This window comes from Lynx canadensis, chromosome D2, assembly GCF_007474595.2.
Source record: "Lynx canadensis isolate LIC74 chromosome D2, mLynCan4.pri.v2, whole genome shotgun sequence".
Classification (NCBI taxonomy): Eukaryota; Metazoa; Chordata; class Mammalia; order Carnivora; family Felidae; genus Lynx; species Lynx canadensis.
This window is the reverse complement of record NC_044313.2, coordinates 58,037,073-58,583,930: the sequence shown is the minus strand read 5'-3', so window position 1 is coordinate 58,583,930 and position 546,858 is coordinate 58,037,073. Positions and strand designations below refer to the sequence as shown.

The 546,858-nt window shown below is 37.6% G+C and overlaps 6 protein-coding genes, 1 long non-coding RNA gene, 1 other non-coding gene and 1 pseudogene across 19 annotated transcripts; 3 read left to right on the top strand and 6 right to left on the bottom strand.

The window, feature by feature from the left end:
• Positions 1-65,904: 65,904 nt before the first annotated feature.
• Positions 65,905-77,908, bottom strand: LOC115527399. The gene is made up of 3 exons (XR_003972917.1): positions 77,706-77,908; positions 75,287-75,383; positions 65,905-65,989 (listed from the first exon to the last, which is right to left on the bottom strand). It is a non-coding gene; the product is annotated as an uncharacterized LOC115527399 (long non-coding RNA).
• Positions 77,909-78,369: 461 nt separating this feature from the next.
• Positions 78,370-78,451, top strand: TRNAS-UGA. Its single transcript has one exon. It is a non-coding gene; the product is annotated as a tRNA-Ser (tRNA).
• Positions 78,452-85,644: 7,193 nt separating this feature from the next.
• Positions 85,645-85,757, bottom strand: LOC115527841 (annotated as a pseudogene).
• Positions 85,758-107,151: 21,394 nt separating this feature from the next.
• Positions 107,152-142,609, bottom strand: DNAJC12 (DnaJ heat shock protein family (Hsp40) member C12). The gene is made up of 5 exons (XM_030335073.1): positions 142,386-142,609; positions 131,973-132,051; positions 122,121-122,260; positions 115,860-116,064; positions 107,152-107,701 (listed from the first exon to the last, which is right to left on the bottom strand). The coding sequence occupies exons 1-5, from the start codon at positions 142,461-142,463 to the stop codon at positions 107,607-107,609; spliced, it is 597 nt and encodes a 198-aa protein (XP_030190933.1). The 5' UTR covers positions 142,464-142,609; the 3' UTR covers positions 107,152-107,606.
• A 5,716-nt stretch (positions 142,610-148,325) lies between these two features.
• SIRT1 (sirtuin 1) lies at positions 148,326-212,344 on the top strand. Of its 7 annotated transcripts, none has more exons than XM_030334180.1 (14): positions 148,326-148,449; positions 161,436-161,500; positions 164,321-164,379; positions 165,486-165,579; positions 180,105-180,245; positions 185,763-186,262; positions 187,676-187,792; positions 190,922-191,163; positions 192,948-193,100; positions 200,298-200,445; positions 201,680-201,759; positions 202,844-203,030; positions 204,481-205,044; positions 210,197-212,344. In XM_030334180.1, exons 5-14 carry the CDS (start codon positions 180,226-180,228, stop codon positions 210,523-210,525), a joined length of 2,340 nt encoding a protein of 779 aa, XP_030190040.1. In that variant the 5' UTR covers positions 148,326-148,449; positions 161,436-161,500; positions 164,321-164,379; positions 165,486-165,579; positions 180,105-180,225; the 3' UTR covers positions 210,526-212,344. The 7 variants fall into 7 exon arrangements, with proteins under 7 accessions (XP_030190040.1, XP_030190035.1, XP_030190037.1 ...); XM_030334175.1 differs by having other exon boundaries at positions 204,481-205,074; XM_030334177.1 differs by lacking the exon at positions 161,436-161,500 and having other exon boundaries at positions 204,481-205,074.
• A 3,599-nt stretch (positions 212,345-215,943) lies between these two features.
• On the bottom strand, positions 215,944-354,944 carry HERC4 (HECT and RLD domain containing E3 ubiquitin protein ligase 4). 6 transcript variants are annotated; one of them, XM_030335259.1, is made up of 27 exons: positions 354,574-354,905; positions 352,536-352,839; positions 327,131-327,290; positions 326,349-326,390; positions 320,114-320,185; positions 318,905-318,981; positions 315,734-315,955; positions 314,260-314,351; positions 304,195-304,325; positions 289,231-289,391; positions 274,672-274,748; positions 274,248-274,372; positions 272,758-272,817; positions 272,510-272,621; positions 271,845-272,034; positions 270,188-270,360; positions 257,225-257,344; positions 248,682-248,705; positions 246,119-246,217; positions 243,092-243,259; positions 242,716-242,859; positions 230,390-230,556; positions 229,684-229,750; positions 227,210-227,292; positions 222,636-222,819; positions 217,798-217,900; positions 215,944-216,609 (listed from the first exon to the last, which is right to left on the bottom strand). In XM_030335259.1, exons 2-27 carry the CDS (start codon positions 352,759-352,761, stop codon positions 216,401-216,403), a joined length of 3,288 nt encoding a protein of 1,095 aa, XP_030191119.1. In that variant the 5' UTR covers positions 352,762-352,839; positions 354,574-354,905; the 3' UTR covers positions 215,944-216,400. The 6 variants fall into 6 exon arrangements, with proteins under 6 accessions (XP_030191119.1, XP_030191120.1, XP_032451097.1 ...); XM_030335260.1 differs by lacking the exon at positions 320,114-320,185; XM_032595206.1 differs by lacking the exons at positions 248,682-248,705; positions 320,114-320,185.
• A 29,193-nt stretch (positions 354,945-384,137) lies between these two features.
• On the top strand, positions 384,138-474,879 carry MYPN (myopalladin). The gene is given in 27 exon segments (XM_030335081.1): positions 384,138-384,355; positions 396,368-397,270; positions 414,592-414,767; positions 417,419-417,470; positions 421,288-421,381; positions 421,383-421,414; positions 422,545-422,579; positions 422,582-422,610; positions 429,815-429,956; positions 431,853-431,876; positions 434,609-434,725; positions 435,208-435,372; positions 435,375-435,579; positions 442,801-442,958; positions 442,961-443,390; positions 443,766-443,828; positions 443,830-443,902; positions 453,943-454,045; positions 454,048-454,163; positions 455,345-455,393; positions 455,396-455,493; positions 456,401-456,483; positions 457,689-457,815; positions 459,067-459,274; positions 461,289-461,454; positions 467,349-467,482; positions 471,159-474,879. Coding segments are annotated over 26 exon segments (3,951 nt in total). The 5' UTR covers positions 384,138-384,355; position 396,368; the 3' UTR covers positions 471,329-474,879.
• A 9,048-nt stretch (positions 474,880-483,927) lies between these two features.
• Positions 483,928-484,428, bottom strand: ATOH7 (atonal bHLH transcription factor 7). Its single transcript, XM_030335112.1, has one exon. The coding sequence runs from the start codon at positions 484,426-484,428 to the stop codon at positions 483,970-483,972; it is 459 nt and encodes a 152-aa protein (XP_030190972.1). The 3' UTR covers positions 483,928-483,969.
• Positions 484,429-522,978: 38,550 nt separating this feature from the next.
• PBLD (phenazine biosynthesis like protein domain containing) lies at positions 522,979-545,174 on the bottom strand. The gene is made up of 9 exons (XM_030335111.1): positions 545,058-545,174; positions 534,325-534,424; positions 533,643-533,741; positions 530,830-530,939; positions 530,713-530,742; positions 528,152-528,240; positions 527,707-527,885; positions 524,992-525,054; positions 522,979-523,879 (listed from the first exon to the last, which is right to left on the bottom strand). The coding sequence occupies exons 1-9, from the start codon at positions 545,139-545,141 to the stop codon at positions 523,767-523,769; spliced, it is 867 nt and encodes a 288-aa protein (XP_030190971.1). The 5' UTR covers positions 545,142-545,174; the 3' UTR covers positions 522,979-523,766.
• Between the last annotated feature and the right edge of the window lie 1,684 nt (positions 545,175-546,858).

Sequence of the window (546,858 nt, the reverse complement as noted above, 5' to 3'; positions counted from 1 at the left end):
TCTCTCTCAAAATAAATAAACATTCTTTAAAAATACTTTTCTCTGGAACTCTGGCTATGTATCTAACCCTATTTAACTATTTCTCATCCCACATGCTAAGTAAGTACTCTCTCTATAAAACATAAAAGACTTTCTCCTCTTGCTTCAAAACACCACTTTCTACCCTTCTGGCATTCTTTCCCAATAACTTCTGTTGGCTTATCACTACCTGCTGTTAAGGAGGGGTGTTACCCTAGGTTCAACCCCTAACATCCCATTCATTGCTCATCTTACACTGTTCTCTCTGGGTAATCTCATCCCAGTTTCAGTTCTACTTAGAACCTGAGAATCTAAAGTCAAATCTGTCACCTGAGCTTCAGAGCTCCCAAATTCATTGACCACTGGGCCATTTCACAGGCACCTCAAAACTGAACTCATGATTTTTCCCCCAAATCTGTTGCCACCATCTTTAGTTCTGATCTAGATTACCACAGCTGGGCACCCAACCCAGCACCATGAATATCATCCTAGAATATTTTCTTTCACTCTGCCCTCCACATCAGATTGGTGAAACAGTCATATTGCTTCTATCCCCTCAACTCCTCTCATATTGTCCGTTCCCTCTCCATTCCCATTATTTCTTCCTTTGTTGAGACCCTCATTAGACTCATTTAGATTTTGTAATAATACCCTAACTGGTCTCGCTTCTTCTAGTTTTTCACAATCTCCAATTCATCCTTCAAACTATTCCCAAAGTGATTTCTCTAATATAAAATAAGATAATGCTGGAGCACCTGGCTGGCTCAGTTGGAGGAGCATGAAACTCTTGATCTTGGGGTGCTGGGTTTGAGCCCCACATCCCCACATGGGAAGTAGAGATTACTTAAAATAAATTTAAAACTTCTAAAAAAAATCTTAAAAATAAGATAATGTTGCACTAATCCCCCCTTGAAACCCTCAATGATGCTCCATTTTGAACAATAAAGTTCAGGTTCCACTGAATGACTCAAGACAATTTGGTCTGTCCTATGTCTCTAGCTTTCTCCCTCTCTTTGGCCCACCTCCTCCTTGTTCTCTATCCATGGTAAAGAATTTGAAGTTCTCTGAATAGACCATACTGTTTCATGTCCCTAAACTTTTACTCACTGTTCTTCCTCTGCCTAGAGTGCTCCTCCCCAACAGCCACTCGACAAACACTTGCTCATCATTCCAACTTCAACTCAATCCTCTTTACATCTTCACACACATGCACACACTCATAAAAGAAGGAAGCAATGCTTCCTTATCTCTGTACCTTACACAGATCTCTAAGAGAATCATCATCATTCTACCATCTCCTAGGATTTCTCATACTATATGGTAGAATAAATGCATGTTTATGTCACTTTCTTGCATCAAAACTAATAAGAGACAAAAAAGATTAAAGTTAGAGGCACTATACTCAAGGAAACTTATAATTACCCCAAATTACAAATACAGAAATACAGGGGCACATGGGCGGCTCAGTCAGTTAAACGTTGGACTTTGGCTCAGGTCATGATCTCATGGTTCGTGGGTTCTAGCCCCACACTGGGCTCTGTGCTGACAGCTCAGAGCCTGGAGCCTGGAGCCTGCTTCGCATTCTGTGTCTCCCTCTCTCTCTCTGCCCTTCCCCCACTCATGCTTGCTCTCTCTCTCTCTCTCTCAAAAATAAATAGTCAAAAAAATCTTTTTAACAAATAAATACTGTTAAATCTTGACCAAATTAAAAAAAAAAAAAGAGGGTGAAAGCCTGGACACATCTCAGTGGTAAATAACATTCTTTTTTTTTTTTTGTAGATTTTATCTTTAAGTAATCTCTACACCTAACATGGGACTCAAACTCACAATCCCGAAATCAAGAGTCACATGTCTACTGACTGAGCCTGCCAGGCACCCTGTTAAATAATTTTCCCTAAAAGGGCCACAACCCTAGAATTCCTGCCTGCACATCCTTTGATTAGAGTATTAAGATGTAAGGCATGGATAGATACAGGATCAAAAAGGTATATCCCCTGTAAAGACCCAGTTTGAGACTACAGAAACACAGGAATGGTAGGGCAGGATTCGCATGATGACAAGCCATTGCTCTTTTCTTTTTCTTTTTCTTTTTTTTAATTTACATCTGAGTTAGTTAGCATATAGTGTAATAATGATTTCAGTAATAGAATCCAGTCATTCATCCCCTATGTATAACACCCACTGCTCATCCCAACAAGTGTCCTCCTTAATGCCCCTTCCCAATTTAGCCCATCCCTCCCATCCAAAACCCCTCCAGAAACCATCAGTTTGTTCTCTGTATTTAAGAGTCTCTTATGTTTTGTCCCCTTCCCTGTTTTTATATTATTTTTGCTTCCCTTCCCTTATATTCATCTGTCTTGTATCTTAAATTCCACATATGAGTGAAATCATATATATTTGTCTTTCTCTGATTGACTAATTTCACTTAGCATAATACACTCTAATTCCATCCACGTAGTTGCAAATGGCAAGATTTCATCCTTTTTGATTGCTGAGTCATACTCCATTGCATGCATATATATACACACACACACACCACATCTTCTTTATCCATTCATCAGTCAATGGACATTTGGATTCTTTCCATACTTTGGCTATTATAGATAGTGCTGGTATAAACATTGGAATGACATATCATTTCTAACTGTCCATGATTAAGCTCACCTCGCCAAGGGAACTACTAGAGATTAAGTAGAGTGGAAGAAAGAAGCTGAACCACCAGTTCACAATGCTGATAGCCTGTGACTTAAAGTACTTTGCCATGAAGCATATTGAGTTTTGGAGCACCAAACAGTAAAAGAAAACTTTTCCTGAAAGCAAAGGAAATAACTTTCATGAGAAACCATTCAATATCACAAATAGATTAAAAATTGCTGATTATTGGGGAGCCTGGGTGGCTCAGTCAGTTAAGCGTCCGACTTCAGCTCAGGTAATGATCTCACGGTTCATGAGTTCAGGCCCCACATGTGGCTCTGTGCTGACAGCTCAGAGCCTGGAACCTGCTTCGGATTCTGTGTCTCCCTCTGTCTCTGCCCCTCCCCAACTCTGCTCTCTCTCTGCCTCTCAAAAATAAAGAAAACTAATAAAAAAATTGCTGATTATTATCTCAACTTACACTCTGCATTATTCTTCAGTAAATGACTAGTGGTATACAAAGATCAGTAATGGAAACTCTACATAAAAAGCACAAAATAAAAAACAAAGAGAAAAGGAGAGGAACCAAAAACTTCATATGAATAAGAATTAACAAAGGAAACAGAGGAAGAGGTCACTGAAATAGTTATATGTGGACTCAAACACACATACACACATATAAATAATATGTTCTCTCTTTTAAAAAAATTGAAAGAAAAGTTACAAGATTCAAAAAACAGATAAAACATAAGGGAATGAAAAACAAGATAAAAGAACTCAAGAAACAAACACAAGCAAAAAAAAAATTACAAAGATAAAAGTAACAGAAGCATCCAATATACATGAACTGAGAGAACATTTTGGAAACATGGTGGAAAACTAGCAAAATCACATATCTAAAAAGATGGAAAATCCCAAACACTCTTCTTTCCTCATCTCTCATAACGAGGAATCAATAGATAGATATTAGTTACAGTTGAGTGAAATTTAAAATAATTTCTGATTCAAGGAAAAATATGCAACTAGGCCTTAAGCATATAAGAAGCTGCCCAACCATTGAAAGTGAGGGGATACAGAAACATTTACCATCCAATGGATATCAAAAGAAAGCCAGGGCAGCACTAATTTATGAGAAAAAAATAGACTTTAAAACAAAAACTGTAACAAGAGACAAAAAAAGAAAGGACACTATATAATAATAAAGGGGACAACCCAACAAGAAGATATAACAATTGTAAATATTTATGCATCCAACATGAGCATCCAAATATATAAAAGTTAATAACAAACATAAAGGAAATAATCAACAGTAATACAATAATAGCAGGGGACTTTAACCACCCACGTACATCAAAGGACAGAAAAATCAAACAGAAAATCACTGATTTTGAATGACACACTGAACCAGATGGATTTAACAGATATATTCAGAACATTCCATCCTAAAACAGCAGAAGACACATTCTTTTCAGGTGCACATAGAACACCATGCATCTTTTCTGACCACAAGGCTATGAAATAAGAAACAACTACTAGTAAAAGTCTAGAAACAGCACAAATACAAGGAAGTTAAATAACATGCTACTTAACAATGAATGGGTCAACCAGGAAATCAAAGAAGTAAAAAAGTACCTGGAAACAAATGAAAACACAATGGTCCAAAATTGTTAGGATGCAGCAAAAGCATTCTAAGAGGCAAGTTTATAGCAATACATGTCTACCTCAAGAAGTGAGAAAATCTCAAATGAACAACCTAACCTTATACCTAAAGGAACTAGAAAAAAAACACACAAAACCAAAAAGCAGCAGAAGGAAGGAAATAATAAAGATCAGAACAGAAATTAATGATATAGAAACTAAAAAAAACAAACAAAACAAAAACAATAAAACAGATGAATGAAACCAGGAGCTGCATTTTTTTCCAAGATCAACAAAAGTAATAAACCTCTAGCCAGACTTTTCAAAAAAGAGAGAGAGAGAGAGAGCACAAATAAACCACGAATGAAAGGGGATCACAAATAACAACCAACACCACAGAAATACACACAACTGTAACAAACTATTATGAAAAACTATATGCCAACAAACTGGACAACCTAGAACAAATGGATAAACTCCTAGAAACATAAAACCTACCAAACTGAAGCAGGAAGAAATAGAAAACTTGAACAGACCAGTTAACGGTAATGAAACTGAATCAGTAATCAAAAAACTCCGAACAAACAAGTCTAGGACCAGATGCTTTCAGAGGCGAATTCTAGCAAACATTTAAAGAAAAGTTAATATCTATTCTTCTCAAACTATTCTAAAAAACAGAAAATGAAGGAAAACTTCCAAATTCATTCTGTGAGATCAGTATCACCCTAATACCAAAACCAGATAAAGACACCACGAAAAACAGAACTAAAGGCCAATATCTCTGGCAAAGACAGATGTAAAAATCCTCAACAAAATACTGGCAAACCAAATCTAACAATACATTTAAAAAATCATACACTACACTCAAGTGGGATTTATTCCTGGATTGCAAGGCTAGTTCAATTTTAACACATGAATCAACATGATACACCACATTAATAAAAGAAAGGATAAGAACTATATGATCATTACAGTAGATGCAGAAAAAGCATTTGACAAAGTACAACATCCATTCATGATAAAAACCCTCAACAAAGTAGGTCTAGAGGAAACATATATCAACATAATACAGGCCATATATGAAAAACCCACAGCTACATACTCAAAGTGAGAGCTTTTCCTCTATGGTCATAAACAAGACAGGGGTGTCCACTCTTACCACTGTTATTTAACACAGTACTAGAAGTCCTAGCCACAGCAATCAGACAACTAAAAAGAAATAAAAGGCATCCAGATTGGTAAGGGACAAGTAAAACTTCCACTATTTGCAGATGAGATGATACTACATATAGAAAGTGAAAGACTCCACCAAAAAACTACTAGAACTGATCAAAGAAGTAGTAAAGTCACAGCTACAAAATCAATATACAGAAATCTACTGCATTCCTATACACCAATAATGAAGCAGCAGAAAGAGAAATTTAAAAAACAATCCCATTTAGGGATTTATATGTATGATTCATAATTTTTTCTCGAAAAAACTCTAACTCAACCTGCATGTGTTCACAGTACAAAAACACAAAAATAAAAGCTCTGAGTATTTTTTGTTTTTTTACTGCCCTTTAAAAAATAATCATCTCTTATTAATCTCATTTTTAACAACAGAATTTTTAAAAAGAGTCAAATGATGGCCCTGGATTCAACATGTTAATTGGATATCTGAAGATTTCACTGCAGATACTTAGCAAAATTTTAACTGCTACATTTCTGTTCGTTTTCAGTACAATGGGTGAAAACAATCAGTTCGCAAGCTTGTTCACTTACACAAGCTGGGTTTAGTATGGCGTGTGGTACGGAGCCCAGAGTCTCCAACACAGTAGTTGTATTTTGAGTATTTAAAGATCAAAGTACGTTAAGAAGTCCTGTCTGAACTCCTTCCTGTCTATCCAACAACTTCCTTCCCAGCTAGATTGATCCACTTAATTTTGACCTATCATTAGTTGAAATTCAAGTTAAATTTATCACTAAACTGAAAGAGTGAAAAGAAGGAAAATAGCTAATCTCAATTACAACAATCTATTTTTAAAAATACTAGGACAAGATTCATAGATTCATACAAAATTAGCAAATATATTTTATTGTAAAAATTGCCTTGATCATGTCTGTTTTAAAGATGTAGATATTTGACCTTATTTAGATAAATTCTTGTTGTTTCTAAAAAACTAACCTTCTTAAATCTTTCTTCTGAATTGAGTAACAAGACCGAATCTTTTTCTGCTCCTAGAAAACTTGGAGCCACACTTAGCCCACATAAATCAGCGTGTGGGTTAAAAGGGCAGCAGATCTCCACTTTTTTTCCACCAAAACAGAAGTGACATTTAAAAAGTATTTAATATTCACTGTCCAACATACTCTCCTCACTCTGAACTGCCACCCACAGTAAGGAAGACAACTGGTTTGCATGAAATACCCCTTTAAGATTTCTGTAAACCCTGAATTTTCTCCTCCATCAGTCCGTAAGACACTAGAATCACAAAACCATAATCAAAGCTGCTGCATTTTTTGCGTTATTCCTGACTGTTTTATATCCTAATGCTTGTTTTCCTTTCTTCTTTCACTCCACTTTTAATTTGTCCTATCTTGAGTTTCATATAGCCTTGTAAGTCACCTTAAATCCTTTCTAGAAAAAGGAATAAATAAATAATCATTCCATGTATCTGCAAAAGCAATCTCAATTTACCTTAGATAAAGCCTTAAAACTTTAACTCCTTGCTGCCTCTTAACTATTCTCTACCACACTGAACACAGAAATATTGAAATCCGAGTTCTTTCTTTTTTATCAATGCCCTGTTTGAAGATATTTAAGGCTACATACCAAAAATACAGGAAAAGCACCCATGCACAATTTAAGTTTAGAGGCCCATGATGGAAATTGAATTGTTTGTGCAAATAAAGAAACTGCTTGCTGCATGACTTTTATGTGCAAAGAACGTAAAGCTTCCAGTTCCTTGCATATACTTCCAGTTACTCAAATAGTAATAGCTCAGTTACACAGCAGGAATTTTTAAATGCTCTGATGTAACACTACTATAGCTTGGTCACTGGCACAGGAGCACTTGTTTAAGCGCTATTTTTAAAACTACTAATAAACACACCAAATAGCAGAATTGAGCCTCTGCTCAAGTGAGTTGCCTAAGTTGTTGTGAAAGAAAAAAAAATGTGTAAGAGAATCACATTTTTATCTAAATCTGAAATGCCTGCTAATCTATTAGAAAAAGCAGACATTTATAAAATTGGAACTTTCATAAAGTAGTTTAGAGTTTAGTGTTATTAAAAGGAAAATTAGTTATAAAACTAATAAATGCACAGCATAGTATTTCTATTCATCCCATTTTATAGAAATAATGTCCTTTTATTTCCCCCAAAGTTATCTAACCAAGCAACAGATAATCTAAAATTATCAGATTTGCTTTACAGCAAAATTGGATCTTAAAAAGTTTGACACTTCACTCACCTACTGCAGGACAGAGTATTGCCCATATACAGATACTAAATCAATTGTCTAAGCAATTTCTTGTATTTAGAAATTCAGTGCCACTCTTACGGCTCACAATTTGGCTTATGATGCATCTGTAAGCAAACAGCCTGACAAGCACCCTAGTGTATTTCAGGATGACTGACGGGACACAGTGGCTCAAGCACAAGGGGGGGATGGGTGCTCTTAAAGCAATATGCCAATGAAGAGCGACATCAAACAGTAGAATCAGACCTAAAATTTTATTTTTCAAATCTGCAATGAAATGATATATCGTCCAGTATAAACTTTTAAACATAACTTTTGTGTGTGCTGTGTTCCCAAAACATTGTGAATTCCAAAGTGGCTTTAAGAATTTTTAAAAAATTTAAATTTAACTGATGAAATTTAACTGATGACAATAAATTAAATATGAGTTGCTATCAGAAATAGGGAAGCAGATCCACGCAGTTTGTCCCCTGCTGTGTTCCTTCCCTATGGCCTGCCTACTTCCCTGGTTAAAACTTGGATCAAAAGATTAGAAAATTTCAATTATGGATATTTCCATATTAGTTTCACTTCAGAAAATATTCAAGTCATACATTGGCATCATCCTCCACATTTGTAATCTCTCCTATATTATTTCACAATATTCTCTCTGCACTGTTCAATCCTTTTTTACAGCAATCAGCTCTTTAAAAAAAAAAAAAAAAAAGCTACTCATTTTTAAACACAATCCCTAATTTAGCCAGCAGAGGGTATCATTTGATTCTGAAAGCCCACAGTATTTCATCCAATGACATTTATTTTTATACTTCAACTACAAAATGGGACACACCATCTCAATTTTCATTATTAAATATGTTTAAACATATCCCATTTTATTTTGCCTATATTAATTTGACTTTTATATAGCCCATATTAGTGTTTAATACTTCTCATCTGTGGCAAAGTCTACCATTATTTCTTCTATCAGTTCCAAGAGATGCATTGTCATGGTAGTGAGAGAAAGACTAAGAAGTAGCAGAATTGGGTTCAATCATCAAAACGACTTTCCAGAACCCTAGATTTTTCTGGGACCAAAAATAGCAAACAAAGAAACAAATAAAAACCCTACGTAAAGATTCCAAGCCCCATTAGAAAATCTAAAACAAACTCCAAAGAAAATAAAACTACACTATAATACAAAATCATTTCTCTTCAAAATTACATATGATATTTGTAAACTGTTAACTAATATTTTCTAATTGCCTTGTTTGGTATTTGTCCATTCTATATGGACAAATTATAATTAGCTACAGCAAAATTCTAGAAGACAGGGATCCTGTTATCACAGAATTATTGTATTTCTCATGAGCATACAATGTTACGACTAACAAAGTCCTCATACAAGCTACAAATTCCCTATTTTACAAATTCAGTTTTGAAAAGCCTGAATATTGATTTGCCTGATTTACTCTAAAAATAAAGATTTTACCATCTAAATAGCCAAAAATCATTAACTACCACAAATTTATCTTGACTGAAGATAAAAATTTTCTATGCTTCCCTGAAGCTATTATCACAAACATTAAGTTTACTAAGTTAACTTGGCAAAAATAAAACAGATCTAAAGGCTCAAAGAGTGAGCTCTCTTTTCAAGCTCCTAAACTTACCCCTAATGACACAGCCTTTATGCTCAAGTATTAAATTTTCCAAAGAGAAAAGAAATAATCATTCTCTTCCTCAATTGTGATTCAAAATAGGAAATTATAGCTTCTTTTCCTTTAAAAGAAAATTCTATTTCTGATAATGAAAGCAAGTTTTGAGTTCCTCACTCTACAAAATCATTTTTTAATAACTGAATGTGGCAGTTTCTTTCCTCATATAATAACTAATGGTAGCTATGTAAAAATCATCTTTTACACTTGGAAATAAAGTATACCATCTTTTCAACTGTAATGGATTTTTTTCAGGAAATTTTGTATTGTTAATTTTCTGAACTGATATATTCCCTACGATACAAAAGAGATACTTAGAATTATTTCTCAAATTAACTGACAGGATATGCATCCATAAGAAAACTGAAATATCAGTTTTGCAAGTAATTTGCTTATCCTTTTTACCAATCATCAAAAAAAATCTAAAATCATCCAATTTTAGAATATACAGATAACTAATTTTTTTTGTTTTCATCTAACCACTTAATTCTACTGTACTTTCCAACTATGAGTTTGGTTCCTGACACAGGCTCCCCTGAAGTATGTCTCATTCAGCAATTTTTGGTTTCCCTACTGCCTTAAGAAACTATACCTACAAGGTCTTGTTAGTCTCAATTCTACTTGAGGATTAAAAAAAAAAAATTTTTTTAACAACAATGCATGGCCTGGGGAGAGATTGAATAGTGAATAAATACTATTTAAAATAATCTTTTACTTTTAGCAAAAATGACCCCATATATTTTATGTTCAATTTGAATTTGTAACATACTTTTTATATAGTCTTTCATTTTATTTTGAAAACTAGTTATTATTTCCCTAAACTATTGCAGTGGACTTATAACAGATAATATTCACACCAATGAGCAAGTCTAGGGCACACTCTGACTCGGACATACATTAGGTATGATGAGTTTGAGGTGTGAGCGCCATGTGCAAATGGGTTACGTCCCACAGACAGCTGAAACGCAGGATCCTGAAGTTCAGGAGAAAAATCAGCCCTATAAATAGAGATATGGTCACTATGCATCCATGTTACACCCTAACCCATGAGACTAAATGAGATCTTCCAAGGTTCACAGCAGAGAAAGATAAGGCAGCCAAGGATAGAACTTTGTAAAACAAGTACCCACTAGGAATGGGAAGAGAAGGAAAGAAATTAAAAGAACAGGCAGAAACACAAGGAAACTGGGTTCAAATTCAAGCTCGACTTCACTCTTCCCCCTTTCATCCTGTTTTTCCCCCCATTTTGTGAAATGAGACCTACAAAGTTACTATTAAGAAGTGCTTATAAAATTACCCATAGAATGTAATGGAGTACTGGGGTGCCTGGATGGCTCCATTGGTTTTAAGCATCTGACTCTTGATTTTGGCTCAGGTCATGATCTCACAGTTCATGGGTTCAAGCCCCGTGTTGGGCTCTGTGCTGTTGGAGCCTGCTTGGGATTCTCTGTCTCTCTGCCCTTCCCCAACTCGTGCTCTCTCTCCCTCTCAAAGATAAATAAGTAAACATTGTTTTAAAAAGAATCTAATGGAGTGCTCATTACAGTGCTAATAATTCACCAATTATTCTTATTATGTGGAAAGATACTTTTCTGTTCGTGGGATTCTACTTTTCCAAACCAAAATGCCATTGAATTTTAGAAGGCTGCTGTGAAAGATTGCAAAAAAAAAAAAAAATTGCCTATCTGATTTAAAAATGGATAAAGAATCATTAGGTCCACACATTTTTATTTAGCAAATTGAATCCATTTCACCAAGGGACGTCATCTACCCCATCCATGATAGTAACTTATAATTAAGTAACAAGGAAACATAGTTCTAAAATGGAAGAACTTAAGACCTGCTTCCAAAGTTGTAACATATGCTTAATAGAGAAAATCAAAGATACACTAACACATATTAACAAATGGTCTATGTTTATTTAGAGGATTAGATATGGAATGGTTAAAGGACAGAATACTGAACCAAAAGCAATAGAATGGCAATAAGTAAAAAACAGAAACCTCTGGTGTCTTGTTCCCACATAAGATTTATGGAATTGTGCCAACATGCTTCATTCCAGAAGAGAGAGTCAGTCACTTGCTGAGGCTATATTAGAGAGAGGGAAAGGAAATCCTTTCTCCCACCATTTCCAAAGATAGTAACAGAAAACTAGAGAATGATGGATTTCACTACCAAGTAGCCATGTTTATTTTACTCATGTCCCCCACTGGCTCTCTACAAGTCAAGTCTACTAATTTTTCATTATAATGCAAAAGAAATATATGTACAAAGACAAGGAAAATCAATTTTGCAAAATTCATAATACCCCTAAATTGTCCAAAGGGTACCTGCTAGCCTCACTAAGCTTAACTACAACATCACTCCTATCAGGCCTCCAATTGTACTGAAGAGAATAAAGCTCATCACAGGGTAAGGTAAAGTAATTAAACTCAGTCGTCAGCACAGTGATTCACACTATTTGACTCTAAATGATAATCATACCAACAGTCCAAGTAATTCATACACACATACCCCAAATCACCCCAGCCTTTCTTCTCATGGATGTTGAGAGCACAGAATTAGACTAACACAATTAATCATGTTCCTCAGGTAAAATTCAACTGATAGAACTAGTCTGTGAAAAGTCTGTTGTATTTTATTTTTTGTTATCATAGTCCATATCACTTGCCTCAGCTCTGTTCCACTCCTACCTTCCTATAGGTATCCACTGTGTTGTAGTTAGTGGATGCCTTTCTAATCAACTTCCCATAACTCTTGACATATATCTTTACAATGGTATATAGCTTTATGTGTGTATGGACCTTCAAATTTACACAAACAGTATTGTACTTCTTCTGTCTTCTCTCTCTCTCCCTCTCTGTCTCCCCCCACCCCATTATGTTTTCATGATCTAACATGTTGAACCATATACATGCAGTAAACACCATAGATTAGCCCAAGCAACACACAATCCAGCTCTCCCTTGCTTTGCACAGCTATGGAAGCAGGACATTAGGTTTCCCAGACTTCTTTGCAACTCAGAATGGCATGTGACAGAATTCTAGCCAATGAGTGTCAGCTGGTGTCCACTGAGATGCCTTCTGGCAAAGCTTTTGCCTTCCCTATAAAAAAGGAATCAGATAATGTTGCTATGACCCTTGGCCCCTCCTTCTACTATCTCTGGTATGATGCCTGGACATAAATCAGTGCTAAAAAGCTAAGGAAGGAAGATGACAGAGCAAAACTATGCAAAGAGCTCAAGTCCTTGATATCAGTTCTGAACTTCTTACCCACAGATTTCTTGTTATTTGAGAAAAATTAGTTCCCAACTAATATAATTGATTTAATTTAGTTTCCATTTGTAGCATTCTATCAGATGCCTTAATAATGTATTTTATCTGTCCGTATCCCTATTCAAGAATATTTAGGTAGTATCCAACTCTTTGCTATGGGAAACAGTTCTATAATAAGCATTCTCATACATACTTCTTTGTATACCTATGTAAGAGTCCCTCTAATGCATATACTCTGCTACGGCCTGAATTGCACCCTCCCCAAAATTCATATGTCTGTAATTCTAACCCCCTATACTTTAGAATATAACGGTATCTGGAAACAGGGTCTTTAAAGGTAGGATTATGCTAAAATGAAGCCATTAGGGTGGGCCCTATCAATATGATTGGTGCCCTTATAAGAAGAGGTTAGGACACCGACACGCACAAGGGAATAACCATGTTGAGGATACAGCAAGAATATAGCCATCTATTAGCCAAGGAGAGAGGCCTCAGAAGAAACCAAACCTGTCAACACCTTGATCATGGACTTCTAACCCTCAGACTAAGAAAATAAATTTCTATTGTTTAAACCAGTCTGTGATACTTTGTTATGGCAACCCTACCAAACTAATACAATTCAGAAGTAGAATTTCTGCGTCGAATGCATTTGAGCACTCAATTTCAACAAATATTACTAACCTGGTCTCCAAAATAACACCACCAACAGAACATGTAGGCTCACATGTCCCCATCTCCTCACCAGCACAAGATACTACGTGACATTTCAGCTTCTGCCAACACGGAAAGTACAAAGTGGATCTCACTGTTGTTTTAATTTAATTGTATTTTTGATTACCAATGTCATTGGTGATATGCTTGGGGTTAACTAGCCAGCCATTCAAGTATCTCTTCTATGAATTGCTCACTTTTACTTTTTACCCCTATTTCTCCTAAGCTGTCTGCTTTTTCTCACAGATTTCTAAAATTCTCTCTATATTCTATATATAACCCTTTGTCAGTAATAGTCCTTGAAAATATCCTCTCCCTTCTTGATAGGTCTCTCTTTGTATCCATAAACATTCCACCATCTATGTATGAAAGTTCCATTTTCTTCACATCTTTACAGATACTAGGTTATTACCAGGTTATTAATTTTTATAAATCCAATAAGTATGATAAGGTATCTCATCATTATTTCAATCTGTATTTACCCAATAGCTAGTGAAATAAGCTAAATATCTTTTCACTTATTTATTAGTCATTCCAATTTTCTCTTCTGTGAATTACTTTTTGACTTATAATTAACTCATTTCTCTGTTGTTCTTTTTCTTATTAATTTTTTTCAATATTTATTTATGTCAGTAATCTCTATACCCAACCTGAGGCTCCAGCTCACAACCCTGAGATCAAGAATCATACATTCCTGGGGCACCTGGGTGGTTCAGTCAGTTAAGCATCTGACTTCAGCTCAGGTCATGATAGCGCGGTCTGTGAGTTGGAGCCCCATATCAGGCTCTGTGCTGACAGCTCAGAGCCTGGAGCCTGTTTCAGATTCTGTCTCCCTCTCTCTCTGTCCCTCCCCCACTGATGCTGTCTCTCTCCTCTCTCTCTCTTTCTCTCTCTCTCTCTCTCTCAAAAATAAACATTTAAAAAAAAAAGTATAACATCAAGCTAACCATGAGGGAACACAGGACAAATGCAAAAAGAATACTGTTTTTAAGGCTTATTTTTCTTTATTTGAGAGAGAAAGTGCAAGCACATGCAAGTACAAGAGAGGGGAAGAGGGAGAGAGAGAGAATCCTAAGCAGGCTCCATGCTCAGGGTGGAGCCTGAGGCGGGGCTTGATCCCACAACCCCGGGATCAAGACCTGAGCCGAGGGGCGCCTGGGTGGCTCAGTCGGTTAAGCAACCGACTTCGGCTCGGGTCATGATCTCATGGTTCGTGGGTTCGAGCCCCGCGTCGGGCTCTGTGCTGACAGCTCAGAGCCTGGAGCCTGCTTCAGATTCTGTGTCTCCCTTTCTCTCTTCACCTCCCCTGCTCACATTCTATCTCTCTTTCTTCAAAAAATAAATAAATATTTAAAAAAAAAAAAAAGAATCACACATTCCTCCACATGAGCTAGCCAGGCACCCCTCCTTATTAATTTTTAAATAATTCTTTGTAAAATGTTATACTAAATCATTTTTTGTTTAATGATCTATGAGTTACTATTTCCATAATAATGCTACATAATAAAACACCCTAAAACTCAGTGGCATAAAACAACATTTATTCTCTCTTGTGCATTTTCAGGTTGGCTGGTGGTTAGGTTGGCTAATCCAAGATGGGCCTGGCTGGGCTTACTCCAAGCTGCAGTTTTGGAATCCAAACCTGTTCTACATGTGTCTCATCCTCCCTGGACAAGTAGGCTATCAGGAGCATGTTCTTCCCATGACAACAACAAAAATACAAGAAGCGCAAGTGGAAAAATACAAATTAAAACTACTTCTCAAATGCCAAACTGACAGAGAGCCCAGTACCTCTCTTATCCCTTAAATAGTTCAAGAATTCCATGGGCCTCTGGACCCCCCCATACCTCAAAGAGAGAAAACAAGAGAATATGTTTAGAATACAAGTGGGTCCTGTTGAAGGCTGCTAGTGTTCTACTTCCAGCACACAGTTAACTGACGAAAACTGATCCCCTGAGGTCCATTGTGACCTTTCCACCTGCTGCACTCTTGCGTTTGCTACTACCGTTAACTGACGTTGGCCATGGTGATTCTTCAAGACAGAACCAGCTTGCTCCCTCAGAGGTATGGCATGGCATCCATGCTTACAGCCTCAGTTTACCAAGCACAGTGGCCAGGTCAGGAGGGCCTTCTGCCTCCTTCTGCCTTCAATCACTCACAAGCCCAAACAGCCTCTCCCACCAGATAATATAGGCCACAAAAAGGATTCTAATTTAAGGTCTTTGATATTCTTTCTTACTAGGTCCTTTCTTATTCAGGAACAGTTCAATGCATTAAAAAGTTTCTAATAATAAATACATTGTAAAAGAAAGGAGTCCAGGTCTTCATTCTTTTCCTCTCTGAAGGCTCCCAGACTCTACAGATTGTCTCCAGTCCTCCCAGTTTTGACCAGCACTGCAGGTGAAGAAAGACTGGAAAAGATAACCTTTATCAAACCAGAAAAAGACCCTCATACATCAGTACTGAGACACAAGAGGATAAATATATCCTAATGATTTGCAAACACTGGGGGAACCTTATAGTTTCTAGATAAAATACAGAATTCCCAGGTAACTTTGAATTTCAGATAAACAGTGAATAATTTTCCAGCGTAAGTATGTCCTATGTCCTATGCAATATCTGGGACATACTTACACTAAAAAAACAAAACAAAACAAAACAAAAACAACAACAAAAAAAACACTGGCTGTTTACCTGAAATTCAAACCTGTGTGTCTTATATTTTCATTCGCTAAATCTGACCACCCTACTTTTTATATTTCATGAATGGGACAAATTGGGAGGAGGGGGAACTAGAACTCCCTTGTACCTAAATTTAAAGCAGCCTCAGAGCCAGACCCTCACATCTGTGTATCCTGACATCCTGACAGAGAACTGAGGGCAACAGAGACAACCCAATAACCAGCTCTCATCCCGTTACTACACAGGAGCTGCTTTTTAGACAGCCAGATGTGCTTCCTGGTCACCTCCCGGCAACAGATTTCTAACTAGACTCTGCCAGAAGGTTAGTTCCCAGAAATACAATACGGGATACAAGAAGACAAAGGAAGAATAACATACTGTGTCCTGAGATATGAGAACCCCAACAGGAGGGGTTCTCCAAGATCATGATGCTGTGGTTCATGGGATTAAGCCCCACGTCAGGCTCTGCACTGACGGCATGGAACCCGCTTGGAATTCTCTCTCTCCCTCTCCCCCTTCCTCCCTCTCCCTCCCTCTCTCTCTCTCTCCTTCTCACTCTCTCTCTCTCTCTCTCAAAATAAATAAACTTTAAAATAATAATAATAAGATAATAAATTATTTTAAATTATCTAGAGTTGAATTCACCTCCAAGTAGAGGACCAAATAATAGGAATAAGAGAATAGCTGCCCCAATGGATGTGTACCTCCTTAGCCCAGAAATGTACTGAGATACCTGAGATTTAAGAGAGAAGAGATTTAAAATTTAAGAGAGGAATTCTGTAGTTCAAAGTTGATAGTGATGAAGCTCAAAGGGGATATACATATCTCACTTATGACAAACACCAAATAAGTCCCATCTTTCAAAAAGAAGCCAATAGGAAAATATCCAAAATAAAAAGACTATATAAGATAAGAGTAAGATAATGTCTTAAAGATAAACAGAAACTACCCTCAAGATAAAAGAAAATTTGGAATACTATCTACTCTGTGCTCTCAGTGAAACACCCAAACACATAAATTTCAGGACAGAAGTGATGGAAAAACCAAATAAAATGAAAAGAAAATCAACTGAAGTGAGAGACCAAAATAAAAAGAGACCTAGCAATGATTTAAAAACTTTTTAAATAAGCAAAACCAAAAAGACAATAAATTAATTACAATCTCAATTGGAGAGGGGCTCCTGGGTGATTTAGTCAAGGATCCAACTTCGACTCAGGTCATGATTTCATGTTTCATGAGTTCGAGCCCTACATCGGGCTCAGTAATGACAGCTCAGAGCCTGGAGACTGCTTCAGATTCTGTGTCTCCCTCTCTCTCTGCCCCTCCCCTGCTCGCTCTCTCTCTCTCTCAAAAATAAACATTAAAGAAAAAAATTTTAATCTCAACTGGAGAAATCACTCCTCTCCTTTATTTGCTGCCTCTCTATCAGCAACTTCATCATTCAAAGGGCAAAAGAAGCAAGGCATAGAACTGCTTAGCCTGGACTTAACTTTTATCAAGAAAGAGAAATATGTTAGTGATGTCAAAGTGACAGGAACCATGGGGAAAGCTGAACATATCACCTCAGAGTCCATTACAGCCAAGGAAGAAAACACAAAGCAAAGTAAGACAAGTATCTTCAATTGTTTAGCAGGTCAGAGAAAATATACATATTTCCCAGAGCCAGAAATTCTAAAATGAAAGATAGGTCAAAAAATAAAACCCACTATTAGAAGTCACATGAAGAAAAAATGAGACAGAATGTATGCAAATATAATTTAATGTGGTATACAAGAAGCTTTCTAAAAACCTGAGGGTTTTAAAGGACATACAAGAGAAGAAGGAAGAAGGTAAAGGTAAGAATGAATGCATCAGTATACTACTGGCTTATTAAAAGTGTGGACTAAACCTAAGATGAACAGAGACTTGTGAAAAACGCTCAAAACAACACCAATATTTTTAGGTTGCATTTGAGGGAAGAAGGACAAGAAAGATACAACCACCCTCCTCCACTCCCAGGCAGAGTTCGTGATATTGACAACAGACAGAAAGGAAAATGACAATATTTTGTGTTTGCTTTCATCTTGTCTACCAAGGAGAGTGGTCTTTATGACAGTAAGATTGTACCAACAATCTTACTATGCATCTGCCTTCACTAAATGTAACTGTCCTAAGTGATGGAGGAGGGAAGGTCAATATGTATAACAAGATGCAGCTCAGTATGTACATTATGCCTTTTAATTCTTGACCTAAATTAGGATTCTGTAAATTAGCAAGAGCATAATGTATGGATATTGCATGGGCAACCAACAGTGCCTATCACAAGATATTTGATTCTGAAAGCTAGAGTTATGAAAACAGAATTGCTGAATCTAACCAAAAGCAAGTTAATCTTGCAAACTCCCACAGAAACATGACCTATGAGCTCTAGCCTTGGGCTAAGATAGATGCTGATACCGCTTCTAGAGAATCACAGAGAAATCAGTTTTACTTCTTATTCTCCCTTCATTCCTAACCACAAAGAAACAAACACACATTAGAGACCAGGGCCTTTATTTGATTTACTAGTATCTATTCCCAGCACTAAGAATAATGTCTGCTACACATGTCATCTAGAATGAATGAATTAATTAATTCCAAAGCCAATACCAGAGCAGACCCAATGTAGTCCTTTCAGCAATCCTGCTTCTCAGTCATTCCTAGGGTTCTCAGTGAACTAACTCAGGGCCTCTTTGCATTAATACCACCTCCAGAAATCTTATCAACTGAGACCTAATAATTCACTTATTATTTAATTAATTGTATACCTCCATCCCAATTCCCTACCCCATATGCAGATAAATGCTATATACAGTGTAATTTAAGCAATGCTACCCTAAGTACAAGTCTGCAATGATATAAGGAGCTTGCAAGAATGTAAATCAATGACCATTTCTTCTAAAAAGTCTTGCTACAAAGTCTTAGGGCATAGATGACCTACATTCTGGTACTAACTTTTCTCCTTTCATGGACCAATAACAGATTGAGAACTACTGATCAATACAGCCAACATAAAGTAGGGCCTACAGTGCTCAAGTTCCACTCTCTGAGGGCTTTTCTTCGTGCTAAACATTGCCTTCTCCATCAAATCTATTTCCCCACTGATGGAAGAACCTGAAGCAGAACAAGCATACTGGTTAGGATAATGAAGACAGGAAAAAGAGGTGGGTGTGCCAAATAAATTTGACCTAATTTACAATTTGGTACATAGGAACTTAAAATCATTTCTCAAACCCTGGAAGATTGTGAGTAAATTGGTAGCAGATTAAATTGGCTGTGTCCCAGGCACCAATAATACAGTTAAAAACAATAATCAAGCATGTGAAGATCACATGCAACAGCTAATAGCCCTGTTCACTTTCAAAAATTCTGTAGTCTCAATTATCTGTCACTTTCCATTAGATTTGCAACTTGGCTAAACTCAGGAGCTTCACCCCACAGTACCATGTCACTTAAAATCCAGTATCCTAACAAAAATCAGAAAATAACACTCTCTGAATCTCTAGACTAACATTCCCATGAGCCAGTCATCCTTAAATAAACACTATTTTTTTAAGTCTTTATTACAAAGCACATAGTTTCTCTTCAGGCAAGACTGAGGGCCAACTTCTCAAACCTTAATCCCTTCTGTTCCAAAGAAAAAATAAAAACACACAAACATAAATGCATAGGGATGAGAAAAGGGAACCCCATCCTTCCATAGCTCTGGTCTTCCTCTAAATATCACTGAAAAATAAAAGTGCACAATTTAAAAAGTTTTAATACAGGCACAATATATTCCTTAAGAATTCACAACCCTATACCTCAACTCACCTCCCACCAAATAATACTGATATCTCTATACTCTCTCTACTTTGATTTCTCTGGAGAGCCACCACCTCCTAAAGTCAAATAGTTTTACTGACCACCAATTCCTTGGCTTTTTCCCTTCAATATAGTCTATTTCTACACCCATAGCTCCTAATTTCAACAATAACAAAATTAAAACTTCACTATCTTCTCTGACTCCCACTCTAGCTATGCCTCTTTCCAATCCCATGTTTTCCTAAACAGAAAAACCTAAGACTGAATTTCTGCTCTTGTATGTTCCCTCTACCTTTTTCTTTCACTCTGCTGCCTACAGATTTCTCCAAATACTTCTAATTTCTCCAAGCGTTTATTATAACTACAGTATTTATCCTTCTTATTCTGCTATTTCTTTGTCACAGTTGGCTCTTAAAATTCATATAAATCAGAACAATGTATAGATGGTCCTCTAAAAAAAGTCATTTATAACTTCTATTGTTCAAAAGTCCAAAATAATATAGTCAATAATACTATCTCTTAGTTTCAGGCAGAGCTGAAGCATTTTCCTGACATGTAGCTTTGTTGATATCTGTAAAGTTGATAAGTTGAAAATTTGTAAATAGAGATTCTGTCCTTCCAAACACTTAGTATATTGCTATTTACATACCTGATAACAATGTTTTACATATCAGAGACATTCAATAAAGATGTCATTTGGTAGACAAGGAATTTTACAAAGTCTTAAAAGAAAAACAGTAAAAAACCATCTTCTTAAAAATCACAGCCTTTGTCTTCAACTCAAATGCCCTATAATCCAAGTCCACATTTAAGAATATAGTTTGAAGAATCAGACCTACAGAGAACAAACTGATGGTTGCCAGGAGGTGAAGGGGAAGATGGGCAACATGGGTGAAGAGGAGTGGGAAATATAGACTTCCAGTTATGAAATGAATAAGTCACGGGAATAAAAGGCACAGCAAAGGTAATATAATCAATGATACAATAGCACTATATGGTGACAGAAACTACACTGTGGCGAGCATAAGGTAGTGTACAGAGATGTTGAATCACTATGTTGTACAACTGAAACTAATGTAACATTGTGTGTCAATTTTACTCAAATAAAAATTTTTTTTAAAATACAGTTTAAAGAAATTATCTTTAAAATAAATAAAGACACACACACACACACACACACACACACATGCAAAGATATTTACCATAGCACTTAGGTATTCAACAATAATTAAGAAAATCATATTCAGTAACTTGGGAAATTGTTACACAGTAATTTAAGATAATATCTATGCAGAATAGGTAATGTTACATGGAAAACGTTTTGGTATAATGTTAAATGTAAAAGCAAGGTCTCAAATTTTATCAACAGTATTGCTGTAATTCATTTCAAAGCCATGCAGAGAAAAAAGACTAAAAGGAAATGCATCAATGAGATGACAGGTAATTGTTTTTCTGTGCTTTCAAAATTCTACAATGAGCTCATATTACTTTTATGATGAAAAGAAAATAAATTTTACTATAAAATCCCAATATTTTACTCAAGTAAGAAGGAAGACACAGACTATGTATAGGAGGGTAACAAATGGAAATAGTTGTGTCTATACTGTCTGTATTCTGGGTTTTTCCACTTAACAAATTTGTCCTTTGCTAATACTGAGGTCATTTTTTATAGTGAATAATGAAATTTTAATAGTGCATCCAAATACACCATTCAAATTTAGCTGTTGATAATCCACATCTCCAAATCACAACTATTTTCAATATGTTGACCTTTCCATGTGTCTAAATAAGTTAACCACAAACCCAGATGCAAAGCTAATGTGAAATCTTATTTTTCATACTTGCGTGTTGTAAGCAAATCGTTGGATTTCATGTATCTTCAAAGACACTGTAACAGGCTTTCTTAGTGGTGTATATCGGTGACTCAAAACTTGTACAATTGATAAACTTCTGATGCCTAAACTAAATTTCTTCTGGTTTCTATTTGAACTCATTCCTTCCAGTTCTGTCCTCAGTGCAACGGAGAGCAACTGTTCACTCAGACCCCCTTTACATTCTCTTTACAGTATTGATTATTACATTCCACATAGTGTGATTTTTATTCGATTATAAATGGTGGTAAAACAGTTCTGAGAGAACTCAACCTCTTAATGTTACTGCCAATTATAAAACAAATACATGAGAGAAATATTAAATTTAGGAATTAATGCTTTTGCCACTATCTCATTTGAAAAATCTTCCATTTACTGTGAACAAGCTTTTGGTTGAAAGTAAAATCCCTTCAAACATTTTCTATCTTTGCTTTCTTTTGCCCCAGCCCCATGCCAAAGCACAAGCATCCAGGCCGTATCTTATCTTTTCCTGCACAGTATTGCAATCGGCTTTTTATAGCCAGAAACTCTCTGAATGCAAAGCACGACCTTGGCTACTAGCTTCCCCTGGCACTGGTTTGAAAGTTATTTATAACTTTAAAATTAGCATGAAAGCCTACATTTCTCATCATAACTACTCAAAACATTCCCATTTTATATAACAGTGTGATGTACTTTAATTCAGAAGGAAACCCCACATTTTAAAACTACAATATATAACTAAGGCAGAGCAATTCAACGCAGCAACAAGAATGCACTGAAGTCCAGCTCTTCTCTTTACAAACTTGACTCTTACCTTTCTGTTGCTTTCTATAAAGTAATTTTTTTTTAAAGTTCAGCTCTTGTAGGGAATTTTCCAAAAAGAGTTTTGGGAGGGGAAAAAAAAAAAGAAGAAGAGGGAGAAGCCTTCTTAGCCAGAGTTACAGAGTACCAAATTAAGAGGCAGTGACAGTGGGGCAGTCACTTTAGCTGAGCGTCATTCACCCAGGATAAGAAAGAAAGGGGAGGTTACAAACCAGGGTGGGTGGTATCTAATCCTGAACTGCTAGTCACTGACCTCACTGACAACTTGTTACTGAAAATACTCCGTTGAAAAAGGCCAGACACATACTTTGCCTAGAGATCTATAAACATAGCTGTCAGGAAGCTCTGAATAAGTTAGGTTTGCATTTCTCTCCAAAATAAGGACCTCTTTACATCTAATTAAAGCTGAAGACTGGAATTATGGAGAGTGAAAAAAATGATAAAGCAGGGATAATAAGGGTCTAGGGAATCCATACATCAAAAGATCAATTATGTGAAATTTAGCATCTTCAATGCCACAGGACAATGTGTCATATCTGAGATAGTGCTTTTGCTCTGAAATCTTACCTGTCTCATACACTTGCACCAGGTATCACACTCCATGCTCCCAGAATTTATGGAGAACCACATAAGTATCAGTATACAGCATGTACTGTGAAGATTTACAAAAACTCTACAGCGAAACCATTATTAAAGTTATCAAGAAAAAAAAGTCTTCTCCTACAAAATTTCTTTTGCTACAGCTGTTCTTTTTTGTATCTCCTCTTCCCTTTTTCGATATCTTTTCCTCAATACCCTAACATTCACTGGAACAAATCTTGCATATCCCTGCCTTGTGATTTATCATTTCATCAATTCCTTGATTCCTCACTTGAACCCATACCATATTTCCTTAGACACTACCACTTCTGTGACTTTCTTCCAACAGCTTCTAAAACAACAGTCCCTTATAAAGAACTACTCCACCGTATCTTAACCACGCTAGAATTAAATTTTCTTAATATATATTTAATAAGTAAATAGAAAAACTACTCATTTGAGCTTTGGCATTATTGTTCTTAAAGAAACTGAATTCAAAATAAAAAGAAGGCATTTATTTGTTAGCTCCACAGGCCCTCTTATAACAAATATTAGAGAGCTGAGACAAAAGACAGGGTCCGGGGACTGTCAGAGAGAATCAACGATGAAAGGAGTTTCATTTTATATGATTTCTAGGGAAATCTGCAAATAACTGTATTTTTATGTAGCTTCCTTTAAAATGTACATAACTGGCATTACATTTATCTAAAGATTCTTAGTTGCTGACATACTGTCCTCCCAGATTTTTTTAAAGCAGCTTTTTTCTCCTGGAGAATCTAGGAATAGCCTCTTTTCACACTGAAAACAAAAGACTAAGTTTTATGTCTCTCAATCCATCTTTTCTTGAATAAAGAATTCACTTGACACTTGCAAAATAGAAGTTTTTGTTTTAGAGCTTTAATAATGAATGTTTTCCAAACCCAGACTGCTGAACTGAGCCCAAGATAAGATACCCAAATTCTATTATGAACCAGTCTGCCCCCACTGTAAAACCACAAATAAGTTACTTACCTGCTCTGTACCTCTCTTTTCCATCTGCAGAATGGAAATGAAAACTCCTATTCTTTCTATCTATTTGTCAGGGGATGTGTGAATTAAATGGACAAAATCTGAAGTGTTGCATATTATACAGAACTTCTTATAGATAAAATACAGATGAAATTACAGTACTTGGTGTTATTAAAACAATTAAATATTATAAAACATCTGAAATACAATGTTAAAGAGCTCTATAGAGTTTTTTTTCATTTCTTCATAAAAATGTAACCTCTAAGATAGGTTTCAGTTAAAATGTTTCCCACTATGGCCACAAGAGGTCCCTTTCCTAGCAATTCAAATCACGTCAGATTTGATGAGCAGAGGCCCCATGATCCCCTGTATTTGTATCAGTTGGCTGAGAAAAAATACAGATCACCTATGTCACATTTCCATAGCTAACTATAGGGTAGCAAACAAAACCAGAGAAATCTGGCTTTCTCTGGGTGATCACTGAAGCATGCTGAACACTAAATAGTTCCTGTAAACGACACAGCTACTGCATTTTGCACCCTGGCCCCCTTCCAGGTTTTCACAGTAATTCCTTCTTGTAACCTTGCCCAGTCTTGTTCAGTATTTATTCTCCTTCCCTATTTACTTGTTTCCTTTCTGTATACTTTTCAAACTTTAAAATTTTGGCTCACATTCCTCTTGCAAGCAAACAAAGGTTAGGGGTAAAGGAGCTGGAAAAAAAAGAGAGAAGAGAGAATAAATCAGGGCAGTTGTAGCAATCCTCCTGAGGTAATCAAAAGTATGTATGTCTCTGGCCCCAGACAAAGTCACTCAACCATATGTACTGAGAAGTCCCTTGATGTGGATCCCTATGTTAGAAGCCAGCTAGAACATCAGAGGCACAGAAGGGAAGCCTCCAAAAAGAAAATAATTCTACCTCTATCAGGAGCCCCTCTTGGAAAATAAGCCCTCCAGGAAACAATCAGTTCTTCAATCAGAATAGAATACCTTTTCTTCTTTTCACTAAAATACCTTAAAGAATGAATATAGCTTTTGCATGAACTTTGAGTCCACTTTATTCTATACATGATACCTCAAAATATTTCAGGCAATTTCAGGTTGGGGCTTCAAAAAAATATGTGACTTTCTGAACAGCTATAACACCTTTTCAAGATCAGATTTAAAGCTAAGAATAATTTGTGATAATTAAAATTATCTTATCCCAAAAATATGTGATAAATAATGCTAGCACTTTGTTGGTGTTTTAGGTGAAACTAAATGAATCTGTTCCTATTTCAAAGGTCTTACATACTGCAGCAAAAGATCCTTCCCCCTCTCTTCCCACCTACCCTGTTATTAGCTACTAACCAACTCTCCTGCCTCACAAAGAAAAAACAGAAGCCACATGGGAAGATGCCCCTTGCCTTCTCATTATCAAATCTATAAAACCACCAGTGCTGAGCCCCACCTTCTCTGGTTTCCTTCCTATTATAATGCAAATAGTACCCTTGCTCCTACCAGCAGCTAATCTCTCCTCTTCTGCTCTGGATTCCTTCTTCTCCCCCTTCTCAAGGACTCTGCTCCTTCCTTATCACTTCATGAACCACATTATCACCCTTTCTGCAATGATCAGCACAAAAATACACCACAAGACCTCTAACTTTAAAATATCCAACAAACAAAAGCATTAGCTTCACCTTACAGTTCCTCCCAGTTCTCTGCTACCTTCATCACAATACTTCCCAAATAAGCTTCTCACCATCCCTACATCTTCAACCATCATTCATTCCACAACCCATTTCTGTCTCCTTCACTGCCATAAAGGCCATTTTTAGGTCTACCACCAACTTCTGTGTGATCAAATGCACACTGTCACCTCAGGGGATATCTCATCCAACCCTATGAATTTAAAGGAGATCCATAATAAAATGTTAAATGGGATTTTTCCTGCTTTGCAGAACTGGCAACTAAGCTCAAAATAAAAGAAAACTAAGCCATCTGTGTACACTGCATGCATGCTAAGGAATTTCCAGTATTTAAAGATAGACACCTCATTCAGGGCTTACTAAGAAGCATTTAAAAAAGAGCTACATGCTCCTCCTCTCCTGTTCCCTTTCCTAGCCCTAACACTACAGGAAAAGTTAGGGGACTTGAAATATCAAAGGAACAAGGCCAACTAAATCTCTCTTCTTGAAGATACCAGAGCAGAAGTGGTGAAAAAAATCAATCTTGCCCCTTCCCATTTCCAAGTCCTTTGAGAAGACATCTGGTCAGTGCTGGAGGAAAAAGAGGAGATAGGATTTAAACTGGAATAAAATGGAAGTTTAAAAATAGACTAAGTAGGGGCACCTGGTGGCTCAGTTGGTTGAGTGTCCAACTTCAGCTCAGGTCATGATCTCGTGGTCTGTGAGTTCGAGCCCCACGTTGGGCTCTGTGCTGACAGCTTGAAGCCTGGAACCTGCCTCAGATTCTGTGTCTCCCTCTCTCTCTGCCCCTCCCCCGCTCATGCTCTGTCTCTCTCTGTCAAAAATAAATAAACATTTAAAAAAATTTTTAAGAGACTAAGTAGCCTTTAAAACATTTCACTAAGTGGCAGGAAAATTATGGAGCTGACCCAATATGTCATTAAAGAATGAGAAAGGGAGACACAATAGAGCAAAGTGAAATGCAGAGACTGGACAAAGCGATTGTTCACTGAATACACCAATCATACATCCATATGCTAACAAATTCCAAATTTGTATATCCTCAACCCAGACCTCCCTCGTGAGCCCCAGAGGTATACATCCAACTGCCTCCTTAATTTAGATAGCTAATAGACCTTTCAAACTTATCATGACCCAAAAAAAGAGCTCTTGATTATGCCTCCCAAATATACTTCTGTCATTCATATTCTAGTAATTGGTATCATCGCCTCATTGCTTAAGCCAAAACCTAGGAATCTTCCTTCATCCATTCTTTTCCCTCAAAATCATCAAGAATTTCCATTAATCCTACTTTGAAAAGTTATCTTTTATACATCCACTTCTATCTCCTCTGCGCAACTATTTTGAGGCATCTGCAATCTATTCTCCACATAGCTTCTAAATGATGTTTTAGAACATAGCTTAGCTCATGCCATTCTCCTGCTTAATATCATCCAATGCCTTGTTAGTCATAGCAAAAAAATCCAAATTCTTTAACAAATCTACAAGGCCCTCTATGTTATGGCTCCTGTAAACCTCTTCCATTTTCACTCATAGCACTCTCCCCTCCAGTTCACGGACTTCAATTATATTTTCTACTCATAAAATACCCAGGCTTATTCTCAGGACTGTTGCACTTACCATCCCTCTGCCTGAAATCATTTCCTCCCAGCTATTTATATGTCTGGCTAATTTTCATCCTTCGCCTTCTCATAGAGGTATTACCTGATTACCTTACCTTACTGCCCCCAGTAACTTACTACAACCTTCAATATTTATTTGTTTGTTTACTTATGTTGTCTCCACCAGGGGAATGAATGTTAGGGGCAGCAACATAGTCCACTAACAGTATGGCATATGCAAATTAACTATAATACAAAGTAAAGCATCAATAGCTGAGGGATTTCAAAGGAGGGAGAGATAACTCAAGGAGAAGAGGATAATCCAGGAAATTTTCCTGGAAGGAGTTATATTTGCCTTGATGCAGAAATGAATGATATCAACAAAATAAGAGAATGGTGTTCTATTAATTTTATTTATCAAATATCCTTCAAATCCATTGCCTCTCCATCTTTACAGCTACTACCCTGCCCTAGTACAAACATAAGTTATATCTTGTTTGTTATCTTTATATATTATATTTACCACCAAATTTCTCCTTCTGCATTTTGCTTTGTGTAAACTCAAATATAGCATTTAAATGTTAGTCAAGGTGTATTTAATGTTAAAATCAAATATCTCAATTTAACTATTTCATAACTCCTGAAATTGACACTTTACCTTTATTGCCTTGGTGTTAGCAAAAATGAATGTTTTTCTCATTAATTTTTCTCATTTAATTTTCTCAGAGTGCCATGCCTCAACTTTGACAGCCCATCTTGCTGTTAGTCAATAGTCTTAACAAGCACAGTAATTACAGTCAATCATGTCTGCTTTAGTTCATTGATTACTCTGTTACTTCTTTTTCAACTTGTTAATGAAAATTCCCAGCACAGACCTTCTTGGTGACATTTCTTTTATTAATTAACCACCTTATCAGTCCCTCGCATATATTAATAAACCACAGCTTCTAGTATTGATGGTTCTAAAAACAACTTGCTCTTGCAGCTTTGAATATTATTTTTAAAGGTACAGAGTATCTAGAATGAAATCAACACTTACTGTCATTTAACCTATCTTTTTATTTCAAATTACGTAAATAAGAGATGTGTACTATGTTATTTATAAAGGATTACTATACTTTATTCTTATTTGCTACAGCTCTTAAAGTGTTAAAGAAATTGTCTTATCTTTCAGAATGTAACCTCAAAAGCTACTAGTAAATAATATAAACAACACAGTAATGTATCATCTTAGCCTAGAGGCACTTAACAAGGGATGCAGAAATACTGATATCATTTATTTTTTTGAAGTTTATTTATTTACTTTGAGACAGAGAGAGAGCAAGCAAACAGGAGGGGCAGAAAAAGAAGGAGAGAGAGAATCCCAAGCAGGCTTCCAAGCATGTAGAGTATCATGTCATCTGCGAAGAGTGAAAGTCTGACTTTTTCTTTGCCAATTTGGATAACTTTTATTTCGTTTTGTTGTCTGATTGTTCAGGTTAGGACTTCCAACATGCTCATAATCAGAGAAATACAAGTCAAAGCCACAATGAGATACCACCTCACACCAGACAGAATGGCTAAAATTAACAACTCAGGAAACAGCAGATGTTGGCGAGGATGTGGGGAAAAGGGAACCCTACTGCACTGTTGGTGGGAATGCAAACTGGTGCAGCCACTCTGGAAAAGTGTGGAGGTTCCTAAAAAAATTAAAAATAGAACTACCCTACAGCCCAGCAATTATACTACTAGGAATTTATCCAAAGGATACAAAAGTGCTGATTCGAAGGGGCACATGCACCCCACTATCAACAATAGCCAAATTATGGCAAAAGCCCAAATGTCCATCAACTGATGAATAGATTAAGGAGATATTATATATATATATATATATATATATATATATATATGTGTGTGTGTGTGTGTACATATATGTATATGTATATACATGTATACATATATGTATATATATACATACACGTACACACATACACACACACACACACACACACACACACTAGAATACTACTCGGCAATGGAAAAGAATGAAATCTTGCCATTTGCAAAAACATGGATGTAACTGGAGGGTATTATGCTAAGTGAAATAAGTCAGTCAGAGAAAGACAGGTATCATATGATTTCACTCATACGTGCAATTTGAGAAATTTAACAGATGAACATAGGTGAAGGAAGGAAAAATAACATAAAAACAGAGAGGGAAGCAAATGATAAGAGACTCTTAAATATAGAGAACAAATTAAGGGTTGATGGGGGTGGGGGTGAAAGGGTGGGTTAAATGGGTGATGGGTATTAAGGAGGGTACTTGTTGGGATGAGCACCAGGTGTTATGAAGTGATGAATCACTGGGTTCTACTCCTGAAGAGAAGACTACATTGTATGTTAACTAACTTGAAAATAAAAAAAAGTATTTTCCAATGTCCTTTTTTAACATCCTGAAATGAAATTCATAGTTACTAACTATACATTATCTATACCGAGTCTTTAAAAACATATTTTTTTTTTAAAGAGTTTTTCAACGTTTATTTATTTTTGGACAGAGAGAGACAGAGCATGAATGGGGGAGGGGCAGAGAGAGAGGGAGACACAGAACCGGAAACAGGCTCCAGGCTCTGAGCCATCAGCCCAGAGCCCGACGCGGGGCTCGAACTCACAGACTGCGAGATCGTGACCTGGCTGAAGTCGGACGCTTAACCGACTGCGCCACCCAGGCGCCCCTTTAAAAACATATTTTATATGTTTACAGGGTTTCCTGGGTGGCTCAGTTGGTTAAACATCCAACTTGTGCTCAGGTCAAGATCTCACAATTCATGGGTTTGAGCCCAACATTGGGCTCACTGCTGTCAGTGCACAGCCCTCTTTGGATCCTCTGTCCCCTTCTCTCTCTGCCCCTCCCCTGCTCACACTCTCTCTCAAAAATAAAAACATTAAAAAAATAAAAACATATTTTCTATATAAATGTCATTTAAATACAATTGTATGTATTTACATAAATTATGCATTTGCATTTCATTACACAAATGCTCAGGCACACTCATACTGGAACACATAATAAGAGGCACTTTTCCCCTTAAGCACAGAAGCACTGTGAATGTGATAGCTACAAATGTAAATTGATAAGGATGTGTTGTACTGGCAATTCAAATATCACCAGCAGCTTTGCAACAATGACAAGATTTTTCTGAAATAAGAAATAACTCCTCATATAATATAGAACAAAAGAAGAACAATCTTCCTTTGATATACTCAAGTGTATTCCTAGAAAAGCATATTAATAAAACTGTGCAGAAAAAAAACTTAGTGTTTATAAGTTAAACCAGAGTTAAGTTCTAAGCTTAGAAAATTATAAACAGCACCTACAGTGGGATATCTGAAACCTGCTTGGCATGTGGGATAATTCATTTTAGAGAAGAGTTCCACACATTTTAAAACCGCTAAGCTTCTTTGGCCTATGCCAATTAAATGCCAGATGTGCCCCACAACTACTGTGACAACCAAAACTGCCTGCCCCGGAAAGAAGAGGAAAAGGGGTGACTTGAGAATCACTGCCGTAAACACTGTATGTTTACAAGAGCCCCAAGGCTGAAATGAAGAAGATGATAGATAACTGATTGCTTGATTGATTGACTGATTGATTAAGGAAAATAAATCATGTAAAAAAAAAAACCCTAATTAATGTGGTATAGCACAATCTAGAATGGACTACTGCAGTCCCAAACATGGCTATAAAAGAATAATTCCGATTTCTAGAAAATGTATTAAAAACAGCTATGGCAATTGCCTGAAGGAGAGGACAGAATGGGCAGTACCCACAGGACCAGATCTTATCCTGTAAGTTAGAGAGTGAGGTTTCTGTGAAAAGAATGGATATTCCCATTGTTATTTATACTGGAAAAAAACTGATTCCAGAATAGAAATGAGAACTGGAAAGGTAGTTTTTAGCTGAAATGCAGGGAATGTGACTTTCTCTGTAAAGTCCATTGTTTGGGAGACTAGACTCCAGATAGAAAGGAAAAGCCAGACGGTATCCCAGAGTGAAAAGGCGAGCTGACATTTTCATAATAGTGGTAGAAAGTTAAAGAAACACTTTCTAAGGATGCCTTGAACCCACAACTATATGGTCAACTAATCTTCAATAAAGCAGGATAGAATATCCAACATGTAAAAGAATGTCTCTTCAACAAATAGTGCTGGGGAAACTGGACAACAACATGCAGAAGAATGAAATTGGACCACTTTCTTACACCACACACAAAAATAAATTCAAAATGGATGAAAGACCTAAATGTGAGACAGGAAACCATCAAAATCCTAGAGAAGAACACAGGCAGCAACCTTTCTGACCTCAGCTGGAGCAACTTGTTACTAGACACATCTGTGGAGGCAAGTGAAACAAAAGCAAAAAATGAACTATTGGGACCTCACCAAGATAAAAAGCTTGTGTACAGCAAAGGAAATAACAAAACTAAAAGGCAACAAATGGAATGGGAGAATATATTTGCAAATAACATATCTGACAAAGGGTTAGTATCCAAAATCTATAAAGAACCTATGAAACTCAACACCCAAAAAACAAATAATCCAGTGAAGAAATGGGCAAAAGACATGAATAGACATTTTTCCAAAGAAGACATCCAGATGAATAACAGACACATGAAAAGATGCTCAACATCAAGCATCATTGGGGAAACACAAATCAAAACCATAAGATACCACCACACAATTGTCAGAATGGCTAAAATGTTGGCAAGGATGCAGAGAAAGGGGAACACTCTTGCACTGTTGGTGGGAATGTAAACTGGTGCAGCTATTCTGGAAAACAGTATGGAAATTCCTCAAAAAGTTAAAAATAGAACTATCCTATCAGCGAGCAATTGCACTACCAGGTATTTGCTCAAAAAATACAAAAATACAGATTTGAAGGGGTACATGCCCCAATGTTTATAGAAGAACTATTGACAATAGCCAAACTATGGAAAAAGCTCAAGTGTCCATTGACTGATAAATGGATAAAGAGGTGGTACACACACACACATACACACACACACACACACACACACACACACAATGGAATAGTACTCGGCCATCAAAAAGAATGAAATCTTGCCATTAACAATGATGTAGATGGAGCTACAGTGTATTATGCTAAGCAAAGTAGGTCAGCGAGAGAAAGACAAATAAATGATTTCACTCATATGTGGAATTTAAGAAATAAAACAGATGAACATAAGGAAGCAGGAGAAAAAAGAGAGAGAGGAAAACAAACCATACAAGACTCTTAATGATAGAGAACAAACTGAAAGTTGATAGAGGGAGTTGGGCAGGGGGATGGGTGATAGGCATTGTGATGAGCACTGGGTGTTTTATGTAAGTGATGAATCATGGAATTCTACTGCTGAAACCAATATTGCACTGTATATTAACTAACTAGAATTTAAATAAAATTTTGAAAAACTAATTTAAATTAAATTAAATTAAATTAGAAAGACAGACAGAAAGAAAAAAAGGCCTTGAAAATGGCCCAGAACTTGGACCAGGAAATGCTGAGCATAGCTGCAGTAATTATTTATGTGTATATATTTTTACTGTAATTATCATACGTGTTATCTTTTCTTTATCCTACCTCTTTCTGTTAAACTCTGGTTAAAATCCTGTACTATGGAAAATTAAGAAAAGCACCTGTTTTCTGATTCAGATGGAATAACGACCTAAAGAAGAAGAGGAAAAGCAATAGTGTAACAGCATGACAAAGTATCCAAAAGAGAAAAACATGATGGGCCTCTTCCTAAACACAATCAAGAGAGCTCTGATGACTCTGATATAACCAAGAAACACTTTAAGGGGCTGATTTCTGGCATGAAGACAATGGGGACTTAGGGCACCTGGCTAGTTCAGTCAGGAAAGCATGCAACTCTTGATCTCAGGGTTATGAGTTTGAGCCCCACAGTGAGTACAGAGATTACTTAAAAATAAAATCCTAAAAAGAGAGTGAGAGAGAGACCATGCAGACTTTAGCTACTGAAATCTAGATATTTAAAAGAATATGTGACCTTATTTTATAAAACATGGTGTTGATGTTCAGACATTTGAGCAATATATAGTTAAGTCTTCAATTAATGGTAGTAACCTTTAATCATGTTAACTACTTAGTGAATGGTATATAGTTCACGCTGTATTTTAGACAAGCTCTACCTCAACTTTAGCAGTGAGCTAGTGCAAGAAAGAGAAGGGACCAAGCAACAATAAGGAGCCAAGCAAGAATAAGGCTAGAGGAACTGACCAAATGACCCAGAGACCTGGATAGCAGCCCAATTGAAGTGGCTTGGGTGTTAGGAGGATACAGCAAACTTGTATTTAATTAGGACCTGTTACTGGGGTGCCTGGGTGGCTCAGTCAGTTAAGCATCTGACTTCAGCTCAGGTCATGATCTTGAGGGTTTATGAGTTCAAGCCCCACATCGGGCTCTGTGCTGACAGCTGGAGCCTGGAGCCTGCTTCAAATTCTGTGTCTTCCTCTCTCTCTGCCCCTCCCTTGCTTGCTCGCTCTCTCTCTCAAAAATAAGTAAACATTAAATTTTTTTTTAATTTTTTAATTAGGACCTGTTACAATGGCCAAGAACCAACAACCTAGTAAGGGGGGCACTGCTGCAGAAGTCTCCTGCCAGCAGTGTCACTCTATGTTAGATGGTAGTGATGCCCTATTTCAGGTGGTTCATCTGGAAACTGCTAAACATTAGGCAGGGAGTTAGAGCCCCCAGCCAAATGCACTAAGTAGAAACTTAGTCACCTAGATTGAACAAACACAGTGGAGAGTTAGAAGGATGGCTGTGATTCAATGGGCACATCAGATATGGGACTAAAACTCCAGATTCCATCTACAAGGTGGATTTGCTTGGGAACTGGGTCTGACTGAGGCTGCAGATTGCAAGCATTAGAATCTACACAAGTTGAAAAGTTTGAGGGAGGCATTCTTTACATAATGCAGGTTTAGTTTTTCTCAAGTAAATGCTTATCATGTCCTGAGTTGTTAGAACATTTTTCATATATTCTTAAGAGCAGGTACCTTAACTGACTGCAATGAGTCAGCTAGATGAGCAGAACCTTTACTATATGGCCCCTGGATATGAATGATCCTTGTCTGGGTGTGCTACTCCTTTCAATAATACAAACATAAGAGTTTAGTGTTTTATTATTAGAATTCATGTTATCAAATATATTAACACCATGTGCAAACCAAGAATTTCTGTCTCAGAAATTATGCAACAGTAGCTAAGCATTCGAGATTTTAAGGTACTTATTAAAGGACTTAATTAGTACCACGGATTCAGTAGCTTAAAAACTAGACCATGACTCACAGACCCTTTCTACTTCTGATTGCTAACTGTGAATTTAAATAAGTTAAAACTTCTATTAACAATCTTAATTGTTTCCTCTTGTTCTTATACAAAATTAATATTTTATCTCAGAAACTAGGACAAACATTAAGAACCAAATTTTTAAAATTCAGTACTAGGGTTTACATCTAGCAGAATTTCACAGGATCTCAGACTATTCACTATTTTGGGAAATGTTCAGAGAAAAAGTGACAAGAAAGGTGAGTAATAGATAAAAGAGGTTATGAGAGGATTCTTTTCTAGTAAGACTAGACCAGTTCTAGTTTTTGTTCCTCTTTTTCTAAAGAAGATGAGGCAAAGCATGAATCTTATCATGTAGTTTTTGCTATCTTCCTTGCTCTCCTTGAATTTTTACAGATACCTAAAGGCAATCAAATACACAAATAATTCATAGCTACCAACCTCAATGGGGGAAATAACATAAGCATGATATCCTAAAAGAAACTCAAGGAGAGAGGTTTAGAAATGTAGCTTTGAGACTATATTGATATTTTTTTCTTTATTCCATTACAAAATGGAAAGAAACCACAGCAAAGACCTACAATTAAGTATTAGAAGCCCTATAACTTCTAGAAAGTTCTCTCAAAGAAATAAAAAATAATTAATGCTAAATTTTGTCAAAGTTGTTTTATATCATCCCTTACCCTTTATAAAAGACCTATAAAGACCTTTTAAAGCACTTCATGGTTTCAAAAATTAAGCTTATATTTTCACATTTCTAATATTAAATATTCATTAAATGAATCAACATATTTGCTCATGTCTTTTCAATGTTTATGAACTTGATTAAAATCCTTTCTATAGAATTTTAAACTGCATAACCCAGAGTTTTACTTGAGGAAGAAGAAAAAGAAGGGAGAGAAACAATTACATTTGCCTCCAAAATTCTTAAACAGTTAATCTCACAAGTCCTATGATCCTAAATAGTAGCTTCATTGTGAATAAATGCTTTTTAGTCTACCTTTTAAAACATTATAAACCAAGTATCACTGTATCAGATACTTCTGGTGCCCTGCCCACACAAGCTTAGCTTCATCTGATTCTGATTACACTGGTAGAAGATAGTTCCTGGCGGGCCACAACACCCTCACGTTGTCAGTGTCACACCTCCCATCTTTCGTTGGCTGCCCCAGTGCCACAGATGATACGCACAGCCCACTCCGTATGTGCATGTCCATATAAATTCAGGAGAGTGAGTGCTCAGGATTAACCCACAACCAGCAGGGGGCCAGGAACAACTGGTATACAAATGCTCCTTCCAGTTGACCCCTATGTAGAGAATTCTAAGGGGCAACAAGCCCCAACTGGGCACAACAAAGCAGTTTCATCCTACATTATCCTTTCCTCTTTTCCTCACTCTGCTCAGTCCTTCATCCCTACTCTCTGGTGTTACCACCCAAATAAACAACCTAGACACAAGTCCCTGTCTTTTTGCTCTTGGAGAGAATCCAAGCCATGACCATTTATACTAGGAGTGGGCCTAGAAAGCAGGCCCTTAGGATGGTACTCTTGAACTCGATCACTCATTGGCCAAGCCTCCATTTTTCAGCTTCCTTCTTCCCACATTCCCATTTTTAGAGGTACCTGGTACCTTTTCCAGGTTTTATGCCACAAATCACCAAATCCCAAGGCTATTCCTAGTCCTATGGCATAAATCAGCTGCTTCCACTATGGTCAGCCCTTATCCAAGTACAGGAAGTCAACTTTTAGCAATTAGAAAAATCTTTTAATTGTAAGGTTTGAGAAAGTTTCCAACTACATATTACAGTAGAACCTAGGATTGCAAGTAACTTGTTCTGTGAGTGGTTCCACAGGACAAGCAAACATTTCTTTTTTTTAATTTTTTTAACATTTATTCATTTTTGAGAGACAGAGAGAGACAGAGCATGAGCAGGGAAGGGGCAGAGAGAGGGAGACACAGAATCCAAAACAAGCTCCTGGCTCTGAGCTGTCAGCACAGAGCCCGACACGGGGCTCGAACTGACAAACTGTGAGATCCTGACCAGAGCCAAAGTCAGACGTTCAACCAACTGAGCCACCCAGGTGCCCCAATAAGCAAACATTTCTAATAAATTTTAACTTGATAAACGAGTAGTAGTGACACCAAATGTCACATGACCAAACTGAGCCAATGGTTCTTCTCTCTCTCCCTTGCTGCAGGATTGTAGGTGATCATCTCCCATGCTCAGATGCTCAGTCTCAGGCCGCAGTGTTTGGCAAAAATCAGTGATTTTCCAGAATGTTGGAAGATGCCCACAACTGGCACTAGTGTATTTTCGTCACTGCAAAGCACCTATGGACACTCTTTTGCTTTTCCATACAAGAGTAAGCTTAGGAATGCTTTGCTTCATTCTAGGTCAGGCTGCCTGCTGATAGAGACCCTTTCCTCTGCTGCCTTATTGCCAGTTACATCAAATACAGTATATGACAGAGTTTATTAATACTGTATTGTAGTCAACATTCGTGCAAGCATATACAATGGCCCCCATGCAGAAAAAGGTTGAAAAGAAAGGCAGTAAGAAGGACATGATTATGGTGGAAGTTAAGAAGGAAATCATCGAGAAGTACAAACAAGGTATGCAAGTGGCCGAAATTGCAAGATTTTATAAGAAGTCTACATCTGCATCTCATCTGTAGAGGAGGAAGAGAAAAAAGTGAGGAATCCCTCACTTCAAATGAGATTAGGGAGATGTGTAAAATGTGGGGAACGGAGCAACATTTTGTAGAAAAGCACCACCCAAATAGGCTGTAGCAGTGCATAGACAAATCTGTGTAACAACAATGCAATGTCACATTTCTGCGAAATCCTCAAAAAGAAGCAAAAGCAAGTGTCATTGCGTAGGTTCCTTGTTAAAGTTGCATGAAAAGAAAAAGATTCCACTGAGCCAATAGACAGCATTTCACTAATGATCCCATAAGTGAAAGTCATCCTGCACAATAACCCTCCTCTCTCTTGTCTCCCTCATACCAGCCATGAAGGTTTTCAAAGGTTAAGTGCAGGTTAATTTGTTCATTTTTCTTTATATTTTATATTTTCTTTATTATTTTGTGTTATATTACAGTATTGTAATCACTTTTATATGAATATTTTTGGGTTTTGGAACGAATCATCTGAGTTTCCATTATTTCTTATGGGGAAATTCTCTTTGATATACAAGAGCTTGGATTACAAGCATGTTTCCAGAACGAATTATGCTCTCAAACCAAGGTTTTACTATATATTGCGGTCTGCTGGGGCTCAGGTCAAAACTCTATAAACACAAAGAGTTAATACATATTAGTCACATTCTATTTTTTATAAGATTGCATCATTTGTACTCCCACTACAATCTATTTCCAACTTTTTACTTTCTCAGGGCACATACTATTTGATGAGACAATGGATTTACAGTCTCTGCATGAGTCATTTAACTATATACTCACCTAATAGAAATATTAATTTATTTTATTGCTTTTATATAAGATCTGTCTGTCTAATATACTCTAAGGACAAGACACTTTTATTTCTCCCAGTGTTATCATTTGTCACACATCAGAGTCCCCTGACTAAAACCAGAACAGAAAACAATGACGGTTAACATTCTAACAGAGCCACGATAACAAAGTGGGGGAGAAAAGGATGGAGATGGGAGATGGGAATAGAGATGGGAGATGGAGATCAGGGATGGAGATGGGACATGGGACATGGAGATGATAGAAATGGAGATGGAGAGGCAGGTAGAGATGATAGAGATAGAGATGATGGAGATGATAGAGAAGGCAAGGAGAAGAACTTGCTCCAAAACCAATGTTAGAGATTGGTTCTAGGAGCAAAAGTCTCAAGAAAATTAAACTCTGCCCCATGCCACTCCTAATTCCCAAAAATCTAGAAATGTTTAGGTTTTGTGCACGTTACTCAACAATGAGTAGAATTATTCTTAGAAGCTCTAAAGCAAGCAGAATCACTGTCAGAAATTCTGTAAGGCTCCCAATTCCTTTTTGACTTCAGGAAGAGATTCATGTTTAACTATTCCCTCTCCCCACCTATCCAGTCAGTCACAAAATCCTACAATTCTAACTTCTCTCTTTCTCCATCCCCATTGTCCTAAATCAGAACCTTATCCATGGCCATCTGAACTACTGAAATAGCTTTACAAGTGATTTCTCAAGTGTTAGTATTCTCAATATCACTACCTCCACCACACCACAACTCCACCAATCCATTCACCACATTTATTATCACAAAGTTCTTTCTAAAATACAGTCTGATTACTTCACTACCCTGCATACAAAGTCTTCAGGAGGTTCCCAGAATAAAACACAAACCCGTGAATTTGGAATTCAAAGTCTTTTATCAATCTGGGTTTTCCCTATCTTTCCAAATACCAATCTCTAATTCAAAGCATGCAAATATACTGAGGACAAGAGATTTTATTTCTCTGAGTGGTTATCTTTTAGAGGTAATAGCATAAAGACAGAGTATTTGCCAGTTTCTATGCTTTTTTTCCAATAAGCTTCCCCTAAAATACCTTCCAACTAATCCATAAGACTGTCCATTTTCCCACACCCTACTCAATCCCCTTCGTTATCAAACTTTTTATTTCTGCCAGTCTGATTGGTGCAAAGTGGTCTCCCTTAAAAAAGTAAACTTTGTATTTCTTTAATTATGAGTAACATTAGGATTGTCTCATTTGTATGCAAGCCATCTCTATTATTATTTCCCATACATGGCCTGTTGTTCTCTGTTATTTTTCCACAGGCTGCTTTCATTTTAACTGTAAGCCCTTTATTTGTGAAGGAAATTAGTTCATCTCATACAGATGTTGTCAATCTTTTCCTGTCAATCTATCACCCATTCCTTGATTTTGCCTAGGGTGTTTCTTACTAAGAAACTTACAATTTCCATGCAGTCAAATATATGAATCCTTATCCCTACTGGATCTGGGGTTTGTATCTGGGGTTTGTAACATTCCCAACTCCAAGATGATGAAGATGATGATAATGATGACAATGTGAACTATCTAATCATCTATAACTTCTAATTTCTGAATGTGTTTATATCTTCTAGCATTTCTAGTTTGGGATGTTTAAATTTTATCCATCTACAATTGATTCTTATGAATTGGATTTATTCAACCTTCAGAACCCAATTCTTCTTCCTCCAAATGTATATAGCTAAGTGTCCCAACATAATTTTCTAAACAATTTTTATTTTCCTCACTAATTTTAAGATATTTTCTAAGTTTATTTATTTATTTTGAGAGACAGAGACAGTGCAAGTGAAGGAAGCGCAGAGAGAGAAGGAGACAGAGAATCCCAAGCAGGCTTCGCACTGTAAGCACGGAGTCCGACATGGAGCTCAAACTCATGAAACCATGAGATCACAGCCTGAGCCAAAACCAAGAGTCAGATGCTTAACCAACTGAGCCACCTAGGTGCCCCTTCCCCACTAATTTTAAATGCATTCTATTGTACACTCATTTCTCATATATAGAGAAGTTTATTTAGGGGTTTTCTATTCTGTTGATTTATAAGGCAATACTAAACTTTTTCAAATACAAATCAATAGGTCTATAAAGGCTCTTTTTATACCCCCCCATTTCAATATCTGTCAAGACTAGTCATTCATTATTACTCTTCTTTTTCACAATTTTTATCAACCAGTCACAAATACTTATTTTTCATGTAACTTTAGAATCAGCCTATCCAGCTCCCTAAAAATCCTATTAATACTTCAAGTTTTCACTAAATATATGAAACAATTAAAGAAAAACTGAACTTCGTAGGAACAAGAACTTTCTATTTACTCAAGTTGTCTTCCATTCACATCAGTAGAGCTTTAAAGTTTTCTTCCTATGTGTGTTCTACATTTCTCATTAAATTCATTCCAATACATTTTCCCTTTTGTTACTAGTATAGGTTCAATTTTGGTTGTTCTTGCTTTTATGCTCAGGTAAAAGAAGATTGAATAAATTAGGTACCATCAGTTTATGGCAATTATCACTACTGATCTGTGCACAGCCCCTCTCTTGTTACTTTCTTTTATACCTTGAGTCCCTTCTCTTTCTCCACATCCTCAGAGGCAACTATTCCAATAAACCCAAAGTATATCTTTGTGTTTGTATTTGTTCTTGAAAATGTGTATTGTTTTGTATCAATATATTTTAATTCACATAAATGGTATTGGTGTCCTAGATCTCATTTCATTTTTTCACTCAGCCCCATAATTGTATAATTCACTCATGTATATATGTTTTTCACTTCTAATTACTGTATAAATCTCCATGCTGTATGGAGATTTCTGCCATATTTAAACTAGTTTCACCATAACAGACACCTAGCCTGCCTTCAACTCCCCTACCATAAAAAAAATCACACCAAATACTCCTGTGGTAATAGGATAAAGTTATATACTAAAACAAATCCAAACTTTCAGTGCTTAATAAGTAGGTATATTTCTTGCTCAGGTAACAGTCCAATACAGGTGTTCCTGGGAGGTGAATATCTATCCTTCATGTGGTGGTACAGAGAGATTACATAATTTGCCCAGGATCACACAGTAAACATTACAGCCAAAATTCAAATCTAAGTTCTCTCATTCCAGAATCTGTGCTTTTATTGTTTTTTAATGTTTTATTTTATTTTTGAGAAAGAGAGGGCACAAGTGGGACAGGGACAGAGAAAGAGGCAGGTACAGAGGATCCCAAGCAGGCTCTGCACTGACAGCAGAGAGCCTGATGAAGGGCTTGAACCCACATACTGGGAGATTATGACCTGAGCCAAAGTAGGACACTGAACAGACTGAGCCACCCAGGTGCCTCAGAGAATCTGTGCTTTTAATCACCTTGCTACGCATATCTCTTCATGGATATGTGTAAGAATTTGTAGTGCTATCTTTATTATATATTAAGATCTCATATTGTGCTGGATATTAAACTATTGTCCCTCAGATCCAAATCTACTGCTACTATATTTTGCTTTGTGATACCAGAGCTGGAACTCAGCAAAGTATTCTCCTTTGCAGCTGGCTTACTATTGGGTTCTTCCAAGGACACTGGAAGGCAAGAGAGTAAATAGAATTCTCTTCTTCCCATTTCCTTGCTATTCATACAGCTCAGCCCAGCAATGGTTCCTCATCCCATCAGCAACAGCTCTTCCAGTGTCAGCTCCTTTATACTCCCAGAGGTGACCTCATCCTGGCAGTACTCTCCCTTCAGATGACTGAGTCCTAGCTCCACCAGGACCTGCTCCATGTTTGAGGATTATAAGAACTCCAACCTCTTCTTCTTTGTTCTCCCAAGGGTGTTTCTTCTTCTGGTTTCCTCTGGTTTTTAGCCCTCCAACACAATGTAGCCATTTCCCAACAGTGAATTATTTTTATTGAACCTCCTAGTATGGTTTCTGATTTCTTGACTAGACTCTGACTGATGTACATATGCAGTCGATTCTTGTTAATTATGCAATAAAGTCACCACAAACATTGAATTAGCAATACTGAACCATTGATCCTAGGAGAAATATAGTTCCTGTGAATCTGTGGTCACAGTATTTCCAGTACAATCAATACTTAACCTCGTTTTGTGCGTGTTTCTGTTTAAAGATACCGTATTGTTAATTAGGAACACTTAACTCTCAGCTGACAACACTATATAACTCATGTCTGAAGAAATTATCTGACACAAACATTTTTTTCCATAAAGCACATTTACAGCCTCCTTGTGCTTAAGAACACTAGACAGTACTTCAACACTTTGCACTGGGGCCATTTTAAACAGTGAAATCACCATCAAAATACACAAAAATGCAGATAACTTGGCTCTACATAGACTGAAAATAGGGCACATTTATAGTATGAGCACTGAAACAAGAAGAGCATTGCCTTGCTCAGCTGGGAATGTGCTCCTGCTCAGCAAGCAACTCAAATTCTTCTACTTCTGTGCATGTTGGGAAGTGACTGCAAAAGCACCGTGAATACTGATTTAGGTTTAGAAACAAATTTTAGCAAGTAGATGAATTCGCAAATATGGAATCAGTAAACAGTGAGAATCAGCTAATGTACATGGCCTGTCTCCAAAATTTCTCATCTGGTTAATGGTCTATGTACAATATTAAGGCTTTTTAATATGTCTTAATATCTCATATGATAAATCCTCACTGCTTGCTTTTTTTTAAAGGCTGACTTAGCCCTCAAAGCTTATCAAACTCCTCAAAAAATACAACTATAATTTAAATTGGAATTGCAATTAATTTGTACATTCACTAAGGAAGAACTGACATACATTTATTAAGTTGTCCCATCCAATATGGGATATCCCACCATTTATTCAGCTAATCTTGTTTTAGCATTTCAAAGCTTTTGCCATAGAGATTTTGTGTATTTTAGACACCTTGAAGATATTTTTATATTGTTAATGAATTTTTAAATTATATTTGCTAGTTGGTTTGATGAGTGTAAAGAAATGCTATTAATTTTTATAAGCTGATCTCATATCTGGCAATCTTGCAGAATTATCCTTTGCTTTACATTTCTCAGTTGATTCCTATGTCGTCTACAAAGGACAACAGTACCCCTCCCTTTCTCTCAGACATACTAGCCTGGACCACCCCACTGAACTTGTTTCCTTTCTTCAAAACCAAAGCAAACATTACTTCCTCTGACAAGTCTTACCGAATTGCCCGCCCTCATACACAATCATCAACCAGCCTTCCTCACTCTCCACCTAAGTTGAATGCCAAGTTAAATGTGCCACCCACATGCTTCTACAGCACTTTCTACATGCCTCTATTATACTACTCAGAACACTGCATTGAAATTGCTTGTTTATGTATTTCTCCACAAAAGAATAAACTCTACCATATCTTACTCATGCTTATATACCTAGCACCAAGCATGGTACCCAGCACATAATACTCATCCAACAAGGGGTTAAGTGAATAAACTGAGTAGGCCAAAATGTTGCCCACTTCTCAGCACATGAAGAGAACAAATCAGTATTAATATAATCACTTCTATGAGTAATTCATGTTAAAGAGGTTTCTCAAATTCAATATATACAGGCACAAAATTCCCAAAATTGTGCAAAATGAAAATAAAATCCAATCATGCATCCTTTTTTTAATTAGTATTTTGAGTTATGATGCTTAAGAACTAAGTTCACAGATTACAAGAAAAATATTAATGAGTGTACAATTGATACTACATTAGAATACACTTTGCCCCACAAATTTCTAGGAAGTGTGTAATATTATAAAAACAGTGAAAGCACAAGTACTCTACAAAAGACAACTTCCTCTGAGAAACAGAATTTTCATTTCTAAAAAAAGACTTAAATATGAATCTGAAATAATGCCTTCTTAAAATATTTTTTCCAGGGGCAACTGGATAGCTCAGGCAGTTAATCTTGATCTTGGCACAGGTCACAATCTCATGGTTCATGGGATCAAGCCCCATGTGGGGCTTTGCGCTGACAGTGCATATGGAGCCTCATTGGGATTCTCTCTCTCTCCCTCTTCCTCTCTCTCTCTGCCCCTCCCTTGTGCACACTTTCTCTCTCTCTCACAAAATATGTAACCTTTGAAAAAAATTTTCCATTAACAATTTAAATTTCTTCATTTTAAAGTTTAAATTTAACTGTAGGATAAAGTAAAGCCAATTTTCCATTAACACGAAATATAAATAAAGCTTTACTAGTCACAAAAATTACAGGCTAATACCAGGAACCTCAGCAACTATACAAAAACAGTTCTAGAATTAAACAAACACCAATAGTATCTGTTATAGTAACAGCAAGCATTAGACTTTGGCTCAGGTCATGATCTCACGGCTTATGAGTTCAAGTCCCATGACAGGCTCTGTGCTGACAGCTCAGAGCCTGGAACCTGCTTCAGATTCTGTGTCTCCCTCTCTCTCTGCCCCTCTTTGCTTGTGCTCTGTCTCTCTCTCTCAAAAATAAATAAACATTAAAAAGAAATTTTAATAGTAATAGCTAATAGTACTGAGGATTATATCTAAAGGACTAGCATAGTGTCTAACACAATAAATTTATATAGAATGTAATGCTCACATTTATAAATAAGATACTATTAGACTATTAGATGAGAAAACCTAAGCTCAAAGGAATTTGCCAAAGACACAAGTCTAGTAAGTGAAGATGTGGTTTATCTGACCCTATAGATCCTCTATTAACCACTAAGCTCAAGTAAACAAGCACCTGTATCCTGAGAGTAAAAGCAAGGGTTCATCAGTCCCAAAATATCTTCTTCAACTGCTTATCATAGTCTCCAAATTCCAGCCTTTAAAGGCTTCAAGATAGAACCTGTGAAAGACTGAAAATATTTAAAGGAAGAAGTGAGTCAAAAAGGACTAGACCAGAGAATGAGACACAGAGCAACCAGAAGGCAATAAACGGAGATGATGAGGATGCATGAAATGAAAAATAAAAAATTCTAATAAATTAACATGTTTAAGCACCCACTACTGCCTGCTTTACAGTTTTACAAAATTCATCTATACCTCTTTGGCAATATGAGAGGATATTAGTTAAGTACATACAAAGATAACAAGGTAGGCAAAAAAACTATTCCCTCATCCTTGCTCCTAAAAAGAGAAATTTTCATAATATAAATGTGGAAAATAAGAAGATGAAATTCTGAAAAATTAAGCAGTCTTTCAATTTTATGTTTGCTAAGTATTTTTAACAACATGGACAATCCTTTTTCCATAATGTTAGGGCCAAAAAAAGACCAAAGTTTAAAATTGTATAGATATTTTCTAAAATTTGCAAAAGTATGCATAGAAAAAGGCTTGAAAGAAATATTGAGAGAAGATAAGTTTTAAAAACAAAACAATATTCTTTAATTTTTACCTTTACATCAGAATTTCTAGGCCAATAATCTGTCAAGTGCAATTTTGGCAAAAAACACTAGAGGACACCCTATCGGTACCTAACATAGTGGTTTCCAAACTAAATTTGGGTACTAAGTCAGAACCACTTGGAGGGCTGCTGGGCCTCATGCCTAGAGTTTCTAATTCAGTACACAGATACTGTAGTTCTAACAGGCCCCCAGGTGATACCAACGCTGCTGGTGTGAGAACCAAACTCTTGAGAACCACTGATCTAAATAATTACATCTAATTATTGTGTATTGTATGTATTGATATGCATACATTTAATTAATGTAATTTATTTTTCGTTATTTTATTTTATTATTTATTGTTATTTTCTATTTAATTTATACTGTAATTACTAATATTTACAGCTGTGTGCTAACTAATAGTTATTCCATAGTTACTTAGATTTGTTAGGTCTGCCTACTGGTATGTGGTATTTTATTCCACACTAAAACAAACCAAAAAAAGATAGGCCATCTGTATAATTGACTGACAGAATGAGACAACAAATCTGGCTTACCTACTACCCATGACTAACCTGGCAAAAGCTGGCAAGAGTCTGCCTTCCAGGGAAAATGTTTCTTCCTTTGAAGCTTCCTTTTTAATCTCTAAATCTCACAAAATAAACAAAGAGTTGTTAATAAGACAAGCAGGATGTGAAGGCAATCTAGTTTTTAAAGGAAGAGTTTTAGGGGGAAATGAAAAGATAAAAGTAGTCTCTGGCACTTTTCCTACTCCTTTCCTTTTTCTCACTGCCTCTCTAAAGGTACCAGAAATTATTGTCCATGAAACCCCACCCACTTAAACCCTGTTCAAAAGAGATTTTCCATCACAGAATGACAAGATAATCATCCTACAGCATGTGACAAATGGCAGCACAATGTGCTAGTGAAAAAAAGCAGAAACATTTATAGACCTATTAACTTATTTGTTAAATGAACCATTTGTTGATGAGATTTGCCTACTCTCTAGCCTGTATTTTCAAAGTTCTGCAGCAGTACATTTCTAAATATTCTAAGGCAAAAACAATAAAGACAATCTAATTTTTTGAGTACTATGTCTGTTCTAATTTAACTTCTACATTGCAATTCAAAGAACACGATACACACAAAGCACATTAATATCTTTTTGTGATTTTCTGATAAGAAAACTATAAATTATGTACAAGGTAACGCTGAAGGAATCTAATGGTCAGAATATAATAATTTGGCTTATTTCCTAAGTGACTGATATATTAAGACCAAATATGAAAGCCAAGGTACAAGTTTATGTTCTAAGAAAAGAATCAGTATCAAGATTTGGCAATACTTTTAGGGTGATGAAATGCTTTGGAACTACATAGAAGTAGTGGCTGCACAACACTGTATATGTACTAAATGTCCACTTTAAAATGGTTAATTTTGTGATATGTCAATTTCACCTCAATTTAAAAAAATACATAAAAGCAAAACAAAACACTGTTTTTTTACAAGACAACTTCCACATTTTCAAGTCCTCTTAAGATTCTTGTTGTTTACAATCTTGCTTGTAAAGATTTTTTTCTTTAAAAGAAAAAAAAAAACCTTAAGATGTTGGATTTTGTATGTATAAACCTAATAGGCAAAAAACTTTGAAAGATAATCTTCCAAAAGTATTTAATTTGATTGCATCCCCCCATCCACTTGGATCTTCATTTATTCTCCCTTTTCTTTTGGAAGGACAGTCACAGTCAGATTTCACACATGTTATCCATAATTCTAGGGTAAAACTCATAAATTTCTGAGTAAAATTTTACAATATCAGGGCTAAAAATCAGAGAGGTAAACAGGTTACTTTTACCTAGATCAGATTCAAATGATTTATATCTTTCAAAATAAATACAAGGTTAAGCCTTCACTGGACCTTTTCTTGAGAATTTTTTTAGAAGTATGGTAAGACATCCTATTAAACTCTGATTGAACCTACAATTTCAGGGGGCACCTGGGTGGCCTCAGCTGGTTAAGCGTCTGACTTCTGGTTTCGTCTCAGGTCATGGTCTCACAGTTTGCGAGTTTGAGCCCTACATCAGGCTCCACGCTGACTGTGAGGAGCCCACTTGGGATTCTCTCTCCCTCTCTGCCCCTCCTCTGCTTGTGCTCTCTATCTATTTATCGCTCTAAATAAATAAAATAAACTTTAAAAATCTTTAGAAAAAAAAAAAACTACAATTTTTTATGCAGCCACACTGTCAAACACATGAAAGAATAAAGACATTTTCACACATGCAAAGTTGAAAGATATATTTTCCCTCTCATTGACCCTTTCTGAGGAAGCTACTGCTACCTGCCTCCTTATACTGAGAAACTAAACAATGAAAGAGGAAGATGTGATCCAGGAAACAATAAAATACATTACAGGAGAGGACTGAAGGGAGATCCCAGGATGACAAGTGAGCAGCAGGTTTAAGAGCAACTGGTCCAGAATAGAGCAGAGGACAGAAGGCTCTCGGAGGGATACTGGATAAAAGCAGGGAAGGAAAGCAGAAAGGTAGGAAGGAGAAATGGAGGGAAAGAGGAAAGAACAAAGGGAGAGGAAGGGAGGGGGAAAGCATAGATGGCAAGAGAGAGGGAAAGAAATCTATTATCTGACATGTTTAAATATAATGACAGATTAATAGTTCTGTCATAGAATTTAGGGATGAATCAGTGGTAATCATATAGAAAATTAAGCAGATGAAAAAGAACAACATAATTATAAATGCCTGGGAAAACAAAGGTTCTAGTAGAAAGGAAATTTAACCATGATATAATATGTGATTGAATAATAACTACATAATCATAGTAATATGAACACTGAATATTGCTTGAACCAAATATCGTCATGTATTTCAGAAGTTAAGATTTTAAAAAGCTGAAGGCTATATAGTAAAAAATCAATAGATAAAACTCTGAAGCTAAAAGTTCAAGAAATAGTAGTTAAACAATACTATTTAGAAAGCTGAAATTAAATACCAGAATAAACAACTATACGAGTCAAAGGTGGTTATCGTATGTGGAAAGTCAGGTATGAGAAGGGGATGCATGAGATAGGGAATGTTTTTTCATTAAAAATCTTTCATACTAGTTTTCTTTTTTTTTAATTGAAGTACGGTTGATATATATTAGTTTCAGGTGTACAACATAGTGATTCGACAATTATATACATTACAAAATACTCATCATGGTAAGTGTAGTTACCATTTGTCACCATACAAAACTTTTACAATCCAGGGAGCTTTCATGCTCTATACCACCAGAAGTCAATTACAGAAGAATCATCATTTACAGACCCCAAAAGAAGCATCCACGACAGCAAAGAATCACGATTACAGGTCCTAACAGGGAAAAATGGACACCGCATCTCCTACAACAAACTGACTAACCCAGTAGCCCAGCAAATGAGAAACCATTATCACACCCTGAACTCTTGGTTTTCTCTAGTGGACTTTGGTTCAAAACAACCCCTTCCAACTTGTCCAAATAACACTCCTCTCCTTCCTTTGATGGACTTGCCTGCGGTTTGGCTATAGCTTGCATGTCCCAAATTGCAGTTCTCTGCTATTCCCATATAAATCCATTTTGCTGGTTAAAAAATTTTTTAAAAAACCTATTACAATATTATTGACTATATTCCCTATACTGTACTTTTCATCCCTGTGACTTATTTATAACTGAAAGTTTGTACCTCTTAATCTTCATCTATTTCACTTATCCTTCTACTCCCATCCCCTCTGGTAACCACTAGTTTGCTCTTTATGAGTCTGTTCTTCTTGGTTATTGTTTGTTCATTTGTTTTGTTTTTAGATTCCACATATAAGTGAAATCATATGGTATTTGTCTTTCTCCATCTGACTTATTTCACTTAGTATAATCCCTCTGAATTCATCATGTTGTCACAATAGCAAGATTTCATCCATTTTTATGGCTGAGTAATATTCCATTGTACCTATACACCACATCTTCTTTATCCATTCATATATTGATAGACGCTTAGGTTGCATCCATAACTTGGCTACTGTAAATAATGCTGCAATAAACATAGCAGTACATACCTTTTATACCAATTTGCTTTTAACAAGTGTTTATATCATTAGATAAAAAATAAAGCTTAAATGAAGAAACTTATTTACAGATTGCTATGATACCAACCATTGAGCTTATATTTTAAAAATCAAACAAAAGTACTATGTTATACAAAACAATTATCTAAAAAAAAAACAAAAACAAAAAAACAAAAACAAAAAAATAAAACAATTATCTAAATGTGCTTAAATTAAAACATGCATATGAGCATATATTTAGCCACTTATTTTATTTTTTAATTTTATTTTTTAATTTACATCCAAATTAGTTAGCATATAGTGCAACAATGACTTCAGTGTAATATTCCTTGATGCCCCTTACCCATATAGCCCATCCCCCCTGCCACAATCCCTCCAGTAACCCTCTGTTTGTTCTTCATATTTAAGTCTCTTATGGTTTGTCCCCCTCCCTGTTTTTGTATTATTCTTGCTTCCCTTCCCTTATGTTCATCTGTTTTGTCTCTTAAAGTTCTCATATGAGTGAAGTCATATGATAGTCTTCCCCTGCCTAATTTCGCTTAGCATAATATCCTCTAGTTCCACCCACGTAGTTGCAAATGGCAAGATTTCGTTCTTTTTCATTGCCGAGTAGTACTCCATTGTATATATGTACCGCTTCTTCTTTATCCATTCATCCATCGATGGACATTTGGGCTCTTTGCATACTTTGGCTATTGTTGGTAGTGCTGCTATAAACATTGGGGTACATGTGTCCCTTCGAAACAGCACACCTGTATCCCTTGGATAAATACCTAGTAGTGCAATTGCTGAGTCGTAGGGTAGTTCTATTTTTAATTTTTTGAGGAACCTCCGTACCGTTTTCCTGAGTGGCCGCACCAGCTTGCATTCCCACCAACAATGCAAAAGAGATCCTCTTTCTCCGCATCCTCGCCAACATCTGTTGTTGCCTGAGTTGTTAATGTTAGCCATTCTGACAGGTGTGAGGTGGTATCTCACTGTGGTTTTGATTTGTATTTCCCTGATGATGAGTGATGTTGAGCATTTTTTCATGTGTCGGTTGGCCATCTGGATGTCTTCTTTGGAGAAGTGTCTATTCATGTCTTTTGCCCATTTCTTCACTGGATTATTTGTTTTTTGGGTGTTGAGTTTGATAAGTTCTTTATGGATTTTGGATACTAACCCTTCATCTGATATGTCGTTTGCAAATATGTTCTCCCATTCTGTCGGTTGCCTTTAGTTTTACTGATTGTTTCCTTCACTGTGCAGAAGCTTTTTATTTTGATGAGGTCCCAATAGTTCATTTTTGCTTTTGTTTCCCTTGCCTCTGGAGACATGTTGAGTAAGAAGTTGCTGCGGCCAAGATCAAAGAGGTTTTTGCCTGCTTTCTCCTCGAGGATTTTGATGGCTTCCTGTCTTACATTTAGGTCTTTCATCCATTTTGAGTTTATTTTTGTGCATGGTGTAAGAAAGTGGTCCAGGTTCATTCTTCTGCATGTTGCTGTCCAGGTTTCCCAGCACCACCTGCTGAAGAGACTGTCTTTATTCCATTGGATATTCTTTCCTGCTTTGCCAAAGATTAGTTGGCCATACATTTGTGGGTCTATTCTGTTCCATTGATCCGAGTGCCTTGTTTGTGCCATTACTATACTGTATTGATGATTACAGATTTGTAGTGTAGCTTGAAGTCCAGGATTGTGATGCCTCTGGCTTTGGTTTTCTTTTTCAAGATTGCTTTGGCTATTTGGGGTCTTTTCTGGTTCCATACAAATTTTAGGATTACTTGTTCTAGCTCTGTGAAGAATGCTGGTGTTATTGTGATAGGGATTGCATTGAATATGTAGATTGCTTTGGGTAGGATTGGCATTTTAACAATATTTGTTCTTCTTATCTAGGTGCATGGAATCTTTTTTCATTTTGTTGTGTCTTCTTCAGTTTCTTTCATAAGCTTTCTACAGTTTTCAGTGTATAGATTTTTCACCTCTTTGGTTAGATTTATTCCTAGGTATTTTATGATTTTTGGTGCAATTGTTAATGGGATCGATTCTTTGATTTCTCTTTCTGTTGCTTCATTGTTGGTGTATAGGAATGCAGCTGATTTCTGTGCGTTGATTTTATATCCTGTGACTTTGCTGAATTCATGGATCAGTTCTAGCAGTTTTTTTGGTGTTATCTGTAGAGTTTTCCATATAGAGTATCATATCATCTGCGAAGAGTGAAAGTTTGACCTCCTGGCCAATTTGGATGCCTTTTATTTCTTTGTGTTGTCTGATTTCAGAGGCTAAGACTTCCAATATTGTGTTGAATAACAGTGGCAAGAGTGGACATCCCTGTCTTGTTCCTGACCTTAGGGGGAAAGCTCTCAGTTTTTCCCCACTGAGGATGATATTAGTGTTGGGTTGTTTATATATGGCTTTTATGATCTTGAGGTATGATTCTTCTATCCCTGCTTTCTTGAGGCTTTTTATAAAGAAAGGATGCTGTATTTTGTCAAATGCTTTCTCTGCATCTATTAAGAGGATCATATGGTTCTTCTCCTTTCTTTTATTGATGTGATGAATCATGTTAATTGTTTTATGGATATTGAACCAGCCCTGCATGCCATGTATAAATCCCACTTGGTCGTGGCAAATAATTTTTTTAATGTATTGTTGGAGCCGGTTGGCTAATATCTTGTTGAGGTTTTTTGCATCCATGTTCATCAGGGAAATTGGTCTATAGTTCTCCTTTTTAGTGGGATCTCTGTCTGGTTTTGGAATCAAGGTAATGCTGGCTTCATAGAAAGAGTTTGGAGGTTTTCCTTTCATTTCTATGTTTTGAGAATAGGTGTTAACTCTTCCTTAAATGTTTGGTAGAATTCCCCTGGAAAGCCATCTGGCCCTGTGCTCTTGTTTTTTGGCAGATTTTTAATTACTGATTTGATTTCTTCCCTGGTTATGGTTCTGTTTAAATTTTCTATTTTTTCCTGTTTCAGTTTTGGTCGTGTATATGTTTCTAGGAATTTGTCCATTTCTTCCAGATTGCCCATTTTATTGGCATAGAATTGCTCATAATAATCTCTTATTATTGTTTTTATTTCTGCTGTGTTGGTTGTTATCTCTCCTCTTTCATTCTTGATTTTATTTATTTGGGTCCTTTCCTGTTTCTTTTTGATCAAACTGGCTAGTGGTTTATCAATTTTGTTAATTCTTTCAAAGAACCAGCTTCTGGTTTCATTGATGTGTTTTGGTTTTGATAGCATTAATTTCTGCTCTAATATTTATTATTTCCTGTCTTCTGTTGGTTTTGGGTTTTATTTGCTGTTCTTTTTCCAGCTTCTTAAGGCGTAAGGTTAGGTTGTATATCTGAGATCTTTCTTCCTTCTTTAGGAAGGCCTGGATTACTATATACTTTCCTCTTATGACTGCCTTTGCTGCGTCCCAGAGCTTTTGGGTTGTGGTGTTATCATTTTCACTTGGTGCCATATACTTTTTAATTTCCTCTTTAACTTCTTTGTTAGCCCATTTATTCTTTAGTAGGATGTTCTTCAGTTTCCAAGTATTTGTTACCTTTCCAAATTTTTTCTTGTGGTGGATTTCGAGTTTCATAGCGTTGTGGTCTGAAAATATGCACGGTATGATCTCGATATCTTTCTACTTGCTGAGAGCTGATTTGTGTCCCAGTATGTGGTCTATTCTGGAGAATGTTCCATGTGCAGTGGAGAAGAATGTATATTCTGCTGCTTTAGGATGAAATGTTCGGAATATATCTGTTAAATGCATCTGGTCCAGTGTGTCATTCAAAGCCATTGTTTCCTTATTGATTTTTTGATTAGATGATCTGTCCATTGTTGTGAGTGGGGTGTTGAAGTCTCTTACTATTATGGTATTAGTACTGATGAGTTTCTTTATGTTTGTGATTAATTGACATATATTTTTGGGCGCTTCCACATTTGGTGCATAAATGTTCACAATTTTGAGGTCTTCTTGGTGGATAGACTCCTTAATTACGGTATAATGCCCTTCTGCATCTCTGATACAGTCTTTAATTTAAAGTCTAGATTGTCTGATATAAGTATGGCTACTCCAGCTTTCTTTTGTTGACCATTAGCATGATAGATGGTTCTCCATCTTCTTACTTTCTTTTTATTTTTTAAATTTTTTTTACATTCATTTATTTTTGAGAAACAGAGTGAGACAAAGCGTGAGCGGGGGAAGGGCAGAGAGAGAAGGAGACACAGAATCTGAAGCAGGCTCCAGGTTCTGAGCAAGTGGTCAGCACAGAGCCTGATGCAGGGCTCGAACCCAGAAACCGTGAGATCATGACCTGAGCCGAAGTCAGATGCTCAACCGACTGAGCCACCCAGGCACCCCATCCATCTCCTTACTTTCAATCTGAAGTTGTCTTTCGGTCTAAAGTGGATCTCTTGTAAACAGCATATAGATGGATCTTGTTTTCTTATCCATTCTGTTACCCTCTGTCTTTTGACTGGAGCATTGAGTCCATTGACGTTTAGAGTGAGTACTGAAAAATAGGAATTTATTGCCATTATGTTGCTTGTAGAGTTGGAGTTTGTAGTGGTCCTTTCTAATCTTTGTTGCCTTTGGTATTTGTTTGTATTTTCATCTTTTCTCCACTCAGGGAGTCCCCTTAAAATTTCTTTCAGGCTGGTTTAGTGGTCACAAACTCATTTAATTTTTGTCTGTCTCGGAAACTTTTATCTCTCCTTCTATTTTGAATGACAGCCTTATTGTATAAAGAATTCTTGGCTGCATATTTTTCTGATTCAGCACACTGAATATATCCTGCCACTCCTTGTTTTGCCTGCCAAGTTTCTGTGGATAGGTCTGCTGCAAACCTGATCTGTCTTCCCGTGTAGGTTAAGGGTTTTTTTTTCCCTTGCTGCTTTCATGATTCTCTCCTTGCCTGAGTATTTCGTGAATTTGATTATGATATGCCTTGTTGATGGTCAGTCTTTGTTGAATCTAATGGGAGTCCTCTGTGATTTTTGGATTTTGATGTCTGTGTCTTTCCCCAGGTTAGGACAGTTTTCCACTATAATTTGCTCACATAACCCTTCTACCCCTGTATCTCTCTCTTCCTCTTCTGGGACCCCTATGAATCTGATGTTGTTCTTTTTTTTTTTCTGATGTTGTTCTTTTTTAATGAGTCACTGATTTCTCTAATTCTTAAATTGTGCTCCTTTGCCCTAATCTCCCTCTTTTTTCTGCTTCATTATTCTCCGTAAGTTTGTCCTCTGTATCAGTGATTCTCTGTTCTGCCTCATCCATCCTTGCTGCCGTGGCATCTATTCATGGTTGCAGTTCAATTATAGAATTTTTTATTTCATCCTGACTAGTTTTTACTTCTTTTATCTCTGCAGAAAGGGATTCTAATCTATTTTTGACTCCAGCTAGTATTCTTATTATCATGATTCTAAATTCTGGTTCAGACGTCTTGCTTGTATCTGTGTTGGTTAAATATTTCTTCCTGCTCTTTCTTTTGGGGTGAATTCCTTTGTTTTGTCATTTTGAAGGGAGAAATGGAATTAATGAGGTAGAAAAAATTAAAATTAAAATAAAATTGAAATTAAAAAAAAATTAAAAAAACACACACACACACCCAAAATGAAATAAATGATGCTAGATTCTAGGTGTGTTTTGGTCTGGGTATTGTAAGTGGTTTGATAGAGTAGAGAAAAAAGGGAACGAAGAAAAAAAAAAGGAAGTCGTTTGAAAATTTGAAAAAATGAACACACTGAAGTAGACTAAAATGAAATGATGGAAGTAAACTAGAATTTGAAAAAACTTAAAAGTAAAACCACAGTAGAGAAAAATTAAAGAAAAATGTTTTTAATAAAAATTAAAAATAAAGATGAATTTTTTCTCTTTCTGTGTTCAAGAAAAAAAAGAAATGAAAAAGAGAAAAAAAGGAAATCATTTGAAAATTTAAAAAAATGAATACAGTGAATTAGTCTAAAATAAAATGATGGAAGTAAAATAGAATTTGAAAAAATTTACACAAAAGTAAAAAATGTAAAAAGTTAAAAATATTTTTAATAAAAATTGAAAATAAAAATGAATTTTTTCTTTCTGTGTTCAAGAAAAAGAAATGAAAAAGAGAAAAAAGAAAAAAGAAAAAAGAAAAAAAAAAAGAAAAGTGAACAGAGGGACCTGCTAACAGTCTGAAATATGACTGAAATTACTTCATTTTCTCCTAGAAGTTAGATTATGATATGCTTTATAGTCTATAAACTAAGTAGACAGTGAGACTTCTGTTCTTGAAGAGTGACATTGGCCCAGTTGGGCGGGGCTTAGTGTAAAGGCTCCGTTCTCCACTAGATGGTGCTGCTAGCCTACTGGGGTGGATTGTTGTGGCGCTTGGAGGTGTGTATGCACATGCACAGGAGCAGTGAAAATGGTGTCACTCAGCTACCCAGTCTCCAGTATTGGAACTGTGTTCTCCCGCATCAGCAATTGCGCATCTGTCCTTTGTCTTCAGCTTTTGTCCACTCCCCCACTTTTACACTGTCTGTGACTGTGCCCCATGTAGTACCTCTCTCCTGAGTTTTATCTCAGATACGGCTGTTTTCTCCAGCCCCTTACTTCTGAGGGACTGCTGCTTTGACCCATTCCGCCCCTCTGCAGAGGGTGTCACCGAGCAATGGCCGAATGCCAGCCGCACCCAGGAAAGTTCATGGGACCGTGCTGCTGCTGAAGCCCAGCAACTGTGGCCAGGTGCCAGCCTGCCCCAGAAAAAGTTCGTGAGATATTGTAGCAGCAGTGTTTCAGGGATTATGGAAAATCACAACACATATCTGGCACCAGGCTTTGCCCTTAACGACCTTGTTCCAGCATCAGCAAATGTGGCCGTTCTCTGGGGTCTGCTGGGCCCAGGTTGCCTCTCAGCCTCTACCAAATGTCCTTCCAGCAGTGGAACTGCTTCTCCCTGTGTGGCCCAAGAACCTCCCCACCAGAGCACTGCCAGGTATCGAGCTGTAGAGTTGCAGACTCGCTGCATTCCCCCTGTTTACAGTCTTAATGGAATTTAAACCCTCTGCTTTCTCCTTTCTCCCTTTTTAGTTCAGTCCTTGTGGCTGTTTCCAATTTTCCACTTTCTCTCCATCTGCTTTTGGGGAGGGGTGCTTTTTCGTATTCTCCCCACTGTCTCCATCATCTCTCTGCACACAACAGCACCTCCCTGCCCTCCATGGCTTCTCTCTCCCCAAGTTCACCTCTCCGTGCTGTGTACCTGCTGAATTCTGTGGTGAAGGTTGTGCAGATTGTTGTGTTAATCCTCAGATCAGTTTTCTAGGTATGCAGGATGGTTTAGTGTTGGTCTGGCTGTATTTCATGGTCGCGAGATGCACAAAAAACTTCCATGCTGTTCTGCCATCTTGGCTCCCCCTCCCCCTTTTTTTTTAAAGTGTACAGATTTTATTTTATTTTAATGAAATTAATTAATTTATTTTTTATTTTTATTTTTTCTATTCTATTCTATCCTATCCTTTTTAATTTAAATCTAAGTTACTTAATATATAGTGTAGTAATGATTTCGGGAATAGAATATAGTGATTCATCATTCACATATAACACCCGGTGCTCATCCAGCAAGTGACCTCCTTAAGCCCATCACCCATTTAGCCCATCGCCCCACCTAGCATCCTGCCAGCAACCCTCAGTCTGTTCTTTGTATTTAAGAGTTTTTTATGGTTTGTCTCCCTCTCTGTTTTTATCTTATTTTTGCTTCCCTTCCCCTATGTTCATCTGTTTTTTAAAATTAAATCCCATATATGAGTGAATCATATGATATTTGTCTTTCTCTGACTTAGTTTGCTTAGCATAATACACTCTAGTTCCATCCATGTTGTTGAAAATGGCAAGATTTCTTTCTTTTTGATTGTTGAATAATATTCCATTGTGTGTATATATATCCTCGTTACCTATTTGTCAATCATCCATCCCTCATTTTCAATCTTCAGGGGTTGTTAGGTCTAAAATGAGTCTCTTGTAGGCAGCATATAGATGGGTCTTGCTTTTTATCCATTCTGTCACTCTATGTCTTTTGATTGGAGCGTTTAGTCCATTTATATTCTAAGTAATTATTGATAGATATGTATTTATTGCCATTTTATTATTTGTTTTGTGTATATTTCTGAAGATTTTCTCTGCTCCTTTCTTGTTTTTCTCTCTTTCATGGTTTGCTGTTTTCCTTTAGAGGTATAGTTGGATTTCTTTCTCTTTATTCTTTGCACATTTATTAGTGGTTTTAGATTTTTTAATTACCATTAGGTTTTTATATAACATCTTTTGCATATAGTAGTCCACATTAAGTTGATGGTCATTTAAGTTTGAACCCACTCTTACTCTTCTCCTCTCCACGTTTTATGTGTATGGTGTCAATTTTTACTTTGACAATTTTCCTTTTATTTTGAGAGTTCTTTGATTTTTTCAGAAATACTCATTTTTCCTGCTTTTGTGTTTACTACCTTATTACTGTCATTTTTGGTCTTTTCTTACCACTCAGAAGAGTCCCCTTTAATATTCTTGAGGGGCTGGCTTAGTGTCACAGACTCCTTTAGTTTTTGTTTATTGGGGAAACCCTTTGTCTCTCCTTCTATTCTTAATGACAGCTTTGCTGGATAGAGTATTCTCGGCTGCAGGTTTTTCTGATTCAGCAGTTTGTATATATTATCTTATTTCTGTCTTAGAAAGGTTCTACTGAAAATTCTGCTGATAGCATTATAGGGTTTCCTTTGTATGTAACTGTCTTCTTTTTGTCTTACTGCTTTTGATACCTTTTTTTATCACTATATTTTGCCATTTAATTACAATATATCCTGGTGTGGATTTGCTTTTGTTGATTTTTTTTTTGGGGGGGTATCTGTGCCTCCTGCATTTGGATATCTGTTTCCTTTGACAGATTAGGGAAGTTTTCTGCTATTATTTCTTCAAATAAATTCTTTGCCCCCCTTTTACTCTCTTTCTTTTGGGATTCTTATAATATGAATGTTATTATATTAGATGGAGTCGCTGAGTTCCCTAAGTCTATTCTAGTTTTGCATGATTTTTTCTTTCTTTCTTTTTTTTTTTTTTTTTTTTAGCTTTATCACTTTCCATTACTTTGTCTTTTGGGTCATTAATTCATTTCTTTACTTCTTCTAGCCTGCTTTTCATTCCGTCAAATGTGTTTCTCATTTTGTTTGTTGAGCCCTTTATCTCTGCTATGTTATTCCTTATTTCTGTGTTAATGGTCTCACTGATGTCCTCCACTTTTTTCTCAAGTCCAATAAGTATCCTTATGATCATTGCTAAAGATTATCCATCAGGCATGTTCTTTATATCTATTTTGCTTAGATCTTGGCTATGGCCTTTTCCTGTTCTTTCATTTGGGATAAATTCCTCTGTCTTCTCATTTTGTCTAAGTGTCTGTGGCTATTACTGTGTGTTAGAAAGTCAATTATATCTCCTGTTTCTTGAGGGTAACGGCTTTATGAAGAAAAGGTTCCGGGGCACCTGGATGGCTCAGTTGGTTAAGCGTCTGACTCTTGGTTTTGGCTCAGGTCATGGTCTCACAATTCATGGGATAGAGCCCCACATTCGGCTCTACGCTGACAATGAAGAGCCTGCTTGGGATCCTCCCTCTCTCCCTCTCTCTACACCTCCCCTGCTCTCTCACTCTTTCTATCTCTCCAAATAAACAAACAAAAGAAGGCACTATAATGCTCTGCAGTGTATTGTCCCTGTTTTCCTGGATCTGGCACTTCTGGGAATGTCTCTAATGTGTGTTGTGTGTGCTCTGCTGTTGTCCCCTGGCCACTTTATCCTTTAGGCCAGTAATCTGCAGAGTCTCTCTTTACTTTTTCTGGGCAGTGTTTGGTCCTGGCCTGAATTTGATGAGTTTTAACTAGGTGTGCTCTGGTCTGCTTGTGAAATGAGACCTGTCAGTGCTGCCACTGGAACTGAGGCCTTGCAAAACTCCTGGATCAGGAGACACAGTGTTGGAAGGGGTTTTGGGTTGGTCTTCTGGGGGAGGGGGCCTGCTATGCTGGGACTGTGGCAAGCATGACTGGGAATGGTAGTTCCTCCAGAGTGTGGGTAAAGGGACTTGGCACCTAAGCAAGTTAGGTAGTAAGTGTTGATGCTGTGCTGGTTCCCATAAGTGGTCTGTGTTTATGCTGAGGGGTGAGGGAGTTAAATGGCATCTGCCAGTTCCTCTGGTACCCCAGGGGTCTCTCTGTGAACACTGCCTCTCTGGGACACCCTCTAAGATGAGCAACTAACCTCCCCACTGTGTGCCTCAGGCACTGTTCAGATTGCTTTTTTTATGGTGTATGTGCATGGGCTGTTTGCCCTGACTTTTCTCCACAAGTAGCATCAATATCTTCTGAGCTCTCCCAGAGCCAAGCCCACTGACCTTTAGAATTCTAGATTTTAAGCCTGGCTTGTGGCAAGAACTCATGAAATTTGCTCCCTCTCACTTTCCAAGCCAATTGCTGTGGGGAATCCTTTCCTCCATGTGTTCTTCTGTGTGCTAGTTTGTGTCTTGCCTTTTTCTTGACTGCGGCTCCCTCCCCACTGCAGTAGCCACAGTCCTTTTCTCTCCAAGGCCATGTCTCCATACTTCCTACCTTCTTCAATGTGACCTCTTCTCTACCTTTAGTTGTGGAGTTTGTTCTGCCGATATTCAGATCAATTTCTGGGGTACTTAGGATGATTTGATAGTTATCTAGTTGTGTTCATGGGATGAGGTGAGCTAGGGTTATCCTACTCCAGTGCCATCTTCCCCTCCAATCCTGAATCTTTTTTTCTTAAAGGATGTGATGCCAGTGTGCTACTCAACCTTAGGTTCTCCAAGGTAGTACCATTGACTTTGGGATAGCAAAGAACTGGACCTACCAAAGAAATCTTAATTTAGTTTTCGTCCCAGTTAAGTATCAAAGGGCAGAATAAATTTGTTAAGAGTGAAGTCTTACATTCAGCTTATTTACAAGAATTGGATTCACAAGAAGTGGATTGAAACTCTCTGTACTGGCTCTATATGTAGAATTGATGGTAGGGGGTTTCTAAGTATTTTTTTACACTGGCAACTGAAATTAAGGACAGAGGTCATAGAAACAATTTTAATGATTATATCAAAATACAGCTATAATCAGTGTATCATGGTGACGACTGACTGGGGAACACCTAGATCCACAGGCCAGTTTTCACATAACTTTAAGGAATTATAACTGTAACACTGTCCTATATCTTTACAAAAGAATGCTCTTACTAATTCTGATTTCTCTTTGGAGCTATTAAATTATATAGGTAAATCAAATCTTGAGTTTAGAGAGCTTATCTATGCTCATTCTTTACGTATACAAAGATGTCTCCTAAAGATTGGTTGTTTAAAGCTGCCCTGTTTTGGGGTAGTTTGTAAAATAGCAATATATAACTAATGCATTCAGTATTTTCCCTATAACTAGATTCCTTTCCTCACTTCCACATTTCTATCAAATGTTTCCTATTTACCCAGCATGTAGGAAAGCACTCATGATTCATGAAAATTCCTAGCACAGTGCTATAGTAGATACTTGATTATAAATAAGTAAATACATATATGTATATGTATATGTGTTGTATATATGTGTGTATATATGTATATACAGATAGTAGGTACATTATAATTCTCTTTTTGTTATGAAAACAATATAAACATGTAAATAAAAATTTTGAAAAAATAAAAAGAAAGTCAGTTTAATCCACCTAAGGCTTTTTTATTTTTATTTTTTGGCATTTCAACTTTGTTGTTTCCCTTGCATATTTATTTTACATAGTTTTAATTGTGTACATGACAATTTTTCTGCTTTTGTTTTGTTGAAGTAAGTTCACATAACTTAAAATTCACCAGTTTAACCATTAAAATGTGTATCATTGAATGGCATTGAATCATATGCCATTGTATAGGCATAGTACATCTTGTTTATCCACTTATCACTGTGTTGTTTTGGCTGTTATTATGAGTAATGCTGCTATGAACTCTTACATACAAGTCTTTGAACATCTGTTTTCATTTCTCTTGGGTATATACCTAGGAGTGGAATTGTGGATCATATGGTAATGTTTTGCATTTTAAGGAACAGCCACAGTTTTCCGTAGCAGCTGCACCATTTTACACTCACATCGGCAAGGTATGAGGGTTTCAATTTCTCTACTTTCTAGCCAACACTTATTTTCCATTTTTAAAAATTATAGCCATCTTAGTAAATGTGAAGTGGTATCTCATTATGATTTTGATTTGTATTTCCCTAGTGACTAATGAGGTTGAGCTCTTTCCATGTGCTTCTTGGCCATCTGTGTGTCTTCTTTGGAGAAACTTCTTTCAAGTCATTTGCCTACTTTTTAAAAATTGAGTTTTAATTGAAATATAATACTGTGTAGGTTTAAGATGTACAACATGTTGATTTGATGAATTCATATATTGTGGTATAATTAGCATCATAGCATAGCTAACACCTCCATTGTGTTACAAACTTGTTTTGTTTATGGTGAGAACAATTAATATCTAGTCACTTACAAACTTTGAAATCTATAATATAGTACAGTTGCCTATAATCACCATGCTGTGCGTGGGATCTTCAGGAATTATTTATCTACTAGTTGCAAGTTTGTAGCTTTAAACATTTCCCCAGTCTCCCCCACCCAGCCCCTAGTAACCACCATTCTACACTTTTTCTTTATTAAGATTTTTTAAATGTTTATTTATTTTTGAGAGAGAGAGAGAGAGAGAGAGAGAGACAGAGCATGAGTGGGGAAGGGGCCGAGAGAGAGAGGGATACACAGAATCTGAAGCAGGCTCTGAGCAATCAGTACCAGCCTGACGTGGGGCTTGAACTCATGAACCGCAAGATCATGACCTGAGCCAAAGTCCGACACTTAACTGATTGAGACCCCCAGGCGCCCCTCTACACTTTGTTTTAGTAAGTTTGGTGTTTTTTAGATTTCACATATTATTGATATAATACAGTGTGTCTTTCTCTGACTTATCTCACTGACCATAATGCCCTCAAGGCTCATCAATGTTACAAATTCCTTTGCCCATTAAAAAAAAACCTTTTTTTTAATTGTTTATTCATTTTTGAGAGACAGAGAGAGAGAGCATGAATGGGGGAGGAGCAGAGAGAGAAGGAGACCCAGAATCTGAAGCAGGCTCCAGACTCTGAGCTGTCAGTACAGAGTCCGACATGAGGCTCAAACTCACTGTGAGATCATGATCTGAGCTGAAGTTGGACACTTAACCGACTGAGCCACCCAGGTGCCCCATCCTTTGCCCATTTTTGTACTAGATTTTTTTTGATGTTGATTAATGTAATTTAAAATTATGTCATGTACTCTATTTCTGTCATTGTGGTTATTATTTTAATGGCTGCATAATAGTCCATTGAGTTGATGTATTATATTTTAATTTCCTATTCTTTGTCTCTCATTCTTCCTAATTCAACATCAGCTATTTCTCAAAAGGCACCCTGCAGAACACTTGCACCAGGATTACCCAGGTGAACATGTGCATGTGTGTATGTGTAGGTTGAGGGGGAGCATGTTAGAAGTTCACATTTGTAGACTTTGCTCTAGACATTGTATATCAGAATGTGTGGGGACATTGTCTTTAAAAACAGTGATACATGGGGGCACCTGGGTGGCTCAGTCAGTTAAGCGTCTGACTCCGTCTCAGGTCATGATCTCATGGCTTGTGAGTTTGAACCCCACCTCAGGATCTGTGCTGGAGCCTGCTTCAGATTCTGTGTCTCCCTCTCTCTCTACTCCTCCCCAATTCGTGCTCTGTCTCTCTCTGTCTCTCAAAAATGAATAAAAAATGTTTAAAAATTAAAAAAAATAAAATAAAAACAGTGATACATGTTACTTATAGAAATATTACATATTTTTTAAAACACTGATTTTTCCCTTTAATTCTGTCTTTAAGATATTTCCATGTTCATATATATATGTATAGCCAGCTGCATCATCATTTTAACGTCCATGAGTGGGGAAGGGGCAGAGAGAGAGGGAGACACAGAATCTGAAGCAGGCTCCAGGCTCTGAGCTGTTAGCCCAGAACCCGATGTGGGTCTGGAACTCAAAAACCATTAGATTGTGACTTGAGCCGAAGTTGGACACTGACTTGAGCCACCCAGGCACCCCCTTAATGTCCGTATATTTATCGTAGGTGTTTTTTCAAAGAGTTCCATGTTGTAGGACATTTAGATTATTTGTAAGTTTTCATGGTTATAAAACATGTTGCTTGCCTCCTCGTATATGCATCTTTAAATACTCAACTGCTTATTTCCTTGGGACAAATCCCTAGATATGCAATTTCTGATCAAAAGTATGTATTTTTAAAAAGATTTGGTAGGGGCGCCTGGGTGGTGCAGTCGGTTAAGCGTCCGACTTCAGCCAGGTCACGATCTCGCGGTCCGTGAGTTCGAGCCCTGCGTCGGGCTCTGGGCTGATGGCTCAGAGCCTGGAGCCTGTTTCCGATTCTGTGTCTCCCTCTCTCTCTGCCCCTCCCCCGTTCATGCTCTGTCTCTCTCTGTCCCAAAAATAAATAAACGTTGAAAAAAAATTTAAAAAAAAAAAAAAAAAAAAAGATTTGGTATGTGTTGCCAAGTTGCCCTTGAGAGTTGTTTTCCCAATTTGTATTTACACCAAATGTGTCTTAGTATCTGTTTCTCTACACTCTTGACTTTCTTATTTATGCCCAAACTCTTATCATTCTTTTAAATCTTTGACAATAAGCAAGAAATAGTATCTTTTTTATTGTTTTGATTAATTATTTTAATCTTGTGTTGTCTTTTAATGTAATAGATAAAATACTTCACATTATTTTCTTCTGCTAGATTATTCACTTTTTTAGGAGGTATGTTTTTGAGTCTTTTATTTCTTTGTATTTGTCCTTCCTGGAACCTTGTCCTGGATAAGTACTCAGTCAACTTTTATATATTTGATTTGAATTCCCAACAATAGCAGATTCTTCAACTCTCATTTCCAGATTTAGAACATGTAAAATGATTGTTAATCTCTCAGTCCCACCTATACACCGATTCTGACCAGTCAGGAGCTGCATCTTCATGTGGTTCTTAGTTTCATATTAAAAAAAATTAAGAAAGTTAATTTGAATTAATTAAAATGTGGACTTAATATTTGAACAAAGGTTAAGTGAATTCTAATTTATTTAATTGGTTGGCCTGAAAAAGAGAAATGGAAAAGGTTATTTAATAAGGTCTCAATTCTGTAAGCAGGTATTACATAGAGGATAGAAGAAACTGAAAGAGTTCTTGCACCTGGAAGAGTTTAAGCTAGGTATAATAAAAATAATCTCAGTGTGGTTGTTATGAGACATTAAAATAAATTCTCTGGTGGAAGTTAAGTGTTTTCTGAAAATCTATCGCCCTCTGAATGGTCCAGGTGCAATCTTTTTATGGAATGGGAACCTACGAGTTCTTGAAGGATTGGGCTGGGGCTTTCTTTATTTTATTTTATTTTTTTATCTCTTAAGACCAGAACCAAATTTCGGTTCTGGCTACCACACGTATAGCTGCCCAGAATGTTTACTTACAAGTGTTCCTAAGCGGGGCGCCTGGGTGGCGCAGTCGGTTAAGCGGCCGACTTCAGCCAGGTCACGATCTCGCGGTCCGTGAGTTCGAGCCCCGCGTCAGGCTCTGGGCTGATGGCTCGGAGCCTGGAGCCTGTTTCCGATTCTGTGTCTCCCTCTCTCTCTCTGCCCCTCCCCCGTTCATGCTCTGTCTCTCTCTGTCCCAAAAATAAATAAAAACGTTGAAAAAAAAATTTAAAAAAACAAGTGTTCCTAAGCAATCAATAGCAATGTAGTAATATGGAGAAAGTCCTGTTTTCCAAAATGCCTCTCAGGAAAAAAAGTAAATATGATAGGAAGGAATACGACCCTTGGAATGGTAGAGAGGCCACTAGTGGGGTATTTATGGGGAACATGAAACAGTAACAAAAGGTGTTAAACTCTTTTCTAAGGAAAGCGTGTCTAGTTATGTATTTCCCAAGAAAGGTAAGTCCAGTTCTTATTTTGTTGAGTGGCAAGTACCTTTTAGGGGCAGAATTGAATTATTTTGATCAATAGAAGGGAATACATACCACCAGAAGTCCTCGTTGTGGTCCCTCTCTGAGCAGAGAACAGCCTCTTTGATGTTGAATGAAGGCATTGTGGTGGTATCTGGATATGATCTAAGAATAGGAGAATAGGAGATCTAGGAATGGAGGTTACGTTTTGAGGAATCCAGAATTCTGTCTTAGATATATTTTGTTTGAAATGGCACATTCAAATAGCTTTGATACTTTTTTTTTAAATTTTTTTTAACGTTTATTTATTTTTGAGACAGAGAGAGACAGAGCATGAATGGGGGAGGGGCAGAGAGAGAGGGAGACACAGAATCGGAAGCAGGATCCAGGCTCTGAGCCATCAGCCCAGAGCCCGACGTGGGGCTCGACGTGGGGCTCGAACTCGCGGACCGTGAGATCGTGACCTGAGCTGAAGTCGGACGCTTAACCAACTGAGCCACCCAGGTGCCCCGTCTTTGATACTTTTAAATAGATTTGTCATGATTCGACTTGGTACCCTCTTGAGAAAAATCAAATCTTATGAATTGGAATTACGGTAGCAATTTTTCAAAGAAAATTTATGTGGGCCATTTTATATTTTAATCTTAGCTTTTCCAAAACTGACATTTACTATTTTTTAATTAAAAATTTAAATAAACAGATATAATACAGATACATGGGTAACTCATTACAATTTTTTCTGCATTATTTAGTTTGAACATTTACATATACCATATAGCTAATGAATTATATTTTTAGTTATGCAAAGGGCAACTGAGGACTGTGAACCTACTCCTGTCTCTGAGCATTTCCCCTATAAACACTGTTCCAGGTTTGGTGTGTTTGCTCTCTGATCATTTAAGGAGTGTGACTTGTTTGCTCAACTGTATGATTATTTATTTATTTATTTATTTATTTATTTATTTTTCAATATATGAAGTTTATTGTCAAATTGGTTTCCATACAACACCCAGTGCTCATCCCAAAAGGTGCCCTCCTCAATACCCATCACCCACCCTCCCCTCCCTCCCACCCCCCCATCAACCCTCAGTTTGCTCTCAGTTTTTAAGAGTCTCTTATGCTTTGGCTCTCTTCCACTCTAACCTCTTTTTTTTTTTTCCTTCCCCTCCCCCATGGGTTTCTGTTAAGTTTCTCAGGATCCACATAAGAGTGAAAGCATATGGTATCTGTCTTTCTCTGTATGGCTTATTTCACTTAGCATAACACTCTCCAGTTCCATCCATGTTGCTACAAAGGCCATATTTCATTCTTTCTCATTGCCACGTAGTACTTCATTGTGTATATAAACCACAATTTCTTCATTCATCTCAACTGTATGATTTTAATAGAGTCTTGAGAGGAAGAGAAGATAAGGCTGTGCTCAATTTGTCATCTTTACCTGATTCTTAATATTTTCTTGATAAGTCATGTTGCATAGTTTTAATACTCAGATCTTATATAGTTATATGGGCAAATGAAAAAAAAATGAGAAACTAATATACTGTGAGAGAGATAGTGTCTTAAAAGGTATTTGTATCTAATTTCATACTCTATCAGAAGAATATCTTGATTACAAAACTGCCCATTTTTGTGTTGTTGGCTCATTATTCAAGTAATTACGTAGTACGATTTAGGACCATTCTGTTACTGAGGAGCTTTGAAATGAAGAGTTACGTTTTTATCCTAAAACTGTGCATTTTTTTTTAAACTGTGCATTTTTAATTAGAAAGTTAAGTCGATAATAAGAGTGCTTAACATGCCAAAAGGACTTCTCAGTTTGGGTGGAATTAGTAACATGAAGTTTTTACTGATCAAGAGGATAAAGTCAACAAGGTTGTAAGAATTATGATTTTTTGCGATTTTATCCATTTAGATGCTCAAATAAGACTTTACCTTAACTGACTAAATATCTTTATTCAACATAGTATTGGAAGTCTTAGTCTCTCCAATCAGACAACACGAAGAAATAAAAGGCATCCAAATCGGCCAGGAGGAGGTCAAACTTTCACTCTTCGCAGATGACATGATACTCTATATGGAAAACTCTACAGATAACACCAAAAAAACTGCTAGAACTGATCCATGAATTCAGCAAAGTCACAGGATATAAAATCAACGCACAGAAATCAGCTGCATTCCTATACACCAACAATGAAGCAACAGAAAGAGAAATCAAAGAATCGATCCCATTAACAATTGCACCAAAAATCATAAAATACCTAGGAATAAATCTAACCAAAGAGGTGAAAAATCTATACACTGAAAACTGTAGAAAGCTTATGAAAGAAACTGAAGAAGACACAACAAAATGAAAAAAGATTCCATGCACCTAGATAAGAAGAACAAATATTGTTAAAATGCCAATCCTACCCAAAGCAATCTACATATTCAATGCAATCCCTATCACAATAACACCAGCATTCTTCACAGAGCTAGAACAAGTAATCCTAAAATTTGTATGGAACCAGAAAAGACCCCAAATAGCCAAAGCAATCTTGAAAAAGAAAACCAAAGCCAGAGGCATCACAATCCTGGACTTCAAGCTACACTACAAATCTGTAATCATCAATACAGTATAGTAATGGCACAAACAAGGCACTCGGATCAATGGAACAGAATAGACCCACAAATGTATGGCCAACTAATCTTTGGCAAAGCAGGAAAGAATATCCAATGGAATAAAGACAGTCTCTTCAGCAGGTGGTGCTGGGAAACCTGGACAGCAACATGCAGAAGAATGAACCTGGACCACTTTCTTACACCATGCACAAAAATAAACTCAAAATGGATGAAAGACCTAAATGTAAGACAGGAAGCCATCAAAATCCTCGAGGAGAAAGCAGGCAAAAACCTCTTTGATCTTGGCCGCAGCAACTTCTTACTCAACATGTCTCCAGAGGCAAGGGAAACAAAAGCAAAAATGAACTATTGGGACCTCATCAAAATAAAAAGCTTCTGCACAGTGAAGGAAACAATCAGTAAAACTAAAGGCAACCGACAGAATGGGAGAACATATTTGCAAACGACATATCAGATGAAGGGTTAGTATCCAAAATCCATAAAGAACTTATCAAACTCAACACCCAAAAAACAAATAATCCAGTGAAGAAATGGGCAAAAGACATGAATAGACACTTCTCCAAAGAAGACATCCAGATGGCCAACCGACACATGAAAAAATGCTCAACATCACTCATCATCAGGGAAATACAAATCAAAACCACAGTGAGATACCACCTCACACCTGTCAGAATGGCTAACATTAACAACTCAGGCAACAACAGATGTTGGCGAGGATGCGGAGAAAGAGGATCTCTTTTGCATTGTTGGTGGGAATGCAAGCTGGTGCGGCCACTCAGGAAAACGGTACGGAGGTTCCTCAAAAAATTAAAAATAGAACTACCCTACGACTCAGCAATTGCACTACTAGGTATTTATCCAAGGGATACAGGTGTGCTGTTTCGAAGGGACACATGTACCCCAATGTTTATAGCAGCACTACCAACAATAGCCAAAGTATGCAAAGAGCCCAAATGTCCATCGATGGATGAATGGATAAAGAAGAAGCGGTACATATATACAATGGAGTACTACTCGGCAATGAAAAAGAACGAAATCTTGCCATTTGCAACTACGTGGGTGGAACTAGAGGATATTATGCTAAGCGAAATTAGGCAGGGGAAGACTATCATATGACTTCACTCATATGAGAACTTTAAGAGACAAAACAGATGAACATAAGGGAAGGGAAGCAAGAATAATACAAAAACAGGGAGGGGGACAAACCATAAGAGACTTAAATATGAAGAACAAACAGAGGGTTACTGGAAAGGGTGTGGGAGAGGGGATGGGCTAAATGGGTAAGGGGCATTAAGGAATCTACTCCTGAAATCATTGTTGCACTATATGCTAACTAATATGGATGTAAATTTAAAAAAATAAAATTAACAACAAAAAAAAAAACTTTAGAAAAAAAAAAAAGTAAAGGGATAGAGAAAAATCTATCACCAATTGGATATCAAAGGAAAGCCAGGGCAGCAATACCTATATTGGAAAAATAGACTTTAAAACAATGGCTCTAACAAGAGGCAAAGAAGGACTCTATATAATCATAAAGGGGACAATCCAACAAGAATATATAACATTTGTAAATATTTATGTACCCAACATGAAAGTACCCAAATACATAAAACAGTTAATAACAAACATAAATAATCTATAGTAATATAATAATATTAGGGAATTTTAATAGACATAAAGTAAATAATCAATAGTAATATAATAATATTAGGGAACTTTAATACCCCACTTACATCAATGGACAAATCACCTAAGCAGAAAATCAACAAGGAAACAATGGCTTTGAATGACACCCTGGGCCAGATGGATTTAACAGATAAGTTCAGAATATTCCATACTAAAACAGTAGAATACACATTCTTTTCAAGTGCACATGGAACACTCTTCAGAACAGATCACGTATTAGGCCACAAAACAAGCCTTGCAAATTTACAAAGACTGAAGTCATACGATGCATCCTTTCTGACCACAACGCTGTAACTCTAGAAATGGACCACAAGAAAAAATCTGGAAAGACCACAAATACATGGAGGTTAAATAACATGCTATTAAATAAAAAATAGGTCAACCAGGAAATCAAAAAAGAAATTAAAAGTACATGGAAACAAATGAAAATGAAAACACAACATTCCAAAAAACTTTGGGATGCAGCAAAAGTGGTCCTAGGATGTAAATATATAGAAATGCATGCTTACCTTAAGAGCAAGAAAAATCTCAAATAAACAACCTAAGCTTACACCTAAATGAGCTAGAAAAACAACAAACAAAACATAAAATCAGAAGAAGGAAGGAAATAATAAATCTTAGAGCAGCAATTAATGATACAGAAACTAAAACAATAGAACAGATCAGTGAAACCAGGAAATGGTTCTTTGAAAAAAAAAATCAGTAAAATTGATAAACCTCTAGCCAGATTTATCAAGAAAAAAAGAGAAAGGATGCAAGTAAATAAAATCACAAATGAGGAGAAATAACAAACACCAGAGAAATACAAATAATTGTAACATATTATAAAAAACTATATGCCAACAAATTGGACAACCTAGAAGAAATGGATTAATTCCTAGAAACATATAAGTTACCAAAACTGAAACAAGAGAAAATAGAAAATTTCAACAGACAAATTACCAGCAAAAAAATTGAATCAGTAACCACGTATCTCCCAACAAACAAAGTCCAAAGCCAGATGGCTTCCCAGGGGAATTCTACCAGACATTTAAAGAAGAGTTAGTACCTGGAGTGCCTGGGTGGCTCAGTATGTTATGTGTCCGACTTCAGCTCCAATCACCATCTCACAGTTTGTGAGTTCCAGCCCCGCGTCGGGCTCTGGGCTGACAGCTCAGAGCCTGGAGCCTGCTTCGGATTCTGTGTTTCCCACTCTCTCTGCCCCCCTCCCCCATTCATGTGCGTTCTCTCTCTCTCTCTCTCTCAAAAATAAACATTAAAAAATTTTACAGAAGAGTTAATACCTATTCTTGTCAAACTATTCTAAAAAAATAGAAAATGAAGGCAAAATTCCCATTTAATTCTATGATGCCAGCATTACCCTGATACCAAAACCAGATAAAGACACCATAAAAAAAAAGAGAACTACAAACTAATATTTCTGATGAACATACACGTAAAACTCCTCAACAAAATATTAGGAAACCGAATTCAAAACTACATTTAAGAAATCATTCACTACAATGAAGTGAAATTTATTCCTGAGTTGCAAGGGTGGTTCAATATTTGCAAATCAATCAACGTGATACAGCACATCAATAAGGGAAAGGATAAGGACCATATGATCATTTCAATAGATGCAGAAAAAGCATTTGACAAAGTACAACATCCATTCATGATAAAAACCTTCAACAAGGTAGGTTTAGAGGGAACATACCTCATCATAGTAACAGCTAACATCATCCTCAATGGAGAAAAACTGAGAGCCTTTCCCCTAAGGTCAGGAAGAAACAAGGATGTCCACTCTCACCCCTTTTATTCAACATAATACTGGAAGTCCTAGCCACAACAGTCAGATAAGATAAAGAAGTAAAAGGCATCTAAATTGGTAAGGAAGAAGGAAAACTTTCACTGTTAGCTAGTGAATGTCTATAACAGTATTAGCTAGTTATGTCTATAACATGACACCATATATAGAAAACCTGAAAGACTCCACCAAAAACTGAGAACTGACAAACAAATTTAGTAAGGTTACAGGATACAAAATCAACATACCAAAATCTGTTGCATCAATAGCAAAGCAGCAGAAAAAGAAATTAAGAAAACAATCCAATTTACAACTGCAACAAAATAATAAGATAACTAGGAGTAAATCTAACCTAGAGGTGAAAGATCTATACTCTGAAAACTATAAAATGCTGATAAAAGAAATTGAGGACGACACAAAGAAATGGAAAGACATTCCATGCTCCTGTACTGGAAGAACAAACACTGTTAAAATGTCTATGCTACCAAAAGTAATCTATACATTTAATGCAATACTTATCAAAATACCAAAAGCATTTTTCACAGAACAAACAAAAAAAAAAAACAATTCTAAAATCTGTATTGAACCACAAAAGACCCCAAATAGCCAAAGCAATCTTGAAAAACAAAAACAAAGCTGGAGGCATAGCAATTCCAGACTTTAAGTTATTATTACAAAGCTGTAGTGATCAAAACAGTATGGTACTGGCACAAAAGCAGACACACAGATCAGTGGAACAGAATACAAAATCCAGAATTAAACCCACAATTATATGGTCAATTAATCATCAACAAAGCAGAAAAGAATATCCAGTGAGTAAAAGACAATCTCTGCAACAAATGATGCTGGGAAAACCAGGCAGCCAGACACAGAAGAATGAACCTGGACCACTTACACCATACACAAAAATAAATGGATTTTTTTATTAAAATGGATTAAAGACCTAAATGTGAGACCTAAAGCCATAAAAATACTAGAAGAAAGCACAGACAGTAATTTCTCTGACATCAGCATAGCAAGTTTTTTCTAGATAGGTCCCCTATCTAGGGGCAAAGGAAACAAAAGCAAAAATAAACTATTGGGACTACATCAAAATAAAAAGCTTCTGCACAGCAAAACAAACAATCAACAAAAGTAAAAGGCAACCTACAGAATAAGAGAATATATTTTCAAATGACATATGTGATAAAGAATTAGTATCCAAAATATATAAAGAACTTCTAAAACTCAACACCCCCCCCAAAAAAAAATCCAATTTAAAAATGGGCAGGAGACATAGACATTTCTCCAAAGAAGATATACAGATGGCCAGCAGATACATGAAAAGATGCTCATTATCACTTATCATCAGGGAAATGCAAATCAAAACTACAGTGAGATATAACCTCACACAGGTCAGACCAGGTAAAATCAAAAACGTAAGAAACAACAGGTGTTGGCAAGGGTGTGGAGAAACAGAAACCCTCTTACATTGTTGTTGAGAATACCAACTGGTGCAATCACTCCGGAAAACAGGGGGTGGGAGGTCCTCAAAAAGTTTAAAATAGTACTGCCCTACACTCCAGCAATTGCATTACTGGCGTTAATGGAAAGAATACAAACAGATTGAAAGGGATACATGCACCTGTATGCTAAATATTTGGTTATCTACAATAGCCAAATTAGGGAAGCAACCCAGTGACCATCAACTGATGAATGGATAAAGAAGATGTGGTATATAATTACAATGGAATGTTATTCAGACATTAAAAAAAATGAAATCTTGCCATTTGTGGTGACAAGGATGGAACGAGAGTATTATGCTAAGCAAAATAAGTCAGTCAAAGAAAGAAAAATACCATATGACTTCACCATATGTGGAAGTTGAGAAACAAAACAAACAAGCAAAGGGCAAGAGAGAGAGAAAGAGAGAGAGGCAAACCAAGAAACAGACTCTTAACTGCAGAGAACAAACTGATGGCTACCAGAGGGGAGTAGCGTGGGGGTACCAGTGCAATAGGTGATCGGTATTAAGGATTGCACTTGTGATGAGCACTGGGTAATTAAAATAAAAACTTCTTAAAAAATGATTAATGTATCAAATTTATTGCATACTTTAAAAGTACAAATCATCTTTAATTTTGATGACACCCACTAATAAAGTTCTATTCTAATAAAAAGAAAGAAAGAAAGAAAAAGAAGACTCTGTTCTTTTTCAATTTCTTAATTCTTAACTGGCATGGCATTAGGGGACCAATTAGGTAGGAAAACCCTATAAATAAGTTGCTCTAGTGCTCAGTAGGATATATCTCCAATCTTCCTCGAACATATATTTGTAAGTAATATGATGACTATAAAGCAACCCACAATAAATTGTTTAGGCTTCAAATGTCATTCACTATGCAGCAATTCCATAATTATTTCCATCACTTTTCATGATGTCTGTAATTTACCAGCTAAACCTTCATGACGTTTTGTTGCCAAAAACTTAAGTAAAATTTTGTGGCCAATTTGAACTAAGTTCCCTAACATATGTTGTCTAAAATGTACAGTTAGAGTTATTCTGCAATCAATAAAAATTAAATTCAAAAAACCTGAATGATGGCTAAGCCTCTAAAACTATGCAGTTGCTGCCAATTCTTTTTCTTTCAAATGAGGTACAAAAGCATGTAAGGCAGCTAAGGTAAAATTCCCAGACTCTGCTCACCTCTCACCAATTACTATGTATGTGTTTTGTGTGGGATGTCCATAAAAATACAATTGTGTAACAGAAAGAGCAGGGATTTAGAGAGGATCTGATTGACCCAGCCTGAGTTACATGGTAGGCAGGATTCTAATATGGCTCCCAAGATCCCTGCCCCAGCTATTGGTACACACCCTATATAATCCCCCTCACTGGAGCTGGAATTGTGAATAAAATGCAATAGTTACTTCTGCAATTACATTATAATACATAAAACTCCACTGTAGTAAACTAGAGAGTAATTCTTCTGATGGCCTTAAAGAAGCAAACTACCATGCTGTAGAGAGGGCCACCTGATAAGGTACAACCTCTAGCAGCTGAGAATGGTCCTCCACTGACAGCTAACAAGTCCTACAACCACAGAAGCTGAATTCTGCCAACAACTAGTGACCTTGGAAGAGGACCCCAAGCCCTTGATGAGACCAAAGTCCCAGTCACCATCTTGAAATCTGGTCAGACCCTAACAGCAGAGAACCTAGTCAACCTACAACCACACTCATGACCACATTCCTGACACAAATAGAAACTGTGAAATAATAAGTTCATGGTGTTTTAAGTCACTAAATTTTTTTAATTTGTTTTGTAGGAAAAAAAAAAATATATATATATATATCACATGATTACCGCTTAGAAAGAAGAGGTGGGATACCTTGATTAACAGCTGAAGTAAGGCTGTATCCAATGAAGGTGAAGTGGTCCTCTTTAAGCACAAATGAAGTGTCATCATCAGTTGTGGGGGAAGGATACTGGAATAAAGAAAAACAAAAATAATCCACCACAATATATTAATTTTCTGATATCTCATAGGCCTTCAACATTCAACTCACAACTCTCTCCTACTATTGACTCTATTGCCATATACACACTCCTTGATCTACACGCCACTGAGCCAGAGACCAACAAAGAATACATGAAGGCAACAAAATCTAGTAACACTGGGCAAACATAACAAATTAGTCTTAAATCTACCACTAATTAGCTACATGACCTTGGGCAAGCCATTCATGGGCCAGTTTCCTGTCTATAAAAAAAGGGGGGGTGGGGGTTGGACTAGCTTTAACGTCTCTTCCAACATTAAAACTGTATGAATTTTTCATTCAAAAAAAAAACAAAAAACCACCACTGGGGCAACTGGGTGGCTCAGATGGTTGAGCATCTGACTCTTGATTTCTGCTTGGGTCATGATTCCAGGGTCATGGGATCAAGCCCTGGGTTGGGATCCTCACTGAGCATACAGCCTGCTTAAGATTCTCATTCTCTCTCTCTCTCTCTCTCTCTCTCTCTCTCTCCCTCCCTCTGCCCCTCTACCCCTGCTCACATGCTCTTTCTCCCTCTCAAAAAAAAAAAAAAAAAAACCACCAAAATAATTCAAAATAAATTTTGATTGCTATAAAAAGAGCCAACACTGCTCCTAAAACATAACCCCTCCCCTCAGTATTCTGCCTCTGAAAGTGGCATCAAGAAAGGCTTTAGAGAAAGCCATAAGATATTTGCCCTCCACACCCAAATTGTTTAATAAAAGCTACCACATAAACGAATCTGGGGGTAGTTTAGAGGGGGACCTTTGTAGAGTAAATCAGAATCAGAATCACCAGGGGACCTTTGTAGAGTAAAATGTCCACGATTGAAAATCAACGTTTTAGGTTGCTACTGTGAATCATAATACATTTATGTTATAATTATGTTGGAAACATGTATTTTACTTCTTTTTCCCTTACCTGCCATTTATTGCGTTAAATGGCATTGCTAAAGACCTAAAGTTGCAACTGAAAATTCATCTGTAAATTCACACTTTGTGAAAACACCTATAATAATTTTTGATCTCTTGAATCATTTTCACAACATGATAAATCAGAAAAAAAAGCAATTTCATTTTCTGAAAACCTACATTAACTCAAATAAGCTGAAAATTAAATGTTAATGTAGTTATTTCACTTCTGAAATGTTGCAAAGAAATTTTAATCACAGTTGTTCTCACCAAATACATATTAACTGTGTAACAGATTATTTTCCTTTGCAGTCTTCTCTTCCCAACAAAAATAAACCAAAAAATGAACAAGAAACCCTCAGAGTAGATTTCTCAGTTAAATTATTGTAACCATAATAAATTCCCATTACTGTCAAGCTTTTAAGTGAAGACAATTCCTAAAAGGGGAAGGGGAGGTTAAGGAAGAAAAAAGGCTTTCAGTAAATGCTATCATTCAACTGCACAGAAGAAAAAATTTTTAAGAAGACTTCCAAATCAAGATACAACTAATATAATAGTAAGATTAAATGATAGGTTATTTCACAGCACAAGAACAAGGTATTATTTCTTCTTGGAAAATCTCTATTGGAAAAGTGCCAAATAAAGTTCACATATATGGTGAAACTTATGCCTGGGATTGTCAGGAGTAACTTTGTTCCCGTATAGTATTCATAGAAAAATTGGGACCATTCCTGTAGCTTTGTCAAATTAAAAACAGACCAAAAAAAAAAAAGATAAAAATTCTAAAAATCTCAAACTAGATAAAAATTTTTCTTATAATTCTTATTTTGTTCCCCTTTAAATCCGTTTAGACACTTAGCACCGTAATTTAGTTAAAAGAAACAGTATGAAAAAAAAAACAGTATGGAAAATTCTCAAAAAAAATCACACATCAAGTGAGTTCACTTAACATCCAGGTTTCCAAAAGGCAAGGATTTGCCTTCCTGAGGTAACACTATGAGATACATACATGGTGAAGTCTCTTTCCATGAACGCTGTTAAAATTTTATGTTTAAATTTAAAAAGAAATTTAGAAATTTAGAAAAAGTCTACCTATTCTTTTTTCCCAAATCTTGCATCAACCATTTGATGCCCGGGGTAGGAGGGCGAGGGCGTATCTCCACGCGCGCGGGTAAGAAGCTGCGCTTGCACCCTGGAGTCTGCCGCACCCACCCACGCGCCACAATCCCGGGCCTCTGTTCCCTAAGGTAGGCGGCATAGAATGGACCTACCCGGTCTTAGAGCTTCAACAAAGTAAACCAAAAAAAGAGCCTAGCGCTGAAGGGAGGAAACTAATGATACTTAAAGGCAGAATGCAGACCTAATGCGCAGAACTTGGTTTTCAAACCACTTTCCAGGCTCCTCAACACTTGACAGCTGAGACCACACTTAGGGCCCGATTTCTTCCAGCAGGGCTCAACAGTAAAGCGATCCCTGGGGGCGGGGGCGGGGGCGGGTAATGAGAGACGGCTGCTTGGGGAGGAGCTCGGGAGAGTTGAGCCCACAAGTAGCAGTATGACTCCTCACGCCTCCCTCCATGCCGCACAGAGGAGGGCTCCAGGCGTCGCGGCCAACGCGGGAACGCAGAACACGCACACCCCGCAGAAATAGAAATTTTCCAGAGCGCGGGCCCGCAGAACTGAACAGAAGAAGTCTTTGTTTCACAGCTCTCTCGATGACCTAATGAGGAAGGGGGAGGGCAAAAATCAGGTCAGTGACCAGAAGCCAAACAAGTTTGCGATTTTCGTAATGCAGCGAAGGCAAGGGTTTCCCAGGCCTCCTATTTAAAAGAGTCTACTTAAACTCCTTCAGGGAGTTTCTATTTCTTAGCTTTCACGATGTAGTTCACGAAAGCTGTGCGGTCAGCCTCCGACGCCTCTCTAAACCGAGCTCAGGGAGTCTGCAGGCTCCGCCTCTTGGTGGGCATGGCGCGCCTGCGCGCAGTTATTGTACTAAAGTATTTGTGCCTGCGCATCGTCTCCGTGGCAGCGATGGCCGAGTGGTTAAGGCGTTGGACTTGAAATCCAATGGGGTCTCCCCGCGCAGGTTCGAACCCTGCTCGCTGCGGAAGCGGGTGGCTTCCTTTTTCCCTTTTTAAAGGTACACCTTAAAACAATAACCTTTACTTGAACTGCTGCATTTCCCATTCCTGCGAGCTAAATGGCTCACCTACAAAGTTTAATGTGTCAAAAGAAAAACCAATACGTTGCAGTGCTCCAAACATGTATTTACGCTAAAGAGAAAAATCTTCCTTTGTCGTAGCCAGCAAGGTAATGGTTTCAGAAACTTGGTCTTCAATGTGAAGGCAAGTTCGCGAAATATAAATAAAATAAGGTAAATATTGTCACAATGTTTTGGGCTATCACAACCCAGACAAGCTATCATAGGAAAACTGATGGCGAGGGTGGTAACGGGTTAAATAAGTGATAAGCACAAGGTGGTGAATGAGAGTGTTAAATCGCTATATTGTTCACCAGAAACTAATAGAATATTGTTAACTATCCTGGAATTAAAATAACTTAAGAAAAATAAAATAAAAATAAAACTGATGACAAGGTTAATGCCACCTCTTTTTCAATCCCAGAATCACCTTCAATAGTTGCCCCACTGCATCCAGAAGTGGTATGACTTGAGAAACAATAAAAAAAAATTTAAGTTTGACTTCTATAGCATGATAGTTACATCCACAGAATGGAACACCATGCATGTAGCCACTAAAATGATAGTGATGACATGAGAAGGCCTTCTCAGTTTTGCCAAATCCAAAATGTTGGACAGACTAGAAAACAATATATATAATCACATTTTTGTTAAACTATTTATAGAATCATTTTTATGGCAAGAATGGGACAAAAACACTAGGGGCTGGAAAGAAATAATCAAAATGTTAGCACTAATTATTATCTCTGGGTAGTGGAATTTGGAAAGATTTTAATAGTTTTAACAGTTTTTTGCTTAACATTGTAAAATGTGTGTATTATTTACAAAAAAATTTGTGTGGTCGCCTGGGTGGGTGGCTCAGTCGGTTAAGCGTCTTGCTTCGGCTTAGGTCATGATCTCACAGTCCTGAGTTCAAGCCCCACGTCTGGCTCTGTGCTGACAGCTCAGATCCTGGAGCCTGTTTTGGATTCTGTGTCTCCCTCTCTCTCTGACCCTCCCCTGTTCATGCTCTGTCTCTCTCTGTCTCAAAAGTAAAATAAACATTAAAAAATAATAATAAAAAGAAACTTGTGTAGTCTTTAAAACCATACACATCCTCTCTTTCTCCCTTTCACCTACTGTCACAATCTCCTCCCCACCCCACGATTGCCAGGTGTTCTTATGGAGTTCTCTAACACCTCAATGCTAGGGATGGTTTTCTGGGGTACCTGAAGTAGATTCCACCCACATAGCCCCCATCCCATTTGACACTTATCTCATCATATACATTCACCACATTCATTGACACTTATCTCATACATTCACCACATTCACATCTTCAGTCCATCCTCTCTTCCCAATTCCACCTCTTCTGGCCCCACGAAGTCACTTATAAATGGCTGTATTGGTTTCCTAGCTGGTCTCCTTCCCTCTTTCAGTCAGGATCACATTCTGCTGAAAAAAAAAAAAAACAAAATCCAACTCTAGTGACTTAAACACATAGGGACTTGTCTCAAGAAATCTGGGAGTAGGCAGTTCTCAAATGAAACAGGGAGCAGCACTCTTTCCATCTTTCTGTCCTGCCATTTAATACATTGACCTTGTCCCCTACTTGTTGTCTCATCATCCTAAGATGGTTGCTGTACCTCCAGAGCTCACATCTGTATTCAGCTAGGAAGGAGAGAGACAGGAACCCTCAGTTTATGTCTCATTTACTTGAACTGTGTAACAAGGCTACTACTAGCTACAAGGAATTCTAGCTGGGTATATAGCTATCCAAATCAAAATTGGAATTTCATTGGTAAGGAAGAAAGATGAATGGATACTGAGCCGGCAACCAACTGTATCTGCCACACCCCTCTAAAAGGAAAGGCAAAACTTGTAGGCATAAAGCCTTTGAAACAAGTCCCTTGTCTGCCTTCCTAGCCTTCCTTCTTCTCTCTCCCATCTCCTTTTGAGTTATTAACAGGCCTCCCAACACTGTATTATAGCTCATCATGCCTTTGAAGCTTTCTACATATTCACATACAATTACCTGAAATATCTTTCTCTTGCTTCCATCCTTCTCCCCTCATTAGTAAAAGAAGGTTGTCCATCATTTGAACCCCCTTCCTATTTAGAGGACTTGCTCTCTTTTTGAATCCAGGTACAAGGCTGCAATCTACCCTCCTGCCCCATTCCCATTATAGATGCTGAAAAAGCCACGTATTTGCTTTCCAAGACTCCCTTACAGCTAGAGAGGCAGGTTGTTACGTAGGCCCAGACAATCAGATATGCCCACCTGCAACTTTCAATCAGAGCTATTAATACAAAGAAGCAGGGAAGGAAAGGATGCATCCCAGTGGTTAAGAGAGGCCATAATGGCAACCATAGGCATTGCTACAGCAGCAGCACCAAGGCTGCAACTGGGGTTTATAGTTGTTCAGCATCAGTGACAGTATTGTCTATACCAGGCTGCCTTTGTGGTGTCAGCCTGAAATGATCTTGGATTTTGCCTAGCCAACTTACTCTTCTCTCATTTTCCAAAAGTGGCTTTGCAGCCTTCCTGGTAATTCTTTGAGCTATTCAATATTCTTACGGTAAGTTAGTATGTTTTCTGCTTAACTCAGCCCCAGTCATTTTTTTTCTTCCAAATACAAGATTTAGATTCCCTCCTCACTGCTTCATCACCTAATGGAAACTCATGTTTTCTCTTCAAGTATCTCCTTGTGGATAAAGCATTCCTGCAATCCCCCAGGCTGGTTCATAAGCCCCTTTTATATTCTCCTATCCCTAATATAGCAGGGATCCTATTGAAATGTTTCTGTTGGCCTCTCTTCCCATTAAGTGGTAAATTCCCTGCAAATATATAAGGCGTCATGACTCTTATCTTCATACCCCTGCCTAGCACAGAAAAGGTACTCAATAGGGGCACCTGGGTGGCTCAGGGGGTTAGGTGCCTGACTCTTGGTTTCAGCTCAGGCCATGATCTCAGGGTGCTTGGGTTCAAGCCCTGCACTGGGCTCTGTGCTGACAGTGCAGGGCCTACTTGGGATTCTCTCTCTGCTCCTTCCTCACTTGTGTTCTCTCTCTCTCTGTCTCTCTCAAAATAAAAAAATAAAAACTTTTTTTAAAAAAAGTAAAATAAAATTCACAAAACAAAGAAAGTAAGTACTTAACAAATTTTTGATGAAGGACTGAATAAATATATGAGTAAGCACACAAAACCACCTCCACCCCAAGAATGCCCCATGAAAGGGGATGAAGGGGTCAATAGCCATTTTCCTTTTGAAAGTCATTATCCTTTGCCTTAGTATGAATTAATTTAATATACAGTATCCTCCTCACAGTATATTTTTAATTTAAGAAGACAGAGAATAATACCCCAACAAGGTACCCTTCCTTCCCTTCCCATTGCCTTCCCTTCTCTTATTTTTTCCTCACCTTTTTCTTTTTCTCCCAGTCCCTTGCCTTATAGTGCTGAAAGGGCAGATTGAGCCAGGAGGCAAGCACATGTACATTTTCATCTCTGTGGGTCAACTCCCATTCCCATCTTCCTAAACGTGGTTCACTTTCACCCTGGCATTCCTATAACCCAATTTCAGCTCTCTCCATGGTAAGCAAAAGAAAATCTATGGAATATTTTACAGGGAAGATGTGGACAAGGTTCTGCAGTGTACTTCTCAGAGGAAGGACACTACCTCAACTCCTCTTTCCATGTTTCTCTACTCCAGAGTCCTCCAACCTCCTCACCTTCCTGTGCATCTCCTAGAGCCTGCTTTTTCCAGTCCAGCCTCACAAGGTACATGATCTTGAAGACTGCCCCTCAGGACCGCTACTTTTTCAATCTTTTATGCTACAGAGCAATTCCCTGTGCATTGGCTTCAGTATGCCCAGCAATCAAAGAGGCTCCCCTTCAAAGGCAGAGGAGGTTATAAATATGACACTGAAGTCTCCTTTTTACCCAAATATTTCTCTACCCACTTCTATGAATAAAAGATAAATCCTTCAACTTCCCAGAATTCAAAGGTTTTAAATGTAAATAGACTAAAGTGAACTTTTTTCAAATTGTGATCTGTTAGCAAATGTGGAACTCATAATCTTCCCTTCCCTTCCAAATCCATGTCCTTCTCTATGTTTATGTTCTTCACCCAGTTTGTGGCATCTCCAACCATGGAGCAGGACACACCCACTTGGAATCACCCTGATACTGCCTATCCTTTACCACATTGCCTATCCAACCCAAATACAACTGAGTTTACCCCTAAATATGCTCAAAATCTACTTTGTTCCAAATCTACCACTACCACACGGTCTAAATCAACATGACCTCTCACCTCCACTACATCTCAGCCTCCTGTCTTCCCCCATCCACTCTTCCTCCCTTTCAATCTGTTGTCTATAAAATAAAATTTTCTTCAAGATGTGCATTTGAGCTTATAAACCTCCTCCTGTAAACCCTTCTGGGGATTCCCATATGCTCTTAACAATACAGACTTGGGGCACCTGAGTGGCAGTTGATTTCAGCTCAGGTCATTATCTAGAGGTTTGTGGGATCAAGCCCTGCATGGGGCTCTACACTGACAGCACGGAACCCACTTGGGATTGTCTCTCCTTTCCTTCCTCTCTCACTCTCTCTCAAAATAAATAAATAAACATTAAAATAAAATTCAGACTAAAATCCTTAGCATGAATCCATGTCTCCCAATGATCCAGCCAGCATACCTATTGGGCTTCTCCCATCCATTCTCTAGCCAGATGTATTGTCCTTTCTTTTAGTTCTTGAAGGAACGAAACTCTTCCCCAGATTAGGAATTTTACACATATTCCAATGTCATCCTCCCCTTTAAACTTGCCAGGTTCCCTTCTTACATGATTTCACAACACTTATCATACTCTGTAATACACTAGTATGAACATTTGCTTGATTTCCCCTTGTGTGAACGTGTGTGGGGTGTGTGTCTGTGTGTGTGTGTGTTCATTTAACCACTAGATCTCCTTATCTTATACTTAGTGGGCCCTCAATAAATAATTTTTTTGAATGAATTTTGTGGTTGGGAAAGTCAGAGAACAAGAGGCCTCAGAATACCTGAAACAGTGGGAGATAGAGTCTCCAAAGAGGGTAGGTAGACTCTGTTTTCCTTCAACTTTGAGAGATGAACCAAAACCGTGCCTGAGGAGATTTGTGCCCTGACTACCTAAATCAGCAGGAATATTGCAGCTGAACCACCTGATATATTGCAGTACTGTTTAGTGTGATTTATGAAGCTGTTATTTTGTTTTAACACATCATGTTCATTGTAAAGGAGTTTCATCCCCAGAGGTTTCATTAATAGAGGCATTGTTGTGTAGTGAGACAGTGAAAAAGGGATTAAGAGATCGGGCTGGCCTAGGACATGTGTGAAGCTTGTATCCTAAGTCCTGTCTGGTTTGGACAAGCCCCCCATGTCCACTTTTGGAGGCCTTACACCCCCAAGACCACATGGTCTTAGGCCCTCTCTACATACTAGAATACAAATGACTAATAGAGTTAGCTGAGTCTTAGCCCCTGCAGAATTAGAGAGACAGAAGCTCTGATACTAGAAATTTCAGATGACTGTTTGAGGAACTGATAGAAAAAACTTAGAGCTTTCAGCTCTTGTTCTAACAACTAGTTTTCTTCCCAACCTACACGAAGTTGATCAGTCAAGTTCACTCAAGCTAATAGACTGGATGTCATGGGAAACGAGTTATTTCAATTTCCTTCCCACTCTCCCTGACATCCAGGCCTCCCAGAGGTCTGGGGACACTCTTTCAGGGACTGGACTCTGAGGCCTCAAGACAGGATGTGATAGATTTACCTTCACTGCTTTGTCTGGCACTGGACTGACCCCAGAGGCATGAGAGAGCAAGGCTAGGTCTCCTTTGGCATCTCTAGGCCATTCAGAAGACTCTAGTAACAGAAAACATGACCCATAAGCTTTATGCTCTTTCAACTCTCTGATGCCTGAGGTCAGAGATAGAGAAGAGTCACGGATTGGTAAGCTTCTTACTCAGGTACTGAGGTAGGGCACAGCCCCAACCTGGTTACTTCATAAATCCCCTGGTCCTACCCAAGGGATCTTAAAGCCCTTTGTCCCTTCATACCATGTTTCTCCCCAAACACATTTAGGGAATATGTTTCCCTCCCAAACATATTCATCTGAGACAAGATTCTCAGAGTATTTATCCAGGGAGGAGACTTTAGAAACATTTTATGTGAAAACACAAGTCATATGAGTACATAGAATGTCCATATAAAAGGTACGTATCTTCCCAGATGTTAAGCCACATACATCAGTGGAGACAAACTATTAGTGCTTTGAAATAATGTGTGTTAGGATGTTGGAGCACAGAAATGCCACACTTACTTTTTGTACATGTTTCTCCAGTGCAGAGATCAGCAAACTTTCTATAAGATGTCAGCTCGTAAATATTTTAGGCTTTGTAGGCTATGTAGTTTCTGTTGTAACTACTCAACTCTGCCTTTGTAGCATGAAAGAAGCCTTGAACAAATGAGTGTGGTCATGTTCCAATAGAACTTCATTTTCAAGAACAGGTAGCAGGCTGGAGTTGGCCCACAGACCAGAGAATTCATCCTAGTATAATGAAAAAGATCTTTCCAAGTTATAAATGTTAATATATGGTTAATTGGGACTCTGCTAAGAGGCTAGTTAACAGATCTATGAAATCTTAAGATACCAAAAAAAGACATCAAGAGGCAAAGCTGGGAGTGAATGTTTTCTAAGATCATTTTATCTCAATACATCAGAACAGCCCAGAAGCTTCCAGAATTCTCTCCCACACATTGTGCTTATATATTTCACTGAGAGAAATATATAAGGTGCAGTGAGACTGCAGTGAGACTGATAAGGTGCAGTGAGACTGCACCTTATCTGATAAGGTGCAGACCCTGGTAATGCTTGCTCATGTTCTCTTTCTATAGTTTGCAACATAGGCTATTACTGCTCTGAAAATAGGAAGTACTGTATCTATATCTTCTGTTATAAACAAAACCCTTCACCTTAGGGTGTAATTTGAGCATCTTAAGGTGTGATGAATACACATTAGCAGATTTATTTGTAAAGTGCCTTGAGGGAGTGGGAAGAACAGAGACTTTGAAGTCAGAGCCACTAGACTTCACGAATTTGCGTGCCATATCCTTCCTTGCACAGAGGCCATACTAATCTTCCCTGTGTCATTCCAAGTTTAGTGTATGTGCTGCTGAAGGGAGCACCAGAGCCACCAGGCTTCAAAACCAGGCTCCTTCCCTTTCTTGTTGTGTAACTTTGGGCAGCTCACTTCACTTCTCTGAGCCTTAGTTTCCTCATCTCCTAAGTGATAATAATGATTACTTCTACTTCATGGCATGGTCAGCAATAACTGCCATTTTCTGAGTTCCAACCATAGGCCAGGCACTGTGATAAGTGCTTTACATCCATTGTCTCATTTAACCCTCAAAAGAGGCCATAGCTAGTTTACTGCTGAGGAACAGAGAATGAGATCTTATGATGTTACTTCCTTTCCTCTTCACCCAGAGCAGGTCCCTCCTAAAGGTGTCTAGGATCATCCTAAGGAAGACATTGGACAGGAATAAAGGAAGAATAAAGGAGGAATAATTCATGTTATTGGAGTGTAATTTTCTATTCCTTATTGTCTCTCTGAGCTGGATTCTCTCCCTGAACTGAACTGAACTGAGCAAGTTCCCTGGGAGTTGATGTACGAAGCTGCCCAGAGTTGGCACTGGCTGAGGACATACTTGGGACTTTATGAGGCCTTCTCCCAGAGGCTTGCTGCTACTTCGACAGTCTCTTTTATCTGGGATTTTTTTGGGGGGTAGGGGGGATGCTTTTTACAGTTCATTACCGGTTTTACAATTATAATTTCCAAGCCTGTGTGACATTCCTTCTTTCAATTCCAGTTCATCCCAATTTTTAATTAAATCACATTAATTTGCTTATTAATTTGCTTATTGAATAGGTAATATAGTCTCATGGTCCAAAATCATAATGACTCCCTCCTAACCCTGTCCTCCTGCCACCAACGTGCCCTTCCTGGACCACCGATTATCAGCTTCTATGCCTTCTTTATGCACATGCAAGAATATAGGTAGCTTTTATACAAATATTAGCACACTATACAAAATGTTCTGAACCTTCTTTTGTTATTTTAAAATATATCCTGGACATATTTCTGTATAAAGAGCTTTCTCATTAAAAATGGCCTCTGTTAACTCAAATGCCCTCAGCAGTTTTGAGCTCACTGCTTCAGAATAAAAGGACCATAACTTATTTAACCAAATCCCTATTTATGATGATTAAAACTGTTTCCAATCTTTTGATTGAACCAAAAAAAAAACTTCAAAGAAAATCTTATATCCATGACATTTTCTAAAACAGGGATCTTAATCCCAGTCATCTGTTTTCACAGAATTAGGAGAAAGTGGTCAGCCCTTTGTGCAGACAACAGGAATTGGGCACAAAAAAATCACGGTGGTCAAACTGTTCTAAAAACATAGTCTAACCTCAATAAAGCTGAAAAAGATAATAAATAAAAGCATAGCATAAACAAATGCCCTAGAAAGAAAAAGGAAGCTCTCCTCTCTGCTAATCTATTCCATGTCCAGGGAAAAGGAAGGGCCAAAAGTGAAAGTATTAATTTACCTTTTATTATCTCAGATGAGTTAGCTCTTGGAAACTACCTCTTTTCTTCCTCCTTTTGTTTCCTCTCTCTATCCTTATCTTCATATTCTACCAGAAACTACTAACCTTACTCGAATTTTTATTAGCAACTCAAGATGCTTCAGTAATAATTCCTGTGACCCGTAGGCAGATGCTAACTCAGATGCTATTTGGGTGTAGGACTCACAGCCTATGGCTCATAAAAAGGACAGGAAAGACTGTATAATGAAGAATGCAGGTCTGGAACCTTCCCTACAGAATGATAAAGGTTATTTATAAGGCAAGAGAGTGATGGGAGGTCCATGAGACCCACTCTTGGTACTGCTTCTCCTTGCAGAAACTTTCAGGGGTGAAATGTATGAATTCAATTTTTTCAGGGTGGAGTCCCAACTCCTTTGCAAGATTGACTTGAGGGTGAATTCTCATTAGAAATGAATTTATTTCTAAAACGCAGGCAAAAAGGCTCACAGACACTCTTGCCTATTGCTTTTCTTGTTCTTTTTGCCATGAAAATTAGCCAATATATCGTTCAGATCTACTTGTGACAATTTGATTTTCCTTTACATTCATCCAGGCTTGAAAAATGACCACTGCTCAGGCAGATTGATACTTCCTGAGCCACTCATTTCTATCATATATTAATATATCAATACCACCTTCCAGTAGTATGTCTTTCTGAATTATTCTTTGTTTTCCTTCCAATGCTCTTTAAGCTTCACTTAAAACAAAAACAAAAACAAAAACCCTGTAACCATTTTTCTCAAGATTGCCTCTATAAAACATCCAGAGAGCCTCTGGCTAGGCTGTATCTTCATATTTCAATTTTTTTTAGTTGCTCTTTTTTATTATCTATTATTATTACTATAGTATTTGGGAATTTCTCACTGGGGGGAATTTTTGGCCATTGGAAAAACTGAGATTTTCATCTTTCCTGCTAAAACCCACTGCACAGCTGTAGCATTTCCCAGTTACAACTATCCTGCAATGTCACAGATTCAGGTGAGTGCTGTCCATTTTTTTAAAATGATAAAAGTATCTAGGCACCTGAGTGGCTCTGTCACTTAAGAGTCTGACTCTTGATTTTACCTCAGGTCATAATCTCACTATTCTGCGAGTTTGAGCCCTGCATCCAGCTCAGGGCTGACCGTGCAGAGCCTGCTTGGAGTGCTCTTTCCCTCCCCTTCTCTCTGCCCCTCCCCACTGCACCGCCCCCCCACCCCCCACCCCCCGTCTCTGTCTCTGTCTCTCTGTCTGTCTCTCTCTCTCTGTCTGTCTCTCTCAGTAAATAAACTTTGTAAAAAATGATAAAAGTATCAGAACACTTGTATATGTTTTAAAATGTAGGCCTTATTATTTTTCAGGAATGGGGAGGCCAGCAAATCCGAAGATCGCCACTGAAAAGAAAGTCAGTTACTCAGAGTCCCAAGAGGACCAGATGAGCACTGGATCTGTCCAGAGGCACTGCGAGCAAGGGGGAAATGTGGGCCAGAATCTTTATTTTGGTTCCTGCAGAAAGAAGCAGGGGAGGCAGGGTAAGTAGGTTTCAGATTGGCTAGTATGAATGATTTCAGCAGGCTCTGAAGCCCAGGGACTGTCCCCTGGTGATAAGGGCAGGGGAATCATGGCCTTGAGTGGCCTTAAGTGTAAGAGCTTGAGAAAGGAAGTGGTGGGATGTGGACTCAGGCTTGGTGTGTTTGCATACAAAAGGCACAAGAGCAGGTGAGTTGCTTCCTGTCTCTGGGAATTGGCTAGCTATGACAGGGGCAGCCTCTCCAGGTTTAATAAGGTCTTACAGGTCAAAGCATCAGAAATACAGAAAATAAAAGGCATGATTAATATAGTATCAATCAGTATCTCAGCAGGAAACAGAAGGCACACTCAATTTAGGACAATTCGACAATTTTTTTTTTCTATACGGGGGTAACAAACAACTTAAAAAGCTATGGAGAGGGTGTAGAGAAACCGCAAGAGACAGAATAGCTGTCACCATTTCCTAAGAGGGGAGGGAGTGGCACCGGTGCACAGAACAAAGTTCTGAAGAGGGCTGCCCCAAAGAGCAGTGTCCCTTTAGGGGACACAAGTGGTGCCAGGTAATCCTGCAAGGGGGTGGCTGCACCTCTTCATTCTCCCTCCCTCTGCTTCCCGGCGGGGCCTCCCCATTGGCCAAATGCAAATGGTCAGCCTCTGCAGCTGAGGACAGGAGAGAGTGGGTCTGAGGGACAAGAGGAGATGGCCAGGACTCTGCCTTACGTAAAACGTGGGAAATAACACTGTGGAGATGCAGAGGCAAAGAAACAACCAGATCTGGAGTCTTGTTGCACCATCACAACTAGCAAACGCCTTTTGGGTGGATCTTTCCCGTACTGCTAAGCTCAAAGCTGCCATCTTGTGGCCATCTGAGGAATAGTTGATTCCACCTTCTAGATTTGAAGAAAAGTTTTTTCCGGGCCATACAAATATGCTACTGAGAGAAAACAGTCTCACATTTCATTGTCATATCTTCCATCAATTTTTGGTCTGGATATAACCTACTTTGAATAATTTTGAAAGTAGAGTAGAAAAAATTCTACACGAGGGGCACGTAGGTGGTTGAGTTGGTTAAGCGTCCGACCTCAGCTCAGGTCATGGTTTATAGGTTCGAGCCCCTTCTTGGGCTCTGAGCTGACAGCTCAGAGCCTAGAGCCTGCTTCAGATTCTGTGTCTCCTTTTCTCTCTGCCCCTCCCCTGTTCACACTCTGTGTGTCTCTTTCTCTCAAAAATAAATAAACATTAAAAAAAAATTTTTAAGAACAAATTCTACACAAAGAAGCATCGAAGTTTAGAATAGAAATGATCTTAGAAACCACCTTATAAAGAAATAGCCAGGCAGTTTGTGAGACTAGTCCACCAAAATGCCAAAGTCTTAATGTATCCCTCTGTTAAAATCACTATATATCAGATTATAGTTTTCACATAACTTTGTATCATGAAATTCTCCTTGTTCCCGAAATGGCATCACTCCTAAGGAAAATCTCATTCCATGCTCACTGCAGAAACCAACCTTCATGTGTTTGAAGTGCTTTCAGGATCATTTTTCTTCAGGGCTTCAATTGTACATGCATATCTGCACTTCTGATGTCTTCCCTTGAGCAAAGAAAAATCCTTCTTCCAAGTCCTTGTTAAACACCGATAGTACTCTGTCACTTTCTTGTTTCCTCTCTGAAACCAATTGTAAGGCTTAACTCTCATCACTAAAAAGCACAAAACTTTTGACACACTCAGAAAAATCTACCCCAGGCAAGCACTTTAGTTATCCTCAGCACAGTTTTGGACATTGTACCAAATGCATAACTAATGTCAGGCACAGTGAGGTGGAGCCTCTGGAAGGGGAGATGGGGTGAGGGAGGCTTTCAGATGCTGATCTCCAAATAGAATATGGAAGAGAGGTACCTGACAGAGTCCAGAGAAGAGTTAGAACAGTTACATGCAGACAAATGGCTTCTTCTGTAGCTCTCTGAAAGAGAAATTCTACCATACATTTGTATAGATTTACCATAAATACAGCATTATTGTGACAGGCTACTTCTGTTGAGCATCTACTAAGAGTCAGGGACTCAGTGAGAGGATCCAGTGGTGAACAAGATGGTCCTGGCCTCAAGGAGCTCACAATCCTCCTGTGGCAGTGATAAGTGGTAACCACTGACAAATGGTATAATGCATGCTACAGTAGGAGCAGACTGGCTCAAATGCTGAAGGAGCACCTGAGCAAACGTAAGGTGAACAAGGAAGGCTTCCTGGTATAACCCAACCCCCTTACTTTACTGAGGAGAAAATAAGTCTTTTGCATTTAACAGCTTGCCCAGCATCTCCAAGTTAGAAAATGGTACAGCCAAGAGCAAAAAGCAGGTCTTAGTGACCTGAAGAAGGTGCTAAGCAGCCCCTCCCCAGAGGAGCATGGCTTATTTGGGGCATGCAAGGGGTCTGGGGAAGCTGCATATATTTGTGAGTTGGTTTATGCATTTATCTAGTTTTCTGAAAATCTCTCCTTCCTTCCTTCCTTCCACCTCAGCCTCTCACTTTAGATTTTAGTTCTAAGTCACTCTCCTTATTCAAAGTACCAGAGCATAATGCCCAAGGTGGACACATAGTGAAGGTGTTCAGATTATGATGTGATAGAAGAGGAAGCAGAGGGGGAAAAAGATTTTAAGAGAGGGAAGTAGTTGATAATTATTATTATTATTTTTTATTATGGAGTATCCTAGGACTGCTGTGACAAAGAGCCACAAACTGGGTGACTTGACCCAATAAAAATTTATTCTCCCACAGTTATGGAGGCTAGAAATCAAGGTGTAGGCAGGGTCATACTCCCTCTGAAGGGTAAAAGGGAGAATTCTTCCTTGCCTCTTCCTAGTCTCTGGTGATGGCCATCTGCCCTTGGCATTCCCTGGCTTACACTTGTATCACTCCAGTCTCTGCCTCTACCAGTCACATGGCATTCCCCCTATGTGTCTCTGTTCAAACCCTCTCTGTTTCTCCCCATCTTTAGGAGATGTAATTGACATGTAATATTGCAGAAGTTTAAGGTGTACAATGTGTTGATATGATATACCTATATGTTGCAAAATGATTACCACCATGGTGTTAGCTAACACCTCCATCATCTCACATATTGCCATTTCTTTTTTTGTGGTGAGAACCTTTAAGATCTAACTCTTAACAACTGTCAGGTATACAGTACTGTATTATTAACTATAATTACCGGCTGTATGTTATATCCCCAAAACTTATTTGTCTTACAACTGGAAGTTTGTACCTTTTGACCATACCATTTCCCCCGGCCCCACCCCCAGCCCCTGGTAAACAATATTCTACATTTTTTGGATTCCACATATTAATGATATTACACAGTATTTGTCTTTCTTTGTCTGACTTATTTCACTTGGTATTATGCTCTCAAGTTTCATCCATGTTGTTGCAGATGGCAGGATTTCCTTCACTTTTATGGCTGAATAATATTCCTGTGTGTGTATGTGTGTGTCTATCACAACTTCTTTATCCATTCATCTGTTTACAGACACTTAGGTTATTTCTGTATCTTGGCTATTGTGATTAATGCTGCAATAAACATGGGAGTGCAGATATCTCTTTGAGATCCTGTTTCCATTTCCTTTGGATATACACCCAGAAGTGGATTGCTGGATCATATAGTAGTTTTATAATTTTTTTGAGGAACTCCTGTACTGTTTTCCACAGTGGCTCTACCAATTACGTTCCTACCAGCAATGCATAAAAGTTCCCTTTTATCTGTATCCTCACCAACACTTGTTATTGTTACTGTCTTTTTAATGATAGATGTTCTAACAGGTGTGAGGTACTATCTCATTGTGGCTTTAATCTTCATTAATGGTTTGCATTAATTTCCCTAATGGTTACTGATGTTGAGCACGTTTTCTTGTTACCTGTTGGCCATTTGTATGTCTTATTTGGAAAATGGCCTATTCAGTTCTTCTGCCCATTTTTAATAGGATTATTTAGTTTCTTGTTACTGAGTTATATGGGTTCTTTATATATTTTGAATATGAACTCATTCAAATATTTTCTCCCATTCTATAGGTTATGTTTTCATTTTATTGATTCTTTTGCTGAGCAGCTTTTTAGTTTGGAATAGTCCCGCTTATTATTTTTGGTTTTGTTGCTTGTGTTTGGTGTCATATCCAAAAAATCATTGCTAAGACCAATGTTAAGGAGTTTTTTTCCTATGTTTTCTTTTAGGAATTTCATAGTTTAAGGTCTTATGTTTAAATCTTTTATCTATTTTGAGGTAATTTTTATGAGTGATGTAAGACAGGAATCCCATTTCATTCTTTCACATGTGGTCATCCAGTTTTCCCAACACCATTTATTAAAGAAACAATCCTTTCACCATTGAGTATTTGTGGCTTTCTTGTCAAATATTAGTTGACCATTTAAGTTTCCCCCTTCTTATAAAGAGACATCAGTCATATGGGATTAAGACAAACCCTAATGGTTTCATTTTAGCTTGATTTCATCCGAAAAGTCCCTATTTTCCAAATAAGGTCACATTCAGAGGTTCTCGGAGTTTGGACTTTAACATATATACATATATTTTTTAATGTTTATTTCTTTTTAAGGGTGGGGAGGGGCAGAGAGAGAGGACAGAAGATCTGAAGCAGGCTCCATGCTGACAGCAGAGAGCCTGATGTGAAGCTCAAACTCATGAACCGTGAGATCATGACCTGAGCCAAAGTCGGACACTTAACCAACTGAGCCACCCAGGCACCCCTTGTAACATATCTTTTTTTTTTTAAGTTTATTTATTATTGAGAGACAAGGAGACATACAGCGTGAGCAGGGGAGGGGTAGAGAGAGGGGGAGACACAGAATCTGAAGTGGGCTCCAGGCTCTGAGCTGTCAGCACAAAGCCAGACATGGGGGGCTCGAACTCACAAACTGCGAGATCATGACCTGAGCTGAAGTCGGTCGCCTAACCAACTGAGCCACCCAGGCGCCCCTATAACATATCTTTTTGAAGGACTCAAATCAACCAATAACATGGAGTATTTCAAACATAATACACATGAAAACATAAGCAGAAATAGTTTAGTATAATGAACCCTATGTACCTGGGTTCAACAGTTATAAATGCACAGCCAATCTTTGTTTTCTCTATACCTCACCTCATCCCTTCCCTCCTCTCCTATATTACTTTCAAGCAAATCTCAGACTTCTTATCATTTCATCCATAAATTACTGATGGGTTCAACAGTTATAAATGCACAGCCAATCTTTGTTTTCTCTATACCTCACCTCATCCCTTCCCTCCTCTCCTATATTACTTTCAAGCAAATCTCAGACTTCTTATCATTTCATCCATAAATTACTGATGCATCTCTAAAGAGAAGGACTTTTTTTTTAATTTTTTTTAACGTTTATTTATTTTTGAGACAGAGAGAGACAGAGCATGAATGGGGGGAGGGTCAGAGAGAGAGGGAGACACAGAATCGGAAGCAGGCTCCAGGCTCTTGGCCATCATCAACCCAGAGCCCGACGCGGGGCTCGAACCCACCGACCGCGAGATCGTGACCTGAGCTGAAGTCGGACGCTCAACCGACTGAGCCACCCAGGCGCCCCCAGAGAAGGACTTCTTTTAACATGACCACAATATCATTATCAAAATCATTATCAAATTTCAATCATCTCATGAATCGTATCAGGTTTTTTTTTAACACTAAGTCTGAATTAGGGTCCAAATAAAGTTGTCAGAGTATTGACATTTAAACTACCTTCCTAGGAGGTGGTTTAACAATCTCAGCATCTTTATTCTCCCTCTGGTTGGTTGAGCACTGGATGATTTTGAATATATAAAGGGAACTCTGAATTTTAAGTGGATGGAGGGAGATCTGGGGTGGGGGAAGAGGGAATACAAAAGACAGCAAGGGATGGGGGAGATACAAGAGGAAGATTTAGATCCCTGGACACAAAGCTGCCGTAAGAGGAACCTGGGGGTAGGGTGAAGTGGCCCAAATAGTGGTGGAAAGTGGCTACCAGACAGACTATAAGAATAAGGAAGTCTGATAAATAATTTTTTATACCTTATACATCAGCTACCCAGAGGTTTTCTCTTTCCAAACATAGCAAGCACTGTCAAGTCTCCAAGCTGTTCCTCCCACTAAAAATACCCTCTCCCACTCCTATGCCAGCTTTTCAGCCGGGAGAACTCCCACACATCCTTCAAAACCCAGCTTAAATGTCCATACATGTGTGAAGAACTCTCTGACCTCTACCCACTCAAAGCTGATTTACTCCTTTATTTACCACTTCATAGGGCTTTGGACATGCCTCTACTACAGCACCCCACAAATCATGCTCTCATTACCTGATCCCATGTCTGAGTCTCCCAATAAACTAGGTTCTCTGGGGTAGAGGGGCAATGTTGGTTCGTCTTTGTATCCTCAGTCTCCAGCACAGTGCCAGTACACAGAGAGCATTCAACAAATGCTTACTGAATGAAAGAAGAATTAGAGGATGAGGAAGAAGAAAAAAAGGGAAGGGAAAGCAAAGATAAAATCAAAGGAAGAGAAGAAATAAGAAATAGAGACAAGAAAGGAGGATATACATAAGGCAAACAATTGATCCTGGCAAGGCAGAACCACACAGCTTGATTTTCAGGCCACAACACCAAGGTCAACTCAGGGTTCAGTAATGTTTCATGAGCCAGCACAGCATTTTTAAAAATTTTTATTTAGTAATCAAGATTTATGAATCACATTAAAATCAGATTTCTAGTTTCTTAAACAAAAATGAAACTGTCTAGTTTACATAAAACTACCTCTTCCGTGGTAACCACTTCTGGCTCTGCACATACTTTCCCAGTTCACCCAGTCCCCAATACTCCCTACTGAAGACCCAGCATGGAGGTTGAGTATCACTGGCCACTTACCACTGTGCCTGTGCTCTTCATTCTCTTATAATTGACCTACTTCATTCATTTACTTCACCTGCCTGGCTCTTTCGACATTAATTTGTCACTCTTGCCCCAGAGAGTTTGTTCCATCTAGATGCTCTGTGACTACAAAATAACATTATAGTAATAATTATTCTAGAGCTTCATTGTCCAATAGAACTTTCTGAGATAGAAATGTTCTATAATCTATACTGCCCAATACAGTAACCGCTAGCCACATGGGGCACTTGAGCACTTGAAATATGGCCAGTGTTACTGATGAACTGCATTTCTGATATAGTTTCCTTTGAATGAATTTAATTTTAATTTTAATAGCCACAATGGAAAAAAGACAGTCTCTTCAAGAAACGGTGTTGGGAAAAGTGGACAGCAGCATGCAGAAGAATGAAACTAGACCACTTTCTTACACCATCTGAAATAAATTCAAAATGAATGAAAGACCTAAATATGAGACAGGAAATCATAAAAAACCTAGAGGAGAACACAGGCAGCAACCTCTTTGACCTCGGCTGGAGCAACTTCTTACTAGACATTGCCAGAGGCAAGGGAAACAAAAATAAACTGTTGGGACCTCATCAAGATAAAAGCTTCTGTGCAGTGAAGAAAACAATCAACAAAACTAAAAAGCAACCTATGGAATGGGAGAAGATATTTGCAAATGACTATCTGATAAACAGTATCCAAAATCTATAAAGAACTTATCAAACTCAACACCCAAAAAACAAATAATCCAGTTAAGAAATGGGAAGACATGAGTAGACATTTTTCCAAAGAAGATATCCAGATGGCTAATAGACACATGAAAAGATGCCCAACATCACTCATCATCGGGTAAATACAAGTCAAAACCACAATGAGATACCACCTCACACCTGTCAGAATGACTAATATTAACAACACAAGAAACAACAGATGTTGGTGACGGTGTAGAGAAAGGGGAACCCTCTTACACTGTTGGTGGGAATGAAAAATGGTACAGCCACTCTGGAAAACAGTATGGAGGTTTCTCACAAAGTTAAAAATAGAACTACCCTATGACTCAGCAATTGCGCTACTAGGGATTTACCCAAAGGATACAAAAATACAGATTCAATTTATAGTATCATTATCAATAGCCAAACTATGGAAAGAGCCGAGTGTCCACTGCCTGATGATGAATGGATAAAGAAGAGGTGATATAGGTAGGTAGGTAGATAGGTAGGTAGATAGATATAATGGAATATTATTCAGCCATCAAAAAGAAGAAAATCTTGCCATTTGCAATGACATAGATGGAGCCAGAATGTATTATGATAAGTGAAATAAGTCAGTCACAGAAAGACAAATACCATATGATTTCACTCATGTGTGGACTTTAAGAAACAAAACAGGAGCAACTGGGTGGCTCAGTCAGTTGAATGTCCAATTTCAGCTCAGGTCATGATCTCACGTTCGTGGGTTCAAGCCCCGCATCAGGCCCTGTGCTGACAGCTCAGAGCCTGGAGCCTGCTTCTGATTCTGTGTCTCCCTCTCTCTATGCCCCTCCCCTGCCCGTGCTCTGTCTCTCTCTGTCTCCCCAAAAATAAAATAAAACATTAAAATTTGATTTAGAAAAATAAGGAAAACAAATGAACATATAGGAAGAGGGGAAAAAAAGAGAAGGAAACAAACCATAAGAGACTGTCAATATAGAGAACAAACTAAGGGTTGATAGAGGGAGGTAGGTAGGTTGGTGGTGAGCTAGATGGGTGATGGGTATTAAGAAAGGTACTTGTTATGATGAGCAATGGGTGTTATATGTAAGTGAGAATCACGGAATTCTACTCCTGAAATTAATATTGTACTATATGTTAGCTAACTAGAATTTAAAGAAAAATTTAAAAAGGGTTGCCTGGGTGGCTCAGTCAGTTAAGCATCTGACTCCTGATTTCAGCTCAGGCAATGATGTCACAATTGGGGAGATCAAGCCCTGCCCCGGGCTCTGTGCTGACTGGGTGCAGCTTGCTTGGGATTCTCTCTCTCCCTCTATCTCTGCCCCTACCCTGCTCATGCTTCCTCTCTCTCTCTCAAGATAAATAAATAAACTTTTTTTTTAATTTTTAAAGAGAAAAAGAAATGGTGTTGCTCAAACTTTAGCATGCATAAGGATTCTGTGGAGGTTCCTGAGAGGTAAATAGGTTCTTGTGCCTTATCCGTCATAGATTCTGGTTCAGTAGATCTAGGGTGGGATCCAATAATTTGCTTTTGTACCAAGCTCCTGAGTGATGCTGGAGCACCATTCTAGAGAATGGGAAGGTATTGGAAAAAAATAGTTTTAGTCACTCTGATTTTCTGTCCCAATTGCTACTACTAATTGTTAAATAGTTGTGTCCTACATCAAGGTAGTTACCATCCCATTTTGATGAGGAAACTGAGGACACAGAGAGGTTAATTAACTTACCCAAGATTGCACAGATGGTTAAGTGCTATCTCCAGAGCCACCTTAACCACATATTTTCACAAAGGATGATGTCACCCATGGATATCAGCCAGTTAGTGGCCTTGCCTTGATGCATAGACTCCCTGATTCCTTGAATGTGGACCAGAAGAAAAGAGTTAAAACTAGAACAGTCTGGTTTGGGTTCACAATTTTCCTGGGTTCATTTCATTTCCTGGTAAAATGAGGTTTACATCTCCTCATTTTACAAGGGAGGAACTAGACTCAAAGAAATAAAAGTAAAGGACAGGCCTAAGGACGTATAGCCAATCATTTCTCTTTAAGTAGTATCTGGTGAACAACCCACACATCAGCTTTTTTGTTTTTCATATCATCTTTCATTTCTAGAAATTTTTGGTGGAACATTTTTATTGTTCAAACACTGATGGAATTTCTAAAACTGAGCATTTTTAGCTAGCTACTACTGGTGGAGATACATCACCCTCCCCCCTACACTTCCCCCTCCCCAATGGAATCTCTTGACCTCATCTGCTGAGGTGATCCTTTTTCCACAGATGGGGGAAGAAAGGCATTTGGATGAGGCCAAGAGGAGGGGGGAGAAGGACTGTTTAGAGAGCTAGGTCTGTGCTTCATGTTAGACAGGCGAGTCAAGATACATGACAGCTTGGTTAGGGAGCTAGTCCCAGCTGCTGAAAATCTCATCAAAGCTAAGAGGAGGCCTTTCTTCCTGCCAGCCAGTACTCTCAGCCTGGTGGCAGCAGGGTGGCCTAGTGGGTGGAGGTGAAGACAAGAGAGAGCCTGGTGGAGGCAGAGCAATGGCTGAAACTCACAGGCCTGTTTGGAAGCCCAAATAGAGTGCCCATGGGGTTTGGGGGAGCCCCAGAAATAACTGGTGGCATAGGAGGGAAAGCTATGCTGTGCTATATATGGGTAGAGCCATCAAGACATTAACTAAGTCACCTATAACCTGTATTTGTTTAAAACACCATGGCCGGGCGCCTGGGGGCTCACTCAGTTAAGCATCCAACTTCGGATCAGGTCATGACCTCCTGGTCCATGAGTTCAAGTCCCTTCAAGCCCCCAATCAGGCTCTGTGTGGACAGCTCAGATCCTGGAGCCTGCTTTGGATTCTGTGTCTCTGTCTCCCTCAAGGATGAATAAACATTAAAAACAAATAAAAATAAACAACTGTGGCCCTCAACCTTAGCTGCACGTTAAAATTACCTGGAGTTATCAAATCCCAATGCCAAATGCATACCCAGAGCAATTAAATCGCTGGGCTGGGACCCAGGTATTAGGGTTTCATGTTCCCCAGGTGACTTCCAGATTGAAAAACAATGATTTCAGCAAAAAACACAATAATGTTTTCCATTCTATTGTGGTTTTTATCTTTATTTATTTTTTACTTTTTTTAAGCTTATTTATTTATTTTGAGAGAGAGAGAAACAGAGAACACACGCAGGGGAGGAGCAGAGAGAGAGGGAGAGAGAGAGAATGCCAAGCAGGCCTGGCACTGTCAGCAGGGAGCCCAACGCAGGGCTTGATTTCACCAACCGCAAGATCATCAACTGAGCTGAAATCAACAGTCAGGTGCTTAACTGAATGAGCCACCTAGGCACCCCAATAGTGTGGTTTTTAGAATGTAGCAAAAGCTACAATTTCCTCAGGAAAATGAGGTTAGTTGTGAGGTTCAAACAAGAAACATGAGAAGAGGCTTAGAAACTGTGAAAGGTACTAATCACCATTAGTAGTAGTAGTAGTAGGTATCATTATTAGACCCTGTTTTAGAGCCTCCCCTAGTGGTAATGAGCTGGGAAGTGTTTAATATATTAAATATAACTATATGCTCAACCGACTGAGCCACCCAGGCGCCCATAAATATAACTATATGCAATATACTCGGAAGACAAATCAGCATTGTCTTCAATAGTATCAAGAATGGCATCAAATTTGGGGCACCTGGGTGGCTCAGTCGGTTAGGCATCCGACTTCAGCTCAGGTCATGATCTCATAGTCTGTGAGTTCAAGCCCCATGTGACACTCAGAGCCTGGAGCCTGCTTCCGATTCTGTGTCTCCCTCTCTCTCTGCCTCTCCCCTACTCGCACTCTCTCTCTCTCTCAAAAATAAACATTTTTTTTTAATTAAAAAAAAGGAATGGCATCAAATTCAACTGAATGTAAAAGGACAGTTGAGGTGTATGGAGCTGGTATTTGTAGATATACCTACTTAATTGTAATCTCTCCCTTTCTATCCCTGCCCTTTTACTTAAAAGAACAGTAAAAAAGAAGGGGGGCGGGTCGTCTGGATGGAAAGAAAGATGGAGAAGACACATCCTCTTTCTCTGCATTTACTGTCCTCACTAGTCCTTGACTTCTAACCTACATGCTCCTTGTCAGTCCCACACTGTCCTGGTCCCACTGGAGGCCCTAAACAGGCCAATTCTGGAGCTGGTCCTGGGCAGAGATACTATGTTCTCTAAGGGGAGATTCTAATTTCCAGCCCCGGGTAGAAGAAACTGGACCAGAGCACTCAACTGACTTTCCCTAAATCCCACAGGTTAGAACAAGAGAAAGATCTAGTTCTCCATAAACCTAACCTAGATTCCACTATGGAAACATTCATGCTGGGTAGCTAATCAATACAAGAAATTGTCAAAGCAAAAACACTGGAAGAAATGATAGAGCTCGGATGGGAGGAGAAAGGATGAGAATGAGCTGCCTGATACAAAATATTCTCCTTCAAGGAGGGTAGATGACACAGAACACTGAGAAGTAATAATACTGAAGACACAGCCACACTGATGCATATCACAGAACCTGAAATTGAAGAGAACTGAAGCCTTTCATTGTGAGACATTTCATCATTTTCTAAGTAATTGCATCAGTTTTATAATTTCTTCCATCACTGACTCCCCAGCGGTCCTGGCATCTCCTCATCTGTGATGTGGAGGTGGTGGGTAATGGTGTTTGCCTTCAGGAAATTAAAGACCCCTCTCAATAACTGCATTAGTCATTGACACTTGCTGCTGTGATTGATCCTGTATCCACCATCAGATCCGGGTGCAGAAAGGATATGAAAATTCATAAGCAGGAAAACAATGTTATCTACTTTCCCTCATCCAGCTCTCTCTTTACAAGAAATATCTGCAAGTCTTTTTTCCATTTATAATTTGCTCATCAAGGGGCATATTTTTGACAGGCGGGGATATATCCATTTGGGACTGGAAACTTTGGGATCACAGGAAATTGTGAATTCTGCCTAGGTTTTCCAGAGTTGCTCTGTTGAGTTGCCTGTTGCTCTGCTGTTTAAAAGAGCAAAAATATTTCAGAATTATATTTCCAACATTTCAGGACACCCAGAAGGCAGGAAGCTGTTACACTGAGAAAAGCACTCTGTTCTCCTCCTGTCTCTGTGAGAAGTTACTGGAAGAAAAGTATACTCTGATTTTATTATTGCTTATATATTGGTCACCCCCTGACATCAGGGATTTGGGGAAGTGATGGGTATATTGTTCCATAAGCACCGTGCTTCAAACTGAACCACTCAACAAATGTGGCCTAGATTTAAAGAAACAAAACAGGGGCACCTGGGTGGCTCAGTTGATTAAGCATCCAACTTCGGCTCAGGTCATGATCTCACCATTCCTAAGCTGAGAGCTCAGAGCCTGGAGCCTGTTTCAGATTCTGTCTCTCTCTCTCTCTCTCTCTCTCTCTCTCTCTCTCTCTCTTTCTGCCCCTCCCCCACTCTTGCCCACGCACACTCTCTCTCTCAAAAATAAACATCAAAAAAATTTTAATAAATAAATAAAATAAAAAATAAAAACAGAACAAAACAAAACTGTAGGCAACAATACCAATGAACAAACTGTTTTCTGGGTTTTCCAATCCATTGGCCCTAAAATCTTTGAAACTTGCTAAATTGCTTCATTTCTTTGTTTAAGAACATTGTAATGCAATACAAAATTACATACATACTCCTTGATCCATTCCAGTGCTAGCTTTTCATCCTATGGGTGTACTTCACATGCAAGAAATACTGTGCACAAAGCTATTCATTACAGTGTTATTTGTGATTGAAAAAAAACATAAATAACCTTGAAAAGCATCAATCAAGTAGGGGACAAGTTAAATAAATTGTGTGGTTCATCCACACCGTGGAATATTATAAAGCACACAAAAAGCAGGGCACCTGGCTGGCTCGGTGGAGCATACAACTCTTGATTTCAGGATTGTAAGTTCAAGCCCCATGTTGGGTATAAAGATTACCTAAAAAAATAAAATCTTAAAAAAAGAAAGCACATAAAAAGAATAAGCCCTAACATACTAAAATGGAAAAATCTCCAAGATATATCAACTGAATAAATGGAAGTTATGCAGCACTGTAAATAGTAAGCTACCATTTATGTAAAGAAGAGAAATACATTCATGTGTAAACTCACAAGATAGCCAAGGAAAGATATGCAATAAATGATGCCTCTGAGATGAATAATGGGGGGAAAGGGATTGAGGAGTGGGGGGTGGTGGGGAAGGAGACCACAATTCTGTTATTGATTATCAAGTTTTAACACATGATAACAAGGCGCCTGGCTGGCTCAGTCAGTAGAGCATGCAACTCTTGACCTCAGGGTTGTGGAGTCAAGCCTCACATTGGGTGCAGAACTTTCTAAAAAAGAGAGAGAGAGAGAGAGAGAGATTTAACACATAACAATATAGTAGGAATAGTAACTAACACACATAGTGCTTACTATGTGCCAGGCATATTCTAAATACATTACATACTTTAAACTAATTTGACATACTCCTGTTAAACTATTTCACAAGATTATTAGCTACTTGAGAGCATAAATATGACTTAAGCATTTTTATATCCTACACAAATGCTAGTACAATATCACATAATAATGTTCTGAAGAAATATGTGTCTCATTCATTCGTTCAATATCAAATGTGAGAGAAACAAACTATCTTCACCATTTAGAGCTGACCTAAGAGCTTACTAACTTTTATGTAAAATTATCTTTTCATAATCAATTTGCTACGTCATAAAGTTAAGCCGTAATCCAAAAATAAATGACTCTGAAAATGTGGTGTTATACATATGTGCAACTGTGGTTATTCCAAACACCCTGGACAATTCAAACAAATTATTGAAGAATTTCCTTTTACTTTTCATTCAAAGAGAAAAACTATATTATCAAAACACAGTCCCCTCCCTTTTTAAACCTTGACTTCAGGAAAGTATTTAAGTGTTTAAGAATAGACAGTCTTCTGGAGGCACCTGGGTGGCTCAGTCAGTTAAGCATCCAACTTTGGCTCAGGTCATGATCTCATGGCTTGTGGCTTTGAGCCCCGCATTGGGCTGTATGCTGACAGCTCAGAGCCTGGTGCCTGCTTCAGATTCTGTGTCTTCCTCTCTCTCTGCCCCTTCCCCACTCACATTCTCTCTCTCTCTCTCTCTCTCTCTCTCTCTCTCTCTCTCTCTCTCTTAAAATTAAATAAACATTTTAAAAAAATTTAATAAAATAAAGAATAGGGGTGTCTGGGTGGCTCAGTCGGTTAAGCATCTGACTTTGGCTCAGGTCATGATCTCATAGTTTGAGTCTGAGTACTGCTTTGGGTGAGCCCTGCTTCCCTCTCTGCAATGCAATTCTCTCTCCTTCTCTCTCTGCCTCTTGCTCACTTGCTCCATCTCTCTCAAAGCAAAACAAAACAAACAAACAAATCATAAAAGAAAAAGAATAAAATGTCTCCTACTAAGTTATATGGGATCCAGTATATAAAGTGCTTATGTCAGGCCTGACCCATCATAAACCCACATTCAAATGGAGCTATTTCTCATTTCTTATTTGGAGGTTTCAGGCCATCATGGGAGAGAAAATAAGAGCTGGTCTCAATCTTGTCAACAACGGGGAAGTGCATCTGTACAAAAAATGAAGTGGACCATACGAATGGGAGTAGCTTTCCTATTGACAAGTCACTAAAAGTTATCAATGCTGTAAATGGGCCTTTGTTCTGGTAGAAAAAAGAAAAAAAATTAAACCCTGATGTTTAGGTTCAAAACTTCTCTTATTCAATGTAGTTATTTATTTGAGTGCCCATGTGGGCCACACAGGCATTATGACAGGCAATTGTAGTCCAAAAGCTCATTTTATTAACTTTACATGCTCTATTTTTTGTCAATGGGATATAAGTGGTGAGCTGCTAAGCTGCTAAGGCTGCTAAGCCAACCAGCACCCCTGGCCCAAGCTCTGCACTGTGGCCTGGTGCTCTCTGACCATTTCTTGACTCCTGCCAGACCCAGTTGTCCCCCTACCCGGCCTCCCCTGAAACCCCCAGCTCTGTGAAGAGTCTCATGCCCAGTCTGGCTAAGCTTGAGATTCATTCCTCCTCCTGCCAACACCCACACAATTAAAAGGTCCTTAATCTTTTAATGTTCTTTGAATAAACACTTTATTTTCCAATAAAATTAAAAATAAGCCTTAAAAATATACTTTGTTGGGGCTCCTCAGTCAGTTGGGAGTCCAACTCTTGATTTCCACTCAGGTCATGATCTCACTGTGTTGCAGGATCTTTTGCCACAATACCCAGGATTCATTGTCTCACAGCTTCAAAGAATGAAGAGGCGGACACAAAATGAGCAGTAGGCAAAGGTTTATTAGAATATAAGATTAGAAAGGAAGAATAGTAGGAAAGCTCTCTTTACAGAAAGGGGACATTCAAAAGTAAATGCCCACGGACTACAGGCAAGGTCCTTGTTTTATAAGGTTCTGGTCAGCCCTCCCCATCCCTTCTCCCTTGTTCCTTCTACCCTTATTGGCTTGATACCTCTAGGTGCTGGGTTGCCCATTCCCGACTGGCTCCTTTCCATTGTATGAGGGGTGGTCTATGGCCATACTTAGGTCTTTTGTCAAATTCCTGAGGGGAAACCTGAGGGGGAGTAGGTGGGGTCTGTTACATTAAGAGGAACCTTACACCTGAGGGGGTTTGCTGTGGTCAGACACTCCCAGCATTGTTCCAAAATAGGTGTTTTTCCCTGCCCAGGAACCTCAGGCCCTAATCTTTCCCTCTGTGGCTACTGAATCCTATCTTCTGTATCAACAGTTCGTGGGATCAAATCCCGAGTTCAGGCTCCGCAGAGCCTGCTTGGGATGCTCTCTCCCTCTCTCTCTGCCCCTCCCTCACGTGGAATCTCTCTCCCTATTTTCTCTCTCTCTCATAATAAATAAACATTTTTTTAAACTACTTTTGTTTTGGGGCACCTGGGTGGCTCAGTCAGTTAGGCCTCCGACTTCGGCTCAGGTCATAATCTCACTGTTTGTGAGTTCGAGCCCTGCATTGGGCTCTGTGCCGACAGCTCAGAGCCTGGAGCCTGCTTCGGATTCTGTGTCTCCTTCTCCTTCTGCCCCTCCCCTGCTTGTGCTCTGTCTCTGTCTCTCAAAAATAAATAAATGTAATAAAAAAATTTTTTTTTCACTTTTTTTTTTATTTTATTTTTTTTATTTTATTATTTTTTTTTTATGAAATTTATTGACAAATTGGTTTCCATACAACACCCAGTGCTCATCCCAAAAGGTGCCCTCCTCAATACTAAAAAAATTTTTTAATACTTCTGTTTTGTTTTGTTTTGTTTTGTTTGTTTGTTTGTTTTTTTCTTTTGACAGAGAGAGCATGCACAAGCAGGAGAAGGGCAGAGGGAGAGGGAGAGAGAGAATCAAGCAGGATCCATGCCCGGCACAGAGCCCAACTTGGGGCTCCATCTCACTACTGTGAGATCATGATCTGAGCCAAAATCAAGAGTTGGACACTCAACTAACTGGGCCACCCAGACACCCCTATATTTGTTTTTTAAAAAAAGTTTTCTTCTGTTATGGACTAAATTGTATTCCCCCCAAAACCTGTATGTTGAGGTCCTAATCCCCACTGCCTTAGAATATAACCTTATTTGGAGATAAGGTCTTTAAAGAGTTGAAATTTGTTAAAAGGAAGCTGTTAGGGTGGAGCCCTAATCCAATATGACTGGCATCCTCAAAAGAGGAAGCAGAGATACCAGGGATGTGTGTTCACAGAGGAAGGTCATGTGAGGACACCTGGAGAAGGCATCAGCCAAGAAGAGAGGCCTCAGAAAAAAATCAAACCTGCAGACACCTTGATGTTTGACATCTAGCCTCCAGAACTATGAGATATGTTGTTTAAGCCACTCAGTCTGTGGTATGTTGTTATGGCAGCCCTTGTAAACTAATACAGTCTACTATGATACTATTTCATAAAAGGAAGCACATTTTAAACCACAAAGGACATAATTTCTGAATTATGTGGCTTTAATTTAAAAAAAAAAAAAAACTTCCTGGGGCACATGGGTGGCTCAGTCAGTCAAACATCCAACTCTAGGTTTCGGCTCAGGTCATGATCTCATGATTTTGTGAGTTCAAGCCTCAAGTTGGACTCTGCACTGTCAGTGCGGTGGGATTCTGTCTTCCTCTCTCTGCCCCTACCCCACTCATGCTGTCTCTGTTTCTCTCGAAATAAATAAATAAACTTAAAAAAAAATTTTTTTAAACTTCCTATATTCTTTTTTTTTTCTGTCATTTTGCTACAGACCAGTGACAGCTCTAGTGTACTCTAAAATTGTTTTTCTTCTTAATTTTTCATTCACTTGTTTGCAAACTAAAAACTAACCATAGACTACACATGACCATCAACAATCCCAATCTAAAAAGGATATGTCACCTAACAGACCCATTCACATTGTTAGAACATAATTTATAAATGTATCACTTGCTGTATAACAAAAGAAATCTTGTAAAGCATATTTCCTCAAATAAATAATAACCTTTTAAATTTACAATTATTAAAATTAAAATAGAAATATCTAATCAAATTATTTTCAAAATACTGTTGAATTATAAATTCATCATGAATTTTGGGAAAATTATTTATTTTGCTCTGTGGAGTCTAGACATTTCATTTAAAGTCAAGAGTCAGAAAACATTTCCTTTTTTAAAAATAAATTTTATTTATATTTTATTTTGAGAGAGAGAGTGAGCAGGGGAGGGGCAGAGACAGAGGGAAAGAGAATCTTAAGCAGACTCCACGACCCTGAGATCATGACCTGAGACAAAGTCAAGAGTTGTTTGCTTAACCAACAGATCCACCCAGGTGCCCCAAGAGTCAGAAAGCATTTCTTGTACATACAGCACTAATAGGGATGGTGGTATATTAGTGAATTATTTAAATACAGAGATATCTTTTTAAAATAGATTTTCTACAACATTAACAGGAAGATTCACAACAAGCTACTTTGGATCTAAGAGCCTTAATCTATTCAAATATTGAAAGAGACTAGTCTGAAAATGTTCTCATTTAAAACACACATTTTGTTAGAAGGGGTTCAAGGATGGAGGAATCAATCGGTACTGAGCAATTCACAAACATGACGGAGAAACATAACGTTTTTAAGATTCAAACAAAGACTTGTTGGCAGCACGGGAGATGGTCTTGCTCTCTCTCTCTCCTACCGAGCACTTTTCATATTTCATAATTTCTGAATTTCCTCAGGAGTTCTGAGGGAGCGTCCCCAGACCAGCGGAAACGAAGGTGCCAAGAGTTCACATCTGAAAAGACTTTAAAGCACAGAAAAGAAGATTTTAAAATCAGAGAAGTAGGAATAGAAAACCCACAGGGTCATAGTAAAACAGCTTGCTGATAAGATTTCACTGCAATAAATAAAATGCAAGGGTAAGTGTTTAATATGAATTATTAGTATCTTACAGAAACAGATTATCTTTCCTTTATTTTTTTTGCATTTATTTATTTATTTGAGAGTTGAGACAGAGAGACAGTACAAGTGGGAGAGGGGCAGATAGAGGGAGACCGAATCTGAGCTCTGTGCTCACAGTGCTGAGCCCAATTCGGGGCTCAAACCCATGAATCATGAGATCATGACCCGAGATGAAATCAAGAATTGGCTGCTTAATTGACTGAATCATCCAGGCACCCCTGAAATGGATTATCTTAAGCAGACTTTTGAATTCTTTTTTCCCTCCCCACACACTTTTATTTGGCTTGGTTCATCCACTCATTTCTTCATTTGCTATAGAAATATTTATTTAGCACCTGTTACATATTGCCAGGCTCTATGCTGGGTACTGTGAGACTCCAGTACATATCTCCTGGCGGTGGTAATAAAAAATCCAGAAAATTATTAATGTGGCAAAATATATCGAGGGAGGGGTGCCTGGGTGGCTCAATCAGTTAAGCAGCTGACTCTTGATTTCAGCTCAGATCATTATCTCACGGTTGGGATCTCTGGTTGGGATTCTCTCTCTCCCTCTTCTCTCTGCCCCTCCCTTCTTCTCTCAAAATAAATAAATAAACATATATATATATATATATATATATATATATATATGGAGGGAAACACAGGAGAATGGGAGACCAGAGAAAGGCATTCAGTGTGGACTAAGTAGAACAAAGTTAGAGTGAGAGAAGACTTCTGGAATTCACATTCAAAGTAACCATGATTTGGGGCGCCTGGGTGGTTCAGTCGGTTGAGCGTCCGACTTTGGCTCAGGTCATGATCTCACAGTCCGTGGATTCGAGCCCCACATCAGGCTCTGTGCTGACAGCTCAGAGCCTGGAGCCTGCTTCAGATTCTGTGTCTCCTTCTCTCTCTGCGCTCACCCCCCCACCCCGCTCACACTTTGTCTCACTCTGTTTCTCAAAAATAAATAAATGTAAAAAAAAATTTTTTTTTAAACAAAATAACCATGAGTAGGAATTAGCTAGAGCAAGGTGTCTCTCAATCTTCCATATGCATGGTAATTATCTGGGGATCTTGTTATATTGAAGATTCTGATTCCAGGTGTCTGGGGTGGAGCCTGATTCGGGATTTCTGAGGAACTACCTTCTCTGACAACTTGATCCAAAACAGTACCCAGCCCCTACCTCCATCCCTCCCTGTCCCTTTATGCTGCTTATTTTTCTATAAAAGTCTTTGTGAATATCTGATACTAAATATTCATTTATTTATATATCATATATAGGAGACCCCACCAAAAGAAAAAAAGAAAATTGTCTGTGGATCACAAAAAGTAATGGTAAAATGAATAGATCCCAGATTTCTTTTTCCCCTATTTTTATTTTTATTTATTTTAACATTTTATTTATTTTTTTTTATGGGGCACCTGGGTGGCTCAGTCCGTTAAGCGTCCAACTTTAGCTCAGGTCATGATCTCACAGTTCATGGGTTTCAGCCCTGCATCAAACTCTGTGCTGACAGCTCAGAGCCTGGAGCCTGCTTCGGATTCTGTCTTCCTCTCAATCTGCCCCTCCCCACACATGCTTGTTCTCTCTCTCTCTCTCTCTCTCTCTCTCTCTCTCTCTCTCTCTCTCTCCCTCAAAAATAAATAAAACATTTAAAAATTGTTTAATACAATTGTATTTATTTTTGAATTGGTGGTATATTCACATGGCTAAAGTTCAAAAAGCACAAAGATTACATAACCTTCAAAAGTCTTCCACCCTCCACTCTGATGTTCCTAATAGACAAAGTTCTTACCAATTGCCTACATATCTTTCCAGAGATCGTCGAGGTATATTCAAGCAAATACATGCATACAATCTCCAACATCACCGCCCTACTCCTTCTTTAACCTAAATGCTAACATACAGTCTACTATTCTGCATTTTGACTTTTTGTTTCTAACATATCTTGATGATTGTTTTTTATCAGTATATGGAGAGCTTTCTCATTCTAACAGTGGAGGGGTATTTTATTCTGTGACATACAAAAACGCAACCCTACTGAGGGGCATTTATTTGCGATTCTGCAGTGAATAACAGTACACATGTCATTTTGCACATGGGTGATCTGTAGGATAAAATTTGTAGAACTGGGATTACTGGGTCAAAGTCATCATGCATCTGTAGTTTTAATAGACATTGCCAAACAGTTCTCCATCAAGTTTCACCCAGCAGCAGCTGATTTTCCTACACCTTCATTAACACCATGTGAACAAACTCAGTAACTTTTGCTAGGCTCTTGCGTACAAAAAGTGCAGTTTTAATTTGCCTTTCTCTTACTATGAATGAGTTTAGGCATCTTTTCATATGTTCCAAGGCTATTTGTATTTTCTGTTCTATGAAATGTTCATTTCCTTTCTTTCCTTTTTTTTTTTTTTTTGATTTTTATTTATTTTTTTATTTTATTTATTTATTTATTTATTTATTTATTTTTTGAGAGAGAGAGAGAGAGAGAGAGGGTGCAAGTGAGCAAGAGGCAGAGAGAGAGAGAAAATCCCACGAGGGACAGAGAGAAAGAAGAGGGGCTAACCCAAAGCGGGGCTTGTGTTCACCGGAAGCAGGGCACAAGCTGACCGATGTGGGACTCAAGCTCACAAACTGCCAGATCATGACCTGAGCTGAAGTCAGATGCTTAACGACTGAGCCACCCAGGGGCACACACACCCCTTCTTTTTTTACTAGATGGTTGATCTTATGTCTCACTGATTCATAAAAGTGTACATTAAGAGAAGTTACCGTTTCACGAATTATGTTGAGATTAAACCTCTTTTCATATGTTGAAGAGCCGCTATATTTTCTCTACTGAACTGTTTATATAGTTTCCTTCCCTTTTTCTTTTGGGTTCTTTTGGATCATTTTCTTTTTGATCTGTAGAGTCGACTTTTGAATTCTTATCAACAAGAATTAGTTTATATGGATGAAAGAAACTCATGTGCTTAAATGCTTATTAATAAAAGGATATTTCTAGAAACCTTCAGTGGTGGGAATTTTGGCAATTCACTAGCATGGAAATTGGAAACAACTTCCAAACAGCTGCCAAAAGTAAAAGGTCAATGGTAAAGGATCTCTGGAAATACGAATAATTTACTCCCTGAAAGTAAGATTATTTTTAATTCTAATAAGCAACTTTGCTGAACACTAGAAAAAAGGCCTTTTTCCTTTTCTATTGATGGGAGTGTAAATTGGTAAAAATCTTTTGGTAAGCAATTTGGCAAAATTTCTCAAACTAATTAAAATGTGTATATCTAATAATTCTACTTCTAGAAGTTTATCCTAAGGAAATAATCACAGATGTGTTCAAGGGTTTAACTATAAGGATATTTGTCGTGACACCATTTATAAATTTTTTTAATCAAGAAACAATCTAAATCTCCAGCAATAGAAAGTTGTTTAAAAGCCTTTTATATTGGCATTAACAATTTTTTTTTAATATTTATGGTCATAGAAAAATGCTCATAACATATTGCTAACTGACAGGTATTTAAAAAATAATGTATATAGTATGATCTCATTCCTAAATTCATTATTACATGGATATTTATGTAAAAATTTTTGAAAATCTATAAGGAATTATTCCTCAGTGTTAATAGTTATCCCTGGATAGTTGGAATACATGTGATTTTCATTTTTGACACTTTTTAAAAAAATCTGTATTTTCTTATTGTTCTGCAATGGACACATATTCCTTATGTCTTTTTTTATGTTTATAATATTGCCCATGAAAAAACAGGTTCCAAAATAATATACAAAATGTTTCCATTTATATTTTAAAATACTATCTAAATATCTTGTCAGAAAAATATACACAGGACAGTTGACATTGGTTGTCCCAAGAAAACGATCTGTTTGCACTTTCTTTAGAATTCTCAGACAAAACAAATTTAAGAATTCTCCTATAGGGGGGTGCCTGGGTGGCTCAGTCACTTAAGCGTCCCACTCCATTTCTGCTCAGGTCGTGATCTCGGGGCTCATGGGTTCAAGCCCTGCACTGGACTCTGAGCTGACAGCGAGAAGCCTGCTTGGGATTTCTCTCTCTCTCTCTCTCTTTCTCTGCCCTCCCTCTGTTCACACTCTTTCTCTGTCAAATAAAGAAACAATAAAATAAATAAATAAACATTAAAAAAATAATTCCTCTTGGGAAAAAAGCAAAAGAAAATTTCTGACAACCTATAATTGAAATACACACATAAAATATATATAGTATGATCCTTAGTTTTAGGTATACTAATATATATACATATATACCAAAAGACCAATAATAGATATATCCCTAGGTGCCAATATTAGAAGTTGTATTTTCTACCTTTTGTTTGACCATATTTCTCACATTTCTACTGTAAATACTTGTTATTTTATAGTTTGAAAAAGTGTTTTCTAGTTTGGTTTCCAATAGAAATAGACCCCTCAGACAAGAATTTGAATGCAAGTGGATAATTTGAAAGGTGATTCAAAGAGACCCTGGTAGGAAAGTAGAGAAAGGAACCAAGTTTATAAAAGGTACATTATCAGGCAAGTTGCCACCCTGGGCAACTGGGGCTTGATTACGATGGGGACCCCTGGAAGACAGTATAAAAACCCCTAAGAGTTATCCAGTTAGACAAGTAAAGAAGTTTCCCACTCACATTCATCAGTGTCTGATGGCTACATCCAGAGGGTGTTTATTCCCTGGCACTTACTGCCAAGCCAGTTCAAGTGCCAGAGAAAGCCCTCTGATAGAGACCATAGAATTGGCAATGAGAAATTAGATGCCCAGAAAATATGGCAGCACACCAACAGCATTGGCTACATATGATCCTTTTTTCTAACTCCAGAATGCTACACAAACTATTTGATTCTAGATTTGCATTTATCAGAAGCCATATTTATTGTATATTTACATGGAAAGAAAAGAAAAGTGAGGTTGTGTCACGCACCAGTTTTCAGAGGCTGTGCTCCATATTTTACTGGTTGCAGTGAAGAGTCAGAATAACATGGGGACTATTTGAGGGCTGCTGATCACAGAAGAGGCATCAAAAAGCAAACTCCAAAGTAAATATCAACCACTGCTTGAGGAAATTAACAAATATGCTTAAGAGGTATGTGAGAAACCACTCAGGACTCACTAAAGCTGACATGAATAGCATTTCTTAAATGCTGATGTTAATAAAAATTTACACTACAGTAAAACAAAGTTACAAATAATCATACAACTGCACTTTGATATATCAAACTCCAGCTTTAGGGTGCTACTCAGAACAGCCAATAACCTCTTAAACAGCATCAAGAAAATACTGGCAAATGCAGCCTTTAGTAAAATTTCATAATTCTTATTCTCCAACAACAGCTTCTCAGAAAAATGATCCTCCTCTCATGGCCCCCACCTTCATTCCTCAAGCCACAGTAAAAGGATACACTTCATCATGTGAAGGCATCAAAACTGACATCACACTGTATTGTGCACTTGAAACTAATATTGTATGTTAAGTATAATGGAAATTAAAAATAATAATAATAAAATAGCCAAAACAAACCACACCACACCTGACATCACAAGTCATCCTGAATAAATTATGATATATCTATACTGTGGAATATTTATCTCCTGTTCAAAAGAATGCGTTAATTCTAAATGCAAGGCTTAAGGAGAAGTCCCATAATAATAAAAGCTGACACCAAAAAGAGCACATCACAATTTATCTTGAATAAATTATGATATATCTATACTGTGAAATATGTATCTGCTGTTCAAAAGAATGAGTTAATTCTAAATGTAAGGTCTAAGGAGACGTCCCGAAATAATAAAAGCTAACACCAAAAACAGCACCTACCATGTACCTGGTCTAAATATTTTACATAGATTTTTTACTACTCAAAAAAACCTTATGAGTAAACACTAATGTTTTGACCATATAGATAAGAAAACACAGATAAAGAAAGGTTAATTTGCTTGCCCAAGTTCACAAAACTCATCAGTGGAAAAGCTGGGATCCGGTTCCAGAGCTTGTACTCTTAGGCTCTGTGTAACATAGAGAAATGGGCACAGTGTAATGCCATTTTTTTAAGTTTATTTTTATTTATTTTGAGAGACAGCAAGCAGGGGAGGGGCAGAGAGAGAGGGAGACAGAATCCCAAGCAGGCTCCGCACTGTCAGCACAGAGCCTGGTGTGGGGTTCGAACTCACAAACCACGAGATCATGACCTGAGCCAAAGTCAAGAGTCCCACACTTAACCTACTGAATCACCCAGATGCCCCTCATTCTTTGTTTTTAAAACCCTCATACGTGAAGGCATATTTGTATACGCTTGAGAATAATGTGGAAGGAGACACACCTGGGCATCTGCATTGGTTACTTCAGGAAACAAAAACACAGAAGGATGGGAGCCTGGGGGAGACACTAAGTCATTGTTTATATATGATTCTTTGAATTTTCTAATGACAAGCTGGTATTACTTTGGGGTTTTTAAATATCTAAATAGTTTTCAGAGGAAGAGAAAATTTCGCTGCATCTTATGAGAGGGATTCAAGTGGGGCTTCAGCCTCCTGCCTGAGTGTCTGAGGTGATAAAGTGCCCCTCCCCCCCCACTCCAGTGATGGTGAACTCAGACTAGGTCTGAATCTGAAACAGGAAGTCACAGGGCAGCCCCAGGGGTTCAAGAAGCACAGATCTGAACATTCCAGGGCTGAATAGTGAAACATTTGCATGTTTTGCCTGTGTGTGACTGTGGGTAGGTGTTTGTATGTGTGTATTTGCTTAAAACACTGTTTTTCTGAAATTCGGGCTTCTGCTTTGATGAATTTGTTACATTATAACCCAGTTATGAGGCTGATGCAATCAATTTGCAGAGTCCACAAAAGGATATCTTGAGTAACCAGCAGAGACACCTGAATCACACCCTAAGAATCTTTATTCTAGCAGGTAATGAGCACATAGAAGTCTCCCCAAAGAGAGTTTTCAAGTGACTATTTCTACAAAGACTCTAATTTACCACAAGCTATCTAATTATCTTCTTTTATAAGTAAGGATTCAAGATTCAAGGACCTTCAGGAGCCTCTAGTTTAAATTCTAATGAGATACTGTATCACAACCTTGAGAATCAAGAATTCGGAGGACAGTGACAGTGCATGTTTATAACGCACCTATACAAGATAAACACGGTGGCTAGACAGACAAAGAAAAGATAATAGTTGACATTAACCCAAGACCTGCTTGCTAGGTGAATCAGTGTGCTAAGCATTTTACATGGATCTCCTAATTTAATCCTCATGATAGCTCTGTGAGAAGGTATCACTATGATCTTGAGTTTATAGATTTGGAAACTGAAATCTAGAGAAGTTAAGTAACTTTTACCAAGAAATACAGATAATAAGTAGTAGAGCTAAGATGTGAGCCTAGGTAGTATAGCTTGCGAGTTTAGCTTCTGTAATACCCTGCTTCAGTGAATCTATCTATCATTCAGAAGTACATACAGATAAGGTCTCTTCTCTGGACAGTGCAATGCCTTAGAAACAGACACTGAAGTCAAACTGTCTTAGTTCAGACCCCTTCCCTGCTATATACAAGCTGTATAGCTTTGAAAAAAGCTCTCAACCTCCCTGGACTTCAGTTTCCTTTCCGTAAAATGAGAATAATGTTGGTACCAACCTCACAGGCTTGTAGAGGATTAAATAAATTAATGTCCATAGACTTAATATTAAACAAGATAATACATGTAATGTATGTAAAGAACATTCCTGTTCATAGTAAACACTCAATAAATGGCAGTGTTATATCAGTCACTCCCAGAAATGCCTCACATTTTCCCTTGAAAGGGATGTGTTGAGGAATGTGTCTTCCAGTTTCTGTGTCAATGCTAAGTAAGTATATTTTAAGGTGATAAAGCAACCCTTAAATCTGGCACTACTGTTTACTTGGAAAAGGTTGAGAATAAATACAGTATAAACCAAGCTCTTTAATTTCAGACCTTTCTTGGTCTGCAAAGCTACATGATTTGACTTACTTGGAGAATCCAGATTTTGCGGGGAGAATGACTTCTCCAAGGAGTTGGATTCTTTCTGCTCCATTTTCTCTGTGGTTGAACCCAGCTTCTCTTTCTTCATTTCTCTTTGCTTGTTCCATTCCTCATTTTCAATCTGGTTGATATGAACCTGGTCAGATTCTTCCAGCATCAGATCTTTTTTACCTCTGACAGCCCAGTGCATTGACTACATTAGTTAAAAGTAAACACATAATATAAAATCAATATTATATAGCATTCTATATTTAAAGTTCAATGTGTGGTAAAACCCGACCTACTATTACAGTGCTGATTGTTAGATTTGACTATTAACCAGATATTAATCAGTTAACCCAGGTATTAATTAATTAATCCTCACTAATTTGAAAGACTAATGATATAAGGAGATATCCAAACCATGGCAAAGAGCAAAGGGACCTGCATCAGAGAGATTTAAAAAATGAGACATTTCCACTGAAAGTTAAACATAGAATTACCATATGACTCAGTGATTCCATTCCTAGGCATATACTCAAAAGAACTGAAAAGAGGTGTTCAAAGAAAAACTTACTAACGTTCAAAGCAGCACTATTCACAACAGACAAAAGATATAAACAACCCAAATGTCCATCAGTTCATGAGTGGATAGACAAAAATGTGTTATAGCCATAATACAATGGAATATGATTTGGCCATGAAAAAGGAATTAAGTACTACAGGGTGGATAAACCTTGAAAACATTATACTAAGTAAAAAAAAGGCCAACCACAAAAAGCCATATATTGTATGATTCCACTTGTAAGAAATATCCAGAATAGACAAATCCTTGTAGATAGACAGCTTATTAATGCTTACCAGGAACTGGGAGAAGGGGCATAAGAAATGATTGCTAACAGATACAGGGTTTCCTTTTGGGATGATGAAAAAGTTCTGGAACTAGGTCGTGATGATGTATGAACAACATTGTGAATGTACTTAATGATGTACACTTTAAAATGGTTAAAATAGGGGCGCCTAGGTGGCTCAGTTGGTTGAGCATCCGACTTCAGCTCAGGTCGTGATCACTGTTTCCGAGTTCGAGCCCCACATCAGCGGGCTCTGTGCTGACAGCTCAGAGTCTACAGCCTGCTTCAGATTCTGTGTCTCCCTCTCTGTTTCTGCTCCTCCCCCACTTGTGTGTGCACTCTCTCTCTCTCCCACTCTCTCTCTCAAAAATAAACATTAAAAAAATTTTTTTAATGGTTAAAATAGGGGCACCTGGTCACCTCAGTCGGTTAAGCATTCAACTCTTGGTTTCAGCTCAGATCATTATCTCGCAGCTCATGAGTTTGAGTCCCATGTCTGACTCCATGCTGACAGCATGGAGCCTGCTTGGGATTCTCTCTCTCCCTCTCTCTCTCTTTCTGCCCTTACCCTGCTTGTGCTCTCTCTCATTCTCAAAATAAATTAAAAAACTAACTAAATAAACCAAACAAAGGTAAGAAACAGAGTTACTTTCCCCCATTCACTCTATTGTAGTATCTTTTTAAATGTTGTGTCCTCTACATGTATTTCCTATTAAAACATTTAAAATTGGGAAGATGGGTGGATGAATGGAAGGATGAATAAATGAATTCAAAGTGAGAAAGAAAAATTGAGTTTGCTGTGTCAAGAATATTTCAAGTAGAATAACTAACCCTGGCATTAACCAAAATAATAACCATAACTGTTTCTTGAAACCTCATTTGGATATTATGGGACCCTATTCCTGAAGCACTCCTGAACAGTATCTTACTACTTGTGTTACTCAAAAACCCAAGGAAAACCCATAAGCCACATATTTAAGCAAGTTTAAAACCCAGAATAAAGTTTTTTCCTGATTCCTGATATCCAGGATATTGTTTTCCTGACAGAAAGAAAAAAAAAAGCGAAACACAGAAATCAAAACAAAACAAACTTTTCTGAAGTTCAAGGCCTATGAGAACCATGCCAGGAACTACAGAAGGGGCCGCTGCCATGCTGTACTTGTGCGCGTGATTCAAGGGGCGGCATACTTTTCATCTTCAGCACACTTCTGAAAGTCGTTTTTTTTCAATGTTTATTTAGTTTTAAGAGAGTGAGAGAGAGCGCATGCACATGCAAGCAGGAGAGGGGCAGAGAGAGGGGGGCAGAGGATCCAAAGCAAGCTCTGTGCTGACAGCAGAGAGCTCAATGTGGGGTTCAAACTCACGAACTGTGAGATCACGACCTGAGCTGAAGTCTGACACTTAACCAAATGAGCCACCCAGGCACGCCTATCTGAACTATCTTAAAATACTGGGGTTGCCAACTTCTACCTGCGGGCACCATTTTATTTACCAGTTTTTTTTTTTTACTTTCTTTTATGTTTTAAATTTTATTTTTGAGAGAGAGAGAGAGAGAGACAGAGCACAAGTTGGGGAGGGACAAAGAGAGGGACAGAGCCCGAAGCAGGCTTCAGGCTCCGAGCTGTCAGCAGAGCCTGACGTGGGGCTCAAACTCACAGATGGTGAGATCATGACCTGAGCCAAAGTCAGACGCTCAACAGACTGAGCGACCCAAGCTTTCCTTATTTACCAGTTTAAACAAAGCAACATAGGAAGGAAGCTCTGAGTATTGCATGGGGATGTGACCAGCTTGGTTCGCCCAGGCAAACGCTGCTAGGCAGGGGCCAGGGGTTCATCAGAGCAACAGCTTCTTAAAAGAGCTTGGAGAGATACCACAATTTCTTATCTCCTCTCTCAGGAGCACTAACATTGACCTCCCAGGAAGGAGCCGGGAGAAGCACCTCAACAAGAAGAAAGGGAAAGTGCAAAGGGGTAAAATGCCTTCTTGGGACCTTTTTATTTATTTATTTATTTATTTATTTATTTATTTATTTATTTTTAAGGAAACTCTGTGCCCAACATGGGGCTTCAACCCATAACTCTGAGATCAAGTGTCGCATGCTATACGGATTGAGCTAGCCAGACGCCCCCCTTCTTGGAATCTTTTAGATAAATCTGTTCATCACAACTTTTTGATACAATTGGGAGTATTGATGGCATGGTGTTAATGAATAATAGGCCACAATGGTCATTAGTGGTCATTAATAGCATGATCTCAACTCTATTAAAAGGTAAATATATATATATCCAAATATAGATACATAAATATATGTATATTCATATGCATATACATAAAATATAGTTACAGATATAGATATATAGACAGACTGGAGGGCAGCATAAGTTTGCATATAATCTCTGCTTTTGTATAATGTTCAATTAGAACAGACTGCCTTCTAAACTGGCTCAGAAGGTGCTGAATTGCACACTGTTTCCCATCTGATGGAGGATAGCCTAGCCACCCAGGCATAATAGGAAGCTTCCCTAGTAGTCTGTAGCCAGCTGGACTCACCACAAGGGCACCGCGCTGAGCCCAGGAACCCAGAAACAATCAGTAGACAAATAGACCCACGTGAGGGTAACTGGCAGTCCCAACAAGCTCTCCCAGAAGTAATCAATTTGTCAAACAATCAATTCACTAAAAATCTGTTTCCATTAACTCTTTATAAAATGTATAGCAATGGATATGACAGGACAGTTACAACAGTTTATAAGAATTTTTCCCAGCACTTTATTTTGATTGTAGCTTTGCTGCAACCATTTTCCCACAGCCACTCTAAAGCCATTCTGCCATGTATTTCAGAACTAGAGGGAGAACCATTCATATCCTGGATTCCTTGGGGTAAAACCATTTAGCATCACAGCAGTGAATTTCCCTAAGATCCTTTGAGTTAGAAAGGTCTCTGTTTTCAGATTACCCCAAGACCCAAAGGCTGGGATAACTGAAGACCTCTCCCCATATCCCTTTATTTAAAACCCATATCGAGGCACCTGGGTGGCGCAGTCGGTTAAGCATCTGACTCTTGATTTCGACTCAAGTCATGATCTCACAGTTTGTGGAATAGACCCCTGCACCAGGCTCTGTGGTGACAGTGTGGAGGCTGCTTGGGATTCTCTCCCTCCCTCTCTCTCTGCCTCATGCACACGTACACTCTCTCAAAATAAATAAACATTAAGAAAAATAAAAACAAAAAATAAAATACAATATTATATTATATTGTAAGACTTCAAACAGTCCGTAGTTAACCTAAATTCAAGGCAGAAATGACATGTTTGGAGACAGAAAATTAGCATTTAAAGGAAAGACATTGGCAATATAAAGGAGAAATTTGGAGAAAAGTTTTTGAAAAATCCACAGCTAATTTGATATTAGTGGTTAAAATTAAATAACAGAGTTCAGTAGATCATCAAAAAAAGAAAAAAAAGCACATTGTAAATCAAAGCGTATTAGCATAGCAAGGGTCACTAATTCAATTGCAGTTACAACGTGTCATACTCAGGAGAATGGAAATATGGTTATGTGGAGATGGTGGAACAGTGTTTATTTAGTCAGTGTCAACAAGGAATTTTGGATATACACAATGGAAAGGAAAAAACTCTTATTTTTGAAGTAGTTACTATTTTTTTTAAAGAATCTAGTTATTTTGTGTATATACGCAATAATCATATGGTTAATCCTTCATAAATAATTAACCTACTTGAAACAAATCACATGAATATATTACTTATTCCAATATGAGATGAAGAAAACAGTTTACATTTTATGTAGAGTGGCTTTCAACTATATACACTTTGAGAGTTTTGCAATGTTTTCCCCATTATGTCAAAGACTCTCCCTCACTATTATAGGTCTTTTATCAGTGAAAAAACAATTTGCTTGTCTTTTTTAAATAAAAACTGTTAAGAAGGAAATCTAAATGACCGAAGGGGTGTAATTTAAGAGATGTGAATCGTTTTATAGACTAATTCTATCAAATGTCCCTAAAGACTTGCCTATAAAGTAATTTGTGTACACACACACACACACACACACACACACACACTGGAATATTACTTGGCAATCAAAAAGAATGAAATCTTGCCATTTGCAACAACATAAATGGAACTAGAGAGTATCATGTTAAGTGAAATAAGTCAGTCAGAGAAAGACAAATGCCATATTATTTTACCCATTTGTGAATTTAAGAAACAAAACAGATAAACATAGGGGAAGGGAAGGAAAAATAAAATAAGATAAAAACATAGAGGGAAGCAAACCATAAGAGACTCTTAAATACAGAGAACAAACTGAGGGTTGCTGGAGGGAAAGTTCGTGGGGGATGAACTAAATGGGTGATGGGCATTAAGGAAGACACTTGTTAGGATGAGCACTGGGTGTTATATGTAAGTGATGAATCACTTGGTTCTACTCCTGAAACCAATACTATACTTATGTTAACTAACTTGCATTTAAATAAGTAAATATACATATAATAAAGTAACTTGTGTATTTTAAGTCTCATGTCATAAAAAAGTGTCCCTATTTTAAAAAGCTGGATAATAAGTCATACTTGAGAATGTAGAAAAATTTTTAAATCATATTTTCTATATAATATATAAAGGTCAATGTAAGAACAAAATAAGTATATAACATGGTAATTATACTTATTTTTTTTTAGGGTTTTTTTTTTTGAAAGAGAGAATGAGCATGCATGCATATGAGCAGTGAAGGGGCAGAGGGAGAGAGAATGAGAAAGAGAGAGAGAGAATCTTAAGCAGGCTCTAACCTCAATGCAGAGATTGATGCAGGGCTGGATCCCATGACCCTGGGATCATGACCTGACCCAAAATCAAGACTCAGACACTCAACTGATTGAGCCACCCTAGGCCCCTATATTTAGTTTTTTTAATAGCATGAAGAAAGAGAACACAATGGTTTAAGAAGTCTCTCTGAACCTATAACAATAATAAGCTTAAAATAATTTACAGTTTTCTTTAATTAATCAAACTCTGTGTTTTACAGAATTCATAAGCCTTGACAAGAGAACAGGTTGATATGGACTAAAAAGATGGAGGAGATTAATTTGCATTGGTTCAAATTCAGCAGTATTATATGAGCAACTTGAGAAGCACAGTTATCAGAATGTGTAAAACAATAAATGATAATGAGGACTGTATATATTGAATCAAACAGCCAATGAGCTCTTGCAGTCATGAGCTCTTCTGGCACTGATCCATTGAATTTTCCCTCACAGAAGTTTGTGGACACTGAGTTATATACAGATTCTACCAGCTTCTTGGTCTCCCTCCTTTACTTATTGACTTCTTGAGCTCTTGTGTGGGTCTAATCCATGGGAAGCCTGAGCTTCATAAATTCACATCATCCTGGAGAGAAACTTACTGTTTTCACCGAATCACTCAAAGCTTCCCACTGCTGGAATGGCATTGACATCTGGCTCCTTCGCCAATGGTCATACCGGGCACGACTCTCTGTATTAGTCAGAATTTCCTTTGCCTTCTGCAGTTTCTGAAAAGTCTCCACTGGAAAACAAATCAAAAGATGAGCACTTCTTTCCTGGAGGAGTTATTTTAAACTCCCAAGCAAACTGATCTCACTGGAGTATGTCTCTGTTTTTTACTCACTGTGTGACCTTGAGCCAGTTCACCTTTTCAAGCTTTAGTTTCCTCTTGTGAAGTGAATCGTAAGGACAAGTGAGATCATGTATGTAAAGTGTCTGACTCACAATTTAGCCACTCCTTTTACTGAGCTCCAGTGATGTGCCAGATGCTGTTACAGATGCTAATGACACAAGTGTGAACAGTATACATGAACTATTTAGTGGGACTGACATTTATAAACATTTTCAAAATTACAATTTTATCTACTAGGAAGAAAACTACCTTTTCTAGTGGTAGTTATGAGGAAGGGCAGTGATCAGGCTAGAGGAACAGTGTAAATGAAGACTCTAAGGCAGGAAAGAGCATGGTGATTTAGAAAAAGTAGAGGATGCCAATGTGGCTGGAGGACACAGGGCTGGAAAGAACAATGAAGAATGGGGCTGTGGACTAGACAAGGGCCTGATCATCCAGGACTTTAGAGGCCTAAGGATTCTGGTCTGGTTTTTTGTTGTAAGAGCAATAAGAAGATATTGGGAAGTTTTAAGCACAAGACACAAAATGGTAGGTAGTTGATAAGTGGTAGCTTTGTCAATGATCTATTTGACCAGATGGCATACAATAGAAACCATTCGTGTCCCTTTTGGAAACACTTGCAATGTCTCTTCTGCTCCTCAATGAAGTTAAAATTTTCTCTCTCTCTCTCTCTCTCTCTCTCTCTCGTGGAGCTGGATTATTTCCATTGCAGCACCTTTTTTTTGAGTGAGAGAGAGACAGTGTGAGTGGGGGAGGGTCAGAGAAAATAAGAGAGAAAGAATCCCAAGCAGGCTCTGCACTGTTAGTGCAGAGCCAGATGCAGGGCTCGAATTCACAAACCATGAGATCATGACCCAAACTGAAATCAAGAGTAAGATGCCTAACCAACTGAGCCATCTGGGTGCCCATGAAGTTAAAACTTTCTATAGAACAGTATATAAGATCAATACACAAAAATCAATTGTGCTTCTATACAGTAGCAATGAGCAATCTGAAAAATGAAATTAAGGAATTCCATTTACAATGGCATCCAAAAGAATAAAATACTTAGAAAAAATGGTAACAAAAGAAGTGGAAGATTTATATGTTGAAAACTATAAAATACTGTTGAAAGAAATAAACCCTCAAATTTACAGTCAATTTGTTTTCTACAAAACTACCAAGATCATTAAATTGGGAAAAAAAATTGTCTTTTCAACAAATGGTGCGGGACAACTGGATATCCACATATAATAGAATGAAATTGGATCCCTACCTCACACCATATACAAATACTAACTCAAAACGGATCATAGACTTACATTTGATCTTAGCCAAAATGCCAAGAAGTGATAAAATGGGTCATAGATCTAAATGTACAAGCTAAAACTATAAAACTCTGAGAAAAAATATGGTAGTAAATCCTTGTGACCTTGGATTAGGCAACAGCTCTTCAGACATGACACCAAAAGCACAAGTGCAAGCAACGAACAAATGAAACAAAATTGTACTTCATCAAAACTGAAAATTTTGTGCTTCAGAGATCATCAAGAAAGTGAAAAGACAAACCATGGAATGGAAGAAAATATTTTCAAATTAGAGATGTGATGAGGAATGTATATCTAAAATATATAAATTCTTACAACTCAATAAAAAGACTAATAGCCTATTTAAAAATTAGTAAAGGAAATGAATAGACATTTCTCCAAAGAAGATATACAAATGAGCAATAAACACATGAGTAAATGTTCATCATTAGTCATTGGGAAAATACAAATCAAAACCACAGTGAGATAACACTTCATAATCACTAGAATGGCTAAAATAAAAAGATAGATAATAACAAGTGTTGGTGAGGATGTGGAGAAATTTGAAGCCTCATGTATTGCAGGTGGGATTGTAAAACAGTATAACTGTTTTGAAAAACAATTTACCAGGGTCGCCTGGACGCCTCAGTCAGTTAAGCGTCCAACTTGTGATTTCGGCTCAGATCATGATCTCACGGTTTGTAGGTTTGAGACCCATGTCAGGCTCTGTGCTGAGAGTGCAGAGCCTGCTTGGGATTCTCTCTCTCTCTCTCTCTTTCTTCCCCTCCCCCATTTGTTCTCTCTTTCTCTCTCTCAAAATAAATAAATAAAACAAAACAAAACAAAACAAAAAATACCCAACAGTTTACCAGTTCATCAAAATGTTAAACATAGAGTTACCATATGACCCAAAAATTCCAACCCTAAACATACACCCAGGAAAAATGAAAACACACACCCACACAAAAACTTGTATATGAACGTTCATAGTTACACTATTTATACTAACCATAAAGTGTAAACAACTCAAATTTCCATCAGCTAGTAGTTGGATAAACAAATGCATATATATATTTTTTTATTTTAGAGAGAAAGTGCAAATGGGGGGAGAAGGGCAAAGGGAGAGAGAGAGAGAGAGATGCGGGGCTCGATTCCATGACACTGGGATCATGACCTGAGCTGAAATCAAGAGTCAGACACTCAACCACTGAGTCACCCAGGTGCCCCTGTGGTATATACATTTAATGAAATTATCACTCAGCCACAAAATAAATTAAGTACTAAAACATGCTACAAAATGGATGAGACTTGAAAACACTATGCTAAATGAAAGAAGTCAGTCACAAAAGGCCACATATTGTATAATACCATTGATATAAAATATCCAGAATGGATGAATCTGTAGAGAGAGTAAGTAGATTCATAGTTACCAGGGGCTGGACAGGGGAAAATGGGAAGTAATTACTAATGAGTACAGAGTTTCTTTCTTTTTCACAACAACCTTATGAGGTGGATATTATTATTATTATTATTCCCATTTTAAAGAATCTAAGGCTGAAGGAGTTGATGTAACTTGCCCAAAGTCCCAAAACATCAAGTGATGGAGCCACAAAATCAAACCCTAACGGGCCAGGTTCCCCAGCTGGTGCTCTCCACTTCCATTCATGCACTTTCCATTTTCCTGCACTCCCTTCCTTCCTGCACTTTCCATTTTCCTGCAATGGATGCTACCCTCCAATCTCCACTTTCTTCTCCACCTCCAGGGATAATAAAATGTCATCATTCATCAGTAAGATCCAAGTTGTGCCCTTCAGAAGCTCAAAGTCTAGTAAGGAATCAGACACATAAACAAACCATTTCAAAATCATGTGATAGAAATATAGAGGCAAGGGCCTCTCTCTCTCTCTCTCTCTCTCTAAATAAACTTAAAAAAAAAGAAATATAGAGACACAATTGATTCTGCTTGGGGGGTCAGAAAATATTTCATTAGTTTTCTGTGCACTTGGAGTCATCCTTGACTTTTATCTTTCTCTCACATCTCACTTCTAATCCCTTAGCAAACCCTAGTGGCTCTACTTTTAAAATATATCCAAGATCTGACCCCTTGCTGCCATTTCCACTATCACTGCTCTGGTTCAAGCTGCCATCTTCTCTTGGTTGGAGTATTATACCAGCTTCTCAACCAATCTCCTTGCCTTTGCCTCAATCTGTTTTCTACACAGCAGTCAGAGAGACCTTTTTAAAAATAAGTAATAAAATATCACTCCTCTCCTCAAAACTAAAAATTCTTACGAGAAATGGCATGGCTAGTAGGCCTAACATGCTCTGCCTGCCCTCTACCTTCTCTTCCTTCTCTGACCTCATTTTCTTCTGCTTTCCCCATCTCCCTTGATACAGCCAAAGGAGCTTCCCTGATCCTCCTTGAGTATGCCAAGCAGGACTTTGGCATTTACAATCCTTTCCACAAAGAATACTTTTACCCCAGGCACTCATATGGCTTACTTCCTTCAGATGTCATCACAAATGCTGTCTTGTGGAGGTGGTCTTCCCTGACTATGTTATATAAAATGCCTGTACATTAGCCCCATGCTTTTATCTCCCTTGCCCTACTTTACTTTTCTTTATAGTACTTGTCCTGGGCCACTATGTATTTATTTGTTTATGATCTATCCCCTCTACCAGAATACAAACTCTGTGAAAACAGAGACTTTATCTGTTTTGTTCTCTGCTATATCCTTTGCATTGAAACAGCATAGCAGGTGCTCAAAAAGTATTTGTTCAATGAATCAATGAGTGAATGTTTCCTATTTTGAGGTGAATATAATAAAGATGTTATATAGTACTATTTTCTGAGCTCCAACCACCAAAGAAATGACACATATTCTTCAAACACTTTGTGAATTAGGAACATTTTAATAGTATCAGTGGGGAAACTAATTAAATTGCTCTGATAGTGCTTAAAATACCTCATTGGAATTAGTCAAGAGTCTCTCAAACAGGTGTTGAAGCAAATGTACCATCAACACTGATGGTACTGGAAATACTGAAATACTTCTATACCCCAGGTGGTAAAGATTTGGTATTTCTGAGCCCCCATCCTCCAAACACCACCACTTTAAGTGTTCCCCCAACAACCAGACATACTTCCTGCCACAGCAGGGTCCCTCCAAGACCCTACTCCAAAGCTGGACAGCACAGTACCTCACAGGTCATTTGCTACTTAATATCACCACTGGAGGTAGGAGCAACTGGTGGATTAAAGGAAAGACCCTAAAGATGGGGTTATTGAAAATTACAGGGAAATAAACAAACTAATAAAAAGCATCTTGCCATAGCAGCTCACTCCAGTGAGTAATCCTTCCTGCTGCTGACGACAATTTAAATGTCCCACTGTACAAAGAAGATGTCACTTTTTCCAACAGGAATAAAAAGCTCATTAAATTATCACCACAGATGCATATGCCAGTTACTACCACAGCAGTGGTTGTAAAGATTTATATATTTATCTATGAGTCACCTTTTATTTTTTTCTATTTTTTTAATGTATATTTATTTTTGGGAGAGAGACAGACAGCATGAGTGGGGAAGGGGCAAAGAGAGAGGTAGATACAGAACATGAAGCAGGCTCCAGGCTCTGAGCTGTCAGCACAGAGCCTGATGCGGGGCTCAAAGCCATGAACTGCAAGGTCATGACCTGAGCTGAAGTCGGATGCTGAACTGACTGAACCACCCACATGCCCCTATGAGTCACCTTTTCTTTGCACATTACTGTTAACCTGTTTTACAGAGTCTCCAGAATGAAATAAGGCTGCTTGGGATTATTCTGATGTCAATGCCTTGACAACAATTGATAAGCAGAAAGCTAAAGAGACTTTATCTTTCCTGATAGGTGGCCTTTCCTTGTTCCATCCTCTCCACCACATTTAATAAAAATGAGTTTGGGTTTATATTTGCCCTTTAATATGTAGCTAATCAAATGAATCACACAAGATAAACATTTACCAGTTCTGAGAAGAGAGATCTCATTTTATAAGCTTACGTAAGCAAATGACACTGAGACCTTTGAAAGACATTCTGATTTAACTCCTAGGTCTGTTCTGAAAATACAGAAATTCTTTTAAATTCATATTTCACAATAGAATTTGTATTATTATAGCCACGTTTTAAATGTAGGCCACTTACAATTACTTGAAAAATAATAATAAAAATATAATATCAGAACATACCTTGAAAAAAATCTGGAGGAAAATACACGACTGTTAATAGTGTTTCTCTGCTAGGGAGAGATAAGAGAGGACTTTCACTTTCAACATTATTTATTACTGTATGTTATTTTTATTCACAGATAAAAAAGCAATAAAGAGTTTTTAAAGTAGGAAAGCATGGAGACATGAGAAGATATCAGTTACCAAGGACAAGGAGCTCTCCTTCAAATACCCCAATGTTTTTGAAGCCTACAAATCAATAACAAAAATACCATTTCACAGATCTTTAATTCAGTCTGAAATCCCCTTCTTCAAGGTCAGAGAGAAGTTAATAAAGCATTGGCCTGGAACAGTTACTGTCACGTGTACACACAGGACTGTCATGAACACCAGCCAGGAGATTTTGAGCTCAGTGACACAATGTCTATAGCATAACTGGTGCTGCCTACATCACCCCCACCTGAAGAGGAGAAGGGATTTCTCAAAACCTAAAAGCCTTCGATTTAGAATTAAAAAAAAAAAAAGAATGAAAAGGAGAAAGATGTAATGTTTACTTACAAAAAAGAAAACTATCTCATTCTATTAAATTTTTATCTTGGAATCCTGCATTAAAAAAAACAACAACAACTAAAGAAAGTCCAGTGAGTCATAATTGCCAACATTCACTGAGCTATTCCTGCATGCTCAGGAATGTTAGTCTCCACATCAGGTGCATGAAGCAATAATGTTATTAGTCTCCCCATTTTTCCTATTAGAACACTGTGGCTCAAAGAGATTGTCCAAGTTCAACTAGCTCATAAGTGGGAGCTAGGAGCAATCCAGACAGACAAGATTGTGCTCCATATCTACTACTCCATCATGATAACAAATTAGTAATTAGTAATGGAAATGATTAAGACTACACTTAATGAACTAAAAAGGTATACATTCAAGTATAATGTAGTTGCTCTATAAACTTTCACCTTAATGAAATATGTTTCAAAATCTGCCTAATGTATTCTGAATTTCTGTCAAACTAAAATTCAGCACCGGATGAATTTTTGTTTAACATTTTACAATATTTTTATCAGTATTCTTAATCCTTCTTCAAGTGTATAAAGAACCACTTAAATTTTCAGAAGGTCATATTAATCTAAATTGATTAAATGGATGCTTAAACAGACTTGAAAACAATTTCTACCCAAAGATTGAATCATCTATCAACTACAAGCCCGACAGGGGAAGATATTGATGTCTGTGTACCTTTCATTTTAAACAATATTTACAGTTCAGTGTTTCTCTGAACAAGAAGCCTTGAGGTAGCCCGTACGTGAAAATTCCCATCACTATGGTAACCAGAAATGGCAATGATTGCACAGTGATTCATCATGTACCCCAAATAGAAATTGTTTGCCAGGGACAGAGAAACAACTCAAAGCCACGCTTTATTGGAAAAGAACCCAGTTAAAGAATAACCTGGGGTGGTAGTTGTTTTTAAGTTTTTGTCAAATTTTTATACTTGTACGTCAGGGCATCTATCTTAATACTAACTCCAGTTCAAAGAGGTAATTAATATGTCTCCTAAAGAAATGTTCATGAAATTTATTCATTCACTCATTCAATAAATGATTTGCACAAAGTAGGTGTCCTCCATGGTAGGTGCTATGCGAGTAATATGCGAGGGGCATATTACTATGAACAAGATAGCAGGAGGCCTGCCTCACTGAGCTTTCAGCATGACTAATAAGCAAATAGGCAACAAGGAGATTGTGTGATACACGGTTTGCTGCCTGAAGTACAGTATGCTCTGGGTAACTGGGGCACACATAACTTCCCAGAGGAAATCATGACTAAGCTGAAACCTGACACAAGAGGATGAGCTAACCAATCAAAGCAAGGTGGAGAGGTGTGCAGGCCTCACAGGGAGCCAGACAGAGGAAGAAGCAGGCATTTGGTAACTGAACAGATGTAGACATAAGGGAGAGCAAGGAGACAGGTTTCTGCTTGACCAATTAAATGGATGGGGTTGCCATTTATTAAGATGGGGAAACACAAAGATGAGCAAGATTTGAGAGAGGGTGAGAGGAAAACAATGAGTTCAGTTTCTGACAGGGTGACTTTGAAATGTCTCCAAACGAAGATTTCTAAGAACACTCAAAACTAGAGTCCAAAGATCAGAATGAGAACTGAGTTAAGGATAGACTGGAAAGCCATCAGCAAAGAGCTAATAACTGAAGCCACAGACTTGGACAAGACTCCAGGGAGAAATTGGGGTGCCTGGGTGGCTCAGTCAGTTAGGCATCTGACTTCAGCTCTGGTTGTGATCTCACTGGTCACAAGTTCAAGCCCTACTTCAGGCTCTGTGCTAACAGCTCAGAGTGTGGAGCCTACTTCAGATTCTGTCTCCCTCTCTCTCTGCCCCTCCCCTACTTGCTCTCTTTCTCTCTCTTTCTGTCTCCAAAACAAATAAAGACATTTTTTTTAAAAAAGACTCCAGAGAGAAAGTGGGGAGTTAGCCCAGAAATGAGAGTTTAGGAGGGAAATTTAAGGCAGAAGAGGAGTCACGACAGAGACAGAAAGAGAAACCGAAGGGGTGCCTGGGTGGCTCAGTTGGTTAAGTGTCTGACTTCCACTCAGGTCATGATCTCACCACTCATGAGTTCAAGCCCCGCATCAGGCTCTGTGCTGACAACTCAGAGCCTGGGGCCTGCTTCAGATTCTGTCCCTCTCTCTCTGCCCTGCCCTGCTCACACTCACACTTTGTCTCTAAAAAATAAATAAACATTAAAAAGAGATAAGAAAGAAAGAAAGAAAGAAAGAAAGAAAGAAAGAAAGAAAGAAAGAAAAGCCCAAGAAGTTGGAGGAAAAGTATGAGTGTGTATCTTGGTACCTAAAAGAAAGAATGTTTCAAGGAGGCCTGGTCAACAGTGCCAATTTCTGATGCAAACTCAGGGAAGATAAAACCTAAAAAAGTAAATGTTGGATTTGGCAGCCAAGAAGTCTTTGATGACTATTACAAGAGCCATTTCCAAGAAAGGTGAGAGGGAAGTCAGCCTGGGATAAATTGAAAATTGGCGAAGGAAGTAGAGATATAAACTGTGGACTTCTTTTTCAGGAAGTTTGGCTCTAAAAGGAAGGAGAGAGATAAAAGAGGAGCAGGAGGGAGACAGGTTAAAGAAGGATAAATGGTATGTTTGTATTTTTTTTAATATTTATTTATTTATTGGGAAAGCGCAAACAGGGGAGGGGCAGAGAGAGAGGGACAGAGGATCTGAAGCAGGCTCTGCACTGACAGGCTGACTGCAGTAAGCCTGATGCAAGGCTTACACCCACAAACCACGAGATCCTGACCAGAACCGAAACTAAGAGCTGGGTGCTTAACTGAGCCACCCAGGTGCCCCTGTCTGTATTATTATTTTTTTAAATGTTTATTTATTTTTGACAGAGAGAGAGAAAGACAGAGCATGAGCGGGGGAGGGGCAGAGAGAGAGGGAGACACAGAATCGGAAGCAGGCTCCAGTCTCTGGGCTGTCAGCACAGAGCCCGACATGGGGCTCGAACTCACAGACCGCGAGATCATGACCTGAGCCAAAGTCGGACACTCAACCGACTGAGCCACCCAGGTGCTCCTCCTGTCTGTATTATTTTAAGTTGAGATACACATGAGCAGTTATGTCAAAATTTATGATAAGGGAATTTAAATTATGCTAAAGAAAAAACTCAAAAGTATGAATATATTACCATATATCATATAGAGACATATTCAGTTCCCCCAAAAGAAGAAAATACATCAAGTTCTCATCAAGACAATCACCTAGTTACAAACATACTTAAGTCATGTTAACTCTCAAGAGCTGGTGAAATAAAGCATAAAGTGAACAAATTTTAAACCAGGAAGCAGCATGTTACAGCAGAAAGAGAAATGGATGAGAAATGACTACTATTGGAGAAAGGACCCTACACTATTCCCTCCCCTCCTACCATCCAATAGTGCAAAAAACATTCTTTGGCATTGAATGAAAGAATAAGTTTGAGCATAATATATAAAAGAAAATTAGGTAATTATTCAATAGCTTTTTAGATTTAGATATTACTCATTTTTATGGGAAACAGACATTATTAAATATTTACCAGCTTTGGAGTTTTCAGGATGCTTGTCAGGGTGACATTCCAAGGCTCTGGCTTTAAATTCCGCCAGGATTTGTTCAACCTAAAACAAAAACTGATGTTAAAAATAAGGATTCCAAATTAAACAGCATAAAGAAAGAAGTTGGGCATCATTCCTTTTCAAAACAGCCATGATCAACCCAACTTTTATTGTGATCCTTGTATTTGTATTTTGACATTTTACTCTAAGAAATAATGCCTTGATAATGAAATTCAGAAAGCATTCAATAAAAACTTCTGTCCAAATACTGATAACAGTTTAACTTGCTACTGCATTTAGATGATAGCCCAAGACACCTGTGAGCTCAATATATTTAAATGTCACAAATGGTCAGATAGGTTTATTCTAAGAATACACAGAAGAGGCGTTCACTCATCTGAGTTCTTCAAAAGATGCTTAGTCATCATTCATTATTCAAGGATGACTGTCTAGTTTATAAATGACCCATTATAAAGTTCCCTCTTTAGGCCTTTTGCCCCCCTCTTTTTTTTATTAAGAATTTCACAATTAAAAGGACATAATTCAAACCTGTTAATTTTGTTACCAATTAACAGTGTAGTTGGAGATTTTGATTGGGAAAAGAGAAACTTCAGCCAAACTAATATGAAGTTTGAGAGGCATTTTGATTTGATTTGATTTCACTCAGCCATCTAAACCTTATTATCATGCATAATCAATACTTGTCTTTGTTAATTATAATTCCAGTGACAGCAGCAGGAGACAACAGTGGTTATGTGGCTCCACAATATAATTTGTTTTATTTTGTTTGTTTTATATTGTTTTTTAATTTTTATTTTAAGTAGGCTCCACACCCAACGTGGGGCTCAAACTCATGACCCTGAGATCAAGAGTCACATGCTCTACTGACTGAGCCAGGCTGGTGCCCCTGATTGCTTCATTTTAAAGCCCAGTTCTGCCAGAGACTTTAGGCAAGTTGTATAACTTCCATGTGCCTAGTTTCCTTATCTTTATATTACATGAATGATAGAAATAGAGCATTTAACACAAAGCCTAATTGTAGTAAGAACTCAATAATAATAGCTAAAACTAAATGTCAGTGGTTAAGTAACTTGTCTGAAATCATTTAACTAGTTACTAAAAAAGCCAAATTTTTTGTTAACTAAGAAGTTGGACTTCAAATCCAGTAATCTTTTTTTTTTTAATATTCATTTATTTTTGATAGAAAGAGCATGAGCAGGGAAGGGGCAGAGACACAGGGAGACAGAGGATCTGAAGTGAGCTCTGTGCTGACAGCAGCCAGCCCCTGATGCGGGGCTTGAACTCATGAGCTGTGAGATCATGACCTGAGACAAAGTCGGACACTCAACCAACTGAGCCACCCAGGTGCCTCTCAAATCCAATAATCTTAACCAATGGCAGAATTCTTAGGGATCTATTACCAAGTTGCATATTTACTATCCACTAATTAATGAAAGGAAAGGACCTCTTGTTTGAGAAACAAATTCTCAAGAGGCTCAGCTTAAAATTGTCATAAGACTCATGGTAAAAACATAAATTTATCAGCTCCATGTCATCCTTAATCAATCCTTGGAAAAAATTTTCTTCACTTTTATAGAGCCATGCTGTAGGGAAGCCTGGCTGGCTCAATTGGAACAGCATGTGACTCTTGATCTCAGGGTTGTAAGCTCAAGCCCCACCTGGGTGTAGAGATTACTAAAAAATAAAATCTTTAAAAAATAATAATAATACAGCCAGGCTGTACTAGATAAGCATATGCATTAAATGCCCAGACTAATAACTATTCTTTTCTTTGTTAAGCATCTACTGGGAATCCAGTAGAATAACAGGAAGAGATAGACTTCCTGTTCAGAACTGTGATTAATTGTGTTTCCTCTTCCTAGGTGCTCCCTAGGAGTGACCTATAGTGACCTATAGTTACGACAGAGTGACCTATAGTGACCATAGAGTCACCTATAGTGACCATCAGTCACTATAAACTGCTTATATAACAAAGAAAATGAGACTGAGACTTGTCTTTAAATTTTAAAATACTAAAAATTCTAAAGATTCTAGTAGTAGTAGTAAGCATTTTTAATTAAGCTATTTATGAATTTCATAATCTCTCTTTGAAGATACTTATATCAATACAGAACAAAAAGTAAAAGTTCCTTTACCCCTTAGCCCCCCAGGATAACAGGTTTCACCCTTCAAGATACATTTTTTACACACTTATACACATATTTATGTATATATGTATTGGAGGACTTTAATAAGATAAATGGATAAAATTATACATATCTATCAAAGGTAGGAAATTCGGAGGGTTTTTTTTGTTGTTTTATTTTTTCATTTTTATCCCATTAAGAAACATTCTAGTATAAGTCCATGGAAGCAAATGTACTAAAATGGTTAATTCTCAATAATGCTAATGTATGTGATTGTTAGTTTCTCATTTATATTTTCTTTACTTTGCCAAATTAATATTTAAAAAAATTAAGAATAGTCCATATCTGCCTTTCATTACTTTTTATAGTTTTAGTGTCACAAAATTTATTACAAATCTCCTAGGTAGGCTGGTTCTGGGTAAACCAACTGGTAAAGCAGGTTAGTTTGTCTTGGGAATATTCCATTTATCTCCTGGCATCCCCACCCCATGTGCTCATGCCAAGTGTAGTCCATGGACAAATGAGGCCCTCCATGTCAAGGTCCACTGAATCCTGTTTTCCTGATCCAATGTTCAATGGTCTGGAAAACTGCCTATTATGCTAGCCAATAAACATACAAACAAATGTTCAACTTTACTCATAATCAAATATATCAAAACATCTAAGGCATGATAATGACCAGTGTCATTGAGGGTACAAAGAAATGAACATTCTCATACTCTCTTGGGGAGGATGCAAATTTCCTGAAAATAGATATATACAGAGATCTATCTATCTATCTACCTAGATATCAAAGAGTGATAGAATTGGAGATATTTATGTATATGTATATATACATAAAAGTGTATAGTTTTTTTTACTCTTTGATATAACAATTCCAATATAGAAATTTGTCTAAGGAGATAGTCAGAGGTGGGAAAATTATTTAGTTATAACAAGGTTCAATGAATAAAATGTTATAAATTTTAAACAAAACCTTATGTGTCCAGTAATAAGATATTAAAGTTAACTGAAATATTTCTTAGGCTGAGGTATTTTACAGTCATTAAAAAAATCATCTTGTAGGGACACCTGGGTGGCTCAGTTGGTTAAGCATCTGACTCTTTTTTTTTTAATTTTTTTTAACATTAATTTATTTTTTTGAGATAGAGACAGAGCATGAACGGGGAAGGGTCAGAGAGAGAGGGAGACACAGGATCTGAAACAGGCTCCAGGCCCTGAGCTTTCGGCACAGAGCCCGATGCGGGGCTCAAACTCACAGACCATGAGATCATGACCTGAGCCGAAGTCGGACGCTCAACTGACTGAGCCACCCAGGCGCTCCAAGCAGCTGACTCTTGATCTTAGCTCAGGTCATGATCTCATGGTTGGTGAGATTGAGCACCACATCAGGCTCTGCACTAATGGCTCAGAGCCTGCTTGGGATTCTCTCTGTCCCTCTCTCTCTACCCCTCTCCTGCTCATATTCTCTCTCTCTCTCTCTCACTCTCTCTAAAAAAATAGATAAATAAACTTTAAAAACTCATCTTGTAGTAGAAGACTTTTAATAATCTGAGAAAAATTATATAATATAGTTCTATGAAGAAATGTAAACTACAAAGCATTATATGAGGCATAAAACCATAATGTTTTACCTTAAAAGGGATTATAATATATGTATATATATACATATATAATAACAATAATAATAGCTAAGATTTATTAAGACTTATTATATGCCAAGCACTGTTCTAAGCACTGTGCACATAGCATCTCATTTAATTCCCACAACTCTGTGAGGTGGGTACTGTTATTATTCCCATTTTACAGATTAAGAAGTCAATACACAGAAAAGTTAAGTGGTTTTCCCAAGGCCATAGGGCTGGTAAGTAGCAGAGCCAGTATTTGAACTCAGGCAGTCTGACTCCATACACATATAGACATGCACATTGTAAATATTAACGCATATATGCATGTATTTACATAACACATAAATATAGCATATGTGTATACACGCACATATACTCCCAGATTTTAAGCATCTAAGCTAATATTTTTCTCCATGTTCTCTTCATATCCCACATCTTCTTATTGAAAGTATATTAGTTTTTATGGAGCACCCAGTGGCTCAGTCAGTTGAGCATCCAACTTCAGCTCACAGTTTGTGCGTTCAAGTCCCATGTCGGGCTCTGCATTGACAGCTCAGAGCCTGGAGCCTGCTTTGGATTCTGTGTCTCCCTCTCTCTGCCCCTTCTCCATTCACTCTCTCTGTCTCTGTCTCTGTCTCTGTCTCAAAACTAAAGAAACATTAAATTTTTTTAAAAAAAATATTAGTTTAGAAATTAAACTTTAAAACTTAAAAACTTATCTTTTCCACAGCCTATTAGCACAACATTTTGATCTGTGTCAGCAAATACTCCAGTGTGCAATAGGCACTAATCCGGTTCCCACTTGGATGAATCTTCTCCAGCTTTCTCTGGCCACACAAATGCCTTCTGTCTCTCCCTCTATGTGTCTAAATTTTGACCTAGTCTGATCATTTCAAGCATCATCTCTTCTCTGAAATCTTTTCAGATAGTCTTCCTGTAATTTCTGTTGCACTTACCAACAATACCACATAGCACATTCCTTATTTTTTCTCCATTTCCTTTGTATTAGTTTGGCTCCTCAGCTGGATGCCAAGGTTCTTATACAATTTCTCACCTTTTTGTTTTGTTTTCTTTTACCCCCATCACTTCTAGTACTGGCCCAATGCCAAGTGTTGAATAAATACTTGATTATAGACTAACAGATGTTCTTTAACACCATTATAGCATAATAGAAGCTTTCTGAAAATTATGATTTATTCATTAAAAGAATGAACTGATTCTAGTGATGGAAATTCATATGCTATAGAAAAGAGAAGACTCATCTTAATAAGTGGGTGAATTAGTATCCATCATTTCAGTTCACTTAGTGTGAAACTGGATTTTTCCCTTATATAAAACTCCAAACGTTAGCAATATTCCCAAAATAAATTCAGTGAGATCATCCTACATCATTGTAATCAAATGATAATCAAAACATAAGCTATAGAAATAATATAAGCCACAAAATATATAATGGTAGTATTGTGTTTTAACCCATAAAATACAGTAACTATTAATCCATAGTGACAAAAGTAGTTGAATAAATAAGTAAATGTGGGATAAAGGATATATTTTCTCTACAGAAGAATTCCAAGTAATAAATGTAAAGTGAATAAAGAAAATAGAAAGTTACCATTTGGCAAATACCATCGTAGTAACTGTTACAGGCAAGATACACCAAAAGATGCTAAAATCAGGCAGTGAAAGTCTGAAGTGGAACACTATCGCCTCAAAGAATCTTCACCAAAAATATTTTTTAATTACCAAAGGGAAAATAGTAACCCTACAGTGGAAAAACCTGGCAGAAGAAACCTGAAAAACACAACCTTAACTATGTGTTTAGATCATTAGGACATATTGACATCCCGTACCCAGATATGACACACTGAAAAAGGTACAATATCACTTCAGCAGTATTCTTTCCAAAAACACATAACCTCAGCCTAATCAGGAGAAAACCTGAGACAAACCAAAATGGAGGGACATTCTACAAAATAACTGACCATTACTTTTCAAAGTGTCCAAGTCATGAAAAAAAAAGGAAGGTATGAGAAATTGTCATTGTGAAGGAAACCCAGGGAACAAGACCCCTAAGTATAATAATGGATTCTAGCTTGGATCTTGAAAGAGAAAAAAGACATTAGTAGAAACACTGATGAAATTAGAATGAGACCTATCCTTTAGATCAGAGGTTGAATAACTCTAGCCCAAAGGACATATCTGGCTTGCCACCTGTTTGGTTTTTTGTTTTTTTTTTTTAAATAAAATTGTATGGGAAGACAGCCTTCTTCATTCATTTACATATTATCTATGGCTACTTTCTTGCAATGGCAGAATTGAATAGTTGTGCTAGAGTCCTGCAAACTCTAAAATGTTTGCTGTCTCAGGGTCAGCACCTAGGAGAAACAAGCAGGATGCCTAGGTTTAAGGAGGTAGCCTTACTCTCATAGACTTTTGCACTTGCACAATCCTGAGAGTTAGTGCCTCCTTAAATTTTGTATCACAAGTGCTCTGCTTGCCTCACCCTAGTCGTGGCTTGGTCTATCTGGCCCCTTACAAAAAAAAAAAAAAAAAAAAAAAAAAAAAAAGCTTGCTGGCCCCTGGTTGAGTTAATACTATTGTGCCAATGCTAATTTTCTGATTTGTATAATTTTACTATGCGTGAAAATTGTAAATACAATGTTAACATTAAGGGGAGCGGGATGAAGTGTATACATGAACTCTGTGTTATTTTTGCAATTTTTCTTTAAGTCAAAAATTATTCAAACAGGTGGAGCACAGAGGATTTAGAGCAGTGAAACTACTCTGTATGATAAATGTCATTATACATTTGTCCAAACCTATAAAATGTACAAACCCAAGAGTGAACCATAATGCAAACTATGGACTTCGGGTGATTATATCAGTGTAGGTTCACCAGTTGTAGCACGTGTACCATCCTAGTGGAGATGTTGATAACAGGGAGGCTAGGCATTAGTGAAGGGAAGGAAGTATATGGAAAAGCTCTATACCTTCCACTCAATTTTGCTATGTATCTAAAACTGCTTTTAAAAAGTCTGTTAAGAGGCACCTCAGTGGCTCAGTTGGGTGAGTGTCCATCTTCAGACCATGATCTACAGTTCCTGAGTTCCAGCCCCACATCAGGCTCACTGCTATTAGGGCAGGGCCCGCCTCAGATCCTCTATCCCCGCCCCCCCAACCCTTTAGACAGAATTATCTAAATTTACAAAGTTCCAAGTGTCCAGTATTATTGTGTGGCCAAAACAACACCACAACTTATTATGTGCCAGGCACTATTCTAAGTCTTTATTTAGCATGTCTCATTTAATCCCCACAACACCTTTATGAGGTGGGTACTATAATTATTACCCCCATTTGCAGATTAGGAAACAAAGGCATAGAAAAAAATTAAGTCATTTCCCCAAGGTCACACAGCTCGTAAATGGTAAGATTTAAACCCAGGTGGTCTGAAGTCAATAAGGAAGAGAACTAGAAACAAAAAATAGATGTCTCCATTTATCAAGTTTATGCTCAATTTTCAAGACTGTGAAATCTTAAAATCAGGATGCCTTCTTATCATTACTACTGAAATGGTGACCAAATACCAAAAAATCAAATAAAATATACATCAAGGAGATATCTTATTTGATATACATCCTAGTTTGTGGTGTATGCATTCATAAAGACTTTAGAAGATTTCATAGCATGTGTCTTTTGTGTAAAATCTGATGCAGGACGAAAAAGCTGATTAACTTGGAATCAATCTGCAATACATGTTTTTGAAATGAGGGTATGTTGTTTTCTACTCAACAGAGCAGAAATCCTCCCATGGTTTATATATGTCATTTCATTAATTTTCAACACAAGCTTTAAATTGTAAGAACTATATATTGAGGGTCTCAGTTTATTAAGCAGCCGTCTCTCAAATTCAGCTCAAATCATGATCTTGCGGTTTGTGAGATCAAGCCCCGGGTCAGGCTGTATGCTGACAGTGAAGAGCCTGCTTGAGATTCTCTCCCTCCCTCTCTGCCCTACCCTGCTCTCTCTCTCTCTCTCTCTCTCTCAAAATAAATAAATAAACTTTTAAAAAAATAAACAAACAAATAAATAAATAAATTGTAACAACTATATACTAAAGCAAAAGAATTTTGTGTGGCTCAACTCAGTTGTTATAAATAGAATCAACATATTAAGTCGCTTTGAAATTATAACTGCTAAATTGCTTCTTTTTTTTTTTTAAGTAGGGCCCATGCCCAATGTAGAGCTTGAATTCATGACCCTGAGACCAAGAGTCTTCTATTCTACCAACTAAGACAGCTAGGTGCTCCTAAATGCTTTTGAGTATGAACATTTCTGGTCAATTTTTTAAAGCATCAAATCAAGGAATATTTGAAGCAAAAGAAATCCATCCAATACAAATCAATAAAGGAAATGTCACACTAAATACTTAAAAAAATGTAATTGAAATATTTTTAAATGGGAAAGATATACATGAAAAGAGGGAAAAGATACATATAAAAAGAATTGACAAAATTGTGACAGATCATTTCATTTTAAATAAATGATTGTAATTTAAACATCTATGGCAGGGACAGAATCAGTAATGAAAGAATTGCAAGACAATGCTTTTATTCTCCTTTTCATACATGCCACAGTACATACAGAGAAGTATGACTATAACTGGTAACAAAAGGGCTGACTGTTATAAACATTATAAATAATACGAACTTTTTTTTTAAGTCTTTTTTTTTTTTCAACGTTTTATTTATTTTTTTGGGACAGAGAGAGACAGAGCATGAACGGGGGAGGGGCAGAGAGAGAGGGAGACACAGAATCGGAAACAGGCTCCAGACTCTGAGCCATCAGCACAGAGGCCGACGCGGGGCTCTAACTCACGGACCGCGAGATCGTGACCTGGCTGAAGTCGGACGCTTAACCGACTGCGCCACCCAGGCGCCCAGGTCTTTTCAAAACCAATGCTCTTTCTCCTTCAAAGACTGAGGAAACAATCACATAACTATAAAAGAGTGACTAATCGGGTCTAGACATTTATTATGGGAATAGAACAACCTTTACCTTATAACTTAGCATGACAACATTTTTGTAAAATCTAAATTGTGAAGCTTATCAAGTTAAGTGATGTTCCTTTGATTTTAAAAATCTCCTTCAAAAATTATTTGGCAATAGCATAATTCATAATAAAGATAGTAAAAATGGTAATAAGCTTTCTTAATTGCTGTAAGTAAATCACCACCAAATAAACAAGAATAACATATTATCCTAAAGGGAAATATGCAACTAAGAGTGTTATAATCTGGGGTGGTGTGTGTGTGTGTGTGTGTGTGTGTGTGTGTTTAACTATAAGATACTTAAGATGACTTCCTCAGTGTGATGAAGATAGAGATTTTAATCCTTTGTGTCCAAGGTCACATTCTATTTTCCAAACAAAATTAAGCACATATTATTACTAAACTCCAGCCTTATGAAACAAAGATAAATAGAAAAATATTTTGCTTGAAAATATTAATATTAATAGCTATGTTTTAGTAATAAAACATTTTAGTAACTATTATATAAAATATAAGATAATATATTCAATAATATAATTGAAATATACTTCATATTCATCTCAATAGTATTTAAAACATTGGAAAACTAGGAATCAATGAAATACTTAACAATAAGAAAATAATCAATTGTGATACAACAATAAAATGAAATATGCAACATTAAAATACATATGAAGAGTGTTTAATGGCATGGACAAATCCTTGTTATAATGTTAGCGGGTAAAAAGCAGGAATCAACAAGTAAATATATAATATCTTCCCAAACATATTTCTAAATATATATATATATGTATATATATATGTACATATATATATATACATATATATATATATGTGGAAAAAGACTGAAGTTTAATATACCGAACATTAATAGTATTATCCTTGGGAGATAATTATATCTTGGGAGATAGAATTATAAATGAGTTTTCCATAATTTTTTTAATATATGAAATTTAGAGTTTTCCATAATTTTAAAAACTTTTACAACCTTCATCATTGTCTATGTGGCCCTTTAAAAACATTATTTCATTGTAGATCAAGTGAACAACTATAGAGTTTTCACATGTTTGGTTTCAGAAGCCACCCTTTTAAGTAATTTTTAAGTTAAGATGTTAACATAAAAGGATATTTTTTGGTCTATATAATTTAACTGCTCATATAAGAGTACAAATTTTAATAAAATATTTTAAAATCACTAATTACTAGAAAATTACATTTCATCTCAATTATAGTATAAATTACCATAGTAAAGATACAGCTTATGTGTTCTGTAAAACACTGCCAACAGCATTACAATAAAATTTCTAATATACATTTTTAGTATATTTGAAATAGAGTCTATGGCCATGTGCCCAAATACACATATTCAATCAGAAACATCTGTAAAATCACAAAAGGACACTACTCCAGTAAAGATCTAGGATTTAAATCCTTAACTTTCTCTAAGCCAAACGTACTTTAAAGTAATGTAAGATTAGGTTTTTAGGCAATGTGACTAAAAGTTCAAAGTTAAAACCTTAAATAAAAACTTGAAAACCTGTTGTGAAAAAGAACAGCATTATCCACTGTCTTACCGAAGATAGTTCATCACATCCCAGTAACATGTAGTAATCTTCAGTATCTTCTGACCTGTAATTTAGTATTGCATCCATTTCAATTACTAAATCAGCTTTTCTTCCCTGTGAAACAAGAGACAGAATAAGCTGTGCATTAACAGGAAAAGCCTTTTTAAGTCTGGTTTTCAGCAGCACGTTCCAAACAGCAATAACCAGATTTAAGGCTGGCCACAGTCCATATAACAGATGTCATCCTAGGCCTTTGTAAACTCTACCTTTCATTGGCTGTTGGCAGAAGAGAAAAGAATAAGTCATGTGCCTAACTGTTGCAGTGCTGCCTGGGATCTGTAGTTTCAGTTTATGTAAGCAATGCACACGAACCATTCCCTTCATAGGTTGGCAAAAACTGTTCATTTTTACGTACTCCCCAAATTAGCCATTTCTCCATCGCCTGTATATTTTTACCTTTTTCTTTTTTTTTTTTAAGAAATAGAAGAAACTTTGAAGCAATGTAATAAAAATCTTAGAATGTGTTAAATCTAAGTAGTGGGCATTTTTCTGAGTGCTTAGAATATTTCATAATTTTTCAAACAGTCTAAGAGTAGAAGGAAATAGACTAGGAGAGCACATTTTCAATCATTTGATAATTTACTCATTAAACAAGTATTTATTGAGAATCTATTTTATGTCCAGCACAGTTGTAGGAAATGGTGTGGTAAATAAGTCTCAGTTCTCAAAGAGCTTACATTCTGATGGAGGGAGATAGACAAGAAACATGCAAATAAACAAGATCAATTAAAATAGTGATTTATGGGGTGCCTGAGTGACTCAGTTGGTTAAGCATCCGACTTCAGCTCAGGAGTGATGTCACATTTCATGGGTTTGAGCCCCAGGTCAGGCTCTGTGCTCACAGCTCAGAGCCTGGAGCCTGCCTTGGATTCTGTGCCTCCCTCTCTCCTTGCCCCTCCCCTGCTCACGCTATGTCTCTCACTCTCTCAAAAATAAATAAACATTAAAAAAAATTAACAGTGATCTATACTATGAAGGAAATAAAACAGGACAGTGAGAAGTAGAACTGTATGATGACCACGTTTGATTCACTGTGCTATCATTCCTGAGCTGGCTGTCCAGACTCAGGAGGTATCTAGCCTAGGGTGAGTTCAGGGAGTCTGTGTTTCAGCTCACTGTGGTCCTAGGATATGCAGGTCAGTCTAGGATTTAGAGAAGAACGTCAGTGGTCACAGATACAACATTTTAACCACCTTAACCTTTAAACATTACCACCTTGAAAAAAGAAACATTTTCACTGAGCTCACCTAACACATTTTTTTAAGGTTTATTTTGGAAATGAAATAAAGCACTGAAGCACCATTTTACAATTCCTTCATTATATATCCTCTCTTGCTAAAATTTCTGTATGGAATTTTAAAATAAAGTATAGAGTTGCCTAGGTGGCTCAGTCAGTTGAGCATCTGACTCCTGATTTCAGCTCAGGTCATGATTCCAGGGTCATGGAATTGAGCTCTTGTCGGGTTTGGTACTGAGTGTGGAATCTGCTTAATACTCTTTCCCTTCCAGGGTGCCTGGGGGGGCTCAGTGCATTAAGCGGCCAACTCCTGATTTTGGCTTAGGTCATGAGATGAAGCCTCGCATCCTGCTCTGACAGCTCAGAACCTGCTTAGGATTCTCTCTCTCTGTCTCTGTCTCTCTCTCTCTCTCTCTCTCTCTCTGCCCCTTGCCTGCTTGCACTCTCTCTCTCTCTCTAAAATAAATAAGTAAATAAAATAAAGTATAAATATTTTTGTTTTGGAAACTTCACATCCCTTGGGGTATTTGGAGGCCTACTTGAGTATCACAAAATACAGACCAGAAATAAGACCAGAACAGGCAAATGGCCTTAAAATGATGTGAAGTTGCTGTCGAAAATGGTAACAAGTCGTCAAAAAATCAAACATAGAGTTACCATGTGATGCAGCAATTCTACTTCTGGGTATATACCTAAAAGAACTGAAAGCAAGGTGGGAGAGCCTGGGTGGCTCAGTTAGTTAAGCATCCGACTCTTGGTCTCAGCTCAGGTGTTAGCTCAGGTCTTGATCTCAAGGACATGAGTTCAAATCCAGCACTGGGCTCTGTGCTGGGCATGAAGCCTACTTGAAAAAAAAAATTTTTTTTTAACTGAAAGCAAGGACTTTAACAGGTATTTGTACACCCATGTTCATAGCATCATTATTCACAATAGTCAAAAAGTAGAAGCAAACCAAGTGTTTGACACAGGAATAAACAAAATGTGGTACACACATACAATGGAATTGTATTCAGTCTTAAAAAGAAAGGAACTTATTTTTTTTTAATGTTTGTTTATTTTTGAGAGAGAGAGAGAGAGAGCAAGCAGAGGAGGGGCAGAGAGAGAGAGAGGGAGACACAGAATCCAAAGCAGGCTCCAGGCTCTGAGCTGTCAGCACAGAGCCAGTTATGGGGCTCGAACCCACGAACCATGAGATCATAACCTGAGCCAAAGTCAGACACTTAATCAACAGAGCCACCCAGAAGGAAGGAACTTCTGACACACACTACAACATGGATGAATCTTGAAGACATTATGTTCAGTGAAATAAGCCAATCACAAAAAGACACGTTCTGTATTATTCTACGTATATGAGATACCTAGAGTAGTCAAATTCATAGAGACAGAAAGAAAAGTAGAGGTTACCAGGAGCTGAGGAGAGGGATGAATGGAGAGTTATTGTTTAATGGGTATGGAGTTTTAATTTGGAGAGATGACAAAAGTTGCAGACATGGATGATGGTGATGGTCACACAACTATGCCAATGTATCCAATGCCACTGAACTGTATATTTAAAATAGTCAAAATGGCCAATTTTATGTTATATATGTAAATATTTACCACAATTTTTTTAAAAAGTTATATAAACACTAGACAACTTTGACTAAAAAAAATATTGCTCTTTTACTCTCGATCCTGAGAACAGTGAGGACAATGCTTTGATGTTGTCCTGAAGAACAAAAAGAAAAGATTATTATGAAAGGAATTTTGGTAAAGCACTCTCTTCAGTTTTTCGAATGCAACTGGAAGAATCTTTCTCCTAAACCACCATGTTTTCATATTCTGAATATTTAAGTTCGTAAAGAGTCCCAGTCAACATATGCCAGCAGCAGAAGAAATTGGTACATCCTTTCTGAATTGGAAATTGGCATATCAGAAGTCAGGATTTTAAATGATCTTTGTCTAAGAAATTTCATACCTAGAAACTTATCCAAAGATTATAACCAAGAACAAAGAGCAATAATGATGGTTATTTTTACCAAAACATGATTATACAATGAACATATTTTAGGAAAATTAAATGCTTAGCAATCATACAAATATGTCCACATACAGTAGTATACCATGTGGTCATTTAAACATTTTTTTAAGTTTTTATTTATTTATTTAAAATGATGAGAGAGAGAGAGAGAGAGAAAGTGTGCACCAGCAGGGGAGGGACAGAGAGATAGAGGGAGACAGAATCTGAAGCAGACTCCAGGCTCTGAGCTGTCAGCACAGAGCCCCTGGCAGGGCTCAAACCCACAAACCGTGAGATCATGACCTGAGCTGAAACCCAGAGACAGACACCCAACCAACTGAGCCATCCAGATGCCCCTCACAATATTTAATTTTAAAAATTTACTTTAATCTACATGTTTTATATCATATATTATGAAAAAATATATTGTAAGTTTACAAGTATAAGGCAATCTACCTTTTTTTCTAAAGGATGATTTTGGAAATAACTTTGTCTTATATCTTATATTCTTAGGTTTTAAAATCATTTTCAGAAATGTTTTCTCTTTTTTAACTCAGAAAAGTTTTCATTACTTACTTTAAAATATATTACCAGACTTTGGGGGGCATAAAAGGTTACCAGGGGGCACCTGGGTGGCTCAGTTGGTTAAGCAGCTGACTCTTGATTTCAGTTCAGGTCATGATTTCATGGTTCGTGAGATTGAGCCTTATATGGGGCTCTGCGCTGACAGAACAGAGCCTGCCTGGGATTTTCTCTCCTCTCTCTGCCCCTCCCCTGTCCATGTTCTCTCTCTCTCTCTCTCTCCCTCTCTCAAAATAAATAAACATTAAAAAAAAAGAAAAAGAAAATGCATTCCCACAAAAACTTTAAAGAACAAATAAATAAATATATAAAGAAAGAGCGAGCAGATGTTTTGAGAAAAGTTGGAGTGCCACTTATTTATTTCTACTCTTTCCCCGAAATTAACCTTCAAACCTAGCACAGCATGTCATTATAGGGTATATATATATATTTTTTCAAGTTTATATATTTATTTTGAGGGAGAGAGAAAACAGGATATGGGCAGAGAGAGAGAGGGGAGAGAGAGAATCTCAAGCAGGCTCCGCACTGTCAGTGCAGAACCCAATGTGGAGCTCACACCCACGAACCATGAAATCATGACCCACGCCAAAATCAAGAGTTGGATGCTTAACTGACTGAACCACCCAGGCGCCCCTATACGGTGTATTGTTAATGCCCATTGGGGTTTTCTCCCAATAAAGGTACCAAAAATCATGTTGGGACCAACTGGCTAATAATTGGAGAAATGATAAAGCTAGAACCATCCCTCCTTATGCCAAAATAAATTACATATAATCAAATAACCCAGAAGCCATCGAGAAAATTAATAAACATGAGTATATAAATATTAAGTGTATTTGTGCAGCACAAAAAATACAAAAGTAAAATCAGGTTAATAATGTACAAGGAGAACAATTTCACAATTCCCATAATAGACAAAAGACCAACTTCCCTAACTTACAAAAAGTGCAGACAAATCAATAAGAACAAGGTTAACAATCCAATAGAAAACCGGGCTGAGAATACAGCTACTCTCAGAAATATAGATGGCCGATACACATAGGAGTGCAACCTTACTTATCACTATGAAATTTAAAGGAAGATAAATTGTTCACCTCTCGGAGAGTGGAATTTCTAAAGTTGGATAATACCCAATCCTAAAGCAGAAGTAAGGAAGTAAACACCTTCATACATTGCTAAATAAGAGTGTAAACTGGCACCATTTGGCAATTTGGTAGTATTTATTAACTTTTATAAAGCTTATATCTCGTTGTGCTCGCTTCGGCAGCACATATAATAAAGCTTATATCGTGTTAACTGGGCAATTTTGTCTCTGAATTTACCCGGATTTACACCAAAATATGTTCAAGGTGATCATTGCAACAGTCTTTGCAGCAGAAAAAAAATCAGAGACAACCAAAATGTCCCTCAATGAGATGGAGAAGAAGATGGCAGTTTGTGGAATAAATTACTGTACAGCCATTAAAAAGAGAGTAGGATAGCTCTTTCTGTACAGTATGGAAAGATGTCTAACATGGATTATCAAATGAAAAAGGAAGTTTGAGAAGAGTATTAAAGCACTATCACTTTTGTGTACTTTTTAATAGTGTGTACATTTGCACCTATAATTTTTTTCTTTAAAAAGATGGTGCTTTTCTTTTAAGGGAGGGGAGCTGGGCAGATACAGAAGAGAGGCTTTTAGTTTCAGTTTATACTTTTCTGAACCAGGTTTGTACCAGGTCAATGTATTCATCCCACCATTTTTGATTTCTCGTTATGCTTTTTAATATTTTCAAAGAGCAACTACCATTTGTTTTATTTACATATGGCCATTGAATAAAACCTTTAAAAATGCATAGTGCAAAATATATAGTAGCAATCACGTAGAACTTTTTAACTAAGTTAAAGTTCTTTACACCTCAAGACTCGCTGAGTCAGATGCCCAACCTCAGGACCAACCAGGTCAGAGAAACACCCAATCTCCTCAAGTCTGAGACGCCTCACCCACTCTGGGACTACAACTCCCACAAGACACAGAGGGATTAGAGGGAAAGGGGCATCTTGGGAAGTCCCAGTTACTTCCGGCATCTCGGAGCCATCCCTCCGGAAGTGCTTGTGGCTTCTGTCTTGTTGGGGTTTTTTACAAATGCCTAGTCTTTAAGTGGGAAAGAAAAAACAGCTAAGGTCAGCAAGACAAAAAGGAGAAAAGTTGGAAGGTAAGAGACCACAAGCCTCAGAAGCGCTGAGCGAGAATAAAAATTAGGCAGTCTATGGGGTGCCTTAGTGGCTCAGTCGGTTGAGCGTCTGGCTCTTGGTTTTTGCTGTGGTGGGTTGCAGCCCGGCTTTGGGCTCTGAGCTGACAGTGCGGAACCTGCTTGGGATTCTTTCTCTCTCCCTCTGTCTCTGCCCCTGCCCTTCTTGCTCGCTCTCTCTTTCTCTCTCTTTCTCTCTCTCTCTCTCTCTCTCTCAAAATAAATAAATAAATAAATAAATTTTTAAAAAGAAAGGAAAAAGAAATTGGGCAGCCTATAGGTGAGCTCTGGGCAGCCCCTAGAGTTGTCCTCAGACTGGCCGCTCTCCTGCCTCTCGCTTTTCCTTACACTCTCGCGCCAAATTTCTGTCCTGCTAAACAAAATTGGCACTTTTTCCTTGCGGTTTTCTGGAACTCGAGCTTTCAAGGCACTAAACCCAAGTTCCAGAAACTGCTTGCAACCCTTCGTCCTGATTTCCCACAACGCAGGCCCCCATCCCCCTGCTTAGGCTGGGATCCTGGACACCATTTGTGCACTGTGATAAAAAGGCCTCGATTCGACTTAGCTCCTAGCTTTCAACTCCTGCTTCTCAGAATCTACTGCTCCATTCCAGCATGCGATCCAGCAGAAATAAACGGAGCCTGCCAGGACCTTAGACTCCAAATATGTCAGCGTCACCAATTTGTAAAACAACCTAATAAAATCCTTCCCTGGCTGTGAGAACAAAATAGCATTTTGAGACAAGTACAGGATATGTTAAAACAGAGTATTTTTGTTAAGTCAGACATCGAATAGAATTTGTGAAAGAGTCCTTAAAAAGGCTGTTGAAACGTTGCTTTGAAGTTATAATCAGTGATCCCGTTGTTAAAATGGTGTGTAGGGATATGGATGGTGGTGGCGAGTTTGTGTGTGTGGAAAGAGGGTATGTGGAAACTACTCAATTTTGCTGTGAAGCTAAAATTCTAAAAAGTAAAGTTTTTATTAATTTAGAAAAATAATAGTAAGAACAGAAAATATAAAAACCACCATTATGGGGCTCCTACTATATGCTAGTGGTAAAGCTGCTTTGATTGCTGCTGTGTCTGACTCTTGAGCCGATTGTGAAGAAAATACATAAAACACTACATCAAATTACCTGGCCAGAATTTTGGCCTATTGGAAAATGCACGTGACAAGGCTGTTAGGAGACCTGATTTCTAGCATCAGCTCTCCACTGGCTCCTTGTTGAGCCATACTTCCTTGACTTCCTTGAGCAATGATTCTCAACCTTAAAGGCTCATACAAATGATCTGGTGATCTGGTTAAAGGCCAACTGCTGTTTCAGGATATCTGGGTGAAGTCTGAGATTGTGCATTTTTGACCATGACCCAGATGAAGTCCCTGTTGATCCAGGGATCACGCTCAGAATAGCAAAGGACTTGAGATCCTTTCATGCTCTGACCCTCACACTCAGTAGTTCTTTCCCCTCTAACCTTAGTGCCTCTACTCTCAAGAAATTATTAAAGGATCTGTCAAAAAGGAGAGTGACTAGCGGCACCTGGGTGGCTCAGTTGGTTGGGTGTTGGACTCTTGATTTCGGCTCATGATCTCAGGGTTCGTAAGATCAAGCCCCGCATCAGGCTCTGCAGTGATGGCACAGAGACTGCTTGGGATTCTCTTTCTCTCCCTGTCTCTCTACCCCTTCCATGCTTGTGCTCTCTCTCTCTGTCTCTCTCTCTCTCTCTCTCTCTCTCTCTCTCTCTGTCTCTCTCTCAAAATAAATTAAAAAGAAAAAGGAAAGGGGCATTACTAAAAATTCCTATCTTGAGGCAAAATTAAAAATAAAAACTATTTAAACTATGCTAGTAATGCCTCTAGAAAGATATACAAGTAAGAGTACTTTCCTTCAGAGAGGAGGACTAGGTGGCCCAATTACAGGCATGGTGGGTTAACTTTACTATATACTTTCATACCTTTGGAATTTTTACTAAGTGTGTATTTTCAATTAAAAAAAATTTTTTTTAATGTTTATTTATTTTTGAGACAGAGAGAGACAGAGCATGAATGGGGGAGTGTCAGAGAGAGAGGGAGACACAGAATCTGAAGCAGGCTCCAGGCTCTGAGCTCTCAACACAGAGCCCGACGCAGGGCTCGAACTCACGGACCGTGATATCATGACCTGAGCTGAAGTCAGACGTTTAACCGACTGAGCCACACAGGAGCCCCAATTTTTAAAAATTACTCATTTTAATGATCATTAAAAAAGTGGTTAATATGCCATCTGTGAGTAAACAAGTCACTAAATTATTGGTTTGCATCTATTAGCATAACAGATTAAAAACAATTTTTTTAATGTTTATTTTTGAGAGAGACAGAGCATGAGCAGGGGAGGGATAGAGAGAGAATGAGACACAGAATCCGAAGCAGGCTCCAGGCTTGGCTGTCAGCACAGAGCCCGATGTGGGACTCAAACCCATGAACCGTGAGATCCTGACCTGAGTGAGGTCAGATGCTTAACCAACTGAGCCATCCAAGTGCCCGTAACAGATTTTTTTTTAAGTTTACTTATTTTGAGAGAGAGCACGAGAAGGGGAGGGGCAGAGAGAAAGAGGGAGAGAGAGAATCCCAAGCAGGACGCTGATCTAGGGATCACACTTGGAATAGCAAAAGACTTGAGATCCTTTCAAACTCTGACACTCACACTCAGCAGTTCTTACCCCTCTAACCTTAGTGCCTTTACTCTCAAGGAATTATTAAAGGATTTGTCAAAAAGGAGAGTAACTAGGGGCACCTGGGTGACTTAGTTGGTTAAGCATCCGACTCTTGATTTTGGCTCATGATCTTAGGGTTCATAAGCTCGAGCCCTGAATCAGGCTCTGCAGTGATGGTGTAGTAACTGCTTGGGATTTTCTCTCTCCCTCTCTCATGCTCTCTCAAAATAGATAAATAAGCTTTTTTTTTTTTTTTTTTTTTTTTTTAAAGAGGGGTGCCTGGGTGGCTCAGTTGGCTCAATTTCTATATAACCGGCTCAGGTCATGAACTCAGGTTCATGAGTTCCAGCCCTGCATGGGGCTTGCTGCTATCAATGCAGAGCCCACTTCGGATCCTCTGTCCCCCTCTCTCTCTGCCCCTTCCACGATGGTTCTCTCTATCTCAAAATAAATAAATAAACTTTAAAAAAAAATGGCGCGGGGGAGACAAAGTGAATTGTTGGAGAAGCTATGTAGAAGCAGTGAGCTGACCAAGAAGGGAGAGAGACATAATTTATCCAGGTGGAGAGAAGACAGAACAGTATAGGCCCGAGAAAAGACTCAGAAGAGATGGTGACCAGGACCCTGGATATTTAAGCCATGCAGTTGCAAGACAACTGAACCGTAGCATTTTTCCTCATGTTTTAATTTTAAAATCTGATGATTTTGCTGGCCCCTGCTTCATGATGTACAGGCGGTGATTGTAAAAATAACTGTAGCGATTTTGGGGTTTTCTCCACCCACCATTTAGCAAGAATTATGCAATATCAAGAATTCAATCTTCTGAGTAAGTCAGTTTCATTAAAGTTTTCTTTAGCTCTCCTGCTGTGAAACAGCCACCAGCACTACCTCGTGATTGCCACTAGAGGGACTAGAACCAAAGGAATCATCAAGCTTCACTGTGTTAGATTCCTACTGCATACTAGATTCTTACTCAACATTCTGCATTTTAAGAAACACTTTTTTTGAAGCATATTTCTTATTTATGCATTTTTAAATACTTTTAAAAATCAAGGCTCCTCTGAAAGATATAAAATTTAAAGAGTACTATTGACCATTATTCCCAATACCCACCAACAAAATAGCCACTTAATAATGTTGATTCCTTTTTTTTTCCTAATGTTTATTTATTTTTGAGAGAGAAAGAGCGTCAGCAGGGGAGGGGCAGAGAGAGAGAGAGGGAGACACAGAGAATCCAAAGCAGCTCCAGGCTCTGAGCTGTCAGCACAGACCCCAACACAGGGCTCAAACTCTCAGACCGTGTAATCATGAGCTAAAGTCTGACGCTTAACTGACCAAGCCATCCAGGCGCCTCTATAATGTTAAGATGTTTGTGTGTCCTTCCAAATATTTTCAATTTCTATATGAATATATGTATTATTCTTTTTTTTTTAAGTTTATTTATTTATTTTGAGAGAGAGAGAGAAAGCACACAAATGGGGGAGGATCAGAGAGAGAGGGAGAGAGAGAATCCCAAGCATGCTCCATGCTGTCAGCACAGAGCCTGATGCGGGGCTCAAACTCACACACTGTGAGATCATGACCTGAGCTGAAGCCAAGAGTCAGACATTTAACTGATTGAACCACCCAGGTGCCCCAAACATATGTATTATTCTTTTATTTAAAACTGTGATCTATCTTCTGACTACCACTGTGACTTTATCTCCTACCACCTTCCCCCTGTTATGCAGACTGTATTCCAGGTCTTCAAACTTGCCAACTTGTTTCAGCTTTAGGACCTTTGCACTGACTATATTATTTTCCTGGACCACTCTTTTCCCACATTTTTCTCATTCGGGTGTCAGCTTATTTGTCAATTCTCAGGCTTTTTGTGACATCCATCAAATATTCCCTACCGAAGTCAGTCTCTGTTACCTTTGTTTATTTATGTACTTGCATACTTATGCACTACTAAAATGTAATCTTTATGACAGCCAGAGCCATAGCTGCCTTGTTTACTTCATATCCCTAGATTCTAGAACATAAATTAGGGACTCAAAAGGTATCTGTTAACTGAATAAATGAAAAAGTGTTGTACATACTATTCTGCAACTTGTTTTTTCACTTAATATATCTTGTACAGGTTGTATTTTACTTTTTGCGGATAAGCTTTATTATTTCAGTTATATTCTGTATTTAATTTTTTTAGATATTCACATGACTCAAAAATAAAACAATATAAAAGGGTATTCAATGGAAAGTCTTGCATTTACTTCTACCATCTACCTAGTTCCCACTCAACCAGATAATCATTTATATTCATTTATTGTGTATCCTTCCTTATGCAAATACACATATACTTATTATTTTCTTCCTTTTTTACACAAAAGAGTGGCAGGTTACGTATACTGTTTCTATACTTCATTTGTTTAACCAAGCACAAACCCAGAATTTATATATGGATTTATAATTTATTTTACTCAATTCTCTATTAATGGACGTTTAGTTGTTTTCAATTTTTAATCACTGTTTTCAATTGTAATCATTGTTGCAATAATTATTTTCATGCTCAATAAATGTACAGTAGAATAAATTCCTGGAAGTGGGATGACTGAATAAAAAGGTGTGCGTATATTGAATTATGAGCGATCTTACCAAACTTCCCTCTGAGAAGATTGCCTCAATTTTTATCCCCACCAACAGTGTACAAGAGCACTAACTTCCCCACACTCTTTCCCATCATAAGTATTATTGACTTGAAAATATTATTTCATCCAATCTGATGAATGAAAAATGGTTGCTCATTGTTTTGATTCTCATTTCTTTAATCATGAATGAAGTTGAACACCTTTTCATATTTTAAAAATAGTTTTATTGATACACATTTCACATGCCATATAATTCACCCACTTAAAGTCTATTTAGTATATTCACAACCATCACCATAATCCATTTAAAACAAATTTTTTTTAATGTTTATTTTATTTTTGAGAGAGAGAGCACAAGCAGGGGAGGAGCAGAGAGAGAGGGAGACACAGACTCCAAAGCAGGCTCCAGGCTCTGAGCTGTCAGTGCAGAGTCCAACATGGGGTTTGAACTCACGAACCATGAGATCATGACCTGAGCTGAAGTCAGACACTTAACCAACTGAGCCACCCAGGAGCCCTACCATAGTCCATTTTAGAATATTTGCATCACCTCAAATAGAAACCTGCATCCTTTTGTTTTTGTTTTTAAGTGAGTTCTATGCCCAGTGAGGGGTGTGAATTCATGACCCTGAGATCAAGAGAGTCACATGTCCCACCGACTAAGCCAGCCAGGTGCCCCAAAACCTGTATCCTTTAGATATTAGTCCCTTTCCCCCCTGTTGCCCCAGGTCCTAAGAAACCACTAATCTCCTTTCTGTCTCTACATATTTGCCTTTTCTGGATATTGCATATAAATAGAATCATATGTGTTTTTTTATGACTAGCTGCTTTCACTTAGCATAATGTTTTTAAGATTCATCTATGAATTCAGCATGTATAGTGATTCATTCCTTTTTATGGTCAAATAATATTCTGTCATGTGGATATACATTTTTTAATCCACTTGCCATTGATGAACATTTCTGTTGTTTCCACCGTGTATTTTTATAGCAACATACAATTTTAGAGCAGCCAAGGACCTTAGGATTGTGAAGATGATACTACATTTAGCAAATAGTCTCCTTAACTACTGAGTCATTTCTGGTGGGTAAAACATTAGGCTGGGAAACACAACACTGAAAATATCAACCTTGCCACAGCAGGACTCTCTGTGTAATTTTAATGTTTCTTTTCTTTGAGCCTTAGTTTGTGTATTAGCTCAGGCTGCCATAATAAAATACCATACACTGGGTGGCTTAAACAACAGGAGTCTTTTCTCAGTTCTGGAGGCTAAGAAGTCTAAGATCAAAGTGACGGCCAATTTGGTTCCTTGGTGAGGAACTTTTTTCTGTCTGCAAATGGCCACCTGCTCACAGTCCTCATGTGGCAGAGAGAAGGAGCTCTAGTCTCTTTCTCTTAGTCTTCCTTGGAGATACTAATCCCATCATGGGGGCTTCACCCTCATGACCTCATCTAAACCTAATTACCTCCCAAATACCCTACCTCCAAATCTCATTGCAGTTGGGCATTAGGGCTCCAATGTGTGAATTTGGGGGGAGAGGGCACAAGCATCAGTCCATAACAGTTTCCCAAATTTAAACCCACTTCTACCTACACATCAACTAAGGAAGAACGAAATAGGATCAAGATCTTGAATTTCTTAGAGAAGTGCTTACCCAAAAAAAGGAAGTGGAAGAAGCTAACTAATGAAGAAATAGGATAACTTCTACATAGTTCCTGTGGAGTATATACCTCAAATATGAATCATGCTGATATGTCTGTCCTTGAGTTCTTACGACAGACTAAATCAAGCAGTTAGACTTATAATAGATAATTTACTAAATAAGGTGATTTAAATGCAATAAGCGTTCGCGTGGAAGATCACCTAAGAAGTATCACAAAATGCGGAACCACAGGCTATGCCTACTGTAATAGTATTTCTCAGCACTGGTATTTTGAATTTTTTAAAAATGTTTATTTGTCTATGAAAGAGAGAGAGAGGGCGGTGGACAGAGGATCCTAAGCCAGCTGGTGGCAGCGAGCCCCAATGTGGGGCTCGAACTCACAAACTATGACATCATGACCTGAGCCGAAATTGGAAGTTCAACTGACTAAACCACCCAGGTGCCCCAGCACTGGTACTTTGGATGACACAAGGTTAAGACTGTCTCATGCATTGTAGGATATTTAACATTCTGGTGCTCCAAATTAATAAATGCCAATAGTGGTCTCCAATTATTGTGACTATGGAAAATTCCCACTTACTATTTCCAAATGCTACATGGGGGTGAGGTAGTACTGATGAAATATTCTAATCCAGCTCATGCATTATATAAATGAGGAAAACAGTCCAGAGAAGTCATTGAGCCAGATGATCTGACTTCTTCCCAAATGTTCTTTCCATTGTTGTATATAACACTTGCTCCTCACTCTCACTACTCAAAGTTAAAGGAGAAGCCGTTCTCCACTGAAATCCTACCCTTACTTGCCCACATCTTTCTTGCCTTTCCTTTCTATCCCTTTTTTCTCATTTTTCAATACAATAGTCCAGTTAAACCATTTCATCCATTTATTTTAACACATTTATTGGACACCTAATATGTTTCATGTTCTGGGCTAGGGGCTAGAAACACAGTGGTGAACAAAACAGACATGGCCACTACCCTTGTGGATAAACTGAAAGAGATGAACAATTTTAAAGTAGAATAAACGCATATAGATATATAATTATTAATTGTGATAGTGACAGAAATGAAAAGAACAAAGGGGGAGCTAATTTGGAATTGAGGCACAAGGGAATACCTCTGAGAGGAAGTAACACTTAAGATGATGCCTGAAGGCCAATAGGCGTGAAGAGGAATACAGCTGAGCAAAGACCCTGAGTTGGAAGGTGCTGGGAAAGAAGGCCTTTGTGGATAGAACACCATTATAATGAGCACAGGGTAGAGTTGGGAGACAGTGCTGGAGGACTGACTGAGAGGGATACAGGGCCTTGCTGGCCACAAGGAGGAGTCTGGATTTTATTCCAAGAGTAAATATCCAATTTGTGTCTTAAATTTTCAGTATATGTGCTGCCGAAGTGAGCACTGTGTCTTAAATTTTTAAAGAGCAGGGATGCCTGGCTGGCTCAGTCGGAAGAGTATGTGACTCTTGATCTCAGGGTCATGAGTTCAAGCCCCACGTTGGGAGAAGTAGAGATTACTTAAATAAATAAACTTTAAAAATAAGTAAATTTTAAAAGATCACTGTGATAAAGCTCATGATGTGAGATTCCATTTCAGCGAAGTGCAAGAACTGGCAAAACTGATGTAGGGTAATAAAAGAAGAGCAGTTCCCTGATGAATGGGGAGAGTCAGAGACTGAAGGGCATAAAGAAACTTCCTGGGGTGATGATGGCCATATGGATGTATTCATTTATCAAAACTCATCAAAATGTTAAGCTAATATTTGTGCATTTTATTGTATGTACTTTTTACCTCGATTAAAAACATAGAGGTCATTCTGGCCACAGGTACTTTAGTGAAGCAGCTTTGTCAATGGCGAGTTGACAAGCCAAGAAAGAATTCAGAGCCAAACTCTTAAACAAGCAAGTGTTTAATAGCAATTCAAACAAAGGTACATTCTGGAGACGAAAAGTGGGCATGTCCAAAGGTGGCAGATTCCCCAAGAGGGATCAGGACTGTTTTTCTTTCTTTTTTTTTAATTATTATTTCTTTTAAAATGTCTATTTATTTATTTTGAGAGAGAGAGAGAGAGGGAATAGGTGTGTGTGCATGGGGAAGGGGCAGAGACAGAAGGAGAGAGAAAATCCCAAGCAGGCTGACAGCACAGAGCTCTATGAGGGCCTCGATCTCACGAACCTGGACATCATGACCTGAGTCAAAATTAAGAGTCCAAAATCAACAGTTGGGCACTTAACCGACTGAGCTTTTATTATTTCTTTTAAAGCAGTCTCTATGCCCAGTGTGGGCTAGAACTCACAGCCCCCAAGATCAAGAGTCTAGGGCTTTACCTACTGAGCCAGCCAGGTACTCCTTTTTTTTTTTTTTTTTTTCTTAAATGTTTATTTATCTTTATGCTGGGTTCAAACCCTCACACCACGGGATCATGACCTGGCTGAAGTCGGGCACCTGACAGCCACCCAGGCACCCTGCCAGGTACTCATTTTTATGTTTAGGTAGGTTTTGGGTCATACTGAGGGTGGTTCTTGACCAAGGTTGCAGCCAATCAGCTAAGGGACTCCTCCTGGTTGAGAGGGGCAGTTTGGAGCCCTCTGTGGTCTATGTCAGAAGTGTCAAGGCAACTTCTCCCCGCCCCCGCCCCCCCCCCCGCCCCCAGGGTGTAGGGGGTAAAAACCACAATGTAAATATATCATAATGAAGCTATAGGTTACTGTAGAGTCGTGATCCTAGGGAAGACTGCATGCATCTTTTGGAACTTGGTTTCTGCCCTTTTACCTGTCGGATAGCATTTCTTCTTCTTCATATCTAACTAACTGCATAGTCTATCAGTATCAGGTTCAAACTACATAAAATTGAGGTTATAGACTTTCTTTAAATGTTTATTTATTTTGAGAGAGAGGGACAAACCAGGGGAGGGGCAGAGAGAGAATCCCAAGCAGGTTCCATGTGGAGGAGCCCAGTGCAGGGCTTGGACCCACAAACTGCGAGATCATGACCAGAGCCAAAACCAAGAGTTGGGTGCTTAACCTTAACCTATGAGCCACCCAGGCACCCCATAGACTTTTTTTTTTTAACCCAAGGCCCAGAAAGATTAATAAGTTAGACTCTCTCAGGCCTCAAAGAACCATTTAGTTCATTTAAAACTACTTTGCTCTAAAAGGAAGGGGGTGGGGGGAGGGAGTCAACTAGTAAATATGAAGAAATACCTTCTACATAGTTCCTGTGGAATGTATGCTCCAATTATCAATTATGCCTAACACTACATCTACTCTCGAGTTTTTACTGCAGACTAAATCCAACGTTTTGACTTATAAATAGAATATGTTAAATTCATTGAGTGTCTGCCTGGAAGTTAAGACTTGGGCTTCCCAGTTCTCTACAAAAGTGCCCATCAGTGGAGCTTCACAGGATACTAGAATCAGCTGGGCAGCTTTAAAACTATTACTGCCTGGAACCCCCCACCCCCACCCCACCCGGATATGTCAATGTAATCAGTCTGGGGTCCAGCCTCAGCATTGAAATTTTTAAGCAGTCCAAGGCCAGAAAGTAGCCAAGGTTGGAAACAAATGCCTGGGCAATTCCACCTGGATTTCTTTCTTCTATCTTTAAAACGACTCCCATCAAAGATTGACTGAGCATTTTTGCATAATAAGGGCCCTAGAAACTGCCATTGCCTTCTATTGGATTATTTAAAGAAAACTTTAAGATTTAGATTTTGATACCTTCCCAATCCCAAGTCTCAAACTGTTTTAGTGCTGACCTGGAATCAAACCGCTCTCCAGTGCCCTATCCCCACTTTTGGGGCTCTGAGGCCCAGATTACATCTCCCTCTCTGGATATAATCTGCTGGGGGTTCAGTGCCCCATTCCCCTTGGCAATGCACTAAGTTTGCTTTTGAGTGTGTTTTCTGATTGACCTCTTCCAGCTTGCTAAGTTGAAGGTTTTTTTTGTCTCCCATATCCAGCTGTCTTTGGCCTAAGAGGGAAGGAATTAATGAGAGAACAAACCCTTCCTCCCTCCTCTTTGCCCAGAAAGCTAGATGGGAGAATAGGGGAACTGCAAATCCCAGTTCAATGGGGTCGGTACAGACCAATTACCTTGAAGCCTCAGGCAAAGCAAAACTACCTCCTCTGTCCTGTTGTGGTTTATTTGAAGGCACATTAATGTTTGCCCCCCACATTCCCCTCAAAAAGTCTCCCTCAACTTGTTCAGGATTTATGAAATTTCTTCATTTCCATCATATCTGTATAGTGTCCCCAGAAACTTAGTTCATCACAATACTCATTTGTTGGGCACCTACCAAGTGCCAGGTTAAAACATTTCCAAGTCCCGATATTTAATTTACAGAATAAAGTGCTCTCTGTAAAACACATCCAACTATGTACGGTACTGTTTTTTTTTTAAGTGTATTTATTTATTTTGAGAGACAGAGAGTGCAGGGGAAAGGCAGAGAGAGAGAGAGAGAGAGAGAGAGAGAGAGAGAGAGAAAATCCCAAGCAGGCTCCTTGCAGTCAGCACAGAGCCCAACATGGGGCTTGAACTCAAGAAGCGTGAGATCACTACCTGAGTCAAGATCAAGAGTCAGCCACTTAAGCAACTGAGGCACCCAGTACACCCAGTACCTTTGTTCCTTGGACCGTGCAAATGCACTGTTTGAGGATTTGTATTATAAAATGGTGAAATCCTGTGATTAAATGTTCTTTTGAATATGTAAATATGGATATAATGCAAACTTCCTAAGTAAAAAATTCAAGACTAGCATGATTTCAGAGCTGGGGAGCTGAGTCCATTGCAAATATTGTTGATACTTTAGCTGCTAAACAAAAAACATTTCACCACTGACCTTTATCCAAATTAGTCTTGAAAAATGTGATGTTTGAATTGACGTGAGCAGGAGCACAGATGTTGTTTAAAACAAAATACATAATCCTATGTTTGAATTTTCTGTACATGAGTCCATTTCCCCATCTGAACTGTGAATTCCCAAAACTCAGGAACCTGCTTCTCGTATCAGCATACCCTTCCCCCAAGTACAGAACGTTTACATGAGGTAGGTGTTCAATAAATCTGTGTTGGATTTATAGTGCTTAGAGAATGGTTCATTTCACATGGTAATTTCTGAAGTAATGTGGTGGTTAAAAGATGGCCTCTGGGAAATAAATATACTGGAGAATTATGAAGCAACAATCTGACGGGTTATCCTGCCCTCTCCAGGCAGAGGGACACCATTTCTGGCAGACCAGAGTCTCTGGAGCCCATTGAGAGGCCATTATCTACTTTTCTATTACCTGCCTCACCCGGTGTTAAGAAAAGGGAGGAAGAGAAGAATAAAGATCATGAGATACAGTCATTGACCAGGATTAACTCATATTCTAGGGCTGAGGTCTTCAAACTGGAGTACTGGAAGACTTGACAGGGAATATGTAGGTATATATAATTTAAGAAAATTATATGCCCATACCCTCACCTATACCTTTTGGTAGCCTGATTCAGGCTATCCTTCTCCATTTCCTTTTCATGACAGCTTTCATACTTACAAAGAAAAGTCATGCCCACCTTGGTCTGCAATACTACTGCAGTGTAACAATGTCCCGAGTGTGACAACTTCTAAGATGCCATACAAATGGACAGTAGTTGGAAATGGACCAATTTAATGTTTTATCAAGATGCCATAAGCCCTCCTTAGCTTCCTGCCTTTTCCAGACTTAAACATATTTCTGTTAAGGGTGGATCACTGATTTATAAATGGGGTATACTGGCCTTGGGATGTTCTGAAATCAGTGTGGACAATGGGAGCAATGGTAATTCGTGTTTAACCTAATTTCTTTCATCCTTCAGCTATTGTCCAAGAATGTCTTTTCATGAAGGAAAATCTGAGAAAAGCAAAGAGAACTTCAGTTAGAAATACTGAAAGGTTTAAAATAGCTTTAGTATGAATTTAAGTTTTAAAAATTCTCTTTCATCTATTACAGCACTAATCCCCAGGATGTGTCATTAGCTGGAAAGAAAATACAGTTGAGTAGCTGAAGTAATGCAGGTTAGTGAGGCTGATTCTTTTAAATATAACTAGAAATTTTCCTTAGAATGCCTTTTTTTTTTTTTTTTTTTTTTTTAAATAAACACTCCACCAAATGTGGGGCTGGAACTCATGGCCGGGAGATCAAGAGTCACATGCTCTACTGACTGAGCCAGCCAGGAGAACCAAATTTTTTGAGTTTTTGACACTGTATAAAACCTATAGATAAACATTTTACGTAACTTATTTTAAATTTTCTTTTAGGGTTTATTTTTGAGAGAGAGAGCACACACAAGTGGGGCAGGGGCAGAGAGAAGAGAACAGAGGATCCGAAGCAGGCTCTGTGCTGACAGCAGCAAGCTGGATGTGGTGCTTGAACTCACGAACTGAGAAATCTGAAGTTGGACGCTCAACCAGCTAAGCCACTCAGGTGCCCCTTATGTAACTTATTTTCGATTCTGTGTTGTGGATTATCAAATACCATAGTTAGCACATGTCTTATTAAATCATATCAAAAATACTTCTTCCATCTGTATAAGTTTCTGATGTTGCGTAAAGTTACCATGAACCACACACTTGGTAGCTCTAAACAGCATACGTTTATTATTGCAGTTTCCATGGTTACGGAGGTTTTAACTGAATCTGCTACTCAGGGTCTCACAGTCTGCAGTCAAGGTGTACTCTGGGGGGTTGGTCTCATCTGAGGCTTGGGGTTCTATTTCAGGCTCACTGATTGTTGACAGAATTCAGTTTGGCAGTTGTAGGACTGAGGAGCCACCTTTCTTGCTGATGACAGCTGGGATCCACTCTGTTCCTAGAGGCCCCTGCAGTTCCTTGTCAGGTGGCCAGCTCACAAGGTGGCCAGGTTACCTCTCAGAAGCCAGCAGGAGAATCACTCCAGTGAGCTAAAATGGGTTTATAGAGGGGCGTCTGGGTGGCTCAGGAGGTTAAGCGTCCAATTCTTGATTTCTGCTCAGGTCAGGATCTCATGTTTTGTGAGATCAATCTCCCCTTCCGGCTCTGTGCTGGCAGCACAGATACTGCTTGGGATTCTCTCTGTCTCTGTCTCTGTCTCTCCCTCTCTCTCTCTGCCCCTCCTGCTCATGCTCTCTCTTTTTCAAAAATAAGTAAACTTTTAAAAAATTTTAAAACAGGTTTATGCAATGTGAGTTAATCAAGGGAGGAGCTATCCTACGTATTCATAGGCCCCGCCCATACCTGGGAGAAAGGATGATAGATACAGAAGGGCAGATATTCTAGGGAATATCTTAGAATTCTGCCCTCCCCCCCACCGTCTTCATCTCATTCCCATTTTTAAAATGTTTAGAGGTGCCTGGGTGGCTCAGTCCGTTAAGCATCCAACTCTCAGTTTTGGCTCAGGTCATGAATTCAGTTTTGTGGGTTCCAACCCCACATCAGGCTCTGCACTGTCAGTGCAGAGCCTGCTTGGGACTCTCTCTCCCTGTCTCTCTGCCCCTCCTCAGCTCATTCTGTCTCTCTCAAAATACATAAACTTAAAAAAATTTTTTTTAATGAAATGTTTAAAAATTTCTGCCTTCTATTACCAAAATACAAAATTGTATTTTAGTGGCTAGAGCAGCTGATTAATTTTTAGCATGATATAACTTCTTCTTTTTGCTATAATACACAGGGAAAATGTGATGATGGTGTCTAGAAAAATTAGCAGAATAATTTAGGATCCATATTTAACTAATGGAATTATTTCATAATCCTTATTTAACTATTCCTTCAAAACTATATCAGAGACCAATATGCATATATAAATTTGCTTAAGAATGCCACATTTTTATAAATAATTTTAGCTGTATATTATATTGTATTATTATAAATTAAGTAATAAAAGCCTTAGATAAGGATCATGTTGAGGCACCTGGGTGGCTCAGTTGGTTAAGCATCTGACTTTGGCTCATGTCATGATCTCATGGTTTTTGAGTTCAAGCCCCATATTGGGCTCTTGCTGACAGCTCAGAGCCTGGAGCCTGCTTCAGATTCTGTCTCCCTCTCTCTCTGCCCAACCCCTGCTTATATCTGTCTGTCTGTCTCTGTCTCTCTCTCTCTCTCTCTCTCTCAAAAATGAGTAAATGTTAACAATTTTTTTAAAAAGATCATGTTTTATCATTATAATAAAAAATAAATTAATTTATATTACATAAAAGTTGATTTAGTCTTATTTGGTTGCTTTTAATAATCTGTTTAAATTATACATTCTTAGAAAATTTTTTTCTTGAAGGGCACCTGCGTGGCTCAATCGCTTAACCATCGGAATTAGGCTCAGGTCATGATCTTACAGTTCATGAGTTTGAGCCCCACATAGGGCTCTGTGCTGACAGCATGGAGTCTGGAGCTTGTTTGGAGTTCTGTGTCTCCCTCTCTCTCTGCCCCTCCCCTGCCCCTGCTCACACTCTGTCTCTCTCAAAAATAAATATTTTTAAAAATTGCAAAAAATTTTTTTCTTGGTTAAATGTATCATTTCTGAATCAGCACCTGACTTAAACCCACAAAGTTCAAGGGAGAATATCCTCTTCCAGAAAGTCATGTGCTTCCTAGAACAGGGTTTTGGCTACTTGGAATTTCACCAGTTACCTGCAGGTGATATTTAATCTTCATGGTGATTTTTCTTTCATAAGAATATGGTAAATTAATTGCAATTTTAATTATCTACTTTATTTCTTTTCTTTACTACTACCATCATAAATTTAAGTGATGTATTAATTTAACTATTTAGTGGATTTGCAGTCTAACTAATACACACACACACACACACACACACACACACACACACACACACATATTTTAAAATAATCTCTATTCCCAATGCAGGGCTTGAACTGAGGACCATGAGATCAAGTGTCGCATGCTGTACCGACTGAGCCAGCCAGGTACCCTTAACCAGCTTATATTTTAATTATAATTGCAAGAGATGCTATATTTCAAAATCTCACCTACCACACAAAAAAAACAGTTTTCTCATGTGAATGCCTTCTGTATGAATGATAAGTGATATATTCCCCGAGTTCTATGCGGTCAGGAATTGTATATTTCTTCTCCATGTTCATACCCATTTATGCATCATTATGTACTTGGTTGCTTTTTTTTTCTTTTCTTTTCTTTTTAAGTAATTTCTGCATTTGACATAGGGCCTGAACTCCAGACCTCAAGATCAAGAGTCACATGCTCTACCAACTAAGACAGCCAGGCACTCTGTATTATATTATGTATATAGTGGATACTTTGTAGTATCGATGAAATGATCAATTGAAGACTAAGTAAAATATATTTACTTTTTAATATACTTTTTAATGTACTTAAAATATACTTTTTATTTTATTTTATATTTTATGAAATATACTTTAATATACTTAAAATATAAAAATATACTTTTTAATATACTTTAAAAGCTTATCACCAAATAGGTGAGATAATACAAATGCACAAACAACTATTATGATGCAAGATGTGTAAAGTAAAAAATATCATGTACCAGTTTCTATAGAAACAGAGAGAAATATTCAAATATGAAAATAAGTGAAGATTTCAAGGTAGAATTAATATTAGTGATAAAGGAGATTTAAAAAATAGGTCCCAGGGTGCCTGGGTGGCTCAGTCATTTAGGCATCTGACTCTTGATTTCATCTCAGGTCCTAATCTCACAGGTCCATGAGTTTGAGTGCCACATCAAGCTCCATGATAAAAGTGTGAAGCTTGCTTGGGATTCTGTCTCTCTCCCTCTCTCTCTGCTCCTCCCCCATTAATTCTCTCTCTCTCTCTTTCTCTCTCTCTCTCTCTCGCTCTCAAAATAAATAAATAAACTTTAAAACTAAAAAATAGGCCCCAATAAAGTTTTAAATCAAACATATTTGATATTATTTGAACCAATAAAATTAGGTAGAAATGTCTGAGGGCTCCATAAAAGAGGTGTAAGTGGGAAAGATGTTTCCGAGAAAACATTATCACCTGGATTTCTGTCCATTTCTTGATTCTTCAGGGGCTGGCCTAATAATCACAGCATACCTTGATTTTGCTCAGGGGACTTCGACATGTCTTTGAGCTGAGCCAGTGCCTCTTCAGAAACCCACAAGGTAAGCAGAAAGCAGATCGTTCTGATCCATTATCTCTCAAGTATGGGGTAATTATTGTGAATGAGTAAATACCATGCTTCCCAGCATTAGGAATTGGGAAAGATAGAAGAGAATATTACTTATCTTAGTTTTCTCCTTTGGGTTTCTGACTCTTCCTTTGAGGCACTAGTACCAAAACTTACTTGGCTATAGGAATGATTATGAACTTTATGATTCATTAAAAAAAACATTTATTGAGCTCCAATGTTAATACTAGACATTGAGTAAAAAGCTGAAGCCAAAAGTGAAAAAAAATAGGTGGTCATTGACCCTACAGAGTGGAAAAGAGGAGACACTCATTTAAGTTTTGTTTTTATTAAAAAAATATTTTTTAACATTTATTTTTGAGAGAGAGAAAATGAGCATGAGTGGGGGAGGGGCAGAGAGAGAGAGGGAGACAGAATCCGAAGCAGGCTCCAGGCTCCGAGCTGTCAGCACAGAGCCTGATGCGGGGCTCAAGCATGTGAACCATGAGATCATGACCTGAGCCAAAGTCGGACGATTAACCGACTGAGCCACCCAGGTGCCCCCTCATTTAAGTTCTTATAATATTATTAAATATCTTTGAAAGTCTTGTTATATTTTAAATAAGTTATTTAGAGATGTAATAGTTTGTATTTTAGTAATTTGTGAGTTGATCTTATGAAGCATGAGTGATCAAGTGTTTTTTTGTTTCTTCATTTATTCTTTCTTTTTCATTGAGGTATCATTGACATATAATGTTATATTAGTTTCAGGTATACAACTTGATAATTTGATATATGTATATATCGGAATATTGTGAAATAATTACCATAATAAGTCTTGTTAACATCTGTCACCTACACATTGTTACAGATATTTTTCTTGTGATGAGAACTTTTAAGATCTGCTCTCTTAGCAACTTCCAAATATACAATGCAGTATTATTAACCATAGTCAACATGGTGTACAATACATCACCCAAGACTTATTTATTTATTTTTTTACTGTTTATTTATTTTTGAAAGAGAGAAACAGAGAGTACAAGTGGGGGAGGGGGAGAGAGCGGGAGAGAGAGAGAATCCCAAGAAGGCCTGGCATTGTCAGCATGGAGCCCAACGCAGGGCTTGATTTCATAAACCGTGAGATCATGAACTGAGCCGAAATCAAGAGTCAAACACTTGACTGACTGAGCCACCTAGGCACCCCAGTAGTGTGGTTTTTAGAATGTAGCAAAAGCTACAATTTCCTCAGGAAAATGAGGTTGGTTGTGAGGTTCAAACAAGAACCATGAGAAGAGGCTTAGAAACTGTGAAAGGTACTAATCACCATTAGTAGTAGTAGTAGTAGACCCTGTTTTAGAGCCTCCCCTAGTGGTAATGAGCTGGGAAGTGTTTAATATATTAAATATAACTATATGCTCAACCGACTGAGCCACCCAGGCGCCAATAAATATAACTATATGCAATATACTTTACTCGGAAGACAAATCAGCATTGTCTTCAATAGTATCAAGAATGGCATCAAATTTGGGGCACCTGGGTGGCTCAGTCGGTTAGGCATCCGACTTCAGCTCAGGTCATGATCTCACAGTCTGTGAGTTCAAGCCCCACGTCAGGCTCTGTGCTGACAGCTCAGAGCCTGGAGCCTGCTTCCGATTCTGTGTCTCCCTCTCTCTCTGCCCCTCCCCCGCTCATGCTCTGTCTCTCTCTGTCTCAAAAATAAATAAAAACATTAAAAAAATTTTTAAAAAAGAATTGCATCAAATTTGGGGCACCTGGGTGGCTCAGTAGGACAAGCGCCCAACTTTGGCTCAGGTCATGATCTCACCATTCATGGGTTCAAGCCCCGAGTCAGGCTTTGTGCTGACAGCAAGTAGCCTTAAGCCTGCTTCAAATTCTGTGTCTCCCTCTGTCTCTTCTCTGCCCCTCCCCCACTTGCTCTCTCTCTCTCTCTCTCTCTCTCTCTCTCAAAAATAAATAAAACATTAAAAATTAATTTTTAATTTTTTTTAGGTTAATTTACTTTGAGAGAGACAGAGACAGTGCAAGTGGGGGAAGGGCAGAGTGAGAGAGAGAGAGAGAGAGAGAGAGAGAGAGAGAGAATCCCAAGCAGGCTCCACATCTCCAGTGCAGAGCCTGACTCGGGACTTGAACTCACTAGGCAAGATCATGACCTGAACCGAAACCAAGAGTTGAATGCTTAACTGACTGAGCCACTCAGGGACCCCACATTTAAAATTTTTTTAATGTTTTATTTATTTATTTTGAAGGAGAGAGAGAGAGAGAGAAACAGAGAGAGCATGCCAGCAGGGGAGGGGCAGAGAGAGAGGGAGACAGAGGAGGATCCGAAGTAGGATGCTTGCTGTCAGTGCAGAGCCCTATGTGGGGCTCCAACTCATGAGCCATGAGATCATGACCTGAACCAAAATCAAGAGTCCAAGGCTTGACTGACTGAGCCACCTAGGCACTGCTAAATTTTTTAATTTTTTAAAAAATTTAAGCATAGCTGACACACAATGTGACACACATTACACTAATGCAATTAGTTTCAGGTATACCAGCTAGGGATTCAACAAGTTTGTATGTTACATTATCCTCACCACAAGTATGGCTCTTATAAAATGTTCTTACAATAGTTATCACAGTGCATATGAACATAACTTCTTGTTGAGAAATGAAGACGTTTTCTGAAAGAAAGTAAATCCAATTTTGCTGGTTAGATTGATAATGAGGACTAGCTTTGAAACTTCTTTATGTGTTGGGAATTTTCTATACCTATACTGACCAACACAGTAGGCTTTACCCATGTGTAGCTAAGGTTAACTGTGGAATTGAATTTTTTTAAGTTTATTTGTTTATTTTGAGAGAGAGAGAGCGTGCACACACACATGCAAGCAGGAGAGAGAGAGAATCCTATGCAGGCTCTGTGCTGTCAGCGCAGGGCCTGATGCAGGGCTCAGACTCATGAACAATGAGATCATGACCTGAGACAAAATCAAGAGTTGGATGCTCAACCAACTGAGCCAATCAGGTGCCCCTGGAATTGAATGTTTAATTTAATTTAATTTTTTTGAGGGAGAGAGTGCACAGGGGGTAGGGGGAGGGAGACAGGAAGAGAGAGAAACCCAAGCAGGCTCCCTGCAGTCAGTGTGGGAGCCTGATTCCACAAACAGTGAGATCATGACCTGAGCCAAAATCAAGGGTCAGACATTTAACCGACTAAGCCACCCAGGTGCCTCACAGGAGAGAGAGAATTCCAAGCAGGCTCCATGCTCATTGTGGAGCCCAACACAGGGCTCCATCTCACCACAGTGAGATCGTGACTTAACCTGAAATTAAGAGTCAGACATTTAACTGACTGAGCTACTCAGGTGGCCTGATTTTTCAATTTTAAAGTTAAAAACCAAAACAGTGTAAATTTTATTATATTTTTGAAATGATGATATTTCTATATATTGATCTCAATGAAATACATTTTTAAATTCATTTTACCAGTCTCCTTTAACTTTTTTTAGTGTGGCTACTGGAAAAATTAGAATTATGTATGTGACTCACATTCTGTTTCTGCTGGACATCACTGTTCTGTACGTTGTCTGAACTAAATCTGGAACTTCAATGTTTCAACAAAAATATATTCAAGCTATTTGATAAGATAAAAGAATGTTACCAAAAATTTTGTATAGAATTTAACAATATTTAATATTCTAACCTTTCCTTATTAAACAAGGTACCTCTAATAGAAGAATATTGGATACAATTTGCTAAACTTTCTCACAAAATGAGAAAGTGAATGACTCTAATAACTGAGTAACAATTTTTTTTGGGGAGTCAGGTATTTTCTAATTCTTTCCTACCAAAATCCAAAGGAAGAACTAATACAATTGGTAGCTATTTGATCATTAAGAATAATTTTTGAAAATAGAAAATTATGTGATTTTTGGTATATAACTAGGAAGAAGTTCAAAGAATTGGATGACGGCAATAACAAAATTCCTTCCATTTATGTCTACTCATATATGTGGACAAGGTTTCTCAGAGCTGATTGATGTTGAATCTGTCTCATTCTAGTAATAACTAATATTCATTCACAGATACTTAAGCTAATTGAAAAAAATTTTAAGTCCCATTCGTGTCAATAAGATATGCAATTCTGGGCTGCCTGGGTGGCTCAGTTGGTTGGGCATCTGATTTCGGCTCAGGTCATGATCTCACACTCCATGAGTTCAAGCCCTGCATCAAGCCCTGTGCTGACAGCTCAGAGCCCCTCCCCTCCTCATGTTCTGTCTCTCTCTCTCTCTCCTTTAAAAGTAAATAAACATTAACAAAAAATTTTTTAAAAAGATATGCAATTCCAATAAAATTTTTTTCTTTCTTTTTTTTTTTAAGTTTATTTATTTTGAGAGAGAGAATCACAGGCAGGCTCTACATTGTCAGCACAGCGCCCCACACGAGACTTGAACTCACGAACCATGAGATCATGACCTGAGCCAATATCAAGAGTTGGTCCCTCAACTGACTGAGCTACCCAGGCACCCTAAATTTTATTTTTTCTTAATAATTATTTATCATAATTATATTAATGTTATTTTAATCAATTGTATAATAGTAATAATGGTAACAATATCTCAATCCAGAAGAAATGTTTTTAACACTCAGGTGGTTTTTTAAATGAAATTATATGTATCAGTATATATAGTACAAAAGTATGATATGTGATCAATAAAAGACTTCAAGAGGGGTGCCTGGGTGGCTCCGTTGGTTAAGCATCTGACTTCAGCTCAGGTCATGATCTCACAGTTCATGAGTTTGAGCCCCGCATCGGGCTCTATGCTGACAGCTCAGAGCCTGGAGCCTGCTTTGGATTCTGTGTCTCCCTCCCTCTCTCTCTGCCCCTTCTTCCCTCTCTCTCTCTCTCAAAAATAAACAAACATTAAAAACATTTTTTAAATAAATAAAACACTTCAGGAGTTCTGGTACTGGGCCAAGATAGAGTAATCCCACTACAGCCTATCTTTCTCAATGATTACAACTAAAAACTCTGGACAAAATACATAAAGCAACATATCTGCTACTTAAAACATAGTAGCAGATAGATTGAGGAGGGGAACCAAAGCTGAAGAAAAACACATACAGTTTCCCACATTTTCCTCTTTTTTCTCTTTGTTTTGACTCAAAGACAGCCACATAACTATACATAACTGTACAGTTGATACAGGTATCAAAAACCCCTAGAGAAATCCTACATTTCTGGTCAGAAGAGCAGGAAAGGGGTTCCTATAAGCAAGAGAGTATGGAGCAATCCTCCTTGTTGTTGTTTTTTTCTTTTGCCTTACCCCAAGGACAACCCCAGTCACAGAGCTGTATTGTGGTGGCAGTGGCACAGGCATTTAAAATCCCAGTGAGAAATCTTTCAGTCCAGAGGAACTAAGATAAAGTGAACCTGTGATCTGAAAGTGTGTGTGTGTGTGTGTGTGTGTGTGTGTGTGTGTGTGTGTGTAGGGAATCCCCCTTATGTTTTTCTTTCTTTTCTCTAATTGCTTTGCCCCAATGTTGGTCCCAATCATGCAGAATTGTGTGACAGCTAAACCTCCAAGACAAAGCTCATTTTTCTAGTCAGAGAACTAAAGAAGGGGACTGTGATAGCTGGAGAGTGTGGGGAAAATCTGAATATGGGAGAGGTGGAGAAGAGACTCCCTTATTTCTGATTAATAAAAGTGATAAACCTCTGGCAATACTGACAAGAAAAATGAGAGAAGACACAAATTATCATTAACAGGAATGAAAGAGGGGAAACATTACTACAGACTCTACAGACGTCCAAAAGATAATGACAATACTGCAAGCAAGTCCCATAAATCAAATTACCAAGAGAAATAGACCAATTCTTTGAAGGACACAAAGAACCAAAACTCACATAAGAAGAAATAGATAACCTGCATAATTCTATATTTATTAAAGACATTAAATTTGTAAAAATCCTCCAACAAGGAAAATTTCAGTCTAACAAACATTTAAAGAAGAAGTAATACCAGTAAATAGAAGGGAATACTTTCCAACTTATATTAGGAATCCTGTATTACTCTGATTTCCCAAACCAGAGAAAGAGTACAAGAAATTAAAGCAACAGATCAGTATCATTAATGAACATAGATGAAACAATCTTCCACAAAACATTAGCAAATGGAATCTAGTAGGAGTTATCCTGGGAATGCAAGGCTGGCTCAACACTCAAAAATCAACCAATATAACTCATCATTTCAACAGACTAAGGAAGAAAAGGTATATGATCATCTCAATAGGTGCAGAAAAATCATTTAACAATTCAACATTTATTTATGATTTTAAAAAAACTCTCAGCAAACTATGGATAAAAGGAACTTTCTCCTGAAAGAGAATGTCTACAAAACATTGCAGCTAATATACATAATAGGAAAGACTGAATGCTTCTTCCTTATATCTGAAGAAAGCAAGGATGTCTGCTCTTATTCACATTAAACATTTTATTGGAAATTATAACCAGTGCAATAAAGCAAGAATAAGAAAAGACATATAGATTTGAAAAGAAAGAATAAAACTATCTCTATTCTCAGACAATATGATTGTCTATGTAGACATCAAGGAATCTACAAAAAAGCTCCTAGAACTAATAAGTAAGTTTAGTAAAGTCACAGATTATTAGGTTAATATTAAAAATCAAGTGTATTTTTATATTCTAGGAATGAACAATTAGAATTTAAAATTTTTAAAACTACTGGAGCACCTGGGTGGCTCAATTGGTTAAGCGTCCAACTTTGGCTCAGGTCATGATCTCATGAGTTTGAGCCCCGCATCAGGCTCTGTGCTAACAGCTCAGAGCCCAGAGCCTGCTTCAGATTCTGTGTCTCCCTCTTTCTCTCTCTACCCCTCCTCCACTCCAGCTGTCTCTCTCTGTCTCAAAAAATAAACATTAAAAAAAATAAAAAATTTTAAAGTACGATTCAAAACAATAAATAAAAATTAAAAAATAAAAAAGTAACCACTTATAATAGTACCCCAAAAATATAATCTCTAGGTATAAGTCTAACAAAATATGTGCAGGATCTATATACTGAAAGCTACAAAACACTGATGGAAGAAATTAAAGTCTAAATAAATAGGGAGATATGCTATGTGAGAATATTAGAACATTTAGTATTGTTATGATATTGATTCTCTCCAAATTGAACTATGGATTCAATGTGATCACAGTCAAAATTTCAGCCTGGTTTTTTTGATATATATGGGCAAGCTTAATATAAAATTTTATATGAACAGGCAAAGGAATTAGAATAACCCAAGCAATTTTGTAGAAGAGCAAAGTTGGAGGGCTGCTACTACCAGATTTTTTATAAAATGTTTATTTTGAGAAAGAGAGTGCCTGCTCATGTGTGAGGGGTGGAGGGGCAGAGGGTGAGGGAGATAGAGAATTCCAAGCAGGCTCCATGCTCAGCACAAAGCCTGATGCAGAGCTGGATCTCACAACTGTGAGATCATGACTGTGAGATCATGACCTGAGCCAATATCAGGAGTCAGACACTTAACCAACTAAGCCACCCAAGCACCCCTGCTACTATCAGATTTTAAGATTTAGTATAAAGTTATACAATCAAGATAGCATACTATTAGTGAAAGACATATGCATCCATGGAACGGGATCGAGATCTGAAAGAGACCCACACAAAACCCACAACTGATTTTTGACAAATGTGCAGAGTCAACTCAACAGAGAAAGACAGTATTTTCTAGCAGTAGTGATGGAACAACTAGATATCCATAGGCAAACAATAAGAAAACAAAAACAAAAGGCACTTTGACCGATACTTCACATACTTTATACAAAAACTAGCCCAAAAGAAGTGGACAGAAATGTAAAGTTACAACCAAAAAACTTATGGAAGAAAAATATAAGAAAATATTTGTGGCCTTGGGTTAAGCAAAGGGTAGTTAGATATAATACCAACAGCAAAATTCACAAAAGAAAAAAATGATAAATTGATCTTCGTTAATATTAACCTCTGCTCTGTAAAGAAAGGGATCTGGTTAAGAGAATGAATGACAGGCTGCAGACTGGGAGAAATATTTGCAAATCACATATCCAACAAAGGACTTTAATCCAAAATATGTAGGGAATTTACAAGACACAACAAAACCTTATGACAAAAGAGCCAAGAATATGCAGTAGGTAAAGGATAGTCTCTTCAGTAAATGGTGTTGGGCAGGGCACCTGGATGGCTCAGTCGGTTAAGTGTCTGACTTCAGCTGAGGTCATGGTCTCATGGTTCATGTGTTCGAGCCGAGTTGGGGTCTATGCTGACAGCTCAGAGCCTGGAGCCTGCTTCAGGTTCTGTGTCTCCCTCTCTCTGCACCTCCCCCGCCTGTGCTCTGTCTCTCTCTCTCTCTCTCTCAAAAATAAATACACCTTAAAAATAAGAAAATGGTATTGGAAAACTGGACATTCACATTCAAAAGAGTAAAGCTGGACCACTATCTTTTACCATATACAATTATCAACTCAAAATGGATTAAAGACTTGAACATAGGGGCGCCTGGGTGGCGCAGTCGGTTAAGCGTCCGACTTCGGCCAGGTCACGATCTCGCGGTCCGTGAGTTCGAGCCCCGCATCGGGCTCTGGGCTGATGGCTCGGAGCCTGGAGCCTGTTTCCGATTCTGTGTCTCCCTCTCTCTCTGCCCCTCCCCCGTTCATGCTCTGTCTCTCTCTGTCCCAAAAATAAATAAACGTTGAAAAATTTAAAAAAAAAAAAAAAGACTTGAACATAAAACCTAAAATCATAAACTTCCTAGAAGAAAACGTAGGGAGTAAACTCCTAGACATCAGTCTTAGAGATGATTTTTTTGAATTTGACACCAAAGCAAAAGCAACAGAAGCAAAAATAAACAAGTGGCACTACATCAAACTAAAAACTTTCTGAATAGCACAGGAAAGCATCAATGAGATGAAAAGGTAACCTACAGAATATGAAACACTATTTGTAAATCACATATTTGATAAAAGGTTAATACCCAAAATATATATTAAAAAAAAACTCAGACAACTCAAAAGAAAACAAACAATCCAATTAAAAACTCAGCAGAGGATCTGAATAGACATTTTTCCAAAAAGGACATACAGATGGCTAACAGAAATATGAAAAGGTGCTCAGCATCACTAATCAACAAGGAAATGCAAATTAAAACCACAATGAGATATCACCTCACACCTGTTAGAATGACTGTCCTCGAAAAGATAAGAGGTGCACCTGAGGGGCTCGGTTGGATGAGCATCTGACTCTTGATTTTGACTCAGATCATGATCTCACGGTTTGTGAAATCGAGCCTCCCTTGTTGGGCTCCATGTTGACAGCTCAGAGCCTGCTTGAGATTCTCTCTGTTCCTCTCTCTTCTCCTCCCCACTCATGCTCTCTCTCTTTCTGAAAAAAAGCAAGTAAACGCTTAAAAATAAATAAATAAATAAATAAATAAATAAATAAATAAATAAAAATAAAGATAAGAGATATTAAGTGCTAGGAAGGATGTGGAGAAAGGGAACCCTTGTGTACATTGTGGGAATGCAGCTACAATGGAAAACAGTATGGAGGCTCCTCAAGAAAATAAAAATAGAATAACCAAATAATCCAGTAATTTCACTCTGGGAATTTATGCAAAGAAAATGAAATCACTATCTTGAAAGATATCTGCACCCGCCATATTCACTGCAGCATTATTTATAGTAGCCAAAACATGGAAACAACCTAAGTGTCCATCGATGGATGAATGGATAAAGAAAATGTGAAATATGACATATGTGAAATATTGTTCAGCCATAAAAAAGAGGGAAATCCTGCCACTTGCAACAACATGGATGAACCTTGCGGGCATTATACTAGGTGAAATAAGTCAGACAGAAAAAAGATTAATATTGTATGATTTCAGAGGCACCTGGGTGGCTCAGTTGTTAAGCGTCTGACTTCGGCTCAGGTCATGATCTCATGGTTCATGGGTTCGAGCCCCTCATTGGGCTCTGTGCTGACAGGTCAGAGCCTGGACTATGCTTTGAATTCTGTGTATCTCTCTCTCTCTCTCTCTCTGCCCCTCCCCCACTCATGTGGGCCCACCTGCGCACATGCGTGCACTCTCTCTCAAAAATAAATAAATATTTTTAAAAATATTGTATGGTTTCATTTATATGTGGAATCTAAAAACAAAAAAAAACCCAAATGCATAAAAACATTTTGATGGTTGCCACAGGCAGGGGGTGGGTGAAATGGATGAAGATGATCAAAAGACACAAACTTCCAGTATGAATCCTAGGGATGTAATGTACAATATGGTGACTTTAGTTAATGTAACTGTATTATATATTAAAAAATTGCTAAGAAAGTAAGGCTAAATACATATGTGCAAAATTTTGTAGCTATGTGTGGTGGTGAATTAACTAAATTCTGGTAATCATTTTGCAATATATTTATCTATCAAATCATTATGTTGTACAACTAAAACTAATACAATGTTATATGTAAATTATAGTTCAGTAGAAAAAAAAGAGGAAAAAAAGAAAACAAACAATGCAATACAAAGTACAAGATTGTGGGGTGCCTGGGTGGCTCAGTTGGTTAGGCGTCCGACTTCGGCTCAGGTCATGATCTCATGGTTTGTGGGTTCGAGCCCCGCATCTCGCTCTGTGCTGACAGCTCAGAGCCCAGAGCCTGTTTCAGATTCTGTGTCTGCCTCTCTCTTTGCCCCTCCCCCACTCATGCTCTGGCTCCCTCTGTCTCAAAAATAAATCGACATTAAAAAATTAAAAAAAAACCAAAGTACAAGATTGATAAATTAGTCTGCATTAAAACTAATGCTTCTGTTCATCAAAAGACACCATTAAAGAGGTGGATGCATTTGGTGAAAAGCTAATAGGAAACTTTATAAAGTTATAATGAATGGATCCAGCTGACGAACTGGCCATGTAGCTAGATTTCATTAAATGCTTGTCATGGTCTTCTGTTTGCCCTCAACTCCATTCTGTCACCTTGAATGATAAAATTTCCCAGGATTCCTTGTGTGTAGCCACTTGACTGTTCCCAGACAGTTGAATGGGAGAAGTAGTAGCATCATTTCCAGGACTGGCGCATAAAACCTTTCAACAGATGTTACTTAATTTCCTTTGCCTGTCCAATGGCAAAGCTACAAGATAAAAGGGACAAGTGTCTCTTGGTCACTTTTTAATGGAAAGCTGACCCCAGAAGCCATCAGATGAAAAACACCCATGTAGGATTGTTGTGTGAATGAGAAGTAAACTTTTACTGTATTTAGCCATTGAAATCTCTGGATGATTATTACAGCAGCTAGTCTACCCTACCACAACTCTGACAGTGGCTTTTTTACTGTGTTCTTTGGGGACCCTAAATCTTCTTAATGATGCCTTGAGGGATGTGGTAGAAACTTAGGGAGCCTACTTCAATCAGAACAGCCCTCCTTTTATATATTTAAGACATATAATGTATGACATATGAACACACACATATGATACATAATGATGCACATGGTGAAGACTTCAAAAGGCACAAAGGGTTCTACAGTAAAAAAAAAGTCTTTATTTTTGAGGGAGAGAAAAAGAGAGAGAAAGAGAGAGAAGCAGGGGAGAGGAGCAGAGGGAGAGGGAGCGAATCTCAAGCAGGCTCCACACTCAGTGCAGAGCTGGACATGGGGCTCAATCCCATGACCGTGAGGTCATGACCTGAGCCAAAATCAAGAGTTGGGCACTTAACTGACTGAACCACCCAGGCACATGCCCCACTACGCCCCCCACCTTGCCCGCCCCTGCCTCACCTGCAAAATCTTTCACCTTTGTCTTCCAGTCTCCCATTTGCATGCCCTAGGAACAAGTTCTGTTACCCATTTCCTGAGTTTAAGTGACGATTCATATACATATAAACAATATGTACTGGTTGTATGTTTAACCAATTCCTTCTTTTTTTTTTTAATTTTTTTTTTCAACGTTTATTTATTTTTGGGACAGAGAGAGACAGAGCATGAACGGGGGAGGGGCAGAGAGAGAGGGAGACACAGAATCGGAAACAGGCTCCAGGCTCTGAGCCATCAGCCCAGAGCCCGACGCGGGGCTCGAACTCCCGGACCGCGAGATCGTGACCTGGCTAAAGTCGGACGCTTAACTGACTGCGCCACCCAGGCGCCCCACCAATTCCTTCTTAATGGCAAATTAGTGTATTTCCAATCTTTTGCTAATATAAACCATGGCACAATAAATACTCTTGAATAAAAGTCATTTTACACATATGCAAGTATGTGGATCTATAAAAATGGATTTCTAGTATTAGAATTGCCAGATTAAGAGGTATATGCATTTTACATTTTGATTAACAGTGCCAAGTTGCTTTCCGTAGGGTTGTACTAATTTCCATTTTTATTATTACTGTACAACTGGGTCTGGCTCTGCACATTCTTTTCAATGCAGCATATGATCAAATTTTGGTTCCTTACTACCTTGATAATGTGAAAAACGGCATTTCATTGTAAATTAGTGAGTGTTTCTCTTTTCATGAGTGAGGTTTTATATCTTTCACATGTTTAAAAGCCACGTGCGGGGCGCCTGGGTGGCTTAGTCGGTTGAGCTTCCGACTTCGGCTCAGGTCATGATCTCACGGTCTGTGACTTCGAGCCCCGCGTCGGGCTCTGTGCTGACAGCTCAGAGCCTGGAGCCTGCTTCAGATTCTGTGTCCCCTCTCTCTCTGACCCTCCCCCGTTCATGCTCTGTCTCTCTCTGTCTCAAAAATAAATAAAACATTTTAAAAAAATAATAAATAAATAAAAGCCACGTGCATTCCCTTTTCTGTGAACCGAACTCTTCATTTTCAACTGGCTATCAATCTTTTCCTTATTGATTGGTGTGAGTCCTTTAAATATTAAAGGAAATGGATCTACATTATATAATAGGGTTAAGATCTTTCAATAGATAAATTCAGCTGCTAAAACCAAAGTTTGAAAATCACCGCCTATGCTGCTTTTTAACATAGCCTTGCTAATAAAAACCTTCCCCTCATTCCCTTGGGAATCTTTGTCAGTTGGAGTCCCATCCAGTACCACTTGCCCTGTGGTTGAAACTCTAGGACAGACTTTCTCAACTGTGGCACTGCTGATGTTTTGGCTGGAAAATTCTTTGTTAGGGGCTGCCCTCTGCATCGCAGAATGTTGAGAAGTATGACTGGCCTCTATCTGCTGAATGTCAGTTGTACCTTCCCTACGTCCCCCACTAAAAAATGTCTTCAGGGGCGCCTGGGTGGCTCAATTGGTTAGGCGTCTGACTCTTGATTTCTGCTCAGGTCATAATCTCACGGTTCATGCATCTGGCTGCATCTGGCTCTGCACTGGCAGTGAGAAGCCTGCTTGGGTTTCTCTCTCTCCATTTCTCTCTGCTCCTTCCCAGCTCGTGCACACATACTCTCTCGCTCTCTCTTTTTCAAATAAATAAACGAGAAAAAAATGTTAAAAATCCTCTGGAGGGTAGGGGAGCAAAATTGCCCCAGTTGAGAACCACTGGTCTAGGACTTTATATAGCTGGTGGAAGGCAGGCCACATTATCAGCCTATCTATTTGCTTTAGTTTGGACATCCCACACATCTCCCCAAATGGTGTTTGATAATATATAGAATACTAAGTTCTGTATGGAAGTACAATACTTGTATTATAAACTGATCAAAAAGACTAAATAATATACATGAAACCATAAAAGAATAGCATCTGCTAAACTTGTGGTTATACCTTGGAAATTTAAAAAGAAGTAGTTTAAGACAGGCAAGTCAGCTACCACTTAAGCCTCACAGGGTTGGAGGGGCTTGAGGAGACCCCCAGAATCCAGATTCTAGCCCTCAGACTGTAGTTTCAAAAAATGGATCCTCTTTTCCTTTATGTATACATATGTGTATATATGTATATGTATGTATATATGTATATATATATATATACACATATATATATTCTCATTTTAATATATGAAATTTTAGCAAGAAACATTTATTGATGTGTCCCTAACCCTCGTATCTATGCCTACCTCCTCTATCAGGGATGTTAAAATGTTAACATTTTGACATTAACTTTCCATACTTTTTCCAAGTCTGTACAGCCATATCTGTATAGAGGTTTGTATATACGTATTTAGGGGTCTTATTTTTTATTTATTTATTTTTTTAAGTAGCCTCCATGCCCAGCACAGAGCCCAAAATGGAGCTTGAACTCATGACCCTAAGATCAAGACTTGAGCTGAGATCAAGAGTCAGATGCTTTACTGACTGAGCTACCCTGGCACCCCCTATAGGGATTTTAAAAATAATAAAAAAGTGGGTATTTGTTAAATAATAGAAAAGGTCATAGTATACACATTTTTGTGCAACTTGCTTTGTCACAGTGCATCATGAACATTTTTTGAGATCAGTTATAGATCATTTTAATGGTTGAATAATATGCCATAGTAAGTGTATACCATAATTTGATCAACAGGTTTCCTACTGAAGACATCTGGATTGTTTCTTTTTTTTTCTTTTCCTGCAACATCAATACCATAATAAACATTCTTGCATTCATGGCCTTACATATTCATACTTTTATTTTGTTAAGATAAATGGAATTTTGGATTGAAAGGTATGTATATATTTATAGTTTTAATAAATACTCCAGATTACTTTCCAACACTATAATAGCAATGTATGAGAGTATTAGTTCCCCCATATCCTGGTAAGCAATAGATGGCAATAATAAAATTTGTTTTGTGTTTGCCTATGTAAGAAATGAAAAATGGGTACCTCATTGTTTTACTTGCATATCTGTGACTACTAATAAATTTGAGCATATTTTAAATTTTTATGTAGTCAAATATGCATTTCATTTTTTAATTTAATTTTTTTATTTAATTTAATTTTTTTGGTGGAGCATATGGGGAAATACAGATTTTATATGGCTCCTGTCCTGGGGTGCCTGGGTGGCTCAGTTGGTGAAGCATCTGACTTTTGATTTTGGCTCAGGTCATGATCTCACAGTTTGTGAGTTCAAGCCCCGAATCGGGCTCTGTGCTGACAGTGCACAGTGTGCTTGGGATTCTCTGTCTCCCTCTCCTCCTCACCCCCAGACCCCCCAAAAAATAAAGTTTTAAGACAAACAAATAAATAAATGGCTCCTGTCCTAGTTAAGTTCTTTCTTCATACAGAATTATATGATATTCTTATTGTATTTTTTAATTTAGATACTTGGCCCACTTAGAATTTATTTTTTTATCTACTTTGAGGTAGGAATCTATATTTTTCCACATTAGTAACTAGTTTTGTCAATACCATTTTTTTTAGAATACAAAGAGTTGGTACTAACTCCTCTAATAAATTGTAGTCATATGAGACTGATATTAAAGCTATAAAGTCAGTTTATTTGTTTATATATATAGAACTGCAAAGTCAGCCAGAATATAAATGTTGACTCTTCAAACACTGTCTCCCCAGTGGGAAATTCTATATGGAAACCAAATTACTGTTGAAGGCTGCTTAGGGGACTTAGTACTAAAAAGCAAGTAAAAAATCTTAGTGACTAGTATCAGAAGTCTATGACAGGCTTTGATATAGTAAAAAATATTTTGTCTTTCTCCTCAGTTCCTGACACAGAACTCTGTAAAACCTTGGAATTTCCTGAGTGATAAGAGTGTTTTTTGGTTATTCATAATGAGCCCCTTTCCATCACTTCTGAGTTCATGCTAATGATGTAGTTCTTGAGTTGGGACCCTCAGATAGACTAAAGATGGGGCTGGTCACCAGAAAGATAAAGTGATTAGAGGGTGGGAACTTTCAGCCCACTCTAGACCTCCAAATACAGGGGCTGGGGTGTGCTGGAGATTGAGCTCTATAAAAACTCTCGAAGGGATGCCCATGTGGCTCACTTGGGTAAGCATCCAACTCTTGATTTTGGCTCAGGTCATGATCTCAGGTCGTGGTTTGTGGGTTTGATCCCTGAGTCAGGTTCTGCTCTGACAGAGTGGAGCCTGCTTGGGATTCTCTCTCTCTCTCTCTCTCTCTCTCTCTCTCTCTCTCTCTCCTGTCTCTCTCTGCCCCTCCCCACCTTCTCAAAATAAGTAAATAAACTTAAAAAAAAAAAAAAAAAACTCTTAAACAATAGAGAGATCTTCCAAATTGGTGAGCACACCCACATCCTGAGAGGGTGGTGCACTTCAACTCCATAGGGACAGAAGCTACTATGCTCAGGACCTTTCTGCACCCTGCCCTCAGTACCTCTTTTTTTATCTGGCTCTTCATTTGTATCCTTTGTAAGGATACAGAAGATATGTTTACTTTGTAAATGTAAGTAATGTGTCTTCCTGACTTCTGTGAGCCATTCTAGGAAATGATTGAATTTTAGGAGGGTATCATGGGAACACCCATTTTATAGTTAGTCAGAAGTACAGGAGTTCTAGGACTTGTGACTGGCATCTGAACTAGGGGCAGTCCTGTAAGACTGAGCCCTTAAGCTGTAAGGTCTTTACTAACTCTGGGTAGTTAGTGTCAGGATTGAGTTGAATTATTGAACACCCATTTGGTGTCTGAAGAATCAGAGAACTGAAAAACACCTCATAGGTCAGTACACCTATGTTCATCTTGTCAAACAAGGTATCACTAATCTCGTGTCATGTTTCACAGACTTTCTCACCTGAACTGTGCTGGGGATAAACTGAATTTCTTCCCTTGCTTCTTGCCTTTTTTCTTTTCTTTTTTAGACCCACACTGCCCGTCATCCTTCATTCAAAAATTCTTTTCCTATGTGGAAATATTAATTTACATTCTTGATTTATTCTTTCGTTCAATAAATATATGTGCCAGTTACTCTAATAAAAAGCTGATGATGGGGCACTTGGGTGGCTCAGTAGGTTGAGCGTCTGACTTCAGTTCTGTTCATGATCTCACTGTTTGTAGAGTTCAAGCCCTATTTCGGGCTCTGTGCTGACAGCTCAGAGCCTGAAGCCTACTTCGGATTCTGTGTCTCCCTCTCTCTCTGCCCCTTGTCCTCTCTCTCTCTCTCTCTCTTTCTCTCAAAAATAAACATTTAAAAAAAATTTTTAAAAAGGTAATGATACAGAGCTGAACCAGATGGACAAAATTCCTGCTCAAGTTGGGGGAGACCATCAATAGAACATAGAGAAAAATAAACTAACAAATAAATAGGGGATAATGTATTGAATAAGGAATAGAGAAGATTGTTTTAGGGAAGGAGGCACAGGCAAAAAAGTATGACAAATATATGGCAGACATGTATGTGTTTAAGTGCTTTCAGAGTTATTTTCTACATATATAAGCAAATACATATATATGGTCTCCCTTCCACACTCTCCTTCTATTTTTTCACAAATAGCATTATATTATACACACTGTTCTACATCGTACACTGTGCAGCTTAGAGATCATCCCATATGAAAACTTAAAGAGCTTCCTCATTTAAAAAAAATGGCTTTCTAAAATGATAAATTCAAGTTAAAGTATACTAATGCTAAAAATATTTATAAGAAGGTGAAGGCCAGATTCAGGTAACATTTGAAAAACTGAATGCAAACTCGCAAGCTTTAAGGACTATGACTTGAATTTCAGGCAAGTAGTTCTCAACTACTGGTAGGCCAGAAGTCTAGTTGAAAGGGTTTCGTTTTGTTTTTAATACCACTTGTGTCTCATTTATCCTACCTGTCATGTATGCTGCTTTCTGATTTTTCAGCATAGTAGCAACCATATTGATCACACAGCATTTCATAAATATCAGCAAGTGTCTTTGATGTACAATATACATAAATGAATGATTGAATTAATAGGTAATGGATGTCCATAAGCTTACAAATGCCTTTCTCACAAAAAGCTGAGAATTTTCTCTCAAAACTTTTAATTTTTTTCATGTTTATCTATTTATTTTGAGAGTGAGAGAGGGAGAGCATGCACAAGGGAGGGTCAGAGAGAGGGAGAGAGAGAATTCCAAGCAGGCTCTACACTGTCAGTACAGAGCCAACACCAGGCTTGATCTCACAAACCATGAGATCATGCATGACCTGAGCTGAAATCAAGAGTTGGACACTTAACCGACTGAGCCACCCAGGTGCCCCTCAATTTTTAAAAAAAATGTTTTTTAATGTTTGTTCATTTTTTTTGAGAGAGAGAGAGACAGAGTGTGAGTGGGAGTGGGGCAGAGAGAGAGGGAGATAGAGAATCTGAAGCAGGCTCCAGGCTCTGGGTTGTCAGCACAGAGCCTGATGTGGAGCTCAAACTCTTAAATTCAAGAAGCTCGAGATCATGACCTGAGCCAAAGTCAGATGCTTAACCAACTGAGCCACCCAGGTGCCCCTCAAATTTTTTAAAAAGATAAACTGTTTTCCTTATTTTGTAGGTGTTTTTGTTTTGTTTTTAAGTGATCTCTACACCCAAGGTAGGGCTAGAACTCACATCCCTGAGATTAAGAGTCACATGCTCTACTGACTGAGCCAGCCAGGCACCCCAATCTTTCTCTCAATTTTGATGGGATACTGACTCTCAACATTTCATATACTACATCTCAGCAGTGTGGTTGAGAATCAATTTATGAACTATTTTGCAGATTAAGACGGAGAAAGTAGGGAGAGAGCAGGACCAAGAATGTCAGCCAGGAAGGGTGAGGTGCCTATGTAGTTAGGAATTGGAGAGAGTGTAGGAGGGAAGGACAGTGTAGGAGGGAAGAGAGTGTAGGACAACAGGATTTGGTCACCAATTGGTTAGAGGGCATCAATCTAAAGGAACACATCAAATATGATTCCTAGGCTTTAAGGACAAAAGAGATTACTTTCAGAAATGAAAAGTCAGTAGTTGTAGGCAAAGTTTCTCAGTTTAATTTGAAGTGCAATGCCTTTTGGATTTAGATGGGGCCTTAGTGATACACTTCCAACATTCTAATTTTTTTTTTAAGGTTGAAGAAACAACTTAGGTTGTTTGCCTAAATAATTGGCCCAGTATAGGTAGGCCCCCGTGGTAAACTTCAGGTATGATTTACTATAAACTTGGAGCAGTCCTTTAAGCAGTTCTAATGCCATACTGCAGGGGCAGATGCCCTACCAACCATTGGCTCCAGATCTGCCATGTATTGTAGGAGTCATTAGTTAAGGCTAGATATGGAGGTACAGGCTCCTGGAATTTCAGGGAAGGTGGAAAGTAGAGGGGCTTCTTATATGCAAAGAGCTACATTATTTGTTTGTGTAAGGAGCTAATATTTTTGAGCCACTAGGTACTCCTCACTTTACATCTATCTTGTTCAATTCTCATAACCCTGCGAATAAGAAATTACCATACTAAAGATGAGAATATTGCGTTTAGAAAGGCTAAATTGCTGAAGCTAGTAGGCAAGAATCTCAAATTCCAACCCAAATTCAGAAGTGTATACGGGCCCAACTCATGCTCATTCTGCTCTTTCCATACGGCCCACTGGGCTTAATACACTCAGAGAAGGTAATTCACACCTTTGGAGCCAAGCTGGGGTCAGAAAGCAGACATGCTAACCTCCAACCCCCCAAGTCAGAGGTTTTTCATGGGGGACATGTGCCTTTAAGTATTTGACAATCTACACCACCGTATACACGCGATGAAGAGAAGGGGGGAAAGCAGTCAGCTAAACATTCTGTGTTTAGGAAGAAAAAGGAGCTAAGAGCAGCTATCAGAAGGGTGTGAAGAAAGTGCGGAGTGAACTGCGTCTTTTTCCCTCTACTTAACGCTGGTTAACGAGACTATCCAGTGTAATTCACGAAGCTAAGCCTTGGCCAGCTTCGTTCCTTATTGCCTCTCAGGAACGAAGTTTTAAACCTTTAGCTTAAATATAGAAAGACGAAGGCAAGCAAGGTGTGCACTTCAGACTTAAGTGGAAACGCACAGGGTGAGCCAAAACTAGGGCCACCCCTGAGGCAGTGATTTGAGGACAGTTTTGAAAATAAGTTGGGAAACGGGAGTTTGGCTGCGAGAAGCGCTTGCCGCAGAGGGGTGGGGCCGAGTTTCCTCCCAGCCCACGCCGCCTCCGCCCGCCACGTGACCCGCCGTGTTGTGGTCCGGCCCGCGTGGGTGGCGGGAGCGGCGGGAGGGCGGGGGCGAAGAGGGCCGGGTCACGTGACGGGGTTTAAATCTCCCGCAGCCCGAGCCGCGGGGGCGCCAGTGCCGGGAGTCGAGCGGGAGCAGAGGAGGCGAGGGAGGAGGGCCAGAGAGGCAGTTGGAAGATGGCGGACGAGGCGGCGCTCGCCCTTCAGCCCGGCGGCTCCCCCTCGGCGGTGGTGGCCGAGAGGGAGGCCGCGTCGCCGCCCGCCGGAGAGCCACTCCGCAAGAGGCCGCGGAGAGACTGTCCAGGCCTGGGGCGGAGCCCGGGCGAGCCCGGTGGGGCGGCCCCCGAGCGTGAAGTGCCGGCGGCGACCGGGGGCTGCCCCGCGGCGGCCGCGGCGCTGTGGCGGGAGGCGGCAGCGGCGGGAGAGGAGCTGGAGGCCCAGGCGGCGACGGCCGGAGAAGGAGACAATGGGCCGGGCCTACAGGGCCTAACCCGGGAGCCGCCGCCGGCCGACGACTTCTACGACGACGACGACGACGACGACGAGGGCGAAGAGGAGGAAGAGGCGGCGGCGGCGGCGGCGATTGGGTACCGAGGTGCGCAGGGCGCGGGCGGTTGGGACTGCGCATCCCCTCCTCCCTCTCTTGGGGCCCCTTCTGGTGTGGGGTGAGGAGGTTCTCTGGGGCGGGCCGGGGGCTCAGGGCTGGTTTTGCGGCGTCCCGCTCCCCATCGCGGGCCTCCTTAGCTGCGCGCTTTCGGGGCTGCTGGCCCGGCTGCGGGAGCGGCCCGAGTACTCCCCCCCTCCTCTCTCTCTTTCCTTCCCTGCACGGCCCGCCTGGGCGGCCTTGCGCTTTGCGCAGCCGCCGGGCCGCCCAGCTCCCGCAGTTGGTTTTAAAGTAAGTTTCTCTGTCCTCTTAACTCTTTTAGCATATTGCCTTTGTTAAACATCGTTCGCTTTTTCACACCCCTTCTCTCCACACTTAAATCTGCAACTTTTATCTGTCCCTTGCATCGACCTTTTGCAGTTGTTTGCAAACTGACACACCTGTGCGGTTGGTAACTTTTTTTTTCCCTTGAAGGTTTTTATTTTTAAACTTGTTTTAAATTTAAGGAGCAAAGCTTTTTTCTAAAGTCATAGCCTGCAAAATTTGAAAAGCAAAGGCTATTCTAAAGACATTACCATTCTGTGGTGCAATTAATGCTGGGTTTGGAAGCATTATAGTACCTTGAGTACTTAATATAAATAGTACTTTTTTTTCTGATTATGTGCTCATGTTTTTTAGAGTAGGTGTAATTGCGTGTGTGTGTGCGCGCGCGCGCGCGCGCGTGTGTGTATCTGTAACCCTGAAACACGAATTGACATTTTTCTGGCATGCTAAAGCAGATAGATGTGTTAGTTTTGTATGTCATGTCATCTTTGAGGGTTTCATTTTTTTGATCGGAATTGTTTATGTCTTGGATGGATGTTTGTCTTTATCAATAAATCTTACCAGTGGACCATTGGGCCATACCTGAGCATTAAGGTCTGCATTAATAAAACGACCCCTGATTTCAGTAAATACAGTTTAATATGGGAAACTAATAATGATGCAAAGAAATCTTTGTGTCTGGTGTTATATAAGAGAAGGGAAAATTATTGTGATTATATTTGAATCACTTGTTAAATTTTTGACAAGTTTCATGCATTCCCATTATTTGTGATCAATCAGTTCAGTCCAACTAGATTGCTACTTTTTGTGTTTTGATTAAGTATAATTAACTTATTTCTAGATTTTGATGAACTGAAAGTTGTAGATAATGGGCAGAATCCCTAAAGATGAAGACATACTGTTCCTGTGAATGGTGCAAGCTGACCCAGTAGGCATTTTTTTTTTTTTACATAGCCAGTATGAATGAATGTTCAGTGGTTTATTCAGTGAAAATCTTTACATAATAACTGTTACAGATCTGCATACATTTTAGATTCAGATTGTTTCCGCAGCCTTGAGTTACTTTGGTTTCTTTTGCAGATAACCTTCTGTTTGGTGATGAAATAATCACCAATGGTTTTCATTCCTGTGAAAGTGATGAGGATGATAGAGCCTCACATGCAAGTTCTAGTGACTGGACTCCAAGGCCACGTATAGGTATGATTTCAGATCTTTAGTGAATAGTGTCTTTTTCTTTGTATATCTTTTTGTACCAACTGAAAATACAGTTTTCTATACCCTTATAACCTGGTGATGAGGTTCTTAGGTGCTTTCTGAGATTTAGTATCAGCTTATGTTTTTAGGGAAAGTCTGGTGCTTTGTTTTTGTTTTTAAGCCTCTCAAGCCCATGGAAGCTGGCCTCTGGTGTTTTTCAGTCAGGTCCTTCTCACACCTTCAGTCCTTTTCACTTGTACCCCTCTGTGTGGAGTACTTTTTCTCCAGTTAGAGTATCTTGCTCTCCCTCAATTCAAATCTGTTCTTTTTTTTTTTTTTTTTTTCCTCCTTAACACTTACCACTTCTTAACAAAGTCTGTATCTAACTTCTTTATTGTCGTAGTTGCTGTGCTAGAATATAAGCCCCATGGGGGCAGGGATTTTGACTGTTTGGTATAGTGTTTTGTCAGTGCCTAGCACACAGTTTGTGCTTAACAAATATTAAATATGTGGATGAAATGGGAAAGTAATCTGAAGTAGAGAACACTATCAGATTTTTATACCAAAGTTATAATATGAGCATCCTGAAAATCTTTCTCTTAATGTGCTCTCATTCTTTCAAAAGTGCCTTGTCTCTTTAAACTAGTGGTGATTATTTCCTGTTTAGTGTCTGTAATGTTTACTCAAACTAGGAAACTGATGTAAGAAATTTCATAGTAAAAATTATGAATGGTCAAAATATCAATAATGTATGTATCATTTAAAAGATAGTAATTATATATAGATTTCCTGTGGGCTTTAGGGGCTGGTACCTTTACTTTATTGATTTTTAGAACTCATTTGTACATAACTTCTATTAATTACCGTGTATTTTTCAAGATCTTAGCTATAGAAATTTGATTTTGGTAGTTTTTTTTCTTTTTTGTTCTTACTGCTTTTATTCAGTTTTATCATGGAGGTTCTGGCTACTCCAATAGACAAAAATAAAAGGAATCTACATTAGGAAGGCAGTTGGAAACCTGTTATTATTTGCAGAAGACATCATATCATCTAAGTAGAAATTTGATGGAAACGTCAAAAACTACTAGAGTTAAATGATTAGAAGAAAGTTGTAGGATATGTCATCATTATTAAAACTCAACTGTATCCCTATATATTAGCAACAGACAATCAGAATTTGAAACTTAGACCTTGATATCATTTGTTGGGGCGCCTGGGTGGCTCAGTCATTTGGGCTTCCAACTTCAGCTAAGGTCATGATCTCATCGTTCGTGGATTCTTTAGTTCCATCCCCAGGTCTTGCAGACCCTGCCTCAGATCCACTGTCTCCCTCTCTCTTGGCCCCTCCCCCACCACCTGCTGTCCCTCTCTCTTGAAAACAAAACATTAAAAAAAAAAAAAAAGTGGATATAATTTGTAATAGCATTAAAAATTGGTAGTTAATTAAACTCCTAAAATACATACTTAGTATTTTATAGTTCAAGGGGATAACCTAACTCTTTTCTATTTATTCATAACTTAACATTTATCTTTCCTTTGGTTTTCATCAAATGATGGTGTTCAAAATGATTAAAAAAGCATGAAAGAAATTGCAGAAGTAGAAACAATTACTTTGGAAACTTATAAAGTTACTTAGAACATGAAATTTGGCATGCAGCTCTGGGTGTGCATTCTGGCTTTGCAACTTACTAAGTGGGTAATTTTGGGCAAACTACTTTACCTCTCACAGCGTTTGTTTTCTTTTTTTATTTTTAAATTATTTTAAAAATTTGTATCCAGGGTAGCATATAATGCAACAATGATTTCAGGATAGATTCCTTAATGCTCCTTACCCATTTAACCCATCCCCCCCCCCACAACCCCTCTGGTAACCCTCTGTCTGTTCTCCATATTTAAGAGTCTCATGTTTTGTCCCCTTCCCTGTTTTTATATTATTTTGCTTCCCTTCCCTTATGGTCATCTGTTTTGTATCTCAAAGTCCTCATGTGAGTGAAGTCATATGATACTTGTCTTTTTCTGAGTGACTAATTTAACTTAGCATAATGTCCTCTAGTTCCATTCACGTAGTTAAGAATGGCAAGATTTCATTCTTTTTGATTGCCAAGTAATACTCCATTGTGTATATATACCACATCTTTATCCATTCATCCATCCATGGACATTTGGGCTCTTTCCATACTTTGGCTATTGTTGATAGTGCTGCTATAAACATGGGGGTGCATGTGTCTCTTTGAAACAGCATACCTATATCCCTTGGATAAATACCTAAATACCATTGCAGTTTTTGATTTGTATTTCCCTGATGATGAGTGATGAGCATTTTTTCATGTGTCGGTTGGCCATCTGAATATCTTTGGAGAAATGTCTATTCATGTCTTTTGCCCATTTCTTCACTGGATTATTTGTTGTTGGGTGTTGAGTTTGATAAGTTCTTCATAAATTTTGGACACTAACCCTTTATCTGATACGTTGTTTGCAAATATCTTCTCCCATTCTGTCAGTTGCCTCTTAGTTTTGCTGATTGTTTCCTTCGCTGTGCAGAAGCTTTTTATTTTGATGAGGTCCCAATAGTTCATTTTTGCTTTTGTTTCCCTTGCCTTCGGAGACGTGTTGAGTAAGAAGTTGCTGTGGCCCAGGTCAAAGAGGTTTCTGCCTCAGTGTTTGTTTTCTTATCTGTTAAACCTCTTTCAGGGAAGATTTATGTGAATTAATAACTGACTGTTCTGACATTAAATACATATTCAGTAAATGAAGGTGATTATTATCAGCAGTTGAATAATTAATGTTGGTAGTCTTTTGATCCAGATCAAATTAACGTACTAAATTTTTTTTTTAAGTCTAACATGACAAATATTTTTTTGAAAGAAAAAATACTAAATGATCTGAAGAGTGAATTTTGGTTTTATTCTTAGAAACAGGAGAGATGAGGCTGGATTCAGGAACTCCAGGGGCAGGCCCAACTCTGGATTTGATCTCCCTGAGCACTAGCTCTAAAGAATGAAATACCTTTATATTGCATTTTCTTACTTTGCAAAAAAACTTCAAAGTTTGATAATTCATTACTTGAAAATAAATGAGATTTTGAATTACTTGGAAGTGGATTAGATCTAATTCTTTTTTCTCTTGATACAGGTCCATATACTTTTGTTCAGCAACATCTCATGATTGGCACAGATCCTCGAACAATTCTTAAAGATTTATTACCAGAAACAATTCCTCCACCTGAATTGGATGATATGACACTGTGGCAGATTGTTATTAATATCCTTTCAGAACCACCAAAAAGGAAAAAAAGAAAAGATATTAATACAATTGAAGATGCTGTGAAATTATTACAAGAGTGCAAAAAAATAATAGTTCTAACTGGAGCTGGGGTATGTAAGATGTATATAACATTGGTTAAAGGGGGAGGTGGTGTATGATCTTTCTTAATTAAGTCTTTTCTAATTAAGAAACATTTTTCTTGTGTAGAAGAATTTATCCTGACATGATAATGGGCATTTGTGTTTGAAAACTACTAAAAAGGTGCAGTAGCAGTTGTTAAATTGGTTCAGTTCTTTAAAAACCTCTCCAACAACCTTAAATAAGATTTGTTTCTGTTTGTTAACCTAGTAACTAAGTGGAGTTAAGGCAACATTTTTCCTTACATTATACTACAGCTCCTAAAGGAGATGCAGGGAAGTCTTTGCATAAAATGTGTCAGGGTTTGATGGAAAAATTGGGTATTTGTTCCATCTTTATGGGGAAACTGGGAACCTAATTGGTATTCACAAGTAAAATTACAGTGTTGGGAAGGCAACAGGTTCCTACTTCCCTTCCATTTTAGTTTAAGGTGATGTGATTGTGGTGGCTTGACATTTTTCATTTGCCCTACTTTGGGTTCACACTTAACTAGCTACCTAAGGCTCTTATTGTGTATTGAATACAGAATATGTTACAAGTAGTGATCTAGGGCAACTGTTGGAGTAAAATTCAGTCCTGCTTTTTGCCATTTTGAGTTAAGGCAGAGTGCTAGTTAATCATAAATGATTATCAAGTATCATTTTGCTTTGTTCCCAGATGTGATTTAGACTAGTTAGTTTTACTTTGAGGTCAAAATGGAGTCAACTCTGATAAAATTGTGAAACAAGAAGTTAACTTCTGAAATCCTTGTTTGAAGTGTCCGTTAAGAATTAAAATACTGTAGGGGCGCCTGTGTGGCTCAGTCAGTTTAAGCGTCCACTTCGGTTCAGGTCATGGTCTTGCAGTTTGTGATTTGGAGCCTGCTTCAGATTCTGTGTCTCCCTCTCTCTCTCTCTGCCCCTCTCTCTCTCTGCCCCTTCCCCGTTTGTACTCTCTCTCTCTCAAAAATAAACAAACATTTGGGGAGGGGCAAAGAGAAAGAGAGAATCTCAAGCAGGCTCCACACTAAGTGAGTAGCCTGACATGGGGCTTGATCCCATGACCCTGGAATCAGGACCTGTGCTGAAATCAAGAGTTGGATGCGCAACTGAACTATCCAGGTTCCCCTATGATAAGAGTTTTTAAAGAAAATACAGTAATTTAATATTCTTGAAGTAGAACCCTGACCAGATGACAGTTTTTTGGTTTTTGTTTTTGGAAATACTTGACTGTGATAGAAAATCTTGCCTGCTTTCTAGTTAAAATAATTTGAAATGGTTTACTCAGTTCTCAAATTGCAGTTGCTTTAATTTGTTGGTTAAATGCTTAAAGGTTTGAAATTAGCCTGAAAAGAAAAATAGCCTGACTTAAAATTCCTTACCCCACTATGAATGGAAAATGTGGTGGATTTTCATTATACTGGTTGTTTTGTTTTTATTTGAATTTGAAATTAGAGTAGGACGGTATTTTTGTTCCCCAAAACAAAATTTTTTTAATGTTTTGTAGAGAGAGAGTGTGTGGAGGGCAGGGGCAGAGGGAGAGAGAGAGAGCATGGAGCCCAGTGCAGGGCTCAATCCCAAGACCCTGGGATCATGACCTGAGCCAAAAACGAGTCGCATGCTTAACTGACTGAGCCACCCAGGCACCCCTCCCCCAAAATAAATTTTAAAGTAAAATATTTTTCAGTTCTTCCCTACTTATGTGATGAAAGAATTAGTAATTATAAATATAGAGGTAAAAGATTTAATTGTACAAATTATGCCATGCATATTTTCAGGTTTCTGTTTCTTGTGGAATACCTGACTTCAGGTCAAGAGATGGTATTTATGCTCGCCTTGCAATAGACTTCCCAGACCTTCCAGACCCTCAAGCAATGTTTGATATTGAATATTTCAGAAAAGATCCAAGACCTTTCTTCAAGTTTGCAAAGGTACTATGAAGTCTTCTAGCTGTTCTTTGGTCTTTTTTTGTGAAAACAGATTTTATTCACATTTAGTGTTCTTAAGTTTATCATTCATTGTCTGCTATTTGGGCACTAGGACTGTGGTAGGGTAAGATCACTGAAATAAAGTGATTTCAGTCAGAATTTCCTTCTTCCCAGAATGGGCTATCATTTAATTTTCATTTTAGGACTGGGCTTATGTTTAAAGAAGAAATTATTTCATATTTTTCAAATCTGCACTTTAGTAATGGCCTTTACATTACTCAGACTGTTTTAGAGTTAGTAAACTATATGAAAGTAACATCACTGTTTTGATTTTTAATATTTTTTATGGGTCATAAGCATTGTAATCTCTGTTTAGGTGTGTTTTATAGTAGTCAGGTTTTAACACATGAGGATTTGCCTAAAAAATTTGTGATTAGGGGTGAAGATTCTTAGGTTGCATTTTAGTCATTTGCTTTATTTTGCTCTAGACTCTCTAGGGCTGCACTGTCTAGTTGAGAAGCCACTAGCCACAAAGGGCTCCTGGTACTTAAGTGTATTGAAATGTGATGTAAGTGTGGAAGACATACCAGATTTTGGAAATGTAGTATGGAAAAAATAGAAAATATATCATAACAAATACAGATTATGTGTGGAAGTAATCTTTTGATATATTGTGTCAAAAATTATAATTTCATGCTTTTTAATGTGATTACTAGAAAATTTTGAATTGTGTACATGGCTCACATATTTCTATTGGGTAGTCCTCTTGTAGAGTATAAAGTTTGATAATTACATTATACCATGCCCAGGAGATTTGAGTCATTAAAAAACTTTTTATTTTTTTATTCTATAGTCTTATGGAAAGAAATTGTAAAATTGTTAATCGCTAAACTTCATCATATAAGTTAGGGTCTTCTGTATTATTGACTAGTTTTTCATAAATCTAGAAGTTAAAGGAACCTGTAGTTTAATTAAAGAGTGCTACTTTCAAACCATATGGTCTATTTATTATAACTTGGAAAAGCTCTCATGTTCCAGTGCTAGTGGTACTACTGCATGATTTTGAAGAACAATGAAATATCACTTAATTATAGGTTTCTTGAATTGGACCTAGGACACTCACATTCTAATAGCTCTAGTTGGCAGAAATCAACACTTAGAGGGCCAGCAAGTAACTAGAAATTACTTTGATCTTATATTTGATGATAAAAGTTGATTCACTACTGCATTTATATAATGTTCACTAGACTTTTGCTTTAAATTTTATTCTGAGAGGAAACATGTTGCCCAAACTAACTGGTCAGCTTTTTTCCCTATCTTAAGTATATATTAAGTTGCCTAGTAAAGTAGTAACCTGACACATGGAAAATGTGGTAACTGAGAATAGAAATAGCAAGGGTAAGAAACCTTTGTTGTCTCATATACAGACTGGGTACTCAGTTGTAGCTTAAATTAGCTTTGATATATAAGAATCTGTAGAAATAATTAAGAATTACTCTGATAAAGATACATGGTAGGGACTTTCAGAAATACACTTAATAGAAATCTAGACCATGCATAAGAGAAAATAAGTGAGTTACAGTAAAAATGGCACACTGTTAATGTGTTATAATGTTTTATAATCACTGTGTACATCTTTTGTGCCACCTGGGAGAAAGGTGTGGAGAGGCAGCATTTTTCACTTCTATAAAAGTTTTGAGAATTTGTGTGTATTAGTTAATACAGTGGGAAAAAAGCACTTAATTGATGTAATGGTAAAAGACTGAGTTAATTTGGGTCTAAAAAATGAATAGGAAAAAGCTTAAGGGGAAATAAGTAGGGACAAAGAATGAAAGACACAAAAATGTGGGTGGGGAGGGTATGTAAATATTACACAGTATTTTACTAGATTCTCAAAATACTACATAAATACTCTTAACATAAAATTGTTTACCATTTTTTCTAACTTGGCAGAAAGTTCATAAAATCAGCTTATGATTTTTGTCAGTTATGAGAAAGTGAATTTAATATGAAGCCATGAAGAGAGGAAATATTACTGGTGAAATTTAGACATTTTGGAAGGAAAGAATTTCTACACATGTATGGAGGCATTGGTTGTATATAATTATTGAGAAGAAACATAGATTTCTTTTAGACAAGAAATTCCAAGTAAAAGAGAAGTGTGTTAAAGAGGTTACTGGCCCACTAGAGCAGTTTCTCAACCTATTGACATTTTGGGGTGGGTAATTCTTTGCTGTCAGCTTTCCTATGTATTGTAGGATATGGAGCATCATTCCTGGCCTCCTCCCACTAAGTGCTATTAATAACACTCTCACTCCCAGTCTTGACAATCAAATGCCTCCAGACATTGCCAGATACCCCCTGTATATAATTGCTCTGTGTTTGAGCACAGCTGTATTACAGTGTGTCTGTCTGTCTACCTGTGGTTATCTCTTTGAATTCTTGTATATAGGAATAATTAAGCCCAACGTTAAAGCTGTATAGCTATGTTCTGAACCATTACCCTCCTGCATAGTAAGGGTTTGGAATGATAATGAGTTGTCAAGATTCTCAGGAGTCTAAAATAATTCACTGGTATGGTCAAAATGAATGGTTATATTAAGATTTAAGGTGAAACTGAGGATATGTAAATAACTTTTTTTGTTGTTAAAAAGGACTGTGTTCAGAGAGTATAGATGCTATCCTATATTGAATTCAGTGAATATTCTTTACCCTAAAGCAATTAAAAATCAAGAAAAAGTAGAGAAATATGAACTGAATTTTTATGAACTTAATTCCAAACCTGTGTCTTTATATTTATTCAATAAATTATCACTTTATTGATAATGTGCAAACATAAGAGATTCTGTAGTTATAAAGTTAAGGAATCTTAAAACTAGTTCATTATCTAAAAATAATGCAACCCCCCCAAAAAAAAGCCACAGCCCCATTTATCTGAAGACAATTTTAATACCTATGTGTATGTGGGTTGCCTATATATAAATGTAAATATAGTTTTATAGCTGAAATATGTATTATATTTTTATTATAAAAATGGGTTATTTTATCTTTATTTTCTATTTAATAAACTTTTTATCTATTAAACTGATATAATGGTCATAACGTTCATCAAGTGATGTACTGTAATTCCACAAGAGTACATTTTGAATCCTTCCTGCTTACTTTTGTTGTAAATAATGTTGCTCTGATTGCCCTTTTTGGTATGTTTCCAATGTTCTTAAGGATAAATTCCCGAACGTGAAATTGCTAAGGGTCTTGATATGTTTTGTCTCACTGCTACCTGGAAAGGTGGAATAAGATACACTCCTATTAGAAGGCTGATTTAGGGGGCACTTGGGTGGCTCAGTCGGTTAAACATCCGACTTTGGCTCAGGTCGTGATCTCACATTTTATGAGTTCAAGCCCTGCATCAGGCCCTGTGCTGACAGCTCAGAGCCTAGAGCCTGCTTCAGATTCTGTGTCTCATTCTCTCTCTGCCCCTCCCCCACTTATGCTCTGTCTCTCAAAAATAAATAAATGTAAAAAAAAAATTTTTTTTTAAATAAAAGGTAAAAAGGCTGATTTAAGCATGCCCCTGCTCCCTACCCACCCAAAAATCCTCCACGATACTTCATTAGCATTAAAATACTTTTCAAAAAGTGTGTGTGGGGGTGTGGGTTTGTTGTATTTAGGGTTTAAAAATTGCTTCTAACAGTAAAACACATATTTTAGTTGGCTTCCCCCTTCAGTCCTCTCTACCTCTCGTTCTTCAAAGGTTACTACCATCATAAGATGTATTCTTGGGTATCTTTCTAGGAAAAAGAATGAGTAAACTTGTTTTTATATATAGGAGAAGGGCATTATTGTAATTTTCCAACATTTTAAAAATAATTACCAACAGAGTCATGCACCCTTTTCTCTACCTTGCTTTTGTTTGTACTACTTAATATTGGAAATAGTTTCATAAAGGCACTTAACAGATATACCTCATGTTTAAGAAAAGGCTGCATAGTATTAATGGTTGTACCACAATATATTTAATTAGTTCTATTAGTCGTTATCTAGAGTTGTTTTTAAGGCATTTTAAACTATCTAATAGATAAAAATTAGCATCTTCTTATATTAATGTTTTGGTTTTGTTTATTAGTGTGGATAAATACTTTTTTTAAATTTTTTTTCATGTTCATTTATTTTTGAGATAAAGAGAGCATGAGTGGGGGAGAGGTAGAGAGAGAGGGAGACACAGAATCTGAAGCAGGCTCCAGGCTCTGAGTTGTCAGCACAGAGCCCAATGTGGGGCTCGAACTCAAAAACTGTGAGATCATGGCCTGGGCAGAAGTTGGGAGCTTAACTAATTGAGCCACCCAGGCGCCCCTGAATGAATGCTTTTCACTACTGACCACGTGTATATCTTTGAATTGCCTGTTTGTTCTTAGCTGTTTTTTCCGATTGGGCTGCTTTTCTGCACTGGTTTGTGGAGAGATCATGGATTCTTGAAGAGTGTTTTTAAGTTAGAAGATGATTGGAATTCCAGCTTGCTGTAATCCCAAAGTTGTGCAAAATGAAGTGTGTTTTTTTTAATGTTTTATTTATTTTTGAGAGAGTGGGGGAGGGGCAGAGAGGGAGACAGAGGGTCTGAAGCTGGCTCTGTGCTGACAGCAGCGAGCGCAATGTGGGGCTCAAATTCACGAATTGTGAGACCATGACCTGAACCGAAGTCAGATGCTCAACTGACTGAGCTGCCCAGGCGCCCCTGAAGTATATATATTTTCTAGGTTTATTTTTGAGACAGAGAGGGAGTGCACACACGCAGGGGAGGGGCAGAGAGAGAGGGAGAGACAGAATCCCAAGTAAGCTTGGCACTGTCAGCTCAGAGCCCAACGTAGGGCTCAAACTAATGAACTGTTAGATCATGACCTGAGCAGAAATCAAGAGTTGGACACCTGACTGAGCCAACCAGGCACCCCAAGTTGTATTTACTATTCTTACTAGACTAGCTTGGAATACCTAATAGCAGTGGTGCATATTAGCTTAAAAGAAGTAGGAAACGTGATGTCAAGAGATTGAAAATTAAAAAGGCAGTATGCATTATTGGTTAAGAGCCACACTTAGGTGTCAAAATTGGGTTTGAATGATAGCTCTGCTATGTACTGCCTCTTGTGACATTTGGCAAGTTATTTCTGTGCTTTAGGTTTTTCATCTGCAAAATGGGGATGTATATGTCTACAGTAGAGTCCACAAACCTATTCAGTATATGGCTGAGTAGTAAATGTGATTTTCTTTGTGGATGATACAGGAATGCTGTCATTTTTGGTTACCTTTCCAACCCATTAAAATGTAAAAACCGAGTCTTCAGCCTGGTCTGCAGCATTATAATAAATAGTGTGGAGCCTACTTTAAAAAATAGAGGGAATAGGGGATGATAAGGCACAGGAAAGGTCAATCCAGGAAGGTCGAGTCTTAGTACTCTTGTTCCCCAGCATGTGCTGGAGGTAGTCATTTGTTTATATCATGAGTTTGGCATGCTGTTCTCACTGTCATTGTTTTAGAGCCTATTTTGTTTGTAGCCTAGCATATTGTAGTATTTGTTGTAAAAACTTTTTTTTTGTACAAATACTTTTAACAGCCATTTCCAGAGAGAACTTAGTAAGCCACTTTGATGTTTAATCCTTTAAATGTACTAAAACAAGGCATCATGGGGAGAAAACAGTGGTTAGTATAGCACAGCACAGTCCAGTGGTTCAAAGCATAATGTAGCTTTCGATTTTCTATGAAACATGGCTTTAATAAGCCCTTCACTTGGTACTTCTTTCTATATGCATTGTCTGTTTCTTACATTGCAAAATTGTGAAATTCATGAGAAAATTTTGAATGCGAGGCAAAGTTTTTGGATTTTGTATAGTATTTTCAGTTGCTTATGGACATGTACATGGTAGTTTTTATAATGAGATTTGCTTATTATTTTTATGTAACAGGTATCCCTGTAGATGTTTTATTTGAAATGTTAAGTAGATTAACATTTAAAAAGTTCTTAAACTTTTTTGTATAATGTCAGAGGTTGAAAGTTTCCCCACCTCTATTTATAGCTTGTTTGTATTTTTCTTGATGTTTATATGAGCATATACATGTGCATATAAATACCGTTTTTGCTTAATAACAAAACAACAAAAACAAAACTATACACACTGGTGACTAACTTGCTTTTTTTCACATGTCATAGGACCATTTTCCAGGTCAGTACATCTAGACCTCTCACATTCATTTTAATGGCTGCATACTCCACTATTATGGATGTACTATATTTCTACAACCGGTCCCCTATTGACGGACATACGGTTGTGTCTGATTTTTTGCTAGCATTGTAATACGTTAGAGGCTGTAATGAATGGTAAGGAAGTAGGTAGCATTACTACTTTAAAGAAAAAAGTAGAGAAGAAACTTCCTTTGCCATAGTCACTTACTAAATGAAATTTAATAAAAACACTGTCAAAAGTTGAGAGGACCAAAATTGATACTTTTTCTCTGATCTTTTTGCCATGTGTATATCTGAATTCTTTGTTTTTAAAGAAGAAACAGCATTGAAGCATTATTTGGGGGGAAAAACACACACACAAAATCCAGCAACTCAGCATTCATGAGCAACTCTATACTATACCAGTATGTGCCTGTGCAGTGGAAGGAAAACAATTTTGGTAAGGAATTAAAACTTTAGCTTTAAACTTCCAACAGGTTGATATTTATAATGAATGATGAATAAACAACTTTTAATATTGTGTTGACAGTGCCTTTTTTAGTTTTTAAAAGAAGTCACCATACCTTTGATAACTTTAATTTCAACTTAAACTTTTCTTTTTCCTTAAAAAGAGGAAACAACAAAAAACAAACCTGAATTTGCAGCCAACAAAATTTAGATATATTCTCAGGTGTATATTTCTTCTTTTATTAAAATATCTATTAACATTTATTAGAGATGCTTATGGTTGACTTTTTCCTTCAAGGGGCCAAGTTCACTAATTGCTGAGTTTTATACATATTACAGCAGCAATCCTTTTATAGGTGTGTGTAGCAACCATCTAGATGCTTTGAGATGCTCATGTACTGTTTTTTAATTTATTTATACATGGGGGCTATCATGGTAGTTTTTGGTTAAACCTAAATGTGACATGTGTGTTATACTTATTTCTTTAATGTAATATTTTTTCTACCTTTTGTATTATGTAGGAAATATATCCTGGACAGTTCCAACCATCTCTCTGTCACAAATTCATAGCCTTGTCAGATAAGGAAGGAAAACTGCTTCGGAACTATACTCAGAACATAGATACACTGGAACAGGTTGCAGGAATCCAAAGGATAATTCAGTGTCATGGTTCGTAAACTTCAGAATTGCTTTCTGTTATTTAGTTAGTCTTATAGGAAAAAATAGGATTAGAAAGTAGGCTACCATCCAGGAATGGAGATTTATTTAGTCATGTTAACTGATCAATAGTAGATAAATTTTAAAAAGTAGAATGCAAAAAAATGAAACCAGAAGTATTGGCCTTGATACTTAATTGTACAAAACATCAGATCAATGTTCTATTGTGTTTCAAAAGGAGTAGCCATTGTATTCCATTAAATTCTTCTAAATAACCTTTTTTTGGTTACAAAAGTAATACTAGCTATGTAAGGAAAATATGACATCTTTAGGGTATGAAACTATAGGAACAGGGTAGTTAAGCTGTATAAAATTTTGAAATTTAGAAGACTTTTAAAACAAGTAGGAACAGACCATTTTCTTACAAATCTAAACTTTTTGTTTTTTTAAATGTGTTTATTCTGAGAGAGAGGGAGAGAGAAAATCCCAAGCAGGCCCTGCACTGCCGGGGCAGAGCCCAACCTGGGGCGCAGTCCCATGAATCAGATCATGACCTGAGCCGAAATCCAAGAGTCAGACATGGGGCGCCTGGGTGACTCCGTCAGTCCGATTCTTGATTTCCGCTCAGGTCATGATCTTGCAGTTTGTGAGTTTGAGCCCTGCATCTGGCTCAGTGCTGACAGCTCGGATCCTGGAGTCTGCTTCAGATTCTGTGTCTCACTCTCTCTCTGCCCCTCCCCTGCTCATGCTCTGCCTCTCTCTGTCTCAAAAATAAATAAAACATTAAAAAAAAAAAAAGTCAGACGCCTAAACTTACTGAGCCACCCAGGTGCCCCTGAACTGTTTTTAATGTACAGCTATTCGGCTAAGGTCACATAATTGTCATCTTTCAATTCTGCAGAGTTTTAGTTCTGGGGGAGTTGGTTTATTTTATTAAAAAGAACAACTTTGGGGTGCCTGCCTGGCTCAGTAGAATGTGTAACTCTTGATCTTGGCGTTCTGAGTTTGAGCCCCATGTTGTGGCTAGAATTCACTTAAAACAACAAAAAAGAATAGCTTTAGGAAGTGTCACTATATCAACATCTCGATAATTGAGGATTGGATTCTGTCTGTATTTAATATATAAGTATTTGAATTATCCCTGAGATTCCCCTGTGGAGTCTTAATTCTCTTTTATACCTTTGTGGTATGTTTTAAGAAATGGAAATATTCCTTTAATAAAGCATGTGTGTATTGGTTGTTTTAGGTTCCTTTGCAACAGCCTCTTGCTTGATTTGTAAATACAAAGTAGACTGTGAAGCTGTACGAGGAGATATTTTTAATCAGGTAATTCATCACCTATACTTGAGGAATTGTGCTTGTTTTTGATCTGTTTCTTCTTTTGCCTCCAAATTCTTTTTTTTCTGAAAGTATCTGGGACAGAAAGATCCAGAAAGAGAGTGTTAACCACTGGGAATTCTGATGTGGAGATATACAAGAAACTTTTAATCCCTTAAGTTGGAAACATTGCTCTATAATGTCTCTAAAATGATGAAATCGGCTCCTTAATATCTAAGTTAAAATAAAATATCTAAGTTAAAATAAAAATGCAAATCGTAAGTGGAGTCTTGCTCTATTAGAGTTTCTCCTTACTCTTCCTTTTTAAAAGTGCCTGTTGGATTTTGAATTTTAAATTCTTGGTAATTCTTTAAAACATTAAAAAATTTATTGTAAAAGATGTTTCATGTATGATCACTGCCAAAAAAAATGCAAGAAAATAATGGCAGAGAATAAAAACCATCCAGATATAAATTCTGTGTACTTAGCTGCATATATAATCATACATAGTGAGGGTATCATGTTGTAATGGAATCATTTCTTACATTTTTTAAAGGATTAAGTTGTGTTTGTGTGTGTGTGTACATATATACAGATGCTGGTTTCTCTTAATCTGCAGTGGACTCTTAAGTATCAAATGTAGGTTCACATGGATACTATAATACCTACATACACCAATAATACCATCTTATTTCACTGTATGTTAATAAAGTAACTAATTGACAGTTGACATTGCCATTGAGGTTGTATCCAGTTTTCCCTACTATTTATCCACGGCTTTTCTGTTTTATTTGATTATTTTTTTCCCCTCAGGACTTCTAGCATGTAGCTCTTTCCACAGGTTTCTATACTTCAGTTTGAATTTTTTTTTTTTATGTGGGAATTCTTTTTTTTTTTTTTTTTAATTAAATTTGCTTTTAATTTTAACTCTGGTATAGTTAACATGTAGTGTTCTGTTAGTTTCAGGTGTACAACATAGTGATTCAACTTCTTTGATCATTTTGAAATGCATTCTTAGTGTGTAAATGTTGACTATTTCTAACTTCAGCTTTCTTTTTTCCTCCCCATCTTAACCAAAATTTGGAACATGTAGGTGGTTCCTCGTTGTCCTAGGTGCCCAGCTGATGAACCACTTGCTATCATGAAGCCAGAGATTGTCTTTTTTGGTGAAAATTTACCAGAGCAGTTTCATAGAGCCATGAAGTATGACAAAGATGAAGTTGATCTCCTTATTGTTATTGGGTCTTCCCTGAAAGTAAGACCAGTAGCACTAATTCCAAGTAAGTTGGTGATGATTTTTAGAGAATACTTCTATATATATTGCCATGGTTTGTGGGGTCTGTACATTGGATCCCAATGATCTTACTCCAGTTTTATTTTTTAGGTGACATTTTTGTTCACAAAGATTGGTTAATATGATACTTTGGTGCAGGGGTTGGGTGGAAGAGTTGTCAAAACAGAAGTAATGTCAAATTCCAACAAGGGAAACAGTTCAACTTTTCAGCGGAATGTGTTCTTAATATGACAAGAGTTAGCTTCAGCTGATTTACATATGTTCAGGAAACGTGTGATCTTAATCTGTGTGTTTTTAGTCTTAATTTGATTATAGTTGTCGATCTTTCAAATTTAGTTGATTTCAGGTACAGTAAGTTCAAATGTATATATAGGTAGATACAAGTGTAAAATACATTAGAGAATTTATTATGATTGGTCTGTTTTTATAAGAATAAGAGTCATGCCTTGTGATTACCATCCTGTGTGGATCAGCTTTGCCCATAAGGGTGTTTGTGTGTATGAAAATGCTCAAATATAATTTAAGTCCCTTTTACCCTCAGGAGTATTTAACATGTGCTCTCATACTATCTCTTTTCTCCCTCTAGCGAGGAAGCAAAAGGGAGAGGAAGATAGAGGGACTAATTCAGTAGCATCAGGTGTGCCCTAAAAGGCGAGGGAGAAGAGAATATCAAACTCTTTAACCAGATAATTAAATTAGACCCTACTTCAGCAGTCACATAGGCACCCAGAGCAAACAGTTGGAAGAAACAAGAGTTCAGCTCTACAGTTCTGCATCTTTTTCCTACTTAAATGTGGTGGCTTTAACTCAAATAGCTGTTAAAGTCTTTGAAAGCAGAATATAGGATAATTTGTAATGAAAACATGAAATTTAATGAATAAGTTCCTTTATTTTTGAGTTATTTTTTTCTCTTTAAAGATAAGGCAGAGAAATTCTTAAAAGCTTTCTGTGGGGCAGTATAATAGTGTGTTGGTGATAGGCAAAGGTAATTTTTTAAAAATGTAAGACACAGGTATATAATGGTGGAAAATTGAATTTTCACACTATATCAGGAGCTATTTCAGTAGAATAACTATCACTATGTGCCAAAAACTCTTCTATGCATTTGACTTATATTCTCACTACAACCTTGTGAAAAAGTATTATTATCCCCATTATATATAGACAAGGAAATTGAGGTACAAAGTAGAAAACTCTGAAAAGATTGCTCAGAGGTAATCAGGTGATGGGAAACAGGACCTGAAATTTTAAAAAGATGCTTAAATGCTCATCTGTTTATTTGACATCTTAATGAATGTGATGGGTTGGTTTAGTAGTGGTGGTGGGTTTCTTTTTTGGTATTGGGAGCATGTTAGATTTTTGCATTGCACATTTGTTGTGGCTGTAGTAACTTAGTGCCCTTCCCTTTTTCTAATGCATTTTTCACTTATTTTTAGGTTCCATACCCCATGAAGTGCCTCAGATACTAATAAATAGAGAACCTTTGCCTCATCTGCATTTTGATGTAGAGCTTCTTGGAGACTGTGATGTCATAATTAATGAATTATGTCATAGGTTAGGTGGTGAATATGCCAAACTTTGCTGCAACCCTGTAAAGCTTTCAGAAATTACTGAAAAACCTCCACGAACACAAAAAGAGTTGGCTCATTTGTCAGAGTTGCCACCCACACCTCTTAATATTTCAGAAGACTCAAGTTCACCAGAAAGAACTTCACCACCAGATTCTTCAGTGATTGTTACACTTTTAGACCAAGCAACTAAGAGCAATGTTAATGATCCTGAGGTGTCTGAACCAAGAGATCATATGGAAGAAAAATCACAGGAAGGACAGAATTCTACTAGGAACATTGAAAGTGTTACTGAACAGCTGGGAAGTCCGGATTCGAAGAATGTTGACTCTAATACTGGGGAAAAAAATGAAAGAACTTCAATTGCTGAAACAGTGAGGAAGTGCTGGCCAGCTCGACTTGCAAAGGAGCAGATTAGCAAACGGCTTGATGGTAAGGAAGCACTGTTGAACCATTTTGAAGGTATAATTATTTTAACAAAATATTTGCAAGAAATAAGCAATTTTGGCAGGTTAGGTGATAGTGTATAGCTTTATGTAACAGATGATTGTGTTTAGAGAAAATGTAAGGTTGAGAATTTAAGCCAGAGAAAGGATAAACAGTAGTATCTTACATACACTAAGGGAAGAAATAGTGTGTTTAAAGTGTTCTCTGTACGTCATTTTTCTCCAGGAAATGAGAAGGTAAGCATTGAATTGGTAAGAAAATTGAGAAATATATTGTGCTCTGCCATTGTCTGGTGAGCTTTAGCTGGTAGAAATGATGACAGATTTGGGTGGTTACTGTAGGGTAGCTGCTTTATTTACATACATTATCTGATTTTAATCTCATGAGGTAGGGACTATTACTACTTGTCTCCTGCTGGTGGGGAAACTGTGAGGCCCATAGAGGTTAAGTACCCTGTGTGAGATTGATAATTAGGATATGGAAGAGCCAAATTGGATTCCAGGTCTATCCTCAGAGCATGTCCTCTTAACCAGTAGGCTGTGTTGTCTCAGAACGGGAAACATCTCTGATCCTTCTCCACAGAATATTAGGAATAGCATCTACCCTGTTTTTTGTTTTCATTGAAATATAGTTGGCACAGTATTAGTTTCAGGTGTACCACATAGTGACTATATACCTTATGAAATGCTTACCATGAGAAGTGTAGTCCTGTCTGTCACCATACAAAGTTATTACAACACCCCACCCTCCCTTCCCTTCTGGCAATCACCAGTTGTTTTCATGAGTCTGTTTTGTTTTGTTTTTCAGATTCCATATATAAGTGAAACCATATGGTATTTGTTTTTCTCTTACTTTGCATAATACCCACTAGGTCCATCTGTGTTGCAAATGGCAAGATTTTATTCTTTTTTGTGGCGGAGTAATACTCCTTTGTACACATACAGAACGTTATCCTTTCATGTATAGATGGACATTTAGGTTGCTTCCATATCTTATTGTAAATAGATACTGCAGTGAACACAGGGGTACACATACCTTTTCAAATAGGTGTTTTTGCTTTCTTAAGGAAGATACCCAGAAGTAGAACTGCCAGATTTATTTTTATTTCTGATTTTTCTATTTCTCACTTTTTGAGAAATCTCCATACTGTTTTCCATAGTGGCTGCACCAGTTTACATTCCTACCAGCACTTCATGAGGGTACTCTTTTCTCCAAATTTGTGGCAACACTTATCTTGTCTTTTTGATAATTAGCCATTCTGACAGGTGTTAAGTGATCTCAGTGAAGTTTCAGTTTGCAGTTCTCTGGTTAGTGATGTTTAGCGTCTTCATGTGTCTGTTGGCCATCTGTATATCGTCTTTTGGAAAATGTCTATTTGGGGCCTATACCCCATATTTTTAAGATTTTATTTTTTACCTAATCTCTACACCCAGTGTGGGGCTGAAACTCACAACCCTGAGATCAAGAGTTGCATGCTCCGCTGACTGAACCAGCCAGGTGCCCCTATTCGTGGCCTCTGCCCATTTTTTAATTGGGTTGGGTGTGTTTGCTGCTGAGCTGTATGTTCTTTATATAATCTGGATATTAACCCCTTATTGGATACATCATTTGCAAGGATCTTCTCCCACTCAGGTTGCCTTTTTGTTTCCTTTACTGTGCAAATTAATTTTTTTAGTTTGATGTAGTCCCATTTCATTTTTAGATCTTTAGTCAGTTGTGTTTATTTTTGTATGGGGTATGAGAAAGTGGTGGAGTTTCATTCTTTTGCATGTAGCTGTCTCGTTTTCTTAACACCATTGATTGGCTAAACTTTTTCCCCATTGCATATTCTTGCCTTGTCATACAATAATTGGCCATTTAAGTCTTGAGTTGATTTCTGGGCTCTCTATTCTATTCATAGATTTGTGTGTCTTATTTTTGTGGTAATACCATACTCTTCTGATTACTATAGCTCTGTAGTATACTTTGAAATCAGGGAGCATGATCCCCCTTCCAGTTTTTGTTCTTTCTTGAGATTGCTTTGGCTATTCAGGGTCTTTGTGGTTCCACACACATTTTACGATTATTTGTTGCAGTTCTGTGAAAAGTGCTATTGGTATTTTGATAGGGATTGTATTGAATCTGTAGATTCTTATTGATAATATGGACATTTTAACAATATTAATTCCAATCCATTAACGTAGGTCTTTAAATTTGTCTTCAGTTTCTTTTCATCAGTGTCTTCCAGTTTTCAGAGTACAGGTCTTTCACCTCCTTGGTTGAACTTATATCTTAGTCATTTAGTCTTTGACGCAGTTGTAAATGGCATTACTTAATTTCCCTTCTGTTACTTCATTGTTAGCAAATAGTGTATAGAAATACCCTGTTTTGACTCATGGGAACTCTTTACCAAGTAGTAGGGTGAAAGATCCTAATTTAATAAATGTAAAAAAATATATACACACACACACACACACACTAACTTAGATGTAACAATCTTGTACAACTTAAAACATTAAGTCCCATGGGGTAAACTGACATTTTAGGCCAATGTATTGTGAGTTATAATCATTTACCATAAGTGAATTTTAGTTCAGTTGAATAGTAAGCCTTTGTGCCTTTTCCACACCAGGCACACTGTAGTAAGTTCTGAATATACAGTGATCAATCTATTGATGTTTGTGTATAATTATAAAAATAGCTGATTAAACAAAAGTAGGTGATATTAAGAAACATAGATGCTACTTGGAAGGGATTAGGTTATAGAAGGCTTTGAAAAAAACCTAATTTCTGACTTTGGTCTTGAATGGTATGCGGAGAGTAAGGACATACGCCAAGAGAAATTAGAAAAAGCATACAAGAATGCTTGTATTTACAAATGTGGCAAGAATCAGAAGTAGAAAAATTGCTGTTCTGTTTAGTCAGGTAAATACTGGTATCATATACAAAGTCTGCTTATGTACTGGAAGAGTTTTGCACTGGAGATTGAGTTTTTTGTTTTGTTTTTGTTTTTGTTTTTTTGAGAGCATGCACGAGACTGGGAGGAGGAGAGAGACTCCCAAGCAGGCTCCACACTGTCAGCTCAGAGTTCTACACGGGGCTCGATCTCATGAACCCATCAGATCTGACCTGAGCCAGAATCAAGAGTTGGACACTTAATGTACTGAGCCACCCAGGCACCCCTTCTTTGAGTATCTTTTTGACAGATGGGTCAAACAGAAAACTCTCTGCCCCAGGAAACAAAAATTAAACCTGGAGCAGTCTCTAGCCTTTTCCCTACCAATTTAGGCCTTAAAAGGTACAGGCTTTGGAATCAGACCCAGTTGTCTCAGATTCACTGTGGGCAAAGTTATTTAATCTGTTTTTCTTCATTTGTAAAATAGGAATAAAATAGCATACACGTTAACATTGTGAAGATTAAAAAAGATAACTGGTGTAGAGTGCAGCTGTTAAATTGCAGCTGTTAAAAAACAAATGACCATGCTAGTCTTTTTTTTTTTTTTTTTAATTTATTTTATTTTGAGAGAGACAGCAAGTGGAGGAGGGGCAGAGGGAGAGGGAGGGAGAGAATCCCAAGCAGGCTCCGTGCTATCAGTGCAGAGCCCTATGCAGGGCTGGAACTCATGAGATCATGACCTGAGCCAAAACCAAGAGCTGGGCTCCCATACCACACTAGAGTGAATTTATTTTTGTTTACCATGATTTCTGTTGGTGAGGTCAGATTGAAAAGGAGAAAGGAGGAGCATGTATGAAGCAAACTGAGTCTGTCTTGATGGTTCCCAAGAATAAGAAAAACAGGTATAGGATTCTTGGGTTCAGAAATAATAGATTATTCTGTTCATCATGGGGGATAGAGCAGAATGAAACATTTTTAGAAGCATGGGCCAAAACTATGCACAACCTCGGGACCCCTTAGAAGACATATTAAGAAGTGCCAAATGGGCTTTTCTGTTAGCTAGAATAAAGGTACTCCCTCCTCCAATCATGGAAATTAATACTAGTGGCTTAGAAAACTGACGAATACTTTCTCCCAAAACAGAGGGAAATAATTGGTTTTCACACTGCCAATTTGTGATGTTAGTGGACTGTGAAGTCAGTTTTGTGGGTTCAGATCAGAATTCTTATACACATACTAGGTTGTTTCAAAGTGTGAGAACTTGGGTCATGATGGGGTATAAAGTTTGAAAGCTGTTTTGAAGACAAACCTGGGTATACTTGGCAGATGGCATGTCACTTCAGCTATGTTAGTAGCCAGGTTTTTGTGAATTAGTCTGGGATGTGGTGCATTAAATAAATGACATTTATCATGTGTAGAAACAGACTTAAGTTCGAAGTTACTTGTTGTGAATTTAGTGGTAGAAAACATTTCATTAATGTTTAAGGTTCCCACCAAGAGGTGCTCTTATCCTGGGACCTATAATAGGAAAAGGGAGGGAATTCTTCTTACCATCACAGGTCACAGCTTACACGGTGAATGCAAATTTGGGAGGGAGTTGAAGAAAGGTTAATGTCCAATGCTAGATCAGCGTTTCTCATACTTTAATGTGTCTAGGACTCTGGTAAAAATAAATACTGGTTCAGTAGGTGAGTGGTGGGGCCTGAGAATTGAACTTCTAATAAACTCTAAGGTGATGCCATTGCCTGCAGACTACACTTTTGAATAGATGGTGAAGCTATTACTGAATTAAAACGTTTAATTTTAGGTTCATAATCTAAAGTTAAATGAAAATAATGCAAGTGCCTTGAAGGCATATGTGCTTTAGAGAAGTTATATTCGGTGAACATGAATTGAGTAATGTAGGCTGGCCTGGATATTTAATATCATGAGATCTGTTCAGAGGAGTTGATTAAGCTTTATTGAACATCGTCCTCTAAATTTATTCATACTTAGCTGATAGAGTTATGAAAATCGCTTAATTTTCTAGATGAGGAAATTGAGGCATAGGCACAGAACTGCCTGAATTCACAAAAGTGGTGGGTGGCAGAACTAAGATTTGCAGTTAAGACTGAGCTCTTTGCTTGTTTTTAAAGACCACTATTGTAGTAGCCTCTAGTAATGATACTCAGGTAAAGGCAGGGCTTGAACGTACAATCAGACCAAGTTAGTCTTAGAAAACTTAGAATCATTTATCATTTCTCTTCTATTACTATATTTCAGGTAATCAGTATCTGTTTTTACCACCAAATCGTTATATTTTCCATGGCGCTGAGGTATATTCAGACTCTGAAGATGACGTGTTATCCTCTAGTTCTTGTGGCAGTAACAGTGATAGTGGAACATGCCAGAGTCCAAGTTTAGAAGAACACTTGGAGGATGAAAGTGAGATTGAAGAATTTTACAACGGTTTGGAAGACGATGCTGATGTTAATGAGAGAGCTGGAGGAACTGGATTTGGAGTTGATGGAGGTGATCAAGAGGCAGTTAATGAAGCTATATCCGTGAAACAGGAAGCAACAGACATTAACTATCCATCAAACAAATCATAATGTAATAGTTGTCCAGGTACAGGAATTGTTCCACCAGCATTAGGAACTTTAGCATGTCAAAAGGAATGTTTACTTGTGAATTCAACAGAGCAAGGAAACCAGAAAGGTGTAATATTTATAGACTGGTAAAATAAGATTTTTTCTTCATGGGTAATTTTTAACTTCTTATTTCTGTACTTGTACACGCAACACTAACTTTTTTTAAAAGAAGGGTACTAAGTATCTTTAATCACCTGTTGGTCAAGACTTTTCTTTTAAAAGTTCATTTGTATGATACATCCGTTATGTATATATAATTTTGTTCTTGCCTAGTGAGTTTCAACATTTTAAAGTTTTCAAAAAGCCATTGGAATGTTAAATTAATGTAAAGGGAACAGCTTATCTAGACCAAAGAATGGTATTTTCACACTTTTATTTGTAACATTGAATAGTCTGAACTCCTCAAATGTCTGTTCTGCTAAACTTTTGATTCTTTATTAGCACAATTACCTATTTTTAAACACTGGCATTTTCCAAAACTTGTGGCAGCTAACTTTTTAAAAATCTCATAACATGCAGTGTGTGTAGAAGGAAGTCAACAATATATGGGAGAGCACTCAGTTGTCTTTGCTTTTTAAAGTAAGACTTGGTGCTAAGAATTTCAGGAATATTGTATTGTTGAAATGAAGATGGCTTTTGTACTTCCTGTGGACATGTAGTAATGTCTATATTGGCTCCTAAAACTAATCTGAAAAACAAATAAATGCTTTGGAAATGTTTCAATTGCTTTAGAGACAATAGTGCCTGCCTGGGTACCCTTAGTTTCAAGAATATTTGCCATTGTTGTTTAAATACATATCACTGGTAGAGCTTGCATTGATTCTTTCCCACAAGTATTAAACTGCCAAGATGTGAATATGCAGAGCCCTTATGAATCTATAATAATGGTACTTCAACTGGGAAGAGTGTAATATTTTGGACTGCTGCTTTTCTTTTCCACTAATGAGGAGAGCAACAGGCCCCTGATTACAGTTCCAAAGTACTAAGATGTTAATTATAACTCAGCCAGTAAGTACATGTCTCCTGTTGGGAGGATTTGGTGTAATAGACACCAAACTGCTAGCCTAGTATTATGGAGATGAACATGATGTAACTTGCAATAGCAGAATAGTTAATGAAGTTAGTTCCTGTAACATCTTTATTTAAAAGCTTAGCCTGCCTTAAAACTAGAGATCAAACTTTTCTCAGCTGCAGAAGCTTCTAGCCTTTCAAAAAATTCATACTTTATAAAATTGCACAGAGCAATTTATTTTCCAGACCTTCCCCCCACATTATTCCCAAATATAAAGTATTCCTATGTTGCTTTAGTATTTATTACAATTTTAAAAAAGGGTTTGAAATATAGCTGTTCTTTAAGCATAAAATACCCAGCTAGGACCATTACTGCCAGAGAGAGAAATTTTATTGAATGGCCATTTCCCTACCTAAAAGATGTTTCAGTCTGAGTTTATTTGGCTACACTAAAGAATGCAGTATATTTAGTTTTCCATTTGCATGATGTGTGTTTGTGCTATAGATGATATTTTAAATTGAAAAATTTGTTTTAAATTATTTTTACAGTGAAGACTGTTTTCAGCTCTTTTTATATTGTACATAGTCTTTTATGTAATCTACTGGCATATGTTTTGTAGACTGTTGAATGACTGGATATCTTCCTCCAACTTTTGAAATACAAAACCAGTGTTTTATACTTGTACACTGTTTTAAAGTCTATTAAAATTGTCATTTGACTTTTTCCTGTTAACTTACATTGTTCAAGATATAAAGTTTGAAAATCTTACGGAGTTTGTATAGTTTTGAGGGCCATGTTAAGATGCTTTCTTATTTCTTCATTCAACTTACAAGAGTCTAGCCAGAACGATACTGAAGCAAACACTGGTAGTGCTGGTTGTAGCAGTTGGTGCATCACCACCAAAAGTTTGAAAACTATTTCAATTCTAGGCCCAGTAGCCTTTGTTAGGTCAAAGGTGGGAGAGAGGCAAGGCAGGGCCTAAGAAGAACTTGACCTATGATGAAAGACTTGACATAGGCTCAGGACTTCGGGATGGGACAGTAGAGAATAGTGGAAATGTAGTGAACTCAAGAGTGTATGTGCTATAAAAGCCAGGTTTTCTGTGAAGCACAGGTAACACAAGTCTTAACATAGGAATGTGTGTACCAAAAGTGACTGGAGACTAGTCCATTCAAGTTCTTGATGGACAAAGTCCTAGTCAAGAAGCCAGGAACATGCCTCTTAGAAAAATATGATGAGTAAAGTCTTGACAGGCAGTTTCCTCCTCTCAGGTCTCCTGCCTTCCTCACCAGCAAACTTTCAAAGTGAATTTTAAAATAGTACTCTTCCCTGGATATGTCCTGTTTGCACTAGAAAAATTACCTGTAAAAATCTCCTCCTCAGATGTTATAAAAATATGGAAACAGCGACTTGATTCTACATATGCACAAAATGGGAAGGTAGTTCAGACCTTAAAAGGTGGTTGTGTGGTCATTTCAAGTACTTAAGCTAAGTGCAAGCTAATTTTAAGCCTTGCATTCAATAGTCTCCTTGGTTAATGTGGTATATATTTCACTGGTTGTAATACCCTAATTGACACATGATGGTTTAATTAGCATTGTTCTTCATGGTATCCGAAATAATGGTGTGCCTTCAATCAATGGTGTTTTATATCATCCACCTACTAAGCATTATTTGGGAAGTTTTATTTGAAAGCAGTCTTAAGACTTGTAACCAGAAGGGGAGTGTGTGTATGCACACCATAACCTTTCCTCTCCTCAGAAATGAACAAAGTCTAAATATTTAAGCTAGGATGCTAGCAGAAATAGGGAGAAATGGTCAAGTGGCCTTTTAAGACACACACACACACACACACACACACACACACACACGTAACCTAACCTGGGCATCAGCTCTTAGAACATTTAATTGGCATAAGGAGACCTGTGCGCATAGTGTTATTTTTAAAAAGTACCCCCAGGTAATTCAACAGTATAGCAAGGCTTGAGAAAGGAAAAATAGGGAAGTTCCCTTTTGCATGTAACACTCCATTCCAGGGGGGCTGGCCTCAGAGGGAAGCGGGTAGACTTCTATGAAACAGACTATTCTCAATTTCTCTGGAGAGATAGTTCACCAATTAGCAAACACTGGCAAGGATAAGGAGCTAATGAAATAGGGTGAATTCCTTAGTAAAGGAAACTACCATAAGGAATATGGATGGCTAAAGTGCCCAAGAGGCTGGGCAGTTGGGAAGTGGCTGAGAACAGGAACATCTGCCCTTGTGCTCAACTAGCCACACACTCTTCAGGGGAAGACTGCTCTGTTACACTTTGAGGACTTTTTGTTAAACTAAATGCAGTAAAAACCAACTGTAAGAAAGCCCAAAAGTCTGTTAGTAGAAATTAACCCTAATGAGTGGTTTTTACGAGCGGACCCTAGGAGAGTGCCAGGACTTAACTGAAGTCTCCAATTTCAAAAACTGCATTCTGGTTTTATTTCATGCATTGTGTGTCTCCGTTCTACTACCTCAGTCAGTCTGAACAATGGCGATTGGTTAAAATCACTATTGAATCCAGACAGGAGCTACAAACAATTGCTCTTACGAATAGATCTGTACGGAGGCCAAATATTTTCAAGTTTAGTCAACTCCATAATTACAGTCCTTATAATTTAGTGAACTCAGTATTGGCCCACTTTCTAATCTATAAAGCTCATATTTTTTTAAAGGCAAATAGCAATTTGAAAAATTTTAAGTGGTACTTTAATTTTCTACCATTAATCTCCTTGCTGTTAATGCTATTTACTGTATGTCTACAGCAACACAGGAAGGAAAAGAGTATCAGACTTACCCGAATTAAGCCTTGTACTGTTGTGCAGGTGCCTAGATAAGATGACAGCCAGGTCCTTGTTAAAATATTGTTCAATGAAATCCATCTGTATTAGTCCAAAGTGGCCACTATTTCACAGATCAGCTACATAGCATAAAGGTTACTGAAGAAAAAAAATCACCTGACACATTTAGGTGTGTTCAATGTGAACAATCACTACCCACAAGAAATGGATGCACATTGGGGGTGGCCGGGTGGCTCAGTTAAGCACCTGACTTTGGTTCATGTCATTATCTCATGGTTTGTGAGTTCAAGCCCCCCATCAGGATCTCTGCTGAAACCACTTTGGATCCTCTGTTCCCCTGTAGCTCTGCCCCTCCCTGGCTCACGTTCTGTCTCTCTCAAAATAAATAAGGAAAAAAAGAAATGGATGCCCAGGGAAACGGAAGAGTTTTCACAGGGAAGAGTGCTACTTTGAGCTAATTTATCATGTATGAGAATGCTGTTCAAGGGCTTCCATCTGTAAAAAGACACCTATGGCTCAAGAGTAGACGTTTTTAAGTTAAACTGAAAAGTACAGGTCCACAATCCCTTCTCCAAAACCCTTGGACTCCTTTGCATTTTGGAATTATGCATGTTAAAGAATTTTTTAAAGCACTCCACAGGGTCTGAGGCAGTACCTAAGATCAAACACATTAAAATCAAACCTATTAACATCACCATAGTAAAATATACAGTCTCATTTAATACCATAAATAATAGCCTCAACAATTCAAATCAAGTTTTGCTGCAAAATGAGATATGTAATTTTTTTTCAGAGTTGTTTTGTGTTTTGGAGTTTCAGCTAAGAAAATTGGAGACCTCTGTGAAATAGACAATTTTGTATGGGTATGGTAACACTCAATCCAAAATTTAAGAGACTTCCCTGAGACATTTTGAATGTTATGAGAACCACTGAAAGGTTAAATATTAAACCAATAAATCTTTATTACTTAAACAATTTTCACGGCATTTTTTAAAATAAATTTAAAAAATAAATATTTGCATTAGAGCAGAAAGTCACATGTGTTGTTGCATCAACTCACTGTTACAGTTAATCACAGGAGATAACTAAGCATCAGCACCATAAAACTGTGTTAAGATCTGCTTCTAAAAATTCAAGGAGAGTTCTAAAGCACTGAAAATTCTGACTAAATACCAACCTGTAGCATCAAAAGTTCTGCAAGCTATAAGCCGGTGGTTGGTTCTCAAAGTAGCCAGGTTCTATTCCTGGCAACTGCAGGACAAAGTTCCTCCAATACTAAATATTTATTAAACTTCCTGATTAAGCTGCCCTTTATCAGTAGCATCTCCAGATTCACAAAAGGAAAGAACTACAAGTTAGATAACTCTTATCTGTAATTTAGTTTTGCACAAGGACATTTATTCTAGTTAAAAAGCAAAGATTGTGTTTCATCATGCTAATTTTTTGCTTTTATAGATCATCAGAATAAGATTTAATCATAATTGTTAATCCTTTTAAAAGTCAGCTCAGTTCAATTACAACCATAGAAACTGTACTGGTATCAGAACATAACTATTTTATTACAAAACTTAACATTATTTACAAAATGAAAAAATAATTGAATGACTATTGCAGGCCAAAGGTAAAGGTTTTTCACTCAGTGATTGAAGAAAAATTAAGCAACATACCCATGCACTCACACACCAGATCATTTGTGAAATATGCAAACCCTTAAAATTCATGTTAGTAAAACTTTGATGTATTCACAATACTTGTATGTTTATTGGAAGATGGCAAAAAAAATCCATGGTTCTGTACAATAAGCTTAATATTAACAGTTTGTTCATATTCCTTTTAATATTTTTTTGGCTTTCATGAATACTCATAGCACTGAACATTTTGCAAGTAAGAATTATAATAGTACCTCTTGCCACCTTGTTGAACTCATCACCACAAGAAAAACACAAATAGTTTAATGCTTTTGCAATAAACTGATCAGTTCTATTTCCAAAGTTATATTAAACTGAAGCCTTCATTATGATCAATTGCTTGAATCAGTTTAGAGCGTAGAGTTTCCTTTTCTGTATATTTTGGAAGATCCAGAAGATTAAAACAGGTATGGGAAACTGGGAGATATTCCTCACCACCTCCGGTTGACTGGATGACTAGTTTTAGACTCTTCATACCAAGAATAGGAATGCGATCACTACCTGTCAAAAATACTACCAAGAAAAAAATCATTCAGTCAACCACTTTTATCAAAACTATAATATAGAGTACTAAGTTATTTGGTACAGTCACCATGGCAAACCTTTACATTAATTAACATTTGCTCTAACGTAGAAGCCTATCTCCAGAATTTATGATAGCATGATTTTTGAGACCTACATATTACATATCCATGCAATATTTTTTCTTTAAAAATGTAATCTCGGGGCACCTGGGTGGTGCAGTTAAGCATCTGACTTTGGCTCAGATCATGATCTCACGGTTCATCACTTTGAGCCCCACGTCAGGTTCTCCGCTGTCAGTGCAGAGCCTGCTTTGGATCCTCTATCCGCCCCCCCTCTCTGCCCCATCCCCGCTTGTGCATGCTCTCAAAAATAAATATTTTAAGAAAGAGTGTAATCTTGGGTCACCCTGGGTGGCTCAGTTGGTTAAGCGTCCTACTCTCGGTTTGGGCTCAGGTCAGGATCTCACGGTTTGTGAGTTCAAGCCCTGCATCACGCTCAGAGAGGAGCCTGCTTGGGATTCTCTCTCTCTCCCTCCCTCTTTGTTCCTCCCCAACTTGTGTTCTCTATAAATAAATAAACTTGAAACTCAAATCACTTGAGAACAGCCTGTCATCCTTAAAATATACAAAATAATTTTACCAAGATTCTCATTACAACTATTCAAAAAAGAGATTGACAAAATATTCCTGGCAATAGCAGGAGTATCAAAGGGAATACAAATTTCAATTAGAATAGAAATTTAACACATGTAAGACAAACAGAGCTTAGGTATTAAAAAGTACTACATCCTGGCAAAGTTCTATTTTCTACAGAATTCCCAAAGTTTTGACACATAAGCAAAAAAAAAAGACTGAATGAAAAAAAAAGCTATCCTCCAGAAACCTTTTAGAAATTCTAAAAGGAATTTCAGCCCCAGTTTACTGTAATCATTTATAGTTTTTTCATTTGAAAGAACCAATTCTATTTTGGAGGCAAACTGAATGTAGCTTTCAAAATAAGAAAAGACATGTAATGAAGAATGCAGGTCAAAAATTTACTCTAATTGAAAATTAAAAGCAGTACCCTGCAATACTACTAAAAGGAAAAACTTTATCCAACAAAGTCAATCAGTTAATCTATGAAAATGTTTGTGAATTCTATTTCCTATAAAACATAGGACTAGTTAGAAATACTTACACAGAAATTGTTTTTTCTTTTCCAACGGCAATTCATGAAATACTTCCCAAAATATTTTTATCGTTGGATGTTCTGCCCAATACTCCCCTTTGTATTCTGTATTCTAAAAACAACATAATCCTTCATTAATATTAAAGGATGTTAGTTTTGTCTTGAATCTAACAGACTGGCCTTCTTATTAGCACAAAAGCTAACACTGTCCAGGATTTTGAAACTCATGCAATTCAGCTGATTACCTACTATTTCCTGGGCATTTTGCAATTTGGAACTGTTAGTTCTAGGGAAAGGCAAGAAAATGTTCCAATCAGCAGAAATGTCTCCCCACCACTTCAAAGAATACAACAGGGTTGTATTATCTTCAAAAGTAAATATCTAAAGGATAAACTAGAATTACTAAAATGTAAATGCATTAAAGTTCAACAAAGAATTAGTTATCTGTGATAATTATAAAATTCTCTTCCTATATTCATGAACAGAAATCACTTACTTTACATTCTATCTTTACTTAAAAAAAGAAAAGTACTAAGGACAATAATTTTCTGTGGTAGTCAGTTTCCACGATGGCTCCCAATGATCTCTGTGCCTCCTGTTCCTCATGCGCTTGTGCAGTCCCCTCTCACAGTGTATGGGCCTGACCGTATAATCATTAGGATACTGCAGGTATGAGAAATACATGCCTTCTGAGGCTGGATCATAAAAAACTCTGTGGCTGCAATCTCTTTTTGATCATTCACTGTGGGGAGAGCCAGGTGTCATGAGGATACTCAAAGAGCACCATGGAATGGTCTTCATGGTGAGACACTAGGCTTTTAGCCAATGGTCTTATGAGTGCGCCATCTTGGAAGGGAATCTATCCTTAATCAAGCCTTCAGATGACTAAAGCACCAATATCAGTATCTTAACTGCATGAAAACCTCATGAGAGATGCCTAAGCTAAAACTATCCAGTTAAAGCCATTCTGAATTCCTGACCCACTGAAAATATGTGAGAAAATAAATGTTCACTGTTACTTTTAAACCACTGAATTTTGGGGTCATTTGTACCAACAGAGCTAATACACTTCTCCTTAAAAAAAAAAATACTAGCACTGGAAACTCTGGGTGGCTTAAAGGACTGAGTGTCTGACTCTTGATTTAGACTCAGGTCATGATCTCACAGTTCATGGGATCAAGCCCTCTGACAAAGCAGAGCCTGCTTGAGACTCTCTTTTTCCCTCTCCCTCTGCCCTTCCCCTGCTAGTGTTTTCTATCTCTCTTTCACTCTCTCTCTCTCAAAAAAAAAAAAAAAAAAAAAAAAATACTAGGACTAACAGAAAAGGGGGTAGGGAGGGGAGAGGGAATATTACACTGTAAAGTGTTCTTTAAAATCCAGCCACAATTGGCCTTAACTTTTAGTTCTTAACAAGAATCTTCCAGCATCAGGGCCTTTGGACACTGTTCCCTCAGCCTAGACCACTTAGACACATCCTCCTTTTTTTATTTGTTCATCAGGCTAATTTCTATTTATCCTTTAGGACTCAGATTAAATGTCACCAAATTCACTCAGTGATTCATTCAATATATATAGAGAGAGAGAGTTTCAGTCAAAATTTGGAGTCTTGGGGAAACTGCAGTGAACCAAGTCCTTACTTACCTTGTAAAGTACCTTACTACCATCTACTGAGATGCTTTCCCAGATTTGTACAGCCTAGGTTAAGTTCCTCTTTATATACCATTCACTGAACTCTCTTCCTTAGTATTCACCAAAGTTAATGTCCACTTTCCTTATTATAGGGCAAAGACCATGTCTCAACCTTATTTACTGATATCTCCCTAATCTCTTGCATAGTATTAGGTATCCATAGGGGCTCAACAAGTATTTACTAATGGTCTTCTTAAATTTTGGGCTCTATTTGTAGCCATGGTTATCTCAATGACTGAACTCTTGAAATCTACTCGATACTTTCTATTTACTTATAAACAGGTCTGGAAAAAATGGCTGAACTTCTAGCAATCAATTAATGGATTAATGACTATGAATTATAGACTATGAGCATATTAGTGAGGAATGAAAGGAACATGGTTAAAGTTTTTTATCTTTCTTTTTAATTAAAAAACTTCTAAATGGTTCTGGGGAGTGTGTACACAGTCCTGATGAAGAAAGAGCATTTAAAGTCACAAATCCTAGTCACTGAAATTATAATGAATCAGGTATACAATGGAAGAAACCAAACATATTAAGTACACTAAAATATACTAAAAAAAAAAAAAAAAGCCATCTTACTAAATGATTATTTCTATCAATTATATCTTCAGACATGGTTTTAAGTACTTACTGAGTGCTCTTCTAGGCTCTGGGAATATAGCAGTGAAGAGAGAAACAAAAACCCTGCCTTCATGGTGCTTACATTGTTGTGGGGGAAAACAGCAACAGACAGTAAAGACCATTAAGTAAAATTTATATTGTCAAATTCAAAGAGAAAATAAAGCAGGGAAGGGTGACAGGGTGTGGGAGTGGGGGTGTGTGTGCACATATCCAATTTTAGGTAAGTTAGCCAGTAAAAGTCTCTGAGAAGGTATAAAGACATAAAGGAAGTAAGAGCAAGAAGCATTTGGAATGATCAAGGTGAAAAAGAGTTCCAGGCACAGGGAATAGCTAAATAGAAAGCTCTCAAGACTGGTTCAGCAAAGAGGCCATAAAGACTGAAGCAATGTGAGTGAGAGGAAGAACCATAGGAGATGGGGCAAAAAGGACAAACTGTGTGGGATGCTAAGTGTAACTGGAGGCCATTACATCATTTTTATTTTAGGATGACTGGAGGTGGAGTCCATTTCTGCTGGGGTCTCCTTAAAATCAGTACAGCTTTCTTCTCTTTAGCAGATCAATTTACCCCAAAAAATAAATTTTTAATCTCTTTCCTGAAGGATATAAATTTGCCTACCAACTTTCCTCAGTTCCACCTGGTTTCCCAGATTCTGTGGTCTTCTCTAGACTTGTCTCCTGGGTAGGATAGAGAAGCTGAGGGGTCTACAATTCTTTAAATTAGCTTTGAAGTAACTCTAATGCTTTTAGCCTAACCACACAATCTGCTACTACAGCAAGACCATGTACCAATTCCTGAGCCTTTTAAAATTTCTATGCTGTGAAATGAGTTGTCTCTTAAAACCTCTGTCCCTCAGGAGGCTTAGAATTCAAATTTCTTTGCTCTAGTCACTCAACAACTCATCCACATATTTTCCATCTTCCAAAATTACCTTCTCTTGTTCATGGTACTTTTATATTTTTTTCTGTCTGTGTATTCCTATTTTTATTCCTTTATTATTATTCTAGTGAGATTTTGGAAAGGAGCAAACGTGTTTACTGTAGTATGTTCAACCAGAAGTCCTAATTATTCTTTAAATTAAAAAATTTATTCCCTAAATTAATACACAGTAAAATTGACTTTTTTCCAGTGTGGGTATAGTTCTATGGATAGACTTGTGTACCTACCGCCACAATCAGGATACTGAACACTTCCGTCACCCCAAGAACTCTCCTGCGCTACTCTCTACAGTCATATATCCAGTTCACCATAGTTTTGCCTTTTCAAAAATGTCACATGCATGGAATCATATGGTATGTAATCCTTGAGACTGGCTTCTTCACTCTGCATAAGGATCTAAGAGTCATCCCAGTTGTTGCACGTATCAGTAGTGCATCCCTTTTTATTGTTCAGTAGTACCCTACTGTATGGATGTACTCCAGGTTGCTTTATCCATTCACTCACTGAAGGACATCTGGGCTGTTTCTAGTTTTTGACATGTTTGCAGAGTTTTAAAAACATAATTAAAAAAAGTTGTGGTCAAATACCTATAAGAAAGTTTACCATCTTAACCCATTTTAAGTGTACAGTTTGGTGGTACTAAGTTCATTCATACGGCTACACAACCATCACCACCATGCATCTCCAGAACTGTTCATTCTGCTAAGCTGAAACTCTGCACTCATTAAACAATTACATCCCATACCCTCCTATTTACAGATTTTGTGTGAATGTAACTTAATACCTTAGAGTAGAACTGCTAGGTCATGTAGTAAGTGCATATTTAACCCTGCAAGAAAATGCCAAACTCTTTCCAAAGTAGCTATACCATCTGTATTCCCACCAGCAATGCATGAAAGTTACCAATGCTTTGTATCCTTGTTAGACTTGTTAGCTAACTTAATGGGTACATAGTATTAAACTATTAATGCAAAAAACTGTATCAGAGTTGGATTACAAAGACAGAAAATTTTATAGGTCAAACTTGCATATATTTTTCTCAAAGCTGATCTAACCTAGCACTTTTTATTCAATGTTTATCTGAAGAAATATCTGAGCATGACTGGTAAAGAGAAAGAAAAGAAAAAAGTTGTTTAAAAATTCCCAATCTTCTCCCCAAAGATCCCTTTATTGGCTAACACTAATAATGGAGATCATAAATATTATTTATTCTCTGCTAAAAAAATTTAGCATTGAGAGTAAGCAGAAAAAAAAATAAACAAAGGTGTTAAGTAATGTGAATGTTTTTCATAATGGTTTTATGATTGGGCAGAATGAAAACTCAGTTTTAGCTGGGACTTCTATCTGACCTCTGTCATAAATGACATTTTTCCATAAGAAAACTACCAATACCACAAATACAAAAATGGTATCTAATTCATATACAACTAAATTCATTCATTGTGGAGTAGGAAGTATATAGTACTTTCCTATAAATATAACTAATAAATAGTGTAAAATGGAAAACAATAAACAAGAGGGCAATTTTTCTATCAATAAACCACATTTTCCTTTTGCCTTTCCATTGAGACAATTTCATAGATTTGTTTTCCCTTACCTTTTCCAGTTCCTTCCAATCATAATTTGTATTTCCAATAACCATTGCTTGTAGTTCATTTGGCTGGAAGAGCTGAAGGACCTTTCCTCCACAGACCTTGTGAAAGCCCGCGTGAAAAGCATCAAACAAGGAAGCCACTGATTTATTGAATATGTAATCCACATAAGCATCAACAAACTCTTGCCTAGAAATGAAAAGGCACACATGGCACAGAATATAAAAATAATTTTTTATGGAGAACACATATGCAGTCTTATTAAAAGTTTGATCTCGTGTACTTTTTGCTACTTAGCTATAAAACTGAGAAAGTATAAGCAGGATTCTAAGTGGACAAAGCCTTTTTTTTTTTTTAATGTTTATTTTTGAGAGAGAGAGAGAGAGAGAGAGAGAGAGCGCGCGAGCATGAGCGGGGGAGGGGCAGAAAGCAAGAGGGAGACACAGAATCTGAAATCTGAAACATATTCCAGGCTCGGAGCTGTCATCATAGGGCCTGACACAGGGCTCAAACCACGAACTACAAGATCATGACCTGAGCCGAAGTTGGACATTTAACCGACTGAGCCACCCAGGCACCCCTAAGTGGACAAAGTCTTTATAGAGAAGTTTATTATTCTTTCTGTATAAAAATCCAGTATTATCTAGTTGGCATGCAGACTTCATCTATCATTCATAGCCTAATTAGGAAGGCTATTCCAAGGTGAAATGTCATTTCCTAAAGGGACACAAATGTCTATCAAAATAATTTTTAAATATTCACAGACTATTGAGATTTATATGCACCACTTCAAATGCATCCCTAAAAAGAGTCATCTGTTAAAAATACCAGGTGATGGAAAAAATGAGAGCTTTGGGATACAGACTGTTTGACAGACAACAGTCTACCTGTTTTTCGTTGGGTTTCAAGGAATCTGAAAACACATTTTTATTTTTTTTTAAGTAGGCTCTATACCCAATGTGGGGCTTGAACTCACGACTTTAAGATTAAGAGTCACATGGTCTACTGATGAAGCCAGCCAGGCACCCCAACAAAATTTATTTTAAAAACTAAGTATCTCAGGGGCTCCTGGTGGCTCAGTCAGTTAAGTGAGTGACTCTTGATTTTGGCTCGGGTCATGAGATCGGCTCTGCACTGGGCATGGAGTTTGGTTAAGATCCTCTTTCCCTCTGCCTCTCCCCCTGCTCACTGCATGCTCTCTCTCTTAGAAATAAATGAATAAATACCTCAAAGGGTTATTAAGCACTTCATTAAAAGATTACAAGTGCCATTTCTTTTCAGAAGTATGTGCATATACATATAAGTACACACACATATATATAACAAACACTTCTGATGTTTTTTCCTGCCTGTTATGATACAAAAGTAAACTATAAACAAACAAAAGTTCCTTTACCCAGGAATTAGCACTATAGTTTTATTCAATTTGTTCTGTTAGCCACAATTATTTTATGCAGCTATCTATCTGGTCAAACAAATTATGAGAATGGGTACCAGGGGTATTTCAATATTTTATATTCCAGTCCTCCAAATTCAAAAGGATAATTCTGGGAATACTGGCAAATTTAGTTATCTATAGATAATCTTCTTAGCAATTATAAAATAATTTCAAAGTGAATTTATAAACAGAAAAAAGAAGGTTAAAGGGGGTCAATATAAAATTGGGTGGGCCTAAGGAAAAATCAATAACATATGCTATTAGGTTCTGATGAAAAGAGGCAGATAATTTTGTAATGCATAATTTTATAATTCGTCTAATTAGAAAGTGAAATTTATCTGTATTAGAAATTTATCTGCTTTAAGCACAAAAGGCTAAATTGCTTTATGTGCTAATATTTTTATCTTCAACACTTTATCTAGCATTGGTAGTACAAAGATAAAAATTCTTCAAATTATTAACTAAATTAAAAAACTTAACATAATACTTTAATAGTAGGCTAAAAACCTTTCTAAATCAGTTTTCAAAACCAAGATTTTTTTAAAGAAAGGATAATTAGAAAGACCTAAATATTTTCACATTATTTTAAAAACAGTTTATTTTTATCAAAGTAAGACATACACACAGTTTTAAATGTCAAATAGTAATAATCCTAACAGCCAACATTTACTGAGCACGTACATGTGCTAAGCACTATTTTAAGCACCTTAAAATTATTGCCTCATTTAATCCTCAAAATAACTCCAAGAAATAGGTACAATCTATCATCCCATTTTACAGAAAAGGAGACTGAGGCATGGAGACATTGACTAATTTACCTACAGTTACACAGTTACTAAGTAGCAGAACCAGAATTAGAACTATTTGAATAAAGCTCCTGGCAACAGCCAATAAGCTAGCTTTGTCTAAAGAATTGTAACACCATAGAAGAGAACAAAGCAGTTCTCTGTCTTGTTCCTTTCCATTAGAAATTCCTGATATCTGAAGGCAAATAAACTTAACTTTTCGCTATTACTTCTGATATTTACCTTCAAATTTCAACAACATAGTTATGTTATTCCTTAATTTTCAATTTTAAATATAATCTAATGAACTGAATACCTATTGTGGAAGGTGAGGATTTACCTTATTTTTAATTATCCCTCTCTCACTTTGTTACCCCTAAAGCTCCCATTGTAACAATTTTTGGCTCACTGTTCACTGTTGACATTTTTATGATCATAAATATCGCTCACAATTTAGTTGGAATATTTTATTACCTGCCTTTCCTTAAAAAGAACTTTTGTTTGGGGCACCTGGGTGGCTCAGTCGGTTAAGCGTCCGACTTCGGCTCAGGTCATGATCTCATGGGTCCGTGGGTTCAAGCCCCGCGTCAGACTCTGTGCTGACAGCTTAGAACCTGGAGCCTGTTTTTGCTTCTGTGTCTCCCTCTCTCTCTCTCTGCTCCCTCCCTCTTGCCTCTGTTTCTCTCTCTCAAATATAAACAAACATTAAAAAATTTTTAAAAAAACCACAACTTTTCCTTCCCTTAATTTGCTACTTCATCCCTCACTTTAACAGAAATGTCAATCTCTTTAGATTCATTCAACTACATAAGGGAGCAAAAGCTGCATTTTTCTCCTGGAGACAGCCCTCCTGGAGCCTCCATCCTCTTGATCTAACCCACATCGGCTGCTTTTTCCTAAACCTTCTACACACTGCTGTTCCTGCAGAAGAAATCCTCTGCCTCTCTTCTGGATTGGATTGTATTTTTTTTTTTTTTTTTTGATCCCGTGTCTTTCTCTTTCTTGGTTTAATTCCTTGTTTTGGTAGAACACATCCTCCTGTAACTTCCTGAGAAAAATGCACTGGAAGTAGATTCTCTGAGACTCTGGATGCCTGGAGATGTTTTTATATACATGCACATACTTGACAGTTCTGATACAAAATTCTAAGTTAAAAAATCATCTTTCCCCAGAATTTTGATCTCCCAGCTTCAGTGTCATTCTTTAGAAAAGTTCGAGGTTATTCTGGTTCTTTTTTGTATATGGTCAGTATATTTTTTTTTCCTGGAAGGTTTTAGGAATCTTTATTCTCCTAGGATTTTGAAAGTTCTCTTTTGCCTTAGTATGTCTTTTTTTTTTTTTTTAAACTTTCCATGCTTTCAATTTTAAAGGCATGTCTTTTAAGAAAGCATGTCATTCTGTTCTGGCAAGTTTTTTGGTACCATTTATTTGACAAATGTCTTTCAGTGATTTTTTTTTCAATTTTTAATTCAACTTTTTTGAATTTTAAGTCAGTAATTTTTAATCTATATCATTTTAAGAATACTGATTTCATTTTCTTTTGAAGTTTTCTTCTTCATCCTGCATTGTTTCTGTTTCCTTGGCATTCGATGGTTTTGGTTTTTCCTTAAACGTCCATCGATCTTTGGCTATCTACTCATACTTAAAAGTGAGGCAGTTTACCCAAAGAATCCTCCAGCACACAGTGCCAAAGAGAGGGAACTGTAGACTCAATCTACTTGTTTTCAGTATGCCTCTTACCCTTGGTTGTGCCTAACTGTACTCAAATCTAAAGTATCCCTTTCCCCCAGCGCCTCCCCCGCCCTTCAAAATATCCAAAGTCCCTTTAGTTCAATCTCTCCAGAAGGTAAATTTCCAATCTTCTGCCTAGACCAGAAAGGGAAGTTGCCAGGCTATTGTAGTGCTAATGAAAATGGGTAAATGGGTTTTTAACTGCTTTTTATAACAGCAATCTTTCTATTTCCAGCATTCCCTAAGCCCAATATACTTTCTAACATTTTTATTCTCAATGCCTGAGCCGCAGTTAAGCAATATAAAAACTGGCTGCCTTCTTGACTCCTTCCTATGTTGCAACTGTCTCTGGTTGACCAGTTAGTTAGTTACTCCTGTTCTCTAGCTTCCAAAAATGGGTTTCTGTTGTCTCCTCTCCCTTCTCTTTGTTTTGGTTATGATCTTTTATTTCTTTATTAATGTCTTAAAGAGATTTCAGGAACAAAAGGCAGTTACTTCCTTACTAACCATTCAAAAAGTAAGTTTTACCTGAGTAAAAACTTAAGACTGTGACAGGTTTCTATATACAGAAGAAAATGCCTACGGAAAGTTATTACTACCACTGATGCTGCTATAATTCACTTACCGATTTTGTTTGTTAACAGCTGTGTCTGCACCATTTAGAACCAGCTCTTTCACTTCTGTTGCACCAAAGTTTTCAACTGTGATCTATTAATTTAAATTTTTAAAAAAAGTCAATGTCAGACTCAAAACTTATTAGATTTTAATAACCTATTATTATAGTCTACCTTTCTCTCATTAAATATAAGAATAAAGCTGAGGTAAAATTCTGTGACTATCATAAGCTTATTTGTGAATTCTAAATAAAGCCACACTAGAAGTTTTCATCCTCCGTAGTAGTGTGAAATCCTACTGTGACTAACTACAAATTACCAAATGTTTGGTTAGTTTAGAACAGGAAATGGAGTATTTATTATGTGTAAGACTTTAGAACAATCACTACAGGAGTAAAATATCAGAAAGGATGTTTTCCTTGCACATATAACAGAATACAGGTGGTCAAAATGTATGCAGCCTAGACCTGCCATGCATTCTTCTCACTTGACAGCTCCTACTCTTCTATTCCTGTCTTGTTTGCATTCTTGATCATACATGGTTTTTCCAGTATGCACGATTTGGTTTATAAAGATAGCTGGTTATTTTGAAACTTTTTATTTGCTTTACTAGTCTGCTAATTTTCCTATAAGTATTACCATTCCCACCTTTGTATCTTTTCTCCTTCTATTCCCTCTTTTTGGAATATTATCCTCTTCTATGAAAACATTTTTTTTTTTTAGTACCTGCTATCTATAAAACATTACGGTGGGGTTGAGATGATAAGAGATGAATAAATCCCTGCTGTGGAATTTACTATCTAGTTAAGGAGGAGAAATGTGTTATATAAGCAACTTCTTAAAATAAATGCTGTAATAGAGACATAAACAAAATGCTATCAAACCACAGAGGAAAGAACACTCTCTAACTGGAGGAAGTATGAAAGACCTTGAGGAAGAAATATCCTTTGAAAAGCACCTAGAAGGATGAGTAGGGCCCTCAAAGATTGAGAGGGGATGGAATTTCTGACTGAGCATAGAGACTGGACAGGATACATATGACAGTAAATATCAAATTCTGAAAACGTATGGCCCTAAAAAACAGGAAGATAAGGTACATGAGAGAATACTGTGTGACATGATAAAACTTGCTATTAATGGAGGAATATAGTGTAAGTTACAAAGAAAGCCAGATTACAAATAAGACTCTGAAGCCCATTCTAAAGCTATTATTATGCAAGCAATAAAGACTCACTGAAAATTTCTGGAAAAGAAATGGCAGTGGGAAGAAATGTTTAAATTACCATAGTTCTTGAATATACTAAAGCATTCACAAACTTGGCATTGACAAATTAGAAATTATATTGCTTGGAACCCGAAGTTTCAGTCCATTGAGATAATCAATAAAAATTCAAAGATAATTGATTCTCTTATAAATGAAATTGAATTAAAGAATCAAACCACTGGGAAACCAACCATTCAACCATTATTTATTAAAATAAATTCACTTATTTCATTTTAGCCAAATTTTCTTAAAATTGTACTATGTGCCAATTCTTAAAATGATCAAGAAATGGGTAAACTTTTTTGACGGGGCACATCATTTTTTTGGAAAATTGTGGGATAGGAGAATATAGTATCTGTCAGATTTGACCACAAGATCATAAAGGGGACTATTTGGGGGAAAAACAAATACACAAAGTTTTTAAAAACAAAAAGAAAGAAGACCAAAGGCTTTACCATTTTCACAAGAGTCTAATTAACAACATTTAAACCATTCCATTCTGGAGTGCTTTCTCACAATCCTTGCTGATTTTCTCATCTTTAATTGTCAACTGGTCTACTTCTGCCAGATCCTTGTTTGTCAAGGGCTTTGCATGTGGATGGATAAGTTATTCAACATCCCTTTCACTAAATTAACAAAATTCTGTATCTTTGGTAAGATTTGCAATTTCTTTTTCTAAATATCATTCCAACGTATTTGCATTTGCACTGTGGTATGTCATTCAACAGTAAGGTAAATAGGCAAGGACAAATATTAATGTAAGCAGAAAGGGATGTCTGAGTAGGAATTAATCTTTTAAGTGGTAAGTTCATTACTGAATTTTCTAATGTACAGTAACTTTTGCTTCTCTAAAGCTTCTTGTAATTAACTGCAGACTCAAAAATGAATACTTGAATAAAGAGGTCTTCTTGTATTTGTAAAGATCTTTAACATAATGATAAAACACTAGGCTCTGAAGTCACAGACCTGGGTATAAATATTATTTCTGACATGTAATGACTGTTTTCAGTTTTCTTCATCTGTAAAATAAGGATAATACCAATCTCATAGGACTGTTATGAGGATTAAATGAAATAATGTACGTACTATGACTAGCAAACAGTTAATGCTCAATAAATGTTAGCTAAAGGGTTAAGAATTCCACTCGTCAACATAAAAAAAACAAAAACCATAAGGCAGGGATGAAGAATAATCAGGTTATTCTAGGTCTTTCCATCTTACCGTAAAATTAAGACAAAATGTTTCCTCGACATCATCTTCTGGATAATCCAGTAATTGTTGCATGCTTCTGCAAAACAATATACATTTTTCTTTGAGGTAAAACATTACTGGGTATTTTGACTGTTTTGCTTATGGATAAATATATATTTCTCATTCATTCTTGATAAAATCCTTTTATGAATCTGTACTCTTGTATTTGTTTCAGAATGGTAGATGTGTAATGGCAAGCTAATGAACAATTTTGAAGGAACAAATAAATCACTCTAAGGTTTTTATCTCTTCTAAATACAAAGGCCATGTGTCCAGCCATTTTTAACATTTGTTCTTATTCATATACAATTTTTATTCCATTTTATGTAATAAATAAGAAACTTTATGTATTCCAGCTAGGAATGAAAGTAATCAGAAGTCCAAGGTAAATCATTTAACTATTCTCAGGAAACATTGCCTTCCTAAGTTTATTATCTGATATTTGTAAAATATTGTTAAATTTCTAAAAATTTAGGGAATGGTTTTATACACAGAAGTCTTTCAGTAGAAAATTTTGATCTGGGTAACACCATGAGTTCTCCAATATGAGAAGGGTTTTTGTTTATTTTGGAAATTCAACAAGCACAAAATACAATTATTCCTAAAAGGAAAGCTTTCTGTACATTTCTCATTCTCTATTACCTACACTCCATCCTTGTCATTCTTTACAACTAACCTCCCAACATCAGGCACTAGTTCCTTCAAATCATCCAAGGATGGCTTCTTTTTCAGCAGTTTCTTATACAAAGCCAAAGGAAAATGGAGGTCCACAATAGTAAAATTATAAATTGCTAATCCACAGATAACACCAATCAAATGGAACAAATCACTATCTTCAAATGTCTAAAAATAAAAGAAAAAAAAAAGTAAAGACTATTTTCCAAGTTAAAATATTACATTATTTCTGATGACAAAAACATACACTTGTAGTAGAAAATTTTGAAGACACAGAGTAATGAATAACAAGAAAAAGCTTATTCTCAAGCATATCTCCCTGGGATAATATCAGTGTTAGTATTTCTACATTATTTCCATCAATATATTTTCTAAGACAAAATTAAGACCTTGCTAAAATCACAAGTGGCTTTTTCTCCCAGAAATATGAGCATTTCTACATCATTAAATTAATAAATGAAATGATTACTAGAACACTTAATCTGACTTAAATAATTATACATATTCAAAATTTCAAAGATTTAAAAGGCAAAAAGAAAATTAATAAATGCATGTAATCCATTCACAATGATTAAAAAAATTTCTTTACATATTTTCATCAACTGTAAATTCAAAAAATAATTTAAAAACATTATACTTAAGGTCTTCTCATTCTTCTAATCACAAGTATTTTATCATTAAATATTCTTCTAAAACATGATTTTTAATGGCTGCATATCGTACCACGGTCTGCAAAGTTAGCTATTTTACTACAGTTGGATTTTATATTATTAAAACATCAAAAACAACGCTTATTTCCCCTCATCTTTAGAGAAGCAACATATAGTAGCAGAAAATTCTGTGAGCATGACAGTTAAAGAGAAAAACATTTTTATCAGATTTGGGGCTCCACACCTGTTCATTCACTATCTGGCCTCAATGTTTTCAAAGACAAAAACAGTATTTATCTCATAAGGTTGTTGTGAGAATGAGATTAATGTATGTAAAATACTTGTAGCCCGGTTCCTGTAGCACACAGTAAAGGCACTATCAGTGTTAGTTATTCCAACTAGTTAGTGATATTCCAAATATGACGTGTATCATTTCTGCACAGTTTGGAATGTTTGTTTAGGAGAAATTCTAATTTGTAAGAAGAATCTCAAACTCAAATGATAGTTAAGCATAACCCCAAACTGTTTTCCTCCATACCTATTCCATTTACACTGACATTTGTAGTCCAAGAAAATGGCTATCTTTCCCCATTTTCATCTGTACACACACACAGACACATATTTCTATAGGAGTTAAAAAATGCAAACTTGTTTAGTATGTATTTTTGTCTGCTAGTGATACTGAAAATTAGGGATTTGTGTGTGTTTGTGAAATGCCTCTTTGTATACTTGGCCCATTTACTTTTTGGAGCTAGTGTTTTCTTATATATTTGTATTTGAATTCTTCATATTCTATGAGTATTATCCTATGTCATATCGGTTATATATATATATCCCAGTCTGCTATATACTTCTTAATAATCTTGTTTTTGTTATACATAAATGTCACAGTTTTTTCCAGTGGTCAAATTAGCCTTTTTCCTTTGTGATGTCCTATTCCGTGTTTAAGTTCAGAAAGTCCTTTTAGAACAGGACAGACCGAATAACATGTTAATATCTCTTCCTCCTGAAATCCCTCTAAACGTGAATAAAGGATTAAAATGGGCATAAACCCACAAGATAAAAGAGAATAGAAAAAATAGGGGAGGGTTTTAATATTACTAAAGAGATGATAATATTTCAAAATACGAAAAGTAGATGGTTAACTGTAGGCTGGTTAGTACTAGGGTGGTTAACTGATTCAGGAAGCTTAAACTGAAACAGGAGCTTAAGAGAAAAGCCAATGAAAAACAAGCTAATTTGTGCTTCACACTCAGGGAATGGAAGTAGCAAAAATACCTTTAAAGTCAAGTAGCCCTGCTAGCTCAGTTAGTAAAACATAAGACTCTGAAAGTCAAAGGTACTAACTACAGTAGTTGAAAACAGGATATGTGGTGAAAAGTCCCTTACCTTTCTGGAGACAATGAGCCAAAGTGGCTCTGGAATCTGAGACAGATGGTGCATTAAAAACAAAGGGATCAAAGGGTTCAAGGGGGTTAAGAGGTACAATCCTCCAATTATAAAATAAATAAGTCACACGGATATAAAGTAGAGCACAGGGAATGTAGTCAATAATATTTTAATAGCTTTGTATGGTGACAGATGGTAACTACACTTTGAGCACTGTACATACACTATGTACACTATGTGTACTAATGAATCACTATGTTACACACCTGAAACTAATATATATTTTATTGAATGTCAACTATACTTCAACTAAAAATGTAATTTAAAAAGTTAAAACAGGGGCTCCTGGGTGGCTCAGTTGGTTAAGCCTCTGACTTCAGCTCTGGTCATGATCTTGCAGTTCATGGGTTCAAGCCCTGCATTGGGCTCTGTGCTGACAGCTCAGAGCCTGCAGCCTGCTTCAGATTCTGTGTCTCCCTTTCTCTCTGCCCTTCCCCTGCTCATGCTCTGTTTCTCTCTAAGATAAATAAACATTAAAAAAAATTAAAAAACAAAACATAGAATACACATACAAAGAAACAAGTGGATCAAATGAAGGTATGCACAGTTAACAATGAGAAATCCCAGCTTCCCTTTCCAGTGTTCAGAACACTACTAGAACACTGGCAGCCAAATTGTAAATGTTGACAATTGATGGTTCTCCTTGAAACACCTCTACCTAATCACTCTATGAATGGTGATTGTAAATCATAAATGTATATACTCAAACTAGGTAGCTTTTCAGTGTCATATTCTTAAATGTGAATAAAAAGTCAAGGACCACAAGAAAAAGACAAAAGAAATAATTGTCTGGTATTCAAAAGTGTCCAGTATTCAACAAAAATTTATGAGACATGCAAAAAAAGAATATGGCCCATTCATAAGAAAAAAAAATTAAATATAAATTGTTGAGAAACACCCAGACACTGGATTTACTAGACAAAGACTTTTTACTGTCTTAAATATGCTCAAATAGCTAAAGGAAACCATGGGGGTGGGAAGTGGGGGGAGAGAACAGAAGAACAATGTCTCCTCAAATAGAGAGTATCAGTAAAGAAAGAGAAATTATGGAAAAGAACTAAAAATTCTGGAGCTGAAAAGTACAATAACTGAAACAAAAAATTCACTGCAGGGGTACAAGAGATTTGAGCAGGCAGAAAAAAGAATCCATGAACTTGAAGATAGGCTAATTGAGATTATCTACTTTGTTGAACAGCAGCAAGAAAAAAAATGAAGAAGTATGAACAGAGTCTAACAGATCTGTGGGATACCATCCAGTGTACCATCACATAGACAGGAGAGTCCCACAAGGAAAGGAGAGAGTGGGGCAGAAAGAATATATGAAGAAATGGTTAAAAATTTCTTAAATTTGATAAAAGACATAAATCTAACATCCAAGCAGCTCAACAAACTCGAAATCCACATCCAGACATATTTTAATCTAAGTGTTGAAAGTCAATTACAAAAAGAGTGTTGAAAGCAGCAAAAGAGAAGCAACTCATCACAGCAGGGCTCCTCAATAAGATTAATAGCTGATTTCTAATCAGAAACCATGCATATCAAAGACAGTGGAATGACACATTTAAAGAGCTGAAAGAAAAAACTGTCAAGCAAGAATTCTACATCCAGGAAATCTCAGATAAAGAAAAACTGAGGGAGTTTGTTGCTACTAGACCTTCCTTACAAGAAATGCTAAAGTTCAGTAGGCTGAAAGAAAAGGATGCCACACAGTAACTCAAAGCCATACAAAGAAAAGAACTCTGTTAAAGGTAGCTACACAAGTACATATAAAAGTTAAAATTATTATATTTTTGGCTCGCAACTCCCTTTTTTTCTATATATGGTTTAAAACTCAAACGTGTAAAATAAGTATAAATCTACATTAATAGGCATACAATGTATAAAGCTGTAGGGTGTGACAATAACAAAGAGGAAGGGACAGAGCTGTTTCAGGAGCAGAGTTTCTGCATAGTATGGAAGTTGGTATTAATTCAAACAAGATTGTTATAAATTTAAGGTGTTAATTGTAATCCTCAGAGCAACTACTCAGGGAAAAAAAATATGTATATATATATATACATACATATATATAGAGAGAGAGAGAGAGAACATATATGTATACATATATACATACATATATATATATATAGAGAGAGAGAGAGAGAGAGAGAGAGAGAAAGGGAAATGAGAAAAGAATCAAAAAAACACACTAGACAAAACAATCAATTAAATTTTTAAAAAAGACAGTAATGGAGGCACTGAAGAATAAGAGAGATATGACTTATAGGAAACAAACAGTAAAATGGCAGAAGTGCTTATCAGTAACAGCTTTAAATGTAAATGAATTAAATTCTGCAATCAAAAGGCAGAAACTAGCAGAACAGATTTTAAAAAACCATTATTCAACTGTAGCCAGTCCCTACTTTACAATGGTTCAACTTCCGATTTTTTTATTTTACAGTGGTGCAAAAGTGATACTCCACCAGTAGAAACCATTCTTCACATTTTAGATTTTGATCTTTTCCTGGGATAGCAATATGCACTATGTGCTGATCAGCGACAGTAAGCCACAGTTCCCAGTTAGCCATGCAATCATGAGGGTAAACGACCAATACACTTATAACCATTGTGCCCATACAACCAGCCTATTTTTCATTTTCAGTACACTATTCAATAAATTACGTGTGATATTCAGTATTTGGTTATGAAAGAGGCTTAAGATGATTTTGCCCAACTACAGGCTGTTCTGAGCATGTTTAGTATAGGCTAGGCTAAACTCCAATGTTTGGTAGGTTAGGTGTAGTCAATGCATGTTTAACTTACAAAATTTCCAATTTACGGTGGGTTTATTGAAACATAACTCGGGGCGCCTGGGTGGCGCAGTCGGTTAAGCGTCCGACTTCAGCCAGGTCACGATCTCGCGGTCCGTGAGTTCGAGCCCCGCGTCGGGCTCTGGGCTGATGGCTCAGAGCCTGGAGCCTGTTTCCGATTCTGTGTCTCCCTCTCTCTCTGCCCCTCCCCCATTCATGCTCTGTCTCTCGCTGTCCCAAAAATAAATAAACGTTGAAAAAAAAAATTTTTTTTAAAAAAAATAAATAAATAAATAAATAAAAAAAGAAACATAACTCCATAGTAAGTCTAGGAAGATGCTGTACATGCTGTCTACAAGCCTCACTTTAAATTCAAAGACACTAGATGGTGAAAGTTTGAGGGGTCCCCAGGTGGCTCAGCTGGCTGAGCATCAGACTTCAGCTTAGGTCATGATCGCGAGTTTGAGCCTCACATCAGGCTTGCTGTTGTCAGTGCAGAGCCTGCTTCAGATCCTCTGTCCCCCTCTCTCTGCCCCTCCCTCGTTTGTACTCTCTCAAAAAAAAAAAAAAAAAAAGTGAGAGTTTGAAAAAAATATGTCATGTAACTAGTAACCAAGAGAGAGATGAGTGGCTATACCAGTATCAGACAAAATAGACTTTAAATTAAAAATTATTACAAAAGATGAAGACATATTCTGATAAGCATCAATTCAAGAAGATGTAACATTTATAAATATATACATACCTAACAATACAGCTTCAAAATACACACAAAACTGACACAATTGACAGGAGAAATATGATTCTAAAATAATAGTTGGAGGCTTAATATCCCAATATTCAATATATCAATAATGGATATAACAATCAGAAGATCAATAAGGAAATAGAGGACCTGAACAACACTACAGAATGACCAGACTGAACAGACAGCTTGGAACACTCCATTCAATAACAAGAGAATACATTATTCTCAAACGCAAATAGGATATTTTCCAGGAAAGACCATATGTTAGGTCAAAAATTAAGCCTCCAAAAATTTTAAGTTTATTTATTTATTTTTGGGGGGGGGGGGAGGGAGGGAGACAGAAAATCCCAAGTAGGCTCCACACTGTTAGTGCAGAGTCCGATACAGGGTTTGAACCCACGAACTATGAGATCATGACCTGAGATGCTTAAATGACTAAGCCACCCAGGCGCCCCTCCTTCTGCCTTGTTTTTTTTTTTAATAGATTTATTTTTAAGTAATCTCTATACCCAAGTGGGGCTTGAACCCGGAGATCAAGAGTTGCAGCTCCACTGGACTGAGCCAGCCATGGACCCTCTATATTTCCTTCTGTTGTTGATTTCCAGTTTCATTCCATAGTAGTCAGAAAATTAATTTTTTATGATTTTAGTCTTTTTCAATTTATAGAGGCAATTTATAATTCCCAATCCGTAGGTAAATTTGTAGTTACAAACATATATATTAAAAAAGAAAATGGGTGGGGGGATGGGCTAAATGGGTAAAGGGCATTAAGGAAGACACTTGTTGGGAGTTATACATAGGGAATGAATCACTGGAATCTACTACTGAAATCACTACTGCACTATATGCTAACTAACTTGGATGTAAATTAAAAAATTTAAAAAAAAAGAAAAATATCTCAAATCAATAATCAAACTTCATACCCTAAGGAACTATAAAAAGAGCAAACTAAACCTGAAGCTAGTAGAGGGAGATAACAATAAAGATGAAAGTGGAGATAAATAAAATATAGGAGAGAAAAATACATAGAAGCAACAAAACTAAAAGTTGATTCTTTTAAAAAAGCAACAAAACTGACAAACCTTTAGTTAGAATGACCAAGAAAAAAAAAAGACTCACATTACTAAAATCAGGATTGAAAGTGGGGACATAACTATCATCCTTACAGAAATAAAAAGGATTGTAAGATAATACTATGAACAACCGTGTAACAAAATAGATAATCTAGATGAAATGGGCAAATTCCTAGGAACATACAAACTACCAAACTGACACCAGAAGAAAAAGAAACACAACCTGTAACAAGAAACTGAATCACTAATCAAAAACCTTCCAACAGGGGCACCTGGGTGGCTCAGTGGGTTAAGTGTCTGACTTTGGTTCAAGTTGTGGTCTCAGGGTTCTTGAGTTTGAGCCTCTGTCAGAGCCTAATTCTTGTTCTCTGTCTCCCTCTCTCTGACCCTCTCCTGTGTTTGCACTCTCTCACTCTCAAAAAATAAACATTAAATAAACAAAAAAACCTTCCAACAAAGAAAAGACTATGACCAGATTCTACCAAACATTTAAAGAATAATTGACACCAATTTTTCCTCTTCCAAGAAATGGAAGAGGGAATACTTTCTTTTTTTTTTTTTTTTTTTTTTTTTAGTTTTTTTTTTTTCAACGTTTATTTATTTTTGGGACAGAGGGAGACAGAGCATGAACGGGGGAGGGGCAGAGAGAGAGGGAGACACAGAATCGGAAGCAGGCTCCAGGCTCCGAGCCATCAGCCCAGAGCCTGACGCGGGGCTCAAACTCACGGACCGCGAGATCGTGACCTGGCTGAAGTCGGACGCTTAACCGACTGCGCCACCCAGGCGCCCCAAGGGGGGAACACTTTCTAACTCATCTGTGAGGTCAAATACCATGACACCAAATACCGACAAAGGCATCACAAACACCAAAAAGAAAACTATAGACCAGTATTCTTAATAAATAAGGATAGAAAAATCATCAACAGAATATTAGCAAACTGAATCCAGCAGCATATTAAAGTATTATATACCATGACCAAGTGGGCTTTATCTCAAGAACACAAGGTGGTTCAACATAAGAAAACGCACCAATGTAATACATCACATTAATGGAATGAAGGAAGGAAACCACATGATCATCTGGATGCACAAAAGCATCTGACAAAATACCACTCTCTTTCATGATAAATATACTCAACAAACTAGGCATAAAAGAGAACTTCCTTAACGTTAAAAAGGAATTTATGAAAAATCTAACATCCCACCAGATCAGGAAAAACAAAAGCATGTGCACTCTTACCAACTTGTATTTGACAGTGTACTGGAAGTTCTAGCCAGGGCAATTAGATGCAAGAAAAAGAAATAAGGGTATCTAAATTGGAAGGAAAGAAGTAAAATTAAATCTATTGCATTTGTGGATGCCATGATCTCGTATAAAGAAAATCCATCCACAAAACAATCTAGAGCTGATAAATGAATTTAGCAAAGTTGCATAATACAAGATTAAAACACAAAAAGTAATTGTATTTCTTTTAGTATCTGTGCTGCCAAAGCGAGCATAATCAGTTGTATTTCTATACCTAGCAGTGAACAAACCAAATATAAAATTTATACAAAGCTACAGTAAACAAATAGTGCTGTACTGACATTAAGGACAGATATATATATATATATATATATATCTCACTAGAATAAAAAACTAAGAGTCCAGAAATAAATCCATATTTATGCAGTCAATTAAATTTCAACAAGGGTACCAAAACCATTCAGTAAGGAAAGAACAGCCTTTTTAACAAATAATAGTGGGACAACTAGTTATTCACATGCAGAGAATGAAGCTGAACTCTTACCTCACACCATAGCCAAAAATTAACTCAAAATAGACCAAAGACCTATAACAGCTAAAACTGTAAAACTCTTAGAAGAAAATTCACAGGTTAATCTGCATGACTTTGCAATAGTCATGGGTTCTTAGTTATGACACCAAAAGCACATGCAACAAAAGAAAAAAATACATAAATAAGACTCCAACAAAATTTAAAACTTTTGTGTGCAAAAAGATATTATCAAGAAAGTGAAAAGGCAACCATAAAACGGGAGAGAATATTTGCAAATCACATATCTGATAAGAGTCCAGTATCCAGAATATACAAAGAACTCTTCAAACTCAACAAAATGACAATCTAATTTTAAAATGAGCAGAGGGCTTAAAAGACATTTTGCTAAAGAATGTGACAAATCAAACACATCAACTAGCCATTAAGGAAATGCAATTTAGTACCCCAGCACTTCATACCCACTATACTAATAAGAAATATATATAAATAAAAAACATTTTTGAAATACAGAACTTAAAAAAAAGGAAAATAGCAAATGTTGCCCACGAAGTAGAGAAATTGGAATCCTCACATACTGCTGATGGGGAGGTAAACAGTTTGGTGGTTCCTTAAAAAGTCAAACTGAATTATAATATGACCTAGCAATTCCACTCCTAGGAATACACCCAAACTAATTGCAGTGTGCAAACAAAAACTTGCACATAAATGTTCATAGCAGCATTATTCAGAGCATTTTACCAAAAGAGGTAAATAGCCCAAATGTCTATTGACTGATGGATAAACAAAATGAGGTATATTCATACAAATGAATATTATTCAGTTAAATGGAACGAAGTACTGATATGTGGTACAGCATGGATGAACCTTAGAAGCATGCTAAGTGAAAGAAGCCAGCCACAAAAAGCCACATATTGTACAACTTCATTTATAGCAAATATCAAGAAAAGACAAATCCACAGAGACAGACAATAGAGTAGTGGTTATCAGGGGCTGGAGGGAGAAGGAAATGAGGAATAACCGCTTAATATGTACAGGTTTCCTGTTGAGGTGATGAAATGTTCTGGAACTAGAAAGTGGTGCTGGTTGCACAACACTGTGAATATACTAAATGCCACTGAATTGTACATTAAGAAAACTCCTAAAATGGTGAATTTTGTTATGAATTTTACTTCATTAAAAAAAGTTTTTAAAAGAACAGATAGCCTTCTGCCTTCTCCCTCTCCTGGTCAGGACTGAGGTTTAGGGTAATACACTTACTCTGAGGTAGTGGTCCAGTATGTCTAGGGCTGAGCTTTCAGCCAGTGTAGCAAGAAGAGCGACTACATACAGGGTAGATTAAGTAAGTATCTTGAAGATGATAGCTATGAAGTTTCTCACTGGTGATTTAAGTCACATAAAATGGACAAGAAGGCTAGAGTAAACTCTATGGTGTCTGCATAGTATAGAGATATCAGTATGATCTCACAGTTAGAAACCATACATATGTTGGAAATCATGAGATGTGTACATATGTGTACACACATATGTGTGTACATACACATAGTTCCTAACTCTGTCTGCTGAGAATGTGAAAGCAATGACTATCTGGTAGCAGTTGAGTACACTTAGCATTCAAAGCACGATTTCTGAATACTATTTCCATCTGAAGAAGCGAGGGCTTTTAAGGAGAAAAGGCTAATGCTAGAGCTGGGGTAAACACATGAAGAGCCTATAACATTTATTGTACCAAATGTAAAGAATAATTAAGGAAAAATTGGGACACACCAAAAGTACACAAAAGAGGAACCAGTTCAACAGGGCTCCCATTGGTGAAATCAAGATAAACTGAAAAGATCTCACAGAGATCCACAATAAACCTTGTTAAGACTGCCCCACCCCTGGTCTCAAAACATTACCTCTCTGCAGAACTGAATGAAGTCCCACAGAACTCTCTGTGTTCCTAGCAGGACAGGCCTCCACCCCATATACCCTCTTAAATTCTATCTACCATACCATTAACAAACTACCCCACAAGACCAAGCCAAGAAGGAGACTGTAATTCAATCAGATTACCCACCTACCTCAAAGGTCATCAGGACTACTCCACCATGTCTTACATGTCTGTTTCTCAACATAGGAAGCCTCAAACTCACAGGTTATCCCTAATCCCATCTTATGTGGCACCGTACAGGCCCTAAAATCTGACACAATCTTACAACTATCTTTGCTCCACTAAACGCTTTCACTGTTTGCCCTGGAACTCACAATCTATCATTTGGAAAATTGCCCATATCCTAAAATTCTATCCAAATTTTCCTTCCTCTTTTGTAAATGAAGAAGACTGTCTTCTGAGGACACTATTTCCCCTGTAGCTCTCATAAATGGTGTCTGTTTTCTCTTCCAACCCTTCATACGATCCGGCATAGAAGTTAAGTCTCCTGGCTCTTCACTCCTTCCAGGTCTCCTTCCATTTGCCTTCTTAAAACCCCCAGCTAAAAAACAGGGCAACTGCATATAACCCTGCTACTGCACTGCTCTCTATTATTTGTACAGCTCTCCTGGGAGTATACTCAAAGGACAAAAAAAACAAAAAAACCCTGCAAAAACAAGTTAAAAAAAAAAAAAAGAAACAACTATTTTCAGCTTTTATCATGATACTGGTGGTAATGTTGGTACTGTTAGGCAGCAAATGTAGAGTTTTGGAGTATTTTTTCATACCAAGTACACCAGATAGTAAGGAAGCTACGAAAGAGTAATAAAGTTGTATCAAAAGAACTCAGATGCCAACTTGCAGAGCTCTCCCTAGACAAAGATAAGATAATATGAGCATCAATAAAGATAATAATAACTATGATGGACTAAAAACATCAAATATGTTTAAATCCATGAAAACAAAACTGAAAAAATAAATTGTCATCACTGGAATATGCCAATGAACAGATTCATTCTTTTGAAAAATTGTTAACTACAGAGAGAGAATCCATTCCCATATGAATTGTACTACTAAGGAACCAAAAACTACATAGAGGGAAATTTCTCTGTATAGAAGTACCCAAGCCAATAAAATGAAAAAGAAATGTTAGAGTAGCACCATTTTGCAACCCCTAATAAATTAATGAGACACTGATCATCAATGACTGCTAATATCACAAAGGATAGTCAGCCTCCTGAAATATGAATAAATAACACATCAAGGTTTTTAGAACCAATAGTAAAATATTCTATTCAAAATTCTTTCAACTCATTCTACAAACTGAACCATCCGTCATTTATACTCTCTAAACCAAGGGGCAGTGAACTTTCTGTAAGGGAAAAGATGGTAAATATTTCAGGCTTTGTTGATAATACAGTCTTTGTCTTAACTACTCAACTCTGCCTCTCCCAGCTGTAGCTAGAAAGCAGCCATGAACAACAGGTAAAAAAGTGGGCATGACTTTATTTACAAGAACATGTGCTGGAAAGAACTTAGTTTATGGACTGTAATTTACTGCGTAGTTACCTCTGCCCTAAACGATAAGTTAGAAAAATCAATGATTGCTACTGATAAATTAATTCTTCCCAGAAGAGAAGTTAATCTGGTAATAATTATTCAATCCTAAATCTAAATCAGCAGAGAGAAAGGTCATCATTCTCAGGCTGACCATTCCTTTATTTTGCTAACTGGAAATGTGTGGGAAGCATTAATGTGTTCTGACGACTTTGAGTCCAAAAGTTTGTAATTTTTCAAATTGTGGTAAAGCAGATCTCTGAATAAAATGTTAGGAATTCTGTAATAACTCTTATTTACTGAGTTAACTTGACACATGTAGGTATACATACATAGGTATATACATAGAAATAATTTAGATGGTTGGACTTCACCTTATCAGAAAACCAAATGAGCCTGGAATCTTCATAATACCTAAACATGCCATATTTAGGATCCAATAATTCCCTCATGATGAGCAAGAAAAATTCTTTGCGTACTCCTCCTGCATCAACAGCATCTTCTCCAACAAATATAACCTAAAATAGCATAATGCAAACACTGAATGTAAAGAAATGGAAGTATATTCTGGAGAGCCCATAACGTGTAATTTATTACAATAAATGCTCAGCAATTAACAGTTTAAAAAAATTTTTTTAGGTTTTTAAATAGTTTTATTTATTAAGTTTCAAAGATACATTAAAAACAGAAAAACTTTAAACGTATTTTCTGAATAAAGTCCCAATTATATAATAGAAAATGTCAAATTACCTTGAGTGGCTTTTTGTAGTCTATATTCTTTGTTTTCCTAAGGACTTCCATTGCATCTCCTACAATATTTTCTCTGCGCACAACTAGAATTAAGCAGGGATTCACAGATTCAATCACCGGGAGAAAAAGAGAGGAGACATTCTGTCTATGGGCCTGGTCAATAGCCATCTAGAAAACAAAAGATTAAAATTTTAATACAATGCTATAAAGAAACTAAGGTGACTGGGTAAGCTAACTTCTACCTATTAATTATAATCCTAGATTTATAAGTCCTATAATAGTTCCTATGCTACTTAATTCACATAACACCTAACACAGTATCTAATAGAGCATAAGAACTTAATAAACTGTATTCTCAGCATAATGAGTGTCCTATTGAATGTTTTTTTTAATGTTTTAATTTTAGAGAGAGGGAGACAAAGAGAGAGGGACAGAGGATCAGAAGTGAACTTTGTGCTGACAGCAGAGAGCCCAATGCAGGGCTCAAATTCATGAACCGTGAGATCACGACCTGAGCCAAAGTCAGACGCTTAACCTACTGAGCCACCCAGGCGCCCCTTGAATACTTTTATACTAATGTATAGCTAATGATACCATTATGCAAGCATGGAACTATAATAATATGGTAAATCTAAACACTGCTATTTCTCAAAAGATAAGCGGGATGAAGAGTGAGGAGAAAAAGAAAACAGCATTAAAACAACCTCAAATGAGAATAAGAACAGCCTGGCTGAGGAGTTATTATAGAAATTCATTTAGTAGGGGCGCCAATGTGGCTCAGTCTGTTAAGCATCTGGCTTTTGATTTCGGCTCAGGTCATGATCTCACAGTTCATGAGTTTGTGGGATGGAGCCCTGTGTCAGGGTCTGCACTGCCAGCACAGACCTTGCTTGGGATCTCTTCCTCTCCCTCTGCCCCTCCCCCCAGCTCGTTCTGTTCTCTCTCTCTCACGAATAAACATTAAAATAAATAAATAAATAAACATAAAAAAAAAAGGAATATAGAAGAGTGATCACCATGTTCACAAACCAAGCATTTGGCCTTCACCATTTAAAGCCTTTGTTCATTTCCTATGGTTTTCCCAGTGTTCTTATTCTAAAATGGAATGTACTATGTATTAAAAGCATGCGGTGATTATTGTTTTAAGAAAGACCATCAAAAACTCATTCACCAGTTGTTAGTATAAACCCTACAAAAATATTTCTCCTGGATGCGCCTGGATAGCTCAGTCAGTTGAGAGACCAACTTTTTTTTTTCCCTAATGTTTATTCATTTTTGAGAGAGAGACATAGCACGTGTCGGGGGGGGGGGGGGGCGGGTGTAGGGCAGAGAGAGGGGGAGACAGAATCCGAAGCAGGCTCCAGGCTCTGAGCTATCAGCACAGAGCCCGGTGTGGGGCTTGAACCCACAAACTGTGAGATCATGAACTGAGATGAAGTCAGATGCCCAACCAACTGAGCCACCCAGGCGCCCCAGGAGACCAACTCTTGATTTCAGGTCAGGTCATTAAACCAGGGTGGTAGGATCAAGCCCTGCACTGGGATCCACACTGAGTGGTGAGCCTGCTTAAGATTCTCCCTCTTGGGGCATTTCTCAGTTTCAGCTCAGGTCACCATCTCACATTTCGTGAGTCTGAGCCCCAATCGGGCTCTAAGCTGACAGCATGGAGCCTGCTTGGGTTTCTCTCTCCCTCTCTCTCTGCCCCTCCCCCACTTGTGCTGTCTCTGTCTCTCTCAAAATAAGTAAATAAACTTAAAAAAAATTTATAAAATTTTTTTAAAAAATTAGCCTTAAAAAAGAACAAAGATTCTCGCTCTCTCTCCCTTTGCCCCTCTTCCCTGCCTGCGTATACATGTGCTTACTCTCTCTAAAAATAAAATGTGTATTATTTCCTCTAATGATGAAAATGGATATACGCACATATGTAAAATTCCCCCTAGTGTTTATTATTTAAATATCTAGAGGCATTTAAAATACCAAAGGCATTTATTTTAAAGGAATGAAAACAGCTATCAAAATTGGGGTGGGGTGCTGATAATTTTTTAAAGCATTTTTAGATTTTAAGAGCTCAAGCTTTCTTCTTACCCTTTTCCTAGTCCTTAGCCTCTATAGTCTGATATTCTATACTAGAAAATAAAACTCAAAACCTTTTTAAATTTACAGGCTCAAAAGATACAGCACATCTACTATAGTTCTTAAAATGATAATGTAAGTTAGTTAAAAAAAAAAAACCCTCATTATAAATGAAAAAATGTTCAACATAAAACAGAGCAGATTGGGGGAGAAAGGAGATGGAAGAGCAGGAGACGACCAACCTCAGGAAAATGTCTTACTTATTACTAACACTTTCTTCAAGGAAACTTCATATCCTCCCCCTAACAAGTGATCAAATACCTCTTACTTTAACATCACATCACCTCTGGTTACTTCCATCTTTTACCAAGTATATAAATATGGAATACATAATGAAGCAAGATTTGAAACAAACCCAAGTTTATCAAGTAAGCTAATAAAACTGTTTATAAAGATTACATATTTCTACAATGAAAGATGTTTATACCATTTTTTAGATATAAATGATTAAAAGCTAAACTATTCTATTTTCATTTAAATATATATAAGCCTTCATAATAGTACACTTGTCACATGCAATTATAAGGTACATTTGCAAAGGTACAGAATGTTCCCAAAGATTACAGATTATAGGCAAACTTCAAATATTTACTTTTTTAAAAAAAATGTTTTATTTATTTTTGAGAGAGAGAGAGAGAGAGAGAGAGAAAACGAGGGGGGAAGGGGCAAAGAGGGAGACACAGAATCCAAAGCAGGCTTCAGGCTCTGAGCTGTCAGCACAGAGTCTGATGTGGGGCTTGAACCCACAAAGTGCAAAATCATGACCTGAACAGAAGTCAGATGCTTAACCAACTGAGCCAACCAGGTGCCGCAACAAATATTTACTTTTTAAAAACATTACAGAAACAATTCCAAAACCATTCTCAAGTCAGTTGGTATTAAACTATATCTTACCTGCATCTGTAAGACTGCATCTGTTTGTAACAGAGTAGTTTTTGCTTGGGCATCAAATACAAATGGATATGTGCAGATTGTAACAGGAATATCTGCCAACTGGAAATAAAATTAACTTATTAGAACAAACTGATTTGTGATATATTTTTTGTAGGTACTGTCATTTCTTTTAAAGCTGATCATATTCTTGGTTTATTCACCTGTATGTTATCCAGGAATTATAAATATTGTGCTTCCTTTCAAATATGGAATTTTTACTGATTATCAGATGAGGCACTGGAATAACCCCCATTCTCAATAACCTCAATTTTAGGAAGGAATTATATACTTGAAAGTACATACAATTGTAAATTACAAGGATCTTTTGCTTAACATGTATTAACTTCAAGATTCAGTGAATTAGGAGGCAAATATATCTTAAAAGTTGGGGGCTCCTATGTTAAATACATTACCCAGTTCTAGAGAACTCAGGGCTACTCTAGCAACTGAGGCCAATGATAAGCAATCTGCTTATTCATTCATTCAACAGTTATATACTGCATGCCGTTAGGGTACTAACACTATTGTAAGTCAACAATCTTTCATTCATTTAACCTACAAAATAAGTACCATGAAGTACCATTATTTTCTGTCAATCTTTAAAGCTGAGAAACCGGATTATTACCATTATCACACATTACCCACCTTACAGACAATTATTTAACCTAGCAAGTAATACAGTGATTGATTGCTAAGTATTTTAACAATGCAGAAAAATACAAAGATCTATGAACTTCTAGTCACAGATTCTTGCAGTCAAAGGAGGCCGTATACCTACCATCTACCCAATAAGGCAATGTTTTTGTGTCAGCCCTGAAACGGAGACCCTGCTGTAAGGTTTCTAGTGAAGACTTTCAATACACCATGAAAAAAATCCACTTCTTATGTGCTTAGGAAGTTCTTCTTATTAAGTCTGAATCTACATTCATAAACATCACTATGCATTACTTTGTTTTGTATTGCAATCTTCATTGCAGGGAAGCCTATATGGTTTAAAATATTTCAAGTGCCCATGCTCTCTCTAAATTGTCTTTTTTCCATAGTAAACATTCCCAGTTTTTCCAGCCATTCTGACAATACTATGGTTTCCAGCCCTTCTGCATCTCGACTGCCTTCTTTTAAATGTATTTTAATTTATGTAAGTCTCTCTTAAAAACAAACAAAATAATCTAACAGGGCCGAATCAGTACAGAATACAATGAGACTATCAACTCTTTGTTGTCAACATGTAAGACAGCATCGTGGGTTATATTAACCTTACAGTAAATTATCATTTTTTGTTATTTTTCATATGACAATTTTTACCTTGATCCTGTATTTGTGTCACTACCTATTGATGGTAGAATGTCATTTCACGATTCTGAAATTTAAAACTACCAAAATGATTTCTCAGGTCCCTTTTGGTTTCAAAAGTCTATGATTTCATAATTTTATGTGCTATTTCTATGTGAAGATAAGGAAGCAAACAATATTAGGCCTATAATATAAAGTTAATTCTAAATGCTTCACTGGTTCAAGTCCTGGGAAAAATGCAAAACAAAACAAGAAAACCTGAAGTCTATAATGAAAGTATAAAAGAAGTATAACAATTCCAAGTATTAAAAAGGTTATTCAGGTTTGTTGGTAATCTAAACCAAAGTGCTAAAACTTTATATGCTAAGACAGTATATTATACAAAGTGAGGAAGATGACCATACTGAGTTTATTTAACTTTATGATGATCATTTTGAGTATTAATTATTAGCTTAAAATTGAAGATCATTTTAGTTCTATAAAATATTTTTTGCCTTACTGGGTAAGCATTTGTCAGATTTTAAAAGTTTGCTTTTTTATATTACAAAGGACATGTGTTAATTTTATACTGGAAGACTTTAGGAGGGTAGAATTATTTTAAAGCAAATATTGTTGGGGTGCCTGGCTGGCTCAGTCAGTACAATATGCGACTCTTGATCTCAGGGTTGTGAGTTTGAGTCCCACATAGGGTGGAGAAAATAAAATCTTAATTAAAAATTATTTTTTTATTTTAAAAATAGAAATCTTTTTTTTTTTTTTTTTTTTTTAAGAGAGAGAGAGTGGGGGAGAGGGGCAGAGGGAGACAGACGGAAAGAATACTAAGCAGGCTCCATGCTCAGAGCGGAGCCTGACGTGGGCCTCAATCCCACAACCCAGGGATCATGACCTGAGCTGAAACCAAGAGTCAGACATTCAACCAACTGAGCCATTCAGGCAGCCCCAAAATAAAATTAAAAAATAATAATAAAGCAAATATTGTTAAAAGGCATCATACAAGTGTAATGATAACTAAAACAGAGGTTTTAATTTTCTTCAAAAAACTCCGTTGAAATGTTATATAGGACAACTCCTATATAGTCATTAAAAAATTTTATATATATGGATAGATAGCTATATCTACCTATCTATATATAAATTTATCAAACTAAACAGGAAACTTGCTCTCCTATTACTTAAGATAAAACAGAGTATATCTTACTCTGAACATGAGACTTTATTACACCAAACTTACCTCAGTTAATCCATGGTTGACATCCTAAGACAGCAGTGCAGAACGTAACAGTAATGAGGAAAGAGCAATGTTAGTGTCCAAATTTAACTATTTCTATTCAAAGTAGCATTTCATATATTTTGCTACAGAATACTGAATTAATGAAGTAGACCAAAATATACCTACAACAAAACTTACCCTTTCCATGTGCATCTTATATATCTATACCTATAAAACTAAGACCTTTCTTTCATGTATCTTGTGGTCATAAAATTATCAAGGCTTGAACATAATGAAATTTGGCTTTAGCAACTAAGCACCCCAATTGGAGAATTTAGGTAAAATGCGGAAACTAATCCTAAATCCTAAGCTTGGTCTTGAAGAAGTCATTTTATGTCTTAGTTTCTCCACCTGGAAAATGGAGAAAATATTCCCCAACTTCTCCCCAAGGACTTGGTTAAATCTTGACAAAATGCTTGGAAAGTATTTAGCATATTAAAATACTATATGGAAACCAAGTGAAGAAAATAAGCCATTAAATGTTTTTACTTGTCAGAAATAACGAACAAAAACTTAGGATATCTTACATTAAGGATTCTTTAACACTGAATTAGCTTAAAACTGAAAGTACAAAGGGGCGCCTGGGTGGCTCAGTCGGTTAAGCATCTGACTTCTGCTGAGGTCATAATCTCGCAGTCCATGAGTAGAGCCCCGCATCGGGCTCTGGGCTAACAGCTCAGCTCAGAGCCCGGAGCCTGTTTCAGATTCTGTGTCTCCCTCTCTCATGCTCCTCCCCTGCGTGCACTGTCTCTCCCTCTCTCAAAAAATAAATAAACATTTAAAAAAAAAATTTGTTTTTAATTGAAAGTATAGGACAGGGTTTAGGAGTTGGTAAACAGAAAGAAAAAATGAGGAGAGAAAGAGAGATTTATGAAGGGAATAATAATGGATATTATAATGAAAGCTTACTACTTCACTCAACAGAAAGATACACTTTCTTGCAGAATGCTTCTACATATACTCAGGGTACAGACTCATATAAAGTGTTAGAATTTCCAAAAACACGTCACTAAATTTGCAGATGGTACTTAGCATAATGAGGAATTAATCTTACCCAAAGAGAGGTCTGGTTTTGCCCTAAGCTGCTGGGGGTGATCTATGGGCAGTTGGAATGTCAGGCCTCATAGGAGTGTCTTTGTCTGAGGGCTCTGGACCATTTGGTTATCATTTCTGCCTTCAGAAGAACTGGACACTAAAGGTTATCGGCATAGGCAGTATGTAATCAAGCCTCAATAAAAACTCTGGGCCTCAAGGATCTGGTGAGCTTCTGTGGTTGCCAATATTCTGTGAGTATCACCACACAGAGATGCTAGGAAGGTAACTCATCCCTGACTCCACAGGGAGAAGAAAATAGAAGCTGTGCCTTTGGTACCTCTTCCAGAGTCCACTCTATGTGCTTTTCCCCCTAATTTCAATCTGTATGCTTTCCATACAATAAACTGTTAACATCACTGTAACAGTTTCCAGTGAGTTCTGTGAGAACTTGTAGCAAATTATTGAACCTCAGTGTGGTGTGAGGAACCCCTCAAACTTGGAATTCACACCAGAAGTGAGTGCAGTCTTGTGCTGTCTATTCCTTATAAATTCATAGCTTGCTAAATGCTCGCACGCTTTGGGGGTACCTTTGGAGACTTTAAGATCTGAGCAAAGATTTAGGGTTCTCTCATTGTGCTAAATAAAGCCAAAGCAGTATAAAAATAAGCAAAATAAGACTCTATACAAACCCTACTTGGAGAAAGGTTATTTATTGATAGTTTCTTCCAAAAAATTCAGAGTACCAAGTTATCACTACATCAGTGCCCCTATTAACAATGTTAACAAGAACATATTTAGAAGCTGTACTGCTGAAAAGCCTTTTAGATTACACCAGTTTAATTTGAAACCAACTTCACAGGCACATGTGACATTCTTTTACAGTATATCTTGTGGGGACATTTTAAAAATGCTATTATTATCATGAAAGCTTGAATAAGCAAAGAAATACCTTTCAATATTTGCTGACTACCTATATAGCCTGCTTGACAACTATACTAGATACCAATATAGTTTATATCATGGGAGATTAAATTTATTCTTAAATAAATAATAAAATATATATGCACTATTTTTATTGCTATATGTAAACAGATAAAGGTGCTATGCATATCGTTATGCATTGGAGAAATCAATAAGATTGTTGGAATTTATAGTATGACTAAACCATACTAAAGCAGAACCTGTTTGACTGTAGGGTGATGTAAGCTGAAAGGAATATAGGAAATAATGGGACTTGTGGAAAGCTTGAGAAGCTTTTAGATATCAAGTGAAACTATTATCTAGGAGAGAGGCATCCAAGGGTGAAACAGATTAAGATCATTATTAGAAATTTCAATTTAAAGGTTAAGGATCTTAGACAAAAGCTCAAACATTTAAAACAATTTTTTAATGTTTTTTATTTCTGAGAGAGAGGGAAAGAGAATGCAAGCTGGGGAGGGGCAGAGAGAGAGAGGGAGAGAGACAGGGGCACAGAATCTGAAGGAGGCTGTCAGCACAGAGCCCAATGCAGGGCTTGAACTCACAAACCGTGAGATCATGACCTGAGCAGAAGTCAGATGCTTATAAACTGACTGAGCCACTCAGGCGCCCCAAGAGCTCAAACATTTTTAAAAAGGTAAATGCAAAAAGGAAAAAAGGTAAATGCTTAAAAGAGCATGGATGAACTCTAGAGTTGCAATGTACTTGTTATATTATTTGCAAATCTGATTCAGTCAAAGTAGTATTTCCAAGGGAAATTTAAAAGGAAAACAAAGTCATGAGGGTTGGAGACAGGCTCTATCATAAAACATGTGAGGTTAATTAAAGGTTTATTGCTAAAAATTCAACATATCACTCAATGTGTGACCTACTATTGGCTCCAAATCCACATACTCAAGTAATAGTTGTTGGCTGTTTTTAGAGTGGAAGTCCTGAAACTGGGTCAAGGTATGCCTAATTTTAGTTGCTCAATGTCCTAGAAGCTGGAGTGAGAAAGGCTTTAAGGAATGTTCCAAAAGTCAGGTTCTCATGGTCTAAAGCAGACTTCACTAAAGATGCTTTTAACACCAATGGTTAATGATGGTTCCAGTTGGTTATAGACAAAAAGACGGAGCTCATTGGCACATTTTAGTTTCAACTAATTACTTATGGCAAAGCACTATACCACTGCTGGTGTCATTTTGACTTAATGATGTAACACAGGATTACTCTAAGGGAATACTGAAGTTAATGAAGTGATTCCAGTAAATATGAAAGGTCTTGGCGATTAAATGAAAATAAAAAGATAGCATCTAAAACATGAAGGAAATGGAAATACACAAACATAATTTGGTAATCCAATACATAATCAGTCTAAGAGTTTAGTCTGTAAAATATTAATGCCATTAAAAATGATTAGGGAGCTTTACAAAGCAAGGATGAACTTTTCTAGGAAATATTACAGTTGCAAAGGAGCAAAAATGTACTTTAATCTCTTCTTTTTATTAAATGAGAACAAAACTCAAACCCAGAAAGTACTGGGGGATATTTCCAAGCTGGTCTCCCCAACTGTTATATCAGTCTATCTTTCTAGTTTGCTGGTGAACATGTCATGTTGCTAGCTCAGCACTGTTAAAGTCCAACTTAACTCCATAGAACAAAGATAGTAATGATTTATATACATAGTACAATTAATATCAAATAAATATGACTTATGACTTTAAAAAACATGTAATACAACATGAAAGACTAAAAATTTCACCAATTTACCAAGTATCTTCATTAGTATCTACTTATATATGACATGCCTTCCATAGGTATACAGTTCTTGAAATAAATTGTATTTCAAGATATGTATTTTTAAAATTATATAATAAGAACCTTATAGTAATACAAACAAGCGGACCCAGCATAGACCATTCTATACTTCATTCTAAATTAGTCCATTTTTACTAAGTAAATATTGATGATATGTAGGATAGTAACTAAAAGTATAAGAGAAGGAAGAAAAAACAACAAAGTTTAGTAGCAACCACTAAAGTATTTTCAACTTAAATGCAAAGTTAAAAGAAGGTAAGGAAATATACAACTAAGAATAGTACTTAGAAAATGGAGAAAAATCAAGTATCAGAAGAGAAAAAGAACCCATGTGCCATTTTATTTTGCCTAGAGATTACTGTGGAGGGAGAAAAACAGATAAAAAGCTGAAAAATCCAACTGAAAAAAAAGTTTCATACACCAAGATCAGAGTCTTGACGGGTGCCTGGCTGGTTCACTTGGTAGAGTGTGTGACTCCTGATTTCATGGTTGGGAGTTTGAGCCCCATGTTGGGTGTAGAGATTGTATATATACATACATATAATCAATCTTTAAAATGATCAGAGTCCTGATAAACAAAAAAACAGAGAAGCTTATAGTAACCAGCAAGAGTAGGAGGATTAAGCAAAAAACTTTACAGAGTTAGGTTAAAAAGGATGGGAAAATGAAAGGGGATGAGGTGAAAAGTTAGAAGTCTCAGCAGTACAAAAAAGGATATTATAAGTACAAAGAACTTCACAGAATTAGTTTTTAATGTTTAGAGATCAGGGAAGCATATACGTGCTGGATTCTTAAAATCCTTGACTGGGAAAGAAAAGAAATGGAGGAAAAAAATTTTTAACAGATTATAGCATAAAGCAAATATAATAAAGGTAAACAATTTCCTTACAGTATTGAGAACAAGGTAAAGTTACATATATATGTATACATGTGTAAATAAGTAAAACTTAAAGATGTATATTTCTTATAATTCATAGTAATAATGTTTTATCAAAGAATATTGTAAGCTTGCACAGTGAAGCAATGGAACTACTTTAAGATTATAACTTATTCAATAGTGTTACATATGTGTATATATACACATATATATGCATTTACATACATGTATATACATATGTTAATGTGTATACAAACATACATACACCTCTGTATCATCACAAAACAGCATGTGAGTATATTTAGAATAGATTTTTTTAAATCTTAGAGTGTTAATGTGATGTTCAGCCTAGCATTAAGACTAGCAATACAAGCATGAATTTTATTAAAAAGCCTCAGGAAAAGAGTCTTTAGAGTTATGCGTAAACGTGAAATGTGGAATAAGCGCTTTTAACTCTCTCAAAGAAGGGAGCTTTGTGAAATCAAATGTCATAATATAAATTAATGAACTATATAAATAAGAGGTGCACAAAGATCTTCAAAGTAAATGCCAGCTTTCTTTTCCCAGAGGTAGATTAGAAGAACCCAAATCACGGGTTCTGCATTCTGATTTCTAAGATTTGATATTAGGGGCACCCGATAGCTCAGTCGGTTAAGTGTCCAACTTCAGCTCTGGTCATGCTCTCAGTTCAGTTAGTGGGTTTGAGCCCTGCATCGGGCTCTGTGCAGACAGTTCAGAGCCTGGAGCCTGCTTCCGATTCTATCTCCCCCTCTCCCTCTGCCCTTCCCCCATTTGTATTTTGACTCTCAAAGTAAGTAAACATAAAAAAAAAAAAAAAATTTAAGATTTGATATTAAACCCACTATCCAATTAAATAAAGAACAATCTTTCACTGCTGCAGCCACCTATTCAACATCACTCTGTCTACAAACGAAGAGAAAGGAAAACCTTGAGGCAGAAAGAGTAATGGAGGGCAATTATCAAGTATAATAAAGATATAATCTGGACAGAATGATAAAGAGAAAAAACCTAGAAATAGGAAGGTAGTCCTCTATGGCTTCCCTCTCAACAGAAAACAGTAGCACTGAGATAGCAGCTCCTAAGGAAATTCAATTTGGTATCACCTCAGCTATATACCAAGAGGAGTCTGGATACAGGCCTGCCAAACTTAAAAGTAAACATTCAAACCATAGCTTTTCCACAAAGATTACTATAAACTAAAAAATTCTATGGGACTGGCATTGGTGTTACTTGTTATGAACACAAGTAGTTTATGACCTACATACTAGATACAAATTCATATCAAAGGGCATCTAATCTAATTCATAGTAATACAGGAAGATATGACTCTAAGATAATGTTTCTCAAACTAGGCTTACATCTCTGAGAAATATATTTTTAAGGGTCTATGAGTGCTCTGGCAGAATTTCTTATTTTAGTGTTTTTATACCAGAATTTTAAAAAATGACTTAAAAGTCTAAAATTAGGATAATCCATTAATAAACCCAGTATCACCATGAAATTCCAAGAGTTGCAACGGTTGTGATTGTAATCAAACTGGCACCAAATAGGAAGGATCTCTATGTTTAGGATTTCATACATAAATGATGTGCTTGATGAGTGAAGGCCAAATTACTATGACATCTCATTCTAAAAGGAAATGTTTCATTGTAGTTCAAATAGAGAAAGGTGAGAAAGGCAGCAAGATAACAGTGTTATTACACACCTCAGAATAGAGGCTACTGCCAAACTTTAAAGCCTGTGTATAGGAAGTCAGCAATAATAACCATCATTTTACCAAGACTTAACTATGTGCCAAGAACTGCCCTAAGCACTTTAGATGGATCATACCAATTAATCTCAATAACTATATAAGACTAGGGATAACTATTATCCCTAATTTACAGAAAAAGAATTAAGTAACTTCCCCAATGACAGAGAGTGAGTAAATGCTGAGCTCAGATTTGAACCGAGATGCTTTTATGCTACCCTACTTATCATATTTAGGCTAGGAGGTAAGATTCCTGATCATCAAAACACAATTATCTTCCATACTAAACAGTAACTTGATTTTTGAATTCGTAGTGTTATTTATAATTAATTTATAAATTTGTTATGGTTTTAGAGTTCTTTAAAAATGTAAGTTTAGAACTTGTTTTAGTGTTTGTATATATTTAAATAATATAGTCAAAAATAATGTAAGTGAACACTGGACTTAAGAAATTGTTTTACTTTAAAAGGGGTCTATATATCAGTCCAGTTTCAAAAACACTGCTCAAAGACCAGGATACCCTACGTGGTTGTGTCAAGTTTATATGCAGACTTAGGATTCCAACCTTCTAATGGCTTATCATAACACTTCAGATAAAATCCAAGTTCTTGATCCTAATTTACTAAACCCTCCATGATCTGGTGTCTATCCATTTCTCTGAACTCTCCACAATGCCATATTTTAGCCTTCCTGGCCTCTTCCTATCCTTCAATCATGTCAAGCTTGTTCTCACCTAAGGTCTTTTACTGGATGTTCATTTTTCTTGAACAGCCCATACTTCATCAGATAAGATTTTTCTGATCATCCAATTGTAAGAAACCATCCAGTCTCTATTATATTCTCTTATTTTAATTCTCTGTACTGTGTATATTATTAGCTAATATTTTTTTTTGCTTTACTGGATTACTGTCCACCTTGCCCACTGGATTATAAACTGTGTAAGAACATGGCTCTTATCTGTCTGGTTCATCACTATATTTGCAATACCTAAACTGATGCCAGTCAATATTCTCATTATTTGTTGAATGAGCAAATGAGTAGATCTAAGTCTGCAAAGCAGCTATAAATTTGACTGAAACTCCCAATGATTCTTGAGGGGAAAAATGAACAAATCTCTCTCTTAACCAAATGCACATACCAGGGAAGGAAAAGATGTTCTAGAAGTGACCGGATTCCTACAGAGGAGACTATTTTAAAATTAGCATGCACTAAATCACAGTGACATTCAAAAACTACTGTATGTGTTTACTGCCACTACACATATGCCAGATACTATTAGAGGTGCTGGTGAATAAACTTATAGAGTGTGTGTATCCACCACAAAGAGTTTGCACCTGGTACCTAGCAAGCTCCTTGTGGACAGGTTACTTAACCTTTCTACAACTGCTACATACATACTGCTTAAATTACCTACTTCAGGGGTAAAATAATTGGCCTCAAGTATCCTACAATGATTAGCAAGTAAGAGTTTTAAACCTGTTTTAGATCTGCTTACCCATTTCTATATTAAAATTTTGTGTGTCGAAATAAAGCTTTAGAAGACTGCTATTATTTTAATGGGGAATTAAGTGTCTAGTTACTAGAGACTTAGCCACATGGTAAGTATATACACATGTAGATGTATGTCAAAAATCTGAAATAAAAAGGGGGGAAAATGGAATTAATGGTCCTAGGACTCTCTTTTTATAATTCTGGGGCACTAATCTCACAATAGTACTATATTCTTAGAGTTCTACCAAGGACTCCAATATTCTCAACATAAAAGAATTAAAAGACAACCTCATGGAAAATAAGTGAGAATTAAAAGTCCATGTCACATTTGCATTTTTCTTTAGTTTGGTTTGGCTTTGGTGTAAGAGTGGAGTGTTTTCTTATAAATACTGCATAATAAGTAGCTGCTTCTTCCCAATGTGCTTTTATTTCAAAATAAGCTTTGAATAAAAGTTCTGAAAAAACCTTGGTGTTTCAAAAACAAGCAACAGTTTCTTTTCTGTGAGAATAAATGATACACAGAAATGAAATGATAAAATGCAAAAGGAAACATACCATTCCATAGGCCTGTTGTTGGACCCAGTTGATATAATCATTCCTTATGTCTATCAATTCTTGTACTTCATGTATATAAAATTTATCATATTGTATAATCTGTCCTGTTTTCTCATTTACCTACAAAAACAAATAAATGTGTAATTAACATTAGGTTTAACCCGTACCTAATACAGAGATTGAAAAATGTTAAAACAGAAAAGTTCTGAAATTTCTTAGCTAATTTTCTCTATTAAAAAAAAAATTTACTGAGTGCCTACTATATGCAAAATGCTAGTTAAGTGCTATGTGAACCACAAAAATATCTAAGATGGAATATCTGCATTCAGTACCTCAAAATCTAGTAAAAAAGAAAAATATTTCTATAACCACCACATAGTAAGAGATATGTACCATTAAAGTATATACAGTATATAAAAACTAGAATCTATAAGAACTTCTGTTTGGGGAATAGGAATTAAATAAGAATAGCTAATGCTTGTTAAGTGTCACTCTGTACTGGTATCTGAATAAAATGAAGAAGTGACATTTGGGTAAGACACAAAAAATGAAGAGAGTGCAAATTATCACCTTAGAAAGTACTTACTAATTACAAAGGTAAAAAGTCTCTCCAGTGGAGAACACTAACTTAACTGAGTGATCAAACCAATCACCACCAATACAGAGACAAATATTATGTTCCTGGTAATGCAACAGGAAGTATAAGCATCATCTATGAAGCAGAAAAATGTTTAGCTTGAATCTAATCAAGTCTCTTGATCTAAATTCAAGTTTGTAGGAAATACAAGGGACAGAGAAAAAGTAAACATCACCGTAAGGAAAATAGCAGACAAATATTCTGATTGTTAGGACTTGCATAAGAAGACTGGCCAGGAGTTTCCAAACAGTTAAGGTAATGGGATAAAAAAGTGGGGGCTATTCTTTTTATTTTTTAATTTTTTTTAATGTTTATTTTTGAGAGAGACAGTGAGCGAGCAGGGGAGGGGCAGAGAGACAGGGAAACACAGAATCCAAAGCAGGCTCCAGGCTCTGAGTTGTCAGCATAGAGACCGACGCAGGGCTCAAACTCATGGACTGCGAGATCAAGACGTGAGCCAAAGTCGTCAACTGAGCTACCCAGGCACCCTCCAAAACAGTGGGGCTATTCTAAATCAATAGAGACACAGAGGTGTTCTGGTATGGGATACAGCAGAGCTCCTTGCGTTAGACTAGCCTCCTGACAAAAACAATTATAAACTCTGGACAGTATATAAAAAAACTCAACAATCTGAAAACACTGGAGATCAACCCAAAGCAAGCAAGCAGAAACAAGAATGAACACAATCTTTGAAAGAAGAAAGCATGGGTGTGATACACATTTTTGCCAAGGAAGTGCTTCCAAATCAGCATATGTAAGAGCTCAAGCACAAAGCAGCAGTTTTACCAGAAGAGTAAAAGACTCTTTACGGAAGAGTCATAGGTCACAAAGTGAGACAGCCAATGTGGCAGTGAGGAAGTAAAACTTCCAGAAAGGAATCTAGAGGATGAAGCCACAAAACCAGTCAGCAAATTCCCCATACATCATTGGCTAACCTTTTTTTTTTTTTTTGAGGGGGGCGGGGCAGAGAAAAAGAAAGGATGCAAGTGAGTGAGGGGCAGAGAGAAAGAGAGAATCCCCTGAGAGGCAGACAGAAGGAGAAGTGAGGCTCACCTAGGGCTCATGCTCACTGACGCAGCGCATGAGCTCATCTGATGTGGGAATGGAACTCACAAACTGTGAGATCATGACCTGAGCCAAAGTGAGATGCTTAACGACTGAGCCACCCAGGTGCCCTGCTGGCTAACTTTTAAACCATTAGTGTATAGAGTGAGACACTGGGGGAAAAAAACACCCCAGCAGAAAGCAGCACCTGGGAGGTTCCTCTTAAGGTAGACTTCAAGACAAGTATTTCTGGAGAAAAAAGGACACATTTGGTAGGCATGATGATAAAAGGATTAATTTATCAAGAAGTTGTAACAATTCCAAATAACAATGCTTTGAAATATGCGAAGGGGGAATTGATACAATTTGATGGAATTTTTAACACCCCTCTCTTGGTAACTGATAAAAAATTGACAAAAATAGCAAGAAAAGAACATGTGAACAATTTCAACTAACTTGAACTCACTATAATAGAACATACCACCCAATAACTGTATATAGAGTGTTCACTAAAATAAAATATCCTGGACCACAAAACAAGTCTTACTAAATACATTTAAAAGAATCCAAAGTACACCCAGTATGTTCTCTGACCACAATGGAATTAAAGAGTTAGTAACTAAAAGACATTTGGAAAATTCTAGAACACTGCAATCATTTTAAATAAAACCCTTTTTTTTAGTTTATTTATGTACTTTGAGAGAGAGTATGCATGTGCATGTGTGGGAGAGGAAGAGAGAGGAGGAGAAAAAGAAACGCAAGCAGGTTCTGTGCTGTTAGCATTTCAGGAACCATGAGATCAAGACCTGAGCAGAAATCAAAAGTCTGACACTTAACTGACTGAACCACACAGGCACCCCTGAACAAAACACTTCCAAATTACCCAAAACTTCTCTTGAATCCATCAGAGAGCTAAAGCCATAAGATAACCAAGGAGCCTGAATCCCAAGGATCGACAGATACTTCCAAACAGAAACAGAATGCCAGAAATGGGTCACCTGTGGCAAAGCAAGAGGGAAGATACCACTGTCACACAAGCAGGGAAGAGGAAATCAGCTAAAATTTTAAGAAATTGCTTAAGACTGAGTATGGGATAACCTGACAGGGTTTTATAACCCCTAGGTGCCCCAGACAGTTTGCACTCACTCAGACTCTCTTCCACAGACCTCCACTGGGTGGTCTCTGGGATGACTGGAAACAGCAAAAGATCACAAGTCTCTCTCAGTGGTGCAAGGAATTGGCTTCCACTGTGAGAAAAAAAGAAGGCCTGCCATCCTGCCCATATCCTTTGCTTATACAGAGAGAGCAAAAGCCTTAAACTTACACTGAGAACGGTAAACCAAATTCTATGCATTGTTGCTGGAGGAGGGGGAAACACCCTCACTTCAATAGCTGGGAGGAATGGGGGACAACAGTCCTGAGCCCAGAATCTTATATCAGTAGGATCAGAGGATCCCTAATGCTGATGGAGGGAATAGAAACGCTGAGTAAGTCCCACCCTGAGATCCAGGCATACACAATCACCTAAGACCAAGGCTAAGACAATAACATCAAAGAAAATTTTCTGTGTCCTCTCCTCTATTAATCCTGGAAAACACTGAGTAACAAGCAAGACTAGTTTACCACTGAGGAGAGGCAAGAGTGAGAAGAAAAAACCCTCTATCAAGCAGGCATACAAAGCAGAACACAGTGAGAAAAAAAACTTTTGACATTTCACTTCTGTCCAAAGCATCAGGCAACACTAAAGGAATCTGAGGCCTCTGGTATAAAGCCAATTCAGATAGTGGAGCAAGAAGAGGCTTTAGGAAAATATTGAATAAAATTAAAAGTGTATCAAAATTTGAGGGATCCTACTCAAACAGAGAAAAGAAAAAGAAAACTTAGCATTAAATGATCATATTAGAAAAAAAGGTTTAAAATCAATGATCTAAGCCTCTGTTTTAAGGACCGAGAAAGAGATGACCAAATTAAGGACAAATCAAGTAGAGAAAAGGATATAAAGAGCAGATATTTCTTTTTTTTTTCTTTTTTTTTCTTTTCTTTTTTTTATTTATTTTTTTTTATGAAATTTATCGACAAATTGGTTTCCATACAACACCCAGTGTAAAGAGCAGATATTTCTGAAAGAGAAAACAAACACTAGAGAAAAATCAAGAAAGCAAACGTGTTTTACAAAAATATCAGTTAAGTTGATAAGCCTCTGAGGAAAAGGGAGAAGACAAATTACCACTAACAGGAATGAAAAAGGTGGCATCACCACACAGACACAGACATAAATATCACCACACAGACCTACCAAAATTGACTCAAGAAGAAACAGAAAATATAAATTACACTGTACTTACAGTAAAACTTTGGATTGTGAGTAATCTGTTCTGCAAGGGTTCTCCATAAGACAAGCAAACATTTCTGATAAATTTTAACTTGATAAACGAGTGACATCTTGCAATACGAGCAGTATGTGGCACCGAACATCACATGATCACAAGTGAGCCAATGGTTCTTTAAATTCGCTTTGATTTGCAAGCACTTTGGATTATAAGCATGTTCTCGGAATAAACTGTGCTCGCAAACCAAGGTTTTACTGTATTTATAAAATTTAATAGGAAATTTTAAATTTCCTAGAAGAAAACTACAGGCCAAGACGGTTTCACTGGTGAATTCTATCAAACATTTAGGGAAGAAATGAAATAATATCAATCTTAACTCAGAAAATAGAGAAAGAGGAATTATTTCTTAAAAAAAGTTGGTGACAATATGAAAAACAAAAATTATCAGATCAATATCCCTTATATAAGCATAAAACCTTCAATAAAATATTAGCAAATTAAACCCAATAATATATATAAAGTATAATACATAATGCCCAAGAGGAATTTATCCCAGGAATGCAAGGCTGGTGTAACATTCAAGTGTCAATGCATTTCAGTACATTTCAGAAAAAAAGGCAGGAAAAAAATGGTTTGTTCATCTCCACAGATGCACAGAAAAGCATCTAACAAAATTCAACATCTCTTCATAAAAAACACTCTAAGCAAAATAGGAATACAAGGGGATTTCTTCAAAGAGATAAAGCCCATTTTACTGCAAGTCCATAAGAGTAGAAAATAACATGCTGTGTATATATAAAAAAAAAAAAATCCAAATGAATCTATAAGAGAATTACTGAAACTGATAAATTAATTTATCAAGGTCACAGGGTGCAAGATCAATACACAAAACACAACTAAATTTCTCCATACTAGCAACAAACAACTGGAAAAAAAAAAAAAACCTAAATTTCATTTACAATAGCAACAAAACCAAATATTTAGCAATATATTTAACAAAAGATGTATAAGACTTCAGAACTACAGGGGCACCTGGGTGGCTCAGTCGATTAAGCTGCCAACTCTTGATTTCGGTTCAGGTCATCATCTCACAAATGTGAGATTGAGCCTCGAGTCTGGTCTCCATGCTGGGTGTGGAGCCTGCTTGAGATCCTCTCTTTCTGCCCCTCCCCTACTTGTGCGTGCACATGCGTGCACTCTCACACGCACACTCTCTCTCAGAGGAAAAAAAAGAAAAATAATAGTATTACTGTTAGGTAGGAAAATGCCCAAGAAGAGGAATGCTGAGGTAGTATCAGAATTTACTTTCAAATGACAAGAAAAAAATACATACATATATGTAAAAGCCAAGGTGACAGCATGTTAACAATTACTAAATCTAGAATGGGAGGCATGTACATATCTACTTTGGGGCACGTAGCTGGCTCAGTTGGTAGAGCATATGACTCTTGATCTCAAAGTTGTAAGTTCGAGCCCCATGTTGGGCACAAAGACTACTTAAAAATAATATAGTATCTTTAAAAAAAATAGGGATTTATCTTTCAATGTTTCTGTATATGTGAAGATATTCAAAATAAAAACCGAAGAATAAAGTGAAAGAAAAGGATTTCAAAAAGAAAAGCTTGAGGAAGAAAAGTCTAGACAAATATAAGGAGAATAGCATGAGCTAAAGGAAAAAAATTTCATAGGGAAATTGGGTTTTGAGAGTCAACAAATGATAGAATCAGAGTGATATTTTATGAAAGTTATTCTGTTGACAGTGTGAAGTATACTAAAAGTTAGTACAGAGGCTAGTAGTAGGGAAATAAATCAAGATATTAAAGACTGAAGATTTCTAGATAATAAAAGAATGCAGAGCCTGTGGTAGCTGATACAGAAAAGAGTCAGACCTAACTTCAAAATTTCAAGCAAGAGTAACTGGAAAACAAATGCTGGCAACACAAAGACATATGAGTCAAGAAAAGATGAGTTTTGATGGGAGAGGATGAGAGCTGGGAAGGATGAGAAATTTGGTATTAAATCTTTTTTTAAATTTTAAAATGATGGCAAGACTGTCAAGTAGCTCACGAGAAAGGCCTGCCTAAAACACATTAATTGAGAACATTTTCCTTAAAGGAGACAACTAAAGCTGTGACAGGAGGTGAGACAGTAGAAAGTAAAACAGAAAGGACAAAGTGCAGACCACTAAGAAATATGCCACATTTAGAAGAAGAAAATAAGCCATCGAAAGAAACAAATTCGATCTAACATACAAACTAAATAAAACTAGCTAAATTTCCTGTAAAAATAACAAAAAAAATTGTTTACAATTTTCAAAAATCACTAAACCAACTAAGCAGCATTTGAAAAGGAACAAATGAAATCACCTAGTAGATGCATAAATCAGACAGGTGCTTATGTCCAAACAGGTACTCTACGCCATGAGATGAATGAATGGGCAAAATAAAATGAGTAATACACACACACACACACACACACACACACACACAGTTCATGCTTCTAATGGCACTTTACATTTTCACTGAAATACAGATTTTACCTTAAAATTCACTCAGATGTTATGTTCCACTAATGAAATAATAGTAACTATCATTATGGACCAATTACTAAGTACATGTCATGTACATTATTTCATTTAATCTTTAAATCAACCCTATGAAATAGATACCATTGTTACCATCATATGGACAAATATACTAAGATGTAGAGTTCAAGAAACTTAACTAAGGTCACACAGCTAACAGAGCCAGAAATCTTAACTCACTATATGGCCATCTAATTTTTGTTCCTTGATATATGTTCATATATATATGAGTATTTGCATAAAAGTATACAACACATAGTTAGAATGCTACTATATTTAGAACATATATACACATTTTTTTCTTTTTATGAACATGTAAAATTGCCATCAAAGGACACCTGGCTGGCTCAGTCAGAAGAGCATGTGACTCTTGATCTCAGGGTTTTAAATTTGAGCCCCATGTTGAGTGCAGAGATAACTTAAAAATAAATAAATAAGCCTAAAAAAATTTTTTTTTAAATAAATAAAACCAATCACATACAGCCAATGCTTAATCCTGGGGCCCACTCTTAAGGGAATAAATAACCCAGTTTAAGAAGCGCATGTTAATCACACCGCTTTCATTTTCAAAGTTGACACTTTTAATCCCTCTATACACTGACACAAAGCACTATGAGCTCTTTTTTTTCCCACTGTTTGATTAATTTATATCAGTGGTCAGGATACACATTTAGGAAGAACTGACCAGAGTAAAACTGCTATTCCTGGCTTTCAAACAAAACTAAGATACCTAGTTTATATATCGAGATCAAAACCTTCATCCTAGAGCAGGGTCAATAAACTACAACCTGTCAGCAAAATCCTGCATACAGACTATTTTTGTAAATAAAGTTTTATTGGAAAACATCCATGCCCATCTGTTTACACACTGTCTGCAGTAAAGTTGAGAGTTGTGGGTTTTTTGTTTTGGTTTTTTTTTTGAGTGCTGTTTCCACAGAAACCACATGGCTTGCAAAGTGTAAAATACTACCTGGTCTTTTACAGGTAAAGTGTGCAAACTCTTGCCCTAGAGTCTTGTCCAAACTCTATTAAAAAAGAAAACATACACAATAATTACACAAAAATCTCTTTGGCTTTTCCGTCTCCAATATTTATGTTTATAAATATACACACCAACTTTTTTTTAATATTTATTTTTGAGAGATAAAGTATAGGTGAGCAAGATGGGGGGCATGCAGAAAGAGGGGGAAGAGAGGATCTGAAGCTGGCTCCATGCTGACAACAGAGAGCCAGATGCAGGGCTTGAACTCATGAACCCTGAGATCTTGACCTGAGCGAAAGTCGGATGCTTAACCAAGTCACCCAGAAGCCGCTACACACCAACTTTTAATCATGCTGGACTCTAAAATTTAGCAAGTTCCATACGAAATGATTCACATCTCACTGACCTCTGAAATTTTTATTTTAAATATTTTATTTTTATTTTATTTTAAATATTTTAGATTTCATTTAAAAGAAAATGTTTTTTAATGTTTATTTTTGAGAGAGGGAAAGAGACAGAGTACAAGCAGGGGAAGGGCAAAGAGAGAAGGAGACACAGAATCTGAAGCAGGCTCCAGGCTCTAAGCTGTCAGCACAGAGCCCGACGTGGGGCTCAAACCAAGTATTTTAAAAGGTAAACTGCAGTTTCCTTCACCAACAGCAACCAATGTTTGCAGTTTGTATATCCTGCAATACATGTTTGTGAAAAGAAGTGCTATGTTAGAATAAAAATTAACAATTCAAAAACCAGGTCTGGTTTAGAAACAAATTTCAGCCAAATTTATACTTAGGAGGAAATTATGGTGGATAGTTAATTAGTCACAATGATTTAACAACTAAAGAGAAAATCAGTTAATACTGTTTTTAAAAACAGGGAAAGTAGACACTGAACAAGGAAGACTGATCCAAAAGACCTGCATACATATTAATGACTTACATATAAAATCAACAGGTTAAAAAATACATATAAAGATACAGGGGCACCTGAGTGGCTCAGTCGGTTAAGAGTCCAACTCTCGATTTCAGCTCAAGTCATGAGCTCATAATTCAGGAGATCAAGCCCCATGCTGGGCTCCACACTAACAGCATGGAGTCTGCTTGGGATTTTCTCTGTCCCTTCCTTGCTTGCGCTCTTTCTTTCTCTCTCAAAGTAAGTAAGCGTTAAAAGAAACACACACACACACACACACACACACACACACACACACACACATTTGTATGGTAGATAAGATGGACATTATTTTCTCCAGGAAACCTTCCTTAATTCTTCAGTATTACAAGCCCTCTTATGTGTTCTCATAGCACCGTTAATTTTCCTCAATCTAACACTTAACCATGCTGTATCACAAATGTTTATTTACTTGTATGTATATAACTGTTCTACATTTAAAATCTAAACAAGGGCAGAAATCACATCTTTTCCTTATCATTGCATCCCTAATGTCTCAAACAATGATAAGCACACAGTAGGCACTCGGTAAATATTCGCGAAATGAATACAAAAGAAAAAAATCACATGGTAGAAGTTCAAAACCTATACATTCAGTATTATTGCCTTAAATATACAAAATAAAATCTAGATATGTTTGATCATAACATTTTTATTTCACATCTTCATTACAGTTTAGTATTCTGGTTTATAAGTCTCAGTCCAGAGGTGGTATATGTTAAGTATATACGTGTACCTTGTCTGATTTAAGGGTTCCTTATTTAAAAAAGTTTGAAAATCACTGATCAGAAGATTAGCATGATATGTAGCAATTAGGCTAGAGAGAACAAGGTGGTCTCCTCTTTAGGCATATCAGTAGCTCTACAATGTACTGTGTCAAAACCCAAAAACTACTAAATAACCAAATTACTTGCCAATAAACTCATTTATCTGGTAATATATGCACTTCTGACAGCAGGTACCAAAGCCATCTTTCTTATAATACCATTTGGAATACTGGGAATGATTTTTAACTTAAAAGCTTTTCAAAGGACATGACATAAGGGAGGAACAAGTCATCCATATATCCTGAAATGATTAGTAAACACATAGTTCAGTTCTCTTCCTAATCCTGGTCCACTGTAGGTCAAGAAGGCAACCATTTGAGGAAACTTCTAATTCACAACCATGGAACAGAGAGCAGAGAAATATACAGTTGTCACACAGAAGGTGTCTTTGAAAAAACAAGTTTCTGATAAGTAATTTGGGTTTCACTAAAGATGAAAATGAATCATCCCTGACAGTTAATATCCACAAGGATCTATTTATGGCAGATTAAGACCAAGGAAAGTTTTCTCCAAAGTAAGGAGTAAAAGAAGGATAAGTGACTGCCCTAAGGATGCCCATTAAGAGATGCTTAAGACATTAATACCATTACCACCCTGGTTTTGAGTCTGCAAATAACTTCAAACAACCCAGTTTCCACATAACCCAATAAATCAAATTGAAAGTAGCTGTTTCCCATCCAAAATTTGGTAGTGATAACAAAATCATTGCCTTATGAATGCAGAATTCATTATATATTGTATAATTTGAACAGTATATTCATCCTGGGAAACTATCAGGCCAGTATTTTAATCCTTATTTTATAGATAATTCTCCATTTGCATTATGATGAAGACAAAAGACCTGTTCAAAATCACACTGATAGGAAGCAGCAAAAATGGTCTCTTCATAACACAATGCTATCTGCAATTATAGAAGTATGAACCTCTAGATCTAGGGGCATAAAATAAAAGCAAGGGGCGCCTGGGTGGCTCAGTCAGTTGGGCATCTGACTTTGGCTCAGGTCATGATCTCACTGCTCATGAGTTCGAGCCCTGTGTCAGACTCTGTGCTGATGGCTTGGAGCCTGGAGCCTGCTTCAGATTCTGTCTCCATCTCTCTGCCCCTCCTCTGCTTGTGCTCGCTCTGTCTCTGTCTCTCAAATATAAAAAATAAAACATAAAAAAAAATTTTTAAATAAAAACAAACCCCTTCCAAATATATTACTATACCTGCTGATAGAGTAGTACATTAGAAACAGCAGAGAAAGAAAAACAGAAAGAAAAGAAAAGAAAAGAAAAGAAAAGAAAAGAAAAGAAAAGAAAAGAAAGAAAGAAAAAGAAGAGAGAAGAGAGAAGAGAGAAGAGAGAAGGGAGAGGAGAGGAGAGGAGAGGAGAGGAGAGGAGAGGAGAGGAGAGGAGAGGAGAGAGAATAAAGAAAAGAAAGCAGAGACTTTGGAAGTAGATTTGGATTTGTATTTCAACTCTGCTACTTACTGGTTTATGATCTTTGACATTTAGGTTAAGGGGCAAAACATAAACTATACAGAGTTTAAAAAATTAAATGAAGAATATAGTAAAGTGTTCACATGAATTAACATACAAGGGAGATTCTAATTCTAGCCACTGTTAAAATTATTTTCCCTTCCCTTTTAGCTGGCAAGAATGTAAGATCCTAGTATCTAGCATGGTTCCATCAAAAAGGTCTCTGGAGCCACCTAGGTGGCTCAGTTGGTTAAGCATCCAACTTTGGCTCAGGTCATCATCTCATGGTTTGTGGGTTTGAGCCCCATGCCAACTCTGTGCCGACAGCTCAGAGTCTCAAGCCTGTTTTGGATTCTGTGTCTCCCTCTCTCTCGTGGCCCTCCCCTGTTTCTCTCTCTCAAAAATAAACATTAAAAAAAATTTAATTCAAAAAGGCCTTTGGAGATGGAGCCCTATAGTGTTCCTCCTCAGTACAAGTTGAGGCCTCTGATCTAGGCAAAGAACTTAAGTTACTTGTGGGGCCTCCTGGGTGGTTCAGTTGGTTAAGCATCCAACTCCGGGTCAGGTCATGATCCTGGGGTTAGTGGGTTCGAGCCCTGCTTCAGGCTCTGTGCTGACAGCTCAGAGTCTGGAGCCTGCTTTAGATTCTGTGTTTCCCTCTCTCTCTGCCCCTCCCCTGCTTGTGCTTTGTTTCTGTCTCTCAAAAATAAACGTGTAAAAAAAAAAAAAAATTTTTTTAAAAAGAACTTAAGTTACTTGCTTAAGTTCTGTCTTTATTTACAAAAAAAAAAAAAAAGTGGTATTTCCTGTCCTTCTTCCACCCTCCCTTTAACTTGTGGTAGCAGACACAGCTAAGGAAAAAAATTATTCTTTAAAGAGGCAATAAAGATAAGCAGATAAAGACTGGAGACAGTGAATAATTATTTGGGAATAGGGTTCAGCTGATGGACAAAGGATGGTTCACTGAAGTAATAGGAAAAAGAAAAATCTAATCTCTTAAATTGTAGACAAAAGACATACAGAAAAAGTATATTTATCCCATGAAGACAAAGGATCTTCTTTAATAGCAGTTTACTGCAGGATCCAATTAACCCTAAAATGTTAGAAGAAAGCCTTCTTCTGGGAAAGGCAAATGTAAGAATGACTTTCCCATGGAAAGAAATGACAATTATCTCTTCAACTATAAAAAAAGACATGACTACTTTACTAGGAATCTTGAATGAACATACTAAATACAAAAGAAAAGAGTAAGTTCAAGAAGTTTAACTGACGAAATACCCAGAACTTCACTAAAAGAATAAGGAAGAAAAGCAAATGGTCTACACAAGTTCTTTCTTACAGAGAACAGAAGGACTATCTCTTCTATCCCTTAACATTTACCTTAGTGCTAGGCAAGAAGAGTTTGAAAATACTACAGAAGAAGAAGAAACTAAAGATTAAAGTTCTTAAGGGTTTTTCAGTCATTTTAGACATAAGAAATATGCTTCTCCCCTTAGGTCATGTCTCCCAAAATAGCTCCTCAAGAATACCAAATGGTGTAACAAAGATATACCTACCAGCTGTCAGGGATGTCTCAAATCCATCTTTAATGAAACAGCTGAGACTCTACTTCTTCATAAAACTTTGAACTGCTACAAGTGTAAAGGGTACTATTTCTTACATTGGGAAGAAGGGCAGGAAAGAACAATAAGCAAATTAATGAATTATAGGTGGTTCCAATTTCAAGTTAGTCATTTATTTCAAAAGGAAATACTCTGATTGAAGCCATTAGTATCTAATAGCAAAAAACTTGAGTTTAAATGTTCATAATCATAACTAGGATGCAGTCTCATATGATAACCACCTATAAATAACAAAAATCATATTTAAACTAACAAATTATGTTCTTCACAAGAAAAGGTAAGAAGAATTCTAATTCATTAGTATGCTATTGTTCTGCCCAACTACAGAAAAAGCTATCTACAAATGCCTAACAAAGTCAAGTAAGACCAAAGCTCCAAAGTATGTATTAAAGAAACATTTAGGTAACTTTTCTAAATTTCTGTAATATACATCTCTTAGGCTAACCTAAATTTGTAATATCAATGTTAAAATAAATATCTGTCAGTAGCAATGAGAAAAGAGGAAAAAAAAGGAACTGCTGAACATACCCTATGCAATATTTCTAAAACCTTTAATGCAGTATGAAGAAAACTGTTGAAAATTCTTCTTTCAGAAGGGGGAATGCCGATCTTGTAGAGTTTCAAAAGATGTACCACAACTTCCTTAAAAAGTTCTACAATCTTGAGGAACAGTGGAGGCTCAAGTACTGACCACCAGTTTTCTGTTAAAGGGTGAACACAAAAATAAAATGAATTTTTAAAAAAATCAGTTTTCAAAGAAATCATATGGGACTTTTCTTCTAAAAGCAGTGGCTCTTAGCCCTTTGAAAATCTCAGGAAGATTCATATAACAGTATTTTATTCTAGGATTTGGAGATACCATCCTACTCTTAAGTTAAAGAATACTGTTCTAAAAAGCTCTCAAAAGCAAAAATAAAGTAAGAATGGTTACTGAATTTATTTCTTGGCTTCTTAAATTATATTAAAAACTCATTACGATACCTAATATTAAAATCAGTTATTAAATAGTACTTTGGGTGGGGTTGGGGGGTGCTGGCTGGCTCAGTCAGAAAAGCATGCGACACTTTCAGGATCACGAGTTCCAGCCCTACACTGGGTATAGAGATTACTAAAAAAATAAATAAACTTAAAAAAAAACCCACTAAACTTTTTTTTAAAAAAAGTGCTTTGTTAGAATTTTGATTTTTAAACATTCTAAAATCCCAATACTTTGGGATCTTTCCAAGTTTTATTTTTTAACTTAACAAAGTTGAAATACTGTGAAGCACCACCTTTAAAATGCAAGGTACTCCTGAAAATCAGATACTGAGAACAATGTAAAGTATAACATGTCTGTCCTTCCCCACATTCACTATTTGCAGTTATTAACTACAAATACCATAATCCTATAAAGCAGAAATACAAACACTTTTGACAACATGGAAGCAATACTCTTGAGTCCCTGCTTCACTCTTATTCAGGAATTCTCTCGGAATTCAGGATTCTACTCCTTGCTTGCTACTTTCTCTGCTCACTCTCAGCCTAAAACCTCTTGTATTGATTTTATTAGTTCTATATATCTCAGCTTCACAAACCGACAAATACTATCAGGAAGGAGAGTATCGGGTTAAATGTAGCAAGCAAACTTTAATGGTCAGGAACAGATATGAAATCTATACAATATGAAAAGTTAAGGTGAGAAAAGTTTAGGCCAAAAAACTAGAGTCTAGAGACAGAAAAATAAGATCAGATGAGCAGTAGAATCTCATCTACATGCAGAGAAATAAAATCAAACATGGGGAAATTACCAAGTAAGAGAAATGTAAGGTGAAGAGTTAACAGTTCAAAGAGGATTTACTAACCCATGTTTGTTCAGTTTTAATTGTTCCTCCTCCTTTACTTCTTTAATAGTTAAGACTGAGGGGATGAGAGAGGGGAATATGGAAAACAGTTTTTATCTTTTCTAATACTGTCTTTGCTGTGTTTGATTAAAATTTTAATATTTAACATGCTTTGCCTCTAAAAACTAGTGGACTAGTTTTTCAGAAGACTAAAAAAAGCAATAAAAGGAAAAATAGGTTTATTTTTCACTAAGTGTCAAATAAGCACGACAGCAAAATTTCAGACAGCAAAAGAATTAAAAACTTATGAGGATTTTCATTTAAAGCGAAAAAATTACAAAAGGAAAAAATACTAAAATTCTTACCAAGTACTTTCAGTGGTGCCTTTTCTAGGTTCACAAGAGCTGTACCAAAGGGAATTGCTATTGTTGTGAAATTGTTGGAATCACTCATCAGGGGGCATTCTGGTAGAGTAAGATAAAACCTCAATGCTTCAACATCAGGTAAGGAGCTAGTCAGCTTAGGGATAAGATTCTTTTCCAAACTAGCTGCCACCTATATTTTGACAGAAAGTAAAACCTCTTTTATTTAAAATAAGTGTACTTTCCAAAAAGAAGAAGAAAAATCTTACAATACATCAAACATGAAATGGTATCTTACAAAAATGTATCTTACAATTAATCACTGAATGTACTTTGAAGCACAATGAAAATTAATGCCTAAGAGCATTGCTAAGAAAATTTTAAAAATCTTGTGTGCAGGTCTAAAGACTTAACCAACAGCGTAATGTTAAGTAATTAAAGGTCCACTCAAACATCTGGAAAGCTTTACAAATACTTGATAGCTAAATTGTAAATGTTTTAAAATAAAACCCTATTAATTCTTATATTAGTTTATATAATAAAATCAGACAACACTTCATAATGAAGCATTTGAAACTGTAAAGTTAATTTGGCTATATACAAAGTAACATGGATTATAAAGTTCAACAGGCTACATAACACAAATATAAAATACTTTAAGAACAAACCTGCTGAGATATTTGAGGATGATCAGGTTGTATAAGTTTGTGGAATAAAAGCCTAGCAGCATTCATATCAACTCCTGAAAATTTGGTGCCTGTTCTATAGTGATCATCATTGCTATAAAAGAAAAAACAAAAATAAAAGAGAGAGAAAGAAGGAAAATAATAAAACTGTAAAGTTATTTCACTTCTTTAATATATTACTTAATACAATAAATTTGAAAAATTCCACATACCAAAGAACTACCACTTACCTAACAGCCAGAAAACTTCCATTTAAACAACCAGAGGAAGAAAATGTTCCATCTATTTCACTAGAAAGAAAGTTCAAAATTCACAAATCACAAAATGAGAAATCTACATGTTTTTCTTTTTTAAAAAAAATGTTTATTTTTATTTATTTTGAGAGAGAAAGAGAGTGAGCATGACTGGGGGAGGGACAGAGAAAGAGAGAGAATTCCAAGAAGGCTCCACGAGGCTGTCAACACAGAGGCCAATGCACGGTTCAAACTCACCAACTGTTGAGATCATGACCTGAGCCAAGATCAAGAGTAGGATGCTTAACTGACTGAGCCATCCAGGCACCCCACTTTTTTCTTTTTTTCTGAGACAGACAGAGTGCGAGCAAGAGGGGCAGAGAGAGAAGGAGACACAGAATTGGAAGTAGGTTCCAGGCTCTGAGCTGTCAGCACAGAGCCCGATGGGGCTTGAACTCCCGAGCCATGAGATCATGACCTGAGCTGAAGTCGGATGCTTAAACGACTGAACCACCCAGGTGTACCCCACCCCTGCTTTTTTATTAATAACAACATTTAATTTAATATTTAATGCCACAGAGTACACCTCTAACCAACACTCAATTAGAAGAAGTTAGAGTTTTATAAATTACTAAAGATTAAGTAATACCTAATAAAGGTTTACTGTTTACCCTAATCTCATCCTCTGATTCTTCAAACAAATCTGATGGTCTTATTTTGCTTTTTTGTTTGTTTGCTTGTTTGTTTGTTTTAGGCCTACTACTGTACCCGGGTATTCCCAGGAGGTCTCCTATCCAAGTACTAACCAGGCCCAACCTTACTTAGCTTCTGAAATCAAATTAAGATCAGGCACAGTCAGGGTGGTTATGACCATAGACAAAAAAACCAAAGTTCTTTAAAAAAAATTTTTTTTACATAAACATATACATTTAATTTTCTTAATGACCCATGGTATTAAATCTAATCTGGGATGCTATATTTCTGAAGTTCACTCTTTGGGCTTATAAGAAAAATTTTAATTTGGGAAAACAATCTAGAATTTAAAAAAGATTATCAGATATAGCCCCATATCCCAAAACCCAATACCACCTGCAAAAAAACAAAAAAACTGTAAGTACTAAAACAAGTTCATCTATAAGCAAAATATTCAAGAAAGAAGTAATACTCAAATCTTTTATGGAATACAAAAGTTAAAAGACAGTGATCCTAGGATGCTAGAAGTAACATTATTTTAAACCCAATCCTAAAGTGGGTAAGTTTAGTACTTTAAGTTATCATTTAACATTACATACATGAAAGAATTACAATTTATATATAAATGACATCTCTTAAAATATCCATTATTATAGAAATTCTAGACATTTAAACTTATGTACCTAAACCATTTGGGAAATACTTAAATAAAAACTTCTAAATACAGGATGCACTACCATGGAGGTAAGAGGTCATGTTTGTGTTTGCTTGGGTCGGTAAAATGTTTTTCTTACTTGGCTATCTCCACAGGAAATCTTCCGGAGGGGTAGCTCAGCCATTTTTGAATTAGAGCTTCGTTCACAGTCCAGATCTGCTTTGAAGGATCCGGACATCTAAAGTCATCTGGTGGTCCACAGTTCTAAATTTAAAAAATAAGTAGATTAGTCAGAGGAAACAAATATATAACTTAAACCAAGACACATTTCCACTATGCGTTTGCTTTTTGTTGTTGTTGTTGTTGTTGTTTTTAACAGAGTATATCTCTACTGAGTACCTGAAACAATACTTACCAACTGGATCAGAAAAGTTTTATAGACTTGAGGGCAAAAAAATTTAAGGCAATTACTTTGTAACATACAAAGAACATTAATAATTACTAATTAACTAGTAATTTAGCTTCATAATTAGCTTCATAATTATTTATATGACTACTGTTACCTGAGGATTAGAGTAATGTGAAAAGCTTTGATCTCCACCTGAGAAAATTCTTTTCACACAGAAATATTCTTCAGAATCTGTAATAAAAATAAAATGCAAAGAAATTCAAGATTTACATGACATTTTTCAGAGCATCAACTATGCTATTGGATTTTCTCTTAATCATCTAATTTAATTAGACCTACCATTCAGCATTAAATGATATAAAATGACTTGAAATATTCTTAATAATTACTATGGAAATGAGATGGACCATCGAACAATTCCAAGCATAAGCAGCACCTCAGAAGTTGGTAAGTTTTTCTTCTGCACAAAAAAGTGGTGTTATCTAGTCTGTATCTTTTTTATCCCAATATACTTTAGTTTAAACTGAAGATAATGTAAAAACTGAATGAAAGCTGGGGCGCCTGGGTGGCGCAGTCGGTTAAGCGTCCGACTTCAGCCAGGTCACGATCTCGCGGTCCGTGAGTTCGAGCCCCGCGTCAGGCTCTGGGCTGATGGCTCAGAGCCTGGAGCCTGTTTCCGATTCTGTGTCTCCCTCTCTCTCTGCCCCTCCCCCGTTCATGCTCTGTCTCTCTCTGTCCCAAAAATAAATAAACGTTAAAAAAAAAAAAAAAAACTGAATGAAAGGTATAAAAGCTCAGAAGAAATTAAAATTAAGAATATTCATTTTTTAAAAGAATGTCAACAAACAAGTAAATATTAAAACTTCTTCATACGTGGAATTTGAGAAACTTAACAGAAGACCACAGGGGAAGGGAAGGGGGAAAAAACCAACAAAAAGCAAAAACACCCAACTTGTTATAGACAGGGAGGCAGACCAGAACAAACTGAGGGCTGGTGGGGGTAGGGTATCAGGGGGACAGGGAAAATGGGTGATGGGCATTAAGGAGGGCACTTGTTGGGATGGGCACTGGGTGTTGTACGTAAGTGATGAATCACCGGAATCTATTCCCAAAAGCCAAGAGTACACTGTATACACACATGTATGTTAGCTAATTTGACAATCGATTATATTTTTTTAAAAAAGCTTCTTGAACACTTGATAATGCAAAATTATTTTCTCTCAATATAGCTGTATAAAAGTACGCTGACACAGCTCTTCATTGGCAACTGTTTGTCAATAAACCCAAATCCAGTCAAAAAAAATTAAAAATTAATAAGCAAATTTAGAAGTGAAGACAATAAAGTTCTTTTTCAAAAAGAGATTAAAAGGGGTGAGGGGTGGGGGAAGGTGCCTCACTGGCTCAGTCAGTAGAGCACATGACTCTTAATCTCAAGGTTGTGCATTCAAACCCCACATTGGGTGTGAAGCCTATTTAAAAAAAAAAAAAAAAGATATTCAGGGGCGCCTGGGTGGCTTAGTCGGTTAAGCGTCTGCCTTCAGCTCAGGTCATGATCTCACAGTTCCTGAGTTCGAGGCCCACACTGGGCTCTCTGCTGTCAGTGTGGAGCCTGCTTCAGATCCTCTGTCTGCCAATCTCTCTGTCCCTGCCCTGCTTGCTGGCACACATTCTCTCTCTCAATCTCTCTCAAAAATAAACTTAAAAAAAAAAAAAAAAAAAAGACATTCAAAGTTCCTTCCTTTCTTCTCTTTTGCTTCTCAAAATGGAAAGAGTATTATCAAAAGTACTACCGGGGGAAAAAAAGTATTGCTGGGATAGTACTTAGGGTATTACATACCAAAACACCAAAGCTCAGTACTGTTAACTTAAGGCTAATTATTTCCAAATATAATATATTTCTGTCATCCTGCTGACCCCCACCACCCCTTAGATGACTAATTCTTCATTTTGTATTATTTTGACCATGGCTGCTACAGAATTAAAAATGCTTAAGGAAGGAACCACATCTTAATTTCCTTATTCCCTACTACCAAGCATAATGTTTTATTTGCAAAAGAACTCGCTAGATATTTGTTAACATGAATAATATAAAGTAATATTTATCTAGCTTAGAACATACTAATAGTAAGAAGTTCAGAGTTCAGAACATCAATATGACTAAATTTTCCAAAAGTACCAAGAATGCTCTAAGGTCAAAACAACTTTTAAAAATAGATTAAAAGGGTAAATCTAAAATAGTAAATAAATCAGTGATTCAACATAAAATCTTTTCTCTATATCATTTTAATAAATCAACATGAAATCCTTCGCTTTCTCAAAAGGTTTATTAGCAAGATGTTATTCATTTATCCCCAAAATGTGATTTTGCTCTCTATAAATAATCAAGAAGTATAGTACATGAATGGGTTTCTGGGGGGTATGAGGAAGATGCCAAAAATTATTTTTCTTAATTTCCTTTTAATTACTACTCCAAAAAATTTATAAAACCTAGTCATTTGTGTTATACAGCTTCTTGAAGACTGAATTTTGCTGATGGTATCCCCAAAATTTCTCTTCACATTTTTCTTGGTCTTTTGTACTTCCTGTAAATTGGTAGTTAGATCTAGAGAGGCTTTAATTAAATAAGTTTGTTTGTTTCAACAAACAAAACTACTAGAAGGTGATACTGGGAATCATTCATCCATCAGGAAGCACATAATGTATGGCTGGATTCCTTTTTGCAATGTTAGGAACTACCGACGCTCAGTGCTAAGATTATTCACTGTGGGTTGAAAAATAATGATATGCTAACATTACTTCCTCATCTTGTAGCTGGCCCATTAGCTTCCTCCCATCTATACATAGTTTGTTACACTGAAATAGGAAAATACCAACTCTTGATCTTTTCCATTTACTTACTCTTCTCTTGCTTTTTGAATATGCATTTCTTCAATACTAAAGAGGGTAATAATTTTTGCATGGGTTTTTAGTAACACAAATTTCCTCTTTGGGAATTTTTATTAATTCCCTTTATTAAGCATCTTTTTTTGTTTGTTAATGTTCATTTTTGAGAGAGAGAGAGAGAGAGAGAGAGAGAGAGAACATGCACACATGCAAGTGGGGGAGGGGCAGGCAGGAAAAGAGAGAATCCCAAGCATGCTCCGTGCTGTCAGTGCAGAGCCCCAAGTGGGGCTCAATCTCACAAAATGTGAGATCATAACTTGAGTTGAAATCAACAGTCGGACGCTTAGCCAAATGAGCCACCCAGGTGCCCCTATTTATTCTTATTAATGTTTGTCTTATTTATTTATTAGGTACCTTACTGTTTTCTTCACCGATATGTATAAACACTTTGGATATTCAGGTTAATTAATCTTAGGGTGTATTTGCTACAGCCATTTTTCTTATTTAATTTTGACTCATAGAAGATTTCTTTTTCCATTTAATCAAATGTATTTAAATCTCATCCTTTATGAAGACTTTCACTGCCATATGCTGAGAAAGCCTTCCCCATGTTCATGTGTTTTGTCTTTTTAAGTAATCTCTACACCCAACGTGGGATTTGAACTTACAACACCGATATCAAGAGTCACATGTTCTTCCAACTGAGGCAGCCAGGAGTCCCAAAGCTTTCCCATGTTCAAATCAGAGAATTATTTTCTTAAGAACTTTTAAACATTTAATTCTTGAATCCTTTTATGACTTATTTTAGTGGATACTCTTAGGATCTAAACTGACTTTTTCTCTCCAATTTTCATGTGTTGAGTAATTTTTCCCTCTTCATAGATAGTGATGCCTTGTTTTGAAGTTGTGAAAAGGCACTGCCTCTTCCACCTACACCACAACTCTAAGCAATACTGACACTATTCTCTAGCCCAAAAGTGTTCTCAAAGTCCTTCTCAGTATGTACCTCCAAGCACCAATACCAAGCAACCAGAGTTTGAAGTTGAAATAAAACCTATATACAATACCTATATGGGGATTTCTGCCACTCCCCCTGCCCCCGGACTTTCCATTAAGTAATAATGGAATGCCTGTATATACCAATAATCTGATCTGTTACAGTTTTACACAGCACATGTTATCATATCTAGGAGGGCTAGTTCATATTCTCCTTACTGTTTACAAAAGACTTTTTACATTGTCAGAGAAAATTGAGAAGACTTTGAAATAGGGCCCCCTGTTTCCCCCTACCCTTACTAAGTCCTGATTAGAGCACCCTTCAGGAATATCTCCACCTAAAAAGTATCACTGAGCTACTTACAGTTCTGTAAATTGTACTTCTATTTAGGAGCAGTACTGACAGAGATACAGCTATGCACATGCTTTTGACTTACAAGGAAAAGGAGTAGTTTTTGATATTCTCTGAACTCCTTTATACTTTTAGGACACTCAGGACCCTAAACAACTTCTCAGTACTTAAGGGGTTAAAGGCAGAAATTTTTAGTGGAGTAGAGTTTAAAATTAAGAAATATTTAAAATACTGATTCATTTAAAAATGAGCAATAATGAATGCACTACATCTTAGCAAAGATAACATCTTAGTATTAATATGAAAGTCATTTTGAATTCATGGACCCTCTTCAGACAACACGACCTATCCTGAAGCAAGTCAGCTTGTTACAGAATACGAAAGAGCATAACCAAAGACAATGTGACAAGTGAATTTTATTTGCCTTGCTTACTCTGAAAGAAGCTATAAAATGTGTTAATGTCTTAGCAAATTGCACTCAATTTTGAAGTGTGTGCTCCCATGGTTTACTGATTGTCTTCCTTCACCTATAATATAAAATGTTATTCTTTACTTTTTGTGAATCTGCTAGACAGAAAAAATTCTTTGTCTTATTAGAATAGTTTGCAAGCACTGGGCATTGTATGGAAACCAATTTAACAATAAATTTCATATACTGGGAAAAAAAAAGAATAGTTTTCAATACTTTATGTTGCTTTTATTGTCTTTCATTATTTAAGGGGGAAAAAATGTTCCTCAGTTTTGAAAGAGCTAATAAACATTTCCAATTTCATTACCCCCCACAATTTACTCTGAAATCTTTGTCACTTTGAGTAACCAAGTATTGTTTCTAATATCAATAATTATATCTTAATAAAGTGTTCAAGTCCTCTCATAATTTCTTTGATTTTTGCCTTCCTGTTATGGGTTCAATTATTTTCCTCAAAGTTCATATGTTGAAGTCCTAACCCCCAGTAACTCAGATATAGCTGTATTCAGAGAAAGGGTCTTTGAAGAAATGATCAAGGTAAAATGAGGCTGTTAGGGAAGGACCCTAATCCAATATAACTAAAGTCCTTAAAATAAAAAGAAGAGACATCAGTGATGCACACACACAGAGAAAAGGCCATTAAGGACACAGCAAAAAGGCAGACTTTGCCAGCCAAGGAGAGAGGCCTCAGAAGAAACCCAAAGTGCTGACATGACACCTTGATCATGGACTTCTAGCCTCCAAAACTGTTGAGAAAATAAATTTGTTGTCTAAGCCATCCAGTCTGTAGTATTTTTTATGGCAGCTCTTGCAAACTAACATAATTCACAAAATCACATCCTAAACATAGAAAACTCAAACTTGCAAGATAACTTTTACATATTAGTGAAAATAACTTTGAGAATTCCCAGAGAGGCCTTGGAGAATCACAAAAGTTTGTTCTTTTATATAAGAAGAGATGCTAGAAATAATTAGGTTTCTTTAAAGTGTTACTATTTAAGAAATTAGAAAAGACACCCAATCTTCCCTAAGTTAAAATTATATGGTAAAATGTAATTAAATATAAATATTTCAAAAGTTGTTTGTCTTATAAGAAGTCCCTGTAGATTTGTCAGTATCTTTGCTTTCCATATGTTTACATGGAAATATGTTTATATATGAAGGGCATCTGGGTGGTTCAGTCGGTTAAGCATCCAACTTCGGCTCAGGTCATGACCTCGTGGTTCAGGAATTCAAGCCGTGAGTTGGGCTCTGTGTTGACAGCTCAGAGCCTAGAGCCCACTTCAGATTCTGTGTCTTTCTCTCTCTCTGCCCCTCCCCTGCTCACACTCTGTCTCTCTCTCTCAAAAATAAACATTAAAAACAAACAAAAAAAACCCCACAGATGTTTAAATATGAAGTAAAACACTATTCAAAACTCTTTTGAAATTGTTCCAGCTTTCCTGTATTTATCAAAGTTCAGGTGGTAAATCCTAATTTCAGTTATTATTTAACTGTTATTTTAAGTGTTTCATGGTATATTCTTACTGCTTTAATTCGTATCTAGTATCGTCTTGTTTGCAAATGGGATGTATTTCACTTATGCACAAATTTTACAAAATATACTGATGTCTAATCTTGATTCCTGACTTACTGAATCTCTTCACTTGACATACTTTGTTATTCTTGGTAATTAGGTCTTAGGATTATCATGTTATATCTCAACATTTTTTTTGAAAGAGAGAGTGCTTGAGGGCACATGTGCACTATTGGCAGAGGGGCAGAGAGAAGAGGGAGAGGTAATGACCTTAGTCTAAATCAAGTTGGACACTTAACTGACTGAAGCACCCACCCAGACACCCCTCAACATTTTTCTTCTGTAAGAAATTATAGTCTTCCACATTTATGAATCAGATGTTAAAGGAGTCACTGACTTCTTTGAGAACAAGCTTAATCGTCACCTTTAGAAACATTTTATTTAAAAAACTTCTTGGAATAATGTGTTTTGCATGTCACAGAAACAACCAAATATCCCTGTCAGCTATCTTATTCTTATATTGAACCCTCACCAGATCTTTCCATCTGACAACTATCAGCAGTAAATTAGCAACACACATTTTAAGCTTCAGTCATCTATTGATAGTTTTTGTTTTACTCCGATGCTTGCCTGAAGTTTCTCCTATAAACTCTGACACGGCCAGAGTTTGTGTTTTCAAAAAAAGGACATCTCAGATGCATGCAAAAAAGAACTGTACCAGCTAGATGAAGGCACTTATATTTCAAAGAATAGACACTTAGATACAGGCTTCTGAGGAGACAGTTAACTTCACAACATACCAGCGGACTGTATTAGAATTACTCCTTTTTTTTAAAAGTCTATATATAGCAGTTTTATGAAACTGCAAATCCAAAATCCAACAGAACAAGAACACCTCACATTGGAATGAATGAAATGATGAAAAATTTATTGTGGTTATTTGTTTAGAATAACGTTTAATTTTGTTTTAATGTTCTGGGGTTTTTTGATATATAAGGGAACTATTTGTCTTCCTAAAGTTATCTAATTCACAAGAATTTTGTAAATTCTGCTTTGTTAAGCTGAAATGAAACATTAAAAATGGTATTTCCTTCTGCCTCACTTCAGCTTGCCAGTATCTCCCAGAAAGGAGCTTGCATCCTCATGTGGTATCTCAGTTTTTGTGGCTGCAGCCCAGGGAACACCTCTCCGTCACCTGGCTCAAGGGTCTCACAGGACTGTAATCAACACAGAAAGAGTTCTTAATCAGCTACCACCCCTAGGGCATAGCAAGAGGCAACAGATGGAGACTTCCAATCTTTCTGCAAGAGTCCTATTAGCTTATCTTTGTAGCTGTAGTCTGAGAGGCAGGCTTCTAATTAAGCATAAGTCTCAAGATTCTACTTGTAAGGATACTCTCCAGAGACCTCAGAGGGAAGGCCTTACCTCTGTGCTCTCCCTCTGCCACACTCCAGAGCACCAGTATCTCCCAGAGGGGAGCTATATACACATCAGTTGCTCTGATTTTTGTGGCTGCCACCTAGTGGATGACCCTTGATTGTTTGGTTTTGGTTGACAGTGGGACTTGCATTCCTGGGAGAGGAGGTCCCATAGGCTGTAACAATCAAGAGACAGTTCTGGGCTGGCAACCCCCACTACCACCACCACCAGTGCACAGCACAAATAGCAGACTGAAATATATCTGTCTTTCTGTGAAGAAGGCTTATTTGCATGTCCTGGAGCTTCAACCTTAGGGGTAGGCTTCTGGTTTAGCATACATCTAGTGACCTACTGAGGTGACTGATCTCTGGGGACTAAGGCTAGTGGATGCCATCTTTGCCCTGTACCTCTGCATTACTTCAAGTCACTGTTCTTTCCTGGGAAGGAGCTTGTACCACTGTCTGGTGCCCTGATTTTCATGGTTGCTGCCCAGGGCATCCCTCTAGGATCTAGTGGCTAGTGGGACTTACGCTTGTGATCCCCAAGGAATATACGTATCTGCATACTTTAAAGTCTGCTACCTGAGAGTCTGGTTTCCAATCAGCTTGAATCTAAGTGCTGACTGAGATCCTCCCATTTGGAACACCCACTGGCCTTCACACACCCTCAATTACTGGGAGCAATTAAAAATTAAAGACTCCTTGGACAATCACAAAGGTTTGAGAGACAACCAAGAGCTAGGCAGGGTTGATCTATTTTTACAAAGCTATCATAATCAAAACAGTATGGTATTAGCATAGAAACAAATACATAGATCAATGGAATAGTATAGAGAGGCCAGAAATAAATCCACACATATATGGTCAATTCATTTATGATAAAGGAGCCAAGAATATACAATGGGGAAAGGACAATCCTTCAATAAATGGTGTTGGAAAAACTGGACAGCCACAAGCAAAAGAATGAAATTGGACAACTATCTTACACCATACACAAAAACTAACTCAAAATGGATTAAAGACTTGAATAGAAGACCTGAAATCATAAAACTCCTGGAAGAAAACATAGGCAGTAGGCCCCTTGACATCAGTCTTAGAGATGATTTTTTGGGTTTGACACCAAAAGCAAAGACAATAAAAGCAAAAATAAACAAGTGAGACTACATCAAACCAAAAGCTTCTGCACAGCAAAGGAAACCATCAACAAAATGAAAAGGCAACCTATGGAAAGAAAATATTTGCAAATCATATATTTGATAAGGGGTTAATATCCAAAATGAATGAAGAACTCATAATCAATAGCTAAAAGACAAATAATCTGATTAAAAAATAAGCAGAGGATATGAACAGATTATTTCTCCAAGGAAGACAGACAGATGACCAAAAAGTAAACAAAAAGGTGCTTGAATCACTAATCATCAGACAAAAGCAAATCAAAACCACACTGAGATATCACCTCATACCTGTTAGACTGGCTACTATCAAAAACATAAGAAATAACAAGCACTGGTGAGAATGTGGAGTAAAGGGAACCTTTGGGCACTGTTGGTTGGAATGTAAATTAGTGCAACCACTATAAAAAAACTTTATGAAGGTCTCTCGAAAAAGTAGAAAATAGAGGGGTGCCTGGCTGGCTCAGTCAGCCTCGACTCTTGATCCCAAAGTCATGAGTTCAAGTCCCACAGTGGGTGCAGAGCCTACTTAAACAAACAACTCAAAAAGTTAAAAATAGAACTACCATACGATCCAGTGTGGGGAAATAGGTTCAAGACTTCCTTCTGACATAAATGGGTCAGAAAAAAGCTTTGGGCGGAAAGCCGCCACCATGGGGCAAAACACCCAAAGTTAGCCAGCGAGATATTATAATGGGATCATGAGCAACTTGTTATATCACTTCAGGAAATTAATTTCCATCTGGCACTAATATACTATTGTGCTTTGATCACAAACCCCACTTGCCCCCCAGATCCTTTGCTTCTTACACACACATGTTAACAATTACCATCTGATTGTTTTCTTCATGTTCACCACGTGTGTAAGATCTTGAGAGCTCAATAAAAGAGACAAAACCCCTGCTTGGGGCTCTGGTCTCCTCCTGGACATTAGCCTCTCTCATATCCAATTCTGCATCTGCTCTCTTGCTGGGCAAGAGAGAACTCCAGACTCATAGTCTGTGACAATCCAGCAATTCCAATTCTGTGTATTTATCCAAAGAAATGAAAAAACGAACTTGAGAAGATACATATGCCCCCATGTTCACTGCAGCATTATTTATAATAGCCAAGACATGGAAGCAACCTAAGTGCCCACTGATAGATGAATGGATGAAGAAAATGTCTTTCTTTCCTTCCTTCCTTCCTTCCTTCCTTCCTTCCTTCCTTCCTTCCTTCCTTCCTTTCTTTTCTTTCTCTCCCCCCCCCCCCCACACACACAATGGAATATTATTCAGTCATAAAAAAGAAGGAAATCTTGACATTTGTTACAACAAGGATGAACCTTGAGGGTATTAGGCTAAGTGAAATAAGTCAGAGAAAGGCAAACACCCTATGATCTCACTTACTTCTATGTGGAGTCTTAAAAAAACAAAAAAGCTCATATATATAGGGAACAGATTGGTGGCTGCCAGAAGTAAGGGGGGTGGGAGGGTGGACAAAATGGGTGAAGTGCATCAAAAGATACAAATTTCCAGATATAAAATAAATAAGTCATGGAGATGTAATGTACAGCATGGTGACTATAATTAATAATAATCTATTACATATTTGAAAGTTGTTAAGAGAGTAAATCTTGCAAGTTCTGATCATAAGAAAAATAATTTTGTAGCTATGGTGAGATTTTAATTACATTTTGCAATATATATAATACTAAATCGTTATGTTTTATACCTGAAATTAATATATGTCAATTAAAAAAATTATTATCTGATTCTTGGGGTGCCTGGGTGGCTCAGTTGGTTAAATGTTCGTGAGTTCAAGTCCTGCATCAGACTCCATGCTAACAGTACGGAGCATGTTTGGGATTCTCTCTCCCCCATTCTCTTTCTGCCCCTCCCCACTAGTGCACTCTCTCTTTCTCTCAAAATAAGAGTTATATATATAAATACCTATATATATAAATACATATATATTATATAAATACATATATAATATATATGTATTTATTAAATTTTATATATTTTTATTATATAAATACATATTATATAAATACATATATAATACATACATACATATATGTATTTATGCACACACAAACACACACACACACACACTGACCCCCAGAATTCAATGAGAATTCAAACTCTTACTAGTTCTCCTTTGTTTTAATAGTAATAGGGCGTCCGGGTGGCTCAGTCGGTTAAGCATCAGGTCATGATCTCACAGTTTATGAGTCGAGCCCTGCGTCCATCTCTTTGCTGACAGCTCAGAGTCTGGAGCCTGCTTCGGAATCTGTGTCTCCCTCTGTCTATGTCCCTCCCCTGATCATGCTCTCTCTCTCTCTCTCTCAAAAATAAAATAAACAGTAATACAGTTATTTATATAGGTTCAGTAAGAATCTGTTCCCCTTCTTATAGTTTGTACCTCTTTCATAATTGATTGAACAAATCGACTATGCAACCAAGTACTTATCTGAAGAACATATTTGAGAACTGGATTTTAGGTATGACAACTCGTTTTAAGGAACAAAGGCTGGCTGCAGTTATGGAACCAAAGCCTATAATAAAGCCAGTGAAGTAAAGGATTAAAACTTCTCAGGTTTGGGATATTGTCATGGGTTGAATTTGTCTCCTCAAAATTCACATGTTGAAGTCCTAAACCGAAGCACCTCAGGATGTGACTTGTTCAGAAACAGGATCGTTGCAGATGTAATAAGCTAAGTCAAGGTCATTCTATGTATGGTGAGCCCCTAATACAAAATGACTGATGTCCTTATAAAAGGAGAAAATGTGGACACAGATCCACATGGAGAGAGAACGCCATGTGAAGATTAAGGCGGGTATCTACTACTAGCCAAGAAATGCCAAAGATTGCAGCAAACCACCACAAGTCAGGAGAGACACATGGAACACAGTCTCCTTTACAGCACTCAGAAGAAATTAACCCTGACATGTTTATCTTGGACTTCTAGCCTCCAGAACTGAGTCAATAAATTTGTGTTGTTCAACATATCCAGTTTGTGATATTTTGTTACAGCAGCCCTAGGAAACTAATGTAATTGTCCAAACTATATACATTCTAAAGAAAGATCTTCCCTGGCTTATACCAAATTCCAAGTCTGGAATATTCTGTTAACAATGTTGTTGTTTACCTGTGACTTTAAGGTCCCATTAGATAGTTTATGCTAACAATGTGATTTAGGTGGGGGCCATGGGCTTCACCTCTGGAGGGGCTGAGAAAATTAAATTCACATTTAACTAGTTTTTATCCTACACAACTTTAGTACATTACAAAATAATTATCAACCATTATATATATTATATACAATACATACATATAATTTGTGATAAAATGTACATCAAATTTACCATTTTAACTGTTTAAAATGTACAATTCAGTGGCATTAAATACATTCAAAAAGTGTAACTATCACCATTATTCATTTCCATAAAGTTTTTATCAACCCAAACAGGAACTCTGCACTCATTAAACAACTCCTTGTTCTCCCCTCCCCCCAGTCCCTGGTAACCACAATTCTACTTTCTGTCTCTATACCTTTGACTGTTGTTGTAGGTACCTCATTTAAGAGGAGTCACTTGATATATTGTCCTTCTGTGTCTGGCTCTTTTGAGTGAGCATAATATTTGCAAGACTCTTCCATGTTGTAGCATGTATCAAAATTCCATTCCTTTTCATGGCTAATATTCAATTATATACATACACCACATTTTTTCATCCATTCATCTGTTGATGGGACACCTGAGCTCTTTGTACCTTTTGTCTACGGTCAATCAACAATGTTTTGATGAAACGAAGTTGCAGCAAAACAAGTAATTTTAAAATTCCATTTCCTTTTCCATTTGAATGCAAATAATCTCAAGGTACACAGTTTCAAAGATAACAAAATGCATCCCTAAGTGACTAAACTTTACAAATACATGATTTCCTTACAATATCCATGCTGCTTTAAATTATATAATCTCTTTATTATGTTATTAACAGTGCCTTTTGGGTAAGAAACTGATATAAAAAAACTAACATGCCACTAAGGACACAAGAACAGTATTACTAAAATAAATGCACGTCCTAAACCTAAGAGTAACTAGAAGAAAATGAAGCCATATACTAAATACAAAATCAAACAAAAATAAGAAAAAATAGTATGATATCCTGACCTTTGCTAAATGAAAGTGTAACTGATAGCCTTTTAGTTACTAAAAAATAAATACATAAAAAAGAATCTTCAAGGCCATTCATAAAAAGTTATGGACCTTTTCAAATATCAACCTTTACAGTATGCTCATCGCTGAATAAAATATTGAGAGACACAAGTCTTACAACTCTAAGAAAAATCCCAAAGAAAATCAGACAGATAAAATGAACAAGAACAAAATTCTGAGAAACAGTTTAGGATAGTAAAGGAAATGTATCTATTTTAAAAAAGCACATTTTACGGGCACCTGGGTGGCTCAGTCGGTTAAGCATCCGACTTCAGCTCAGGTCATGATCTCGCAGTTCATGAGTTCCAGCTCCGCGTCAGGTTCTGTGCTGACAACTCGGAGCCTAGAGCCTGCTTCGGATTCTGTGTCTCCCTCTCTCTCTGTCCCTCCCTTGCTTGTGCTCGGTCTCTGTCTCTCTCTCTCAAAAATAAACATTAAAAAAATTAATTCAAATATTTCAAACTCTTTAGCAAATAAATTAACACTAATGAAAAAATAACCAGGTCCACTAAAAAAAATAATAGAAAATAAAAATAAATCAAAGACTTGGTTAAAGCCATAGGGATACAGAAGCAAATTTAAAAATCTTATATATATTTTTTTTTAACATTTATTCATTTTTGAGAGACAAGAGTGTGAGTGGGCGAGGGGCAGAGGGAGAGGGAGGCACAGAATGTGATGCAGGCTCCAGGCTCTGAGCTGTCAGCAACAGAACCCAACACAGGGATTGAACTCACAGACCGCAAGATCATGACTTGAGCTGAAGTCAGACATTTAACTGACTGAGACACCCAGGCACCCTGCAAATTTAAAAATTTTAATACTTTGAATAGGTAATATATTCATATGATCCAAATTTTAAAAAAACAGGAAATATTATATATTTTAAAGTCCAAAATAAATTGAAAGCAGAATCTTCAAGAGATATTTGTACACCCATGTTTACAGTGGCATGATTCACAATAGTAACAAAAGGCAGAAATAATCCAAGTGTCTATCAACAGATGAACAGATAAACAAAATGTGGTATATATGTACAATAAAATGTTATTCAGCCTTAAAAAGGAAGGAAATTCTGACACATGCTACAACATGGATAAACTTTAATGACATTATGCTAAGTTTATGAAATAGCCAGACACAAAAAGACAAATAGTGTGATTCCACTTACATGATGTACCCAGAGTCAAGTCAAATACACAGAGACAAAATGCAGAACAGTGTCTGCCAGCTATCGGGGGGAGTAAATGCAGAATTGCTGTTTAATGAATACAGAGTTCTAATTTTGCAAGATGAAAAGAGTTCTGGAGACCGGTTGCACAACAATGTCAATGTACTGAACACTACTGAACTGTACAGCTTAAATGGCTAAATTCATAAATTTTGAATAATGTCTATTTTGCCACAATTAAAAATAAAAAAAAACACCCCTTCCCACCGGCATCTAGCCACCACCCAATTCCCACATGCCTAGCCCTCTGAAACCACTTTTACTACTTTATTTACCATGAGTTTCCTTATGCATACATAAGCAAGTATAAACAAACTAAGCAAATATGTACACTGTTCTATATCTTGCTATTTTCATTAAACAATGTATCTTACAATTCTTTCATTCAAATGTAGAAAACTTCATCATTTAAGAGCAGCATTTTAACAAATAATTTTAATGTGTATAGCAAAGCTTTAAAATAACAGAACTTACCAATATCTGGTGGACACTGCCCATTATAAGGGAACCAATTTCCTTTCACAGTGAAAGGACTTTTCCTGTTGCTTGTTGAACCAGTTCCCAGCTGCCCGTTACCACCAAGTCCAAAAGAATAGATTCGTCCTGATGAAGGAACAAAAGCAGAAGTGTGCTGCCTAGAGTAAAATGATAGAAAATCTCAGACTTAATGTTACCTTCCAAACAATTTACATTTAGAAAAGCTTAACAAATATTAACTGATGATTTTTCTTTTTAAAAATACATTAACAAAACTATTATACTTCTTAAATTGTCTGCACATAATATTAAAAGTTTTACTGTATATTCAATGAATTCTGTACCACACATGTAGGCTGCATTAACATGACCCAGAAAATTTCCACAAATGTCCAAATTTAAAAAGGCCCAGATCTATACTAGAATCCCTTATAAAAGATGACTCAGCACAAGAGGTAGCATCTAACTAGGATGTCCAAGTTAAGTTCTCCCCTTCCCTTCCCTGTAACATTCTAGCCTGAAGCTTTTCTATGAGGGTCCACTACCAGGGCACCAATCAAAAATTTTACAATAAGAAACAGGCAAGTAATCCACTACCAATCTTCTGATTGGTGTGTGTGTGTGTGTCTCTGTGTGTGTGTGTGTGTGTGTGTGTGTGTGTGTAATAAAATAATAAAACAAAGCTTCCTTTCTCTTCTAAAGAAAGTGACCTTACATATACATATGCACCCAGACTCCTTTGGAAGTGGCAGAGGGGAAGCAAACCTTGGAAACTGAAGATCTGATGCTGAAGAAAACCCACTACTCAGTGAACCTGATGTTTCACCACTGTGTATTCAGGAATGGGTTAAAGAGGATAATCCAGCTCAGGCCTTGTGTTCCTCAACTTGTTTTATGGCTTCCATCATGTCTGGCAAATTCTTAAGTATCTTTTCTATAAATATTGTTTGTCTCACATTTATTCAATTATTTTCTCCTTGATAGTGTTACATAAATGTTGCACCTTCCCAATATATCCTACCAGTCTCTTAATCTCTCTTTTATATCCATGCCCCTTGTGAGTAATTTCTCTGGATCTGTTTTTCAAATCACTACTTTTCTCTTTAGCAGTGTGTCCAACCTGCTGTTTTAATTACTCACTGAATTTTAAGTTTCAATGACTACGTCTTTTCTCATTTCTGAAGCTCCTTCCCCCTCCCAAATCTGCCAGCCTGTTATTTCATTTAAAAACTGTTATACATTGTGAAACTTAATACATACACACCAACCCAGGACTACTTTGACAAGCCCCAAACCCACCTTATGGCAACCCTGTGATTACAAACTCTCAGAGGAGATTCAAATCAGAAACGAGACCAAGGACAGAAAAGTCTCCTTATAAGCAAGGGAATATTTCATTGTGAATTCTTTCCACGATGTGGTTTTATTGGGAGGACATGGTTTCTCAGGCCTCACTAAGGCCTCACTAATGCTTCTATCAGCTCTTAGGCCTCATCTCCTGTCCCAAACTCCTTTGCCCTCTATGGTATACTGTTTATCAAAAAAGCCAAAAGTATTCCTCTCCCTATACCCATTATGCTTATAATATGACTTCTGTGGCTATTCCCACCAAGATGGGGAATCTATTTCTCCATGTCTTAAATCTGATATTATGCCTTACAAGTGGCTTTGAATTCTTTCTCCCTCTCTCTTTAGGAACCCTGTTCTACTATCAGGAGACTAACCCAAAATAAGTGTTTGAAGAATGACATACAACCTGGGCCAGAAACAAGCTGTCCCAGCTAAGGCCATGCCAACTACCCAAACCCTAGCCAGATAACCAGCTGATGAACTGAGTCCAGCTAAGATGAGAACTGGCCAGCTGAGCTTAACTCAAATTACTGAACCAAAGAACTATTAGCAAAATAAAAAACTATTTTAAGCCACTGAGTTTTGGGGTGTTTTTTTTTTAGCAATATAAGCTAATATATTACCTACATTTGCAAATTCTTTCAGGGCACCTCCAAAGTCAGTTCAAACAAACAGCTATGGTTTCTAGATTTGTTTTTGCCCTGTGGCATTCCCTTTAGTTCCTGGCAAACTAATCTATGTTATTTAAAAGGTTTTTTGATTCGAAAGGGCTTTCAAGTTATCTAGTCTATCATATTACTGAAAAACTAAGTAGAATCTAACAACCATTTTACCTTTGAGGCAAGGGCCATCAAAATTTTTTAATCAAGGGTACTCTTTTAACAAATGAAATGTTAAATGGAATCCTAGCATATAAAATAGATTAACTGCTCCAGTCAAAGGGTTTCACATTGCCCAGTCTGCCTCTTTTAGGACTGTGACATCTCAAAGGAACATACAGCTTAAAAATTACTGCAATCCTGGTTCATTAAAGTCCTCCTCAAAATGGTCTACTAAAGTAGTGGTTCTTAAACCTAGCTGCATAATGGAATCACCTAGGGATTACGCTAGGCAACAATATACATTTCTTTGGGGGGGGGGGCAAGTGAGCAAGGGGCAAAGAGAGAGAGAGAGAGAGAGAGAGAGAGAGAGAAAATATCCCATGAGGGGCGGAGAGGGGGGTGGTTAGGAGAGAGAGAGAGAGAAGTGGGGCTTGAACTCAAGAACCATGAGATAGTAACCTGAGCTGAAGTCAGATGCTTACCCAACTGAGCCATCCAGGTGCCCCAACAATATACATTTCTAAAAACTCTCCAAAAGATAACAGCATGAAGTCAGAATTGAGAGTTACTAAATAAACATAATAATCCTAAATTCTAGATTTGATATAATAGCTCAAAAACATTATAATATTATACCACTGGAATTTGAACCTTTTGTTTTTGGATCATCTCCTTGATGGATTCACATTTCTTATGTTTCTCATCTGCTTCCTTCAGGAGGCTTTTGACAATTATTCGATAAGGAAATTAATACTCTTATTGTACCAACTACCTGGAAGTCAAACTGGTCAGGATACCATATGCCTACCTACATTCCCCACATAGGTAAGTCTTTGTATCTCAATCAATATATAACTGAAAATTCTTCCCCAACACAATAAACATATTAAATTTCTAGAAAGAATTGAGTTCACAAAACTAAAAGTAACTATTCAAATAATCTTACCTGTTAACAATTACAAAATTAGATAACATTATTTTAAAATATTGTTTTATAGTCTTTTAATGGATTATGCATGAAGATAAACAAGAATAGATGAACTCTCTAAACTTCAGGCAACATATATTCATGTATAACTTCAGCAGTACAAATAAGGTTTAATAATAAGTACTCCTGGCTCATATATATGTTGAGTTTTGATTTACTTTTTATGATAAAGTCTAATTCATACATTGGAAAAGGAAAGGAAGGCTTTATCAAATCATTCCCATGATTTTTCAAATACATAACCAAGCACACAAAACTGGGCATACAAAGAAACAGGGCACCATGAACAAAATTTAACAGAAAAAAGAAACAGAAATAGATCCTAAAGATTTCAGACGTTGGAATTATCAAACACAAGAATCTAGAACAACCATGTTTAATAATTTTTTAGTGTCCAAGAAATAAAAGCCAAACTTGAAAATGGACAACTGGAAACACTAAAGAAAAAAAAATTCAGATTTTAAAAAGAACCTGTAAGAGATACTAGAACTAAAAAATCCAAAATAAGTGAAATCAAGATCTTGAACGACAGATTTAATGAAAAATAGATACAGCATAAGAATAATGGGCTGAAATATAAATAATAAAAACAATCAGGAAAGCAGCAAAGAGGGTCAAAAATGTGGAAAATAAAGAATAAAGCTACAAGGCAGAGTATGAAGATTCAATATACATCCAATCAGAGTTCCATGAAGAAAGGAGAAGCTATGTCTAAGCAGATAATAGCTTTGAATCCCCCATAACTGATCAAAGGTATTATTCCAGACTCAAGAAGCCCCATAGGAAAATGAGGAAATCAGACCCTGAAAAATGAAAGCAAAACTGGAAAAAGATTTAAAAAGAAACACAACAGGGGCTCCTGGGCGGCTCAGTCGGTTAAGCGTCCGACTTCGGCTCAGGTCACGATCTCACAGTTCATGAGTTCGAGCCCCGCATCGGGCTCTGTGCTGACAGCTCAGAGACTGGAACCTACTTTGGATTCTGTGTCTTCCTCTTTCTCTGCCCCTCCCCTACTCATGCTGTCTCTCCATCTCTCAAAAATAAATAAACATTTAAAATTAAAACAAAAAAAAGAAACATAATACCTTCAAAGGAGCAACATACTAATAGCTGGCTTCTCAATAAGCAAAGCCAAAAGACAATAGAATGGTATCTTCAAAGCACTGAAAGTAATTACCAAGCTAGAATTCCATCATCGCCAACATCATTAAAGAATTAAAGTGAAATATGGGAGGCCTGGGTGGCTCAGTCGGTTGAGTGTCTGACTTCAGCTCAGGTCATGATCTCACAGTTTGTGAGTTCAAGCTCTCCATTAGGCTCTGTGCTAACAGCTTGGAGACTGGAGCCTGCTTCAGATTCTGTGTCTCCCTCTCTCTCTGCCCCTCTCCCACTCACACTCTGTCTCTCTCTCTCTCTCTCTCTCAAAAATAAACATTAAAAATAAAAAAATAAAAAGAATTAAAGTGAAATAAAACATTTTTAGATAAAAGAGTGTGCAGATCTATTCAAAGAAAATTCCAGAGGATGTTCAGACCAAAGGAACTGGAAAATATGAAGAGCAGAAAAAAAAGGTAGTAAATATATAGGCATTTCTAAATGTACACTGACTATATGAAACAATGTTTTTGTGAAGTTTAAAATATAGAGAATGAAAAGTTGGGAAAGGTAAATGAGAGGTCCTCATAATGCCACAAAAAGAAAAAGTTATTTATTAATATAAATTAAAGATAAATGTTGTTTCCATTTATGTTTAAAGTAACAACTAAAAAAGAAGGTATAGTTTCCAAATAAGAAAAGGGAATTACACACACTTAAAAAACTATCAATCCAAAGAAAAGAAAATTAGAGAAGAAAAAAATAAAGTATTTAAAGATAGATAGTAGGGCATATGAGTGGCTCAACTGGTTGAGTGTCCAACTCCTGATTTCAGCTAAGGTTATGATCCCAGGGTGGTGGGATTGAGCCCAGCACTGAGCTCCACATGGAGTGTGAAGCCTGTTTAGGATTCTCTCTCTCTCTCTCCCACTGCCCCTCTCCCCTAATCATGAGCACTTGCTCTAATAATAAAACAAAACAAAAATAAATACAACACATTATACAATAGATGACAAAGACAATATAAAATATTATGGCAGGATTAAATACAAATGTATTCGTAATTACAAAACTGACAAAATGGTCAATTTAAAGACAAAGATTCCCAGAGTGGATTCTTTTATTTAATTTGAATATAATTAACATTCAGTGTTATACTGAATGAGAAAATCCCAGGCAGGCTCTCTGCCGTCAGCACAGAGCCCAATGCAGGCCTCAATCCCATGAACAGTGAGAACCTGAGCCAAAATCAGGAGTTGGGACACTTAACCAACTGAGCCACCCAGGCACCCCTTTTGTTTCTTAACATATGAGTGCAATCATATAATATTTGTTTTTCTCTGACTTATTTTACTTAGCATTATACCCTCTAGATCCATTCATGTTGTTGCCAATGGCAAAACTACCATACTAAATTTTTAAAGATCTAACTTAATGCTGTTTACATGATAGTCATCCAAAACCCGCAGAAAGACAAGGTAAAAGATTATGTATAAATGAAAAATATGTAAAGAATGAATATAACATACAATATACGAAAAAATACGTAAGTAGGAGTAGCCCTATTAACATCAGATAAAAAGAGACCCAGGGGTGCCTGGGTGGCTCAGTCTGTTAAGCAACCTACTCTTTTTTTTTTTTTTTTTTTTTTTTAATTTTTTTTTTCAACGTTTATTTATTTTTGGGACAGAGAGAGACAGAGCATGAACGGGGGAGGGGCAGAGAGAGAGGGAGACACAGAATCAGAAACAGGCTCCAGGCTCTGAGCCATCAGCCCAGAGCCCGACGCGGGGCTCGAACTCACGGACCGCGAGATCGTGACCTGGCTGAAGTCGGACGCTTAACCGACTGCGCCACCCAGGCGCCCCAAGTTAAGCAACCTACTCTTGATATCTGTTCAAGTCATGATCAGGCCCCACGATGGGCTCAGAGCTAAGCATAGAGCTTACTTTGGATTCTCTCTCCTTCTCGAACTGCCCCTCCCCCACTTCTATCTATGTGCACTCTCTCTCAAAATAAATTTTAAAAAGTATCATTAAAAAGTGGTCTAGAGGGGCGCCTGGGTGGCGCAGTCGGTTAAGCGTCCGACTTCAGCCAGGTCACGATCTCGCGGTCCGGGAGTTCGAGCCCCGCGTCAGGCTCTGGGCTGATGGCTCAGAGCCTGGAGCCTGTTTCCGATTCTGTGTCTCCCTCTCTCTCTGCCCCTCCCCCGTTCATGCTCTGTCTCTCTCTGTCCCAAAATAAATAAACGTTGAAAAAAAAAAAAAATTAAAAAAAAAAAAAAAGTGGTCTAGAGGTTACAATCACAATGATAAAAATTTCAATTCACCAAGAAGAGATAAAATTGGAATTTTATGCACTTAAGATGGACTCAAAAGCAAAAACTGTCAAACTTACAAGAAAAAATTAAAAACAGTCAAACAGTGTAGAACACTGTAATATTTCTTCTTCAGTAACTAATTAAAAAATGGTCAAGCAAAACAAGCCAACAAACAAAAATGCCACACAGAAGATCTGAACATTGTTAGAAAAACTTTACATAATTGAGACACCTGAGTGGCTCAGTCGGTTAAGCATCTGGCTCTTGATTTCAGCTCAGGTCATGATCTCTCAGTTCATGAGTTCAAGCCTGGCGTCAGGCTCTGTACTGACAGAGCAGAGCCCACTTGGGATTCTCTTTCTCTCCCTCTCTATCTGCCCCTCCCCTGCTCGCTCACTCTCTCTCAAAAATAAACATTTAAAAAACTAAAAATAAAAACCATATAATGGGCATATACAGAACACTGCATCCCACCACTGAATGAACTAAAGACTGAAATGTATGAAATGAAAAATATACACAAAATATGGATCGTAAAGAAAAAAAGTTGGTTCTGTGAAAAGATTAATAAATTGATAAACCTCTAGAAATGGAGGTTTAAAAAAAAAGATCAGGAAAGAAAGGAAAATTTACCAACATCAAAACAGGAAAAAAACAAGAGATCACTATAGATCATACAAACATAAAAAAATTTTTTTAAGATAATACTGTAGTCTACTGAAAATATAATTCCACCTCTTTACTATCCTGTAGTATTAAACATGCACAGTCTTGTTACAGCCTGATGGTAGATAAGCACCATGCATTCCCCCTACCTTAACCTTACTCTTGGTCATGTAATTTGTTTTTGGTCAACAGGATTTCTGAAGCAGAAGCTTGAGAAGTACACGTACAGGTGCTACTCCCAAAGAAAATAAAATACCCAGAGGTAGCCACTGTTCTCTGGCCTGAAATGAGACCCGTAACAAAGCCATCCCTGCTTAGCTGCAGACTGAGCGAAGTCTCCCTAATGGTCATACATCTTGAAACAGCTGTCCCAACTTGCAGCAAAAATAAGAGCCACTCCAGGTGACCCATAGCCTGAGAAAGAACCATCTCAGATGATCCACAGAGTAAGAAATAAACATTTATTTTTATAGGTCACTGGCATGTTGTTTCTATAGCAATAGGCTAATATTGATACTGAAATTTTACATTCACATGTTTACAATTTAAACAAAAATGGAAAAATTCATAGAAAAATCTAAATTACAAATAACTGACAAGAAAAAATATTAAAGCTACCTTATAAAGAAACTGAACAATGTTTTTAAAATTCCAAAAAAGAAAATACCAAGCCCAGATGGCTTTAAATGACAAGGTCTACTAACTTCTAAAGTGGTTGTCTTCCAAATAAAGAGAAAACAAGGGTATAATCCCCAATATATATTATTAGACTAGCATAACCTTAATAATAAAACCTGGCAAAAATAACAACAAATGTGAACTACTGGGACTTCATCAAGATAAAAAGCTCCTGCACAGCAAACAATTAACAAAACTAAAAGGCAGCCTATGGAATGGGGGAAGATATTTACAAATGACATATTGGATAAAGGGTTAGTATTCAAAATCTATAAAGAACTTATCAAACTAAACAGCCAAAAACCAAATAGCCCAGTTAAGAAATGCGCAGAAGACATGAATAGATACTTTTTCAAAGAAGACATCCAGTTGACTAACACATATGAAAAGATGCTCAACACCATTCATCATCAGGAAAATAACGAAGTAAAACCACAATGAGATACCACATTGCACCTGTCAGAATGGCTAAAATTAACAACACGAGAAACAACAGGTGTTGGCGAGGATGCAGAGAAAAGAGAAACGTTCCTTTTGCACTGTTGGTGGGAATGAGAACTGGTGCAGTCACTCTGGAGAACAGTATGGAGGTTCCTCAAAACACTGAAAATAAAACTACTCTAAGATCTAGCAATTACACAATTCAGTATTTACCCCGAGGTACAAAAACACAAATTCAAAGGGGTACATACACCCTGATATTTACAGCAGCATTATCAACAATAGCCAAACTGTGGAGAGAGCCCAAATGTCCATCAACTGATGAATGGATAAAAAAGTAGTACATATACACAATGGAATATTACTCAGCCATCAAAAAGAACGAAATCTTGCCATTTGCAATGACATCAATGGAGCTAGAATGTATTATGCCAAGCAAAATAAGTCAGAGAAAGACAAATACCATACAATTTCATTCATATGTGGCATTTAAGAAACAGATAAACATATGAAAAGGGGGAGGGAAAAGGAGAGAGGGAAATAAACCACAAGAGACTCTTAACAATAGAGAACAAATTGAGGGTTGATAGAGGGAAGTGGGTGAGAGATGGGCTAGATGAGTGATGGGTATTAAGGAGGGCACTTGTGATGAGCACTGGTTATTGTATTTAAGTGATGAATCACTGAATTCTCCTGAAACCAATACTGCACTCTATGTTAACTAAATTAAAAAAAACAAAAACAAAAACAAAAACCAAAAACCCCACAAAACAAAAAGTAACAGAAAATTATAAACCAAGCTCAGGGATAAACATAAATACAAGTAATATTTTTAAAATATTAGCAAACCAAATGCAGCACTATACAAAATGGTAACATAGATGATTAAACTGGAGCTACTACAGAAAAGTAAAGCTGTTTTTAGTTACTAAAATCCATTCATATAGTTCACCAAATTAACAGATTAAAGGAGAAAAATCATAAATCATTTCAATAGATCCAGAAAGACCAACAAATACTTAACAGCCACTTATTAAAAATAAATAAATAATCCTTTTAACTACGAAAAAAGAAAAATTCCTTAATGTGATATAGGTTATCTACAGTAAACTTATGGCAAACATGATACTTAATTGTGAAATACTAAAGGTTTGCTCACAGACAGAACACAGGACAACATGCCTTGATCTTTAGTACTTCTAGTGAACATCAACCTGGTGTCCCAGACAGGACACTAGGACAAGAGATATGTTAAGCATAAGTATTAGAAATGAAGAAATAAAGCTAAACTGATTCACAGATGGTATGACTGTGACACACAGTACAAATAAGTTATGTTGTGAAAACAATAACTGAAAGGGGGTGGCAGTAGAGCCATACAGGAACAGAGTTTTTGTATGTTGTTGAAGTTAACCCAGTATCAATGTGAATTAGTGTTATAACTTCAGGATCTTAAATGTAATCACCATGGTAACCACAAAGAAAGTAGCTATAGAATATACAGAAAAGGACATGAGAAGAGAATTAAAACATTTCACTAAAACAACAACAACAACAACAACAAACAACAAAAAGAGAGTAAATCCAGGAAATGAAGAACAAAAAAGTATAAGACATACAGAAAGAAAATAACAAAATGACAGAAGTCCCTACATCTCATAATTACCTTTAAATGTAAATGGGTTAAGTTGTGCACTCAAATCACAGAGACTGGCAGAATGGTATTAAAAAAAAAAAAAAAAAAAAAAAGACCAAAAAGTGAAAAGATGAAAAAAGATATTCCATGCCAATAACCAAAAGAGAGCAAAATGGCCATACAATTAGCGGACAAAACAGACTTTAAATCAAAAAAGGTTACAAGAGACAAAGGACATTATATTTCAACAAAAGGTTCAATACAGCAAAAGTAACAATTAAAATCATTTACACATCTAATAAAAGACCATCAAAATATATAAAACAAAAACTGAAAGAACTGAAGGGAGAAATTATTCTGCAATAATGGTTAGAGACTTTAATAACCTTACTCTCAAAAACAGAATAACCACACAGAAGTAAGGAAAAAGAGAATTTGAACAACACAATAAGTCAACTAGATCTAATAGGACACACTATTCAACAACAATAATATACACATTCTTCTCAAATGACATGGGACACTATCCACATTAGACCATATGGTAGGCCAGAAAGTAAGTCTTAATAGATTTTAAAAGACAGACACCATATAAAGTATCTTCTCTGAACACAATGGGATAACATTAGAAATCAGTAACATTAGCAAATTACAAAATTCACAAATCTGTGGAAATTCAACAACACACTTTTAAATGACCTATGAATCAAAGAAATCACAGACAAATCAGAAAGACGTAAGAGATAAATGAAAATGAAAACACAATATATCAAAACAAGAGATGAAGGGAAAGTAGTGATAAGGGGGAAATTTACATTTAAAAACAAGAAAGATCTCATGTGAACAACCCAACTTTACAACTTTAAACACAAAGCTAGCAGAAGAAAAATTAGAGCTGAGATAAATGAAATAGAGAATACAAAAATAGCAAAAGTCAGTGGAACTAAAAGCTGGTTTTACAAAGATCAACAAAACTGACAGAACTTTAACTTGACTAAGAAAAAAGAGAAGAAAGAAATTACTAAAATCAGAAGTAAAAGTAGGGGCCCTACTATTAATGCTGCCAAAATAAAAAGGATCATAAGAAGAGTATATAAGCAATTATTTGCCAAAAATTAGATGATTTAGATAAAATACACAAAATCTTAGAAATACAAAATTTACTAGTACTACATCATGAAAAATAGGAAAACAGAAAAGATCTATGAACAGTAAAACGACTAAATTGATAAAAAAAAAAAAAATCTCCCAGCAAAGAAAAGCCCTACATTAAATAGTTTCATTGGTGACTTCTACCAAACATTAAAAGAACTAAATCCAATCCTATTCAGAGTTTTCCAAAAAACTTGAAGGGGTGTAACTTTCTAACTCATTCCATGAGGCCAACACTGTCCTGATATCAAAGTCAGACAAGGACTCTACAAGAAAACTACAGACCATTATCCCTTATGGACAGTGATGCAAAAATTCTCAATACAATATTAGCAAACAGAATCCAGTAGTATATTAAAAAACTGTACAGGGGCGCCTGGGTGGCTCAGTGGGCTGAGCATCCGACTTCGGCTCAGGTCATGATCTCACAGTTCGTGAGTTCGAGCCCCGCATCAGGCTCCGTGCTGACAGCTTGGAGCCTGGAGCCTGTTTCGGATTCTGTGTCTTCCTCTCTCTCTGCCCCTCCCTCGCTCATGCGCTGTCTCTCTCTCTGTCAAAAATAAATTAAAAAAAAAAAAAAATTTAAAAAAAAAAAACAAAAAATAAAAATTAAAAAAAAAAAAAAAACTGTACAGGGACGCCTGGGTGGCACAGTCGGTTAAGCGTCCGACTTCAGCCAGGTCACGATCTCGCGGTCCGTGAGTTCGAGCCCCGCGTCAGGCTCTGGGCTGATGGCTCAGAGCCTGCAGCCTGCTTCTGGTTCTGTGTCTCCCTCTCTCTCTGACCCTCCCCCGTTCATGCTCTGTCTCTCTCTGTCCCAAAAATAAATAAACGTTGAAAAAAAAATTTTAAAAATAAAATAAAAAAATAAAAAACTGTACAGCAAAGGCACATGGGATTCATTCCTGGAATGCAGGGATGGTTCAACATATGCAAACTGATCAAAGTAATTTATAATATTAAGGCAATGAAGAAAAAAACCCATTATTATCATTTCAACTGATACAGAAAAAAAGTCAACAAAATTCAACACCCTTTTTTGAAATACTCAAAAACTAAGAAGAACATTACCTCAACATAATAAAAGCCATCTATGAAAAACCCACAATAAACATCATACTCAATGGTGACAGACTGAAAGTTTCCTCTAAGATCAGGAACAAGGCAAGGATGTCTACTTTGAATACTATGCAACAACATAGTACTGGAAGTTTTAGCAAGAAAAAGAAATAAAAGCCACCTAAATTGAGAAAGTAGTAAAATTATCTCTGTGTACAGATGATATGATCTTATATGTTGAAAACCTTAGAGATTCCACCAAAAATCTATCAGAACTAAAAAACAAAACAAAAAAAAGAAACAAAAATCACCAAAACAGCAGGATACAAAACCAAAATGCAAAAATCAATTGTATTTCTATACATTAATAATGAACAATCGAAAAAGAAATTTAAAAACAATGCCATTTACAATAGTATCAAAAAGAATAAGATAGGGGCGCCTGGGTGGCGCAGTCGGTTAAGCGTCCGACTTCAGCCCGGGTCACGATCTCGCGGTCCGTGAGTTCGAGCCCCGCGTCAGGCTCTGGGCGGATGGCTCGGAGCCTGGAGCCTGTTTCTGATTCTGTGTCTCCCTCTCTCTCTGCCCCTCCCCCGTTCATGCTCTGTCTCTCTCTGTCCCAAAAATAAATAAAAACGTTGAAAAAAAAAATTAAAAAAAAAAAAAAAAGAATAAGATATTTAGAAATTGAACAAAAAGGTAAAAGATATAGGATGAAAACTACAAAACTTACTGAAAGAAGTTAAAGACATAAATGGAAAGACATTTCATGTTCACGGATTGGAAAACTTAATGTTAAAATATCAATACTTCCCAAAGTGATCTACAGATTCAATCCAATCCATATCAAATCATGGAAATGCAAATTAAAGTCATGATGTTTTAAAAGGTTTATTTATTTATTTTGTGTGAGAGAGAGAAAGCATGCAAGCAGGGGCCAAGAGAGAAAGAGAATCTTAAGCTGACTCTACTCCGTCTGCGCACAGCCCAATGTGTACCCATGAACCATGAGATCATGACCTGAGCCGAAATCGAGTCAGATGCTTAACTGACTATGCCACCCAGGCACCCCTAAAATCATGATTAAGTAACACTAAATATCCAAGAGATTAGCAAAAATTTCAAAGTCTGACAATGCCAAATGGGGACAAGGACACATAAATGTGGAATGTAAATTCTGGTAAACAGGGTGACATTAACCTGCAAAATTCAAGTTAAATATCCTCTATGACCCAGCAATCCCATTTTAGGTATATACTTAGAAATATAAAGGTTTATGTATATCATATAACAAATGTTCAAAGCAACATTATTTGTAATTGCAAAAAACTGGAAGCACACAAATAAATGCCTGTTAAAAAAAAAAAAGCTACCAAAGACTACCTACAGTGTGATTTCATGTATTTGAAGTTAACAGTTGGCAAGACTGAACTATATTTTATATGGATATATACTATGAGGTAAAAATCAAGCTGAGTTAGTCAAACAAAGTATATTTTGCTTTTTGGGAGTCTACCTAATTTAATCCACCAAAGGTGAAGCTCAATTTCAAAGCTGTGACTCTTGTACTTACTCCCAAGAATTGGGAATCAGGAAATCAGTATTCCAATTCAACTTTCAGCAATAACTACTCTCAGGTGTTAATTAACTGCTCAATTTCCTCACTGTTTAAATTTAAAAAGGTGGAAAAGAAAAAAAAAAGATGACCTATACTTCACCCTCAAGTGTGATGCTACATACAATAAATACAATGTCACATATATATTATTAATATCTTGCCCCAGATAAATCTTTTTCAAATAGAGAAAAGTAAAATAATAAGTATAAATGATGTTTCTCCTGTTACTATTACTCCTCACCAGCAAATCAGGCATTTAAGGAAGAATGTTTTTATCTTAGATTGCTAGAATGCTAAACAACTCATTAAAAAAAATACCTACTTTCAGCTAGGAACTGCCATCTTCTAGTAATTTGCAAAATGACCAACACAAAGGGAAAAAGGAGAGACACCCCTATATGTTCTCTAGGACTTTTAGCAAACATGGAATTGGTACTTTGACCACATACACACAAATCCACAAGAAAGGTTATACCATAGACATAGAGGGGATGGGCACTATTCAAAAAGGAATGCTGGACAAATGTTACCAAGGCAAAACTGGAAGTCTATGATGATACCCAGCATGCTGGTGGCATCATTGTAAATAAACAAAGACAAGATTCTTCTTGCCTAGAAAATTATTGTGCATACTGAAAACATTAAGTACTCTGACAGCCAAGATAGAGCTTCCTCAAACATGTGAAGGGAAATGATCATTAAAAAAGGAAGCCAAAGAAAAAAGTACTTGAGTTCAACTGAAGTGCCAGCATGCTCCAACCAGAGAAATACAGTTTGTGAGAACCAACGGAAAGAAGCTTCAGCTACTAGAACTCACTCCCTATAAATTCATGGCCAAGAAGGTGTAAAAAAACAAAAGACCTCTAGGGGTGCCTGGGTGGCTCAATTGGTTAAGTGTCACTCTTGACTTGTCCCAGGTCAGGAGATCATGCATTGACAGCACAGATCCTGTTTGGGATTCTCTCTCCCTCTCTCTGCCCTTCCCCCACACACGTTCCCCTTCCCTCTCCCCTTTCTCCCCCAAAATAAATAAATAAACATTAAAAAAAATAAATAAATAAAAGACCTCTGGACTGTTAGAAAAAATTTTAAGTAACTGAATTATAGAGACTAAAATACTCGTATACAATAACTTACCTTCCACAAGCAATCTGAGTGACAATGCTTCCCATAAGTTCAAAAACTTTCCTTGGATTTATTTCATGACTGGTAGAGTTATGACCCAACTGACCATACCCTCCAGCTCCAAAAGTAAACACTCCACCTTCCTTAAAAAGAAAAAGAAAAAGAAAAAAAAAAAAAAAAAAAAAAGACAAAACTCTTTATCATTAGAAAGCCTGATGAAAGAAAATAATTTAAGAAAATAAGTTAATCTTTAATATATGGAGTCAATTTTTCTCTTCTATTGTCTCCACAATTTAACAGATGATAGCTGACCTTTCAAGGTAAAATGTTTTAAAACTAAGTTCCAGGTTGAGGTTATTTTCACATATTTTAGAAGTACTTAAATGTGTTCTCATTATATTTAGTTAGAGCCACCATTAAAGAGATACTAATCATTTTTTGCATTGCCTTTCACTATCATTATATTTACTGAATCCCAAGTACATAACTATAAAATATCACAAAACCAAAAAATGGTATCATCTTCAGTTTTCAAACTGGTTATGCTTTTAACATAAAAGCTGAAAGAGTATAAGTAAGCCAGAATGCACAAATATACCTATTTTTAACACATAGTTGCTACAATATACAGTTGACCCCTAAACAGTGCAGGGGTTAGGGATGTCAACACCTTCTGCAGTCAAAAATCCGCATACAACTTTTGATTACCTAAAAACTAATAGCCTATTTCTGACTGAAAGCCTTACTGATAACATAAACAATAACCACCTTTTTTTTTTTTTTGGCATAAAAGAAAGGCTACACAGTTTACCTAGGAGTTTTTTCAAGTTGTCACAAATCTCCAAAAACTTTTCCAAAGTATTTGTTGAAATAACCTACTGAGCCACTCAGGCACCCTAAAAAGTACTGGAGTACTTTAAAGCAAACTGTGGTCATCAAATCATCTCACCTATAAATATGTATGTATCTTCAATGGCACAAACCTCTAACATATAAAAACATACAATACAGTAATACTATTATCGCATTTACAAAATTAGTATTAATTTCTTGATAGAAACAGCAAAAGTGTTTTTACTTCTTATGGTTTTTTGTAACTGGTATCATTTTCCCCAGTTTTATTTAGGTATAACTGAATTACCCAAATAAAATTGTATATAAAGTGTACAATGGGATTTGACATATACATACATTGTGAAATGACTACCACAAAGAAGTTAATTAACACATCAACACCTCACATACTTTTTTTTCTTTTTGATAAGAATGCTTCAGATCTACTCTCCTGGAAATTTCAGGTACAGAATACAGTATTGTTAACTAGTCACAACGCTATACATCAGATCTTTAAAACTTACTCATCTTATAACAGAAAGTTTATATCCTTGACCAATTTCTCATTTCTTTACACCCCACCAGCCCCTGGCAAACACTCTACTCTCCATTCCTACAGATTTGACTTTTTCTTTTTAAAGATTTTCCATATAAATGATACATAATATTTATCTTTGGCTTATTTCACTTAGCTAAATGCCCTCCAGATTCATCTATGTTGTTGGAAATGATTTCCCTCTTTTTTTGTGGCTGAATATTATTCCAGTGTGTATGTGTGTGTACACATATATGTATAAATCACATTTTCTTTATCCATCTACCTGGTAATGGACACTTAGGTTGTTTCTTGGCTATTGTGAAAAACTGCTACAATAAACATGGGAGTGCAATTATCTCTTCAAGAACCTGTTTTTATTTCCTTCAGATATGCACCCAGAAGTGGAATTTGCTGGGGCATATAATTCTATTTGTAATTTTTTTTCTTTCCTGTTTTTTTTTTTTTCTTTTTTTAAAGTAGGCTTCATGCCCAGCAGAGTCCAATGTGGAGGTTGAACTCATGACCCTGAGATCAACACCCAAGTGGAGATCAAGGGTCAGACACCCAACCGACTGAGCCACCCAGGTGCCCCACTATTTGTAATTTTTTGAGGAACCTCCATACTGTTTTCCATTTGCACCAGTTTACATTCCCACCAGCAGTGGAAACAAGGGTTCCCCTTTCTTAACATCCTCACCAATACTTGTCCTTTGGTTTTTGATAAGAGTAACCCTAACAGGTGTGAGGTGTTATCTCATTGTGGTTTTGATTTGCATTTCTCTGATGATTGTGATGTTAACATTAAGCACCTTTTCTTGTACCTGTTTGGCTATTTGTGTGTGTATTTTTTTTTAAGTTTATTTATTTTGAGACAAAGGAAAGAGCGTGTGCACGAGCAGGGGAAGGGCAGAGAAAGAGGGAAAGAGAGAGAATCCCATGCAGGCTCCACACTGTCAGCACAGAGCCAGACAAGGGACCCAATCCCACAAACTGTGAGATTTTTAACCTGAGCCGAAATCAAGAGCTGGTAGGTAAACCTACTGAACCATCCAGATATCCTTTGTATATATTTTTTGGAAAAGTATCTATTCAGCTCCTTTGTTCGTTTTTAAAATAGACTATTTGTTTTTTAGCCATTGAGTTATAGGAGTTCCTTTTATATTTTGAATATTACCCCCTTGTCAGATAAATGGTCTGCTAATATTTTCTCTCATTTCATAGACTGCCTTTTCACTTCAGTGGTGTCCTCTGTGGAGCCGAAACTTTTTTAGTTTGTAGTCCCACCTATTTATTTTTGCTATTGTTGCTTGTGTTTTGACCAATGTCAAAGGGTTTTTCATCCCATGTTTTCTTTTACAAGTTTTAGTTTCAGGTCTTACTAGATCTTTAATCCACTTTGAGTTGTTTTATGAGTGGTAAAAACAGACGTCCAATTTCATTTTTTTACATATGGATAATTTTCCAGCACCATTTACTGAAGAAGCCAACCTGTCCCACTGTGTGTTGTTGGTCCCTTGTCAATGATTAGTTAACTATATATATGTGGTTTTATTTCTGGGCTATCTGTTTGATTGGTCTATGTGTCTGTTTTTATAAAGTTGTATACTGTTTTGATCACTACAGTTGAAATCAGGAAGGACAATGCTCGAGCTTTGCTGTTCTTTCTCCAGATTGCTTTGGCTATTCCTGGTCTTTTTTGGTCCCGTATGAATTTCAAGATTGCCTGCTCTATTTCTATGAAAAATGCCATTGGACTTTTGATAGGGGTTAGTTACTCTGAATCTGTAGGTCAATTTCAGTAGTTTGGACATTTTAACAATATTAATTCTTCTAATCTAAGAACATGTGGTATCTATTTATCTTATGTCTTCAATTTCTTTCACTGATGTCTTATATAGTTTTCAGTATACAGGTTTTTCACTCTTTGGTTAAATTTATCCCCCCCCCCCTTTTTTTTTAATGTTTATTTTTGAGAGAGAGAGACAGAGAGACAGAGCACAAGTGGGAGAGGAGCAAAGGGAGAGGAAGACACAGAATCCAAAGCAGGTTCCAGGTTCCGAGCTGTCAGCACAAAGCTCGGCACAGGGCTTGAACTCACAAACTGTGAGACCATGACCTGAGTTGAAGTTGGATGCTTTAACTGACTTAGCCACTCAGGCACCCCATATTCCAAAGTATTTTATTGTTTTTAATGATATTGTACATGGGAATGCTTTCTTAATTTTTCTTTCAGAGTTTGTTCTTAGCGTATAGAGATGCAATTGATTTTTGTATGTTGACTTTGTTTCCTGCAACGTTACTGAATTCATGTATTAGATCAAATAGACTTTTGGGGGGCGCCTGGGTGGCTCAGTCGGTTAAGCGTCCGACTTCAGCCCGGGTCACGATCTCGCGGTCCGTGGGTTCGAGCCCCGCGTCGGGCTCTGGGCTGATGGCTCAGAGCCTGGAGCCTGCTTCCGATTCTGTGTCTCCCTCTCTCTCTGCCCCTCCCCCGTTCATGCTCTGTCTCTGTCTCAAAAATAAATAAACCTTAAAAAAATTTTTTTTTCAAATACACTTTTGGTAGAGTCTTTAGGGTTCTCTATATATATGTCATGTGCAAACAGAGACAATTTTACTTTTTCCTCTCTAGTTTGAGCACCTCATTTCTTTCTTTACTAAAACTGCTTTGGCTAGGATTCAGTACTAGAGTAGAAGTGACAAAGGTAGGCATCTTCTAACTTATTCTTTTGATCTTACAGGAAAAACTTTCACCTTTTCACCACTAAATATGTTTGCTGTGGGCTTGTCATTTATGGTCTTTATTATGTTGAGGTATATTCCTTCTATACTGAGAATTTTTATCATGAAAAGATGTTGAATTTTGCCAAATGATTTTCCTACATCAGGATGTTTATATGACTTTTAATCTTCATTCTATTAATGTGGTGTTTGACTGATTTGCAGATGTTGAAACATTTTTGCATCCCAGGGATAAATCCCACTTGATCATGGTATATGATCATTTTCATGTGCTGTTAAATTTGGTTTGCTCATATTTTGTTGAGTTTTACACCTATGTCTGTTAGGGATAAGTACCCTGTAATTTTATTGTCTTATGTTGTCTTTGTGTGGCTTTGGTATTAACATAATGGTGGCCTCATAAAATGCATTTAAAAATGTCTATTTTTTCAAAGAGTTTGAGATGGACTGGCAGTAATTATTAAATGGTAAAATTCACCAGTGAAGTCATCTAATCCTGGGTTTTTCTTTGTTGGGAGATTTCTGATTAATGATTCACTCCCCTTACCTGTTAAAAGTCTGTTTAGATTTTTCTATTTCTTCATGATTCACTCTTGGTAGTTTGAATGTTTCCAGGAATTTATCCATTTCATTTATGTTATCTAATTTGTTGGCATATAATTGTTCATAGTTTCTTATAGTCCTTTTATTTGTGAAGTATGGGTTGTAATGTCTCTTCATTTCTGACAGTGTTTAATCTATCTAAACATCTATCGATTACTTTTTTTAACTTTTCAGGAAAAGAGTTCTTAGTTTTGGTTATCTTTACTGTTTTTTTTAGTCTTTATTTCTGCTCTGACCTGTTATTTTCTTCCTTCTGCTAACTTTGATTTCCCTGCCCTCCCCCCACCTCCACCAGTTCCTTGAAGTATAAATGCTGTTTTGAGATCTTTCTTTTTCTTAATGTAGCTGTTTATGTTATAAACACTTTACTGGATTTATGGTGACATAGCTTATTTTTATCTATCTCCCTCAGAGCTGTTTTTGCTGCATCCCATAAGTTTTGGTATGTTGTTTCCATTTTCACTTGTCTCAAGATATTTTACTTCCCTTTTATTTATTTTTCGACCTAGTGACTGTTCAGGAGTGTGCTAATTTCCACATACCTGCAAATGTTCTAGCTCTCCTCCCATTATTGACTCATACCATTTCATACCATTGTGGCTGAAAAAGATACTCGATATCGTTTCAATTCTTTTTAAATTTGTTAAGACTTGTTTTGTGATCTAACATACGATCTCTCCTGCAGAATATTCTATTGTGCACTTCAGAAGAATGTGTATTCTGCTGCTGTTGGATGGGGTGCTCTGTATGTTAGTGCATTTGGTATAAGTGTAATACAAGTCCAATATTTCCTTATTGATTTTCTGTATGGATGACCTACCTATTGTTGAAAGTAGAGTGTTAGAGTCCCCTACTATTACTACTGTTTATTTCTGCCTCTAGCTCTGTTAATATTTGCATAATATTATTTAGGTGCTTTTGTATTGGGTGCATACATGGGTACAGTTGTTATATCCTCTTCAAGAATTGACCTCTTCAATTTTAATTATTATCTCATACTGATGCCATGTTTAAGTTTTCCTGATTATTTTATTTCATCATGACAAAGCACATGTCTGGTTGATAATGTTAAAAATAAGCAAGTTAACAAGTTTCACAGCCTAATCCATCCACATTAAGTTTAATGTTTTGATCTTTGCCTCAATTCATTATAAGGGAGTATAAAATGGAAATTTTCTAATCTTATTATTTCTCTTAGATTAGTTGGAATTCTTCTATAGAGAACTTAATTCACCAACTATTAAGTTATTCTGAAATACAATCTGCAAATAGGAAGCAAGAAAAATGTTTCCTTCTTATTTATGAATTTTTAGAAAAATGAGTTGTCCTAGCAACTTTCAAAGATAAGCAATGAAGTTTGCTTTATATTGATTTGAAGAAGAGTATTATAATGAAGTCACGAATTTTTACATATTTGGTATATTTCCATGTATTGCCATTGTTACTTCTTTTTGTGAAAAACTCCTTGATGTTGTCCCACAGACATGACCTTAGTAGTCTTTTTTGTAACACATAATACCCAAAGCTATTCTCACACTTTTTTGTTTTGTTCTGTTTTGCCCCAGATATGAAATCACTCTTCTCTAAGAAGCTCTGGTTATTTTTTATATTGAGTCTACTAAATCAAGTGATGCTCACTGCTTCCACATTGTACATGGCTAATTACTTCTAGGACCATTCAGTGGTCATGGAAGAAAAAAAAATTTTTTTAGAAGAAAAAGAGTAAGACTTCCTACTAACACTTCTGATTAAAAGTAAAGATCACAATGGGTGCCTGGGTGGCTCAGTTGGTTAAGCATCCAACTCTAGATTTTGGCTCAGGTCATGATCTCAAGGTTTTGTGAGTTTGAGCCCTACATCAGTCTCTGCACTGACCCTAAAGAACCTGTTTGGGATTCTCTCTCGCTCTCTCTCTTTGCCCCTCCCCAGCGCATGCTCTCTCTCTCAAAATAAATAAACTGTAAAAAAAAAAAAAAAAAAAAAAAAAAAACTTTTTAAAATAAATAAAAGTAAAAATCAGGAGATTTTAATTTAATTATTATTGTTTTATGTTTCTTTTGTCTTTTTTTTAAATTTTTTTTTTCAACGTTTATTTATTTTTGGGACAGAGAGAGACAGAACATGAACGGGGGAGGGGCAGAGAGAGAGGGAGACACAGAATCGGAAACAGGCTCCAGGCTCTGAGCCATCAGCCCAGAGCCCGACGCGGGGCTCGAACTCACGGACCGCGAGATCGTGACCTGGCTGAAGTCGGACGCTTAACCAACTGCGCCACCCAGGCGCCCCTATGTTTCTTTTGTCTTAAGCTGAAAACCATAGTTTCCAGTAACAGTAAAGTACTTATTTGCTTTTTCTTATCCTGTATGTAATATATTGAAAATAATACTATCAATTTTACTACTAACAGGAAGACTACAGAATGCAGTTTAAAATTTTTGTGGCAATTCGGTTTCTATTCAGGCTATTTCCCACTAGTGATATACAACAAAACACTGCACTGTAAAAGGACTTAAAAGAATTCTCCTTTTGTAGTAGTGCCACTATTTTTTTTTTATTTTCAATTGTTAGCAATTGCTTAAAAACATATGTTTGCTTTTTAATTATATGTAACAGTTTCTAAGTTGTAAAGTCAAAATGATAAGGCAAGGTACATTTGATCTAGCTATTACATTTTTAAAAATATAAGTAACATATAACATGTTCATCTTTTATCCCTACTTATACAAAAGGCAATTATTCTGTACCTTCCTCTTTTTACTTAACAATACATGCTGAAGATATTCCACAGCATAATACAGAGACCTTCCTTATTCTATTTTACAAGTCATGTTTACATGTTTAAATGTTAAACACCGGGGCGCCTGGGTGGCGCAGTCGGTTAAGCGTCCGACTTCAGCCAGGTCACGATCTCGCGGTCAGTGGGTTCGAGCCCCGCGTCAGGCTCTGGGCTGATGGCTCAGAGCCTGGAGCCTGTTTCCGATTCTGTGTCTCCCTCACTCTCTGCCCTTCCCCCGTTCATGCTCTGTGTCTCTCTGTCCCAAAAATAAATAAATGTTGAAGAAAAAAAAAAAATTTTAAATGCTAAACACCTATTTTACAAGTCTTGTGTGGTTACCACAGTTTATTCAACTAGGCTGCTACTGATAGCCATCTGCATTCTTTCGTTCTTTTGCTATTAAAATAAAGCCACAATTAATGACCTTGTGCATATATAATTTCCTATCTTTAGGACAGATTCTTAAAAGTAGGATTGCTAAGTCAAAAGATGCATGTATATGTGATTTGCATAATGAATTTGTTTTTTAAGCTTATTGATTTGAGCTTATTTTGAGAGAGAAAGTGCGAGTGGGGGAGGGGTGGGGAGAGAAGGAGAGAATCCCAAGTAGGCTCTGCACTGTCAGTGCAAAGCCCATTGTGGGGCTGGAACTCATGAACTGTGAGATCATGACCTGAGCCAAAATCAGATGCTTAACCAGCTGAACCACCCAGGCACCCCTGATTTGCATAACGAATTGGTAAATTAACCTAAAAAAAGTTGACATCTTTATGATAGTGTGTTCATACCCATTAACATACCTTTCTTTACATTATTTATTCTGTTTTTAAAAGTCTGTTTAAATTTTTCCTGATGTTGTTTTCCTAATACAGGTTTTGCACAAGAAAACTGCTTTGTCCTAAATTAGCAATCCTAATTTATTTGCAAGAAATTCTTCCAGAAAAACAAAAGATACATGGATATGGAAGTATATTCTAACTTAAATCAAGGGAAATAAAATATTTTCCTATTGGGATATTTAAAACTAGGGGCGCCTGGGTGGCGCAGTCGGTTAAGCGTCCGACTTCAGCCAGGTCACGATCTCGCAGTCCGTGAGTTCGAGCCCCGCGTCGGGCTCTGGGCTGATGGCTCGGAGCCTGGAGCCTGTTTCCGATTCTGTGTCTCCCTCTCTCTCTGCCCCTCCCCCGTTCATGCTCTGTCTCTCTCTGTCCCAAAAATAAAAAATAAACGTTGAAAAAAAAAAAAAGAAAAAAAAAAAAAAAAACTATCTGATTTTGTTAAAAATAATATTCCCCCAAAATTCCAGTGAACAAGTATCACCAGCTACTCTCTTGAGAGGAACACAGAAGACTGGGATTTAAAAAAAACTCAATAGCTATAAACAGTTACATATCCTAAGAAAATAAGATAAGTGGTTATTTGAAGGGCTGAATTTGATAAAACATTAACGTTGTGAGCCTTCCCACCACAAAGTTAACACCAAGGAATAATACACAAAATATTTTTTTATGCTAGTATTTCAACATAGACTTATTTTAAAAAAACAAAAAAACAAAAAAAACTAAAAACATAGACTTATTTCTTCTAAATACCTACGACAGAAGAGAACAACTAGAATTTAGAACATGCCAACATGATTTAATAAGACTTTAGTGATTACATCTGTAACTTGATAAAAATCAATAAAATACAATAAGATTGGCAGATAAGTAAAATTTCCTTACTAAAAGGCAAGTACAGTAATACAAAAATTTTAAAAATCAACTTTTATAATTAGTCATATTTTTAAAAGTACTGAATATACTATACTTGAGAACTAAGAAAAATTCTTATCAAAAAAAAAAAAAAATCCCAATGTGGGTGTGTAGAATTTTGTGTGTGTAGAAGTCTGATTAGAAGTTAACTTTTTCTTGCAAATTTATGTACTATGCAAATTGAAGATAAAGCAAACACATTCATTTCTAATTCAGCCAATAAAAAATGTGCCAATAATATTCCTGGTAAAGGTTAATCTAAGGTTTTTATTTTCATTTTCCTTCCAATCACTAGAGAACTACACAGTAATGATAATGTAATGGCACATACCCAAGAAAAGACAGAGTTAAAACCATTAATGAGACTGTGATGAAAGCTCATTATAACTGCATAATTCCTGGCCTATGGATAATAGATTCATTCTCCTCTATTACTTGTTGTATGGTATTTATAAGCCCAATGAGAGTTAAATTAAAATGAGGCAGTTACACAATATAAACGGGATTGATACACATAGCATGGCAAGTATGACAAACTAAAAGGGAACTTTTTCATTCAAAATATTCCTAAAGCAGTATTACACATGAACTTGAGAAATTCAACAAAATGTATTATCACATTTAACAGATCATAATTCACATTACATAACCTGAAACAAAGTTGAAAATTAAAGTAAATTGTTTTTGACAATAACTTAGTGCTTTTTTCAAGATTATTTTTTAGACATTAATTAATACTCAAGTTCTAAAGTAAATATCATGAAAACATTCACTAATTATAAAATAACTACCATGAATAATAATAAAGAAGTTTTATGGGAGTACAATACCTTGGTTAGTGCAGCAGTATGATCTTCTCCACAACAAATATAAACTATTTTCTGAGTTCTTAGTGACTTTAGTAAATTAGGAACATACCTATCTGAAAATTCCAACAAGAAATGTTAATGGTATTCTTAAATTAAAACTCTTCTAAAATGTGTTTCCTTTACAGCTTCCCAAGCTCAGTAGACAGTGGCAAATAATTTTTAACTGTAAGTCAATGATTTTGTACTACAAGCCAAATTAACTGGGTTCCCAGATCTTTTTAAAGGAGGGTTTTAAAGAGCAATTTAAGTGTTAAAGTGCCCTAACACCAATCTACACAGAACTAGAAATCAAGGAATTTCAAAACTATCTGTTTCCAATACACACACATCATTCTTTATATTTACCTCATGATAATTAAGCTCACAGGATTCTATTTAAATGCATGAAAATTATACTTCCTGCTACTTTGTACCAGAAAAAAAAAATGTCCTAATCTGACATATTTTTCTTACGCACAATAAAATATTTTAAAATTCTGAGTGTTATTTGCTTATCATTACCAGTTGCTAGTTACTAGACCAACAACTCACTTTTGTCCACTTAAATCATGACAATTATGTTGAGCTTGATGAAATTAGTTTTTGTATTTCAAATACTGGCATTGAACTTATGCAGTTATGAAAAATCAGTTCCAAGATCCTAACTTGTTTCAAGTAATTATAATTTTTTAAAATTCAAATTGTTTATTTTCAAGACTCCAGAATCCATGTTAAAAGTGAAGCCCAAGATAAAGATTTAATGACTCAGATTATTTAAATACTTCCTTGAAAAACTCAAATAGATTAACACTCCATGTTACTTTCCAGAATAATTTTACAACTTCTTTCCACCAATGATGACCAGTAATGTGATTTCCAATTTGCAGTAATGTTTTTCACAACTTTCTTTTAATGAACATCTAAAAACAAAGATTTTTATCCAGATATACTTTCTAGAGTTTATTTTGCAATAAGATGGTATTTTCTGGCCTTCCCACAATCCCTTAAAAAATATTACCAAATGGAATTTTTAAATAAATCTTTAAGACAGATACCATATGTTTTCACTCTTATGTGGATCCTGAGAAACTTAACAGAAACCCATGGGGGAGGGGAAGGAAAAAAAAAAAAAAGAGGTTACAGTGGGAGAGAGCCAAAACATAAGAGACTCTTAAAAACTGAGAACTGAGGGGTGATGGGGGGTGGGAGGGAGGGGAGGGTGGGTGATGGGTACTGAGGAGGGCACCTTTTGGGATGAGCACTGGGTGTTGCATGGAAACCAATTTGACAATAAATTTCATACATTGAAAAAATAAATAAATAAATAAATCTTTTATCCCCTTCTCCATATCAGGAAAGATTTGGGTACATTTCTTCCTGACATTAAGAATCATTGATCCATCTCAAAAGATCATCTCTTTTTAAGTACATTTATCTATAAATAATGAAAACCTACCATTTTCATCATTAAGACCTAGTTGACCAAATTTGTTGCGTCCCCATCCAAAAATAGCTCCAGAAAGGGTGAGTACAAAACTATGGGCTCCTCCCGCTGCAACTTGCATGAAAGGGATTCCAAGCAAAGACTTGATCAGCTGTGGTGAGGCTTGCTTTTTACAGTCAATGCCTAAACCCAATTGGCCATATTTATTTTGTCCCCAACAGAAGACTTCACTTGCTGTAAAACAGAAATTATAAAATTAACTATTTTTCACATACATACAAAATTTCATTTGAAGATCATCAGTTATTTTGAGACATTCTCCCTCTCATCAAATAGAAATACATATTCCCCTTTTATATGGAAACATGTAAGAACATTCTGTATTGGTACACTTACAGTTTGACCAACTTTACTAATAAATGGGTAAGTCACATAACTGAGGGTAGTCTAGTCTCATTTCCTTACATTCCTTATGATAGAACCATCTCTTTTTAATATTCCTCAAGTCTCACTTTTATTCTTTGGTTTATCCCAAGAGGCACTCAACCAACTCTTCAGTTATTATACGCTGATCACATTCAAAATTTTATCACTAGACCAGACCTCTCTTATAAGCAATAAACCCATGTATCCAAATGCTTATGTGATATCTACACTTGGATATTACAAAGGCACCTCCAGCTCAGTGTGTTCCAAACAATTTATGACCCCCCTCCACCTCCCATATCTGGACCTATTCCCAGTGTTCTCTATCTCAGTATGTGATATTATAACTGACTCAGTAACACAACCCATAAACATAGAGAGTCATCCTTAACTCTTCTCTTACCTTATACACAAATTGTTATCAATCTATCACATACCACCACAGTTTTCCTACTAAAGAAAAAATATGGCACATAGATCCACTCCTCACCATCTCACCTGATTCTCTCTACTTGTCACTTTTGCTCCCCCAACTGCCACCCTATTTTGCAACTTTAGACATCTTTTTATTTATTCTTATTAAGTGGCACTAATAATTGTTTTCAAAATTCACATGATAAAATAGTATACACTTAAAAATAAGTTTCCCTCTAAAAATTAGACCCCCAGTTCCTCTCCCAAGAGACAACCACTCTTACCAATTACTGGTATGTACTTCCAGAAATATTCTATGCACATACTAGCAGACATCTGTATATATACATAGAGGTATTATTAAAATATAGATTTGATAATGTTGCTCACCTAAAAAAAATATAGCAGTGCCTTCCCACTGGTACTGGGATAAGCACTTTTAACAACGTTAAAAGTAATGTTCTACATAATCTACCTGTTTCCAAGCTCCTTTCATATCAGTCTCTTCCCTCACTCACTCTACTCTAGTGACACTCATCTTCCTTTACATTCTCCAATGCTCACTTCTCACACACTTACAGTTCTCTCCGTGTAGACCTTCCCCTCATCTTTGTCTAGTTCACTTCAACTCTCTCCCAGAAGGAAGCAGGTTTCCCTGGTGGCCCATATTAAGTTCAGTCCCCTGCTATATGTTTTAAATAATCCTGAACTTTTTTCTTTACAGTCCCTTTTCACAGTACATAATTATATTGTAATTTATATGAATATGACCATACCAATAAGTACCAGCTAGTAGTGTACTGCTTACCCCTACACATTGTACACTCTAAAGTGCCTAGTTCATAATGAGTGATCAAAAAAATCATTAAATGAGTAAAATACTGCTAAAGCCATGAAGCTGAACAAGGCAAAAGAATCCCTGTAAGTCAAGGCAGAAAACTGCCCTCCTCATCAGTAAAACCTTTGGGTTTAAATTTATTTGGGATCTACCTACCAAAATATCAAAAGAAGAGCTGACAAAATAACAACAAAGAATACAGAGATGCCAGCTTCCCCACTGCCTATAGAAATGCAAATGCCTTAATACTGGCATTTAAGGCCTTTGTAACACATTACCTCAACTGAAGTATCAGTATGTCTCTCATGTTCTCACAATACCCACATAAAACTATATGCTGATACTCAAATACACAAAATACTTTTCCTGATTTTATGCCTGATTTTTTTTCCTGATTTACTGGTACTACCTCTTTAACCAATCCTCAACACTTCCTCTAGCTACTTCTCAACATTTCTCTAATTCTGAATAAATTTTGTTCATCGTTTAAGACTTGTATCAAATACTAAGTCTCTTATTGTTAACAAGTCTCTTATTGATTTGAACAAATTACTTTTTTCTTCATTCACATAGCATTTTACTTCGACCTTGACCAAAATAGTACAGTTTTTTTCTGCCTCAAACTAGTTGTTTATTTGTATATCTGCTCCCTCCACTACATGTTATGATCCCTAAAATAATTCGTTCTGCTGGTCACTTTGGCTCCTCTCACTGCCACCCTATGCTGTCTGTAACTGTATTATCTTACCTGTATTTCCCCATAGCTCTAGCCTAGTGCTACATTCACAGTAGGCCTCACTAGACATTTAATGAATTAAATAATAATAATGAAGCCACTGGAACTTACACTTTAAATGGTAAAGACCAACATAGTAACCCATGCCACAATCCTTAGCTGGCATATGAAGAAGTTAAATGAATAAGAAACAAATGCAAACAAAGCTAAGAGAATGCTTATAGCCTTCTTTGTTTCTGTTCATAAAAAGTCTAAGATCCTAAATGAGACTGAGCAAGTTATAACCTTCCCCATCTATGAAGGCTTAGCATTTAGCACACTATAGAACAATTAGACACAAAAATCAACTTCATGTCTATACACTAGCAATAATCTGGAAATGATACTGTTCACAATAAAAAAATGTCAAATATCTATGGAAAAATCTAATAGAAGATGTGTAAGACCTCTCCACAGAAAACAAATACTATTAAGAAAAATTAAAAGGAGATTGAAAAGAGGGACATAACATGTTCAAGAATTAAAAGATTCAGTATTATAAGGATTTTCCTAAAACTGATTTACAGAAACAATTTAATCCCAATCAAAATCCCAGAATATGTGTGCCTGTGAAGACTGGCAAGCTAATTCTAAACTGTATATGGATATGAAAAAGATCAAAAAGAACCAGGACAATCCTGAATAAGAACAAAGTTGGAGGACTTTCTGCTCAATTCAAGTACCATGTAATAAAATTGTAAAAGGGCAAGAAAATGAAAACAATACTTACCTTTAGAAAGTGCAAGTGAATGATAGTAACCACAAGCAACCTGTACTATCTGGATATCTGACAAACTTTTAATATTTCTAGAAAATAAAAAAAAGAGATCAAAATCAGTTAATTCCATTTAATAAATGGATCCTGAATACTATTTATTAATGCCATTTATTGACCACCTACTATGTGCAAGTAGTTTCCTACTGACCTAGTTTTCATGGTATTTTTATACAAGTCAATGTACCCAACTATTTATGCTAACAACAGTAAACAAAATCTAGTGTGAAAAAATTAAGAGGTGTAATAAGAAAACACTTTGAAAAAAGTATTTAAGCAAAGTAAACTAAGCTCACGCCTCAAGTATTCCTCAGTGTTTTTATAATTCAGATGTTTTATCAAAATTAAAAAAAAATCTTTAGCTTAAAGTGTGAAACCTGGCAATACATTTGTGAAACAAATGTACATGAACTAATTTGTCTAAAATTGGTGTTTGGCTTCATTTAATACATGTTGTCTATAAGGCTCCTTAAGAATCAACAGAGATTCCTATCATGCGGTGCTACCAATTCACAGATTATGAAACCTATTCCTTTTGAGCTATCCTTTACCTCTGCATCTAAATCAGTGATACTGAACAATTTTTTAGTAGAAAAATTTACTCATCACATTTATTATGATCACTGATACGTTCAGTCCTATTTCTACCATCTTGCATTTTTTCTTTATATTTTCATAGTTTCTTCCCCCTGAGCCCAATTTCTGATTTTTCCTTAAATGTAACATAATCCTGGGGCGCCTGGGTGGCGCAGTCGGTTGGGCGTCCGACTTCAGCCAGGTCACGTTCTCGCGGTCCGTGAGTTCGAGCCCCGCGTCAGGCTCTGGGCTGATGGCTCAGAGCCTGGAGCCTGTTTCCGATTCTGTGTCTCCCTCTCTCTCTGCCCCTCCCCCGTTCATGCTCTGTCTCTCTGTGTCCCCAAAAAATAAATAAACGTTGAAAAAAAAAAAAAATTTTTTTTAAAAAATGTAACATAATCCTAAAGCTAATTTTTAAAACATTACAAAAATCAAGCAACTTTTTGCATCAATCATTCCAGGTGTTTTTTATGCATTTCCCCTTCTCCTGGTCATTCTGTTTTTCCTGAATGAATGGTTTCAAGATAGAAAGGGGGAAGGAAACATAATATGTTTCTTATTTCCCTTTACCTGATACTGCCACCTGACCTGATTCTGCCATATGAGAGTCCGGAGCAAGTTCTGACCAGAGTGTCGATACCCATGATTTTCGGGAGGCAGCTTCAGCAAATCAAATTTTGAGCAGGAGAAAGGAGAGTTACTCTAATTCCATATTGTTGTACAAAAAATATTTTTATTTAGTGGATATATGTTCTTAACTATAAAACCTGAGGGCTGCACTGCTCTAAATTAGCAAAATCCAGCAGGTTAGCAGGATCCAATGCACCTTCAGATTTTCAAATGTAGCAAAATGCCATTTTTCTGCAATTAGCAAAATCAAACACTAGCAATGCAAAAACAGAAATAAAAAAATAAATGGATTTGTGCAACTGTGCTGAAGTTATTGAACATTCACTTTTACTGTTTTTGAATATCAGGCACATGATACACTGACCAGTGAACTATATTATTTTTTAAAATGTATTAACTGTTTTTAAAAACCTGTTCCAGGTACCGAGTCCAAATAAAATATTTCAAATATTACACTCTCATAACACCTTATGTTTTCTTCCTTCACAGCATTTATCACTGTTAATTACTAGTGTACTTATTCATTTAATTATTACTAGTGTACTCTGCTAAACAATAAGCTCTGTAAAGGCAAATTATGTGTCTTATATCCATAGAATTCCCAGCGCTTACCACAGTGCCTGGCAAAAAGTATGTAATGAATACACTGATAAAGGATAAATGAGTTTGCAAAGTCTTTGAGGCTGTAGTAGTAAACCATTCATAAAGTCTGCCCCCAAACTTCTAAATTTGCATAGCAATTTACACTTGGTGACTTCCGCATTTCCAAAATTATTATACGGCTTGGTATACAACATAAATGTTAATTTCTTTGGCCATGTCTGCAACAGTGACAAGGAAAGATACTGTATTGCGGCATTATTGTTTATGGGGTGCCTGGATGACTCAGTTAAGCATCCAATTTCAGCTCAGGTCATGATCTCAAGATTCGTGAGTTCGAGCCCCACATGGGGCTCTCTGCTGTCAGCGCAGGAGCCCACTTTGGATCCTCTGTCTCCCTCTCTCTCTCCTCCTCTCCTGCACTCACTCACTCTCTCAAAAATAAACATTAAAGGGGCGCCTGAGGGGCGCCTGGGTGGCGCAGTCGGTTAAGCGTCCGACTTCAGCCAGGTCACGATCTCGCGGTCCGTGAGTTCGAGCCCCGCGTCGGGCTCTGGGCTGATGGCTCAGAGCCTGGAGCCTGTTTCCGATTCTGTGTCTCCCTCTCTCTCTGCCCCTCCCCCGTTCATGCTCTGTCTCTCTCTGTCCCAAAAATAAATAAACGTTGGAAAAAAAAAAAAAAAAAAAAAAAAAAAAAGGGGCGCCTGAGTGGCTCAGTCGGCTGAGCGTCCAACTTCAGCTCAGGTCATGATCTCACAGTTTGTGGGTTTGAGCCCCACATCAGGCTCTGTGCTGACCTCTTGTTCACAGCCTGGAGCCTGCTGCAGATTCTGTGTCTCCTTCTCTCTCTGCCCCTGCCCTGCTCACACTTTGTCTCACTCTGTTTCTCAAAAATAAATAAATGTAAAAAAAATTTTTTTAAAACAGAAAAGAAACATTAAAAAAAAATTTACGCTAACAATCAACCTAGCTCTACCATTAAAAAATACTTTTTCTGGGGCGCCTGGGTGGCTCAGTCGGTTAAGCGGCCGACTTCGGCTCAGGTCATGATCTCACAGTCTCTGAGTTCGAGCCCTGCATCGGGCTCTGTGCTGACAGCTCAGAGCCTGGAGCCTGTTTCAGATTCTGTGTCTCCCTCTCTCTGACCCTCCCCCATTCATGCTCGGTCTCTCTCTGTCTCAAAAATAAATAAACGTTCAAAAAAAAAATTTTTTTTAAAAAATACTTTTTCTTTTTAATCTAAAATTTAAATGTTTAAAATTGACTGAAATAAAGAAAATAAATTTTACTTTTGACCAAGCTGATAAGTGAAACATCTTTATTTTTTTTTTTTTAATTTTTTTTTCAACGTTTATTTATTTTTGGGACAGAGAGAGACAGAGCATGAACGGGGGAGGGGCAGAGAGAGAGGGAGACACAGAATCGGAAACAGGCTCCAGGCTCCGAGCCATCAGCCCAGAGCCTGACGCGGGGCTCGAACTCACGGACCGCGAGATCGTGACCCGGGCTGAAGTCGGACGCTTAACCGACTGCGCCACCCAGGCGCCCCCAAACATCTTTAATTAGTTTCTATAATCCAGAAACCGCTGTTTTCACAAGGATCATATACCACCCTGTCATACTTTTTATTGCATATGTGCAAGAAACAGAACTTTTAAAAATACACAACTTTATGGCCTACAATTATGTTTCTAAAGGTTGTGTGGAAAAATATGTATTTCCACTCATACCAAACTAACAGATAGTAAAATTAGGCTTAAAACGTTTTTATAAAGGCAATAACATATATCCTACATAAAAAAAAAAAAATAGGCAGAAATCAGAGACCAGCATTGGTATTGAAGAATTTTAGTCTTTCCCCAAGAAGTAGTGATTTCAAAACAAAATAAAATTAGAAGTAGGAAAAGATCATTGAAGTCGTATAAATTTCAAATGTAATCTATTATTAATTTCACATTCTTTCAACTTAAAGTGTTGCTTTATTTAAATATTCTTATCTACTAGCATAAAAGTGGATTTTGTTCTCAAGGAAGTACAGCCTAATGTGAATCATCATTTTTCTGATCATTCTTATAAAAATTACAAACACTAATTTTGGGGGCACCTGGGTGGCTCAGTCGGTTAAGCGTCCGACTTCGGCTCGGGTCATGATCTCACGGTCTGTGAGTTCGAGCCCCGCGTCAGGCTCTATGCTGACAGCTCAGAGCCTGGAGCCTGCTTCCAATTCTGTGTCTCCCTCTCTCTCTGACCCTCCCCCATTCATGCTCTCTCTGTCTCAAAAATAAATAAACATTAAAAAAAATTTTTTTAATTATAAACACTAATTTTTAAAAATCTATTTACATACAGTTTTCACCGATCTTCTATACGTTTTATTCAAGATGAATGAGAAATTTATGAAGCTGGCTGATACCTCTAAGCATACAAAAAAGGCCTTGCAGCTAAAAATGATTTGGCTCCCAGAAAAAATAAAATAAATAAAATAAAATAAAAATGATTTGGTATCAAAATTTAAAAAGAAAAAAAATCACTGGCAGTCTTTCACAAAAATGTATTTCTACTATGTCATATATTGCTTTGATTTCAAACCTATTTATGACAAAAATGAAACTGTTCTTAAGAGTAAAGTTGTTGTGGGGCGCCTGGGTGGCGCAGTCGGTTAAGCGTCCGACTTCAGCCAGGTCACGATCTCGCGGTCCGTGAGTTCGAGCCCCGCGTCGGGCTCTGGGCTGATGGCTCGGAGCCTGGAGCCTGTTTCTGATTCTGTGTCTCCCTCTCTCTCTGCCCTTCCCCCGTTCATGCTCTGTGTCTCTCTGTCCCAAAAATAAATAAACGTTGAAAAAAAAAAAATTTAAAAAAAAAAAAAAAAGAGTAAAGTTGTTGTGATATAAAGATGAAGTAAGTTGTGTCAGGATGTCATCATCTCATCTGCTCTGGATGAACTCAGTGGCTTAGCTGCTGAGAGGCCAGCCCCACTGGGGGCTTATCAAGAAAAACTATAGCAAGAGAACATTTAGACTATAAACACTGAGAGTTTGTGAGGATTATTGCAGAGTCTTAGGTCTTGGCAAGGCTACTCTTTGCTGATCTAAGCAGTTCTCCAAGGACCTTAGAGCAATTAGCTCCAGCCATAGTAAAGGAGACTTTCTTTTTAGTTTATTTATTTATTTTGAGAGAGAGAGACCGAACATGAGCAGGGAGAGGCACTGAGAGAGGGAGGGAGGGAGAGAGAGGGAGAGAGAGAATCCCAAGCAGGCTCCATCCACACTGTCAGTGCAGAGCCCAATGCAGGCCTTGAACCCATGAACTGGGAGATCATGACCTGAGTTGAAACCAAGAGCCAGATGCTTAACTGACTGAGCCACCCAGGCGCCCCCATAGTAAAGGAGACTTTTTAAACCTCAGTGGTAAAAAAAAAAAAAACCAAGCAGCATCCCTGGGAAAAAGATCCCCTCACCCGTCAACACATGCTAGGTGCATCCTTCCCTAGCAAGGTGCTCTAAAACAGGACTTTTATATTTGTGCTGACAGGAGGACATCAGCTCTCAGTTGGCTAAGCCATCTCTCCCTAGTACCAAGTCATATGAATGTATATCTCAGCTAAATTTGATCTTTATTACTATCATCTCCTCTTGCTTGAAACAATAGTGTGATTTACCTATCACTGGTTTGGAGTATGTTATTTATTTACTGGCTTAATAACAGACATTATCCCATATGCTACTGGCTTGTGAAATTCCTGCAGTAAACCTGTGATAAACAGATTGCTGGCAAAGACAAACTCAGCTTCTGAGCATGAATTGCCTCAAAACAAAATATTGCCCTTTAACACACGAAAATATCAGTAAAAATATGTATATATCATAACAAATCAGATCAGTCCGTTGAAAACTGAGTAGGTTGAACAGGAAAAATGCCTTAACACAGAGCTTAAAGTTAATACACATATTTAGCAAATACAAAAACATACAAGTTTAAACCAAACGCCTCACAAAAGATCTCTTTCAGGTCCCTATCCAGGTTCATAAAATAATAAAGTCACAAGTACATAATTTATTATAGGGCATTGTTCAAATAAACTCATATAATAAACTATTCTATATTTAATTACCTTTCTTTCCATTTAATAAGAATCTACGGAGTACTGACTGAAATCCCCTATATGAGAAGTGAACAGCAACAAAAATATAAGTATGATTTTAAGAAACCAGTAAACATAAAAGAGATTAGAAAGTTTGGACCTAAATCTTGGTTTTGAGAATGTTGACTTAGACGATCAAACATGTAAGTCCCTTTTCAATCCTAAATACACACAACTTAAAATCTTAAGTTAAAAATCCCATTCTACAACAATTATTTATGGAGGGAATAAAAGCAGTAGAGGATATGACAAACGTGAGGTCACTATGTTTCTATGAATGCTTTGTATTATTACCTAGCCAATAGCCATTTGGTTGCAAATTACCATTTTCTGAAATAAATCTAAATTGAAATGACTAAAAGAATTCAATTTATTTAGCTTATGAAAAAAAAAAAAGCTTCTCCAAAGAGCACTATCATTAAGAGATATTAAAAGCATAATGAAAGTTGTGTTTGTTATTTAATTGTTAAAACAGAAGAAATAAAGGGAGGAGCACCTGGGTAGCTCAGTTGGTTAAGCATGAGATTTCAACTCAGGTCATGATCTCCCAATTTGTGGTTTGTGAGTTCGGGCCCTGTGTTGGCTCTGTGCTGACAGCTCAGAGCCTGGGGACTGCTTCAGATTCTGTGTCTCCCTCTCTCTCTGACCCTCCCCCCATCTCTCTCTCAAAAATAAACAAATATTAAAAGAAGAAGAAGAAGAAGACAAAGAAAAAGAAGGAAAAAAAAATAATAATAATAATAGGGAAGAAATTGGGGGAGTTTTATGGAATTTAGTTACAAGGTAAATCAAGAAAATATGTGAATATGATGTATCCAAAAATCTCAAAGGACAGTTCACTACTAGAACAATTATAAAATGTTAAAGAACAAAAAATAAAAAAAATAAAAAACCCACTTGTAATAAATTAGAACAAACCAAATATTTTAAATACTTTTAGGTTTTTCAATAAACATATACACATAGGGGATTATAGGCTTACTGAAGGAACTAGCTACCTTTCCTACTTAAAAAAAAAAACTCGGGGCGCCTGGATGGCGCAGTCGGTTAAGCGTCCGACTTCAGCCAGGTCACGATCTCGCGGTCCGTGAGTTCGAGCCCCCGCATCAGGCTCTGGGCTGATGGCTCGGAGCCTGGAGCCTGTTTCCGATTCTGTGTCTCCCTCTCTCTCTGCCCCTCCCCCGTTCATGCTCTGTCTCTCTCTGTCCCAAAAATAAATAAAACGTTGAAAAAAAATTAAAAAAAAAAAAAAAAAAAAAAAAAAAACTCATTTCTAACAATAATTTTCTGTTCTGAAATATATTAGTTCCCATGTTCCATTTTCTTATCCTAGTAAGTTATTTCTTACTCCTTAAACCAAAACAAACATTATCAATGTTAAATTCATAAACAAAATATCTAAATGTGTGTAAAATAATGCTACCTAGAATAAATCTAAAATTAGTTTAATACCTTGTTTCACTGGAGAGTTCTCTTTTGTCCCTATAACTATTACTAGGAAGAAAGAACAAGAGTTTAAGGAAGCAAGAATTTGTATAATTTAAAAAACAAAGCGTGAGTTAATGTATTATTTATGTATTGAAAACAAATTGGATACTTTCTTTAAATCTCTGTATTTTTACCTAAACATGTTCATGCTCTTACAATGTTTAATATTAAAACAATGGCTATGCCCTATGTAAATCTCTAAGAATACAACATTAATGAGGCATTTATTTTTTAATTTTGAAATAAACCTATGATGAATTAGTGGTTAACATAAGTTGTGGCCACTGCTTTGTAAAAAAGTGGAAAGTGACTGAATTCTTTATACTAAGCATGTGGGACTTCTATATTCAATAAAAACAATAAAGACTAAAAAAACAGGACAAAGAAACATGCAACCAACCAATATTTAATAAATATTTCAATAGCTGAGGTACTCAAGATGGTACAATCAGCAGTTTAAATTAGCCTAAACCACTTTAAAATTTTAGAAAGAAAGTATTTATAATAAAGTACATATTCCCCATCTCTTTTCTTTAGAAACATAAATAATTTGGGGGAAAATGATGTAAAAAAATAGCACTTAGCCCAAATTATAGGCAAGAACCTACCTAGTAAACTTCTTAAGAACTCAAAAGGGAGAAATAATTAGATGTCAACTCTTACAGGCCCTCAGTAAACAGAATAATTTAGATAACAAATTTATTATAAAAGATTGTTAAAGACCTCTTTTTGGTCACCTTTGTTACCTGGGTACTCTGATACATTCCTCTGATCCTAGCAGGCCAAGCTGTCCATCAGAATCGAGACCCCAAGCATACACCTGGCCTTTGTCATTTAGTGCTAATGTATGAGCTTCTCCACATGAAACAGCTACGATATTTTGGGCATCCAGGGCAACAACCTGCTCTACAGAAATCAAGAAGAGAAATATTACATTCTAGTTTTGAACTACCAATGAGAATAAAACACAGTCTTCATCTTGTACAAAAAAGCTTAAGAAAATGATAAAATACAGACTAAGTGTAACACTAGTTATTCTGAAAAATTTAACAAGTATGTGCCACATAAAATTCTCATTGTGGTAAATACAGATATACATCCTAGGGTATAAGCAATTCAAAATATTAAGTGACTTGAACATTTTGGGGAAGTTTAAGGTTTATAAAATTACTGAGAAAGTTACTCTTCATTCAAAGCCATTGCCAGTAACAGCTAAAAAGGGAATCATTTAAATATCATAATAATTTTATGATGAATAAAATCATAATTGACATACACTACTATGGAGTGATTCTGAAATTAATAAAATAATCTGAATTGGGAATTTCTGATAGAAAAGGACCTTCTTTACAGATCTCATAAATGATGCATCTACTAGGTATTCTGAGGAGGGACTTGAAAGGCAATGTAACCATAACAAATAAGTTTCAGTTTATGGACTGCCATTTTAACATCAAATATATAAAAATCCATATGTGGTTAAAATGTGTTCAAGTTTTAAACTAAAAATTAATTTAAGCATTGGTCCTTCATAAGACTGTCAGTAGCCACTGACAAACCAGTAAAGAAAGTGAAATTGTTTCCTTAGTCTCCTTAGGATGCATAATGTCTACCAGTTTTTTACTAGTACTATTACATGTGTTTTTAGGATGAACCTTTTTTTTTTTTTTAGCTTAGTAATAAGAAAGATATAATTTTTGTCTTCAATAAACCTAAGCTTCATGTTGAAGAGTCGTTAACTGAACCAATCAGGGTTTCTTCTGAAGCACACTTTAGCTCAGTGTACAAAGCAACTGTTCAATAAAGAAACTAATTGCATCAAGAACATTTAAATTCCTATGTTTAGAGAAATTCAAATGTTTAGGATTACTACCCTGCCATTTTGGAGTGGGAGATTATATAGCCTCTAGAATCTTTACAACTCTAATGATATGTTATTTAAAGTACTTACCTTAAAGTACTGAGTTAATAACTTGTGAAGCTGGTGTATGTAGAAGTTCGTTATACTAACCTTTTGCTTTTTGTATATATTTTTGTGTATACGTTTTTATGAAATTATATTGTAGGAACATACAAAACAAGAAACAAAAAGAACAAGATATAACACACTGTCTCCTACCTCCCACAAAAAAAAAAAATCAAGAAAAGGGCTTATAGGTATGACATCATTTGTTTACATCAAAATATTATCACAAATCTTAATTATGAAGAAAGAAGTAAAATACTCAAAAGATCTGTTTTCTTTCAGAGGCCCCAGAAATAAGTCAATGTCTCTCCAAGACAATCCTCAAAGGAAGTACAATAAAGAGTAGAAAATGACAAGATGACAAGACAAATGAATAAGACCGGTTGGTTCAATAGCAAATGAAGAGTACTAAATAGCAATGGCTGTAAAATCAAAGGCATAAAAACTCAAGAAACAAAGAAGAAACAATCATTCATACAAAACACTAGTATTTACTGTATACTTCTTATGCTCCAAACACTGGAGACACAAGGAGATTAAAACAGATTCCTAGCCCTCAAAGAATTTACAGTCTATAGAAAGACTGGTGAGATAAGGATCGTGATTAAATGCTAAGATAAAGATACACAAAAGGCACCATGGGAACATGAGATATTTATTAAAGCCTTAAAAGATACCGGGAAGAATTCTAGAAGACAGTAACACTTAACACTAAATCCTGAGCTGAGAAAAAGGAAGAGATTCCATGTAGCCATTTGAGAAAATTCTTATAGCAAGACAAACTAACTAAAAGCAAAGTGAAAAGACTAGTAAGGAAAACAGGGAAACATCTTATTCACACTTCAAAGAAATAATCTCCCCAATTTTTAAAGACTTAGTTGGGGGTGGGGAGGAAGACCAGTAATTCAGTGAAAAATGGACAAAAGATGTCAACTGATAGTTCACAAAAAAAGAAACAGAAATGGCCCGTAATCATATGAAAAGATGCTCACATTGGTAAGAGAAATGCAAATTTCTCAAAACTACATTGAGAAGCCAGTAATATCTTCACTTAGAAAATTTATAAAACCATATGCTTCTAATTTTGTATTCTTCCACATGGGTTAACCTTCGAGCATAAATGTTTACATTCTCCCACAGAATGGGAGAAAATAATTGCAAAGAATCCATCTAATAACGGACTATTATCCAAAATATATAGAAGACTCTTAAAACTCAACAATAAGAAAAACCCAATTAAAAAATAGGCAAAAGAACTGAACAGATACCTCACCAAGGAAGATATGCAGATGGCAAGTAAGCCTATGAAAGGATATTCCTACATTTTATGACATCAGGGAATTACAAATTAAAATGAGATACTACTATACATATAGTAAAATGGCCCAAATCCAAAACACTAACAATATCAAATGCTGGAGAGGATAGAGAGCAACACAACTTCTCATTAACTGCTGGTGGGCATGCAAAATGATACAGCCACTTTGGAAGACAGGTTGGCAATTTCTTACAAAGCATACTCTTACATGGTCCAGCAATCACACTCCTTGATAGTCACCCTAAGGATTTAAAAACTTAGGTTAACAAAAAAATCCATACATAGATGTTTACAGCATCTTTATTTATAATTGCTAAAACTTGGAAGCAACTAAAAATGTTCTTTAATAAGTAAATAAACTGTGGTACATCCAGATAATGGAATATTATTCAGCAATACAAAGGAATAAGCTATCAAGTCATATACAGACACGGAGGAAACTTAAACACATATTACTAAGGAAAAGAAACCTATCTGTAAAGGCTACATACCGATTCCAAATACATGTATGATCCCAAATACATAACCTTCTGGAAAAGGCAAAACTTTGGAGACAGTAAAAAGTTTAGTGGTTGCTGCAGATTAGGGGGCAGGGAGAGATAAATAAGGAGAGCATAGGGGCGCCTGGGTGGCGCAGTCGGTTAAGCGTCCGACTTCAGCCAGGTCACGATCTCGCGGTCCGTGAGTTCGAGCCCCGCGTCAGGCTCTGGGCTGATGGCTCGGAGCCTGGAGCCTGTTTCCGATTCTGTGTCTCCCTCTCTCTCTGCCCCTCCCCCGTTCATGCTCTGTCTCTCTCTGTCCCAAAAATAAATAAAAAACGTTGAAAAAAAAAATTAAAAAAAAAATAAGGAGAGCATAGAGTATTTTTAGGGCAGTAAATAAAGGTAGTATGTATGATGACCATTACTATTCTATACAATACTATGTGTCATTATGCATTTGTCAAAACCCATAGATTGTCATACAACACAAAAAGTAAACTCTAATTAAACCATAGACTTCAGATGATGTCAACGTAGGTTTATTAATGGTGATAAATGTACCATTGTGGTACCACTGTGGATAGTGTGGAGATGGTGTATATGGGAACTCTCTGTACTTTCTGCTCAATTTTGCTATGAACCTAAAACCACTCTAAAAGATAGTTTATTAATTTTAAAAATGTTTATAATAAAACTCAAAATATTTCATAAAAATTCTAAAGTTTGATTAACAGTCTGTTGGGGAAAAAAAAGCATTCTCATATATTGATAATATAAGTAGAAAACAGAACAACCTTTATGGAGATGAAATGAGGCAATACCTAACAAAACATATGCATTTACCTTCTGGACCTAGAAATTCCATTTCCAGGAAATTACACCTAAGTACTGAAGGGTAACAGAATATGCTGCTTTGATACATGATTCTTTTGAGCTCAAGGACATTAAGAAGAAATAAATACAAGAAAAGCTCTCTGCCCTCCCCCCATATGCCTAAAAGTAGGACATAAATTTGTAAAGGTACCCACCTCTTCCCTCTGTACCAGGAAGGACAGAAGTTAATCACCAGATACAACTCTAAACCCCTATCAGCTCAGAGATGGCACCAGGAAAACCTACATAAGTACTAACTAACCCTTATCTTCCATTAGTCCACCCATCTATTTATCTTCCCACAATTTGCCACCCCAGAAACTCAGTCATTTTTGTTGTTCTTTTAAGATACTATGTAAGCCCATGTTCTATCAACCCTAAGTTACTCATCACTGAGTGCTCCCATATCTAAGAGTAATACATGTGTTAATAAACTTGTTTTGTTTTTCTCTTGTCAATCTGCCTTTTGTCTAGGCCCCAGCTGGAGAACCCAGGATGACAGAATACAAATACAAATACAAATACGTGTGTATATGTGTGTGCGTGTGTGAACATGTATATTTATATGTATTTGCAACACTGTATATAATAAGACTGGAAGTATTCCAAGTATCCATCGACAAAGGATTCCATCTACACACTGGAATACTATGCTCTACAAAAAAAATAATAATAATAAGGAAACTACATACTGATATAGAAAGATCTCAAGGATATATGAGCAAAGAGTAAAAAATATCAAGTATGGAATACTATATGATTTGCTACTTTTTGTGTAAGAAGTAACAATAAGAACATATATTCGTACTTGCTTATATCTACATAAAGAAAATCTGAAAAGATATACAAAGAAACTAATAAACATATGTAGGTGATGCAGGTAGAGGGGAAATACAACAGTCAGATGTAAGAGCAAAACTTCACAATGTGCATTTGTATTACCTTGATCTTTGAACCACGTGAATATATTGTCTATTCCAAACAAAAAATAAAATTTAACTTTAAAAATTAAATAGAACATTAAAGAAAATAGTTAAAGCCATGTATTGAAACCAATGTTTTCATTTTAAAACTGACCTACTTTAATTTTTTTCTACATACTAACAACTCAAGACAAATAATCTTGGTTCTTTCAGAAGTTTAGTGCCATCAAATTACTGAGATACCTATTCTGAGAATGGATAACTGCTTCAGAAATACATTATTAAAGAAGCATAATAACACAGTTATACGTCCTGGGAACAGCATTAAATACAGGCTTCTCAGACAACAAATACACAAAACTCATAGCTTCTCTGTATGAATTTTTTTAATTACTTAGTTTTTCTCAATGGCTCATCAAAATGAATAGCCTCAACCATACCCCCAACCCCTAGTCTGCTAGAAAGTCAGATCAATAGCATACTGAGACATTTTACATCTAATGAAATTAGATGGCTGAATGCTCAAAACGAGAGTCAATGATAAGCAAGACTGAAGGAAAAATAAATGAACCTAGCAAAACAACAACAAAAAATTCACAAGAAGCCTAACTCGATGCCCTGTGTGAGGGGGAAGAAAAAAAGAAGTCATATCAAACCCAACAGCTAACATTTATTATTTACTATGTACCAGGTACTGTGCTACTTTTAATCACCAAGTTACATTTGGCTTTCAAGGCCAAATTAACACAGAAAAGGGAGGAGTAAGTGGGGATTAAATTCACTTCAACTAGAGTTAAGTATGAATATATAAGGAAGAGGACAGATGCAAAAACAAACAAAAAAAAAATTTGCCAAGCAAGCCCATTAAACAGTTGATTCCTTTGATAAAGAAGGACTACAAGATGTTGGAATTATGAACATATGATGCTAAACTTGATGGAAGAGTTTTAGTTACACCACATGACCATTATAGTCAATTATAGCCCAGAAAATATGTTATCTCTTTAAAAATATGTAAAACAGATAAAACATGTGGTAAGTGTTGTTGGTCATTATGTTATTCTTTCCACCCTTTTTATGCTTCAAAATGCTCATATAAAATGTTTGAGAAAAGTAACACTGTTCACATCAGCATTGATGGCTCACGAGAACATTTAGTTTTGGGAGGCACCAAGGGCAAAAAAAAAAAACATAACTGGTGGAGATAACCTTGGGAAAGAAAAAATACACTTCTCAGAGACAGGAGCAAAAACAGAAAAGATAAAGAACTAGAGGCATGTAACATATCCATCTTGTAAATATTAACAGCAGATATATTCTAAATACATCCCTAATAGGTGCCTGGTCGTTATTACTTCTGGTTCTTCTTATACTTTACATTGTTAAAATGCAGTATTTTTGAAAACTAATGGTGCATCATTTTAGTAAGGAAGAAAAGGCCATTATCTTTGCTCCATACATACAAATATAGTCATTTTTAGACTTATGAAAACCAATTAAAATATTCAACCTAATGACAATTTTAATTTCTACATCACCTATTTCCTCCCAATTACCTCTGGATGTAGATCTGATTTCAGCATTTATTCATAAACAAACTGCATCAAATAAATTTCGTTGCAAATATTTTTTTTCAATATATGAAGTTTATTGTCAAACTGGTTTCCATACAACACCCAGTGCTCATCCCAAAAGGTGCCCTCCTCAATACCCATCACCCACCCTCTCCTCCCTCCCACCTCATCAACCCTCAGTTTGTTCTCAGTTTGCAAATATTATAAAAGAAGAAAGAATAATGCTGCACAGCCTTTTAGCAATGTAGGATAGGTCCAGGTTCTTGATGCAAAATGTTATATGATAAAATCCTTCCTCTTGAAAAACTAACCTATTTCCTTTGGAACCTAAAAAATATACTCGTCAATTCTTGAGTTTGTGAAAATTCATGTAGAATATCATCTCCAGGCTCACTGTTTAAGAGTTCACTTGTACAATTTCATTATCATCATACAGTGATGATACCTACATTCACCTTCAATTGTGAAACATCTTCCTCTGTCAATTTTCTTTTGTCACTATGGATAGAAAATGAAAAATTCTGCATTCTCAATTTTATATTTGTAGTCAATGAAAGCTACAAAAAGAAAAATAAAAGCTACAAAGATGGGACTCCAGACTTCTTTTGTATCTTCTTTAAACACTGGTGCAAAATTCTGCACAATGTATGAAGAAAACGTATGTTAAATATTGAGGATTTCACTGCATCATCCTTCTAGGAAACTCCATCATTGTTCCACTTACCATCTTTGTCTGCTTATTTAGTCTACTTGAGAATATAATCAATTCTCATTATTGGCAATAGTTATGTTCTATAAAGTTACCACAAATACTTGCTCAGCAAATACAAAACACTGCCCCTAGGGATAATACAGGATTAGGCTCCCAGAAAACTCTGATCACATTTTCATAAACTGATCAACACATAGCCTTGTTTTATATGTGTTTCTGCTTAAAGACATCTTATATACTATTGATTCACTAACACTGAATTCACAGCCAACAGCACCCTAACTCATGCCTCAATGTATTATCATAGCCTTCTTATGCTTAGGAACACTAGACAGCACTTCAGTATTATGCTCAGAGGTCATTTTAAACAGTGAAATGATCAAGAAAAGTACAAAAACATAAAAAATGTGGCACAAAAGGATACTTGTTTACAGTATGAGAGCTGAAACAAGAAGGCAGAGCACTGCTTTGCTGAATGTCAGCTGGGAATGCACACGTCAGGAGACCCAACTATTTTGCAGCAATGCATATGTGCATGTCCAGGAATGACCACAAAAAGGCCTCATGGGTATTAACTGACTACAACCTAGGTTGATTTAATAACAGTACACATACACACTTCTTAGCAACCAATCACAGAATACACAAGAGTATTTGCTAACCAGGGTTTAAACCTGATACTAAGATATAATCATCAATAATATGTTCTGAGAATCTTATAAACAATAAAAAAAAAAAAAACAGTAAAGAATATACTGTCTTCTCAAAAAAAAAATGTATTGCTTTTTGGATTTAAAGGCAATAAATACTACAGAAACACCATTATAGTAACATATTCACAACTAGCATCTCTTAAAAACTACTTCTTATTCAAAATTCTAAAACATCTAATTTGAAGGAAAATATAAACATTATGTTACTCTGTATCCTCTTTCACCTACAGATACCAAAATCTTGTTGTTACAGGATAATTTGTGTTCTCCCCTAAATGCATATGTTTAAGTCGTAATCCCCAGTATCTCAGAATGTGACTTTACTTAGAAACAGGGTCATTGAAGATATAATTAGTTAAGATGAGGTCATACGGGGGAGGAGGGTAGGTCCCTAAATCCTCAAAAGGGAAAATGTGGTCACAATTACACAGGGAAAATACCATACGAAGGAATGCCTAAGACTGATAGCAAACCACCAGAACTGAATTACATTTTGTACCTGGGGAAAAAACAACAACAGGAAATAACCTGATTTCCAATAACAGGTAGGTACATAAATTATGGAACATTCATGTAATACAAATTGATGCTCCTACACTGGGAGTTATATCTAAGTGATGAATCACTAAATTTGACTCCTGCAACCAATATATTACATATGTTAACTAGCTAGAATTTAAATTAAAAATTTGGAAGAAAAAATTGATGCTTCTATTAAAAAGAATGTATACTAACATGAAAAAACATAAATATACTAAATGAAAAAGCAAAACCACAAAACTTTTGTATATACAGAGAATTACATATTTTTATATAGGTATAAAAAATACAAAAATATAAACAAATAGTAGTAGTCAGCTTTAGAATGTCAGGGTAAAGTGGCTTCCACTTTTTAAATCATATATTTCTATAAAAAAAAAGATTACATGTATCATTTTGGTAATCAGAAAAAATAAAAGGCTTTTTTCCAAGTATAGCTAACCCTCAACTTATAAATGACCCTGAACCTCACAGGAATAAATGTCCTTTGTTTCCCAAAATCAAAACTCTAAGGAAATAACTAACCTGAAGTAACAGAAGAAACAAGGTATAGTCAGGTACTGTTTACCTTTAAACCATGATCTATAGTTAAGTTAAATGCCCACATATATCTTTCTTAGGCTTTCTGGAACAGATAAAGAGAGCTAAACAAGCCATGAAGGGTAGAGATAAATTTTTGACATCCAAATTTAAAACTCAAATGAATTTTTCGACAGAAAATACTATAAAGGTCAATTAAATATAATTACTGATAGATTATTATACTTAGGTAGAATTATTCCAAAGATTAGTTTGAAAATCTACTTATGATCTAGCAATATTTCTATAAGCAAAGAAAAATTTGGTTTTTAAAAACACCATTCATTCATAAATCAGGGACTATGTGGTATGAAAGTACAATTACAACTGATCCAAGTCTAAAATTATCCTTTTTTTTTTTTAATGTTTATTTATTTTTGAGAGAGAGAGATAGAGTACAAGCAGGTAGGGACAGAGAAAGAGGGAGACACAGAATCCAAAGCAGGCTCCAGACTCTGAGCTGTCAACACAGAGGCTGACACAGGGCTCAAACCCACAAACCGTGAGATCATGACCTGAGACGAAGTCAGTTGCTTAACCAACTGAGCCACCCAGGCACTCCCACAATTATTAACTCTTAATGTGGTCAAGTTTAATGAAGTTCTACATATATTTAAAGGAAGGAAGGAAGGAAGGAAGGAAGGAAGGAAGGAAGGAAGGAAGGAAGGAAGGAAAAGGAAAAGGAAAAGGAAAAGGAAAAGGAAAAGGAAAAGGAAAAGGAAAAGGAAAAGGAAAAGGAAAAGGAAAAGGAAAAGGAAAAGGAAAAGGAAGGAAGAAAAAGAAAAGAAAGAAAAAAAGAATTCCAACAAAGGCTGAACAACTATCAATGTTTTATACAGGGAACAAAAATCTTTGCTGATATTGTTCAAGTTATCAGGGTCTAAAAAACAATATTGTTATGAATAGCAACAAGCATAGCAATTTGATAACAATTTAAAACTGAGGTCCGAAGGAATATACATTGTTAAATAGCTAATCTAAAGAAGTACCATTTCAATTTCTTACTAAAAGTTTAATTCTATCAGAGCTTAAGTTTCAAAATCTTCTGTCCTACCATGGCTCATTAGTTGCTATAAATATAGGTTTCCTTTTCCCTTCTCTCCGAATAACTCAAAGCTCTAACTAGAGCAAAAGAAAGTACACTAAAAAACTGACTCTAAAAATTTTAAGTTTGCAAGATACCACAAAATTTTAAAAGTATTATATAATTTCATTCTTATTTAAAAATATATCACACACAGCCCCAATGTATATGCAGAGAAAATACTGAAAAAATAAATACTAAATTGTCAATACTAGTTATCTACAAGTAGCTTTTACTTCTTTTATTATTTAAATAACTATACGTGTAGTTGATGCATTTCATGATTTTGATTTTTAATTTTTTTTTAATGTTTATTTATTTTTAAGAGAGCACAGGTGAGCAGAGAGAAAGTGAGACACAGAATCCAAAGAAGGCTCTAGGCTCTGGGCTGTCAGCATTGAGAGCCTGATGTGGGGCTCGAATCCACGAACTGTAAGCTGATGACCTGGGCCAAAGTCAGACACTTAACCAACTGAGCCACCCAGGCGCCCCTATGATTTTGACTTTTTAAAGATTAGGACATTAATCACTTGGGATTAGTGCACAGCACCAATAAATAATTTACAGTGTTTTTTTTTTCTTTTTACGTAATCATATTACTAATTTTGTTACAGAAATAATAACCACAAGGCTACTTCACTCAAGGCATATACTTCTCTCTTCTTAAAGTGAAATTATTGTTTATTGACACTTTGTAAAGGATTTGTAATATAATGCACATAACAATAAAATATAAAACAAATCAAGAATTAAAGAAATAAAACTAAATGTCTAAACTAAATAAAAACTGAAACTGAAAGTTAAATGAAAATGTTTACTCTCTAAAATTACTACCAATAGGAATTTGGAATGATACAACCTATAGTCACCAAAACATTTTAATGAGTTCCCGGATAAAATCTAAAGTTAACATAAAGTAATTTACATGTCTCAGTTGACAGCCCACAATAAAAAATATCGTAAAATTAGAGTTATAACTAATTAGATTACAAAATTCTTTATGATGGATATGTTTACAAGTTCATAACTCTTTCATGCATTCTATTACCTACAGGTGTACAGTTAACATACATAAAGAGCTTATGTGCCTGGCACTATGTTAAATATGTAATCTCATTTAATCCTCATAACACCATGAGGCAGGTGTGTACCATCATCCCTACTTCACAGATAAAGGCACTAAATATAAACATTTCCCTATTTATTGAACTGTTGTGCTTTTAACATTTAAATAACAAGGTATTAATGTTTTAATAATTTATTTTCAAAATATACTTAAAATTTTGTGAACACTTATGGCTTTACAACATTTTTCTTTAGAAAAGTCCTTTCTGGATGTCTGGAAACCACTGCAATTAATTGCTTTGAAGAGAAAAGAAGTTGAAATGTAAAGTCCCCAACATAAATATCAAACAGTTGCTTTAACTTTCTTTTTAAGACAAGCAAGAATGAACCCTCAGAATATATTACCAGAGTTTTTATTCTGTGTTTTCTTAGAGTCTTCATTGGTATAGATGGCACCTATTCATCACAGGGCCAATTACATTAACTATATTTTCTTGATTTCTGCATTCTTAACACTGACATTTGGGGAGCAAGAGACTTACAGACCCCAGAAGAAATGGCCATTCCCAGGACTAGCTAATTCCTAAAGATAACAACCTGCCTACCAGCACGCTGTTCATATGCAAACCAACCAGTCCAGAGTTTATACTACCAACTATCTCCTTATCTAACTCTCACACACCAAGCCAGTACCTCCCTCACCCTAAATCACCCCAGGGCCAGGGACGAGGAAACTAAGAACCAACCCTTCTAGCCCAAAGCCTAGAGGAATTAACCAAACTAGCCAATCCAAACTGTTTATTCTGCCCAGTCTTGCCTTTCCCAAGAAAACCCCAATAAAAGCCACGAACTAAGATGTCCCTATGCTCTTGTCTTCTGCTTCCTGACTACCCTAGTGTTCTCCCCTATGGCTTTGTGGCATCTGATCCTCTCTCTCTGGGACCTGAATACAATAAACTTCTTCCAACCCTCATTCTTGTTTCCTCTTATGGCCACACTTTACCGTATCGTATGAAACATGTATATTCTTACAATTTTAAGTTTTCTAATTTTGGTTAGAACACAGCTGATGGCCATCAAGCTTATTCAAAGAACCTACAATTTTCTCTTCCTATGGTACATCCAATAAAATACACTGATCATGTGTTTATTCAACAACCCCCTGGGTTTCTTCTGTGTGTACCATAGTGTTGTCACTATAGTACTAAAGCTAAAGTGTTAAAGGTTTCTACCCTTTAAGAACTGACATGGTAGAGAAGATTTTTATCCAAATAATTCAATATAACAGGAAAACAATAATACAACTTAATTTACTGAATGCCACATAACTGTGCTTGACACTGCACAAAATATTTGATCTCAGTTCTTACAAGAGTGACCACAATGATACAGGATTGTCCTTCAGCTGAGCAATATTCAAGAGACAGAAATGGAAATATGCCATAGAAAGAATAACCTGGAATTACCAAAAAGGATAGACTGGAGCAGGGATATCAGCAGAAAAGCTATTGCCATTGTTTTTGCACAGATAGTAATGGTCTAACTAGGAAAAAAAAAAAAAGAATTTTAGCTTGAGATAGGAGAAAGCTAAGGGTCTGAGAGTTTAAAACAACTAGCTCAAGGTCAAATAGCCTTTTGCAAAAAAAAAAAAAAAAAAAAAGAAAAAAGAAAAAAAGAAAGGCAGACAGACAGACAAGACAGAGAGTTACTAAAATATCAATCAGTAAGATTTGGCAACTGAGTCAATGTTGGTGTTCCAGACTAGGAAGCAGACCCTAAGATGAATCTAAGGTTTGAACCTAAGTGAATTCAAGAAACATTAATAAAGAAGAGTTGTTTTTGTAGTTTGTTTTGGGGAGATGGAGATGGCTAACTTACAGTACAACTGTTTTCATTTAAAATGTTCCTCTTTTCTCCACATCTTATAAGTTTTATAATTTCAGAAATATGTATACTTGTCTTCCTTGATTTTCTGTCTTGCAGTCCTGGTGCCCTCATGAATGAGATTAGTGCCCTTTCCCAGAGAGCTCCCTCAGCCCTTCTGCCATTTGAAGGCAGTGAGAAAATGACCATTTATGAACCAAGAAGCAAGTCCTTCCCAGACACCAAATCTGCTAGCACCTTAATCTTAGAATGACTAGCCTAAAGAACCATGAGAAATATACATGTTATTTATTAAGCCACTCACAATATACTAACTTTATGGCAGTGATCTGACTGGACTAAGACATCTTCTAATTATTCATCACTGAATTAACTTTTGAAAATAAATGATAAATCTAACCTCTACCATTTACGTACTTCTTACAGGAACGAAAAAAGCATCTATAATTCTTTAATTTTTCTGTATCATTACATCTTTAAGTCTGATGGTAAAGGAATCCATTTTATATTGTGCTCTAATACAGCATTACCTGTAAGTATCACAAACATAACATTTTTTTGAAATTTTGGCCTAATTTTTAAATATGAGCTCCAACAAGGTAATAGAACACTAAACGTAAAGAAGTATTTTCATGCTTGATGCAATGTCTGGGACATTAGTTGGAAGGCACAATTGTTGAATAAATGCCTGAAGTTTTGTTATAAATGGAAAGATATGTATTTCCTACGTAAAGGCAAATATGGAAATAGCATATAACCCACTTCAGTGTAAGGCAGACCTAAAGTTAAATTCCCACTCTAATATTAAGGGTATTTCTCTTTTAAGAAACATTTAGAACACTCATGACATGCCAGGCATTGTTCTTTTCACTTTTATGTGTTATCTCACTTAATCCTTAAAACCACCCTAGGAATTTGATATGATTATCCTAACAGAAAAGAATACTTAGGTGCAGAAAGGCTAAGCAATATGTGCAAGATAACATAGCTAAGAAATAAGAGTCAGAATTCAGAATTTGTATCTAAGCACTCTAATTCCAGAGCCTAACCTTTAAAAAATGAATTAAAAAATATATATTTACATTGTTAAAAAAAAGGGGGGGGGGTATGCAGTAGAAATCTAGGTCTACCATCCATGTCCTCCACCAACCTACTTCTCAGCCCTTATCTTACCTCTGCACGAAGGTAACCACTGTTATTAGATGTATGTATTCTTCCAGGGTTTATTTTAATGTATCTATATGCAAATACAAATGTACATTTTTTCACATTTTATCTAAAATATAGCTTTCTATACAATGTTCTACACCTTGCTCTTTTTACTTAATGTATTTTAGAAATCTTTACATATTAGTACACAGAAAATTCCTTTACTCTTTTCACAACTACACAGTATTACAACACATTGATTGAACAATTTATTTTACCAGTTCCCAACAGACAGTCACAAGACTGTTTCTAATCTTTTTCTACTATTAACAATGTTTCAGTAATATGTCAATGTGTCATTTTGTACAGGCACAAATGGAGTCATCAGAGCACAAGTTATATTCTTGCACTTCTTGGAGAATAAGTATGTGCATTTGCAATTCTAACACATACTAGCAAAATACCCTCATAATGCTTATCAGTTTACACCAACAACCTATGAACACTTGTTTACTGACAGCCTCGCCATACAGAGTATATAGCATTCCCCCCATCCTTATTCACAGGGGATATATTCTGAGACCCAATGGATGCCATTTTGAAACCATGGATAGTACTAAACCCTGAATATACTGTTTTTTCCTATAGATACTTAGGATAATGTTTAAGTTATAAATTAGACACAGTAAGAGATTAACAATAAAACAGAACAATTATAACATACTGCAATAAAAGTTATGTGGTCTCTCCCTTTCAAAACATCTTAATTGCAATGTACTCACCCTTCTGTGAAGATGTGAGATGATAAAATGCCTATCGATGAAATGAAATGAGGTGGATGATGTAGGCACATAACATTAGGCTACTACTGACCTTCTGACATCAGGAGGAACATCTGCTTCTGGACCTGCAGATGACCGTGGGTTACTGAAATCTCAGAAAGTGAAACCCTGGATGTGGGTTGGAGGGTCTACTATATTATCAAAGTTAAGGATTTTTGCTAACCTGATATGTAAAAAAAATGGTACTTCAGTGTAGTATTCTGCGTTTCTCTTAATGTGAATGAGATTGAAGAGTATTCATTTAAGAGTCATTTGTAAAATGTTTCCCTTTTTGTAAACTGTCTGTTCATATCCTGTGACAATGTTGCTACTGGATTGTTTTCATCTTATCAATTTCTAGGACTGTTTCATATCTGGGAAATTAGCATTTTTTATTGTAATGAGTCGTAAATATTTTCCCATTCATCTTTTAACTTGTTTACACGGTGATTTCTACCTAACAAAATTTTTTTCATGTAGTTTACTTTTCTATACATCTTCACAGTTCAGTCAGAAAGGCTTTCCTTACTCCAAAATAATAAACAAAATTGTCCATGTTTTCTTTGAGCACATTTATCATTACAGTCTTTAATCTGATTCATTTGGAATTTATCCAAATATATACATGGCATGAGGCAGTAATCCAATTTTTTTTGTTCCCTAGATGATGTTCCTACTTATTCCAAGATTATTTACTGAATAGTCCCACTTGAATTTTTTCCCCATTTCATTTGAGGTGATTTGGGTCTATGTCTGGGCTTTATATTGTTTTCGTGGTTTGATACGTACTTGTGAGGCAGTTTTAACTATTAAGACTTTAAAAATAAAATGTTATTATCTAGTTACATATTTCTGTTATTTTTCAGTTTTCCTGAGCTGCTTTATTTTTTCCATAAGACCAAGAGAATCCATTTATTTAGCTCTCCTCCCTCCCCCCCCCAAACAAAAAACACTTGGTATTTTTATTACGATCACCTTAAATTGACTAATTTTAGAGAAAACTGACAGATTTGCTTAGGTTGAATATTCCTACCTACAAATGTGGTTTCCATTTGCTTATAATTTTTGCATCCCTTAGAAATGCTTTCAAGTCTTCTTCAGTAGTCTTGCACATTTCTTAGGTTATTCCTGGGTCATTTTATCTTTCTCTTGCTATTATAAATGGTGTCTTTTCTTCCATTATTGACATCTAATTGGTTCTTATTTTCATTGCATTTTAATTTTGACTTTGGGCAAGTTATTTAGCGTCTTGAAGTTTTATTTACCCTCAACAGCAAGACTGTGCTAATATGTACCTGGCAGGGTGGTTTTAGGATTCTGGGATAACATATAAAGGATGTAACACAGTGCCTGGCACATAATGGTAGTTACCGTTATTATTTTTTAAACATCAATATTCCATATCTAAATATATTCCAAATAATACTTCTCATTAAATTTCTCTCCAGTAATGAGGTTTGTATCTTTCTTCTCCCTTTACATTATCATACCAACTTCTAAAGTATTCCCTTCCCTCCACATTTCCAGTTGCAGAGACTTACTCAATTCCTCAACTCAGTGCAGAAATAGACCTATGTTCAGACAGAGGTAACACCAACCTGTCAGGCTTTTACCTAATTACTCTCCAGAAGATAAGTGTAGGTCCATGAAGTCCATTTCTGTTAGAAAGCCTACTTACACAATCTATAGGTAAGCAATCCCTGAATCAGAAATCACAAAGTATACATTTGCTAAGTGATAAATACTTGGGACCAATTATGGGAAGCAATCTAAGCTCTACTTGAGTTTTGTCCTGCCATTCTAAAACAAAACAAAACAAAACAAAACAAAACAAAGCCTTCAAATAACTCACAGGTAAAGCAGCTAAACTTTGCTCCATTTGTTTTCAGATGCTCCTAATTCTGCTTCTCTTTTAGCCTTAGACTGTTCCTGTCCCATTCCCATTTCCCTTTCACAGAAGCAACAAACAGCATCATCTCAGAGGACACATTTCTTAGGGACTCTTGCCTAAATGCCAGCACATTTACAATTTATAGTCACAATTATTTCATCAATTAGTGGAATCAAAAGCAACTTCTATGTGATTGCATCTTGTGATTTCAAAAACTTTGTTTCCAGTAAAACCTGGAAGGAAGTCATAAAGTCAGGCATAATTAGTAGGTTTGTGACAGTTAAGCAAAAATAAGTAAATTAACCAATTAATAAAATTCAAATGGTCCCTGGCAATAAAAAGTTTAATTTTACAAAGGTGTTACATCACCAGGTACTTCAGTCTCCCAAAAAGACAAAATTATTGTTCACAGACTGTTAATTACTTGATAGGCTGGAATCGGCGAGAAATATATAGTTGGAATGTTAGCCTACTTTGAAGAGGAAATAAAACATCTCATTCCTTTAGCATTGATCTTTCTCCCCACTTGTAATACTGAATTTCTCACTTATCACTGAATACGGCTACCAAATTCAAAACAAAATTCACTTCACCAAATATTTTCTCCGCTGCTGAAACAAAACAATTAACATTCCTCCCCTTCCTGGCTTCCCTATTTATGTTAATTACTGATTCAACCTAGGATCACACCTGGCTCTGCTCTTTACCCTTACTGTTCACTTCTATTTGGTTACCACAGCCTATCCATTCTTTCCGCTTCCCTAATTTCTCCTTGATCTAACTGCTCCCTTGCTGCTTTTTTCCTAATGTTTATTTATTTTTGAGAGAGAGAGCACTCAAGCAGAAAAGGGGCAGAGAGAGAGAAGAGGACAGAGGATCGGGAGCAGGCTCTGTGCTGACAGCAGAAAGCCCAAAACAGGGCTCAAACACAAGGAACTGTGAGATCAAGACCTGAGCTGAAGTTGGACACTTAACCCACTGAGCCACTCAAGCACCTCTCCCTTGTTGTTTTAAAGGGGGCACCCTTATAGCCTAACTGATTACCTCCAAATTCTCTCCCCTCCTTTATAAAAACCTGATAATTCTCATTACAATCAGTGAATATACACCCAATTAAAACCCTAACTTGATTAATTCTATAACCTGACCTCAATTTTACCTTCTAACTTTCTTGCTCTCTATTCTCAGACATTTTAGTTAACTGGACTGCAATTCCCTTAATAGGTCTCCCATTTGTCTATTTCCATTTGAGCTAAGCTACCTATAAAGCCTCTTCATGCTTTCCTCCTTTAAATACTCATATCCTTCCAGGTCATATGCTATCTTCCCTATAAAAAGTCACCTACAATCCATTCCATTCCAAATGGCTACACTAGTCCTCTGTACACAGTGTTCTGTTTATGCCTTTTATAACACTTAGCACATTAGATGCATTTCTACTTATTTCTGCGCTTGTTTTATCTTCCTTTCTAGATCTTTAAATAATATTCACCAATTATATTCAAAAGATTGTCAAATGAATACATTTTTAAAACTTTCATTAACAAATATCTTCTAAGCTTATCAATTTTGTAGGGTGAGGCACAACTAAGCTTACTTAAATTTTTAAAAATAAATTGGTTATTGTTTTATTCTAGATTTGCTAAAATTAAAGATGTTCTTTTTCCTAAAGAAATTAACAGAGATGCAAATAAAGACTAAACTGATATATATATTATGCATATATATTATATTATATATATCATATATATTATGTATCTCCAAAAAATAGAACACAAATTTTGCTACATTTAAATGATGAAGTGTTAAATTATCATTAACAATATCCCTAAACAATATTGTGAAACATGGGGAAATACTTATTATTCAATTGTTACTGAAAAAAATTGAGATATAAGAACATACTTCCAGTCTGCAATCACAAACATATGAGTATAGAAAAAGTGTTAAATGACCATAATATTTACCTATACATGATGGTATTATAGTTGATTTTTACTTTCCTGTATTTTTCAAATTCTCTACCAAGAATATGAAATACTTTTATAATTAGAAAAAACTATACACTAAAAATGTGTTATTTCAGAATAGGAGGACACCTAGCAAAGGAATAAAATGTAACTAAGCTTAAATATTAATAAAGAAATAATTAGGATCTTTCAAAATTATGTGAAAAACACATTATTAAAGAACCCTAGAACATTTTCTTTAAGGTGAAGAAAAGCTAAACTAAATTTCTGCCATCCTAGAACTGAAGAAAAAATAATTACATGCAAATTAAATATTATGGTTTAAAGACTGAGCCACCAATATTCAAGAAACTTCCCTAACACTGAGAGAGAATGAGCTGGAAAGGGGCAGGGGGCAGAAGGGGAGGGAGAGGGGGAGGGAGAGGGATGGGAAAGGAGGGGGAGGGGGAGAAATAGAGGGGCAGAGGGAGAGGGGGAGAGAGGGAGAGATGGAGAGAGGGGGGGAGGGAGAGAGAGAGAGAGAGAGAGAGAGAGAGAATGAATATGAATCTTAAGCAGGCTCCATGCATAGCGTGGAACCCGATAAGGGGCTTGAACTCACGCCCATGAGATCACGGACCTGAGCTGAAATCGAGAGTCAGACACTTAACCAACTGAGTCACCCAGGTGCCCCGAAAATTCCCTTTGTAATAACAATAACTCCAACTGAATACATTTATATACAGCATAGGTTTTTCTTCCATGTAAAGTAACTATCACAATTCATTAAGATGATTATATATCTTAATAAATAATTATTGCCTTAATTCCATCAGCATGAAAAGAACCCACAGAAGCTAAAAGGAGATAAATCATGGGCTCTTCAGTATGGTTTCTTCACTAACATTTCCCACTTTTCTACTCACTAACACAATCCTACCACAAAAAAGCCCTTGCAACAACATATGAATACATGTTCCTTATTAGATTTTCTTTAATAGTTACCTGATTAAAGATTATTCTTTAATATGGGTATGATACATACCCAGGTACTTGATACGCTTTCTAGCCTAGGAAGACACTTATAAGTATCTATGAAGTGAGATTTATTTCTTCAAAGCAATTATAAAAATACATATGGTATCTGTGAGAAATTAGCTTTAATAGTACTACACATTTTTATGACACTGGGAACACAGAACCCTAAGAATACTTACTAAAGAGATGATGGAAACTAGACCACTTAAGCTTTCACCTGCTACAAGGATTCCTGCCCAAACCACGAAACTGAAATCTACCATACTCCTGTTTTTTTCAAGGAAAGTAAATGGTTCACTCCCAATCAAGTAAAAACACCAGCATACCAAAAACAAAGAAAAAAAAAAAAAATCAGTTCTAAATCCTTTAAAGAAGCCTCTATTTGTTAGACTGCTCAGATTAGGCATCTACTTCTATTATTGCCTTCTCCAGGGTTAAAGGTTTTAATAAAGCATTCACCAAACCAATGCATCCTACTTAGAGATACATGGCAGACTTAATACAATATAACTAATCCAAGTTCCAATGTTGACACCAAATCAATCCCACCTGGCAGTTACTATGGATCTTGGATAGCACAGCATAGCATTAGACAACAAAGGGATATAGAATGAGATATATAAAAGAAGAAAGAGAAAAGACTGGGTTACCACAGTAGTTTGTTCAAATATTATTATTCATACCACACAAGGTTATAATGAAGTACCAAAGTGGTATCACAATGCAAGCATCTTGGTAAAATAATGATTTATTTCAAAAGGCCATCAAATAAAATGGCAAAGAAACAAATTAGTATTTGATCTGCCTCAAATAGAAGATATTATTGTAAATAATTCTAAACATAAGAACAATTTAGTGAATAAGGTAGGAGACTGGTAGACTTAATTTTTCAGATTCAATTTATAGATGTTCACCAGTCACCTGCTGTTTTGACAAGTTACTTACCAACTTGTGCTGCCATTTCTCCGTAAATTTATCCCCTAAGATGAGGATAATTCTTGCAAATTGTGTCACAAGCATTTTGAAAGGAACCATGAGTTATTGTGTAATGCTCTTGATATTCCTCAGATGTAGGGTCCTACACAAAGTAAAGTATTATTATACATCTCTCTAACAGTAGTCATCTGTTTGCATTATGATTTTTTTTTCCCTACCCTTGACACTGGGTTCTTGGGCACTAACCTTCCTCAAAGTAAAGTGTCCAAAGCAAGCCTCCATTCCTGACCCAAGTAATTACTTGTTTTCAAGTCTTCAAATCATCCACATCTTTCTCATCCTTAGAAGGTATCATGAAAAGTAGGAGTTATAAAACATAATAAGCTTCTCTGGTATTATATGCTTTGGTTCAATAATATGTGGGATAATTTGGTATTTATAATCTGCTCTTGTGAATAATTTTATTTCACATATTTATACATTTTCCTATGTTACTTTTAAAATTTCAACTATATTTTAAGTAGTTCACTTATAGATTTATGTTTTATGAACAGAAAGAGCAAGTCAGAAAAATGAAGAAGCAAAAGGGCAAGCAAGTAATTACTGCTATGTGACCAAAATGCTTTCACTGGACTGACTCAACAGCAGAAATCACCATTTTGAGATACAATAAACAGAATCGATGCTCATAATTTTTACATCTTCTGTAGAAGAGTTGAGCATAGGCTACAACATATTTTATCATACTACTCAAAACTTTATCTGTTGCTGACTTTGCTAATCAAGTTAGTCTTCAGTTCAGAAAAAAATACATATATGTGAATTTTTAGTTTGTGTTGGCACAATATTGTATCTTGAAAACAGAACTCTCAACCTTCTTATACAGTGCCTAAAATGGCTTATTTCTGAATTTATATATGGGAAGGGAGGAGATAATAAAACATGGTATCTTCATTGTACAACTTATAAAAGAGAAAATTTTTAAGGTTTTTTTTTTTAACTCTCAGAATTACATTAAAATACAATGGAAACTAGTTTCCTCCCAGGTTAATATTCTTTTATCTTCTAAATATGGCAGGGAAAACCTTTGTGGGATAAAGGTAAAACCACATGATTTAGCATGGTCCCTCAACATTTGCTAGCCTACTACTCGTTAGTCTCTTAATCTCATTTTACTTTAGTTACTTTATTTTACAAATGAGGACCATAACACCTGCCCTAGATACCATACAAGAACATTATGAGGATTAAATGAGATAATCTAACTAAGAGAACTCTGTAAACCTCGAAAAGCTATCAAAACAGTAATTTTTAAAAAAAACTATATCACATTATTTACAAATTTATGATCGTATAATATATAGTACTGTTTCTAACATGAAACAAATGGAAATAGATGTGCAAAACATTAGGACCATGGTTACCAAATAATACCTATGATTGAATATACAGTGAATAAATGATCTTGTTAAGAAAAGTACACTTCCTATACTTTATCTTAAAATCTTCAGAAGTGAATTTGGAAGGAAATATAAATAAAACTATTTAGATGGACTGGTCTAGCCTTTTAAAGATCAAATATATTTACCTGTTACCTATGAATTAAGAGCAAATAGCTAAAAAAAAAAAAGGTTTTAAAAAATTCTTATGAAGGAAAAATACACACATGAAAGTGAAATAGATGTTCACTTCTCTGGAAATAATCAGAGCTAGTAGTGATACCAAGGGATATACATATACAAGAGGACGAAAATGAACATGGACACAATCTATACTCTTGGTATAATAAAGGATATCAGTGAACCCTTCAGATGTGGTTCCTAAAATTTTCAGAATGGAAACCTCTCCCAACAGGCCACAGGTCAAATCTATTTACTACACTATAACGCTGAGTCCTTGGTAGGTTATGATAACTCTCAAGAATAGCTTACCCTTAATGACGCCACCTGTTTCTCTTTCACATGTATTACAGAATATTTAGTATGCTTATTTATAAGCCAGTCTCTACAAGCAAACAATTCCTAGCTCCCTCCTTTCTGTTTGCTTTCTGTCAGTTTAAAGCTCTGACAAAGTGAATTTTGTTTATTATGTGGTTCCAGAAATTCAATCAGACTCACTCAATTACCAAAAACTTTAAAACCAATTAAATAAGAACTCCTTACCTTTTAATTCAGTCCTCAAACTCACAAATTAAAAAAAAAAAAAAAGTTGGGCAAGGAGTACATTCAAATCTATTAAAGAATTATTCCCAAGGGAAATAATTTTAGTTAAAAAACATTAACAGTTTCCACTCAAACACCATAAATCAAAACTAAGCTTAAAAGAAAAGTCCCTATCAGAGTAACTACCTCCTTTTGAACTTTTACTTTCTCCTACTTCTGTAACCCAGATATACATCAATGAATCACTGAATCTGGACACTTCTAGTAAAAAGCTTTTCTCAAGATAAGGATCCTCTCCTATAAAACTAAACTACTTGAGCTCCAGATTTATTTTCTGCCTAGTTATGTGATCAATGGTTGAATTAAAATTAAGACTTCATTTTCTTCCAGAAATATTTAATTTATCCCACAATGACATTTCCCATCAATTAAATTTCCTAGTTTCAAGGTATATATCATATCATGTCAACTTTCAATTCTCTCCAGCTATTTCATTTTATGTATGCCTTAATTCCCAGCCCAGCCTCTAAATTTTTCAAAGACAAAGTTCATGCCTTTCATTTTTATATTCCATGAATGTACCCTGGACAATGAGGCAATCCTAAATAGGTAATGTAAATTAGGTTAAACCCACCCTCCCAATTTTATATTACCAAATAATGCTTTCAAGATGAAATCAATACAGTGATATAAATGTCACAATGTAATCATCACAATGTCAACATGACCACAAAAAAACCTCTTCTGGCTAGTTAAGTTTCCCAGAATCTTACCTACAGAGTTAAAAGCTGTTAAAGACACATACTACTACTGCAAAGGGTCTACCCTGCCCAAAGCAGATGCTTAATAACATTTAAAAACTTTAAACTTTAATAAACTTCAGTAACTATATTGGCAATTTCTATGTGCTGGCTTTGCACTTTTTATCTGCCCTATAACCTCTCAGAAATTACTAAAGCAATACAGAAATATATTCAATTATTTCTGTGGAGCATGTTAAGTATAAGAAAAGCAACAGCCCCAAAACCATGAAAATCTCAACTTGAGGCAGCATTCCAAGCTAAACAAAAAAGGTAAAGAATACATCTGCCTCTGAAGCAGTGATAACAAGTACATAACAATAAATTACCATTCATGTCTACACATGACAACCTCAAAACCTAAGATATGAAATTCTGGTAAGATTCCAGAAAATATTCTTAGTGAAGTGGAATACAAGACAGCTGCCACTTTACCTTTAGAGTTCTGCAATAATTAAACCTACTGTGTTAAGGATTACTACCATTCATCCAAAAGACTTAAATTACAAATTAAGCCACAAAGAAAAAGATTAAGACCCTACCAACAAAGAAAGGATGAAAACTATACAGTATTTACAAGTTAGAAAGGTGAGGTTTGGCATGGTGGTGAGATGACATGAAAGATGAATAACATGCCTTAATATTTAATATCTTACTATTTTATACCTACATTAACCTCTCAAAAGTAGACTAGCAATAGCAATCACTTAAATAATGAACTGGTAAAGAAGAATAATTGCCATAGAAAATGCTTAAGTGCCATTATTGTTGAAGTTAAAGAAGAATCTGTAAATCAGTACTGCTATGGTCTATCTTATCTGAATTTACCATCTTAAGAATTAACTTTTAGTAATCATAATGGAGTCTTCTTCAATTTCTTTCATAAGCTTTCCATAGTTTTCAGTGTATAGACTGATCAAAATTGAGAGCAAAATTCACACAACAATAATTCCAAGTGTGGTAATACCTTATTTTAAAATACGTACGTATATTTAGGAAAAGAAAATGTGAGATGTGACCAAATTCCTCAAAATTCTCATTACACTAAAAATTAGTTTACATTTGGCTTATATGACTCCTACAAAATCAGGACATATTATAGTCACAAAACTTTTAATAGCTGATGCTACTACCTCAAAGTAGGAGATTGGAGGAATAAAACATATTTGAAACTAAGCCAAATAAAATTATGTATTTAAAATACTAGAGTAGGGACAACAATAGAAAAACTAGGATGTATGTCAGGCAAGCTTCCATCTTATTTATTTTTCTCTGATGTATAGGAAACAACACAGTAAATTATGCAATTAAAATCTGCCAAGGTGGCTGAATAGTACTTATTAAACAGGACCTACATTCTATATATGCTCTATACCTATATATTCTATACTAAAGAAAAAGCGTATCCACACTGCATGCTGGTTTTCTCAACTGTTTTATATCACCATAATTATGTTCTGAAACCAAAGCTTCATACAATAAGGGTTCACAACAATAATAGTTTAAAAAAACAGAAACCACAAAATAATTAAGTACTCAGTAGCATGCAAATGTAAAGGATATATTTAACTCCTAGTTTGCTTTTAAAGCTTGATAAAAAAATATGGGTTTAGGACTAGAGAAATTATTTGACATTTCAAGCTTACAAGATACAATTATTAGAAATAGTAAACAAAAAATTTTTCAACTTACCTGGTTTCTTTCTGGATTTTTCATGACCTAGCTGTCCTAGATCATTACATCCACACGTGTACACTGTTCCATCATCCAGAACAAATACAGTATGTCTGAGTCCACATCCCACATCTCGGACCTTTTTATTTATAAAAAAGTCACTTTTTCTGGGCTCTAGTACAATTTCTTCATCAATTCCACCTAACCCTAGCTGTCCAAAAGATGCATTTCCCCAGCACAACATATTTGTAATTCTTTTGGTCTTCCAGTTTCAATATAAAATTTCCTCTGAAACACTGGAAAGTTGGAGGTATCCCTATGTCTGAGGAAATACAAAAAAAGTTAATATGACTTCAAAGGAAACATGTTTAATTGCTCTTTAAAGTGCTAGGCTACAATAATCACTATATAGTAAACATGGAATCTATTTTATAATATGCTACATTAAGGACTATCCAGTTTCAAAAACCAATCAGTTGTATTTTTAAAAATATGTCATACATTAACATTTGCAGAAAATGGTTTACTCTCCATGATTCTTTGCAAAATTTAAAACATGTGGACTAGTTTTGACTTTTTGCTACCTTGTGATAGACTAACAAAAATATTAAGTACCTTAATGAAATTCATTTTAGCTTCACTTTAAATAATTTTATCCTGAGCAAGAAATAAAACCGGCAAAATCAAGTATATATACAGTGAAAAATTTTGCCAGTTACACAAACATAAAACCTTTCAATCTCCCTCAAAAAACCTTTTAATACCTACCTCTACATCAACAGACAACTTAAGTTCTTACTTGTAATCAAAATAAAACCAATTATGTAAACTTTAAATCCCCCAGAATTTAAATGATCTAATTACTGAAATAAAAGGCCTTCCAGAAAAGTATGGTTCTCTCCCGTCAAACCTCAATCTTAAGACAATCGCCTGTGACCTCATCACTTACTTAAATTTAAAACTAAATCCACGCACATAACCACATACAAAAGAAAATATGCAGTTTAAGTATAAAGATGGTCTCCCAAATTCAACATTTTCTATTATAAGTGGTAATCCTGATTGAAAAATATTTCCCCGGGGAAATCTGTATCTATCTATATACCTCTGAGACAAGTATTTGAAAATGGGGGGGGGGGGGGGGGAAATTGCAAATAACCCTAGCACTGAAGATTTTTCAAGAACAGAAATGGGGGCTGGGACATTGATAGTCTGGTGGCGAAATCTGTAGAACTTTCCAGTACACTGGAAAAGACACGGATATCAAAGAGCCCACTTCATCTAAACCCACACAGATTTTTAAACACATCGCGTTACTAAATCACACAATTACAGGAAGTCAGCCTATTCCCGTTGTTGTCACCCACATTCCTTACACAGAACCTGAGAAGTTTCAAAACCCAACTTTCCTACGTTCGGGCTAGCAGTTGCCAAAGCTGTCCATTCCATGACCTATCCATTCAGAGAAGTTTGATTTCATTCTTTTGGGACATCGGAACTCGATGGTTCCCGAGAGTTCTGCATTGTCTAACCGTATTTTTTTTTTTTTTTAAGAATAGAGGACAGAAAAATACCTCCAAATTCAGCGCACAAGGTTTAACCATCCTTTTCTTTTAAAAAGGCAGAAGGAATGGAAAAGGCGTCCTCTCGCCAGCAACAGGTAGGGAAATGAGAAGCACTTTACTCCCATCATTCCCTGAACAGGCACTCAGCCTCAGCTCATGGGAACCAGGAGAGCGAAATCGACTGCACACACCCAACCCCGCGGGCCGACCATTCAACTACGGCAATCTCCCGCTCGCAGCAGCCGCAGAGGCCAGCCGACGAGGCTCCGCACTTGGGCGGCCCTCAGTCCGAGGGAGGCCCTAGCCCAGGGAGGTGCGACATTCCAGCCCGCCGGCCAGAGAGCACCGACACAGTCCTCGTCCCCCGCCCCCCACCCTAAGGAAGCGCTGAGAAAGCAGCCAGCGCCAGGCCGGCCTGTATCCGCCCAGCCCAGCCAGCCCCCTCCCTAACGCCGTCACACGCCCCCGAATCCACCGGGGCAACGACTCACCCAGCCCCTCAAGGCAGGGGAAGCCCAGGGCGACGGGGGGCGGCGCCACCCCAGAAAGCGAGGCAATCGCGGCAGCTAAGGCAGGTCTCCAGCTCCTGGACCCTCCTCCTTCAGCCAGCGGCTGCGAACACCAGAGCTCCTCCGGCGTCGGTACTGTCCGCTGCTCTCTTCCCCAGCTCCTGTGAAACTTTACCCGGTACCTCAGAGAAAAGCAGCAGCCACCGCTGTCCAGTTCAGAGACAGCCGTCAGCGACCCGGATGGAGCGGGCGGGGAAGGACAGGAGGCAAGCGGGGCGGAGAGCGCGAGGGGTGGGGAGAGTTGGGGAAGAGACTGGGGAGGAGAAGGGAGAGGGGGAAGGTAGCTCGCGGGGAGGGGGGAGGGGAGGGGCAGGCCGGAAGTGAGCCATGGAGCACGCGCGCGATCCCTCACACTTCCCGGCCCGCGCGCCTGCGCTGGAATTCTCCCAGGGCATCTCGACCCTGGCGCTTGCGCAGTGTGCTGTTTTGCGTTGCTTTAAGAGGAAAATGCCAACTACAGAAGTTGGGAGTTTGCGAAGGCGAGTTGGGGTGATTGGAGTGTCTTGTAAGAACGCTTCTGCGCTCAGAAGGGCCTTTTAGTGAAGAAAATCTCTTCCTTTGTTGGTTTGGTTGTCTTTCTGCTCCTAGGTTCCAGTCTATTATTTCATTCTACCTTTTTTCCAAGGAGAATTTAAAGTAACCGATAAACATCACCTATACAAATATAAAGGCGGGTGAAGCCTTTTATTTTACCCTTACCCTCAACCGGAGCTAGTTAGTCTGAGGAATTAAATATCAGCAACACCAGTTCGGTCTCCTAGTGAAGTGATGGCTGCACTTTTCTGCGCTCTCCCTGAAAGATAAACTTACAGAGAAGGGCTTCCATTCAGAGAAAATTCAGCAGTGCATGTGACGAGAGTCCCTGCTTCATACAAACGAAGTCTGGCTTTCCTAGGGCAGCTCATAACAACCTCTTAAAAAGGAGGAAAACTTGAAACAAGGCACTCTTGAAATTTTGTTGGACTTTGCTAGACCTGTGAGTTTGGCGTGAATGTTGAAAACTCAGGAAGAATTCCACAATAAGCCACATTTCTTTATGTCATTGAAATATCTATTTTAGATTAGGAAATGCCTGTGCTAGAATATGTATGTGCGTTATTTTCTTAGGGCTGCCACAATAAAATATCAATTGGATGGCTTAAAACAACAAATTTATTGTCTCACAGTTACAGAGCCCAGAAGTTAGAAATTAGTGTGGCAGCAGGATTAGTTCTCCCTTGATGTCTCAAAGGAGAATGTTTTCCATACATTTTTAGCTTCTGGGGGTTGCTGACAATCCTTGGTATTTCTTGGTTTATAGATGCATCACTCTAATGTCCGTCTCCATCTCTGCCAACACCATGGTGTTCTTCCTGGTGTGTCTGTGTCCAAATTTCCCTCTTATAAGGACACCATTCATTGGGTTAAGGCCCACCCTGATCCATTATGACCTATTTTTAACTGGATTACATCTGCAAAGACCCTCTTTCCAGATAAGGTCACATTTTCAGATACTGGAATTTAGGATTTAACCATATCTCTTTGGAGGATCCAGTTCAACCCAACATAGTATGTTATAGAAACAAGTATAAAAATGACAAAATACTCAAACATAATTTCAATATTGGGAGAGGTGGGGATACTAACAAAACATACTCTATTCTTATTTTATTATTCTCCTTTGCCCTTTTAGGACTTTTGTTGTCTTTTAACCTTAAGGACTTGATGTCTCAGTATATCATTAAAGGGGAAGTTATGAGATCTGGGATCTTTAAGATATGTACTTGACACTGCAACAAATAAACAGTAAAATTTGAGTGGCATAGCATAATTGAAGTATATTTTATCTTTTAACAGTCCAAATGAGTGTTCCTAATGACTGATGAAACTGATTTTCCAGGAACAGTGAGAGATGGAGGCACAGAGAGCCTCTTAAAACGCTTGTTGGGGAGGTGCCACGTACCACTTCTGCACCAACATTTGCAAGAACTACACACCTAGATGCAAGGAGACTGGGAAACAATACCTGTCCAAGTTCCCAGGTACTTCTGTAAACCATGGAAGAGAAAGCATGAATTGGTAGACAGCTATCTCTGCCACATGGATGCATCTCTGTATGGAATATTTTTAAAGCTAAGTCTTGCTTGTTAGAAAGTGGAAAGAACATTTCTAGATGTTTGTTTTAATCTTATAAATCTATGAAACTGTGGTGCAAGATCTTAGAAAACAACGTGTGATTATCTTTAAGGTAAGACAAGTATAGGTTCAGAGAGTTATTGGGATAATGTAAATTTGTTGTATAAAAGCATTAGATCAATGAGTATGGCCTGTAGTGCTGGTTTCTCTGGATTCATAGCCTGAAGCTACAGGCCATCTCATACTTCTATCCTTCTATCCTCCCAAAGACACCTCCAGACATTTATTAATGGTCTGTTTTACAGAAAATTACTTCTCAGTCACAATTTTTATAGATCGGGAATATTAATCATATCTCACTGGGTTGTTGTGAGGATTTAATAAGATAACATGTACTGTGCCTTGTACCTGGCAAGTGTTTTGAAAATACTAGCTTTTTATTTATTTATTTATTTATTTATTTAATTAAAAAAAAAATTTTTTTTAATGTTTTTATTTATTTTTGTGACAGAGAGAGACAGAACATGAGCAGGGGAGGGCCAGAGAGAGAGGGAGACACAGAATCGGAAGCAGGCTTCAGGCTCTGAGCTGTCAGCACAGAGCCCGATGCAGGGCTCGAACCCACAGACTGAGATCATGACCTGAGCCAAAGTTGGACGCTTAACCGACGAGCCACCCAGGCGCCCCAATACTAGCTTTTTAAAAAAAATTTTTTTAGTGTTTATTTTTGAGAGAGAGGGAGACAGAGCCCAAGCAGGGAGGGGCAGAGAGAGAGAGAGAGAGAGAGAGACACAGAATCCAAAGCAGGTTCCAGGCTCTGAGCTGTCATCACAGAGCCCGACGGGGGGCTCAAATCCATGAACTATGAGATCATGACCTGAGCCGAAGTTGGATGTTTAGCCGACTAGCCATCCAGGGGCCCCCAAAATCTTAGCTTTTATTATTACTAATATTGTCTGTCCTGAACTACAAGGTGTAAAACAACATTTGAGAAAACATTTCCTCTCACCAGTAATGATATAATTTTAATTTAGAAAGAAAGTAAAATACTTTTTATCTGTTCTTTTCATTAAAAAAAATTATAATGCGGGGCACCTGGGTGGCTCAGTCAGCCCCGCGTCGGCTCTGGGCTGACAGCTCGGAGCCTCGAGCCTGTTTCTGATCCTGTGTCTCCCTCTCTCTCTCTGCCCTTTCCCCCACTCTCACTTTGTCTCACTCTGTCTCTCAAAAATAAATGTAAAAAAAAAAAATTTCTTTTTTAAATAATAATGCTCAGACTGTTGAGAGACCACTAAAAGGGTATTCGTTATGTCCCAGGCTATCCCTTGCTACTTTCCATCCAGCAATACTGCTTTTGCTGGAACTCACCTCACCTCCTTCATTCACGTCTCTACTCATCACCTCTCCACTCTTCCTTCACCACCCTATCCATAATACTACCCCCACCACTCTCTAGAATCTTTTTCTGCTTTATTTCATTTCTGTTATCACTACCTGATATTTTATTGCATAATATATAAAAGTATAATATTATATTTATTATAGTACATGTTATTACATGTCATATACAGATAAATTTTAAAATCGATAACCGGGGCTCCTGGGTGGCTCAGTCGGCTAAGTGTCCGACTTCGGCTCAGGTCATGATCTTGCAGTTTGTGAGTTCGAGCCCTGCATCAGGCTCTGTGCTGACAGCTTGCTCAGAGCTGGAGCCTGCTTAAGATTCAGTCTCTCTTTCTCTCTGCCCCTCCCCCACTCACACTCTGTCTCTGTCTCTCTCAAAAATAAATAAACACTTAAAAAAAATTTTTTAAATAGATAACCAGTTGTGTACAATCTAATATACAGCTTACCTTGAACAACACAGGTTTGAACTGCATGGGTCCACTTATATGAATTTTTTATAGTAAAATGCCATAAATGTATTTTCTTTATGACTTTTTAAATAGCATTTTCTTTTTTCTAGCTTACCTTTTGGTAAGAATACAATATATAATACCTATAACATACAAAATATATGTTAATCAGCTGTTGATATTATTGGTAAGGCTTCAGGTCAATAGCAGACTATTAGTAATGAAGTTTCAGGGGAGTCAAAGTTATACACAGATTTTCAACTCTGCTGATGATCAGCATCCCTAACCCCTGCATTGTTCAAAGGTCAGCTATATTAAATAGATAGATATATAACTTCTGTCTTCTCCACTATAATGAAAACTACAAAGGCAGGGGTTTTGTCTGTTTTACTGAGTGCTGTATTCCAAATATCTTGAACAGTTCCTGGCCTATAGCATATACTCAAAAAAATGTATTGAATTAATTAATTAATGGTGCTGACAGCATTGTAAATTATCACAGCCTTTTTGTAAATAAATTTGGCGATAATGTTTCACAAGCCAGTAAATTTTGGGGTGCCTGGGTGGCTCAGTGAGTTAAGCATCCAACTTCAGCTCAGGTCATGCTCTCATGGTTCATGGGTTCCAGCCCTGCATCGGGCTCTGTGCTGACAGCTTGGAGCCCAGAGTTTGCTTCCGATTCTGTATCTCCCTCTCTCTCTGCCTCTCCCTCGTTCACACTCTGTCTCTCTCTTTAAAATAAATAAATATTTTAAAAATTTTTAATAAAATTTTTTTAAAGAAGCCAATAAATTTCACTCAACAAAAGTTAACAATATTTGTTATGAGACATTGCACTATTTACCTGAATTATTTCACTCCTGGACTCTGGCCTAAGGACATACAAGATGCATTCAACAAATCTTTATTTAGCACCTACTAAATTCTAATAGGAGAGATAGATAAAAACAAAGAGGCAGCAAATAGAATTATGAACAAAGATTTTTAGTGTAATGTGATTTCTAATAGCAGAAATTAAAAACAACCTAAGTTCCACAATTGGAGAAATGGAATGTGTGGCAAGATTAATCTTTTTATTGTTAACATTGAAAGAATTTGTCACCAATAACCACCAAGTCATAGATTGATTCTGCCTTGAGTGGACAACTGGAAAAGCCTCCTCCAGTCATTTTACCCCCTCCTGCATTCCAAGTTTAGAGTCTTCAATCAAGTAGTTGTATGCCCACGTTTACTTGAGTCCCTCGGTGAATCCCTTCTTCTGGAGAGTTCTGCCCTTTCATCCCCTGTCTTATGGGCTCAATAGTTATCTCTTCTCCTTGGTCTTTGATCTAGCATTATGGCTCCAGCCTGAAATGTAAACAAGGCAGCCAAATCTTCTGTACAATTCTTCAACAGACCTTTACTGAATACCTACTCTGTGCTGCCTTCCCACTTCTAGTTATATATATAGTTATATACTATATATATATACTATATATACTATATATATATGTACTATACTATATATATACTATATATATGTATATAACTATGTATATATATATGTATATATGCATACACATATATATTATATATATACACATACATACATACAATTAGGGGCGCCTGGGTAACTCAGTCGGTTAAGCATCCTACTTCAGCTCAGGTCATGATCTCACGGTTCATGAGTTCGAGCCCTGCATCGGGCTTTCTGCTGTCAGCACAAAGCCCACTTAAGGTTCTCTGGGTCCCGTTCTCTCTGCCTCTTCCCTGCGCTCTCTCTCTCTCTCTCAAAAATAAAATTAACATTTTAAAAAAATCTTAACAACAAGAAAACAATTAGGTCAGGGTACCTGCTTGGCCCAGTTAGTTAAGCATCCAATTCTTGATTTTGGCTCAGGTCACGATCCCAAGATCATGAGATTGAGCCCCACATCCAGCTCCACACTGGGTATAGAGTGTGCTTAAGATTCTCACTCTTTCTCTCTCTCCCCCTCTCCTTCCCTCACTCCCTCTTCCTCTCCCTCTGCCCCTACCCCCCATCTCTCAAAACAAACAAAAAAGTTAGGCACCAAATGAAAGTATTTCAAACTGTAATAAATACTAAGGAAAGAAACAAGAAGTAGAAATGGAGAATAGAGTAAGCCATTGAAATAGAATAGACAATGAAGGTCTCAGTGGAGGAGTTGCTATTAAAACTGAAAACAGGGGGCTCCTGGGTGGCTCAGTAGATTAAGTGTCTGACTTCATCTCAGGTCATGATCTCACAGTTCATGAGTTCGAGTTCCGTGTCGGGCTCTGTGTTGACAGCTCAGAACCTGGAGCCTGCTTCAGATTCTGTCTCCATCTCTCTGCCCTTCCCCTGCTTGTGCTCTCTCTCTCTCTCTCTCTCTCAAATATAAAATAAAACATTTAAAAAAAACTTTTTAAACTGAAAACGAGTGCCTGGATGGCTCAGTTCGTTAAGTGTCTGACTCTTGGTTTTGGCTCAGGTCGTGATCTCATGGTTCGTGAGATCAAGCCCTAAGTCGGGCTCCACACTGACAGAACACTCAGCACAGAGCCTGCTTGAGATTCTCTCTCTCTCTCTCTCTCTCTCTCTCTCTCTCTCTCTCTCTCTCCCACCCCTTCCAAAAATAAATTTAAATAAATAAGTAAATGTGAAAACAGAGAAGGATCAAGCCTTGTGAAGAGAGGAGCAAAGTGGAGCCCTTGAGGCAGGAAAGAACTTGGCATTTTCCAGAAATTGAATGAAAATTAGTGTAGGTGGAGCTCAGGAACCCAGCTAGGTGTTTGGTGATAAGCAGTCAGAGGCTAGATCAAGTAGGTCATATTAAGGAGTTTTAGTGCAATTACTGCACTAAGGGTTTAAGGCAGGAGAGGGGGCATCAATTATAAGTGTTAAAAAGATTCCTTTGCTGCTGGGCTGGACAGGATTGCTGAAGTAGAGGAGGGTAAAATGGAGGAAGTTATTTAGGAGGCTTTTGCAATAATCCAAATGAGAGATAATAGTGGTGGGGACTAAGTTGTGATGGAGATAAAGTGAAGAAGACAGTTTCAAAACATACTTTGGAGATAGGACTAACAGGGTTGTGATGGATGGTTTGTAGGGGATCACAGAATGGGAGGAATGGTGGGCTGCTCACTGGTAGTTTTCTGACTTGAGGACATTTACAAATGAGAATGACTGGTGAGCGAAGAGGGAAGACACACTTTAACTAGGAGAAATTAAGTGTTCTGACCTTAAGTTTGAAAAACCAAGAGTGTGTTTCTGTATTCATTTCGTAGGGTTGCCATAACAAAATATCACAGACTGGTGGCATAAACAACAGAAAATTATTTTCTCTAAATTCTGGAGGCTAGAAGTTAGACATCAAGGTGTTGGCAGGTTTGGTTACTTCTGAAAGGCCTGTCTCCTTGGTTTGCATATTGCCCCCTTCTCCCTGGGTGATCACATTCCTTGGTCCATGTGTTCTCTGTGTCTTAGTCTCCTTATAAAGACACTGGTCATATTGGGTTGGGGCTCACCCACTTAACCTCAGTTTACTTTAATTACTTCTTTAAGCCGTATCTCCAAATATAGTCATATTCTGAGGTACTGGGGGTTAGGACTTCAGCATATGAATTTGGGGGAACATAATTCATCCCATAACAGTTTTTTTTTTCTTTTGAATTGCATTGTAAAAAGTCCTTCTGTTGGGGCACCTGGGTGTCTCAGTTGGTTAAGCACCCAACTCTTGATCTCAGCTCAGGTCATGATCTCACAGTTCGTGGAATCGAGCCCCACATTAGGCTCTGCCCTGACAAAGTGGAGCCTACTTGGGATTCTCTTTCTCCTCCTCTCTCTGCCCCTCCTTTCCTCAAAATAAATAAATAAACTTAAAAAAAAAAAGTCCTTCTGTTATCTTAGGTGTTTATTGGCCTAGCCCAAAGTGAGTGAGATAGAAAAACTCTCTTCTGCCACATAAATGAGAAATCACAGAAGAAAATTTGGCCTTCCTTTTTAATACATGCAAGCAAAACAATTTAATTGATAATATATGTAATGATATATGCCATTTAATCTATAACATAAAGAATAATTTTGAATATTTATTATAGAATCTTTCTCAACTGTCCTCACAATTATGCTAACATCCTTTCCTTCTCCAAATGTACATTCTGGCTTGAATTTCTTTTTTTTTTTTTTTCAATGTTTATTTATTTTTCAGAGAGACAGAGCATGAGTTGGGGAAGGGCAGAGAGAGAAGGAGACACAGAATCTGAAGCAGGCTCCAGGCTCTGAGCTGTCAGCACAGAGCCCGACGCGGGGCTCGAACTCATGAACTGTGAGGTCATGACTCAAGCCAAAATCGGATGCTTAGCTGACTGAGCCACTGAGGCATCCCATTCTTTAATTTCTTTCACAGTGTTGCAGTGTCAAATGATAGTAATGTTCATATTATGAATATCTGAAACATTTTTAAATGCTTTCTTTTTGTAACTCCCTATAATTTATTTGTGTTTGCTTCCCATCCCCCAATTACAGGAATTCAGCTGACATTCAAATAGGCATAAGCCTGAAAAAATCACATGTAATGTGGTCCTTGACCAGTATGTGGGGATGTGTCCATGCCTTTGAAATTACAGTGTAAGTGCTCCAGTTACCACACTTTCTAAACAGAGAAAGTGCTCAAAACACCCTGGGGTTTTATTTTGTGTGTCTGTGACAGCAAAGAATAAAAACTGTTAAACAAAATCTTAACTGTGTGATAAACTATATGCTTTAAAATTAATTTTATCCCACAGCAATCATGAGATGAGGATTCTCTCAGTCCAATTAATAATGAACACTACCAAAGCAATATAATATGAAGTATGGGATCTATACTTATATGAATTTTTTAAGTCTGTGTTTTCTTTAAAAAAAAAAACAAACAAACTATTGGGGCACCTGTGTGTCTCCTTCACTTAGGCGTCTGACTTTGGCTCAGGTCATGATATCACAATTCATGGGTTTGAGCCCCATGCCAGGCTCTCTACTGACAGCTCAGCCTAGAGCCTGCTTCCAATTCTATGTCTCCCTGTCTCTTTGCCCTCCCCTGCTTGTACTCTGTCTCTCAAAAAAAAAAAAAAAAAAAAAGTAGCAATAAAGAGAAGAATCTCAACTCAGCTTAACAGTCAAACTTTTGGGTAGCAAATAGAATTATTTTGTTGCTACTGATTTCAGAGACTGTTATAAAGATATTGGAGGCTGGAAAGTTCTAATTTAGCTGTTAGAAATATGAAATCTTGGAAATTTGCTTTATTTTGTTCCTTGTCCTAGGTCCCACACCACCTAAATCATTAATATAACCATCAAGTCAAAGGGCAAGATTATATATATATAGATATATATATACACACACGTATGGATACATACATATATACATAACTATGCATATATATTTTTTATAAGTATATATTTTTAAGTGACATGTCTTACTGCCCTCAAACAGGATCAGAGCTAAAATTAATTATACCTACAGGTCTTTGTCAAATTAACAGTACTACTTCTTTGAACAGAAATTAGCTACCGCATCATTATCTTCATCTATTGAATCTTTTATTAATAACTTTCAAAGTAATGGTATAAAAGAAACAGCCTTGCTATGTATCTTAATCGATTTTCACTTTTTATAAGGGGAACTGATAACATATTTCAGATTCTTAATTAAGCATTAGAAATCTTCTGAAGGCAGCACAGAGGACTGCAAAATTAAGGAGATGGAAAAAGCTTTTTAAACTCCCTCTCAAAAAAACAAAGGTAGATAGATAGATGATAGATAGATAGATAGATAGATAGATAAACTCCCTCTCAACACACACATACAACTCATATACTCTAGAACCAACTGATGGTTGCCTTCATCATACTGTAATTTTTATACTTATTGACTGCAAATTTTTTTAAAAATGTGTAGTGCTACTCATGCTTTCTCTTTGGAAAAATAAAAAGATTGTCATAGCTGGGATCAGAAATAATTAAAACAGACATTTTTATGGACAGATTTTCATTAGGGTTTGAAAATGTTATTATTATAGTCTCAATGTAAGATCTTACAGCCTGAAGGAACAGTTGAGCATAGTGACAAGGAAGGACAGAGTGTTCCTAGAAGACAAATTATAGTTGCCACCTCCACATTGCCTAAATACAGTTTAACCACATTAAAATGACAGAAATGTTTGTCCAAGAAGAATGTCATGCAGTTCAAGCTGCTGTTTTACTTTTAAAAAAAGAAAGAAATTACCCTTTGTAAACACAGGGATATTAAAAGTTGAAGTGTTGTGTGCTGTTCACTTTTAGCAAATAACAACCTCATCTGTTCAGTTTCAAACTGCTCCCATTCTCAAGTTCTGATAGTGTTGACAATAAAATAGAAATCCTGTGGAATGGTGAATGTTAAAATTGTTCTTAATGTGGAAAACATCTTTTTTTAAAATTTAATGGGGCTTCTGGGTAGCTCAGTCAGTTAAGCATCTGACTCTTGATTTGAGCTCAGGTTATGATCCCAGGGTCATGGAGATCAAGCCCTGTGTCAGGCACCACACTGAGTGTGGAGCCTGCTTAAGATTCTCTCTCTCTCCCTCAGCTCCTTTCCCCCACTCTCTCTCTAAAAAAATAATAAAATTTAAGGTACTGCATCATCAGAGAATCTACTTGCACACTAAATTAATCTATGGTAAGGGTGAAATATTTTACCATCCTTCTCTAACTTAGTTACAAATAGACTGGGTAAGATGGTTTATTTTATTTAACCTAAAAACTCTTCTGTTTATAATTTAAATTTGTTTAGTATGAAAAATTCTCATAAAATAGGTTTATTTTAAAATATTAATGCTTATTGTTAATAATTCAAACAAGTAAGGTACAAAGAATAATCATCAGAAATACCACCTTAGGAGATACACGTGGCTAACATTTTATCAAACATTATTCTGATATTCTTCCCTACTCCAAAGTATATTGTACACTCACAGAGGTCGATGTAAGTTTATTTAATGGATCTTGGAGCTTTGTAACCTATTTTTACTTACCAGGGTGCTAAGGACCTCTTTCCAAGTATTGGGGAGCTTAAAGTTCACATAGAAGACATACCCAGATCATAAAACTACAGGGTGAACTATCCACAAATGTGAATAAATAATAGATATGTTCAGTCTTCTTCTGTTCAAACTGAATAAAAATCTTTTTTCCAGTGTTATTAAAATAGAATTGGCATATAACATTGTGTAAGTTTAAGGTGTACAATGTGATGGTTTGATATACATGTGTATTGTGAAATGATTACCACAGTAAGATTAATTAACACCTCTGTTACCTCAAAACATCTTGCCAACTTGAATGTATTCAGATATGTTGTTATACTAATAGTCATCATATGTGTTTTGACCACCTAGAATTGGCTTCTCCAGGTTCTTCAACCCTTCTGGCTCCATAGAATAGCAAAATGTTTTGTGGGGTATAAAGGAGAGCCTTGAGATACTGCTTAGCATATCCATCTTGTCTACTACACTTGCATGTTTATATTCTTTATGTTAATATGCAATTTGTTTGATTATACCAATAAATACGAAGACATAGTTGCCTTGTGGCCATAATTATTTAAACTTTCATCCCTCCTACCAGCACCTCAGTTCCAACTATCCAGCCTAGACTTGGACTTCTGCCATAGACTGTGGGCTCTTTGGCCCATCCACACAACCACTGGCGTGGTATTTCTAAAATGCAAATTTGATCATATCTCCTTAAAATTTTTTATCATCTAGGTATTTAACACCTTATATAATCTTAACCTCCTCTGCAACCTCATACCAACCACATCCTCCAAATCATACCTTATCTTTATTTTACGAGCTCTGAAAAATTCTCTCTTAGGGGTGCCTGGTGGCTCAGGCAGTTAAGCGTCCAACTCGATTTCAGCTCAGGTCATGATCTCGAGGTTCGTGAGTTCAAGCCCCACGTCCCTGCTTGAGATTCTCTCTATCTCTCCCTTTCTCTCTCTGCCCCACTCCTGCTCACTCACTCGCTCGCTCTCTCTTTCTCTCAAAATAAATAAGTTCTTTCTCATACCATCCCACATTTTCATGTTATTTCTTTAACCTAGTGATATTAACATTTTTCAAGACTCAGCTCAAGCAGTACTTTCCTTTTGAAGACTTGCCCTGTCTGTGACAGTTGGGAGAACCCCATCCTCTCTGATGCCATCCTGTGTTATAGAACTTGCCACTTAACAGCATTATCAATTGCCTGCCTTCTCCCTCACTAGACTGCTAGCTCACAAGGTCAGGAACTTGGATCTTTTCATCCTTGTATTCTGAAGAGTAAATGAATATAAATTGTTTCATATTTGTCAGAAGCTCTAATTGGCATAATTTTTATCTTTGAATAATAAAATATGAGAAATAAATTGTTAGAAAAATGTTGTTGTACAAAATCTTTCAAAACTGTGTCTCCAGGGAAGAAAGATATTTAAGAAACCCTCAGTGGAGAAGATAGAACATGTATATAATAAATATCCATTAAATATTTGTTAATTGAGCAGTTGTTCCTTGTTTAGATTGTAATCTTTCTAAGGGAGGGACCTGCATTGTACTTTGTTTATATTTCTTCCAGTGCCTAGCAGAGTAGTATATTCATAGAATAATCTGAAGTCCAGTTTTACTGATTAACTGAATGAGTGAAACCATTGATTGCATCAAAACAAGTCTCAACAGGAATTTATAAGCCCTGCCTCTTTGAATCTTTATGTGTATTGAAATATCTTGTAAGTTCTTTGAAGACAGGGGCTCTATCTTACCAATTTTTGTATTCCTAGGCCTTAACAGCACAGAATACAGTAGAAGTTTGATAAGTCTCTGTTATCAAGATTACATTAGTGAAATACACATCTGCTTTGGCTTATTATTGTATCTCTATGATCTAGGGCAACCTCTTTTTTTAATAATTACATTTAAAAATTTTTAATTCCAGTACAATATACAGTGTTATATTAGTTTCAGATGTGACTCAATAGTTCTATACATTACTCCGTGCTCATCAAGGTAAGTGTACCCTTTTTTTTTAATACATTTTTTTAAAGTTGATTTTTGAGACAGAGCATGAGAGGGGGAGGGGCAGAGAGAGAGGGAGACACAGAATCTGAAGCAGGCTCCAGGCTCTGAGCTGTCAGCACAGAGCCCGACATGGGGTTCAAACCCACAAACCACAGGATCATGACTTAAGCCGAATTTGGATGCTTAATGGACTGAGCCACCCAGGTGCCCCAAAGTGAATGTACTCTTAATCCCCTTCACCTGTTTCACCCATCCCTAATGCAACATCTTATCCACAGTAAAAACTCAGGAAATATTTTTTATATAAAAAGGATTTCGTATCTGGCTACTGGAAGGTACAATTAATCCAATATAAAAAAGTTTTCCTTGTTCCCTTGGATTCAGAAATAAATTCAGATTAAAGTAAGCATAATTCTGAAAGATGTCTTATTTATTACTATGAAATAGCTCAACTTCACAGAGGTGGAAAGGTGGAGAAGAAGGGAGAGAAGTTGGAAACAAACAAGTGAGGCTCATAGAAGAAAATAGCTTCTCCAAGGGGAGCCACATGCTCTGATACCCATGGCAGCCGCATGAGGAAGCAGCCTAAAATTAGCAGAATGGGCAAGCCCAGGAAGGGAAAGCCACAGCAGCTTGCCCTGCCCTCAATAAGTGAAGTGAAGGGCCGGGAGCCCTGGGGGAACCCTCCTTAGCCCATGGAACTCCACTGCAGTTTGTGTGAGGTAAGGCCCTTCTTTGGAACTCACCTTGGGAGGTAAAGCAAGAGACTTCCTAAAGGGGATATCCAGTCAATTGAAAGCTTTAATATTGCCTAGTAAAGAGGTGCCTCCAGGAATCTAATGATTAATAGAGCAATAAGAGTATTCTTATATCCATCCTCACACGAGGTATTCAACTGAACCACCCCTTTTTACCTTGTTGAATTGAGGCTCTCTAGGGCATGTAGATGCTGTTCTGTGTTTTGTTTTGTTTTGTTTTGTTGTGTTTTGTTTTGTTTTGTTTTGTTTTTAGGTGTTGGAGTAAAGGGAGGAGTCTGTCCTAAAAAAAATTGTAAAACCATGTGGAAGAGGAGTAAGGAAAAGGTACCCCCAAGTGGCATAAAAAATGGATGAGATACTATAGAACCAAAAAGGAAAGATCAGAGATAACACAAATAGGACTCAGTGAGCAACACTGTGCATTTTTCATAGATGAAGCACAGAGTGGTTGAGCTGGCTGAGGGCAGACAACAGAATCCTGGAGGGGGGCCAGGATTTTCTCAGTGTTATTATTTCGTAAGAAGAGATCAGTGATTTATTTTACCATGCACATATGTTATTCCCAGTGGGGGTATTCATCTATCATTCTCCATGGTTTCTGTGAGTTCCTGTTTTCTGGAGATTTCATTTTTATATTTACCTATTGCTTTTTGAAGTTACAATCATTAATGGTAAAAATTCCTATGCTATTAAAAGGGTGTCTCACAGGGTTGATCTGAAAGGATTGAATGCAATTGGACAGCAGAAATTCAGAACTACTGAAAAATTACAACTGTATTGAAATATAATTTACATACCACACAATGAACCTATTTAAAGAGTACAGTTCAGTCGTCTTTAGATTATTTACAGAATTTTACAATCATTGCCACAGTTTTAGAACATTTCATCACCCCCTGCCACAAAAACAAAAACAAAAACAAACTCATACCCAAAAACAGCCACTCCTTTTTTCAACCAACACTTGCTTCTGCCACAGCTCTAGGCAACCATGGATCTACTTTCTGTTTCTATAGAGTTGCCTGTTCTGGACATTTCATTTAGATGTAATCATACAGTATGTAGTCTTCTGTAAGCTTTTTGGGAGGGTGAGGGGTAATGTTTAAATGTGTAGCTACAAAGAAAAGAACTCTTTTCCACTGGGAGTATTAACCATTGGTTCATCCTAAAGGAGAACTGTCATTGCCTCCAGCCTCCATTGAGAGTGAGCGTTTACAGCCCATTACTCTAAGATTATTCAGTTATAGTGGCACTTCAGTGCTATATGTAATTATGTGATTAATAAATGCTTTTCAGTAAGGATCATTTTTATTTCAAGATAATCTTGGATATGACCTGATGGGGTGAAGCGCAACACTTCAAGATATCATTAGATGGTACACGTCTAAATAATAAATAATAGTAAATAATAAATGAAGTAAGATGTAGTGTGTCTAGAACACTGCCTGGCAGGTATTAGATTCTTAGTAAATAGCCATATTTTCCTCTACCCTACTTTCAATGTCAAACATTTGCTCATACTATAAAACATACAGAGCAGATTTGAAGAAAATCTTAACCTAGCAGAGTGCTTTAAACATACTAGTTACTCAATAAATGCTTCTTAAAACAAAGAAGGAAGATACAGTCATGGATGTGAGCATTTTACAGCTATGATATTATTTCATAAAGGCTGTGGAAAACAGTTTCATATGCTGGACTAGGAGGCACCAATTATAATTCCAAGTTTAGGCTGATACCAACTTCAGTCTTGGATAACTGACTTACTTTCTCTGATTCTCAATTTATCTACGACTCCAGACTGAGAATGATATGTTGGATCACAGCTAAAATGCCATCCCCATTGTTCATACTGTGGAAATATCTTATGGCAAGGTCTCCAAGACACTCTGCCCTGTATTTATTTCATGCTAAAGGTCACACACTGAATTATAAGATTGCTTCTTAGGGAAGTCCATTTAGTTGTCCTAAGATCTTATGGCTTGTAATTACCTTGATAAAATCACTAGGTTCTATTACCTGGCCTTCAACTGTCCAAACTCAGAAACCTAATTTGTTTTTCAAAATTTCTTACAGCAATCCAGTCCTTTAGCAAAGTACTTACATTAACCAAACTCCCACAAAAGTAATACAGCATCCAACATTCCAATTTGTTAATTTACAACAAGAAAGATGGCTTTAGAGCAAACCAAATGTTATATTCTCCTATCAACTTTTTTCTCTAGAAGAAAATCTATTAGGGGTGTCTGGGTGGCTCGGTCGGCTAAGTGTTCGACTTTGGCTCAGGTCATGATCTCACGGTTCATGGGTTCAAGCCCCGCATAGGGCTCTGTGCTGACCGCTTGCTCAGAACCTGGAGCCTCCCCCGCTCACGCTCTGTCTCATTCTGTCTCTCAAAAATAAATAAATGTTAAAAAAAAAAATAAAAAATTAAAGACAGAAATCTATTTTAAAAAAATAATAAATTTAAATCAGAATGCTGCTGCAGGAGCATGGATTGGAACAAAGCAGGTAATTGGCCACAGCATCTGGCAGCTTTGGCCTGGGGCTCCCAGCACCGCTGTCAGGAACAGACAGGGCTCTCTCTTGACTGAACACTGCTGATTGTTTCTTCTTTGATTTCCCTTTCTTACTTGTCACTCTGATCACTTCCTCAGATATAGATATAGATGTAGATGTAAATACAGATAAAATGTAGACATGTATTTATATTTATATTCACACATATTTTTGATAGATGCATAACACCAATTAGGCTATAGCCAAATTTTGCTCTTTTTTTCTTCTGGTGTCCTTGGAATTTTTTTTGTTTTTGTTCCTGGTGTTTTGTTTTGTTTTGGGTTTTTGGGTTTTTTTTTGCCTTTAAGGGATACTTTTACTATTTTTCTCTTTATAAATATAACACATTCTTATTAGAAGTATTTAAAAAGTACAGCTGAGAAAAAATAGGAGAGAAAAACCTTCCATAATTCCACTACCTAAATATAACCATTTAACATTTTGGAATATTTTACTTCAGAATTTTACAAAATAAGAGTCATATTATAAACACTGTTTTGAAGACTGCTTTTTTTGTTACATTTTACATATCATAATTATCTTTCTATGTTAAAAAATGTATGCTTTGGGGGCACCTGGGCGGCTCAGTAGGTTAAATATCCAACTTCAGCTCAGGTTATGATCTAGCAGTTCACCAGTTCAAGCCCCACATCAGGCTCTGTGCTAACAGTTCAAAATCTGGAGCCTGCTTCCAATTCCGTGTGTGTCTCTGGCTCTCTGCCCCTCCCCTACTCACTCCCTGTCTCTCTCAAAAATAAATAAAAACATTTTAAAAAGTATGCTGCCTTTAATTTTTTTGCTGTTACAAACAGTTCTTCATGAACATCCTTAGAACTATATTGGAATGATAGTTGTTCTTAAAGTGTCTAAATTTACATGCATTAGTCATTGTATGCTGATTTTCTATTTTTATTTTCGGAGTGTTTGAGGTGCTCTGCTGATACCTCCATGTGTTTCCTGTAATATAAAATTCTATCATATTTATATATCACTTTCAAAGGTTTTTGTTTTTATCTCACATTTAGAATGTAAATACTTTACATGTATATTTGTAAACTCCTGAAATAAACAAAACATCTTCTTCACTTTTCAGTAACTGAAAAGATGAATTAACTGAAGCCTATAGAATGATTTGCTCAAGGTCATATAGCTAGAGAGAGAGAGATGGAGTTAGAACCCGCTTTTTTTCTTAGGTCAGTGATTTACAGCTTGTGGTTAAGACCCCCAGACAGCCATGGAGCAATTATAATTGGTCCACAAATCCATGTGTACATTTGTACATTCTGTCTGAAAACAGAATAAACATATAATTTACTAGATAGTATTACAATTAATAAAACATAAATTTGTTGGAAATAAGTATTAAATTAATGGTTGCTTCTTGATATGTATTGTCTAAGTCAATACATTAAAAATTACATTTATTATCACTCGAGAGATCCACAACATTTTTTAAATTAAATTTACATTGGATTGAAAGTGGGGGATATGAGACTTTTTTTTAAATTTATTTACTTATTTTGAGAGAGAGAGAGAGGGAGCGTGCACGTGCGTGTACCAGCCTGGGAGGGGCAAAGAGAACCCCAAGCAGGCTTTCCGCTATGAGCACAGAGCCCCATGTGGGGCTTGATCCCATGAACCATGAGATTATGACCTGAGCCGAAATCAAAGGTTGGACACTTAACTGACTGAGCCACCCAGGTGTCCTCACAATACTTTTTAATTCCTCCTTGTATTTAAAAGAATTAGGAAACTGCTTTTAGCTTTGCTGTAGTTCACTGTGTTTGCTCTCACATATTATAAAGTGCCTTTCAACTCTTGACAAAACCATGCTATAAAAATATAGCCAGCAGTATTTTATCACAAATAAAAATCCCCTTGTGATATGTAAATTGTGCTGCCCTGAAATAATCTTACTGGGTCTTGTTCTTTAGAACTTTCAAAGAAAACAAACAAACAAACAAAATAAGAGGTTACAACTGTGTAAAGATGAAAGGAGGTGAGACATGAAAGGCATGCCAATGACTCTTTCTTGCCATAGTTTGCAGAATTGTCCTGGGCACTGGCAAGGTAGAAGATCCAATCATAAATCACATCACAGCCTGGAGGCCCCTGTCTCCTATCCGAAGTACAAGCCATTTCACAACTCTACAAACTCAGACTACCTAGAACTAGCCTACTGTAGACCCTCAAGGCAGAATCCTTACACTTCAGAGACTGATGAGAAATGAACAATTTAAGAAAATTTCCTCTAAGCTTTCTTTAAAAACGCAAAAAGATTTTTGCGTGTTCATAATAGGTTACCTGGAACTGTAAGGGGTCAAATTTATAGGAATAAAAAATAAAATGGTTGCCAGGGCTAGATGTAAAGGGGAATGAGGGGTTATTGTTTCATGGGTACAGAGTTTCAGTTTTGCAAGATGAAAAAAGTTCTGCAGATGGAAGGTGGTGATGATTATGCAAAATTAATGTACTTAATACCATACACTTAAAAATGGTTAAAATGGTAAATTTATGTTATGTATATGTTACCACAATTAAAAATAAGTAAATTTGGGGGGCACCTGGGTGGCTCAGTAGGTTAAGCGTCTAACTCTTGACTTCCACTCAGGTCGTAACGTCATGGTTCATGAGATCAAGCCCCATGTCAGTCTCTCTCTCTCTCTTTCTCTCTCTCTCAAAAATAAATAAACATTACAAAATTATTAAAAAATATATCTAAATCTGATTTATCTTATTATGCATGATCTTTCTATGCATTCAACATTAGTCTATTAGATAATTCAGAATCATGGAAAAACTCAGATATTCCTTACTTCCCTACCTTCCTCCTGTCTAAATCACTTAGCCTTAATAATTCTTTTGTTAGCCTAAGTTGAATACCAATATTATGCTGACATCCTTTTTTACATGAGATGAGAAATAAGATATTTACCAGTACCCTCAATTATTATTTTCTTGTCATAAAGCACATACCATAGAGTGGATATACTGCTCTGATATTTGTCACCACTCTACTTATTTGGCTAAAGAAGGCTCGTTTGATACCTGGGTTGTCAGATCAAATTATAATTTAAATCCTTTAGCTATGTTTAGCCCATTGGCAGTGGGTGAGTTGAGAATTTAGAATTCAGAAGCAGATGGTTTAGGAACACGGTAACTAGATATGAAGCATTTTACCTCTATGTCATTGGTTTGAATCTGAACTTGGTTGATCACTATTGGTGTTCTATACAACATGTAAGTGATCTGATTTGAATCCCTAAGGCACAGCACCCCATGTTACAAAAACTCATCACTCTTGGCACTAATTGGCATTCTTGTTGTCAGCGTCAGGAGAGAAGCCAAGGACTGAATCAGTCTGGAAACCTGAACTGCTGTGTCTGAGTCATCAGTCTAGGAGGCTCATTCAGCCTTTGGCCTTTCCTTTGGGTTCACAGCTTAGCACAACCATGTCTACTTCACTCCTGTGACTTCACAAAGCTAGATTAACAGATAAATACTTAAAATATATCTTTTTATAATGAAAATGTGAGTCATGGTGGTTAACATTTATTGGCCACTTGCTAGAAGCTAGGCACTGTTCTAAGAGTACTAACTCACTTAATTCTCACAGCAGTCCAATGATGTAGATACTATTATTTCCTCCATTTTTTAGAGATGAGGAAACAGATTAAATAATTTGCCTAATGATTCTCAGATAATGAGTGATGTAGTTGGAAGCCAACTCTCAATACGATTATTCTCTGCCTAATTATCGCATTTATTTGATTTTTTTTTACCATTTTACTATACCACAATATATTGTTTTTATTCTGTGTGCAAACCAAGAAGCATATATTAATGTCTCAACTTTAAAATTATTCATCTCTCTGTACTAGTTATTATTATTATTTGTTTCTGAGAGAGGTGATGAATCTTTTCTTAAATTTGATTCATGTGCATCATTATTCTAAGTTTAAGGTACTTAAAGATATTGATTTTACAATTACTTTTCTGCTCATCTATTTTTTCATTGTTTGAGCTAAACATTACCTGAACTTGGAAACATTCTCTCACCTTATCTTTCTAAATTAATAGAGGAGAGATAATCAAATAAAATAAAACCCTGTCAATCACTCTATCCCAATGTAAATATAATAAATGATCACCCAAATCTCACAGTTGCTATTCATGCCAGATAAGATGGCAGATAAGAATATTTTTGAAAATCTGGTCTCTATTTTATGAGATTTCCCAGTAGTTAAGGAGAAAGTTTTTAGTACATTGAAATGAATGACCTTTAAAATAAAGTTCGTGAGCAAATAGATCGTTTTAATGAATAACATAAAATCATTGGTTCTCATGAATACTCTCCTAAGACTCAGTAATTTTGCTATAACTACCATCTAGAAATAGAAAATTATCTATAATTACTTTTTATGTTTCTTTAAGTTGCCATCTATACTCAGTTACTCAAAGCATGATGTCTCATTTGGCATATACTTATTGTTCCAATTTTGCCAACAGATAACGCTTGGAGTGTCCCCCCAAATAACTCTTATTGAATTAAATTAATAATGTAGACTTGGCAATCGGGGTTTTACTGCTAACACATGTCTACATGTAGTATGGGAATTCTAGTGCTTAATTTTCTTCTGTACAAAATAATCATAATAAAGACTTCAAGGGCAGTACTGTTGGTTTGGTTTCATATTTGTTGTTGTTTTTATTAAAGCCTGATTACCAATATGTGATGGTAAATAACCTCAAAAAGGTGAAAGGCTAAGCATACGCCTACTTAAAATATAGTAACCATATGGTCTCTCGTGTCTAATTTCACTACATCTAGTAATTTGCAGATAGAGATGCACAGAGGGACTTGTCATTTATTTATTTATTGCTTCAATACCTTTAAGTTGTTTCTTTGGTCAAAGATCATGAACCATCCAAATTTCCAAGGACTCAGAAGGACTCAGAAGGACTTTGTAGGAAATCAACATAACCCCAGTATCACTGGAGATCTCCTTCTTGTTATTCTATATCTTCTGAGTTGTTTTGTTTTGTTTTGTTTTGTTTTGTCTCAAATTGATTCCTAAAGGCATTACTAATAGCGTCAATTCCTCTAAAAGGTAGTGTGGTGTAGCAGAGAAGAGCTTGGGCTTTGGCGTCATGTAGAGCTGGGTGTGAATCACAGCTCTGAGTGGCCTTGTGCAAATTTTTTCTCTGATCTTCAGTTTCCTCCTCCATAAAAGTAGTATAATAATATAGTATACCTTGGACAATCTCAAGGTGTGCTTCCTGAGACTTTTTCAGATCCCTGAATTTGCAAAACCACAGTACTATATAATCTTTTCAGTTTCATCCTCCATAAAATGGGGATAATGACCCATACTTCCTGGGCTGTCAAATTAAATTATGTATTAAATATGAACAACAAAGCTTGGTTGATGTGGACACTGGGCTGGGTCAGCTAGCATCATTCAGAGAGCTAAGTAATTCATTCTGACTTTTCTGCCTTTTCTGCCTTTCAGGACATCCAATTTGGAGTCAGTCACAAACAGATGAACTCTTAATCTAAATTAGAGACTATTATGTGTATTTTAAGTGTACTTCTTATTTCTGGGAAAATAGGGAGCTCAGTCTGTGACTTGACCCTTAAAACCAGAGCATGAGAGTAGACAGAACTGCCCCTCAGCATTGGGCAGTAGGGTCCTGAAGACCCAAACTCAAAGAAGCAGTCTATGGAAGCAAAAAAGAGTTTGATTTTATGGAGTAAACAGAAGGCAAGGACCTGATGAAAAGCAAAAGTTATGCAAAGGTTAAAGGTGGGGGGGGGGGGTGCAGCAAAAATAGTAGTAAGCCAGTTCAAGAGGATGCAAAGGAATGAAAGTGCCTCTTTGGAACACCTACGGAAGAACTCTTAAGCAAGCTTGGGCAAACTCCAAACCTTTTCCAAAAGCAAGGGTCTGGCATATCAATTATCTTAGGAACTGTGAGCATCCATTGAGCCAAAGCACATATAGTTCTTCACTTGATGACTGGTGCACAATGAGCATCCAATAATTTTTAGCTCCCTTCCTCAACTGAACTGATGCTTAATAGTATTTCTGTGTTAAACTAATATCATAACCACCAATGACAAATCAGTTAATGGTGCTGAGACTTTAGGTCATTTAATCTTTCCTGAAACACAATAAATATTCAGTAAATATTTGTAGAATTGAGTGAATAATTTAGAACAACTCAACAATTAATGCATCGTTTCATGGCATGCTATGGAGAAATATTTATTAAGTGCCTACTTTGTGCCATGCCATGAGACCAGAACTCTGTAGCCCTTAGAGAAATTTTTTTATGGCTCTAATTCTCAAGGAGTTGATCTAGTTAAATAGATAAACATAAATTCATACATGAAAAAATTAGTTTGACTCAGTAATATGAGTAATATTACAGCTACTAGTTGTTTACTTACATAAAAATTTGAAGAAACAATGAACAAAGGCAGAAAGGAAAGAAAAGGCCAGGAAATATTGGTGAAACTTTTTGGAGACCATATTTGTGTAGAAGAAGGACAGGTAAAACCAGAAAGGTTGTTTATATTTTATGGGATTGAGATGATCACATTTCTGTTTATACTAAGCCTTTCTTATTCTTGGTTGAAATTTGCACAAAACTGTCAGGCAAGTGGACTATGTACAAATAGATTTATCCCCAGCTCAGTTTACACCATGGTAAATTTTTGTGTTTAACTTCTCTGTGACATTATATATGTACTTATCCCTTTTATTGACATTATCATCCACATTTTAAATTAAAGCTATTTTCTAGGCTAGAAATAAAAGGAAAGTAGGTCTAAGATATTAACAGACTCGGTTTTAACAATTCAGTCTCAGTTTGGAATGAAGAGCAATTGGATGATGAGCAGAATGAATGAAAAGGCAAAACAAGAAAACATTTTTCAGGTCTTCCTGCATTTAAGTATGCTGTCTTTATTTGATAGGAAAACTGAGGGGCGCCTGGGTGGCGCAGTCGGTTAAGCGTCCACCTTCAGCCAGGTCACGATCTCGCGGTCCGTGGGTTCGAGCCCCGCGTCCGGCTCTGGGCGGATGGCTCAGAGCCTGGAGCCTGTTTCCGATTCCGTGTCTCCCTCTCTCTCTGCCCCTCACCCGTTCATGCTGTCTCTCTCTGTCCCAAAAAATAAATAAAAAAAAAAAGTTGAAGAAAAATTAAAAAAAAAAAAAGAAAACTAAAGCAAGAAACACCAAATGGATAGATCCACATGCAAATAAAAATGTAAATTTGGTTAAGGATATAAAATACAAACTCCTTCTGAGTTTTTCATGGTTTATATTCTCCAAACTCTTCTTCTGTACTCTTCCCTCCTTGCCAACAAGTCGCTTCCATTTAACATTTACTCATTTCATGGTTTACTCAATTCAGATTTTGGATAATAAGATAACTACTCAGGAATGTGTATGGGCCCTTGCTATTTCAGTTAACCAATTTTATTAAATCTTCTTTGAGAACGTAGCCCTAGACATAGTCATATGCTATTTTTCTGTGTTCTGGCTTCTGTTAGAGAAATGCCAAATTTCCAAAATCAAAGTCATAGCTTTAATAACCCTTTGCCCATCAATACATATAAAACTACTGGTGACTTTCCTTCTTTGGGTGATTTCTGATTTTTGAACTAACCTGCATGATTGAATTGCTCTTCATGAAAATGCAATTGAAAGATAATTTGTTTTAAACTAAAGCACCTATGTTTGAATTCACTCAGCTGTGCAGGTTTCTGGTTGGGTGACTTGGGGAAAACTAAATTTCTTTAAACCTTCATTTCCTCCTTATAACTCACAAGTAACATACCTTGTAGGGTTGCTCTGAGTATTGCTCCCAGCTTAGAGTACACTCGGAAGAAATGTTAATTCCCATTTCCTTTCCTTCATATCGTTAGTGTTAATGTGATTATTTGGGTCATGTGTAAGAACACTGAACTTTGTTTTTGGCTTGCTGAGCTATCAGTGCTGCCCAAAAATAGAATCTGAGTGGAATCACCCAGAGCCCGGCATACTGGCATTTAAGATATTCAGTGCTAATGTTATTAAGAGAGAATATTTCAACTGTTGTTTCCTATCCCTAACTTGCAAAATATTTATTGACCCATATCACTGTGCTGAGAAGTAACACCAGAGCACTTAAATTTACTTTCAGAAGAGCAAAGCTTTTAAATGGTCTCAGCAAGATGACTATCATAAACAGAAACAAAAAAATAATAAGTCTGTCAAAGCATTCAGACTGTCTTCCAATGCCCTACCTTTCAGCATTAATACCCAATGCTTCATTCTTTATAACAATTCATGTTCTCAGCTAAAATATCGCAGATAGAGTCTGAGAGCATTTGCCTTTTTCCTTCTATATTTTCTCCTCTTTTTGTTCACTTATTTAGTCATACAAAAAAACTTCAGAGGTTGTTTCAGTCAGAAAAATTATAAACTTAAAATTCTATATAGCATTCTTCTAAAAAGCTGACTAAAAGAGAGTATGTTGTTTGTTCATTTTTATCCCTAATTTTTTTTCACAAGTACACTAGAAATGTGAGTATTTAAATATTTGTAGTGGCTATGAACATAGACTTATAGTTGGCCTTATGTTTAATCCTGGCTCAGTTACTCATTTGTGTGACATTGGGCAAATTTTTAACCTCTAAGCTTCAGGTTCTGATCTGTAAATTGAGAATTATAACAGTATCTACTTCATTGACTGTTGGAGGAATACATGAAATAAAGCACAATGTCCATAAAGAGGTTAGCCTAGTAACCAGCACAGAGCTAAGAAATGTTAACTTATTTCTACTGAGATGATATGTTTATATGCGTGCTATTATAATCATATTAATGTGGTAAGAAGTGGGAATCAACTGTATACTCGGGATTACATACATGATACTAATTTTTTTTAATTTCTTCAGTAACTTAGTGTTAATCACAGATGCTCTTTTTAAAAATTCTGGGAAGCAGATTTTTTTTTTTAAGTTTATTCTGAGAGAGAGAAAGAATGCACATGCGTGCATGGGAGAAGAGCAGAGAGAGAGAGAGAGAGAGAGAGAGAGAGAGAGAGAGAGAATTCCAAGCAGGTTCTGCACTGTCAGGCTCAAATCCACAAACCTGTGAGATCAAGTATTGAGCTGAAACTAAGAGCTGGATGTTTAACCGACGGAGCCACCCAGGCGCCCTGGGATGCAATTTTCTTATTGGAAAAATAAATTTTTTCTAAAAAGTGTAAACGTTGAGGGGACGCCTGGGTGGCTCAGTCAGTTAAGCGTCTGATTTCAGCACAGATCATTATCTCATGGTTTGTGGGTTCGAGCCTTGCCTCGGGCTCTCTGCTAACAACTCAGAGCCTGGAGCGTGCTTCAAATTCTGTGTCTTCTTGGGGCGCCTGGGTGGCGCAGTCGGTTAAGCGTCCGACTTCAGCTCAGGTCACGATCTCGCGGTCCGTGAGTTCGAGCCCCGCGTCGGGCTCTGGGCTGATGGCTCAGAGCCTGGAGCCTGTTTCTGATTCTGTGTCTCCCTCTCTCTCTGCCCCTCCCCCGTTCATGCTCTGTCTCTGTCTCAAAAATAAATAAACGTTAAAAAAAAAAAATTTTTTTTTTTAAAATTCTGTGTCTTCTTCCCTCTCTCTCTCTCTGCCCCACCCCTGCTCACACTCTGTCTCTTGCTCTCTCAAAAATCAATAAACATTAAAAAAAATTTTTTGTTTAAAGTGTAGACGTTGATGTGTTCTCTGTATCAAAAGCACAGGAAGTCCTATTGTGTTTTCGTGGAAACCACAAAGTAAAGCTATAATCTAATTACTCTAAAATTGGAGGCACATACATTAAGTATTATAATAATTCTTTTCCCATATTTACTTTAATAAATGTATTAACCATATTCTTAGTTTTATATCAAAAAAGGGTATTTACACATGTCATATGCATCCTGTGTATGGATATTTTGTCCATTCTTATGCTTCATTCTTTAAAATTCCATCATTACTATCCTTTTCATCTAATCTAATGAAAGATCAAGAAAGTCTATTTCCTTAGTCATCTTAGTCATTATCCACCCCCACCATCCCTCCAGGATAAGAACATCGTGCAGACTGAGTTATTCAAGTTGATCTCAAAGAGCAATCTGTTCTAAACGACTGTCCCCTGGATCTGCCACGGAACCCTGTAAATACCCTTCATTACTCTGTTAGGGTGGTATCACATTTCCTTCATGATACTTCTGTGGCTGACACAGTTAGGCAGTGAGATTTGGACTTTGGATGATCCTGGTTGATTGATATCGGAATGGCGCTTCTCCTCCAGGTAAACACAGATTTACTTTTCAGGGTAACATTTTAAAATAGGTGTTCTGTTTATAGTTTTAAAAAATGTTTTTAGTTTTAAAAACTAAAAAGATTTTCAGCTTATAGCTTTTTTTTAATGTTTTTGATTTTAGTTTTGGGCCAGCATTTTCAATACCGTTTAGACGAAAAAGAAGTTTTGCAAGGATTTAACTGTATTTCTCAATTACATTGTATCAGGGGGTTTGTATAAGACTCTCTATAATCCAGCATACATACATCTTTTTGGATGGACAAGAACTTGTCTTTGGCATATTATTCTCATTAACAAAGGTTAGGAGATACATACATGTCTCTGTCCTTTAAAAATAAGATATAGAGGGTTTTTTTTCTTTTTGTCTGATATGAGAGGGAGGTAAGTCAATGTAAATATATTAACTTTAAACAAAACTTATTGAAAGTTTGGTATATGTGAGCAATTTCTTCTAAAGTATTAAAATCCATAGCAATATGGGAAAATAAGAAATATAAAATTTCACACAAATCTACTAGCACAGACATTTTCGGATGCTTATCCTCCAAGTGAAGACTTCCTCTGTCATAGATCTCCCAGATTCCTTGGTATTGCTGTGGATCATCCCAATGTGAGTAAATTGTTTCTGTAGCTGAGTGACTGAATTAAGAAAACAGCTGAAGGCAAGCACCGGATCATGTTCAAACCACAATAAACACATGTGTTGGACAGGCCACTCAACTTTCTGAGGAAGGCTTAGGGCATGTAACCTCGTGTTTACTTGTCACTTATGAAATTTCTTTTTAACTCTGTTGGAATTTTTTTTTTAAGTTTTAAAAATTATTCTTTGTATCAGTAAACTCTGGTAAAATCTGAGTAGGTTTGTGGTACAATGTTTATATAAGTACTATGATGATACCCAGGTTAGAGGCTGTGTTACTTGGGAGAAAAACTAATTTTAAAAAACTAGAATCTAGAATACAAGTTTGATGTATTGTAAGCAAAATGTCCACAGTTGCCAAGTAATATTTATTTTAAATATTTACATCCAGTTTTTTTTTCAAAGAGTTCAGAAAATTGTGTACACTATCTTCTCATGGCATAGTTTGTACGGAAGTAGAAATGTGTTTACTTACAGTGTGTGCATGCATTTCCTTTTAGAAAATCAAATCGTAGCACATTTATGTATCATCTGAAATAGAGGTGCCACTTTCCTACATCCCTAACGAAGACATAGCAGCAGTTATATTGATTAGGCATCAAGATCTGAGTGGGATAGAGGGTGAAGATCTTATAAAAGTATAAAAAGATACTGTTGGAGCTGTATAAATAGAAATATACGCAGAAACACAATTAAGTAGCCTTGAGGTTGGTATCAGCACAGGATTAGGTAAGAGAACAAAGGAATCTGTCATTAGAGAACTGGATTACTATGGTAATAAAAACAACCTATCCACAAAATCCAGTTCTTTTGGTACCATTTTCCCTCCCCAGTAATAGTACTTTCAACTTGTATTACTGGAAAGTTGTCCTGAATTTTTTTTCACTTTGCCTGTGTAAATACAAAGCTCCATAAAAAAGTAGTGAAACCTCTGATGTTTCACAGTAAACAAAGAAATTTTACATTTAGTCAGTATACAATAGGGATTCTCAAGATGACTGAAAAGAGTAAAGAGATCTCATAGTAAATTCCATAAGGTCAAGAATTTCAGTTTATTTTGTGCACATACCCAGCACCTGGTACATAATAGGCATTAGGTAAATTTTTGTTGAATAAATGAATGGGAAGAATTCCTATAAACCGCTGGGTGATTTAATTAAGAAGCTAGCTGTAAGCCAATGTATTTTAGGCTAGCCAAATCTAAGGATGATCCTTTTAAAAAATAACCAATGACATCTGAATTTTCAAAACCCAGGCTGCTGCCAAGATTAATGATGTTATAGCATACTTAATCTGTACTAAGCAATGGGGTTAACTTCTTTTTCCTCAAATTTCTATTCTGAAAATGTATGAAATTAATATCAAAAAAACTATACTTTGACAAAGTAGGTTTTGAGCAGATGTTGGTTTGGTTAAGCATTATTTTTATTGATTGGCAATGCTTGTGAAAAAAGACATATGGCATAGACTTTTTCTAAATAATATACAAAATGTTATTCTAGATACTAATACAAGAATAGGAATTGTAATCTATTACATTACATAGTAGTTTTGACTTTTAAACAGTATCTGATTAGTTTTTCTGATGAAGTTTGTTCAAACTAATTTGTTACTGGGTTTGTTCTCAGGCAGATGTTTCTTTCCACTTCTTCTTTTTTTTTTTTTTTTTTTGATGATGCCTAACAACTTTTAATGTTCGTTATGTTCTCTGCTTTTGCTTAGCTTTTGGACAAACAGTTCAAAAACTCTCCACTTTAAGATGTTAGGCCTCAGCTTTATATTGGCTTTTCATAGCCTAATTTCCTAAAATGTATCAGTGGTTAAATGACAATAAATTTCCCATTAAAATTAAAGTTCCTAAAAATTAAGAATTTCGGTGTATTTCAAAAATAATGCCAATTTCTTTGACAGGTGGAACTGGTGTCAGGAATTTAGCATTAATTCCAAACATAAATCAATAAACAACTTGGGCCTCTAGCTAAAAGTGAAATTCTGTAGGTAGAAAAACTGATTGACCCCTACCACGCATAGGTGCTGTCCTGCTATGGAATCCCTTTGCTCAGTTTTCTCCTGTCCAATCAGGTGGAATGTTTCACAGGCACATGGTTTATACAGCTCAAAATAACTTGGGACCTGTGAGCTGACAAATGCTCTGGCTCCGGTGGTGACAGGTTGTCCAGCTTCTTACAGCCATCTTCACTGAAACTAAGGTTAACTCCTCACTCTCTATGGACGGCTACTCTCGATTTCCAAGGGCGTGAAGAATTTTCTTTTTCTCCTGTGCTTTCATCTAAAAGTTCTCCTTGGATAATTATCACCACGGTGGATTGCCTGGGTTGGACATCCTCATCTGGGTCAACTAAAAAAAAGAAAGGTAATATCCAGATTTAAGTTCTCAAGTGTGTTTTGAAAACAGGCACTGACAATGGGAAAAGGGACATTTCAGAGACCTAATTACTGTTGTTTAGAGTGAAACCTAGGACGGCTTCCTAATGATGTATGATGGGACACAAAATTTTGTGAAAAGTAAAGTTTTCTACATGTAAAGATTTTGGAGGGGATTGATGAAATTCACGGAGATCACAACCTGCTTGGGTCCTAAGGGAAAATATCTCAACAGAGGAAGTTGTGGCATGTTACATACATCACTGGCATTTCCACATATTCACTTATTAAAATAATGGTATTTGTATACAGAATATGTGTGCAATGCCTATTTCCTTTTTAAAGGAACTCAAATCTAAAATAATATGACTCTATAGTTAAAGACTTTCATTTAAAATTTTTTTTATCATGTAAAAGGATATGCTTGCTATATTTAGTGTTGGGAGATCTGCTCCCTGGATTAATGTACACAACAGCTGCAGAAAGTCTTGCTCAAAGGACATTGCTCTTTCTTTCTCCTTTCTCTCTCTCTCTCTTCTCTCTCTCTCTCTCTCTCTCTTCAACTGCATCAAAAAGACACTTGACAGTCAGTGGCAAGTGTTTGGCCTGGTAGATTGCACTATTAGCAGTAATTAGATGCACATCTTGAATTATATTTAAAAAAACATACAAGCGAAGAAAAAGAGAACATGAATTAATCTATATTACCATTCCCAAAAAGTGAACATTACAGTAATGGTGTTAAGAAATGTTATTATTTTATCAACAGATTTTTACTCATACTTGTTAAAGATACTAGAATCAATCAGTTGGAAAGAAACAAAACATCTACCCAGTTTTCTTTCTCAAAAAATTATGGTTCAATTACTTTCACATTGGTAATGATGACATGAATTCTACAAAGTCTAAATAAAGAATCTGCCACAAATTCTTAGTCTCTCCTTAATAATAACTCTTAGGTGCACATAAAATCCATAATCCTTTTGTAGGATATTGAGAATGTCTATACCTACAGCTATAACAAACATATTTTTAAACAAAAATTAAGATATCCTGTCTGACACAGGATTTGACAACAAACAAAATATTTAAATTCAAGACCATTCCAGGAGATCTGAAATATATACACATTAGACTTCCTTTGTAGGAGGCAAAATTATAGACATTACAGAATCTTACAATAATGGACTATGAAACAAACAGTTGGACACTGTCCAAATTCTGGAAGTTTGTCTCCATTCCCACTTATAGAATATGGCTAATGCTACTGGAACTCATAATAATGTGTTAAAGCTCCTGTTCCATATATCTGTAATTTAGAATACAGGCTCTATTTCATGTTTCTATTACAGTATGCTTACAAAGGCACATATTCAAAAGAATGGACTCAGAACCACAATTCACAGACACCAAAAATTGAATGAGTTTTTACTCGAGACTGGGTTTTGGAATTCATAGAGATAGTTTTTCCAACTTACTTTTGAAGAAATAGTGCAGCACATAAATCAGGTTTCATTGTGAAAGGGCTTTAACGAACTAAAGTGACAGCTAAATTTTTCAACAGTTAATTCCTTATATGTAATAGAGGTAATGAACTCAGCTTGCTAACCTGAAAATACAAGACGAATGATACTGCTAACCCCAGAATAATTACAGTAGTTTCCTTCATTGACATCGAGATATGACAAAGGCATTGCTTGTTGCATTGTGTCATTGCCCATAATAAGACAAAAAAATGGAAAAAAGGTATCTTTTTTCCTCTCTTAAGAGATATAAAAGAATCAAGCACCATGGAGATATTTTCTAGAAGGTCTATGTGCTTCATAGTTGACAAAGAGCTCTTAAAACTGCTAGGGAATTATGCTTTGGCTTAAATGGGACAACCCAAGTACAGACACAATAGTCTTTAAAAATTTAAGAGCTTATACTCAACAGATACATTTTTGGTGGACACAAACGTTTGTATGACTATTTACCTGCAGTCATCAGAGAGTTTGTAGAGCTCATGTATAACCAGAGTCACCTTGACAAGCTCAGGCTGCGTGCTATATACACCTTCATCTGGAGTCACAATGCACTACATCCTCTGGGAGGGCCCCAGCAGAGTCTTCCCACCAAGCTCTTGAACTAAAACTAGATCTTGAGATCCCAAGCCTCTTTGGGGCACCTGCTCCTCTCCCAATCTCGCACGCATGTTATGTCCATGTAATTGGGGGAGCTATCTTTTTCAACCCTTCATCACTTAAAGAAAATTGACACAAATATGAAGAGGCTGTAGAGGATGAAAATGTTCTATTTTTTTCTTATTTTTCTTATTTAAAATGGATTAACATTTACTCATTTTTTATGTCTTGTGTACAAGCTAAGTTCACCGCAAATGGTGAAATCTCAAGGGCGATATAAAACCTCATTTTTGTGACTGCCACCAAACCCTTTCCTGATCCTATGCCTGAAGCCTTCTCGCTTGCCTTTAATTAGCCTTCCCTCAGGTTGCAGAGTTTACTTTTACACAATTTCTTTGCTCTCTGTCAAAGTTTGACAAAGCCCAAAGTTTGACAAAGCCCAAAATTTAACTTTATTGTAGTACTTTCCTACACGTTTATCCTCTTCTGTATATGAAAACATACAAAAGTATGTTTCACAGAAGCCAATCTCTTTTCTCCCCCTCAGACTAAATCTTTACTTTCTTTCCTACCTTCCTGCCATTACCAATTCAATTAAAACAATAATAAGAGAATGGTTTACTCACCCTTGGCCTCTTATCTAAAAACCATTTCCTTCCTTTAACCCCTGCCCTTTAAGCAATGTCCCTAATTAAACAGATTCCCACTGTTTCCTCTGTGTATTAGCTCTGCTCTGTCTCTTTAGCTCAACAGTCTCTTCTAATGTACACATTTGTCTGTATTTGTTTTTATCTGCTGTTTTTCCTCTTTCAAATGGAAAGAGGAATTAAGAGACAATGGTGCACAGACTATTTCTGTATTGCTACTGACATATTTCCCTATATTTCATGTCCTTATTTTAATAATGCAACATATACTAACTTATTAAATTACTAATGCCACTCACACCAAAAATAGATTAGAAATAAAATTAAGTTGGAGGTGATCACTGTCATAGGGGATGGAAACCATAACAATGAAGAAAGATTTGCCTCAAAGTGCATCCCATCTGCAGCCAAATTTTAAAAGATAATCTGTACTCAACTCTCCAGGACTAGTTCCTATGTAATGGGATTTGGTTCTTGGCCCAGCAAGTTTCTCCAAAAGAACTGAGTTAGATACTTCTATTGTGTGGGACATGATGGGAAAGAGAAGGCAAGACAAACAGGTCAATACCAGCATTAAAGAGAGGGAGCAAAGCCTAATTTTGTTGATGATTCTTCCCCAAAAGAACATTCTCGGTATAATAATTACACATCAGCAGAAAATGATTACCTTAAATTTGCATTGTATTCTACATTTTTTAAAATGTTTATTTAGAGAGAGACAGAGTGCAAGTGGGGCAGGGGCAGAGAGAGAGAGGGAGAGGGAGACACAAGCTGAAGCAGGATCAAGGCTTTGAGCTGTCAGCACAGAGACCCACACAGGGCTCGAAGGCAAAAGCTGTGAGATCACGACCTGAGCCAAAGTCAGATGCTTAACAGACTGAGTCACTCAGGCACCCCAACATTTTTGAAGTGCTTTCACAAACATACCTATGATGTAAGCAGGGTAGTTCTGCTCATCCTCACTCTAGAGGTGAGTTACTTAAAGTTGTCTTATCTTGTCCTATTCCAGCTCTTTACGTAAATAATTATTAAATATCAAGATATTTTTGTGTTTACCTAGAAACCAGCTTTATTTTCTCATTTAGATATCTGATGATATTGTAGGGGTGTCTGGCTGGCTCAGTCAGTAGAGCATATGACTCGATCTTAGGATCATGAGTTCAAGCCTCACATTGGGTGTGGATCCCACTTAAAATACAATACAATACAATACAATACAATACAATACAATACAATACATACCTAATGATACTTAATAGCCAGAAAATTTCAGTATTTATGTTTGAGTCCAAGTTACTTCTTTTTTTTAAAAGGTGTGAACAATTTTAATTCTCATAATACATATTGCCAAACTGCTTTTTTTTTAATGTTTATTTATTTTTGAGAGAGTGCAAGCAGGGGAGGAGCAGGCAGATGGGGACAGAGGATCTGAAGCCAGCTGTGCCTTGACAACAGTGAGCTTGAACCCACTAACTGCAAGATCATGACCTGAGCCGAAGTCAGTCACTCAACCAACTGAGTCACCCAGGTGTTCCCCAAGTTACTTCATATTAGGCTTTGCCAATTCTCTGGTCAATGTCCCAGTTTAAATATTCATATAACCAAAAGATGGGTGTATACCATATGATATTTCCAAAAAGTTCTTTTTAGAGCCTACAGAAGAGTAGTGCTGAGTTAACATGAGTTGAAAAATATGCCCAAAGGTACCAGCATCAAGTTTTGTTATTATGAACCAGACCTTTACATGTTCAGCGAGTTCTAAGGGCAGATGGTCTCTTCAAAAGAAATCCTAGGGCGGGGGGTGGGGGGGGTGAAATAGAGGTATTTAGCTAAGTGAAGAACATTCAATAAGCCTTCTATGTCACTAAATTAATTTATATGATTTACTAAAGTCTATCTTGATTATTTTGTTTAAAGTTTATTTATTTTGAGAGAGAGAAAGAGAAAGAGAGGGGGAGGGAGGGAGAGAGAGAGAGAGAGAGAGAGAGAGAGAGAGAGAGAGAGAGAATCTCAGGCAGGCTCCACTCTGTCAGCATAGAGTCCAATGTGAGGCTCAAACTCAAGAACCGTGAGATCATGATCTAAGCCGAAATCAAGAGTGGATCGCTTAACCAACTGAGTCACCCAGGCACCCTGTCTTGATTATTTATGCCACATTTACTGTTTCATTTCCAACCTAGGACAATTTAACCTTACCCATGATCTGTTTTCAAAGGCAATGTTCATTCTTATTTTGAAAGTGGCGTTAAATGTTTCAATTTTGTAAGAAGCAGAAAGAAGGAAACAAAGTCCAATGTCACTCTGAACATCTCAGATGAAATGTCTAGGAGAATTCTTAATTTCCTTTCCTGAAATCTGCTCATGCAAGTAAATGTTTCCACCACTCACCTTGTTGCTGAGGTCCTAAATATTGGAGTCACCCTTGACTCTGCCCTTTCTCTCGTATCTTTCAGTCCATTAACAAATTATAAGGACTCTACTTTGAAAAGATACCTCAAATCTGATCATTTCTCACCATCTCCCACTGATACTATTCATTGATCCAAGCCACCATCATTTTTTGATTAGCATACTGCAGTACACCCCTGACCCATCTGTTCATTTCTGCACTTGCTCCCTTCAACTTGATTCTTTGCATAGCAGCCATGATTAACTTTTTTCAAATCCATGTCATCTGCTTCTCAAAACTTTAAAATGCTTCCCCATTCACACATGTACTAGGATTCAAAGACCTTCCCATGGTCTGCAAGGCCTCACATAATCTAACTTTATACTTTTCTGACTTCTTTTTCTTCTACTCTTCTTTTTCATTCACCTCCTGGCACATTGGACTTGACTCAAACACAGCAAACATTCACCTCCCTTCACATTGACACGTTGAGTTAAAAATTCTCATCCCCCCACCCACACGATGGTCACATGGCTGACTTCCCCACTGTATTAGTAGCTATGCCTGATCTTAGCTAAAATAGCATACCTTTCTCTCTCCCCCTTCATTCTCTATTCCATTGCCTTATTTTTCTTCTTAACAGTTATGTCTTCTCCACTAGAATATCAACTCCATGAGGGTAAGGACTTTGTCATTTGTTCACTGCTGAATCCATAGTGCCTGGAATGGTGCCTGGCATATAATGGATGCTCAAGAGATGTATACTGGATGAATAAATGAAAGCTACATTATCCATAATATCTTTTTTTATTATTATTCTCAAGTTAGTTAACATACAGTGTAGTCTGGGCTTCAGGAGTAGAACCCAGTGATTCATCTCTTACATATGACACCCAGTGCTCATCCGGAAAAGTGCCCTTCTTAATGCTCATCACCCATTTAAGCCCCCACCCCCGTCAACCCCCAGTTTGTTCTCTGTATTTAAGGGTCTCTTATGATTTGCCTTCCTCTCTACTTTTATCTTACTTTTCCTTCCCTTCCCCTATGTTCATCTGTTAAGTTTCTCAAATTCTGCATGTGAGTGAAATGATATGGTATTTGTCTTTCTCTGACTGACCTAAAAGGAGGCCGGTTCCCTGGAGTGCTGTGAGAAAAGACAAAGGCTTTTTCACCGGGCCTTCCGGTGAGGGCTGCGTCAGTCCACAGTAGGAGAAGGGGTCCTCCCTGAAATGCTGTGGCACAGACAAAGACAGCCCGGACCACATATTGCATAATAGCTTTTTAAAAGTATTTGGGCTCTTTAAAAGTGTAAATTTCGTAACAAATAGTTTAAAATTAATGCTTGAAAGAGAAAAATGATGCATTTCTTATTTCTTATTGTAGAGAATATTTATCAGCTTAACAATTTATACATGCATTTTCATTTGAGAACCTTCTGAAATGGAATTGTTATTATTCCATTTGAAAGATGGGAATAATTGAGATTAAGTTACCTTAAATGACATGCTCAGTATAACACAGTTATTTAGTATTGGTGTTGGGATTTAAACCCAGGTTTCTGATTATAATCAGATGTTCTTGATATTTCTGGTATGAAAAGAAAGCAAAATTCCAGTTATTTTACCCACCATAAATAAACTTTCATTTGGAAGTCACCTTGAAGTTATTACTGCCTTTACCAGTTTATATTTTTCTTTATGTCTGGAAGTTTTCTTTGTAAATATGATTTCGTAAATAGAAATATTAGTTTATCCTGCAACTAAAATAAAAGATAAGCAACAATAGATTTAGCAGGAAATTCTAATGAACAAAAGAATTCAACAGATATTTACTGATCACCTTCTATGTGCTGTGTGTGCACAGAGATAATGGTGTACAAAAACAAAATGAAGTAGACAGAAATGTAAATAGGCAAATTTAATATGTTGTGATAAGTGCTGTGTTTGGGGATAAAGACAGAAAACTTTGGGAGTACATTGCACAGGTACCCAACCCCGAACAAAGAAGAAATCCCAGAGCAATGTCTCAGCTAAGAACTGAAGACCAGTAACTTGGCCCAGTAAGGTAGTGAAGGGAAGTGTGGACAGGGAGCGGCCTACGCAAAGAAAATATACACAAAGATCTGAAGGCAGCACAGTTCACTCATGAGACTACATGTGTTTCAACAGAATATAAATAGTGCTGAATTAGCTACACGTATGGAATTCAGTTTCTCTTCAAAGTTTGTCCTTGGGTCAATCACTTCACTAGTTCTACTTCCATTTCTTATCATGGTATGTCACTATAGTTGTTTTATAATAGCAATAATAATAATAATAATAATTACCATTTATTGAACATTTACTAAATGCCAAACACATTTAATCATCACTTCGACCTATGAGATGACTACTGTTATTATCCCTGTTTTGAAGATGTGGCAGCTGAAGCTTATAGAGGTTAAGTGCCTTTGTTGAGTTTATACAACCAGAAAGTGTCAGAACTGGGATTTGAATCACATCTAACCTCAAAGTTTTTTTGGTTTTTTGTTTTTTTTTAATATATGAAATTTATTGTCAAATTGGTTTCCATACACCACCCAGTGCTCATCCCAAAAGATGCCCTCTTCAATGCCCATCCAACCTCAAAGTTTTAAGTAATAAATACTACATTAAAGAACATTAAAGAAATTAATTAAACATTTATTAAATTAGACCATTAAAGCAACTCTTTATTTTGAATACTTGAAGGTTTTGTTATTATAATAATTTCTTAAGACCATAAGCATCAGAGCAGGCACACATTCACACCTCAATTAACTTTTCTTTCAAAAAGAAAAAAAAAATGGTTACAGAGAGCAGTGAATACCATTTATGAGTATTTTCTTTCCTATTTTCACCAAAAATATAAAAATTTTAACACTTTTTCAACATTAACATCACCTTTACCTAAATATTTTACTAACATGATTTTGAGTGTCCATTATAGGGATTAGCCCTGTTTTAAGGGTTTGCATTCATAATGTTATTGATCCTCACTCTCCTTGAAAATAGACATCATCCATGTTTTACAGATGAGAAATCCAAAGCTCAAAGAAGTGATTTACTCAAAGTCACACAACTCCTAAGAGTTCATGAACCCAGAAGTTGAAAACCAATCTGATTCCAAGACCAATGCTCATTCCATGTTGCCTCGAGATAAAAGCCATCTTAGAATATAGAGTTAGAGATGAAGTTACATAAATGCAATATACAATAATGTTCGCCTAATAAGAGGCCATTCTTATTTATAAATTATTTCATTTTCCCTTTACATTTAAATACAGTTGCCCTTGAACAACATGGGTTTGAATTGTATATGTGTCCACTTATACACAGGTTATTTTAGATTTTTTAAAAATACAGTGCAGTGCTGTAAAAACATTTTCTCTTCCTTATGCTTTTCTTAATAATATTTTCTTTTTTTTAGCTTACCTTATGGTGAGAATACAGTATATAATACATATATAATACAAAATATGTGTTAATTGACTGTGTTATTGGCAAGGCTTCTGGTCAACAGTAGGTTATTAACAGTTAAATTTTGGAGGAATTAAGTTATACGTGGATTTTTTATTATAAGGGTTGGTGCTTCTAAAACCCACACTGATCAAGGTTTCTGTATGTGCAGAAATTCACACAAGACTATGAAATAGTTGATTTACAAACGAGAAGGATTTTGAATTAGTACTTCAATTGCATTTCAAATAGCATTTTGCACCTTATTTCACATATCTTTCTTTAAGTCTTCTAGGGACGCCTGTGTGGCTCAGACAGTTAGGCAGCCAACTTCAGCTCATGTTCTCATGGTTCATGAGTTTGAGCCCCACATCAGGCTCTCTGCTGTCAGTCAGCACAGAGCCTGCTTCAGATCCTCCGTTCCCCCCTCTCTGCCCCTCCCCCTTTCCCTTCCCTTTCAGAGCTCTTACTCAATCTCTCTCAAAAATAAACATTAAAAAAAACAAAAAAAAACCCTCTTCTGGGGCACCTGGGTGGCTCAGTCAGTTAAGCATCCGACTTCAGTTCAGGTCATTATCTCGCGATCTGTGAGTTCAAGCCCCTCGTCGGGCTCTGTGCTGACAGCTCAGAGCCTGGAGCCTGCTTTGGATTCTGTGTCTCCCTCCTTCTCTGCTCCTTCCCGGCTCGTGCTCTGTCTCTCTCTCTCAAAAATAAATAAATGTTAAAAAAGAAAAAAAAAAACCCTTTTATAAAGTTAATGCACAAATGGGACACATTATCAATTGGGATATCAATTATACTTTCATATACTATTTTGTATATCATTTAGTTTTCTACCAAATTAAAAATGGTAGATAGTTCTATTTAATGAGTATATCATAATTTAATTAATTGCTTATTGAACATGGTTCAATTTTTTAATATTATCATCTATACTGTGATGAATATCTTTGTAGATAAATCTTTGCACCCATCCAACACCTTTGCATTTTCAGTTCATCTTTTTTTAAGGCACAATAGACTTCACCCAAACAAATGACTCCAGTAGTGGCAATTTCAGGCAGTAACAAGTATGTGGGAAAATATTTTGCTGTTGGTGATCTCTTTAGCCATCTCTAATTGCCCTCTCAAGGTGACTGCTTACTTTGCCAATTTAGAGGTTAGTTTGGGACAGCACTCTAAAAGTTTGAGAATTAGAACAGTTCCTAGGAAGCCTTCTTTGTGATGTAAAGTGAGGCTATCATGTAAGGGAAAGGAGTGAACCAAAACAAGTTTTGTGATAGAATCATAAAGCCTAAGAGGAAAGATTACTTTCCTTTCCATCTTCCCAGCATAAGGCCTAGAACATAGTAGCCAAGAATGGCAAACAACCTTCAGCTCTATTGCCATCTCTGATTGATTAGTGGTGGCTGAAGAAGTGGAGTGTTAAGACAGTCAAGTTCAATGGGAAGAGCACTGTAATCTGTTAGCTGTATCATTTAAGGAAAGAAAGAGGAGTAACAGTCTACGGGTCACAAGTTTGCCATCCCTCTAGCAAATGTGTAAATAAATAAATGATAAAAGGTTAATAATATAAAATTGCTTTGCATTACCAAACTCTCTAGTCCAGGGGGCTTTGAACTAAAGTTATGGTAGTATTTTCTTAATATTTTAAAAATTATTTATTTTTTGAATCAGTAATATCCTCACATAATTAAAACTCAAAAGTGAGGAAAGGGTATACAGTGAAATGTAGTATAGGTTGTCCTGTCTTGCACTTCATTTCCCTGTCTCCTATAACCCCTCTTCACCAATGTTAATATGAGAGACTTTTTTTAAACCTAGGCTCTAACTCCTATCTTTGTAGAAATTAAATTAATTATACCTTATTTGAAAAGGCTAAATCATTATATTTTTCAAGAGCAGATTGAACCTATAAACAATATTGAACTTAAACAACTTGTCTCTAGTCAAAAAACAAAAACATTATTTATATTCACGAACTATATCAAATTTATGTCTTCGGTAAGTAAATAAGATTATGTTGTCAGTATCTTTTTTTTCCATTTCAAAGAAGAATTTATTCACTAAACATTTATTGGGATCAAATTCCTTATGTTGGTGGACATTACATTCTAGTAGTAAAAGGAAAATGACAAGCTGCTAAAAAATGTGCCTGCAGAGAGGCTCCTGGGAGGCTCAGTTGGTTAAGCTTCTGACTCGTGATTTCAGCTCAGCTTATGATCTCATGGTTTGTGAGATTGAGCCCCAAGTTGGGCTCTGAACTGACAACATGGAGCCTGTTTGGGATTCTCTCTCCCTCCCCCTCTGCTTGCGTTCTCTCTCTCAAAATAAATAAATAAACATTTTAAAAAATGTGCGTGTAAGATTTCTCATAGAGTTAGCTGGCACTGAGAAAACTAAACTGGGTAAAAAGTATAGGCTAGGAGATTGCCACCTTATGTTGAGTCATAAAGAAGGAATCACGGAGGAGAGAATAGATGACCAGGTAATTTAAGGAAGTGAGAAATGAGTCATATAACATTGTCAGAAAGAGCATTCCAGGTATAAGTGACAGCAGGTACAAATGCTCTGAGGCATTTCAGATGTGACTTTAGAATATTTAAGAAATGATAAGAAACCAATGTGGGTGAAGCTGAATGAAAAAGTCTTGAAGCAATAGGAGATAATATCAGTTTATGTAAGGTTTTTTCTGAATTAAATGAAAAACTTTTTCATTTTTATTATTTTATTACATTCAAGGTAAAGGAGCAAATTTCTGTGTATGAAAGGTCTTTATAACTAAAAGCCCTTTATAGATGTTATCAAAATTATGCTTAGAGGGGCGCCTGGGTGGCGCAGTCGGTTAAGCGTCCGACTTCAGCCAGGTCACGATCTCGCGGTCCGGGAGTTCGAGCCCCGCGTCGGGCTCTGGGCTGATGGCTCAGAGCCTGGAGCCTGTTTCCGATTCTGTGTCTCCCTCTCTCTCTGCCCCTCCCCCGTTCATGCTCTGTCTCTCTCTGTCCCAAAAATAAATAAACGTTGAAAAAAAAATTAAAAAAAAAATTATGCTTAGAGATTGCATTTAATCTCACGATAGTTACATTATAGTTTTCACAACTGAACTTGTGTTAAAGAATTTAATTCAGTGCTTATCACCCATGCTTTTATTTTATATTACAGGGAAATCTCATTCAGTTCCTCTTCATATTACAATTTGAGGTTAATCTTTAAGTCTTCAATGGAAATTTTGTAGAAGTATCAAAATTAGGCAATTTTTTATTTCAAACTTTAAGTTCTTAAGAATCCATCATGCTCTAATAAACATAGACTTGTTATTCTTTAGAAATGACTGAAACTTTTTGTTCTTGTTGTTATTTGTAACAGCATGCAAGACGACAGCGTAGAAGCTTCTACTTCCATATCTCAGCTTCTAAGAGAGAGTTATTTAGCAGAAACTAGACACCGGGGAAACAATGAAAGGAGTCGAGCAGAACCTTCCTCCAACCCTTTCCATTTTGGCAATCCTTCTGGAGCTGCTGAAGGGGGAGGAGGCCAAGATGACCTTCCAGATCTTTCAGCCTTCCTGAGCCAAGAAGAATTAGATGAAAGCGTCAATCTGGCAAGATTGGCCATCAATCACGACCCTTTGGAGAAAGCAGATGATGCTCAAACTAGAAAACGCCTTTCATCTGATCAAATGAAACTCTCATCTAAATCAAGTTTTGACCCCAACTGCTGTCAGGATAACTCTCAAGGTTCTACTAGCTCTAGAGAGAGCTCCCAGGAGGCAAAAAGGCCACAGTATAGTTCTGAAACCCAGTCCAAAAAAGTATTCTTAAATAAGGCTGCCGATTTCATTGAAGAGCTGTCTTCCCTTTTCAAAGCCCATAGCTCCAAAAGGATTAGACCTCGTGCCTGCAAAAACCACAAGAGTAAATTGGAATCTCAAAACAAACTTATGCAGGAAAATAGCTCCAGTTTCTCAGATATCTCAGAAAGAAGAGAAAGATCTTCTGTTCCCATCCCTATCCCTGCAGATACTAGGGATAATGAAGTGAATCACGCCCTTGAACGGCAGGAAGCTAAGAGGCGCGAAGCTGAGCTGGCTGCCAGCGAGGCAGCTGGTGGAGACACCACCCCTGGGTCTTCACCTTCATCTTTGTACTATGAAGAACCTCTGGGGCAACCTCCCCGGTTCACTCAAAAGTTACGGAGCAGAGAAGTTCCAGAAGGAACCAGAGTACAGTTGGATTGCATAGTGGTAGGAATTCCACCACCTCAAGTAAGGTAAAAATGTCCCATTAGTAATGCTTGGTAATTGCTTTCCATCCACCCGGATCCTCCTACGTCTATCTTTTAAGTATGTGGTTTCAAAAATTATACACTCCTTTTGAGAAAAAGAGTCTAACGTAGCACTCTCCGATAGAAATATAATATCAGCCATATGTGCAATTTAAAACTTTCTAGTAGCCAGATTTCCAAAAAATAAAAAGAATCAGGTGGAATTAACTTTATAATTATGTATTATTTAACCACCATATTAAAATATTATGATTTCAACAGGTAATCAATATAAAAATTATTAATACAATATTTCACCTTATTTTTGGCATACTAGAGTTTTAAAATCCAGTGTGAGTTCTACACTTATAAACAGCACATCTCAAATTGACTGCTAAATTTTCCTAGGAAATACTTAATCTGCATCTAGATTTTGTAACACTTATAGTTGAAAAAGTAGCTTGACATACCCAAGTTGTTCCAAACATAGTTCAAAATTTCCTAACAGTGGAATTCAGTATCAGTTTTTAAATTTAATTAAAATTAAATATAATTTGAAATTCAGGCTTGGTTGCACCAGCCACATTTCAAGTGCCCAATACCACTTGTGGCCAGTGACTATGGTATTGGATAGCACAGGTCTATAGCCTGAAGCTTAAAAAAAGAAAGTATTTAAGATCTATACTCAATGAATACCTGTGGCATTTTTTTAACTTTAAAGAAAGCCAAATAATAGAATAAAGATTAATAAAATAAAGATAGAATAAGGCTGTGGCCTAGTAAGATCAATTTAAAGATTCATTTTACATGTATTGTATTTATTATAAACTTTTTGATATCAGCTTAATGAACACTATTCTCCTTAAAGTCCAAGTCTTTCCCTAATATGACTGATGAGTAGAGAGGATATTAATCTTTTATGTGCCTACCAGTTAGCTTTTCTTCGAAGCAAATGAAGCTTAAGCTTCAGGGCTCCTCATTCGCATAAGCATTTCCTAACTTTGTGGTCTAATTTTATTTTTTTTAAGGGGTTCTTCCACATTTATGAGCTTCAGGCCTCACAAAACCCAGGGTGATATTTGCAAACCCTAATATTATAATGTAATAATATATGAATAAACTGCTTTATGTGTATTGCTTTTGTAGAGAATTACTGGTATTTAGAATCCTCTAACAGTCACTTTGCCTTCCTAACCATTTATTTACTAGTAGAATATGACTTAATTACTATTTAACATTTATTCTAGGTGTGTAAACAGGGCCTTGTCTTTTTCTTACACAGTATTCATATTATAGGTATTATGGGACAGTAATAGTATTAATAATAATAGTTTTATTCGTATTTGCATATTGATTCAAGAGATTCTAGTCCAAAGATGTGTTCATATACTGAATTTTGCTTTTCAAAGGCAACATAAGACAATATTAAATATTATTTCTACAATGGGGTATACACTACTATCCAGTTACCCAAATGACCTCCTTGAGGGCAGTGGTTCTCCTGTGTATCTTGAGCACCAAGCACAGTTTCAGACCCTTAGTAGTCACTGAGAAATTTTAAGTAAACTAATGCATAAAGAAACAGGAAAACAAGAAACTAAATTTAGATTTAAATCAGGAGTGAGTCATTTGACCTAAGATATGGCAAAGGGTTGAAATTGTACCACACAGAGCAGTATCTACCTTTCTACCCTAAGCATGCCTGATGACACTCTCTAGGATTCTGGTTGGTAATGCTGGTCAGATGTCATCACAGCACCATGATAGAAACTACTCAGTGACATCTGGTTGGCCTAAGTAAGCTGGGGAGCATTCAAGTTAGAGTACATGTACAACTTACTTTTCTGTTAAACCCACTACTTTTTGAACATGGGTTGGACCAAAAAAAAAAAAAAAAAAAAACCCAAAAAACTAGACCAGATCATTCAGAACTGATTCTCCCTCTTTCTTGACCATGACAATCTCAGATACAAAAAAAAAAAAAAGAATTCAGTGCTCCCGTGAGAAAAATCAGCCAGGAAGAATTATAAGATACCCATTCCCCAAAAAACAAAGTTATCTGGTAGTCACTCAAAAACTACATAACCAATTACAAATTTACAAACTTAAAAGTGAAAAAAAAATGTACACAGCTTCTATGTAGCAATACTAGTTTTACCTGGAAGAATTTTCTTACTGATTGAATTCATGCCTGTATCTCAACCACTGGTTTGGTGCCGGGAAATTCCTAGGTATTCACTAAATAGTTTCCGAATGAATTAGTACTTCATTTTATGACTGCAATTATATTGAAAAAAAATTTAGAATTTTCCAGGTTAACTATTAGCAATCATTATTTTCCTAAGTCCACAATTTATATAACTGTAATTGGAAAAATATATATTTAGCTTTTACTATGTGCTCTGCACTGTGTTTACTGCAATGACAGAGACAATATAAGATTTGTCCCTGCCCTCAAGGAGCTTGTGATTCAGTTTTAAAAGATCATCCAAATGTTTACAGTATGAAACCATAAGAACTATCAGGCTTCAGAGAAGGGATGGAAGACTAGAAAGATCAAAGAAGGCTTCAGACATCTAAGGTGAGAAGGAGCGAGAGGATTTAGGAAGAAATCTACTCATTTATTCATTCATTCAACAAATACCTATTGAATTACTAAAGTGACTCACTGGGAGTACAAAACAACTGTGAGCTATGGGAGGTCAAGGACCTTGTTTTGAAACCAAGTCTAAAACTATTCTGAGAGGGTAGCTCACAATCTAAAAGAGCAATCAGGCAACCATGTAATCAAAACATTGCAATATTGTGTGATAAAGTCTATAATAGAAGTATGTGTAGAATGCCATAGAGGCTTCAAGGAAGATGTGATTATTTTGCCTGGAGTGCAAGATAAAGGAAGCATTCACACAGGAGGTGTCTCTTTAGTTTGAGGAGACCATCAGTGGAGGAGGAAGCAAGTGCAAAGGCCTAGAGACAAGTGTTTTCAAGGAACCGCAAGTACTTGACTATGTGAAGAACACGGGTAACAGATGAGCAAAGATGAGAGGAAGATCGAAGAAGTAGGCAGAGGGATGGGTCCTTTTAGGCCAGGTCAACTTAACATGTTTACATAAAGGCACCGATGCTGGAGTAGTAATATTTTTATATGACAGGGAGGAGACTGACCTAATTTGAAAAGAGAGTAGAGCCAGATGATTTTGCAGAACCTTGAAAGCAAAGCAGAATAGTTCAGACTTGGTTTCAAAACCACCTGGAAACGATTTAATGTTATGTATAGGGAAGTACCAAGATGAAAGGGGGCATTTAAGTAGCATTAGTCTGGAAGAATGAGTTAGACTTGAAAAGAATGGAGTCAAGAGGCCAATTAGGAAGCTGAGGAAGGTAGCCCAGGCATCAGATGCTCTGATCAGATTTGAATGGGGGCAATGGGAAAGCAGAGAAAAATGCAAGCGAGCAAGATTTAGAAGAAAAGAAATAAAACCAAACTTGGTGACTACTGGATAGGAATGATGAGTAAAAAATGCTACTCCACGTGCTTGAAGACGGGTACCTGAGATTATAATGGGGTCATTGACAAGGGCTAAGAAAATGGAAGAGGTGGCTGATTTATGGCGGAGGTTAATAATTTGAGTATGAGGAGACTGAGAGATGATATCCAAATAGGCAGTTGGAAATGCAGGACTGAAGGTCAAATGGGAGGGTAGTGGAACTGGAGACATTCCAAGGAATGACCTGGACACTGGGAAATCTGGACACAATATCTCTGTAATTACAAAGGGACTATATATAAGCAGGTAACACTTGGAACTAACTTCCACTAGTGCCAGACTGGAGTAGTGTTTTCCAATCTTCTTCTAGCAGTAACTCCTCCTCCCACTTTTCTCCCCACAATGAATCTGTTACATGTTATTCCAACACACACACACACACACACACACACACACACACACGCAAACACATATTTTAAAAAATTTGGGTGGCGGTGGGGGGGAGGGGAAGCCTGGGTGACTCAGTCGGTTAAGCGACCGACTTTGCTCAGGTCATGATCTCACGGTTTCTGGGTTTGAGCCCCACATCGAGCTCTGTGCTGACAGCTCAGAGCCTGAAGCCTGCTGGGGATTTTGTGTCTCTCCGCCTCTCTGCCCCTCCCCCACTCGTGTTCTGTCTCTGTTAAAATTTTTTTTAACTTTTATTTATTTTTGAGAGAGAGAGACAGAGAGACAGAGTGTGAGTGGGGTTGGGGCAGAGAGAGATGGAGGCACAGAATCCAAAGCAGCTCCAGGCTCTGAGCTGTCAGCACAGAGCCCAACACGGGGCTCGAACCCACAAGCCCTGAGATCATGCCCTGAGCCAAAGTTGGAGGCTTAACCTACTGAGTCACCCAGGTGCCCCTACAAACACATATTTTTGAAAGATAAAATTAGAGCTTTTGAAATTGAAAAGCATTGGGATGGAAGAAGCCTGGAACTCCTGAGTCGTCTACACAGAATCCAGGGGCACAGATTTTGATCCAGAGAATTCCTTAAAAATGCATTAAAATAATAATGAGACATTTCAGTTTACCATATGGGAATACGACAGTCAAGGAGAATAATATCCTTTTCATTTTTGCAAGAAAATGTTCAAGTATATCTGGCAACTGAGGTCTAACCTTGTATCTGTGTAATCAGCACTTTTTCCATGTTCTTATAACTCTGGTTTAGCAAATTGAAAAATCATCTTTGGTATATTTGTTGATTTCCAAGTTAATTGGGCAGAAATTATCTTGTTCTGTAGAGGTGAGATCCTATATCACTGAAGGTAGTGTTTTTGAAAGCTTAATTTTGGACATAGCTTCATTGGAGGAGTTGTCTTAGAAAATGAAATACATTCATACATTATGCACAGATGAAAGAGTCTGCAGGAATTCACAGCAAATGGCCATGATCCCTTTTTGTATCCTGACTTCAAATTCTTTTCCCAGGAATGTACAGCTGCGTCACACTAAGTATGGTTGCTTGTACACAACCTTCTGAAGCAACACAAATTTACCCTTTATAGATGTCAGTGCCTGCTTTGGCTGTTTCGTTTTCCTGTTGCTACTTCTGGACCTTGGCCTGCAAGTGATGTGCTCAGAAAATAAATTAGTTATAAAGACAAAGGATATTTTAAATGATTCAGGGGAAATACAAAAATATTATTAGAAATAATAATATATGATACATAGTGAAAAAATATAAAAGTATTTTGAAATATTACATTATTTAGGGGCTTTTTCTTCTACCTTTTGGGAAAATCTAGGTGCCTTCATTCACTCATTTATCCAACCAATACTAAATGCCTACAATGTGCCATATACTGTTATACAAACAATAAACAAAAATTCACCAAAATTATTATATAATTACAATTATGATAAATGTTATAAAGGATGGTGCATATAGTGAAGGCACAAAACCTATGGGTAGGCTGTGAAAGGTTTTCTTAAAAGGTGATATTTAAGCTCAGAAATAAAAGATCCCTGGGAGTTAGCTCAGCAAAGTGGGGTTTGGGGAAAGTGTTTCAGGGTGAGGGAATAGCAAATTTGGAGGCCTTGAGTTTGTAAGACCGTTGTTGACTTTAATGAATTAAAAGAACTGGTATCCCTAGAACATAAAGAGAGAAGAGGAAATGGTTTGGGATAAGTCCAGAGAAGGGCAGAGGTGACATTTTGAGAGCCTCTTAGAACACTTTGGGTCAGCATGATCTGAGACCTCAGTGAATATGCAAATTCGCAGATTCCACCTTATACCTACTGAATCAGAATCTCTGAAAGTGAGGCCTAGACATCTGTGTTTGAACAAACTGCTGTTTGTCTCCGTGCTGAGAATTTTTGCAATTTCTTCAGAGGCATCCTTACTAGGAGGGACCTTCCCCAGGTTGCATTCTTTGGTAACACTTTAACACCTGCTTCTCAGTTCTTATTCCAACAGTACACTCCTCACAGACTTCTATTGTAGTCACCTCACCTTAGTTGGTGGTGCTTTGAGGAAGATCTGTTCTGAGGTGGAAAACCAGGCTAATTTCTGTGGTGTCCACTTGGCCCATGGGAAGACATCTTTGCCCTTGTAAACTTTGGAAATTTAGGCTCCTTCCCCTGAAGTCTTCTCTCCTTGTCCTTCCTTCTTGGGCAATACTAAATATCCTTTCACCTTAAATGTTTTTGAGGCAAGGGTTTGGTATAAATTCTCTATCCCCACAAACTCCAGAAACTCTCCAAGTCCTTGCTACTTGCCTACCAACTTTCTTTAATCAGTCTCTTGACTTCATATACACTCCCAGAGTGGACAAAGATCACCAGACTGAATTGTCTGAATTGTTTTCTAAAGTATATTTTGAATAGATACTGAAGAATATTTACATACATATATGTGCATAATATAAGAATAATAGCATAGACGTCTATGTGTCCACATATCCATTATTTTTAAGACCACTGTCTTCCTAATGCTGTCCCTTCCTCCCATCTCAGAATAACCATGAGCTCAAATCTTGTGTTTTCTCTTTAGATTTTTCTTTTTTTTAATGTTTATTTATTTATTTTTGAGAGAGAGAGAGAGAGAGAGAGAGCGAGCAGGAGAGGAGCAGAGATAGAGAGACAGAGAATTGCAAGCAGGCTCTCCCCTGTCAGTGCAGAGCCTGATGTGGGGCTCGATCCCACAAACTATGAGATCATGACCTGAGCCAAAATCAAGAGTCAGATGCTTAACTGACTAAGCCACCCAGGCACCCCTCTCTTTAAATTTTTCTTAATGGTTTTTCTTCATAGTTTTACAACATATCTTTATGTCTCTATATAATATTGATATGGAAGTATTTACAGGTGAATGACACAAAATCCTAGACTTCCACTAAAATAATTCAAGGCGGGAAAAAATGGAGAATATAAAAGAAACACATTTGCCGTTTGTTGATAATTGGTTGAAGCTAAGTGATATGTGTATGGTGGTTCATTATACAGCGTCTCTACTTGTGTTGTTTGAAAATTTCTATAATAAACAGCTTTAAAAAGTAACATTAGTGAAATTCGTATGTATTTTTTATGTAAGTGGAATTGTGACATACATATTCTTCTGCTGTTTGAATCTTTTCTCTAAAAACTATATCCATGACATTGCATGTAACTCTAATTCACTCATTTTCATCACTATATAGCATTTTACTGTAAGGCTAGAAGATTGTATTATTGATGCACAATTTTTCCTGATATGAACAATGTTATTATAAACATTCTAATATATTCTCCTGGTGCATGAGTGCGTCTAGGCATGGAATTGCTGGTGGAGTATGTACAACAACTTTATAGTAATACCAAATTTTTTTCAAAAGAATTGTTTCAACTTACATTCCCACCAACATCGCATAACAGTTCTGGTTGTTCTACATCATTGACAATATGCGTATTATCAGACTTAAATTTTTGCCAGTCGGATAAGTATGAAATGGTATATTGTAATTTTCATTTTCATTTCCACAGGTTTTAATGAAGTTGAGATTTTTAAAAGCATGTCTATTGACCATTCAGTGTTCACTTCTATGAAGGGCCTCTTTATATCTTTCATGTTTCTATCAATTTGTTTGTTTGTTTTTTCTTATTGACTTGTAAGACTTTTAAAAAATCTGATTAAGATACTAATCATATGTCATATGTGTTATGAAAACATCCTCTCTGGGTTTGACTGGCCTTTTTCTTTTCTCTATGGTATCTTTCATAATTAGATATTTTTAACTTTAGTATAAAATTAATCACATTTCTTATGGTTTTCTAATGTTTATTTTTGAAAGAGAGAGAGAGAACAGGGGTGGGGTGGAGAGAGAGAGAGAAAAGAGAATCTGAAGCAGGCTCCATACCGTCAGCGCAAAGCCAACTCAGGGCTTGAAGCCACTGACTGTGAGATCACGACCTGAGCCAACATCAGACACTCAATCAACTGAGCCACCTAGGTGCCCCTGTGGCTTTGGTTTTTATAGTATGCTAGCTTAAGAAATTTTTCCTAAGTGGCGCATGGGTGACTCAGTTGGTTAAGCGTCCAACTTCAGCCTAGGTCATGATCTCGCTATTCCTGAGTTGGAGCCCCTCATTGGGCTCTGTGCTGACAGCTCAGAGCCTAAAGTCTGTTTCAGATTCTGTGTCTCTCTCCCTCTCTCTCTCTGCCCCTCTCCCATTCACTCTCTGTCTGTCTGTCTCTCTCTCAAAAATAAACATTAAAAAATTTAAAAAAAATTTTTTTCTAACCTCAAAGATATTCTTGTATATTGTCTTCTAAAAGTTTTATAATCATGTATTTCACATTTAAGTTTTTAATCCATTTAAAGGTGATTTTGTGTATGGTATGAAGCAGAGAATCCATTTCAGATTATTTTTAGGTTATTTTTATTATTTTTATTTTTAGATTGGATAACCAACTGTTTAATCTCTAGTTTATTGAAAAGTATATCGTCCCCCCACTAATCTATAATGCCAGCTCCATCGTAGGTCAAAATTCCATAAACATGTGGAGCTAGCTCAGTGCTTTCTATTCTTTTTCTGTGGTTTATTTACTGCATTGCAATAGAGTTTTCATCATTTTTATTTCCAGCCTTTTCATTTTAAGAATTTTTAGCTCTTCTTGACCTTTTGCTCTACAATATAAATGTTAGAATCATCTTTTCAAATTCCATAAGAATTTTTTTTAATTTATTAAGATTTTGGGGATTGCATTGAATCTGGAGACCAATTTAGGAAGAATTTGACAATTTTAAAATATTGAGGCTTCATATTCAGGATCACAGTATAGTATATTTCTCCATCTATTTAGGTTACCTAATATTAAGCCTGAATAATTTTTTCTCTGAGTCTTACAAATCCTTGGCTAGATTTATTGATGACCTCATTTTCACGATGTATAAGTGATAGGTTTTTAAAAAACTATATTCTATATTTGTTATATATAGATATGCAATCGACTTTGTACATTGGTTTTCTAACCAATGTAAACTTGCTACATTCTAGAGATTTTCTATAAATTTTGGGGAGAGGGGGCATTCTTCCTTTCCAATCTTGTGTCTTATATTTCATTTTCTTGACTTATGGAACTAGCTAAGCCCTTCTCTACAATGTTAAAAAGAAATGGTGACACTGGGTATTCTAGTCTTATTTATAATCGTAAAGGGAATACTTTCCATTTTTCACCACTACATAAGATTTTGTTTTTAAGTTTCTTTTGTTTAGGAAAATTAAGATTTTTTTAAATCATGAATGGATGTTGGATTTTATAAAACATTTTTCTGCATCTATTGAGATCATTATCTGACTTTTCCCCTTTATTCTTTTGATATAGTAAAGAATAGTGATTTCATAATGTTAAGCCAAACTTGAATTCTTAGGATAAACAAAATCAACACCATCAGAGTGTTCCCAAATTCAACAAATAGAAGAATTTCTTCTGAACAAAATTTTAGCATAGTCAACAGAAGAAAGGGGAAAAAATGATACTTTAAAATATGTAACAGTAGAAAGATTCAAGTACCTTGCATCAACAGAACTAGAAAATTCAATATGTTCATTTGTTCGTTCATTCAATAAAAATTCATTCAGCACTCACTATACATCAGGAACTATTCCAGGCAGTTGAAATTCATTAGTAAATAAAACAAAGTTTCCTGCCAAATTCTATTCTACTTGACATGAGGGAAATAGATGATAAACAGTAAATTCAATAAATAAGTAAATTGTATAGTAATTTAGTAATAAGTACTATGAGAGAAAGAAAAGGTAAGAATTCTAGAAGGAGACAATAAAAAGTCTCTAGTCAGCCCTGTCCAAAGTAATGTAGTCCTTTAAAAATTTATTTTAGGGTTTGTGTTCATTTTCACTTTATTAATCCTCACTTTTATTTTTTCTGATTTTTTAAATATTTATTTATTTCTGAGAGAGAGAGAGACAGAGCATGAGCAGGGGAGGGGCATAGAGAGAGGGAGACACAGAATCTGAAGCAGGCTCCAGGCTCTGAGCTGTCTGCACAGAGCCTGATGTGGGGCTTGAACTCAGGAACTGCGAGATCATGACCTGAGCCAAAGTTGGTCGCCCAGCCAACTGAGCCACCCAGGCACCCCAATCCTCACGTTTATTATTAAAATTGGTTATGTGGTAAGAAGTGGTCTTGATATCTTGATATTAATCAACTGCTTATTTATGTTTTTCTTAAGTTACCAAGAAGTTTCCACCTGGAAGAACTTAATAAATATTAATAAAATTTCAAGCATAAACATACCCTCCCCTTGTACTCCCAATGACTGAAATACAGCCTTTGGTCATAAACACCTAAATTTGTTAACTCAGTAGCAAACAGGACATACAAGACATCAGTTTGTGTCACAAAATCCAACAAAACTTGGAGTTTTGTTAGGAAACGTCTACAATTATCTTATTGTCCAGTATATTCCAGAGTCTAATGCAGTCTGTCTAGGGAAGAGTCACTCTGATGCATGGAGAGAGCTGAGGATGTCATGAAGTAAACATACAACCTATTGTCTATTTTAGGCCCTGTACACTTCACATAAGAGATCAGGCATTGTTAGACAAAGCTGGTTTAAGGCAATTCAAAGAAAGTTATTTTCTAGCCCCCAAGCCTTCTTGAAAGATGAAAACAAAACAGACTTGAGGCTATAATAATCCTAATTTGAATTTATTCATTTAACATCCATACAGCAAACATTTTTTTGGAGTAGCTGTGATGTGCCATACACTGTGCTAGGAACCAGATAAACAAATGATAAACAAAACAAACGTGATTATCTCTGCCCTATGGTGTCTACCATAGTAAGGTAGAGCAGTAAGGGAGAGCAATATTAAACAAACAAACCTACAAATCAATGTATAATTATAAGTAAAGGAAACAAACATGAAAAGGGAATTATAGGAGGTAGGACAGGGACATTGGAAGGGCTGGGGCAGAGCTAAAGAAATGTTCTGAGTAATCATTCTTTTAATGAGCATTATTGCTGGTGAGTCAGAATAACACATTCAAATTACGTTTAGAAGTCATTAATGTGCTAAAGCAATGAGTCATAACATTTATCCAAGCCATAGTTTTGATAAAATAGTAACCTAACAGCAGTAACCAAAAATCCAGTTAAATCTGAAAACGTGTCTCTTCAGCGTTTTCATTCCGAGGCTTGGTAGCTAGCCAAATTAGCAGATCTGGCAAGCTACGCTTAGTGCTTTAAAACTGGGTCCTTCTTTTTCATTTGGACCTGCCTTATTTTCCCAGATCACTGACTCATTTCTGTTAAGCCATGAATCACGTCTGGCACTCCTGTCCTTCTGTAAGTGTCATGAGGATTTGGCATTCTAAAACGTGCACCTTGGGCAGGGCATTTCTGTGAAAACATTCCCTAACATGGATAGATGTTTGAAGACAGTGTGTTTCCTTCTTAACCGCAGAAGTCTTCAGGATAGCCAAGTAAATTTTAATACTTTTTTGAAGGCATCCTGACCGGCACATTATTTCTGAGTGGGTCATGGTATTAAAGTCAGAGTGACGGTTACTGATTGTTCTGTGGGACTGGCTGAAGCTATCCTGCCATCTGAGTAAGAACAAAAACGTTTCTGACAGGGAGTTTGAGTATTTGAATCATTTCACTTATTGACTTCTGGCTGTCCAATTGCTCTAGATGTTTCCACTCTCATTTTGGTAAGGAAGAACAACATTAACTAAAGAGATGAGATAACCTTATAATGTTTATATAAGGGAAGATATTTGTTTATTTGTTTTGAATAGTTATTTCTATTTGTTTTGTCAAATTAATACAGGTACATTGCTTAAAAAGTCAAACAATATTAAAGAATAGAACCATTTCAACTCACTTTGCAGTTTCCTATTTATTTACCTCTAGATTTCTAAATAAAATGCCAGTAGTTTTCAATTTTTTTGTTCCCAGGACCCCTTTACAATCCTAAAAGTTATTGAGGCCCAAAAGAGGTTTTGTGTTTATAAGTTACATCTATATTTATCATATTAGAAATAAAACAGAAATTTTTTAAATAGTTGTTTCTTATTCATTTTTAAATAACAATAATGAACATGTAAGTGTAAGTAATTTTGAGGGGTGCCTGGGTGGCTCAGTCGGTCAAGCGTCCAACTCTTGATTTCGGCTCAGGTCATGATTTCACAGTCGTGAGATCCAGCCCCGCATCAGCACAGATCCTGCTTGGGATCCTCTGTCTCCCTCTCTCTCTGCCCCTCATTCCCCTCTCAGAAATAAAAAATAACAATAATTTTATGAAAAATAACTTTTCAAAAAAGTTTTTAGTGAGAAGAGTGACATTGTTGTTCATTTTTTGCAAATCTCTTTAATGTCTGGCTTAATAGAAGACAGCTAGAGTCTCATATTTGCATCTGCATTCAGTTTGTTGTAATATGTTGTTTGGGTTGAAGTAAACTTTTAAAATCTGGTCTTACAGAGATACGTAATTGGAAACAGGAGGAATATTTCAATAGCCTTTCAGGTAACATGGATATTCCTATTTGGTACTACATCAAAATTCAGTTATCAGTAGTTTCTTAAAGCATAGTTGCAGTGTGAAATCTGAAACCACACCAGTGAACTTTTGTGTTGGTGTTTTTTGGGTTTTTTTAACCAATGAACTTTTGTACTCCGCTTTACTAAAACCCTTTGTCCATCCTGAAGTTTGAACAGATAATATCATGCATTGGTAATTTGGAAAATGAGTAATGCCGATCTTCTGAATGTTGACACATTTTATTATCTAATATTAAAAAAAACACACCTGTTAATATCATCATTTGATTTCATCAAAAAGCCTTTATATATTGGGAAGCCCTAAATTTATGATGAGAGATACAAGTTTTCAAAACTTTAATTTTTCCTTGAAAGCTCCAATATTTTTTTTCATTGGCAACAAGGGTATTGGTTATCTTTTCACCGCAAACAACAGGCTTATTTCATTCACTTGTGAGAAAACATCTGCCAGATACCCAGGTCTGAATAATCATAATTTGCCAGTTGTTTCAAGTTCAACTATTGTTTCATGCATTTAATGCTCAGTTCAACTCAAAAAAATCACACCAGTGCTCTTCCATATCCAGTAGTAATGCTTTCTGCTATTTCCCATTTCGCCACCTACAATGTTGAAAAGATGTAAACTCAAGGTTGAGATTTAATAAAGGGCATGATTTGTACTGCTTCAACAAGGACATTTTTAAGTGAAACTGAATTTTTTTTTTTAACTGCAAGTGTGGAAGTGAGAAACACAGTGACCACAAGTCAACTTTTGGCAGTGCCTTAACTTGCGCTTGCACCAGCAATTCTACTCACTGTGGCTTTTGCACCATCAGTGTAAATGTCAACACAGTGAAAAGGCAAACAATACTTTAGTATTATATAAAAGTAGCTTTGTCTTCGCAGAAAGTGAACTATACTTTGAGAACCACTGTAATATGCTTGCACCACTCTTGTCTGGTCTTCACTAACCCAGCACCTTTTCCCCCTCATTGTCTGTATATAATCATATCACACTGTTGTTTTAAAAAAATATTTCATGTTTACCTTGTTGTTACTATGTAAGTATTATTTACTGATAATACAAGTAGGGTAAAATGAATGTCTCCTTGCTTGTACAACCTTTTTTTTTTTTTTGAAGCTGGAGTGGATTACTGTCTTGTTGTTGCTGTTGTTATTGCTGTTGTTGTTGCTGCTGCTGTTGTTGTTGTTGTTGTTATGTGCTTAGTTCAGCAGTCCTATCACAAATTTGTCTCAATTCTCCAATATATTTGTAAAATGTCTCCTAAATATTCTGTTTCATTCAGTTGAGCCACAAGGCCTATTTGTTTCTCTGTAGAGAAATCTCTCCAGAACCCCTTCTCCTTGTTCCAATATGAAGCAGGTGCTTATGCAGCCAGTGACTCAGCCTTCACCCCTGGGCATCCCCTTAATGCTCAGAATAGAGGATGTGACCTGCCATGGGGATCTCAATGCTTATTTCCCAAACTTGAAATCAGTCACCCTATTTTAAGCTCTGTGTCTTTTCCCCATTATTAGGCTGTTTCCACACTCCAAAGTTGTATTTCCAAATTCTGAAACTTACTAGGGTTCTGCAGCAAAAATTGGCTTCTTTCATTGACATCCCCAAACAGGCACTTGATTTTCAGATTTTTCAACTCTCTCGGCTCCTCAATTTGCTTTCCTCCTTCCAGAAATTTGTGGGGTCTCAGGTCTGCTCTTGTCTCCCTTCTCATTCTTTTGGTTCTTGTACTTTTATACCTTTTAAAAATTCCTTTATCCTCATTTTAGGGGCATTTCAAGAGGGGAGTAAAGATAAACACATGTGCTTAATACGTCTTGTTTGACTGGATGCTCACTGTTTGTATTTAAACTACACATGCTCTGAGGATCAGTTCATACGAGCTCCTCAGGGTATTACTGAGATCGATGGCTTGGGAGATTTATGGACCCATTTCAGCAACGACATATACTGCTACTGTCACAAGAGATCAAAAACTGGCATAGAATTGATGAAGCTAGTAATAAAATTCTTATAAAATATTAACTATCAATCCTTTCCATCATTTGGTCTTTCAACAAATCCAACAGTTATTTTCTGAATACCTACCATGCACCAGGGCATTGGTGAATAAGACTAATAAGGTCCTGTCATGGACTTTACAGTGGAGCAAACGATGGCAAAGTGAACAAGTATATAAGACAGTTTCAGATAATAAGTACTGTAAAGATAACAAAATAGTGTAGCATGATAGAGTATCTGAGGTTAAGGTGGCTACATTAGGAAGAGGGTCAAGAAAGGCCTCTCTAAGGTTAAGATAACACTTGAGCTGAGGCCTCAATGGATGAGAAGGACCTATCTTTGTAGAGATCTGCGGAAGAGGATTTCAGAAAGAACAAAATTTCTAACATGGAGAATAGTTTAATGTGTTCACAGAGTAGAAAAAAAAAAAACCCAGTGTGGTTGGAACATAGTGAAGGGAGAGTGGCAGGAGAAGGTATCTAGAAGTCAGAGCTGGGAAAGCACATTTGGATGTAATCCCAAATAGAGGTGATTAATTGAAACTATGGGATGAGATAAGATGGCCAAAGGAGAGAATACAGAAAACTTTATATTCTCTGTGCATGCTGCAAGAGCATATAAAGCACTGTACTTACCTTCAAAGAATTGACAATCCAGTGACATTTGTGGGACAAGACAAATCCCCAGAATAGAGAATAATAAAAGACAGTGTATAATCAAGCCTTGCATGACATAGTACAGGTTTTTTTAAGTGAAGTTAGAAAAAATAACAATCACTGAGAATCAATGGTAAAAGGTTTTCTGTAAAGGAGGTGATATCTGAGCCAAACTGATAGATGAGGTATATGTGCAGTAGCTCAAAAGCAGAAAAAGAGAATCTCAGATAGGAAAACACGAGCAGAGACTTGAATGTTGAGGTAAATATGGCATATTTATGGAAGAGTAGAGAAAATCTTGACTGTTGAGAAGTAGTTGAATGGGCAAATTTGATTTGGAATTGCTTTATTCATGGTTGGAGGGAGGGATTAAAACACTGAATGGTTAGAATTACAGTCTAGATTAGCAATTGCCCAGACTCCTTTAATTTCTGAATAATGGTAACACCTCTCCACCTAACTACTTTTTATTATGATGTTAATTAATAATTATTTCAAAAAATGAAAACAATATAAAAAGGGGCACACTGAGATATCTCACTCCTATCTGTCTTCATCCACCTTATTTCCCCTCATTCTCAATAGGGAACCACTTTTGATTTTCATCTCAATCTTTCCAGTTTTCTTTATGTAAATGCAAACAACATGACTATATCTTATTTTTGCCCCCTGTGTTAGTTTCCTCGGGCTACTGTAACAAAGTTCCACAAACTGGATGAAATAAACTCTCACAGTTCTAGAGGTTAGATGTCCAAAACCAAAGTGTCACCAGGGCCATGCTCTCTTTGAGACTCTGGGCAGACTCCTTTCTTGTCTCTTCCAGCTTATGGAGGTGGCTGTCGATCCCTGGCATTCCTTGACCTGCAGCTGCATCATGCCAATCCCTGCCTCTGCCATCACATGCCATTCTCTCTGTGTGTCTCTGCCTTCTCATAGGGTTTTCCTCTTCTTAAAGAACCTCCTTCATGCTAGATTACTGCCTAACCTAGTAATTTCATTGTAAGTTGATTATGTCTGCAAAGACTCTATTTCCAAATAAGGTCATATTCCCAAATACGGGTGCTTAGGACTTCAACACAGCCTTTGGGGGAAAATAATTCAACCCATAACAACCCACATTTTTTACATAAACACTCCATATTCACTATTCTGTAGCTTCTTGTTAAAATTTTAACTATATATCTTGGAATTCTTTCCATATCAATGCATAGTGATCTTTCTCCAACTCTTTCTACAGCTGCATAGTGTTCCATGATGTGGCTGTACCATAGTTTATTTCATGAGTCTCCTAAGTGTAAGGATGGACATTTAGATGGTTTCCAATCTTTCACAATTAAAAAAAAATTTTTTTAATGTTTATTTATTTTTGAAGGAGAGAGAGAGACAGAGCGTGAGTGGGGGAGGGGCAGAGAGAGAGGAAGACACAGAATCCGAAGCAGGCTCCAGGCTCTGAACTGTCAGCACAGAGCCCAACGCGAGGCTCGAACTCACAAACCACAAGATCATGACCTGAGCTGAAGTTGGACACTCAACCGACTGAGCCACCCAGGCGCTCTTTTCACAAATTTTTTAAATGTTTATTTATTTTGAAAGAGAGAGAGATAGAGAGCAAGCAGGGAAGGGGTAGAGAGAGAGGGAGACAGAGAATCCCAAGCAGACTCCACACTGTCATTGTGGAGCCCAGTGTGAGGCTCGAGGTCACAAACCGTGAGATCATGACCTGAGCTGAAACCAAGAGTCAGATGCTTAACTGACTGAACCACTCAGGTGCCCCAATCTTTCACTATTTAAATTAGTAACTTGAATGTTTGTCATTTTGTATGCATGCAAGTGTATCTATATGATAGATTCCCACAAGTGGGATTGTTGGGTCAAAAGATAAATGCATCTATAATTTTGGCAGATATTGCTGTATTGATTTCATAAGGGCTGCACCATTTTACAGCCCTTATGGGCTTGCTTTCTAATCCATCTTCTCTCAGTTGTGTAATTCTTAATAGGAGCCATTTTCTAAATACCATTTAATGTCCTGATTCTAAATTGTCACAGTTTTCTTCTTAGGGAACAATCTGAAGCATCTATGCAATTTCACACTTCAGTTATGTGTAATATTCCCTTCCTCACAGGTGGTACTGTGAAGGCAAGGAGCTTGAAAATTCGCCAGACATTCATATCGCCCAGGCAGGAAATCTGCATTCACTGACCATTGCTGAAGCCTTTGAGGAAGACACAGGACGCTATTCCTGCTTTGCTTCTAACATCTATGGGACAGATTCAACCTCTGCTGAGATTTATATAGAAGGTAAAACAAAATGCTGAGTATGGCCCTTACTAGTAAGACATATATTTATAATAAATATTTATCAAGGGCCTACTGTACCACACACTCTTCTAGGCAGTGGGGACAATAGTAGTGAACCAAATAGACAAAGGTTCTTGGACGGATGGAATTTACACTCTAGTGGAAGAGACAAAAAAATAGATGAGATAAATGAATAAAGTATGTAATATGATATGTTTATGAAATTGTTCTGATAATAAATTCCAACATGTGTATAGTGTGTGGGGTTAAGTGTCCTACAATTTAACTCAGTTCTAACACCATTTACCTGGATATAGTGTCAGATCCAACAGGTTAAGAGCTTAGTCCTCCAAGATTACTCCTACCTCACTTCAGATGCCAATTACAAGTATGAGGTCCCCAGGCTACTCACAACTTCTGTCTCATTTGATTACAAATCAGAGGTTTCCACAATCCCCTCCTTGGGTTCAATTAATTTGCTAGAGTGGCTTATAGAACTCAGGGAAACACTTTCATTCACCAGTCTATTAAAGGATATGAGAAAGGATACAATGAACAGCCAGATGAAGAGATACAAAGGGTGGGGCCTGAGAAGGTCCAGAGTGCACGAGCTTCTGTCCCTATAGAGTTGGGGTGTGTCACTCTCCCAGTGTGGATGTATTTGCCAACCTGGAAGCTCTTTGTACTACCGGAATTTTTATGGAGGCTTCTCCATGTAGGCATGATCAATTATTATCTCCATTTCCTGCCCTCTTCCTCCTCAGGAGGATGGGGGGCAGGGATGCAAATTCCAAGCTTCTAATCATGGCTTAGTCTTTCTGGTGACCAGCCCCCATTTAGGAGCCATCCAGAGTCACCTCATTAGAACAAAAAATTCTCTTGCACTCTAATCACTTAGGAATTTATAAGACTTTAGGAGCCCTGTGGGGGTCAAAGACAGATATTAGAACAAGAAATGCTCATAACTTAGGAAATTACAAGTGTTAGCAGCTCCATGCTGGGAACTGGGAGCAGAGACCAACAGATATATTTTCTGTATCTCACAGTATATATAAGCCCTACGGAAAAAACAGAAAGCAAGAAGATAGGAAGTATGCATATGTATATTTGTGTGAATGCACACATGCATGGGTATGTGTATGGGTATGTCTGTGTGTATATGGGTGTGTGTGTGTGTGTGTGTGTGTGTGTGTGTGTGTGTAGGCTTCAGCTCTACAGATAGGGTGGTCAGGGAAGACCTCACTAACCAGATGACATATGAGTGAAGACATGGGGGAAATGAGGGAGTGAACCACAAGGATAGTCAAGGGAAAACCACTCTAGGCAGAGAAATCAATAAGTACACTAACCCTGAGGAGGGAGTGAGTCTGTGTATAGATATAGAGATGAGCCAATATGGCCAAAATGGAGGAAACATGGAAGAAAGTAACAGATGAAGTCAGAAGTTCCAGATGGGTAGAGGTGGGAGGAGGCAGGTGAGAAGATTGTATAGGCCTTTGTAGGTCATTGTAAGGCCGTTGGCTTTTACTTTGAGGGAGATGGGAAGCTGTAGAGGATTCTGAGCAGAAATGTGACATAATCTGACTTAGCTTTTAATGGAATCACTCTGGTTCCTCGTTGAGAATATTCCTCAGAGAGTCAAGGGTAGAAGCAGGAAGACCATTTGGGAGCATTAGAGAAGCATTTACGTTCACACCAAACTTACATGACTAATTTTAGGGGAGAAATAAATTTGTCTTCTTTATATATCTACCAAATTTTTCTTCCATTTTATCTCATCTCTGGGTTTTTTCTGAGGACCATTCTTTAGCACTTTTATCATCTATAATACCTTATGTATGCCTTGGTTTTAACACTTAAACATTGTATTATTTTGGTGTAAGTGCTCATTCACCAACCAGATTATAAAACTGGGACTGTCTCATTCTTTTTTATATCTGTAATACTTTATGTAGTACCAAGTACATAGTGGATATTTAATAAACATTTATTGAATAGATGCATGAATAATGATAAAAATGAATAATGCATGGTAGAAATGTGTTGTATGTTTTTATCCTCAAATTTTTGGAATACAATAAATACCTCCAGATTTAGCTCAGTTATATCTTGCTGGAATTCACTATCTTGAAAAGGAAATCTGAGATCAAAGCTTTGCTAACAGTGCTGAGATTGGACTACTGATTTTTTTAATTTGTGGCAACAGAACTTCAAACACCCCCACTCCCAAATGAAGTATGCCTTGTTAATATTAGGGGTGGACGGAAGAGTATCCACCTACACCTACAATGTTTAGAATCCAGTGTAATCCCTCCTTTTATTTAATCTGTGTAGGCCAAGAGCAAGAGGATTTACAGACAGCATAAAACGTCTGCAAAGACTGCTCTGTTAAAGACATCAGCAGGTGTTTAATACACAAGAGCACTTGGCATTTGGACCAGTTAATTTGAACTCTGTCACTAACTAGCCATGTGACCTTGAGCAAGTCCTTCAACTACTTAGGGTCTGTTTCTCATCTATAAAATTGGGTGTTAGTGTAGGAAATCCCTGAGTTCTTTTCTAGGTCTAATTCTATAGGTCTTCAAATGCCTAGGAACTAGTTTAAGAAATTATCATCTTAAACATTTCATGTCTTGTTTTTACTTTTCCAGGGGTTTCTTCTTCTGACTCAGAAGGGGACCCTAACAAGGAAGAGATGAATCGGTAATTCTAATTTTTTATCTTATAACTTTAGCTATTTTCTATCTTATAGCTTTGTCAGATCCTGAGAAAGCTACTAATTGGTTTAGTAGAACTTAAAGAGGGTGGCTCCAGGATATTACCTCCCAAAATATATATTGGGTAGATTTTGAGAGCTTTAAATCTTGCCTAGTAGATGAATTTTAATATTCCCAATATTTTAAAAATGAGATATCACCTATGAAATATCATTGTACTTATATCTACAGAGTAAAAAACAAATAGTGCAACACTTCAAAAAATTCATGTTTTCTGACTAAATATTCACTAAATATTCACAAGGACACAAAACCTGGTTATCCTAAATTATACAAGTGAGTGATCTGAGTAAGTCATAACCTTTTTGCTAAACAATTATACTGAGTACTGAAGAAAGTTACATCCATCCATTCTTTACTTTCCCCAACTATCAACTAAGCACCTACTCTACACCAAGGACTTTATTAGACATAATGGGTAATAAGAAAAACCAGATGCTTCCTACCTTTAAGAAGCTCACTGTTTACTAAAGAGAAATACATGGTAAATATAGCAAGAGATGTATACCAAGCATATAGACAGTAGGGTAATAAAGTATAATAGACTATGATATAACCATGGGCAGGATTGTTAGGACTTGGCACAAAGGACTATTAATTCATTGGGGATGGAAAGAGAGATCAGGAAAGACTTCACAGAGTTGGTGACCTTGAGCTGAGTCTTAAAATAACAGTTGGTGGACACCCCCAAACAAGGAAGGAAAGAGCATTTTTAGGCAGAGGAAGCTTTGGACAAAAGGCATGGGACCTGAAAACAGATGCAACAGCCATTCCCTGAGATTAGTCGAAATGAAGGGTGACATTTAGAAGGCTGGTTACAGTTGTTAACTATGTTTGTAAATTCTGTCCTCCCCTACAGAGGGGAAGTTGCTTAAGGACATTTCTGACCTTAGAATTCATGCCTTATTCTTTGAAATCCTTTGTGTGTGCTTACCTTGGAATAATAATTTGCTTTTAGCTTTTGTGTAGATATGACAATTCATAACCAGATTGAATGATTTCTCTCCTTTAACTGTCTTCCTTTTCATTCTTGTGGTTCAATTCCTCCTTCTTTCCTGACTCTTCATTCCAGTTACCTCATTACAGTTGCTCCAGCCCTTTTCTTTCTTTTATGGTCTCCAAACTACAACCAGTTATTCTCTAAAAGATAATTCTGATCGTATCACTTTCTTGACTAAAAAAAAAATTATTATGGGCGTGCCTGGGTGGCTCAGTCGGTTAAGCATCTGACTTCGTCTCAGGTCATGATCTCATGGTCCGTGAGTTCAAGCCCCGTGTCGGGCTCTGTGCCGACAGCTCGGAGCCTGGAGCCTGCTTTGGATTCTGTGTCTCCCTCTCTCTCTGACCTTCCCCCCGCTCATGCTCTGTCGCTCTCTGTCTCAAAAAAATAAATAAACGTTAAAAAAATTATCTATGGGAAAATAAAACCAAGCACAAAATGAACAATATTAAAAAATTTAACATGACATACAAAGCCTGATTCAGTAGAGTATCAACCAGGCTTTCCTGCCCCCTCCTCCTCCATTCTGTCACCTCAGGCTATTCATATTGCTCTCATTTCACTCAAACAATGTACAGTTTATTTTCACCCCTTTGTTCAAGCTGTTCACTTTGCTAGGAATGCCCTGTCTCCTCTGCCTAGAAAACTCCTATGTACCCTTCAAGACCCAGTTAAGTTCACTCATAAACTCCTCCTCCATTGCACATTCATCACTTCTTCCTCAAGGCTCTCATAACATGGTATACAAGGCTAATAGGGAAGAATTTTGATATACAAATTTAAATAAGCAAGGAATATCTCATTTGATTATTTTCTTTAAATCTACTTTTAGTAGTTAGGATTTAGCTTACATTTCTGTGTAAGAATAACAGTAACTTCAATAAGACAGATATTTATTTCCCATTTACATAAACATATGGATTTGGCTGATAGAATGGCTCCACATTTCACTGGGTTCCAGTTGGTTTCCAACTTCATCTCATTCTGAGGAATAGCCTTATCTTAGTCTCAGATTGGAAGGAGTAAAAGGCATTCCCTGCCCCCTCCCTTTTAAGGTCATCTCTCTTAGATCACATACATCACTATCCCTCATATCCTATAACCAAAGAGTAGTCATGTGGCCACATGTGACTTAATGAACGTTTGGAAATTCAGTCTTTATTTGGAATAGCCATGTAAAGAAATAAGGAATTCTATTATTGTAGAAGAAGAAAACAGATGCCTAGGGGACACTGATAGCCTATGTATCACTACGTAATTCTGCTTCTGCGACCCCATCCTTCCTGGCTGGAAAAAAAAGTTCAATCAGTCATTATTGGGCATCTGTTTCTCCCTCCACGGCTGTACAAAGATGATAGATATAGACATAGACACATAGTATTTGACATTAAACGCTTTTCTAAGTGCCTTACATGATTTACCTTATTTAACTCTTACAAAAACCCTCTGAAGTAAGAATTATTATTTCCCCCCCTTTTTTAAATTTATTTTAGAGACAGAGAGTGTGTGAGCAGGGGAGGGGCAGAGGGAGTGAGAGAGAATGAGAGAGAGAGAATCTTTTTTTTTTTTTAATTTTTTTCCAACGTTTTTATTTATTGTTGGGACAGAGAGAGACAGAGCATGAACGGGGGAGGGGCAGAGAGAGAGGGAGACACAGAATGGGAAACAGGCTCCAGGCTCCGAGCCATCAGCCCAGAGCCTGACGCGGGGCTCGAACTCACGGACCGCGAGATCGTGACCTGGCTGAAGTCGGACGCTTAACCGACTGCGCCACCCAGGCGCCCCTAGAGGGAGAGAATCTTAAGCAGGCTCCATATCCAGCTCCAGCATGGAGTCCTACTCAGGGCTCAATCTCATGAACCTGAGATCATGACCTGAGCCAAAACCAAGAGTCAGATGCTTAATCAACTGAGACACCCAGGTGCCCTTATTTCGCCATTTTAGAGACGAGGCAGAGAGAAGTAACATCTGGACAAAGGGAAGCCCATATTGTCATTGGTCATCTATCCCTACAGGATATGAGAGGGAAGCCTATGTCCCCAGACCTCAGATCCTTTCAAGTCCAGCATTTTTTTGCTTTCTGACATGCTTGGGTACTGATATCTTTAGTAAGAGTGGGATCCCTTTAACCAGAGGGGTTGCCCTCCCCTCTGGACTCTGGTTCTCCCTCTTGTCAGGCTCTCTGGCAATATCCTCAGACTTCCCCCTTTCCACAGCAAGACTAAAATAATCTCCCCTCCACAGTCTTCTCATGAATACTTCTTGCCCTTCAAATAAGCTCTTTAATTTAATTTACGTAAACTTGAAGAGCTTGTTGACTCAGGCTATTTCTGCTTTCTTCTGCACATGCCAAAATTCCAGAATCAGAGGTTTATAAGCCTGGCCTCTTACTTGGAATGGAAGGGGGAGGGAAAACACAGAGGACAACAACAACAAAAATCTCAAAAAAATTATTCTGCACATGCTCTGTCATAGCACTTGTCTTGAATCTCAGTTAGTTATGAATATACTTGAGTCCCCAGCTAAAGAATAACTAACTCAAGGACAGGAGTGGCATTTTATCATCTTCCTGCTTGCATTGTCCTATCAAATTATGTAGAAAAGAAGTGTTTTTTGTGGAATACCTGTTAAACAAGATTTTTATTATATCTAACTGTAAGAAATGGTGACATTACTAGCTTTTCTGAAAGATTTTCACGTGATAGGTCATGTTTAACAATCTATATTATGAATCATTTCTCAGAATCCAGAAGCCAAAAGAAGTATCATCTACTCCCACTACTTCTGCACCATTCTCCTTCAGCAGTACCCCAAAGCCCCAGCATGTGGTGGCCCTAGCCCAGTGTGTCAACCATCCAACAGGTACAAGAGTCCAAGTGAAACACAAGTGCCATGGACCTTATGGGCAGGCACGTGGAACCATGCCTATCTTGCAAGGCATGATTGTGTTCTCCTCTGTTGCAACTTCATAATGACTATGGACAACATGCTTCCTGGTACAGATAATCGCTTCCCGTACCTCCCTGACGTAGGATATCAGCACCCTTGATATTGTTTTGGGAACATATTCTCTAGCTTCATAGCCGCAAATTTCTCACAGAAAAAAAAAAAAACTCTTTATAAGTTAGTCTGATATTCCAGCTTACATGAAGGGCATTGATTACATTAACAAAGAGCTGCCAGCTCATCACAGTGGCCAGGGACAGGACCTACGATATCATGAAACTCAGTTTCCTGGAGCTGCCAATAATTCTACTTTTCTAAGATAGAACAAGTATGAAATGATTTTTTAGAAAGCATTAATGCTCTCATCCTTCAAGTTGATGATAATGATGATGATGGATTGTTTATTATAAAAACATTCAAAAGATACAGGATATATTCAATAAAAACATTCAAAAGATACAGTATATTCAATAAAAACCTTGGTCAAAGTACTACCTCCATGCCCCCACTCCTCAGAGGTAACTCTGTCCAATAGTTCTAGCATATAGTCTAGACATTTTCTATGCATGTATATGAATATATAATATTTTAAAAATATGAAATCATACTAATCTAAACATATTTGTAACCATGTTTTTGATATATTTATGTGTAAGTAAACATATTGATCTACAACTTAAAAAAAATTAAACAGTTTCTTATTTAAACCCATTTAGTAATGCAGATGGGTTACATTTAGTTCTAATCCAGCTGTGATCTGGGAGACTCAGGTTTTATGGAACTTCCTCAGGGGTTTAGGGCTAATTACATTGTTCTATATGTTGAAGAGGTGGGGATGGGGCAAGCACATATTTCCAACCACCATGACCTAGAAAGAATTACAATCAATCTCAATATAAATTTGAAGTCTGTGATTCATAGATTTAGAAAAAGTCAGTTTTTCGGTTTACATTAATTGTATACACCAAATTCTGTAGGTTTGTTCTATCATTATCTAGGTAGTAATCATAGTGACGATGAACCTTTTGTTGGTTTCCCCTTCTAATAGTGTCAGAGCCCCTACCAACTATCTACAAGGATTGGATGGAAAACTATCATTGCAGCTCCTGTGTTTACAAAGGTAATCAAAATATTACTTCTTTCTGTCATGACTTTAAACATAACCCCAGTACCCACACAAATGTAGGATCCAAGATTTACTGATGTAGCTCAGGATTTTGGTCTTTTATGAGTACAGGATAGGGTTTAGATTTTTTTTCTAGTTGTTACCATATCATTTGAAGTCCTATATATCTAATAACAGCTTGCATAATAAGAAGAACGTCTTTCCCATGCACCACATTGATCTCTATGGCCATCCTATTGCTGTTAAATGCAGCCGTCATCACACATAGGGGTCAGGCGATAAGTTTTTAGCCACTTACTACTCCAAAGGTTTCTCTGGACTTGCAGAAGAATCAAATTGCAGGTACATGTCTTTAGTGTTCAACGAGTTGGAGATAAATGCTCTTAGGAGGCTTAACATAAAGAATCACACCAGGACAAAGAGTTTCTTTTTCTATTCCATGGAATCAACTATTGAGGGCGGCATCAAATTCTGATCTTATAGTCTTTGTATCTAGAACTGGAAAATTTACCCAGGCACCTTGATTTCCAAATGAAAACACAAGGAAGGGCCAGAGACATTCAGTAGTTTATCTGTGGTCACAAAACTAGTTAGTGGCCAGAATCCAAACTAGAAACAAGTTCTCCTATTCTCAGTCTATTATTCCTTCCTTTATGTAATATAGACTTATTGCCAAGACAATAAATTTAAAGGTGAAAATTGAGTCACATTTGATTTTTTTTTTTGTGTATTATGAAGGCCACATGGATGAAATATATGCCTGGATTTATAGTTTATTGTTTGTATGAATGCGAACTTAGGCCCAAAGAGATTTTGTCCTCTTAGAGTATGCTTTAGTTTGGAGCAGCCAGGGTTCCTTACCCGCAAAGTACATTTGCAATATTTATAGACATTGTTGGTTGTCACTGGGAGACCTGTGCTGTTGGCACCCAGAGATGCTGCTGAACATCTTACAATGCATAGAATGACAGCCCCCCATGGGGTGTCCTGATCAGGTGGGGGTACCTGCTGGGTGGTGAAAGAATTCATCCAAGGCAGACAAAGAAGATAGAAGTATATTGAATACACCACAAGGGAGCTGCAGGTCAAACAACAAAGGAAGACTGTCTGCAATGAGGCCAAGGTGAGGGCTTTAGCTCTAGGGACAGGGTAAGGGTGTATGGGACATATGGAATTTTCCCTTTTTTGGTAATTCTTAGGAACTGTGCCTGGTGGTAAGTAGCCCATTGGCCAGTTAGGGGCTATGTCTTAATGGGTCTGTTTGCATTAAGCTTGGTGCTTGCCATGGGCCTTTTTGCCTTGCTCAAGTTTCCATTGCTCATGCCTATTGCCTAAAGCAGCCTCTACACCACGCGTAGCAAGGAATTATCCAGCCAAATTATCAGTAGTCCTGAGACTGAGAAATCATGGTTGAGGGCAAAATGGCAAAATGCATATTTTCCATGAGTATTGATCCTAAAGGAAGAGCTAAATGTGCAACTTCCACAGAAACATCAGTTTTAGGAGAGTTCCATACTATTAACTCATCCAAGATGGTTTCCCAAAATCCAACAGAGTCAGGAGTGAGACATGTTTATCCATATTTATATCAGTGAGGTAGACATTCTTATGTGAAGCAAGATCTCTCTCAATTTTCAGATTCTTTTCTTGTAATCTGCTTTGGAATTTTAGCCTTGCTATAATTCAAAGATGAGGTAGGAAAGCAATGTGTTTGTGACCTTGGAGGATACAACTCTGATGAAGAATTATAAGTGGACGTGTGTTGTGTGTGTGTGTGTGTGTGTGTGTGTGTGTGATACAGCCAATACAGCTACCTCTAATTGTCTCTTACTTCACTACCAATTCACCCAGCCTTAAAACAGCTTAATGCCCCAGAATCAGGACGTTTTAATTTTTGAAGCCCTGTTGTGACATCCTAGAGACAGTGCTGACTTTTCAAGGCAACTACCCACAGAATAATTTATACCCAGTCCTCAGCTGAAGTCTCCTCTCTTCTCGCCACCACCGGCCCAGCCAGACACCAAATAGGTGTCCTGGTCTCCTTCCACTCACTTTCAAATCTTCCCAGGTGCTCTGTCTTTCCTTCATCTTATCACCTGGGTGCATACCCTCTGGTACAACATTTAGCACAATAATAAAGCTGTTTGCTTTTCTGTCTCTCCCAAGCACCTTGAAGGCTATCTCTAATATCTAGATAGGAGTCCATAAAGGAAATAAGCTATTTTTATTTTTATATAGCAAGTTAAATAGGACTTTAACACTTATCCTTTACATTTAATTTTCATGGACTGGTTAAAGCCAACAGGTTTAACTGCTTTTGTGTGGTGACTTCCGATGCCTCTTTACAATTAGATTCTCCAATTGGCAGATTCATATTTGCCTTTGACAAACACAAATGGAAAATGAATTAATCATTAGTTTACATCCCGATAAACCCTTATAACTTGAAAATATCAGAGGTAAAAAATGCATTTAATATGTCTAACCTACCAAACACCATAGCTTAGCCTAGCCTACATTAAACGTGCTCAGAACACTTACATCAGCTACAGTTGGGCAAAATCATCTAATCATCTAATACTATAAATAAGCTTCTTTCTAATAAAATGTTTGAATATCTCAATATATTTGAATACTGTACTGAAGTTGAAAACCAGAAAGGTTGTATATGGGTATAGAAATGGTGGTTATGGGTCGTTTGCCCTCACGACTGCATGGCTGACTGGAAGCTGAGCCTCACCGACCCTGTCCAGATCAGAAGAGAGGATCATACCACATGTTGCTAGGCCAGGAAAAAGGTCAAAATTCAAAATGTGAAGTATGGTTTCTACTGAATGTGTACACTTTCACACCATCATAAAGTTGAAAATCATAAGTCAAAGCATTGTGAGTCAGGGACCATCTGTGTAAGCTGTTTCTTAGATAAATCTCCAAAAACATTAGGTCCCAAACATGGTGGGAAACCAGTCCCTTAGCACAAAGACCAAATTCCTGAATAGGCTTTCTTAGCCCTCAGGATGTGTGCTCTTGCCTCCATAAATGGGCATCGGGATTGTTTAGACGTAGGGCACAAGGATAGGCTGTGGCTCAGATTCCAGAGAGACTTATCAGCAACAGTGTGCTTGCGTTAGTTTCCACCAGTGAGGGCAGAATTGAGGTCATAGTCATTGCCAGTGTCAGAAAATTTCTGAGTCAGCCACTGATGATGGTAATCACATGGCACTGCATCATGATAGCCGATCATATGCATATTTGTTTGGGTTATTCCTGCTCTATTTACTTCTTAGTGACTTCTGGCTTTCCAGCCCCTAGGATTCATTTTTCTATACCACCCAACAACAGCACTTCTTTGCCAGTAATGGAAAGAAGCCACTAAAAAACAAAAATTAGAGAGAGGAGTTTTATTTAACTCTTTGTGCCTCCTTTTGTGATAGGGAAGTACTGGTATTAGTTTCTTTTTAAAGAAGGTTAAAATGAAAAGGAGGGTTGCCCAGCAAACAGTGGTAGAGGAGACTGGGGTTCCCCTATGCTAGTTCACTGCTCTACTCCTAGGAGATATCTATATTTTAAAATATTTTATGGAGCTAGACTACCCTCCATCTTCTATACAGTATCAAAACCACTCTATATATGGGGGAGAGAACCGTTCACACTTCTTGAGTGCGAAGGGAGGTAGATGATCAAATTAGAATCTTACTGCTGTGTTGCTCACACTCAACAGCAGCTGCCCTGGCAGGCTTTCAAGGCTGCAGCAGCCCTGGCTCCAGCTGCTTCAGCAGTAATTTGAAGAGTGCAAAGGGGCAGGGGAAGTGAGAATTTGAAGAAGAGCACTTCATTATATAATAGCAGAAGCAGGAAAACCCTGAAATAACTGAGCCAGTGGCTGGATCCGAACCATGTAATCTGGTTTCAGAAGATTACATGGGCCACCCCCCCCTCCCCAAGCCCAACAATTCCAGGAACTTTTCTGACTCAACTGTTGCTCTGGGCACCTGTGCCAATCAAGGGGTAAAAGTGTCCTCAGTCAAATCTTTATCCATAAAAACTCCTTTGATCCAAATCCAGCCTAAAAGCACTATACACATTCACTTGCAACTTCTCTCTCCCAAGGTGCACAAATATCAACTGGATTAAAAAAGGAATAAAATGACAGCATGAACCTTATCACTGATATCTTTTCACCAATAAGGGAGATGTCCTTTCTTAAGGATGTCTGTGTATTATATTTGTGGGTATAAATCTACTAAGCAGAAACTATGTCCTCTCGACTCACATTTAAAGCACCTGGTACAGTGCTAGGTACAAAGCAGTCACATGGTAATATTTATTCTGTAGTGAATAATTTCTATTTCCGCTAAATAAGCAATTATTGTTTTCATTGCATTGTGGCTTCCGAGTATCTTTAGGAGGAATGGGGGGGAGGGGGGATCCAGTATCAAATGACTGTGGAAGAAATGCTTCTCGAGGTTCTGATTTGTCAAGTCACCCTACAAAGAATGTCTTCCAAGATGATCAGTATGGTGATGACACACAAGACAGATTTGCACTTTGAATACTGTTTACCTCAGGAGGTTATAGACCCTTAGTTCTAGTGACTTTAGTCCAAATCCATAATTCCTAGTTAAGACTAACTTAATCTTTGCTAGTTAGGGAATGTCTCATTTGTCTTATTTATCTTCGGTGAAGTCACGATGAATATGATCAGGCCTGTAGACATTTTGCCATTAGTAATAGCCTAAGACTTACTCCTGTGTTAAACATGGCACCATCTGCACGATGTTCAAATGGTGTAACTGGTTTGGACCCTGATATGAATCAGTTCCTTCTCATGATATTTTTGTAGAAAAGCACAGTTTTCATCAATAATAACTATCATCATCCTTCAAACTATGACTTTCAACAACTTCTTCTAAGTGACTTGTAAGATGACCCTTGGCACTTCTCTTACTGAGTATTGATGATGTATCAGCTGTAATGAGGTTCCATCTCATATCACAGACACTTAACAGGCATATTACATACACTGTAGTATCTAGGGTATCTTGGCTGGCCTCTTAAATAGAACACAAGTCTTGACCTTCAATGTCAGGTGAATAATTACAGCCAATTAATGTTGGCCTCAATTGTGAGCAACGTATTTTCTCAAGGCTATCCTTTTGCAAGCAGGGCTTTGGTGTAATCTCTACTGATTGAGAATTGCCTGATGTATCTGAACTGAACTGCAAGCCATGTAAGAACATTCTTCTTACTTTCATTTAAAAAGTATGCCATATTTTGGGTCTCCCGGGTGGCTCAGTCCGTTGAGCTTCCAACTTGGGCTCAGGTCATGATCTCACAGTTTGTGTATTTGAGCCCTGCATCGGGTTCGCTATTGTCAGTGCAGAGCCCGCTTGGGATCCTCTGTTTCCTTCTCTTTCTGCCCCTCCCCCGATCACACTCTCTGTCTCAAAAATAAATAAACATTAAAAAAAAAAAAACGGGATGCCATTTATTTATTCAGTCCCTTCTGCCACCACCACCTTTTTTTTCTTGGTTTGGTTTTCTAATTTGTTTGTCTCAAGAAATGAAACTCTATTTTATATGAATCCCATGGAGATATCCAACTGCCATTAAAGTTTTCAATAAGCCTCAAAGCTGCCACGTTAGCACAGAATTTGCTCAGATGTCAGGGTCGAGAGCATATCCGCCAGCTTGCCAGGAGCACCCAAGACTCCTTGATGTTCCCTGCTTATTAAGAATATTTCTTTCTTGTCACTAGAAGATATTGTTGAGGGTATACAAAGAATAATGAGGAGTTTTTTTTTTTAATCAAATAGTTCCTCATTAATTCAGAGACCCCTCTGTGCAAATCTCATCTTGAATAAAGAACAAAACACTAATGTTGATCTACAGCGCCCCCTGGCTTTCAAAATATCAACTTACACACCTTTAAGGTAAAAGTCATCTACTACATATAGCTAAAGTTGTGTGGTTATCCCCACCCCTAGATTCCTTAGACAAATGTCACAAATATGATGGGACCACGTCATGTACAAAATATCATAAATTTTACATAAAATAGCTACAAATAATCACAGAATATTTATAATAGTGAATGACAAAAACAAAAATAAATAAATAAAACACCAGCTTTCCCCTTCTCTGATGCAGGAGCCAGTATTTCCTTAATACAGACCCCCAAAATGTAATAATAGAAAGCCTTGCAGCATTTGTTACTAATAGAGCTTGTGGAGGAAGTTAATCATAACCTTTCCATGCTTATAATGTTTGGGCTAACATTAGAAACAAAAATATGCTACACATGCCAAAGAATTTCATAATCAAATGAAGTACCAGCTACACAAATGAATGTGTGACTTTAAGCTCACAAATCACAACTGAAAGACTGGTTATGAGTGGAAAATGTGAGTTCCATTCTCCCAGAGAGTCTATTATAGAATATATTGATATGTTATCATTCAAAGTAGTTTTGTAAACCTTTTTCATGGATGTGTGGAAAAGCATTTAACAATGCCTTCACAAAATTACAACATATTTTATTATGACATAAGACTCCACTTGTGACTATGATTTTAAAGAGATTGTCATTGTTTATATCCCTCAATAGATCGTTGAAACTGTACTGTAAAGAACACATAAGGAAAACAAGATAACAAAATGAAAGACAATTTCCGGGACTACAGTATGTAAACAAGGCAAAGCCAGGCAAATAGAGTCAGTTACTTGAGCTACAGAGATGTCCCACCTCATGAGCAGTGACATTTTTGTGTGGAAAAATACATTACCACCATGCTGACTGCACCTAATAAGATATTCCTGCAGATTTCTTAAATTGTCATTATTTCTGGAAAACAAACTCCACTTGGGCATTTAAGAACAGAGGTATTTTACCAAAAATCAGCATTTTTGCAAACCCTCAAAATGTTTCACTTAGTATTTAATAAAGTTGTCTGGTACAACAACAGAGAGGAAAAGGAAGAGAATAATAAGGGCAAAGCTTCATATGGGCTCAGTTGATTGATTCTATCTTCCAAAATAGACTCAATGAATATCCACAGAATTGGAGCTGCTGGAGATGTAGAAGATTTGGAGAAAAACCAAATGTGAAGGCGACAGTATCTTTTTCTAAAATTCAGCACTGGAACTAGATTCCAAAAATGTATACTCTTTGGTTTTAACAATATTCTTTTCATTATAGATGTTACAAAATTTATCAGCCTCTGAAGGTCAGCTGGTTGTCTTTGAATGCAGAGTCAAAGGAGCTCCATCTCCTAAAGTTGAGTGGTATAGAGAAGGGACCTTAATAGAAGATTCTCCAGATTTTAGAATTTTACAGAAAAGTAAGTTGATACTTTCAAATTATTTTTCAGATAATTTTAATGAATTTATTGTGTTCATTTATTTCTATAACTTCTTAACAATTAATTGGAATATAAGTAAAGGATAAAAGAAAAATTACTTGTAATCATAATCCTCTGAACTAAACCCAATTAATATTTTGTTGTATATTCCCCCCAAATTTCTCCATGCATATGTTTTTTAAAAATGAAAAAATCATACTTTTTTGTAAATTGATTTTTTACTCAACATTTCATGAACATCTTTTCATGTTAATAAATATACTTTCTTTTAAAAACAAGTCAGTACAAAAATAAATAAAATAAATCAGTACAATCAATTTATATTATTTAATCTCCTGTTGAACATTTAGGTTGTTCAAAAAATTTTAATTTTATAGACTACTTAAATGCATGTAACAGAAAATATTTGTGAGTATCTATAGAATAAAGAGAACTAGAATTGCTAGTATAAATTCACCTCTTTTAGGCTTTCAATGTATATTGCCAAAATGCCATGCCAAAAGTTTGAACTAAATTGAGGATAATCACATAATAGATCGTCCAGTCTGGGACACCTTGAAAGTGAAAGAGGGGCACCTGGCTTAGTCAGTGGAGCATGCAACTCTTAATCTCAGGGTTGTGAGTTCGAGCCCCACACTGGGTGTAGAAATAACTTAAAAATAAGATCTTTAATTAAAAAAAAAAGTGAAAGATACTGCTCTTAGTTACACACAGATTCCAGGAATAAAACAGGCCTATCCCAAATGTACTGGGACATGTGTTGTCCAAGCCGTATTTATTCTATACAACCAGCACTATACGGGAATGCCATTTGTCTCATGCCTTCACTAACAATGGATATTAAACATTTTTTTGATATTCACTAATTTTATAGGCCCAAAATGGGAACAATTGTTTTAATCTATACTTCACTAATTCGATGTGGAGTGGAACTTTTTCTCATGTTTATTGGGTCTTTATATTTCTTTATTTTTAAATTACCTGTTATATCCTTTGCTTATTTTCATATTGAAGTTCCGTTCTTTTTTATAGTAAGAATTATTTATATATTCAAGTGGTTAGTTCTTCTTTTTCTTATCATGTAGTGCTTTCACCTTGACCCATTTCGGTCACAAAATACACTGAAATTTATTTGCTTTTCTGTTAATTTGTTTCTGCCTATCACTGATGTATGAATCAAACTGCTGTCAGGTTTAACAGCAGTAGCAACAACGATAATATAATCTGAATACCATTTAAACTGAGAAAAAAAAACTTGAATAGTTGTATCAGTGTAGAAGGTCATAACTAAGTTTAACAACTGTTACTGAATACCTGTAATTAAACACCATGGTATTCAGTACCATGCTGGCACTTTCAGGAATGTCAAAGAATTCTAAGACAAAGACCCTGCCCTCTTGTTATTTATCCTGAGGCTCTTAATATTAGAAACCTTAGAGCAGGAGGTACAGTCTATGTTTCATTAGGATGTGAGAACCCAAAGCCAAGAATGAGCTCTCAGTCTTCACAAATTTGAAACTTGTGTTTCAGATGAGGCTGAATGGGTACCAATAAAAGCAAGTCATTCCTAAAACCCTAACTCAGTAACTTCTCCTCACCTATGGCTTTATGTGTCCCAAGTGAAAACCAGGTGTGTCCCAAAATACAGCAACATCATGTTGTTAGCAGCTCTCTTGTGGCCCTGCTGTGACAGCTGCCCTGGCCCTGTGGAGGTCATTGGTGCTTAGGTCATTGTACTTTCACATTTACAAATTAACCTTATCAGATCACTCATGAATATACAAGAGACTGAAGTTCTATAGGAAGCTTCTGATGAAAATATAGACTCTTAGTAAAATAAATGCTTAGAATCTTTTCATTTTTCTTTTCTTTTAGAACCGCGATCCATGGCAGAACCAGGTAAAGATCATTTTAATTTGTTAGCGTATGATCTGTGGTTTTACATACATATAAATATATACTCATAAATCAGTGATTTTATATATATTATATAAATAATAAAACATTGGTTACACCGGTGTCGAGAAAAAAATGAAAAATAAGGTTTTAGAAAAAAGATTCCAACCAACTCTAGCTATTACTGAAGGAGAAGGAAAGGAGGGGAGCATATGCAAATTTGAAGTTTATATCCAATACTGAATATGAATGCAGTTAGTTCTTAGTTATTGAGGGATGTTTCTTGGGAATATTTTCCCTCTTTGGCTCCTACACGTGACCTCCCGAAACTGGGCAGAGCAATTTCCATGACGCTAGATCAATTCCAACTTCACAGCTTATGTGGCTCAAAACTCACCCACCAGATTTTGAAATTTGCAGAAGCAACCTATTCATGATGTTATTAGATTTGGTTGGGAAGATACCAAAATGACATGGGAGTGACAGTAGGTGAAGTTTTACTTCTAGAAAACACAAGTTACTCACAAACCACAGCAGAAATATCTGAAAGTCTTCTCTGTAATTACCCTGGAAAATTAGATTGTATTTGTACCCCTGGGTAAGAATGATGGTTTGGGATTTTATTATTATAGTTCTCTCTTGTGAAAAATGAATGAAAGGTATTCCAGAAGTAGACATTGAACATCCATGTTGCACAGCCCTACAGTAGGTCCTTGGGGATACATAGCAAAGACCAGAGCAGCCTTACTGTTGCATTGCTTGTACTGAAGTGGTATTTTTCCCCTTGAAAATATGCCATGTTTTTAGGACATCTGGTTGGCTCAGTTGGTTAAGTGTCTGACTCTTGATTTCAGCTCAGGTCATGATCTCAGGGTTCATGAGATGGAGCCCCAAGCTGGACTCTGTGCTGGGCATGGAGCCTGTTTAAGATTCTCTCTTTTCCTTTCTCTCTGCCCGTTGCACACATCCCCAATCTCTCTCTTAGATAGATAGATAGATAGATAGATAGATAAAAGAAAATATTTCAGGTTTTGACACTTTCATTCAGAGTGGAGCAGACTTTTCCACTAGGCAATCTCATACACAAAATCATTTCAGAGTCACCCCAAAAGGGTCCCTTCCCAAAACAAGTCCCGCCTTTCCCAGATCCATGGTCTAAATTTCATAGCCAGAGACCTCTTGTCCATCTTATATATGCAAATACCCTTTGGACACAAAATACTTTGTTTTGTCAGGCACATACGGTGTAGTGTGAATAAATTTATCAGATCATTTACTGAAAGTGATCCCTGAAAGCTGAGAGTATAAATGTTTGGGAAGGGGAACAGAGAGAAGAAAGCATAGGCCGAGGACTCAGAAAAAGGACAGAGAGACACCAAAACTAAACTTTGCCTAACTAAAAGTGGCTTAAGCATTAAGAAAAATGTATTTTCTCACATAGCAAGGTGCCCTGAGAAATAGCAGTCTTGAGATTGGATGATTTAGCATCTCTAAGGCCATCAGGGCCCATTTCCCATTCCACTAGCTTCAGGTTTAGCCTTGTTTTACTCATCTACCCAAGACAGCTGCCACAGTTTTTGGGTATTGCATGCAGATGACCCACTGCACAGGCAAAAATAGGGAACAATGCTCTCTTTTGTTCTCTTTAAAGAGCAGGAAAACTTTCCTATAAACTCACCAAGAGATTTTCTTCCTGTTTTACTGACTGTAATTGTGTGGTGCATGATATCACTTAGCAAGGATAGAGTTAATATGACTGGCTTAGCATGACCAATCATGATTCACCACCTGAGACTGGCAGAGGCCAAGTTGCCCTGAAGCACGTGACCACTTCAAAGAGGGTGGACAAAGCCAGAATTCTATTAGTCAGGAGGAAGATGAAGAGCTATGGAGCAGGTACTCAACACTGTCTGCTGTGACCTCCTGTCCCTCCTAATACAACCATGCTTTTGTTAGTTTTGTTTTCAGTGTCAGGTCTACTAAGTGGTAATTGATGGTTTATGCTACCATCTTATACCTCTCTTCATTAGCTGTCAAGGATTATCTAACCATAATAATTTTAGGCTATAATCACATGGTTCATTGTGGGAATCACTTTTGTAGTTATTCAAAGGGGGTCCATGCTGCATATTAAAGTAATCCATAAGAATTGCCATAGCATTGCAAAGGGAAAAAATGCATTTTGCTCTTCTTTCACCCAGAATTTCAAACTACTTCATCAGCTAATTACTATTAGCTCAACAAAATATTTCTTGTCCAAAGTTGTGGTCTTCATTTAAAATTACCTCAGTGCAAAATTCCCCACAGACATGATGAGAGTCCTAGATTTAAAAATGTTTTATTAATTGTTTTACTTCACACAAATCTCCTTCTGCTTTAACTCCTAACTTGTTCTTGTAATTTTTAGTTTATTGTTTCTCAGTTCTATTTTTGTCATCTGGACTGATGACAAAAAATAGAAAATAACCTGAGAATTGACAACATATTAAGATATCATATTATCATAAAATCCTCTTGCCAATAGTCTATGTGAAGTTTTTTGTTCTACATCCTTTGGTTCACTTTAGCCTGCTCATCAGTCAATTCAATCAAGTAATTGGACTAATTATTTTCAAACAATTAATAGAATCTACTTCTTACATTGACTTCTGTAGAATGATCACTTGATATCAGTAAATTTTGTAATTCCATTTCTATAATTGAGTGAGTAACCATTCTGTTTTACTGGCATTTAGAGGAGATTTGTACTTTGGTCATTGCTGAGGTGTTTGCAGAAGACTCTGGGTGCTTCACCTGTACCGCGAGCAACAAATATGGCACAGTGTCAAGCATCGCACAACTCGACGTAAGAGGTAAGGGCCCTTGAAATGCCAGAACAATTTAGACCATGACTTTGAATATGAGTAGGGAGTGTTTGCATTATCCTTCTTTACTGGTTTTCTTATGAAGCTAGCTTGGTTCTCCTAAAAGAAATTTGAATTATCAAGGAAAATGTTCTTAAAAAATTTCCAATTTTTTCAATTTCTTATTGCACTTATGACCACCACCACTATCCATTATCCTACTGTTATCTATTCTGTTCCCTAAGAAAACATCTCCTTGGTTATATAAACTTTGAAATTCTTTCCAAAATGGTACTTAGATTTTTAGTTTAGTTTTTTCCTGTATCTGCACCATTTTTTAATGCCCCAGATTATGGTCATTGTTTTTGACAAGCATTCTCCCATTACCATACTCATCTGGTTTGGACACATGCCCCCAGCTCACAGTTATAATTTTATCTCAGTCTTATTGAGTGAGGCTAACAGCTCAGGTCCTGTTGTTGTCCTTTCAGGAAATGAAGACCTCAGAAATAATGGGTCTCTTCACCCAGCCAACTCCACCACCAACCTGGCTGTTATTGAGCAACAGCCATCCCCACCCAACCCAGAGCCTCCTTCTGTGGAACACCCCCTAAACCCAAACTTGAAGGGGTTTCTAGTAAACCATAATGAGCCCCGTCCAGCTCGAGGATTGGGCTCCGTGTGCACTTCAACCTGCCTGAAGATGACAAAGGAAGTGAAGCATCTTCTGAGGGTGGCGTGGTGACCACCAACCAGACAAGGCCTGATTCTTTCCCAGAGAGATTCAATGGACAGGCAGCAAAAATCCCTGAGCCTTCTTCGCCAGTCAAAGAACCCCCTCCAGTTCTGGCCAAACCCAAACTGTAAGTAAGAAGTAGAATGGATGACCCAGGGTGCCTGTGAGCTTCTCTGAATGTGCCCTTAAAAATAATGGTGCTGAAAAGGGAATTATGAAATGAGAAAATACACTTTTTTTTTTAATGTTTATTTATTTCTGAGAGAGAGAGAACAGAACACAAGCAGGGGAGGGGCAGAAAGAGAGAGGGACACAGAATCTGAAGCAGGCTCCAGGCTCTGGGCTGTCAGCACAGAGACCAACGGGGCTCTAACCCACCAGCCATGAGATCATGACCTGAGCTGAGACAGCTTAACAGACTGAGCCACCCAGACACCCTGAGAAAATACACTTTAAATGCTTTGCAAACCATAAATCCTTACATCAATGTTAGTGTACTATCACTACCATCCTTACTGTAAAATTTCTACCTTTGAGAAATGTCACCTAATGTTACCCCTAAACTAGCTGATAAAGATGTTTGTCTAATGTAGAGGGCTCCAGCTGAAGCACTTCTACACTCGTTTTATAAACCCTTTCTTGCATCTAATATTCCTTATAGTCTGTAATTTATTCTTACCTTTCCCATTTCTGCTTCCACTAAAGCGTTTGTAGTCACTATGGAAAACTATTTAGTACTTGTTCTTTGCTACGGCTGGATATGCTGTAGTGACCACAGTAGGTTTTGTATAAATATAATGGGATGAAAGAATGGAGGAGTCATGATCTTCAGACTCCCATTGGGGACTGACTACGCTGTCGCCCTAACCCCCGAGAGAGCCTCCAGTGGAGCCATGCTGCAATGTTTAATGCTTCCATTATAAAGCAACACAGAACATGATACTACTCCTATGTTCTGTTTGATCCACACGTCAAAATTATAAAAATTATATTTATAATTACATAATCCTTTAAATGTCAACATTAAAACTTATACTAACAGTGCTCCCCTCATGAGTTTCTCTGTGCAAAACACAAGATGTTCATTGGAAGCAGGTCATGTTTAGTTTTATATTCTTCTCACTACCACATAAGGCAAAATTCTGAGCATGAAATTAAATGTTATGAAACATGCCTCTTGGAAAATCACATCCAAAAATGTCTTTGTCCCCTGAAAGTTCTACTGGTCACAGGAAATAGGAATCCACTGAAACAAAAAGAGGGAATGGGTTATTGTAGAGAAATAGGCAAGAATGGGAAACAAAAGGCAGCTTGGAGAATCCCTGCCTGGAGAAGGATAACCCAAGCCTCTGTCCACCACTCACTCTCTGTCTTGAGCACCTCCTGGCTTCTTTGCATATCCTCTCCAATCCTCTCTTTGGAGACTCATCAATTCATACCTGGCCCATCATGGCATGTCCCATTCTACAATTTATGTCAAGTTCTACTGCTAATTAAATTGTTCATAGCAGTTCAATTCCAAATACCAGCTGATCCAGCCTAATCAGGTGCAAAGGATTTATGTTTGGAGAAAAGAAGAGTCAAATGGATGGAATCAGAACTGTGAAGGGCAGCAGGGTGGGGAGTGGGGGAATTTTTCAGAAAAGGGAGTTTTGGGAACAGGTAACCCAAAACAATTTCCTTGGGGATTGCCTTTTTTGTAGGATCTCCTCTTACCCGGAGACTGTTCAGGGGCTATTAGGTATGTCAGTTAGGACTAGGTGTAGGTTCATGTTGCAGAAACCCCAAACAAATGGTGGGTTACATACATGAGGGTTTTTCCTCTTAAATTTTTTTTTAATTTTTTAAAATGTTTTATTTATTTTTGACAGAAAGAGAGAGAGAGACAGAGCATGAGCGGGGGGGGCAGAGAGAGAGGGAGACACAGAATCTGAAGCAGGCTCCAGGCTCCGAGCTGTCATCACAGAGCCTGACATGGGGCTCTAACTCACAGACCACGAGATCATGACCTGAGCTGAAGTCAGACGCTCAACTGACTGAGCCACCCAGGCACCCCGAGGGTTTTTCTCTTAAATAAAGGAATTAGATGAACAGTCTAGGGCTGTTACAATGGTTCCATAGTCATTGATAACCCAGTCTCCTGTCTTCTGCTCTGCCACCTTTAGCACTGGCTTCTTCTGCAGATCCCTTCATGGTCCAGGGTGGCTGATAGTGTAGTCATCACATCTGATTTCAAGCTGCAAGAAGGGCAAATGGTGAAGTCCTGATGTCAAACTTCTTTCCAGGAACCTTCTTAGGTCTTACCCAAAATCTTGTGCTTGCATTTCATTGGCCAGAACTCAGTTGCATGGTGTACTAGCTGAAAAGAGACTAGGAAGTGTAGTCCTTGGCTGCATATATGCCTCCTTGAATAAAATCAAGCTCTTTTACAAAGGGAAGAATTAAGTAGTCAGTCAGCAGTATCTGCCACATGAGACTTTCAATAAATATAATAATTTTTTCTACTAAGTTATGTAGTAACACCCCTATAAATCAAGTCCTGAGAGCTATATGATTCTTTAATCTTTTTTGCCTTCCTTAAGTTTTCTCTTAATTGTGTGTGACGCTTGTATTCGCAGAGGTATGAATATATATGTTCATGTGCACATGCACACACACACAAGTCCTCTCTATATCTATGTGTCTACAATATTTTCTTACCGGTTTTGACTTCTTTGGTTTTAATCTTTTAGGTTTTGCAATAAAATGTATCGACTCTCTGAATAATCTTGAGGATACAATTTTCTGTTTGTTCCTTCAATTTGCCGTCATACAGGAAATAGACATAATTCCTACAGATATTAAAACTGGAAAATAAAGAGAAACTGTCATTTTTAAACACTGTATCTTCAAAGCCTAAATAACTCAGACTTTGAAATTTTCAACTTGAATTCAAACTGTCTAGAGCAGTGATTCTTCATACTGGCTACACTCTAGATAAAATGTGGAGCTTTTTTTTTTTTATTTTTTTTTAACGTTTATTTATTTTTGAGACAGAGAGAGACAGAGCATGAACGGGAGAGGGGCAGAGAGAGAGGGAGACACAGAATCGGAAGCAGGCTCCAGGCTCTGAGCCATCAGCCCAGAGCCCGACGCGGGGCTGGAACTCACGGACCGCGAGATCATGACCTGAGCTGAAGTCGGACGCCCAACCGACTGAGCCACCCAGGCGCCCCATAAATGTGGAGCTTTTAAAAAATATTTATGCCTTCCATCCCGACTAAATCAGAATACCTCCACAGACTATTTTAATGTTCAGCCAGTTTGGAAACTACTGACCCAAAGTTGGAAAGTCTGAGTTACAACCTTTTATCATTCCACCCCACCCCATACACACATCCCACCACACTCAGGAAACAACAATAATTAACATTTAAAGTGAGTAAAATGTCAGACAAATATCAGAATGTACTGGGAAAGCCTATGTTTGGAAGACAAGTGTTTTTTTAAAGCAGTGGTTCTCAGCCCCGGTTTCATATAAGAACCACCTAGAGCCTTGCTATTCACAGCACTGGCATCACCTGGGAGCTTGATAGAAATGCAGACTCTCAGGTCCCTCTCCAGCTTTGAATCAGAAGCTGGGTGTGGGGGCACGGAGGGCAGAATCTGTGTTTCAACAAGCCCTCCAGAGGCTTCTGAGGCTCACTAAAGTTTAAGATAAGAACAACTGACCTACATTTAAAAAGATAATAATAACTAGGCCTGGATCTTTTCCCCGGCCGATTGACCCTCTGAGCAATGGTGTCTAAATCATTGAGGTTTGTTTGTCTCTTGGTGATTCTCTTGGTGATTCTCCCAGCTTGGTTGCCACTGGTAAAAACACAGCTAAAAGCCAATTGCAGAGACATATTTACTCAGAATTAGTTATCCTAATCAGTGATGTGCTGGCAAATGTTTTAACAACGGATGAAGACGGGAAAGCCCTGATTTCTAGCGTTTGCCAATTCTCTCCCACCATGTTCTATTTCAGGCTGCTAAAGCAAGGTCATTGAACTGGGAATTGGAATGAGATGTGCACAATCTGCTCTCCAGAATAATCGAGAGCCAGCTCCGTCCAGCACACACTGCCTGAAATTTTTGTTTCCAAAATTGCTTTCAAAAGTACTTGATACAGTATCCCAAGTTTTTTGTTGTTGTTGTTGTTTAGTCATTAAGCCTCTTTATCTCAGCAGTTCAAAACCCCTAAGAAATTCTTTTGTATCCCAGAAACCACAACACGAAGCATTCTTACAAATCTGAAACTCTAATCTTCATTCTTACGAATCTTGAAATTGATACATATAGTTCAGAAACTAAAGAATAGCCATCATTTACTGGTTACTTCTATGTTTTAGGTGCTTATCAATTCTCACAACAATGTTGAGATATTATTTATTCCTGTTTTATTTATGAGGGAATCGGGGTCAGAAAAAATGTAGAAACTCCCCAAAGCCACACAAATAATGAGTGGCAGAGCCAGGATTAGGACCTAAGTCTGTCTGTCTGCAGAAACCATATTCTTGAGCATTGTGTTTAAATTATTTTGTGGCAAAGAGAAGATATTTACAGGTAACCCAAGAGAGCTGATAGATCTGCTTGGGTACAAGAAAGCTTGATGTCAGCTTGAAAGCTAATAAAAGAAAGCTTGGGTATAAACCTGACTTCAGAAATCCTCATTAGCAACAACAAAAGAGCAGCTGAGCATATAGCAATTACGACAGGTTGTTACTCTGAATTAGAGATGTTACTCAGGATTTTAGAACTAGTAGCCATTGTAATTAATTTTCCCTTCCTTTATTCTTTCATTGAACTTTGTACCTTCATTATTAAAGCAGTAGATAAGTTCCACATGTTATCTGTAAATAACCAGTGGTTATTTACGTTATATGTATGTAGAGTAAGATTTTTGAGCCCTGAATAGCTCATACTATCTTGGGCATATTTGTATCTCCTAAAGTGCCTAGCAAAGTAAACACAGAAAATTCAATAAACATTCATTGAATAATGGAATTGACACCTGATGTAATGAATAAGCTAATCCAAATAGCTGTTTTAAATCCCTTCTGAAACAAGACCTTAAATAAAATGAGAAAAAGAAACCCCGTTCAAACAAAAAGAGACATTATTCTCAAATGAATTCTTCCCAAAACGTAGATAATCAAAACAATTTGACAGTGTATCTCACATATCATTATGTTTAAGGTTTGTGGCCCTCTATAACCCAATATACTGAATTGAATGATAAAGGCTAACATGCCATTGGAAGTCTTATTTAAAGTGAAAAGCTGGGGGAACCTGGGTGGCCAAGTTGGTTAAGCATCTGACTTCAGCTCAGGTCATGATCTCATAGCTCGTGGGTTCGAGACCCACCTTGGGCTCTGCACTGACAGCTCAGAGCTCCAAGCCCGCTTTGGATCTGCCCCTCTCCTGATCATGCTCCATCTCTCAACAATAAATAAATGTTAAAAAAAATTTTTTTTAGTAAATAAAGTGAAAATCTGGTTCTTAGTTTTTATTCAATGGGAACAAAAAGAAAATAAGAATCAATCAATACCAAATGCCTTCCTGCCCCTTTTTATCATCATCATCTTTCTAAGATTACTTACTTGTCAGATACTACTTTTTCTATTTCTGTAACCACAAAAAATATTTCTGCAATATCATAAGGCTAAAATTTACTTAGACTACTCTATGCAGAGATGTCCTGAAAACCATATAGCATTATCTTCAGACTATAGAAATCACAGAATGTGACCTGACAAATATGATATCTATTAAAAATGTAAAGATTTTTGTATTTTCATGCCATTGGGAAAATTAACACTAACAGAAACAATTAATTGTATATATTTTATATTTTCTAAGGATAATCTAACAAAGATATTTCTGTTTCTCTTGATTGCCTGAATCATCTATGATGAAACAGAAAGGTTTAATTAATTTTTAATTATACTGCTTTATTCTCTCAGCTTATATACTCACTTCTAAAAAGGAGAGAGAGAAGTTACTGTGCCAAGTGGCTAATGCTTCTGCATTCTTAGTTTAACTCAAAACAAGAATTTTCATAGATGAACAAAGGATTGCACAGTATGTGGCATCTAACAGCAGATGGGACTCTGTTTTGTGAAGTTACTTTTCCATATATCGTGTATCAGAAATGTTAATGAAAAGAAGGAAAAAGGTCTTAAACTCCAATAATTTAAAAAAAAAAAAACAAGGTTTGGAGAACCTCCTGCTTCAACTTTATTGCTGTTGGTATTGACTTTCCTCATGGTAGGAAAATACAGAACCTTTCATTTTTAATAGATCTCATGTTCAGCAGATCACCTTCTATGTTCCAGAACATAGAACATAAAATCCGAAGAACATAAAATCATGGTGGACTTGGGACACCAAAGTCTCCTTTGTGGATCTTCCTATGGTTACTCGCTCGAGAGTCAATTCTTCTAACCAGCAGTTTAGCAGTCCTGATGGCTCTATGCATATACAATTTTTAGAGATTTTCATTTTCCGTTTTTTTTCTTAAAAAATAATTAAGCATTTTAAGATAGACTAAATAGACTGTGAGACCTAAGTCAAATCACATAATGTTTCTGTGACTCAGCTTCCTATAAAAGAAGAAAGTACTCCCGGCTTGATCTTCTTTGTCCTCTTAGGAACAAGAAAAGGCTAAGGCAATGTTTATTTTTAGGGTGGCCATATAATCTACTGTTAAAACCATGCTATTTTTGAGAGTAAAAGAGCACTATTAATGATTATGCCAGGAAAACAGGCATAAACCAAGGCTGCCCAGGATGTATCGGGTCATATGGTCACCTTATCTATGATGCTTTGTTGTCAAGAGAGGATGAGAAACACCAAGACACATCCTGTGGCTTTATTAAGGTTTGTTTTAAAATGAGGCAAAATGAAGAATACAACACATTCAGTTACTTACATCACTGTGTAGCTCACTGTCTTCTGTCCCAAAGCTGAGATACAGCCTGCTCCTATCAGAAGTTTAGGCACTCCTAACAGAGGACCATTGTTTCTATTTCTTTTTTCTGATTTGTAAGCATTCTAAAATTGGGCTGCTATGTTGCAGGGTCACAACACAGAGATTACAATGTGAATGAAGCCTTTTGGAGTTGTGCATTGTGGTGGTTCTTTCCCTTCTTAGAATAAAACAGATTTAGAAAGGAGAAACAACTCGCAAGGAACTGATTAGCTTATTTCTGGCAACTCTGGTTCTGAATCAGCATAAAGTTGTAAACAGCCTGTCTATGCATTTTCTGATGGGTGAAGCCGATGGTGACAGATTTCCCTTCTCTTTCCCTATTCTTGTGTGCAGTGATTCCAGCCAGCTACAACAGCTTCACAACCAAGTCTTACTGGAACAACATCAGTTGCAAAACCCATCTCCTTCATCTCCTAAGGAGTTTCCTTTCAACATGAGTGTTTTGAACTCCACTGCTTCCCCGGCGGTGACAATGTCCAGCAAGCAGGTGAAGCCCCTTCATCACAGACTTTCAGCTTGGCCCGGCCAAAGCATTTCTTCCCCTCTACAAATACCACCGCAGCAACTGTGTCCCCTTCCAGCTCTCCAGTGTTCACCCTGAGCAGCACTCCTCAAACCATTCAGAGGACAGTGAGCAAAGAAAGCCTCTTAGTTTCTCACCCCTCCGTGCAAACCAAATCTCTAGGAGGAGTTTCCATCCAAAACGAGCCACCCCCTCCAGCTCCAATAGAGCCAGCACAGCCGCCACTCACATTTGCCATCTCCAGTGGAAACCAGTTTCAGCCCCGCTGTGTTTCCCCAGCTCCCGTCTCTCCCACCAGCCGGATTCAGAACCCAGTGGCTTTCCTCAGCTCCGTTCTGCCTTCTCTCCCTGCCATCCCACCCACCAATGCCATGGGGCTGCCTAGAAGTGCACCATCCGTGTAAGTGTCATTAAGGTTTCTGATGTAAACGATGTCACTAAAGAAAGGATTTATGCATACAATAGCTTGGTCTGGGACAGGACTCTCATTTAGTGGATTCCCAGATAGTCCTATCTCTTAGACACTAAATGGATATTGAACACCTTAGAACAAAGGGCATGATTACTTTAAATAATTTTTAACTATTTAAGTATTGAAAACACCTCTACAAACACAGATTCTCTGTGCGTGCTCAACTTTTGTACACAAGATGCCCTCCATAAGTGCCTGATGACTCCTAGTGTCTGATTGCCATTTCAGCCACTCTGATTTCTAGGCTTTTGGACACAGGCCAGGGTTTTTCATGGGTATGTCTGGTGTGAATTTATTTTACAGGCCATCGCAGGGACTAATGAAGAAAAATACAAAGTCTCCCCAACCACTGAATGATGATTCATTGTGAAACTAAGAATGCAGTGATTCTGGACTTGGGGAAAAAAATGAATTTCAATGATGTCAGATCACACCAGCAGGTAAGATTGTCGGGCTCAAATGGTTTATTGGAATTTCATCATAAGAAATATAATTTCACTTAATTCAGTCCTTGGATGGTCAGGTCACCAGACCTCAGTGAGGCTGACCCTACAGTCTTAGAAGGTAGAGCATCAGTTAACCAATGGTCATATAGGAAAGTCATCCACATAGATCTATAGTTCTTGATTACCCAGTAGTTAACTCAATTTAACTGTTTATATGTGTTTATGTAGAATGGAATATGTCAAAGAAGGAGAGAGACTAGATAGTCTGTTGGCCATGCCAGCAATCCTTAGCTCAGTATTGGCAAATACCATCACATCTTTGAAATATTTCAATATATAAGATGATCTAGACTTAAAAGAGCTCTGGGACTTCATGGTGTCCTTTATCGGACTCCTACAGTCTAATGTGCTAGAGGTCTGCTCACCCGTTCCCCTCATTCTTCACATTAGGTTGAATCATGTGAAATAGACATTAGTCAATATCCTGTAGCTCAACTGGTACAACTCCTTGCTTACTAGTAAGTGCTCACACTGAAGGAGCAAAAGGAAAGCCATAGGTGAGCATCAGATAAAAGAACAATAGACTATTTTGTTACCTGAGCCATTTATTTTTACATTTTATATCATGGTTAATTTTTAAATATAGGTTTATTTTAATAACCTAATTCTTGGTTTATTTCCCAAGGTGGGAACTAATCAAATCTATTTTGAAATATAACATAAGATTTCAGTCAAAACTATATGCCAGATATTGTGGAATTTGTGGCATAAGTGATCCCTGGAAACAAGGCTCCAGATTTCCCCGACCACATGCTGTTTTCTTTAGTGTTTCTGTCTTTTACCTCTAGTGGAGCCGTGGATATACAGTATTTTACAATTGTGCTATATGTTGGGCAATTTTTACTAAGTAGATTCTCTTGAAAATGTACTGCTTAAAATCCTTTTAAAATTGACTTTAAACTATTGAATTGAAGAAGAATATTTAAGTTTTTTATAATTGAGTATGCTTCTCACATATTATTCCGCCAAACTACATATGTTTCTGGGAGGCAACTATTCCTCTCTTCCATCTTCTAGATGGAGAAACGGAGGCACAGTTGTCAAATTGTCAGTGGCAGAACTAGAACTAGAGCCCTAGTCTCCAGGACACGTCACATTTTCCCTGAAACTCTGCAACCTTTTTCAGTTTTATGACAATTACCTTTAAGTCTCATAAATGTTGCTCTGTCTGACACAGATTTGCTTTCCTATAATACTGTCATCACATTTGGGTTGTTAATCCTTGGAAGTGTCACTGAAATCAGAGCTGTGTTCAGCCTATGTCTTTTACAACTCAGAGAGGGAGCAATTAGAACCCTGTAAAAATGATAACAGGCCAGCACACAACCTATTTGATTTTACTTTTTTAGTTACTCTGTAGGTAGATCCATGCTAATCCACCACCCAACTCATGGCAAAGTAGGTTTTTCTCCTAATTACCTGAAATGTAAGTAACGTGTAAATACAAACTTCTACGAGTTGAGTGTCATAAACCCAACAGAACTCATTATTAAACTTCCATCACGAAATAACCTCAGGGCTAATAGCAGAAACGGTTTCAAAAAACATCTTACTACTGAATATCTGGGACATGCATCAGTGTTCTTCTGAGAATCATTACTCTGAGAATTGCTTTGGTGGTTTAGTTACAGAATTGGTCCTAGACTGAGTTCTATGCCATGGATAAGAAAACCAAGCTGCATAAATGCAATTCAGAAAACTAAGGTTCTAAGATGGAAAGCTTGCATTAGGTTGGTAGATTTTGATTCACAGCAAGTTCTGGGGAATAAAATGATGACCACTTTATAATACTGTCTTTGTTGCCTTGGGAAATGATGGTGAAGATGTGAATATTGTCTGCAATGTACCGTGGCCTGCTGGCTAGGGTTAAGAAAATATGCTTAGGAAGGTGGAAACCAATCATAAAGAAACACTTGCATATTGATAGCCATCTATATCCACAGTCTGGGGACCCGTAATCAAAATGATCAGTTTTTCTCCTTCCCATATTAGCCTACATATATGAGGGGGGGAAGCAAATGATTTCTTCTGAAGCATATGCGTTTTTTTTTTTCAACGTTTTTATTTTTTATTTTTGGGACAGAGAGAGACAGAGCATGAACGGGGTAGGGGCAGAGAGAGAGGGAGACACAGAATTGGAAACAGCCTCCAGGCTCTGAGCCATCAGCCCAGAGCCTGACACGGGGCTCGAACTCACGGACCGCGAGATCGTGACCTGGCTGAAGTCGGACGCTTAACCGACTGCGCCACCCAGGCGCCCCCATATGCGTTTGTTTTATTTTGCTTTGAAAACTTTTAGGTCCAGAAATCTGGACTCTCAGGCCCTACTTTATTCCTAGCGAATGAAGAATAGCAAGTATTTGTGTGGTCTAGAATTATCACATTAGGCTGAGCATGAAAATAAAGCTTAAGTCCTAAACAATGAATACTGAGTACAATTTCTTCCCCAGAACACGAACTTCTAAATTAATGTTTTAGAAAATGGGTTTTCTTTGACATATCCATGACTTTGTATTTCTCTTTGTAATATTTCAGTATTTACCTTCTTACTCATTTTATATAACATTTGTAAATAGCAATTAACATTTGCTGGTTGATTCCTAGAACACTGCATGATACAAAGGTGTCATCCTTTCTGATGTTCATATTTATTAAAATGTTTAGCTTTCTAAACTGACAGTGAATTTTCTTTGAGTTGAGGGTAGGCCAAGAAAGGTGCCCAAGTTCTAGATTTTAGGCTGCATCATTCCTTACTTTGAAGAGTGTCATTCACCACCAGTGGATCTTCAGTGGACATCAATAAAACTTAAACGGTTTAGGTTAGCAAGGTGAATCTGAGAGGTCAGAGGAACCCAGGATCACAAAATGTAATAATGAAAGTTTCATGACCTTAATTCACACACTTAACTTATGATTTTATGCACCCAGTAAATATTGGTGATTGTTAATTTCTAAACACACACTCGTGCACACGTGCGCACACACGCACACAAACACACCACACTGTCTCTCTCTCTCTCTCTCTCAATGTCTTATTTCAACTTTCCTCCTTGACCTCATTCTGTGGAAACCTTCCCATCTCTTTATTCTGTTCCTTTCTCTTTAAAACTGTTTGTGGTTGCCAGATCCTGCAATGTATGACAAAAGAAAAAATAAGTTCCTAATTCTTGCTATGCTTTTTGTTCACCTAATCTCCTTCTTCTCTAAGCTGCTTAGTCATTTCTTCTATTTAAACCATACCTCTTTCATCTCTTTCTATGAATTCTTTATGAAAATCCCTATTTTGTAACTCTTGCTGTCCATTCCTTTTCTAATAAGAATTCCACATAGCCATTGACCTCAGGTTGCTTACCTTGAGCATAATAGGACCCTGGGCTAGTGAAGTGTCCGTGGTCATCTGCCAAGGACCCATCCAGGATGCAACCAGTCACAGTCTCCCTGGGAGCTAGGGTTCATAGATGTCTTAATCATTGCTGCATCCCTGTTATGTCTGGCACAGACATAGTTATGGGATTTACATTAGTTTCAGATAAGATAATGAAACTTTTGACCGTATAGAAAATTTTGGATTTGTTGCCTATCCATGGAAAGTAACTCACTTGATATATAGATTCTGATTATGCCTAATTGTGGATACTACCCTATGATAATAATCCATGTCAATCAATGGATTAAAAAGATGAAAACAGTGGTGCCTAGGTGGTTCAGTCGGTTGGGCATCTGACTTCAGCACAGGTCATGATCTCACAGTTTGCGGGTTCGAGCCCCTCGTCGGGCTCTGTGCTGACAGCTCGGAGCTTGGAGCCTGCTTCAGATTCTGTGTCTCCCTCTCTCTCTGCCCCTCCCCTGCTCATTCTCTGTCTCTGTCTCTCTCTCTCCCTCCCTCAAAAATAAACATTAAAAACTTTAGTAAAAAAGATGAAAACACACTGAAATTAAACTCTGGTGTTAACTGAATGTTAGCTTCACACAAAAAATATTCTCTCCTTTGAGCACAGACATAACTTACAAGCAGCTAATGCAGAAACTGCTGCTTTTACTCACAAAGAGAAACTCAAGGGAAAATGGAGAAGGCAACATAAATTCAGCCCTGGAAATTCAAAGCGTGCATCTACCAGCAGTACAGTCTTTGTGCAGACAGTGCAGGAAGTACCTAAATGTAACTAAAACATATTGCTTTTGTTTGCAAATTTCTTTTTTTTTTTAATGTTTATTTATTTTTGAGAGAGAGAGAGATAGAACATGAGCAGGGGAGGGTCAGAGAAAGAGGGAGACACAGAATGGGAAGCACTCTCCAGGCTCCGAGCTGTCAGCACAGAGCCCGACGCGGGGCTCAAATTCACAAGCTGTGAGATCATGACCTGAGCTGAAGTCGGACGCTCAACCGACTGAGCCACTCAGGCGCCCCTGTTTACAAATTTCTTTACAAAATCTGAGTCCCGTCAGTCATAACGTGGAATGACAACCTTGATTTATGTGTGATAGGGGTAGTTGGGATACCAATTCTTGGTTGCAAAGCACTACAAAAAGACGTCAATTTCTGCTTGGGGGTGGTATTCTTTGATACATCTCAGATGTAAAGATTCGGTGCTTTAGCAACAAGCCACGTACCCCTGCCACACAGCTGCATGGTTTCCTTCATTCCTGTTTCTGATTTCCCAAATATTTTATGAAATCTTTCATGGAAACCCTTGACCTACAGTATTCTTAGTTTGTTGCTCATTGTTAATTTATACATTTTATGCCTGGTACATTAAGCAAATGTGTCTAAAAAGAATTTTTTTTTTCTCCCAGTATCCCTTTACATTTATTCAATGGGACGAACTATTTCTTCTCCTGCTCCTGGCAATCTCAAATATAAGGCAATCTCAAAGCAGTTTTGACTACATTTATTTCCTATAAGCTTCTATGGTTACTTTGTTGCAAAATACAATCTGATCTAGTAGTACAATATTCCCAGCCTACAGTTAACACTCAATCCTATTCAAAATTAGAACCCACGGCACAAACACCCCATCCATACCACACACCCAGGGACTATTACAAACGGTGAATCCAAAGACAGGAAGAGAAGTGTGGCCAACTTCTTCTCTTTTTTGCTCTCTCTTCCCCCACTTTACCAACTGCTGTCCCTGACTCCTTTACCCAGCCATGGAGAGACAAAAGTGACCCCACAGTGGCTTTGTCTTGTCTGTGGCCCACGCGTGTGGTGACGGGAACCATCACAGGTCCTCCGCCTTGACACAATGCAGGAGTGAAGGTTACTCAGCCTTCAGCTTGCCCACTGACAAAAAGCTGCCTCACTTCCTCACTCTGGCGCTTCTTAGGCAGGAGTCAGATACTAACCCACTGTAAAAAACAACAACAACAACAACAACAACAACAAAGCAAGCTCTCCAAATGGGTCCATTTAGCCTCCTTCGCTGAGCTTGAAATGAAGGCAGGAACCCTTGGGCTGGAGGTGGGAGTAGGAGATGCAGAGACAGCCCTCTCCAAAGACCTCTCCCTGGATCTTCTCCCTCCTCACTCCTTTGTATCTCCATGGTGGTGAAGAGTTTCAGTCATCTAACCTGTCTGTAAGCACCTGCTTTGAAATTTCTGGAGAATAGTTTGTCTGCCAATCCACTTGTTTTCTGACATCTAGCCCATCTTAGTGCCTCAATAAAAACTTCCAGTTAAGATCTGGTTGCGACAGTATCCTCAGTACCTAGTTATGAGTAGTATTTTTTAAATAACTCATTGAGTGTTGTTTTCCTGACCTCTCAATTAGCAGTGTTGACAAAATAATAAATATATAACCAATGTGAATACATTTATAGTAAAACAAAATATGCATATTTTAGTCATATTGCCTCTGTAGTTCCTTGGATCAAATCCATTCAAACACTTACAAATTCCACAAAATCAGGCCCCAACTTGGTAAAATCAAGTTTGGAATACATAGAGACAATGTGGTATTTATATTCTCAGTCAGACACTTAGGCCTCATATATACCATCCATTGTGTTCCTGAATGTTAGGTATAATCATAATTTACCACCATCTACAATAACACTTCTTTGAGAAAATTACTTCATACTTTCAAAATAGAATTTCAAGAATTCATCTCTCCCCATAGTAAATAACTCTGACAATATATTTAGCCAGGAAGTTACCAGCCCTTACAGCTCAGGCAGTAGAGGCTTCAGAGAAGGTTCTTTAGCTTAGAGCAAGGACTTCATTAAAACAATGGCTAGGGGCACCTGGGTGGCTCAGTTGGTTAAGTGTCCGACTCTTGATCATAGCTCAGGTCTTGATCTCAGGGTGGTGAGTTCACACCCTGTGTTGGACTCCATGCTGGGCATAGGGAAAGAAAAAAAGAAAGAAAGAAAAAATGGCTAGAGGTGATATGGAATGGACTGGGAATTTGGGGACTTAAGTGAAATAAGATGAGAAGCCTTAGAAGGTTAAGACCTTCTTTAATAAAAGAACATGAAGTCTTGCCACCTTCACAAAAACTCTAGGGTTTTCTGAACCCTAGCATCTGTGTGTGTATGAGGTTTGAGATCTGTTTAAATGTAATTTTTAAAATAATAAAGCTCAGGACACCTGGATGGGTCAGTCAGTTAAGTGTCTGACTCGATTTTGGCTCTGTTCATGATCTCTCGGTTTTTGAGATCAAGCCCAGCGTCAGGCTCTGCATTGACAGTGCAGAGCCAACTTGGGATTCTCTCTCCATCTCTTTCTACCCCTCCCCATTCATGCACACATTCACATTCACTCTCTCTCTTTTTCAAAATAAGTAAATAAAACATTTAAAAAAAAACAATAAAATAATAAAAAGCTTCTGTTTAACACCTCACTTTACCTCATATAGTAATCGAATAAAATGAGTCATTGGCTTTAGTCCTAAATATCCTAGAAAATAAACAGATTTACTAAAAAGGAAAATAACATATATTTGGAAGCATAAATGCAATTCAACAAAGAAGAAATACGTATTCTTCATGTGATTTTTAAATTGGCAAGACTAAGAAATATTTCAAATTTGGGGGATCATTTAATATATTTATGGAAAATATAGTCATTGTGAAGTATTAGGTTGAATCATATAAATTCTACATGTTGACCTACAAAAATGTCAGTTTCGTATAGTTCAACCTAATAGATAGTTGGAAGCTTTAATTACTAACTTTCTAAAAGCTCCTATAATGTAGAAAATAGTCTAATACTGTTAAACCAGGTTTCTTAATACTTTTAAACTAGGGTTCAAGTAAATAGAAGTGAACAATTTTTTACTTTAACTGGTTTGAACTATCTGATTGAAAATTAATAAGCTTAACTGGAGATTAATCATTTTCTCTATCTTGAAAGAGCTGTGGATTTGTTTTGCTTACTCAGGGTGAGATGTGGCTGAGAGAGGATTTAAATTTGTTTCAAGAAATTGAAACCAAGAAACATTTGATTCTGTGTTTTTCCTAAGTTCCAATTCTACACAAATTCAGGTGATAATATGTATAAGACAATAATAAAAGAACATGAGTAATGTGATTTAATAGCTTGAGAATACACCTTATGGGTCCTGAACTCAATACTCTAACACTAAGGACACGATGTACATCAGCCATGTGCTTTCATATTTTATTTCAGGAGCATCCTACTGCCATCTCCAAGGAGTTCAACCTAATTACAAATTATGGTTAATTAGAGTCATGAGCTTAACAAAAGGTCTCACTTCCAACACAAGCCCTGGCTCTGGATTCCTCAAAGATGCATAAATGGAACAAGCGATTGCCCCCCTCCCATGTCATTCACGTATTCACTCATTCTTCATATACTCATTGAGCACGTGCCTGAGGCAGACCACTATTCCAGGTGCTGCTGATACAGTGAGAAGCAAGATAAACAAGATCTCTGCTCTTGTGGGGCTAACATTCTAATCCTTAGAGATATTTAATCACTCAATCAACAAACAAACAAGAAATATACTAGATAGCAACCAGTACTGTGTAGAGAATTAGAATGGGGAGTTAATTTAGATGAAGTGGACTGGGAAGGCTGCTTTAGGGAAGTGACATTTAAGCTTCATCGAATAAGGCAGAGAGAGGGAGTGACAGGAATCAGGACAAGTCCTAGATTTAGGGTTTAACTTGGTACACTCAAAATGTAGTCTGAGGACCCATGACAGTCTGCAAGCTATCACTTCTCCACCTTAACATAAGAACAGGAACTGAGTGTAACCATCAAGAAATTTTATAGTGGGCGCCTGGGTGGCTCGGTTGAGCACCCAACTCTTGATTTGGGCTCAAGTCATGATCTCATAGTTCGTGAGCTTGAGCCCTGCATTGGGAAGGAGTCAGCACTGGCACTGACAGTGCAGAGCCTGCTTGGGATTCTCTCTCTCTCTGTCTCTCTCTCTCTGCCCCTCCCCCACTCATGTTCTGTCTCTCTCTCCTTGTCAAAATAAATAAACATTTTTAAAAAATTTTTAGGGGCGCCTGGGTGGCTCAGTCGGTTGGGCATCCGACTTCCACTCAGGTCATGATCTTATGGTCCGTGGGTTCGAGCCCCTCGTCGGGCTCTGTGCTGACAGCTCAGAGCCTAGAGCCTGCTTTGGATTCTGCGTCTCCCTCTCTCATCTGCCCCTCCCCCGCCTCAAGCTCTGTTTCTGTCTCTCTCAAAAGTAAATAAACATTAAAAAAATTTTTTTTAATTTAAAGGAAATTTTTATAGCAATTTGGAAGAGAAATTTTATATCTATTGAATATAATAATTTTGTACATGTCTTAAATTTCATTTTGCTAGTAATTCATTTTTATTTACTTTATAAAACTACACACCGGAAATTTTTAAAAACCTGACTTTCACCAAGACAGTGTGAGAAACACTGCTTAACTACTTAACTAAATAGATTAATAGTGGCAACCATTTCCTGAGATGGGAAAGAGTAGGGTAGGTGCATCTCTGGGAGACAGAAATCAAGTGTCTGGATCATGCTAAGTTTGAGATGCCCATTGGCACCCAAGCCATGATATAGAATCAATCACTGGGTATATGACTCTCATGATGTATAGCAGATCATCGGGTATATGAGTTCTGGGGAAAGACCAGACTTAAAGATATGATTTGAAGTCATCAGCATACAGAAGGTATCTGAAGCTGTGAGATAAGATGAAACCACCTACCTAGGATTAGGAGCTAGCAAAAAGACTGATAAGGAGCAGCAAAAGAAAGAGAAGAGAAACCAATATGATGTTGTGAAAACCAACAGAAGAAAATGTTTCAAAAAGGAGGAAAGTAGCCATCTTTGTCTAATGCTGCTGAGAGATCAGGTAAGGTAAGAACAGATAAGTGACAACTGGATTTTGCAAATTTGGAGACCCTGACAATAGTAATCTCAGTGGAACAATGAGAACATAAGCCTAATTGGAGTACATTAGCAAAAGAGTGGGTGACAAGGAAATGATCCCGTAACAATAGAAAATTATTTCAAGTAGTTTTGTTGTGGGTGGGAGTAGAGAGATGCAATGAAGATGGATATGGTGTCAAGGGAGATTTATTCAAGACAGGTTTCAGGAAGTATGCAGATGGGAATGTCCAGTAGAGACAGGAAGTTGGTGATGCAGGCGTACATCAGAATGCAGTTCAGAATAGTTTTGCCATATTATCAAATAGGAAGTTCTACATATTGAAATAGACATTAATAGTAGTAATGGAAATTACATTCCATCTTCATTTCTCTACAGGATGCTACTGGGGCTCCATACTCAAGGTGAGGAATCAGGATTCACTCAGGCAGTTTGGGATTATAGTAGAGACATTGGCATCTCCTTTAGTGCTCCATGGTGAGGCACCGGAAATGGAACATGCCCGGTTTATTGGGTTTCCATGATATAAATCTGAATCTTAAAAAGCTCCATCCATAAATTATACTGATAAATACCTTCTTTCTCACCCATAGAACTTAAATTTAAACATATTTGCCATTTTGACAGGAGTACAAAATTTCAAGCTTTGAGCAGAGGCTGATGAATGAAATAGAGTTTCGCTTGGAACGTACCCCTGTTGATGAATCAGATGATGAAATCCAACATGATGAGATCCCACGGGCAAGTGTATAGCTCCCATCTTTGACAAAAGACTCAAGCATTTCCGTGTTACAGAAGGCTCTCCAGTGACATTCACCTGCAAAATTGTTGGGATACCTGTTCCAAAGGTAGGGGAAGATGATCAGCCAGTTGGCCAACAAACAGCACAGAACTATAGACAGTGCCTTTGAGAAAATCCTATCAGATTCTAGGGATGTATCTACAGAGGGAATAAAAATCAATACCAGAAAATTAACAAGGCCCAGATAATTTAACTAAAAAGAGATAGTCAGGGATAGGATCATTAAATAATTAGGCCAAAAATAAATCTGATTTATAAGTAAGTTAGAATTTTAATAAAAGTTTAAAATAAACTTCTTAGTCATAATCCTCCATTTTGGGTTATTGATTCCCTTAACCACCAAACTCACCAAATTGATGTTTTTCTTTTTCTTTTTTTTTTTTTTTTTTTGCATTTATCGAATACCCACAAAGTGCCTGTTGTTGCACAAAGTGAACTATATTTGTATCATTACTATTAGGTGGGTAAATGCTGAAAATGTCATATCGTTATCACTGGCTGCTGAAAAATCTTATGAGTCACCAGATTTTTTTGGCAATCATCTGAAAGGATTTACACCCGGTGTGGCTGTGGTAGGGGATCTCTCCACTCTACTTTCACAAACATTAGCATGCTGTTATCATGTATGGTTAGGTAACCAGGAAATGTAGAGGAGAACAGCTGCAATCAGTACTTTAACCCTCCTGTCTTTGAGAGATCTCCTTGATACATGCAGAACCCAACATGAAAAAGATACTTATTTAAATTTTAGCCAGATGAGAAATTTAACAAGTGAATCCTGGCCTCATTCCACTTGGTATGTTAAACCATACTAACCTTTCAAGTAAGGTAAGCTACTGTAGACCCTGAGATCTGAAACTGCAGAAGACTTGAGCTTGTAAATAGGACAATGGGGAAAAATTCCGCCTCCTGGTTTTCATTCTTTTGCCTCTGGAGACATGTCTGGTCCTTGGGGTGGCTTTTTAAGCAATTATGAAATACGATAAAAAGAGCCAAAAGCTTGATCTCAATCCTAAGTTATACAGAATTTTGACCTAAGTGCTGTATATGTACAAATTCAGCAGTATATTATACAGTCATTTGAATATATTTTATAATTTTTTTCTAAGTGCTTTATAAGAGATGGGTCATTTGTAGAGATGGCAATCTGCCCTTTCCTCACCCTACTTCCTACTTTAAAAGATGTACAGAACAGTGTAGATTCTCCTTGATTATCTTTCATTGCAGGTTTACTGGTTCAAAGATGGGAAGCAGATTTCAAAGAGAAATGAGCACTGCAAATGAGGCGAGAAGGAGATGGGACCTGCTCTCTGCACATTGACTCCACCACCAGTGACGACGATGGCAACTACACTATCATGGCTGCCAACCCCCAGGTGCAGAAGCAGGGTCCTGTGCTGTGCCGCACTCTGAGGAAGGAGCAGTTGATGTCACTGAGAAGTGCGAGTTACTAAGCATTGCTGAGGAAAATGAATAGAAGCATTGTGATTGTGTGTAACTAGAGCACAGTATCACAGCTTAAAATGACCACTGATGGGTCATTCAACCCTTCAGACTTTGTCAAAGGACATTAGTAGTATCTGTTCGCTGTGTCCCAGATGTATTGGGCTAAATCTTGTGCTTATCAACTCATTGATTCTCTTGAAAAGTCTATAAATCATTCTATCAAAAGATTTGTTTTGTTCTTTAGAGAACAAGCAAATTACTCCAAAAAGGCTTGTAAATATTCCTCAAATCCATAATGTCTTTTTTTTTTTTTTTTTTGGTAAAAGTTGGAAAGCCATAATCTTTCACTTTCCTTTTCTGAATGAGATCAAGGATCAAGACTGAAAATTCCCTTAAGAGATATGGCAGAATAAATATCTTCAACTACTATTAGAACAGAAAATATACAACTATAATTTCTACTCTCACCCACTCTTCTTATTAAAATGTTAGTTTTGAGGATAATCTCTATTGAGAAAAGCATAATATACTTGTCCAGGGTCTCTGCATGTTGCTGCAGATAATGTTAAGTGCACAAGAATTCAAATTTTTTTACATCTGTGCTCTGTTCATTTCCAAGCTCAAATGAAAGTCATCACAATATTCTTAAAAATCCCCCTGAAATATTAACAGTGATCTAAGGAGTCATATTTTATTATTTTCATTCCCACCCCCAAGTTTTCTTTCTCCTAATAGTTTGCCAAAAGGTTCATAATGTTCTGGCACAGAAAAATTTATATAAATTGAAAAAATGTGGAAGTCTTCTTATTTTTAATCTTGTTCATTTTTGTTTCTCAGGGGAGAATCAGCTGTTCTGGCCACTTGATGGTACAAGGTTTGCCCATTCGTAGTCGACTAACATCTGGTGGTCAGTCTCACAGGTAAAGACAGTAAGAATCTCCCTTCTCTAGCCCTTCCCAAGCATCCATCCACCACAATGGGCATCTAAGTGTTGGGTCTACAAATTGTTACCTAAAATGTAGCCCCTCGCCTGCAGCATCAGCATCCCTTGGGAACTTGTTGCAAATGTGGAATCACAAGCCCACCCTAGACCTACAGAGTCATAATGTACATTTTAATAAGATCCCGAAGTGATTTAGAAGCACATTATATTTGAGAAGCACTGGTCTGTGGCACACTTTTAATGGCTCAAAATTTGTAACCATTAGTAGTAGCAGTACAGGTAATATGTAAAACCAGAGTCTTTGAATTAAATTGCCATATTTTCCTTAATAATATATAAACTGTTAATGATTATATGTATATAGATTGATTATTCTTGTTGTTGTTGTCCCCAATATAACAGTTGCCTCTAATATAGCAACTGGCTTTCTTCCTCCATGATTTTACTAACCACTAAGAATTAAGAGCCTGGCTTCCCCTTGAGTCTTATGGTGCCACTAAGTCTTAGCAGAGCATTCCACAGTTGCTGACATGGATGAATTATATTTGACTTACCAAAGGAGCAAAAATAGTGACCCACGTTTCAGATACAGTATTTCATCACCACTGCAACTACACCTTCTTCTTCATTTTTTTTTTCTTCAAGAACAGCTGTTACTGTGAGTCCGTCTTAACCAGTTTAAGTTCATGATCATCTTTAATAGTCTGCCATAATTTATAGCCAGGTTAAATTTTATTACTTAGAGACACAGGGATTGCAGCTGCCTTGTTCTGGGTAATAAAAAGGACTTGTCTTTTGGCTCTCATTTGAGATTCAGCTTGAATACTGATTTATTTGTTTATTTTGAAACTTTTGAACAACTGGTCAAAGCCAAGGCAAGAAGAGCTGAGCCACTTAACCCAGGATGACTTCAAAGAGAAAGAAGCTAAAGCCTGTTTATTGATTACAGATCTCACAAGATAATCCTACGTGTATGAAATGCTTACCACTTTGTTTTTTACCTCAGCTCCACACCATTATTTGTTATTTATTATTTGTTTACGGTAGAGCGACCTCCTTCCCCACCCCACCCCCCCAAAAAATATCTGTTCTCTAGGCTCTATAGCCCAGCCTAAATGCCTGCTGTCATAAGCTTATAAATTGGTTTCTATGTTTAATGCCTGAACATGCTTGTTTTTATAGAGGAAGGTCCCGAGTACAAGAAAGAGACAAAGAGCCCCTACAGGAACGCTTTTTCCGGCCACATTTCCTGCAGGCTCCTGGGGATATGGTAGCTCACGAGGGGCGCCTGTGTCGACTGGACTGTAAGGTAGACTCTAATAGCCATCCTTGGTTCCAGATCTGTTCACATTTTGCATTTGTTCGTTTGCACTTACTTTGTTTGTATTTGTTTTGTGTTTATTTTTTGTTTTGGGTTGGTTTTTGTTTTGTTTTGGGACAGGGGGACTGGGGAAGGGCGATAGATCACTTCTTTTCTCAAAAGGCTTTTACAGAGCATTTAATACCAGACAAAAGAATTTCATGAAATTTTTAAATCTTTACATCTTAATAAGATTTCATTGGGAAAAAATTACATTGGTATTGTATCAAGTTAACTCTGAATTTGTAAAAGACAACCAAAGAGATGATTGATTGATATAATTTAGACATTTTCCATGTGGTGCCCGGAAAGTCTTTATTACTATAAAGCCAAAACTGTGATTTTTGTATACTTGAGGTGAATTGCTATGATATATGGACTTTGAAAAAAATTATAGTCATGAAAAGATGGCTCCAAGGTGGTTTATGAAAATCAAAGCTGGTTTCTCATACTAATCAACAGCCACCACCTTTAGCTATTCTACATTCCAATTCTTCAACCAGAAACTATATTCAGTCGAGCAACATGGAGATCTCTCAGTATGAAGAGAAACTTAAGTCACCTCTTTCACCCCAAAGATCAGAATGCTGTGGAAATTTTAGATGCAAATTAGTAAAGGCTTGAGGTTAAGCATTCATGGAATCCACTTCTCCAGGTGGCTCTTGCTCTGCCAATGTCTGCCTAAATAATATTCGGGATTGATTGTTACTTCTTCCATGCTAAACCCTAAAAGATACCCATTCCAGGTCCCGTCCCCAGAGATTCTGACTTGATATAGTAAATGGGCATTAAGATTTTCAAATGCTCCCCACTTGATCATAATACACGGCAAGGTTTGAGAACTCTAGTTTAAGGTCTGCCCTTTTCTTGGCTGCCTCTTGCTTGTTAGTATGTAAGCAATATACCATCTGTGAAACTGACATGGCAGGCCTATTTTACCTATTTATTTAATTTTTTATTTCTTATTTATTCTAATCTAGAATATAATCATGACCTGATTTGGGGTCAAAATACTATACAGTTTAAATTAATGCAGTCATCCATCCAGACCCCTCTTGTCCTGATGCCCCTGTAGAAAATACACCCCATGTATTTTCTCACTATCTATTTGGTGCCAGACAAGGATAAAGAATTCAGCCACCAAATAAATCCGCCTGTCATCAGTCTGCCATTTGCCTCAGCTGTCCTGTTCTTTATTAGGTGAGTGGCTTACCGCCCCCAGAGCTGACATGGCTGCTCAATGGCCAACCTGTGCTACCAGACGCCTCCCACAAGATGTTGGTCAGGGAGCCTGGAGTCCACTCTCTGCTCATTGACCCACTCACTCAACGTGATGCGGGGACGTATACATGCGTTGCTACCAACAAAACTGGACAGAATTCCTTTAGTCTGGAGCTCACTGTAGTAGGTAAGGTTTGCTGCTGGGGCCCCTAAACATAACTCCCTTCAAAGTTGCTGCCCAAATATACACAGCCTCTGACAGAATTCCTTAGTCCTTTGCCCCACCGAACCTCATTTCAATTTCTCCTTCATGTAGTAAGGGCCATTATTTCCTACATTGCTTTCAAAGACATATCAGTAAGCTAAAACACATAATGTGGTACCTTGTGTGGGAGTCATTGTAATAGTTAATCAATCAATCAATTCATTAGTTAATTGACTATCACTAAATCCAAGTCACTTGCCCTATGTTCATCACTCCCGGAACACACCAGAATCTTAGCCCTACTCCAAGCTTCCATGTCTTTGCTTCAGTGATCCTTCTACCAGGAATGCCCTTTATTGCCTAGGAACCACCTCCTCATTGTCAAAGGCTTAATTCAAACATTACCACCAAGGCACATCCTCCTCTGTTTCCATAGCACTTGGAAAAGGAGGGGCTCAGGGCATCTGGGTGGCTCAGTCGGTTAAGTGTCCGACTGCAGCTCAGGTCATGATCTCACGGTTCATGGGTTCAAGCCTTGTGTTGGGCTCTGTGTCGTCAGCTCAGAGCCTAGAATCTGCTTCATATTCTGTCTCTCTCTTTTCCTCTCTCTCTCTCTCTCTGCCCCTCCCCAGCCCGCATTTGCTCTCTCTCTCAAAATAAGCATTAAAAAGAAGTTGTTTTTTTTTTAAAGAAAAGGAGGGGCTCTTCAGAGCACTTACAGCCTTCTATGTAACTGTTTTGCCTTCCTGAAGAGACTGTAAGCTTCTAAAGTCAGACATTCTGACTTTTTTGGTGTATCTCGAGTGTCTGACTCAGTGTCTAGAACATGAACGGTGCTCACCAAATGTTAAGTGGATAACTAAGCAAATGAACCTTTACCTTATGAGATGATGTGAACAAAATACTGTAATGCCTACAAATAATGACTAGTCATCATCACTTGGTTGATACCAGCCCTTAGGGCAGGAGTCTAGCCAAAACTAGATTTCAGAATACATGAATTCTAGTGCTGAGCTTTCTCCCATGTGTGGCCCCTACCAGAAAAAAGGATGGCTTCGGCATGCTATCTTGTCTATAGGTTAGTGGCTGCTTGCCCCATATATCTTTTTCTTTTTCTCACTCTTAATTTTTTCCTCCCAACAGAGTAGGAAAAGCTCATTCTACAAGGACATATTAACTGTAAGCTTTCACTTTTCCCCCCACTATTTTGCAAATATTGACTCTGGAATCCTGAAATATGAGGTATCTTTGCCCAAAAAAGGCCTCCTTAGGAAGCATAATGTGTGTGTGTGTGTGTGTGTGTGTGTGTGTGTGTGTGTTTAAGTAGTGTACCTCTCGGGGTGCCTGGGTGGCTCAGTCGGTTAAGTGTACAACTTTGGCTCTGGTCATGATCTTGCAGTTCATGGGTTTGAGCCCCACATCAGGCTTTCTGCTGTCAGCCCAGAGCCGACTTTGGATCCTCTGTCCCCCTCTCTCTCTGCCCCTCCCCCGCTTGCACTCTTTCTCTCTCTCAAAACAATAAATTAACATTTTTCAAATATTTGTAAAATGTAGTGTACTTCTTTTCTGTAGCTATAAACTTCTTCAAAATAAAAGTTGAGGGAAAATTAATATGCCTTCCACAAAATAAACTCCTCTAGAAAAGAGAAAGGATATATTTAGTATTTAAAGTCTGTTGTTTCTCAAAATTTACTGCTGAGAATAAAAGAAACTCTTTAAATTCCACACCCACTATTCGCATCCCCCATGTGCAGCACAGGCCCTTGAGTGTTGTCTCTCATACAAAGTGAAAGTTTCATTATTTCTTTTTAAATCATTTCTGGAGCTTTTATCAAGACAGCGATCTTCACTTAGAGAGGTAAAAAGTGTTCTGAAGAGAAGGTAAAGTCGGGGAGGGGGGTGCCTACTCTGCTAAATTCTTTAACTGTAATGAGTTTGAAGCGTGAACCCCAAGGCACTTACTATTCAAACAAGAATGGCCCTTCTTCTCATTCAGCAAAAGAGGTGAAGAAAGCACCTGTGATCCTGGAGAAACTGCAGAACAGCGGCGTTCCCGAAGGCCACCCAGTGAGGCTGGAGTGCCGTGTGATAGGCATGCCGCCACCCGTGTTCTACTGGAAGAAGGACAACGAAACCATCCCTTTCACCAGAGAGAGGATCAGGTAGAGCCTGCTTCCACATTCAAAGGGACTTCCAAACTCAGTGGGGCTTCCTGGGCACCCAAAGAAGTCCGTTGTCTTTTGAATCTGTCTGTCACCCAATATGATGCATTTGAATTTCATCCACATCATTGTACATATCAAGAATTTCTTTTTGTTCCTGAAGGACAGTCCATAATACAGATGTCCCACGGTTTCAAACCTTAATTTTTTTCCAGATTAATTAGTGGGTTTTTAAAAATTTTTAATTCAATATAGCTAACATACAGCGTTATATTAGTTTCAGGTGGACAATATAGTGACTCAACAATTCTATACATTACTCAATGCTTATCAAGATAAGTGTACTTTTTAACCCTTTCCTTTATTCCCCCATCCTCCCACCAACCTCCCCTCTGAAACCATCAGTTTGTTCTCTGTAGTTAAGAGTCTGTTTTTTGGTTTCTTTTTTCCCTTTGTTCCTTTGGGGTTTTTTAAATTATTTTTTTAATGTTTATTTATTTTTGAGAGGGAGAGAGACAGAGTGCCAGCAAGGGAAGAGCAGAGAGAGAGGGAGACACAGAATCCAAAGCAGGCTCCAGGCTCTGTGCTGACAGCGCAGAACCCTATGCAGAGCTCAAACTCATGAACCTCAAGATCGTGACCTGAGCCAAAGTCGGACATTTCACCGACAGAGCCACCAGAGCGCCCCTATTCCTTTGTTTTTTATTAAATTCCACGTATGAGCGAAATAATATGGTATTTGTCTTTCTCTGACTGACTTATTTCATTTAGCATTATACTCTCTAGATCCATCCATGTTATTACAAATGGTAAGATTTCATTCTTTTCTATGGTTGAGTAACATTCCTGTGTGTGTGTGTGTGTGTGTGTGTGTGCGCGCGCGCGCACCCGTGCGCGCACATGCACGCGCATATGTATATATATCTATATCTATATCTATATCTATATCTATATCTATCTCACATCTTTTTCATCCATTCATCTATCAATGGACACTTGGGTTGCTTCCATATTTTGGCTATTGTAAATAATGCTGCAATAAACATACAGGTTCATGTATCTTTTCAAATCAGTATTTTTGTTTCTTTGCATAAAAATCCAGTAGTGGAATTACTGAATCATATGGTGATTCTATTTTTAATTTTTGAAGAGCCTCCATACAGAGGCTGCACCAGTTTGCATTCTCACCAACAGTGCACAAGGGTTCCTTTTTTCTCCACATCCTCATCAACACTTGCTGGTTCTTGTGTTGATTTTAGCCATTCTGACAGGTGTGAGGTGATATCTCATTGTGGTTTTGATTTGCATTTCCCTGATGATGAGTGATGTTGAGCATTTTTGATGTGTCTGTTGGCTATCTGCATTTCTTTGAGAAAATGTCTGTTCATGTATTCTGCCCATTTTTTAATTGGATTATTTGGGTTTTTTGGTGTTGAGTTGTATTAAGTTCTTTATATATTTTGTACACTAACCCTTTACTAGATAAGTCGTAGGCAAATATCTTCTCCCACTCAGTAGGTTGTCTTTTAGTTTTGCTGATTGTATACTTTGTTATGCAGAAGTTTTTATTTTGATGTAGTCACAATAGTTTATTTTTGCTTTTGTTTCCTTCCCTCGAGAGACATACTTAGAAAAATGCTGTTATGACTGATGTCAGAGAAGTTACTGCCTATGCTCTTTCCTAGGATTTTTACAGTTTCAGTTCTCACATAGAGCCTTGATCCATTTTGAGTTTATTTTTGTGTATGGTGTAAGAAAGTAATCCAGTTTCATTCTTTTGCATGTAGCTGTCCAGTTTTCCCAACACCACCTGTTGAAGAGACTGTCTTTTTCCCTTGCATATTCTTGCCTCCTGTGTCAAAGATTAATTACCATATAATCATGGGTTTATTTCTGGGCTCTCTATTCTGTTCCATTGATCTATTGGTCTATTTTTGTGCTAGTATCATACTGTTTTGATTACTACAGGTTTGTAGTACAACTTTAAATCTGGGACTGTGATACCTTCAGTTTTGTTTTTCTTTTCAAGATTGCTTTGGCTATTTGGGGTCTTTTGTGGTTCCATACAAATTTTAGGATCATTTGTTCTAGTTCTGTGAAAAATGCTATTGGTATTTTGGTAAGGATTGCATCTAACTGTAGATTGCTTTGGGTAGTATGAGTATTTTAACAATATTTGTTCTTTCAATCCATGAGCATGGAATATTTTTTCATTTGTTTGTGTCGTCTTCAATTTCTTTCATCTATGTTTTATAGTTTTCAAAGTACAGGTCTCTCACCTCCTAGGTTAAGTTTATTCCTAGGGTTTCTTTTGTTTTTATTTTTGTTTTGGTGCACCTATAAGTTGGATTGTTTTCTTAATTTCTCTCTCTGCTATTTAATTATTAGTATATATAAATGCAATGCAGGGGGTGCCTGGCTGACTCAGTTGGTGATCTTGGGGTTGTGAGTTTAAGCCCCACATTTGATGTAGAGCTTACTTTAAAAAGTGTTTTAGGGGCGCCTGGGTGGCGCAGTCGGTTAAGCGTCCGACATCAGCCAGGTCACGATCTCGCGGTCCGGGAGTTCCAGCCCCACGTCAGGCTCTGGGCTGATGGCTCGGAGCCTGGAGCCTGTTTCCGATTCTGTGTCTCCCTCTCTCTCTGCCCCTCCCCCGTTCATGCTCTGTCTCTCTCTGTCCCAAAAATAAATAAAAACGTTGAAAAAAAATTAAAAAAAAAAGTTTTAAAAAATGCAATGGATCTCTGTATATTGATTTTGAATCCTGCAACCTTACTGACTTAATTTAACAGTTCCGGTAGTTTCTTAGTGGAGTCTTTAGGATTTTTTTTCAATGTTTATTTATTTTTGAGAGAGAGAGAGAAACAGAGTGCAAGCAGGGGAGGGGCAGATAGAGAGGAAGACACAGAATACAAAGCAGGCTCCAGGCTCTGAGCTGTCAGCAGAGAGCCTATTGTGGGGCTCAAACCCATGAACCATGAGATCGTGACCTGAGCCGAAGTCAGACACCAAACTGACTGAGCCACCCTGGCACCCCTAGAGTCTTTTATATACAGTATCATGTCACCTGCAAATAGTGAAGATTGTACTACCTTACCAATTTGGATGCTTTTTATTCCTTTTTCTTATTTGATTGCTGTGGCCAGGACTTCCAGTTCTGTGTTGAATAAAAGTGGTGAGAGTGGACATCCTTGTCTTGCTACTAACCTTAGGGGAAAACTTCTCAGTTTTTCACCAATGAGTATGATGTTAGCGATGGATTTTTCATGTAAGGCCTTCATTATGTTGAGGTATGTTCCCTCTAAACCTATTTATGAATGGATGTTGTACTTTGTAAAATGCATTTTCTGCATCTATTGAAATGATCATATGGTTTTTATCCATCTCTTGTTTATGTGATATATCACATTGATTGATTTGTGAATATTGAACCACCCTTGCAAGCCAGGAATAAATTCCACTTGATCGTGGAATCACGATCATAATATATATTGTTTAATTCAGTTTGCTATTATTTTGTTGGGGATTTTTGCATCTATGTTCATCAGAGATATTAGCCTGCAGTTCTTTTTTTTTAATGTTTATTTATTTTTGAGAAACAGAGAGATACAGCATGAGCTGGGGAAGGGAAGAGAGAGGGAGACACAGAATCTGAAGCAGGCTCCAGGCTCCAAGCTGTCAGCACAGAGTCTGACGCAGGGCTTGAATTCACAAACCGTGAGATCGTGACCTGAGCTGAAGTCGGATGCCCAACCGACTGAGCCACCCAGGCGCCCCTAGTTCTCTTTTTTTGTAGTATTTTTATCTAATTTTGGTTCAGGGTAATGCTGACCTCGGCAAATGAAGTTGGGAGCCTACCTTCCTTCTTGCTAGATTTCATCTAACCAACCTTTTTTTTTTTTTTTGGAATAGTTTGAGAAGAGGTACTGACTCTTCTTCAAATGTTTGGTAGAATCCACCTGTGAAGCCATCTTATCCTCGACTTTTGTTTCTTGGGAGTTTTTTTGATTACTGATTCAATTTCATTGCTGGTGATTGGTCTGTACAAATTTTCTATGTCTTCCTGATTCAGTATTGGGAGGTTATATGTTTCTAAGAATTTATTCATTCTTTTAGATTGTCCAATTTGTTGGCATGCAATTTTTTATAATATTCCCTTATAATCCTTTGTATTCCTGTGGGGTTGGTTGTTATTTCTCCTCTTTAATTTCTGATTTTGTTAAAAACTTTAAGTTTTAAGTTTAAAAATGTACACAGAATAAATGAAGACCTTGCATTTTTTTGTCATGTGTCTTCAGTCATATTAGTACACAGAAAACCCCTTTGATAGTAAAATGCTAAAATAAGATAAAGCAAAACAAAACATTAAGGCAGTAACTCCTTCTCTATCCATCACTACATGGTTATTTTTAAAGTAACTAAGGGGGGGGGGCGCCTGGGTGGCTCAGTCGGTTGAGCGGCCGACTTTGGCTCAGGTCACGATCTCACGGTCCGTGAGTTCGAGCCCCCCGTCGGGCTCTGTGCTGACGGCTCGGAGCCTGGAGCCTGTTTCGGATTCTGTGTCTCCCTCTCTTTGACCCTCCCCCGTCATGCTCTGTCTCTCTCTGTCTCAAAAATAAATAAACGTTACAAAAATTTTTTAAAGTAACTAAGGGGGTGCCTGGGTGGCTCAGTAGGTTAAGCATCCAACTCTTGATCTCAGCTCAGGTCTTGATCTCAGGGTTATGAGTTCAAGCCCCATGTTGGGCTCCATCCTGGGCATGAAGCCTACTTAGGAAGGAAGGAAGGAAGGAAGGAAGGAAGGAAGGAAGAGAGGGAGGAAAAGGAAAGGAACTAAGGATCCAGTTACCAAAAGTGGGTATCTTGCTAGATTTCCTCTAACCAACCTTATCTTTGCCATTTTGGTTTTACTCCATGAGGGGCAAGCAAACAAAGGCAGCTTGTGTACAAAAGTTTCTACTGAGAATTATTTTTTCACAATGAAATGAATTTGTCCCAGAGGATGTTGTAACTGTCAAGCTTTACAGAATTTTGGCATCTAAGAAGTCTACATAGGTCAAGATTTTGTCTGGTAAAACTTTAGCAAGCACAGAAAATATTCTTGATTTAACATTTCAGTCTATGTTAATGCAACCTAGCTAGCTCAATCAGTACAACATGTGACTCTTGATCTTGGGGTCGTGAGTTCAAGCCCACATTGGGCATAAAGTTTAAATAATTAATTAATTAGTTAATCAATTAATATAACTCATTAATATAACATGCTAAACCCAGCCTGAAATATTAGCGTAATTATCCAGGATTGCAATTGCAATATGCAGCCAAGGTTGAGAACTACTGATATCAAGGAAACATAAGGAAACAACATGCTGATTTGCTCCTGAACTGTATTAAGCTAACTGCTGCACATGCCCAGTTGGTTACATTAAGAAATAACCCCTCCATACTAACAGTATATCAATCCCTGGACTCCCATCTTGGGCTACTTTCCCATAGCTTCTTAGCAAAGTTCTTGTTGAAATGTCCAATCAGGTTTGGAAAAGAGATTTTTCTGGACTTGGTTGTGACAAGTGGGGGCACCTCCTCTGGGGGGAGTATAACTCCAGGAGAGGTGGAACAGTGGGAAGGGCAAGAACAGGTCTCAGCCTGGGCTGTCAACCTTCATCTGGGCCTCACCGGGTTAACTGCTGCTCTTTTGTGATTCCTTTCCACTTTTCAGTTTGCCTTTGATAACTGCTTTAAGCTGAGTCTCCCTTCCCTCTCTGGAGGGTCAGGGAGGAGAGGGGTAGCGCTGCCCTGCTGGATCTGCCCTGAGAGTTTCCCTGAGCCCTGAATTCCCTAAGGCCTTTTCTGCCCGTGGATGCAATTGCAGATATGTTCTCTCTTTTCTCTAGTATGCACCAGGATGCAACAGGGTATGTCTGCCTCCTCATTCAGCCAGCCAAGAAATCTGACGCTGGATGGTACACGTTGTCAGCCAAGAATGAAGCTGGCATCGTGTCGTGCACTGCCAGGTTGGATATATACGGTAGGTGTAACGTCCTCAGTTGAACATCTGTGTATGACAGGCAGCTTGAAAAAAATGTTTTAAGGACAGGCATAGTATGTTTCCATAATTGAATTGGTTAGATTATATTTTAGTGCTTAAACGATGGATTTTTAAAATCATTTCACCCTAGTCGCCTCAAGGCTTTTGTATATTTTTGTATACTTTTGTACACTTTTGCACACTTTTGCATTTAAATGAGCTTAAGTTTCTTCCAAAAAAAGACCTATATTACTAGGAATTACAGCTATTTCAGAGTTTAACCATGCTTGTGCTTCCGATCATCTAGCATCTCATGCTGTCTCCTTCATGCCATGGGCCACCCACTGGAACTCCCTCCCCACTGCCTGTCATTTCCCCCACACATACCTCCACCCAGCAGAATTGTCCTGTCCTCATTCACCTGTTAATCCATTCCATAAATATCTATTGTGCCAATCCCACAACCAGACTAATAATAGAGAGCTGTCCTAATAATAATATCAAATGATATTGGGATAATGACTTGTAATTTACAAAATGGTACCCTTAGGACCTTCCAATTATTGCAATTGTTGTCACCCTCATTTATTTTTTTTAACGTTTATTTATTTTTGAAACAGAGAGAGACAGAGCATGAATGGGGGAGGGGCAGAGAGAGAGGGAGACACAGAATCGGAAGCAGGCTCCAGGCTCCGAGCCATCAGCCCAGAGCTCGACGCGGGGCTCGAATTCACGGACCGTGAGATCGTGACCTGAGCCAAAGTCGGACGCTTAACCGACTGAGCCACCCAGGCGCCCCTGTTATCACCATCATTTAAATGCTGAAGATGGGCACGTGGGTGGTTCAGTCAGGTGAGCATCTGACTCTTGATTTTGGCTCAGGTCATGATCCCAGGGTCGTGGAATCCAGCCCTGAATCTGGGCTCAGGGAGGTTAAGTATCTATAGCCGAGATGCAAATCCAGATTTTTGTATCATTCCTTTGAGCCATGTTTCTAATTTTCAAAAGGATTTAGGGGTGCCTTGGTGGCTCAGTTGGTTCAGCATCCAACTTTGGCTCAGGTCATGATCTCACAGTTTGTGGATTTGAGCCCCGTGTCAGGCTCTGTGCTGACAGCTTGGAGCCTGGAGCCTGCTTCAGATTCTCTGTTTACTTCTCTCTCTGCCCCTCCCCTGCTCACTCTCTGTCTCCCTCGCTCAAAAATGAATAAACATTTTAAAAAAGGATTTAATAAGTTAATCTTTTTTAATATTTATTTTTTTACTTTGTGTGTGTGTGCACGCGCGCGCGTGCACACACACACACACACACACACACACACACACACAAGTGGGGGAGGGGCAGAGAGAAAGGGAGAGAAATCCCAAACCAGCTCCATGCTGCCAGCACAGAGTCCAACGTACGGTTCCAACCCACAAGAACCCACGAATGGTGAGATCATGACCTGAGCCGAAATGAAGAGTTGGACACTCAATTGACAGCCACACAGGTGCCCCAACAAGTTCATCTTTATTAATCTATTAATGTACTCTATGCATCTTGTCTATAATTTTGACATTAACTGGCACTTTTGGAGACATATTCCTTAATCCAAAAGGGTGATTCTTTTTTCCTCTCCTTTAAAATTTGTTTTAGGGGCGCCTGGGTGGCGCAGTCGGTTAAGCGTCCGACTTCAGCCAGGTCACGATCTTGTGGTCCGTGAGTTCGAGCCCTGTGTCGGGCTCTGGGCTGATGGCTCAGAGCCTGGAGCCTGTTTCCAATTCTGTGTCTCCCTCTCTCTCTGCCCCTCCCCCGTTCATGCTTTGTCTCTCTCTGTCCCAAAAATAAATAAACGTTGAAAAAAATTAAAAAAATAAAATAAAATTTGTTTTAAAAAATAATTTAATAATTAACAAATTTCTTTTAAGTTTATTTACTTATTTTGAGAGAGAAAGAGAGTGTGTACAAGCAAGCAAGCACACGCATGAGTGGGGTAAGGGCAGAGAAAGAAAGAATCCCAAGCAGGCTCTGTGCTGTCCTGACGCAAGGCTCAAACTCACAAACTGTGAGATCATGACCTGAGCCAAAACCAAGAGTCGGTTCATTGAGCAACTGACTGAGCCACCCAGGTGCCCAAATAATAAATTTCTTCTTCATTACTGGTTCAACATGATTAACCTAAGTTACAAATAGGAGTCACTGTGTTTGGAACCTGAGGTCCCTGCTCTTCATAGGTGCATACTAGGTATATCCCTTTTTTAGTACCATGCAGGTGGGACCTTGGCCTGCCATTTTCTAATACTTGGGGGAAATATATAGCTTTCTGATTATTTTCCTTTATCCTTGAACTTGAAAAGAAATTCAACTGTGAGGAAAGCTGACCCTAATGTACTGTCCCCTGGTTGGGGGTGGGGAGAGAGGGCCATCGATATAGTTCAACCTAGGCTAAGTCCCTTATCCATTTCATCCACTTCACCATACCAGAGGGAACTAGGTCTCCAGCCAAGAAACCCAGTACCAATAAGCCCTGAAATAGATAAGTTTTGTCCCAATCCTTCTCCCTTTCCTGGTTGTTTGTCCTGGCTCACCCTTCTGTCTCCTGTCTTGGTTGCACAGCACCAACAATAGGGGGTGTTATTTCCTCAGTTGGGAACCTGGGAGTGGAGGAGAGGATGGAGGACTTGGGCTAAAATCAATCCCCTACCCCCTCTCCCACCACTTCCTGCCTGTCTGAGGACAGGCTCCCCTCTCTCGTCCGAAGGAGGGCTTCTAATAGAAACAATTACAGTAGGCTGGTTAAGATGTCTGGAGCAGAGACTTGACTAGCTGTTCACTGTGGCTTTATTGAATGCCTATTCTTCAGCAGAAGCACTATTAGAATTGTAGCTTCCAATATTTGATTTATCAATTCATTTGGAGGTATTTAGACTCTAAAAAACTGATTCAAAATAAGGAAATCAACAAAGGCCCAATTTATAAATCAGAATGCTAAAAAGGTCCATAGCTTCCTGGGAACCAGAGCATCAATGTTCCCCACCCGGTGTTCCCCCTTCTCCACATCAAGGTCCCTGGAAACCTAATCAGAAGATTGCTCAGTAGTTTCTGAATCAAAGACAAGAGGAGTTTGGATGGATATTTCACTCAGGCCATGTTCAAGCCTAAGGATCATCTCTGCTAAAAACAGTGCTTGCTAAACATGGAAATTCTAATACATTCTCTTTTGTACCTGAACCATGATTGGTTGAACAGAAGTTACTTTTCATTCTTCTTGCGGTAACTCATTAGAACCTGATTAGGGAGGTGGGTAGGTAGGGGCTGATTAGTGATTAGGGTGTGAAATAGGTACTACTGAGAGGTCCAGAGCCATCTTTTGGCTTCCATTTCCTCAAGTTTCTTGTCTCTACCTTCTCAGGTACCTTCCCTTGAGAGCCTGAAGCTCTTTCTACACTGCCCGTGGAAGACCCCATCCTAGGTCATATTTTGAAAAATCACCTTAGTCAGCCACTCTTATAGTCCCAGAGTTTTGGCATTAGGAGCATAAGAGATGGCCAGCCTAGTTCACAGCAGGGGAGAGACCTTATTGTTTTTACAAATGGTGCATTTTAGAGAACGTGTTGGAATGAGGACAGAACACACCCCTACACTGTATCTGCTAGACTGCATTCCTTTGTAACACATTATTTGGTCCATTTTCCAGCTCAGTGGCACCAGCAGATCCCAACACCCATGTCTGTCCGGCCCAGTGGCAGTCGCTACGGATCTCTCACCAGTAAAGGACTTGACATTTTCTCTGCCTTCTCCTCCATGGAAAGCACAATGGTGTATTCATGCTCTTCTCGGAGTGTAGTGGAGAGTGATGAACTTTAGGAATGTTTGGGTGTCTGCTGTATAAGGGGGTGGACTGTGGAGGGGGAAGGAGGACAAGCCAGATACAGTGGTTTCCAAGCAACTGGATTTGAGTAAGTTCCCATGCTGCTGGACCCTTGGCAAGAAGTGCTTTGAATAAGTCAGCTGGAGACTCTTGCAGTCTCAGCTGGGGGAAAGATGTAGGGCTGTGCCTTTTAAAGATTCCAACAAAAATGTGAGACGACAATACAGATGAACCAAAGATGTCATGAAGCTGCCATCCACTGCTTTGGGAAAAAGCTAGCATGCTCCCCTGCCCCCTGCTATGTTAGGGATATTTAGGCCCTACTAGGAGCAATGAGGGGCCATATGCTTGAGCTGAAAGGAGTTAGACAGTAGTGACTTTAGGTGTCATTAACTCACCAGTAATGCAAAGAAAAAAGGTGGGGAGGTCTCCATTACCTTCATCAATTACATCCATAGCAGTAGTTTTGATGGATTCTTCTAATCAGCTTCTAGTTAGCCTTAAGAGATCATGCCATACAACTCACATATGTGGAGAAGCACTTTTGATTTACTTATCCTGAGTGTACTGAGCCACATTATAAGGTGCCAAAATGTGCCTGAGATACAAAAAAATTCACTGAAACACTCAATATTGCACAGTGCACTTGTTCTATAGCCAAAACAAGGCCCCATTAGCCTGTCTGCACCATGTCTTCTGGATATAATGGTGAGTCGTTTTTCTTTCTGACTTTACACATCCTTAAATTCTAGAACTAAAAGGTTGTTAGTAACCAACTAACAACAAAAACTTCTGTGGGGTTCCTTTTTAAACTACTAGCTCAATATGCAAAAGTCATCATCATCTTCCCCTCGTCCCTCCCCAAAAGTCTGGAAGTGTATGAGGGAGTAAGGAAGGGAGAGATGCAAACAAGGAGAGAAGGTGATGGAGCCTGTCAGTTTTCACTTGCCCCTTAAGAGCAATGGTTCTGGAGGGAGAGGTCTTTAATAGGTATGAACTGTTGGTGAGATAATTAATTTGCATTTTCTGCATAGAAGATATCATGCTAACCATAAAAGGGGGAGGAAAGGAGAATATGCCTCTTTATTCCAACCCACCTATTCAAAATCTTCCTCTTAAGGAATTTTAGACTTAAGTTCACTGCAATTATTCCCAGTGCCTAGAAGAGTGTTTGGCCCCAAATAGACATTCAATAGATATTTGTTGGATGAATGAATCTTATATGAGATAGAGAAATCTGCAATTCACACAGCAGTCCAAAAATTGCCCTGGGAATAGTAATCACAGCACAGTTTGCTCCAGACTCACCCGTGAAATCAATTGGAGGTGTCTGTTACCAATTCCCTGTGCCCAAGTGTCTGGTGTTCTCTGATCCAGGCACCCTCAGCTGGCATCTTACTCGAATGAACAAATAGTCATTGTTTAGGAAGGCTTGAAATTTTCTTCACTTCAAGGCAAAGATTTCCAGTATAAAAATAAATTCATTCGCTCAAAAAAAATCATTTGTGTGTCTACTCTGTATAAGATGCTATGCTAGAAACTGTGGGAAATATGAAAATATGAATAAGACACAGTCCCTGACCTCAAGGAGCTTATAACCTAGCAGGGGAGGTAAGATGTAAGGCATAAAGAGTGCTGCTTTTGGGAGGGGGAAGAAATAGATACTTTATCAGACAGAAGTTTCTAGTGCTTTTCATCCTATATTTTTTATGACTCTAAAATCATCTTAATGTCTTCAAATCTTTATTTCTTAATGAAACAAAATGCCATAGGTTACAACCTTAAGAAATAAAGATTTCAGTAAATTATTTGGTGAAATTAGATTTGTTTCATTTTTTTCATGTATTCATGAACAATACTAAAACATAGGCAACTGTAATGAAATACTATATGTTTCATACAGAATGCATTCTGTAAAATGTTGTGTTTCTGTGTTAGCTTCTATTATGAAATCTCATAGCCAAAGAGAACTTTCTAACTCCAGGATTGTTCCTTCATAGTTCTTTACCTCACCTCCCCATCACCTCTATTTCTGTAAACCCTAAATAGTCCTCCCATGAAAGGATAATTTTCATCTCTGTATGTCTTAGCTTTCTGAATATTTTTTATCCGTCGCCTTTTAGTGTTCGAGAACTAGGATAAATATTATATTTGGCCACTGGATGGCGCTGTCTAACATAAAATATAAGACCTCTAAAATTCCTGAAATTTCAAGTATTGGATAATAATGCAGGGTTTCTGGACCTCTAGCATTGTTGACATTTGGGGTGGATAATTCTTTGTCGCCCGGGACTTTGTGCAGTGTAGAATGTTAGGCAGCATCGCTGGCCTCTAACCACTAGATGCCAGGAACATAGTGGCCCATCCCCCAGTTGCCATCCTAGGAGGCAGAATCCTCCTTTGTTGAGAACTACTGTGTTGAACAAATCCGTGCCCTGCATTGAGAAGTCTGTTAGAAGTCAATTATAATGAGGGAGAGTTATATAAGAAATTTGGGTCAGCTGGATATGTTTGGACTCAACATGTCCAAAATCAGATTCATCACCTTCCCTTTCATACACATTCTTCAGCCTCGCTTAAGGATTTCTGTTAATGTCACCATCACATTCCTAGCAATCCAAATAAAAAGCATCCAAGTCACTTTTTGCTTCCTCTAGCCAAATTAATAGATCCTGTTAATTCTAACCCTATGATTTCTTTTACATTCAGCCCTTTCTTTCAATCCCCCTGCAGTTCTCCAGTTCAGACTTGCATTACTTTATTAATTTCCCTCAATATTTCGACTTCAACCATAATAAAGAACTTCTAAGTGGCCTTTTCTGCCTCTGTTCCTGCTGTTTCTCCCATTCAAACCCAGCCCAGATCTGCATCAGCTCTTTCTTCCTGAATTACCGTTCCAGTCATGTTATGCCCCAATTTCAAACCCCCAATGGCTTCTGGAGCCAAATCAAGTACCAGCTCTCCTGCCCTGGGATATTCAAGGCTTTGTCCACTATGATCCCAAAGTCTGTCACCCATTCCTCAGAAAACACACCCAATGTGGTGGCAAACCTAACACAGTCCCCTGCTTTCCAGCCAAATGCCTCTCTTTTGCTTCTAGATGGAAGGCTTTTTCCCCAACCACTACCTATGGAAATCTTACCTGTTCCTTAAAGTCCATCTGAATGTCACTACTTCTGTAAGTATTTTCCAATCCCCCAGACCTCACCCAATACAATTCTACTTTCTTTGAAAACTTATAGTGAGTTTCTTGAATTGAGAAAAAGATGACCTTGTATAGTATTTATATAAATATAGCCTCTATATACCTTCCTGTCCCCTCCCCTTGCACTAGCCAGTCTTGCCTATACTAGGTTTTAGCTACTGTGGTATGGACTGTGTCAAAAGTTTGTCATGTACCTTATACAGAGTAGGCACTCAAAAATTTTCATTGACCTACATTGAACTTAAAAATTCTATGTTAAGTATGTTTCTGTATAAATTGAGTCTAGAGCAGTGATTCTATTTTTTAAGTTTATTTTGAGAGAGAGAGAGAGCAGGGGAGGGGCAGAGAGAGAGAGGAGAGGGAGAATCCCAGCAGGCTCTGCACTGTGCAGAGCCCACGAACCATGAGATCATGACTTGAGCCGAAACCAAGAGTCAGACACTTAACTGACTGAGCTACCCAGGAACCCTAGAGCAGTGGTTCTTAATCTGGACTGCACAATAGAACTCCTGGGGAGCTTCTAAAAATCTCAATACCCAGGCCACAGCCCCAGATCAGTAAGTCATAAGCTCCGGAGTTATGACATAGCATCAGTATTTTTTAAAGCTTCCCAGGTGATTCCAAAGAGCAGGCAAGGTTGAGAAGAATAATTTCAGAACTTACCCAGAAAGGTCCAAAGGGATGCCTGCCAATGGCATAAAGCAATAGTTTGGGCACTGGTAAAGAATATACTCCCTCCTTGTACATATAGTGCATGCCTAGAAAGTAGAAATAACCACACTTTGGCCTTATTAGACCCTACTATTTTGTGCAACACTCATTAGACATGTAGCATTCATGAAGCCCCCAAAGAAAGCTCAAAAACCTGCAAAATGGACAGGGAAAGAGGGAAAGTTGATGCAATTTGTCTGGCCCTTTGTTTCAAAAGCCATACCGGTCCGATGAGCAACCTTCTCTCCAAACAACTTGAAGGGCTTTTCATGACTTGATTAGTCATGGAAATGGGGATCAAAGGGAATTGAAGAAGGGAAATGTGCCATTAGATGAAGTTGCCTTTTTGAAACATAGCACCCTTCACTAAGGGAAGGTTTTAATCAGAATTACCAAATAGTGGAACTGGTTTCAATGCATCTTTCTCTTTTTATTCCTCTCTTAACTTTTGTAAGTATCCGATGAGAAATCAAATAGTCAAGAGACCAGCAGTAGATAGAGCTAGAGCTCTGAATGAAAATACCATGAAGAATAATTCCCAGCAGAGTCAAAACCTGACTTTTGTAGGGATAGGTTAATTTGGATAATCCTCAAATGATGTTCAAATCCTCAGATGTTCACTTGTAAATTGGTTGTGTAAACTCAGAATAGATTTCTTTCCACACAGAACACCCAATTCTAGATTCCCAAGTGAATTCAGTTAAAGCCCGTTTAATTCATGACTGAGTTACAATATCTACTATACCTAATTGGACTATGGTCCCAAGAATAGGATCCAGGCAAAGCAGCCAATAAGAGAAGAAGACTACTTCCTCCTTTTTTGTATCTATGATGTGTCAAAGCTAACGCATGCCTAAGATCTTTTCTGTATCTATCCCTCATTCTGTGTTTTTCTCCCCTGATGCCCTGTGCTCTATGTTCTATAATCCCCCTGCTGTGGTCACCCATCCCATCTCACCCATCCTCACAGCCTGTCAGCATGCTTCATGTTCCAAAATGATCTAACTCCAGTTCCAGGCATCTGGCCCAATGGTCAGAAGAAACCAGTTCAGTTGAACAAATTCTGAATGCCTGACGGTCTTTTAACTTCACAGAGGGGCTGCATTTTTTTAAGTAGTTGCCTTCTTACTGCCATCAACTTCTAATTGACAGAATTGCTGGCAAAGTGTGAAAAAAAAATCAGATTGGGAAGGGAGGTCTAGAAATCAATTGGGTCAGACATCCAAATTATTCTTGTTGATCGCAGCCTCCTCCTATCTTCCTTCTCCCCACACACTCCCAAAGTAACTTCCAAGCTGAGATCCTGGCCTGAGTCTGTTTGTAAATGGGCTATTTATAACTTGGTTGTAAACTCAAAGGCAAATTTCCTAATAATGACCTTTATTCAAGGTCCCTTCCAGGGTCTTGGGTAGCCTGGCCTCCAAGTATTTCCACAGACAGTTGAGTAGAAAATCAATGTGCCTTACCAACAAGATGAAGAGTTACTTAGATTACAATAAGCTTGTTGAAGTCTTTTTCACCACTAATTGCCTTTTCGTGTTTTATGTGGATCAATATTTCAGAAAGTTAATTACTGAAACACTGCTTGAAGAATGCCAAGCATCTTCTAAACTTTGACAATGCAGCGGTCATCAGTATGCTAAAAAGTTGCTAATACCATCTTTTTAAAAATCTGTGCAGTGCAAAAAAAATGCATATTTGTTGAAAATATGTTTGCCTCTTATTTCTAATTATATTAGTTAGCATACCTGATACTATAGAATGATAAACAGGCTGCCTCTTGTTAATAGGTAAATAATGGCCACCTCAAACTCCAAAGAGCAATAGCCTTGAAATTGCAAGAAATAGAGAAAGAAACACACTTTTCAATCCTCTGAGAATTGTGCCATAAATGCTGAGAGTAAACAAAAAGAAAACGGCTATACTGTAGAGGCATATAAACACTAATTTGCTAGAAGATTTTAACATATCAGTGAATGGAAAATGTTTCCCTAATAATAAAAATTAAAAGACTTCAACACTAGTTGACAATAAGTACTTTAAGGCTGAAATAAATGTACATTTTCTTTAAAATGAAGAAAACAGTTCTAGTGTCTAGGTTTAAGATTACTTTTTGATGATGATTCAACCAACTTTTTTTACATTTATTTATTTTGAGAGAAAAAGAGCATGCATGTGCACACAAGCAAGAGAGGGGCAGAGAGAGGGAGAGAATCCCAAGCAGGATTTGCACTCTAAGCACAAAGCCTGACATGGGGCTCAATTTCATGAACTGCGAGATCAAGACCTTAGCCAAAATCAGAGTCAAACGCTTAGCCAATGGAGTACCCCAGCTACCCTCAATTTTTTAATGTACAAATATATTTGACACTTGAAAGTGATTTTTAGAATTATTCTTATTCAAATTGTATAAATTACAACATGAGCTATAATCTGGTTAATATCAACAGAGCAACAGAAAGATAACTAGGTTTTAATCTTTCTAAAATATCTTGCAAATCCAGTAGACTACTTATAGAATAGTCTTTACTCTCTAAAATAAAAATTCATTCTGCCTCCTAACTTAACAGAGACAGTTTAAAATGAGACTTAAGATGGGAAAGATGGGGGTGGAGAGGCTTGACCAATTTAGATGGAATAAATGAAGATACAAGTATAGTTTTGTTACAATAAAGAGGTGTTTGGGGGCACCTGACTAGCTCAGCTGGTAGAGCATGTGACTCCTGATGTTGGGGGTTGTGAGTCTGGGACCCATGTTGGGTGTAGAGATTACTTTAAAAAGATGTGTTTTGATATTCATAAGAAACAGGAGTTCTTTTCATATAGTATGGTAAGAGTGAATTGATCAATGTTCCAAAATTCCAAAGAACCCGATGTTTCTACAGATTCAGTGAGTTATCTGCAAGCTAGCAGATTCTTGTAACTTTCTCACAATTAGTAATAGTGCAAGATTCAGTGAATTATATGTTAGTATTGACTACCAAAAGATTACTAAATGTGTATGTATAAAAGGTTTTATTGTGTTGGAGAGTTAAAACCCTAAAACAATTCAAATGAAATCATTTTAATGCAACTGTATTTTTTAAAGCACATGGGTAAATTAAATTTTACTTTTTCAGTATTTTTACTTCAGAACACCTTATCTTCTTTCTGATTTTCACTTACTTTTTCCGAGCTTTAGCATTGAGTTTCTTAACCTACCCTTCTCCCTTCATTACCTTCTTGTCGAGATTAAAAAAAATATATATGTAAACTACTTAATAGCATTAGGAGAGCTCATTTCTAGGACTTCTTAGGTGAATCCTAATTAAAAGGAGATTTTAATAATTCTAATAAATTATTAGAAAAAATTTCATACACACTCTCTAATTTTTCTATCACTGTGAGGTCTCTGTTTCCTTATCTGTAAAATAAGCAAAATACTTGATTGAACATTTTCCAGGATGGAAGATAGGATAAACAAATATTTATGAAGAATTTATATTAGTAATAGCAATTTATTATTCCAAGAGAAATGTTTAAAATATTTTTCTCCAAAGTAAATAAATTTGCTTAAAAAGTTCACATTTCTTTCTTGCCCAACTACTTTGTTTTTCTTTAGAAGAGCAGCACATAATGGTAGAATCTTCTTCCAATATGGTATGCAGTTTAAAAAAAAAGAATCTAGAGAAAAATCAAATGAATTCAAGAAATATTCTATCTGCTTTCTGCAGGCAGATTCCAGGAAAATTTATTTTGGCATAGGTAGAATAGCCTACAGAAATTCTGACTCCTATGTCCACAATTGAAGCTAGTGGAAATAATGACTTTGCAGCACACAAAGAAACAGCAAAGGAGTTCCTGTACTCCTTTCTGGCTTAAGCAGTTCAGGACAACTTCATTGTACTATTCCAGATCCCAGTGAAAAAATGTTCTATGCTAGCATGTCATGGCCTTACGGTGAAATGAATCAACTTATTAGGATAACAGAAATGGCTCCACAAAAATGAGCATACCCTTCAGCCTCTGTTTTTGCATTCTCAGCTACATCAAGTCTGAATTTAACCCCAATGATTCATTTCAGCCATGAGGACTGACAAAGGATGTACATGTGGCCATAGGCATGTACACACACACACACACACACACACTTCAACTGAGGCATGGAGCACCCATAGTTAACATAGTTCAGTCAGAATCAGGAGATGCCTCTTACAGATATGGTATGCTTCCATCTTAGGAAGCTTGAGTCAACTTATTTTCTAAAGTACTTTTTGGTTATTGAAATCCTAATGGAAAAAGTATTATAGCAGCCATTTTGAAATGTGTGAATTACATAAACTGTATGTTTTGTTTCCATTATTAAAAACCAATTGATGGATCTTAGCTTTAATTCTTGTTCTTCTGCATCGTGCATGTTAGATATTCTGTGGAACTGAAAGCAAGTCATTGCTTAAGCCAAAATGTTTATGAGCATAAGCTGTGTCTTTCTTCAGAAGGTATATGGTACTGTATTCCAATAGACCACATCATCTCCATGACACTGTTACTGTTTCCTAGTTCTGCTTTCTTAAAGATTTGTTGGGGGTTGTGTTTTGTTTGGAGACTTTGCAATTAGAAGAAGAAAATTAATAATTAATAACTGTATTTAATTCAACCTAGAAGTTTTAAAAAGCGATTTAGAGGATGTGATGGACTGTTTCTTTATTCATTAAATAAAATTTTATTTATTCTCAATTGTTGGGTTTGTTTTGTATTGTATTTTGGTTCCAGACTTTGTACGTAAGATAGGTAAATTCTTGCTCTCAGTGGTTTTCTTTCAGCTCAGGTATTTTTTGGATACACTGCCAGTTTAAAATAGCAATCCAGAAGTGTCTGGGTGACTCAGTCAATGGAGTGTCCAACTCTTGATTTCAGCTCGGGTCATGATCCAAGGGTCGAGGGATTGAGCCCGTGTCAGGTTCCTCACTGAGCATGGAGCCTGCTTAAGATTCTCTCTCTCCCTCTGCCCCCTCCCCTTCTCACGCTAATAAAAAAAAAAAAGAAAGGGAAAAAGTAAAGTTCTCTATGTATATATATATATATGTTTAATATGTGTGTGTGTATATATATATATATGTGTGTGTGTGTGTATATATATATATATATACATTTTTTTTAAAGACAATCCAAAAGACCCGTGTTACTTCAATGAAACAATTGTTAAAGTTTGTACCCACTTGTATTCATGACCAGAGAGGGGAATAGGTGTATATCCATGTGAGAAGATAGGTCATATATTTATGGCTTTGTATGCCTTTGAAATTTTTTTCACCTATAGGTAGCAAAAAGAGGTATCTTTAGTAATGCCTAAGCAGAGGAGCAGAGGCTACCCACATTCAAAAAACAGCACTTTGTTTTCACTATAAGATGGCAAAATTTAAGTAAGCCTTAATTGTTGAATCCTACAGTTCTATTAACCACAACCAAACACATTCTATCTGGCTCATATCTCACAGAAATTTTAGATCTTCATTAGTATAAAGGCCATCTCATTAACTATGAAACGGGCTGTATTGGATGTTAAGAAAGATAGCCGGATCCTCTTAACATCTACAAACACAAAAAGTGGGAAGTCAGTACCATCAGTTTTTGGTAATTAGGTTAATGGTGTGGTAGTACATATTGATTAAGTGGTTCTTAACACTGACAGCCCATTAGAATCACCTGGGGAGAATTTTAAACTATCTATGTCCAAGCCTCACCTTGGAGCAGTTAAATCAATTTTTAAGCTGGGAGCCCCGACTTGGTATTTTTTTCGAGACTCCTAGGTGTGATTCTAACGAGCAGACAGGATTGTGAACCACTGGTTTGGATGGCCTTTCCTATCTTGATAGCCCTGTTCATTTGTATATGGTTCTTCAAGACTTCTGATCCCAGGGTTTGAGGATTCAACCTCCAGCTAACACCTAGGAAGAACCCAGATAATAACTAATCAAACTGAAAACCTGCTCAGGTGAGTCTTTTTATTATTTAATGCCCCCCTTAAGAGTTCTTATGGCATATGTTATTGGTACCACACTGTTGCAGCATTCAGCTATACTCTAAATGAGTAGGTGCTTGATAATATTTTTTAAGGGAGCCCAGGTAAAAGAATCCTTTTGAATTTGATATGTTTTGTTGTCAAACTAGAAACAACACAGATTTTTCAAAGGTGGACAGTATGGAATACTATAGCAACTATTAGGTGGCTTGGTAATCTAAAATCTATTATGTATAATAATATATGAATCTTCAAAAGATTTTACACTTCTGCTACCCAAGCTAATTGATAAACCATGATGGATTTCCCAACATACAGTTTTAGGAGTTTTACCAAAGACCGGATTTGAATCACTGAGACCCATTTACCTCTCCCTCAAATGTCTTCCAGGAAAAAAATAGTACATTAAGTTGGGGGGTGGGGGAAAGCTTAGGGATTTGGTAAGAGCTAAATTGCTTCCAGAGATTTCAAAAACACAGAACAGCCAGTTATAGGCAAAATATTTAACAGACAGATTCCCACTCTTATTGGAGAATGGGGATGTGGAAGAGAGGCATGGGATTAGAATCCCATCTTTTAATTAATTGTTCAATTTCATTAAGAAGCTACTATTGTTAATAACCAAAAAGAAATATTTATTGAGAGTTTATTCTAAAACTTCTATACTGAAAGAGATAAAATGAAAACCACGGTTCTCTTTGACAAGGTATTTACGGTTTAGAGAGTGGGCTATGAACCCTACCTGAAACAGGACTCCATCTTAACACATTTTGAGAACTTTCCTGATTAAAACGTTTTAGCACTGATTTTATATTCTCAAACTCTACAAACTTACTGGAGTTACTAATGAAGCTTTTTTGAGTCTAAATAAAAAACTATTGTGAGGAAGACAGATACCCAGAGCTTTGCTGTTAGTTCAAATGCAGACTGCAGTGTGGTGTAAGGCTAGAAAGGGGTCCTGGCATCATCTCTTCTAGAGCTGTGTACTCTGCTCAACTACAGTGTCTTCTAAGAGCTGTTGAAGAGGCTAAACATTTTACTCTCTAATTTGCAGTGAGGAAGCAAAGTCCTGAACCCTCCTCAGTTTCTTATTAACAGATATCAGAAGGAAAAGGAAATTCAGCACTGGTTTCTCAGAGCTTTCTAGAGACACACTTGCAATTTTGCACGTTTAAGTTTATGCCCTGCGGAAGATATCTTCATTCATTACAAACCAAATGGATTTTGATAATTAGGGATAACTAAGACAATAAAAAATTCTATGTTGAATTTCTATAGATAAACTGCAAACAGGTGGCTGCATCTGATGTTAGGCGTTGGAATCCATAAGTTTGGGGGATGTCACTGTTTTTTCTGTTGTCTTGTGACAAATGCCAAATGCACACATAACTTAAGAGTCCTGCTTTTTTTTTTCGGGGCGCCTGGGTGGCGCAGTCGGTTAAGCGTCCGACTTCAGCCAGGTCACGATCTCGCGGTCCGGGAGTTCGAGCCCCGCGTCAGGCTCTGGGCTGATGGCTCAGAGCCTGGGGCCTGTTTCCGATTCTGTGTCTCCCTCTCTCTCTGCTCCTCCCCCGTTCATGCTCTGTCTCTCTCTGTCCCAAAAATAAATAAACGTTGAAAAAAAAAATTTAAAAAAAAAAAAAAGAGTCCTGCTTTTTTTAATTATTATTTCTAATTTCTCCCAAATGCATGTAGTGCTGCTGACCAAGTCATTCTTTACATTAAGGGTTTGATTTATTCATCCAATGGTTAAGCAAATTTATAAAAGTAATTCAAACCAATATTATGCATATTATTTTGCCCCAATCTTGATTAGCCTTGGTAGTGATGTCCTTTATGCTCAACTTGTACTGATTAAAAGGGAATCACTTACAAAAGCAACATTTTTTTTATTCCTCAGTGCTAGTTTTATACATATAAACTCACAGAGAAAGCTTTCAAATTAATTATTTGTACTCTCATCAACTTGTTTTTTTTAACTAAGTATTACAAAAGGGCACATTTGCCAATCAGTGCAATTAGATTTAAACATTCCACATCTTTACTCAGGAAAGCACTCAATACGATCAGCCCCAATAGGCCTTATTGGCATCAGGAAACTAGCAGGGCATTTGGCATGAAAAACAAACCCACATTTTTATTTATATATTACAAAATCTATATTTTAATAATGTATACATTTAAAAATACAGAGCACTCACGCCCATGTACTCTACAAAAAAAAAAAAAAAGTATGACTACTTCATGCATACACACACAATGCACTAAGCATAAATGCATTTACACGACGGGAAGGAATCTCTTTTAAGCATACACAAGTAATGGATATTGTAACTTCACCCGAACAGGTCAAACTTACTAAGTTTAAGAAAGCGATATTTCTCTGAGGACTAAAACTGCAGTATAGCCTAATCCTATTTTTTCTTAAGACTGTTTTCCCTTAAACTAGTCCAAAAAAAGGGGGAGAGAACATTATTTTCACAGCAATCAAAACCATTCATAAGATCCAATAATGAAACCTACAAAATACTGATTGAGGAGGAAAACAGAAAGGCAATAAAATCGTGTCCATAAGACTGGTGATGCGAATAAAAGTAATCTGAAAGTTTTCTATTTTATTCTAAGAACGCATCCTAGGCCACCTACTGGGGAAAGGGCTACGATTCCGATAGGTCCGGTGCTCGATCGCTGTGCGTCTCACCCTGGCAGGGCCGCGCTCCCTAACTGGCCATCTGGAAGGGCTCCGGCTGGAAGCCGAAGAGCCTCTGGCCGTAGGGCTCACCCTCACCCGGCAGCTTCGCGCCCGCGAACGGAAGGTAGTGGTCGCGGCCAAAGTGCTCACAGTGGAGACTGACCCAGTCCCGCTCGGAGCCGAATCGCTCGGCCTCGGCCAGGATGCGGGTCAGCGCCATGATGTAGCTCAGCGCCATTTGCAAGGTCTCATACTTGGACAGCTTTTTATCCTGGCCCCACTGGGGCACCACCCGGCGCAGGCGGTCGAAGGCCGTGTTGAGTCCCTGCATTCGACGGCGCTCACGCGCGTTGGCCGCCAGGCGCCTGCGCGCCGCGCTCTCCAGCCGTCCGGCCCCGGCGCACGTACCCGCGCACTCGGCGCCGCCTGCGCACGGGGGCGCGGCGCGCGGTGCCGCCGCTGGGTTGCTGGGCTTGCAGGACTTCATCCCCGTCCCGAAGGAGGGAGGCGCTGAGCTCTCGCCCGCTTAGGACGTGTGCGCGGGCTCGTCTATTGAGCGGCTCCCCAACGTGGCTCTTCTGAGCAAGTAAGTCATACACAAAGCAACTGGCTTGGAATTAGAGTTAACAGTGGCGAGTACGGGACCCCGCTTCTGTCCTACTGGATAACCAGATTGATGTCTTTTCACTGGCCCAAATTTAGGGGAAACTGAGATGCTGAAGAGAAAGTCATTTTCCCAACGTGAAGTTGGAAAAGAGGAGGGAACCTTCTTGCTGCGGAATTTGGTGTGGCTGGTTTAGGGAAGGCCTTTCAAGTCCTCTGGGAAAGCCTGAGGCTTCTTTTTCAGGAAGACGAAATCTTTCCAGATGCTCAGATAGGGAAGAAGCAGTTTTCCTCAGTAGCTGTCGGAGAGTGCTGGGTGAATCTTTGAAGGAGGAGAATTTATAGCAGAGGGCTGAGGGAGGGAACAGGTGGTGGCAGGTGGGCGGGCGTCCCTCGGCTTCCATCTCAGCACCTTCCTACCCTGGGAACTGCAGGGGGGAAGGGGGACGACGCACAGCAAAATCCTGACATTACAGCCTTCGTCTGTTGAAGTTTCTCCAAAGCTATGTCCAACAGTAACACACCATCTGGAGTGGCCTGGCTGTCCCCAAAAGCATAACAGGGTGGGGTGGGGAAGAATTTGGTCCATCTTTTCCCATATTAACAGGCAACTTACATATCAAAAACTTAACCGAGGTTTTAAAATTATTAGAAATCATTTGCGTGAACATGTTGGTCTTGGAATTATGAGATCTATTAGAAGTTTAATATAAGAAGATTTAGCTTTGTCAAGATGTATGACAGTTTTGGTTAATGCTGATCTAATAATTGACATTTAATTTTAGCTATTAAGTAAGTTGTGACAAATTAGCAGGCCCGAATATTGCAGACCTGGAATTTTAGTGTGCAAATAATTTGGCTGTTTTGTGCAGAATAATTTATTATAACATATCAAAAGATATTAATGGTATATCAAAAAATAACATTCTAATTATATAATTGGATTGCATGAGTTTGGATACTTAAGCAAATTAACTCAGAATTTATACACCATTTCCCCTGAAAGAGGTTCATAAATATTTGGGGACATATATTGAGAAGAATATTTAATTTGATATTTAAGTCTAATAAAACTAATCATAATGCACATATATGTGCAAAATGGAAACATCCAAGTAATTTGTGAGATGTTAAAAAACAATTCCTAATGGAAGATTTTTTTTCCCTACCTCATAAAGCTATAAATATTTCATACTACTTGGATGTTTCAGTTGTATCAGCTGTCCTCAGGAACAATAATGAAGCATGATTTCCACTGCTGATAATGATCTGATTTATACAGAGAACCCATTAACTTGATTTTCCCATCACAGCTTTTTTCTAGCTCTTAAGGAAGAGTAAAGTGGCAAAGAAACCAGCTCCAAATAGATACAAGCCAAGATCATTTCTGGATTCTTCAGGAATACCAAGTATGTTCTCTCTCCTTTTAAAACATGGATTATGTCAGCATTATTCTGAGATATTTTTGTTTAATTAAATTTTCAACAAACTCACAAATTAGTTTCTTCCCCAACCTTTGCCTCCCAAGTCCAGTCTTCCCATAAATAGTTGATTAATCCCCAGCTGAAGCAATGACAGTAAAATGAAGTTGAGTAACATGAAGACAATAGGATGCAATTGAACATTAATGATCTCCAGCGTGACAGATGTTGAACACAGACTTTTGCATGGAGCCACTCAGCTCTGTTACTCTGAGTCCCAATATCTTGGTCAGGAACAGTAGTCCTGTGACAGGAAAGACTGTGTTCTTTCATCATCAAAATGTCAAATACATTTTTTTAATTTTATGGGAATCTGCCCATACTATTATTTCTCATGTTCATTTATCTTGCCCCTTCCCCCACAAGGAGACTTCTCTGTGATACTCTTTGGACTTTTCTCCCACAAAGCATACTGTGCACTTGTTCTGGACACTATTGACCAGAGTGTTAATAAGGTGCATGATTTTGCAGGCCACGTATTCACACTTGGAGAGATTATAGTCTGTGCACCAAGAGAATCAAAAGCACAACTTGAAGAGAAAAAGGAAATGTAGCAGTATGCACATAGCACATAAGAACATAAACTACATGTTTACATTTACAACATGAAATCGATCCAGGGTAGAGAATATTGCTGTAATAAAGGGCCTTAGGAGGTATACAATGTGTTTAGTAGGACATTTCCCAAATTTTTTCTGGAGGACAATTTATAAGTACTACAAAGATGCTATTGGGGAAAAATATTTCATTGTCAAGTAAGTTTGGGAAACACATCTACTGTCTCCTGCTTATAGAGGCATGAAGAAAATTGGTATAGTAAAATTTCTGAGAAGTCCTAAGGTAAAAAAAAAAAAAAACATATTGACTCCAGCACTTCCTAGAACTTTTTGAACACAGAGCCCTTTTTTCCTAGAGAAGCCTGTCCACAAAGTTCCTTGGAACTTTCAATCCTGCTCTAGTACCTCCCATTTATTTTAAAGGTTTTTTTTAATGTTTATTTTTGAGAAAGTGGGGTGAGGGAGGGGCAAAGAGAGGGAGATAGAGGATCTGAAGTGGGCTCTGTGCTGTCCTCAGCAAGTTGGACGTGGGGCTTGAACTCACGAACCATGAGATCATGACTTGAGCTAAAGTCGGGCACTCAGCTGACTGAGCCACCTAGGCACCCCTGTCCTCCCATTTATTTTATAGAGGAGAAGGTGAGATGTAGAGACTAAACACTATGCTCAGAGGTATTGAGCAACTTAATGACTATATTAAAATTTCCTGTGTTCTTTAATGTTAGAGACTTTCGAATTCTAAGAGCACTTAATACAAGCCACTCAGTTTATGGTGGGGCAGCTGAGATCTACCAGTGACATCTCAAAGTCAGGTAAGTCACCAAGAAAGGTTTCAGGAATAGAACTAGAAATTTTGTGCATAAAAGACAGTATTATTTATTTTATAACCCTAATGTCTAGCACGGTGCCTAGGCAATAATAGGTAATAAATGACCCCAAGTGAATGGCTGGAAAAATAAATTAGGTAAATTGTAGATAGATACTAATCAGAATGAGTGTATTCCTAGTGAATAACCTATATGAATTATTTATACACACACATAACTCCACATTTTTTAATGCAAAATGAATTCTTTCCTACCAAAAAAAAAAACAAATCCATAGGCATTTTAGCCAGAACACGCATGGCAGAAACCTCCACAGTGTTTCCGTACTGAAGGTATGATCCTACCAGGTAAACTGGCAGTTACTGTAGGTCTCAGGGTTGGCCAGAAATCAAAACTGACAGATTGATGGGGGAGGGGGAAGTAGAAGGAGCTTACACCTGTAGGAGTAGAAAAATAGGAGGACTATTATTTTAGAAGTAAAAGATCAATGACTGGAAATTATTAATAAAATATATAGAACAGATTCAAGGGTAAACATTCCTTTTTGTCCTAGACCATATTTAATTTTTAAAATGGAAACTCTCCAAAGAAACACAAAATTTAAAAAAAGAGGAAACCGTGAAAAAAATGTTCATTCTGAAATTTGCAAAAAAATATATAAAAAATGAGGAATGGGGCTCTCTTCTGGAGGGGGTAGCAGTTGGGGGATTCTGAGTCCTTGAAAGACTCAAACCAGCAAAAGACAAAGGAATGATGAAGTTGAGGTCCACTTATATTCCATTAAAGACCAGAAGTGCAAGGTATTTAAAAAGTTCTTGTAACTTTATAGTATACTGTATAGTTACTAAGGGGGGAAACTCTGCAAAAGGTTTTATATGTTTAGAAAAAGGAAGGGAAGGGGCGCCTGGGTGGCGCAGTCGGTTAAGCGTCCGACTTCAGCCAGGTCGCGATCTCGCGGTCCGTGAGTTCGAGCCCCGCGTCGGGCTCTGGGCTGATGGCTCAGAGCCTGGAGCCTGTTTCCGATTCTGTGTCTCCCTCTCTCTCTGCCCCTCCCCCGTTCATGCTCTGTCTCTCTCTGTCCCAAAAATAAATAAATGTTGAGAAAAAGGAAGGGAAAGGCAAAGTCTTGCACCTCTGTCCCCTACCCCTCAAAGATCCAGGGAAGAGAAAACCCAGTAGAAGGCAGAAACAAAGAAGGCAGAGACTAATAATGGGGCCACAAGAAAGATGACAATGATGTTGGGGTTCCTGTCCCGGGCCCCAGAAGTGATCATTTATCTCCAGAAAGTATGGGCTCATCACAGTGCCCTAGGTGATTCTTCAGCCCCCATCACACCACACACTGCTTGAGAATTCTCACTTGACAGTCTGATTTAGTTTCTCATTGGCATGAGCCAGACCGACTTGCATGGTTTGGACTCTGCATTCAGTCTTCTCAATAGTGGATCTTAGCCTCCTCTTAGCATCTGGGTTAAGCATGATCTTTGGAGTCAGTTTTGAGTCCTAGATCTCCTGTCAACTAGCTGTGGGCTCTGGCACAAATCACTTCTATTTTTCCATCTGCAAAGTAGAATCATAAAACCTGCCTCACAGGGCAGTAGTGAGCATTGAATGAGACTGTAACCGTAAAGGACCTTGTTTGGTCCCTAAGGACACCACTCTTTAAATGACAGCTAATACTACATGTTGTGAGTAGTTTTTACAAATGATAATGAAAGTGAACTTAACAAATAATTTTTTAATCTTTTATACATAAAGCTACCATTAGTCATGATGAGAATCCTAGCTGTGTGACCTTGGACAACTACTTAACTTCTCTATGCCTTTTAATCTGTTAAAAAGAAGGTTAATAAACAGGTTGGGGAAAAAAAAAGAATGTTAATAATAGAACCAGTCTTATAGAATTGGTATGAGGATTGGATAGTTGATTCTTTGTAAGCACTTGGCTCTGTGCTGGCATATAATTAAATGCAGTATGGGTGCTTGTTTAGGTAAATAAAATGACCTGTTGCAATTGTTCAGGATGTACACTAGCCACCCCTCCTTTCTGCTCATTTTTGCTTTGTTTTCCTGTTCTTCAGTGCTTGTCCCATAGAGTGAGCCAGAACACAAAGAGAAGAGTAATTTCAAAGGAGTTCCTTTCTCTTTTGCCCTGAGCACAGGGCCTTACTGGGTAGTAAATTTGGTGATTTCATTGTAGTTTGAGATTCACTTTTACAGTAACAGACACATATTTTAAAGTGTTAATTTTCAGGGGATGCTTGTTTTTCCAGTGACTGGAATATTTGCGTTCACCATCCAGGGCCCTTCCCTTACTAGACGTGAGGTATTTGAGAAGACAACTCAGTATGCATGATATTTTTTCATGAATGTAGAAGCAGAACAAAGGGAATCAATCTGAGGGATGTGCTGGACTGTTGTATGGTAAATTTAGGCCAGAAGCAATGTTTTTCAGAATGCCCTTCCCTGTGTAGTTCTGGATTTGAGGTAGGCAAAAGGAAGTTACATGAGCTTTGGGAAGCAGAAGTGAAGCCACCATGCTCTGAACATCATGGTAGGTTAGAGGCCATGAAAGATGGATGCAGAGGCACAAGTGGATTCCAGTTTGGTCTTGAACTTTTCCATTGTGTACCTGCTCCTCCCTCCCGACTGCCAGCTCTGCTGACCAACAGGGCCCACTATCAGATGCTTCATGCAAACTCAGAGAGATGGTAGCCACAAAGAAGCACCAGCCTCCCCACCCAGTGTTATTCCAGCAGCTGGACATGCATGCCTTCCAGACCACCCTGCAAGCTCTGACTCATTCACCAAGCCAGGGCTGCTTAGTGGCTATTCTTTGATCCTTCAACAACCCTTTTTGGACCCTTACATTCTTAGCTCATTCCCTTATTGTGTAAGTCCTCATCCTTATAAATTCCTTCTTCCATAATCTGCACAGTGGCTCTGCTTCCCTGGTTGAACCCTGACTAATAAAAGGAATCTCTTATCCAGGCAACAGCAAAGTTGCCTCCCAGTGAAGACCCTCTACCCTGGTACCTATGTCTTATCTATGTGTCCACCAGTAATTACTATTTTCTTCTGTTCAGCCCTGTGCCAGGCACCATCAGGAATAAGACAGCCTTTAGCCTAGTGGAATTCACAATCCAGTTGTGGAGATAAGACCCAACACACATAAAAACTAACCCTGAGTAGTAAACCAGGGTTATGTTTCCTAAACAGCACACAAGATAGTGTGTTAGAGTATGTGAAAAGATTAGAAATTTTGCTAATATTTATTTTATCCCTTTTTTAGTTCTGTCTTGGGGTGTTTGTAGTGTACAAAATATAAATACAATATTTATTTATGAGTATATACCAGTGCTTTTTTTTTCTGATAGGAGTGTATGACCAAAAAAGCTGGGACCACTGTCCTAGGCATGAAGCAGTGCATGATTAGTACCATTAGGAGCTCAGAGCAGAGATTTTACTATGCTCTGGAGGAAAAAGGATTTCGATTGGTGACCCTACCTCTCTGACATCAGTTCTTCTGACCCTCAAAAGGCTGCTCCTCCCCCACTGCCCATGCTTGAAGCCACCTTGAGGCTTCTTCACTGGTTACTGCCTTGGCCTCAAATGCAGTTTCTCCATATCTTCCCTGGCTGGTTTGGTTGTGTCATTTACCTCCAGTTCTTTTTTTTTTTTTTTTTTAATGTTCATTTATTTTTGAAAGAGTGCCAGCTGAGGAGGGGCAGAGAGAGGGAGACAGAATCTGAAGCAAGCTATGCACTGACAGTAGTGAGCCTGATGTGGGGCTCACACTCATGAACCGCGAGACCATGACCTGAGCCAAAGTCAGATGCTGAACCGGCTGAGCCACCTAAGTGCCCCATTCAGCTCCTTTTATCCAATGCTTTATGTCCTTAGCTGTTAGTCTGGAAAGTCCAGGAATTCAGGGGTTTCCTCTATACTGTTCCTAGCTGTATCTCCAGTACCTAGAATTGTGTCTAGCACAAAGCATATGGTCAAGAAATCTTGGTTGAAGGAATAAAGGAACGGAGGAGGAAAAGTCCCTTCATCTGAAGGGACTCCACACACAAAGGGAGAATAGCAACATAACTCTTTTTCTTCTTCTAATATGGACTCTTTTGGGGGAAATTGTGTCCTCCAGAAGCAGTGGCAACAGACCTGCTGCTTTTGTTTCTGCTCTGAAATTGTGGTATTCGCTGTTTCACAGTGAGCAGGTGGCTTACTTCCCCAAAGGGTGGCTCTCATTACAATCCAGGTTTCAGGCAGTCCCTGAGTCAGCTCCGAGTAAAAGCCCAGAGGCCTTACTGGCCCAGGCCAGCGGCTGATACCTGCTTCCTGCCCCAGGGAGAAGTGGTTTTCTCTCGATTTTAGTTGGTGTTGCTTTTTTGTTTCCTTGTGCAATTTCAGCAGCTTGGCTGAACAAGTTTTCTAAATGTCCAAAGACTTCGGTCTTTTAAAGCCATGTTCCTGTTCCTCCTCACCATCATGTTTGATTTTTACTTCCCTGCCTGTGCCCCAGCCTACTGACCTCCACTGACCAGGGCACAAAAAGGTACCATGCCTAGCTGACCAGATACCTGTACCAGTCAGATTCCTGGCCGTCTCTAAGTGGAATCCAGTGTTGGTAGCCAGCTGGTAGCCATAGGCATATAGTAGTTTTCTATTCATTTGGCAGCCATATACCAATTTGTTTCATTGTTTCAAACTTTCATTCATTTGTTTATTCAACAAATATTTATTGCACTTACTATGTGCCAGGGTACTAGAAATAGAGTTGCCCACACTGCAAAAATCTCTATCCTGGTGGATATTTAAAACTGGTACTGTGGGTATCTTCTTCCGAATTTATTTCATGTTTCCTCAAATAGGTTATAAGTTCTTTGAGGGAAGGGGCAAATTTTATTTATTTATTTATTTTTTTTATTTTTTATTTTTATTTTTTTTTATTTTTGGGACAGAGAGAGACAGAGCATGAACGGGGGAGGGGCAGAGAGAGAGGGAGACACAGAATCGGAAACAGGCTCCAGGCTCTGAGCCATCAGCCCAGAGCCTGACGCGGGGCTCGAACTCACGGACCGCGAGATCGTGACCTGGCTGAAGTCGGACGCTTAACCGACTGCGCCACCCAGGCGCCCCAGGGGCAAATTTTAGATACCTGGATCTTGCTAGAGTGTTTGATAAATGTGTATTTGCTGTGCGGTTGACTGAAGTTTTTATTCAGGATGACCTTAAGCTAAGAAAACCAATATCATCACCATTAAAAAAGTAATGCCTTCAGGAAATGCCAAATGCTGACTAGCTATTAATTCCTATCTTTTTTTTTTTTTAATTTATTGTTTATTTTGAGAAAAAGAGCGCAAGTGAGGGAGGGGCAGATAGGGAGAGAGAGAATCCCAAGCAGGTTCTATGCTAACAGCCCGACACAGGGCTCGATCCTTTGAACCATGAGATCATGACCTGAGCCAAAATCAAGAGTAGGATGCTTAACCAACTGAGTCATCCATGCATCCCCATTAATTCCTTTATTCACAATACTCTTTGAGTAGGGACTGTTTTAATCTTCATTTTGTGGCCAGGAAAACTGAGGGCACTGATTAAACTGAACTGCATAGCCAGTGACCAGATTTGAAGTGCAGTTCTCTTTCTCCCTAGGGCCTATGCTCTGTGCCGCACTGGGTCTTGTCTGGAAGAGCTTTGATGTCAGGGACAGAGCCTTAGTGTGCCCCCAGTGCCCAGAATTATGTCTGGCACATTATAGATGTTCATTAAAGGTGCTGAGAACTATATGCAGCACTGTGTCAGTCCTAGCCTGCCCAGCATTGCTTAATGGTAGGCAGCGAGACTGGTAGCCTGCAGGCACAGATTAGCCTATTTCTGTGAATCAAATCTTGGGTTTCCTTGGAGCTACATTTTCCACTAGTAGTTTAGAATTAGTACCTAGTCCTCAGCTTGGGGTAAATATACATGGGGGTAAATCAGAGGCTCCTAAGGGCTTATGACTGTACTTGGAGAGCGAGAACTTCTCTCTATCGCTTCTAGAGAAAAAACACACACACACACACACACACACACACACACACCATATGGCCTCTTCCTTAGGTTCCCAAAAGCCTATCTTGACTCTCAGTCTGATTAGGGGGATTCCTCTTTTACCATGAGCTCTCTCTTCCCAGGACCTGGATACTTGCTGCTCTCTCAGCAGAGGACTAAGGGTCTGCTTCAACCCGCATACAACTTCCTAGCCCCAGGACCCACCATTGATCATTTCCACATATCACCATACCTACAGCTTCCTGCTTCTGCATCTCCTCACTATCACATTCTTGGAAGTCAGTACCCAAACAGAGAGAGCCTAAGTTTTCAATACCCCTCCAACTCTGGGTTTCTGACCATCTTCCTCATAGGCCAAGTTCACTAGAGTCAGCTCTTCCAACCCCAGCTTCTTACTTCCATGTTTACCTCCCCACCACTGCCTCTTCTTGAGGCTTTAGTGACCCCGACAACTGAGCACCCCATGTTTTGCCAGTCATGCAACCACTGCTGACTGCACTACTCAGACAACAAGTGATTCCCACAGCCCCCTCCTTCCATCACATCTGGCCTATTCCGCAGTGGCTAATGCCCACTTTCCATATAATTTGTCACTCTCACTCACTTGAATCACCTTAACAAATTTGCTTTGCTGCTAACTGATGAGTACTGAATTGGGGCCCAAGAGACATTGGCTCATGCTTCCATGCCCCTGATGTATGCAGGATGCAAGTAAGTCCTCTCAAGTGGAAGCCAAAAGTTATTTAAATATTTGATGACTTCAGGCCAAGAAATACCCCTAGAACACAAGTTTTCTGTAGAAGCCCATTACAAGTACATCTTACCACTTCAGTCTCCTCAGGATCCCCAGACTCAAATGGATCAAAGAAATTCCAGAGTGCAGGCTCTCACCCCCAGTATCCCCTTTCTTCCATGCCTCACTTTACCCAGAATATCAGCTTTATTAGTTTCCAAAAGAGTATTATGAAAACCCTTCAACAAAGAAAAGGAAATTCTGGTTTAAATAAAGCTATACAGGACTTTTCAGAGTTTTTACTATGATCATGGTCCTTCACAGGATGAGATCTGCAGAGTTTTCCAAATTATGCGGCCATGGAAACTCTTCATCTCAGAGGATATCCAGAGAGCAGTATCCCCAGACAAATATTTTGGAAAATTCTAGCTGAATTTATAATTTATTTAGAATTATAATCTCCTCACAATGAGAGGCCGTCTTAGAACATTTTAGTGTTCGATTTTTTTTAAATCTGTATATCTTTACACTCAAAAGTTTATGGGGCGCCTGGGTGGCGCAGTCGGTTAAGCGTCCGACTTCAGCCAGGTCACGATCTTGAGGTCCGTGAGTTCGAGCCCCGCGTCAGGCTCTGGGCTGATGGCTCGGAGCCTGGAGCCTGTTTCCGATTCTGTGTCTCTCTCTCTCTGCCCCTCCCCCGTTCATGCTCTGTCTCTCTCTGTCCCAAAAAATAAATAAACGTTGAAAAAAAAAATTAAAAAAAAAAAAAAAGTTTAGCCTGCTCGTTTGAAATTAATGAACTAATTCCTTCCCCTCTACATTCTAGTCATTCTTCTGAGTGCTGAAGATTTCTCTTATAAAGTTACTTGCAAGCATGCAAATTCTCTGGCAGTGCCAATGGTGAGACATATGTGCTGGGAGAAGTATGTTGAGGCTGGGTAAAAAACTAGCTGTCAAGGAGAATGATCAGAGGCTCAGTGTTCAGCTAGTTCAGAATTCAACTGTATATAAAGGGATCCCTGGAAGGAAGTGCCAATAGAGAGAAGGGCATTGGTGGCAGGGTCAGATTCAAACTGTGACCTAATCCACAGTTTATTGCCCAATGCCCAGTGGTAGACCTGTGCCTGTGAATAACATACCTGTGTTATTTGAGTGTTCTAATTATTGTCCAGTAAACCTGCTAAAAAGAGAATCAGATACTATATGCCTCCTGATGGAAAAACACAGCACCTAGTATATCTACTAAAAAATTGAACCTGGGGGCGCATGGGTGGCTCATTTGGTTGAGCACCTGACTCTTGATTTTGGCTCAGGTCATGATCTCATGGTTGTGAGATCAAGCCCCATGAGGGCCTGTGCTGAGTGTGGAGCCTGCTGGGGATCCTCTCTCTCCCTGTCCCTCCCACTTGTATGTGTGCCCTCTCTCTCTAAAAAATTTTTTAAAAATAAAAAAAATTGAACCTGAATGTTATTAGGCCTCTATATCTAACAACCAATTTGCATGACATTTAGGAGACAGAGAAACATGTTAAGATACTATAGGGAGGCAGTCAGCAAAATCTAATATTGAGACTCTCAGTAGGACAATAACTAGTTTGTCAACAAATAGACTGCATGAGAAAAAATTAAAAGTGAATTGGGAACCTATGGAATTATAGTAAGAGACTAGAACCATATCAACTGTATGCTATGTGTGGACCTTGTTTGGATCCTGACTCCAATAAGCCACTTCTAAAAATATATATGAGGCAATGGGAGAAATTTGGACACTGATTGCGTATTTAATGTTAAGGAACTATTAATAATAATAATTTATTAGTAGTAAGTTATTTAGATGTGATAGATATAATTACGTTGCTTAAGTCCTTCTATTTTTAGATACTGAAATCTTCACAAATGAAATTATAAAATATGTAGAATTTGCTTCAAAATAATCTAGAACAAAGAGAAACGGATAGAAGTACAGGTAAAACAAGATTGCCCATGACTTAATAATTGTTGAAGCTGGATGATGGGCATATTGTGGTTCATTATACTATTCCTGTCTGAAATTCTGCAAAATGCAAAGTAAAAAAAGATGGAGGGATGCCACAAGTTGATCATACCATAATATAAGCTTATGAAATTAGAGAGAAATTAGTCAGGAGAAAATTTCCATTTCAGGGTTATATCGCGTGATACTTCAGAAATAGGGACATAATTCAAAACAGGAGCAGTGTGTGTGCTTCAGGTGCTAGAGGTCAATGTCAGTGCCTTGGGGTCAAGGAGGTGACCCTCTTTGCATTTCAGTCAAACCACAGAGTGTGCTTCTGGATTCCCAGAAGTTAATCCAACCCTTTTCTGGTTTTGTTCAGTACCTGCCTAGAGATACACCTAGCTGCTTCCCCCCCCCCCCCCCCCCCTCTGATCCCTATCCCTTTTATCTACCATGTGGGGAGGAGAAGGAGGGTGGGAGGCAAATGGAAGCCTCAAGAGTCCTCACGAGGGGAGCTCCATAAGAGAGCTCTAGTTAGAGCTAATTAGTTCTTGTTAGAGCTAATTCATGGCACGAAAACATGAAAACTCCAGGAAGTTTGGAGGAAGTTTTGGTGAATCATGTGGTCTATGAATCATGTGGTCTATGGAAAGCTAAAACAATACTACTGATATCCTGAGTGGCTCCTGCAGAAGTGAGGATGGATTGTGCCAAGGATAGCTATGTCAGAGGACCCTGATCATGGCTATGGGGAGAGGATGAACTCCATGGCCAGAAAAGAGAAGAAACTGAACTGGCCTTAACAGAGACTTGTGTCTTTAGCTGTGATACGAAGTTAACCAACTCTTGGTGACATCATATAGAAATTCTCCCTATCTGAGAGAGCTAGGAGAGAGACTTTGATTTCCTGCTCTGGGATTTTGCCTAGCTTCAGAGTTGTCACTGATAAATGGATCCAATCTCACATTTGGGTCTTCAGAGGAAGTTCTTTGGAGAAGATGGGGCTAGAGCCTTCCCAGTCTGAATCAGCACCCAAACGTGGATTAGAAGGATAAATCATATGGAAAGCCATTTCCAGTAATAATCATAGGAAAACCATGGCCTCCTTCACTGAATGATTGGCATAGCTGAGGCTGTTCCAGTTAATCACTGAAAGTAATATTGTGGTTCATAAAGAAAGAAAAAAATGGGGGCACCAGGCTGGCTCAGAAGAGCATGCAACTCTTGATCTCAGGGTCATGAGATCGAGCACTATGTTGGGTGTAAAGATTACTTACATAAAATTTTTAAAAAATGTACTTGGCTTTACACATTTTGCAGCTTAGCTGAGCCTAGGGCCTTTTTTCAGAGATCTTTGACATTTGAAGAATTAATGCTCCAGTGTCACCTATTCTTAAGGAAGCCCACTAGGTCATTTTGTGTAGGTACAAATTTAAATCCCAGGTTGCTAGACATGGATGTAAATCACTGAGCCAAGGAACAAGTCCTGCTGGTTAGCCACCTGATACATGCATCTCCAGGTAGTCTTATGGATGAAGATGCCTTTTAGAGGGGAAATTTTATGTTATGGTAATATTCTCAAGGTTGGAAAAACCCAAAAGTTTTTAGTTAGACCACTTGCAAACATCAAAGCCTATTGTCCAGAACTCACCCTGCTCTACCTCTTTTTAAAGTTTTCAGGAGGAAACAGTATTGCTTAAGGTTATTGCAGAAGAGAAAACAGAACCAATCTTTAAGAGAAAAGGAGATAAATGATATGAGAAGTAGCTGACTAAATCAAAGGAAGCTTAACCAATTCTCTGGCACGTGAATGAATGAATGAATGAATGGACCTTAGGAGCCATTGCTCTTGGTCCTAGAGCACTATCATGAAATGACTCTCCTCCAACCCACTTTTCTAATTCCAGTCAAGTTTGCAAATACCCAGGAGAGAGAACTGGGCTGACCAGCTTGTGAGGTATCTCTAGCAACAGGATCACTGGGGGGTTGGTTGTAAGCCAGAAGCCACTGCAGTTTGTGTCAGAGAAAGGGGTACCCTTTCATCCTGCCCCAATGATAGGGATTCAGCTGAAGCTGTAGATAAAGGAAAAAAAGTAACCAGGCATCTCACAGAAGTTGCGATTTGGGCTGTAGCACAATTCTCTAACTACCACTGCTCTCTGTTCATCTGGGAGAACTGGCCCTTCTTGCCTGTCCTCTTCACCCAGCCACACTCAAGCAGGACTCCTCGCCCCAGTCCTTTGTCTCTGTTGCAATCAAACTGCCTCTGATGGGGAAAAGGAAAGCTTGGGGCACATAGGGCCAGGCAGGCCCACACTCCATCAGAGCTTTGGCCCAGAAGAAAGCAACCCCATCCCTAGCTACACAAAAGTTTTTCTCCCATGAGTCATCACTTGCTCTTGATGACCCAGCGCTCTCAGGGGAGTGATCTACCTGAGGAATACAACAGAAACTGTTACCATGTCTACTGCAGGGTTCCCTGGAGTTCTTGTTCTGATAGGACTAGACATGAGCATGAAGTGCTTCTAACCCAAGAACCCATTTGTTACAGGGTAAATCAATACATATGCCTGGGTCTTTATCTCTTTGTTGAAAAACAATAAAGGCTCATGAGTCCAAACAAGGGAGGAATGAGTAACTTAAAGAATTCCCATACAACTTTAAGACTATGGACATCAATGGTAAAAATGTTAAGTTCGAGATTTTAAAACCAGCACGACTCATTTGTTTCCTCCCTATTTAATGTGTCTATCTTATTCATATTTAGCTGGAATTCTCATTATTATCTTTATTGTCATTTTTAATACCTGAGATTTATTAAAAGTGCATTATTGTACCAGGTACTATATATACTAAACCCTTTCAATATGTTATTTCCTCCTCTCAGCAGCCCCCTTTTACAGATGAGGAAAATGAGGCCCAGAGTGGTTAGAAATTTGTCCCAAGGTCCTTCTGCCAGTGAGTGGTGGAACCTCTGGCTGCAGAACATAACCTCTTAACCACTATAAAATCTGTGTCAGTCCAAAGAATACTGGCCTGCTTAACGTGGACTCAGAACATTGAACATAATGATTCAGTATTGCCACATGCAGAGGAACCCACATGTCTCCCTCAAATTGGAGACAGTGTGGTAGGCTTTGGGGGCTTACATGTATTACATGTGTGGTCAAACCTCCAGGCTTTGGATAAATAAACTTACTGAAGTCTAGCTTAGCCTGACAGCCAGGCTCCAACCCCAGCCTCTAGTAAACAAACTCTTTAATTCAATTTATCGATGGGCTGCAAAGACATCAGACTCCACTAGAACAATCCTGGGAGGCTGCTCTAAGCCCTGCCCTTCCCATTAGGGGCTGTAAGTTTGTGCAAACAACCATAAAATTAAACCCACCCAGGGAGGGACATTGATTTCCAATTGGCATAGTTCGCCAGATGCTGTTTGGTCTAAGAACTGCTTGACCTCAACTAGTGACGCCACCTGCCCTTGGCTTTACAGGGTGTGTTCCCAGCAGGGAAGGCCTCTCCACTAATGCTTGCTACTGGAACTTGGGCTGAAGGCGTGGTGGGTTCCCCATATGTTGCAGGGGAGAGGCCAGCCACACCCGGGTTTGGATTCACCCTCTTATCCAACCCTGAAACTAAAGCTGCCCCCAGGAGATTACAGATGCTCCCACCCCCAACTAATTAAATAGGTGGCCTCCTGCTGCTAAAAGGGAATGAGGGCGGAAAGACAGAAGATGCCTGATTTAACTAGGACCTGGGTAAGTAGCTCAGCGGCGGGACCCAGAAATCACTGATGCGTGCCTAAACAGTCTCTAATGGGTGAGGGTGGTTCTATGCCTGAGACCTGGAGTTCTGTTTATTCTCAGCCCACTTTGTAGTTTTCAAATCTTATAGTCCAAAACATTTATTATAGAAGCTTTGCAAATTGTTAAAAACAATATTATCTATTAATGAGTATATTTTACAATTGTTATTACACACCAATCCTTGTGTTAAAGCACTGGAATAAAAGTAACCATTCGAAGAAAAAAAAAAGACTGAGGGCCCGTGTATCGTGTCAACTGCTAAGAACAAAATGTTATCTTAGATTTTTTTTTAAAAAGGGGACTATTTGAAGACACTATTTTTTCTCATGGGACAATCTGAAGATGATTCTATCAATTCATACACATGTACACACACACACACACACACACACGCTCGTACACACATACACAAAGAGCAGGCTTCTGGATTCAAAGCTAAGTGTCTACCTAAATCACCAGGGCTACATCTAAATGTCCTTGCAATTATAAGTTTATGTAGAAACTAAAATCATGGTTTGCATTAAGGAAAGAAACCTTTTAGAGTTTTTCAGGAGTTCAGCCTTCAAGTGAGTTATTAGTTGCTCCATCTTCCATTCTGTTTTTGCTACAAATCACTTAAAAGGAAAGAGGACCTGAGAGGCAAAGGGGAAGACAGTTGTAATAATAGGAAATTGGACTAAATTAAAATGATACTAAGTCACAGCACAACTTGGCCTCTTTGCCACCAACTTTTGACATTCTAATTAGGGTAAATGGTTATGCAAATCTAGTCTGTCACTCAGGTCCCCCCTCGCCAGAGTGCCTGTGATTGTTTAAGTGAGGACTGTTGATGGCATAATTAAAGCTCTCCTAAAAATTAATTGGGACTTGGAGGACAACCTCCAAAGATGCCCTAATTTGTGGGCAGCCCGGCACAGCTGTCCTTTTGTCCTGCGCGCCACCAGGACGCCTCGAGTTTCCCCATCAAGTGTAATAGAATGTGACACTCGAGGTGTTCTCATGCCTTGGTCCACAAGATAGAGTGGAAGACAGACCAATGGGAGTCTGCAGCACCCAGGGTCACCTCCTGGGCATATTCAGCTGAGGAAACGGGGTTTTAGGTGAATCCAAAGATGGAGCACAAAATATCTGGTTTGGGGGGCCTATATGAAACAAAACTGGTCATGAGTTGATAAATGTTGAAGCTGCATGATGAGTACAGGGGTGGGGGGGGGTGGGCTGGAAGGAGTAATTAATAATACTTATTTTGCTTTTGTGCGCATTTTAAATTTTCCATTATACAAAAAATTTAATGCATACACTACTGTTAAATTAATTAAACAAGGAGGCCACAAGGCTGAAGTGGTTCTAATGCCTTAGCCACTTATATAAGCAAACCAAGACCTAAGCCTCTAAATGCCTTAAGGTTAAGAATCAAAACCTGGGGCATTGGGTGGCTCAGGCAGTAAGCATCCGACTCTTGATTTCGTCTCAGGTCATGATCTTGCAGTTCGTGGGATGGAGCCCCGCTTCGGGCTCTGTGGACCCTGCTTGGTATTCTCTCTCTCCCTTTTTCTCTGCCCCTCCCCTGCTCTTGCTCTCTTTCTCAAAATAAACAAACTTAACAAAAAAAAACTTTTAAAGAAATCAGAACCTAAGGACAACCAATCATAAACGAATAGTTTTTCCCGAATGATGCAACTGCTTAAGCTATAGCCAATCAAATAATTTCCTTGCTCATCTTCCAAGTCTGTTCTATAAAGTTTTCTATAAAACTTTGGCCCATGACTCCTGTCGGTGGAGCATTTCTACCACTTCTAGTTTGGCACTGCCAGATTGGAATCAATTTTTGCTCCAGCTCTTAAAACATTTATATGCCTGAGTTTATCTTTTAACATTACCAAAAAATAACTACCATTATGAGGAAGTTCTTAGTAGCAAAAATCAACTTATGGTTATATTCTTAAAGGAGAAGAGACAGAGTAACTAATCCTAAAAATGAGTATACTGTTCTAGTACTTTTTATCATACCCAACACATCTCCACATTCAGCCATGACTCTTCCTAGTTTTGCCCTAGCTGGGAATGGAGAGCAGGGACTGAGGAAAGCCTAGGATAGCAATGGGACCAGGTGACAGACGAGGGGAAACTGGCTGAGTAGGTGTCAAGAGTGAGATTCCCCCGATAATCTATCCTGAGGAGAATTGAGAGTTGATTATGAGTTAACTCTATGCTATAAAAACCAATACAATCCCATTAGACTTAAGAAAGATAACATGTACATTTAAAAAATAAAAAGTGCCTGATAGTCAAGGGCAAATTGCCTCAGGATTAACAAGCCTGCTTTGGCATCCATGAGTTAAGATGCAATGAGAGAAGCAGTTGGTAGTTTCAGTCCTATAGGTGGAGATTTTTGAAAGACAAGGAGCCCCTTGGCTATAGGAATTTTAGCACAGAATAGCTGCAGGCCTTGGAGATCACCCATCTTCCCTCATGCAGAATGATGCTTTTTTCTTTATCTTTTAGAATTATCCATGTCTGGGGCGACAGTAATTAATGAGCTAGTAAAAAGCTGCCCCAGCCAGTGTTTCCTAGCTTTTTTAGAAAAACTGGAGAGAACCAGTATGGGCTAATTAATTGGTCTTCAGGTAGTAACTAAATCAAAGGTGTCTTGGGTACCCTGGGAAGCCGGAGTCTCCTCTTTCCTGAGAATCAATCAGCGCAAGATTGATGAAGGGCTACTAAGGTCAGGCTTAGAAACACAAAACCATCTGCCAACTCTCTAGGGCTGGTACCTGCAGTAGAGCAATTTTAGGAGAACAGGTGTTCATTTTTAACTTACCTCTTCTTTTCTTTTATGCTGAAATCATGATTTTAGCTAGAAAGAGCCTCCAGTTGGTTGATGAAATTCACATACTGTCTATTGTAACTTAAAATAACCTGGCCCAAAGGTATTGTGATAACCTCAGCCAGCTCTTGCACAAAGTCATAAACCACTCAGCTCTGACAGTGGCTGGTCTGGTCTCTCTAGAAGCATTTGTGAGCATCAGGAAATAGTGACTTCAAGGCATTGCCTTAAAAGGGCTGCTATAGCCTGAATATTTGTGTCTCCCCAAAATTTATATGTTGGAACTTAATCTCCAATGTGATAGTATTTGGAGGTGAGGCCTTTGGGAGGTGATTGGGCCATAAGGATAGAGCCCTCATGGATGGGATTAGTGCCCTTGTAAAAGAGACCCTAAAGATCTCCCTTGCCCCTTCCACCATGTGAGGACACACTGAGAAGACACAATGAGAAGATTGTCATCTATAAATCAGGAAGCAGGCTCTTACCAGACATGAAATCTGCCAGCACCTTCATCTTGAACTCCAGAGCTATGAGAAATAAATGTTTATTGTTGATATGCCACCTAGTCTATGGCATTTTTGGTACAGCAGCCCAAAGAAATGAAGACAAAGGGCTAAGCCAAGGAACACTGCTTCACTCTGTAAGTGCAGCACACATCCAGTCTGGACCATCCACTTTGCAGAGTATGCTTGAAAGCCCAAATGTCCTTAAAAGCAGACGTGTAAATGTTTGTTTCTGGTTCCTTGAAAGTATCTTCTGGTTCTGTAGGCTAAGAACATTTTCAAAAGTCTTTGATGATGATCTATAAGTACATCCATATGTTAATTGATGATAGTCCATTGACTAGAACTGCCTTTCCTATCTATAAAAACAAATTTGTTTTTTAAGATTCAGGATATATGCCAAGTTTCCTTCTTTTAAATGAAGGTATTCCTTGTTTCTGCTAGTCATTTTTGTCCCAGTTTCCCAAGAATATGGGAAATTTTCCAAAACACCCATGTGTAGAATGTATTTTTTCAAAGTTGGCTGCAGCCAAATATATTCCATCTTGTAGGATCTTATTATAATGTAACATTAACAATCCTCCATCAAGGGGTGGAATTTGTGTTCCTGCCCCATGAACCTGAACAGACCCTTGTAAATGCCTCAACCAGTAGAATATAGTAAAACCATGTGACTTCCTAATATGGTCGTAAAAGGTAGTACAGCTTCCATTTGGCTCTCTTGGGGGCCTTGGGGATCAACCTGACATGGAGGAAGTCCAGCTTTCCTAAACCTGCCATGCTAGAAACATCATATGGAAAGGCTATATACAAAAAGATAAAGATGTCCAAGGAGCCCTAACTGTTCCAGCTCCCAGCTGTTTGTTCCCAATACAGATTCCAAATGTATGTGAATAAGTTTTTGATGGTCACAACACTGCCTTTGACACCAAGTAGAATAGAAACAAGCCTTCCCCAACTGTGTCCTGTGCAAATTCCTGCCTCACAGAATCTGTGAGCACAACTGGTTGTTCTGTATCTCTAAATTTGAGGGTAAAATGTGATCAGGGATAGTAACCAGAACTTTCTAAGGAAATTCCTTGAAGTATAGAGAGGGCATTAGATTTGACATCACTAGCCTGATTTTGAATCCAAATCTAACCATCCTACTAGCTGAGTAAACTTAACCTAGTCAGAGTCCTTTCTGAGCATTGCTTTCCTCACCCATAAAATGAGCATAATAATGATTGCCTTAATATACATCAAATTTTATTTTATTTTTTTAATGTTTATTTATTTTGAGAGAGAGAGCATGAGCAAATGGGGGATGGGCAGAGGGAGAAGGAGAGAGAATCCCAAGCAGGGTCCACACTGTCAGCACATAGCACCACTCGGGGCTTGATCCTGTGAACCATGAGATCATGACCTGAGCCAAAATCAAGAGTCAGTTGCTTAACCAACTGAGCCACCAGTCACACCTATACATCAAATTGTAAAAAGCAAGATACAGAATAGTGTGGTAAACTACCATTAGTGTGAGACATATGTATATAAACAAAGACGTGTACATACACAAAACCATATTAATATATTTGTGCTGCATAAAATAACTGGAAGAATACAAATTGGTTAACAGTGATTGTCCCTGAGGAGAGGAAAGGTAGACTAGAGAGACTTAGTATACAGACTTAGTATATAGACTCGATATATTTTTGTATTACTTGTATCTTTTGCAAGTGTTTGTATTAACTATTTCAGAAAAAATATAAAATGAGAATAAATGAATTTGGGGAAATTATATGGCAAAATTTATATAATAAAAATTTTAATGTTTGATAAAAATAATTAAGACAGTGCAGTGTTATATTAGTTATATTAGTTTTAGGTGTACAATCTAATAATTCACCAGTTCTATACATTACTAAGTGGTAATCATGATAAGTGTACTCCTAATCCTTCACCTAATTCACCCATCCTCCCACCCACCTCCCTCTGGTAATCACCAGTTTGTTCTCTGTAGTTGAGTCTGGTTTCGTTTTTTTTTTGTTTTTGTTTTTGTTTTTATTTTGTTTTTGGTTTGTCTTTTTTTCCACGTGTTTTGTTTCTTAAATTTCACATATGAGTGAAATCTTATGATATTCATATTGTTGCAAATGGCAGGATTTCATTGTTTTATGACTAATATCTGGGGTGTGTGTGTATATACATCTCTTTATCCATTCATCTGTTAATGAACACTTGGATTGCTAATAATGTGAAAAAATTTTAAAGCCCAGAAATAGAACACAGAATCTACAGAAAATCTCAGTATATTACAGAAGGGAAATTTCAATTCATTGGGAAAAGGATGGATTATTTAGTAAGTGTTACTGGCACAAGTGGCAATCTACCAAAATAAAATAAAATATCTCTATGTACAAAAATAAATGTCAGATGGAATTTTAAAAACTGAATGTAAAAATTAAAATATTAAAAATCTTGGAAGAAAATTTAGGAGACAATATATACCACCTATGATGTAGGGAAGATTTTTCTAACCAAAAGTGGAAACTCAGAAGCTATAAAAGAAGTAATACATATTTGACTACATAAATACTTTAAAATTTGTTTGATGAAAGTCACTCAGACAAAACATTGGGGAAAATATTTCCATAACTATGACAGGTAAAAGTCATATAAAGTGTTTTTGCAAATTGATAACAAAATGCAATTGAAAATAGGGAAACTATATGAATAGCAAGTTCAGAAAAGAGAAAGAACAAATGGCAAGTAAATATACCAGATGTTTAATGTCCCTAATCAGGTATAGGAAAATGAAATCACAACAAGCTATCACTCGTCAGATTGGCAAAATTCTGCCAACGGGGTTGTGGTAAAAAGGATGTGGTGTTAGTGGTAACGTGAACAGCTACAGCCTTTTTTTGGAAAGCTATCTAACAATATCTACTAAAATGAAAAACACACTCTTCAAACCAGAAATCCCTCTCTCAAATCTACCCTCAAGAAATAAAAGGACCAGGACATTAAAAAATAAACTAAATTCACTCTCTATAGTACAGCTTATAATGGTAAAAATCTGGAAATAAATAAAAGGCATTCAGTAGGAGATTGAAAGGACTGATCAAATAAATTGTGAAACAGCTATTATGTGGGAAAATGTTCAACCATTAGAAAGAATAAGCTGGAGAATGAGCTAAAAGATCTAAAGCAGTTGACTGTTGCATGGAAAAAAAAGATGCAGAGGGGTATATAACATGACACTACTATATTTTTATTTTATTTTATTTTTGATAGAGACAGAGCACAAGTGGGGGAGGGGCAGAGAGAAAAGGAGACACAGAATCTGAAGCAGGCTCCGGGCTCCGAGCTGTCAGCACAGAGCCCGATGCTGGGCTCGAATTCACAAACTGCGAGATCATGACCTGAGCCGAAGTCGGACGCTTAACTGACTGAGCCACCCAGGCGGCCCACGTGACACTACTATATTAAAACAAACATACAAAACCAAATTATATATGTGTATATAAACTGATGGCTTATATGATCATGGAAGAAAGTATGGAAGAATATAACCAGGTTATCGATAACAATTTCCTGTGGTGGGGAATGAGGTGTACTGGTTAGGGAAGGAAGGGGTGACAGTTGGAGAGAAAATGAAAAAGACTCAGTTAGGAATGCTCACAACACTGACTCCATCTTTGGCCCTCCATCTTGGTCTCCCCTCTGGTGCACAGATGGCACCACTTTAGATAACTAGTAGAGATCCCCTCTGGATCACCATTTCAGATAACTACCCTGTGAACTTACCACCATGCCTCTCACTCCATAAAAGCTGTGGGTTAAGGTCCAGATAGCAGCAGAGAATGGGGACAGCGAATAGCTGTGGAATGCCCTTGATCTTCCACGTGCCCCCTCTATTGCCTCTTGATTTTGGCTCGGATCATGATCTCACAGTTGTAGGACCAAGTCCCCGCGTTAGGCTCTGTACTGGGCATGGAGCACGGGATTCTCTCTCTCCCCCTCCCTTTGTCCTTCCCCACACCCTCTCTCAAAATAAGTAAACTCTGTCACCATTAAATAATAATTCTCCATTCTCCCCTTCCCCCGGCTCCTGGTAACCTAATCTACTTTCCGTCATTTTCCTATAGATATTCCTATAAGAATAATACAATATTTGTCCTTTTGTGTCTGGCTTATTTCACTTAATGTAATGTTTTCAAGGTCCACCCATGTTGTATCAGACCTTAATTCCTTTTCTGTGGCTGAATGATCTTGCGTTTTCTGTACATGCCAATTTGGTTTGTCCATTCATCTGATGCACAATTGGGTTGTTTCCACCTTTTGGTTAGGATGAACAATGCTGCCGTGAGCTCTGCTGTACAGGTATGTGTCTGAATCACTATTTTCAGTTCTTCGGGGTACATACCTAGGAATCAAATTACTGAGTCATATTGGAAAGATACTTTTTAAAAGGCATAGTTCACAAGGATCAAGAGAATAGTGAAGAGTAATAATACAATTTTGGAAGCTAAAGTGAACAAGTGGTAATCAACTAAAATTTACTGAGGATCAGATTCTACACTGGTGAAAGGGAAAGAACCAATTTAATTCATGTGACTGGATTCTCAAAAGGCTCAAGAATCAGCAGCTTTAAGTACCCCTGAAAGTCAGGGGTGGGAGCGGTGTGAAGAAGATAAGGTGAGAGTGCTGAAAGCACAGGACTGGTTGAAAGGAGTTGAAGAAGTGGTTATCGAGGGGCGCAGTCGGTTGTTGCTCTCCCTGTCTTTCTGCCCCGCCCACTCTTACATGCACACACTCTCTTTCTCTCAAAATAAATAAACTTTAAAAAAATTGGTTATAGAATACGCAATTGGGGTCACCACAGAGCAACTGGCATCAGACTTAAACTACTGTGGTAAAAAATTAAACTCACACACACACTTAAAACCTGGACAAATATATGAAACAAGTATTGTAGACATTAAGCAATGACCAATACAGGACTGTGATTATTGAGGGGAACAAGGGCAGCACATAAGGTGAGCTCCACAGTTCACCCAAGCTTTCTCCCAGAGGATATATTCTAGGCCAGAACGTGGGACCATGGAGTAGAGAAGCAGAACAGTATCTCACTGGTTAGAGGAAGGAGACTTCAGAATTAAAGGCTCAGAGTTCAGTTCAGATTAAAGGTGCAGGGTGCTGGGGAAGTGAGGATGCTATAAAAAAGGAACCGAAGGGGCACCTGGGTAGCTCAGTCAGTTGAACATCCGACTTCTGCCCAGGTCACAATCTCACAGTTGGTGAGTTAGAGCCCCGCGTCGGGCTCAGTGCTGACAGCTCAGAACCTGAAGCCTGCTTCAGATTCTGTGTCTCTCTCATGCTGCCCCTCCCCCACTCGTGCTCTGTCTCTCTCAAGTAAGAAATAAATGTTAAAAATTTTTAAAAAGGAACCTAAGAATTCTGTGTGAAAACTCTCCTCAGGTCTTGGACAATTCTTGGTCATGTCAGAGCAGTAGCTAGGAAATTGGGTACAGAAAGAGTGTGCTTGAGAGATGTACCTGAAAAGAACTGAGGAAGGCAGGATTAGGCAGAAGGAAAAACTGACTCATAATGCAGTTGCAACTGAGGCCTCAGCCATACTTTAGATCTACTAGGACCATTGAAAATTGAACCAATTTGAGGAAAGGGGAGAGGCCTTAGTGCTCCCAGCTTAGCCCCCAGGTGGGGGCTTATCTTGGGTAGGACAGTTCCCTGAGGCACTTCCCAGAGAGGGACACAGCTATGAGCTGTCAGTCAGATACTTAAGCAGCTGGAGAATGGGTGCATTAACCCTAAGAGGAGATTTAGGTTGACATTAAAGTATCCACTGGAAGTTGCACTGATGATTTCTTCCAAACATTTAAGTAATAAATAATATCGATCTTACACAAACTCTTCCAGAAAATAAGAAAGGAGGGATTACTTCTCAACTCATTTTAGAAAGTCAACATAACCTTGACACCAAAACTAATAAGGACATTATAAGAAAGGAAAAGTATACACCAATAGCTTTTATGAACAGACTCAAAATTCTAAATAAAATATAACCAAGTAGAATCCAGCAATATATAAAAATAAAACATCAGGGGGTGCCTGGATGGTTCAATTGGTTAAGTGTCTGACTTCAGCTCACGTCATGATCTCACAGCTCGTAAGTGTGAGCCCTGCATCAGGTGCACTGTGCTGACAGCTCAGATCTTGGAGCCTACTTCGGATTCTATGTTTCTGTCTCTCTCTGCCCCACCCCCACTCATTCTTGTTCTCTCTCTCTCTCTCTGTGTCTCAAAAAATGATTAACATTAAAAAAATAATTAAAAAAAAACATCATTACCAGTTAGGATGTATTCTAGGAATACAAGTTTGGTTTAACATTCTAAAATCAGGGTGATTATTAACAAAATAAAGGAGAAAATCCATAGATCCTATTTCAAAAAATGGAGAAAAAGCATTTTACAAAATGCAACATTCATTCACGCTTTAATGTTTATTTATTTTTGAGAGAAAGAGAGATCACGAGTAGGGGAGGGACAGAGAGAGAGGGAGACACAGAATCTGAAACAGGCTCCAGGCTCTGAGCTGCCAGCACAGAGTCTGACGCAGGGCTCGAACTCATGAACCATGAGATCATGACGAGCCAAAGTCAGATGCTTAACCGACTGAGCCACCTAGGTGCCCCATTCATTCAAGCTTTCAAAAATTCTCAGCAAATAAGCATAAAGGAAGATTTCTTAATCTGATATGAAGTATCTATCATATTCAATGGTAGAAACATTGAACATTTTCTCCCAAGGTCAGGAACAACAGAAGGATGTTCCCTCTCACCGTTTCTATTCAATATTGTACTGGAGGTCCAAGCCAATGCAAAAAGGCATGGCAAAGAAGTAGAAGATAAAAGATTAGAAAGAAATAAAGTATCTTTATAACAAATAAATGATATGATTGTATATGTAGAAAATCCAAAATAATTTACAAGCTATTGGAATTACTACATCTTAGTAAGATCACTGGCAAGAAGATCAATATATAAAATTCAATTTTGTGTATATATGTATATACATATATGTGTATATAGATGTATAACTTACATATATATGATTATATATTATGTAATATATATAATATTATACATAATTAAAGATGAACTTCTTAAATACCATTTACAAAAGCACTAAAAAAATCACAAACCCAGGAATAAATGTAATGAAAAATGTGTAAGACCTCTACGCTGAAAATTATAAAATATTGTTAAGAGAATTGAAGACTTAAATATGGAAAAATAATCTATGTTCATTGATTGAAAGACTCAATATTGTTAAGATATCAGCTCTCCTCAAATTGATCTATAGATTCAATGCAATCCCAATCAAGTTCTCAGCAGATTTTGAAGACATCGTCCTCAAGAGTTGGTCAACTTACATTCCAGATATTAAGGTTGACTATAAAGCTACAGTAATTGCGAGAGTATGTTGGTGCCGAGATAGGGAAATAGGCCAGTGGAACAGAATAAGAAGTCCAGACAAAGATGCATACAGTCAGTTGATTTTAAGATAAGGGTATTCTTGCAATTTAGTGGGGAAAGTGGTTCTTTTCAGTACATAGTACTAGAGCAGTTGGTTACCTGTATGGAAAAAGAATGAGCCATGGCCTCCACGTCATACCATATATAAAAATTAATTTTAGTGGGTCATAGATCTATATATGAAAAGTAAAATAATAAACTGTCTAAAAGAAAACATAGGGGAAAAATCTTCATGTTCTTGAGGTTGGCAAAGATTTCTTAAACTGGACATAAAAAACACTAATCATGAAAGATAAAATTAATAAATCTGGCTTTATAAAAATCAATTTCTGTCAATAAATGACACCAAGAAAGTGAATAAGCATGCCATACACTGGGAGAAGATATTCCCAGTGCATACATCTGACAAAGGATTCATATCAAAATATTAAAAACTCCCCACCCTCCCCACCCCCGCCAAATCAATAAAAAAGACAACCCAGTTACAAATGGACAAAACTTAAACTTTTGCAAAAGATCTCCAAATGTCCAATAAATCTATGAAGAGGTTTTCAACAACAGTTTTCACTGGGATTTGCAATTTAAATCCACAATGAGATATCACACACACTCCTCCAGAATGGCTAAACTTTAGGACTGACGCTATCAAGGACAGTGATGATGTAGAGCAAGTAGAACTTTCACACATTACCGGTGGAAGTGTAAATTCATCCACCTAGAATTAGAAAACCATTTAGTGGCACAAAAACAGACACATAGACCAATGGAATAGGATAGAAACCCCAGAACTAGACCCACAAACGTATGGCCAACTCATCTTGACAAAGCAGGAAAGAACAAGCCAATGGAAAAAGCCTCTTTAACAAATGGTGCTGGGAGAACTGGACAGCAACATGCAGAAGGTTGAAACTAGACCACTTTCGGACACCAATCACAAAATAAACTCAAACTGGATAAGGACCTGAATGTGCGACAGGAAACCATCAAAACTTAGAGGAGAAAGCAGGAAAAGACCTCTCTGACCTCAGCCGTAGACAATCTCTTACTCGACACATCCCCAAAGGCAAGGGAATTAAAAGCAAAAGTGAATTACTGGGCTCTTATAAGATAAAAAGCTTCTGCACAGCAAAGGAAACAACCAACAAAACTAAAAGGCAACCAACGGAATGGGAAAAGATATTTGCAAATGACACTCGGACAAAGAGCTAGTATCCAAAATCTATAAAGAGCTCACCAAACTCCACACCCAAAAAACAAATAACCCAGTGAAGAAATGGGCAGAAAACATGAATAGACACTTCTCTAAAGAAGACATCCGGATGGCCAACAGGCACATGAAAAGATGTTCAGCGTCGCTCCTCTATCAGGGAAATACAAATCAAAACCACACTCAGGATATCACCTCACGCCAGTCAGAGTGGCCAAATGAACAAATCAGGGAGACTATAGATGCTGGAGAGGATGTGGAGAAACGGGAACCCTCCTTGCACTGTTGGTGGGAATGCAAATTGGTGCAGCGCTCTGGAAAGCAGTGTGGAGGTTCCTCAGAAAATTAAAAATAGACCTACCCTAAGACCCAGCAATAGCACTGCTAGGAATTTATCCAAGGGATACAGGAGTACTGATGCATAGGGGCACTTGTACCCCAATGTTCATAGCAGCACTCTCAACAATAGCCAAATTATGGAAAGAGCCTAAATGTCCATCAACTGATGAATGGATAAAGAAATTGTGGTTTATATACACAATGGAATACTACGTGGCAATGAGAAAAAATGAAATATGGCCTTTTGTAGCAACGTGGATGGAACTGGAGAGTGTGATGCTAAGTGAAATAAGCCATACAGAGAAAGACAGATACCATATGGTTTCACTCTTATGTGGATCCTGAGAAACTTAACAGGAACCCATGGGGGAGGGGAAGGAAAAAAAAAAAAAGAGGTTAGAGTGGGAGAGAGCCAAAGCATAAGAGACTGTTAAAAACTGAGAACAAACGGGGGGTGGAGGGGGGGGGGGGGGGAGGAGAGGGTGGGTGATGGGTATTGAGGAGGGCACCTTTTGGGATGAGCACTGGGTGTTGTATGGAAACCAATTTGACAATAAATTTCATATTAAAAAAAAAAAGGAAAACCATTTAGGGGTATCTGTTAAAGTTAACCACATTACTCAGCAATTATACTTCTAGATATCCTATCCAAGGCCTATGAGTGTCTGTGTTACCAAAGACATGTGCAAGAATGTTCACAATAGTTTTCATAATGGCCAAAAATTGATTCAATAGGAGGTTTATAAACAAATTGTAGTATAATTATACAATGGACTATTATAGTAGCAATAAAAGAATAAATTCGGGGCACCATGGGTGGCCTCAGTCGGTTAAGCGTCCGACTTTGGCTCAGGTCACGATCTCACTGTCCATGAGTTCGAGCCCCGCGTCGGGCTCTGTGCTTACTGCTCGAACCTGGAGCCTGTTTCAGATTCTGTGTCTCCCTCTCTCTCTGACCCTCCCCCGTTCATGCTCTGTCTCTCCTGTCTCAAAAATAAATAAAACGTTAAAAATTAAAAGAAAAGAATAAATTCAACAGCAAATATAAATCTCAAAACATCATGTTGAATGAAGCCAAAACCAAACAGTATATACTGGATGAACTGTATGATTCTGTTTATAGAAGCCCAAGAATAGGCAACTAATTTATCATGATAGGAGTAGTAATTCTATTCAAAACAGTGTTTTTATTAAGGAATGAGAGATAGAGAATTTTTTTTTTGTTTTTTTTTTACTGAGAAGGGGAATGAGGAAATCTGGTGTAATGAAATATTGTTTTGATTGAGACGGTAGATTACACATTGCATAAATATGGTAAAATACAAGTAATATGTATGTGCCCAATTTCACATGTTGGGCAGTTTCCTCTCCTCACTCAGGGAGAATTGGAGACTTTTTCTTTGGAGAATACAAACAGAAGATTCTGTATTCAGGGGCACCAAGTACAGATGAGGGAGGGACGCCATACCAAAAATTGGGGGATTAAGTAATCCTATGCATGCCAAATGCTGGCTCACCCCACTCTAGGTTCTTGTCCTCACTATGTTTCCTGAACTGAAAATTTACCTTCATGTCTCATTAGCCAGAGTTGAATCATACACTCAATCATAAGCTAATAAACAAGCTAGGGAATGTGCAGGATTGTTGTGGGAAGGACTCCCAAGAAGTCAGGACAACCTTGATGGTGTCATCACCATCATCATTATCATCTTACCATACAGACTTGTCTGAATTGCCTGTTGGACCAAAATACATGAGTATTCCTGCAGCCATTATCCTGAGTACCTTCTCCAAACTGACAGAATTCTAGGTTAGCTCATGTGAACAGCCACTGCAGGGACCAGGGCCTCCAGCCCACCTCCAACCATACTGCTTCCTTTGTTCAGGATCCAAATTCCCAGAAGATTGCTTCTGATTTGGCTGAGCCTGAGTAGCATGCCAATACCCTGTTTTACAGGAGGAGGTAGCATCTGGCCACTTTGGCTTCCTTGGTGAAAATGGGCACTACCTCCTTGACTCCTCACAATGACAATTTCCCATCCAAGGAGGATGGTGTTCAGATGCTGTATAACTCCAAACAAATATTCATAACAGCAAAAAGTCATGAAATGGCTTTAACAAATCTTGAGCTAAAAATCTAATACAATTTCCCATTATTTATCCTTGAATTTCCCTGATGCCTCTTTGACTGGACAGTCTCATGTCTTTCTCTGCTCCAGTAGCACAGAGCTGTGAATCTCCTTGTGGTGATTCAATACACAGGCTGTTCCCAGTTTCTAAGAGTTCACAACCTCCCCCCACTCACCTGTCTTCTCTGGTACAAAGGACTGGTGTGTGATTTTGACTGTCTCTGCTGTAAGTTCTATCCCTTCAATCAATGGTCTCTGTTTAGCAAAGACTCAGTATAGCGGTTTGCATGTGTGTATAACAGAAAACAAACAGGTTTGAACAGTTTTCCCCTTTAACAAAATCTCACTAGAGTACTATATGCTTTTGGATGTGGGGACCAATTCCTGCTGGAAAATATTGCAATATTAATTTGCAGTGAATGATTAACATTGCCAAGCCAACTCCTTAATATTTCATAAAACAAAGTTTGTTTTGGATCCCCCTAAAAATCGGTGTTTCTTATTCTTGCAGGTCTCAGCAGCCCAACTTGTTTTGCATATGGTTGCATGTTTAATTAGTGGCCCTTCTGTAAGTGTCTGCAATTAGCACTGTGATGATTTATAAAATAACTCCTTTAAAGCTCCATTTAGCTAGCAGAACTGCACAATCAGGCATAATTAATTCATCATTAATAAATCATGGCTGATTAACTAATCTGTTTATTACCAACACATTACTGAACAGCTCCCACCTGAGCACAGCTAATTTTTCTATGCTGAACAAAACTGGAAGCTAATAAAAATCACCACCACCACAGCCCCTCCCAGACTGCACTAAGCAGCAAGTATATTGGTATGGTCAGAGATTTTGAAGCAATATACATTTAAAAGTGATGCAATCGGGGCGCCTGGGTGGCGCAGTCGGTTGGGCGTCCGACTTCAGCCAGGTCACGATCTCGCGGTCCGTGAGTTCGAGCCCCGCGTCGGGCTCTGGGCTGATGGCTCAGAGCCTGGAGCCTGTTTCCGATTCTGTGTTTCCCTCTCTCTCTGCCCCTCCCCCGTTCATGCTCTGTCTCTCTCTGTCCCAAAAATAAATAAACGTTGAAAAAAAAAATTAAAAAAAAAAAAGTGATGCAATCAAGTTGTATAGGCAGTTATGGCTTTGGAGGGAAGAAAGCAGTGGCTAAATGTGGAAGTCTGAAGACCAGTGATTCTCAAACTTCAGTATACACAAGAATCACCTGGAGGGATTGTTAAAAACCAGATTTCTGGTCCCCACCTGCAAAGCTTCTGATTCAGTAGGTCTGGGATGGGGGCTGAGAATTTGCTTTTCTAACAAGTGCACCCAGGTGATGCAGATGCTGCTTGTCCAGGGAGCACACTTGGAGAACCACACTTCTACCCTTTCTCAGATTCTGGGAATGACTCACAACTGCCATAAATCTCAATTCCTTTCTATAGATTTTAATAGTTTAAAACAACAACAATAACAATAGCTTTCCATATTACTTATCTGTCCTTGTACTCACATGCTATCTCAACTGGATTGATCATGTAAGAATTACTTTCTTTTATTTCTCTGCCCCCACAAAACCTAACAACCAAATTCTAGATGTAGAAACTCCAGACAAAATGCAGACATGCTTTGTGTATTCATCTCTGAATCTTTACTCATGCCCCCTTCTGTCTAAGCGCTGTTCTTCAATACTCCTCTGACTATGTCATAGCACTCGGTATCTATGCCATACGAAGGCCCTAATCACAGACCAGCAAGAGTGCTCATTATCTTTTCATGAAAGGATGAGCCCGGTCTCCCCAGTTACAGTCCCTGGAGAGCTCGGTAAGCTCCCTCTCTAATCTCCTTTGCAGCTTGCCCCCCAGCTCTCTAACCCACCAGCTTCTAGCACAGTGTCTTATACACAGGAGACAGCAAATTGCTTTTTACCAGCCATGTCAGATTGCTGAACAGCAGATCTGACCTACAGGCTGCAAATTCAGATCCCAGCTGGGCATCTAACTTGCAGAATACATAGGAGCAACAGCAAGGGAGATTTCCACCCTGAAAAGAACTTGAAAAGAGGCAAATAAATAATGTACCCTCTGAGGGTTAAACCATAAAAAATATATAATAACAAAAATTTTAAAGGCAAATCATAGAAAAGAAAAATGTCAACTTAAAGCGGTGGTTCTCAACCAGGGTGATGGATTTTGCCCCCCTGCCCCTACCTCGAGGATATTGGGCAATGTCTGACAACACTAAATAAATGGAATGGCTTTACTATAATCTGATCAAAGTGGAAAGACAGGGCTGGTCAGCAATGGAGACCTTGGGAAAGGTTGTTCGGGGAGACAACATCAGCAAGGGCCAGCCAAGTTGGATCTAGGAGAAAGGCTGAGCTGTGCTGTGAGGCAGGTAACAGTGAACTCTTATCTCACACGTGCAGGCTAAAGTCATAGTGTCTTCCTAAAATACTGTAAAAAAAAAAATCATAAGACAGGAAATAGACACATTACCTGTACATTCAATAACATTAAGTAATTTTTTTCTGTTTTTTTTTAATGCTGTAATGGTTTTCTATTGCCATGTAACTATTACCATAAATTTAGTGGCTTAAAACAACACGTTTGTTGTTTCACTTTCTGTGGGTCAGGAGTCCAGGCATGGTTTAGCTGGGTTCTCTGCAAGGCTGATATCAAGGTGTTAGGAAGGGCTGGGTTCTCCACCTCATGGTCACTCAACTGAGCTGAAAGATCTGCTTCCAGGCCACTCAGGTTGTTGGCAGAATTCAGCTCCTTGCTTTTGTAGGACAGAGGGCTTCACTCTGGTCCTGGCTGTTGGCTAGAGGCTGTCCTCAGCTTCCAGAGGTTTCCCCACCATGGTACCTTGCTTCCTCCAAGCCAGCAAGGGAGAAAGAGATTCCAGCAAGACTGGCACGACAGCCTTATATAAGTAATATAACCATGGAATCATGTACATGTAATCACATATATCCCAAAGTATCTTTGCCATACTTCCTTGGTTAGAAGCAAGTCATACTCAAAGGGAAGTGATTATACAAGGGCATGAACACACGGACACAGGAATCATGGGGTCACCTTAAGAGTCTGTGTACCATAGCATTGATACTGGTATTGAAGTAACTTTTTTTTTAGTTTTAATTTTATTTATTTTTGAGAGAGAAAGAAAGACAGAGTGGGGGAGGGGCAGAGAGAGAGGGAGACAGAGAATCTGAGGCAGGCTCCGTGCTGTCAGCACGAGATCATAACCTGAGCTGAAGTCACAGCTCAGACACTTAACCAACTGAGCCACCCAGGTCCCCCAGAAATGAGATTTAATTTTAAATATACCATTTAAACTGTGAAACCCCCCAATTTTTTTTTTAATTTACATCCAAGTTACTTAGCATATAGTGCAACAATGGTTTCAGGGGTAGATTCCTTAATGCCCCTTACTCATTTAGCCCATCTCCCCTCCCACAACCCCTCCAGTAACCCTCTGTTTGTTCTCCATATTTAAGAGTCTCTTGTTTTGTCCCCCTCCCTGTTTTTATATTATTTTTGCTTCCCTTCCCTGTGTTCATCTGTTCTGTGTCTGAAAGTCCTCATATGAGTGAAGTCATATGATATTTGTCTTTCTCTAATTTCGCTTAGCATAATGCCCTCTAGTTCCATCCATGTAGTTGCAAATGGCAAGAGTTCATTCTTTCTGATTGCCGAGTAATACTTCATTGTATATATATATACCACATCTTCCTTATCCATTCATCCATCAATAGGCATTTGGGCTCTTTCCATACTTTGGCTATTGTTGATAGTGCTGCTATAAACACTGGGGTGCCCCTTCAAAACAGCACACCTGTATCCCTTGGATAAATACCTAGTAGTGCAATTGCTCGGTCATAAGGTAGTTCTATTTTTAATTTTTTGAGGTACCTCCATACTCTTTTCCAAAGTGGCTGCACCAGTTTGCATTCCCACCAGTAGTGCAAAAGAGATCCTCTTTCTCCGCATCCTTGCCAACATCTGTTGTTGCCTGAGTTGTTAATGTTAGCCATTGCCATTCTGACAGGTGTGAGGTGTTATCTCATTGTGGTTTTGATTTGTATTTTCCCCTGATGATGAGTGATGTTGAGCATTTTTTCATGTGTTGGCCATCTGGATGTCTTCCTTGGAGACATTTTGCCTGTTTCGTTCATGTCTTTTGCCCATTTCTTCACTGGATTATTTGGTTTGGGGGTATTAAGTTTGCTAAGTTCTTTATAGACTTTGGATACTTTATCTGACATGTCATTTGCAAATATCTCCTCCAATTCCATTGGTTGCCTTTTAGTTTTGCTGATTGTTTCCTTCTCTGTGCAGAAGCTTTTTATTTTGAGGAGGTCCCAATAGTTCATTTTTGCTTTTGTTTCCCTTGCCTCCAGAGATGTGTTGAGTAAGAAGTTGCTGTGGCCAAGATGAAAGAGGTTTTTGCCTGCTTTCTCCTTGAGGATTTTGATGGCTTCCTGTCTTACATTTAGGTCTTTCATCCATTTTGAGTTTATTTTTGTGTATGGTGTAAGAAAGTGGTCCAGATTCATTTTTCTGCATGTCGCTGTCCAGTTTTCCCAGCACCACTTGCTGAAGAGACTGTCTTTATTCCACTGAATATTTTTTCCTGCTTTGTCAAAGATTAGTTGGCCATATGTTTGTGGGTCCATTTCTGGGTTCTCTATTCTGTTCCATTGATCTGAGTGTTCTTGTGCCAGTACCATACTGTCTTGATGATTACAACTTTGTAGTACAGCTTGAAGTCTGGGATTGTGATGCCTCCTGCTTTGGTTTTCTTTTTCAAGATTGCTTTAGCTACTCAGGGTCTTTTCTGGTTCCATACAAATTTTAGGATTGTTTGTTCTAGCTCTGTGAAGAATGCTGGTGTTATTTTGATAGGGAGAAGTAACTTTTTGTTTTTTTTTTTTTTTTTATTTTTTTTTCAACATTTTATTTATTTTTGGGACAGAGAGAGACAGAGCATGAACGGGGGAGGGGCAGAGAGAGAGGGAGACACAGAATCGGAAGCAGGCTCCAGGCTCTGAGCCATCAGCCCAGAGCCCGACGCGGGGCTCGAACTCACGGACCGCGAGATCGTGACCTGGCTGAAGTCGGACGCTTAACCGACTGCGCCACCCAGGCGCCCCAACTTTTTGTTTTTTAATTGAAGTATCATTGACATGATTACTTTCTTTTTTAAGAGTCCCTATATTTTAGAGCTAAATTCAGAAATATTTACCAATGAATGTATATGACGTCTGTCTGGAGTTTGCTTCAAAATAATCCAGAGGGGGAGGAGAAGTAAGTGGAGGCATAAATAATTGGCCGTGAGTGGGAAATTGTTGAACCTGGGTGATAGGTTCATAGGAGCTCATTATATATTCTCTCTACTTTTCTTATATGTTTGAAATTTTTAGAATAAAATTAAAAATAAATAAGTAAAAAGACAGCATGTGTATCTATTGCTACAAAACTAATTACCTCACAACCTAGCAGTTTAAAAAAAATTTTTTTCCAACGTTTTTATTTATTTTTGGGACAGAGAGAGACAGAGCATGAACGGGGGAGGGGCAGAGAGAGAGGGAGACACAGAATCGGAAACAGGCTCCAGGCTCTGAGCCATCAGCCCAGAGCCTGACGCGGGGCTCGAACTCACGGACCGCGAGATCGTGACCTGGCTGAAGTCGGACGCCCAACCAACTGCGCCACCCAGGCGCCCCACAACCTAGTAATTTAAAACAAACATTTTTTTTTTAATTTTTTTTTCAACGTTTTTTATTTATTTTTGGGACAGAGAGAGACAGAGCATGAACGGGGGAGGGGCCGAGAGAGGGAGACACACAGAATTGGAAACAGGCTCCAGGCTCTGAGCCATCAGCCCAGAGCCCGACGCGGGGCTCGAACCCACAGACCGCGAGATCGTGACCTGGCTGAAGTCGGACGCTTAACCGACTGCGCCACCCAGGCGCCCCTAAAACAAACATTTATTATCTAAGTTTCTGTAGGTCAGAAATCTGGCACAGCTTATGCTGGTGTGTCTGGTTCAGGGTCTCACAAGGCTGCAGAACTACAGGTATCCCAGTCTTGAGGGGTTGGAGGATCTGCTTCCAAGCTCATTCGTGTGGCTGTCGATCAGCCGCTCTTTATGGCAGTTCACAAGGGGCAGCTGGCTTCCCACAGAGCAAGTGATGAGAAACACACACACACACACACACACACACACACACACACACACACCCCTACCAAAACAGAAAATGCAGCCTTTAATAATATAATCTCAGGAGTGATATACCATCACTTCTGAATATTCTATTCGTCACACAGACCAACCCTAGTGAAATGTGGGAGCGGACTGCACAAGGGTCTGAACAGCAGAAGGTGGGATCATTGACAGCCATTTTGGAGGCAGGCTACCATACATGGTGCATAAGGCAAAAACGGAGTGCTGTCCAAATTATTCTTGAAAATCCTGTAAATAACCTATAAAGCATAGAAGACAGATATACCAGTGTACAAGCCCAATACTGCCAGTTTTTCCTCTAGTGCTGGAACACTTCACTGTTTTGTTGAGTGCCAGATAAAGTTGTTGGCTTGAATTAGGGACCATGGGCATTCCAAAAATAAATATACTTAAACCCTAAAATCACATTTGGCCATGCCATGAGCATGTATAGTTAAATTCAAGTAAATTAAATGCATTATGATGGGATTCTAATGCATTGTTAGAGTGGGAAAGCTTTTGTCTTGGTGACATCTGCCATTTAGGTCCGTTTTGCTGACTCTCTTTGTTTCAGCTCCGCAGTAATAAAGCAGCTGTCTGATTAAAATTTGGCTTCCCAGGGGCGCCTGAGTGGCTCAGTCCGTTAGGCATCCGACTTCGGCTTAGGTCATGATCTCAAGGTTTGTGAGTTCGAGCCCCATGTCGGGCTCTGTGCTGACAGCTCAGAGCCTGGAGCCTGCTTTGGATTCTCTGTCTCCTTCTCTCTCTGCCCCTACCCCACTTGTGCTCTGTCTCTCTCTGTCTCTCAAAAATAAATAAATGTAAAAAAAATTTTTTAATAAAATTTGGCTTCCCAAACATATATGCAAATGCTGAAAAAAATGCTCTGCTCTAATCCATTCCATGATTATTACATTTCTCATTATAATATTAAAAATTGGTATTCTGGCTTTATACATCAGTCTCTATGCACTAGGTAAATGTGAGTCTGCATCTGAAAGATAGATTCACTTTTGGTACATTTACATAATAGGCTTCTGAGCCTGCACCCCTGTGCCCCTGGACTATGATGAATTTACCCTAGTAATGCCACTCTAGGGGGTACCGTCTGAGCAACCTAAAAATCTTCCCCAGGTGTGGCAGCTATATTCACCATACACAGCACATATCCATGAGCTCCCCCACATTTCTCAGTTCCCTTGCTCTTAGATGGTGTATGTGACCAGTTCTGGCCAATAAGCTGTGAACAGAATTGATACCTATCATTTCTGAGCCAAACATAGTGAGATTTCCATGCATTCTTTCCTCCTGCTGCAGCAACCAGGGAGGCCACATGTTGAAATAGCAGAGTGCAAAATCAGACTAAAAGTACACTTATCAAGGGGCGCCTGGGTGGCCCCGTCAGTTAATCATCCAATTCTTGATTTCGACTCAGGTCATGATCTCACAGTTCATGGAAACAAGCCCTGAGTTGGACTCTGCGCTGACAGCACGGAGTCTGCTTGGGATTCTCTCTCTCTCTCCCTCTCTCATTGCCCCTCCCCTGCTGGTGTGCTCGCTCGCTCTCTCTCTCTCTCTCTCTCTCTCAAAATAAACATTTTTTTAAGTACACGTATCATGATAGGCCCTGAGTATAAATAATTGTTGAATTGCTATATTGCATACCTGAAACTAAAACAACACTAATATAATTATACTGGAATTTTAAAAATAAATAATTTTTTTAAAAAAGAACTTAGCATATATTTGGGAGATAAAATTCAGACCCTTTCAACTATGCATTTATATAAAATCATTCATACAATTCAGTCCCACGTTGAGAAAACTGTACACTCTGTGAAAACCCTCCAGTGATTCTCACCCTTGGTGTCATACTGATGAATTGTGATAAACTGTGAGATGTGTGGCAAGTCACTGGTTACTCATTAAGTTAAAACCCCGAAGCTAGGGAATTGTTTACTTCATTGGAAATTAAGGGAAAATCAAGATTACTGCTATAATAAATTCACTGTCACATGCCTTAACAAAAAGAAATAAAAATAGAAAACATGGTAGCAGTAAGGTGACAAAAATTGGGACACTATAGGAATTTCTAACTCATTAGCTTACAGTTTCTGAGATGGCTGAGAATTGCCATCAATGAGATCACCTGAAACAAACACTTAATGACTTGAAAAAGTCCCCATCCCAAAGTCAATTATAGGTATCCAATATTATAGATGTCACTGAATTGAAATTCATGTTAAAACTAATTTTATTAAAATAAGAGAATAAAGCCTTTTTAAGTTATCACTCTAAATCTATATATCAAGATAAAGATATTATATTACTTTTAGTATTTAATTTTACTACCACACTGGTACACATACATTTCTTGAAATTTCTGGGGCTTTTGGTTATTCTATGTCCTGATTTTTAGTTATTGAACATGAGTGTGTCCCAATAAGGGAGTAATTTTGTAGGTGCATTAAAATGACTCCTAATCTTACCCTCTGACATATATGAACAGCTTTTGCCTTTTTATCTTCATGACGCATATTCGTCCATATAAATTCATACTATTCATAGACATAGCATAACATTGCTAACATTTTATAGTCTGCTGTAATTTCCTTTCTTAGCACTATATCATGAGGTATTTTTCTATATTTCCACATAGTTATTAGGTCTTTTTAATGTCTGCAAAATATTCTATCAGATACTCACATCTAAGTTTAAATGGTTTGATCTTACTCCTCATAAATTTGTTCCTCATTCTGTGATTGGTAGTCTTAATCAAAGGTGACGACATTAGTCTTCATTACTGGTTACTTACATTTCAAATATGGGTAGAGCCGAAACTCCATTAGTTAATTAGTCAGGAAGCATTATTAAATTTCCATTAAAATGTCTTCATTTTTCTATTTCTAACATGAGGATTAATTTCTGCGTGAATTTGGTAAAAGCATCCTCTCACATTTCTTTTTACGCAGAAAATACTTAGTCATTCAAAATAGCAGCATGGAACCACAACCACCTCTAGGCTGTCAGAGTGCCCTCTAAAACAATAGCAGTGCCACCTCTAATGTCAACTCGTCCATCAGGACGCAGTGAAATCTCCAGTTCTCCTCCTCGGCAGGAACACTGAAAGGCTAAAGAAAACATAATACAAGTCACAAATTAATATTGTTTGTTTCCACCCTTTTTAATTAACATAACATAGTGAAAGACCTCTTATTATAAGCTCTAGAATCTTCCCAGCTCAGTTTAAAATAAATTCCTTCATCTGTCCAGAGTACTGCCCTGCCCTGTTCTCCTGAGCACTGAGGAATCACAAACACAACTGATCCACAAAACACACAGCTCCACATCTTTTCTTCCTGAGCCATTTCCTCTATCACTTCCTGTAATGTCCACTCCACCTATACACTCCACCTATAGCTTCCTCCCTGCTTCTATCCAGGAGTAAACAAGGAAATGTGATAAGATAGAGGCATGGACTAGAAGTCTAAGAAGATAAAGAGGGGTGATCTTGGCCCTCCTGAGAGAGCCTCATCTTCCTGGGCCTAAAGAGGACAGAGGGAGTTGGTTCACTAATTGTGCTTATCAAGCAACCACACGTCAGGCAAACAAGAGGCACAGCCTCAGTCTTCCTGGAGTTCAGTGCGTAGGGGAGTAACTAGACCACAAGCTGCCATCCCCAAATCAGAGTTACCCTACCCTAACCCTCCCACTAAGGCCTAACCCTCCCACTAAGTAAGACCTCCATCCCATAGGGTCAGGCTCCTACTTTGATTAGTGCAACTGTGTAACCTCCCTTGGCTGAATCTATTTTTCTCTACACCCAAGCAATATATTAATCATTAGGGGACTTAATTCAAAAGCAGTTTTTTTGATTCAATCCTATGACTAGCAATGGCAGTATGGAACTTTGGTGATCATCCACTCTCAACTAAGTAACCTCATTGGGCCAAAGTTACATAGCTTGTTGATTCTATCCAACAAATGCTTATTGGACACTCACTGTATTAGAAGTGTGTCTATGTGTTGGGAGGAACAGAGGTGGAAGATGTTTGGGGTGGAAGATGTTCTGAGTAGAGGATTCAGGGTGAAGGAATTTAAAATCTTTCATTTTCATGTGGGTTTTTCATGAAAAAAACTTCCATGACATTTTATTACATTTTCAAGTAAATAGTATATATAAGAAGGAATGCTAACTTCAAGTTCACAAATGTTTTAAAAATTGGAAAAAAACCTGCCGTACCATGCATGTCTTTCTTCCCCAGTTGCTGAGACCAGTAGCTGCTGAGAACGGCATGGGCAGACCCTTAAAAGAAGTGAAGTTATGATACAAAAACAGGAGTGACTTTGTGGTAAATTTATAAGCAATTACAAACAACTATCCAATTTGACTAAACCTTAGATGGCTTAGCCACAGCTGAGTGTGGAATTATGAATGGAGATAGAAACAAAGATACAGAATTTATGGATAAGCTCCTCCAAATGATGTATCTCTTATGTTTTACACTTTATGAAGGCTGAATTAAACTGCAGCGTTATTTTTATAATTTTTTAATTTGAGTATAATTGATACAAAATGTTATATTAGTTTCAGGTATACAAGATAGTGATTCAATCTCTCTATGTGTTATGGTATACTCACCACAAGTGTAGCTACTGTCCATCACCACATGCTATTACAATATCATTGACTATATTCCCTATGCTCTGCCTTTTATTCCTGTGACTTACTCATTCCATAGCTGGAAACCTGTATATCCTACTCCCTTTCACCCATTTCACCCATCCCCCACTCCTTCCCCCTGGGAACCATGAGTTTGTTCTCTGTTTGATTCTGCTTTTTATTTGTTTATTCATTTGTTTTGTCTCTTATTCCACATATAAGTGAAATAATATGGTATTTATCTTTCTCTGCCTGATTTATTTCATTTAGCATAATACCTCTATGTCCATCCATGTTGTTGCAAATGGAAAAAAATCTCATTCTTTTTTATTGCTGCATAATATTCGTGTGTGTGTGTGTGTGTGTGTGTGTGTGTATCACACATATCACATATACATGCATCACATCTTCTTTATCCATTCACCTATTGATGGACACTTGGGTTGCTATAAATAGCTGCCATAAACATCAAAGTGCATATATCTTTTTGAATTAAACTGCAGGTTTTAATTTTTGTCCTATCAGTTCATTGTCAGCACATGGTAGGAAGATCAAGGGCTTCACATAAATCTTTCTCTATCTTTCAAGGAAAATATCTCCTTCCCCCTAGGATGAACATGCAAAGAAAACTGGGAACTATGACAAAAGGTTAAATTTTCCACCAAGCCAACTTTTTCAGGCTTTTGGTACCAATAGAACTTTCTTTTAGTGAGACATTTTTTTTCACTGGATTGTACCCTAGTTTTAGATCAGTGAATAGATATTAATATGAAGGAAAAAAATATAAAGTAATAACTGACAGGGGCACCTGGGTGGCTCAGTCAGTTAAGCGTCCAACTTTAACTCAGGTCGTGATCTCGCAGTTTGTGAGTTTGAGCCCCACGTTGGGCTCTGTGCTGGCAGCTCAGATTCTGTGTCTCCCTCTCTCTCTGCCCCTCCCCTGCTTGCGCTCTGTCTCTCTCTCTCAAAAATAAATAAACTTTAAAAAATAATAAAGTAATAACTGACAGAAAAGTCTCTGGGGGAAGAAAAGGATGGGTTTTCTTCAGGAAAACTTATCAGATGTTATGAGGGATCCACCTAGGATGACTAAACATCCCAGTTTGCCCAAGACTGTCCTGGTTTTATCACCAAAGTTCCTGTAGGCTGAGACATGCCTCAGTCCCAAGCAAGCTGAGATGGTTGGTCATCATGTCCAAAGACCTTCCCACTTTAGAAAAGCATTATTACAGGGGAAAACACTTGCCCTCTGTACCAATTAAAACCTTTTAGAAGCAGCTGTGCATGTGTAAATGCAGTCAAAACTTCTTTTCCATGGGGGAGCGCTGAGCTGTACTTTTTGGATGTCATTGGGCATTCTCCTGAGTCCTTAAAAGTGCTTTGCTGAGCTTTGAATTTCACGTGTTTTCTCAGAGACTAAGTCAAAGTCCTGAAACCATTCCAGCCTCTGCCTTCTGACCAGAGCAGGAGCCTCAAAGTTCCTTCCCAGCCTCCTTCTGCCCCAGCCACCATCCCATCCACCAGCCTCCTCCATCAAGCATTCCCTTCTTTTTCTCCTCAGCCCACTCTTCTCAAAGAGCATGAGAGGAGGAAGCTTCACATCCTTGCCCATCTTCGATTTCATCCCTCTGCTTCCGGCTGGCAGATCTTGAATAACTCTGTCCCCAAACCCATCCCACCCACTTTGGGGGTAGGTCTGGGAAAGCTCTTCCTGTCCCTATTTCCCACCTACAACCCAGGAGTTTATCCTTCAAAAACCAAATCTTATCTAGATGTCAGTGATCATGCAGGCTGGTCATTGAAAAAGAAACAAAAGGCTTTGGGACTGAGGTGGACATCAGCCCCTGAATTTTGCAAATGGCGGATCTGGAAGTGTTGGTTCAGGGAGCCAGTTTTATCGTTACTATTAAAATAGTTAATAGTTACTGGGCACTTATCATGTGACAGGTACTGTGCTAAGCACTTACCATGCATTATCTTTATATAACCCTATGAGGTAATACTCATATTTTATAGAGGAGGGAACAGAAATTTTTAAAAGTTAAGTCATTTGCTCCAGGTCAACAGCTAGGAAACTAGGATATAAACTCAGACTGTCTAACATAAGGCTGCTATACTGCCTGCTTAATTCTGTAGTTGTCACATGAAACTTCAGTGAAGGGATGGGGAGATAAGGAAACAGAAACAGCTCAAAACCCAAGCAACCTGAAAAGTCATGTGAAGGGCACTTACACAGCTATTTGTTATCCTCCTCCTTCATTGTTGAACCATCCCCAGGACCCAGTCAAAAAGTACCTGTTACAGGGTCTTCAGCCACACCAACCCACGGTGCAAAATATCTGGAGTAAAAGTCAAATGCTTGGCTCTGCCCTCCAGGCTCTCCTTTAAGAGTGAGAATGAGTCCTTTCACCTTTCCTGTGTTTTCCACTTGCAGAAGATTCTGTGTGTTCACCTTCAGGTTCTCCAAAAATGACCTTGTTCATAAATAGGACCCATTAGGACAAACCCATCCCACAGACCACTACACAGACTCTCTAAAGCAAGATAAGGTGCAGCTTGAGCAAACAGCTCAGCAGTCAGGGAGGAAAGCAAGTTGAATATCTTGCTACCTGGGAACAAAACTCTCTGACTGCATAAATCATGGTTTGACTGGACATAGCACAGTCAAACAAAACCAGAGCTATAAATATGGGTTCTCAGCCCTCCCCAAAGTGATGACAAAGCCAAAAATTTTGTTTACCTCTTGTAAGTATCACTGAGCCGGACAAGGAGCTTTCGGGTATCTGGAGAATAGCGGATGTCCTGGACCAGTGTATCACCTATGGCAGTCTGTGGAGACAGACCAAAAACTCCTCAGGAGTGCCTCCTGGGTCAAATCATTGATCTTCTGTATGGGGAAAAACCTCTCATGAGCATCTCCTGTGTGCCAGGCATAGCCAACATCTCCAATCCCAAGAGTTTTAGTTCAGTTTCAGCTCTCAAGGTGTTGCCCAAGGAAGGCTAGTTTCCTGGAGACCAGAGACCTTTAAGGGGGTTGAGCTTACCCTCTGAGAGCCAAAGATAGGCATTATTCACAAGTATTACTATGTGCCTCCACACTCTACTCTTTCAAGTGTGCATTTTCCTCACAAATAAAGAGGAAGATTTAGGCCCAGGGACAGGGACGGACACACACACACACACACACACACACACACACAAACACACACCTTGACCCAGATCTGAGGGGCCCTGGAGTCAAAGCTCTGAATCTGTCTACTGTCTACTGTCTGTAGAAACGGGGGCCTCAGGCCCACCTCTTAACATTGTTGTGAAGATTAAATGAAATATATATGTGGTCGCCCTGGGTGGCTCAGTTGGTTGAGTGTCCGACTTCGGCTCAGGTCATGATCTCACGTTTGTGGGCTCAAGCCCCGCATCAGGCTCTGTGCTGACAGCTCCGAGCCTGGGGTCTGCTTCAGATTCTGTGTCTCCCTCTCTCTCTACCTCTCCCCTGCTTGCAGTCTGTCTCTCTCGGTCTCTCAAAAAAATAAAATGTTAAAAAAAAAAACCTTTTTTTAAGAAAGAAGAAAAAAAGAATATACATGGAGTCCCAGCATCAGCAAATAGGAGATTCTATATGGCAAGGACTCAAGGCCAGCAGTTTGAATAAAAGTGGGGACTAGACCACTCATCTTAACACTACTCTGTTTGGCAAGCACTGTTTTCACTCAGACTGTGTGCTGTGGATCAGTAACATAGCAACATTTACTAAAGATACTTTCATTCACGCTCTACCTAAGACTGCACACAATCTTGCTCATATCCTAGAACATTATTTGTGTGATTGGTTGTTGATTTGGAGTGCTGAGATTATAAGGGGGGAAAAGCCTCTCCAAGTCACCCTTTGGCACCACCACTGGCTGTAGGCAGAGCAGATGAGAATTACACAGAAGTGATCTGACCATCATTAGGTCGCTTCAGGTCCTCCAATCTTCTCTAGGGGCTGAGATGTTCCAGGTCCCAAAACCAAGACTCCATCCACTTTGGGTGATGCCTCAACTGTCTGCCCCTGTTTCCACAGCTAAATAATGTCTGTCCCTCTAGAAATGGAAACTCTTGCAGCCAGATCCCATCTGCTCTTGGGGACTTCCGGTTTCTCGGAAGGATTATTCAGCCCTCCTCTGCATGAATTCTTATGTCAATCTGAAAGTCTAATTCTCAGCTGAGAATCCTATTGTTAGTTTCTAGGAACATAAAATGACAATACTCACTATAACTAACTCTTTATCATGCCCATTTTACAAATGCTGAGCCTCAGGCATAAAGATACCAGGTTAAGTTCTTTCTACCATGACCAAGGTCTATGCTGTGAATATTTTCCACTTTCTTGACAACATGCTTAAAGTAGTTCATTTTTGAATTTGGCTTGTCTTCCAAAACCTGAGCCACAGGTGGGGCTGAGTATAAAATCAGAATCTATAATCCTTACTGCTACTCTTTGAAAACATAGACAATATAAGACACTAAACAGATTATAAACGCTTTAGTTGAAAAGTCAATGAGAAACACCCCAGTGGCACCCACAAAGGCCATTTTACAGAATTTTTTTTTTGTCGCTGCAGCCCTTGTCCTGGTCTTGACCAGTCCCTTCCTTCTCTACAAACTAAGTACCTGGTCATCCAGAGCTGCTCTGCCCCTCTGGCATCTCCACAGGATGACCATAGTGTGTACTTCACTGGGGAACAGTGAGAATTACAGGAGATATTGCATGTGAAATGCTTATTAGCACCTGGTACTGCACAGGGAGACTCTCCAAAATGTTTATTATTATTATTGTTTTTCTTGTTATTAAGACCCACCCCTATATAGACCTCCAGAGGAAGGCAGACTATGAATCTTGCCTTCTGTCTCAATTTACCCAGACTTTCCTGCCCTCCTCCATCAAAGCACAGCTCCCTGACCTCAGCCGCATTCTCCACCACAGAAATTAGGATCGCCCTGCCAGGCAGCTTCCATTCCTTTTTCTCTCAGCCACCACACAGCAGTCTGTCCTCCCCTTACCTTCATGGAAGCTAATACTGACAATGAAGGGTCAGGGAAAATTGCTCAACCTTCTCACCAAATAACATTCAGTATTAAAATCCACACCTCAAATGCACTGTGCACTCTTCATCCGAGCTTAGACTGGAACATTTATACTGATAGAAGGCCTATCTTTGGGGGTCAAAGGCTACTGTTCCTTTGTGTTCAAACAACAGATCAGACCAGATGTTCAAATGACCAGATCACATGAGCTTAAGTTTAATTCCTTTCACCAACCTTTATCAAGTCGTCCACTTCATGGAAGTCCTAGATGAGGAGAAAAGACAAGACCATTGTAAAACAGGCAAGCTGTCAGTTGTATACAGTTCATGGCAATAATTAGAAAGAGCTTACCTGGGGGTGAGTTGGATAAAGAGGCAGATCCAGGATGATACCATCCTGTGCTCTTCTGGCCGTTAGTTCCCCACTCAGAGTGACAAAGGTTAGAGTGCTATTCACATTTTCTGGCCAAAAAAAAGAGTCTTACTTTTGTCAATTATAAAGGAATTTTGAGAGAAAATCAAGAAATAGGAAAATAAACTTTGTTATATATTTACATATCTGTTTTGATCACTATTGTGTTTCCCTAGATTCTGTGGCAGTGCTGCCTTTTCCCATAAGGAGGGGTCCAAGTTTGCCTTACTGTGGTCCAGAGTAGAGAAAGGCATCCCTGGATTCTCACTTGAGAACCGAGAACATAACTGATTGGACTTGACATCATACTGCAAGGCTTCAAATGCCAGCTTCTTTTAGCTTACTAACTGTGCCTTTGAGCAAACTATTTAACCTCCTTAAGCCTCCATTTCCTCATCAATAAAATGGGGTAAAAATTAAACCTACCTCATAGGGATGCAATAGTGTTTTCTAATGCAGATTTTTAAATATACACTATAGAGTTACAAATAATACTAGTCTAAGATGTGCCAAAGGGATGACAAATAGAATATACAAATTATGAACAACAGTCTAAAGGAACAAATCAAGCTTACCCTAAATAAACCAAGCTATACATAAAATTATCATTTGAAGATTGAGCCTTCATGTTACTGATACAACTTGGGCCACTTATCTGACCTCATTGTGGGTAACATTTTTAGTGAAAACAAAGATTTATGACCTAATTCTTTCCTCCCCCTTAATATTTCTGTGAAACTTAACCATATCTAAAAGGTAAGGAAATTTGGCATTGTCAATTAACTTTCACTGAATATAAAATTTATACTCTAAAACCCAAAGTTTAATTTTTCTTATTATAATTGGTGGAATACATTATTATTTACAAAGCACCTTTTCATAACTTATATAACCTTAAGACCACCCTGTGGGGGATCTGAAGGTTATTATTCCAAGTCTCTGCCTCACTTCAACCAATGTGGGGTTTCAAAAGACACTCAATCCAACTTCAGTAAAATCTACTTTTCAAGACTGAGTTCCTAAACAATATTTCAGGATACTTTCCTGCCTTCATTGTCCCCTATCCACAGAAACCAAAATTGTCTTTTTAAGACATATAATGGATTACATTGTAGAGGAGCCTTGACCTGACTCTCAATGTTATCTCCTGCCAGTCACCCCCAAGAAGCTCCAGCCACTCCTAGTATATAGGCTGCATCTCAAGGGCTTTGCATTTGCTGCTACCTCTGACTCCTTCTCACAGTCTAGCTCTTTGCACAGATGGCTTCATATTCTTCAGCCTGAAGGTCCCTTCTCTAGTGCATGCCGTTGTCCAAAATCTCACTCAACCCTCCCCTCTCAAGGCAAGGACTAGGTGAGGCAAGGAAATACAGAGGAACAAATTTAAGGAGGCATCTGCTCTCAGGTATAGCCTGAAGGCTTGATTTTCTCCCCCTTCACCCAACCCCAACCGGGTTGTGGAAGGTGTTGGTGACCGACAGCTCTCAGCTGAGTCCCACTCTGTGAATTGCCCTTGGGTGAGTAGAGCTATTTTACCCAAGGTCATGCTGCTTTTCTGGGCATTGGAGGCTGGTCAATGGAAGGTACAAAGGCCTAAACTTTTGCTTCTATTTAGAACTATACTACTTAAAGAACCTTGGCAGCTTTAGACCTCCCTGTGGATTTGGCCTAGGCCTTTCTTTGTTGCTACCACTTTGCAGTTCACCTTCTCGCTCTTGTATTCCACTTTCTTTACTCCCCTACAAACATTGATCCCAAGAATACTGCCCGCAGTTCTTCCGGCATGCAATATGTCTCAGAGTCCACTTCTTGGGGAAACTCACCCTGTAACACCTTCCCTACCACCTCCATCTAAGTAACTCCCCAGAGAACCTCCTTTTCCAACTCTGCACTCACTACAGTTACCCTCTGTCATATCGTCCTGTGTATTTCCTTGTTTAACTTCCTGTTTGTTGTCTACACCTATTCATGGCTACTTCCATCTCCACTTTTAGGGCATTTCTAGGCATCTCTCCCCTACCCCATTCCCACAAAGCCCTGACCTTTATTACACTAAATGTAGCTAGGATGAAAACTGGTAGGATTGAGGTCCTGCATCATCTCTTCAAAAGGTAAATGTGTATAGTCAGGGATCACGAATCTTCAGAGTAAAGAATCTCTTGTGATGGGCGTTTGGCTGGCACAGTCTGTAGAGTATGTGACTCTTGATCTCGGGGTCCTGAGTTCAAGCCCCACATTGGGTGTACAGTTTACAGAAGAAGGAGGAGGAGGAGAAGGAGAAAGAAAAAGGAAAGAAAGAAAGAAAGAAAGAAAGAAAGAAAGAAAGAAAGAAAGAAAGAAAAGAAGAAAGAAGCAGCAGCAGCAGCTGCTGCTCTTGCAAAATGAATTTCAATGTGGGTGGGGACATATTCAGAGCAAAAAGTGCCTTATGGTTCCCAGATATCACATCATGTGAGATGCCTGTTGTGTCTCACAAGCTCACCCGCTGTGTTGGTCAGAGACCAGAGAACTCCTCTTCAAAATAAAATGGCATTCTAGAGAACACTGACCATGGCTTTCCAACATGCCTGGCACATATTCAGGAAGGCCAAAGTCTCGGGGGCTGTTTTTGTTTTGGTGTACCGAATTGCATGAAATAGATTCTGTGATGTCTTTATACCAGTATCTTTGATTCATCACAAAGACTTTGTGAGAATTTTTTTAAATATTGGCTATTTGCTAAATGATGGGTTCATAAAAGAAAATCACATTACTTATTTTGTAAAACAGCACGGCTGCGGAAGCCAGGGTAGCATGGCCACAGAGAGGAACCTCAGTTGCCGGCGTAAACCACCTTAATCCAAAGCAGGAACCTTCAGAGGAAGAAAAACCAAAGAGAAATGAGATCATTCCCATACAAGTGGGTCACAAATTTTTTATTTTCTTACTCTTTTCTAGATATTTCCCTAGCATGATTAATACCTGAAAGGAGGAATGAAGGAGGCCAGCATCGTCAGGCTCCCCAGTGCTGATCTGGAGCTGAAACGTTCAAATCACCCAACACCTGCTCCCTGAGATGAACTGAAAACTAAATCAGAATCTCCCCCTGCTCTTCTCCTATCTGCATGCAAATAGTAAATAGGCATCTCTCTTAAATATAATTCCCCACTGGAAAAGCAGCTTCTGGTATCATTCAAGAATGGCTTTTAAAAAAAAAGCATAGGGGCACCTGGGTGGCTCAGTCGGTTGGGCGTCCGACTTCAGCTCAGGTCACGATCTCGCGGTCCGTGAGTTCGAGCCCCGCGTCAGGCTCTGGGCTGATGGCTCAGAGCCTGGAGCCTGTTTCCGATTCTGTGTTTCCCTCTCTCTCTGCCCCTCCCCCGTTCATGCTCTGTCTCTCTCTGTCTCAAAAATAAATAAACGTTAAAAAAAAATTAAAAAAAAAAGCATATTTACTTTGTGTAAAGTTGTCAGTTGGGTGCAGTTTTCGGATAAAAGCAGTTTCAGAGAGGTTCATTTCTCTTGCAATTTTTTGATGCATGTCTTCATCCAATTTCTAAATTAGAAACAAAAGTTTATTGAGATTCCAGAAAAACAAATCAGACGTCCTTGGACAGCAACTGCCATTAGTTAATAATATAGCTTATTAATATTAGAAGTTACATGCTTCACAGGAAATAATTGCCAAGGAAGTCCAGATACTTTTACAAAGGTTGTTTCTCAGAAATCTATGCTTGTAGCACCCTTCATAGGTTGTAGATGCTCGGAGCTGGAACAGACTCTGGAAAACCTACTGGCCTAGCCTATCTTTCATCAGACTATAATCTGTCTGAGAGCCTATGCTCTCTTCTAAACAATCTCCACAAAGAGAAACTTCACAATCTTCCTTTCTTGTTGAATAAAAAGATGTTCAGCATGCACTCTGGGTAGGCTGGCCCATTCTGCCCCCATTTATACATGCATTTCCTTTTATAAGTCAGGCCTCAGGCCAGAGCTCACCTCCTTCTGGAAGCCTTCCAGACCACTGTCTAAAGGCTTTGTCTCCTCCCAGTGCTTAGGCCACCTGAATTTACCCAGTGTATCCCTTCGCTGTCTCCCACCATCTGAGGGGATATTATGAAGGGATATTATGAGGGCATACAATGTGCTACCTTGCTTTGTCCTGGCTTAGAACAATGTTCTGTATTCATCCCAGAATGGTAGGAGCTCAGTAAACATTTGCTGAAAGAATACATTATTTACTTCATCCTCATTTTTATTTTGTTTTTTATGTGACCTCTATGCCCAACTTGGAGCTCGAACTCATGACTCTGATATCAATAGTCACATGCTGTACTGACTGAGCCAGCCAGGCACCCCACTTTATCTTCATTTCTAAAACCCTCAGTATAGATATTTTTATCTACTTGTATATAACGAAATCAAATACAGAGAGGTTATGTAATATCCTAAGGTCATAATATGCCTAATAAATGGTAGAGTGGTTAAGAGTGTGGACTTTGTAAGTGGTAACAACTAGTGAATCTAGAGGAAGGGTATATGGATATTCATTGTACCATTCTCAAACTTTTCTGTAAGTTTTTAATTTTTCAGAAAATGGTTAAAAAAATAATGTGAATTTGTATCCTGGGTCAGGTCCTAGTAGCGGTGCAAGAGTGGGCAAGTCACTTATCTCATGGAGCCTCAGTTTCCACACCTTTAAAAATGAGGAGAACAGGAGCACCTGGGTGGCTCAGTTGGTTGAACGTCCAACTCTTGATTTCAGCTCAGGTCATGATCTCATGGTTCGGGTTTGCGGGATCGAGCACCGCATTGGACTCTGTGCTGACAACACAGAGGCTGCTTGGGATTCTCTCTCCCTCTCTCTCTGCCCCTCCCCTGATCAAGCTCGTGTGTGCTCTCTTTTGCTCTCTCTCTCAAAATAAATAGACAAACTTTAAAATAGACAACAGTACTTAAGTGAAAGAGTTACTGTAGAGACACATAAAATACACACACACACACACACACACACACACACACACATTCCTCTTAAGAAAAAAAATGGGTCAGAAATATGCGTTTTCCTTTAGAGAATGAAAATCAACTTTTTAGGGGCGCCTGGGTGGCGCAGTCGGTTAAGCGTCCGACTTCAGCCAGGTCACGATCTCGCGGTCCGGGAGTTCGAGCCCCGTGTCAGGCTCTGGGCTGATGGCTCGGAGCCTGGAGCCTGTTTCCGATTCTGTGTCTGCCTCTCTCTCTGCCCCTTCCCCGTTCATGGTCTGTCTCTCTCTGTCCCAAAAATAAATAAACGTTGAAAAAAAAAAATTTAAAAAAAAGAAAATCAACTTTTTAATCAACAAATGCTCACTAGTTAGATTTAAATTCTAAAGAAGTCTCAAGACAAATGTATTTTTGCTTTGGCCAAATGTACTATTCTGAAAGGGCGGGCCTATGCCGGCCGACTCCATCTTGTTCTGTGTCCTTCACCTTGACCACACCTCCTCCCCTTGAGTAACCCCCCCCCTCACCTGCCTAACAGGACTCGGACCCTTCCCCAGGACTCTGCCCCAGCCAATCGGCTGAGGCCATAGCCATTACCTCACCAACTGCCCCTAGGCCCCAATAAAACCTTTGTCCTTTTGAAACTCGCTCTCTCTCCCTGGTATCTCACCGCTGCGTCGGTGCAGGTAGGGGATTGAGCTCGAGCTAGCTCGAATAAAGGCTCTTTGCTTTTGCATCAGACTCGGCTCCGTAGTGGTCTTTGGGGATCACGAATTCTGGGCATAACAATTCCTGAGCCCCTGAAACCCAGAAATAAGATTTACAACTTTATACTAATAAATTCATAATTCACTTATCTGACTTATGTAAATTAAACACCCATTCTCTTTTAGTTGATGCACATTCTTTGGAAACACTTTCCACACACTCATATAAGGCACAAAACAGTGGTTATTTTTTAAACTATCAGCTAATATAAAAATCCTAGTGGACTTACTAAGCTTTTCTTAAAGGAACACCATATTCAAAACCTATAGATGCTCTGTAGTCCTATAGAAAGAGAAATTACTTAAGAAACTGATATTTATTGGGATGCCTGGGTGGCTCAGTCAGCTAAACACCTGGCTCTTGGTTTCAGCTCAGGTCATGATTTCGTGGTTTGTGACTTCAAGTCCCACATCAGATTCTACACTAACAGGGTGGAGCCTGCTTAGAATTCTCTCTCTCTTTCTGCCCTTCCCCCTCTCACTCTCTCTCTCCCTCTTTCTCTTTCTCAAAAGAAATAAACTTTAAAAAAAAAATTGGTATTTATTGCCTGAAAACCCAAACATAACACAATGGTTTTGTGTTTTAGTTAACATTTTCCTTTCAAAAGATTAAATCGAATAATGCACATAAAGTGCTCATCACAGTGCCCAACACATAGTAAGTACTTGATAAATGTTAGCTTTTATTTTGAGTGGCTCAAAGCCCGTGCTTTAACCAGCCACACTTCTCTTCCTCTCCATAACAAAGACAAACTATTGTTATCCCTTTAACACACTGCAAACAGGAAAAACAATGTCTATCAGATAAGATGGATTCTTGCAACATTTCTCAGGGAAGACAGCAGTCAATTACCAAGTGCTGTGCTAGGCCAGCAGCATCAGCACCACTACTGAAGAAATTTGTTAGAAATGCAGAGTCTCAGGCCCCACCCCAGACCTTCTGAATCAGAGTCCTCATATTTTTAAAGATTTTTATTTTGGGGGTGCCTGGGTGGCTCAATTCGTAAGTGTCTGACTCTAGATTTCATTTCAGGTCATGATCTCCCAGTTTGTGAGTTCGAGCCCTGTGTTGGGCTCTGCACTGATAGCACAGAGCCTGCTTGGGATTCTCTCTCTCCCTCTGTCTCTGGCCCTCCCCTGCTCTCGCTCTCTCTCTCAAAAATAAATATTAAAAAAAAAGATTTTCATTTCTAAGTAATCTCTACACCCAACATGGAGCTCAAACTCATGACCCTGAGATCAAGAGTCATATGTTCTACCAACTGAGCCAGCCAGGTGCCCCTGGAATCTCCATTTTTTTTTTTTTTTTTTTTTTTTTTTTTACTAGATCTCTAAGTGATCCGTGTGCACATTAAAGTTTGAGAAACCCTGGTGTATAAGATATGGACCCATGTTCAATGGGGTTAGCATCTTGCAGGGAATCAAGACAGACGCAGCAACAATGAGCAACACCAGAGAGTATATAATTGAGACACATAGATTTTGACAATAAATACTCTAGGACTTTTTAAAAATTTTTTTTAGGGGCGCCTGGGTGGCGCAGTCGGTTAAGCGTCGACTTCAGCTAGGTCACGATCTCCCGGTCCATGAGTTCGAGCCCCGCGTCAGGCTCTGGGCTGATGGCTCAGAGCCTGGAGCCTGTTTCCGATTCTGTGTCTCCCTCTCTCTCTGCCCCTCGCCCGTTCATGCTCTGTCTCTCTCTGTCCCAAAAATAAATAAAAACGTTGAAAAAAAAATTTAAAAAAAAAAAATTTTTTTTTAAATGTTTGTTCATTTTTGAGAGACAGAGCATGAGCTGGGAAGAGGCAGAGAGAGAGGGAGACACAGAATCTGAAGCAGGCTCCAGGCACACAGCTGGATGCGGGGATCAAACTCACAAACAGTGAGATCATGACCTGAGCTGAAGTCAGACGCTTAAGTGATTGAGCCACCCATGTACCCCAATACTCTAGGACTTTAAAGATGAAGCTATGAGGTAGACTTAGGAAAAGGACAAATTTTGGTGAGTTGGACAGGAAAGTTTGTGCAAAGAGCTTTATACTGGGGATGCTTCTTGGGCAACTCACTTGACTCACTTCTGTTCTTGTTAACTCCTTGACACTCTAGGATTCTGTGAGCCGAGGCAAGGAGAATTAGGATGGTAGTAATGAAATGGCATGAACACCTGTCACACCTGTGGGCCCAGAGAGTAAGTAGTCCCACCTGATTGGGGGGTGGGTCTGCTGGGCATCCCAGCCAACAAGGCAACAATGTTAAGAAGCACTCCTCGCAGGGGCACCTGGGTGGTTCAGCACGTTAAGCATCTGACTTCAGCTCAGGTCATGATCTCACGGTTCATGGGTTTGAGCCCTGTCAGGCTCTGTGCTGACAGCTCAGAGCCTGGAGCCTGCTTCGGATTCTGTGCCCCACCACCCCCCCCCCCGCCCCTCCCCTACTTGCACTCTCTCTCTCAAAATAAGTAAACATTAAAAAATTTTTTTTAAAAAAGGAGCACTTCTTGCAGCCCACTGAATGTTCTGTGTGGAAACTGGCCCACATGTCTGTGCATACAACACCGTAGAGAAACTGGGAGCCAACTAATTCCTTAGTACAGACCTCAGTGGTGATTGAAGGCGTAATAAAGAAAAGCCTGTGCTGGTCTTTCCAGATTTGCCTCTGCGGCTGCAGGAACCTGTGGTGCCTGCCAATCCTTCCTCTATCTGATCTGGCCAAACTCCTTATCCTCATCCTTCCTTTCTTTGTCTACTTCTTCCCTCTACCTTTACAACAAGAGTCTCAAAATTCATTAAAGCATCCCACATTGTAGCCAAGCTCACCATCTATTGGTAATAGATTTCTTTGCAAATGGGCTTGTTTGCACATCAGCTAGAACACACACTTCATGACTGTCAGTCAGCTCTTTAGTCCTCTCTACCTCGATGTATTGCACCAATTGCAATTTGAATTTCTGTGGCTCTAATTTCTGTCCCTGGACACTTAAAATGCACTTGTTATTTGTCTGCAGGACTAGAGACACTGTAGAAAGTTTGATAGTAGCAGCTCTCAAATTCAGGCAGCTGAATTTCTACACTGGAACCAAAGGTCAAGGTAATGGTGAATCGTGAGAGGGCTAATGTTGTTTCAACTTTGAGAGCTTTAGAAGAGACTGCATTCATTCAAAAAACTGAATTTTTGTTCTAATAATTTTTTTCATTTTACCCTAAAGTTGTTTATTTTCAAATGCAACACATCAAGGTTACACACCAACAACTGTTAATTCTCTTCCTCTAATATCCATTTCCCTTTGGCAATCTCATGAGTCAAATTTCCAACAGCAAAAACAGAGGCATGGTTGTTTTTCTGAGTTCCAGTGTACTGCATTGGGACACTAAGGTATCCTCACCATTTGGCCCACAAACATTAATGATCAGAAAATCAGAGCAAAGTTTTAAAATACTCCCATCTTGTGGCAGCTTAGAAACATGACAGTCAAAACATGATAGTCCTGCTATCGTTCCCAGTTCATTTGTCCCTCTGCTGTAGATGATTCCCAACAAAGGAAACACACTTGGATATGGAAAGTTCTATATCATCCAGGAAGAAACAGGAGGTTCCTTATCAGGCACTTGTATTTCATATTTTGAAGTTATGTCCACACAATGCAGCACTCAAACTGTAGGCCATCTTTGGTTGTTCCTGATGGTTCTTATGGGTGCCTAGTCCTTCCAGCTCCATCATAGAACCCAAAGCTCATACTCACCTTGCATACCCCGCCCACCCCACCTCACCAATGAGAATAAAAGATCAGTAGTTGTTAGCTAGAACTCTTAGAGATTTTTTGCCATAATTTAATTAATTAATAGATTTACTTTCACTCAATAGCTATTTAGTGCCTGACATGTGCTAGGCCATGTGTAATAGAACAAGTTAGAATAGATTAAGATTTCATAGAATGTGCAGTCTAGTGAGGAAGACAGGCATTAAATGAATTTCAAGAGTGATGCATGCTACCAACTGGGAAGTAAGGGGTGCCGTAGGAGAACATATCTACTGTGGTGATGAGTATGATGGGTTAAAAGCATGGGCCGTGCAGTCAGGCAGACCTGGGGTGGGGATCCTGAAGTCAGCCACTTAGGTAATTACTTAACCTTCCTCTGCCTCTGTCTTTGCATTTGTAAAATGGGATAATAAGACCTACTCTTAGAGTAGATGTAAGCATAAAATGAGATAACATATAAAAAGCAATTTAGCACAGTATCTGGCTGAACCTGCCTGAAGTCATTGCTCCCAAAGCTGAGGGTTATGTGCTAGAAGAGAGTGATGTAGAAATTCCCACATCAGCGTCTCCTCCCTTGCATTTCTCTCTTCCCTCAAATACTGGGCAACAGAAAACCTTTCAATGGCCTAGAAAAATCTTCTCTGCACTCTTCATCCCTTTTCTGGCCATAAAAATGAGATGACTTTGGAATTCCTGAGAAACCCTAGGAGCCTCTGACCCAGTAGAGGCACACAGAGCCAGTGATCCTCTAAGGAAGGGCACCAGATTTGGAAATGGCCACTGCGTCATAAGCTTCCCCACATGAGTTAAAGCACAAACTGAACTGAACACAGTATTGCTGTATACTTGTTTTTCCTTAAATACATAACACACCAAGCTGTAAAGAAGCCTTCGTTACCCTCTAAATTTAACCAGGAAAACTGGAACAGCCAGTTGTTTAGGAACTACAATGTAGCATTCCTCTTTAAACGTGCAAAGCCAATCCTCCTTACTGTCCCTGGAAATGTTTGGGTTAGTGTTTAAAAGAATACACACACACACATATGTATATATGTGAATATTATATTGATTGTGGCATAGTGTCCAGCACATGGTACGTGGCCAGGAGATGCCAGCTGAATTGGAATAAATGTATATTCTAGGCACACAACAAAGCTGTTTTTATAGATAATTTTAACAGGAAAACTCAAGAATAAACCACTGTTTAGGGGTGCCTGGCTCAAATGGAAGAATGTGCGACTCTTGATCTCGGGGTCATGAGTTCAAACCCCATGTTGGGTATAGAGAATACTAAAAAAAATAAATAAATAAAAACTTTTAAAACAAACAAAACAAATATTAAACGACTGTTTAAAAGATCCTCTGAAACAGTAGTTTTCAACTGGGGGCAATTTTTTATTGTCATGATAGGGAAAAGGGAAGACTGCTATCATCTAGTGGGTAGAAGCCAAGGATACGGCCAACACTGCAGATGACAACCTCACCCTACAAAGAACTACCCAGTTCTGCCACTGTTGAGAAACCCCACCCTAAACATACACCCACAAACAACACCTATGTACAACAACAAAAACAACAACAACAACAACAACAACAAAACAACTTGAGGCTTTGTTAGAATATAAAGGAGAATAATTATAGGCTCCCTACCCCTGTTGATATGTTATTTTCATTAATTAACACTGTTTTACAAAAGAATAAACAGCATATCACCCCTTATCTCTACCATAGCCCTCTGACCCATTCAAGTTTTTGGTCATGAATTCTGTAGTTGTTACACAGCTATCAAAGTAAAATATCTGTTTCATTTTTTTAAATATTGTTTCTATACATTTTTATACCTGTACATGATCTTTATTGTCAAATTGATTGTCCAGCATTTGAGGACACCATCAAGTTTTTAAGGTTTTAAATATTTTTTTCAATTATCTGTTCCATATTCCATTTAGCCCTTAATCAGTTTTATTTTCAGCTAATGTACAGCATTAAAAGTTACTCGCGTGAAAATTCTTTAAATGGACTTGTCTAGAAAGGAAAACAAAAGAAACTTTACAATATTCTAGAAGCTCTTGGAATGTTGTTAGCCAGAATTTTTTTTTTTTTTTTTTTTTTTTTTTTTTTTGCTTTCCTTCCAGAAGTCTTTTATCAAGTATTGAAACAGCTCAAAGAGCAATTACTTTGTCTTTAGTCTGCCCACCAAGTTTTTTGCGATTAGTCTCATCTCGGTCAAATTTTTAAATAATTTTAAACAAAACAAAACAAAAAAGAACATCCCTTTGAAGCCCTTCACTTAAAATCTGAAGTAGTTTCCCTTCTGAAAAATCCAACATTGTTCTGTTCTCTGAGTCCCTCTTGTAGATCTTTTAGCCTTTGTGGTAACTATTGAATAATGATCAGGTTTACGTGTCTGTTTTTCCCACTAGACTTTGAGCACCTCAAGGGCAGGCAAACTTACTCAACTTTGTACTCCTATCCCTACCCCAAAGCCTGGCTCGTGGTAGATATGGACAAATATTTGTAGAATACAGTAATGACAGGCTAAACACTGACCAAACTATGGGAAACATTACAAGGTTTAACAGTTATTTGTCTCTGATATTTTCCTAAGTTTATTTGTGTTCTCTCTAGGTGTTTCAGGTGTCCACTGTGTCCAACCATGGGTAAAAGAATCCAAGGGCATAAACCACAGTTTATACTTCCACTCTAATTTTTATTGCTCATGAATTGAGAAAAGTGCCAAGTTAGCCTCTAGGAGAACAGGATTCCCCAGACCACAGAATAGGAAACTAGCAAACTATTCTTTAGGTATCTATTCAGTTGTCTCTGACAGGCCACCAAATTAGCCTGGTCCCACAGGTCCAAAGCCGGGAAATGAATTGGGAGAGCATCCCTGAATCGTGGGCTTCCTCATTTTCTTTTTCTTTCTTCCATTCTTACTGAAGCATATTGCTTTGAACTATGCTAAGTTCTCTGCTTAAATTTTTATGTCCTGGTTTTTCCAAATATATAAAAAACATGTAAAATATAATTGAAGAGCGAGAAAAAGGCTCCGGTGTGTAGTGCATGTACTGGAAGTAAAAGGAATAAATTGAAGAATATTGCTAATTCTTGTCATTTGGTGAAAATTGAGTATATAAATCACTAGAAACTATTTTCAGAACTCTTCGAGGAGATTACATGAGGACATGCGACAAATACATTAAGTCTCTTAAGCAATTTCATTCATTTCCACAATTCCTTGACATGAAGCTGTTTGCCAGATTATTTCTAAAGAAAGTTCACAATTTAGAATCTGGTTGTTAATCATTCTCTCAATAATCCTCCCAAGCTCTTGTGTTACTTGGTAAAGCCTATTAACTTAATTACTTCCTGCATTTTATGGTTGGAAGATGCCAGCTGCAAGGTTGCATAATGAATGTATCCTTAAGGACAAGATGAGGACTTTTCATCACCATTTTGCTGCTCTGCTTGAGGGAGAAAGGGTACCAAGTGTACCAAGAACTCAATCAACAGCATTCACCCATCTCAGTAAAACCCCAGCCATTCTTCATCTTGAGAGCACAATAGAATCACTTGGGGAAACTTTAAAAAACAGTGCTGCCTGGGTTCCACCCCTAGAGATTCTGGGATGCACGTGAGCATAGGAATTTTAAAGCTCCTTGGGTGATTTTAATATACAATTTGACATTCATTGCACTTAAAGTCTCCAACACACACTTGGCCCAGCTTAGTAAAACTTATTTAAGATCATCAAATGCTTACTGTGTTTTCGAAGTAATTCTCAGACAATCTGCTCTTGCACTAACTGCTCTGAGTGGAAGGGCTCCTTGGCTTGTTTCCTAATACCCAGGTACCAACACAAAGCACTGAAGGTCAGTGAATATTTAACTATTCTGTTAATACTCATCCTAACCAAAAACCATTTTTAAAATGAGACTTTTAGGGGGCACCTGGGTGGCTCAGTCGGTTAAGCATCCAACTTTGACTCAGGTCATGATCTCCCAGTTCATGGATTTGAGCCCTGTATGGGGCTCTCTGCTCTCAGGGCAGAGCCTGCTTTGGATCCTCAGTCCCCCCACCCCCTCTCTGCCCCACCCCCCACTCTCTCTCAAAAATGAATACCAAAAATGAATAAACTTTTTTTTTAAATGAGACTTTCAAGAAAAAATGTTCTCCCTACATTAGAGCTTAATTATCACTTAATTACTTAATTCCTTGCAAAATGTTTCATTTACTTGGTCCTGAAAAGAATTTCTAATTGTCTGAACTATAGCTAAGGTTAAAGATATCCAGCTAAAATCTTTTATGTTAAATATAATATCATCCATGTCTGGTCACATAAAACTCATCTAATTTCATTCGCTTTCACATTTGGTGCTCACTAAATGAAAACCTGATGGCTAAAAATGAGCTCTATATCTTTTTTTTTTTTTTAATAGGTTCTAGTTCTTCCTTACGTAAGTCTTTATTTTTCTAGACTTAAAGCATCTGGGTGTAAGCATTCTCATCATATAATTTGGTCAAAATCAACTTGCAGACATAAACATTGCTGATATCATTTGACAAAGAACACAAACCAAAGACAAACAGGTGGGTCTGATTGTTGTTGTTGTTTTTAAGAAATATTTGGTTCTACGGGAATCTAGAATTTTAAGCACCGCACTTCAAAACCAAGTACTTACATTTTCCAGAAGACAAACAGCAGCAGGATTCCCGTGAAATGCTTTTGCTGTAAATGCATCTACTGTGAAAATAGGGAGCTTCATTTTCCTTGCTCTCCAAATTGCCAGTAGCCTGCTTTATTTCTTGTTGTTGCAAAAAATCAGGAAGTTAATGTTTTACTTGGTGTACAGAAGCAACCAATTAATTCCCAGGTACAAAGTCAACAATTTCTCTAATACACCTAAAGATAGGTGATCCCCTAGTATTTTTAAGTCTCTAAATTAAATTTGTTTTCAAATACTGGATAAATAGAATATTTTATTTTCAAATTTTGTATTGATGTTTATACTGTACGTATACTTAAGAACATAATCATATTCTTTGTTAGAGTAGCCAAACTAGCTTAGGTTATATTTTTAATGAAGTACATGACATGTCCAAGGGGCATATATGTTGCTTATAGTCTCCCAATGAATCACAAGCCTTTTAAAATAGTGCTTTTTTTCCAATTGTAAAAAGTATCCTCATTATAAAAAACTTGGAAAGTTAAAGAGTGACCCATAATCATGCAAATCAACAATAACGTTGTTGTTGTTTTTGGTTTTTTAGTTTTTGGGTTTTTTTGGATTTAACATAGTAAAGGAGTCTCAAGCTTTAATTAATTTTGTGTTATTTTGTAAACCTGTACGTGGAGACTTTTTTTTCACATGGAGACTTTTTTGAGCTCATGTGACATATTTATTAAAATAAAGCTTTTCATTATAAGAATAATACTTTCTCTTTACTGAAAATCTATAAAATACAGAAAAGCAGGGGTAAAAAATCTGTACTTCTACTCCCTAGAGATAAATTCTGTTAACATTCTGGGTGCTTCTTTTGCTTTACTACAAAGCATGGTCCTTGTCAGAGCAATGGATGGATCCCTCTCTCCCAAAGTTACAGAATTTTTTAAAAATTCCACAAATTAGGGGATGCTTTGTTTAAATTAAAAAAAAAATCGGCACCTGGGTGGCTTAATCAGTTAAGCATCAGACTCTTGATATCGGCTTGGGTCGTGATCTCAAGGTCCTGGTATCAAGCCCTACATTGGGTTCTGTGCTGAGTGTGGAGCCTGCTTGTGATTCTCTCTCTCTCTCCCTCTCTCTCTCTCCCCTCCCTACTTGTGCCCTCTTGCCCTCTCACTCTCTCTCTCAATAAATAAACATTTAAAATAAAAAGAGGGGCGCCTGGGTGGCTCAGTTCGTTAAGCATCTAACTTCAGTTCAGGTCATGATCTCACAGTTCCTGAGTTGGAGCCCCTCATCTGGCTCACTGCTATCAGCACAGAACCCACTTCAGATCCTCTGTCCCCATGTCTCTGTGCCCCTCCCCTGCTCATGCACCTACACTCGTTTGCTCTCTCTCTCTCTCTCAAAAATAAACATTAAAAAAAATATCCTAACATTCATTTCTTGTTCTCAAGAGAATTAAGATAAACAACATGGGAAGCGCTGCTGGCTACCCACACCTGGCTGCAGTACCCACACCTGGCTGCAGTACCTGGGCAGCTCCCAAGCCTATGGGTTGGTTTCTTTCTTTCTTTCTTTCTTTCTTTCTTTCTTTCTTTCTTTCTTTCTTTCTTTCTTTAATTATACCAGTATTTTGCTTAACTTTCTTGCCAAATACCAAATTTTTAAAATTGAGGTATAATGCACATAACATGATAGCAATTTCAAGTGCACAACACAATGATTTGGTATTTGTATATATTGCAAAAGTCCACACTAAGTCTAGTTAATGTCTGTTAACCATTCATAGTTATAAAATTTTTTTTCTCATGTT

Bases quoted from the DNA above. Each gene is read 5' to 3' on its own strand.
- SIRT1 (XM_030334177.1), top strand. From the start codon at position 180,226: ATGGAATTTTGGATTGAAAG. The intron at 187,793-190,921 runs GTATGATTTCAG...CTCTTGATACAG, and splicing joins GACTCCAAGGCCACGTATAG to GTCCATATACTTTTGTTCAG. The intron at 203,031-204,480 runs GTAAGTTGGTGA...ACTTATTTTTAG, and splicing joins ACCAGTAGCACTAATTCCAA to GTTCCATACCCCATGAAGTG.
- DNAJC12 (XM_030335073.1), bottom strand. From the start codon at position 142,463: ATGGATGCAATACTAAATTACAGGTCAGAAGATACTGAAGATTACTAC. The intron at 116,065-122,120 runs GTAAGTTTCTCT...TAACTAATGTAG, and splicing joins TGAGTGATTCGGTGAAAACA to TCAATGCACTGGGCTGTCAG. The intron at 107,702-115,859 runs GTAAGTCAAATC...TGTGCTTTAAAG, and splicing joins GCAAAATCTGGATTCTCCAA to TCTTTTCAGATGTGAACTCT.
- HERC4 (XM_030335259.1), bottom strand. From the start codon at position 352,761: ATGTTGTGCTGGGGAAATGCATCTTTTGGACAGCTAGGGTTAGGTGGA. The intron at 248,706-257,224 runs GTATGTTTCCTT...CTGCTGTCTTAG, and splicing joins AACAACAGGCCTATGGAATG to GATGTCAACCATGGATTAAC. The intron at 242,860-243,091 runs GTAATTTGACAT...ATGCTATTTTAG, and splicing joins ACTACAAAAAGCCACTCAAG to GTTATATTTGTTGGAGAAGA.
- PBLD (XM_030335111.1), bottom strand. From the start codon at position 545,141: ATGAAGCTCCCTATTTTCACAGTAGATGCATTTACAGCAAAAGCATTT. The intron at 533,742-534,324 runs GTAAATATGCTT...CTTCCTCTGAAG, and splicing joins AACTGACAACTTTACACAAA to GTTCCTGCTTTGGATTAAGG. The intron at 523,880-524,991 runs GTACGGCAGGTT...TGTTTTCTTTAG, and splicing joins GGGGAAGAAAGACATGCATG to CCTTTCAGTGTTCCTGCCGA.
- ATOH7 (XM_030335112.1), bottom strand. From the start codon at position 484,428: ATGAAGTCCTGCAAGCCCAGCAACCCAGCGGCGGCACCGCGCGCCGCG.